Raw genomic sequence first — 576,716 nt, forward strand, 5'->3', positions numbered from 1 at the left:
AGAAGAAGGAACATAAAAGGGAGGGGAAGGACCATTAAAAGGGAAGATGGGGACCCCACTTGGAGAAAATTTGTGCAGACTGTGAACAACAGGAAAAAGGAAATAAGCAAGGACTGAGACTATATTAGGAGATAGAATTCATAAGAGGAGAAGACCATTAAAACAACCACCCCTAGCTGGAGATTCCACAGGATTCTTGGGAATATGTGCTAGAATTCACAAAGAATTGTATCTTAAGATGTTTATTTGAATATTAAAATAAAGAATAATCCCAGAGAGGTGGAAAACCTGGATACTAATAAGTAACACAGGTAAATCTAATTATAATACAGGTATTATCTAATTATAATACAATGTGGTAACTGTCAGATTGGAGACATTTACAAGTTGTATGAAATCTTAGCAAACACCCCTAAAGCCTAAAGCTGCTGATTGTATCACCCATAGTTTTATTTAGATTTCCATTAGTATTGGAAAGTTAAATCAATTTTTCAGAAATAAATCATAAATATTTGCATCCACATCTATCTATCCTTCTATCTACCTATCTTCTATCCATCCATCCATCCATCCATCCATCCATCCATCCATCCATCCAATCTATCTATCCATCACCTATTTCTATCATCTATTTATTATCGTTCATATATATTGTCTATCTATCTTTCTATACCTATCTACCCCCTGCCTTCCTACCTACTCATCTACCTAACAGCTCTTTTCTCCTCAGAATAACTCCCTCCATTGACAGACAGAATTGCTTTCCAGGCGTAGTCCAACACTGTCAGAGTAATTGAGGATCCCATAGTTGCCAATATGAAAAGATTCTTTTTGAATTAGGATAACAATGTCATTCCTGTGTCAAAGGAGGGAATGGTGTGCTCTCCCTTCCAATAAAATGTTTCAACTGAAGAAAGCTTATGAAAAAGGAGGGGAGGATGGTTTGGTCTTCTAAGGAGCTCCAGCCTTCCAAGAAGTGTCAGTGAGGGCAGAACTAGAGGAGCAGGTGTATTGTATTGCTCTGCACAGGAAGCCTCAGGCTTCCCCAGACTGTGGTCCTACCTCCTTACTTTGTGCAGTCCTCACTCGATTTTCACTGGGAATTACTTCCCCAAAGTGACTTTACTCTCAGGGCACACTGATGGAGCCCTTACTGGAGGGATCTCAGACACAAATACCAAAGTCAGAGGTGCCCTTATGGTCAGGTAAAAATAACAGTAAGTATGAGGTCAGACAGACCTGTCTTTTTATCCTAGTTCCTTTAACTTCCCTGGGGATGTCTCACATATGCAATGCTGAAATAACAGTGCTAACCTTGAAGGCTTATTGATATACATAGCTGATAGATAGAAAGATAGATAGATAGATGATAGATAGATAGATATAGATAGATAGATAGATAGATAGATAGATAGATGAGTAAATAAACAGAACTTGGCATATAGCAGATGTCCCATGTGATTTCCACTGCCCCCTACATGTCCTGCATGTCCAGCTCAGAATGATCTAGATCTGAGATCTACAAAGAGATTTTAGAAAAAGGACATAAGATTTCTAAACAATAATTTTTTTTTAGGGGAAAAAGAAAAGAAAAAAAGGATTTGGGGCTTGGATTTTCATGTCTTTCTATAATTAGGTTTGTATCAATCCAGGGACAAATGTGTGGTTTTCAGTGGCAATGGACCTGGTTTCCTCCTCTCAAACCTCCTTTGGCCATATTACAGATTGGCCAATAGTCTGCCCCCACTGGCTACTGACCAGCTCTATGGCAAGGGTGCCAGGCTGCGGGAACTCTAACCTTTGAGCAACTATGTAAAAGAATCACGAATGAAGAGGAGGGAGTGCAGTCTTTTGTACTCACTCTTCAACACCAGTACATTCTGAATTTGTTTGTGGCAGGTAGACTCAGCCTCCAGACTCTGTCACCGCATTACTAGTCATCTATGTGACTCCTACCCACAAAATTGCCTTTAGGAGGCAATAACACCTCCTCCTAACAAGTGAAGATGACTCAGTGCGAGTTGTTGGTCCCTGATTGTTTTCCTGGCATTCTGACTTACATAGCATAATGCCTGGGCCCCGGTAACATTCCTTTCGACATCACAGCACTATCTGTAAACACGTGGCTATTTCAGAGAGTGGTATCAAAGCCAAGGCTCGGAAAAGAATTCCCAGAATGTCCCTAAGAAGGTCACATTTTAACAGGATTTTCAGGCATGGCCAGGAGCACTCAGAGTTTTGATTCCACTCATCCTTCACTTCAACACTTCTCAAGAGGCCCCTCTGCATCCCTACTTTGGAGGGGTAGGAAATGCCTGAGCCCACCGTGCTGTGGGGCCCCTGTTTGTGTGGTATTTTAAGCACTCTGGAATAGGGATATGATTTGACTTCATGTACTATTTATTTATCTGTTGCAGGCAGAGTGATTTGTGGCTATGAGAATGTACTAAATGGGGTTGTTTTAAAAAGAAGAAAAAGGAAGGTAAAGTCAGGTTTCTGTGTGGCTGGGTCACACAGGGTAGGTTAAAACCCAAGATCCAGGATGCTTTCTTGCATTAGAACAAAAACCACAAAATTTGCTCTGAACTTGTTGAAGAGGTGACAGTCCTTTGTCTATGCCCTGCTGGTGAATATTTTAAATCACTAAGATTTAAACAGTTGCCATAGGCAACATATTTCACAAACTATTAAACTCTGAAGGGAGGTGAAGATTGCAGAAAATCACATAATTGCTCTTCTTTGCAAAATAGGAGTATTGTCTCCATTTCTGTCTTGCAGGAACACTAAATGCTTTTTTATTCTCATAAAATATTTTGAGTTCATCAGAGAGAGAAGTTCTGGAAATACGAGATTATTATCTTTTTAACATGTTAGCAAAATATGCCTTTTATTTGATTTTGTTAAACCATATTTGCCCATGTGGATTCTCTCAAACTTTACAGTCTTACTCTCTTGGTTCGGTTCAACTCCCTTTAAGTGAATTTTCATGTTTATTGCATTTTGTGAAAAATCAAAGCTGAGTTACGAATATGACTACTGTTTTACTGCAGCTAGCAAATGGAAACGGAAACAGTGGTTGTGTCCACTAGAAATTGTTCCCTGAGCTCATGTGAATTATCTGGATTTCTTGAAGGTTTATCAGTTTCTTAGAGGTTCCGGAAAACTGCCCTTTGCTCCCTCCTTAAATAAATAGGGTTTCTGTTATAACAGCCAAGTGAATCCTCAGGGTGCAAAGCAAATATGAACAATAAACAAAATTGCATACTCTATCACTTTCTGACAGGATTTTCCTTAGAAAGTGCCCAGGGTCCCTTAGAGAAGAGAGTGTGAACAGGACCTTATATTTCATTGGTTCACCAGACTGTTGTGTTCTTTCAAAAGTGACTAAATTGTCTTACTTTCATTCTGGAGTACCTGCATATAGTCCATGGGAACATTTTCTTTGCCAGATATGGAGCCCCTGTTGTATTTCTCTTGGCACTTAATTGTTGAAACTTATAGGTAACACTGTGATAAATTATGATAATAATAATTACATTATTATAATAACTAGAGGCCCGGTGCACGAATTCATGCATGGGTGGGGTCCCTCAGCCTGGCCGGCAATTGGGGCCAATCAGGGCCCTCTCACCCAGTCTCACGCAGGCTAGCTGCAGAAGGTTGACTGTGGAGCACACTGACCACCCAGCTGGCCAGGGGGGAGGGACCACAGGAGGTTGGCCAGACACAGGAGGTTGGTTGTGGGAGTGCAATGACCACCAGGGGGCGTCTCCTGCATTAAGCATCTTTCCCCTGGTGGTCAGTGCACATCACAGCAACCAGTCAACCGGTCGTTCAGTCGCTTAGGCTTTTATATATATAGATAGCCACCATTTATTGAGAACTCTACAGCACAATGAGAAACACTTGATGTATATTGCCTCATTGTTTTATTTAAGTTTCAGTAATCCCACATAAGTGGACATAGTTTCTGCATATGTTATTCTCTTTCTGATCAGCTGTGGGTCCACAAATCAAGTGAAGAACATTGCCATTCATTTGTGTCCTATTGCTTTGCCTCATTGATATATGAAGATCTAATTGGCCTCATGGGGTATTGATTAGCTCAAGCATTTAGAATTGTTTCTTGTCTGAGTCTTCTGATTTTATTCACCCCAAAGTCCCTGGTCAAATCTATTTTCTGCACAAATCCTTAATCAGTTTACGTTCATCTGCTTTTCTTTACAGAAACTTACTTGTTATCCCTTTATTCCTAACGTGTGATATGTGAATAGAAGGGGAAACATGAGTTGGCTCTAAGTAATACACAGACAAACACTTTTAATAGTTTTAGTTTTATGTTTTTTATTAGAGAAAACCTAACTAGCATAGTAAATCTGTGATTTCACAAATATTGTTTCTGACAAAGCTAAATTTGTCAATTAAAAATACTAAATAAATGACAGTAGAGTGGAGAATATGGTATATAACTTCTGAAGTTAAAGAGATACTGGGGAATATAATATACTATAATACATTATTAAATTTTATTATATGGTCTAATTATTAGTATGTGTGAGTTTTATTTTATAGACAAGAGCATTATCATTATTAACTCATACCCATACTTCACACATTCGTACACAGACACACATACTTGGATACAGTTTTTTCTTAGATGTTACTGAATATTAACATGTGTGCACTCCTATACTAAACATGTATATATATCATCTCAATTATTCTAACAATTCTGTGAGGTAGGTGCTATTATAAGCCCATTTTATAGGAAAGGAAACTGAGAGTTAATAGATGTTAGGAAACCTGCTCAGACATGCACAGTTAGTAAATAATGGAGTCAGGATTAAAATCCAGGTCCATCTAATGCCATAAATCATTTTATCACTACATATATGTCCTCCTTCATATATGGATTTTCCGTAAGGTTAGAAACTATTCTCAGGTATTATGGTATCTGAAATTATTGCTGGAGTATCTTGACTTGTCAGTAAAGGTTTAAAAATCTACTACTTCTCAGAGGCAGGGATGGATTTCTTAAAAGAACTTTTAAGAAACACTTTTCTACTTTAGAAGAATGTAAAATAAGTATCAGAAACTGGACTGACATTATGGCCTTCCCAGTAACAAGCAGCGTATGTGTAAGTGCTAAGATAATTCCTTGTGCCTTCAGTTATCCTTTAGAGAATGCTGATTGGGCGAACAAAAAACTTCCAACATCTTCTTTGCTCCAACTTATGTACACACATACACACACACCACAACTTCACACACACACTGCACATGCGCGTGCGCACACACATATATACACACACATACTCAGACACACAGTTTTTTCTTAGATGTTGAAAAGAGTTTTTAAGAGTAAAAAAGGCAGGTTTAGGAAGTGTCAGGAATTAGGGGGTCCATGGGGGAGAACCACGGGGTTGCAAAGCTGGGAGCGGCCAGAAGGCACACATGCACAGAACAAGGCGCTGGGAGTGGCCAGAAGGCACACATGCACAGAACAAGGCGCTGGGAGCGGCCAGAAGGCACACATGCACAGAACAAGGCGCTGGGAGCGGCCAGAAGGCACACATGCACAGAATAAAGGGAGAGAAAGCCACCTGTTCACAGAATAAAGAGGAAGGCCACAGGGGATAGAAAAGCAAAAGGGAGAAAAAAGAGGGGAAACCCCATGTGAAGCTGCTGCAGTGACTAATCAGAGGGATATCGGGACACAAATATCCCTTAGAAAAGAGGGACTTAGTGGGTCTCCCTCCCTCTACCCACGTGGGAGTCTGTGCTTGTTTCCCAAATTTCCGCCTTTTCCTATACCACCTTTTGTCCGTGGCTTCATTCTTCGAATCCACCAGGACAAGAACCTGGGAAATCACCTTTGCATCCTGCCCAGAGGAAAAACCACGTGTTCCAGTTTAATTTCTGCGTTTCAATGTCAAGCCAAAGTTGTGTTTCAGGTAACCAACCTCTTTTGGGTATAACTGATTTGGGGGAGAACATGAGAGTTTGGGAGACATTAGCTGATTTTGTGGAATACATTTACTCTGCTAACTTTTCCATTCCGTTGCTTGAACTACGACTATTAATTCTCTCTACACTAAACAACAAATTCAGAACATCACCCTGTTGAAATCTGTGTTGGTTAAAAAATGAAACAAAACTCCTAAAGCCAGATTGACTTCATTTCAAATTCTTTTAGTTTTTAATAGAGAAAAATCTCCTTTATATTTTATTGATGAACTCTTGAGATGGATTTGGATCTTTGGTACATGGCATTCTTAATTATTAAAGTAGGTTCATTATGGCGATTATGGGAAGAAAATGCCATCCTATTTTCCCCAAGTCATTGCATTAATTTTAGTTGGAAATTGGAATGCTGAGTTCCTCTTGGATAGGTAGTGAGTGGCCAACCCCTCTGGCCCTAGATGTACGCGGGGCTGGTTCTCCAGGAGAGGGTGAGCGGACCTACTTCACAAACCAGCAAGCTTGGGAACCCGTATTTCAGTTCAACTGTGAAGGCAAAAAGAAAAGCTGCTGTCCCAGCTTAAAGACAATCAGACAGAAGGAGTTCCCTCTAATTCACGGGAGGGTTAGCCTCTTTGTTCTATTCAGGCCTTCAACTGATAGAAGGGCCCACTCTAGAGAGAGCAATCTGCTTTAATTTCAGTCTACCAATTCAAATATTAATCTCATCCCAAATACCCCTCAGAAACACCCAGAATGTTTGACCAAATATTTGTGCACCCATCAAGAATACTTTCAATATTGTGGTGAAACAACTTTAGAATCCATATCTCCTAATTCTTAACCCTCCACATTTGCAGAATTTCCGTAATATTTAGCAAGTGCTACGATTCTTTTAGGCACCTTCCAAATGCTAGGCCCTTCTTAGGGAACCAATACATGTTGCTAAAAAAAAATTTTTTTAAGTGCCAAGGACAATAAAATCTTGAGGGAGGAAGAAGGGGATAATGGACTCCAGCAGCTCAACTTCTATATTCTGTAGACTCATTATAGGTGTTAAGAAACTAGACAGAGTTCACTGAAGACTGAAAAAATGGGACTAGTAGAGTACATAACACACTGCAGATAAGTAATAAATGTCTATTGTATTGAGTGTACTAAGGAGTGCTCTGAAAGGTACATTGTCTCCAATATCTCAGATTTCTAAACATTTCCATAGTTATTAAAATGAACTGGGGGGAAAAAACCATAATCACCAGGAGTTATTATCTATATCTAGAAAGCCTAAGTGACCATCCAACTGGTAGCTATGATGCACACTGACCACCAGGGGGCAGACGCTCAACGCACAGGCATGGAAATATGGAAAAGATTGATTAATCTCCGAGGGAAAAGGGTAGGGGGAAGGGAAGAAAGAGATTAACCAAAGATTTTATATGCATACTAGAGGGCTGGTGCATGGATTCATGCACATTGAAAGGAAATGAATTAGAAGGTGGCCAGTGGGGCAGGATTGGGTGAGTTGGGCCTGACATGCACTGGAGCCAACCTCCCGCGGTCCCTCCCTGGGTGGCCGCACCTGGGATAGCACTATGGCTCGAAAGGAGTGAGTGATATCCCTTTGGCAGGTGGGGACCCTCAGCTTGGCCTGTGGGGATTGGGCTGAAACCAGCTCTCTGACATCCCCCGAGGGGTCCCGGAGTGCAAGAGGGTACTCTGCAAAGTTGCTGTCATACATGGTGTGGAACGCAAACTCAAGTGTGCAATAAATCAGATTTGGGGCCGACAGTGCCTCAGCAACAACAGAACCCATGGCCAAAGGTGGAATCGTGCGGTCCCATGAGGATTCGGGCTCCCTCCTCTCTGGTTTCAGGGTGCATCACCCGAGAACCACTGCTGTCAAGTCACTGCAGCTCGGCAGCTTCTGTGTTGAGCATCTGCCCCCTGGTGGTCAGCGCGCATCATTGCGACCAGTCAGACAGTCGGACACTTAGCATATTAGCCTTTTATATAGAGAGAGGACCGGTGCATGGATTCGTACACCAGTGGGGTCCCTCGGCCTGGCCTGTCCCCTTTCACAATCTGGGACCCCTCAGGGGATGTCAGACTGCTGGTTTCGGCCTGATCCCCGCAGGCCAGGCCAAGGGACCCCACTGGTGCACAAATCTGTGCACTGGGCCTCTAGTAAGTTAATACTAAAATAATAATTCCAGACACACATTGCTTTCAGAATGACCTTCACTACTCTGTTCCAAAAAGGATAGCCAAAATACTTATGTTCTAGAAAATGAATGGGCATATAGGGTTTTGAGGATGAACTACAGCAATGTTCTGCATTTTCTTCCCCACTGCCAAAAAATGTTAATGCCTTCTGGTGTTCATGGCAGGGGAAATAAATGTCCTTTGTCTTTCCCCTTGTCAGATACACACTCAATCATTCAGAACTGTTGGAAGTAACTTGCTCTATTTTTGTTTCGGTTTTCATGAGCATGGAATCTCTCTTTAGAACCTGGATTTCTGTTGAAGAGCCACAGTGCAATATGTTAATTCATGATAGTGATTTGCACATACATCTCATGGTCCAGCGGGACCCAAGTCACTTTGGGGAAGCAATGCCCTCCCCTTTATTTGGGCATCAGTCAGAAACTGGGATTCCTTCTTTCCCGAACATCCTACTGGACATATGACACTAAGTGTCAAAACTATTTTTTTAAGAAAAATGAGTGTACAGTACATATTCTGTACAGACAATAACCTGATATTTCACATGTCAACAACGTCTGCTACCCCAGTGTCTTATAAAAGATCTGTGAAGCTAGTAGTGCCATAACCTGTCATACTGCCCTCTGCTGGCATGGCCTGTACTTGCTCATACAGAAAATGAAAAATTCTCTTGAGATGTTAGGAAGGAAAATTTCAGAGTCCCCCTTTGGATTTGACCATTGATTACAGCTACTACAATGTAATCCACAAGTCTATTCAAAAATACCATTTATTCAATACTTGTGGAGCATTTACTCTTTGCCAGGCAATATAGGCACTGAGAATATAATGATAAACAAATCATGTTCTAAAGAAGTTTCCAGTCTAGCAGGAGGAAGGGTCTGGTAAACTAAGTAATTATAGAAAAGGTTAAAATGCCCAAGTTAGATAATGAAAATGTTGGTAGTCTTCTTGATTGTGATTATAGATCCCACTTGTTTTGTACATAGGAGAAAGAGACTTTATCCTGGTCTTGATGCATTTACCACAAATACTTGTTACTGTAGAACTGGAACACCAGATTTCCTTTAGGTGCAGGCCTATACCATTTTTTGGAAGATTAATGCTTAAGGTTGTCTGTCCAACTATTTAGACATGTAGATATCATGTGGTGAATGTTTCAGTCCATAGTTACAGAGACATTCTATTTTTAGATATGTTCAGAACAGCAACACCATTTCTGATGCATTTGTATTCTGCGCCTTCTGACCAATATTTCTTGCTTGAACAAACCACATTAGCAATGTAACTTGATTGGTTAAAGCTTAAAAATAAATTAATCATTTGCAATAATATCAAAAGTATGACCATAATTTAACCCAAAGGTCTTTGAGGTAAATTTAGGAATATAGGTGATATTAGATCAGAGTAAGATTGAGACTGAGCAAGTAAGCGAAGGTCTGAGATGGTGAATGGGAAGGAGTCCTCATCTTTAACTATACTTTGCAGGTTTGGAGCTGCATCTCAGAATCCCTGAGGGCCACTGTTTCTTCCTGGTTATCTGACTTTTCTGAAGTTAGAATAATTGCCACTCAGTAGGATCTTGGACCAAAGCATTAGTTAACTGAGTCAAAGAGATTTTAGTTTTCCACTCAACTGTGCATGTTCTATGTTAATAGAATTCAATTAAAGAAAATTTCAATTTAAAAAGTTTTAACTATGAAATCATTTAAAGCAAGACTAAAGGAATATAGTTGTGTGGGCATCTTTTCTCACTAATAATCAACTTGCAGTAATCATTGCTTAGTTCAAAATATTTTTCTCTTATACTGAAGTAGAAAATTATCTAACTCACCCTGATATTTTTTGTTTTGTTTTTAGGTCTTATTTTATCTTAGCATGTAGTTTCAAGATCTCTATAACTGTCTTTTAATAAAATCTTCACATTCAATTTTTTTCCTTGGTTCTGGATTTTTCTTAAGTAAAAAATTCGGTAACTTCAAACATAATAAGAGGATGTATGAATGTGCCTACTTAATACACGTACTTAGTTCTCTCCATTCTAAAATGTTCTAGTGTATTCCATGGCATCCATTTTTGTCTTCCTCACTATAGCCAACAAATAAAAATATGAAGGAAAGGGAAAACTTTAGAAAAACAATGCACTTGTGGTAATTTAGTTTAAATGATTTATTTAATCATTTATTTCTATTATAGAGAAAGATTCATACTAAAATATATTAATAATCCTTTTGCTAGCCCTCAGTAATAGAGCTTGCATAGGAGGATCTGCTGTTGTAGGAGAGAGTCTGAGACTGAGAAATGAGACTTGTTCTGTGGAGAAGTCATGCTTTATTCCAGATCTCCATAACCAACCAAAACTTCTCTCTGACTTCTAGCAGGTAGTACACAGCAGGTGAGAAAATGTTCATTGAATTAATAGTTGAAGGAATGAGTAAAGCTGTTCCTGTATAACTAAGGCCTATTCCTCATCCAAGGTCATATAATTACTCATTGAAGAACTCAGCAATGAAGCCCAGTTTCCTGACTTCTAGCAAATATGCCCCCCATTCTACCACTCACTTATGTGAATAGGAAGAAATGTCACTCAGCTTTCATCTGCTTTCACAATCAGATTTGAGTGGAAGGGTGGATGATTGGCATCTTTCTTTTCCATTCTCTCTCATTTTTATTTTTAGAAATAAAGTTTTCTCTATTATGGTTTAGGAAGAAAGTAAAAAGTGAGAAAGGTGGACATTAAGAGAGTAAGGCATTTAAAAATTAGTAAAACTATATAAATCTATTTCTTAGATTGGTTTATATTTAACAAGAAACTGAAATATAGTTTATCATATTTTCTACACCATAAAAAGTAGAGCTATTCCTAGACTACTTGTGATCCCGAAAATAGAGGATTTTATAATGACTGGCCTGCCCACCAGTTTATTTCACCCATGAAGGTGGTGATAGTCAGTAACATATTTAGTATATTTAAGGATACCCATAAATCCACAACTCAATTTAGTCTTGAAAGGTAAAATCTTATAAATAGAGTGCAGTTTGGTGCTGAAAAAATATCTCAGAATCTTTAATAACAGATGAGGTTAAATTGCTCTTAATTTATTTAAACTGAAAAATGTCCTTCTAAAAACAGACTTAGACCACGGGACCAGTAAAGAACGTATCTGAAGGATCCGCTCTCAGAAATAGCCAGCATAACACAGGAAATGGGATCCTTTTTTGGAGATGTAGTGCAGACTCAAGTGCAGGTACTCTGACATTTTCTGATAAAGTGAAAATGACTAAACATTTATCTGGATTAGGAGTTTAACAAGGGGCGGAGAGCAAGCCAGAAATGATCTACAGGATAGGAATGAAGACCAGCTTTCTTTTTTCGAGTGCTTTTCAAATCTGTGTATTTCTCTGTCTCTAATAAAATAAATAAATATTCTCCAACACTTGGAATTATTTATATTACTATGGCCCCTGTGTCATCTACTCATGTTTAAAATCTCTTTTATTACACCCAGGTTTGTTCTTAGTTAGGATCATTGCCTTTCTCTATCAATGAATTTTCAAATTTTGTTTTAGATGTTCTAACTTTTTTACTAAAAAATCATATTGAATGAGACTCCTTAATATTTTCATCCAGTGGAATAGGAGAAATACAGCAACTCACTGAGTGCAATACAAAGCAGGGACCAAGGCAGATGATTTATATCTCAGCTTGGCCACTTGCCCAGATCTTTGACCTTTGGCCACTACTTAAAAGTTTGAGATGAAGTTTTTGTATATTTAATAGAAATTCTAAAAACCACATAGAGTTGTTATGAGCATTAGATGAGCTAATCTACATAAAACCTTAGTTCAGTAACTGGTCCTTAACAAATGTTAATTGTTATTTATTATTATTATTTTCTTTTCTCTACAAAGAATCTGACACACTCTGGAGTTAAGTGTTAAGAAGGTATTGGGTGAGTAGGCAAAAGTGCAGTGTTCTTTCACAGCCTTTAATGCTTAGACTCTTAACATCATTCTGTCATGAAAGGGAGATACAACTTCTGAATATTCTTTTGTTTTTACAGTTATCTCGATCTTTTAGCTGGCTTTATTTTTTTCCGGCCACCTCTCTTCAATCTGTCCTTAGATCTCTTGTTTCCTTCTCCACATTGTCCCTGGTTGATCACATCTATCCATACCCATTGTCTCAACACTCACATGTCTAATAAAACACCAAAATTTCTTTTTCCAATTCTCCTCAGCTTTAGATTTATATCCCAGTGGCTCGTTAGGGATCTGCCTGAATCTTTTCAATATCAACATTTAAAATCTAGACACGTTATTTTACAGCCCTCTCTTGGATGCTAACATGTCCCTCCTGAGTTTCTTTTATTGGCCAGTGGGGTCATCAGCTACCCCAAATCGCTATCTTAATAACCTTATAATCAAGCTGAACCTGAAATTCTAAGTCAACTCACCTATCAACTCTACTTCTAAATCACCTCTCTTTTTTTTTTTGTAGAAATGTTTAGGAATGTATTATTGAAAACCAACACAAATTGATTCCAAAAACTAAAGTTTTCTGGTGGAGAAAGAAAACACTTTGCATAACTCAAAGAAATTTATTCTTTCTAAACTTCCAGTTCATGACAGCTGCTTGATGTCTTCCGCAGCTTCTTCCTCTTTGGGTTCTATCCCTACCATCACCCCAGCCTCATTCACCGTCTGGATCTTTTTCTCTGGGTGTTTTCCTCATTTTATCTCATGCCCTCTCTATACTTCAATTCAGAAATGATAGTTATAACCAGTCAATACAACAGACTTCAGTATTTAAACAGAAGAATAAAAAAATAAAAATTACTCCAAAAGGCAATGGGTAAATAAAGATAACAGAGGACACAAATCTTTAAGTTTCATTTTTTTTGCCCCACTTACACCAATAGACCTTATAACTTCACACTGTTGTACTCTTTACATGCTGAACTCTCTAGTTGGAATATTCTTCCCTTGCCCTGGGCTTTTGGATCAGTTTTTCAGCTTCACCTACTCATCCCTTGAGGTTTAGCTCTGAGATGCCTTTCACTTTTTTCTTTTTTTTGAGTGAAGCTCTCACCAAATCCCCACCCCCAACACAATAAATGACTCTATTTTATGTATTCTCAAAGCACTTTGAGAACACTGATTGTTCCTGTACATTATCTTCCACTAGAATGTAAGCTCCTCAAAGATAGAAATCCTAATTTAGTAAATGATGATTGAGCTTTTACCACGTGCCAAGGTGTAATCAAAGTGCTTGAAAGTCATCAATGAACAAACATGAAAATATCTGCCCTTCAAGGAACTTGAACTCTGGTCAAGGGACACAGACAATAAACAATAGCATTCAAGCCAGAGAGAAGATTGGAGACATTGTGGGAACTATATCATAGAGTTCCTTGAGGTCAAAAAGCCTTTGGCTTTTACTCAACATGACAAGAGAAGCAACTTCAGGGTATTAAGCACAGACCGACATTAACTGACTTACATTTTAGAAGGATCCCTCAGGCTGCTATGCAAGAACTGACTATAAGTGTATAAGGATGAGAAACAATGAAACCTATTATGAAGTGATTATAATAACTGAGATAAGATGGTGGTGGCTAGGGCCAGGGAAAAAAATTTCAGATGGTAAAATGTGGTCAGATTCCGGATATCTGTTGAGGGTAGAGTCAACGGGAATTTAAGAAAGGGGAATCATGGATGACTGCTAGAATTTTGGTTTGAGTAACTGGGAGGTCAGGCTTTCTGTGAACATCTTTGTATAAAAAAGACTTTGAATAAAGTAAGTTTGAGAGTATCAGTATCTCTGTTTTGGACATGGTGAATTAGAAGTGTCTCTTCAATATCCAAGTACATATATTAAAAGTAGACATTTAGGTGTTTGAACTAGTATGGGAGAGAAGTCTAAATTGGAGGAAAATACTTGGGCATCCTCGGTGTGTAGGTGGATTTTAAGCCACATGACTGGATGAGAGAGCCACAGGAGTGAGTGTAGAGAGGACTTGACACCTTCCACCATAAATTGGCCAGGACACAGGACAAGTTAGCGAAGGAGACTGAAGAACCACCAGCAAGGTGTGAGGAAACCTGCGAGAGTGTCCTGGAAGTAAGAAAGATAACTCTATCAGTCAAGAACTGATCATATGATGAGAACTGAGAGACAGAGCAATTTCTGTAGAACAAGGAGGAGAGGAGTTGACAACTGCGAGTGTTAACAGACCCTTTAAAGACATTTTCTCAGGGGAGCAGAGAAATTGGTTGGAAACTAGTTAGAGGAAGCGTGTTGAGAGAAATATGTTGGTTTGTTTGCTCCCTTGTTTGTTTTTAAATGAATGTATTGTGCGTTGATGGGAATAATCTGGAAGGAGTTGGATGAAAGAGAAGTGGGAAAATTCCCGGATTGACATCTTTGGGAAGTTGAGAGGATATAGGCCTTGACATAAGTACTGGCTTCATTAGTTTACCTGTATTAATAGGATCAAGATTTAGCTCTGTTTTCCTGAACAAGAACAATACTTTATTCATGGTTGGTGTTCCATGAGTGTGTATGTAAGTGTTGACTCACTTATTTATGTAGAAAAGAAAAAATACATACTCTCATATTTTTCTTTTTCCCACTCTCTTTTATTTATACCATATTATACTGTAGTTCATCTCATTAGTTTGCCTAACATTTTCATAAGAAGAGAAGGGAGATAGCAGTAGAGGGGAGAGTGAGGGAGCTAGAGTGATAGCGAGAGCAAGGAGAAAGTAGCAAGAGATAGAAAGGAGAGAAGGGGAGAATGAGAGGGCAGGGGAAAAAGAGAGAAAAGACAGAGAGAAGAGTTGTGAAACTTCATGGAACTATTATTTTATTGTGACTAATGAAAGCTAAGCAGTGGGGGAAATGCTGAATCCATGTACCACCACACATGTAGCCCGGCAGCTTTCAGGGTAACCTAGTTGTAAATCAACCAAAGCCCTCGTCTGGTGGCTTCACTGGGAATAGAAGGGTGGTTTTCCTGCCCACTTTCCCTCCCGCCCTTCTGATGCTGCAGTGTGTTCCTCTCTTTGGCTCTGTTCCTGCGTTCCCAACTGTCTGTCCTCCCCCACACATGGGGACTGATTTTCCCTGTGGGACAAACTTTTTATTTTCCTTATAAAACTTTAATGTAATTTGTGTTTCTAAATTAGTTCTCTTTCTGATCCATGTCTAGATAGCTAGTTCTAAACACTGGTGAGAACTGACCACTATAGAAGTGCACTCTCAACTTCTCTTCCCAACATATTCTAATAATCAAGTATCTTCAAAACTACCTACTAAACTACCTTCAGAATAATTTAGTAACAATTGGTATGTCTCACCGGTCAGCAATGTTCCTGAGTTCGGTAACTTTGGGAGCGGGACTGAATGGCACACGGGAAGTCTGGCTGCTCTGGGAAAAGCCGTCATCCCTCTGGTCCCTCCACGTCAAGGGCGCAGGGTCACCATGGATTCCACAGAAGAGCTGGTCTGGGCTATTTTAAGATTTCCCTAATTCAGGGATTCTGAGACCAGCATTTATTTGGCTTGGAGAACACAAGCTGATGCCAAACTTCTATGGATCTGGAACTTTCTCTTACATATTTGAAAGCTACAGATTCTTGCCATATCCTTATCTAATTTCTGCAATGAGGCTTGCATGACCCATATTTCAGTCTCTCAACTGTCACTCCAAAGCTGAGGTTCTCTGTTGCATTAACCTTTGCTACCCTATGTGCATATTGGAGATGACAATCAGAACTCCTGCTGAAGAGGAGGGCAGGGTGCTGTGTCCTGGGGGCCCTCCTGTCTCTACACTAGACAGCTGACACAGGGTAATAGTTCCATAGGCTGAGCAGGGATTTATGACAGGGTCTAGTACCAAAGGACCAGCTGGCCCAATCCCTATACTCTTCTTGTATTTTAACTGGGAAATGTTGACATAATGAGGCAGTTGATAATGAGAGTGAATCTGAAGTCATGGTGAAAGCCAAAGTGGCCAGGGAAGCCATCACAGCCTTGAGTGCTGAGCTCACGGGAAGCAGGAATTATGGATAATCAAAAGACACCAGTTTGTAGAAAGCAAACTATTAACCCACTTAAGAGAAGCATTGCTGCCTAGGAAATGAAAGGGTTAACTGGCCACCAAGGACAGACACATATATTTAGGGTCTGAAGGTTACACAGTTCTAAGGGTCTTATATGAGAAAAATAATATAAAATTGTAAATACAAAATCACTTGAGACTGTCCCAGATTCTTGGTAAAGATCCAAGCCAGTTGCAGGTTTCAAAGCTTAAGCTTTATTGAATTCACAGAAAACCCACCCCTGCTAACCATTAGGCGGCTTGATTTCTAATGGTGTTGGGATTTTTTTTCAAATTGGTGAGCATCCTCAAAAGAAACCATTTAGCTTGCATGAGGTGTTTCTTTGCAAGAAAAGCCTGATTCAAACATGGAATGTACATAACTACACTGACAGCAGGTTAGCAAATCAGTAGATGTATTTATTTATCTGATCACTGGTGCAACAGAAAAAACATTGAACCCACTAGTGAGAAACTACCTGGATTTCTAGGTTTTCTCTCCCATTAGCAATGTATATGAAGTCTCCATTATTGTAATGCCCAGTCTTCTACGCTCTTGAAGTTACATTCTGATGTTATAATTACTTCTTATACCTTCTTTATTCTCTTAGAATTCAAGTGTACTATAGTATTAGAAAAGCCCTGATAGAAAAAATATATCAGTAAGAATAAATTTTCTTTAAATTGTATGCCTATCTAAGACTCAGTTTAATAACTCCAAGTTTTAACTTTAAAATAGTCAAATTTATTAATCTTTCCTTTATGATTAATGTATGGAGATCTTTTTCAATCTTTGACTGCCCCAAGTCCCAAATATATTCTCCTACGGTTTCTTCTAAAAGCTTTATTGTTTAAACTTTCATATTTATATCTATAGTTCATCTAAATTTGATTTTATCTTATGTTGTGAAGTAGGAATCAAGATTAATTTTTTCTATATTTATTTTTTCATGTATATACAATTGAACAAACCTCTTATTTAAAAGAAAATACTTTTCCACCCATGTATTTTGTAAAACTCAAATTATTATAAAAATGTGGGTCTCCTTCTGGACTCTTAATTTTTTTCACTGTTTTATTGTCTCTATGTTGGACAATACTATAATTAAAAGCTTTCGTTTATCAAATGACAATGAAGAACCTAAAAAGGCAAGCCACAGATATTTTCAAAATATATATCAGACAAATCACTAGTATCCAGAATATGTAAATAATTTCCACAAATAAATGAGAAAAAATAACAATAACCAGATAACCCACTGGAAACAAGCAAAAGACTGGAATATGTACTTTTTTAAATGAGGGCGTACAAATGGCCAATAACTATAAATAGGTGTTATTCTCCATTAGTTATCAGTAAAGTGCAAGTTAAAACCATGATGTCCTAACGCAACCAGTGAGAAATCTCCATGGGTCTCTCATGGCCCTGCCCATGTTGCAAGCAGAGGTAATGCTCTACTTTGAAAGCCCACTTCCTGTTCCAGATTACGTTTTCAAAGATGTTTGTATAGTGTACAGCCTCGAAAGATATAGTGTATCCCTCTGAAGAAAAGCAGGATTGCTTACTGCCTCATATGAGAGCTTCATCTCTAAGCACAGGATTCCACTCCTGTAACACAACTCACTACACAGGATGGTTCTATCTGTCTTTCTTAGCGCTGCTCTCTAGATATTGGGGTTCAGAGAACCCATGTAGAAATGTTGATATTCTGGTTACTGTAACTTTTTATTCTTTAGTTTTTAAATAATAGTTGACATTCAAAATGATAGTAGTTTCAGGTATACAGCATAGTGGTTAGATATCCATATAACCCACAAAGTGATCTTCCCAGTAAGTCTAGTACCTACCTGACACAATATATAATTATTACAATATTATTGACTATATTCCCTGTGCTGTACTTACATCTCCATCTGGTTACTGTAATTGATGTGAAGTAATAAAATGTCCTTTATTTCTACCTGGGAATGTTGAGCCTTCTTCCAAGGTTCATGACATTGGAATAAGCTAACTAGTCAGAGTATAGAATAAAAATCTCAGTTCTTGGCACTGCATACCCTCTAGAATAGTTAAACATAAAAATATTAATGATACCAAGTATTGGAAATGATATAAAGCAGTTAGAATTGCTTCTGTTTTTGAGAATAGAAATTGGCACATCTACTTTGAAAAACTGTTTGACAGTATTTACTGAAAATCATATCCCATGACTCAGTAAATTCCTCTCCTGGGTATATACCCAATAGATGCCCAATAGAAATGTATCCATGTTCACCAAAAGACGGGTATAAGGACGACCATAGGCACTCTCTTTATAATTGCCCCCAGAGCAGTTCATCAACAGAATGGACAGATAAATTATTGTATACCCATACAATGAAATACTATACAGAAATGGGATTGAACAAACTATGATTATGCACAGCAACTTGGAGGAAGCTTCCAGATATAACACTGAGTGAAAGAGTACATAAAAAAAGTGCATGGCATGGTATATTCAGAAATAGGAAAGCTAATATATACTAGTAGTGTTAAAATTCTTCATAGTGCTTTTCTTTGATGGTGGCTAATGAAAGGCATGGGGGAACTGAAGGATTCTTCTAAGGTGATAACAATGTTCTCTTTCTTAACCTGAGTACTGGTTACACAAATGTGTGTTAATGATGTGAAAATGCATTGAGCTATATACTCATGACGTGTGCACTTTCCTATATGGATGCTGTATTTTAGTAAATCACAGCTGCAAAAATCACAACTCTGAGGCCTTTTACTTATGTTACTTCAAGTTAAAAATTCGATCTAATAATTATGTCATTCAAGATTAGACTGAGCTCTCAGGCTGTAGGACACCTGGACGCCCCAGGATGCCTAGATACCCCATAAAGCTGTTGCTATAACTAACTAACTAACTAACTAACTAACTAACTAACTAAATAAATAAATAAATAAATAAACTGAGCATAATTTAGAGCTCTATTAGGTTTGGAGCACATGGTTCAAAATCTCAATAATCATAGTACTAAAATCACTTTAAAATGAAATGCTTTCAGGTTTATATGTCCTTGAAATCTATTCTATAATTTCTTTTTCATTGAAATGTTGCTATATGTTATAGAGTGACTAATAATGATTCAGATTATATTCATTAAGATAAAAATAAGAAATTTACTTAACTCAAGATTGTCTAGAACTAAAAAAAAGCCAGAGATACCTTTAGTAATGATAAATAAAATAATACTAAGTAACCTTTACTGAGGGTATACTGTGTTCAAAGCAATCTTAGTCCTTGACGGGCAATATTCCATTTAATCTTCTCAACAACCCTGTGAAGTTTTTTACTCGATGGACTCTACACACAGTCCCTACCCCAGGGTCACACTTGGATTATTTCATTATAGGTTATATTATCAACCATCAATATATCAAAAAGAAACATAACAAATGTAATTTGTGAAGTGATAACAATTTAAAGAATAATTTTTAAGTAAAAAGTTACTGAAAATAACTATCATTCCCTCAAAACCTGCTCTGCAAAACTTAAGAAATGATTGATTACTCCTACTGCTCGCTCACTTGTGTTCTGACTCATTTGCCATTTGATAATATGCTAAAGGAAGGTAACAGCACAGAAAGTTAACCCAAGCTTGTCAGTGTGCAGTACAGAGTTATCTGTAACAAAATTTAAAATATTTAATAAAAAATTTAATAAAAAATATTAATTGGCTCTAGTTCAAAATCCTTATTTGTTGAGGCTAGAATTTATTATTACACTGCATAATATCAAAAAAACAAGAATAATCACACCTCTCCCAGGACCGTGATATGCAGCTTTAAAGCTCTCTGCTTTGAGCCTTTGGTTAGGGCAAGGTTTGGGAGATTCTGCATAGATGGTTCTAATTCTTATTTTTTCAAAAGGCCCATGGACAATTTCTGTGATTTGAAAATAAAAATTAAATAATTTGGTTCACTTAAATGTAAAAATTATTATGCCCTTACCCGGTTTGGCTCCGTGCATAGAGCATCAGCCTGCGGACTCCAAGGGTCCTAGGTTCAGTTCTAGTCAAGTGCACATGCCCAGGTTGTGGGCTTGATCCCCAGTAGGGGGCATGCAGGAGGCAGACAATTGGTGATTGATTCTCTCTCATCCTTGATGTTTCTATCTCTCTCTCCCTTTCCTTCCTCTCTGAAATCAATAAAAATACATATTTAAAAAATTATTATGTAAAAAGAGTTCTCTTGGGATACATTTTACTAGTTTACATGTTAAGTCAAGAGATCTACAATTTACCTGAGGTCATAACTTCTATTTTTTTTTAAAGTTTGCTTTGAAAAGGATATGAGATACCCAAAATAGGCCTATCTAGGATTAAGTAATCTTTAAAAATTGACCCTAAAAAATCAACATTCCAAATGTTATACAAAAGCCAACATTCTGTGTTAAGGATTTTTTAGTCATAAATCAAACTTGCCAACAGACAGATTTCTAGTCTTTCAGACTCCACCAAATGTCCTTCATAAAGTTCAGTCTGTTCTTTTCTGACAGAGTTCTGGTTTGCTTGTTTACTTTGGTTTTACTATGTCAAAAATTAATAATAATAAGCACGTCTTAAGTACCATATTACTAATATACCTCTTGTAAATTTCTTTTAAAATAGAACACGATCTATTAAGACAAGAAAATAATTTACTCCCCAAAATATTTGTCATCATATTATTGTCTCCCCAAATTCATATTTTTAAGTCAAGGCATGGACACATGGATACATGAGGCGACTGTGTGCGGGGTGTTGCCTTTGTGTTTTGAGAAAAAGGTCAGAGCTTTTTTCTCTTTCTATTTGGATGGTCTGAAGGATGGGCTGTTTCATTTATTCGTAAACAGATATATATGGCTATTACAGGGTAGACATAATACTACACACAAATTGGCAGAGAGGAGGGGGTGGTGTGAGCCCAGAGCCCAAGCCCAGCAAGCATAAGGGTCTGGGGAGAAAGAGGAAGCGTAGCAGAGAGTTTCCCTGGGACCAGAGAGGCAGGCAGCGGCACAGGCCCCGGCAGAGAACTTCATAGAAAGCTTTCTCTGTACACTTGGTACAAGCAGTGTTTTGTTTTGTTTTGTTTTTCCAGTTAATCTGTTTGCAGTGTTCAGATGTGAATCCAGAGAGAGAGAGAGAGAGAGAGAGAGAGAGAGAGAGAGAGAGAGAGAGAGAGAGAGAGGCTTTCCAGATGTAAAGTGCGAATCCCAGATTGGGTATTGTTTACCAGGATAATGACAGTGAGAAAAGAAAAATAGAATTGCTTTGAAAGATATTTGTAAAGGAAGAATTAATGTAATTTCCTATTTGATTGGATGGAGAGACAAAGGAGAAGAATGATAACATGGCATGTTCCAGCTGAGGCAGTTAGGAGAACAGCATTTCTCTTGCAGAGAAGGAAGTCAAGAGATTGGGTAACAAGATCTTATTTTAGATATATTCAGGATCTTGTTTTGTTTTATTTTCTTTTGATTGCACTAATGTCAGTTGTATTTGTTCGCCAGCAAGAAGATATTTTATGTTCTGAATCTAGAGCTCCTGTGATAATATTTTAATGGAAATGAATGTTATCTATTTGCAATTATTTGGTGGCTGGCTTAGTATTATAACTGTGGGGGTGGGGGGGGTGTCAAAGAGTATCAGCTCTTTACCTTTTATGGATTTTCTTCTTTCTCTTCTCATTCCTCAGGAGTGTGTGTGTGTGTGTGTGTGTGTGTGTGTGTGTGTGAGAGAGAGAGAGAGAGAGAGAGAGAGAGAGAGAGAGAGAGAGATTTGGGTGGCCACATTCATCACTTGGTACAAGGGAAGAGGTAGTGCCCTTACCCTGCAAGCAGCTGGCAAAGAGGCATGGAGTCACAGTTTTAAGACCTCAGCGTTTGAAAGTTTCATGGCTACCAGCTAATGCTTTCAGAAAAGATACTGAAGGAAATAATTATAACATAATTATTAATATGAGCTTTGTGCCTGTGAATTTTTTTCACACCTACTGCCTCTTTACTGCCATCACATGTAAGTGAAAGTTAACCAAACCTTGGGGAATATTACTCATTCTCTCTCTACCAATAGGAAAGGGAAGAAGAATGGTTAATATTTATGGGCTTGTCATCATCTGTTAAACTCCTTATGCTAATTTGTACATTTAATCCCCACAACTTCAAGAAGTAGAAGTTATTATTCTGATTTTATGGATAAGAAGCCTGAGCTTCAGAGAGGTTGAAGGATTTCTCCATGGCCCTGGCGAGCAGGGTGGTACTCGTGGGTGTCCCAACCCAGGCCAGTGGGACACCACAGCCAATGCCCTAAAGCATTAACCCATTTCAGAAATTATGCTCTTACTCAGATGAGAGGACTTGAGCTATCTGGCATGTTTAGACCCAGGCTTCATAATCAAGTTCATTAAATTACAGCCTTGATCCAACAAGATTTCAGTAGATCATTCACTCTTCTTCCCTCTTTCTTTCCTTCCTTCCCTCTTTCTTTCCTTCCTTCCCTCCTTCCTTCTTTACTTCCTTCCTGCTAAAACATTATCTTTGTTTCATAGGTTAACACTTATGTACACTGCTGGATGGCAGCAACATTTCACCATGCTGAATTACTATTTGTTTATCTATTTCATAATTAGATGATTCCAAGACAAGATATATAATACCAATACTATAAATGATTATATTTCAATAAGTATACTGTATGTACACACATATACATATGTATATAAGTAGATGTGTATATGCATATGTATATTCATTTTACAAAATCAATATTTACATATTATATATATATATAAAATCAATATTTGCCATCAATTATCTGCTTAGCCTTAGGAAAGATTTTTCATCTTGCTAAGCTTCTTTTTCTTCTTTTCAAGTGGGGATAATAATGGAACCCACCCCACAGAATTGTGAGGATTAAATTAAATAATGTGTGAAGCTCTTGTACAGTGCCTGGTACATGTAAACACATAGTACATGCTGTAAAAAGTTAAAATTGTGTATACATTTCATCAAAATATTATATTTCTGTTGTTTAGGGTTTAACTTGCATACTTGTTTTTGTAAACTATGATCTCTTAGTAATCATGATTATACTTTACCTTCCTGTGGTCGAAGAATCCATTACTGCAGTCAAGTAAACAACACTTCCTCATATTGTTATTGGTATTAATTTGTGTGATCAAAGACACACTTCTGTTCTAAAGGGGGCTGTGCTTAAACATCTTTGTATCCATTACAAAACCCTTTGACATCTTTTACGATGAAAGAAAGGCATTTTCTATATTATTATGGCCATATGGCATTTTGTATCTGTTTTATATTATGGTTTATGTAACAGCAGTATGTCATTCGTCCTCAATGTGCACTATGAAACCCAGTCACTAAAATATTGTTAGGCTTCACTAATTTGTAAATTTCTTGGGAAGACTTGAATTTAGTGTACCATACTGGTAGAAACTACTATTATTTGTACTCTAATTATAAAACCCTTCTAGTGTCTCTTCAAATATAATTGAGATACTTTCCTTAAATAGGTGATGCAGAAGAACGAGTAATTCTGGCATCAGACTTGCCTATTAGGAGAACATGAAATACTTGCAATGTGCTGAAGAGCTCACTCATGACACTCTGTAGTAAGAGAAGATTCAGCTCAAGAAAAGGTTGTTTCATATTCCCAAAACCACCAGCACATACTTTTTATTTGAAATTCAGTATAAATATATTGAATAATCTGGAATTTTTAGGAGAAACCTCATGTTTCACTTGAAGAGGGTAACTCCAAACAAGACAAAAAAGGTGGGGTGTGGGGAGAGGTAACTGAAACAATACTTCACTTGCTTTCAATTTCTCTTTGTAAAAACCATAGGATTTTAGAGCTGAGAGTAAAACTTTTCTTGAACTTCCTTTTTTTAACAATGAAGGAAACTGAAGTTAAGGACCATGGGTCACTAGTGTTTAAATCTAAAATGTGTTCGTAAGTCTTTTGAACCATGGTGTCAATACTATTGTTTTAAATACGCTAAGTTGCCATGGGAAACTCTAACTCTGTTTTATAACGTAGACAAGTCACTTTTAAACTTCTAATACATAGAAATCACAACTAACTGGAAACAGTTTCCACATGCTTAGGAAAAGGCAGAAAACAGTAAAAAGTGGGAAAACCCATTCAATACATTTATTTAAAATAAAAAAATACATAAAATGACCTAGAATAAGTCTAGCTTTACCTTGATAATGGTTCATACTGACATACCCTAGACTTCAAGGTAAAAAATATTTTACTCAATTAAAATATTTTGAAATATTATCAACAAGTCTCCTCAGTTTTCCTCTGAATTCAATGAACAAAAATGTCCCACAAGAACTCTGGTTCATAGAAGTTTTTAATAATGTTATCTTTTTATTTCAAAATTTCACACCTTAATTTTGATACACTTTTTTAAAAGATGTAAAAAATAAAATATATTTCTAGTGTCACCCACTGACGTCTGATTGATAATCCTTGCATAACTATTTTTTTAAATAATTATAAATAATTTCTTTATGTTAAATTATAAGCAGAAGCCACAGAAACAAAAGACACATCCATCTAGCAGTGAATTTTTAGATAAGACACCAAAAGTACAGGCAGCTAAATATAGAATACATAAATGAACTTGATAAAAATTTTAAAAATTTGTGCCTCAAAGGACACTATCAAGGAAGTTAAAAGATAACCTACAGAAGAGGGAGAAAATATATATTGTCCAGAATATATAAAGAACTCTTACAAATCAACAAAGGACAACAAAAAATTAGCAATGGGCTCTGGCTGGGGGCTCAGTTGGTTGGAGCATCATCCACTATATCAAAAGGTTATGGGTTCAATCAGGGCACGTACCTAGGTTGTGGGTTTGGTCACCAATTGATGTGTGTATGGGAGGCAAACAATTGATATTTCTCTCACATCAATCTCAGTCTCTCTGTCTCTTTCTACCCCCCTTTCCTCTCTCTTTAAAAATCAATGTAGAAAACCACACATACCCTTGGGTGAGGATAAAAAAATATTATCAAAGGACTTGGATAGACATTTCTTCACAAAAGACATAGAAATAGCCAACAAACACATGAAAAATATTAAATATTACTAGTCATGAGGGAAATGCAATTAAAACCACAATGAGATACCATTTTATACCTACAAGGATAGCAATAATCAAAACAGTTGAAAATAGCAAATCTTAGCAAGGATGTGGAGACATTGGAATCCTCACATATTGCTGTTGGGAATGTAAAATGGTGCAGCCACTGTGAAAAACATTTTGTGGTCCTCAAACAGTTAAACATAGAATTATCATTTTCATCTAGCAACCCACTCCAAAGTATATACCAAAAGGAAATGAAAACAGGTTTGAAACAAAACTTGTGTATGAATTTTCACAGCAGCACTATTCACAAAAGCCAAGAAGGTTGAAACGATCCAAATGTTCATAATGGATGAATAAAAAACTAAATGTGGTATATACATGCAATTGAATATTATCTACATATATAAAAGGCTAATATGCAAAGTGTCCCCTCAGAAGTTCAACCAGGAGTTCAATCTCTTGCTATGATATGTGTTGACCACCAGGGGGCAATGTGGAATGAAGGAAGGCCCCAACCAGCAGCCCTGATGGGCCCTGATTGCCAGCCACGCCTAGGGACCCTACCCATGCACAAATTTCATGCAATGGGCCTCTAGATCAATCATAAAAAGGAAGATCCTACATGCTGCTACATGGATGAACCTTGAAAACATTATGCTAGAGATTGGATCCAAGATGGCAGTGGAGTAGGTGGATGTTACACTCACCTCCTTTCAGGACCAAACTGGAATTAAAACTAAATTATAGCACGATCACCCTGAATAACCAACTGAAGACTAGCTGAAGAGGAGTCTTACAACTAAGGATTTAAGGAGAAGCCACATTGAGACCAAGAGGAAGGGCAGAGATATGAAAAGGGTTGGCCCTGCTCCCAAGGGTGGAGCCTGAGATTCTAGAGGGATATCTCAGCTTCTGAGATTCCCCCTGAGAAACGTGGGGTCTCAACCCCAAGCTGGACCCCCCTGCCAGAGCACCAGAGCCTAGAAGAGGCACCCACATAACATCTGGCTGGGAATATCTGCTACAGAGAGACAGGAGTCCTCTAGAGACACAGGCAACCCCTTAAAGGGCCAACACACAAAATCTTAGAGGCAGGCACTCACCCTGAGCTCCATTGGAGAGAGGGTGGAGCAGACTAGAGTCATGTGAGAAGAGACTGGGGTTTGTGGTTCTGGGGAGGGAGCTGAAGGGACAACATGAGGGTCCTTGTGCTGAGTCCCTCTCAAACAAACAGATACCATCTTTCTTGGATGGAGCAAACACTCCATATGGTATAAGCTTGAAGTAAAGCAATAGCTCCACCCCACCCTGTGGAGCTTGCACCCTGCTGAGGAATCAGCTGCTCAGGCTGGGATGTAGAGGTCTGGGCAGACTCGAGGGATATCAGTGACTAAGTTGTGTTTATTTGGGGCAGGGGACATTTCCCCCTCTTCTATGTGAATGACTGGTGCCTCCCACTCATGGGACATATGCTAGTCCAACCCTCTGGGCTCCTGGCAGCCTCACCTGCCTGATTCCTGGTGGCTATGCCAGGCTGCGGTCTGGGCAAAATCTGGGATAGAAAGAGTTGTGTGGTTCTGGGATCCGAGCCACTCCTTCCACCTTCCCCAGGCTTGACAGGAGGTCCACCAGCCCCACCCTGTTGACTCCCGGAGGTCCCAACATGTTGAGATCAGGCTCTGAGCCAAATCTGGGACAAACTGAGTTGTGTGGCCCTAGGATGGGTGACATTTTCCCTCACACTCAAAACCATAAAAATCATGGAAGAAAACATATCTAGGACATTTCTCATAGCAATATTTTTTCTGATATAGTTCCTCGGGCAAAGTAAATAAGAAAAAATAAAGGAAAAAATAAACAAATGGGACTACACCAAACTAAAAAGTTTTTGCACAGCAAAGGAAACCATCAACAAAGTGAAAAGGACACCCACTAAATGGGAGAACATATTTGCCAATGATACATCTGATAAGGGGTTAATATCCAAAATTTATAAAGAATTCATACTACTTGATACCAAAAAACAAACAAAAAAAACAACACTAACTACAATCTAATTAAAAAATGGGCTAAGGACTTGAATAGACACTTCTTCAAAGAGGACATACAGATGGCTAATGGACATATGAATAGATGCTCAACCTCATTAATGATCAGGGAAATGCAAATTAAAACTACAATGAGGTATCATCTCAGACATGTTAGAATGGCTACCATCAATAAATCAACAAAGGGAAAGTGTTGGTGAGGATGTGGAAAAAACAGAACCTTCATGCACTATTGGTGGGAATGCAGATTTGTGCAGCCACTATGGAGAGCAATATGAAGTTACCTCAAAAAATTAAAAATAGAACTGCCTATGACTCAGTATTTCCACTTCTGGAAATATATCTGAAGAAACCCCAAACACTAATTTGAACGTATACTAGTATATGCACCCCTATGTTCACTGCAGTGTTATTTACAATAGCCAAGATTTGGAAGTGGCCCTAGTACCCATCAGTAGATGAGTGGATGAAAAAGCTGTGGTACATTTACACCATGGAATACTATGCAGCAGTAAAAAAAGAAGGATCTCTAACCCTTTGCGACAGCATGGATGGACCTGGAAAGTATCATGCGAAGTGAAGTAAGCCAGTCAGAGACAGACAAGTACCATGTGATTTAACTTATATGTGGAATCTCATGAACAAAATAAACTAACCAAAACAATAGAAACAGATTTACAGAGACAAAGAACAGACTGACAACTGTCAGAGGGGAGAGGGTTTGGGAGGCTGGGTAAAAGAGGTAGAGGGATTAAGCAAAAAACAACAACAGTATGGTGATTAACAGAGGGAAATGGGGTGGGGGAGGTAGAAAAGAGTAAAGGAAGAATAAATGGTGATGGCAGGAGACTTGACTTTGGGACATGAACACACAATACAAAAAAACAGATGATATATTAAAGAATTGTACACCTGAAACCTATAAATTGTATTAACCAGTGTCACCCTAATAAATTTTTTAAATAAAGTAAATTTTTAAAATCACATTATGTGAAATAAGTCATATAAATATTATATGATTCCACTTATATGAACTATCTAGAATAGGCACATTCATGGAGATAGAACATAGGTCAGAGGCTACCAGGATCGGGGAGGTGGGAGAAATAGCAAATTATTCTTTAATGGTACAGAGTTTCCATTTGGAGAAATGAAAGTGTTTCAGAACTAGAGGTGATGGCTGCATAATAGTATGAATGTACTAAATGCCACTAAATTGTGTACTTTAAAAAATGGTTAATTTTATGTTATGAGAACTTTACTTTGACAAAAAAAAAGAGATAATTAAATTGTCAAGTGATGCTAGCCTTAAAAAAGGGAGGCTCACTAATTGATCACTATATATTGTAGGAATTGCTGGAAAGTTTTTTGTTCTAAATATGTCTTAGAAATTTAAAAAATAATAATCACTTCTTCCCATATCTTTTTATAAAGAAAAAACCTAAGGCCAAGTGAAGACAAAGCAACTGAAAGCACTAGAACGGCAGTAGCTGGAAGTACAGACATAACAGGAAAATCAAGAGTAAGGGTGCCCTGGCAACTGAGGGGCATTGACTGTGTGCCTGCTTGCCAATGGGAACGCGGGCACAGTTAAAAATAGACACCACGAAGTAATCATAACAAATGCTAGGCATATTCTGTAATAAGATTGAGGTTGAATTATAAATTTAAGTTTTAATTGTTTACAGTAGTATTTATTCCTGTTGAAATAGGGATTAATATTTTTGCTTAATTTTACAAGAAATAAACTGGCTATTAAGTAAATATTTGGAAACAGAATGTGTATTGGTTGAGCACAGAATTTAAAGTTCGTGTCTAGCTCTGATTCTTCATGATTTAACTTTTTTGAGCCTCAGTTTTAACTGTGAGATGGAGATAACATCAACCTGCTCGCACGCGTGAGTGTGTGTGTGTGTGTGTGTGTGTGTGTGTAGTATAACAAGAGATACTTTATGAAAAGCAGATTGTTTGGCATAGAGCAAACAATTATTAAACATTTACAGGAAGACCTTCTATATCCTAAAGCTGCCTCAATGAGGTCAGGTTTTTGTTTAATATTTGAACTGTATTTTATGTTTTCTTGGTGGGAGGAGTGGAAGAGGACTTACTAAATTTTTTAAAATAGGAATCTTTTACAAAGAGTACTTTGGAGCTTTGGTACTAAAATGATCCTTTTCTATGTTTTAAGTAATGAACTACTCCATATAAATTTTTTTAAACTGTTATAGATGATCAGAAAGGGTTATCTCTGAATAAGCACCTTCCTATGGCTGTTTCTCATGACTGTGATTTTATAATCACTTAATCATCAGAAGATACACTACTGAAATTGGGAATACAAAAGTTGGATTCTTACCAAAATGGATCAACGACCGAAAAGTAAGACCTAAATCTGTAAAACTCTTAGAAGAAAACTTCATGACAACAGACAGTAAAAGAAAAAATAGGTAAATTGAATTTTATCAAAATTAGAAACTTTTGTGCATCAAAGGGCACTATCAACAGAATTCAAAGGCCATGGAATGGGAGAAAGTATTTGCAAATCACAAATCTGGTAAGGGAGTAACATCTAGTGTATATAAAGAATTCCTACAACTCACAGCAACAACAACAAAAACCAGACAACCCAATTGAAAAACAGGCCAAGCACTTGAACAGACTTTCCTCCAAAGAAGATAGACAAATGGCTAATAAGCACATGGAAAGATGCTCAACATCACTAATCACTTAAGAAAACCCAAATGAAATCTATAATATGTTAACACTTCACATTCATTAGGATGGTACTAAAAACAAACATAAACAACCACAGAAAATACCAGAAAATAACAAGTGTTTATAAGGAGGTGAAAAATCAGAACCCTTCTGATTTGACCTATATTATTGGTCAAAATTTAAAATGGTGCAGCAACTATGAAAAACAGTATTGCAGTTCCCCAAATAATTATAAATAGGACTAGTAAAGGATCCAACTACTCCACTTGTGGATATGTTCACAAAAATATTGAAAGCCAGCATTCGAACAGGTGTTTGTACACCTGTGCTCATAGCAGCATCATACCCAATAGCTGTAAGGTAAAAGCAACCCAAGTGTCCATTGATTGAAAAACAAATAAACGAAATGTGGTACATACCATACATTGGAGCATTATTTTACGTTGAAGAGAAATTTCTGCCACATGCTATGACATGAATGAACCTTGAAGACATTATGTTAAGTGAATAAGTCAGTCACAAAAGGATAAATACTATATGATTCTAGTTATATGAGGTACATAGAGTGATAAAATTCCTAAGGGTACAAGTAGAATGGTGTTTGCCTAGGAAGAGGGTAGGGACTATGGCAAGTTTTTGTTTAATGAGCATGGGGTTTCAGTTTGGAAAGATGAAAAAAGTTATGTAGTGGGTGGTGATGATGGTTACACAACAATGTGATGTACCTAATGCCACTTAACTGCACACTTGAAAATGATTGATGGTAAATTTCATGTAATATGTATGTTACCAAAATAGAAAAAAATTGGAAAAGAGGAAAAAAAACTAATTAATAAATAGTATCCAAAATTATCCTTGTAGACTGCAACAATTATTTCTAATTAATTGGTAGAAGTAGACAAAAAGAAATTAGTATGAATGTGGAAGACCTGAAAAACACTACAAGCAACTTAATCTAATTTACATTTATCTAACATTCCACCCAACAATAGCAGAATACAAATTATTTTCAAGCATACATTGAAAACATCCACCAAGGTGGATGATTTCTTGAACCACAAACATAAAACAAATCTCATTAAATTTAAAATCACTAAAAGTATACAAACTATAGTATCTGATTACAATGGAAATAAACTAAAAATCAAAAGCAGAAAAATATCTGGAATGTGTCCCATATACATAAAATTGTAAAATCTCACTTCCACATAACCTATGGATAATACAGGAAATCACAAAGAAAAGTAGGAAATATTTCAAATTACATGAAAAGAAAAATACAAATCAAAATTTGTGAATGCAACTAAATAGATACTTAAAAGAAACATTTATAGTATCATGTTTAGATGAGAAGAAAAGTAACATATGAAAACAATGATTTTAAACTTCCACCTTAAGAAAGTAGAAGGAAAAAGAGGAAAAAATAAACCCAAGTAAGCAGAATAATACATATAAAAGCATGTTACATTTTTTAAAAAAAGAAAACAGAAAAATAATTAAGAAAATCAATGACGCCTAAAGCAAGCTTGTTGAGATCAATAAAATTGATGAACCCCCAGACAGACTGATGAAGAGGAAAAGAAAGAATGCACAAGTATTAATATCAAGAACAAAAAGTTAAATGTCACTATAGAACCTATAGATATTCAAAGGATAATAAGAACATATTAGTAACATCTTTGTGCCAATAAAACAGATAAGTAAGATGAAATGGACAAATTCCTTGAAAAACAAACTATTAGGCTTAAGAAGAAATAGATAACCCAAATAGTCCCATATCAATTAAATAAATTAAATTAATAATTTAAACGTTTCTCATAAAAAGCCAGGCCCACAAGTGAAGTCTTCCAAATATTTTGAAAGAAGGATTACTAATTCTATTCGAGCTTTTCCAGAAAACAGAGCAGGAGGAGACACTTCCCCACACTGGCCCTCACTTTGTGAGGCCAGCATTCCAGACATACAGACCAAGGTAAAGCAAATCACACCTTCAGAAGGTTCGTTTTAGAAGGGAAAAAAATTGTGTAATGAGATGATCACCAGGTTTGGGTGTCTTGGGTATGGTTTCTCAGAAAAATCTGAAGTGACAGAAGCTTACACAATATAAATGCTATTTCTGCCTCACTTAAAAGAAGTCTAAAAGCAGGCAGCCCAGCGCTGGTCTGGTGACTTTATGGCACCATCAGTGACTATGGTGTCTTCTTTAATGCTCGTCCAACTTCATCATGTGGCTTTTATGTGGCTTCATTGTCTAAAACATCCACTCGTGGTTCAGCTAATCCATCCACAATCTGGTAAGCAGGAAGGAAGAGGGGAAATAGAAGCATTTCTCTGCCTTTTACAGATACTTCCCAGAAGTTCCTCACCACACTTTTCTCACGCTCTGCAGAATGTAACCCCCTAGTGCAGTGGTCGGCAAACTCATTAGTCAACAGAGCCAAATATCAACAGTACGATTGAAATTTCCTTTGAGAGCCAAATTTTTTAAACTTAAACTATATAGGTAGGTACACTGTTATTAACTTAATTAGGGTACTCCTAAGCTAGCCTTTGCTAAAAACGTCTTCAATCTGAGGGGTCAACCTCAGCGAATGTACCCCACTTCTTCTACCGCCACTTCTTCAAAATAGACTCGCCCAGGCCGCAAACCGACTTCTGCGCATGGGCCACGAAGTTTCAATCGCACTGTACATGCGCTTCCACACGTGGTATTTTGTGGAAGAGCCACACTCAAGGGGCCAAAGAGCCGCATGTGGCACACGAGCTGCGATTTGCCGACCACTGCCCTAGTGCATCTAGCTGCCAGAGGGAATGGGAAATAGCATAGCCTTTTATTCCAGGTATCAGTATCCCCAGCTAAAAACAAAGGTTGCATGAAACGGAGGTATGGACAACTAGGAATCTCAGCTTCAAATAAGCTGTCTGCTTTGAATGTGTCCATTCAGATGTGTGGGTTTGTTTGTTTGTTTAGTCCATATTTCCTATTTTATTTTATTTTTTAAAAATATTTATTGTTGAAAGTATTACAGATGTTCCCTTTTCCCCCCATTGACCTCTTCTAGCTCCACCACCCCTCACCCCAGGCCTTCACCATACTACTGTCTATGTACATGGGTTATGCATATATGTGTACAAGTTCTATGGTTGATCTCTTCCCCCCCCCCACCCTCCCCTGCCTTCCCTCTCTGATTCTACAGTTTGTTCTATACTTCAGTGTCTCTGGATCTATTTTGTTCATCAGTTTATTTTGTTCGTTAGATGTGTTTCTTGATAAAGCAAGTCTCAGTTTACAGTTCCATGTCGTGTGTGTTGTGTGTGCGTGTGTGTGTGTGTGTGTGTGTGTGTGTGTGTGTGTGTACCTCCTAAAACAAAATTAGGATTGTTTGGGAAAACAAAGCATGAGAGGCCAAAGGCTTTGCTTATAAATGGGACATTTCTATCAAAAGGTAAGTTGGGGCCATAGGAGAACAAAGATAGAGTATGATGGATATTTTTCATTATTAGTCGCCTGCCCACCCTCTCATCTTCCAATTCTACTTTCAAACTGTACTGAATTTCTTCACCTTCCATCTTTGTATTTTCTGTTCTTTTTGCCTAGAACGTTTTTCTCCTGATAAATGTTCTCCCATAGTATTTTGCACTTATATTCATATACTTTACCTATGTCTCGTCTGCTCTGCTGTATGTTCTGTAAGTACAGAAGCCATTCCTTATTCAATCCCTTTATCCCTATTGCTCTGGATTATACAGGTGAGCACACACACACACACACACACACACACACACACACGCGAAGCCATGGATAAGTAACATTTGTGCTATTCATAGCTCTTTGGGAGCTCAACGTTACTTCTAGTTAAAACATTATTGTACTATCATAGCGAGCCAGCAAAAGAATGTAAATCTGTTTCTCGGACCAAAACCCAGTTTTAACCTGTGAGGCAGAGCTCTTTGAAGTGCATCAGACGGCAGCTGTGTTGAATTGAAAATGAGCCTGCAAGCTGGGCTTTCAAAGATGTGTGGTTACGTCCTGCCACTCGTCAGCTGTTCCGGCTCGGGGAAGTCAGTTTCTGCTCGTTGTTCTCCCAAGCCCACTCTGTTTCTTCCTGAGGCACATTGCTGCACTATATTTCTCAGCATGTCTTGTAGGTTTTTCACGCGACAGAGTTCTATCCAATAAAATGTAAGTGGGAGAGATGTATGCCTCCTCCAAGCTTGGCCAATAACAACTCACAAGCTCCGCCGCCTACTACAACATTTCCCCCATCATCCTTCTCTCTCCTGACAAACGCCGATAAGAACACATGGTGACATTGGGAGCCACATTTTGGAGATGATAGTCACTTGAGACTTGGTTTCCAAACGTCAGCATGAATCAGAGTCCCTTCTGCTGGTGAATGACTCCAGCGTCAAAGGAATACATTTCCTGTTCTCTGCTCCATTAAATACTTAGGGTTTACTTGTTACAGCATTTGGGCTTATACTAACTAATAGAGGGAGTAGTAATATCTATTTTATAGATGAGACAATGTATATAAATCCTTAGCATAAAGCCCGGCACCTTGTATGTAAACAAAAGTACCAGTTGTTATAGTTCTAATAGGGTTTGGATGAGAAATAACATGTGAATGTCTTTAAAAAGTAAAAAGTGCTCTACAGTACCATATATTTCAGAGCTCTGACTCCTGGGTAGTTACAAGAACTCATGAAATCTTATTTCTATGAAGCCTTTTCTTTGGAAGTGAAATTAAGCATTCCCTGACCACTTGCACATTTCACTTGTAATCTTTACTACACACATGCACACACAAAACCCTCTTATGCGGTATTTGCTTGCATCTTTATATGCTTTTAAATAGCAATTTGTAATTTAGGTCATTCATTTTATAGTGTAAGTTTACAAAAGACAAATGTGTAACTTGGTGGAATGCTACCAAGTTAGGCCAGTGGCCAATACAGGTATATCCTTATGAAAATGCTAGCAATAATGGCAGAGATCCAGAACTGCAAATGAGATGAAATATGATTTACTAAGTAAAATGAAAAAATCACACATGGTGTAAATCTGTTCCTAAAGAGCTCTTACTCCAAGGTTTGAAACATAGTCACAAATCCACAAGCAGGAGAGGAGTAATTATAATCACTGTTTCTTCCACTTACAGGGAACCCAAAAAAACCTAACTCTTAAACTTCTGGCTTCCTTGGCCAGTGTTTCTTACCAGTCCCTGTTCTCATTTCAAAGCATTAGTAATGCCCAGAATATGTCTGTCCATTACGACTAATGAGCACACTGAAGTTCACAGACAGCTTGAACAAATTAGTCATCTGCATTCGAATGCCTCTGCTGAGGATTGTAGGTCCATTATTGCATTGCTGGAGTACATCTGCATAACTTTTAATGTTGAAAAGAATTAGGCTTTACTTGTCAAAGTTTAGCTGCCGTCTGCGGCCTTTAGAAACTGCACAAGTCAAGGGATGCTAATAAAAACCACAAACAAACAACAACAGAAAAAACTGACCATGATAGAAGGCACCCATGATAAGTTTCTCAAGCCTTTTGCCTTCTGTGTTTCCTCTGACATTGTTGCCTGTTTCAGGTGGGGGTACCATAATGTTAGCGTTTATTTGAAACCTTTTACAAGCCAGCCTGGAGTCTGAACGGGTACGTTATAATGTGTTAGTGCTCGATATGTGCTAATTGAGTTAACACAGGTTATAAAGAAAGAATTAATGTAATGCTCCCACGGGAGTAAGAATTAGGTAAATGTCTTTGTAAGTTAGAACCTGCAAAGCTGTATGCTATATTTTAAGACACATGAAGACAGCTCAAGCTCATTCATTTATTCATTCATCCATGCCACAAGTGTTTTCATCCTCCATGGCATCTAAATGTCAGATACCATGCTCAGTGCCGGGGGTACTAAGATGAATAAGACACAACCACCATCCCCAAGGAATTCTGTCTAGTGGCAGAAACTAAAACAAAGAGTTCAGCATCATAATTACATGAAAGTGAATATAAAATAATCACCTTCGAACACTTAATTCAGACTTTACTTTTCCTTTGTCTATGTGTGCAAGCATTATTAAAAATTATTTTCAAAGTTGTTGCGCTATTTTGTGGTGTCTTTTAAAGTCTGGTGAAAGATAAAATTTTATTTCCTAAATGGTCATAATTGAAAGTGAATGCACAGACACTTAAGTATACTATAATAAATCACACTGATGTCATGGGAAAACACTAAGTTTTATGGTGCTTTCTAAAACCATGTTAGAATTTGTTCTTCTCCATGTTTGTATTAATTAATCCACTCACCAAGTTTGCATTTATTGGTTTCCAAGTGCTTACTTACTAGACAGTAAACTCCAAGTTTCCTGGTCTTTGTTGTCTGTGCTCCTCCAATGGCACACAATGGAAGCTTGACATATGCTTTATTGAATGAATATTGAAAGAACTCAGGGCAACATGTCAGGCTCTGAATGTGTCCTGCTGAATGAGTGTGCCTCCGACCCACACAGAGTTCCTCTAAAACTGGAGGTAATGTTATCCCTCTGGTTTAAACACTTTCTCAAGAAAACTGAACAATTTCATCAAACAAACAGACCTAGAAGAGTAATATCATCAGCAGATCATGGAGCTAAAATAGACTATAGCTCCAAAACTTTAAACACAATTCTTTACCACTTTCATAATACAAACATGCATATATATATATATATATAATATATACACTAGTATATATATGTATATACATATGCATATATATATACACATACACATATATAAAGGCACTGCTGATTGTGATAAATGGTTGTTTTTTTAAAACAAATCTTAGCCAGGGTTTTGGGGGAGCTCCCAACCACGGCCTGCAAAGCAGTGTCTCCCCCTTTCAGGCTGGCCCCTATTCACATTCTGACCAACAGTCTCCGGGATTCCCAGTCTCTTGCTTTTCAAAATGTTACTCTATTGACATCATTGCTCATATTATTATAAACCAATTGTCAGTGCTTCTATTTATCATTCAGTAAAATTTAAATGAAAATGACAATTTTAACACCAAAGATGAGGAACTCAATGACACTTGGGACATGCCTAAATCTTTACCCAGACCGAGACCCATTCTTTAATCCTGACTCAAATCAGGGTATGATAGAGATAACTTTAAAATATCTACGTTTATTTTGAGAAGAACCAGTACTGTACACTATAATACTTTAATATGCCACAGCAACATGTAAAGGATAGTGGGAGACTATTGTAGCAAATTTCTATGTGTCCATTTCATATACAACATTGTACTGTTACAAAACAATGCTGACGCCTAGAAAACTTGTTCTACAGAGAGCCTCACTGTAATAAAAGCTGTTGCGATAAGAGGCATCCTTTAAGAAAAAAAGAGTGTTAGAAAAATCTGAATGGAATGCTCTAAATGAAACTTTCTTGCCGTGGCCACTACTTTCTTATCAAGAGCTCGGGATCTTAAGGAAGTGCTGATTTTGTCCAAACTGTGATACTAAGACTTCTCAACTCGACAGAAAAAGTGCAGTTCTGGAAGCCAGTGGTGCAGTTCTGCAAAGATGAAAAGAAGCGAGAGTGATCATGGAAAAGCTTGGGGCTGGGGTTTGCAAGTGGTGGACGTGGACCTCCTAGCCCAGGCCAGCTGCAGCTTGCAGGGGGCCCGCGAGCCTCAGGTCAGCAGCGCCGGGCTTCTCCTGCCTCGTGGTACCGCCATCCCCAAGCACCTTCCACTGCTGGCCGGTGATGTCCTTTGTGAACACTGGACTCCGGGCCGCCCGAGGCCTTCACGGCTCTCTGACATTCGCTTTAGGAACAGAGCCTCCGGGTCTGTGCGGGGACCTGTTTCCTCCCGCAGGCTCGTGGGGTCCCCGGGAGGCGGTTTGGGAGCCCAGGAGGGGAGCCCGGACGTCTGAGGAAGGCGGCTCCCGGGTGCCAGGCCTCGCTTTCGTGGCTTTGAAAACTTTCCAGCGCGCGTGCCATGGCGACGCGCAGCGGCCGAGCCGGACCCACGCGGCCGCGCCTCCCGCGGGGAACTTTCAGCCTCTCGCCGCCGTGTCACTCTCGCTTTCCGACGCGCCTCCCCCTGGGCCGCTCTCCGCCCGCCCGCGCCCTCCCTCTTGGCGAGGACGGTCCCCGCGCCGCCGCTCTGGGCGCGCTCAGCCCGGCCCGGCCGATGGCGGAGGCGCCCCTCTCCGCCGCCACCTCCCGGCTCCCCCGCGCGTCGCTCTTCCCGATGGCCCAGCCCCGTCCCGCGCGCTGACGGCCGGCGGGCGAGGAGCGCGGCGCCAGCCCCGGGCGGCTGGGAGCGGGGCGGGGAGGGAGGAGGGGACCCGCCGCGAGCGGCCGGAGGAGGCTGCCGGAGCCGACTTTTCGCCAATGGTCCAGCGCGACATGTCCAAGTCGCCTCCCTCGGCGGCGGCTGCGGTGGCGCAGGAGCTGCGGATGGACGTGCTGGAGAGCGCGGCGCCCGCGGGGGCGCTCGGAGCGGCGGCGGCACAGGTAGCGACAGCGCCGCGCCTTCGCCTTCGCCTTCGCCTTCGCCTTCGCCTTCCTTTGTGAGCCGCCGGGCGCGGAGCTCCGACCGTCCGCGCCTCCTCCCCCGGGAGCCCTCGCCGCGCCGCTCCCTCCTGCCTAGGTCCCCGCCGCCCCCTCCTCCTTCCTCCCTCGCGCTGTGCCACCCGCTCTCCTTTCCTGGCGCCGGTGACCCTACCCCCTGTTCGCCTGGCCCCGGCTCTTCCCCGGCTTCCATTTTTTCCTTTGCTGACGAAAAACCCGTGGGAAGGGGCGGGGGGGACCTCCCGGTCTCCCCAGGCAGCCCCCGGGCCGCTCAGGTCTGCCCTCCTCGCCCCTTCCCGGGAGAGGCACATGGGGGAGACATGAACCAGGCGAGCGGACTGGACCTGCTCAAGATCGTGAGTCCGGGTGGGCGGGAGGGGCCCCGCTTCCCGAGGCTCCGGTCCCACGCCGGCCCTTCGGGACGAGCTCTGCGCTGGGAGGGAGCGGGGCGGGTGGCGCGGTGGGAGCGGGCCCCGGACTCCTGGGCGCCCCGCCGCCCTCCTCACCTGGGGCGCTGTGCTGCCTGACAGCTCGGCTCCCCTCACCGCCTGTGCCCGGGTTTGCCCAGACCCCTTGTTCCTTTCCTTTAAGAAGAGACCGAGCTGGGGTCGTGAAAGTTTTTATGTCCGCCCCCCCCCCCCGAAATGTTAGCTATGTTAGAGAGTTTCAGGACCACCGTTTTCTCCGATGAGCATTCGTGGTTTCTGGGAAAATTCCGGTGTGCTGCTGCTGTTGTGAAATAGGAGATGTCAGTTGTAGGTGTTGGGTACCCAGAAGGTGGCTTTTACGTAAGGCTTGGCAGATACGGTGTGGATTACAGACACCTCCAGATCTCAGCGGCCAGGAGTCTCTCAACTTCTATCCCAGCAGGGAAATGACTTAAGACTCCTAGCCGTGGGCCGCTGGGCCGGTGATGCGAGGGCTGTTTGGCTGTCCAGCTTGGGCACGTGTAACTAACCACCTGCGTGAACATCTACCCTCAGCCAGAGGACCGGGATTCTTTGTTCCAGACTCCTGGTTTTATCCTGTCACTTACAGGTCAGTTGAGAGTGAGAAATGTTCTCAGAGCCCTGCAGGACAGATTCCAGGAGGAAGGTCTTGAATATTGATAGAGAAAAGAACTGTCAGACCTTCTTTTCTCTTTGATCTCCCTTCAAGGATTTTTTTTTTAAGTTTTTATTCTCCTGATAAAAATAGAGTTCCTGAATTTCTGAAGATCAAAGTTAGGGCTGATAGAAAGCGTGCCTGCATTCAGATAAGAGATACTCATTTATGTAGAGATTTATCTAGCTAAACAGGTAGTTTAAAAAGTAAGTCAACAAATATTTCTTGTATAGCTGCAATGTGGAAATAATTCAGATGCAAATTTCTGCCTTCAAAATAAGTGACATTCTAGTAGCTGCAAGTATGACAGATGTGTGGCGAGTATGGCATGGGACTATAAGAGAAGCCTGCATCTTCTGTGGTTGCCCAGCACTAAAGATCGCAAATACTCCACTTGGAATAACCGATAAGGACGTCATAGAAGAGGTGGCCTTTAGAAGAGACTTCGCGGCGGGTTAGATTTCAACAGGAATTTTCAGAGAGAAGGTAGGGAACTAACTATATAGGAAGCAAAGTCGCAGAACTTAGAAGCCTTAAAGCAGACATTTATAATCCCTAGTTTGAAAAGAGTGTGGAAAGTTACAGATAGGGCAGACTTAGGCATAAGACTGACAAGGCAATTGGAGCCCACATTTCAGAGGCTTTGAAACCTGCAGTGTATTAAATAATAAAGAGCCATGGGTGGGACTCAGGGACGGAGCTGTGTAACAGCTCATTCCAAAGAGTCACCTGGGAAGGTTCTAGAAGATAATTTTGAGTCTGAGGAGTCCAGAGGTGGGGCTACCCGTAGGGAGATTGATAGGACAGTTTGGACAAGAAGTACTAGGCTAAACTAAAGAAAGGAAAGGATAATGGAAATGACAGATCTATGCATGAGATATTGCAAAGACTCAATCCACAGTAACTGGCAAGCAATTGCATAGATACGTGAGAGGGAGGAGAAAGGGAGGAATGGATATTATATGCAGGTAAGAGGTATAAATATTCAGCGTCACCAGCATCCATCTCCTTGCTTTCTCTACCTTGCAAAAATGAAAGCAGTTTTCCTGGAATTGTGTCCATAGCACATCCATTATCTGAGGGAAACACTGCCTTTGTTTATTTTCTATCTAATAAATCATGGCATCATAGGGCTGTGAGGAGTTGGCAAAGGCATCTCTTCCATCTCTCTAGACAGGCCAGCAGTAAGGGAGGGAGGAAAAGAGCTGTCTCAGGAGCAACCCCCTTTTCGTGACACCAAGTAATTGTAATTCTACTCAGAAAGGGAATTTTCTTTACCAATGGCACTTCGAAGCCATCGTTGTTTTTAAGAATCCTTTCTATTTCACCTCTAGGTGATATTGCAAGTTCCGTATGAGCAAAGCAAGGTATGTAGAGCCACACACTCTGCTCTTATTCTATTTTTATGGCAGTAATCCTCCTTGGGGAGTGGGCAGCTCCATACTGCCCAACCCCCCTCCCTCCAGCACAAACAAAACGGATAGATGGAGTGGCAGCCTAACTGCAAGTCCTTGAAGGTTCTGATGTAAGCAAATGCCATCGCTTCTTAGGTAACTTGTTGCCATTTCGCTGCATACTTGGCTGCAGTCGACCTTTAAAGTCAAGGTGCTAATTTAGGACTCCCCCTCCCAAGCCCCAAATCTGTGCTGTCCACTACAGTAGCCCCTGGCCACATGTGATTTCCTAGCACTTGAACTGTGGCTCCTCAGAACTGAGAAGTGCCATACATACATGGAAAATACACACCGGACTTTAGAGATTTAATATAAAATAAGGACCATTCAACATCTTGTTAATGATTTCTATATTGATTACACGTTGCAATGATAATACTTTGTATATGTTGAATGAAATAAAATACATTATTACAACTAATTTCACCTGTTGCCATTTACCTTTTTAATGTGGCTGCTAGAACATTGCAAGTACCCATATGGCGTATATTATATTTCTGTTGGACGGCTTGTGTTATATTTCCATTGGACAGCATTATTCTAAAGAATGATAATTCTCCGGGGAGTTGAATAAATCACGTAAGCAGGCTGGGTGGACGGGCAGTACCTGAAAGGGATTGAGAATGGAACGGCTGTGGAGGAGGAAGTAGAGGAGAAACCAGAGTAGTAGCTCAGCGCATTAGGCCTCAAAGAGATTGTCGCTGGTACCTCCAGTCACACCTGAAAATGAACAGACAGTAACCAGAGGGCCTGTTTGTTTTGCTCCTAGCAACAGAACCCAGCTGGGTCCACCCCAGCAGAGTTGGCCAGATGCTTTTCAAGCATGTTGTAGTAATGCAGGCCGGTAATGGCAACATCCTGATTCAAGGAGCTGGAGCAGCCGCCATTCTCCTGGGGCTCTTGAACCAGGTCAATACCGTTTTCCAGAAACATTCTGAGGTCTAACAGTCTTTTGCAGTCTCCAAATATAATGGTCATGGGTCCTGTGTTTTATGTTTTGCTAAAGCCTTCACTCCTAAGCCCAGCCAGTTTTCTCTTGAATGGCATTTTTGTTCTGCTGTTGCAAGGGCGAGACTTAGAAGCATGCCGATCAGACTTTCTGAGTGTGTTTTAAAATTTGAAATATAATATCTGACTATTTGGGTGATTGGAGGTTTAGTTGATTTTGTAGTTTCATGTTTTTCTTTTTATGTAAAGACTTAGTTTACCTGTTGCTGCATTTAATTCTTTTGAATTATACAGAATGTAGCCTTGGTCCTTTCAAGAAAGACTGAGCAAAATATGTTAACCCTGTAGGGCGTGGTGGCACTCTTTAATTTTGTAACTGTGAGACATATCTATATCCTGCAAATAGTATACTTACTTTCACAATTACAGGGAGTTAAGATGAATGGTGATACCACTTCAGTCACAGAGTCTGCCTTAGAGTTCTTTCCAAGCCTGGCTGGAGGTAGATTGTGAGGAGGGCAAGATTGGGCCCTGGCCTGCTCCCACCCTCCCTGCCCCTGCGCCTCTCCTCTGGGCATTTCTCTGTTTCCTGACCTGGCCCCTCTTCCCTTTGCTACCTGCCAGGCCCTAAAAAGAGCTCTACTTACGCTGTCTCCTGGTTCCTTTATGCTTTTGTGTAAACTGATCCATATAGAAAACAACTTGTGTTTCCCTCATTCTAGGGAGTTAAACTTCTCTCCTAGTAAAGGATCTAACAACGTCATTGATCCCAAGCTATTGGTAAATGAGATTTCATGTCTGATTCCTCTATGGATAGTTTTGGCTTTGTTTGCTATGGACCGTAAGATGAGGAAAGTCGTCTGTTCAAAGGGATAACTATCAAAGAATGCTAACCGAGAGGGATAAAACCAATTTTGGGCCTCAGCATTATGCTCAGGTGGGAGAATTGTTACCATATCCATCAAACACAGAAGCGACATCCTTCTCAAAGCTGCCCCCAGGGGCTGCCAGGCCAACTTTTTGTGTACAGCTGTGCTGAAATCTCCACTTAATAGGCAACTTGTACCATTAACTACTGCTGTCTACCTTGGTCATACAGAAATTTGATTTCAATTGCTTGTAGAAATGTGAGCATTTAATTGCTGATTTTGAGACTCCAGTTTAGTTTTAAAAGTATTTAGTATCAACAAAGACATTCATTAACATGATGAGTGTTGGATATCTTTTTAATGCATCATTTATGTATTGGTGAAATTTTATTTTTATTTTTTTCAGTTTCTGAAATCTTAGCTTAGTTCAGTGGTTCTCAACCTTCCTAATGCCGAGACCCTTTAATACAGTTCCTCATGTTGTGGTGACCCCCAACCATAAAATTATTTTGGTTGCTACTTCATAACTGTAATTTTGCTACTGTTATGAATCGTAATGTAAATATCTGATATGCAGGATGTATTTAGGTGACTCATGTGAAAGGGTTGTTCGACCCCCCCCCCAAAGGGGTCGCAACCCACAAGTTGAGAACTGCTGACTTAGTTGATATTTTAGGAGAAGTAAAGAAATTTAAAGATACGGTTTTCTTTTTTGCTTTTTGCTATGGTGACAATTTATTTTTATTGAGCTGCATATAACTAATAAGCAATGAATGAAAATTTCTGACTTTTTAGACTGTGTTCCAAGAAAGCCATAGGGGTCTGCGTGTGTCGGCGAGAGAGAGTATTATGGGTTACACTCTGCACTCTGGCCAAACCCCTTTCTCTTTCCCATTTACTTCTTGAAACTTGGGTGATCTGATTGTTACCTGTATATCAGGTGTTCATATATTGGTATTGCTAAAAAATACTAAAAAAAAACCCCCAAAACCTAAAAACATTGGTCATAAAAGTAGCTGCACTTGAAATAGCCCCTTAACTAAGAAAACTATACTTCTTTCCTGTCTTTTTCCATTTAGGGGAGATTTGGCCATTACTTTAAAAATGTTTTCTTTAGATGTTCCATTCTAATCCTTATTTTCAAAGATTTAGAGAAACTAAAAACACAAATCATTTCAGTAAGATGGACCTAACTTTAAATATGCTTTGGATTAAAGAAAACTTCATTTTTTAATGGCAGTATAAATTTTCACTAACATTTTTACAGCACATAAATATGGACCATCGAACCATGTCAATACCAGAAACATTCACTTGTATTCCAGATGATGCTTCAATTCTTTTTTCCAAATCCTGATATTATCATAAAAAATAACCAGTCACTGAGTAGTCACTCTATAGTTAAAAATAAAAAAGGAGGTATAGACCAGAAATAACTACTGAAATTAGTAAAAGAGCAAAATAGAGGTATAATTAAGCATATCTATTTATTTGGGCTTTTGATAAATATGATCTATAATGAATAGGAATTTGCTAAAACACTGTTAGGGCATGAACAAGTTAATAATTTGAATAAATCATCTTTCATAAATGTAATTGAAGGTTGCTATCTTTCTAAAAACTATCACTAGTTTGCAAACGATTCAGTATACCATGGCCTTTTTCTTTTAGTGTGCAAACTGTATATTCGTACAATTGAAATTTGTGATAATCCAATGTAAATACATTACATGGGTAGCTAAATACACCTGAAATAATGTTTATGAACAGTATCCCCAGGGGCCTAGAAAAATTAATGTGGTTTTTAAAAATGCACTTGATTTCTTGCAGAGAACTGCAGCCTCCCCTGTGACTGAATGTCTTAAATACGCTGTGGTCTCACAGTGCATGTTGTGCAATTGTGAACAGCCACGAAAAGGCTTACACACCGAAGCAGCTGACTAGTAAAGTGTATTTATCATGAAAAGTCTGAAACACGTGACCATAGAATTTCAAAGACGCTCTTTTCACCCAGTTCAACATGGTACTGGAAGGCCACATGATAGTGCAATGGGATTATATTTTATCTTAGCTCTCAAAGATAATTTATGCTCCTCGGGGGAAAAAATAGTATATTTAACATATATTCATCCCCACCTCCACACTCCCAAAGACATATGTTAGGTTCAAAAATGCTTGCTAGGTCATATGTATTTTTTCAAAGGAATAATGTACATTTTTTAATTTTAAGGAAATTTTCATACTTTTTTTTAACATTCTTAGGCCTTGGAAGACACTTCTGTCCAAACCTTTACATAATAATTGGAAAGGGAAGAACATTGTTGAAAGAATGTTATTTTTCAACAGTTTACTGAATAATGTTTACACAAGTAAGAAGAATAAGCTGCTAAGTGAGGAGAACCTTGTATAATACATTATGAAAGCCCAGCCTAGATGGTCTTGCCTTTTATGAAGTTGAGAGTTAATTAAATGCCATGGAAACACATTTGTATTATATAAATCCTTTAGATACTTGGAAGAGAACAAATATATTTAAGAAAGATTTTTGCTTTAAGATTATACCACCCTCTCTCTGATTGCAAATGCATCTAAATTACTCATAACACAAATGTTTGTACTGTAATGGATTTCAGCTTGCCTAAGTGCTACGTATATTATGGTTCATATTTCCATTTTAATGAAAACCATATGAATATGTAAAATATAACAAAGCAGGATTTTCAAAACCAGAACATGGTCATTTTGAAAAAGTAAATTTTGTAAATTCTGATAATCTAATGAGGTCTCTGTGAGCCTAATCATTCGAACCATATTATATATTTCAGCCCAATTTCGCCCCACCCTTCCAGCCCTAATGTGGGTATTTTTTAAAAAATATATGTTCCAGTATTATACTAAATGCTATAAAATATGTTATTTCATTTAATATTTAAAATAACTGTCAGGTAAATAATACTGTCCCCATTTTAAGGCAGAGAAGACTAGTGCTTGGACAGGTTAGAAAATATACTCAAGGATCCCAACCTATGTGCAAGCGACTGTAAAGCTCAGTGGTGAGCTATTTTTCACTTATATCTTAATGTTCAGTATTCAACGTAACTTGATCTGTGATGAGCTATTTTTCACTTATATTTTAATGTTCAGTATTCACAATAACTATCTGTGCCTAGAATTAAACATAGATTGATGCATAGTTTATTCTTAGTGCTCTCAGTGTAAACTGTAGATAAAGTAGTAAAAGCAAGTTCATTTGTATATGTCTGTGTTTGGCCCAATCTTGTTATTGAAACAGATTGTCCTACCTTTAATGTCCTGTTCTTATATACTTAATTTTTCATTACTATTATGTCATAAAATTTATTTTTCTTGCCTTTTCCAGAAAAATCACTAAGTAATTAAAAAGCAAAACTTTCACATCGCATTCAAACATTACCACCATGGGCCAGAACATTTTATAAAGTATTTTAATTTCATGTGCTTCACTAGCACATATATAGCTATTTCAACATCTCTACAACCAAAGAAGAGTATGAGGAAAACACCATGCTTCATTCATGCTTCATGTAGACCTACATATATAAATTTAAGGGCAATCAGAATTCATATTGCAGACTGTTCTTCAGCCACCATATGCATTTCTTGCAAGTACCACTCCAATAAAAGAGTCCCTATGGAATTATCAATTAAAGCATGAAAAGAAGCAGAAAAATGGATGCTGGGCACTGCTCGCAGCAACATTGCATTATGCATGAATCTATTGCTTTCTTGATCTCTGAGAGTTTTGACAAGTTGCCTTTCCTCTCCCAGTTACTTCTGCTGCCCCAGGCCTTCCTGCACTTAATTACTTATTTTTAAAGGCTTCATCTTTAGTGGCTTTTGCCTCTTGCCAGCCGATATGCTAACAGCATAAATTGTTTAATTCACCAGTTATTGTCCTTGTCTAAACAATTTTCTTCCCTATATATTCAGTGATTTGTGATTCCTCCAATAATAACTTTTCAATAATGTTCACATGATGGCAAGTCATTATGTGTTTTGGTCTTTGACATTTTCTAGATCTAGGCCTAGGTTCCTGTGAGAGGGTCTAACAGTAATCTCATTTTTCTCTTTTTTTTAGTCATATGGAAAAGGAGCTAGAAGGAAAAACAGATTTAAAGGATCCGATGGGAGCACATCATCTGACACTACCTCAAATAGTTTTGTTCGTCAGGTAAGGGAGCTCTTAAATTCGTGGTTTGGAGAAGTATATTTAAATGAATTTTGTTTTCTTTAAGGCTGGCTTTATACTGTTGTCAGAGCAGCAAGAGCACAGCTGTTCTGAGTTCTAAATATTCTTCTGAATCCTACTAACAACTATGCCAACTGTCAGGGCGGGTTCCTTCTCAAACCCTGCCCATTGCACTAACTGTCAGGGCTGAGCCCCTCTTCCAGGGGCTGGACCTTCTTGGATGCCGGGGGGGTAGACAGAGAGGCCATGAGAAGTTGTGGGTGTATAAGAATGCGTCTTTATTGGGGAAGCCAGTGGCCATTGCCATTAGACAAAACAGTTCTTTAAGCAGCCTATAAAACAGGCATCTGCACACCAGCTGATAACAAGTACATCTTTCTCATAAAAGCAGCAATATCTTCTGTATCCACAGTTATTATCTGAGCAGCCACACACTGCCCCTAGACTCACTGCCTCACATCGTAGCAGCACCTGAGCTCTCCTCTCTTGCCTCTCTGGCCTCTCCCCTCTCTCCAACCTTTCCTCTTTCCCATCGCAGCAGCATTCTACACTGGCTGGTCAGTGACGTATTATACTACTTAGACAAAAGGGGCTTCGTGCCAATAGTTATATCAATCATTTTGGCTACAGCAAGGCACGCGTGCGCAGTATACTGTGAGATCGCTGTGACCTTGCACCTGCTTATGGTATCTTAACTTTGAACATTCTGAGTAAGATTCCCATGTTCAGAGTGGCCTTGGCCACGCCAGCGTACTAGCAACAAGGCCTTGGCTTTCGGCGTCTGGCATGGTTCCTGCAACTAGTATCCTTAAGATTTGTATGGTATTATTGTATTTACTTTTAGTTGAAATGAAAAGTGTGCTGTTTTTGTCATAATTGAAATACTTAAATTTTAAGTGAGACTGTAATAATTACACTCCTTCCTGCAAGTTGGGAAAAGACAAATGTAAAATTCCTTACACAGGACTTCTTCCTAATAGGAGGAGTGAACTCTAGCAGAAAGGATTGCAGGTTTTGGGGGTGGGTTTTTTTTTTCAGGGATGGGGCAGGCAGTGAGCATCCATGACACCGCCTATGAAGTTGGGATACGGGTGTTTCTTTAGCTTGAGCTGTCTTCTGCTTCCCACTTGGCATTTGGATTGTAAAAGAGAAACTTATTCTTGGTCTTGATGTGGTTGAGGCTACTAAGGTTAAATAGAACATGAGATATTGTTGTGACATGTTTAAATGCCCTTGGAGATGTAGCCTTTATTTCAGATAAACATGTGGTGTATTCCTGCTAAGCAGTTTGGCATTGTCCCCTGAAACTTATATCTGTGGTAACAGAAAGGACTTTAATTACTAGAGGAAGAACGCCGGTTCTGGTTGGTATGCTCATCAGTAATCTCCTGTCAGTGACAGCTCGCTCCCCAAATAGTGGTCGTCACCTGGAAAAGCTGCTCCATTTCTTTTGGAAGGAAAGCCACTTTCCCCTTGTGCTTCCTGTGCCCCTTCCCCCCGGTTCTCCCCCGGTTAGTTATCAGCCATTAGGCTTAAACTTGCTCAGCTGCTGTATCCGTGGGGCTTCTGTCCTTGGCTGGTTGCTGCCTCCTTACGCAGACAGGGGGTGATCCCTCTTCGGCCACCAGTTCCTGCTTGCAACATCAGGGTCACCAAAGGTATGTCTGAATGATTTACAGGCAACTGGCAACGTTTTGGTTCCGGTCTGTGCCAACGGGGAATTGTTTCAGTTTTTAGAAAAGGAGTTAGTTAAGAAGGAGCAGAGCTTGTTTTTGCTAAGAAACGTTTAGAAAGAAAGAGGAAGTTGAAGCCAAGCGAGGCCCAGCCTGGAGCCAAGTTCCAGTGGCGCTGGGAAGGACGTGAGATGAGCTGAAGGTGTGTGCATCGGCCTGATGCCATCGTGGGCAGAATTCCGCATTTGGTCCTCCGCACGAGAGAAGGGCCAGGGGAGGTGGTGACTTAGCTTAGGTGAGTCTGTTAAAGGAAAGTTACCTGAGTTCTTTTCCATATTTACTCTGCCCCTGGGGCAAAGAGATTGAACCTGGAGAGCTAGAATACACAACTCTGAGTCATCCTCTCGGGGCTGAACATCAGAGGACCTGAAGCAGAAACAAGTAAGCTGCTTGTCGTTTTGCGCGGCGTTGCTGTAGCTAAGCCACACAAAATGACAAGCAGCTTGTTGAAATTGCATGGAAAGAAAAACTGCTGTGTTTCAAGCGAGCAAGATATTGAAAATAGGAATGAAGAGTATTGAGCTCATTATTGCTCATTTTAGCTCTGTAAAAAATGGCATTTAAAATCAGTCTCCATACCCTTTTTTCCAGTTGTCTCTTTGGATGTGAATTCTCCTTTCATGGAGTTTTGAAAGGCTAGAAGGGTCTGCCACACTGCATATAAATGAACTGGAATGTGTTTTCCCTCATAATAACCTCCTTTTGATATGCGTTCTTAGTGATGTATGTGAGATTCTGTGCTTGAAACAATTATAAGTAACAAAGAGAGCTGTTAAACTACTTAATGTAAATTTAGATGTATATTGCCAAAACATATGTGAGCATGTAGAAAGACAAAAACACACACACCGTTATCCTAAAGGCCCAGCTCTTTGACACTCAGTAGAATGAGGTGTTTGCCATGGCATGAATTTTGGGTAATGGGGACACAGGCATCAGGAACCCTGAAGTGCCTTCTTGCTTCTATCACAGAAGGAAAACCAGTGCCTTTGGCTGAGTTCAATACTGCATTTTACTTTGGTAATTGAATCTCAGTTCTGTTAAAATGGCATTCATGCCCTAAACGGTTTGGCTCAGTGGATAGAGAGTCGGCCTGCGGACTGAAGGGTCCCAGGTTCGATTCCGGTCAAGGGCATGTACCTTGGTTGCGGGCACATCCCCAGTAGGGAGTGCGCAGGAGGCAGCTGATCGATGTTTCTCTCTCATCGTTGTTTCTAACTCTCTATCCTTCTTCCTTCCTCTCTGTAAAAAGTCAATAAAACATATTTTTAAAAATGGCATTCATATTTTGCTACTGTTTAAAAATAGGCAACTACCATTGGCACAGCTAAATATTTAATAGATTATAGTTTAATCAGAATATTTGCAGGAATGCACAGTAGATAATAACAAGAAGCATATGTTAGATGAAGGAATTTGAAAGAACCCCTTTTAAGTATTTTCTTTTTATCATAAGCAGATGTTTTGTTAAACAAGTAATTTGTGTCAGTATGCAGGTACATCCCGGAGATACTGTGGGTTCAGGCCCAGATCACCGTACCGCCGCAATAAAGCAAGTTGTACTGTTTTATTCCGGTGGAGGGTCTTGCCTCCAATATGTAAGAAACACAACATCTGGGGGGCACCGCAGAGCAAAGCACAATAGAACAAGGTGTGCCTGTACTACTTTGCACTTGTGTTCAAACCAGCGAGCTAAGGAAGACTTGGAGGAAGAGTCCTATCAGTGTTTTCAGGATGCATGCATACAAAGTTAGTCTTCCTTTGACTTTCTTCTTTAGAGAAAGGTGAGGATGTTTTTAGCACTGTAAATGTTCCCTTGGCCTTATGATTTAAAAACAAACCAAAAGAAAAATCACACACACACACACACACACACACACACACACACATACCAGCATCAAACATTCCTTTACTGCTTTCATCAGAAGTTGCGTCACCATCCCAGCATACTGTGCCACTCTTATTGGCAATCAGAAGAATTGAAAGAGTCTTTATGTTTTTCGTTTCTCCCACAAAAGTCAAAGAAACACACTCTTTTTTTTAATCCTGAAAGTCTTTTTTTCCCCCCTACTTGGATGTGAACTCCAGTCTGAATCACCTGCAACATCACACTGGTTGGTTTTGAAATGCAACAGAGGCTGATGGACTGTGAACCATCCATCCTCTGTGAATCTGGGTAAAGTCAGGCGCACATTCAGCATCCAATTTTACATTAGTCCCCTGTACAGATGGTTTTTCAGCATATTGTTATTAAGGGGCAGAAAATGTTAAACATGACTTCTAGGCACCCTAGGTAGAATTAATGAAGATTATTGTTCAAATAAGTTATGTACTAAAAGGTGACCATGGAATTATCACTGAGATCATTAAGATATTGAGGTTGTCTTAGATCCTTATATATAAACTCTGTACTCTGGCTCTGTGTTATGAACAGATATATCAATAAGAGACCTTCATTTATCATAATAATAAACCTGGAAAAGCAACCACTCTTTTTAAAAAATATATTTTTATTGATTTCAGAGAGGAAGGGAGAGGGAGAGAGATAGAAAACATCAATGATGAGAATTATTAATTGGCTGCCTCCTGCATGCCCCCTACTGGGGATGGAGACTGCAACCTGGGCACGTGCCCTGACCTAATTGAACAGTGATCTGGTTCATAGGTCAACACTCAACCACTGAGACACACTTGCCAGACAAAAGCAACCATTCTTAAAATCCTTTGCATTTAATTCCATGCGTAAGTTTATAATCTATTAAGATAATTAAGTTTTCATATAAGTTAGCTCTTTCCTTCCACTTCATTAAAAATAAATTTTAGAAAAGAGAAAAGAATTCCTGACATCTGTTGTCTGAAAAGTAGGTAAGGAGAGAAGGAGGGGAACCAGTTTATTTTAGCACCAGAACCTAATCAAGTAAATTGACTTACTGGACAAAAAATTGGTGGACAGGAGTAATAAGGCCTGCCTAGCACCGAAGGATAGAACATGCGTGCTGTTCTTTTCTAGAGATTGTGCAAGAACCGCTAACTGTATAAATTCTTTGATACTGCCAAGGTCAGGGAAAACTATGTACATCTGTAAATAAGTACTAGTCATCAAAGTTAAAGCAGCTTGTGGAGGGTGGAAAGGGGGTGTTTGTAACTGTTTAATCAACCTGCTTACTCCTCTCCTCCTCTCCTCTCTCCTCCTCTCCTCTCCTCTCCTCTCCTCTCCTCTCCTCTCCTCTCCTCTCCTCTCCCCTCCCCTCCCCTCCCCTCCCCTCCCCTCCCCTCCCCTCCCCTCGATGTTTTAATTTTTTAAAGTTTCTTCATTTTCTTAAAGACATAAATGTGTTCTCCCTGGCTACATTTATGTACCTGGCAGCATTCCTAAGGTGAACACCAAATGCTAATGAGATGATGGCCAGTTTGCTCTAGGTTGGTGATTCCACAGCATGGCAGCTTCCATTCAGAGTATACTGTTATCTGAGGGCTACTCTATGCTCTGCCATATATGGCCAGGACTCACAGGCTGTTTCCCTAGATAATTTTTATGGGTCTCCCTGTTGTACCCTGGTGTCTTTTGCACAGAAAGTTGAGCCTTAGGAATCAATAATTCTTTGGGGAATTTTCAAGTGCCATTATTTTGGGGGGTTCACAGGAGACTACTCAGCAACTGCTCTGGATATTTTGCTCACCAGCATATGTTGTGGTTGTAATGAAATAACCCTGTTGCTTCTGAGGGCTTCCAGAATACAAAGTGAGACGACAGAATGGAATGAACGAAATACTTAACAGAAGGTTGCATGACACTTTCAGAACATAGTATTCTAAACAAATTCCATCGTTTTCCAGTACCATGTTCTTGGTGCTGCCTTTTTGGACCTTTTATTAGTTCAATTTGGCTTTAAATGTGAATGATTAATCACATAGACACACAGTCTATTTTTCAGTTTTGTTTTGCAAAGACAGATTAAACTGCGATAATGATTACAGACTCCAGGCCTGTGTAGACTGATATGTTTAAGGTTGGATAAATCTTTCAGCCCTTAAATACTGGCTTGTTGCCTTGCAATGCTGTATTCATCACAAACACAACTATAAATAATAATGCGGTAGATTTATTGCCACTGTGATTTCCTATAAATGTCTTTCTATCTTATTAGGCATTCACTTAGATTTTGTGAATGGTAGACATTGTTCTGAGACCTCTTAAGGACTCTTATTAAATATATCAATATAAAAATATTGAGGTTTTCAGTAAAGAAGCCCCTTGTTGTTTCTATAGTATAACCCTATATCATACTAGGAAAGTTTTTGTTTTAGGAGACATATGTACTTTAGAAAGTATTAAAAGTTAGATTTTGTACTTCAGTGTGTTATTAGCTTCACAGTGTTTTTAAAAATATACACATTAATATATATTTTAATATATTTAATATATTGATATAATATTTTAATATATTTATGTATATTTAATATATTAATATATATATTTGTGGGAGAACAGGACCATGATTATATATGAAATCTTCCTCATTCTCAGATTGTTTTCATGTATTGAAACAGCTACCTTGTAAACTAGGTTTGATTAGAGTCTCTAATTATTATGATCATTTTTATCTTTGCATATCTTTTTCCACTGATATAAATATAACATTTTAAAACTCAGAATTATTTGTGCAGGTGTTTTTAGTTTCTTGGACTCCAAGGTATATTTCAAATTATAATATACTTTCCATTTATGCCCCATTGTCTCCTATTATTACTCATGTTCTCTTTGGCCAATCCATGCAAAGTCTTAGAAGTTATAGACTGAATTAGCCCCACTAGATTAATTAAAAGTTCATAAGTGGCCTAATATGGAGCAATCATATTACTAATGAAATGGGGTTTCATTAAATACTGAATTTACAAAAAGTATATGTTTCAGTTGAATCCTAAACTTTTAGGAGTGCTGCTGAAGATCAGTTACTTAGCTCAAGGTTAGTTATTCACGTATCTCAGGTCTTCCTGGCCTGGTACCTGAGTGGTAGTCTGGTCCAACTGAGGAATAGTTCTTTCTTCCCTATTTTATCCTTTATAGATGTAAACAATGTCAGTTTCTCTCCTTATTGCTTTGTTTAGTGGAAGTCTTTATGTCTGATGATTATCAGATGCTAAAGAAGTCTTTTTAGAGATGTTGGCTTATGTCTCAAAAATATTGGCTATAGTTCGGTTCAACAAGGAAGTATTCCACTGTTATCTCATCATTATTCCACATTTGTGACCAAGCATGTGTGTTTATTACAAAGACCTGAGGTTGAGAAAAACATCTGAGTCCCCCATCCCCGCCCCCGATCTTATCATGCTTCCTCTCACCATCTGCTTGTTTTACAGTTGGAGGACGAAGGAGGGAAAACACAGGAAGATGATCACAGGAGGAGGGGAGAAGCTCTGTAGAGTCTTCCATTGACTCATAATAGAGAAAATGTAGTTCAAGCTCTTCAGGAAGTCTCTGTCCCCTACCACCATCTGACCATCTGTGTCATCCCTCCAAACTGTCATCAAGTTTTAGAGAATTATCTTGGCTTAGGGCTTCACATCTCCCGTCACATTTCCTTGTGGCCTCAATATGTGTAGAAAGTTCTAGCTCCTCCTGGTGACGGGAGAGCCCAGGGGACAGCTTAACTATTTGGACCTCTGACAAGGACACTTTGCTTTGACTCAGCTTTCTTCTCTCCATCCTCTCTGAGAGGCCAGGCATTGTGACCATACCAGTGTTTCTTTTTTAGAAAGTAGTGGCTCAGTGGTTGCACATTGAACTGTGAACCAGGAGGTCACAGTTCGATTCCTGGTCAAGGCACATGCCTGGGTTATGAGGTGTGCAGGAGGCAGCCAATTAATGATTCTCTCTCATCACTGATGTTTCTCTCTCTCTCTCTCTCTCTCTCTCTCTCTCTCTCTCTCTCTCTCTCTCTCTCTCTCTTCTTCGCTAAAATCAATAAGAATATATTTTTAAATGTATTTTCTCTGAGCACAGGGCCTTTTTTCCCTATAAATGTGACCTTGAAGTTTACTTCAGTTTGGATGTTTACTCCCATGGACAGATTTGTTGATTTCTCTTTGGTTTAGGTGCTATATCTGAAAATTGAAAAATAGCCAATTGTTTTATATTTTTTAAACAACCCCCAGAACCCCAAAGAGGCTAACCACTCATTTGAAAGAAAAATAAATAACATAGATGATTTTTTTTTGACAGCTAGAGCCATCAAAGCAAAGTACCACAAACTGGGTAACTTAAACAACAGAAATTTATTGGCCCACAGTTCAGGAGGCTGACAGTCTGAAATCAAGTTGTAGCAAGTGAAGGCAGGAGGATCTGTCCTGAGGCTGTGAGGGAAGGTCTGTTCCATGGCTCTCCTTGGCTTGCAGTTGGCCATCTTCACGTTCACATGGAGTTTTCTCTGCTGAGTGTCTGTGGACAGTTTCCCCCTTTCTGTAAGGACATCAGTCATATGGGTTTAGGGCCCATCTTAACGACCTAATTTAATTTAATTAATTTAATTGACTATAAATACCCTGTCTTCAAGTAAAGTTACATTCTGAGTTGAAATATGGAGGGTTAGGACTTCAACCTATGAATTTGATGGTGGTGGGGAGAGGAGACACAATTCAACCCATAACAGATGGTGACTCTATTATAATTAGATTTATATACAATTTTTTTCTTATATTGTAAATATTTAACGTGAAGATAGACTTACACTAAAAAACATTCAACTGAAACACTAGCATATAGCAAAAAGACAGAAAACTATCTTTTTCCAGAATATTAAAATAAAAAGATGCACTTCCTCATGTGTCAATATGATTCATAAAGAAATGGAATAACTTTATGTATTTTTGTAATCAACCTAATAAATTAGAGTAATATCTTAGTTATGAGCCTGCTTTAATCTTCTTTATCATAAAAAAATCTATTTAGATTATTTAGTGTCTCCAAAGTATAAAATCTCCTTTTAAGGTCTTCATAACTTACACCTTGGGACATAGCAGAGATTCATAAAATGTTTAAAAGGCTTGGGGTTTTATAGATTAAATTTACCAGTATAACCCAGGATTTGGTTTTCACTTTAGCGTAATTTTTCTGATAGGTAAATAACTGTGAACTGATGCATATCTACTTACCTCCATGGCAGCTGTGAGTACACACACACATTTGTGCATATGTGTGTGTTTGTATCCTGTGACTTTCAGCTTTTCCTTTCACCTTTTTCCCTCTTATATTTAAAAACAACTATTTTTTAAAAATAATTATAAGCCTAAATCAGTGTCTTTCTTTCTTTTTTTTAAAAAAATATATATTTTATTGATTTTTTACAGAGAGGAAGGGAGAGGGATAGAGAGTTAGAAACATCAGTGAGAGAAACATCGATCCGCTGCCTCCTGCACACTCCCCACTGGGGATGTGCCCGCAACCAAGGTACATGCCCTTGACCGGAATCGAACCTGGGACCCTTCAGTCCGCAGGCCGACACTCTATCTACTGAGCCAAACCGGCCAGGGCTAAATCAGTGTCTTTCAATATGTATCGAGATTTAAGCTGGTATTTAAAAATAAATTTTATACTTTCATTTCTCATAGTGAACTATTAACTCTATTGAGTTCTAAAGTTACTACTTTAAGCTTATAGAACTTTAATACCAAAAAAGGATGTGGAATTAGGATTCTCACTTAATCTTTCTCCTTGACAATTACAAGGAGAGCTGTAGCTAGGAGAAAAGCCAGCGGGTGGATCCCAATACCCTGCTCTGTATTAGCTACTTGGTGGGGGGGTGGGAGTGGGGGGGGTGAAAGTCAAATGTCATATGTCATCTCTTGCTGATTTATGTGATGATGATGCTGGTGCACCAAGGTGAGGATCATATAGAAGAATGTTGATTACCCTTTCCAAGGAGTATTTTCAAGTAACATTCCTGTACTAAGCAGCGTGTATTTAAGGAGTCCAGTAGCAATCTCTATTAAAGATTGGACAGTTAAGTGTGCTGTTAGCATCAGAGGGCTGGACATGTGCATTTTGGAAACAATTCCTAAGGCATTCTAATGCTTGCTCATGATCGAGCACTACTACCTAGAAGGGATCAGAGGATCAGACTGGGTCATAAAGAAACAATTAGATAGGAAGCAGCTACTAGGGAAGTTGTAAACCAAGGCATGACTTACTGACATATGAACAGCCATTTGTGAGGGACATGTGAGTTTTAGTAGAGGAGCAAAGGAAGTCCTGTGCCGGCCCTGAAGAAGTGATGGTTTATGGTTTTATGCTGAATAGTAAGAATAGAGAGTAACTGAGCATTTATTCTAGGAATAATTTTAAATTTTAACTGTTTTAATTGTAAATTTAAATTAAATTAAGAATAATTTAAAAATTGGAACTGGAGGTACACAGTGTATTTTGAGGATGGTGAGGAGCCTGTGTGTGGAATCAGGGTGTACTGCGAGGTGGTTGGGAGATGAGGTTGGAGGCGCAGAAGGCACCCGATCACAGGGCTCTCTGTGCCAGGAGGAGTGCTGATGCAGCACCCTGGGCGAGGGGAGGTTTGAACGCTCGCACAGCTGGGCCAGCTTGTGGGAAACTCAGTCATCGTCAAAGGACATATTTGAACACACACAATAGTGACACCTAACGTTCATTGAATTCTGGCAGTGTGCCAGCCACTCTGATAAGCACTTTATTTCACCCTTAACACAACCCACTGGGGTGGGTGCTGTTAGTATCCCCCCTTACTAGGTGTTGAGTGGAAGCCTAGGTATGTTAATTCATTTGCCCAAGTTCATACACGTACTAAAGTACTTAGTATTTATTGGACCAAACTGATATGTTTGGTAATGGTTACATGTTCGTTAGGCAAGGAGAGACTTCAGACAACAGTGATGCTCAAAATCTGAGGAAGGTGGTGTGGCGGCTCTGGGTCACTTGGCCAAAGCCAGCGACTGTGACAGGGGTTATGGTACACGGAGTCCCGCCAGCTGAGCAGGAGTCTGGCAAAAGCTGGGTGAAGTGCTGGGTCCCAAGAGCGGAGCTGGCCTCAGGCAGGGCTCCAGCACCATCAAGGAATCAGGAGAAAGGCACTCACAGTGAATGACGGAAGGCTATACAGTTGTTCATTGTACCATTCTCTCTACAGACTTGAAATATTTTAAAATGAGTAGTTTGGGGCAGGAGGAAGCGAGAGGGGATGGAGTGGGCAGAAGGTAGGTTAGATAAAGACCAGGACCCAGGCAGGGTTAAAGGGGTGCTCGGTAAATGTCTGCCTCACAGATGACACAGGAGTCATTCCACACCCTCAGAGACTCCTCAGGTGGCCCTGCCTGGCCTTCTGCGATGTTCCAGGACCGGAAAGGCCTGTTAGAGCGAAATTGGAGGCAACAGCTGATGTTTTCTACAGCCTCTTTCTTACAGACCTGTGCATTGGGGGGAAAAAATCTTTGAAGACTTTTTCTTAGCAGACGACATAAAACCATGTACAAACTCAATGTAAGTAGGTTTTCCTCACAGATGTGGAGTTGCAGGAGGCGAGAGGGTTTACAGCCCCAAACAGCTGCTTATCTTACTGTCATGGTGCGGCTTTTTCAGTAAATTTATGCAAACCCCTTTGAACTGGTGCTGCTGAAAACCACTGTTTGCCCTTGAGTGAAGTAGTCATTAGTGGTCACATAAGTTGAAAATCAGCCATTCTCCCTCTGCCTCAGGCCATTTGTTTGAGAGGGAACAGTTGTTTGAGAAAATGAGGTTATTTGGTTACCAAGGCACACCACCCTTTACCCTACCTAATTACCCTCTTTTAGAAGAAGAATTGCTTAGTATGTGTTAGACAGCTCTGCATGCTAATGGGCTTTGGGGGGATGTTTATCATATTCTTATAAAACAGGTCAAAACAGTTTTACTAGCATTTTCCACAGTTTGTCTCTATTGCAGTTAATAAAGGAAGCGCCAGCATCCTGAATGTGTGACATATAATATGAATGTAATAAACTTATTTTACTGATTTTAAAAATAAGGTTGCATGTAGCCTGATTTTCCAGCACAGTTGTTTCAGGACCACACATCAGTACTTAGTCTTTTTTTTTTTAACCCTCACCTGAGAATATTTTTTCCATTGTTTTTCAGAGAGAGGGGGAGATGGGAGAGGGAAGGAGGGAGAGAGAGAGAGAGAGAGAGAGAGAGAGAGAGAGAGAGAGAGAGAGAGAGAGAACATCGAAGTGAGAGAGACACATCTACTGCTTTCTTCCCACCCCCACCCGACAGGGGGAGCAGGGTCAGGGAGTGAGCCTGCAACCCAGGTACATGACCTTGACCAGGAATCAAACCTCCAACCCTACAGTGCGTGGGCCGATGCTCTAATTACTGGGAAACACCAGCCAGAGTCAGTGTTTATTCTTTTTTGTTCAAAGCAGAAAAGTGCTCTGGATTCAGGGTTTGAAAGGTGCCTATTATCAAACAGTTTCTCTGACCATTTGTTTGTGTGCATATGAAAACTACCCTGGACACAGGCCAAGTGCACATGTACTTTCTGACTTTGCTAGACTTTGTTTGCACTAAGTTCTCTTGACGGATCCTCATTTACTCATTTATTCACCAACATGTGGAGTGCCTTTGCCAGGCACTGGGCCAGATAAAAAATAAAATAACAAGGTTCTTTTCAGGTCTAAGATAAATAAGTAAGTCCTGGGGATGTCATGTACAACATGGTGACTACAGTCCACAATACTGTGTTGTCTATTTAAAATTTGCTAAGAGAAAAATCTTAGGACTTCTCATCAGAAAGAAAAGCTTAGTAACTGTCTATGGTGATGAATGTTATTGCGATGATCGTTTCACAGTGTATACATGTACCAAATCATTAGGTTGTATACCTAAAACAAATATAATGCCGTATGTCAATTACATCTCAATTAAAAACAAGTTGCATAGATTGACATATTAAAGTATTAAATGTATTCGTGCTTTAAAGCCCCCCTGGTAGGAGTTGTGTAATAGAGGTGAGTGGACAATGTGGGGAGTCCACAGGGAAGGGACTGCTTGCTTCAGTCCTGGGGAAATGGAGAGAAAGTCGCAAATGAGGCTGTGTCTGAGCTGGATAGTGACGGACAGGGAGAAATGTTTGAGAAGAAATTGGGAGGAGATGTGTCAGGCGAGAGCACTGGTCCTGTGCCCAGGCAGGAGGAGAGATGGAAAACGTCATGCTCCCTCTCCCGTGGCTGGTGACTGGGCAGGTGGGAGATGAGGCCAAACAAGCGTCAGTGTCTGACGCTGAAATCTGAACAATGTCACTGTGCCTGTGGCCCCGCTGATACCTGGGTGTCATCTGGCTTTTCTCGGCAGGACCTCTTCTATGCCAGGTTCTAAAGGAGCTCTTCAGGATGTTCTCTATCTCAACAAATACCAGTAAGGGTTTCCTTTCCGAGCTCGCTCTCCCGGTGCGGGGCGCTATAAAGGACAGTATGTTTACTAACAAATGCCATATGCCTTCTTACTTCCCTTCAGATGTGAGATTGACCATAGATATTTATATTTCTGTGCTTTGAAGACTTGTAGGTTTGTGGGTCAAAAATGTTGCATTTTATTTTAGATTTTTAGATCAAAAGTTATCTGTTTGGAAAGTTGTCTAATTAAAAAATGAGGCTCTACATATAAATTCATCCTATTTATATACATATATGTGTATAAGTGTATGCACATTTTTTCAATGGATTACTTTTGAGATAACATGTAATTTAACATTATTGTTAAGGTCATAAGTATTTCTATTATAAATTAACGGTGACAAGTCTTAAAAATCAAGGTAGTTCTTGCCCTGGCCAGTGTTGCTCAGTGGTGAGATTGTTGGCCTGTGCACCGAAGGGTCACGGGTTTGATCCCCAGTCAAGGACATGTACCTTAGTTGCAGGTTCAATCCCTGCTGTGGTCCGGACACATACAGGAGGCAACCAATCTATGTGTCTCTCTCACACCAATGTTTCTCTCTCTCTCTTTCCCTTCCTCCCTCCCTTCCACACTCTCTAAAAATCAATGGAAAAAATATTATATCCTTGGGTGAGGATTAACAACAACAACAAACAATCAAGGCAGTTTAAATCTGAATCAATTGGGATCATGATTCTACTCCTCAGATCTATTTCAATTTAAAAATAAAATGTACAGGATTGGTGATAAAAGGCATAATTGTATGATAAAAATGCTGTCTTCTGAATAAAGTTCTTGAATTCAACTTCAATTTAGAGTACTTCACTCAGTCACTTTGAGGCTTTTGATCAAATGCTTATATTTTAAAAGATGGTTATTTTATACTACATAGTGTAGATTAATTTTTATTGGAAAAATGTATACTTATTTTATTTTTTCTATCACCGTTTATCCCCTCTACGCCCTCTTCCAGCTCCACTCACGCTCTGTCCCCACAGTCACTTCGTAGGTCACAGTGTTTGACTCCTTATTGATCGCATTTTTGGAATTAACCTTCCCACTTTTCATATCACTGCTCCAGTTTCCCTATGCTGATCTTAAGATAAAGAAAGAAAGAAAAAGGAGGAAAGGAGGGCATGTCAGCTAGAATTTGGTTACGGGAAATTGCAGACATGACTCAGGCTGGCTTCTGGATAAAGGAAATCTGGGGGCTCACTTAACTGTAAAGCCTGGGTATCAGTGACCAGATGGCTCACAGGTCAGCGGGCAACTGGTTTCTTTCCATCTCTTGCCACGACGACTCTCTCTCATGTTTGCCTCATGCTCAGCTCCAGTTGGCAGCAAGAAGGTTCCCAACAGCTTTACCAGTAGGTCTATATCCTTGCAAGCTCGTGTTGCATTACATCTCATTGACTCCATATGAATGCCTGCACAGCCATGAACTAATAACTCAGGCTGGTGGGCTGCAATTCACTGATGAGCCAGACATAAACCATGAGCTCACTCTGGAGGTGGGAGAAAAGTCACTTCTACATCAGACACATGGACGAAAAATAAGAAAATTACTGACTGTGTAGGGCAAGCATGTCAATCTCAAAGGCTAACCCGGGCCAAATAAACAAGGTTTAAGTTTATGCGGGCCGCAAAAAAAAAAAAAAAAGCCTCAATTTTCATAGAAACGTAGGTTTATTTTGATAGAGACATGCTGAATACAAAGGGCTGAAATCATTGAGTAATCTTTAACATAAAATAATAGAACACTTTAATAAAAATTAATATTTTTTCTTGAACATTAACTTACCAGACACTGAATAACTGCACAAATTAATAAGTAGAATGCAAATAAACCTATTTTTCTTATTCTCCAAAAGAGAAATATTTCCTGTGGCACACACCAAACAAGTCAGTACAAGACTAATGATGTGGCAGCCGGCTGCTAACATATTCGCTGCTAGTATTAGTCGAGAGAAATGGTGCACCTGAGCATAAGGGAAATGAATGCAACATGATTATAGTAATCAGCCATTAGCGAATGTTGTAGTTCATTATTCATCATTATGTATAACAGGATATTGTAAAAGTTAAGTTACGAAATTTTTATTGAAATGTTTCTTACCGTTATATTGGCTGGGCCGCAAACATATCCATTGTGGGCTGCATACGGCCCACGGGCCTCGAGTTGGAAATGCTTGGTGTATGTCTACAGCCATACCACCCTGAACGCACCCGATCTCGTCTGAAATTCTTGGTGTAGGGGAACTGTCAGAGGGCTGGCACCAGAGGAAGAGTGAGTAGATGTTGGGTGGTGAAAAAAAGAGCTGAGGTCTGCGTTAGAGGTGAATGAAACCTGTTGACTTATGAGCTCTCAGATTCCTAGAAATGGCTTAGGAAGACACCATCCCCAGGTACAGGTGAGAGAATTAGTCATTGGAACCGCTAAGCCTTTCTCAGACTGCACTGTGTCCTTTTCTATCTAGTAGCAAGTCAATTCCTAATGGGGAATAATGGGTCTGTGAAAACATGTCCCTGGGAATGAATGAATACATTTATTTATGTGTATAGGAATATGTATTTGTGGCCATGTGTGCTGCCTCTGTATTTTTAAATGACCAAATATTAGTCTTTGTGATAAAACCACCCCAGATTGCCAGTATAAAATTAGAATGTGTTTTGTGTGTGTGTGTGTGTGTGTATTGTGTGTGTGTGTGTGTGTGTGTGTGTGTGTGTGTGTTTTGAAAAAGCCCTTTTAGGGACAAGAAGACTAGATAAATCTGACTGTGATGGTGTTAATAACATTTGAGCAGGACTGATGTGTTAGAGGAAGGACAGGGAGTTAACATTTGTTATAGAAACCAAGAACTTATGTTCTTGACAGTGATATTATTTTAGCTTGAATATAGTATTGTCACATTGTATCACAATTCTAGACATCTTAGGGGAATTGTGGGATTTTTTTTTTAATTTCAGAGAGAGGAAGGGAGAGGGAGAGAGAGAGAGAGAGCAAAACATCAGTGATGAAAACGAATCATCCATCGGCTGCTCCCTGCATGCCCCCACCTGGGGATCAAGCCCACAACCCAGGCATGTGCCCTGATGGGGAATTAAAATGTGACCTCCTGGCTCATGGATCAATGCTCAACCACTGAGCCATACCAATCAGACCATCTTAGGGGAATTATTAAGATGTTTTAGAATCTTAATAATTGGAGGAAATTAACATATTAAGGTTTGGATTTTATTTTATAAGTAGTAAAGATAAGTTTTGCTTGGAATGTTAATTCTGGGGAAAGGAAGATTCATTTGCTAAATTGTGAGGTGTTCGGACTGTTTTATATCCATGACTGTTGACTTTGTCTTTACAATCACATGTGGCACACATCCAGAGAAAATTGTTGTTCTTGTTTTCAGACTTTTGTAGTAATAGTTTTCCATTATGCTTGACAACATAAGAAATTGTACGAGTGGAATTGGGGAGGACGTCCTGTTCTGCCTTCTGCAGGCATTTGCATCTTCTGGCATATGTTTTGGTTTCTCTGTCCAGGGAATCTGAGGGTTGTCCTTTAGAAAGGGGATTGTGACAAGTTAGGATTTGGGGTTGTGTCAGAATCCCATCTCAAACTTGCATAAGCAAAAGGGGATTTATTGCCACCCATAACTCTACAAGGCATGGCTATTCCTGGGGATGCCGGCAGGACTGTGTCTCCTTGATCAGGTTCTGGATTCTCTCTTACCACAGACAGAATTTTCCTGTCTAGACAGGGATGTGGCAGTTAGAAGCTCCAGGCCCCTTTTTGCCAGCCTTGATAAGAGAATGAAAGACTGTTTCTTCCTCTTCACCCTTCCTAACTCCCGTTCAAAGAGCCGTAAAGAAGGACTCTGACTTGACCTGCGTCGTCCATGCAGCACCTTTTGGATCCATCTCTGTGGACAAGGATGACGTTCTTTGATGGGCCGGCTTGGATGGAGTATGTGTGCAGGACGGGCGGTAGCACAGAGGAGATGCAGTTCAACCCAGGCAGGAGGGTGAGGCTGTGACTAGAACAAGCCAGAAAGGAATGCTGGGCAAGCCACTTAGCAGTGGAAATAGCTGACTTCCATTGCACAGGATGTTGCATGAGTGTCTCCTCGCCCCCATACACAATGTGCAGAGGGAAGTATCTCGTAGATACTGTGTGCTCTTTATTGTACCCTGTGTCTCCCGTGAAGTAATGGAGCCTCGCTTTAGGCACAGATCTAGATGAAGGGCAGAGCACGGTGGGAGGTTAAAGATCTGCCCTCCTGGGGAGTTACAGGACCCACGTCTTCCAAGGAGTGAAGAGCTAGCCTTCCATCTGACTGCCTGATTGAAATGCTTTTCTGTTATCTTGAATCTTCACTGTTCCCCTTGGGTTCCATTTACCTTACGCTTTCTAGTTTTTCATGCTTTTTTTCTGTTCATCATTTCTTCCTAATAACGGGTTATATTCTGGGAGTGTGGAAGTAGAAGCCCAAAGAAATTAGGTCCGAGGTCCCAGAGCTAGTGAATGGCAGAGGTGGTATTGAGCCTAGTGTTAACGTGCCCACTGTGCCTCCCCAGGCTGTCTTTGTTACCAGGGTTTCATTTCAATGCCAGTGTTATCATTGCTGAGAGCTTACACCTATTTTTCTTTACCTTCCATGTGTGTCTTACTTAAATGACAAGTGAAAGGCTGGTGTGTCAGTGTTGGACCTTTCGCAGAAGAAACGCCTCGTCGCTATGAGCACACACTCCAGTCCGACTCCCTGAGTTCAAATCCCTGCTCCCAGACTCTTTAGTTGTCTGACTTTGGGAAATTTTTACTCACCCTTTGTGAGTTTCTGTTTATCTTCAAATGGGGAAAATAATAAGGCCTATCTTGTAAAGCTGTTGTGAGAAATGAAAGAGGTAATGCAGATGAAGATAAGATAATTCATCAAATAGTATGACTTATATCAGCATCATGCCTGGTACATGGTAAACTCTATAAATATTGTGCTAATCAAACAGCTTATTTTAGTGTATATCATTATATGATACCCGCAGGTTAGAGATGAATTCTTTGTTTTTAATCTTTATTATTTAAAGTATTACAGATGTTGCCCTTTCCCCCCTGCATTGCCCCCCTTCCATCCCTCTCCCATTCCCTCCCCAGACCTTCACTGCACTAGTGTCTGTCCATGGGTTATGCATATATGCATATAAGTTAATCTCTTCCCACCCCCCACCTTCCCTCTGAAATTCGTCAGTCTGTTCCATGCTTCAATGTCTCTGGATCTATTTTGTTCGTCAGTTTAGTTTGTTCATTTGATTCCACATATGAGTGAGATCATGTGATACTTGCCTTTCTCTGACTGACTTATTTCACTTAGCGTGATACGCTCCAGGTCCCTCCATGCTGTCTGATGCATGGTATTCCATGGTGTAAATGTACCACAGCTTTTTTGTCCATTCAGCTGTTGATGGGCACTTGGGCTGTTTTCAGATCTTAGCTATTGTAAATTGTGCTGCTATGAACATAAGGGTGCATATCTTGAAATATTCTGGGACGTGTTACAAAGAGGTTTTTAAGAGTTGTAGGCCATAGGAACTTTGGTTTAGACTTTTTGGGGTGAGTTTCAGGTTTCTTATAATATTGAGTTTACTGCTTAATATTTTCTGCCTTTGGAATTGAATCACTGGGGCTCTGAATATGGGAGATATGCTTGAATAGAACATGTTTTCTTGACAAGAAAAGCAACGGCATTGTATGCTTTTTTTGATATTAAGAAGTTTGTATGCTGTGGTAGGGCTGTATCTTGTTATATTTATGTAGGTTTGAAAAATACTTGGCAATTCACTGAGACTTTTAAATGTTTGGATTTTTACATTTCTATAAAAGTACCACAAATATCCTTGCAAATTGGTATGCTCAGAGGGAACTGATGGTAGCAAGGGTAGTTTGCCAGCAGAAAGCTGAAGCTGGTCAGTTTCAAATGGTCTTTATTAATCCATTGTACACCATAAGCGTCTGTAGAGTTCTTGCTGGTATACTTGCAGCAGACATCTTCAGAGCATTGAGACTGGATGGAATTCTGAAATGAACGTCATCAGAGTCATGTCTGGTGCACTGAGGAAAATCCTTTACTTCAGTTCACAATCATATAGTGTTTGCTAAATAACCATAGGAGTGCATGGGCATTTGGCTTTGGAAAAACAGGGGAAGGAAAGCATCAATTATTGAGAGGTATTGACAGTTACCCCTCCCGTACCCAATACGCAATATAAGGCATTTCTTGGTGTGATCTTGGACCCCGGGAAGCTTACAGTTAGCAACAGGAACTAAAATATGCACAACCTGTGCTTAATAGAAGTAGACTGCCTTACATAGGGCTCTCGAGAAAGTGCTGCAGGGGTTTCCTGTTGGAAGACTGTGTTCTTATTAGGGAACCACAGGAGGATAGTAGGAGAAATTCTATGTGAACCTCCAACTGTGGGAGGGAAGGGCGTTCTAGGTGTAGGGACCAGGGTGATAAAGATGAGGAAGGAGGGAAAGCATTATTTCTGCAGGAGAATAGTGAGTAGTATTTTGCTTGCTGTTCAGGGATCATTAAGAATTAGGGGCAGGCCAGCGTAGATAGTGGAAAGCTAGATGCCAAAGGAAGGCATTAGGATCTAGAGCAATGGTTCTCAACCTGTGGGTCGCGACCCCTTTGGCGGTCGAACAACCCTTTCACAGGGGTCGCCTAAGACCATCCTGCATATCAGATATTTACATTACGATTCATAACATAGCAACATTACAGTTATGAAGTAGCAACGAAAATAATTTCATGGTTGGGTCACAACATGAGGAACTGTATTTAAAGGGCCCGAAGGTTGAGAACCACTGACCTAGAGGGTCTGGAAGTCTGGTCTCCATCTGAGGGGCTGCAGCAGAGGTGGGCCCCTCTGAGCAGCTGGTAACTCAGAGAAGGCGGGGCACATTTCAGCCAAAGAGGAGAAGGGTGTGAGGAAGTTTCTTCATTGCAGCCTGCCGTTTCAAGGGGCATAGAGACAGTCAGGGGGAAATGGGAGGAAAAGAGGAGGGGTGATTGGAGCTTTGCATTAGGAGTAAAAAGTTCCAGAACTCAGTAGCGATGACAGTGAGAGAGGGTATAGATGTGAGTGGGGAAATACCTTACATTGGAGGTAGTGACTGAGGGAAACTGTTTTGTTCACAGTGCAGTCTCACTGCGCCTGGGGTTTAGGTTATAAAGACATTTATTAAAGCCACTTAGTAAGGAGAAAATACAGAGGCAGAAGTACCCTTTAGAGTCCTATAAATCACGCACAAAGTGCACAGCATACATAGTGTAGAATACATCTGGTGCACAGAAAGCAGCTGGCTTGTATTTAGGAGGCATGTTGTGTGTGTTTTTAAGCCAACCTCTCATCTAACAAGGCAAGATGACCATCCTGTGAGGATAGAGCTATGGGAGTGATTCCAGGAGATAGTACCTCATCTCTGTCTGAATCCCCCTGGGGCACGTGCCTCTGCAATTCTCCCCTCCTTTTATTAGTGGCTGTTATTGAGAACCTAGAGTTGAATTTGGGTGATGTAGAGATGATGTCACTTTATTGTATTTGTTATGTTTTTAAGTAGTAAGTGTAAGGATGAGGACTTTAATCTTTGTAATGCCAGTATACACGATCCTCTGTGTGTGTGTGTGTGTGTGTGTGTGTGTGTGTGTGTGTGATACTTTCTGTCAGTGATCTTCAGACTGATTTTAAATCATTTAAAATTGTGCTGTAAGCATTAACTATACCTTACCAGTCTTTGTTAGAGCCTAAATAATGGAAACTTCTTGGATTTGTTCTCATTCAGTCAGCATTTATTAAGGATCTGATTTGTGCATGTTTATTATCATTTAAATATATGTGAGACACGGAAAATCATACAGAAATGAATCAGACAGTGTCCGCAAGGATCTGATTGACCAACAGAATCTCTTCTGTTTTGATTCATTTTATTCTTAGTTGTTTCTTCAGGATAGGATAAGGTCAAAAAAAAGATGAGGTTGGGGAAGGGTCCTTCCCCTTTTTCTTGTTTCATTTAGTGTGGATGACAGAAATATCTTTGGTTGAAAGTAAGAATAATGTGGGGTGCATATATGCTTTAGATATGAGGCCTAGCAAAAATTCAGTGAAATCTGAATCAGCATTTCTGCTTTTTTCACATTCAGTTCTGAGATTGTGAAGACCAGCTTTGGGGTTGCCATGGGGATAGGGACTTAGAAGGAGCCACCATTAGCAAGTCTGTTTGAAACTCTGAGAATCTTGGAACCACAGGGTAGACCTGGTAATGGAGCCTTGGGGGAATCGTGTATTTCAGCCACCAGGTCCTTCAGGGACAGGGTGGGGAATGACCAAAATACAGAGCAGCAGCTGAGTCTACATTAGGCATTGAGTCTGCTTTTGTAAAGAGAGAGAGACCTGGCAGCAGTGTGTTCCAGCGAGGATGTGAACACAAACAGATCGCAATTTTCTCAGCCTCACTGTAGAATGGATTTTTACTTGTAAAGTAGCTACAGCCATTTTCATTGCAAAGTAAACAAAATACTATGAAATAAGTGTCAGTAACTTAAATGTTTTTATATTCTCTTAGTAGAATATCAGAAAACATGATCATATTTGTGAGATCTGTTAAGAAAAAGAGTGTATAAATAAGAGGGATAGTAGCTCTTGCTACCTTGTAAACTGTTGGTGAGAGTGTATTGTATCCCACAGCCATTTGTAAGGGTCCTCTGTGTCCCTGTACAAGGGAGGATGAGCAAATTAGCTCACAGGCAGTGAGCTCTTGAACACTTAGCTTTGTCCTCCACCCACTCCCCAACACTATCTTCTTTTCATTTAGTCTGTAACATACCTGGCCAGTGTTGTTGAATGCAACTTTAAATTTTTTTGTGGTCAAGTACATTTTTTGGAAATATAGTAATTCTGAATGTGCCATCATAAGGCATGTATATTTACCTCTTTTTATTATGTTTTTGGAAGGAATCTTTGGATCAAGATATTAAAGATATCAAGATATTAATATCAAATCAGATATTAAAGACAGAACTCAAAGGTTTCTTCAAAGTAAGGTAGTACAGCAGTTTGTGTTTTAGTTTGATTTAAATGTGTGTATGATACTTTATTGAATACTGGTTATTTTTGCTTATTCATAACACATGGACCTGTGTTTAAAATGTACTTTAACATCAAAGAATGACATCAAAACTCTTTTTGTTTGGACAAGTCACCCAAATTCCATTTCCCTTCCAGGAGTCTCACTTGTGAATTTTATCTTCCTCTGACTTTCATAATTCTATAAAAAAAACTTTTGTCTCACTATTGACAAAGGTGTTTTTCTGTATGGCATTCTCCTTGGGTATAGCTTTAGCTTTAGGTACAGACGTGTCCTGAAGATTCCATCCTTAGGCTTATATGTACAAGTTGGCATGGCTACGGGTCCGCTTCCTCTGCTGGCTGGAACTGGGCTATTTATAGTTTCTTTTCTTGGCTTCTGAATTAGTGTATCAGTGTGTATTTATGCAAGGGAGCGCTCTGAGGCCATATAAGACTGTAGTTCAGAAACCTAGTAGCCCCATTTGCCTTTTGCTCTCTGGAGGGAGAAGCATGGCATTATATTTTTCCAACATAGAAATGTAACAGGATGGAATGACAAAACAATCACTGCGGCTTCTCTGAAACCACAGGTGACACAGCAAGACTTGGGACAGAGGAGAGAGTATCCCCAGGATGAGTGACAGGGACATCTTCCCTGATCAGGGGGCTGCTGTCAGTTGCACTAGATTCCACCTCTAGTTCCTTGTGTAGGTAATACAGCTGACCCTTGAACAACACAGTGGTTATGGGCACTGGACCACTCCCCCAACAGTTGAAGATTTGCTTATAACTTCTGACTCCCCAGAAATGTAACTACTAATAGCCTACTATTGACCTGAAACCTTACTGATTAACAGTTGGCACATATTTTGTATATTGTATGTATTACTAGTATATACTGTATTCTTTCAATAAAGTAAGCAAGAGAGAAAAAATGTTATTAAAATCACGAGGAAGAGAAAATACATTTGCTGTAATTATTTTATAACTCTGCATAGAAATGGACCCACACAGTTCAAACCCTTGTTGTTCAAGGGCCAACGGTACCGCTAACTTCCTTGTCTTTTTCTTTGATTACCAGAGGCACCGGTGTTTTCATGGAGGCCGGTGATTTCCCATTGTAATGCCAGGGCGGGCAGGATGAGCATGGGCCAGACAGGACTGGCATTTCATGTTGGGTCCTGCCGTCACACACAGGCAGGTGATGTTGTCAAGGTCGACCTCCCTGATCAGTTTCCTCATCTTCAAAATGGGAACCTGACATCCTGCCCTCACAGGGCAGTTCTGAGAAACAGGGATAATGGAAACCACAGGAAATGTCTGGCGTGGAGCAGCCGCTGATCACATCCTGAAAACTCAGTAAAAGGAGTAAAAGAACATGGAGCATAGGCTAGCTTTCCCTCAGGACCCACAGTAAGGCTTTTGATGAGAAAAAGAGGTCCGTTTCCCTGTCCTTCCTCCTCGTCCCTCGCCATCCGTTGACCTGGGTCATCTTGCCCTCTGAAACTCTCCGTCTGAGTAAATGCCTGGGTCAACATGACCTCACCTGCCTTCTCCTTTCTTTCATGAAACTTCCCTCCATAAAGCTGAGGCTCTAAGAAATTCTTGCAGTCAGCCAGCTTACTCGTGAGTCGAAGGAAGCCCATCGCTTCGGCTGCCTCTTTACCTTTTTGGCACTTGCTCCCTTTGTTTACAGAACTCTGCTAAGGATCAACCGTGGGAGAAAATAACCCATTTGCAGTGTTCTCTTGCCACTTTTTAGAAAATGGCCAAGAGTCAGAGTTTTAAAGTTTGAGATGAACTGTTAAACAGAAGCCAAATGATTCCTAAGAACACTTTGTGTGACAAGAGTGGGCATTCTAACAACAGTCTGCTTGTGTGTGTTGATTTCAGTATTAAAGAGCGGGTCTAGGGGGACAACAGATGGTAGGAAGCCAGTAGGAGTCCACTGGGTGATGGGGAACAGCCCCCCTCAGCAGGCTGAGAGCTGCCTCCCTTTTGGCCCACATGTGTCCAGGGTGCTTGTTTAACAGTTTTGAAAATTAGGTTGAAAAGTTAAAAATATTAAGTCAAGAGAAAACATTTTATAGCAACATAATTTAAACTTTTAATGAGTTCAATCATAATGTGCTATGTTGCTTTTTTTCAAAGCAGAAAAGTAGCCCATGCTCGTAATAGAAAGTGTGAAGTAGAAAGAAACAAAATAGAAAACAATTTCAAGGGGGAAATAAAAATCACTCATAACCCCTTCCCGCTAAAGTTGTAATCATTATTGTCTTGGGTCTTTCTGCTCAAATCCTTTTATCTGACTCTCTCACTCACATACATTCATATTTATGTAATCGTCATGCACACATAAGTCCTTGAGAAGACAGTATGCAAATAGAATTCTAATGTCCTACTTTTTTTCATTAATAAGAGACAGAGGTTGAGAGACTGTGCGTTTGGATACACCTGTGTTTGAGTCCTTGCTCTGCAGCAAAGTGTTATCTGATGGTGAAAGTAACTCTCGAGCCTCCCTTTCCTCAACTGTAAAGTACGACAGCAGTGTCATCCCCCACACTGTGGGGCTGTGAGGACCCAGGGGCTGTTGTCTGTAAAGTGCATGGAGTCCAGCTTCTCTGAACTATAGCCAAGCAAGCAGCCAATAGCACGTGTCCCTGTTCCGGAAGCATTGTCTTTTCTGTCCTTTCTCTCTACCCTGCCATTCTCACCATTTAAAAAAATCCTACTGCTGATTTAAGGTCCACCTCAAGAGTTGTTCCACGTGTGGATATTCTCCTAGACGTGAATGTCTAGGTGCCTGTAGGAGGCTGTGTGCTGAGGTGGTTAAAAGCCCAGGTGCTTCACTAAACTCCCCAGGTTCAAGGCCAGCTCTTCCACTCATTAGCTCTTTATCCTCAGCAGATTTACTTAATGGCTCTAGGGTACCCCATGCTCCTCTGTGGAGATGGCATAAGTACAGTACCTACTTCATAGGGTTGTTGAGAGGGTTAAAAAAGTTATCTCATGAAATGCTTGAAATAGTGCTCAGTCAATGTTAGTTAGCTATTATTCCACTAAACATGCTTCATTGGGGCTGGTTATTTGGGTGTTGCATTCACCTTTTAGGAAAGCATGGTTTTTCTCTTAATCATCTTTGTATTCACTGTAAACCTGCGTAGCCCAATGCCAGGCCTGTGGTAGATGTTCAACGGACACTTGTTGAATTTAATGGCATTGGGGTGAAAATTGCAAGAGGAAGGCAGGACTTCTAGAGATGGTGCCACACCTAAAATTTTATTGCTGAGGCTTCAGGGTCATTCATTGGAAGTATTAGGCACAAAGTTTAAAAGACTACAGTGAACTAAACATTTTTCTTTAATAATTTCTTTTCAGATAGTTTTAGATTGAAAGAATTATTGCAGATATGGTACTGAGTTTTCATATGGCCAGCACCATTTCACCGATTACCAGCTCAAGTTCTCAAAGTTTATTCAGACTTCCTCAGTTTCCCCTTAATGTTCTTTTTCTGTCCCAGAATCCCATCCAGGATATCACGTTGTATTTCATTGTTGTATCTCCCTGTTCTCATCTTGTCTGTGACAGTTTCTCAGACTTTCCTTGTTTTAATGACCTTGACAATTTTGAGGAGTTCTGATCCTGTATTTTGTAGAATGTTTCTCAAAGTGGTTTTATTTAAATTGAGATATCACTCACATACCATGAAATTCACCCTTTTAAAGTGTATCACAAACTAAGTTTAAAAGTTCTTTGGTAGCTTGGTTTTGTTAAACTTAAAATTTATTAACAACATGGGATCACCTAAATTGTATATGAAGAGCTTCCAGATAGGAAATGTGTTATTTAAATTCCATCTGTATGGTGAGCTCGCCGTGTCTGGCGAGCGTTTATTTGAGCAGGGTTACAATGCATTTTGGCAAAGGGAACCAGAAGGTCATCTTGGGTTTGCTGTTGCCCTGGAAATGTTGGAAGGAATGAATTTGTTCTGGCATCTTGGACTGTTTTGGACACTGTCTTAGCAGGGTACTTGTTTTTATATACTAACTGAAATAGTATTGATGTCAGAGAAGCTTGCATCTGGAAAACAGAAAGGAAAGTGGAGATACATCTTTTACCTTGACAAAAGGCTGGCAACACATGGGCAGAGATGATCAGAAAGTAGGAATCAGGGTGTGTAATTGGGGTTCCCATCTGTACATCTTTCCTTGCATTCATCTATTCATCTGTCCATCCATCCATCCATCCATCCATCCATCCATCCATCCATCCACCATATCTTCATGCAGTACTTACCATGTGCCAGAAACTGTTCCTGGGGTACAGGAAAGAACAAAGCAGACAAAGCCATGCTCTCAGGAAGCTTTCACACTGGTGGTGTGTCTGGTGGTGCAGACAGACAGTGAACAGATAAGTGTGGGTCAGGTGGGCTCAAAAGCATTAAAAGGGGTCAGCTGAAACAGAACTATAGGTGGAAGGTGTCCCAGAAAGACCTCTTTATGTTGACATTTAAGCAGAGACACTGATATATATTTTACTAAAGGTGTGTCTACCACATGAACATTCTCTGTGGAATGAAGTTCATTCAATTAAACTCAGTCAAAAAAATTAATGGAATAGCTTTTTACAACTGTCACTGGGCTATGCATGGGGGATTTAATGGTCAGTAAAATGCATGGTCCCTGCTTCCAGACAACTGCCTGCCTTGAGTGGGAACAGGGTATGAATCGATTAAAAACAAGTCCGTTAGTGACAAACTGTAAGAAGAGCTGGGAAGGAGGAGGAAGGGAAGTGTCAGCCCTGAGAAGGGAGAAGAGGGAGCCGGTCTAATGTGGAGGTCAGGGAAGGTTTCCTTGAAGAAGGGACACTTAGAAACCGAGAGCCAGCAGAACAGGTGGAGTGAACAGAAGTAAAGAGGGCTTGGGAGGAAGGCCAGTGAGCCCGGGCACCAGGAGCCAGGGGAACGCTGGGAAGAACTTGCAGCGGTGGCGGTAGCTACCAGTAGGAGAACTTCAGTTATTGACGAGGAGAGGAGGTTCTAAATCATTTGACACCATCCCATTCTTGGAAATGGATGGTCTTATTATGATTATACACGCCCAATAAATAGTAGTAAATAAAAATAAGTTAATCTAAAAATAGCCATCTAATTGTCTTTGCTTTGACACTTTTGGAATTTAGAGTATAGATTTTTCAAAGATAACTAGAATTTGCTATTATGTATCAAATTTCTGGTACTTGTTCAAAAATTAGAAAATAGTAGATTGCATGACAGTGTTTTAAATCACAGACAACAGTGTGGTGATTGCTGGGGGTGCAGAGGTGGGTGGAGCAGGGTATGGGTGGATAAATGGTGACGGACAGAGACTTGACTTGGGATGGTGAACACACAATAGGGTATACAGATGATGTGTTGTAGAATTGTGCACCTGAAATTTATATAATTTTGTTAACCAGTGATAGATACCCCAATAAATAAAAAAATGTCAATAAAAAATAGGTTCTTTTTAGGAGGACATTTTAAAACTTAAAATGTAGAACATTTTTCTTATTTTTTTCTTTTTAAAAATATTATTAAGTGAAATTTTAGAGTAGATATTTAATTGTATTATATAGTATGGTTCTTAGAAGCAAACAGCCCTTGGAGAATGTTTTTTAATCTAATAAAATGAATTATCTTTGTTTAAAGCTTTTCCTCGGGTCTAGTACATTCAGTTACTTAATGTTGTGCATCATCTTTTAAGAGTGTTTTGATATGACACGCTCAGAGTCAAATGACTTTATAAGACTGAACAATGCCTTTGCTAAGGATGCAAAAATGCCTAATCTCTGGCTTTTAAAATGTTTCTGCCTTTTTAGGAAAATCAAGATGTGATTGTGGAGTAGTGTTAAATGAAGGGCTTACAACAGCGTGGGGGAGGGTGATAATGTCAAGGGTGCTGATGGTGTTGCAGATTTCTTGGGCTGTTGAAATTAAGTTTGGATTATAACCCCTTCATACAGCAGACCCTGTTTGGTGACATCTGAGTACTAAGTTTTATATTTCCATTAGTTAACAACAGATACAACACCCAAAATTCCAATTATTATTTAAACTCTTCTCTCCAGAGCTTCAAATTTTTTTAAAAAAATCTTTTATTGATTTTTTACAGAGAGGAAGGGAGAGGGATAGAGTTAGAAACATCGATGAGAGAGAAACATCCACACCTCCTACTGGGGATGTGCCCGCAACCAAGGTACATGCCCTTGACTGGAATCGAACCTGGACCTTTTGGTCTACAGGCCGACACTCTATCCACTGAGCCAAACCGGTCAGGGCCAGCGTTTCAAATTTTGATCAAACTTTGAAACTTAGAACCATTTTGTTTGTGTATTTCTATTTTTTAAGTTATGAAAGTAGTATGTATTTATTTTGGAAAATTTGAGAAATATGGGAAAGTAGGAGACAGATATTTAATCTCATCACTTAAATTTCCTGATAGCATATGAAAGAAATATTTTAAATGAAAATAGTTTTATTAATTTTTGTGATTATAAAAATAATGTATTCTTAGTATAGAAAAGAAAGACTTAATATTTTGAGCTACAGTGGGGCCTTAACTTACGAGTGTCCCGACTAACGAGTTTTTGGAGATACGAGCCGTCTCTCAGCCGATTTGTGAGCTAAAATTCAGGTTATGAGCCAGCTTCAGATACCCCACCGCTAGTTGGCGCAGCGAATGTCACAGTGAATGCCACAACATCAGCCCAGCATCACGTGTCTCACTCGTTCACTGTTGATTTGACATACGAGTAATTTGAGTTACAAGCTCTGTCACGGAACGAATTAAACTCGTAAGTCAAGGCCCCACTGTATTTCTGTTGAGTGTAGTGTGTTTGTGTTGAATATTATAAAACTTGAACTTAGATCAGTATTGTCATAGACTCTGGGAAATGTTAGGAATATTCATTAGAGGATTGTTTAGTAAAAAAAAAATCTTCACAATAGCTGCTTCTTGAAATTCTTTGGTTTTCACATTTTGATAATATTCTAGTATTTTCAAACTGGCTAATTTCATGTTCTCATTCATAGCATTAAGTACCTTATTTTGAATGACAACTTAATGTTCATGAATATGTCATTATAATGTTTACTAAGTTACTTAAATAACTAGTGGCCCAATGCACGAAGATTCGTGCAAGAATAGGCCTTCCTTCCCCTGGCTGCTGGCACCAGCTTCCCTCTGGCACCTGAGACCCGGGCCTTCACTCTGGCCACTGCCTCATGCCTTCACTCTGGGCTGGAGCCGCCTCCCGTCCGTTCCGCCCGGCTCCGTAGCCGCCACCCAAAGGAAGCCAAGTGTACTGCCCGAAGGAAGCCAAGCATCCCGCCTGTTCCGGCCAGCTCCATGGCTCCGGCTGGAGCTTCCATCTTTGTGGCTATGGGCGCAGCCATCTTTGTCATGGAGTGATGGTTAATTTGCATATTACCCTTTTATTAGTATAGATAATTCATAATAATTGAAGTGAAATTTGAAAATAAATAGAACTGAAAGGGAGCAAACACACATTAAACAATTCTCCAGATAATGTATTTCTATATCCTTTTATGCTTTTTGGATACACGTGTGTGTGTGTGTGTGTGTGTGTGTGTGTGTGTGTATTTTTACACAAAATAGTTCATATGATTTGCATTTTCCTATAGCTTATTTTCCTCATTCCTATAGAATATTGTGAACCTTTTTTCATTTTGCCTAACAATATTCTCTATTAGTATTATCAATTAGGTATTTGATTTTTTAATACTCTACACCAGTGATAGCGAACCTTTTGAGCTCAGCGTGTCAGCATTTTTAAAAACCCTAACTTAACTCTGGTGCCATGTCACATATAGAAATTTTTTGATATTTGCAACCATAGTAAAACAAAGACATATTTTTGATATTTATTTTATATATTTAAATGCCATTTAACAAAGAAAAAAACAAAAAAATGAGTTCACGTGTCACCTCTGACATGTGTGTCATAGGTTCTCCATCACTGCTCTACACCATACTTTAAGCAACTTTTATTGTAAAACCTTTGGATTGTCTCCATTTTTCCCCATTATCAAAACAATACAGTGGTATATATTACTCTCAGATTATTGCCTAGAAGTACATTTCTACAAGTTGAATTATTCAGCATTAAGAATATGAATATTTTAAAAGTCTTGTTACATATGGCCTGTTTATTCTCCTGGAACAATGGGTCAGATTACTACATCTGCCCTCATATTTTCATCAACATGTGCCTACCTACTAGGCAAGGAAAGTGTCTATCGACTATACAGCTGGCCCTTGAAAGACATGGTTTTGAACTGCACAGGTCCACTTATATGCAGATTGGTTTTCAATAAATATTTTAAATGTGTTTTCTCTTCCTTATGATTTTCTTAATAACATTTTCTCTTCTCTAGCTTACTTTATTGTAAGAATACAGTATATAATACATGTGACATAAAAATATGTGTTAAATTGACTGTTATCAGTACAGCTTCTGGTCAACAGTATGTTATTAGTACTTAAGTTTTGAGGGAGTCAAAAGTTATACTCAGATTTTCAATTGCACAGGAGGTCAGCTCCCCTAGTCTCTGAGTTGTTCAAGGGTCAAATGCAATTTGTTTCTTTATACCCTGGCCACCCTGTTTCCATATTTTTAGATAGTTCTGTTCACAGGTCTCCATGAAAAACCTGTAGACACATTCTGTTAAATTTAAGCACTTGGATGCTGACACCAAGCAAACAAAACAGCAGTGAATTGAGATTTCGGTAGTAGAGAATGGCTAAGGGAGCTTGGTAATTCAGAACTTCTACATCACGATTGGTGTACATGCCACACAATTGGAAATTTATTCTATGTGAGGGTATGTTTCCCATCATGCACAGCAAACTATCCAACTTCTGAATCTATGTTCCATATAAATACAGTAGTAATTATTTGAGTTTGGGGAGATTCTGTGATTTGCCGAAAAAGACTTAAGTTAAATATATGTAATTTCTTTCAATTTCCAAAATTTATTTTTTATACTCTCACAATTTAAAATAATTTGCTCTTCCTGGGTTTGTTTTTCTGCATTTTTAAGTGTGCATAATTCTTAGAGGCAGAGATTACACTCATTTTTTCTATGTTTCTCAACACTTCATATGTCCCTCCTGGCCTCTGCGTATGAAGAAGATGGTTCTCACCCAGAGATGTGTGTCCCCTTGCGAGAGGAGATGGTTCGAGAGCCCATCTTCTATGCATGGGGTTTCTATCTTTGTTCCTGGAGTAAGGCTTTTCTTCGTGTGAAATTAGCGATTCACATGGGGTTTGAACCTGTGACCTTATACTCCTGGATAGTGTGCCTTCCCAGACAAGTAGATGAGTTGATGAAATTAGACCATGGTCAATATTGCAGATTGGGTTCTCTGAGAGGTGGCCTCTGAGAAAGCGTTTAGCAGGCCTTATTAGGTTTATTATATTTTTTAGAGAGTGCACTTGGGCTCAGCACTGTTGGAAGGTGTAGGGGTGGGAAAGAAGCCAGGCGATGTGGAGAGAGTAGTTAAGAGCACTGCAGAATGACTGCAGCCTTGGTGACTAATTGGGGAGCTCTGGAGTCTGGATCTTACTGCCTCCCCCTCACAGATGAGTCATCAGATGGGGACCCCCCAGGAAGGGCAGGACGCTGGTAGAGGCACTTTCATCGAAGGGGTAACAAGTGATCCTGGCCACATATACCAGGGCCCAGTGCAGTGAGCATCAGGCATCTTTGGACAAGTGTTCTTGTGAACTGTACAGATGAAGAAAGGACAGATAGGTATGGTTAAACTCCAAGAACTGACATTTGTTGAATGGGATGGAAAGTATTTCTAATATGTGTAAATACCAAACAAAAAGATAATGAACTTCAGCTTTAATATTGAGCCCAAGTCTCCATCATTCATAAGCTTATATGGGGAGGTAGTTTCTTGTAGGATTTATAACACTTTATCCCTTTCTGGGGGAAGACTGACTCCTGATCCTTCGCTTCTTCCTACAGTGAATTGAAAACTGTGAGCACCACACATATTCTTCTTCATGTGGGATGATGGGTCAGGGACCACAGATGTAAAAGGGACGTGGGTCATATAGGCCCAGGGAGGCTTGTCCACTGCACATGGTTGTGCTGGCTGTGCCCATGGGCTCCCACAAAGGACCGGCTAAGGTCCTATAAGTGGAACTTGAAATTCGGCCAGTCCTCTGCCTGGAGTCTAGAGGAAGAGTTGCTTCTTTGTAATTAGTCTCCCCAGAGGGTATCAACTTTGCTAATTTACACCAAGCCACTGCATGTGCTGGGCACCGTCCTGTTCAGAAATCCTGGTCGAAGACCATTTTAAATGCGGTGTGTATGCGTGTGTGCGTGCGTGTGTGTGTGTGTGTGTGTGTGTGTGTGTGTGTGTGTAGGCTCTTGTAAAGCTCAGACCAACAGTGGGTATGTGTAACTCACAGACAGAAGAACACTGGGCTTTCTTACCCACGGTGCTGCTTCGTTGTTGAAGCTCTTTGAGGCAGCAGCCTATCACTCATGTCTGTATCCTCTGCACTCTGGAGTTGTAGGCTCTTAACAAATACTAATCAGAAAGGGATTCTTACACTGGCTGTGCACCCATGACCAGAGGCAAGGAGACCCATGTAACACTAGAGACATATTCACGCAGGTTTCCTGTCATACAGAAGGTCCAAAACTCTGATGTTGCAGGAGCAGCTTCCAGTCCCTCAGGTATATGCCCTCCAGCCACTCTTTCAATAGGAGAGGACCCAGTCACCCACCTGCCAAGTTAGCCCTGTCTGCCCCTGAGACCTAACCCATGTAGGAGGGGAACTTAATCCAGACTTGGTGGGAGGATGTCATGGAAGACTTCCTGGAAGAGGCACTGTCTTTTTGAAAAGTTATGATAGAATTTGATAGAATGTCTCTAGAGAAAAGATTTGAGAAGGTGGTGGTAGTCAGGGGGTGGAGGGGCTCTTAGGGAGGTGGAGAGATGGGGAAACTATTTTGGACAGCGTGGTGTGTTCAAGAAACTGAAAGTTAGATGTTAATGAGAGAAGAGCAGTAAGAATAAGATGGGGCTGTATTTTTTTCTTTATTGATTAAGGTATTACATATGTTTCCTGATTCCCCCATTGCCCCTCCAACTCCCCACTCATACCCTCACCCCCCTGGTGTCTGTGTCCATTGGTTATGCTTGTATGCATGCATAAGATGGGGCTGTATTATGAAAGATCTTGAAGCCATGTTTAAGGAGTTTTCTCTGAGGGTAGTGGGAAACTGGAAGGGGATTTTGAGCAGGGGTGTGGCATCATTAGATTTAGTTTTGAAAGATCATCTGGTGGCAGAGAGAAGAACGCTCAGGAAAAGTGCAAACTGGAAGTGGCAGTAGCTTTCCTTAGAAGGTTAAGGTAAACCAGGTGCAAGATATTGATGATAAGGTCATGAATGAGGGTAGTAAAAGGGAAGGCGAGAAGAAATAAGTGGATTTTCAAAATATTAGGAGGGAGAACTGGTAGGACTTGGTAGTTGGGGATTTGCAAACTACTTTTTATTCCTTTTCTCCTTTTCTCCTTTGATAGTTGAAATAACCATGTAGATAAGTGTGATAAAAAAAATTTACCTATCTTTTGTGAATGAAGAAGTTAAATGAAGTTAAATGAATTGAAGTTCAAAGACATTAAATGATTTCTTCGATGACACAGAGCTGGGAAAGGAACTAGAACTTGAGACCAGTTGACCTGTTGTATTACTTCATGCACAGTCAATCCTAGGCTTCTTGTTTCAGTGGCAGAGTAAGGTTAGGGAAAAATTAAACACTTCCGAATCTAAGTTTCTTAATTTCTACTATGGTAAAAAGGATTAAAGTATGCTCTACTGTAGATACAAAGTACACACAAGACAGCTAGTCTTGAGGCAGGAGTCCAAGATAGTGAATACCTGAATCCTGGACAGTCACTTTAATCACCCAGATCAGTAGTGAATTCCTCTGGTCTCCAGCAGGTTCAGAGGCAAGAGGACAAGGCCAGACGCACACTGAATTACTTGTTGGTTGCAGGTTTGATTCCCATTCAGGGCACATACCAGGTTCTTGGGCTTTGTACTAAACAAAACCCCAGTGGATTTTACAACTTGAACCTTCAAGGATTCTCCGCCCCCCCCACCCCCCGCCAATATATTTTTATTGATTTCAGAGAGGAAGGGAGAGGGAGAGAGAGATAGAAACATCAATGATGAGAGAGAATCATTGATTGGCTGCCTCCTGCATGCCCCCTACTGGGGATATCCAGCCCCCAACTCTGGCATGTGCCCTTGACCGGAATCGAACCAGGAACTCCTTAGTCTGCAGGCCAACACTCTATCCGCTGAGCCAAACCAACTAGGGCAAGGATTCTTTGTGAATACCAAATGGGCCTAATTGGTTTCATTTTTTAAATTTTTGTTTAAAGAAGTAAGTCATTGACAACAGCATGGTGATTACCAGAGAGTAAGGAGGGTGGGGAAGGTAGAAGATGATATAGGGAGATTAATGGTGATGGAAGGAGACTTGATTTGGGGTGGTGAACACACAGTACAGTATACAGATAATATGGAGTGTACACCTGCAACTTATATAATTTTATTAACCAATGTCACCCCAATAAATTCAATAAAAAATAATAAATATAAAATAAGTAAGTTATTGAGGTAAAATTCATATAACAGAATTAATCACTTTAAAGTGAACAACTCAATGGCATTTAATACATTCACAGTATTGTGTAACTACTGTCTCTATCAAGTACCAACACTTTTTTATCAGTCCAAAGTAAAACCTCTTCCTCATTAAGCAGTTTGTGCCCATCCTTGTCTCCCCCATGCACCTGGCAACCAACAATCTGCTTTCTGTGTCTATAAATGTATCTATTCTGGATATTTTATATAAATGGGATCATACAATGTATAACCTTTTGCGCCTGGCTTCTTTCATTTAGCATGTTTTGTAGGATCATCCATTCATCCCTTTTTATAGTTGAATAATATTCTAATATATGGATATTCATTTTATCCATTGGTGGCTGTTTGGACTCTTTCTACCTTTTGGCTGTTGTGACTAGTGCTGCCATGAACAGGCATGTATTTGTGCTTATTTGAAAAATCCATGTTCAGTTCTTTTGGTCATATTTACTGATGAGTCGAATTGTGGCATCATATGGTACTTCTGTGTCTAACTTTTGAAGAGTTGTCAAACTGTGTCTTACAGTGAATGAACCATTATACATCTCCAACAGCAGTGTACACGTGTTCCACTTTATCCCCATCCTTGCCAGCACTTGTTATTTTCTGTTTGTTTTTTAACTATAGTCATTAGAGTTGGCATGAAGTATAAATGGCTTCTTTTTTATGAGACCATTCCTGGTTTCTCCGTGAGGAAAGAGCCCCTTTAAAATAGAAGGGAAACAAGGCCCACCTTATTTTGGCAGATATTTGGGGAGGAAAGAAAACTCCCAAGAGATAGATTCAGGAAGGATCCTAAGGAGAGGGATCTCTGGGAACTCAAGGCTTGAATCCCTTGGGTTGGCCCTCTGGTGTCCCCACCCTGGCATGGAGGGTTGATTGATGTTTACTTCTCAGGGACTCATTCCATTCCTCTCTCCTGGAAGGTGGGTTGAGCTGGCAGGTTATGGAGGAAGATTTGTAGGAAGGAAGCCAAACTTTCGGGACAATCTGATAGGTTCTTAGACTAGTTCATTTGTTCAATAAATGCTTATGAGTACCTACTGTGTGCCAGGCACTCTTCTAGGTGCTCAGGACCCATCATTGACTGAAGTAGATGAAGTTTCTTGCTTTCATTCTGGTGGAGGGACATAAACAATGAGCAGAATAAATAAAATTATATAGTGTGTTAGAAGGTGATAAGAGTTATGGAAAAAAAGAAAAAGTAGATTGAAGTATTAGATAGGATAGTGGGGTAGACCTTTTCGAGAAGCTAAGAACTGAGCACAGACTGGAAAAAGTTGGGTCTGGAGGGGTTCTCTGAATAAAAACAAACAAACAAACAGAAAACACTGCCAGACAGTCAGAGATCTCCTGTGCAGCTCTGTTGTCACTGCTACAGTTCCCTCAGTAAATGTCCTCTTGGTCCCTACTTTTTCAGGTTTTCATTTTCATAGTCATCTTTTGATGTTATCTGTGTACTTCACTTTGCTCAGGACACAAACAGGCCTTCTGAGTTATGACTGATTAGCGACGGGGAAAATTAGGCGCCTCGGGGCCCGGACACAGGAAGTCAGAAATGAGTGAACGCAATCTTCCCAAGGTAACTGAGATTTAGACTCAAAGCGGTAAAGACCCGTAAGCCCTGGCTGAGCTTATCAGGGAGATTGGAAAATTCTGTTCTCTAGAAAGGACTTCTGGAAAGCTTTAGACATCTTCATAGCCCAGGATCCAGAAACCGTGTGTTTCTGACACCCACTGTGCACCTGCTGTGTGCCCTGCTTCCAGGAGCTAGGCTTCTCTGCGATGTCCTCCTCCCACCGAGAAACGGTGAGGCCTGGTGGCATGGGGGGGTGGGGGGGAGGAGGAGATATTTGTTTAGTGTCTCCACCAGGAGACTTGCACTTGAAAGAAGAGACGCAGGTCCTGGCTGGGGGCTCAGCTGGCTGGAGCGTTGCCCCGTACACCAAAAGGTTGCAGGTTCGATTTCCACTCAGGGCACATACTCAGGTTGCCCGTTCAATTTTCGGTTCGGAGCACAGGTGGGAGACAACTAATTGATGTTTTTGTCTCACATTGATGTTTCTCTCTCTCCTTCCTCTCTCTAAAATCAATAAAAATAAAAAAAGAAGAGACTCCATCGCTGTGACTCTGACACTGTGTCCAGATTCAGCCTGATCTTTGCAGGCTTTCCGTGTGTCGGTTTAGGGAAGTGAGCGTACCTAAAACGATGCTTTTAGAGGTCCCAGCTGCCTGAGGTAGGAGTCACAGTGCAGACGTCATAGTGTCTGTTCACTGTACTGTGATGCTGATTTCGAGTTTGTCAGAAGATGGTTTGTTTCGGAAATAAAATTTGATTCCTATTTTAAACATCTAGTTCTAGATTCAGCATTTTGAAAACTGCACCTAGGCTGATTGTTAGCCTCTACATTTTATCTTCTGTCTTTGAATCTAAAAAATATACAAGGTGGGGCACAAGTAGGTTTACAGGAGTACACGAAACAGAGAGCTTATTCTCATATTATTATTTATTAATTACTGTATTATTTTCCACGCGAGCAACGGTAAACCTGCTTTTGCCCTACGCTGTATTGCTCAGTGTAATTAAGACAAGACGTTCCCTTAAATAGATGTTCCCTTAAATACCCAGCTATTGTGAAGGAAGGTTCAAGTTCTTCTCTGGAATACTTTTCCAAAATGTAATGGGGTTTGCTCTTTTTCACTTCGGTTATTTTAGGCAGTCATTAAACAGTTGTTAGCCAGTTTAGTAAGTTTATATAAAACTGCATATTTCGAGGCTTTAAATGCCACAGGAGAAGTTCCAGTGTAAACAGGGGAGAGAATAGCATCAGTGCTTCAAACGGAAGCGCCCAGCACCCTCTTCATTCCAGCTGAGGAAATGCTTACATGGACAAGGCCATGGACACAAGCCACGCACCCCGGCCGTTAAAGAGCCCCGCGGTGATTAATCTCCAGTTTGGCGAGTGGGGCCAAGAGGCCAGGTCTCGGTTCTAGTTCCGTGTGGGTTAGCTAGATTCACTTTGTTCTGTGGTCACAGATGGTGACTCAGACTCTGGTAAATGTCTCATAAATGCGTTCCACTCATCAAGAGAGTGTGGCTTATGAGCTGCTGGCCCAGAGCCAACGGGATGCTCGGCACCCCTTGGACAGGCGTGCCAACAGTGTTCTCCATCCGGGCTGTCAGTGCCCAACGGGCGGAGACAGTTCTTCCTCCAAGGGACACGTATGCTTAGGAGCTGACCCCTGCAGATGGTGACTGGCCCAGGGTCTCCCCACGCTGCCTTGGAGAAAGGAGAGGGGAGTAAAAGCTGCTGTTGCTTTCTGGGTCACATCGATGAACTTGAATTTACCACGAAAGTCAATCCTTTTGTATGGAGCATCCTAGTCATTGTTTCGTTAATTCCAATGCATTTGTACTTTTAGAATCAAGCTTTAATCTGTATTTCTGTGATGCCTTTTAAAAATTCCAGGTTCCGAGCTCCTCTTATCTGCAGGGTAAGAGTAGCATTAGTGACACTAGTAATAGCTGTCACTTACTGAGCACTTACTATGTTCTGGGCTTTGTCCTGCAGGTTTCAAATCTAACTCATTTGATCCTCCAAGTAACTTTATCAAAAGGAAGCTAATGTTAGTATGACCGTCCTTATTTTACAGATGAGATGCAGAGAGATTAAGTAAATTGTTTAAAGTCAGACAGTTCATTGTAAACTGTGGGGTTTGGGCCCAGTATGTGGCTTCAGAGTTTATTTTAACCCGCTGTACGGAGCTATTTATAGCACAGCAGCAGCAACAACACAACACACTTCTGGGTGTGCCGTATGGGCTACGCACCTGTTAAATCAAGACGTCACTTTTATTGTCGTTTAGTCTCATTGGTGTCTAAAACAAACTCATCTCCTAACAAAGGGACACCGTATTCTCCTTTAATGCCATCCCTATGAATGAAATGCCTTCGTATGTGTGTCCCACTTGTCCTAAAAATAATTTAGAAAGGCTTTAGAACAATTGTCTTCCAGGCAATGAAGCTTAAACTACCTGTCAATTTCTCCATATTCCTGATTTTTCCGGCACAGTGTCTTTTGATGCTATCCTATCCCAAGTTTTTCTTGCTGAATTTAAGATGCTCTGCTATGCTTCTCTCTCCTCCTCCCCTCCTCTCTCCTCTCCTCCCCTCCCCTCCTTTTCTCTTTTCATTCCCTATGGAGCACTGCATTGTGCTTCCTGTCTCCCTGGGCGTTGCTCTACTGTAATGATCATAACATTGGTCAGTAATTTTAATAGCTCTTTGATGGCAAGGCCTGCGTCTTATTCGTCTTATTCTCCTAGCACCTAGCATTTGGGCCTGGCACACAGGGAACACTTGGTACATGTTTAGTGAATGAGCAAATCCCTTCTTACTCATTCCTTCTTTTCCTCTGCTGATGATCTTCTCCAGACACTCATTATTATTTCATGCCTAAGGTATATCAGTGGGAATGTTTTTGCCTGTAAGTAACAGCAAAGACAACTCAAGCTGGCTTAAGAATAAGGAACTTTATTGGCTGGCAAGTGGGAGGCCAGAGATAAAGCAGGCCTCAAGAGGGACTTGTCCAAGCACTCCAGCGTTTCTTTGCATTTCTCTTAACTCTGCCGTCCTTTGGCCAACAGTGTGATGGTTAAGAGTTCAGATCTTTAAATTCAGCTACAGTGACATCCAACCTGTATCTTAAGAGGGCACTTTTCCTGTAGGTTTCCAGGAAATGTCTCTTTGCATTTCATTAGTCTGAACTGGGTCACATATCTGTTCTGGAACCAGGGCCTGTGCCAGGGGATTGCCATGTTCTGATGAGTTTACAGCTGGATTTGGGAACCATCGAGGAAGCGATGACTTTGACACACAAACGTAGTCAGGTCAGCGTCTCCTGAAGCACATGGTCTCCAATGAAGGGTGGGTGGAAAGCTGAATGAAATGGGGGTACTGTTGGGAAGGGGGTGATGGACTTGGCACTAGTAGCCATCAGTGTCCATTGTAATTAGCTCTGCAAAACTTCCTGATGGGTGTCCCTCCTGCTAGACACTCCTCTCTCTCATCCTCCCCATATAGACCACTAGGTTGATCTCTGGTGATCAGTGCATGTCATAGTGACTGGTTGACTGGTCGTTTGGTTGTTCCAGTTGTTCGGTCGTAAAGGTCGCTTAGACTTTTATATATATAGACTAGAGACCCGGTGCACAAAAATTTGTGCACTCGAGGGGGAGGGGGAGTCCCTCAGCCTGGCCTGTGCCCTCTCGCAGTCTGGGACCCCTCGGGAGATAACGACCTGCTGGCTTAGGCCTGCTCCCGGGTGGCAGAGGGTAGGCCCAATCCCTAGGTGCAGCCCCTGGTCGGGCTCAGAGCAGGGCCGATTGGGGAGTTGGGGCGCCGCCCCCTCTCACTCACAGAGCAGGGCCCATTGGGGGGTTGGGGCTCCGTACCCTGAATGCACAGAGCAGGGCCAATCAGGGGGTTGGGGCGCTGCCCCCTGTCACGCACGGAGCAGGCCCATAAGGGGGTTGAGGAGCTCCCCCCTGTCACTCACAGAGTAGGGCCGATAGGGGAGTTGGGGTACTGCCCCCTGTCACACACAGAGCAGGGCCGATCATGGGGTTGGGGCACTGCCACTGTCACACTCAGGGCAGGGCCGATGGGGAGGTTATGGCTCTACCCCGTCACACACAGAGCAGGGCCTGTGGGGGGGATGGGGGGGTTGGGGCGCCGCCCTCTATCACCCACAGAGCAGGCCCGATCAGGGGGTTGGGGCACTGCCACTCTCACACTCAAGGCAGGGCCAATGGGGAGGTTATGGCTCTACCCCGTCACACACAGAGCAGGGCCCGTGTGTGTGTGTGGGGGGGTGGTTGGGGCGCCGCACCCTGTCACACACAGAGCAGGGCCGATCAGGGGGTTGGGGAGCTCCCCCCTATCAGGCACAGAGCAGGGCTGATCAGGGGGTTGGGGCGCCTTCCCGTCACGAACAGAGCAGGGCGGATAGGGAGGTTGTGGCCCCGCCCCCTGTCACACACAGAGCCCCAGAGCGATCAGGGGGTTTGGGCGGTGCCCCAGTCATGCTGATCCCGGTTCCAGGAAGCCTCTCAGCTCCGCTGATCCTGGTGCTGGGAGGCATATTACCCTTTTACAATATAGGATAGAGGCCTGGTGCACCGGTGGGGGCTGGCTGGCTTGCCGGGAAGGGAGTCCTGGATCAGGGTGGGGGTCCCCACTGGGGTGCCTAGCCAGCCTGGATGAGGGGATGATGGCTGTTTGCAGCTGGTCACATACCCTTCAGGATGGGGGTCCCCACTGGGGTGCCTGGCCAGTCTGGGTGAGGGGCTGAGGGCTGTTTTCAGGCTGGCGGGTGACTGAAGCTCCCAACTGCTCCTTTTTCTTTTTTTCTTTTTTTTTATTCTGGGCCAGCTTTATCTCTGGCTCCAGCTCTGAGGGCCTCTGCTGCTGAAAGCAGGTATCTGGTTTGTTTGGGTTCTATAATCGAAACACTGTATCAACTCCAGCTCTGAGATCCCGGCTCGCTGAAAGCAGGTTTCTGGGGTTTTGTTTAGCTTCTATATTTATAACAATGTTTCAAACTGCAAGCTCAGAGGCCGGCAAGGCAGGCGGAGAACGTTGGTTTCCTCCGTCACTGAAGCAAGCAAGCCTCATGTTAGCTTCAAGCTGCCTGGCTGCCGGCCACCATCTTGGCTGGCAGTTAATTTGCATATCGCCCTGATTTGCCAATGGGAAGGGTAGCAGACGTACGGCTAATTACCATGTTTCTCTTTTATTAGATAGGATAAGTAACATATAACCTTATGTGAGTTTAAGGTGTACAACATATTGATTTGATACATTTATATTGCCATATGGTAGCATTGTAACATTAGCTGACACCTCTGAAGTCACATAATTATCTTTTCTTCCAGGGGTGTGAACAATGAAGAACATCTTTTAGCAAGTTTAACGTTTATCATACAGTTTTGTTGTCTCAGTCACTGTTCTGTGCATTAGGCCCCCAGGACTTACTAATCTACTAGTTGCAAGTTTATACCCTTAAACAACAACTCCTATACCTCAACCCCAGCCCCTGAGAACCTCCATCCACTCTCTGTTTTTTCAAGTTCGGTTTTTTTAAGTTCCATATATGAAAGATATCACGCAGTATTTGTCCTTCTCTGTCTGACTGATCTGACTTAGCATAATGCCACACAGTCGCCGCTTTTCCTCCTTCGAGGCTCCTGGCTTTCCTCTACCTGTGTGTGTCCTTCTGGTGATACACCATGGATGTGTGCGAGAACAACCATTCAAGATTGAAATGTTTTGTTATTTTCCTGTATTGCACATATTTCATTTCCTGTATTCCATCAACTAGTCCCTTCAAAAATAGATGACTTAATGACCTCAAAAGGACGACTTAAAGAGGACTTAATGAGAAAGTATAAATAAATATCAACACATAGATATGTACACAGTTCATTGTGAGCATGTGTGTATGTAGAGAAAGAAATTTAATAGTTACATGTGAATAATTGTTGATGATTTTAGCAGAGGCTGGAGAGTGAGCAACAGAATTACATATATGGCAATGAAGAAGGAACGATAATTGTGTTATAATTTCCCTGCTCTGCTTTCTTGCTAGTGACAGCTATTATGAAAAGCAGGTTGTTGGAATACAAAACACTAAATAAAGAACTGTCATTTTATAATGCCATTTTAGAGAATCAGTCTTTTGAAATATAACAAAAATTTTCGCAATCCATGTTTCTCTGCTGATGCCAATTACCCATTGTGTTTGTGGTTATTCATTTATGCGTGGAAGTTTCAGTAGAAAAATACAGTCATTTCTGTAAAGGTTAGATTTCTAAGCCTCAATAAAAACAGGCTCATTCAGACAAAAAAAGCAATCAGATTGCAAAATGGCAAATAAAGGGGAAACATATCCTTATAGAAGAAAATATTAAATTTTACATTATGTTGAAATAGACAAAGGGACCTACTGCAGACGTTACAAGTGCTCATTTTGCTTCCACTGCTGTGATTCAGCTTACAGATGGTCCATGCGATAGTTGCTATAGAAATCAAACCTTTTCATCAATCTCTCTCTGTTGCTATGGAGTTGCTGCAGGTAAACGTTTGTGCTAAGTGTCAGTTATGTTCTTCATGACTGACCTCATGATGAAACATATCGATGGCACATTAGCCAACAAAGCGTGCCATAAATTGATGCTCTACTCCTAAGCATCAGTTATGAGGTAGAATAGATGGGCCTAAATCATTGGTAGACGTGCAGCACTATGCATGTGTTAACCAGGCTGTAACTCACACGAGGAAGAAAACTTCCTCTAGTTGACAGAAGTAAACTCTTCCCCTTTTTTCTTGAAAGCGGTCATTTTCCTTGTAAGCTTCAAGATCTTCTGAAAGTTATATCTGGAGTAGGATTTCAGAGTTCTCGCGTCGTGGTGAAGTTTGCTCTGAAACTTGATGAGGGGACTTCGGCAAATCGGTAACCTCTGGGTAATGAGGTCATGAAACGGGCTTAGTAGCTTTATGTGTGGTAAGCTCCACGAGGGAGGTATGCACCCACTCTGTCCATCCCTGTGCGTTCAGCGTCGGGCGCAGTGTCCAGACAAAAGGCCGGGGACACAGTCAACACTCACAAGTTCTCGCTGAGGGGAGGAATGTACATGTTATTGCTTCTGGTCACGCAGGCACCCCCTGTTATAGTTCCTCTGTGAAGTCTATTTCGGGAGCAGGCCTCATTTCATTTTAACTCAGATATTTATCGAATATACAGTAGTGCTGAAATGCTTCCCTCCTTGCTGGATTCCTTACATCTTGCAAAGATTTGGCTTCCATTCCTGAGGTTCTGTACTCCAAATTCTCTAACTTTTACTAATGCGTCGGTCCCAAGCATTTTTATTTGTGTGTGTGGTTGTTTACAGTTTAAGGTATGCACCCTTGAATCTACATCTTCTGATCATTCCTTTTTCAAGATACGTTATCAACAAGACAGTTGTCTATCCAGTGTTAGAAACACAAGCCTTTGAATCAGGCACACTCAAGTGGAAACATGTTCCGCTTGAGAAGGTTCCTTCCCATCACTAGCCTCAGTCTTCTCATCTGTATAATGGGGATGACAATGCATACCTCCTATTGTTATTTTGAGAATTAAATGGGATTCACTAAGTGCTAAGGAATCAGCAGAGTGAGAGCTCCATCGTGATAGCTGTTATTGCTCTCTGTTATGCAGAGAGGATGTGTGTGGTTATACTTTGTGGAAAAATCAAAAATATGTGGATTTCATTATTTTATGTTTCTGTCCAATGCCTCTAACTGTGCTGTGCCAGCTCTTACATCTCCACCGGTGGAGGATATCTTAATAACATTAGGCATATTTTATAACTTACCAGTCATTTGGGGGCCATAAAAAAGAAGTCCTGTGTGGTTTAAATTCCAGTCACAGATATGCTTCAAATCTGATCTTTACGACCTCCAGACCACACTCCTGGGTCATGGAATTGGATGGGGCGTGATCTGCTCATTGGTTCTTCCACTGCAGCAGCTTGAAGATGGGGGAGGGGTGGTATTTAACACTTCCTGGTCTTCATCAAAGCCTGACTCCTCCAGTGCTATGGTTTAGCGGAGAACTCAGGGTAGGGAACATTGTATGCAACCTGTCAGAGATGGGACGACGTCTTTGTTCTTGCTTGGTCCGGCCTCGTGCCATCTGTTGCTCCTGATCTGTGGGTGGGCCCAAGGAGATGGTATCCATGGCTTTCCCTGTACCTAGGGCCCCTCCACCGATGAGGATTCTCAAGAAAAACAAAACAGCTGTCTCTCTTTTTGACTCCTGCAAACTGTCCTCACCCCAACTTCCTCTCCAAGCAGGACATCTCCTTGAGCTTTTGTGGGGGCATCCCTTTAGCAGCTGTTCCACCTGGAGCCATGAACAGGGGCGAGCCCTGCGGCCTCTCTGCCTCTCCCCTTCCCATGCTAGGCCCTACTCCTTCTTTTCCCTGTTGGCAGCGGTGGCTCCAGAAAGCCTGCCCCCCCCCCCCCCTCGTGCCCCTTTCTGGGCATTTCTAAAGAAATGTAGAAGCAAGACACTGACTGCATCTATGTGCTTCCCCCAAACTCCAGGGGGGCACATCGAGACTCTCCCATGAACTCCCCAACATACTCTGACCCCTCCAAAGAGAGTGCTTGGTGGGGTGGGGGAGCTTCTGCGGACGCTGAGACTGTGCAGGCAAAGCCTGAGGACAGACACGCCAGTCTCCTGTTCTTATTGGCAGGTAAAAGTACGGCAAGTTCACATATCCATAAAAGTAACCATTTTAAATCCACTATGTGCAGGGATGGTATATCTAGTTAATAAACATAATATCCTAGACTCTAGGACCTAGAGCATTATAATACATACATTTATCATTTGCCCAATGTTACAGTTTATAAGATATATATATATATAGAAACCATATGGTACTGAAATCTAAAATGTAAATACCTGCATTTCCCTAAAGCCTACAAAATCATCTTCACACCTTCATTTACCATTTAACTCTCCATTCATTGTTCTCTCTCTCTCTCTCTTAAATATATTTTTATTGATTTCAGAGTGGAAGGGGGAGAGAGGGAGAGAGAGAGAGAGAGAGAGAGAGAGAGAGAGAGAGAGAGAAATATCAATGATGAGAGAGAATCATTGATCAGCTGCCTCCTGCCCGCCCCCTACAGGGGACTGAGCCCGCAGCCCAGGCATGTGCCTTGACTGGGATTTGAACGGTAACTTCCTGGTTCATAGGTAGATGCTCAACTAATGAGCCAAACCAGCCAGGCTGTTCTCTCTTTTTGAATGTATTTAGCATGTACATTCTAATCAGCATCATACATTTTGTTGCATATCATCTGAAAGGAACTTTAGCTTCATTTGTTACTTTAAATAATTACTGTGAAACAAAGTTATCATTGTACTAACAGGGAAAAATAGCAAATTAGCAGAGTTCTGATGTCAAATTCTGCTTAGTGCAAATAGATGTATGCATATTGTGTGCTGCTTTTTTTTAAAAAAAATCTCAATTTTGTTTTCAAAACCCTAAATTTTACAAAGATACACATATTAAGTACGTATTTCTAGTCAGCAAGACTGTAATTTTAACACAAATACTGAGACCCAGTCATGTAAACATGTCCATGGGCTGACAAGCCCTTTTCTTAGCCACTTTACAGGAGCTCCAGGAAGGCTATCTTAATGGCAATTCTCTTTAATGGATCTGCTGCTATTCCTCTTTCTTTATTGCCTGATCGCCTCATTTGTGACATTTTTGTCGCAGAGAGACTGGAGCCGGCCTGAAGAAGGTCTGCGGTCCTTCTCCACAGTCATCTCACTACTGAAAAGGCACCTCTCAGGCTTACTATTTTAGAGAAGGGCCAAGTGACAGAAGGCACCTTGTTTAGAGAGAGACAGCCTCTGAGCACAGACGAACCCCAAAGCATTTTAAGGAATTGGCAAACGGACACCTAACTTTTCGGTGTGGGACCCATGGTCGGTGCCATTGGTTTGATGGCTGAAATCATAGGATTTCAGCTGGAAAATGCCCTTATTTCAATTGAAAGTAAGATATGCAATGCAAAGCTGATGCCATCTTTTCCAGGTGAGCTGCCATGACACATGACCTGCACATGGCTTCCTTCCCCCTTTTTGGGTCCTGGGCTTGAGTACATGTGAACAATAATGTAAACGTTATGCCTTATTAATGCTTTCAGGAAGCTCTGCCTGAAAAATGACTTTAGGTCACATCCACAGAAATGTAGGGGTTTTTTTTGTGTTTTTTTTTTTAAATCATGTGCCTTAGGCCAGAAACAGTTTAATGGCAAGATAACTTCATGGAGCACTAAAATTTTTTTTTGAAAGATGGATTGTTTCTCTAGAGGCATTCTGCTTTAACTTGCAAATGGTTATTAAATGTTCAAGGGGGGTCTTCTTTTAATTCTGAAAGTCTACTTAGTTTTTTACTTTGACAGCAGGAAACAAGTAAGGATGTATTTTCCAGATGTCTCCATCTTGCTTTTCATTAACAAAATGGTTTTATAAGTTGGTTCCAAATTTTGATCTGCATTATATCAACAATGAGAGGACCTACTTGCAAATTTGTAAAAATGTTGCAATCATTTCCCTTTATATGCCTTATTGAGTTGGGGAGAATTTATATACATTAGCTATTGATACATATTTGTACTAGTGTATAATGAAATCAAACTTGATGTTTTAAACATTATATTGTTTTAATTGATGCCAATAAATTTGTTTTAAGGGCAATGTTATAAAGTCTTTTTTGACCTAGGAATTTGTATTTCCAAAATTATTAATTCTCTTGGCCTGTCTGTGTGCATACTATGATCTGTACACATATAACAGGAGAAATCAAATTAGTCTGAAAAAAAACAAAAACTTTATTCAAGACCAATTTTTTTGTGAAGATAAAAACATTAAATTAGTTTGCATGTGCAAAAGAGAAGACAGTATTTTGTCATTGACAAACTACCAGAAGTCTTTATGAATGTCTAGGTTTTGAAGTACATAGAGCAAAAAGAAAGGATATCTTTCTTAATACCATCAAACACTTAAAGTTAATTTCTCCGAGAAGCTTAGCTAATGTTGATGAAAAAAAGACCCCCTGTAGGTTTATGGGAGGAGAGATGTTTCGGCTTTATATCCAGAGTAGCATAAGTACAGCCTGCTCCTAACACTTTTTTTTTCCTGCTAAACATTATGGTTATAATTCACCCCTAATGTTACACATAGGAATGGGTCACTCATTTTCATGCAGTACTCTGTTGTGTGACTGTGCAAGGATGCCAGGATTCATTTACTGCTTTTTCTATTGATGAACATTTAGGTAGTTTCCTCTTTTCCCACCTACGATGCTGTGAGTACTCAGGTGCATGTGTTGTACAAATGTGTAGGGCAAGCATGTCAGACTTGGGCTACGAATTTGACATGCTTGGGGAGTTTTGCTAGGGCAGTCTTTCATAACCTTTTCTGAGTTCTGGCATATTTGGAAATAGTATTTCTGTAGGCCTTGTACAGCTGCAGCAACTGCCTCAGCCCCCCAGGCCTCAGCTGCCACTAAGATAGCTGTTCCTATCGCAGCCGCACCTGGAACCCATTTGCCTCAGTAGACTGAGAAGGTCTGCTTACGGTGTACCCTGGAATGGAATGGCTCAGTTGTGCATATTTTTAACTTCATTAGATATTGTCAGATTGTTCTTCAGAAGAGTTGTGCCATTTCTCCATCCCAACCCGTAGCAGGGAAGAGTTCTCATTCCCACAGATCCTCATCAACCCTTAGAAATGTTGTACTTTTCACAACTTGGTACATCTGACCCTCTTTTTTTATACCTCCTCTTTCTATCTTTTGCCATTTATCTGTTGTACTGATTGTGTTTTGTATTGAGCGGTATAATAATTATATATTTTTTATAATAACTCTTTGTCAGTTATGAGTGTTGTAAATATCTACTCCCAGCCTGTAAGTTATTTTTCTACTTGTACTTTTTTGGTGATTGTAAGTTCTAAATTGTGATGTTGTTTCTCATCTTGTAAGAAATCCTTCCCTAGTAATAGAAGGGCATAAACAATTCTCCTATATTTATTACTAAATTTTTAAACTTTCAACCTTATTTGTTTTTATGGTGAGGTAGAAATCTAATTTTACATTTTCTGTTTGAATAATGAATTGTTCCTGGGCCAACACACACAGCATACTAGTACACATTGGCAAGAACAACTCTGTGAAGATATCAAGTGTGTATTCTGATTTAATTTATAAGTTTGATAAGTGTTGATTTTGCAAATAGAACTCAAGGAATAAACTGTAATTCTCCCATTTGCATGAAAATCACTGGATTGGAAGAAGGAAGCCTTGGGTTCTGAGCCTCCAGATTGAGAGTGAGAAGCCCAGGACTACCCGGTAGTATACACTGGTCTGTATGATCTGGATCTAAAGTGTTAGACATTTTGGCTCTGAGCACAAGTTCAGGTTCCTCCACTTTGGGAATTTGTAGTAAAGCACAGGAGGAAGAAAGGGGATAGGGGACCCTGCCTCTATAAATGATGACCTCATGACTCTGGAGTGTCACTTGTGGGAACAGTGTGGTCACGCTCATTCCTGGCTTGTCTGTGGCCCGTGGTGGCAGGTCATGTGGCTCAAAGTCTGGATACAGAGGGAATGCCTAGGGCTGCTTTCCTCTAAGGGGGCCGGCATGTGGTAGACCCTTGGGATATCAGGGACATCAGTAAAATGAGTTCTTATGCTCTCTACTGGTAGGAATGTGTTCAGTTTTATTGATGTGTTTTCAGAGACATTTATCAAATTTTGTTAGTGAAATTACTATAGACTATAAGGTGGGAAATTACTTGTTGATCTCTATCACTGTGGACCTAAACACCCCAAAACATCTCTTTAGGCTACTTGAAAAGAAATCTACATATATAAAAGCCTAAGCAACTGGCCAACTGGCCAACCGGCCAACCGGCCAGTAGCTATGATGTGCACTGACCACCAGGGGACAGACACCCAACGAAAGAGCAGAAACCACAGGCATGGAAACATGTAACAGACTAATGAATCTCAGAGGGAAAGGGGAGGGGGAGAAGGGGGAGAGAGAGAAGAGATTAAACAAAGATCTTATATGCATACTAGAGGCCAGGTGCATGAATTCGTGCACCAGTGGGGTCCCTTGGCTGGCTGAAGCCAGCTCTCCGACATCCCCTGGGGAGTCCTGGATTGCGAGAGGGTGCAGGCCAGGCCGAGGGACCCCACCAGGGCACAAATCCATGCATTGAGCCTCTAGAATAGTATAATAGTTAAGAAAACTGTCTCTGGAGACAGATCAGTTTCAGTGGTCAAGAACTGGAATGACTCTGTGAAAGTTAATTAACTTCTCTAAACCTTTGATTATTGTTTTTCTATAAAATAAAGATAGTAAGAGTAATTCATTCATATGGCTCTCAGTTTTCAATGAGATAGTGCATGTAAAATACTAAGTATTAGGTCACATAGTAACTCATCAATACATCTAGCTAATTATATTATTATTGATATACAGGGTATCCCCCAAAATGTATACACACTTTAATAGCTGATTGCTAATTTTGAAAATGAAATGTATTTTAATAAGCACTGCCTTTATAATTATTCAAAGTATGTGTATACATTTTTTGGGACACCCTATAATTCTTGACTTATTTTTATTTATTAGAGTAAAAATTATTGTACAGATCCAACTCATGCTGAACTCTTACCCACTGACTACAGACTTTCCCCAATTTATTTCTCAATACTCTACATTTCTGTATACAGAGTTAATATTATTTGCTTAGAGCACCTATTTGCTATCGATCAGATTTCACCTTTAAAAAGTGATTCCTCTTTTATCATTTACATGTGGTAAAACACTCACTATAAAGATAGGCAAGTTAATACAAATATTTTTCTAATATTCACCTATCTTTGTAAATAACACAAGCCAAAAATATTTTTGGAGGTTCAATGTCCAAAGACACACCCTAACTTTTGTATTATAAAAGAAGTTCCCTCTCTTACAGACAAAAACCTTATCAAATCCTTTATGATGGTTTTCATAGCTCCGACTCCACTGTTTCAGGTAACAGGGTAGCAGGGAAGAATTTTCACAGGTACCTGGAGCACCGAGAGCCCCAGTGACTTTTTCTTGAAAACAAGGCAGTTATTCAGTTTATGCAACTCCAGATAAAGCAAAAAGCCAGGAGTTCTGATGCTGAAGCCAAAAGTCTATTCCACGAGAGTCCTTGATTTTCTGCCTACCTTAGTGGAATTACTCCCATATAGATCAACTCACATTCATGCTCACCTGCAAACAATCTTGGCTGTTAATAATTATGTATTTTATTAAACACAGTAAAATTTGTGTTAGATTTATCTAGCAAGTGAATGTAGATTCTCTGTCAAGAAATTTGCATGATATTTTCCATGCAGTCACCCTTGTTCTAAGCTCTTTTTTTAGCATTACATTATCATAGGAAATTTTTCCCTAGCAGTATTTACTAAAATACATAAAGGATTGTCTGTTAAATAATTTTGTCTTTTCACTTTTTAAATTTAAAAATTTTTTTATTGTTGAAAGTATTACATATGTCTCCCTTTTCCCCCATTGACTCCTTCTAGCCCACCCCTGTACCCTGCCCCAGGCCTTCATCACTCTATTGCCTATTAAGTATTTTTATATAAAAGATTAATTCCTGATAATTTCTGAGATTATCATAAACATTCTTTTCTGAACAAGAAATATTCTTTTAAATTTAGATTAATAAAAGTATCATTCCTACAAATGCAGTATAAACCTGTGCTCATCCATTATGCATGACATCATTCTTTGATTAGAGATTGACAACCTGGGAAGAAATTATTAATGGTGGGTAGTTTATTTTCCAAACTCCACATCAAACTCAAAATGTCTCTTATGGAATATCTCTAGTACTTTAATTTTTCCTTTTATGATTTGTACTAATATTGAAATTCATCCTTTTTTTCAAGAGTGCAGGGGTGCATTTAAATAATTTGTTTTCAGAAAAAGTAAAATTGTATGTATGTATGAATATCCTTAAAAATATTTGACTTTTAATTTCAAAAACTTTAAAATGGGTAAACAAAAAAAGTAATGATGTACAGGAGTAGAACCGATTGAGAGATTGTCTCTCTATGACTCCTCCTGCTACACAAACACAAACACACAGGAAATGGTGTAAATGGGTTCTAGCTTCCATTGTTCACAACTGGTAATGGTACCCTTGCTCTTTACAGTTACTTATGTATTGAAGATTGTATTTCACACCTATGGCTTTTGATTATTTCTGTGGAAGAACTCCACCTTCTTCTGAAAGGTGCCCATGTTCCAGTTTCCATGACTGTCTTTCAAATTTCTTTTTTTTTTAAGTTGCTGAGGATCGCAGAACTTATGTGGAAACTGTTTCTGATGGATTGGTTTAAAAACAGGATCTCTACTTCTGCTTTTATTTTACCTGACACGGGGATAATATAAAAATATTTAATAACTATATAGTGTGGCAACCATCTATCAGGAAGGTCACCCACCATAACCTTTCAGAGACTGTAACCCGGTGACTGTTGGAACCTGGGGAAAGGTGGGGGCGTTTGATGCAAAGGGAGACTTTTGGGGGCTTAGAGTAGTGCCTTTGTGAACAGTAAGGAAGGGTTTCAGTATTGCAGCGATTGAAATGTCTGCACCTGTGTGTACTGGCTCAGTGTCCCTCGTGTCACATCCAATCCAGAGTAATTTGCCCAGATTGTGATAAGGGAAAGGTGGTATTTAATGCTGATGATCCCAATGAAAGTAATACTTACGTAGCTTGAGTGATTAAGAAAAAATTGGGGGGGCAAATCCTTGAGCCTTATTGGCTGTGCAATGCTAACCCTACAGTGTCATAATCATGACAATTGAATAAAAGGTATATTGAGTATTCCGTCCCCTGTTTCCAGGTTTCCTGGCTGGCATTTCATGGGAGCAGTGACATCTAGTGTTCCCTCCCAATATAGCAATGACTCTGAACTAGAAGCTGCCTACAAACTTGATTGCTTCACCCAGGCCTGACTTGCACCATTTTTGCAGCACATTAAATTAATCTAAGTCAGGAGCCTGCTTTCTTCCAGATTTTCACAACCGTTCGAGCAGGTCTGGCTGGGCGGCTAGACATTTTCTTGTATTCTGGCCCAGCACTACACAGTGTTCTGCTCAGAGGCCCCTGGGAATAAGGCATTTCTGGGACCAATCCGAGAATTTGCAAGCAGAATTTTAAGTGAGCGCAAAACTACTTTTTAATGAAAAGAGGGCATAAACTCAAGCCTAGACTTTGCTCTTAATGCATTTTGACCAAAACCAAAAAAATAAAATAAAAAACAAAAACAAAACAACAGTCGCTTTGAATTTAATGTGCCTGGAAAGCTCTTAAGAAATAAAAATGAAAACTCACTAAAGTCTTTTATGACTGCATGTGCTGACTTTGCTGCTCTTTATCGGATCATTGTTTTAATGCTTGGGATTTCATGAATATGTATTTCATTTGTACTTTTGGTGAACACAGCACTGAGGAGTTGAGTGAGTTTGAGTAAGGAGAATCATCTTTTTAGTTAGCTATGAATCCTCCCCATCCCTCACTCCTTAACCCTCCACCGCCCACTGCTGACGCCATGTTGATATGTAAGAGTGCCCTGTGGTTTTTGTTTCTGCTTTTAATTTCAGTCTAATGTTGGTGGCAAGTAGGTGATTATATTGTTTCTTGTTTGAATCAAATCTCAGTGCTTTTCTTGCCAGGCTGCAAACAGCCGGGCGTATGGTCTTGTGTACCTTTGAGGCTCCCAGTCATTGTCATCCTATAATTCTCCTTTTATTTTAACAGAAGTTTTACAATCTTTCCCTGAAATCCTTGAGTGTGGGACTCTCTCTTGTAGAGTCTAGAGAAGACTTTCACCATGGCCACTTTGGCCCCTTCAGCCGAAACAAAAAACACAAGGTTATTTCATTAGCAGCGGGCATGTCCTATCACAAGTCTGTGAGCTGTATTGGCACCTGACTTGGCGGGTGACTCCAGTAATTCTGTGCTAGAATTCCTCTGTCTCAGTGGTTTAAAAACACTTACTTAGATGTCGTAGACTTTTTTCTTCCTCTGAAAGCTTGTGCAGAGCAACACAATGCTAATCTGTTTGTTGGGTTAGAGGGAAGAAGGCTGGAGCTCCACCTGCTGGTTCTTCCTGTTCCTCAGAAAACACTTCTGTGTGTTTTTGTTTGTTTGAAGATTATACGAAAATAAGCCATTCTTTAATCTCTCCACAATCCAAAACAGAGTTCTCATGGAAAGTTTCTGAAAAGCTAGCATTAATAGCCAGCCAGTGTGGCTCAGTGGTTGAATGTTGACCTATGAACCAGGAGGTCACTGTTCAATTCCTGGTCGGGGCGCATGCCCGGATTGTGGGCTTGATTCCCAGCGTGGGGCGTGCAGGAGGCAGCCAATCAATGATTCTCTCTCATCATTGATGTTTCTATCTCTCTCTCCCTCTCCCTTCCTTTCTGAATTCAACAAAAACCTATTAAAAGCTACCATAAATAAATACATCGGGTTAGGTGCCGGGACCACTGACAGCATGGGTGCGTAACCCCGTCGGCATGGAGGTGCTATAAATACAGTTCTCTAACCCAGTCCATTGATTTGGACCAAGTTAACCAGTTTCTTAGAGATAACCCAGATATCCTTCTGGGTTTTAAAAGGAAGCTTTATATTCATTTATTTCTTCTTACATTTATTAAACAAATCCTTACTTAGCACATGCTATGAGCTAGGCATGTGGAATTCATCAGTCAGCAAACATTCCCTGCTATCCTGTCTCATCCCAGCAAATGTTTACATTTTATTGGGGGATACAGATGTAAACAATAAACATAATAAGCCTGCTGTTTAGTATGATGGGAGGTTATGGATGTTAGGAAGAAATGGAAAATGGGATAAGGGAGATTGGAAGTGTGCATTTCAATCTTAAAGAGGGAGGTCAGGGCAGCCCTTACTGAGAGACTGTCATTTGAGCAAAACTAGATGTGAGCAGTAAGAAGTGAGAGCGCTGCAGGCGGAGGAAGAGCCGGCGCAGAGGCTAAGGAGGCAGTGTGCCTAGTGTGTTCAGAAATACCAGGGAGGCCAGTGTGGCTGGGCAGACAGTCAGGGAGTTGGTATGCAAGATGAGGTGAGACAGGGAACCAGGCCAGCACAGTTATTAAACATTTTTTGTTACCCTGTCTCCACCCCAGGAATTGACTGCTCCTAAGTCACCTACATGGCCTTCCTTTGCTAGAGGTAGTTGTGCAATTCTAGGTGTTTAGTTGGGGCTTCACACTATTATGAAGAGCCCCTAGTGCCGTGATTAATGTGGCATTCTGTCCCTGTATTGTATTTTGAGGGACATTCTAAAAGTTAGGGGGAGAAATGAATTCTAACTGTGCACAATGGGACCACTTATGCACATTCTTACTTTAATAGACATATTTCCTGCTTGACTAATCTGTAAGAAATGTCAATTCTTCGTTAGAGTCTGTCTTACTAAACTCTGAAGGTATTTGAACCATTAATGGATGACGGTATACCATTTGACTAATCGATTCTGAAAAATAGCCTACTGATGAAGTTGATAGACAAACTGATTTATTTTTCCACTTAATTGATCCCCATGGAAATGAATTCAATTCAATTAATGTGAAATGGTAAAAGTATAGATTCTTTACCGTTTGGATCCCAAGGGACAGTAAATATTCTCTGTTGTGACTCTGTCACTCCCCAGCGAGGAATCAGAGGCCAGGGAGATTTTCCTGCTGTGCAGCATGACCATTCAGTCAGCACTGTGTGCATCTCAAATTTGCCTTTTATTGAAAATACTTCTTCCTCCAGGACTCAGAACAGTACTTTTCCACTCTTGTCCTTACACGAAGACAAGTGAATTTCATAAATTTGCTGGTTATAACTTGTTCCCTCTTTTGCCTCAAATATAAAATGATTCTGCAGTCATTCTCTGAGGGGAGGGAAGTGATTAAGCTGGTGGTGAAAAACAGGAGAGTCAGATGACCTGATAATTCAGTTTCCAGGCGCTATTGGCAAGGACGTTTGACCTTCTAAGAAAGGTCAGCCTCTAAGAAATGGATGTTAACTTTCAAATATAGTTATTAGAGAATTCTTTTCTTAATCCTTCTGCCATGTTCCTCTTAATACATAGACCCTGGAACTAGTAGCCGAAGACAGAGGTAGAATAGCACAAAAGGTACATTAGGCATTCTGTCTGGCTCTATGTATCACCTAACAGGTTAAACAGCTGTGGGACATCCTTTGGAATATAAAACCTTGGGGAAATTCAGGTACTGTATTCCTCTCATTTTTTGTTTTGTTTACATTTACATTTCCTAAGGTTGAATAGCTCCTATTATTCATCTTATCTCCAGTTTATCTTTGACAGGTTTTACTTACAATTGTAGCTCCTCTTTTTTACTAATTACTAGTTGTATATCACTATCTCTTTTTATTTATATAGTCTAGGGGAGCTAAATGATGATGTTTGAATTTTTCCCTTTTATAGAAAAATGCACATAGTCTCTCTTGTGATGTATAGAAATTAACCTGGGTGGGGGTGGGGCATTGCTGCTTGCCTGGCTGCTTTGCTCTGTTAGATACATGCTCAGCTGAGAGAGGGAAAAAGAGATACCCTACAACTTTATAACCCTTGTTAGAGGTACTTCCCAATGGTCTTCATCCTTTTCCTCAAGTTTTAATAATTTTCACAACTTGCTATCTGCTTATATTTCAGTGCAAGTATGTAAATGCCTTCTAAGGCTAAGTAGTAATAATGTGAATTGTGTCATGGAGCAATATGGAAATGGAGAACTTACTGTTACTCATGTCATATATCAGCTAATGCCTGGAAGTATTGCTTTTTTATTCCCTCAGAATTAATTAAGTATCTCACATGGTTCAATTAAAGAAATATTTTGCTTGTGAGCACTTAAAAGCATTTTAACGACCTTTATAAATCCATCAAAAAGAAGTAAAACCTTTGAATAGGATATCTCTTTCTCCCCTAGTATAGTTTCCTTTTATTCATTGATACCAATCCAGAATCTTGGACCGTATTTTCTATTATGTCTTTACTAAAGGCCCGCGCACCAAGGGGGGGGGTGGGGCTCAGCCCGGCCTGCACCCTCTCTCAATCCGGGACTCCTGGGGGGATGTCCTACTGCCAGTTTAGGCCCGATCCCCCAGGGATCCCTGCAGGATCGGGCCTAAACTGGCAGTTGGACATCTCTCTCGCAATCCAGGACTGCTGGCTCCTAACCCCTCACCTGCCTGCCTGATCTCCCTTAACTGCCTCTGCCTTGGCCCCTGCCGCCACGGCTTCATCCAGAAGGACATCTGGAATGATGTCAGGAAGGTCGTTTGGCTGTCTGGTCAAAGTAGCATATTGCACTTTTATTATTATCGATAAAAAACTGCAATGTTTCTTTTTTAAAGGTAACATTGATTAAAACTTGTTTTTGAGGCAGAATTTCTCTTTATACAAGCATTCCCGCTAATAAATGAAGGCGGGATCAAAGAATTAGAATTTCACCATTCTGTAATCCTAATGGCTGATTGGCTGGTGTAGGCAGTGATATTGACAGTTGCTATCTTCACAAAGAAAAAAGAACCTGGCATATGTTCTTCATCCTGGTGGGAGGACACAGTGCACCTATGAATGCCTTTGCCAAATTCTAATAGGCATCTGATCAAACCTCTAGATCTAATTAGCAGTCTACACTGGAGCAAGTTAAATGACAGTATAAGGATGTAAAATCCGGAATGTGTAAAATGCTACAGGACAGATGAGCAGTTTCTTCCTCAACCAAATTGGTATGAGGACAATGGGAAGAGATGGGGGCGAGCCTGCAGATTAAAGAAACTTGAGACTCAGCAGTCAGTTGCAATGGGTGGCCCTTATTCAGACTCTGTTTTAAACAAAGGGAAAAACAAAAACAAAAACAAAACACAAAAACAAATGCTATGAAACACTAGGGGAAATGGCAATTATTTGTTAATATTAAAGAGTTACTGTTGATTTTTTAGTTTATGATAATGGTTCTTATTATTGGGTTCTTTTTAAGTAGCATCAGTCTGTTGGAGGTACATGCTAAAAGATTCATGAATGAAATGAAAGAAGTTGTATTGAAGTTAAACCGCACATCGAATTCAAGTTATGTGAAACTTGCCTCAAAATTATGCTTTTATTATGCTGGTAACTTATTTCCTTAGTGTGTTCTAAATATTATGTAAATGACCCATGCAGCTCATCTGACGCAACTTGAAAATGCTTTGTTTTGTTGGCAATCACATACATGATACCGGCATGACACACACACAGAGATGAAACCTATTTAAATAGGATTCTGAAAATCACTAATTCTGCCTCAGAAAAAAATTTTTTATTTTGACACTTTTTGCTTAATCCCTGTATATCCAGTTTTCAAATGTGAACTATGGCTCATATATTCAATACCTTCTACTTATGGAATATTGAATATTGATCATCACAATTCCACAGCACTATAGAATATCATATCCTTAAAAGGGTTAGCCAACAACAAGCATCCAGCCAGTATTGGATTTTTGTTTCTATTGTTTTTAATTTATTATTATTATTATTACTATTATTATTATTAGTTTTAGAGAGAGAGAAGGTGAGGGAGCGAAACATCGAATTGTGTTGTTCCACTTCTTTATGCATTCATTGGTTGACTCTTGTATGTGCCCTGCCTGGGGGTCGAACCCACAACCTTGGCACATTGGGACAATGCTCTAACCAACTCTGTTATCCAGCCTGGGCCGGCCACTATTTGTTGAATGAATAAATGAAATTTCACTTAGTATCTTAGATTTTTTGCAAAAACCAAAAGAATGGTAAACTCAATACATTCCTTTTGTTCAGTAATTACTCATTAAAGTATTTTATAAAATTGTTAAGAGTAATCACTACTACTTTTTAATACTAATGCAGTAAAGCGTATAAGACAGAATGCTCCTATATTCTTTTTCTTACATTAAGAAACTTTTTTTTTCTAAAATTATCTTTTTCTTTATAAACTATTACATAGTCACTAATGAAAAATTTTAAAGTACTGGAAAAGTTATTTCATCACCAGATACAACCACTATTAACATTTTAATTTCTCTTTTAAAAAGAAAGCTGCGCCATATTAAAAAATATTCTTACCTTCAATTTTAGAGACAAAAGCTTATTGCATACATTTTTCTTTTAAATTTCCTCTTGGTATTGTTTTTTTTTCTCTCTGATAAAAAAAAGAACTACTTAGCTTTTTAGAAAATGGGAACTCCTCTGCCTAGTGAAGTATGTACAAAAGGGAGACAATATGCACAGGCAACAGTTTCCAGGAACGTATCACTCAAGCTTAGAAAGGGGGACTATTTGTAAAAAAATTTTAAATTTGTTTTTATTTTTATTTTTCCCCCTGAGAACAATGAGGCTATTTTAATTTCTGGAAATAGTGAGGTTAAGTTTGGTGAGTACTACTTTTAGTTGGACCTAGAAAAATAAGACCAAATTATACCGAGATATAAACACATCATTTGCGGGTAGTTTTTATCGCGCGCTAACAGGTGGCGCGGGCCATTTTTGCTAATTTTTTTCGCAAATGATAACTTTAGTTTACGTATTTATACGTTACCCGCATTCTACCACTAGTCTATAAAAAACGTATTAAGACGTGTCCCGCACTCTACTACCTCCAGTCAACGTAAAACGTATAAATACGTCTCCCGCATACAATGTGTAAAGAAATAAAATATTACTCTTCTGCAAAGCCTCCCTCCCCGACACTGCTCTTCATCAGTGGTGCTGCTGTATTTTGTCCTTGGCAGTGAATGACTACTAGAACCCAAGCACGTAATCATACATCTTTTACTGTAAACACAGCAAAACTTTGGAGCTCAGTCTCATTGCCCTTCAATGCCATGGAGACCTACCTTCTTGGTATCCTCTCCCTTTTTCTTCCTCCTTCTCCCAATGCCTTCTTTCAAAACACATTTCTAATTCCTTCCTAGTCTCAAAGGTAGCATGCGAATAAGAAATAGGCTTTCACAACTAGAGAGAAAGTTAATTTTGAGGAGTGAGTTTTCTATAAAAATAAAGGAATTCCATTCTATTGGATAAGATTGCTCGCCTGCTTACACTTCCCACTTTCCAGAGGATTTCTTTCTCTAGCCCATCAGGGATGTAGCAGATGTTCCTCTCTTTTTGGTGAGACTTAGACAGTCAGTGCAACTTGGATCAGGCGAGAGAGCTTGTCCTTGACAGACCCTGGAGGAAATCGGGACCTTTGACCCCTAGTCCTCTGCACCACAGAGTTGCAGGTTATGCTTGAGGGTGGGAGGCATTGTCCCACAGCCATGACCAACCCAGTGCTGGAGTTGAGCCTGCTGCTGGCTCACTCTTCCAAGGTAATAACTTTGCAACACGCTTCCGTGGGCTGCAGAGCCAAGTTGAAGTCAAGCCAAGTGCCCAGATGGCAGGAGCAGAAATGGTTAAATGGCCTAGGCCTTACTTCCACTCCACTTTGCCCCATCTGCATCCTGGCCCAGACGTCTGTCTACGCCCCAGATCATCCCCTTTCACTATGTTTATCCAGCTTAGCTTAGTATGGGCACCAAACATGTCTCCGTGTTTCTCTTATTTCTCTAAGGTCTTTGTTCTTTTCTCACGTCAGCCAGCCTTCTCCTTGCTTAAGGCCACTTCACATGGACACTTAATTTCCTTCATTGTACATGACCTGCTAATTCTCAGTCTCCTGACTTTGTGTAACCAACTTTTTTAGTTGTGTGGTCCATGGTATTGTTTCATGTTGGGAGAAGTCAATGAGACCTTTTGGATATTACAAAGCTCCAGGCAGGATGAGGGTGAAGAGAGTAGAAACATGATTAACTAGATTAAAAACCATGTCCATTTGGTTAAATCCCCACTTAGTGCAAACATTTTATGTCATATCAAAATATCACAGTAGTCTTTCACAATAATTATTCTGCCCTCCATTTTACAAAACCAAAAACTAGGGCTCTGAGAAGTAGGACCTGACTCAGGACTGAACTGGATCCGTGGGCACTACTGGCAGGTTCTATGCTGATCCTCGTTCAACTAATATTTATTTTTTAAAGATGTTTTTATTCATTTTTAGAGAGAGAGGAAAGGAGAAGGAGAGAGAGAGAGCGAGACATCTATGTGAGAGGGAAATGTTGATCAGCTGCCTCCTACACACCCCTGAGGGCGGACCAAGCCTGCAACCTGGGTGTGTGTCCTGACCTGGAATGGAACTGGCAACCCTGCTGTGCACAGGATGACACCCAACCCACCGAGCGGCACCGGCCAAGGCTCAATTAATATTTAAATAGTTAAAACATTTTCTTGAGAGGGGGTGACGGGGCAGGGGGGCCGTGATGAAGGATGCTTTTGTATTTCCATTTACTCATATTGGCCACTTCAGTAGGAGTTGGATCCATTTTGTCAGCTTTGCAAGAGTTACCAAGAGCTCTGAGATCTTTTCCCAAATAACTCTAGCAACGTTTTAATGCCCCTTATAGACCAGTCCTCTGCTAGGTCCTGCCCTTGATTTGCTCTGACCCTAAGCTGGGTGGCTGGTAAGGGCAGAGGTGGGGTTCAAAGCCTAGTCTGCCTATGTTCTTTGCTTCCACCATCTGCCAGCACTTAAGACTCATGAGTGTGTGGTCAAATGACTACTGATAATTCATTCAGTAAATACTGATTGGGTGGCTACTCCGTGCCTTACATGTGTGTATTGTCTTCACAGTTTGCAGAGTTTCCACAGTTATAAGGTCATTTATATCTCACCCAGAGACGCCTGGGGGTTTACCATTACCGGCTCCCCTTCACATGTGGAGCAGGCTCCTGAGGAGAGTCAGGACACTCCCATCTTTTCACTTCAGGTTTTTGGCACTCTATATTTCTGTTATTTTTAATAAGTCTATTTTTTTAATTTTTATTGAGGTATAATTGACATGCAACTTTATATTAGTTTCAGTGTACAACATGATTTAATGATTCCATATAACAACATGATCACCATAATAAGTCTAGTTAACATCTGTCACCATACGTAGCTACAGAATTCTTTTTCTTGTAATGAGCACTTTTAAGATCTACTCTCTTAGAAACTTTCAAATATGCAGTAGAATATTAGTAACTACTAGAGGCCCGGTGCACAAAAAATTGTGCACTCGGGGAGGAGGGGGGGTCCCTCAGCCCGGCCTGTGCCCTCTCGCAGTCTGGGACCCCTCAGGGGATGACCACCTCCTGGCTTAGGCATGCTCCCCGGGGGATTGGGCCTGAGATGGCAATCAGACATCCCTCGGGCAGCCCGGCAGCCCTCGGGAGATGCCCACTTGCCAGCAGGGAGCAGACCTAAGCTGCAGTCGGACATCCTTAGCGCTGCTGAGGAGGCAGGAGAGGCTCCTACCACCACCGCTGTACTGGCAGCCGTCAGCCTGGCTTGTGGCTGAGCAGAGCTCCCCCCTGTGAGAGCTCACTGACCACCAGAGGGCAGCTCCTGCATTGAGTGTCTGCCCCCTGGTGGTCAGTGTGTGTCATAGTGACCAGTCATTCCCAGTCCTTCTGCTGTTAGGGTCAGTTTGCATATTACCCTTTTACTATATAGGATAGAGGCCTGGTGCATGGGTGGGGCTGGCTGGTTTGCCTTGAATGGTGTCCTGGATTAGGGTGGGGGTCCCGCTTGGGTGCCTGGCCAGCCTGGGTGAGGGGATGATGGCTGTTTGCAGCTGGTCACACCCCCTTCAGTGTGGGGGTCCCCACTGGGGTACCTGGCCAGTCTGGTGAGGGGATGATGGCTGTTTGCAGCTGGTCACACCCCCTACAGGGTGGGGGTCCCCACTGGGGTGCCTGGCCAGTCTGGGTGAGGGGCTGAGGGCCGTTTTCAGGCTGGTGGGTGACTGAAGCTCCCAACCTCTCCTTTTTTTCTTTTTTTTTTTTATTCTGGGATTTATTTACCTTCTATAGCTGTCACTGGACCTGAGAGCTGTCTTTAGCTCTGAGGCTCGGCTACAGTTCTGAGACCTCAGCTGCTGAAAGCAGGTATCTGGGTGTGTTTGGGTTCTATAATTGTAACACTGTTGCGGTCCTGCTAGCTCCAGCTCTGAGGGCTGAAAGCAGGTTTCTGGGGTTTGTGTAGCTTCTATAATTGCAACATTGTTTCTTAGACTGAAGCTCAGAGGCCAGCAGCGGCAGGTGGGGAACCTTGGCTTCCTCCTTCACTGAAGCAAGCAAGCCTCCTATTTGCTTCAGCTGCCTGGCTGCCGGCCGCCATCTTGTTTGGCAGTTAATTTGCATATCTCGCTGATTAGCCAATGGGAAGGGTAGCGAAGTTACGGTTAATTACCATGTTTCTCTATTATTAGATAGGATAGTCACCATGCTGTATGTTACATTCCCAGTACTTATTTATTTTATAACCGGGAGTTTGTACCTGTTGCCTCTCTTCATCAATTTCACCCACCCTTTTACTCCCATCTTTGGCAACCACCAACCTGTTCTCTGTATCTCTGCCCTTGGTTTTTGTTTGCTTATTTGTTTTGAAGACACATACAAGTGGACCATATAGTATTTATCTATCTCTATCTGACTTATTTTACTTATCATTATGCCCTCAAGGTCATCAATGATGTCACAAATGGCTAGATTTGTGTCTTTTTATGGCCGAATAATATTCTAATTTGTGTGTATGTGTGTGTGTATTCATCACACTTTCTTTATCCAGTCATCTGTTGATGGACACTTTGGTTACTTCCATATTTTGGCTATTATAAATAACTAGAGGCCCGGTGCACAAATATTTGTGCACTCGGGGGTAGGGGTTGTCCCTCAGCCCGGCCTGTGCCCTCTCGCAGTCTGGGACCCCTCAGGGGATGACCACCTCCTGGCTTAGGCCCGCTCCCTGGGGATTGGGCCTTAGCGCAGGCAGGGAACCTTGGCTTCCTCCTTCACTGGAGCAAGCAAGCCTCCTGTTTGCTTCAGCTGCCTGGCTGCCGGCCGCCATCTTGGTTGGCAGTTAATTTGCATATCACCCTGATTAGCCAATGGGAAGCATGTCGGAGATATGGTTAATTACCATGTTTGTCTATTATTAGATAGGATGCTTTAATGAGCATAGGGGTGTATACATCTTTTTGAATTAGTGTTTTTGTTTTCTTTGAATAAATACCCAGAAGTGGAATTGCTGGATCCTATGGTAATTCTGTTTTTTATTTTTTAAGGATCATCCATACTGTTTCTTTAGTGGCTGCACTAGTTTATATTCCCGCCAACAGTGCCTGAGGGTTCCCTTTTCTCCATGTCCTCATCAACACTTGTCATTTCTTGTATTTTTGATAATGGCCATTCCAACAGTTAGAACGTGATTTCATTGTGATTGTGAATGTCATTTCCCTGATGATTAGTGATGCTGAACATTTTGTGTGTGTTGGCCATCAGTGCCTTGGTTCGTGCATTATTGGATTTCTTTCAGGCGATGCAACTGTCCAGCCTAGGAATAAGAAAAAAGGAGGTGGGAAGGGGGAGAAGGTTACTTAGAAGCTACAATTTCAAAACAAGGAGAATGGCCACTTACATGAACTTTTTTCACCCGTAGCTCTAAGGATGGCATTAGCAGCCCACATTAGAGGCAGAAAAGGAAACCTTGCTTCAGAAAAGACTATAATGATATCACATTTCCTGAGATTATAGTAAGAAATTTATGTTAAATTATATAATGGGGTCACAAAGGCTTCACAGAGGTGATGTCACTGGCACTGGATCTTGGTAAGTGAATCAGAATTTACCCAAAGCAAAAGGGGAAGAGAGACAAGACCTTCCTTACTGGAGGAGAAGGAGAGACACTCAGATGTGATGGAGAACGGAAGATCAGGAATGGTGAGTGGGAAGGGCAGGGGGGAAGCAAGAGGTGCAGGTGGGGGTGGGGCTGAAGCCCCTGGAAGTTTCTATGCCAGAGGTTATATAATCAAAGAAATGAATGAGGATAATGACCCAGCTGGAAGGATGGACTGATTAGGGATGTAAGCCTAGAGATGGAATACTAATGTTCTTTCCATTCAGTGTTCAACTCCCTCATAATAAATGTGTTTATCAAAAGCTTGAGAGAAAGTGGTATCTTCAGTATATCTTCTGAAAAGAGAAAAAGCTAGTAATCAACACTTTTAGATTCTTTCAAGTGAGAAAGACAATGTTTTCCATTGAGTGTGGTTTTGTATACAAATGAGAGCCTCACAATCAAAAGATTTGAATATTTGATGGCTCATTCAAAAAATAATACATTGTTATTAGGAAAAGATGGAAAGTATTTCATTCATTTTACAACAGCAATATCAAGTAATGTTGGAATCCCAGTTCACAATGTCCTTGCCTGTGACCTTGGGTATGTTTCACTGTGGTGACAAACTTAGTGGCGACTTGTTAAGTTCTCTGCCACTGGTGCTTTACATGAGGTGCCCAATTTTCATTCTTTTCCCATTTTATTTCTTCATTTAATGGATTTCTATGCAATTTTAGAAAGCATTTTTATCATGAATATACATATAAGATAAAATATCTCAATTGAATTTCTTAGGTAGTCACATGAGTAATGTCAGTATGAAAAATTGTTATTCATTAGTATGGGTAGTATTGGTATGTTAATGAAAAAAAGAAACCAGAATGTTGCCAATCTGAGGACTAAATCCACAATTTCAGTTACATGATTTTATTTCCTTATTCTTAGAAAACTAGAATGATTATTCCCATATTCAGGGGTTGAGGCAGAAGTTCAAAACTTTAGTTGTATTTCTGCTTGGGAAAATAGCAGAGATCTAAATTTAGTCTTATAAGACCACAGATATGTACCCAGCCAAATTTAATCTGGGATTTTAAAGTTCATGGAGTTAAATAGTTCAGAGTAGCACTGTACAAAGCAAATAGAAAATGTACTTTTAAACATTTTTTTGGTTTTATTTGGTGATATCAACATTATTTAAGGAATGTATTTCCATTTTTATGTTAATGATACTTTAAATAATTTGGTGTCCTAAAATATATTAAATATTAAAATATTAACAGAATGAAAGGGGTTTTAAAGGTATTTCTTTAGTAGATATCATATTTATTAAATCAAAACACTCCTTTTTGTGGCATAAATTTCTAATTATTAGTTACAGATTTATATACTTATAAGTTAGTTTGTAGGTATGTATGGCAATGACTAGTATGAAAGCTATGATGTGAGAGCACTTTTTAAATGGATGTTCATGATTGAGTTATTTCTTTATGTAGATTAGTAAATTTGAATTAAGGTCTAATGAAACAAAATTAGATATAGTCTTAGTCCTACCATTTGGAAAAACTGTATTATGACAAGTAGGTCCATCAGTGCTGAAACGAGGCACTCACTTTCAAAGGAGAAGAAAAGCAAAGAAGAATTTGCTGAATTATTCCTGGGTAAATCAGCCTCAAATCTTAGAATGCATTCAGGTGGCACCAATTTTTTTACCCTGAATCAGTCAACAACTAATCCTTGGTGCATTGATCGTGCTCCAGACACGTTACAGTTTCATCACTGTAACTCCTAATGGAGGAATTTCCTGGCATGATATTTTACTTAATAGGTTCAAAGGGCCAGTTCATTATTGGAAGGAAGGCAGGAGAGGGACTCAGCATCCCCAGCTTCCTCACTCCCTAACACATTGTCTTCCAAATGGAGTGGTGAGGGAAAAAGGGGTAGAAGTGTCCAAAATGACTCAAATCAACAACATACATTTCTGCAAGAATGTGAATTTTCCTTGAAGTTGGAAGATAAAAGCAAAAAGAGTGAGCTTCATCTGTGGCGACGCCATGCCCTATCACACTCATCTGTTACCCCAGTCTTCTTTGCATACTGTTAGTAAACAAACAAATTCACATAACTGTGGTCTGATGGGAACTATTCCTAGAAAATAAGCACATCCAGTAACACCAGTGTGCAGCATATGGCTCCATGCGTTAGTTTCTTGAGATTTCAAAACATTTTCAGGATATATGGCAGTAACTAGTAAGTAATAAGGGATAGAGAATTAAATCAGAAGAGAAACCTAGTTTTCTCTTAGAAAAAATCTATCAATGATAACTGAAGCAAGACATGCCCTTCTTAAAGAATCACAGACATTTAGATCTAGAAGGAATCTTGACCATCATTTGGTTAAACCTCATCTTACTAGTGTAACTTTTTTTCCCTCTTCCTCTTGTTTTGCGTGTGCAAGAGTAAACAAAACAAGTTCTTCCTCAAGGAGATAGATGGCAGGGCCACTCCCTTAGTCCAGCGCTGGCTCAGAGCACAGAGCAGGGCCCGGCTGCAGTGGACACAGGGTCCTCTTACTGGTTCTGTGTGCCTTTCCCAGCTTTGGTGCTTGCACACCTGACCTAGGGGTGGGCAGGAGCAGGGTGGTGGTGGGGCTCAGCTAATGGCTGCCTGATGAGGGGTATAAATGCTAGCCAACTCTGAGAGATATTTTACACCCCAGAGCTTTCCTTCCTGAAATTGCATACTGTTCAGCATCCCGCTCCTACCCTGTCCTGCTTCTCCCATTCTCTTACCAGTTCCTCCCAAGATCACTTCCCCTAAAGAAGTCACCTGCGTCTGAACCCTCATCTCAAGGTCTGCCTAGGTCTGCCTCTGGGGCGCCTGACCTCAGATACCAGGAAACGTTTGAGGAATGAATGGAGGGATGGTACACAAGAGAGGGGGAAATGAATCGTGACAGGTGGCTAAAAGGTAGCTGCTTTAAAAAAAAAATTGATCAGTTAGTTACTTTTAATTTTCATATAGTTCTGAACATAATCAGAAAATAACTTGGAGAACACAAGATGCTGTGCGTATGTGTTAAAATGTGTGTACGTGGCAACTATTAATGGAAATGTGGATAAACACATAATTTGTAAGAAACTATGATGTTTCACTGTTTCTCCCTTTAAATTGACATTTAAAATTGTACTTATAACTTAAAAGAGAAATTGAAATTAACCTCATCTTTATTTCCCTTCCCTAAACACATGAAAACAACCACAAATGAATTTATATAAAAAAAAACACTTCTAGCTCTCTTTTGAAGATAATGATAATACATATTTTATAATTTTTTTCTTTTGAATTAATAATTGCAGGACGTGTTTCAAAGCATAGTAAGAACTAGATCACTAACACTGCCTGTGGCACTTTACATGTAATCACCTCATGGTCAACCTATGCATTAGGTGATCATCCTCATTTTACAGAAGAGGGGACTTAGGAACAGAACGAGGTCGAGAGAGTGGTCCCGGGTTACTCAGCCAACATCTGGGCACAAACCCGTCTCCACATCACCGAGTGCTTACCCACTGTACTGGACAGCCGCGTGGATGGAGACAAGGCATAGGAAACGAGCAATTTCGATTTCAGATTCATGGCTGTCAGTGTTTGCTTTATTGAGGCAAAAGAAGTGTATTGAATTTACCTCTGGATCTTTTAAAGAATGTTGTTGGGGGGAGGAGTCAGAATTACACTAATCTCTGACCTTAATTGTTGGCCTTGGGATGAGTTTGCGCCACGTCAGGAGGCAGAGCTGAACTACCTTTCGTCAGCTCCGCCTATTTGAACTGCTCTCTGTTTCAATTACAGTTTTTGAAAACTTAAAAAATACTTTGTGTGTCTTCATTAAAACATGAGCCTAAGTTTTCCAGTATCTTTTAAATAACTCGGAGAGCTTGGGGAAACACATGGGCATGTTCCTCACAGGTGCTTTTGACATGAAACCGGCATGGTTCTGGGGCAGCAGCTACACTGCACAAGCGAGGGCTGTCGTGTTCCCACAAGGACTGTCATGGAAGAGAACACGGAAGACTCACGGGAAACTTCCTGCCTCGGAGTACAGGCTAGAGGATGGAGCAGTTGCCTTGGTTTCTTCACTTACTAGCAGAGTTGCCTCCTTTATGGTTCTGGTTACCTTAACTTGTCATTTTTGTGTGTTGGTTTAAAAACTTACTGGTATATGCACTTGGGAGTGGAAACATCTGTTTCTTTCTATTACTGAGACTAGCTGGCTTTCTTTTCGTTGGGATGAGAAAGGGACGATGTCCTGAGAAAGAAAAGAAAAGGGGAAAAAAGGCACTGCACTGGGAGTTGAGGATGGGCGCCTGAGCTCAGACTGTGCCCAAACCGTGACTCACGTCAGCTCTTTGAGAGTCATTGTTAAGGAGCCAAGCCATTTTTGAGTGCTAACTGGTAGGCATTGTGCTAAGCTCATGTACATTCTGTCATTTTTCAGTCCCCATTGTGAGTGAATGAAGTACTGCCCTAGATTCTGTGGGGCACAAAAACGTATAAAAGAAGATTCTCTCTCCCAAGGGCTTTCTACCACTGTGGGCCACCTATATTACAACAAATCTTATTTGAAAATTCATTGCAGCAGGAACTTTTGTTTTAAAAAAGGTGTGTCCCTCCCCTTCTGTATCCACCTCTGTAGTAAACATGGCCAGCAAGTGCCCCCTTGGCGGCTGAGCTTAGGAGGATCAGCCAGTGTCTGTGCCAGGAGCGGGCTGCTGTCCCTGCGTGCCCACTGGCCCGGACCAGACCAGCTGGAACCCCCAGGTCTCCAAAGTCTTCCTGCCTGGCTTGTGAGAATAAGACTGCAGTCCAAAAGGGGAAACTAGTGATTCCTGTTTCCTGGCACTAAGGTGTACCAGAGACGAGAGGTAGGCAGTGCCTGGCCATAGAGCGTTGGCTGCGAGGTTACTTCCTGGCCTTGGGAGCTACTTGAAGACTGAGAAGTGGTATCTAGAAGAGACACATCTCTGAAATGAGGTATGAGTGTGAACACAAGGCATAGACATTTCTGTGTTGGTGTGAGATCACGAATCTATTAAGGAACAGATGAGGTACCGAGAAAAAGAAGTGGGCTCTGCAGGTGCCTTAGAGCCTTGCATTTCTCTCCCTGGACAATCCTTTATCTTATCTTTAGGTCCCCCGCCATCTCAATACGTATCTTATCTTTAGGCCTCCTAAGAGCAAGGGACCACCTTCTCTTCCAAAAGCTTAAAGGCAAAGTGTCAGTATTAGTCAAAGTGGATAGAGAGAATGAAATGTGCTAGTTTTAGGTCAGGGTATCACAGAAAAGACAGATTCTCTTAGGACACATGTATCTGTGTTACAAAAAAAAAAAAAAAAAAAAAAAAAAAAAAAGCTAGTGCCCCTGAAACAGCAGACTTTGGTTCAGAACCTGCCCAATCTCCATCACTCCCTACATCTCCTTGAAGCCACTGACACCATTGGAAATGTTGTCGTCAGTGTCTCCCCTCCTCCACCCTTTCTAACCCAGAATTTGCACCCTGTGCCTCCCTTCAGCTAAGGTATCTACTGGGGGATTGTTTCACTCTGACCTTGTAGCTTATCTGTGGGGAAAATGCCAGGGAGCTGGATATATTCCAGAGCCCAACTGCAGAGGATTATGCTCCTTCATGGGCCCAGAGTAGTAGGCACCAGGCAAGGTGCCAAGCAAGGCAAACACAAAAAAGGAAAAATGGAAAAGAGGGGCCCTGCTAACCTGAGTTTCTCACAGGCTGAAGGTGTGTGCGTAACACCAGCGCCCAAAGTGGTGAATGCTATCGTAGCGTACGAATGAGGCCGAGGGCAATGAGGTAGCAACTGACTCTTGTGGCGAGACGTGGCGGGTAGGCATGGGAAAGACACTGTGTGGGTTGAATTTTGTCTCCCTAGAAGGTATTTTGAAATCCTAACCCCCCGTAACTGTGAATGTGATCTTACTTGGAAATAGAGTGCTCATAGACATAATCAAATTAAGATGAGGTCATACTCGATTAAGGTGGGCCCTAATCCAACATGACTTCTGTCCTTAAAAGAAGAGCAGACTGAGACACAGACACACAGAGGGAAGGTGGCCATGTGAAGAATGAGGTAGAAATTGGATTGAAGCAGTTACAAGCCAGGGAGTGTCAAGGGTTGCTGGCAGCATCAGAAGCGAAGAGAAAGGCGTGGGGCAGATTCTCTCCCAGAGGCTTCAGAGAGAGCATGGCCCTGCCGACACCTGGATGTTGCACTTCTAGCCTCCAGCTCTCTGAGAGAACAAATTGCTATTGTTTTAAGGCACCTAGCCTATGTACCTTGTTGTAGTAGTCCTAGGAAACGAACACAGGAGGTATTAATAGTGTTGAGTTGAGTCTGGAGTAGTTCTTCTGGTGGATAAATCAAGATAGGAAAAGGTGGGGCCGGCGGGGGCGGGGGGCGCAGAGCCATTTAAAAAGGAGTGCCCCCACTGGGGTACTGGGATGCTGGTACCCTGGAGTGCATTGTATAACCTAGTGTACCAAGGGCACGGTGGAGTTGTGGCAGGGAACAGTGATAGAAAGACAGGCAGGAATCTGCCCAGACAGGGCGTTTATGCCATGCTAAGAAGTCTAGACTGTATTCACTGAGGATTTCACAGCTGAATGATTACAAGAAGGCACTTGCAGCCTCACACGCTCTATTCTCCACGCTCTCTGTAGCTTCGAGCATATCCTAGTTTGGACCTGATGTCTTGCCTTCTGGAGTTCTTCCAGATGGAAGACGGGGCCAAGTGTGGACTGACTTTAGGACTGGGAATATAGGGACTGTTTTCTGAAACATCTCTCATTGCATTTGGCATTTGGTTTTGTAGAGCTCCCATATCCACCCCAGACACAACTTTATGATTGGCATGTAATGTGCTTGGATCCAAACCATGATTAAAGTCTGTTTTATTTTTCAGATTCTTGGCACCATTTCATGAAACTCTTCCAATTTCTAGTCTGGTCCTCACTTAACAAAACCAAAACGTTTGATAGCTAGTATTCCAAGATTGCCTTCACATATGTGCACACACTCTGCACTGTGGGAAGCCAGAGTTTTGAGGTCTACCTTGGTTCAATTTTTCAATTCTTATCACAAACTCACTTCCGTCTTTTCATTTTTCTCATTATTTGATTAATGATATTTCCAAATCTTTTCTGACTAATGTTTTTTATCTAATATGAACCTAAAAAAGTCACAACCCAACATAATGAAATATTTGCTATATTTTCTTAAAGGGTCCTTTTAAATATTTTGAGTTTCTAAGCTGCTTTAAATAGTTTAGTATGAGTGGATTGATGCCGAGGGGTCTGGGGTTATAGTGATACAAATTTTCTTACTCTAGAAATGACTTTATATTTGCCAGAATAGCTTCATTCGGCTAATAGTGACTGTAATAGTGCTGTAATTTTAAAAGCAGTGTGGAAAAATACTAAAAGAAGATGCCAGAGGAGCCCCATCTCTGCCATTAACTAATGTAACAGCAAACCATTCAACTATTTTTGGCTTCAGTATCCTAGAAAATGAAAGAGGATGTGATTAGATTGTTTGAAAAGTCTACCATTGTGCAATCTTGAGTCCCTTTTTTTAATTACAGAAGCAACGTGAACTCTGACGAAGTATTTTAACATTTGATGGCAGCTGCAACCCAAATACTTTTACTGAGATTTGAATCTTGTAGCAATCTTGCCAATGACAGCAGTATTCTTTAGCCAAGTTTGCCACCTAGTGGCCACAAAGACTGAAATACCATAGGACTTGGCTTTAAAGACAGTTGAACAAAAGAAGGCCCTTTACTAAGCTAAATGGACCATTGAATACATTATAGATTAAGTTTTTAAAACTTGAGTCTGCTTAAAAACAGGAAGCTGTCCTAAATACCAGTTAATCTTTTACCTCAATTTTTCCAGATTTAATTTTAGTTTCTAGACATCTTCCTTCCCCAACCCTCCCCTCCCCACACACATACCCCAAATCCTACAGAGCACTAAATGTTATTTGTCTCAAAGTACTGTGGAGTCTGAGGCCTGAGTCCCACGTGAGGGCGTGTGTGCGTCGTCTTTGCTATGTGAATTTCTTTCTGAGTCTTACGCAGACAGCTGCCTCATCAGCTGTAACAACGCTACATGACCTTTGAGTAGCCTCATATTTTCAAAAATATATATTTGAACGTCTTAAGTATGAGAGGTTGGGTTTTATTTTCATTAAAATATCGGATGTCTGGAATGATAGGAATAGGTCATGCTCCGAACTAGCATAACAAAAACTGTGAGTATGCTATTGACTTTAGACAAATGCCTAAAATCATATGCTACTTGACATTTTGTTCGGTTCTACTTGGACCCTCTCCTGGACAATATTAGTCTACAGTCCAAAAACATGTTACAAAAGATTCGCAGTGACTCAAGTAATTACACATCTTTCCTTGCGTGTATAAGACTTAACCAGCAGTGTGATTAAAGCCCTCACAGAGAGCCGGCTTGCACGCAGCAGGAGGACTGTCCTGCTCTGCACTCTGGTAATGTTCCTGCAGTGAGATGATGAAAAAGTGGAGGGTATAACCACACAAACTGTTACTAATCTTTGATCTGGGGGACAAATCCAACTGTTTTTTAAAAAAATATATTTTTATTGATTTCAGAGAGGAAGGGAGATAGAGATAGAAACATCAATGATGAGAATCGTTGATTGGCGGCCTCCTGCATGCCCCCTACTGGGGATTGAGCCTGCAACCTGGGCACGTGCCCTTGACCAGAATCGAGCCTGGGACCCTTCAGTCCGCGGACCAACGCTCTATCCACTGAGCAAAACCGGCTAGGGCCCAACTGGTTTTTTGGCATTTCCTCTTGATTTTCTCAAATACACCTCAGTCTCAATGCGTTCAGGCTGAACTTGTGGTCTTGTTCCCCCAGACATGGACTGGATGCTAGTCATCTCTTCCTCAGAAAATGGCTCTTCTCTCTAACCAGTTCAACAGACCAGGAACCTAGTAGCCATTCTTTTTTAGAAGTATATATTTTTATTGGTTGCAGAGAGAGGGAGAAAGAGAGAAACATCAATGATGAGAGAATCATTGATGGGTTGCCTCCTGCATGCCCCCTACCATGGATTGAGTCTGCAACCTGGGCATGTGCCTTGACTTGGGATCTCCTGGTTCATGGTGGACACTCGACCAGTGAGCCACACTGGTGGGCCTAGTAGTCATTCTTGATTACCAACCTCTCCCTCAGACCCGGCAGCCAGTCTATCACTAATTCTTTTGGTTTCACCATGCAAGTGTCCTAAACAGATTCTTTCATCTCAACCCCTTCCTGGCTGGCTACACCTAAGCTGCCATCCCTTCTGCCCGGACTGCTGTAGCAGTCAGCTGGTCTCCATGCTACCCTCCCCCCAGCTCATCTCCCATGCTGCCTGTAACCAGTGTGATCTTTTCTAAATGAAAGTCAAGTCATATACCCCTCTTGCTAAAACCCCTCAGTGACTCCTCATCATTAGGACAAATACAAACCCCTTAACATTGCCTGAAGCCGTGCATGGTCAGGCATGACTTTCCTCTCTGGGCTCAGTACAAGCATATCCCCCTTTGCTCTCTCCACACTGGCCTCTTATTCAGGATGCTTCCTCACACACTCTGCACATGCTGGTTCCTCTCCCTGGGTTGCTGTTCCCTTCTTCCTTTCACCTAGTTAACGTTATATTTCAGATTTTGTCTCCTTTTCTCAGGGAAATCTTGGACTAGATGAAATAGGAAGTCTGTTGTCAGCTCTTGCAGCACCTAAATTTCTTTTTTGAGTCATTTGTACAGTTGTGATTCGTAAACTCTTTAAGGGTGAGATCTTGTGCATTTACTCCCCACTGAATCTCCAGTTCGTCTTGTAGTACCTGGCTCATACTGAATGCTTCAGATACTCAACGTAAACAGATAAATGTGTAAGACAGTCTCATACCACAGTATGCTAAAGTCAAAGTAAATGACATGTTGAAATAGAATAATCCCAACCAAATAGAAATTTGTAAAACTCTAACTTATAAAATTCTAATTTGATTGAAGAGGAGACCAACATTATACTATCAGACGATTTTGACCAACAGTTGTCTGCATGTTCCCTGCAGGAAACACCAACAGAGCAGGTACACTGGGCACACTCCCATTGACAATGGTAACCACTCAGGAGGTTGCATAAAATGTTTGCACAGCCCCCTGCTAGCTATACCTCTACTGACCTTCTCTCTCATGGATTCAGTGCAGAATTCTATATTTGGCATGTTCTGGTTTAGAAAACATTGCAAAGTAATGTACTGCATATCAGAACTCATAAAGCCCAATGAAAGCAAAAATCTGAGGTTTCTCAGGAATGAAATTAATGCAAGTATCACACTGTGCTCTAGCAAGTATGAAAGTTTACTACAGGTGCCCTGCCATTTCATTTTAACATATAATCTTATGAGTTAAGTAGTGATTCTTCTAAACTTACACTGGAATTGGAGTAAGACCCAGATCTGACTACAAAGCTGATGCTCTTGAAATGATTTATGTGTTTGCTATCAAAAAGAGGGGAAAAAATAAACCTATCATAACCATGTGATGTATGTGCTATTTTAACACCCACTTGAGAGATGAGAATACTGAGGTACAGAGAGGTAAAGTAACTTGTGCAAGGCCACAGAGCATGACAGGGGTGAAGGTAGGAAGTGGATGTCTGTTCAATCTGGGATTTAGAAACTGTATTCTCAGATTAGAAGCAATCTCTTTAAATACAAGAAAAATTTAAAGCTACCCAAAATCATTATTATTTTTAATGCTAATTTTGAAATTCAGGACAATGTAACAAGACATGAAATACAATTAAAAATAAATATTGGAAACAAATGATCTTAAATCATGTAAAACTAAAACAATGAAATACGTCACATAAAAGTCATTTAGAATAAAAAATCTAAACAGAGATAGATTTAAGAAAAAATACATAAGATACAGCTGTAATGATTTTTTAAATGCATGGTTGTTTTTATAGAGTGGTTTTAAAAATCTATATCTTTATACTTTTCTGCATTTAAAAATTTTTTGATGAGTTGATATGATTTTTATAAAAATAGGGGAAATTCTATTTTTAAAATAATATTAGAAGTAGTTCTGCCAAGATATCATCAGGTATAAGTGAGTAGATGAAATTATGGGTAATTATTTTATTCTTTCTTTAATTGTAAAGATAAACTATTTTAAAATATTGAAATACATATATCTAGACTCAGATAAATTGAGAAGTATTACAAAAACATAGATGAGAATACTAAATGTAGAGATTTTGATCCATCCCTATCAAAGTCACACAGGGATTCTTCATAAAGTTTTAAAAAAAAAACTTTAAAAAGTAAAATGTTTTAACAAGCCTGGCCATTATGGCTTAGCGGTTGAGCGTCAACCTATGAATCAGGAGGTCACAGTTCGATGCCTGGTCAGGGCACATGCCCAGGTTAAGGCTCGATCTCTAGTGGGGACCGTGCAGGAGGCAGCCGATCAATGATTCTCTCGCATCACTGATGTTTCTCTCTCTCTCTCTCTCTCTCTCTCTCTCTCTCTCTCTCTCTCTCTTTCTCTCTCTGCCCCTCTCCCTTCCTCTCTGAAATAAATAAAAATATATTTAAAAAATGTTTTAGCAATATGAGAATACAAAGGTAGTGAAACAGAAATCGCTCGCTTATGATGCTTAATTTGTTTAATTAGTAGGAAAAGTTTTCCTTGCTGTGGCACTGCGTCTGGTTAAGCCACAGGCTCTGTGCAGTGCAGCTTTGTATGGCCAGACAAGCAGCACGGGATTTGCAACAAAACACGTCACATGAATTACTGGAATGTTACACATGAATTACAGGAATGTTACACATGAATTATGGGAATGTTACACATGAATTGCAGGAATGTTATAAGCATTTGGCAACACAGATTCTTTTCTCTAGCTGAAACACAAGGGGGAATTTGTCTCACTTACTACCTGGTACATTTCTGTGGTTAGCTAACTCAATTTTGAAGTTTAAGTAATGTTATAACTATTTTTGTTTATATATACTTTTGCTGAATTTTTTATTTTATATGGATATTTTACTAAAAAGCCAGAGAAATGACTTTTGAAATATTTATACAAATAGTAACTATCAGCTAGACTGGCCTTCCATATCATGTAATATTTTGAAAGAATGGTAAGCAAGCACGTAATCTTTTCAGTTATTGTAATATGTTCAAGTAACAATAGATAAAAGAAGGGATGCACTCAAGAAACAATATATCAACAGGACATTCAAGAAAAGTTCCAATTTGCCTTTAATTTATGTAATATATAATAAATACATATAAAACAATAGAATAAGCATATTTAACAAGTAACAAAAATTATATTAGGATAAGTAGTTAGCTACTTTAAAAAATTAGTTCCTCATCATTTGTCAAAATCAATTAAAGAGTTAAGCAGAACCTGTCCTTGGGTAAAGAGTTGAATATAAAAAATGTTATGATTAGAATAAAGGAGTATTGATTTATCAGGACAATGGAAAGGTTAAAAAACCTCTTTCTCGGTTTTGACGTCATAAAAAAATTTCACAAAGAGTAACATATTATTATTTTAAAACATTAAAGTGCGTAACAAGAAAATAAAATGAAGAGATAGGTCAGGAAAATATTTGAAGCAAATATGTGAATGAAGAACCAAAATACTGCTTAAACAGTTACTACAAATTGGTAAAGCTGCAGCAGTTAGAAATTGAATTTAATTGTATCTGTATTATAAAAGCAACTAAGTAAAAATGGCTAATTTTAAAAGAAAGTTTGCAAAAACAGTCAGTTTTATACATTGAGATCAAGACTAATATTTATTATTTTCTAAATTATCAATATCATATTTTCATTAACATTGAAACAAGTTTGTCAAACATCCTGGAAGTTATTTTAAAAAAACTATTTTAGAACTTCTAGGACTATGAAGACAAAATCTCTCGATTTCAACACTAATCTAGACTCACGATTATACTAAACGAGAAGCCTGGTGCACAACATTCATGCACTGGCGGGAGGAGCAGGGTCTCTCAGCCCGGCTTGCACCCTCTTGCAGTCCTGGAGCCCTCAGGGGATGTCTGGCTGACGGCTTAGGCCTGCTCCCCGTGGGTAGCAGCCTAAGCCATCAGTTGGACATCGTTAGTGCTGCCACAGAGGTGGGAGAGGCTCCCATCACCGCTGCTGCGCTCACCAACGGTGAGCCTGGCTTCTGGCTGAGCGGCACTCCCCCTGTAGGAGCACACTGACCACCAGGGGGCAGCTCTTGCATTGAGTGTCTACCCCGTGATGGTCAGTGTGTGTCATAGTGACTGGTTGTTCCACTATTGGGTTGATTTGCATATTAGCCTTTTATTATATAGGATATAATAAGGAATAAATACATAGTTCTGTTAAAACATTTATTCAAGCTAAAGCTAAAAACGAAACAAAATGGTGATGTCCTGGGTAGTAGCTAGGACTTTGCGGTAGGACATCCTGTGTTTAGCAGCACGGTGGCTCCTTACTGATCATCCCAGAGAGAGTAGAAATAGAGAGGACGGAGAAAAAGACCACAATCTAAGGCAGACTGGCAAAGTTTAAAGAGCAAGGGTTTTGGTGTCGGGAGGTTTGGAGTTGAAATCCTAGCTCTGCTATTCCCCAGTGTGTCCCTGTGTATGTGACTTCACCCTGGGAACCCTGTTTGCTCAATGGTGAAACTGAGCTACTTGTAACTGGTGTTGCATTGCTGGGCAGAGTTAAATCATGCAACGCGTGCAGGGGAGAAGGTGCTGGTTGCTCTCACCGACTGTTTAAAAGTGTCCAGTTAGGCGGAGCCCACTGGCATTTCCATAGGACAGTATGTTGCTGCCTGCCTCAGTAACCTTGGCTACAAGTCCGTTACATCATCACAAGGATCTCATGACGTGAAAAACACCATTATTTACAGTAGCGAAGATTGGGAAACATCCCGAGTGCCCAGCAGCAGAGGAGTGGATTAAAAAGCTGTGGTGCCCCACCAGTGTTGCTCAGTGGTTGAGCACTGACCGGTGAACCGGGAGGCCATGGTTCGATTCCTGGTCAGCGTATATGCCTGATTTGTGGGCTTGATTCCTAGTGTGGGGCATGCAGGAGGCAGCTGATCAATGATTCTCTCTCATCATTGATTCATCATTGATGTTTCTATATCTCTTTCCCTCTCCCTTTCTCTCTGAAACCAATACAAATATATATATATTTTAAAAAACTGTGGTACATTTACGCAATGGAATGCAACTGTAAAAAGGAAGGATTTTTTTTACCATTTACGACAGCATCAATGGACCTGGAGAATATTATGCTGAGTGAAATAAGCCAGTCAGAGAAAGTCAAATGTCGCATGAGCTCACTTATAAGTGGAATTGAATGAACAAAATAAGCTGAGGGGAAAAATGGGTCCAGGGGCATGGACGCATGGAACACACTGACAGGTCTCAGAGGGCAAGGGGGGAATGGGAAGAGATTAACCAAAGAACTTACATACATGTATGCATAACCAATGCACACAGACAATAGCATGGTGAAGGCCTGGGGTGGGGTAAGGGCTGGGAGGAGGGGGGAATGGGAAGAGATTAACCAAAGAACTTACATACATGTATGCATAACCAATGCACACAGACAATAGCATGGTGAAGGCCTGGGGTGGGATAGGGGCTGGGAGGAGGGGGGAATGGGAAGAGATTAACCAAAGAACTTACATACATGTATGCATAACAAATGGACACAGACAATAGCATGGTGAAGGCCTGGGGTGGGGTAGGGGCTGGGAGGAGGGGGGAAAAAGGGGTAAAATTGTGGGACATCAGTAATACTGTCAATAATATATATATATATAGATAGATAGATATAGATATAGATATAGATATAGATATAGATATAGATATAGATATAGATATAGATATAGATATAGATATATAAGCCAAGTGACCGGAACACTGGAACAACCAGAACGATCAGTTGATATGATGTGAACTGCAGCCAGCCACCTGGCCCCATCAGGGGGTGGCCCGCCAACCTCCCACGGCCCCTCCCCCTGGCCAGCCCAGCCCGATTGGCCCCCATCAGGGTGAGCTGGCCAGACTCCACCCATGTACAGATTCACACACCAGGCCTCTAGTAAAACAATAAAAAAAGAGAGTCCCTTTGGAACCACAGATGTCTGGTTTCTTTGTTGAGATCCATATCAAACAAGATTGTTGAATTCAGCACTGAATTTCAGACATCAAAAGTTCTTTTCTGAACAAAAATTATTTAAAAACTAAAATTGGAATTATTAAACCATTTTTAATTCCCATATGTCAGTTACGATAAGGGTCCCTGAAGAATATGACTTTTGCTAATGTGCAACATAATCTTTCATTTAAAAAATGCTATGCATACGCATGTGAAACGGAATACTGATTCTCAACCACAGCAGAGACATGTTATGTGCACCTCAGCAGTTTGTCTGGGAGTTTTTATTTCATTTGTTAATTTCAAATTTCTGAACTGCCTTCCTGATTCTTTTGTCAACCTTATGTGGGAGGACTTGAGGTTGGTTAGGATTCAATAATAAAGCGCCTTAGAGCAGGAATGGCTCCATACCCAGCACACACGGGCATGGGGGCTGACAAATGCCACCCCCTCTCCAGACGGTCATATTCTAATCCCTGGAACCATGAATTTGTTCCCTTATGTGTAGAAAGGGACTTTGCAGGTGTAATTTCAATAAGGATCTTGAGCTGAGAAGACTATCCTGGATTGTCCTGGAAGACCAAGTGTCATCTCAAGGGTCCTTACAAGGGAGAGACACAGAAGGATCAGAGTCAGAGAAGGAGACGGTGATAGCTGAAGCCGCGGTCAGAGGAGTGAAATTGCTGGCTTTGGAGACGGAAAGGGGCCGGAAGCCAAGGGATGCAGCACCTTTAAAAGCTGGAAAAGGCAAGGAAACAGATTCCCCCTTGAGTGTCCAGAAGGAACGCAGCCCTGCCCATACCTTGCTTTTTCCCCAGTAAGACTACATTTGGACTTCTGACTTCCAGAACCGTAAGATAATAGGTTTGTGGTGTTTTAAGCCACTAACATGGTGGCAGTTTGTTACAGCAGCCACAGGAAACTAACACAGGCACATGTCATATAAAACTGCTCCCGGAGGTCTGTTGCATGTGCCTAGGACAGTGATGGCGAACCTATGACACACATGTCAGAGGTGACACGCGAACTCATTTTTTTGGTTGATTTTCCTCTGTTAAATGGCATTTAAATATATAAAATAAATATCAAAAATATAAGTCTTTGGTTTACTATGGTTGCAAATATCAAAAAATTTCTATATGTGACACGGCACCAGAGTTAAGTTAGGGTTTTTCAAAATGCTGACACTCCGAGCTCAAAAGGTTCGCCATCACTGGCCTAGAACCAAGGTGGAGCTGTTGGAAGTAATGCTGCAGTGGGCTTGCCTGTGTTCATTTTTATTCCTGCTGAAATAATGTAAAACGTGTTTGGAGTTAGCCGTGTGATTGCTATAATTTCCTCCACCAAGACGTTCGTCAACTGCTCGTAGCCAGTATCCTTTCCAGTGAGTTGTATTCTAGGGAAGAGCATAGAATTCTGATTTAAAAGAGAAAGCCCTGGGGAGGTCAAGGTATGGGGTTGGAGGTGTTCCTGCTTTCCAAAGGGGGAAAAGAACTTTCATTTATTATTCTTATTCTGACCTTTCAAATATGCGTAGTTGTCCCATTAATCAGGAGTTTGGGAAGCAATCATTGGCATCATTGGATCGGTGCTGGGGGAGAGGTGCAGAGCAGGCTTTGCTGTGGCTCTTGGAGGATGTTCAGGAAGCATCCTCTCTTGGCTGCTCCATTCTGAGAATCCAGAGAACAGCTCTAGGTCAAACACTGCAGTGCCCCCCAGGTCCCTGAGGGCAAGAGCCTCAGGTGAAAGCCTGGATTCTCCAGTGGTTAATCACACCAGCTCTCCATTCAGAGCCCCTAGAACTGAAGCCCTGACCCACTTTGCTCAGCTGTGTGAGCTTAAGACAGCTATGGAACCTCTCTAGGCTCAGTTTCCCCGTGCAGTAAGTAGGTACAAGATATTAGCGTAAAGGATTGGTGTGAAAATTAAAAGGAAAAACATATAAAGTTCTATATGTTTTAAAGTTACCATATAGTAAGCACTCCGTAAGTGTTTAACTATTATAATTATTATGACATTATGGAATATCAGGATTTTGAAAGGGGGAACCAATAGGAAAACATATTTTTTCCAGTATTTTCCCCACTTCCTCTGCTATATAAATGAGCCAAATGTGGCCTCTGTGTGTTATTTATTTCTTCAATGAGGACTGAAACCACTCAGCTCAAAAGCTGGCTGGTGCCAAATTCAAATTCTTATACATCCAGTTGTTTTAAACAGAACTCAAGCCAACAGATTTTTAGCCCTTTCCTGCCTGCTTGGCATCCCCCACAAACTCTCACCCCCATCTGCTGGTTGTAGATAAGGCCCCCAGCTGGGTAAGCCCTGGAAAATCTCTTCCCTGGCGGTTCCTCACCTAGACATCACCCAGGCACTGTAGCTTCTCTTCCACCCCCCTCTCCCCTTTTCCTCCTCCCCTTCTGAGTAACAGCCCCTGTGTGCCAGGGCTCTGGGCAGACTCCTGCTGTGAGGGACATCCCCTTGGGCACCTAGCAAGGCTGGTGTGTGCCATCGCCGTATCTTTTTTCTGATCAGCCCTAAACCCCTCAGACCCTCATGTCCTCTTCCAACCAACATCAACTCCCAATAAAGAGATACTCAAGCATATTTTTGCTTCTCCCCCTTATAAGCCAAACAGAACCAAGGGAAAGAAAAGTAAATGTTATGATTTCCTTAGAGTCGCCCAATTTGGGACATGAAGTGTTGGAAATTGGAAGATTTTCAGGGATGCCAGATGTCAAATGATTACATTCTTCCCATCACACCTTTTAAAAAGTCGTACTAAGACTTTAGGCACATCCTTCGATACATTCCAAAATAAATCTTCCAAATGAAAAAAATAAAATTCAAATCTATTAACATCGGCTCAGGCCTGCAGTAGAGAAGCCTCACTTGTCCAGAGCCAATTAAGTTGATGTTAGGACCCAAATGAACTGATCTTTAGAAGGAAGAAAAACATGTTTATATCAAACATAATGAGTTGGATCTTTCCAAAAGGAAATTTCACAGTTCAATTATTTCACCTTTGGAACTGTGTGGCTCATACATCAGAATAACAAAAAGTTCTGTGGCCTGATAATAATAATAAAAAAAGAGCAAATGCACTGTTTTTTGAAGTACTGTGTCCCTAACCAGATGACTCTCCCCAAGTTCTCCTTTTTCTGGCATCTTTCATTCTTTATAGTTCTCAACTAGTTAAATCAGACGAGAAAAGAAAAGTGGAGATTAGCTCATCCATTCCTTTCCCTTCATGAATTTATTTTTTTAATTTTTAAAAACTCTTTCCATTACAGTTTACATTCAATATTCTTTTGTAACAGTTTTGGTTGTATGGGGGTGGTTAGACAATCATATACTTTACAAAGTGTTCCCCCTGATATTTCCAGTACTCATCTGGCACCATACATAGTTATTACAATATCATTGACCATGTTCCTATGCTATACTTTATATCCCCATGACTATTCTGTAACTGCCAATTTGTCCTTCTCAATCCCTTCACCTTTTCATTCAGTCTGTAAGATGAACTTCTTTTTTTGTTTTCTTTGTGTTTTGTTGTTGTTGTTAATCCTGACTGGAGGATATTTTTCCATTGATTTTTAGAGAGAGTGGAAGGAAGAGGGAGAGACAGAGAGAAACATCGATGTCTCTGGTGACACTCTTTCCACTGAGCCAAACCGGCTAGAATTGCAAGATAAACTTTTAACATCTTTTAAACAAATGTTTCTACGATCTCATTTGATGTCTGATATTACACTCCAGAAATTCTTCTTGTCATTATTTAATTCATATCTTTGTCACCAACATCTTTTTCTAAATACTTTTATTGATTTCAGACAGGAAGGGAGAGGGAGAAGGAAACATCAATGATGAGAGATAATCATTGATCGGCTGCACATGCCCCGTACTGAGAATTGAGTCCACAACCCAGGCATGTGCCCTGACTGGGAATTGAACTGGTGACCTCCTGGTTCATAGGTCCATGCTCAACCTCTGAGCCATGCCAGCCGGGAGTCAGCAATATCTTTTAATGGTCCATCACTCCCTTTCCCCATTGTCCTTACTTGGCTTCTTACTCTGCTTATATTGCATGATCCATGCATATATTCTCAACTTTCTACTTCTTTCTCTCTCTGTCCAGTATTCCTGGAAAGTCTCAAGCCCTGCTAAATCTGACTCTCTTGACTCTGACTTGAACTTGAGAAGATGAGCCTGGGTCAGGAGCTGGGGGAAAGAATCACAACTATGAGGACTGTTTTTCTTTAAGTTCCTGTCCACAGATGTCCTGCCCTCAATATGCCTATGAATCCTATTTCCCTGCTCATTCCACTCAATCTCTTCTGAGATGACTTTTTATACTTTCTTCCTTATTCTCAATCTTGAACACTTTCTCCCTTCTTCTTATTCTCAGTTAATGACCTTTCTTCTAATTGCATTTGAGAAAATAGCAACTCTCCAAAAAGACTTTCCTACGACTTCTACCATCAATTCTACCTATTTGCACCCAAATCCTCTGCTCTCCTTCCTGTCAGAGTGGGTGAACCCACTAAGAGCCCATCTCAGCCAATCACTTTGCTTATTCATGAGATCCCATCCCCTCAGGTCCAAACAAGAACTTTGTTTCTGCAATTATCCATGATCTCTTTTTAAACATCTTCTCCAACCCTCCCCTCTCTTTTCTGTAATTCCTCCCACCCAAGGGAAAGAAATACCTCATTCCCACCTCTCATTGCGGCTGTTTTAATTTTTCTTCTCTTTGCTAAACAAAATCTTGAAAAGCGCTCTCTACTCTCTCTATCAAGTCGTTTCTCTCCCTCTCTTGATCGAGCTTATTTCAGTCGGCTTTTGACCTAGTCCCCCCACAGAACCCGCGCTAGTCTGAGCACTAGTGGCCTCCACCCGACTAGATCTGGTGATAAATTTTCAGTGCGCATCTTACTTGACCTCACGTTGGTGTTGGACAAAGCAAAACATTTCCTCTTCTTGCAGAATTCCACACTCTCCTAGTGTCCCCCCTCCCGCATGGTCACTCCTCCTCTTCTGACCCCTAAATGGTGAAATGCCCCAGGAATCGGTTTCCAGACTCTTCTCTATCATATTCTTGAGGGAATTTCACCGAAGCTCATTTCTTTACTACCACTTATATGTTGACTTCCAAGTTTATATCTCAACCCAAACCTCTTTTCTGAACTCTGGGACCACGTACTAGCAGGCCTACTTACCATCTCCATGCTGATATGTGACAGGCTTCTCAAATTATCCCCTCTGAAGTATTTTTTTTTTTCTCCTCCAAGCCTGCTCCTCTCTCTGTTTCTCTTCTTAGTAAATGGAACTACCACTCACACAGTTGTAGGCCTTGTCTGCCCCATTTCCCAAACTGGGATCATTCCTGGTGTCTTTGTCTCTTTAACACAACATCCATCTACAGGCCAATTCTGCCACCTCTGATTTTAAAATATATCCAGAATCCTACCACTTCTCAAGATTTCCTCCCATGAATGCCTTACCAGTGGTCGGCAAATTGCAGCTGGTGAGATACATGTGGCTGTTTGGCCCCTTGAGTGTGGCTCTTCCACAAAATACCACGTGCGGGCGCACATGTACAGTACGATTGAAACTTCGTGGCCCATGCGCAGAAGTCGGTATTTTGTGGAAGAGCCACACTCAAGGAGCCAAAGAGCCGCATGTGGCTCATGAGCAGCAGTTTGCCGACCACGGCCTTTGCCCATGCTTCCTCTCACTTGCACTATTGCAATTGTCTCCAAAATGATCCCTCTGTGTCCACCTTAGCTTCTTGCAGTCTCCATATAGCAGACAGCATGCCACTTCTAAGAGGTAAATCAAATCATGTGTTCCTTTTTATTTTTATAATGACCATGAGCAGCTTATTTAGTCTCTGTGTACCTTAGTTTTATCATCTGAAAAATGGAGATATTAATCTATATCTTTTTATTTTATTTATTTTTTATTGTTGATAGTACTACGTATGTCCCTCAATTCCCCTCCTCACTTCCTCCTCCAAGGTACTGCCCCAACCCAGGCCTTCACCACACTATTGTCTGTGTCCATTGGCTATGCATGTATGTTCTTTTTAAAGACCCCCCCCACACACACACACACACACAATGGATTCTTTTCATAATTGGAATAAAATCCAGTTCTCAAAGACCCTGAAAGATCGAGCCCCTGCTCCAGCTACAGGCATCTTCTTGCTGTTATTTCTCTGGGCCAATCAAATTCCCACAGGGCATTTGCCTGGATTTTTATCTCCCCAGATGGTCACATGTTTTACTCCCTCATTTTATTCTGCTCAAGGGTTATCTTTTTAAAAGACTTTCCCTAACAAACCCCTCTCAATCTGACACTCTAACCCTCTTCACCCAATGCAGAAAAATTGGATGTTGACACCTTTTAATATTATTAAATATTAATTACATTAATATCAAAAATTTAATAATTAAAATTTAATCTTTGCTTTCATTTCCATTGCCTGACTAGTTCCATGAGGTAAAGATTTTGAGTTGTTCATTGGTGTATATTCAGTGTCTGAAAGTAAGCCTGGTCCACAGTAGGTACTCAAGAGGTATTTGTTGAATGAATAGAAAATTTAAGCAATTAAGTCTTAGCTTATGCTAGTAACCCCAATTTGTTTTGTCTTTCCACAATGCCTTATTCTTCAACATCAACTTTGCATTTCTTCTCTAATCTATCATCAGGTTTCTAATATTATTTGCTTAGGTTAGGTTAGCATTAGACATTTGTTAATTATCTTAATAGACATAGTTTTTCCTGTATTTTTTATGACTAGCATGTCAAATTCTTAGTTTTTAAAAATTCTCATTACCAATTCATTTTTGCCTATTCTCTATTTTTAATATAAATACAATTCTTTATCTTTTCTTCTTTGATTTTTTTGCATTTTTTTACTTTAATTGGATCCTACGTTACTAAATTTGTTTTGTATACTATTCTTGATGCCTAGGTTTGGCCTGGTGTTTTCAATGTCGAGGAATATTTAAGCATATGCGTTCATTTATTTAACCAGAAAAAACAATATTAAAATTTTATTACCCCTATACTTAACAGAATAATTTGAGAAGGACCAGAAATAGTAAAAATATCAGGGTTTTATTCGGATTTGAGCTTAGTAGAAAACAGCAAGTTTGGCAATCTAGGAGAATATTTCCATGGAACTGTCAACAGACCCTAAACAGAATCTATACAAAATTTAACTCTAAATGATATTTTTCTACTTTTTCTTAAATGAAAAATTTTGGATTGTGTGGAAGTCTTTTGCAAGTGAATATATGCCCCCAAACCAATTCTCATCTCCTCTTGGCTAACATCCACCACAGTGCCCCATACACAGGAGTTACCCAGTAATCTTCTGGAATTAAATGGAGTCTATTAAAGCAATCCTTTCATCTTCTAAATAATTAAATTAATTTGAAAAAACTCATTTTTCCTATTAGGATTAGAATAATACTCTATGCTTTCCTTTGAAGAGAAAGATGAACTAGAAAAGCACATTAAAACACATTTATATAAAATGAACACCAGATATTAGTAGATATTAACACCTAATATAGTAGTCTATTTTAGAGAGTTTACTATGTGGTTTTGAGCATCTATACTAATATAGAGATTTAGTAATTTTTGTTATTTCATTTCTCATAAAATGCATACATGAATACCAACAGACAGACAGACAGACACTTTCTGTCCCTTTTTCATCTCCTGTTCATGTCTAATCCTTCAGAAACCATCTTAATGAAATGTGAAAATTGGCCCATTTAATGACATGCCACAAGGCAATTACTGTTTGATTATTTTAACACATCTTTTCTAACGAGTCCCTCAAGCCAGTCAGCCTGCCCTCAGTTTTATCTCATCTTTTTTGAAGTTGTCCATTCTACATGTGGAGAGTTCTTCAGTAAGCTTTGGCAATACAAAAAAGCCTTTTACCTTTGAACAAATGAAAGATTTAAGCTATCCAGATACTTGTGACCCCTGTAGGAGTGTTATGTAGAAACAAAGCCAAGGGAAATTGTGTTTGACCAAGACAACATTTATCTTTGACTTTCTTTATTTCCATCTCCCCATCTCGACTATCTTCAGCCCTTATCCAAAGACCCAACATCATGAAAGCTTAAGCTCGAACTCCGTCCCAGCTGTGTTCTTATGCCCAAAGTGTGCACTCACTGAAGCTACTTATCTCCTCTTCATCTCTTTCTTTGCAATTTCTACATGGTAACCAGGTGTTCAGAACAAATGCATTTGCTTTAAGAACAAATGTTAACCCAAGTCAGTAGCCTTGTCTTAAGTGTTCTTATCTTCCATTGTACTTCCAGATGAATCTGTGTTAAACTAGCCACGTGAAATCAGTCCTAAACTCAGTGTCATCTAATATTTATAAGAAGCTCATCATTGAGAAACAGTATTCGGTGGGATTGTTTGAAGGGCACAGGACCGATCACTCACTCTGGAGCCCTGGAGAATTTTATATGGCACCTGACCTACCCATTCTTCAAACATATGGGAGGATGATCTTCTGAAACCATATTTAGTGGAGGCATTTTTAGGGGACTTTCTCTATTTTTTTTTTCTGTACTAATTAAAGTCAACTCTTACGAAGCCAGTTTTGTTAAATTGCATATTCTTAGAAAATAAACATTTCCTTCAGATAAAATAAATAAACATTTTAAAAAATAACACTCTGGAGGCCTACTGGTTGGGTGCAAGAGCTTTGGAGTTCAACAGATCTGGGTACGAATCCTATTTCTGCCTTAACCCAGTGATTAACTTTTAAGTCTGTTTCCTTATTTGGGATAAACAATACCAGTACCTTCTTGATAACTGGTATTCAGATCAAAAGAATAGAGTTTACTCAGTGCTGCCTCAGTCATGTTAGCTCTTTTTGTGATCATTATTGCTGATATCACTTGGGGGTCAAGCCAAATCTGTAAGGAGTTAGGTATCCTCTCTAGCCCATTTCCCCCTCGCTCCCCCCTGGATTATGTTACTGACTATTGCTACGGTGTGAAACCTCGTTTCCAGTGACGGTCAGCCTCAGAAGCAGCTCTTTAAAACCCATTGTGGTATTTACCGTAAAGATGTCGGCAGGCGTGCACTTTACACAATGTTCCTTTTTATGGGGACCTCCAGGAGAAGTCAATGTCATGTGTCAGTGCCAAGCAGGACTGTTCTTCTCAGCACCCAGCTTATTTTAAGCTCACGGACAGTAATTTGCATAACTGACCGAGTTTCCCTTTTTGACGTGGCTGCTAGAAAGCTTAGAGCCAAATGTATGGCTCATTTGTAAGAAGTGCATCCGTTTTCATGGGGTGCATTTTAAGCCTCATTTCTGACTCCCTTTTATGTCCCCGTCGTTACTCATCTTTCTTCTTTTAGTCCCTCTTTTATTTTATGCTATTTAAATGTTATTTTAAAATTTGTTCTTGTCAATTGCCTTAAATTATTTCTGAAGCAAGATAAGGGGACTAGACAGACACAGATAAATAAAGCAAGGGTTTAAATAATTTAACTTATGCAAATGCCTTATAGCTTCCATATGTGAGAGATGTTTACTTTTTCTAAGAAGATACTTGGTATGTGAGTTTTCCGAATGGTAAAATTTCAGACTTTGCGAGAAAGAGAAAGGAAGAGGTTCAAGAGTTGACATGTCTTGCAGAAAGATTAGGGTGATTTGGGAAACCAGCAGGAGAACCACTGGGAGGCAGGCTCTATGGCTCAGGATGGGAAACAGTGGCTGTTGTGAGATCGGATTAGTTAATCACTTATTGTGTACACGTTAATTTCTATGGCTCATAGAGACCTTAGGAAGACTCAGGAGTCAAACTTCCAGATAGAAATCCTGACTCTGTCATGTTCTTGGGCATTTAACTTCATTATGCCCCAGTTTGTTTGTAAAACAGAGATAAAAGCAGTACTTTATCTCTTAGGGGTGTCAGGAAGATCAAAGGAGAATCTGTGTGTGAGGCGTCAATACATGTTAGCTCTCATTCTTCCTGACCTTTCCACTTCAGCCGTGGAGTTCGAAAAAGCTGCCGATTGTCAGTTATGTGAATGAATTGCACACGAGGGTTATTCAGGTAGGCGTGGGACTGCTCCTGGTGGCACTCCTTCTGACAAGAATTTTAATAAAAATATATATGTGCTTTATACACACGTCACGGAATCCTAAAATTCCTCAGGAATGTTTCATGGCAGCATGAGACAAAGTGTATGTTTCTCTCTCTTGGCCTTTTTAAGCAAACGGGAACTCAAAATAGCCACTGTGAAGTGTTGTATCCTGTCATTTTCATAGATTTGTGCAGTGTTTTCTTTCTTATACTAGTACACATGTTGCATTGACCTTACAGCGAAAATGAATGAAATGAACTGGTCAGATGTATTCTCTGAAAAAACAGTGTGACGTGGAAAATGTCAGCCACAAATGTTTTTGGCCATTCCACTCTCCTTATTCATCCTGCACCTCTTATAAGAAAGGGAACGTTGCCTTTGCCTACTCAGTGTTTCTTCTTCCATCGGCATCTCATAATGTTCCCTCATTGCCAGCCACCCTGCCATACAAAAGGTGAAGTTTGGGTAGAGGGAGGAGGCTGGAGAAATAGAATAAAAAGGGCAGGGTTTTTGTATGCTGGCTCTCCTTGTACCAAATCCAAGTAATGGGTGAAATGGGGAAAATAGAAAATAAAAATATTACTTAAATTAAGCAGATCTACCCAGTATGAGGCTGGGAACTACAGGTTAGAGAAGAGAGAGAGAATCAGGAAACGGAGTACCTTGGAAAGGGATTTTTTGATGTTTATGTTTGTGTTGGACAATGAGGACAGCTCACAAGTAGCTTTAAGGTAGAAAAAATGGGGATAAAGAGAGGATATATTTGACTGGTGTTGCTGTGAGTTATCAGCTTCTCTTGTTTCTTGAGCGGGGCAATGAACAATTGACTTGATTTTCAGTCACTTTTCATTGTTGGGTTACATTTCTTTCAATATGACTGTGCTTTACGCGACCTGGGGTTTATCAAGGTTTCTTAGCTTTCTCTCCCTTTTGAGTGTAGCATGTGTATTCTAACGCTATAACACAAAACATGTTTTTGACTTGTCATTTTCGACTTATTATCTAGGACACATTTTATGATTATTATTCATTTTGAAAGTATAACTTCTCTCCCTAGCATGCTGCCTATCGTTATTGTATTTACTTCTGCTGAAATCCGCACATAGATGGTGAATAAACTGGTGATGCCACTCTGATTAGTAAGAAGAAATACCTGGTTGTTGGTCTAGAGAAAAAAAAAAGCAGATAAAAGGAGAGCCCAGACACCATGGTGAGAAATAAAAGAGAAAAAGAAAAGGTTTTAAATCTGTGGATGCTGGAATAAAAGAGAGTGGTGCTTTTGGTGTCTAAAGAAGTAGGGTTGTGTGGAAGACGAAAGGAGCCAGAGAGAAATCATATTCAGGATTCTAAGGTGAGAAATGAAGACTGGCCTAGAAGAGATGCACACTGGAACTGCCATGAAAATTAAGATTGATCACTGGTTGTGCTGCCGGAGACTGAGGCTCACTGATGAATGGAAATATCCAACACGAAGAGGACTTAGGAATATGTGTCTTTTACCTTGGGTTTCTTTTTCTGTCTTCCATACATGCACTTCCCTGGTTTTGTTTCCTGAATCATCTCATCAGTTCATCCACTTCTCTGACCTTCCGCCTCCACCACCTTGTACAAGATCTCATCGTCTCTTACTTGGATAATTGCAGCAGCTTCCTGACTGGTTTCCCTGCTTCCTCTCTGGCCCTCCCTCCAGTCCAGCTTCAGCTCCACTATCAAAGTGTGTCTTAACTGATACACCTTTGTCCATGCCTCTTACCTGTATGAATGGAATCCTGCTGTTCTTAAGTAAAAATGGAAAAATCCTCTGTGTGGTCCTCATGACCTGGTGGTCACCTGCCCTTCCTCATCCTGTACCACTCTCCCTCTCACTTTATCCTCCAGCTGTTTAAACACAGCACTCTCCCTTCTGCCACAAAGAGCTTTGTAAATAATGTCCCTTCCATCCGCATGGCTGCCATATTCCCTCTTCCTGCCTCATCTCCCCTACATTTGGTTAACCCCTTCCCACCCTTAAGACCTCAGCTCAGTAGCACTTCCTCAGGGAAGCCTGAACTGACTCCTCTAATTCTAGATGTCTGTTTGCTATAGATCTCCATGGTATTCCGTACTTTCTTTCAGAGAGCTCACCAGTTTGTAATTATATGTTTACTAGAGGCCCGGTGCATGGATTCAGGCACCGGTGGGGTCCCTCAGCCTGGCCTGTGCCCTCTCACAATCCGGGACCCCTTGGGGGATGTTGGAGAGCCAGTTTCAGCCCAATCCCTGCAGGGGATCCGGCAGTCCAATATCCCCCAAGGGATGTAGTAGTGTGCGAAGCAGCAGGCGGCTGGGGAGGAGCCCGAACTTGGGCCGGGCGCTGTGCTGCTCCCACTCATTCTGGCCCTGCTGTGCCTGCCGCTGCCGCTTAGGCTTTTATATATATACTAGAGGCCCGGTGCACAAAAATTTGTTCATTCGGGGGGGAAGGGGGTCCCTCAGCCCGGCCTGTGCCCTCTCGCAGTCTGGGACCCCTCGGGAGATAACGCCCTGCTGGCTTAGGCCTGCTCCCGGGTGGCAGAGGGCAGGCCCAATCCCTAGGTGCAGCCCCTGGTTGGGCTCAGAGCAGGGCCGATTGGGGAGTTGGGGCGCCGCCCCCTGTCATGCACAGAGCAGGGTGGATCGGGAGGTTGTGATGCCACCCTCAGTCACGCTCAGGGTAGGGCCGATTGGGGGGTTGGGGCACCGTCCCCTGTCACACTCAAGGCAGGGTCGATGGGGAGGTTGTGGCGCCACCCCCTGTCACACACAGAGCAGGGCCAATCAGGGGGTTGGGGCACTGCCCCCTGTCACGCACAGAGCAGGGCCCATCAGGGGGTTGAGGAGCTCCCCCCTGTCACACACAGAGCAGGGTGGATCAGGGGGTTGGGGCACCACCCTCTATCACCCACAGAGCAGGGCCAATCAGGGGGTTGGGGCGCCGCCACTCTCACACTCAGGGCAGGGCTGATGGGGAGGTTATGGCTCTACCCCGTCACACACAGAGCAGGGCCCATGTGGTGGGGGGGTTGGGGTGCCGCCCTCTATCACCCACAGAGCAGGGCTGATCAGGGGGTTAGGGAGCTCCCCCCTATCAGGCACAGAGCAGGGCTGATCAGGGGGTTGGGGCGCCTTCCCGTCATGAACAGAGCAGGGCTGATAGGGAGGTTGTGGCCCCGCCCCCTGTCACACACAGAGCCGCAGGGCGATCAGGGGGTTTGGGCGGTGCCCCAGTCATGCTGATCCCGGTTCCAGGAAGCCTCTCAGCTCCGCTGATTCTGGTGCTGGGAGGCATATTACCCTTTTACAATATAGAATAGAGGCCTGGTGCATGGGTGGGGGCTAGCTGGTTTGCCCTGAAGGGTGTCCTGGATCAGGGTGGGGGTCCCCACTGGGGTGCCTGGCCAGTCTGGCTGAGGGGATGATCACTGTTTGCAGCTGGCCACACACCCTTCAGGGTGGGGGTCCCTACTGGGGTGCCTGGCCAGTCTGGCTGAGGGGCTGAGGGCTGTTTTCAGGCTGGGACTGAAGCTCCCAACTGCTCCTTTCTTTCTTTTTTTTTTTATTCTGGGCCAGCTTTAGCTCTGAGGCTTGGCTCCAGCTCTGAGGCCTCTGCTGCTGAAAGCAGGGATCTGGTTTGTTTAGGTTCTATAATCGAAACTCTGTATCTACTCCAGCTCTGAGATCCGGGCTCACTGAAAGCTGGTTTCTGGGGTTTTGTTTAGCTTCTATATGTTACAGTGTTTCTTAAACTGCAAGCTCAGAGTCCGGCAAGGCAGGTGGGGAACGCTGGTTTCCTCTGTCACTGAAGCAAGCAAGCCTCATGTTCAGTTTAAATTGCCTGGCTGCCAGCCGCCATCTTGGCTGGCAGTTAATTTGCATATCTCCCTGATTAGCCAATGGGAAGGGTAGCGGTCGTACGCCAATTACCATGTTTCTCTTTTATTAGATAGTATATGCCTAAGCAACCATCGCAACTGAACGGACGACCGAACAGGCTGCGTGGGGTGACTAGGCCTGCAGGGGGGTTAGTGAGGGGCGACCAAATGACCAAGCAGCAGTCTGAGTGGGGTGATCAGGCTGGCAGGGGCGGGCAATTGGTGGTGACCCAGATGGCAGAGGGGGGTAGTGAGGGGCAACCAAGCTGGTGGGGGGGAGGAGGGCAGGGGGCGGCAATTTGAGGCAACCAGGCCGGCAGGGGAGGCAGTAAGGAGCAACCAGGCTGGCAGGGGGGGCAGTTAGGGGCAACCAGGATCGCGGGAGGTGGGCAGTTGGGGGCGACTAGGCCGGCAGAGGGGGCAGTTGGGGGTGACCAGGCCAGGGGGGGCAGTTAGGGGCGATCAGGCAGGCAGGCAGGCAGGTGAGCAGTTAGGAGCCAGTGGTCCCAGATCGTGAGAGGGATGTCTGACTGCCGGTTTAGGCCTGATCCTGGGGATCTGAGGGGTCCCGGATTGGAGAGGGTGCAGGCTGGGCTGAGGGGAGCCCTCCCTCCACGCATGAATTTTGTGCACCAGGCCTCTAATATGTGTGTGTGTGTGTGTGTGTGTGTGTGTGTGTGTGTGTGATTATTTTCTTCAACTTATCTTTTCCCCTGGATTTCACCTCCCTGTAGTCAAGGCCCATGGTTATTTTACTTGTCTTGTCATCCCTAGTGCCTAGCAGACCCAGGCACATGATGAGTAGCACTCAATTGATGTTATTGGCTGAATAGATGAATATAGACACTTAGTCCCTTTTTGGTTTGTTTGTTTTTATTGGTGTTAGTGGAGAAGTTTTTGGAGGACTTATGAGCACCAGGCTCTGAATGTTTGCAGTTGTAACAGCATACTGTGAAGGAAGAGTTCCGTGTGCACATGGGCTGGGGTGTCCGTGAGGGGAGGGGCCTCCTTTCCTGAAACCAGAGCCACAGCGCGCCAGAGGCACTCAGAGTCAGCCCGGCAGGAGCCTGCAGTCCCGACAGGGGCTTCTCTGGGCATGGTCCTGTTCCTCAGCACCACAGACTTCTCCACAGGAGCACTCCATCCAGTGCCTAACGTCCGCCCTATCCCTCCTAACTCAGTGATACAGAAAAGGAACAGTAAATAAACGTCAGTTCTCATACTTTATGAAGACTGCCCAGAAGGAAAGCTCTTGGACTTTAAAAATACCAGCGTGACATCATAGGCATTGTCTACACTTACATTTAATTTGTTGCTTTTGTCATTCTACCTCTCACTGTCACTTTTTAATATTTTACTTTTAACATCTTTCACAGTATACCAAAATAGCAAATTTAACAATTCATTAGGTTTATGATTTAGCTACATAAACCAATTAGCTAGTTTTATTGGTTTATTTGACTTGATTTGATTTGATTATTTAGTAGACATTTATTGCAGGTAACTACAGAGGTTTAAAAGCGTCAGGTTTCTCACTAATATACAACTATTGACTAGTTTTTTTAAACCAAAGAGACTAGGGATTTTTTCCCCTCTATCTTAATAAAACAACAGATATTTTCACATTTTACAGCTTCCATAATTCTGGGTGTCCTACAAATAAAGCCTAAATTCTTTGTTGCGGTATTCAGGGTACTTCACAGTCTAGTCTAGTCCCTGCACTCTTTTCTTTTCCCCTTTTTCCTCTCCCACTCCCCCACCTCCTCCCCAGTCTTAGATTCTGTGATTTAGTCACTCATCCCCAAAACGCGTTGAGGCACTTTTAAAAGTACAGGTTTCACTTCTATACTGAGAGCGAAGTAAAGGCGACCTAAACGCTGTAGGAGCTGGTGCTTTCACGCCACAGTCTGTGTGTGAGCAGCACAGGGTTGAGTGGCAGCTCCCCAGGCCCAGGGACTCAGGTTCCTTCTGTCTTGTTGCTCTGTTCTCCTGAACGTATAGCTGTCTTCAACTTAAATGGCAGCTGCAGCTCTCAGCAGTGTATCAACATTCAAGTCAGCAGAGAGGGAAAGAGAGAAAGGGGAAGGCACGTGACTGAGATGTTGGCACATTCCATTTCCACTCCTAGCCTGTTGAACAGAATCTGGTCCCAAGGCCATACCAGGTTGCAAAGGAGGTTGGGGTAGTCGCCCAGCAGTCACATGTCCATTTCTATTCTTAGGGATGAAGTAAAGAATGGCTAATGAGAGATGACTATGAATCTTTATCATCCTATGTGTCTGTTACTGTGCTAAATGTTAGGGACATGCAGATGAATAAGGACTGAATTTGGGGGAGAGCTCAGTTTAGTTAGAGAGACTTTGGCTGTAGCCCTGTCATCATATTGTATTATGAATATTTCATTTGCATGCATACATGCTTCTAGTACAGTCTCTGTAAACAGAATTTATTCTGTGTATATTCTGTGTATAATCTCCTGTGCTTTAGTGTTTGCTGCCCCAAGGCCTGGGAGTCCTTCTGCTCCCATTTCTTACTGGGTGTAGTTCTCCCCACTCCGCAAAGCCTAGCCTGAGAGGCCCCACTTGGTGAAGCCTTTAGTGCGGGCACAGGTACGACTGTGTCGCTGGTGTTCCCATGGCACTCAAACACTGTTCTCTTCACTCTGTTTCGTTACACGTGCCTAGAGACGTGTGTGGGTTGTATTTTATTTATTTCCTATCCCCACCGTCTAGCATAGTGCTGATGAAAAATGAAGGTGCTCAATAATTGCTTACACGAATCAAATTAGTCATCCTTAACATGGATTCTTGAATGGCAGGTGGGTGGTATGTCAGCTGAACTGAAGATCTCTCTCTTATTGTGTATAATAATACCATAGTTGATGAAAAGTTCAATGAATTACAAATCAAATTCAGAATCATTGAAGAGATGATGTCCCACTGTTTTCATTGTATTCTAACAGTGGGTTAATTTTTATTCTTTTTTATTCAGTTATTCTAATAAATGTGTCCTGGTTGGTGCTGATGAAGGTCCTGAAGAAAAAAAGTTGGTTTTGAATTATATGTTCTCCTTTTTAAAAAATATGTCTTTTTTGATTTTAGAGAGAGAGGAAGGGGAGAGGGATAGAGAGATGGAAACATCGGATGAGAGAGAAACATCAATCAGCTGCCTCCTGCACACCCCTACTGGGGATCAAGCCCACAACCTGGGACCTCTTGGTTCATGAGCGATACTGACCGGCCTGTATTATATGTGCTGTTATATTCCTATATTTCTCACTAAATATTTACAAAAACACACACGTATTGAATTGCTACCTGCTAGAAATATATCTTGCATGGTCCAGAAAATATAGAGTTCTTTCCAGAATTTCCTTCAAAAGCCAATTTGCCTTATGATTCAGAAATTTTATTTTAGGTTTACGATGTAATCACAAAAGTAACCTTATTGCCCATCTAGCGTCTATCCATATTTGCCTTTTGGACCTTCAAATACATAGAAAATTAATTAGTATATGACAAATCCATAGACTACTTATAGCCTATTTAAATTATATAAATTAGTAGGTGTTAGTAATATGATTGCTTAAGCTACTTGTAGACAAAACACTTCACCATTTGGGGCCTCAGTTACTTTGCTAGTCAAATAAGAACATAGAACAAAGGCAGGAAGTTTTCTTTTCCTTTTTTAGCTCTAATAGCCTCTTAGACGATTAATAATAATAATAATATAGAGCTGTTACTTTAAATCAGCGGTCGCCAACCGGTGGTCCGTGAGGTCCGAAAGGTTGGCGGCCGCTGCTTTAAATCACAGGTTTTAAGGAAATGTTGGTGGTATTGAGAATTAATAGGTTTGCACTTTCCGTGGGCCCAAAGAGCATCATGGTGGGTGCTGTTAATCTGTGACATGAAAGAGTTAACACATCTTCTCAGGTGGCGGCAGTATGTGTAGGGACCTGGGCATGGGGGCAGGTGTGGATCCTTGGCTGTGGCACACTCAAAGCCTACATGAACCATTGCTTGTTAACCTGCTGGGTATCACACAGTTAATAGTTTTATCCCCAGATGACTGAATAATTCATGTTTTCAGGTGTGGCATGTATGAGGCCTTTTAGGAAGAATGTTATGATCAGCTCAGAATCTGCAAACTCTGTCTTTAGAGAAGGATATAAATTACAGGTTACAAGGAATCATCATTTGTAAGATCTCATGCTTGGGAAGCAGCCTTATTAGTTTTTTTTGTATCTAAATCATAGGTGATACATTACCTAATTAGTTAATTAGCACTGACTCTGATCAGATTTGCTTGCTGGAGTTATGTTTATTTAATGTGCTTTAACGTAAAAAATGAATATTTGGCAGTGAGAGAAAAAAACACGAAAAAAACAACAACAAAAACACACCACAAAACACAACAACAAAATGACAACTGTGTTAACTGCAGTGATTGAGGGAGCCGGGTCCTGAGGCCACTCCAGCAATCCCTTCTACAATTCATGTGAAACACGTACTTGGAGACAAAGCGTCTGACAATTTGGAGGGTGGTTCTGTAGTCCTAGGAATCCAGAGTGAATTAAAGTCTAGACTCAGTCATTTTTCAGGCTAAGCGGAGGAGGGAGAAATCGCAGATCAGATATGCCGAAAGTGTTACAGGGGGAACGCTGAAGCAAGGATGCTACTGCCCTCTGTGCCAGGAAGGAGGCAGTAATGGCAGAGCAGCCCGGGAGCAGCAGCATTCTCCGAGGCGGTAACAGACAGCACCGGGGCTAGGCTGCCCCTTGCACGAAGCAGGAAACTGCAGCCTTATGAAATGCAAGATTCTCTGATGTTCGAAAATCTCCCGAGTTGAGAATGGCTATTGTACAAACGTTGCCAAGAAACTCTAATGATCCGCCGGCTGTCACCGTGTGTTAGCAATAGTTATTGCAGGGAAATGAATGGCACCTTTGGTGAATTTCTGGTGAACCCACAACTCTCTGAAGAAGAAGAAATCAAATTACCTGAAAAAGAAAAACTGGCCAAACAAAGTTTGGGCATGCCTGCAGGAACAGTGGTGTTTTTAGAAACTACCTAGGAGGCAGAAGCCAAGCGTTGATTTGCCCATGCCTCTTACCTGGGAGTTGGAAGGTGGGAAGAAATGGACAGTGGCTCTGATGAAAAGACAAGGCACAGTGCAGCTGGGTGAAGCCACGCGCTGACTGCATTCTGCACCGCTCTTCATGCAGTGCTGTGGGCTGGTGCACCGGCGGCGAGTACGGGTGTCCTATGTAAGTTTCTCACGCTGTAGAATTGCAGCGAGGGGCTGAAAATACTATTCGTGTCTGTCTGGTGCATGTTGCTTCTTTCAGATGCTTTTTATCCCTGTGCTGAGGATCAGCCAGAGAGTCAAGCATTTGTACAATGAGGGGTTTTTTTAAGCACCTGAGGTATATGAGATTCTGAGGTGTGTTGTTGTTTTTTTTCCTGGAGATGTTTTTATACCTCTTTAGTGCTGTGTTACTTTGATAAGGTTGACAGTAAACTTGCACGGGGATTGTTTGGGAAGTCCATTGTCTTAGAGATCTGTATCAGTGCAAACCAGTTGATATTCTCTTTCACCTGTTTTTATATTTGAATTATGGCATGAAAAAAAATTCTCTTTTAGAGAGCAATACTATGGAGTTTGTCAAATTGAAGATAGCCAGAGAGGCTACCATTAAATCCTATTTTGAACAGCTTCAGAAAAAGAGTAGATGATAATCGTCTGATGGGTGACACAGCTGTTGCATTCATGCCAGCCTTTATCGGAGCTTTATCAGTCTGTGATTATTTCACTGAACTAGCCCTTACTTCATGGACCTGCTGTGTTTTGCAAAATGGCTGTCTGAGTATTAAATTCTACGAGGCAGGCTTACACAAACCCTGAAGTATCGCTACTTAAAATGATTGGATGCTAATTGAAATATGCTGTGCAGTGCACTCGCCGACAAGCTCGGAGGCAACGCTTACTTTATTTCCATATCCCTTTTGCACGCAGCCACCTTATTTCCAGGGAGCGATGTGAAAGGGAACAGGAGGTTTCTGCAGGCTGGCCAGACTGCAGTGCTGTATTGCTCATCACTGGTTGGAGAGTCCTGGCTGCAAAACAAATAGAAAATCTACAAAGGTTGCTAATCAATACTGAAGCACGTACTGTGAAGAAATCTGTGACCTTGGACAATTGGCCACTCGAAGAGATATAGGTGACACTTCCAGGACAAACAAGGTCATAATCTGATGCGATATAAATAATAAAGTTGGAGACTCGGAGTGGGAGAGTGGGGGACGGATAATTATATCCCTGTCAAATCTTAAAGATAATAGTCAGTTGTATTGAATAAGCAAAAGCATAAGAAACCTTTTAAATAAAGGTTTTTAAAGTTGTTATGTACCTGGTGCCATTTGCCTTTTGAATGCAACAGTTGACACATAAGAGCATATGTAGTCGAGAGGTAACAAGCAAAGATTTTTAAAGATGACACCTGCCAGGAGAGATTTTCTTTTTCTTCCAACAGAAAAAATCAATTGCTTTTTAATAGGATTTGAGAATAAGTGTTACAAACTTTTGAAAGTATCAAATTATCCGCATAGAGAAAATCTTAAATTAAAAATCTTGAAATTTAAAATCCACACTTTTACAATATAATGAAGTCTGACAATGTTATAGCTTTATGAACTTCTGTTTATTGATACACTGAATTTGAAGAAATCTATGATTGTATAACCTATTGAGTAGAGGAATTCTGAAATAAGACCTCAAACAAAGCAATAATTTTTGTTCTACTTATTTTTATCCCTTTGCTGACATTGAACATGTAACCACATAGAAGAGACAGCATAATCTGCATTTTCTGGAATCTTGGCTGAAAGGTTAGAAGATTTGCTTCATCTGCTAATTCTCAAACTTTTACCGTGTTATTTTGGTTAAGGAAGCACAAAACATATAGCACAAGTATATTTTAACGATAAAGGAAATGTATATACTTTGTCACTAAAAATCCATTTTTCTTTATTTTAGAACATTTATCTTGGGAGCTTGAACCTGTAACTCACCTGCTGCTGTTTTAGCCTCTTCTCTTTGGCAGTTTAATAAGTGGATTGCAATTTTCTTTCTAGCTACCAACTCAAAGCTATAGGGACGTTAAATCTGAAACATATTTCCTGTCCTTGGAGGAAAGGAGCCCACGATATATCTCACAGTGAATCTCTACTGCCTGCAGGGCACATGAAACAGGGGGTCTGGGAGCTGCTTATTGAATAAACCAGGTAGACACCAGGGGCAAAGGTCAGCCCAGAACTGTACGTGGTGATTGGGGCCTTGTCCATTAAATGTCCATTAAGTGGACTGCCCTGGTGTCCTTCCTCAGATCTATTGTCAATTTTAAGGGAGTGATGACTTAAATTACGCCAGTATTAAAAGCCAATAAAAGTTTAGAAATTAAGAGTGTATATATGTAAAAATATATATTAGGTATAATATATAAATCAGCTGATGTGTGTGTGTGTGTGTGTGTGTGTGTGTGCCTCCATCCTCCACTGGTTCTCATATCTTTTTTCAGTATGACAGTTTTCTTAAGGATGCCTCCTACTCTAACATTGCCTCTCAGAAAGAATATGAAATATATGTGGGTTTTGAAAAGGGTACTGTACCTATGCCATAATGCTTCATCTCTAGTTCTTTACCTTTCACAGCTGTCACCTCTGTTAGGCTCCCCTCTCTAAATGGTGTGATGTTGCCTTCATATTTAACAGTTGTTCTGTGAACAGTGGGCCCACCCTATAGGGCGTGGCCCCTCTCTTTTTTACATTATTTTTCAAATTCACCATCTAGTCTTCGTTATGGTTCACATCTAACAATCGTTCTTTTAAAATACAGCTTCATATCTCAGAAAAACACCCTATATTTATATAAACTTTCTTGCTATTTTTATTTTATTAAATGACATGAAATCTCTCAGCAGAGTCATTACCCTTAAACTTAAAGAGATAGTAAGTTCTGTGTGCTTCTCCATTGAAATACGTCTAAAATATTTGTGTGCACTGAGGAGCAGAAACTGATGCTAACTCTTCTTGGTAAACTCTTTATTGAAGGAGGGCATACATGCAGAAAAGTGCAGGGATCGTAAGTGTGAAGCTTGACGAAAGTTCACATCATGAACGGGTCTGTGTAACCAACACTGAAATCAAGAAAAATGTGGTACATCTACACAATGGAATACTATTCTGTTGTAAAAAAGAATGAATTCTTACCATTTGCAACAGCGTGGATGGAACTGGAGAGCATTATGCTAAGTGAAATAAGCCAGTCAATGAAAGAAAAATACCACATGATCTCACTCATTTATGGATAATAAAGACCATTATAAACTGGTGAACAAAAACAGATACAGAGGCAGAGCAGCATCGAACAGACTGTCAAACTACAGCGGGAAGGCCGGGGAGGGGGCGGGAGGGGGAGTAAGAGATCAACCTAAGGACTTGTATGCATGCATATAAGCATAACCAATGGACACAAGACACTGGGTGTAGGGGAGGCCAGGGGAATGTCAAGGGGGGGAAAAAGGAGACATATAATACTCTTTATAATACTTTAAGCAACAAAACAAAATTTAAAAAAAAGAAACCAAGAAATGTCTGCACCCTTATCCTCCCTCCCACCTGCCAGTCAGTTTCCCCTCCTCTAGGCCCTCCCATTTGTCTGACTTCTAATGTCATACATTAGTTCTCTTTATTTCCAAATTTTACACAAATGGACTCGCACTGTACAGGGCGGGGCAAAAGTAGCTTTATAGTTGTGAGTATGCAAAACACAGAGTTTATTCTTGTATTATTATTTATTTATGATTGTATTATTTTCCATAGAAAGAACTGTAAACCTACTTTGGCCCAACCCTGTACTAGTGTATGTTCTTTTTGTCCAGCTTCTGTGGCTCATCAATATGTTTATGAGACTAATCCACTTGGTTATATGTAGTTGTGCTAGATGTAGCTTGCTCGTTCTCACAGCTGCATAGTATTCCATTATGAGACTATATCAGAATTTATTATTCATACCACTGTCGAGAGGCATTTTGGGTAGTTACCAGTTTTGGACTATTATTAATAGTGCTGCTGTAAACATTTGTGATGTCATTTTGTGAATTTTATGTATGCATTTCTGTTGTATATAAATCTAAGGATGAAATTGCCAAGTCAAGGAATGTATAGATAGATAGATAGATAGATAGATAGATAGATAGATAGATAGATGATAGATAGATAGATAGATAGATAGATAGATAGATAGATAGATAGATACTGGTAAACAGCTTTCCAAACTGGTTTAAACCATTTACACTCACCAATATTTGGTGTTATCTTTTATATTTTAGCCATTCAAGCAAATGGATGCAAGTACCCCCATTAGTTTTACTTGGCATTTTTCTGATGACTAATAAAATCAAACACCCTCTCATGTATTTATTGACCATTTATATATTCTCTTTCATGCAGTACCTGTTCAAGTCCTCATTTTCTCTTAGGCTGTCTTTTGAGGGTTTACTTTTCGTTGTTGTTGTTTTTTTAAAAAAAAAAAAAACTGACAGGGAGAAAAGCAACTGCTGATTAGCATAGTGAAATAATTAGAACCCTGGGTGTGTGGCTGAGTTAATTGGAGCACCATCCTGTGCACCAAAAGGCTGCGGGATCAAGTCCTGGTCAGAGCACATCCCTGGGTTTGGGGTTGGACCCCTAGCTGGAGCTTGTACAGTAGGCAACTGTTGGATGTTTCTATCTCACATTGATGTTTCTCTCTCTGTCTCTCTCTTTCTCCCTTCCTTAGGTGAGAATTAAAATTTTGTTTTTTCATTATTAGACACAAAATGGTTTAAAGCGACATAGTTAGATATGGAACCAGACTGACCTGGGTTTGACTCTTGGTGTTGTTATTGTTTGTTTGTCTGTCTGTTTTCTACTGTTGTGATAGTGGGGAGTGTATTTCTCTTGCTGAGTTGCAGTATTCTCATCTATATAATTGGGGAAATAGTAAAAGCTTGAACATTGATTTTGAGAGTTAAAATGAAATGTTTTTCAGCACCTAGCATATTACTTGATACAAGGTTGTTTTTCAAAAATTGGTAGCCACTGTGAAATGAGATCTAATGTCTCCTACAGTAAGGAATGGTAGGGAGGAAAATGGTAGATAATTGCTCTCCACTGGCTCGGTTACTGCCTGTGCTAGTTACTTAATACTAATTGCCTTGAAAGTTTGATACCAAGTTAGGTGGTAGAGGATGATCTAGTTAATATGTCACCAATCTCTTATAAGAGCACACTATCCTTAGCATATGAGCACTTCTGAACTTTTAGAGCATGTAAATGTAGTGAGATCACCAAATACTATTTTTGTATTCATCATAACTTCTGAGCAATTCCATCCTTGAGTTAAGTTCTGATTGTATGGTTGTGTGATGCACAGTCATATAGTCCTGTAGAGATTACAAAGTACTTCTAGGCTCATTTCATTTGACATTAAAGCAACCTTTAAGAATAAACAAGGCAAGTGGTGATATCACCATTTTATAGAGGAGAAAACTCCAAATGAGAGAAGCGAGTCTCTTGCCGCAGGCCACAGAGTCTGGTAGTGGCCAAGCTGAGATTCAACCTGAAATGTAATCCTATTCCATGTTCAGTGTTTTGTTCTTCTTGTTTGGAATGTATTTCTGAGTTTAAATAATGGGGTTATAATTAAATTTAATTAACACAAATTGTATAGTGCATCTGAGTATAAAAATCAATTATCATTAAACTGGAAATGCTGAAGTGTCAGTTAATAGAGATATTTGATTAGTAGAATTGTAGGTAATATACCTTTCTGGAATTACAGTTTTTCTCTCACATCACACTTTTTTCAAATTATCAGAATTGTTTCACTAGTTAAAGTAAGTTTAAGCTACACACTTATTATATACTAGGGGCCCAGTGCACAAATTCATGCACCTTGAAAGGAACTGTAGGCTGTGAGGCTGCGGTAGGCACAGGGGCGGGTCTCGGCCCATCCTCCATGCCCCCGCCTGGCCCCTCCTGGCGCGGCCCCCAATCCCCTCTCTGCCTGCAGCCCCACTCCTGCAGCCACTGCTCCCATGTGCTGATGGCGCCACCCCACTTGCACCCACTGACGACATGGAGTGATTGGGGCTGGTGCCAGCAGCGGGTGCGAGTGGGGCTGTCACCGGCAGCAGGTGGGAGAGGCGGCTGCTGGCCCCAATTGCCCCTCAGGAGCAGGGGGAGGTAGAGAAACCCTGATGGGCAATTGGAGGTGGTGCTGGGTGCTAGCAGCGGCTTTGGCACTGGCAGTGGGTGCGAGTGCCAGGCAGGACCTCAGTGTGTGGGAGCAAAGAATTTTCACTAACCATGAGAGGCTCATCCTGATGACAGACTGGAGCCCTGCCTTGGTCTGGCACCCCCGCTCACCTGTTCCGATGCCCACCATGTTCCGCACATACCCCCTGGTGGTCAGTGCACATCATAGCGACTGGTTGTTCAGTTGTTTGGTTGTTCCACCATTTGGTCTATTTGCATATTAGGGTTTTATATACATGGATACCTTGAAAATACATTTTATTGTAAATAACCTCTTTAAAGATTTTTTTGTGTGGTATTGACTCTATTCCTCCATAGATAAAGGAATAAGTTTCGTATGCACAGTTGTTTTAATTTAATATATACATTTATTTATACCTTCAATTGGAACTTTCCCAGCTATGTCTTAAGATGTCCTTGAAAGGTAACTTTTAAGATCTGGGTTTCTTAAAGTCAAATTTATGTATCTATTTGCCTTATTTCCTCTTAAAAGTATTTTCTCAAGAGATTGCTGACTTTTCATTTGGAAGTTTGTGTGTTTTTAATAGCTTTTACTTTTGGGCCTATTCAGATCCTTAATATGACCCTTTAAATTTGTAAGGTGCCATTAATTCTATACAACTTTTTAAAATTTTTACTCACCTTTCTAGGACGTGAAAATATCTTAAAGAAAATATATGCATACATCAGAGCAGAACTCAGCTTCAGAAATAATAACCCTAAGTGTTTAAAATATTGTTTGATAAAATACTACTTGATATTTAATTTTTTAGAGCTTTAAGTTTTGCTTTAATCATAAGCATCAGTACATGAGGACATTTTATTAATAGAAAATGAGATAGATGAATATGCCTATAAATGTCAAGGAGCAGCACAGGGAGGAGGGGAAATTAAGGGTTTACAACCTCTGGGCATGTGTACAGAATGAGCTTGTTGGTCAGGTTTCAGGGGCAGAGGACCCTCCAGTTTCTTTAAATCCTTCTCAACACATCCCCACTTGCCACTCACTCTTTCTCTTCCCATTTGAGAGACAGTTTGTTTGTTTTTAGGAAGATAGAATTAAATTTTTTTCAGCTTTCTTGAGGTATAATTGACAAATAAAATTGGAAGATATTTAAAGTGTACATCGTGATGATTTGATGCATGTACTTATTGTGAAAGGATTCCTCCCATCTAGTTATTATACATCCACCACCTCCCATACTTATCTCTCTCTTTTTTTTCTTTTTGGTAAGAATATTTAAATTCTATTCTCACCAAATTTCAATGATCCAATACAGAGTTGTCAACTATAGTCACCATGTTACACATTAGATTTTTCAGAAGTTATTCATTTTATAGCTGAAAGTTTATATCCCTTTACCAGTTTCTCCCTGCTTTCTCCACCCTGCATCCCTGGCAGCTACTTTCCTACTCTCTGTTTCTATAAACTTGCCTTTTTTTTTATTCCACATATAAGAGAGATCAAACAGTATTTAACTTTCTCAGTCTAACTTATTTCACTTGGAATAATGCCCTCGAGGTCCATATATGTTGTTACAAATGGAGGGATTGCCTTCTTCCTCATGGCTGGATAATGTTCCAGTGTGTGTGTGTGTGTACCACACTTCTTTATCTGGTCATCCACTGATGGACACCTCGGTAGTTTCCATATCTTAGTTATCATGAAAAATGCCACAATGAGCACAGGAGTGTGGAGAGGCAGTTTAAGGTTATGATTGACAGACTTGGAGCAAAGGCCTAAAACTTGTATATTGTAGACCCTTGGGCAAGTCTCTCCATCACTCTGTGCCTCAATTTCCCTTTCTGTTAAATGAGGAATAATAATAAAATCTTACTGTGAGGTTTGCTGTGAACATTACATGTGTTAAACTATGAAACGCTTGGCGCAGAGTAAGGACTCAATTAAGTGTAAACTATTTTATCATCTGGTATTCCTCCCTCCTCTGCATCTGGCCACCGCTTCTCCTAGGGTAAGAAAGTCACTTTTGCAAGGATTGATTTATTGTTTTACAGAAAGCTTCTATGAAGTTCATTTAACTATGCAGAGCTGTGATAGTCATCACCCAACCATCCATTCATAAAGCAATTACTTAGCACCTGTTCTTTGCCCAGGGCTATTCTGAAAATTTAAAATTTTAGAGGAATTAAACCCCTGATCCCTGCCCTCAGAAAGGCCTGGCCCAGGGGTGGAGATATACAAGTGTATGGAACATTGAAATGTTTGACTTGACTGGAATATCCAGCCATAGGAGAAAATGAATGATATACCGCCTATAGTAAAGAAAACCAAACAGCTATTAAAGAGAAAAGGCTATATTTGTATAGACTGGCATAGAAGGAGGCCTACCCTCTGAGGATATGTTACAAAGCAGTGTAAACAGTATGATCACACTTGCGTTGAATGTGCTCATGTCTATATTCGTATTTGCATAAGAAGAGACCTAGAAGGCTATTCCAATATGTGGGCAGCTCATAAAGTGAGGTTCATAAGTGTGATTTCACCTTTTATATCATTTAGACATTTTACAATAAGCATGTTTCCTTTTTTGTAGCAAATATTTAATGTGAAATAAATAGGAAAGACTTATAAAATACAAATTAATATATAGATTACTTTATAAAGCATTCAAGTTGAAATGCATTGAGTGAAAATAACCCAGAAATCGAGGAATATGTTCGTTGAGAAATTGTCATATCCATTCAAAGCACTTTGGAGTGACGAAGGGCAGGTCTGCCGGGTTCTTTAGGTCTGTCCTGCAGGTGAGATGTGCTCAAGTGTGGATCAGGGTTGAGTCCTCTGCTTTGCAGACCGAGAACCTGTTTTGTGAAACCTGGTCAAATCCTGTTGAACTTATTTGCACTCCGGCATGCCTTTACTGGTAGCATATTTCCTAAGTAAATGAAGGTCAGAAGGAATATATGCGATCTAAGCAGAGGAATGTACATCATCTTAAGGGAGGTTTCTATTAATTCATACTGGCCTAGTGCATCATCTTCCTCCACTACAGAGACACACCAGTCCAGGTGGTCAGATAGTTGGCTTTAATGTCATCAGCCCCATCCCACTGCCTTGAAACACCTTCCCTTCACATCTGCGATACCTGGTTCCATATTCTTATTTCTTCTCATATACATGTGTTATTTTTGTTTTCTTATTTATGTTAATTGGTATTCTTCAGGCAGTCATAAGTATATATTTACCTCTTAGAAAAGCTTATGAACACCAATATACATGTGAAGGATGCTTAGAAGAAGGAAAGCCTAAAAAAAAGGAGTCTTAGAAGAAATGGCCAAAATAATTGAAGGAAAAACTATTCTGTGTATATGCTGATGGCTACTAAATCTATATGTCCAGCTCAGTTACTCTTCCTACTTCAAGGCCCATATAACCATCCACCAGCCTTCAGACATCTGTGGAAACTCCACTTATCCCTCCTTCTCCCTTCCATTCTCCCACCAAAACCTGGATCTGTCCCCATTTTACCGGTCAGATTAAATGGCATCTTTATACTCCCAGTTGTTCTGGCAAGAAACAGAGTCCTTGTCCCCTCCCTGTCCTCTCAGATCCAGTCAGTCATCATGTTCGGCCACTTCTCCCTCAAGAGCTCTGGAATTTGTCCTCCTTTCTCTTCCCCTTACCTCGACCCCCGACCAGGCTCCAGCTACTTCCCTTCCAAGCTCCCTCCTGATGGTCTCCCTGTCTTAGTCTTAATTCTTTCACAATCCATTCTCCACATGGCAGCCGCTATTGTGATTCTTCTCAAATGCAATTGTGTTATTTCTTTGCTCAAAACCCTCAGTGGATTCCCATTTTCTGGGAATATAAGTTCAATCTGATCAACATGCCACAACATACTTCTTTGCCAAGCCCCCATTTGTCTCTTGGGCCTTGACGCTTAGCACCTTCACACTCTGAAGTCCCAGTGGCACAAATGTCATTTACTTCCCCAACGAGCAGTGTGCTCTTTCGCCTCTGCTCCTCCACAGAGGCTGCTCCTGGGTCCTCTGTGGCACCACCTATACATGAACATAATTATTCTTTAAATGTCTGCCCCCCCCCTTTGAACTCTAAGTTCTCTCAGTTCCTTTTTCATTGTTGTGTTCCTGTTGTCCAACAAGGATGCCTGGCCTGGGGCTAGTACTCAAGACATATTTCTTGAATGAATTAATGAGTGAATGGTGTTGGAGAAATTTCAAATCCTTTTCTGTTCCCACCACTCATTACAATATACAATTTTTATTTTATGTTTATATAAAATTCATTACATAATGATTTGTGCGCGTGCGCGCGCACACACACACACATACACACACTTACACCATGCCCCTAGAACTTTCATGATATAAAGTTAAGTTCTTTGGTCTCTTCAGTATTTATAAAGTAGAAGATAAACTTTGTCCCCAGAGTTTGAAACTATGTAATCATTTACTTTTTAGGCCACTTTTCAGTGTTTAGATTATATTCTGTTTATTTCTCTCAAGGATCTTAAGCAAGAGCCAGTTTATTTACCCATGGCAAGGACCTGCTCAAGTGCAGAAGAGATCTTAGCATGATTTACATGATGACATTAATCAAAACCCACAAACTAACTTTCCTTAAAAACAGTGGTTACACAATAAGTAAATTAAAAAAAAAAAAAAACACCCACAACAACCCATATTTTAAAATATATTTAAGCCACTTAAAAATAAAAACACCGCCAGATTATTTTGGGGGAAGCCTTGAATTAAAGGCTTTAACAGCTATCTGTGTTAAAAGCTGCCCTAACATCGTTCCCATATATAAAACTAGTGGCTCTTGTTTTAGATGTGTTGTTCCTCCCTGCTTCCCCCAGGGAAGCGCAGGCAGGTAGCAGCCTTTGTGTTGCTGGATTAGAGCCCTCCTCTGCCAGATGACCTTTCTGCTGAATAGATCTGTCTCCCATTGAGCCTCACTCCTCTGTTTGTTCTCTTTCTTGGTTTTACATTGAGACAGCGGCCAATTGTCTTCTGTTTGAATCATCAGGAGTAGCTGCTGCTGCTTTTTTTGTTACTGGTTTTTCCCTTGCACTTTTGTGGTGAGCACATCACCATTCTTCTCCCCATCGCCAAAGGAATAAATAATTTATATAATCCATTTTGATTTCCAAACAGTAACTCAGAATACCGGGAGAGAAGGGGCACAGCCGCTCCTCCGAGCACTGTGACCAGGGAACTGAGCATGTTGGAGTTCCTGCCTCACCATTTTCTTTTCTGCAGTGGGCTCACTGGGTCTGCGAAGCTTCCCCAAAGGAGTCATTGACTTCTCTTTGTCGTTTGGTTATTGGGAAAGTCAGGCTGTTCTTTTGGGGCAGGTATTAGACTGCAGAACAAAGTGATAGTCAAAGAGCGTGGATGGCACGCTTTTGTTGCAAAGATAAATAGGACCGATTCTGATCAGGGAGAGAGGTTTCTTCGTGATTTCAAGGGCCTAGTTGAATGGGGACAGGGCAAGATGGCAGGGAAGGGGGAGCTAAAAAAAAAAAAGAATCTCAAAAAAATCTGGAATCTCTCTCCTTGGCTCTCTCCCAAGGGTACACACCTCTATGTTAATAATAACTTTCCAACGGTTTATAAAAGGGTGGGTGAGGTGAAATGATTTGAATTCACCAAGTTTTAATTTAAAGCATAGAATTATTGGCCGTTTACAGCAGTGTTTCTGTGTTCCTTAGTTCATTAGCATGGGAATCCTTAAGATGTTTGTTTTTTAAAAAAATACAGATCCCTGGGAAGCATCTAGACCAGGGTTGGGTAACATCTGGCCCGAGAGCCCAATAAGCTCTGCAAAATCATTTGGTCTGGTCAAGGCATTAGGGGTGAGTAAATTAAATGTTTGACCAAATATAACAGGCTAACTTTTAAGCTGGTGATTTTGTACGGCCCATGTATGATGTTATAAATATCCAAATGGCCCTCGGCAGGAAAAAGGTTCCCCACCCCTGATCGCGACCCATAGAGTCGGCAGCTTGGGGATGGATCTCCATTATTTAATTTTCAGTATTCTCTCAGTGTGATTTGTGTGCACCCTTTCCTTTGAGGACAGCCCCGAGAATCAAAGGAAATTCGAAAGGCATGACCTAGGTGTCCGCAGTTGTGGTTAAGCTCTGTGTGCCTCTGAGGTGAGTCAGCTTAAGTCAATTTGTGTCAAGTTACTCCTGGTTCAAATCCCTAGGAGAGAGGATCCGAGGAGCCCAGCTGAGTCTCCCAGGCCAGGAGAGGGGAGAACTGATAGACCAGCTCTCTTGCCAAGCCAGGTGCAATGGAGGAGGAGGATTTCCCAGAGGACAAACCAAGTGTTGTGTCTAGAAAAAAGGTAAATAGATCCTGGGCGACAGAAACCACATACATTGAATATGATGCCACCATTTTTTTAATGAACCATGCTCTCCTGTGTTTAAAGCCTGTAAAGCACAGCATTAACATCTTTAAGATTAGCAATGCTGATGTTCCTCAGCTACATAAGTGGCGAGTATGGGAGAGGTAGCTAATAGCAATAGAGTTTGTAGGAAAAATCAAGAATTGCCTTTGCGGTAGAATTAGTGCCTGGTAGCAAAAACTTGTCAAGAGTAAAGGCGTAACATTTGAATTGATTTGAAGAACTCATAATGACAGTAAAGATTTCATTCAGGCTTTCAGTGAATATTGATACCTTATCAAATTGCAACATTGAATTACAGTTGAAGTTAATAGAATCAGCTAAGCAACACTGTGAAGGAAGTAACAATAAAAGAGCTAAAATAAAATGCTATGTATTCTTTAACTCCTTGCAAGGCACACCCTGTGTTGCTACATTGGTTTATACCATTTATTTATTGTTTGTTTGTTTGTTATTTTATCATTTTATTTTGTATTTTTATTTTTATTTAAAAATTTTTATTGTTTAAAGGGTTACATATGTCTCCTTTTTCCTTCATTGACCTCTCCCCAGCCACTTCCACCCCCCAAGCCATGCCCTCACCCCCCTACTGTCTGTGTCCATGAGTTATGCTTATATGCATACATACAAGTTCTTTGGTTGATCTCTCACTCCCCCTCCCACCCTCTCCTGCCTTTTCTCTGAGGTTTGACAGTCTGTTCAATGCTTCTATGTCTCTAGATCTATTTTTATTCATCCTTTTATGTTGTTCATTATATTCCACAAATGAGTGAGATCATGTGATATTACCTTTCTCTGACTGGTTTATTTCGCTTAGCATAATGCTCTCCAGTTCCATCCATGCTGTTGCAAATGGTAAGAATTCCTTCTTTTTTAGAGCAGTGTAATATTCCATTGTGTAGATGTACTACTGTTTTTTAATTCAGTCATCTGCTGATGGGCACTTAGGCTGTTTCCAAATCTTAGCTATGGTGAATTGTGCTGCTATGAACATAGGGATGCATATGTCCTTTCTGATTGGTGTTTCTAATTTCTTGGGATATATTCCTAGAAGTGGGAATACTGGGTCAAAAGGGAGTTCCATTTTTTATTTTTTGAGGAAACTCCATACTGTTTTCCACAGTGGCTGTACCAGTCTGCATTTTCACCAGCAGTGCATGAGGGCTCCTTTTTCTCCACATCCTCACCAGTGCTTGTCATTTGTTGATTTGTTGATGCTAGCCATTTTCACAGGTGTGAGATGGTACCTCATTGTTGTTTTTATTTGCATCTCTCGGATGATTAGTGACTTTGAGTATGTTTTTATATGTCTCTTGGCCTTCTGTACAGATACATGCAAAAAAATGAAACTAGACCACCAACTTACACCATACACAAAAATAAACTCAAAATGGATAAAAGACTTTAACGTAAGACAGGAAACCATAAAAATCCTGAAGAATCCATAGGCAACAAAATATCAGACATATGTCGTAGCAATATTTTTACCGATACAGCTCTTAGGACAACAGAAACTAAAGAGAAAATAAACAAATGGCACTACATCAAAATAAAAAGCTTCTGCACAGCAAAAGAAACCATCAACAAAACAACAAGAAAGTCCACTTCCTGGGAGAACATATTTGCCAATGTTATCTCCGATAAGGGTTTAATCTCCAAAATTTATAGGGAACTCTTACAACTTAACAAAAGGAAGATAAACAATCGAATCAAAAAATGGGCAAAGGACCTAAATAGACACTTTTTGAAAGTGGACATATAGAAGGCATATGAAAACATACCATTTATTTCTTAGTGAGCATCACTGACCTTATTGGAATCATGGATCTGAGCAGACCCAGTTCTGGTGAATATCTACCATGAAAGACATAATGTGGATTTTGTACTTCTAGAAAGTTCTACCCCTTGGGAGTCTTGCTTAATCTCTAATCATAAAATCATTATAGATGTCATAGAAAGAAGTAGGATATCCTGTGTGTTGATGGTGTGTGATGGGGCTACACTGGTAAAATCTACTGGCAGCTTTTCTTAGAGCAATGTTGATTTGGCTAAAATAAATTGACTTGTGCACTTATTTTAATGAAATAAATATCAGTTGCAGAAAAATAAAGAATGGAGAGAAGGTTCTTGAAGTGGAACAGTATAAAAAATAAAACTGTTACAATGTATGACTATCAGTACCTCAGCTGTTTTTTCTGAATGAGCACTGAAAATGCCTTAAAAAGTGATTTAATTATGTATAAGAAGTTTCCTAAACCAAATTTCAAATATCTATCCCTCAAATTTGAATAAAGGGGCAATACAGACAGACCCTGGAACTTGTAATCTTATATTAAAGGGCTCTTAGCAAGGTTTGTCAATTCATTTTTGTCTGAATGAAGATGATTGGAGAGAGAGTTAAAGCTCCCCCTTATCGTGCCCTCATCTCCTTTGAGGTGACAAATAAATAACAAGATAAATCTTTATTTTTATTTTCTTATAGTATAGACCTTCACTTTAAATTTTTCTGGTTTTAAAATGTTATTCTTTTTGCCCGGCCGGCATGGCTCAGTGGTTGAGCATCAACCTATGAACCAGGAGGTCAATGTTTGATTCCTGGTCAGGACACATGCTCAGCAGGTTGTAGGCTCAATCCCCAACAGGGGGCGTGCAGGAGGCCACTGATCAATGATTCTCTCTCACCATTGATGTTTCTATTTCTCTGTCCCTCTCCCTTACGTTCTGAAATCAATAAAAATATATTTAAATTTTTTTATTAGTTTAAAGACTCTTGGTTGACCACTCTTGAAGCAAATGATTCATGGAATTAATTCTATAACTATAGGGTGCTCATTAAATTGAAGTTTAATTATAAATTTTATAAATAATATTATAATGTGCTCATTACATTTAAAAATAGAATTCTTATTCCTACAGATGAAAAGCACGTAGAATTTTGAAATGAATCTCCACTTCAAAGAGACATGCCATACTGCTGGAGGGCATTTCTCTGATTTTTCTTTTTTTTTTTTTTCTATATTATTTCATTTGCACGGTTTCTTCTGTTGAACCTGCCTCTTCAGTCATGATTGGCAGTACAATCACATTAAAGGATACTCTTAAAGGGCACTGATTTGGATTTTGTTCACTTTACAACTCCATGAAAAATGAGATGACCATCTGACTTTTTCCTGAGTTGATTGGATGTTTCGTGTCTACTCTCCCTTTTAAGCCCTTGATGAGACATGCACGTCTCCATGGCATTTTATACAGTCGTTAAGTCGGTGCGGATTTCTCTCTGACATCTCTGCTCCATTGCTATCTGGAGAAAATGGCAGTTACTTGGAGTTATTACAGTTAGTTTCACTATGATTAGATTTTAGCCTAGAAGCTTTAGGGTAACTGCTAGAGCTCTGATGGGTCTGATGTATGTACTGATGTGCCATCTAAATACTAGCTACCAGAATTCATTTCTCAACATTTTCCTCTTAATGCCAGTACTTCTTCATAAAGGGGAAAGGTTGGGCTCATAGGAAGGAAATAGATACAAGATACTACAGACATGTTTTTGAAGATCAGCTTCTAGGAACAGATGGAAGGGTAGACACAGAGAATTATTCTCCTAATAAATGAATTGGCACATGAAGAAGTCTGTTCATAGTATCCCATGCAAAAATGGTATGTATGTATGTATGTATGTATGTATGTATGTATGTATTTTAAATAATGGCTCTGCTTTTTGTAAAGCATAGACTGATACAATATGTAATGTTTTTATTAGTGGCTTCTAAATTACCATGTAGTCCAACTAAGCTCAGGATTTTAAATTTCAGGGCAAAGCTTCACCATCAGTTTTTACTAGTAATATGAACCGATTTCTCTGGTTTCAAGACTTACTTGCAACTAGAATGTTGAGACTTGGTTCAGATGAAATCAGGAACTTATGATTCAACTTTTCTTCATTCCCTGCCAGTCTTTCATAAATTCCCATGGGTTAAAATATTAAAATATATTTTGTAGTACAGTGGGGCCTTACCAGTGTCCCGACTAACGAGTTTTTTGAGATACCAGCTGTCTCTCGGCCGATTTTTTGCTTTGAGTTGACAGAGTAATTTGAGTTAACGAGCTCCTTAACGAGCTCAGTCTCAGAACGAATTAAACTTATAAGTCAAGGCCCCACTGTAATTTCAAATAAAACTAATGAATTCATAACATCAATATACCAGGCATTCAGCTTCATATAATAGAAAAGATTAGAACTATTACAAACTTTGGGCAAAGAACAATGATCTCAGACAATTTCATAATAAGTTAAACTTTGAAGCAAAGAGTGAAAGTGATATAAGCAATAATATAAAGAATTGAATAATGATGCCAACCTTATTAGAAGTGCCAATTGTGTACCTTCCAGCCCGTAGCCTTCTATGTGAAATTGCTGAACCCACTGTTACTGCAAAGGGCAGCCCTATAGAACTGTGTAGACTGCACTCCCCTCACCCCAGCAGCAGCCAAATGTGTTCCATTAGAGTAAGCACTTTGTGGAATTTGGGGAATTTACAGAATCTGTTGCCATTGGGAACAGGAGCTAAGAAACTGTCCTGGATGACATAGAGTCATAGGGAGTCATGGCAAGCCAAATTTTGTGTACTGTGAGGAAGCAGAAGTGGTGTGGTAAGGAGTGCATACATAGGGAGAGGAGAGAATCATCAGTGGCTCAATACAGAAAACAGAGCTTCCCAGAGCACGGCCTATGAAGATGGCACTCTAGGGATAGCAGATTATGTCAATGGTGGAGCAAGAAAGTAAGGAGCTAAAATAGTTCCTGGCCTTTCTGAAGTCTGATTGTTCAGCTTTTCTGTGTTCCTACAAATGCGTGCCTTTTAAATAAGGCCCTGACACTTGAGGGAACTTTAGCAATTTTTGTCCCTTTAAACAAAATAACCCGAACTTTAATAAAACAAGCAAAAACCACGGAGACTAAAGTGAATGCCAACTGTTAGCATAAACTTAAATGGTGTGACATGACATACTAATATAAGATAGAGGTGAAATATATATGCAGAGGTTCATAAAACAATGCATAAAGCATCTCATGCTTAATGAAGAAACATTTAATGTTTAGCTTAATGATGTTTAGGTTTATTAATATATTCAAACTTTACTTAGCACCTAGCCCATATCAGATACTCTGCTATACTCGGGGAAATAAAAATGAATCAGATAGTTTTTTCCTCAATGAAGTTATAGTTTGTACCTAGAATAAAACAGCATCTCTTTCATTAAAACAAACAAACAAACAGACAAAACTTGTTGCTGTCATATTCTCAAACTGTTATGTTTACTTAGGCAGATCATCTACAGAAGTTTGTCTGGCAACTAGTTTTGTATAACCAGTTATAATGTGGCCATTTATGCATAAGTTTTGGCTCAAATCTTGGATTTAAGTAGTCTTAGTCTATCCAGAAATTGATATTTTCTTGCTAACATCTAAAAATTTGTGTACCAATATTTTTAAGTAGAAGGTGACAGTTATTCTTAATATTGCTGTTACTACATAGATTTATTTATTTTTTATTTTTAAAAATATATTTTTATTGATTTCAGAGAGGAAGAGAGAGAGATAGAAACATCAATGATGACAGAGAATCATTGATTGGATGCCTCCTGCATGCCCCCTACTAGGGATCGAGCCCACAACCAGAGCATGTTCCCTTGATTGGAATCGAGCCAGGATCCCTTTAGTTCACAGGCAGGGACTGAGCAAACAGGCTAGGGCTACATAGATTTATTTTAAGCCTCCTTATATAACTGCTACATCACAACCACATTGGGATTGAGACTCAATGTGGTAAGAAATAAGAAGCTGCTCTATTCGTGGTCAAAAATCTACATGATGTAAACAGAGGCACTCAAGGAAGACTCTCTTGGTAGCTTGGGTGGTTGGACTGAATGGGAAAGTCAAGGAGACCACACTCTTACGTAGTCTTGAGATGCGGTGGTGAAAGGATGAGTCCAGGTGAGAGGGGCTGTTGAGAGAAGGAAAAGAAAATGGAACATAAATACAGTGATTCTTATTTTTCCTGTTTCTACTCATAAAATACCATTTATTTAGATGAAATGTTTATTTGTAATAAAGGAAATGGAGGTAGAAAGTGGATGAAGTAGCCGAAGATAGTCATTTTGTTTTTTACAACGTATTTTGGGTTAATTGCCCCTGAAAACAGTTTTTTTAAAAAAATAAAATCTCTGGTAAATTTTGGTTGAAATGGAGGATACTTACAAATCTCACCTATCCTCACTATAGCTATTCCTTCGCCCTTTTCTTATCAAGGACATTTTAAATTTAGCGGTTGGCCAAATAAATGAAATCTGAATGGTTTTGGCTGTCTTTTTGAAAGTTGTCCCAGAGCACGTGAAAACAATTGTTCTGTTCTTCCTGGAGGAAGTTCAGGCAGCCCCTCCTTCCTTGAATCCACCCCCTTGCCCTTTCCCTCCTCCTCTCCCAACAAGCAGTCAGAATGAGCCAGAAAAAGGCTTTGTGACTGTTACTTAATGATAAGTCATTGTTGATGACTCCCTCCAGGGGTCAGGATGCTGTGGTGAGACCCTTGCTTAAGAAGTCACTGTTTTATGTTGTCTGTCTTCTGTGCTGTTCCTGTAAGCTTGCTATTAAAATACATTAAACTAAAAACAAAAACAAACAAACAAACAACAAAAAAATGAAGTCACTGTTTTATGGCAGTTTCCATGTCCTTGTCCTCTCTGGGTTGGATTACTGCAGTGTGCTCTACTTGGGTGTGTCTTTGAAGTTCACTTGGCAGATGCTTGTATTATCATTTCAGCCAACATTTTTAATATAATGTGTATAGTATTCTATATTAAAATAATGAGTATGCTTCTTGCCCTTGAAAAATTTCTAATCCAACAAGGGTCAGCATTTAAGTTGATAAGTCACCGTAGGATGATAAATTCTCATAAGAAATATCATGACCTATTGACAGAATTTTAGACAACCTATTAGAAATATTCAGGTTGGAAAGGCATAGTCCCTGGCAAAAAAATGCATTTTCTATATGCTGGATGAACAAATAAATAAGTCAATTTACCATAATCCTGGGTGGATTTTGTTTTCCTCCCAAAGGATTTCGCCTCCAGGTATCTAAAATATGAATACAACAGAGATTGTTGGACAATAGTTGGGTATCTATTTGTAAGTGACAAATTCAATTTAAGTATACAAGTAAATTTTAAAAAACACACACCTCAGATTGATCTAAACTAAATGCAGACAGCCCTTCAAAGTCATTGGTACTAGTGGCCCTGGCTTGAGCTAAACAAAACAATTTCCTGTCCAACAGAACAAATTCTGACTGCTGTCTCAAATAATCAGAGCTAAGTTTTTATAACTTGTGTGTTTCAGTGGTTCATCAATTTATTGATCAAAAATCCAGAAAAATGAATGTATACAGTGCTAATTGGATTTTTTCCAAAACATGTATACATACATTGGTTTTTAATAGACCTAAATTCTCTTTTGAAATATTAATACTATGTGTTGTTTCGCCACAATTGGCATGTCTTTATTTCAGTTATAATGTGAGTTATGTAAGTGGAATAATAGTAATAATGATTAACCATGAGTATTTATTGTTTGCATACCTTGTGCCAGGCACTGTCCTAAAGGGCTTTGCACATACTCATTTAAGCCTCATGACCTGTAAGTACTATGGAAAAGCTTTCCTTTGACACATTAAGAAACTGAAGCACAGAGGGACTGTGCCCACAGCTGAACAACTAGTTAATGCCAGAGCCAGGATTTGAGCCTGAGGAGTCTATTATTTTATTCATTACACTTAAGGCCTCTGCTAGTCCGTAAAGCCTTTCTGTGCATATAAACAACAAATTAGAAAAATGTACCCCTAACGGGCACATGCAGCCTCTCATTATTTCACCCCCAGCTCACCCTTTGGCTGGGTCTCTGCGCAGTGCACAGGGCATACAGCTGTACATAGCAATTTCACCTTTACCTCATCCACCACCTGTCATTCCTTTTGCAAATCACAGGTAACTTGCACATGTATGGTTTTATTTGATTTTGGCTTTAGCCATGTTAGATAAACTTGAAAGTTAATTATCCTTCCCTTAGAAAAGAGAAATCTAAGACTCAAACAGGCTTATATATCGATCACATAATAAATACATCACGAAGACCAAGCAAGAGCCAGAGCTGAGTGAGCTGCTGTGTGCGTTAGTATCAACGTGCTTTCCACATGATTTCATGCAGTGCTCCCCAAAGCTCTGCGGTGTGGATATCAGCAGGCTCTTTATGTGGATGAGGAAACAGGTCCAATAAAGTTAATTACTGTGCCCCAGTTTCCATATGTTGTAACTGGAGTCAGGATTCAACCCTGGTGTGTCTGACTCCAGCTCTGTGCTCTTTTTGCCATGCTTACTCCATCATTGAGTATTTCTGATCGTTAAGTGTAGACATGTCCATCACAATAGCACTCATTAGTGTTGGATAGTTGGAGTTTAGGATAAAGCACTGTTTAGTCAGAGAAAATTGCCTATGAGGGACTCACCGGGGAACAGACTGCTTGCATTTTTAATAGGTTAGAACATAAAGAGAGAATACTTTAAAGAAGGAGAGCCACTTACTTAATCAGCAAGTACTAACTGAGCACCTGTTGAATGCTGGGCAGCCATTTAGGTGCAATATGAGAAACAAGTCTGAAAGTCAAAGCACTTATCCTCAAGGGGATCAGTCTAATTAGTGAAATAACTAAAGGGCCTAGATGTGGAAACCACAGCTACTCGGTTGGTAACTGCCAAGGACCTCTTTCAGTCGGAACTCAGTGAACTCACAGGAGAAACACTCAGATTTGGAGTGTCTACTCCATTCTCTCCATGGAACTGAGAGGGTATGTCTAATCATAACACATCTTGTGTCTCCTCCCCCCACCCCCCAAAAAAAGCAGAGGCTGAGACAAGGACTCAGTGCAGACAGTTTACTGGACTGGTGGTCTCTGGGAGATAGGGGAGGAGAAAAGGCCATATTTAAAAAAAATCATCAAGGTTGTGGGCAAAGCAAGCTAGAGAGCACCAGGCACCCCTGAGAAGGGTATCAAAACCTCCAAGAAGAATCCACTCTAAGGATTGCAGTTTTGAGCATTTGTTTATCAGCTCCTGTCCCCCAGTCACTGAGAGCTGGCTCTACGGGCAATGAGTCCCCTCTCGTTACTGGGCTTGCTGGTGGACTGAGGGGATGTTTGCAGATCATAAGACCCTGGGGCGGAGAGTGGAAGGGCAAGGCGTGGGATTGAAGTAGGACACAGAGTAAATTGAAGTTGTGGCTGAAATCAAAGGTGGATTGGGAGAATGAGATGCTACACACCTGTTTCAGGTCCCTTAGTGGGTTGTAGCACTGGTCAGCTGTTCTTGTAATAACTGAAAGATAGACCCACCAAGCAGGCAGGTGTTGACATCAGACTGTAGATCAGTGGTTCTCAACCTTCTGGCCCTTTAAACACAGTTCCTCATGTTGTGACCCAACCATAACATTATTTTCGTTGCTACTTCATAACTGTAATGTTGCTACTGTCATGAATTGTACTGTAAATTTATGATATGCAGGATGGTCTTAGGTGACCCCTGTGAAAGGGTCGTTCGACCGCCGAAGGGATCGCGACCCACAGGTTGAGAACCGCTGCACAGGATCAAAGCTGTTTCTTGCCGGTGGTCACTTAAACTCTCTGGGTCTCCATTTCCTATAAAATTGAGTGATAGAGCTTGCCTTGCAGGTTCTCAGAAAGACTTTTAACTCAATGCGACGATGCTTTGTAGAATTTTTTGTAAGCGCTCAGTCAGCACTGAAAGACCTATATTGACTGCACAAGAAGTTACTTTTAAGTGCATTACCCCCCCCCTTAAAGTCTAACTTGTTAATTCACCTAACTATCTTTTCCAATTTTTCAAATTCTGCTAAAAGGTCAATTAAGAGATTAATCTGCTGAAATATTCTTGATCAGTGGGATCAAGAACATTTGGACACAATAAAATCCAGTTCCTTTGTTGCAAACACATGCACTAAAGGGGAATGCGTTAATCACTTCAATGGATAGAAAACTTAGTCTCATTCTCTCCCTAGAAACGAGAAACAGAAGGGTTGCCATGTGAGTTCATATAGATGACAATGTCTGTTTTATTTCTCCAGCCTCTTCCAACAGCCAGAATATGTTTGCACATCTTATTTTTATGATGATGACAACTGTTAGATCTTTTGGGGAGAACTGCTATATACTAGGCAGTATGCTTTGTCTTTGAAATAGGAAGGATATAAGACAAAAACCGTATATAATGAATCTCGTCTTCAAGAAAGACTGCTTGCCCTGACTGGTTTGGCTTAGTGGATAGAGCGTCGGCCTGCAGACTGAAGGGTCCCAGGTTCGATTCCAGTCAAGGGCATGTACCTTGGTTGTGGGCACATCCCCAGTAGGGGGTGTGCAGGAGGCGGCTGATCAATGTTTCTCTCTCATCGATGTTTCTAGCTCTCTATCCCTCTCCCTTCCTCTCTGTACAAAAATCAATAAAAATATTTTAAAAAAAGAAAGACTGCTTATTGGAGGAACTGAATGAGAGTAGCTGGATTTTTAGAGATGATGGGGAACTAGGGAGAACTAAATCACATATTTGGCCCCATGTTTATTTATTCAAGGCCAAAATAAGAAATGCATGAGGAAGGAATTCATTTGGGGCTTTTTAAGAAATAATTAGCTAAATAACTAGCTAAATTGGAGACATAGGTGTGACTAGCAGTCAGCAGTCCCATGCTAATCAGCTGCAGAATTATGCTCAGTCATTCATCTGAATTGGTATAGTAGTTTTTCATAGTTGTAGCTCGTCTCCACAGATGCTTCTCTCTGCTGTCATGAGCCATAAGAACCAGTATTCATGTTCTTGTGTACCCCCATCCCCCCCAACCCTCTGAATCTGGATGGGTCCTGTGACTCACTTTTATCAAGTATTACACAGTAGAGGTGCTGCTGTGTGATTTTCCAGGTTAGCTAAGAATCTTTGCATATCCCCCAGAGTTTCTTGGAATGCTTGCCCTTGTGATACTGTCTCTCAGAAACTAACTGCTCCGAGAAGTTCCAGCCACATAGAAGGTCACATAACCCACACAGCCATGAGATATAAATTTTACTTTAAGCCATTATTGTGGGGGATAGTTTGTTACACATCAGTAGATAATTTTTTGTTGTTGTTGTTTTTTTAGATACCAAATATAAGTGGAATTATATGGTATTTGTCTTTCTCTGTCTGACTTATTTTTACTTAGCATAATACCCTCTAGATCCATCAATGTTGTTGCAAATGATAAGATTCCATTCTTTTTCACTGCTGAATAATATTCCATCATATATATGCACATCTTCTTTATTCATCTATTGATGGACATCTAGGTTGTTTCTGTATCTTGACTATTATTAACAATGCTGCAATGAATATGGGGGTATATATATCTTTTCCAATTAAAGTTTTTGTTTTCTTTAGACAAATACCCAGAGGTGGAATTGCTCAATAGTAAGGCAATAAATTAGAAGGATTAATACTGTTAAAATGTCTTTATTGCCTAAAGTAATATACAGATTCAGTGAAATCCCTATTGGAATACCAATGACATTTCTCTGAGAATTAGAACAATTAATCCTAAAATTTATATGGAATCACAAAAAACCTTGAAGAGCCAAATAAATGTATTTGGTAGAACTGAATCAAACAGATTATATTCAGTTTTTTAGGATGAGGAAAATAAATGATCTTATCTAATAAAGAAGGAATATGCAAATTAACCATCACGCTGTAATGGTCAAGATGGCTGCGCCCACAGCGGAGGCAGGGATTCCGTAACACAAGATGGCTGCACCCACAGCAGAGGCCGAGTTCCCGTAAGGAGCCTTAACAAGCAATCAGCAGAGACCTGAGGCTGCATGGCGCTGGGTCCCCCACTTGGTAGGGCTTAACAGGGGACCTCAGGCCGTGTCCCCCTGCCCTGGCACCGGGCCGGGGGACCTGAGGCAGGGCTTGACAGGGGACCTCAGACCATACCTCAAGATGCGCCCCCCTCCCCGGTGCTGTGCCAGGGGACCTCAGGCTGCTCCCCCCACCCCAGGCCGGGGGACCTCAGCCATCCCCCCCCACCGGGGAACCTGAGGGTGCGCTGGGGGATCTGAGGCTGTGCCCCCCACCCTGTGGGGCTTGACAGGGGCCCTGAGGCTGCACCCCCCCCCCACCCTGCAGGGCTTGATGGGGGATCTGAGGCTGCACCCCCCACCCGGCAGGGCTTGACAAGGGTGAAGCTGGCTGGGTCTGGGTCTGGTGCGATTTTGAGGAACCATGGGTGGGCGGGGACTTGACTCTGGGTCCCGTGGTGTGCCCCAGACTCTTGACAGAAGGAAGATTATCATATACATTTTACTAATTTTCTTTCATCTCTGACACTTCTATTATAGAGAAAAGGCAAATAGCATTATTAAAATATTTTCTCTAATTAATCCCCTTTTAATGTGCACAAATTTTGTGCACCGGGCCACTAGTATAAAATAAGTCATAAGAAATGCTCTTTTATACTCCTATCTAAAACCATTTTCAATGTTTTACAAAATGCTCGTATGACAAATACAAAAAGCTACAACATACTCTTATGACTTCTGCTGCAATTATCAAACGTACAATTTTTCTGTGCCAATCTTAAAAGTACAAATACTGAACTACTAATTTTTGTTATTCATATATATTTTTATTTATATACTTTTAATGAGATCATTGCCAATACATACATTATTTCCTTTAACTTTATTTTTACATTAAGCCAATGTCTGTCATGCAGCCATCAAAATCCTTACAGTAAATTACACAGGTTTGTAGCCTAATTTTGACTCTAGCTTTGTACACAAGGAAATCTTGAGAAAGAACAAAGTGAAAATTATCTTACTCCCTGATATCAAACTATACTACAAAGTTACAATATCCAAAACCATATGCTATTTTTAATTTTTTGAGGAATCTCCATAGTGTTTTCCATAGTGGCTGCACTGATTTACAATCCCACCAACAGTGCCAAGGGTCCCCTTTTCTCCACATTCATGCCAGCTCTTGTTAGCTGTTGATTTTTTTCAAATAACAGGTAGTTATTCTGATAGGTGTGAGGTTATATCTCATTAAACTTTTAATTTTCATTTCCCTCATTAGTGGTGTTAAGCACTTTTTCATGTCTGTTGGCCATATGTATGTCCTCTTGGGAGAAATGTCCATTCAGGTTCCTCTACCCATTTTTTAACCATACTGTTTGATTTTTGGTGTTAAGTTGTATGAGTTCTTTATATATTTTTATTATTAACCCTTTATCAGATGTATCATTTGCAAATATCTTCTCCCATTCAATAGGTTGTGTTATAAATTTGTTGATGATTTTCTTTGCTGTGCAAAACTTTTTAGTTTTATGTAATCCCATTTGTTTATTTTTTCTTTATTTCCTTGCTTGATGACATATATCCTAAAAGATATTACTAAGAGTGATTTCAGAGAGTTTACTGCATATGTTTCCTTCTAGGGGTTTTATAATTTCAGGTGTAACATTTTTTTTTTAATTTTTATTTTTTTAAATAAATGCTTTTAAAATATTTATTGATTGATTTTTAAAGAGAGAGAAGGGGAGAGGGAGAGGGAGAAGGACAGGGAGAGGGAGAAGGAGAGGAGGAGAGGAGGAGAAGAGGAGAGGAGGAGAGGAGGAGAGGAGAGGAGAGAAGGAGAGGGAGAGGGAGAGGGAGAGAGAGAGATGAAGGAGAAATATTGATTGATTGCCTCTCATATATGCCCTGACCTGGAATAGAACCCACAACCTAGATATATGCCCTGATCAGGATTCAAATCCACAACCTTGGTGTATGGGACGATGCTCCAACCAACTTAGTCACCTGGCCAGGGCAGTATAATACTGTTTTGATTATTGTAGCTTTGTAGTATAGTTTGATATCAGGGAGCATGTTACTTTCCAGATTGTTCTTTCTCAAGATTTCTTTGGCTCTTTGAGGTCTTTTGTGATTCCATATAAATTCTAGGATTAGTTGTTCTAATTCTGAGAAAAATTCCATTGGTATTTTACTAGGGATTACATTAAATCTGTATATTACTTTAAGTAGTAAGGATGTTTTAACACTTTTAAGTTGTCTAATCCATGCGCAAGGTATATCATTCCATTTATTTGTATCTTGTTCAATTTTTGTCTTCAATGTGTTATAGTTTGAAGAGTACAGGTCTTTTACTTCTTCAGCTAAATTTACTGCTAGGTATTTTATACTTTTTGATGCAATTATGAATGGGATTATTTTCTTACTTTTCTTCTTTTGATTATTTATTATTAGTGTATAGAAACATTTATATATTGATTCCATATCTTGCAACTTTATTGTAGTCATTTATTTGTTCTAAACTTTTTTTTGGTGGAATCTTTAGTGCTTTCTATATATAATATCATGTTATCCACAAAAAATGAGAGTTTTACTTCTTCCTTTCCAATTTGGATGCCTTTTATTTATTTATCTTGTATGATTGCTGTGCCTAGGGCTTCAAATACTATGTTGAGTAGAAGTTATAATTATAGGCCTATAACTTGATTACCTCTGTAAAGACCTTATTTCCAAATAAAGTCATATTGTGGAGTATTGGGGGTTAGAACTTAAACATATCTTTTTTGGGTGACATAATTAATTCATAACAACCTGAGACCATAATGATTCAAAGGAACAAAAATTTTATTTAAATTGGTAGTTTAATACGAAATATCTTCAGAAGGATATGAAATTAAATATATCTGGAGTCACATGGTATAGTCTTACTTTTATATAATGTCCTTCTAGAACACTAAACTTATAGATATTCCTTTATTATTTTTAGGAAATTTGAAATATAAAAATACAAATCTAAATAAATGTAAATAAGTAACCCCTAGTGTTCTTATTTTAGTCAAAACATTCTGCCCCAAATTGATTTATCTGATTTTTATAAATTTATTTATTTTCTAAATATAAATTTATTGGGGTGACATTGGTTAATAAGATTATACAGGTTTCAAGTTCACATTTGTATGACACATGATCTGTATATTATATTGTGTGCTCACTACACACAGTCGAATCCTCTTCTGCTACCTTATATTTGGCCCCCTTTACTCTTTACTGCTTCACAGCCCTTCCCTCTGGTAATCACCATACTGTTGTCTGTGTCTGTGAGGTACAGACACATATATATCCCACATATGAGAAAATCATATGTTTCTTAGCTTTTTCTGACGTTTTTCGCTAAGTATAATATTCTCAAGGTCCATGCATGTTGTTGCAATGGCAGTATTTCATCTTTTATTATGGTTGAGTAGTATTCTATAGTATATATGTACCATATCTTCTTTATCCAGTCATCTATCAAAGGACACGTTGTATGTTTCCATATCTTGGTCACCATGAATAATGCTGCAATGAACATAGGGGCACATATATTTTTGCGAATAAATGTTTTCAAATTTTGGGGGTAGATACCTAGAAGAAGGGTTGCTAGGTCATATAGTAACTCCATTCTTAACTTTTTGAGGAACTCTGGACTTTTTTCAATAGCGGCTATACTATTTCCACTAGCAGTGAACGGGGTTCCTATTCTCCACAACCTCTCCAGCACTTGTTCTTACCTGTCTTGTTGATAATAGCCATTCTAACAGGTGTGAGGTGGTATCTCATCGTGGTTTGATTTGCATTTCCGAATAGCTAGTGACATTGAGCATCTTTTAATATATGCTTTTATGTATATGCTGTTGTATGTCTTTTGGGGAGAGGTATCTGTTCAGGTCCTCTGCCCATTTTTTAATTGGATTGTCTGTTGGTTTGATGTTGAGTTATATGAGTTCTTTATATATATGGTGTCCCAAAAAATGTATACACACACTTGAACGATTATGAAGGCAGTGTTTATTGAAATACATTTCATTTTCAAAATTGAGCTATCAGCTGTTAAAGTGTGTATACATTTTTGGAGACATTCGTTTGGATATTAACCCCTTTGCAAATATATTTTCCCATTCGGTTGGTTACCATTTTGTTTTGTTGGTGATTTCTTTTGCTGTACAGAACTTTTTTAGTTTGCTATCATCCCAATCATTCATTTTTGCCTTTACTTCCTTTACTTTTGGGGCCAAATTCATAAAATCTTCTCTAAAACCAAGGTCCATGAGTTTAGTATCTATGTTTTCTACTATGTAATTTATACTTTTGGATCTTATATCTAGATCTTTGATCCATTTTGAATTAATTTTTGTACATGAGACAAACTGTAGTCTAGTTTCATTCTTTAGCAAGTGGCTTTCCAATTTACAAGCACCACTTATTGAAGAACCTTTCTTTTCTCCATTGTGTGTTTTTGGGTCCTTTCAAAAAATTACTTTTCCATATACATGTGGTTTTATTTCTAGGCTGTCAATTCTGTTCCATTGGTCCCTGTGTCTGTTTTTCTGCCAATACCATGCTGTTTTGATTATCATTGCTCTGTAGTATAATTTGAAGTCAGATAGTGATACCTCCAGTTTTGTTCTTTTTTCTCTGAATTGCTTTGGCTATTCAGGGTATTTTATGGTTCCATACAAATCTGATGATTATTTTTGTTCGATTTCTTTCAAAAATGACATTGGAATTTTGATAAGGATTGCATTAAATCTATATTGCTTTACATAATATGAACATTTTAATCAATATATGTTGATTCTTCCAATCCATGAGATGGAATATCTTTCCATTTCATTGTAACTTTTCCAATCTCTTTTAATAATGCTCTGTAGTTTTCAGTAGATAGGTCCTTCACAGCATTTGTTAAGTTTATTCCTAGGTATTTTATTTTTGTTGTTGCCATTGCAAAATTAATTGTTTTTTATTTCTTTTTCTGAAATTTTATTGTTAGTATATGGGAATGCAGTGATTTTTTACATTGATGTTTGTATCCTGCAACTTTACTATATTTGTTTACTGTTTCTACTTGTTTTTTGGTGAAGTGTTTAAGGTTTTCTATGCAAAGAATCATGTCATCTGCAAAAAGTGACATTTTTTACTTCTTAATTCCCAATGGAATTCCCAATGGATGCCTTCTATTTTTTTCTTTTGCCTGATTGCTCTGGCTAAGACTTCCAATACTATGTTGAATAAGAGTGGTGAGAGTGGACATCCTTGTCTTTTCTTGATCTTAGAGGAAAAGCTTTCTGTTTTTCACCACTGAATATGTTATTAGCTGAGGGTTTGTCATATATGGCCTTATTTTGTTGAGGTACTTTCCTTCCATACCTATTTCATTGCCTGTTTTATTCATAAATGGTTGTTGCTCTATCTGGTTTTAATAGTACTGTATTATATTACAAAAATTTTTAACAGAAAATTATATTCATTGAACTGTTTTAAAATTCATAATGGAACTGTACCTAATTAGTCAACAACAGTTATTGAGCAACCATGAGTAGGTACTATATTCCCCAAAGAGAAGAAATATAGTAGACATGAGTCATGTCCTTAAGGAGCTTACAGCATAATGAAGCAGACAAGATTCACACACACACATGCATACACAGACACAGAATACTCATAATAAAGAAACCAATTTATTTTACAATTCTTTTTATCTCCACTTTGATGTCTATTTTAATTTTTCCTCTGATTTTAAATTGGTTGAAAATTCAGTTCATATCTGTAATTTTAATTTTAATGTCATGGTTTTTAAAATGTTAATGTTGATTAAAACTGCCTCTACCAAAATCATTTTAAATCAACCTCATGAGATTGTGTTTTTATTACTAAGTAAAATTTTATAAAGGTAAAATACCACATGCTAGTAGTATGTGTCAATTAATATTGGCTATTATTAATGACTATATCTGCTGAAAGTATAGCCAAAATCATTCATCATGTAGGCCCTTTGCCTGCAGCGCTGATATTTTTGTGGTCAACTGTGTAGCTCACCTTTAATCCTATATAATAAATGCCTAATATGCTAAGTATCCAGTCATTCAGTCGCCCATTCAACCAATCAAAGCATAATATGCTAATGATATGCTAAGGCTGCTCAACCACTTGCTATGATGTGCACTAACCACCAGGGGGAAGATGCTCCGACCAGTAGGTTATCTTGCTGCTGGGGTTAGGAAGGTCAGGACTGAGCAAGAGGGGCCAGGCACACCCTGGAGTCCTCCTGTGGTCCCTCCCTGGCTGGCCAACCTCCCGCATCCCTCCCAGGCTCCAATCGTGCACCGATGGGGTTCCTCAGCCTGGCTTGCGCCCTCTTACAATCTGGAACCCTCTGAGGGATGTCAGAGAGCTGGTTTCGGCCCGATCCCACAGGCCAGGCCGAGGGACCCCACTCGTGCATGAATTCGTGCACCAGGCCTCTAGTGTTATATAATTTACAAAAATTTAATCCAAAGTGTTTCTTATGAGAAGCCTTATAACGTTGTTATTTTTAAAGTAAGTAGGAACCATAATTCCAGAGAATTCTTAGGCACTTAATGGAAACATGTGGTCCTTAAAGACACATACAAATATATATTTTGTTAGTTGGGAAAGACCCAAAGAAAAATATCCCGATGATGCCATTTGGTTTCAAGGAGATAAGAGTCTAAAAAGCATTCCTTTGGGCCAATAGATCTTCACTGAGAGGTCCTAAACATCTCTAAATAGTAATTTCCTCCCCCTGTAATGTATTGATATTAATACCTTCTTCCCAGATTGCTTGAACTTGAGTATATGTAAATTCCTTTATGTTGTGCCTGGTATATAACAGATGCTTACCGAAAGTGACAGCCAGTGCCCAGCCCCTTCTGTAGCCTCCCATGACCTTAATTTCTTGCTAAAATTGGGCGCCTTCCTAGGTTAAAACACACACAATGAAATGGAAAAATCCTGTGCATTTCTTTTATAGTAATTTAACTCTAAATCTGAAAAAAAAAATGGAATTTGAAGAAAAAAAGTGGACTATATGGTCCTTGCCCCCTCTGTTTACATATGGGCAGTTTCAGGGGGCCAGGTTTTCTTTTGTTAGCATATTCCCTCTGGCAGAACCTTCCAGAAAGCTCCAGTTTGGCGAAGAGAAGGACACCAGGCTTTCCAATCGCGTGGTGCTGCTTGCCGAGGGAAGAGGCAGAGGTCCGCCTGTATAATCCGATTTCATCAACTCACACTAATCACTACTGATAGTAGCAGAATTTAGCCTGGATCTGCTTATTTAATCTGGATTGGCAGGAGGGGAAAGAAATGGGATGCAAGGACACAGAAACAAAGGGAAAAGAGCCAACTCCGATTTCCAGCCTTGCTCTTCCATCTGGGGCATCTAATTTCCTCCCCTCTGGGGCTTCTGTTTTTCTTACCTTATAAACAAATGGGACTGGTTGGTAGGAGACCAGCCTCTCCCTGAGCGGTTCATCAACAACAGGTGCACTGGGAGCCCCTGGGTCAGCAGAGAGAGCAATGCCCACGGTGTGAGGCTGCGCAGAAGGTACTTCCAGGTACACATTGTACCTGAGACTATGTATTATTTATTGAAACTGAGCTCTGCATTCTCTTTATTCTCTGGGCAGCCTTGGAGTCGGGCGCCTCCTAAAATGGATGCCACCAGCAGCTAACCTACAGGCTCCCACATGCTACTTGCTTTCACTCATTTCCTTTCCAAGGAATTGGAAGCTGTCGCCGCCAAGCTCCTTATTAAAGCTTGGGGAGTAATTGGGAATGGCAGTTTAGCGACTGAAAGAGGAATTCCTCTGTGATTTTGGACGTCACCACATGGATTCAAGATCCGTTTTTTGAGGAAATACTCCACTTTGGATTTTATGGATCTATAAACGATACACATGTTGTAGCTTCTGTCTCTGTATGCGGAGTGATTATGTGTGTCTTCACATGCTTAGTGCTGAGAAGAAAACTGGGTTACCTGGAGGTTATCTTCATTGTTACTTATGATGCCTGTGGCTGGCAAACCAAGGGACTTTTGGCATTTGGGTGACAAAGACATTTGGAATATATTCCATTGGATTTCCCATGTTGGTGCCACTGTTTCTGGCCACCTCCGTACTGCATGTTGCCATGCTAAAGACACCTAAGGGAAAAAATGTCTCCTGGGTAAGTAGACGATGATTTTCTGTCTCTTAAGATGTTGTTTTAAAGCAGAAATGTGTGATTTGAGAACTTAAAGGCATCCAGTGGTTTCATGTTCATAGAAACAATTGGGAGAACTTCAGAAAGTATTGACTTAGAAAAGCAGACAAATATTTTCAAACATGTTAAAAACCCTTTGGCAAAAGCATGGTGGTGTGCTTGCTAAAGTCTGAACTATAAGACATGGAAACTCACGGTTTGTTCTGCATTTTTAAGTTGCTTCATATTCATATCCATACACAGAATTGAAAATGCATCAATACAAAGTCAAGGTTATCATGGTAAGATGTTTTTAACTCCAGAACTGTTGGTGTTCATAAAGATAGTTTAGATTTCTTTTGGGTGTATTATGTCACCTTTCAAGGGTAGGATGAGCAGAGTTGTTATTATTTGGGGGACACTCTTGATATCTTCCTTGGTTTTTAGAAACAGGATAGCAATAGATATTTCTCAATGTTACACATCTAATTACTAGTAATTTATGTCGATCAAAATGGCCATGCGTAGTGCAGTTTAACATCCCAGAGATAGACGTGGCATGTTGATCCTAATCAAATTTGACTATTTACTGTTGTTTCAAGTTCATTTCCTACCAAGAATAGAAAGATTAGATTGAGCTCAAAATAATGAGAACAATCTGTAACCTCTAAAGAAACAAGTGGCTTTAGATCCCTGCTATCAAGTTTAGAGAGCTTAGTACATTAAAATTAATGAGCAAATGGATTCCCTTCTATTCTCCATCTAAAGTTGTTTCTCTAACACCATTGTTTTAGTCAGCACCCACATATGTAACCCAACTGTACTCATCAGGGAATTTATTTTTATTTATTTATTTGAAAGTATATTTTTAACGATTTCTGAGAGGAAGGGAGATGGAGAGAGAAATAGAAACATCAATTATGAGAGAGAATCATTGATTGGCTGCCTCCTGGGTGTTGAGCCTGCAACCCGGGCATATGTCCTGTTCGGTAATCAAACTGTGACTGCCTGGTTCATAGGTCAACTCTGAACCACTGAGTCACACCGGCCTGGCACGGCATTTATTTTTATAACAGGATTATGGCTTTCTTAAATTAACTCAGGAAAAATAAGTGATTCCATATTTTTGGTCCAGAAATAATTTTTACTACTTAACTTGAAGATAGTAAATCATTCTTACTTGATATGAAATGTCACAATGTTTATCTGAAGATGATGGTTGTGTGTTTTTCTTTCTGTTGTGGATAGTTAGTCTTTATAGTACTTAATTAAAAGTGAGATATCGTTCCCAGCCAGTGTTGCTCAGTGGTTGAGTGTCGACCTATAAACCAGGAGGTCACGGTTCAATTCCTGGTCAGGGCATATGCCTGGGTTTCGGGCTCAGTCTGGGGACTATGCAGGAGGCAGCCCATCAGTGATTCTCTTTCACCATTGACGTTTCTATCTCTCTCTCACTCTCCTTTCCACTCTGAAATTCATAAAAAATATATTTTAAAAGAGACATATCTTAGTTTAAGCACAACTCCCAGAATTAGTTCCAAAAAAATTGACAAGTTATTTATTATTAAATATTAATATATTTTAAACTCAGTGTTATTGGTGTTATTAATTTTCATCTCCTCCTAGAATAATCAAAATATATTATTCAGAGACCCTTGGCCTCGACAGTGAGTTTCTTCCCTCTCTGTACAGATGGCTCCAGTGGCTAATTCTGCAGCCCGGCTGGGTGTCTGCCACCTTCTCCCAGTACACAAACACGGAATAGAGGGAGTGGGTTCAAAAGTACACCCCTCCTTCATCTGATGAATCGGGTTAAAAGATTACCTCTTCCAAAGCAGTGCCGGCCTAAGGAGGGTTTCTGCCATGAGGGCAACACTTGAAACAATTTTTTTGTAAGTTTCAACTACCATTGGGTTTGGTTTACTTCCGACTCAATTATTCTGATATTTTTCAGAAAATGTCAAGTTGTTGGCTAAAGCTTCATTACCAGTTATTTTAACAGAGTCAGAGTACTTGTATTTTTTTAGGTTAAAATTTTCTCTGTATATTCCATTTTCTTACAAACGTCTCTGTACCCGAGTTTGTCAAAGCAAAGTTTACAAGTTTAGTTACTGTGGCATTCTAGGGAATACATGAATTTGTTTGGTGTGTGCTGTGTCATAAATCAATAAAGATGTTCATTAGTATTAAAAATGCCTCATTTTGAATGTATGGGGTAGCAAGCATGAGTTTGACATGCGTGGTAGAGAGACACTTTCAAATGTTGAGTATCACTTCCATTTTAATCAGTTGTGGTTGGTTTAGGCATTGAACGGCATCTCTCTGAGTTCTCTGGCTATGTGGAGTGAAACTGGTACTCTAATTTGCATTTGAACATTCATTTAGGCTTGAGTTCAAGAGGAAAATAAAATGATTCATCTTATCTCACAGTGTAGAGAGGGGTTTTTATACTTCTGTATCCCTGGTTCCTCTAAAGTATTTCTTAGACATACTTTGCCCCATATGATAAGCACAAACATGTATTGCTGAGGGTCACAAGCTCAGAGGGAAACACCACCTATATTTTCCTGGTGCCTATGGCACACCTGTGGGAGTGTGGTATTTGGACAACTGCTTAAACCATGCCTGAGAGTTTTCCTGGCTGTGAAATGAACAAGAGGGGAGTAACTACTTATTTCTCTGAGATGAGGTGAGGATTCAAGTCATCTTGCTATAAGGATTCAACAATCATTCAATTGATTGTTTATTGACTGCCTCTTCTATGCTATTATTGGCACCGAGGAAACATCCTATATTATAAGAGAGGAATGTGCTAATTAGCCTTTACACCCTGAGGCGTAACGACCAAGCGTGTCACGACCAGATCACGGATCAGCAGGAGGGTGGGCCAGCGAGGTGCAAGCAGGCTGCAGAGAGCTACAGGAGGGCGAGGCAGTGGGCAGAGAGCTATGGGAGGGCGGCAGCGACCTACTGGCACACGGATTAGTGTACAGGTTTACTAGTTGGGGAACAAGAGGCTCAAAATCACCATGGTGAGTAAAATAAAGCAGTGATGGGGTTAGTGTAGGAAGCATGCCTCTAAGATTCATCTTCATAGAAAAGAAACAGCATGTGGCCAGGCCGTTACTGAACCTCCCCAGAGCAAACAAGATGTGGAGAGAGGGTATGAGCTGTACACATAGCTGATAGCACATGTCCTAGGAAGATTCCCCTAGACCTGTGGTCGGCAAACTGCGGCTCGCGAGCCACATGCAGCTCTTTGGCCCCTTGAGTGTGGCTCTTCCTAAGCCTTAGGAGTACCCTAATTAAGTTAATAACAATGTACCTACCTATATAGTTTAAGTTTAAAAAATTTGGCTCTCAAAAGAACTTTCAGTCGTTGTACTATTGATATTTGGCTCTGTTGACTAATGAGTTTGCCGACCACTGCTGTAGACCAGTGGTTCTCAACCTTCTGGCCCTTTAAATACAGTTCCTCATGTTGTGACCCAACCATAAAATTATTTTCATTGCTACTTCATAACTGTAATGTTGCCACTGTTATGAATCGTAATGTAAATATCTGATATGCAAGATGGTCTTAGGCGACACCTGTGAAAGGGTCGTTCGGCCGCCAAAGGGGTCGCGACCCACAGGTTGAGAACCGCTGCCCTAGACAAAGGGAGGTGGAGGCAACTAGAGAAGGTCCCTGCCCATTTTTTAAAAAAATAACCCAATGGGAGACAGTAAGACCTAGGCGACCTATTAGGAAATAGGTGACCAAATAGTACTCAGCCAATGAGGAACTGGAGGAGGGACTAAATAAAAAGCTATGTCCCCTGCCCCACCTGTACAATGGGTGCCCACTCTCAAGACTGTTATTAAAAGTCTCATTTTTGCCATGTTTCTGTTTCCTAGTCCATCATTTGAAATTTGGACAGGTGAGCCATTTCTCACATTAGGAAGTGCCAGGAATTGAGAGGGGGTGTTGCAAATTGGTTGGTCCAGATATAGGAGCAAAGACTTGCAGGAGGTAACAGAGTCAGCCATGGGGAAGTGTAGGAATGAAACATTCCCAGCCAAAGGAATGTCCAGGTGCAAAGACCAGAGGCAAGAGCATGCCTGGAGTGTGTGAGGAATGGCAAGAAGGCCAGGCTGGCTGTACTGTAGTGACATTCTTGGAATTTTCTTATGTCTCGTGTATGTACTTGCCTGTCTTCGGTCATTGTTCCATTGGGGATTCCAAAGCATGCCAATCCCTCTACTCAAATCTCCGGAGAACAGTGGTTTGTAGCAGCGTCATAGGACAGCACACAGTGGAACTTGCCACATAAGATGACAGGCAGCAGGAGGGAGAGGAGGGAGACGGATCAACATGACACATTCAGGCTTTACAAATGGGTCCTGAGAGTGGATAAGCTTGTTTATTTTGAATGTTCTGGAAACAGTGTTACAATGAACATGATGCTGTTTTTGGAGTAACAGAAAGTATAATAAATTTTAAAATAATGTTAAAGGTAGTATTAAGAAAGGATTTGGGCCCTAACCAGTTTGGCCCAGTGGATAGAGCATCGGTTTGCAGACTGAAGGGTCCCAGGTTTGATTCCAGCCAAGGGCATATACCTTGGTTGCGGGCACATCCCCAGTAGGAGATGTGCAGGAGGCAGCTGATCGATGTTTCTCTCTCATCGATGTTTCTAACTCTCTATCCCTCTACCTTCCTCTCTGTAAAAAATCAATAAACTATATTTAAAAAAAAAAAAAAGAGGATTTGGAAGTAAGGATCCAGACTTATGGAACATAGCCCTTAAAACGGCAATTTTTACTTTGTGTTAGGCTAGATTAAATACACAATGTGAAACTTTATTATGGAATCTCCATATGTTCTTCGATTATGAAAACCTCCTCCAGAAGGGTGGTTTTGAGTCATGGTCCTGTGGGCATTTGTCCATGAAACCTGTGTTGAGCCCTGAAGTCTGTAGATGTGACCTTATGCCAGATCGATCTACTTTGTTAAAAAGTCACTTTGCCTGGAAATAAAAAAAAAATAATAATAGGTCCCACTTAGGAACCTGTTGCTTTGCAAACTCCCTTGCTGTTCTTTTAAGTCTCTGAAGTCAGCCATATTGAACTTTGTGGTATTTCAAATCTATGGACCTACAGATATTTATTATTATTTGTGTATAACATGTTTTACTAGCTGCTTTTCCATCTTTAAGGTAGGAACTATAAGAAACTAATAACATTTATTTTAAAAAATGAAGGGAAGCTATAAAGAAAATAAATGCATACATTTACATAACACAGAGTGCTAGAAATTGAGTAAGAACTCAGAATTCTGGAGTCTACTTTCTATTTCTTGAAAGAGATGTTCCTATTGAGTGCATTGTGTGTGCATATTGTTATATTATAAAACCAGAGGCCCCGTGCACGAAATTTGTGCACTGGAGGTGGGGGTGGTCCCTCAGCCTGGCCTGTGCCCTCTCGCAGTCCGGGACCCCTCGGGAGATGTCCCTCTCACAATCTGGGATCCCTCGCTCCTTTCCACCTGCCTGCTCGCTCCTTGCCACTCGGCTCACTGCTCCTTAGTGCTGCCGCGGAGGTGGGAGAGGCTCCCGCCACCACCGCAGCGCTTGCCAGCTGTGAGCCCGGCTTCTGGCTGAGTGGTTGCTTCCCCTTTGGGAGCACACTGACCACCAGGGGGCAGCTCCTGCATCGAGCGTCTGCCCCTGGTGGTCAGTGCACATCATAGCGACTGGTCGTTCTGCCATAATGGTCGCTTAGGCTTTTATTATATTGATAGAGTTACTAGAAATTGGCTAAAAGGCTAACATGAAAATTAAACATACTTTGTATATGGGATGCTGACATAGTTACAAAGTAGAAAGATGTCTCCAGGGAGAAATCCCCTTTCCCTTTTTTTGGTCACATGACTCTGTATGTTTCATCTCATTTCCATACAGATGACTCTTTCAAATTATCAAGAATCCCTATTCTTGTTTTCCTTTTTAACCTCTCTGACCACTTTGCTATGTGTCTGTCTTCGTGAATTTAAAGCTGAATGGCTTTCAGTTAGGACTTGGTCAGAGATTTCCCTCCTGTTGGTTTTGCTGGTCTTTCCATCTAGATTACTCATCTTTCACACAATAAGTTTCTGAACATATACACGTTAATATTTCCCTTTCTATGCTCTAGACCAGTGGTTCTCAACCTTGGCTGCACATTAGAATCACCTGGGAATCTTTTTTAAATCCTGATTTCTGGGCTCATCCTCCGGAAATTCTGTTTCTTTGTTATGGGGTGAGGCCACAATATTAGTAACAAAGAAACAGAATTTCCGGAGGATGAGGCCCGGAAATCAGGATTTTAAAAAGATTCCCAGGTAATTCTAATGTGCAGCCAAGGTTGAGAACCACTGCTCTAGACATATATCACTGATGCCAGCAGTATTTCCTGGTGTTATTTACTTTCCTCTCTTTACTTGTTGGGGTACATCAGAAGGTTTACTAAACTTATTTCAAACACCTGTGCAAGGTTTTCTTTTCTTTTCTTTTTTTTTTTTCAGCTTTACTCACACTTGACAGGAAATCAGAGTGTCTGGTGATTCAGATAAATTCTTATGCTCACAGCTGCTGAGATTCTTCCAGAAACTCCCATATGGTGACAGTTTTTTCTTCTTCCAATAATTTTTTTCACTAAATAATTGGACTCTACATCTTGGCTGGGAAACCTGAGAGATTGTACCCGGAGGCTCCAGTAAATATAGATGTGTGGTGCTTTATCTAGCCATAAAGCCTTAGGAAGTATCTACTTGAATGAGGCCTGCCATTATTATTTTTAAATTATATGTATTTTTTTTAATTTCTAAACATTTTTTTAACATTTGATCTTTCTCACCCATTTCTCTCACCGCTAGCCCTGCCTCCAACAACCACCAATCTGTTTTTAATATTTTTAAATATTAAAATGTGAGCCCTTTAAAAACAATTATAGTTCTACTTACAGGAAGCGGAGACATTTAAAAGGGAGCAAATCGTCCTTCTTAGTCTCCGAACGAACTCTTTTCCGCTGCTTTTCTGTTTCCCCGTTTCTGTTCCCGGTGACTCTGTGCCACACTTTGTCCCAATGTTCCCTGATGAGGGAAATTCAAGCTTTGGAGGCAGATTCTGGTTTAAATCCTGAATCTTCCCGTAGCTGTGTGCCCTTAGGCAACTTTTTAACCTCTGAGGCTGAGTTTGCTCTTCTGTAAAATGGGGGCAGTCAGACTTTTCCTTCTGGAGTGTTTTAGAAACGGGGCCTGTCAGGTGCTTACCAGAGTGCTGGCCCTCCCAGGCAATTAGTTAAATTCCCACTCGCTCCTCCGGTCCGTCCCTCCCTGCCGGGTCCCTTTGCTATAGCACTCATGCCATTCCGGGTGTATTTTCCTGCATCCTCTAGACCGGCGGTTCTCAACCTGTGGGTCGCAACCCCTTTGGCGGTCAAACGACCCTTTCACAGGGGTTCCCTAAGACCATCCTACATATCAGATATTTACATTACGATTCGTAACAGTAGCAACATTACAGTTATGAAGTAGCAACGAAAATAATTTTATGGTTGAGTCACAACATGAGGAACTGTATTAAAGGGCCAGAAGGTTGAGAACCACTGCTCTAGACTCTGTATTGAGCACTAACTTCCCAACTTCCCCTTTTCCAATCCATTCCACACACTTCCACTACTCAAAGTTCCCCGAAACCCAGATTTTCATCAGCTTTTTGACAGATCAAATCCTTTACGTGTTTCCTACCATCCACAGGGAAAGTTAAGTTAAACATCCCCAAATCCAACTGAATGTCCTACCTGGAGCAGACAGGAGGGGCCAGAATCAAAGGCAGGGGTGCCAGGGTCCCCTCTCTCCCCCTGGCTGGCTCCTTCCCCTGGGTTTGGGCCCTGTCTTAGAGGAGATGAGCTTCCAGCTGGTGCAGCTGCCCTTCCAGTTGCTGTGAGGACACCCCTGGCCTCTAGAGCCAGCGCTGGGGCAGGGGAGAGGTGCAGGCGCTTCACCAGGGCTGCAGACAGGCGCCCCCTTGGGGCTGTGCCCTGGACTCTGGAGGTCATGCCTGAAGGCATGTGGATAAAGAAGGTGAAGAAAATCAAATAATGATGTGCAAGCCACTGGGTGTCTTCCCCTTTTCCTCTTTGGGCGAAGGTGAAAGAGAAAGAGAGCGAGTGCTCAAGCAGGTGCATGAAAGCCATCTAAGATCTAAACTTGAGAGCACTATATCCAGACTGAACAGCAAGTCTGACATTTCTGGGAGAAGGTGTTGATCTATGTTAGACTTTATTTAGATGCCATATTGAGGCCTCTAGGGCCCAGGACTGCGAGGCCAACTGTGACTCGCTCCCTAAAGTTAAGATGTGGTAAAATGCCCAACAAGTTACCATATCACAGTCTGTCCAAAGGGATCTGAGTCCGGGCCCCGTTGGGTGATTTAGTTCTGACTGTCCCCACCTTTGTGCAGGCTGGGATGAGTGACAGCCCTGGTGGGCATTAACTGCCTTGGTCCGCGGGTCAGCAAACCTTTCAAGGAAAACACGCCACACTGCCACACCCCTGCGATTCCACGGCGTGGTGAGCAGGGACCCTGTGGCAGCCCTCCTTAGGACAAAGGCAGCAGGTAAAGCCCAGGTAATAAGGATGCGCTGGTTCCTCCCACCCCGAGAGAACTTCTGTGTGGGCTGCTTGCGGTGGGGATCCCTCTGAGCAATTAGAAGGAGACAGGTTCCGGGAAGCTGTCTTGGAGGAAAGGTGGGAGAGAGTCCACTGTGAGTAAATTAAGCGACTAAATCAATGTTAACCCTGTTTCAGGGACTCGTTCAAACTAGGGTGACCACGAGTCTCATTGCAATGCCTGTTGCCCACCACAATTATCGATAGTGTCCTCTTTCATTCTCAAAGGGGATCTGGCGTGGCAGTAAATCACACGGCTACTCTTACTGTCACAACAGAAAATGAATGGGAGATTGAGGTACAGAGGAGGTGGGGAGAAGGAGGCCTGGGAAGGTGTGAGCTCCCCACTGAACAGCTTTGTTTGTGAACAAGCCTGTGGACTGGTCTGGCATTAGATGGGGACACATCAGCTTTGTACTTTGGGCAAGTGAATGGGTCTCTTTGAGGTCACTTTATTTACCTGCAAAATGGAGAGCGTTTTTTTTTAGCAATAAGGTATATTTTAAAGTGTGCACATTGTTTTCTTAGAGTGCTATTGCACACTTGATAGGCTACAGGATAGTGTAAGCATAACTTCGGTGTGCACTGGGAGCCAAAAAATGTGGATGACCCACTTTCTTCCGATATTTGCTTTCGTGTGGTGGTCTGGAGCTGAACCTGAGTATCTCCAGGGTTTGCCTATACTCACCTCACTTGGACGTTTGGTGTTTTTGTCTTGGCACACGTTGTTCATTTTAGCTTTTAAATTTATTATCTTCCCAAGTCAAACCAGGAGAGTGAAATGAGCTGATTTAGCTCTCTCTGGTAGCATGAAGGGAAGCACATGAAGGTGGATGACAAGGTTCCTGTTTTTATTGTTATTAATCACCTGAGGATATTTTTTTCCATTGATTTTTAGAAAGAGCGGAAGGGAGGGAGAGGGGGAGGGAGAGAGAGGGAAATATTGGTGTGAGAGAGACACATTGATTGGTTGCCTCCCACAAGCATCCCGACCAGGGCCAGGATCAAACCTGCAGCCCAGGTACATGCTCCTGACCGGGAATTGAACCCGTGACCCTTTGGTGCATGGGCTGACGCTTTACCACGTAGCCACACCAGCCAGGAGATGGCAAGATTCTTCCATCTGTTCCTCTGGTTAAACTAGTTCCACAAGGTAAATGCACTGCAGCCTCCTCCTGTAGCATAGGAAGGATGTGAATATCTCACATTTCTTGGATCCCAAAAAAGAACCAAGTTCTGCATTCTATTTAAATTAGCAGAGCCTTAAGAAAGGCTGGACGTAAAAAGGTTATCAACCTATCAAAGCAGAAGGGAGAAATTCCATTGTTATAAATTTCTCAAAATTATCAACATCAGTCCTCCCAGCTTGACACACGAGAAATCAAAAGGGAATCGCTCATTTGAGAATACAAGTGTTGAGCAGTGTCTGAGCTATTGTCACAGTGATCCCAGCACCTACAGAGCAGCGGCCTGGGCCGTAGTTTGGTGTGGCTTTTGTTACTGGAGTATCTGGGCTGCTTGCGGATCTGAGCGGCTCCAGTAGCACCAGCAGTGATAGCACCTCTTTTTAAATGTGAATGGCAGTCGGGTGTGCGGAGGACTTTTCTAGATGTGCAGGCAGATTGCAGCCTTGTGTAATCTGGGCTAGACAGGTGCAGCCTGCTCTCTTGATAGCGCTCTCATGTAGGTTCATACCTGTCAGCAGGTGTCCTTTAAACTCTGAAGCTTCATGGGGGTCTCTCTGGGGTCATAGTCCCATGGCTGAACTTAACACTGAAGGAAGTTGACTTAGGACCTTGTTGGCCACTGGTGTCACCTCTGGAGATAAAGGAAAAGAGAGGTTAGTTTTGATTTTGTTTTTCTGTAAGGGCTGTGTGAAGACAAGAGCAGGGCTGTGAGAATGTTTGCGAGAGGGAGGAAAAAGGAAAAAGCATATCTCAGTGCCATGTGTGTCAGATGACACACTTGCTTCTCTTCCTCAGAGCCAATACTGAAGTCCTAGAAGCCTTGACAGCTCACTTGAGCATCTTAATTTTCTGCCATTTTCTCAATATCCTATCTAATAAAAGACAAAAAGGGTAATTAACCGTACCTCCGCTACACTTCCCATTGGCTAATCACCGAGATATGCAAATTAACTGCCAACAAAGATGGCGGCCAGCAGCCACGCAGCTGAAACGAGCAGGAGGCTTGCTTGCTTCAGTGATGGAGGAAGCCAAGGTTCCCTGCCTGCCGCGGCCCAGCGCTGAGCCCGAAAGCAACAATGTTTCAATTATAGAAGCTAAACAAACCCCAGATACCTGCTTTCAGCCAGCCGCGGCCTCAGAGCTGGGAGCACCAGTGAAGGCAACAGAGTTTCAATTATAGAAGGTAAATAAATCCCAGAATAAAAAAAAGAAAGAAAAAAAAGGAGAGGCTGGGAGCTTCAGTCACAGGCCAGCCTGAAAATGGCCCTCAGCCCGTCACCCAGACTGGACAGGCACCCCAGTGGGGACCCCCACCCTGAAGGGGGTGTGGCCAGCCTGAAAACAGCCCTCAGCCCCTCATCCAGGCTGGCCAGGCACCCCAGTGGGGACCCCCACCCTGAAGGGGGTGTGACCAGCTGCAAACAACAATCAGCCCCTCACCCAGGCTGGCCAGGCACCCAAGCGGGACCCCCACCCTGATCCGGGACACCATTCAGGGAAACCACCCATGCACCAGGCCTCTATCCTATATAGTAAAAGGGTAATATGCAAACTGACCCTAAAAGCAGAAAGACTGGGAATGACTGGTCACTATGACACACACTGACCACCAGGGGGCAGACTTTCAATGCAGGAGCTGCCCTCTGGTGGTCAGTGCACTCCCACATGGGGGAGCTCTGATCAGCCACAAGCCAGGCTGATGGCTGCCAGTACAGTGGTGGTGGTGGGAGCCTCTCCTGCCTCCTCAGCAGCGCTAAGGATGTCTGACTGCAGCTTAGGTCTGCTCCCTGCTGGCAAGTGGACATCCCCCTAGGGCTGCCAGACTGCCAGAGGGATGTCTGATTGCCAGCTTAGGCCCAATCCCCTGGGGAGCAGGCCTAAGCCAGCAGGTGGTCATCCCCCAAGGGGTCCCAGACTGTGAGAGGGCACAGGCCGGGCTGAGGGACCCCCTACCCCTGAGTGCACAAATTTTTTTGCACCGGGACTCTAGTATATCTATAAAACCCTAATATGCAAATAGACTGAACAGAGAAACAACCAAACAACCAGTTGTTATGACATTCACTGACCACCAGGGTGCGAGCACGGAACATGGTGGTCGTCCGCAGCAGGTGGCAGGGCGTGGAACATGGTGGGCATCGGCTGCGGCGGGATGGTGGTCGGGGGCACTAGACCAAGGCAGGGCGCTGGTCGCTGTCATTGGGGTGAGCCTCTGGTGGTTACTGAAAATTCTTTGCTCCCGAGTGCCGCGGTCCCGCCCGCCACTTGCACCCACTGCCGGCTCCAGCCCCGCTTGCACCCACTGCTGGCACCCAGTGCCAGTCCCGATTGCTCAGTGCCGTCAGTGGGTGCGAGTGGCAGCTGCCAGACCCGATCACCCTTGAGGGCTTCTCCACCTCCCCCTGCTCTGGAGGGGTGATCAAGGCAACAGCCACGGCTCACACCCATTACCAGTGCTGGCCCCAGTGTACCTGCTGCTGGCGCTGGCCCCAATCACTCTGTGCCGTCAGCGGGTGCGAGCAAGGCCAGCACCATAAGTAAATGGGACCAGCAGTGGCAGCAGGAGTGGGGCTGCCAGCAGACAGGCAACGGGGGGTGGGGAGGGGCTGTCACGGGAGGGGCTGGGTGGGACACAGAGGATGAGTGGAGACCTGCCCGAGACCCACCCCTGTGCCCACTACAGCCTCGAAGCCCACAGTTCCTTTCAAGGTGCACGAATTCGTGCACTGGGCCCCTAGTAATCTTATAAAATCACCATGGAGATGTCACAGTGCTGCCTGCTGAGGCAGGCTATCCATGCAGGTGCCCATTCGGCTCTGTCCTTGGTCTCTGTGAGCGAGTTGGACACTCTAAAACACTATGACAGTGTCCTGACTTTATTAAAATGAGATTGAAATTCATTTGATTTGTAGACAAACCACTTGTGTTTTTAAACACAGAATTGCAAGTCATGGTGGCAGGGACAGGCGTGTGTCTCAGCGCTCAGGGGTCCAGGTGCTCCCTCCAATGAGGAAATGAGCTTCCTTATCTTCTAAGACAGTGGATGCAACAAGATATAAACGCACTGGTTTCATATGTTAAGAAGATTTCCTGTTTCCCCAAAAACTTCAGGTGAAGGTTAAGTCTGCACTCATATCACTCAATTTTTTTCCCGTGTAACCCAAACCTGTTAATATCTATATTCAGCAAAGCTGCCATGGTTGCCTGGCAACGAGGCTTAGTGGGCTAGTGAGGCACCAAAGCAAGAAATCAGATGCAGCTAACAAAACCTTGATTTATGCTGCCACTGGACAGAAAACCCATTCTCCCTGTGTTCTGTATGGATTTTCCTTTTCAAAGCATAAGTAAATCTTTCAAAATGTTAGCTCAATGCTATTAGGGGTTTTAAAATGATGGTATATTAGGTGACATTTCAATGCAGTTGAATAAGTATGAAGGAGGAATGTCTCTCCCTCTCCCTTAATTAAAGCAAGGGTAGTTCTTTTCCTCAGAGGCCATCTTGCACTTTTCGCTCTCATTTTTTTTTAATTTTCTCTGCAGAAAGGTGCATGCATTATTTCTGAGGTAAAATAGCATGGAAGTTGAAGTGTCAAAGTTGGGACATAGGGTTTTGGATTAATTACTTCCAAACATGTATTTTTGTATCTTATGCATAGGAATAAAAGGAAGAATGAATTAAAATGACTTTTTAAAAATTAGTTTTAGAGAGAGAGAAAAAAAATGTCAATTTGTTGTTCCATTTATTGATGTATTCATTATGCCCGGACCCGGGATCGAACTGTAGCATATTGGATGGTTACTAACTAATTGTGCTTCCTGGCCAGGGCCCAAAATGACTTTTCTTCTGTAGATTCTTTTTCTTTTCTTATATTCTTCCCCATGGAAACTTTATCACCTCCAAAATTAAGAAAAAGGAATGCCTTTGGATTAAAGGAAATCAGTGTCTTCTACTTCATGGACAATAGATACAGTGTTACTGGAACATGATTTGGAATTTAAAGCTTACATTATCTGTTGTTTTATTATCTTACTTTTTTCCTAGTTTAGATTTATTATGTAAGTCCAATATTCTGAGGAAAAGTAAACTAAAGGACTCTGAATCAAATCCTTTCTGAAACAAGACTGGGGAGGAATATAAAACAGATAACCAGGACTGTGGAAGTGAGGATGAAGATAAGTCTTCAAGAATGAGAATAAAAGATTGATAGAACTAACTTAGTAATATCTGTGGTAATGGCATGAATCCTTAAAATCTGCAGTGAACATATATCTTTTGGTTCCTACATGATGGAGGAAGCCAGTCTTTCATTATTACTTTGCTGTCAGTCATTTATATCTATTTGACGTTCTTTCTTTTATCTTTATTCCATAGTTGGTATGAATTAATGTTTTTTGAGCAAACTGGAAGTTCAGATTTTATGTAAAATCTCCTCTGACTTGTAAGTGTTGACTTCAATAAAAACTAACAATGCCAACCTGTTAAAGTTTAAACAAAACGTGCCTGGAAGCCAGAATATGCTCATGGTTGTCGTTTGTAACTCCTGAGGAGGGGGAGGGAGAAGAGGGTTGCTGGAGGAATCCTAAGGAATCTCACCTGTGAAGGGGGCTGCAATGAAAGGGATGGGCTGTCAGGGAGGCACAGGAAACAGGACCCTGCAGGTCACCATGGCGACAGAGGGTGGAGGAGATGTCAGGAGGAAGAGGCGTGGCATCCACTGGGTTGAAAGTGATTTCAGATATTTGTGATCTGAGAAGAGAAAATCAGGTGGTTGGTAAGTCAAGCACAAATGCAGTGAATTATAGGGAGTGTGTAAATGATAAAAGTGGAAACAAGCAAAATACAGCCTACATTTTCCAGGAGGAAGCAGGCCATAGTCACTTGAGGGGAAGTTGAGGGAAGATACAGAACAAATGTCTGGAGAAGTGGGGAAAGATAGGACCAAATGCAGAGGTCAAGGTTAACCTTGGAAAGAATTAAGAATTCTTTAAATGGAAGCAGAACACATAAATTAATCTGTAAAGTTTTCACGTGTGGTTAATGACATGAATCTTGAGTAAATTCCATGCTGGTTGACATGTTTTGTTTGGAGTAGAGGTGAGGTCCTTGGAAAATGGGGAGGTCAAGGCGAGACAGAAGGAAGAATGGGAAAGAAAGATCTGTAATGAAATAATTGGAAGCATATGGAGAGTCATGGTGAATTTGGATAAAGCGATCCTTATTGAAATTCTCCAGCAAGTTGCAGGAACCTGGGGGAGAATGACTGACATTATCTTTAATCAGTAGGAACTAAAGGTAGTTAAGGAGAGGACTTCTGGGTTGCTGGTTTGCACTGCCAAAATGTTGGGCCTTGGGTCAGGTGGAGAAGATATTTCAGAGATGTTAACTCAGGGTCATGGGAAAGGCTAAGTGTATGTTTATTATAAGAGAGGAGCAGACACAGTAAAAATAAAAAAGTTACAATCAGAGGAAAGTTTTAGAGTCTACAGGCCCTTAGTAAAAACAATTTGGGATAAAGGCAAGCAGAGGTAAGCGGTATTTGTGTGGGTTCCTGGTGAGCAAGTGAGAGTCATTCAGGTAGAGGAGAGCCAGGGGCCTAAGGGCAGGGACAGAATTTGGCATGTGACACCCTGGATGACAGCAGAGAACATAGTAGAGAGGAAAACCAGGCCAGGTGAAACCGTGTTTGAAAAACATTGGGAATGCCTCCAACGCTGGTAAATGGACACTATACTTTTACTCTATGTCACTCATAATTTCCAATTATAAAACCAAACTAAATGTTTGTTCTTGATACCTTTCTCCCCCTACAAAATTGAAGAGAAAGACTGCATTTTATTGATTTTGTTCACCACTGAATACCCAGTTCCCAGCATAGTGATGGCTCATAGTGAACATGGTTCAGAAGTATTTGTCACATGAATAAAGAGACAGCAACAGAGGTGGGAAGGGATGTATGCAGTCTGATGACATGGACTTCAAAAAAAGATGTGAGGTCACTGACTAAAATGAGTGGGAAATGTTTTGGAAGTGACAGTAAGGCACTTATCTCTTGATAAAAAGATAAAAATTTCCAGCTCAATTATAATAAAAAACATAATTTATTTAAACATTTGCTACTCTGCAGGAGACAAAAAAGGTGATTCAATTTTCTGGTCAGAAGCATGTGTATAGTTCACTGCTTTAATCACATAAACCAAACATATTGTTTTAAGTCTAAATATTTCAAAATTGTATATTTTTATGTTTCCTAAAAGATCATTTTAAAATGTCAAATGTATTTTAAAATTGTAACTCTCTGAAAGCAGAACAGTGATTTCTAGGGTTCCCATTCAGTTTTTCACAAGGTCACTTTTCAAAGTTTGTGCAGTCTGGCTGTTGGGGTCAGACTGAACAGTGAGCTGGATTTGCACCTGCCTGGCAAAACAGCCCTGAAGGTGCCAAGTATGGGAGCCAGCAAAGTCACAGAAGGCATAAGGTACGCTTGACACCTTTGGCTTTTGGCAAAATGACTCAAGGGTATGACTTGACAACTTTTTTGGGTGAACAAGTTGTCCCTTTTCTTTAAAATGTCATCAAGAAAAGATGTGTATTTGCTGATGTCAGCCAGAAAATGAAGCACTCTAAAAAATGTAATTTTAAAATAGAGTAATATTTGAATATGAATTTACCCTGGTTCTCATTTTAGTTTGGAAGCATTGCAGAATTACCTTTTTTTTTTTAAAGTTCATGCCCTTTGTGATAGGATTATACTTTTGCCCTCTTTGTTACCACCTTTTTTCACTAAAAGTAACATTTCCATTATTGAAACAAAAGTAAAACTGTAGTCAGACATGTTCTCCAAATTTTAAAATATAGGATGGTATTTTCTGGACTAAATCTGTTATCTTATATTTGTATTATATGTATAAAAGGGAGAAGTGGGTTTTGTAAGAAATATCTGTACTAATAAAAGGGTAATATGCTAATTAGACTGGATAGACCCGATGTCTTCCAGACAAAGCCATGGTGGCAGGGGCTGAGGCAGAGGCAATTAGGGGTGATCAGGCTGGCAGGGGAGAGCAGTTAGGGGTAATCAGGCAGGCATGCAGGCAGAGGCGGTTAGGGGCAATCAGGCAGGCAGGGCAGCAGTTAGGGGCATCAGTCAGGCATGCAGAGTGGTTAGGGGCAATCAGGTAGGCAGGCAGGTGAGCAGTGAGGAGCCAGCAGTCACAGATTGTGAGAGGAATCCCTCCAGGGATCGGGCCTAAACCAGCAGTCGGATGTCCCCCGAGGGGTCCCGGATTGGAGAGGGTGCAGGCTAGGCTGAGGAACCCCTCCTCCCCCCACCCTGCATGAATTTCATGCACTGGGCCTCTAAAATATATATATATATATTGCAAAAAGAGGAAAAATAGAGGATTTTTAAGAAACAGAGAGGAAGACAAAGTCAAACATCTCTAGCAGTTACGTGAACACTAGGATGCCAGGAATTTTTATACTGAAGGTAGAACTTGAGCAGGAGGTAGGAGTTTCCATAGAATGGGGAGATAAGACCTTCTGGGTCACAGCCCCGTGGCGCTGACAGCAACCATCCTGTCCATCCCCAGACCTTGAACACAGTAGACCCTTAAGAAGATAATGATTTTATTTAATCCATGAATTTCTATTTGTTTCACAAGGGCTGTCCTGCTACATAGTCCACTGAGATGAGGCGGGCAGGCGTGTTTTTAAACATGCATATAATAAGTGGATTATTGATTAGACAATTACAGTGGTGATAGAAAAGCAATCTAAAATTTAACATTAGATTTTCCAGTTTGAAATAGATACAACATAAAGATATCGCTGAGACCAGTGGTTATATGAAGAAATGATATCGGAATACCTATTTTATTCATCCAACGGATAACTATGGAGTACCTGCCATGTGTACTGAAGAATCGGTGACAAAGTCCTGGCTCTCAAGCAGCTTACAGTGCAACCAGCTCTAAGCCTATTTGTAGAAACTAAGATATAGCTCTGATATTTGTTTTATTTACAAAGAGTTTATTCTCAACTTTGAGTAGTACAATTTTTCATGTTGTATTTTCAGATATGTATTTTAAAGCTGCCTTAGAAATTCTAGAATTCACTGGTTAAGGTTGGATTTTTTAACATTTTTTATCCTCTCTAAAATTAAATCTGTTTGGATGGTAACAATTGGTTTTACTCAATTTCTAAGCCAAGAAACGCATGTAATAGAATAAGAATATCCTTAACCTTTAGGGTAGATATATAAAATATGTAGGTTATTTATCCAACAATTCTTTTCTGGAAGTTTTTCTCTCAACTTATTCTGTCCCTTCTGTATATATTACTTTCTTACAGATTTTGTTATTCTAACCACAATGCATGCATGTGGCAGGGCATGGGGGGACGGGGGTGGGGGCGGGGTCCAAGTAGAAGAAAAAGATATGCAATAAAAAGTAAATATCTACCTCCCCGACTCCCTCCCTCCCTCAATTTTACTCCCCAGGGAAAGCCACTGTGAAGAGAGTTTATAAGTTGTATTTCATATGGTGATTACTAGTATGTCTACACTAATAAAAGAGAAAAATGGTAATTGGTGTACGACGATACCCTTTTCAGCGGCTAATCAGGGCTATATGCAAATTAACTGCCAACTAAGATTGGCAGTTAACTGCCAACAAGATGGCGGTTAATTTGCATATGTAGGCACAATGCAGGGAGGCGAAAGGGAAAACAGGAAGAAGCCCCCTGCCACTGACAGTGATTGGAAATCCAGGGGGGAGCTAAGAGCTGGGAGGCAGGGCAAAGGCGGCCCTGGGGCCGCCTTTGCCCTGCCCCCCAGCCATGATCGGAAAATCAGGTGCCTTTGCGGCCCTGGCCAGTGATAGCAGGAAGTAGGGGTGGAGCCAGCGATGGGAGCTGGGCATGGTCGAAGCTGTCAGTCCTGGGAGCTAGGGGCCCCTTGCCTGGGCCTAAAGCGAAGCCCACGATCGCGGGGCCGCTGCAGCTATGGGTCCCCGCTGCCCGGGCCGGACGCCTCAGCCAGAGACATCCTGCAGGGGCAGGGGCAGAGCCCGCACGATCATGGCACCCCCCTGCTGCCACTGCAGGTCCCCGCTGCCCGGGCCGGACGCCTAGGCCAGAGGCGTCAGGCCTGGGCAAGGGTCCGATCCTGTGATTGGAGGGTGATGGGGGTCAACGCCTGAGGGCTCCCAGTATGTGAGAGGGGGCAGGCTGGGCTGAGGGACACTCCCCCCCGACCCACACCCAGTGCACGAATTTCGTGCACCGGGCCCCTAGTATTTAAATATTAGTTTATCCCTCATTTAGTAATTCATTAAATTAACTTTAGACCCTTTGAAAGAGGAATTTAAAACAAACCTCCCACTTCTTAGAGCTATATTCTGTTTTGAAACTGGAATTAAGTCTTTAACTTCATTCTATAGTATGATTTTTAACACTACCAGACCGCTGTACAGATTTTTAGGTAATTTCCACACAAAGGTGGAATATTGGCACTAGATGAAAGGTAGATGAAAGGTAGACCTATTTTCTACCATGTCTCCAAGTTCCATCTTATTCTAACCACTTGTTTGCATGTAACTAACATTTTTCTATATCATGTTGGTTTTTTCTCTTTAATGCTCAGGACCCCAGGTATAGGGGACAGTTAGGTTCAGGGCCTCATGAATGGTAGGATTAAAATTGGAAACTAATGAGCAGCATTTATAGTCTCATGATTATGAAAATTTCATTTACATATTGGATCCATGGAGATGCATATAACGCCAATGTCATAAAAAGTTGCCACTCAGATGTGACTCTTTCATACCTCCCAGCCAGTGGATTTTCTTCATTTTCTTTAAAGTTTCTTCTACTTCGTCTCAGTTCTGTTCACCTGACAATGTGATGGATAGCCCATGAAGTTCTTGTTCTTGGTTTATTTTTTGTTTTGCTGAAAAACTTTTAGTAATTAGAAAAAAAATATGTTTATGATACACACTCAGAAATTTCTTTCTTTACACTTAGCAACTTATCTTAATATGAAATTATTGTTTCAGAATATATTTTTTCCTCAGAATTTGTTTTTGGGGTTTTTCTTCAATCATGCAGGATTGCTAGTAAGAAATCTATTATCAACCTGATTCTTTTATTTGGAGATTTTCATATTCTTTTATTCTAGGAGCATTTCATGTTTTCTCTTAATCAAGTCTAGGTATGAGTATTTCTCTCAATCATACTGTTTAGCATTGGGTAGAACTTTCAATCTAAATACATCTATGTTTCTTACATGTTCTTCATTATTTTCAAAGATAATGTTGAAACACTAGGAGCTATCCATATTTCTTAACTTCTTTCATAGTTTTCATAATTTTCCCTTGGCTTTACATACCTCCACTTTGGTCTTCAAATACACCCCTTTTATTAATTATCCTGACAGTTGGATTTTTTTTTATGCTGGCAAGCATATTTTCATTTCTAAGAACCTTCCTATTGCCTCATTGGACTTGTTCATAGCTTCTTGTGTTGTTTTTTGTTGTTGTTTGTTTGTTTGTCTTGTTTTTTATAAATGCAATAATCTCTTGATTCTTTGACATTAGTAATTTCTATTTTTTGTTCGTTTAAATTTGCTTATGTTCCTTTATTTCTGTGTCCTCAAGGGTCATTTTTAAAAATATATATTTTTATTGATTTCAGAAAGGAAGGGAGAGGGAGAGAGGGATAGAAATTTAATGATGAGAGAGAATCATTGATCAGCTGCCTCCTGCATGCCCCACACTGGAGATCAAGCCTGAAACCCAGGCGTGTGTCCTGACCGGGAATCGAACCATGACCTCCTGGCTCATAGGTCGATGCTCAACCACTGAGCCACGCCAGCCAGGCAAGGGTCATTTTTAAAATGTATTTATTTTGGATTATCTCTTTTAGACTGTTCGTTTTATTTTCAAATGTCTGGTTGTCCTTATTCTTCATATTTGTGAATGATTGCCTATGTTGGTTCATATGGGCAAGTGGCATGGGTTCCCTCTGTACTTTTTTAGTGTTGTTTCCCCAGTAGGCCCATCACATGTGGACGGAAGGGCAAGCTGTGGTTCTGTGAAGGTGAAGAGCACTGTGTGGCAGTCAGACTTCCTGGAGGATGTGCAGTCAGGGAACCGCCAGGCAGGGAACCACAGTCTCCTTAGTTAGAGTTAGGAAGGCTTATATTCTCAGGGGTGGAGCACTTTAGCTCAATGCTGAGAAAACCTACCTTTCCTTCCCCAGGATAGTTTGTTCTGTGTTTTGAGAGTGTCAGTACTTACCTTAAACTGCTTTGTTCCTCTTTCAATCCCAGCATCTTTTAAAATGCATTATATATATATATGTAATATATATATAAAATGCATTATATATTCAGGTTTCCTGACTAATCACTGTAGTACATAAATTTAAGTCTAGCCCAGCCAGTGTGTCTCAGTGGTTGAGCGTCGACTCATCCACCAAGAGGTTGCCAGTTTGATTTTCAGTCAGCGCACATGCCGGATTGCGGGTTTGATCCCAGTGTGGGGTGTGCAGAAGATGGCCAATCCATGTTCTCTCTCATCAATGTTTCTTTCTCTCCCTTTCCTTTCCTCTCTCTCTCTAAAAAATCAATAATAAAATAAAATAAAATCCTAAGCCTAAACCAATTACTCAGTTATATATTTTAAATTGGAATTAAAAGACTGATGTAAATTCTCTTAAATGTTAAAAATACAAAAAATATGAACTATGCAAGACTCCTTTATATTAAAATATTACTTATATTTTTAGTCATTGAAATGTTGCTGTTTTTAATTCTAATTTTTTCCTGGCTTACCCACCAAGGAAAAAATTCAGCCAATTAAAATTATATAATGACCAGAAATACTGACCCAGATTCTGAATGGATGCTTGTCGATGAATATAATGAAACATGCTCAGATCTCTTAAAGGCTCTTCATCAATGTCTGTTTTGAACATATGTGTTTGCAGGGATAAGGGTATGAGTTGAAGCAGGGAAGAGATCTTATAAAATAGGTCATCCAAACCCCTCATCTGTTTCTTGGTCTAGCTCCTGTGTGCATTGGATTGGATTTTGCCTTTCTTTAGCTTCTGAGATTTGTATATGCCTTTTTCATCTAACTGTGTAAATACCTTGGATAAAAGCCTACTTCTCATGTATTTTCTAACAGGAGTAAATACTGATTAGAGGATGTTCAAATGATATCCAATTGAGTTCTAGAAAGCTCGCATAACGTTGATTTTATTGTCACAATGTTCAAGGTCACTACTGACAATTACTGAGACTGAGCGAGTGACTGCTGACCTCTAGAGGATACTTGATGCAATAAATGATAATTTTTTTAATAACAACACTGACATTAGATGGTTGTAAGGAATTTGAATTGGGATAATGCAAGTAGAGGGCCTAGCACTTAGGACTCAGTGACTGTTATCATTTCTTATGGCTGCATTAGGTAAAGCACTGTCAATAACAGATATTCATATTTAGATGAGAGAAACTTTTCAGGCATATATTTAAGTGATTGATATTGGCCCTAACCGGTTTGGCTCAGCGGATAGAGCGTTAGCCTGCGGACTGAAGGGTCCCTGGTTCGATTCTGGTCAAAAGCATGTACCTTGGTTGCGGGCACATCCCCAGTGGGGGGTATGTAGGGGGCAGCTGATCGATGTTTCTCTCTCATTGATGTTTCTAAATCTCTTTCCCTCTCCCTTTCTCTCTGTAAAAAATCAATACAATTATTTTAAAAAATAAATAAATGATTGATATTGCATATCTCCCCGTCTTCCCTTTGTTTTGAGCAATATGCTATTAACCTAGTATTACAGTAATAATTTAGCTTTATAGCAGGATTTCTGAACCTTAGCACGATTGATAACTATCCTTAGGTGGGACAGTTCTTTGTTCCTGGGGCTGCCCTGTGCGTTATAGGAGGTTGAGCAGCATCCCTGGTCCCTACGCACTAGATATCAGTAAGCCACCCCTCTCTGGAGGTGACAACAAAAAATGTCTCTAGAGCTTTCCAAATGTTTTCTGGGAGGGCAGAATCACCCGTGGTTGGAAACCACTGTTTTATATTGATACCAATTTGTGTATATTTTTAAAAATTATTTTCCTCTTTGCTTCTCTGAACTTAGTTCCTGTCTTAGGAGCTTTCTCTTTTGACCTAAAAGCAGCATAGTATATGTGATCACTTCCTTTTTTCCTCAAGCTCAGTGTCTGTAAGTGAGAACGTAATTAAGATTAAATACAAAGTTTTGTTTACATTAACAATCAACCTATTGGGGGGAGGGGCGATATTTCCCATAACCCATCAGATAGCACTTCTTGTGAGCCTGATTTTTGCTTCTTAAGTTTGTTGCTGGTTAAGAGAATTGCAGACGTGTTCCACTGAGGAAAGCGGCATGTTCCCACGGTCAGGCACAACGTTGTAGTCTTCTAGTTAATCATTTTCAAAGAGCTGTTTCTATTTGTGGTTACTACAAAAATAATGGCTTGCAGGTCATCTATTTATGATAAAGTTAATCCTCTTTACTGAAATACTGTAGGCTTTTGATGAAAGGAGTCTATTTACTAGAGGATTCTGGGCAATCAATAAATATTTTAACTTGAAGTGTAAAATACAAAGTGATTACATGGTAACCTCAGAGGGTTATTAGCTTCTTATAATCAGTAAATATTAAGTATTGAGAGAATGGATGGTTGAACATAAGGATACATTGGATTTTATCACAAGAAAACTCTATATTTATAATTATTATATTACAATCCCAATGGAGTAATTAATAGCTTTCTGGAAAAGAGAGTTGTTTTACATGCTCAAAGTCACTAATCATCCGAGAGATGCAAATCAAAACAACAATGAGGTACCATCTCACACCTGTCAGACTGGCTATCATCAACAAATCAACAAACGACAAGTGCTGGAGAGGATGTGGAGAAAAAGGAACACTTGTGCACTGCTGGTGGGAATGCAGACTGGTGCAGCCACTATGGAAGACAGTATGGAGTTTCCTCAAAAAACTGAAAATGGAACTCCCATTTGACCCTGTGATCCCACTTCTAGGAATATATCCCAAGAAACCAGAAACACCAATCAGAAAGGATATATGCACCCCTATGTTCATAGCAGCACAATTCACCATAGCTAAGATCTGGAAACAGCCTAAGTGCCCATCAGTAGATGAATGGATTAGAAAACTGTGGTACATCTACACGATGGAATACTATGCTGCTCTAAAAAGGAAGGAACTCTTACCATTTGCAACGTCATGGATGGAACTGGAGAGCATTATGCTAAGTGAAATAAGCCAGTCAATGAAGGAAAAATACCACATGATCTCACTCATTCATGGATAATAGAGACCATTATAAACTTTTGAACAATAATAGATACAGAGGCAGAGCTGCCTCAAACAGATTGTCAAACTGCAGCGGGAAGGCCGGGGAGGGTTGGGGGGCAGGAGGTAGGGGGGTAAGAGATCAACTAAAGGACTTGTATGCATGCATATAAGCATAACCAATGGACATAAGACCCAGGGGGATAGGGGAGGCTAGGGGACTGTCTAGGGCGGGGGGATAAAATGGACACATATGTAATACCCTTTGTAATACTTTAAGCAATTAAAAAAATTAAATTAAATTAAATTAAAAAAAGAAAAGAGTTGTTTTAAAACCATTATGTATCACTATTAAGAGTTGGGATTTAAGAGAAAGAAAGCACCATTTAATTGATCAACCTATTAAAAATAATTCTAAGGAATATTCTATTGTTAGTGAACTTAAATGTTAAATTGTTTATTTTGGATTAAAAGACTGCAAAGACGCTCAACTATGTTATTCAGTAAATTGTTATATCAGTAAAAATCAGGGTTTCTTTTCCTGTTCTTCTACCTTGTTCAAGTCTGAAAAATTACTTGCATTGAAGTGAAAACATATTTAGATCATTGAAATTCCACAATTCATCTTTCCGTCACAGAAAAGAAAATGTTAGTTTCTCTAAACATTCATCCAAAATAATGAAACCAATCTATTACCATTGCCCTCAGATACCCCTCAAGTACTTGTTACCATGGAGTAAAACATTCTCACTCCACATAAACCCTAAACAACTTGCTACAACAAACAAAAAATTACTATACAATAATAAGCTTCCTAAGTTTCAATGGAAAATATATGTTTACTACCATAGCAATTGTAGTGCAACAGAAGAATTTCACTTCATCCTAGAAACTTCTTAAAATTTGAACCAAGAGATTAAAAACCACACAGTAAAACCTTATTAACTCCAAAGAAATCATAGTAAAGACAACTGAAATTCTAGTGATTTTTTTTTCTTTTGTTTTGTATTTTAAGAACTCTTGCCCTTGGAAATTTACATACTAACTCTAGCCTAACAAGTTACATAAAGACATGCATAGCCTTGGCCTATTTTGCTCAGTGGTTAAAGCGTCGGCCCAAAGGGTCATGGGTCCAATTCCCAGTCAGGGCACATACCTTGGTTGCAGGTTCCCCCGCCCATCTCCTCCCTCCCTCCACTCTTTCTAAAAAATCAATGGGAAAAATATCCTTGGGTGAGGATTAAAAACAACAACCCACATAAAGACATGCATAAAGTAATTTCTAATTCATAGGCTGCAACAGTGGTGTGCTGGTAAATGTTTAATACGGAGCTATCTAAAACAAAACAAAAACCCTTCTGATTTGTAGCATTTGCCAATTTCTGTGGTGAAAACACTCCCACCATGGCCAGTTCCAAGCTACAGTGTGCCCTTACTGAGTTGGAACTGGAAAGAGACATCCATATACAGTATTTCCGTCACATAGGCACAATAGACACAAAGGACCTCAAGAGCATAAATAGTAGTTATCTGAAGGTCCTATTTCAACTGAGAAATACATCAGATAAATAAAACAAATCAGCAAATAAAGAAGGGTGGGTGTTTTTGCAATAGTTTGAAGGCTTCTGTAAGGAGGTGAGACCTGAAAGACAAGGAAAAGCCACTCAGTGACTCTAAGGCATAGAGTGTTCTAGGCAAGTGCAAGATTCTGAGGAGGACTGAGCCTGGTGTGACTCAGGAATAGAAAGGCCGTTGTAGCTACAGAAGAAGGCCAGTGGTGGGAATGGCAGCACATGAGGTCAGACACACAGGCAGGGGCTCAACATGTGTCCTGCTTCTGCAGCTCTGCTCTGTAGGCTCCTCAAGGCACCATCTGTTAAATATCATGCCCTTTGGTCAGCCCTTGACCCTGCTCTTTAGACTCTTTCTCAATAACCTTTCAGTTCCTCTGTAAATTGGTCACTCAGCTGTTAAAATTAATTTCTTCTATTTGGTTCTCATATAAAACTCTGTTGGTTCTTTTATACCCAGTTGTTATGTACTTGGCAACTCTTCTGTCAGTGTGGAAGCTCCTTGAGCATTGGGACCTTGTCTTATTTACCTTCAGTGAGGACAAAAGCTTTCTTGTTGTTTTTGTTTGTTTCATTTGCCTTGGTTTTTTGACAGATAAGTACTAAATAAATGTTTCTTGTTTGTTTGTTTAATTGAATTAGTGAGTATATAGTTACAGAATGCTGCCCTGGCAAAATAAGAAATCAAAGACTAGTGCTTCAAGCAAAGCATATAAAATTAAGTCCATACACAAAAAAGGACATGATGAAAGGCAGTAGAATGCAATGTTTGAAGGCAGGAAGTCTGGATCCAGACTTCTGCTGATTACTAACTGACCTTGGACAAATTACTTAACCTCTCATGCCTTTGTTTTCTCATCTGGAAAATGCAGATAGTTGTAAGTCTCCCATAGGGTTATTTTTTAGGTTGAAAGAATTAATGCATGTGAAGCACTAGAAAGGAATAGTCAGAACTCCATAACTATTGGCTTTTCTTTATTTATTGACAGGACGAAAAACTTTATAGTACACATTGCTGGTTGTTCATAAATGGAGTGTACTTGATTTTCACTTGTGTCAAAAGCAGCCCTTCTTTGACTTTTAGCAAATTTTGGAATGCCCCCCAAATTCATTTCACTCCAAATAGAATAACCATAGCCAAGAAACTAAGGGTTTGACCAACTGAATTATGGCCTTACTTAATTTACTTGATTTGTGGTTAGAACTACTATTGATGGCGCAGAAGGGGAACAGAAAGCTTACACTTTTCCTTTGTGGAGATCATTAGTAAACTCTTCACTGCACATACCACTAACTGCAGTATTCCAAAAGAGCAAGCCAGGAGGAAAAGGTGTCTCTTAAAAACAGGGAGCTGGGAAAACAAGAATAGTCCTTCATAGGTAAAGCTGAGGAGCTCTGATGCATCCGTGCAAGCTTGGGGGCATTTTCTCAGATGAGTGAGAGGTTGCTTGTGAGCCTCTACACACTCACAACGACCCCGACCCAACCCCAACATAACCAATCACATGCACTGCTTAGGTTAACTTGAAATATAGATATGATGATGTAACTAGACTTTTGGAGATTGTCTTATCATGGGTTCCAGCTCTCTGCATACATTCGGGAATACCACAGTTCCCAGGATGTAATTAATTTCTCCCACAAGCTACCAGGAATATGGCTAATTAGTGGCTCAGAAGACAGTTGTTTTTTTGGTGTTTAGTGGCCTCAACAGTCCACATAAGTGGCAGCCACAGGAGCCGTGACCTCGGATGAGTGCTGGCCTGCTGAATGAAGCACCTTTAGCTCTCTGCCCCCTGTTTATAAATTAGGGGCTGTCATTAGTGAGAAACCTTTCTAGGAGGCTCAAGTCCCTTCAGAAAATTAAGCTCTGATTTCCAAGAGAGCATAGATAATAGCAGGAATCATTAAAATACCCTGAATAACACCCAGAAAAAATGTGATTCATCTTCCATGGATGAAACCTCGTGGCTTACAATGAGCAGGCAGATATATTCTTGTTAGTATTTGTTGATTATTAAGGTTCTTTGCTGGTCACCAGTTTTTTGTTTGTTTGTTTTATCTGTAAATATATGTAACAATTTTTTTGTCCTACAAAACCATTTTACCTCTCTATAATTTTACAAAATTACCTTGGATGAGATGGAATAAACAGATTAGAGACAATGATTTGAGGACTCTAAATATCTCCCAACTACATGATTTTATCTTTAAAAAGTTAGAGTGGTAGTTTGTTAGTTATATTTATCTATGATTTCAAAATTAATCAATGAATATGAAATAAATAATGACTATATTTGTGAGCCTAACACCTAAAATAGATGACAGATTATCAAAACATGACAATAAAGGAATAAATTTGTAAAATGTCTTATTTTTGCATTAGAGACCACAGCTGGCTAAGTCATTTTAGATTAATAGACTTTCTGGTTTTATAGGCATGTAGTCACCAATTTATTAAATATAAAACTTTTACTTTCTGCCTAAAACATGTAGGAATTTTTTTAAGAATTAAAAAAATATATTAGAAACCAAACGCATATAAAAAATTTTAACCAGAAAACACCACCTTATCTACTAGTATACTTAACCAAATAACTACAAAGCAAATGTCCATATTAACCACCAGCCAAAAAAATGCCTAAAAAGTAGAACATTTCCCAACAGCCCCCCAAATATCCATTATTTACCTCCTTATCCTTTATAATTATTACAAGCTCCCCCTGCCTAAAGGTGACCACTCTCCTAACTTTTATGTAATAAGCTCCTTGCTTTACTTTATGATTTTATCTTTATCAATTCTGTACATATCTCTCAGCACTGTAGAGTCATTTGCCTATTTTTGCCTTTTAATATAAATGAAACCTGTGTGCATATATGATTTGGGGCTTGCTTTTTTCACTAGCTATTACATTTCTAAGTTGGTCTGTGATGTTTGTTTGCATGATATTTCATCATAGAACCTATATCACGATTTATGTGTTCACTCTACTATTGATGAACATTTGGGCTATTTCTAGTTTTAAAGCACTAATAGAATCATAGTACAATAATTAATGTTTGTTATTATAAACCTGAGTGACCAAGAAATGGCACACTTGGATTTCATGTATTCCTAAGTAAGAATAGAATTAGAGATTATTTGTATTAGAATGCATCTAAATGTGATATTTTTGAGGACTTAAGGGAATGAGTTTTAATACCAGAAAATTACTTGGAACATCCTAATAAAAATATATAATCACACTTAGTAACTGCACTGCATTGAGCTGGGAAGGGTAGGCTTGGAAGCTACACGTTGTTAATAGATTTTCCTATCTATTTTATTTTTCTATACAGAACATTATAGTGTTAAGTTTCTTTCAGGCATGTCTTAAATCATTTGTAGAGAATGTCATCTTATACGCTGCTAATAGCCTGCTAATGTATAGCAGATAGAATGTTATAGCAGATAGAATGTACAGTGGTACAATGTAAGGAATATTCAATATACCATATAAAAAGAGGGGGATATTTTAAATATGTAACTCAGTCTATGAGTGAATGTCATGGCAAGGAAGGCGAATGAATCTTGGATAATACTCTAGCTTGCAAGGAATTCATAAGTCATTAATTCACTCATCTATCAATTATTTAATAGGCACCATCTACTTGTTACATCGCAGCAATACTAAGATGAGTAGACACAGCTTTTGCTCATGAAGATTTTGCTACAGACTTAAGGGGAATAGAGGCATATTAGATAAATACTGGCATGTACAGAATGATTGGTGCTATGGCAGAGAAATATGCAATGGACAATGAAGGGAAGCTCTCTCCCTGAGAAGATCAGGGAAGGCTTAGAAAAGGAGAGGCTTAAACTGGGTCTTAATATATGGGTTGGAGTCCACCCAGGGCCCATCTCGCAATGCAGAAATTTTGCTGTCATTGCCATTACACATTCTTATCGAATGAGTGCTTGGTAGTGATAAAGGAATATTCAAGGAGAAATAAGAAACCAAGTGGGAAGTGCATAACACAGACTACGGGGCAACAGGAATAATATTTTAAAAACAGTTCATGTTGACTGAGAACTTACGTGTGCCAGGCACTGTGCTTAGCACTTGACATATGTTATGCCATGTGTTCCTCACATTAGTCCCATGACAGATGTACAACTAATGTCCCAGACATGTGACCTGTGCTCTGGAAGGGTTGATTCTCTGCAGTGCTGTCTTGAAATGCTTGGTAATTTTGAACACAGGGCACCACATTTTCATTTCACATCGTATCCCACAAATTCTGTAGCCAGTCCAGCGTGTCTCCACGTTTTAGAATCAGAAACTGGGACCTCCAGAGGAAAGCCACTTGCCCTAGACCACACAGGTATTGAGCGGAAAAGTCAGAACACCAACCTCATCCTTTGTGGTGAGGATTTCTGCTGTCTTTTTTGTAGTCAATGTTCAAGATAAATGAATAACCAAAGATCGAAGCAATTTCAAATTAATTGGAGCTAGCATACTAAATCAGAAAGAAAAAAACACCAGTAGAGGAAAAGAAAAAACGGACTGAAGGGTTAGTTTAAGAATGATTATTGTCAATGCTACCTTGAGTTAAAGTTGGAAATCCAAATTAAGTAATTAATAATTGGAAAACCTTTCCCAAAGTAAACGGAGCTTGGAATTTAAAGTTGTTTTCCGGGGCGATTGCTCAGTCTTGGTCAGCCAAAGTGCCACTGCAGGTTGACCAGCTCGGCTCTTTCTTGTTAAATTATGCCCCCAAAAAAGGGCCAAAATTTGTGGTGTTTACAGTCCAGGGAAAGGCAACCAATGGAGGCAGACATGCAACTCCTCCTTCCTAAGACTCCATCAGCATTTCCTGTGCCCTCAGACTGCGTTAGGTTAAATACTGCAAACAAACCAGCTCAGTCAGAGGTTTGCCTTTAAGAAATCCTTTTTTTTCTTTGGAATATGGTAGTTTGTTCCTCTAACCCTGGGATAAGCTCCAAATTTTATTTATGCTTCATGAGAATTCAGCAAGTAGAAAGTAATGATTCTTAAAAACTCTTCCACAGAACACTCTTCCTTAATGACTAATATGTCAAACTTCCATGAAATTAAAAAATGATATTCTAGAACATTCCTGACTTGCTCCTTCCCTTGGGGATAATGCCTTGAAATGTGTTCTTATGTTATTCCAAAGCACCTGTGGATTTCAGGGTCCAAGTCAAGTGACCACAAAACAGCATGCTTATTATATAAAGAATTTGTTAAGTATATCCCTTACATGTTCATACTAAAAACAACGTAATTTCTCCAGCCTCCAAAAATATCAGATGTACTTAAATGCTATTTTGTACAAATATGCACATCTGGAAACACTAAATAGCACCAACAATGTTTTAATGACCACATTCATGCCTGTGTTCTGCTGAGGGCAGAAGGGTAAGACAGTATCTGAAGGGCTTTCTCTGGTGAAAGAGCAGGGTTCTGCTCCCAGGGCTTTTGGAGCCAGGACTGAGGACGGGGTGGGGTGGGGGAGGGACAGCAAGGCTGGTTTGAGACCTTGGGGCAAGGGAACCTGTGTCAAAGGCCTATGTGAAGGCAGAATGGGAATTGCGACAGATCAGACGTGCCCAAACCAGGTAGCTAGGACTGGATACAAAATGAGAAGAGCTGCCTGTGAGCACTGGTGAGACTCTACAGCTGGTTCTAGAAGGAAAGGCTGGAAAGATCCAAGACACCTGGAGACAAGGCATGTCAACCTCCCCTCAGTCTATGAATATTATAAGGCATCACAGTCTAAGTTTTGTGGTATAAATTCCAGAGCTACAAGAACTCAAGGTTCAAAGACTGAACAATGAACAGTGATGAAGCCTGCAGGGAGAAGAGGAGACTTTTCATGGCCCTTAGCAGTAGTGGGCTGCACATTAGAATCACCTGGGGAGCCTTTAAAACTCCACACACTCAAGTGGATCCCAGCCCAATTAATTCAGAATCTCAGGAGGTGGGATCCAGGCATCCGCTTAACTTAAAGCTCCCCTGTGATTCTACTTGGCAGTGAGGCTGAGAGCCACCGGTTTCAAGCAAGTGGCACTCGGGTGGGTTTATGTGTTTACCTGATTTATCCACTTATATATCATATGCATTGTAACTCACAAATTAACTGGTTATACTTGAGTATATGTTGACCCTTGAACAACACAGGTTTAAACTGCTTGGGTCCACTTATTAATGGTTGGTTTGTTTTTTTTTCAATAAATATTGTACATGTATTATCTCTTCCTTAGTATTTTTTTAACATTCTCTTTTCTCTAGCTTACTATACTGTAATAATACAGCATATGCTATGTATAACATATAAAATATATGTTAACTGTTTATGTTATTGGTAAGGCTTCGGTTAACAGTAAGCTATTAAGTTTTGGGGGAGTCAAAAGTTATATGTGGATTTTTGACTGTGTGATGGATTGGTGTCCCTAATCCCCACATTGTCCAAGAATTATCTGTACTTATTCTTAAACTAGAAGCCCGTTGCACGAAGATTCGCATAATAGGCCTCCCTTCCCCTGGCTGCCGGCACCAGTTTTCCTCCGGCACCGGTTTTCCTCCGGCACCAGGGACCCAGACCTTTGGTCCGGCCGCAGTGGAGAAGCCAAGCCTCTTCAGTCTTCAGTCTTTAGTCCGGCCAGAGCCTTCAGTCTTTGCTCCGTGCCTGCATATGCAAATTAACCGCCATCTTTGTTGGGTTAATTTGCATACTCATCTGATTGGCTGGTGGGCATAGCGGAGTGACACCAATTTGCATGTTTCTTTTTTATTAGTGTAAATTATAATTGTCGAGTTGTACACACGTACACTTAAAGAGTTCTGCTTACCAGGTTTCAGTGCACATCCTCAAAGCCAGGCCCCACTATAATCAACAGCTTAGACCAGTGATGGCCAACCTTTTGAGCTCGGCATGTCAGCATTTTGAAAAACCCTAATTTAAGTCTGCTGCCATGTCACATATAGAAATTTTTTGATATTTGCAACCATAGTAAAACAAAGACTTATATTTTTGATATTTATTTTATATATTTAAATGCCATTTAACAAAGAAAAATCAACCAAAAAAAAAAAGTCCACATGTCACCTCTGACACACGTGTCAGAGGTTTGCCATCACTGGCTTAGACTGTCAGCCTAATTTAAAAACCACTATGGAATAGTAGTGCTTTTTTTCCAAAGAGATTACTTACATTGAAATAGATTTGGGGCCCAGTGTAATGAGTCCTTCTATTATCAGGGGTTAGCTGCAGGGCTCCTGACCTATTTGTATGGACCAAATCCTAAGTCAGATATTTGTAGATGATTTCACTTTATATTTAGGGAATAAAGGAGACAAAAACCTTTATCTCCCAAGTATTTATTTTGTTGATCACTCCAGTTTTTCACTTGCTACTCAGAATAATTTTGAGCTTGCAGATCTGAGGAGGTCGTGAGGTCCTCCGACCACACTTAGAGAACTGCTGACCTGGGGAATGTACGTGGTGAGAGAAGTTAGAGCTGCAGATCCACAGGAGTATGTATTTTCCAGTTTTCGCTTGTAGTCAAACTCTGCTCTGTCCTCAACTTTCGAGGATTTCATTTTTATTAATTGCTTCTTTAATCCCTTCTTCACCCAGCTGTGGTACATGGCCTATTAGATTAAATGTGTATATTTGGGGCCACGTAAAATAAATACTATTGGTGTAGATGCACAACTATATTACAAAAAAGAATGATGAACACTCAGAAAAAAATGCCCTTCCAAGTAAAGTGCTAAGCAATTTTAAAACACGAGTAAGGGTAATATTCCAAAGTTCCTCAAACAATAAAGGAGATAGTCTCAAGTTTTTATTCTCAAGACAGCAAATGATGAATTTATGTCTATAGTGGTTTTAATATGTGGTTGTGGATGTATTTTTTTCTTAGCGTTGGTACTCTTAAAAATCATGTCTTACAATAAAATTAGTGTGGTGGGGAGACATAAGCTTTAAAAAATGTCAGTGTTTGTAGTCAAAAATCAAGGCGTAAACAATTACTTTTTTGTGATTTACAGTATATTTACATCTATGTAACAGGATTAATTTCACTACTTCATTGGAGAAGTTAGTAAAATGAAATTACATAGTAAGAACCATTACATTTTAACTCATGGTCTTATTTTTAGCAGTCCTGTGTACTTTTTGTATAGTACCTCTATCCTAGATTTATTTTATTCTATAGTATTGAATTTATAAATTCATGTTTTTAAAATTTAGAGAGGTTCATTAGAGAGTAGAGAAGTGGTTGTTGGCAGGGGTGAGGGATGGGGAAATGGGGAGAGTTTGGTAAAAGAACACAGACTTTCAGCTGTAAGACGAATAAAGTCTGAGGATCAGTGTGCAGCAGAGTGACTATAGTTGACAACACTATGGTATAATTAAAATTTGCTAAGAGAATAGAACTTAAATGGTCACACACACAAAAAGAAAATAATGCTAAAAAAAGAGTAATATGTGAGGTGATAGATGTGTTAATTAATCAGATGGGGAGAATCTTTTTATAATGTATGCATATGTCAAATCTGTACTTTAAATATCTTACAATTTTATGTGTCAGTTATACCTTAATAAAACTGAAAGATGTTTTAAATACTTAGAAGTTCTTTTTAAAGATAATGCAAATGAATCATAAAAATCACATTCAGTATTTAACACTTAAAATGTTTGTCAGACTTTATATGGGTATATATTATATAACCAAACACAAATGCAGCCAGATATCAACTAGACTCCTTCTAGGATTTACTATGTCAAAAAGCTTTAGTTTACATGAGAAATTAGGTAAAAATTCAGTTAATCAAGCAAGTACTAGTTATCCTGACCAATTTTTTTAACCTGAATTAATTGTGAATATCAGAGAGATTATAATTGGTAGCTCTCACTGATCGAGACTATTCCATAAAGTCTTTTTTCTTCAGCACATTTAATAGAATAGCAATGTTACATGAGGAAGTCAAATACAGAATAGGGAATATAGGCAATAATGTTGTAATAACTCGGTATGGTTCCAGATGGGTACTAGACTTACCAAGGGCATTACTCTGTAAGTTCTGTAAATGTCTAATTACTATGTTGTACACCTGAAATTATAATATGGTATGTCAACTGTAATTGAATTTTTTTTAAAGAATTTTAAAGAATAACAGTTTCAGTGATAGGACTAAGTCGTTAGCCTTTCTCTAGACCGTTTGAACAACCTCTCTTTACATGTGAGGATTCTGAAGCTCAGGCATATCGAGTAGCTTAGCCAGTTAGTTAATGGCAGCACAGCCAGGACTAGCTCAGTTCTCCTAACTCTAAGGCTAGTGTACTTTTCACTTTCATGAATGGACTTCCAGGTTTGCGGGACTGTGGGCCAGGCCATACTGCTCTAAAAGCAGCAAGAGGTCCTTAAAGCTGAAACTAGCATGTGGGCAAGCCATAGGTTCTACACTCAGTTTTATGGGAAGGCAAACATGACCAACAAGGTACCTTCACCTACCGCTGCCAGCGATACAGAAAACGAAATAGGGAACGGTGAGGAAGAGCAGCTTCACCTTGGAGTGGAGGCCCGGGCTCCTTTGGAAGAGGAGTTTGCAAGTGAGACCTGATTGATGTAGAACAGAGGCGCCATGTGAGTGTCTCCAGGGCAGTGATCCAAGCACATGAAGATCAAGTCCAGAGGCCTGACCCAGAAATGCACTTGGCATGGCCTGGGGACAGAAGGAAGGCCAGGGTGGCTGCAGTGTGGCAATGACGGGGCAGAGTAAAGGGACATGAAGTCCGAGAAGTGACCAAGAGTCAGTTCTCACTAGACACTGTAGGCACAGTTATTTCCGTTGCAGTGAGAACCTGTTACAGCAGTGGTTCTCAACCTTCTGGCCCTTTAAATACAGTTCCTCATGTTGTGACCCAACCATAAAATTATTTTCGTTGCTACTTCATAACTGTAACGTTGCTACTGTTATGAATCATAATGTAAATATCTGATATGCAGGATGGTCTTAGGCGACCCCTGTGAAAGGATCGTTCGACCGCCAAAGGGGTCGCGACCCACAGGTTGAGAACCGCTGTCAGAGGATTTTAAGCAGCAGAGTGATTGAAGGGAATCTGTGCTTTAAGAAGGACCGGGTTGGCTGTTCTGCGGAGGCTGGACAGCAGCCATGAGATGAGTTAGGAGCTATTGCTAATGAGGTCTTGAGCGAGGTGGCCAAGGTTGCAGCCTGTGTGGACAGGACTCGCTGATGGCTTTCATGAGTAGGGTGGAGTGCTATTCGCTATCCTGTTCAAGACGAGGGTGTGGGAGAGGATCAGGAGTCCCTTCCGAAGCATGTAACGTGTAAGCAGGACATCAGCAATCCCTGGGGAGCTGTCTAGTTGGCATTGCGCACAAGAGCCTGGAACTCAGAGGCCTACCATATTCAGGACCACCTCCCAGAACCTGGGAATTGGGAACGTTATTCCCTTAGCACAGAAGATAAGTGAAAATCGCAAGAGGAAACCCTAAAGTAGCAGGATTCAGAAGGGCCAGGAGAAGAGGATTGGGAAAGGGGACGAGAAGAAGAGAATCTCAAAAACAGTGCAAAAAACCCAGCACTTTGTGTAACCACCCTCGTCCCCAACACACACCTCATACTGAATAATTCAGTGGCCTCTGTGTTAAGGGGAAATATTGAAACATAATGCACTGAATTAACATAGATTCATATAACTACTATAGGAAATATCAGCAGTTTCTCTTTTATATTAACTCTAGAAAGACATTTAATGGTATAGAAAGTTTTGCTATGTTAGATGCAGGTTGCAGGCACCATGCCTTTCAGAGTCAAATTGACCATTGAACAGAGATCCATGGGGGCCCAAAGAGGTTAAAGGAGCCCCCCAAACACCTTCTCCTCCTGTTTTTCCTAGAATTGTTTCAGTGGCAACTTTGATGTAGATAAAATTACTGGGTGGGTTTTTTTTATTAATAATAATACTCAAGGCTTTTTTCACATATATCTTATCTAATGATGGGGAGCGGGATGGTGAAGAAGACACTCCCTTTCAGTTCTTGCATTTGGTTGGGTGTCATGTTTGAAATTAACAAATTGTCTCAAAAAGGAAGTTGTTCGGGTAATATAAGTTCTTAACTAATGATGAAGTGCATAATATGTGAAAAAGGATAGCTAGTTTATCAAGGAGAGAAGAATGGCAAAAAGCTAACAGAGTTCTCTCCCCAATGCCAAAACTTTTATGAAATAAAAGAGGGGGGGTTCATTTATTTGAATTTTTATTGAAGATTCTCTCTCCACCCCTACAACTGGATGAACTGGGGGCAGGGTTACTATGGGCTGCTTAGGGGAATAAAATCTGAGAAAGAAAATTCAGTAGTACAACTATTTGGGTTAAATAGGACAGCTTTGAGACAAAATTGCTTTGCTCTTTCCTGTCAGTAGCGATCGTTCTGTTGAAATTGTTGTCACGTAAAATAAAATACAAATAAATTTACTAGTGACAGAGTAGGTGAAAAGAAAACTCAATTGTGGATGTGACTGTTTTACTTCGGTTTTGAGGGGGTTGCTGTTGTTTTTACAATGGTATTTGAAATTGTTTCCGATATTTATTTTTTGAGAAAGCAATGTGTTTGGCTGTTATTTACCCAAAACATGTGTGAGGCTTCCTGTGTGCACGCGCCAGAGTGTTGTTTTGCTGCTGCGATTCACTGTCTGGCTAGTGCATGCCATAATGACCCAGACTCAGACAAATATCACGGCCTCTTGTAATCAAAGACGACACTACTGATGGCATAAGCTCTACACCCGGGTGTGACCAAGGGAACTTTTTCACAATCCTTGCCGGTTAGATAAACAGTCTGGGCTTTGAAGTCTGGAGTGACCACTTAGAATATGCGACCTCCAAAATTCTGCGTTTTAAAAAATCTCCTGGCAACATAACGTATTTATACTTTGGCCACCACCTCCTCACGCAGAAAGATCTGCTGCTGTTTTAAAGTTTAAAACAACAAATGGGGAGATTGCCTCAGACTGGGGGCTGGGGGTTGCTGGAGCTGTCCTCCCTGCCTTCTGTGTATGCAGGCAAATAATAACAATTCTGAATACAAATAGAACCATGAAAAGAACCCTCTCTGGCAGACGACTGAGCGTGCATGTTTAGTTATAAAAATAGCACTCCAGGAATGCTCTGGTTATATTGTCATTTTCATTAAGCCTTTTTCACAGTTTAGCAGAGACAACGTGGGGGTGGGGGGTTGGGGCAAGGGAAGGATATTGGAAACAAGCTAAGGCCAAATATTCGTGATGCGAATGCAGGTGGGGACTGCAGAACCCTCAGGCCCTCCACCTGACATCCGATGCCAAGCTACCCCAGTGTGTCTGAGGGCTCCTCCTGTAGAGAATGAGAAAGACAAGACACCTGGCAGCGCTCCCAGGGGCTGCTCCTGAGATCCTCCGAACTGCACAGTGTCCAGTTCTCCTGCCCCCACTCCGTTACTGCTCCGTCCCCTCCCCCCGCTCAGACAACCTGAAGTAGAGCCAGGTGTGATTTGCGTTTCACATTGTGTCATCTTGGGTTTTAACTTAAGTATTTCACATCGATAGCTTTGATATAAAAAGCACCTTCAAGGGTTTCAAATTGAGCGCTATTGACATGTTGAGCTCCATAACTCTTGGAGGTGGGGGGCTGTCCCGAGCCTTGTGGGACATAGAGCTGCATCCCTGACCTCTACCCACTACAGGCCAATCACCTTCCCGTCCCCACATGGCAATCAAAAAATGTCTCTGGACATTGCTAAATGTTGCTTGGGAACAAATTCACCCCCCGCCCCTTGGAAACCACTGAGTTATAGCATCGAAAACTAACATTTATTTGACATCTCGGATGTGCCAGATGTGAGCTAGATGTTTTATGCAATCCCAGCAATCATCCTTTGAAGTCTTAGCCCCTTTTTATAGATTAGGAACCTGAGAGATGGCAAGGATAGTGTTGTTTTTGTTTTGTTTTGTTTTTAGTTCTTTATTTGCAAATACTCAATGGTGGAAATGCATTCTAAACAGAGAAATTATCTTATACTTAGGAAAAAACAGAAAAAAATGTTATTTTAAATCTATTTGTTCTATATATGGCTCTGGATTTTAGACAATCCCTCAGTTATAAACACCTAACTTGAAAATTTGCCAAAAGTATGGAAAGCCCCCCCCCCCAAAAAAAAAAAACTATTGCATATTGACATGCCCACCTAAATTAAGGTTGCCTTCCTTTCTCTATTCTGTTAACACCGACCGGAGAGTGACCATAGTGTCTTGGAATTGTCATTTTTTTTCCGGCTCCTGGCATGATAAACTATCTTGCATCCAAAATCTACCATTCCCTTTCCTGCATGCACCTCAGTTCCTCTTCCTGTTTTTCATTCTCAATAGTCCACTCATCATTGATCCTGCACTTCTCCCTTAATCCCTCTTTTCCATCTTTTCTCTTCATGTTCTTCCCAGGGACCTCATGAAGATACACCTCCATCATGAAAGCAAGAAAAAATCCTAATGTGCAAAAAGAATGATGCACCTGTAACAAGACAATAGTGTCCAGTGTTGGTTAGTATTAGAGTTTACAGGAGCTTGGAAGTGCTTCACATTCCTGTGTGGTCCGTTCAGAATTTCCATCCTCATCCTCCCCTTCTTCAAACCCCAGTTGGGTTTTGCTTGACTGAAATCAACATTAGTTAACGTTTTCCCATTGCAAGTATATTTTAGTAGCAATACAAATTAATGTGGGCTAGATTTGGAAAGCTACTAATCCTCTACGTCATCTTCAGAAAAGAAACTATGTTTCAAATTGAAAACTGGTGTCCAAGTATAATTTTTCATAAATTTCAGGGCATTTCTCCCAGATATAAGTAGAATAAATATGTGCTAAAGGTTTTTGTCATTCGTTGATGAAACCAGCAGGATGGTACAGTCAGTTTAAAAGATTATGGGAGGGGCCTAAGGATTTATAGTCACGAAAAGAAAGAACACTGGGCTCAGATTGTTAACTTAAACACAGACCTAGTTAAGGCTCTACAGGACTAAAACTAATCTGGGCAGTTGCCTTTTACATAAGAGAGAAATCAATAGCATTTCTGTTAGACAAATTCATTTCTGATTAATTTTCATTTTATCAGTTTTCTGCAAGTTAATATCTACTCTCACAGAGATATGGAATATTCTGTTGTGTAGTAGTGAGTTAAACAAAGGTGTCTAATATCTCTAGAAATTAGATAATCCTTGGTTGCCTGTTAGATACTTAAGACAACTTTTTTGAGGTTGAAAGAGTAAAATAAACCTATTGAAGAAAGTTCAAAATACTAATACTTTTTAAAGGACAGGAAAAAACACACATCCTCAAAACACTACCCAGATGCAGCCACTATAAATAAAATTTATATGTTTCCTTACAAGCTTTTTCTAAATATTTTTAACAGTGGAGTGATTAATGTGAAAAAAAAATTGGCAGGGCACTTTTTTCCCTTACTGTCATATATCATATCTATTTTGTTATACAGTGAAAGTGTCCCATAAACACATTAATGTCTATATAATGAAAGGCATTTTGTATCATGATTCTTTTCACTATTTTTCCTAATTTTAAAGTTATTTGTTTACTATACCCCATGCTGGACCTACCCTCCTGTGTACTCATTGTGAGAGTCTCTCTGCCTAAATATTAAGGGATGGGAGTCAATCAACTTCACTACTTTCTGCTAAATCTCTCACGTGGCTGTACCAATTTCTACCTCCACCAGCGATGCATGAAAGTCTGGTCGCTCTACACCAAACCTTTCCTGTGAGGGACCAGAGAGGAGACAGTCAAACCTGGGTGAACTACGCAGTCCCTGTCACAACTACACAACTCTGCTGTTGTAACAAGAAGACAGCCATAGACTATTCATCAGTGAATAATCATGACTGGTGAACGTTTACTTAAAGACACTAAATGTGAACTTCAGATAATTTTCGTGTCTCTCAATATACAAGTTCTACCATTTAAAAATGTAAAATACATTCTTAGCTTGCAAAACAGATTCCTGGCTGGATTTGTCCCTGGGGTCAGACTTTTCCAGCCCCTGCTCGCTGTCCTCACTGAGACCTGGTATTTTCAAATATATAGATGTTTCCACTCTACTGGGTGTGAAATGGTCACTTCTGATTTTAATTTGGATTTCGGATTAGTACTGAAGTCAAGCATTTTATCATGTTCATTGGACACTAAGGTTTTTCTCTTCAATGATTTACCTATTGTGTTGGGGGTTTTTTTTCCCCCTATCCTTTTAGATTTATTTATGGACATACAGGAGTTCTTCCTATTTTCTGGCTAATAATCTGTTGTCACATGCTTTGCAAGTGTTCTCAGAGTATCGTGGTCATCATTTCACTTGTTAAAGATGTCTTTTGATGGAGTTATTTTCAATTTAAATGAAATTTATCCAAGTGATACTTACTTGACTGTGTGGGGAAAAAAATTACATTTTTCATACACACTGTAGAAGATGACCGACCGCAAAAGAGAGATACCACGTTGTTGTATGTAAAAGAGGAACTATATCTTCTTTGGATAAGAGGAGAATGCTCTCACTTTTATTCCAGGCTCCTTTTCAGCCCAGTGGTCTCCTTGAATGCAAGCAGCTGGCCAGTTGTGCAGCCTGTTGTTCTATAGTGGTGGCCAGCGCTGCTGGAAGGCTTGCATCTGATATTAATGAAATGTTACTCTGCGTGCACGAGTTTGCTAGCCAGCTCTTCCAAGCCAGCTGACGTCATTCCAAGTACAAAAAGACCCTCCCCCTCGCACTTGTTACTTGACGGATGGGCTCCTCTGCCTGCCTGAGTGGTTCTGGGACTGAGAGAAAGGTTGTCATCTAAAAAACTTTACAAAGTCCCGCTGGCCCAGACCGCACGCCCCAGGCCAGCAAGGAAAAGGAAGGCAGTTGATATGCAGGTCAGCAAAGCAAGACGTGGCTGTCTTGAGCTTTTTCACTGAGTTCTTGCTCCTCTGAAGGCTGTTTCCTCTGGAGAGCGGAGCTGGGCTGGCATGCTTGACAGACGCCTCAGGTCTCCTCAAACTAAGTGCATTATTTGTTGGGTAAGCATTGGGGCAGAGAGGCAGGTCAGATGCGTGGCCTGGTTTAGAGACAACAGGAATGTACTGAATTGTTAATGAACTCAAGCTAAACTCACCTTAGTTGTTTTACTTTTTTTAGAGTTGTCCTTATCTTGTCAGAAATGTAATCAGTCACAGTGTTATTACGGAAATGTTCAGGTGATTTAAGCAAGGAGGATGTAACTCTGGTTTTAAGGTGTATCTTATTGAGATTAATTTAGTGGCTGGGGAGAGAAGGGGCAGGAGAGACAGTGGAGAATGAAAACGCTTTTCCAGCTGTAGGGAGTCATTCGTTGCATCGTGGAGCACGCTGACAGCCTAGCCACTGAGCTTTTTGGCTTCAGGTGCCTTTCTATATAAATTAGGATGATTTGACTTCCTGCATTGCTGTAAATTAAGATTTGGTTGCTGTTTATCATGTTGATATTTTTTAATTTAATTTTTTAAATTTAATCAAATGTTTAAAATACATAAGCACAGAGCTTTATAACACAATAATTAGATGTTTGGGTGTTGGGCTTTGGTTTGGAACTTTAAAGAAAAAATCATATCATTACTGGTGCCCTTCTTGGGAAAGAAGGCTTTGGTAAAAAATAATAATTCTAGAACCCAAATGTAAACTGCAGCCTCTAAAAATTATAAGGTTAGAAATATCTATGCTAATAGGACACAAAAGTATTTTAAAATCAATAAAGTATAGCTAGTTTAAAAATTCTTTTCAGGTTACCTCTTTTTCCCCCCAGTTATTCCAACCTACACTAAATTTAGTTTAACAGAGAAAAAAATACTTACTAAGAAATATATGCGTGGCAGTCATTTGTTCTTTGTGGTATCATATAGCACGGTCAGTAAACTGTGAGAAGCCTTGCTTAATCTATACGGGATTTCAATGACCTTTTGTTACACTTCATTTTAAATTTTCTGAAAATGGAATCTTCCTTGCTTGTGTTATCCCCATTAAATTTTGTACACCACCGTTTTATATGTCTTTAGGCTCTGACCAGGCTGGCAATATAGACACTAATTATAAAAAGATATATGAATATTAAATACTTCACCCAAATTTCTGAGCTTTTCAAATTCCACTCACATTTAATTCAGAAATTGTTCAATACTTGTTTGTTTTGAAAGATATCTGGAATTATCACTTTCTATAAACTTGTCTGCTTTCTAAGAACATTATCAGATATGAAATAGCTGCTATAGTTGTTTCTGCAGAGGAATTCCATTATGAATTAGGAAAATGCATAATCCAAAACCCAAATTGCCAACTACATTCCACTGATCATTTTGAATATTTTCAGTGGTGAAATTGGGGTCACCACCATCGCCATTATTTAATAGGAATGTCAGTCTATATGATTCTAAAATAGTTATCCTACAGTGGCCTTCAGTTCTGTCTGGAAGTATTATGGATGGGGAATCTGCACGCGATGTTTATCCTTTTAAGCTACCTCCTCTTCGTCAACCCTAGGGTTTTTAGTTCTTATGGCTTTATTTTAACTAATATCTGTGTTTGATTAGGGCTGATAAGTACATGGATTTTTGCTTTAATGGTTAAGTTTTAAAATAAGTCTTTATAAAGACTTTTTTTATTTCCATTAAACAATTTCATTTAGTTATTCTCAAATAATGACCGAAACTTTTCTTTCAATCTGGACAATAATGTAAATGGAGAGAATTTTTTAAAATGCATATGTGATTATGTGTTTGTATATATGTATATGAATTATGAAATAACTTTTTAGAATGCTGAATAAACTACATGGTTTTTATTTTGTCTAATCAAGTATGATTTCAGTTTTCATGTCAGCAATATTTTTTAAAGTCACTAAAAATCCCAAATGCATAAAACCGCATTTAGAAATTATACATTTTATTCTCATTCTTACATTAAAATGAAATTAATAAACCGATGTAATTTGTTATATACTTCTTCACTGCAAAGGCAAAATAATATGACTCTGACTAGTGTTCTGTACACGTCTCACCATTTTGTGAACTCTGGCATTTCTCCATTGTAAGTTGCTTCAACATAATATCCTTTTATGACTATAACTGTGTGCCATTACTCTTAGATCGAGATGGTCACTTCCTCTATCTCATTTTCTTCTTTCCTCCAAATAAAAATTATCTTTTCGATTTATGCAGGCATTTTTATTTACTTAACATGTTACCTATAATTTCTGGGGTTGTTTCTGACGGTGGTGAAAAGCAAACATTTGGACCCAGTCAGACCTGACTTTGAGTACTACACTATCCCCTTAATAACTCTGGTTTGTCGAGTTTGGGCTTCTCCGAGCCTTCGCTTCACCATCTGTGAAATTAGGAAGAATAATACCTTTCAAGTTATTTGTGAGCATCGTTACCGCAGTGCACAGTGCTCAGCGTGGTGCCTACTGTTGAATCACATACTTACATTTTCCGCAATGACCAGTAACGAAAAAACTAGACTAAGATCCCAAACTATGCTATCTGGGAGAGGCAGCAGGGGAAGTTCTGAGTTGTTCTTATTTGCATATTGGAGAGAAGATGGAAAGGTTAAAGCACTGACCAGCCCTGTGAAGTGGGACTCCTGATTGGATATCTGTGGATCCTGAGGCAAAGGGCTGGAAGGGGAGAGCACGTATCCACCTCGGAAATTATGTGCAAATATCCACCTAAGTATAAGAACGAGCATCTTCTAGCTCCAGCATGTCAAACTCGCGGCCGGTGGGCCACATGCGGGCCGCGAGTTTGACATGCTTGCTCTAGCTTCTGCAAGTTCACAAAGTGGTCCTCAATTCCCAAATGATAAAGAACCAGAGCTCCTGAATGGAAATAAGCTGGAGAGAAAAGAAAAGATGACGGAGGTTAAATACTTTAAGAAGTCTAGTAGTCTTTGAATTATTATTCTTCCTTTCTCATTGCCTTTAAATTGCCACATCAGTTTAGAAAAAAAGGAAGTGAACATGTGCCTGTGTATCCCATATCTTATAACACAAGTAATGCGTTAAGGCTACAGGCTCCTGCATGGTTTTCCGGGTATAATTTGTATTGAATGGTAGTATAGTGTTAAAAAGGCCTGGTGGCTGATGTATGTACGCGAGGATACTTTACAGGAGGGACACAGAGATACTGGCTTTATCAGTGGCAGATGCCAGAATGTTTGATGTCACCTCTCCCCCCACCCCCCATAAAGCAATCCTTTAATAGAAATAAAAATTTTGTGCAATCCCAACAGAGATTTGCAACATAATTTTTACTGTTAAAATTGAAAAAAAAAAACTTGAAAGCTTTACATGTCAAAGTCATTAATTAAAAGTATTGTTATTAAAAATAGAATACGCATTAAAGGAAATGCCTGTGGGAATGCCCCATAATTTCATTGCTTTTTGTAAATATTTCTATTCTGGAAACTTATCAGTACATTCCAGTCCTTTACACCCAACATATATAAATATATTTTATAGTTATAACGATAGCGTACAGAATATTCTGGATTCTACCTTTTTCCTTCAACTATATCTTGAGATCACTTTTTAACTACAGAATAATAGGGCATCATGTGGACTTACCATAGTTTGTCCAAATAAAAAGGGCCATTTATTGTTGGACTGTTAGTTAATTCTATAATTTTGTTTTTATAGATAAATAGATGGCATACAAATTTTGAGCATATGCTTGTTTGGCTCTGTTAAAGAACTTCTCTGAGATAAATGCACAGTGAGTGGATTTGAATGTTCTTATGTCACTGGCTATGGCTTTCCATATCTCTTTTCAAAATGATTAGACCAATTGACAATGCCAACATAATATTACTAATATGTGAATTTCATCACAATTCAGCCTACATCAGGTATTAATAATTGCTTTAAAATATAATTACACAACATTGTTTTAATTTCTATGTACATTACTAGCAAAGGTGAATATTGATCTGAATATTTGTATATTCTTTGCACCTCTGTGTAAATTATTTTTATTAAATCCTGTGTTTAGATTCCAATGTTACTTTTATTTCTTAAACATTGAGTAGTTATTTACAGAATCAGCTATTAAACCATTTTTCCCTATCCAGTCCCAGCTATCAAAATATTTCCTTTCAGCCCTGGCTGGTTTGGTTCAGTGGATAGAGCGTCGGCCTGCGGACTGAAGGGCCCCGGGTTTGATTCCGGTCAAGGGCACATGCCAGGAGTTGCGGGCCCGATCCCCAGTAGGGGGGCATGCAGGAGGCAGCCGATCAGTGATTCTCTCTCATCATTGATGTTTCTATCTCTCTCTCCCTCTCCCTTCCTCTCTGAAATCAACAAAAACATATTTTAAAAAATACCTCCTTTCATAAAAACTGTTCTTGCATTTATATTGCAACACCTTCCTGATGTCACTAAAGGACCCTTGAGTGTGAGGCAGGAGAGCATTCATTTGATTAGAAATCAACACCAGGCCAATCAGAAGATGAAGCCTTAATTTTAGAAAACGGAGCATAAAACTTTCACCTTTATTCAGATATCTAACTTACTTTCTGCAGAGAGGTAAAGCGATTATAACCACATCTGACTCAAGCTGTAGTTGACACGAGAAGTGTATTCAGTGTACCTTTAGGTATATGGATTTTGCACTGTCAAGGACAGCATGAGCCACCGATCACCAGGTGTTTACTGATTCAGGGCTGTCGGAGCCCAGGAGGGACCCTGCCCCCTTGTAACTTCCCTGGGGCTCCCCCTCCCAGTGTCATCCAGGGAGCCCATCTCACCCTCTCTTCTTGTAGAGTTGGAGAACTGAAATTTCTACTCTTTCTTGGGAGAGGACCTGCTGGCGTCTTGACCTTAATGTAACATGGTATCATTTGTTAGCTTTACAAACAGTGCTTACTTGCCTTTAAGCTTTGGTTTGACCACATGTTTTTGTTACTTGTTAGTGGTATTTTAGGTATCAGGGAAGGGAAAAATCTAAACCCTTAAATCATACCCAAGAGCCTTATCTCCCCTGCTAGCACACGATATAGATATATCACAGTTCAGAAGGTCCCACACCCTGAGACACAAGTGCCTCCTTCACAAAGTCTACTTTGTATCATCCTGGGTCTCTAGTCTTCTTAGTCAGGGACAGAAAATGGCTTTGATCTGAGGATGTGATAGGATGGACAGAGCTCACTGCACTGAAAGAAAAGCAGGATTTTACTCTTGATCGCAGCTCTGGTTTCTTCGTTGCAGAGTAGTTAACATCTCTAGCTTGTTTTATCACCTATAAAATGAAAGTAATAATTCTTATCTCTCTGTTGCTCTCTAGGGAGGTTGTAAAGACCCATAGTGGATAATGCAAAACACTGAAAGCAGCTCAGAATGACCATTTCCATTTTCTCTCTCTCTCTACATATATTTTTTGAAGCCCTGGCAATTGCTTGAAGAATGTACCTTCAGTATTAATAGGTATTGAATCCAGTTTTTAAAGCTCATATTTTGTTTTGTTTTTTTCCTCCCCCCTTCCCCTTTGTGCCTCTCAGATCTGGGCACCAGCACAGGTATTTTTACAGCATGAAACCTGATAAGCCTGAGGTCCTTCCCGGTGGGTCCAAGTTTATGACCATTTTTGTGACTTTGTTTAATGAGGCTTAATGTTTAATAAAAACACACGTTTGGAACTTTTCAAGGCTAAGTTCCACATCACCGGGTTCGGCACGTCAGCCCCAGCTCAGCTCCCAAGGCTTTCACAGTGCAGAAAGCGCGGGTACGCTGTCTTCTGCATTCGCTATGCGGCCGCCTTGCCCAGTGCTCTTTGTTTCTTAATGTGAATTGGAGTTACAGTCTGGTGTCCTTTCACTTCAGCCTGAAGGCTCCCTCCTTTCCGTGTTTAGTGACACATTTTCTCAGATTATGTTTATCTGGGAATGTCTTAGCTTTGGCTTCCTTTTTGAAGGATAGCTTTGCTGGATATGGAAACGAGGTTGATGGTTTCTAATAAGAAATGAGCTGCTAATCTTATTCAGAATCCCTTGTATGTGATGGATTCCTTCTCTTTTTTTCATTCCCGATGCTCTGTGTTGCTTTTCAAGTTTGATTCTGATATCTCTAGGTGTGGACAGTTTTAAATTTCTCCTACTTAGATTTTACTGAATTTCTTGGATGTGCAGGTTAAAATTCTTCTACCAATTTGGGGAGTTTTCAGCTATCATTTCCTCAGATATCCTTTTTCTTCTCTGCCTTCTCCCTTTCGAGGACTTCCATTGTGCTTACCGTGGTATGCTTGATGGTGTTCCACAGGTCTCCAGGTTCTATTCATATTTTTAGTGGGATTTCACAGTAGAATGTGGATAATTAATGTTAATTTGATGTTTTTTAAAAGAAGCTTGTATAGCCCTGCTGGTGTTGTTTAGTGTTTGAACGTCAGCCTATGAAACAGGAGGTCACAGTTCCATTCCCAGTCAGGGCACATGCCCAGGTTGCGGGCTTGATCACCAGTAAGGGATGTATAGGAGGCAACCGATCAATGATTCTCTCTCATCATTGATGCTTCTATCTCTGTCTCCCTCCCCCTTCCTCTCTGAAATCAATAAAAATGTAAAAAAAAATTTAAAGGTGCTTGTATATGTACCCCAAATATAACAGTATGAAGAAGAAGTTACTTCATGATAGTACCAAAATTATTAATCACTCAGACATGATATGTTTTGAGTACTACCCACATGAAGTTAATGGTGGTCTCTGCTTTTGAATAAATCACCATTTATTCAGGTAACATAACATGATAAAAAATATGTATGCAACTGTGTAAATATTGAGGAATAGAGAATCATAACTCTCTGTATTCATATGCAGCATAAATATTCAGAGAATTTTCAGGGTAAAAGATTGGTTAAAAGATAGTAGTTTTGGAATTCACTTCAATTTAACAATTAAAGAACAGATTCATCAACTGTCTCTTTATTATGATTTAGTTATGTATGTTTTTTCTCTGTAGTTAGATTATGGAGGTCCAAGATGATTTTGTGGCTGAATTTGAGCTCAGTAGAAGTTTATATTTTAAAGAGATCTCTAACTTGTGCCTCTTTTTTGTTGTATTTTATATGAAGGACTAGAGGCCTGGTGCACAAAAATTTGTGCACTTGATGGGGGGATATCCCTCAGCCCATCCTGTGCCCTCTCGCAGTCTGGGACCCCTTGGGGCTGACCACCTGCTGGCTTAGGCCCACTCCCCGGGAGATTGGGCCTAAGCTGGCAGTCAGACATCCTTATGGCAGCCCGGGAGCCCTTGGGGGATGTCCACTTGCCAGCGGGGAGCAGGCCTAACCTGCAGTCGGACATCCTTAGCACTGCTAAGGAGGCGGGAGAGGCTCCCACCACCACCACTGTGCTGGCAGCCATCACCCTGGCTTGTGGCTGAGCAGAGCTCCCCCTGTGGGAGCGCACTGACCATCAGAGGAAAGCTCCTGCATTGAGCGTCTGCCCCCTGGTGGTCAGTGCGTGTCATAGTGACCAGTCATTCCCAGTTGTTCTGCTGTTAGGGTCAATTTGCATATTACCCTTTAATTATATAGGATAGGAATCAGGAGGACTGATAAGATTCATGGGCACTTCTGTATCACTTTTGAGAGATGCAATGCTGTAATTATAACAACTGATTGTTGTAGATGTTAAACGTTGTTTGTCTAAAGAGGCCCAAAAAGAACATTGTCACGAAACTTCAGATTACTCAAGATACCTAAGCTAATAACCAGTGTGTGTGAATAGTAAAGGGTCCCTATTGCTGATGGACATGTCTTTGGGGATTCAGAAAATGTGGATTTGTTTAATTTCTACCGCACAGTGAGAGTGCCTGCCTTCTCTGAGACTATTTTTCATTCTATCAGCATAAACCTAGCCCTCGTAATGCCATTAAAATTGAAGGCTTTATGCTAAGTGAAATCAGCCATTCACCAAGGACCACATGCTGTACGATTCCACTTATATGAGGTACCTGGCAAATAGCAGGCAAATTCATAGAGACAGGAGGGAGATGGTGGTCACCAGGAGCTGAGGGAGGGGGAGAAAAGGGGACTTAGTGTTTCATGGGTACAGTGTTCCAGTCTGGGACAAGGGGGATGTTCTGGAGACAGGTGGTGGTATGGTTGCACAACAGTGGGAATGTACTTCATGCCACTGAACTATAACTTAAAATGACTAACATGCCAGATATTATGTTGTCTATCTTCTACCATAAATTTAAAAATGCAATTAAAACAAATTTAGTGAACATGTCAGTTGCATGAGGCCAAATGTTTTATATGCTTCATCTGATTTAATTCTCACAGCAGCCCAGTGAATAGGCTCATCGTTATCTTAATGTGACAGATGAAGAATCTGAGCAGAGCCGGGGCTGTCACTGACTGCGGGCCACGCAGGTGTCGACGGCCCCAGCAGGGATTACGGGCCATTGAGCAGCCTCTGGTGCACACACAGGTCTGCCTGTGCACAGCTTCCTTCCCGTTTGCCTTTTTTTACTCTCCGATAACTGTGCTGTCGCTGCTCCTGCTGCCTTCCTTTAGGAATAGAGACTTGGGTTCCTGCGGCTCCTCCCTGACCTTTGAGCCCTGAGAGCCGGCAGCAGAAGGTGAGACCACGCCCCTCCCCCAGCAGCCAGCAGGCCGGCTGCATACCCAGACCACCTCAGACTTGCCGCCTGCTTTAGAAACCTTCTGAACCCTCTCTCAACAAGCCACTTTCAATAAAAAGCTTCTTCCTCTTCTAGAATGATCCATTAGAAATAAAAAAATCGAACTGCTTTTTTCTAACCATTAGATCCCCAGCCACTTTTCAGAAAAATAAGCATCCAGATTAATCCCCAAGGGAATGTATATAAAAGCCAAGGAAAGATATTCTTATAAAGAATACGTATATGTATTTGTTCTTTTGCTTTAATCTGTGGATTATAGCCAGATTTCACAGAAGGCTTTCTTCATTTGTTGGTTTGCTTTTTTTCTTGTTTTGTTTTGATATGTTTGTTTTGCAATTACAGACTTTGGACCAAGTATATACTGTCTGTCATATCCTGTTGCGTTACAGATTAGAAGATAATTAATTCTGTGATAAAATAAATTTCATAAAACAAGAAAGAAGATGCTTGGGGGCATGGGGCTGGGTCAGAGATCTCCTGATTCCTTTACCTACGGATTGTGGTTTCTTTACAGTCCTCTCTCTTTTTTTTAATTGGGTGAGATAATGAATTTGAAGATTATTTGCTACATCCAAAACCTTCGGTGTCTTTCAAAATTTTGTTCTCACATACAAGTCCATCAAACCTGTTTTCTGCCTCTTTCATGCTATCACAGAAAACCAGGTGATGTGTACCGGCCGAGAGAAAGCATTTCCACCCAGCATGTTTGCACAATTTCTCTCTGCCCTTAATCTGAAACAAAGCAAACAAAATAACAGGCCAGCATAATAAATTAAATTAAAACTGTATTTACGGAATTCAGAAACTTTTTAATACAACTTAAGATTCCACGCTCCTGTTTCTTTCAAGGTTGTAGAATCCGTTGTAAAACATGGTCTCTATTCGAAGCTTTTTCCTGATTAGTTCATCAACTCAACAAGTCAAAATGCTGACAGTCTTTACAAACCTAAGGGAAATAATGGTGCCATTTAAAACACAAATAGAGACGTGCAGAGTTTGACATCCTCTGCCTCCAGCTGCTCTCCCAAAGCGGAGCGGTTTCTCCTAATAAGGATGTTTGACCCGCCTGCAGGGCCCTGGCAGAGGACCGTCTACAGGCTGGTCTTTCTGTGCAGTCACCGCAGCACCTGAGCTGCGAGGCTCCACCAGCCTTACGCACCAAAGGCACCTGTTAGCACCTGAGCCAGGGTCCCTCTTCATGCTCCCCCTTGAGAAGGTACCGCCTCTGTGCGTGGTATCCGTGTTGTCTCTCAGATTGCATGCACTGTGGGGCTCGCACACCCTCTCTCATTATAGGCTCCTCTGAGAGGCAGGCGAACATGGCATCTGGTCCTGTTGGTTCTTACGGCACCAGGAGAACGTAATTGCCTTATCGCAAGGGCCTCCGAAGATAGCACCTGTCGCCACCGTATAAATGTCCTCCGGTCGTGGAATTCGGTCAGGGACCAGCGTTATCGTGGCAGTGTACTGAAACAGGGAACAGCAGGATTGATAAGTTGTGAGAGCGAAGAGTAGCCAGTAGTAATCAGTGCATGATAAGCAAGTACACGGCTTGAGAGCATTCCGGGCGTGCTATTTATAAGAACTCCTATTTGCTTTGTTTCGCTCCCTGATCATTGCTTTGGAGGAGCTTCTCTCAGTTTGATTTGATAGTTTTCAAAATGTTATATTTCATTGTCATGTGAGTAACAATGCGATATGTCATTTACATGCAGAACCGTGTTTCAAGTAATACCGAAAGGAACCATTCTTTGTAGCGTTTCTTCATTCTTAAGAAGCATGTTTTACATGTGGCATACTTTGAAATGATTAGCTAACATATTTGATTTCTTTGTCTCCTGAGCAAGTGAAGGAATAGATACATTTGAATCAATAAAATCTGTACACAGAATATGTAGTATATTTTGAATCTATCAAGCATACTATACTAGTACTAAATCTACTGACGTTGTAAATTATAGTACTATGTTAATAAGGTTTTCACGTTATTTTCTTGTTTTTATTCATGAAATGTTATGTTTGATAGCAGCAACATATGACCAGTTCAGCAAAAAGGTAATGAAAAATAAAAATCTTCTTATAATCATGATTTTAGAGAAATATTTCTAAACAATAATACAACCTATCTCTTAATTCTAGATGATCTTATATTTTAAAAATAGAATTGGACTTTACAATTTGATGATTCTGTATGAAATCTATATTTGTGCTTACTTGGAAAAATCTTAGTTAAGGACATGACTCTTCTGAATTGTTTGTAGCTCGGTAACTTTATGATATAAATTGTGTGTAAGCGTTTCTTTTTTTACAGTCGGATGAGCGGTGTTGATTCAGTATAAAGCACATATCAAAGTAAAATGAACCACACAGATATCTAAGACTAAATGAAGTGGGGGTGGGGGGAAAGAAAGCAAATGCTGGTAAGAGAGACTGTAATGCTCCAGGGATTATGAACTACTGACATTTCTTACTCATTAGAACTTAGATTAAAAGTAGGAATTTAGATGTGCAGCTTAGTGCTCCAAAACGTTTTCTTATACTGCTCTGTGACAGTTAAAGGCTTTGCATTAATCATCTTTACCCTAGAATGTCTGTTTAGTCTATTAAGACTGACAACAGTTATTATCTATTTCTTTCCCCAAAGGCATTATAATGAAGTAGTATAAGCCAAGTTTTATTTCTAGTGTAAACAATAAATCTTTCTGGTCAGACTCTACATATGCTGATTAACATTTTAAAACCCTTAATATTTATCAGTACCAGCAAGTGGCTGGTAGTTTGATAAGTACTTGATTAGTATAAAGCAATGAAACTTGTGTTTTTATAAAAGAAGCTGAAATAGGGTTTAACTAGATGACATCACCCAGTATCTAAGAGCCTGTATTTTTTATCTTTACAATATGAGCCCTATCAACTTCACGAGTCAAGTATAATATATTTGAAAATAGGAAAGCCCTGTATGATGCTAAGGATTACTAATTGGACAGACATGTTAAGCACTGGCTTGGCCTTTTCCTCCTTATCGGACCCTTACACTGCTTGCCTGGAGAGCTGGCCTCTCTAGGGAACAGCCTCTTTGGTAAGGTGCCCTGAGAACTTCCACTACACCTGGTTCCAACCTCCATCCACCTCCACCCCTGCTACCTCCTCCGCCTGCTTGCTCTGCCCTTGCAGAGGCCCGTGGGCAGAGGCTGGGGAGGGCAGAGGCTGGGGAGGGCAGAGGCTGGGGAGGGCAGAGGCTGGGGAGGGCAGAGGCTGGGGAGAGAAAAGTGCCCGCCTACTCCAGGACAGGAGTAGTGCAGCTGGAAGAGGAACTGAATGGTGTCACAGGGTGGGCAATTGTGTTGCGTGTCCCTGAGGCCATGGCGGATCAAGGCTGGAAAGAAAGCCCTGTGGTTATTTGTATTTTGTTGTCTCTGGGTTTATCTATTTGTTTGTTTTAAAGTTAGAGCCATAGGAGGAAGAGGTGTCTCAGGATACTTTGGGGCCAAAGGCCCAATAGCAGGCGCATGGGGTACTTGTGAGAAGTGAGGTAGACCAAGCAGTAGGAGCTGGCTTTTCTGAAAATAGGTTCATCGTCTACATATTCAACGTGTGGATTGGCAGGGTTGGGAGAATTAAATATAACACAACCATAGAACCATGTGCGGTTTCTTTCTTCAGCAATCACTTCTGAGGTGAAGATATTAGTGTTTCAGGAAACTAAACATAATACCTATAACACACCTCTTGTTATTTGGGCATCCTAGATTTTTGGATTCTGGAGAACTTTTCTTATGTAATCCTCCAGGTAGGCTGTAACTGTTCTTTTCTAGGTATGAAACTGGTTTAAAAAAAACCACACCACACATTATGTTTTTAAAAAAGAAAGACTGCAGTGACTTAAAAAAAAAACACAAAAAACTGGCGTTTCCATATGTAGCTCAGCATTTGGTGTTAATTTTGCATGTGATTTGGTCTCAGGGTGATACATGATGTCACACGAATGATTATAACAAATAAATGTAGCCTTTATTTTATTTATTTTTATGCTATGGCAGAGACTCTGCTAAAACTCAGAGCTCTAGTTATAATCAAAGAACTATCTGGCTTGAGCCCAGCCAATTAGTCTCCCAATGTCTGATATAATTTTTTCTTTCTCTTCTGTGGTATCTAAGTCAACTAACTCATTGGTAAAATAAACTACACACCCCCACCACCCCCCCTCCCCCCGCCAAATATATATCCCTGGAGGTTTTCATAGGGGTTGCTTAGCTGGGACTGTGGTGCATCAATGCTGCAGTGCCCCCTATAGGCCCCAGGAAACCCAAGTCTCTGCATCCTGCATGCCTGTGGTGGTCCCTGCATATCTCCCCTCTTTTAGGGCTGGAGCTCCAGCAACCCCATGCTGCCACCATGGTCTGAGCTCCTACCCACCTTTCTTCCTGCCACACATGCCTGTTTCATTCAGATATCCCCTAGTCCAGCATTCACTTCATGTCCAGCTCATTCCAGGCACCACCAGAAAGCCCGTCGCTTGCAGTAATGTCCCCTCTGACTCACTGTACTTTATCATCATTTTTTTTCCTAATTTTTCCAACAAGCTAAGTCCTCTCCAGGCTCACTGCCTTGGCACTTGCTGTTCTTTTTTTCTGGAATTTTCTTACTGACCCTTGCTCTTATCCTTACGGTCTGAGTTAAACTGTGATTCCTGGCCCTGGCCTGGTAGCTCAGTTGGTTAGAGCATCATCTCAATACGCCAAGGTTGTGGCTTTGATCCCCAGTCAGAGCATGTACAAGAAGCAACCAACGAATGCATAAATATGTGGAACAACAACTTGATGTTTCTCTCTCTTTCTTCCTCTTGCTCTCTCTAAAAATCAATAAAAAATTTTAAGACTCTGCAATTCCTCAGAGAGGTTTTTCCTGTCCTCCCTCTGTGAAATGGTTCCTCCCATTTGTCTCTATCACAGAACCCAGTTTATTTGCTTCAGACAAATACAAGTATTTGACCTATTTATTGTCTAGACTGGTGGTATTTCTAGCAAACTCAGTTTCTTTTAAAAGTACTTCGGCTGGACTCTTTTATGATCGTGCAATAAAGTTAATATAATGTGAACATCTGACACAAAATTTGTAAAACCTCAAAAAGTAATTAATTAATTCTTCAGTAGCATGTATTTCAGTTTGTGATTGTGCAGACATGACCACACTGGAAGACATGGCATAGTACTCACATGCCTGCCCTGTGTGTAGGCAGCATGGATGGGCCAGCTGTAAATGCAGATTAACAGTGGTGTGTGGCACCGGTGTGTGGCTATTGGAGACCAGGTTAACAATTCTTGGAAAGTTCCAAGCAAAGTATAATCTTCCATCGACTTAACATGGCACAGTCGTTTTTAGAAAATTAGGCTTATCTGACAAGTATATAAAATGCTTTGGACTTGTATACAAAATAGAGTTAGAGTCTAAGTTCAAATCATTTTGTAAACAGATTTTTCAGCAGGATGGTCAAGGAGCATGGAGGGTGCACACTCATTGTATTATTACACTAGAGGCCCAGTGCATAAGTCCATGCACTGCTAGGGTCCCTAGTGGCTGCTGGCTGGGGCTTCCCTCCCTTCCCCTAGTCAACCACCTGCCGCCACCAGCCGAGGTTTCCCTCCCTTCCCCTGCCCGGCCTGCCCCCCTGGTCAAACTCCCGGAAGAACTCCAATCGGGGGACAATGTGCATACTATGCTTTTATTCTATAGGATGGGACTGTTGTGCACACTATAGGACACTTATGTCCTTGGCCACTGCCCACAAAGAGCCTGTAAGGCCCCTCAATTATTGATACAACCAAAATTGTTGCAACAAATTTCTGGAATGCTTTTTTTTGGAGAACAGTCTAGTGCAGGAGCCATGTTTGCCTCATAGGAACCATATCTAGCAAGTCATCCACGTCACAGCAGTGCATGACAGATGTTTAAAGTGAATAAAAGAAAGAATGAATGAAAGGAAATGCATGGACACAGGGAAACACATTCATCCATTTAACAAATAAATTTTGCTGAGCAGCTACTATCTTTGCAAGGTACAATTCTAGGACCTAGGAATATAGCAGCTAATCAGACAAATTTCCTACTCTCATAAGCTTGCTTCTGCTCCATATTTGGAGCTACTTTGTGACAATGGCACCTACATTTCCTATATAAAATGACTATTTCAGTGTATCAAGTTGGGTGTGTTTTTTTTTTTTAATTCAGAATACTTACCTAGTTAAGTCAATTGAGTATGATGGAGAAAGCTAGATGGGGAATAAAAAGCAGCAGAAATAAGTCAGGTTGGTGACAAAGAGATGTGAGTTGTGCTTAAGAAAAATGAGAGCCTGAAAATAACTTAGTTATTTATATATTCCTTATGTCTGTCTACACAGTATCAGAGGCCAAAACTTTTAAATCTAAACCATTTTTGTTGCTGTTCTCATATACATGGCAGTAATGGAAATGCTTTCAGCGCCCCCTCTCCCCTGTGCAATACCTTTTACATAGTAGCTGTGGGGGATGCAATGGAGATGCCTCCTCGCAATCAGGTTAATTGTAAATCTGAGGGTTAGGCACCCATTTGAGCATTTTGCAGTTAGTATAAGTATGTTCATATTTATGTGGCATTTGCTTTGGAATCACCCCTATGCTCAGTCTGAGCAGCCAATCAGGTGGCAATCAATCCCGGAGCCAGCAGAGGCTGTGAGAAGGTGGCAGTAGCTGCATGTGTCAGTTAGAAGGTGAATGCTCTTGCTTGTGTCTGGGAGCTTCAAAGGGAGATGTTAAGTCAGCTTTAATATATGCCCTAATGCAGTGGTTCTCAACCTTCTGGCCCTTTAAATGCAGTTCTACATGTGGTGACCCAACCATAAAATTATTTTCGTTGCTACTTCATAACTGTAATGTTGCTACTGTTATGAATCGTACTGTAAATATCTGATATGCAGGATGGTCTTAGGTGACCCCTGTGAAAGGGTCGTTCGACGGCCAAAGGGGTTGCGACCCACAGGTTGAGAACTGCTGCATGGCCATGATCAAAAAGAAACATTGTGGGGTCTTAATTGCATTTAAATACTGGCTGTCACGTCCTGTTTTCCAAGTCTAACAGAGTTAGGGAGATATTTTGCAGGCACACCTTAAAATAAAATTGCCAGTGCCCTCTGAGAAACCCACCTTTGCTTCCAGAAAAGGATACGTCATTTCAAATGCTGTTCCAGTTTACATGTTCCTAAACAGGCTTATTGGTTGGCCACAACTCTTGAGTTTTAAATATTCTCTGAACTGTTCTGAGGTTAAGTTTGACTTTCGTGCTTTCTACTATTGCGAGTGCTACTGAAGAGGCCTGGGTTGTAAATTCAAGTCTCCAGCATCAACTGTAAACTAAACTGTTCTATGTTCAATCTAAGCCGTAAGTACAGGAAGATGATCTTATGCTGGTAGTAACAACAGTGCAAGAGCATGGAGTGGTCACTCAGAATACTCATGCAGGAAGATGTATTAACATGGTAAGAACAGGGGAATGAACACTGAAATTTCCTTGACCTCAGTTATGCACACAACCTCAAATAGGTGGTATTTTTTTCTTTATTGTAGAGAAGAGGAAATTGAGACTCAAAGAGTTTTGTGGGTTTTTTTTTCACTAACATTAACTGTATGCCTTTAATAACTCATTTATCCCTCCTGAGAGTCATGGGAAATAAGCCTATATTTCCATTTACAGATAAAGAAGTTGAGGTGCAGAACTTAAAGTGATGGCAGTGATACAGAGCTAGGATATTGTGGTGACAGGGCATGACTCAGGAAGCGGGCTCCAAGCCCTTAAACTCCAGGGCCGCACTGGATGCTGGGTGTCAGGTCAGGGGCATGGCTAGCAGGTAGCAGCACAAGGTTGTTTGATTTCAAATTCCATGCCCTTTACACCATCCTTTGCCGCACATCCAGTGAATTCTCTACTCATTGTAGGAAGAAGGAAATGTGAAAGCCTTCCAAACCATTGAAGCCAAGCTGAACACCTCTCTTCCCCATCCACACATCCCTCATCTTGTCTTCTCACTGGCTTTTCTGCTTCTTAGGCCGTTCTGACTAGAAATAGCAGAATAGATTTCCTAAATATCTGTATTTTAAATATATTTTATTGATCTCAGAGCGGAAGGGAGAGGGAGGGAAAGATAGAAACATCAATGATAGAATCATTGATCGGCTGCCTCCTGCATGCCCCCTACTGGGGATTGAGCCACAATCTGGGCATGTGCCCTTGTCCAGAATCAACCCTGGGGCCCTTCGGTCTCAGTCCAGTGCTCTCTCCACTGAGCCAAACCCTCTAGGGCAGATTTCCTAAATATTTCAACATCTCAGCTCCCTGTTTTAAAATCTTTGGTGGCTCGTTATTATTTATAGAATAAATTTCAATTTATTAGCCTGGCATTCCAGGCTCTCACCAGAATAGATGGCTTCGGCTTGCCTTTTTAGACAGGACACTTATGATTCCTCTATAAACTTCCATTGATTGATTGATTGATTGATTGATTGACTCATTGGCTACTATCCAGCAGGTTGACTCACTTGAAAATGTTTTATATCCAATGACCCAGCTTGTGTCCTAGGCCTGGTTCATATACTATTCCTTCTTAGGATCTTCTCCGTTCCCCGCGGAAGCCCATCCTCTGAATCTGAGTACTGTTTACTGTTTGTCTTGTTCGTTATTTTTACTAACACGTTTCTATCTATATTTTCAGAGAGTGTATGTGCTCTGAAGGCTAGTTCTTTCTATTTTCACCTATCCCCTTTTCTAATAAGTTGATAGTGTTTAGTAGCATCATTTTTATAATATATTTTTATTGATTTCAGAGAGGCAGAAGAAGGGAGAGAGAGATAGAAACATCAATGATGAGAGAGAATCATTGATTTGCTGCCTCCTGCATGCCCCAAACTAGGGATCAGCCTGCAACCTGCGCATGTGCCCTGACGGGAAATCGAACCATGACCTCTTGGTTCATAGGCTGATGCTCAACCACTGAGCCTCGCTGGCTGGGCACATCATTTTTTTTTTAAAGATATGACTTGACAGGCAGTATTGATATGATTGAGAAAAGCAAGTATTTGGTCTGGAGGGTCTGGATTTACATCCTTGCCATAGGTACTCCTAGTACCTATACAACTTTGGCCCTGGCACCTAAAATCTTGGAGTATCAATTCCTTTTTGTTGAATAGTAAGGATAATAAAACCAATCAAATAGATTTGGCTTAAAAACAAATACATAATTTGAAGGGGGATTATATTCTACATTATAAACTGCTATAAAAATGTTAATAATGGCAGTATTTTTGTAAATGCTATTTTAAGTAATATGGCCTTCAAGGAGTTTATTCTTTTGGTCTCTTTCTTTCAACATCCTTAGCCTAGTCTTTCCTCTCCTGCCTGTTCTACACACTGTTAACAGGACTGCATTTTTTCCCAGGTGTAAGTACCTGCTGTTCTCTTCTTGCTTTATATCTTTCTTTCTCTTTCCCAATTTTCCTTGTTCTGTTAAAACCCCATTCCTCATGCAGCATGTCTTCTTGCTATTCTTTAGCTTTCTTTCTTGTTATCATATAAAACTGAAAGGAGATTAAAGAATTCTCATAAAATCCAGCCTTCAATGCAATTTCTATTTTTTGTCGTAGCATTTTAGGCAAGTGCTGTTTAGTTCATATGCACAAAATTTTGGAATGTTGGAGATAGAAGGGGAGAGAAATTCATCTACCCCAATCAACTTGCTTTAAGGATGAAAGGGAAATCCAGAGAGTTAGGTGACTTACCCTGGATCTCAAAGTTAATGACGGATGGAGTTGATAGTTAAGACTGTTTGCAGCGTTCAGCCCACTGTTGTTTCTTTTCACTTTTGCTATCCACTGTATTGTGTTTCCTGTCCTAGAGTTTAGTTAAGGACATTATCTAGAGGTTAGTATGTTCCCAGCAGGCAATCTTGCTGATTGGCATTGCGTAAGTTATTTAACCTCTCTGGTCATGAGATCTCATCAGAACTTGAGAGGATCAGCTAGCTGTTCCTCAAGGCATCTTTGTAATCTTTGTAATTATCAACCTTCCTTCATCCATATTTAACAACTATTTGATAGCCAATTATTTACAATTATGAGGTGAACTGGATTCTTTTTTTATTTTTTATTATTTTTTTTATTTTTATTTTTATTTTTTAACTGGATTCTTACACGTGGTTTGTGTTTATGTTTTCTTTTCCCAAATGCCACCCAAGGTTGAGCCACATTTCAATCTATACAACGAATTAAGCTTGTCCAGTATTTGGTTAAATTATTTCTAAGATATCATAGATTTCTTGGCAGAAATCCCATCTTTGTACTATAGGGATGTTTGGCAAGGTTTTTGTTATCACTTTATAAAAGGCTATAGGAAAAGGAAATATTTTTGTTGAAATATTTTCTTCGGATCATAATGTTGAGACAGGACAATGTCACATTCTTATTATACACTACCCGAAAATTGACAGAAGAACCGCACTATTTCTTCATTGAAGGACCAGCATGGTATTAACCAGTATTAGCCATTCATGGATCTCTTTGTATACCTTCCCACACAGATTATTCACAATTTGAAGCAAATACAAATCAAGAAAGAAAAAATTTATATACAAGCATATTTGTTGATATACGAATGATAAGAATATATTAGATAACTTGGTTTGTGGGGGATACAAAGTCCAGTAAGTCAATAAGTTTTTTTAGTTTTACACAAACCAATGCTCAAATTTCCTTTAAATTCCTAGAAATGTTTCTACTTATTTAAATAAACGGGAAATGAATCACACTCAGTATGTTTTTTCCCTGTCTACCTGGGTGACTCTAATGTTTGCTAGCCCTCCACTGAACTCTAGAATCATTTCCATGTCTAGGTCTGTGGCATGTGATTAAATCACTTAACAAAAGTGTGAACGGTTGCTCTCTAACAACCCCCCCCCCAACCAAAGGACTTGTATGCATGCATATTAGCATAACCAGTAGACACAGACATGGGGGGGGGCGGGGGCTGCTTGCCCAGGGTGGGAATGGCTGGGTAGGGGGAGAGGGTCAATTGGAGAAAAAGGAGACATATGTAAAACTTTAGGCAATAAATTTAAAAAAAGAAAAGAAATTCACACACACACACACACACACACACACACACACGAATGGATATCCCCTCGCCCAGCACTTTTTTTGGTTTGTTTTGCTTTTTAGTAATTAATTGGTATATTTTATCAAAAACTGAGTTTGTTTGGTTGTGGAATTTTCACTCAGTTTGCCAGACCATCATTTCCTGAAGTGCTTGCAAACAGTCATTTTTTGTCTTTTGGTGTCTGAGCCTATTTTAAGAGCATTGCCAAGCGTGGGAATAGCACTATATTCCAGCTGCGGAAGTAGTCTCACTGTGATAATGCCTTCGGCTCCCTATAAAAGGACTTCTTTACGGTCACGCTGAGAATCTAGTTGAAGGTGTGTATGAAACATGTACCATGAGGGCAGTGAGCGCTCCGAAGTGGTAAGAAATCTTTTTAAGCTCATTGGTATTTAGCTTTCTTCCATCAGTTTTTTAAATCATTTCAAAGTTTGTTTTTAAACTTTCTTCTCAAGTGCTTGACATCACTCACAAAAATATAAAACAAGTTGCTTGTTTCTGAGCGACTAGCAAAAATATTGAAATACTTCTGAACAAAGTTTGAAATGAACAAGCATTTGTAATTTTATTATTTGTTGTGTTTGAGATTGCTTTTGTACTTGACTTTGAATTGGAAATAGTTATTAATATTTTACATTGTCTTTTAAAAGGTACTTTTAAAAGTTCTCATAAGTGTAGCTATAGGCAATTTAGATTCTTTAAAATGTATCTTACTTTCCAGTAAAATTATATCTGTTAAACTTAATTGAAAGTAATTGAATGGAGGATTCTATGTCATAAAACTATCTTTTGATCATTTGTAAATAATAATCTGTTAATAAAATCTCACTCTAAGAAGTATTTTTTGTAAACATTTAAAAAGTATTCAAATTAGGAGTATATATATATATACACACACACACGTATATAAAATTAGGATGTTACATTGCTTTCAATCCATAAAATATATAAAAATTTAACATTAACCCCCACACAGTGCAAAAGAACAATAAATAGTTCTTATATGCAAATAAAAGATGAAGCTAAACTTTGTTATGACACCTTTTGAAATTGTAAAAAGGTATTTTTAAACAATATCTTTCTTTGAAATATTGTGTAACTAAATTCAAATTTAATAATTATAGTTCTAACTCCTTACTATATTGATAAATTGAGATAATAATTTGATCTTTTAGAAACACTTATAAGCTCTTTGTTAGGTTAACAATACCACAGTTTAGCTGTTAAGAAATAGCCTTATATTAAAAAAAGAAATTTTGGTTTTGTGGTAAGATTCCACTAAAAACGAAATTCTGTTTTTATGTGTGTGTAGGGGCCTAATAGAACGAGATGATTTCACTTGTCATATAGTCAGGAGGAAAGAAATTTCCCGGAAAGTAAATGAGCTCTCTATTTAAACATCGCAAGTTGAAATCACAATTTCCTATTTTGATTTATGTATTCCAACTATTGGGATAAGATTAAGATGATAGATCCAAATCCAGAATGAGAGGTAAAGGTTTTGTTGTACATTTCAAAGTGGTAACATACGTAAAACTTCTACTAAATAAATAACGCAGAAATGCAGCCAGTTCCTAAGACTTACTCTCGGTTGTCATGTTGTGAGTGGCTCATGCCAAATTTTCAAACTATGGAAGAGTAGCACTCAAACATAAGCTGTCAAACAGAAAAGAGTATTTTGAGGGATGATGTTAACATGTTAAAGAAAGCAGGTCTGAAAATGAGTCCCAGCTTTCTGTTATTTTTTAATGGAGTATAAACAAATGCAAGAATTATTTCCTAGAATACACCCCAAAGAGTTTTTAGGAATATAAATATTCATTAATTAGCCCTCGTGTGTTTAAAATATACACCTGTTTTATGTGATTATGCATAGGAACCAGTTTTTCATGAATAATTTGTGTATCATTTTTTTACATAATTTAAGACACCATATGCTTTATAATGAAGAAAAATATTTGAAGTGTGCAATTATGTTAAACAGTTACAGCATGAGTCATTATATATTTTTTATATATCATGCTGTCCTAAGTGTGACAACAGGAAGTTAAAGGATGTGCTGTTCATTTGAAGTGTGCTATTAATTTAAAGTTACTGTAAATTCATTAATTTAGGTAATTTTGGTTCTTAAGACAAATGTGGAACTTTTCTTGTGTTAAGTATTAAAATGTTTTTAAAAACCTGAAAATTAGCCCTGGCCAGGTAGCTCAGTTGTTTGGAGCGTCGTCCTGTATACCAAAAGGTTTCAGGTTCTATTCCAGGTCAGGGCACATACCTAGGTTGGGGGTCCCATTTTGGGCCGGGCCATGTACAGAAGGCAACCTGTTGAGGTTTCTCACCCACATCAATGTTTCTCTTTTTCTCTCTTCCCCTTCTTCTCTCTCTAAAAATCAATAAAAATACATAACCTCAGATGAGGAATTTAAAAAAAAAACCTGAATATTAGATTAGAATATTTATTGAGTACTCCAATTTGAGTGTATTCGTTCTATAAGAAGAGGTCTATGTAACTGTTTTAAAAATTGACTTTGGTAATTCTTTTTCGTTTTATAATTTACCAGAACTGGTTAACTTTACTGAAGTCATAAAGAATAGTTATAGCCATAACCGGTTTGGCTCAGTGGATAGAGCGTCGGCCTGTGGACTGAAAGGTCCCAGGTTCGATTCCGGTCAAGGGCATGTTCCTTGGTTGCGGGCACATCTCCAGTAGGGAGTGTGCAGGAGGCAGCTGATCGATGTTTCTCTCTCATTAATGTTTCTAACTCTCTATCTCTCTCCCTTCCTCTCTGTAAAAAATCAATACAATATATTTTAAAAAAAAAGAATAGTTATAGACACTTAAAAAATAATTTTCCATTTATTTTTCTGTTTTTCTCCAAGTAAGTCAGTTATTTAGTTTGTGCCACTAATTTCTTTTGGTATACTTGTCATTAATATTGAATATTTGAAGTGTCCTGTACTTTGCTATGGTTTATAGGCCACATTAGTCTAAACTCTGATACTTTTAATGCATCCATATTATATGTTTGTGGTTTCTACTAGATTCCTGTCTACTCAAAGTGTGCTCCATGGGCCTGCACCCCCAGTATCACCTTGGAGCTTGTTAAAATGCAGAATATTGGGCCTGACTCCAACCTACTGAGCCAACCCACATCTTAGCAAGATTCCCCAAGTGATTCATATCTTCCTTACAAGACAGCATAGCTGGTCTAAAAGGCACTTACACAGACTAGGTGGTGAGATGAGATGGGCGTCCCAGCTCCTTAGATTTTAGAAAAGCTAATTATTGAGATTCAGAGAGAAGTTAAGAGCATATGGTTTGAGGTTGGACAAGAGGGTGAAACCCAGTTTTGCCACTTGGCTTTGAGTGACTTTGGGTAAATCAAGCCATCTCAGGCAGTTCCCCTTCTGCGAGATGGGGATGCTAAGGAGATAGGACCTGCCTTGCTGTGGTCAGATGTAGCTAAATTGTTTGCACACAGAGAAAACCCTCAATAAATGATCTGTTTAACTCAGATTGTTGTTAACTCGTATTACCTTAAGGTTTGCCTTTTAGTAGTAAGACAGGCCCACTAAACTTAGCAGGCTTGGCTAATTGGGTCTCTTTCTTATAAAATCTAAATTGGCTTTGCAAAATCTCAAATGATGGTGTGTTTTGTTTTGTTTTTTGTCTTTAAGAAAAGAGAATATGGGTCCTATGGTTTGATTTTTGTCACATTATATTTTTAGGATTAAAGCAAGAAATAATGACCCAGCCTCTTTCAACCATGAAAGACTCCTTAAGTTCGAGATCGAACAGCCTCTCTGGTTTCTTCTTACTTTTAAGTTCCCCTTTTCCTTCATCTCCCAGAATGGATGGAGTCCCCCAAACAGCTGTAAAATGTCTTTTTAAAACTCTGCCTGTCTCTCTAACTCATAATTGGGGCCACAGAATGTGAGATTTCGCCCTCCTGGTTGCAAGATGTGGAGGGGTGCGTTTGGCAGGCCTTCTTTGGAGAATAGAATTTCCTTTTCAGCAAACTCTGGTTTAAAAAGAATGAACCCAGGGTGAGCTCAAGCTATTAGTTACAAGTTTTCATCTTTATTAATGGAGTTTCATCAGGGAGCTAATCTGAGTGGGGGTGGGAGCAGTCTCCTAGTTACTAGTAAAATGAAAGCCCATCCTTCTTTAACATTCTCGTCATTCTTTTGACACTAAAAAGTAATCCATGCTTATCCTATATAATAAACAGCTAATATGCAAATTGTCCCCTTGACTGGGAGTTCAACCAGAGGGTGGGACCAGCCCACCAACTGCCCTCGGCTCTTCTCCCCAGCCTGCCTGGCCCCCGATTGGCCCAGATTGGGGTGGGCTGGCCGGACCCAACCAATGCACAAATTCGTGCACTGGGCCTCTAGTAGAATATAATTTTCATAGTACTTTTCCTAATTTAACCATTTTCTTATTGTAGGATATTTAGATTGTTTTATACACATACATCATTATCATCATCACCGTCATCATCATCACCCCATGGTGAACATTCTCATACATAAATATTTTTCTGCATATTTATTGCTTTCAGATAGATTTCGAAAAAGAAAATTACTGAATATATACTTTTAGAAGTGTGTCTTTTCAAAATGGTTTTTATTTATATTTTCTTGCGTTTTTCAATTACAGTTGTCATAGAATATTATGTTAGTTTCAGGTGTACAAGCCAGTGATTAGAAGTTTAGGTACCTTACGAAGTGATCACCCCATTATTGTTTTTTAGAAATGTACTCATTTAGACATCCAGCAGCAGTGTTTGAGTTCATTTCCCCGTAATATTGGCTATCATTTTAAAACTGGTTAAATTGATACAATGAAATATTCAGCTATAAAAAATAATAAAAAAACTGCCATTTGTGACATGGATGGACCTTGAGGGCATTATTCTAAGTGTAATAAGTTAGAATGAGAAAGACAAATACCATATGATTTCACTTATATGTAGAATCTAAAATTAAAAAAAGTCCTTGAACGCTTAGATACAGACAACAGATTGGTAGCTGCCAGAGGCAGGGAGAAGGCAGTGGGTGAAATGAGTGACAGTAGTCAAAAGTTACCAACTTCCAGTTATAAAATAAATAAGTCCTAGAGATATAATATGCAACATAGAGACTATAGTGAACAATACTGTATTGTATACTTAAAAGTTTCTAACAGAGTAGATTTAAAAGTTCTCATCTCAAGAAAAAACATCGTAACTGTGTGGTGATGGATGTTAACTAAAGTTACCATGGTGATCATCTTGCAATGTATACATATATCAGATCATTATGTTGTACACTAAAATGAATACAATGTTATATGTCAACTATATCTCATTTTTTAAAATAAGTAAAAATTAAAATAGAAAATGAAAAAGTTTTAAATGGTTATTTTGATAAAAATCTGATCTTAGTTCTAAATGTCTGCATATTTCTGATTATTCTTGAGGCTAAATATTCTTTCACCTTTTTTGCCATATTTTTTTCTTATTAATGTATCCTTGGGTAAGTTACTTAACTCTCTGAAACCCAGTTTCTTCATCTTGTCACTTTGTAAGGTCATTGTGAAGATCAAATGGGTTAATACATTCAGACATTTAGAATAGTAGGTGCCATATAAATGTTAGCTCTTAGTACTGTTGGTCCTTGGTGAATGTTTGGTTTATGGCTTTTGTGCATTTTTTTCTATTGAGATCCCAGTGTTCGGAGTTCTGGGGGCATTGACCTTGCTCCTTCGCATAAAGTCGGGAAAGGACAAAATTTTCTGATGAATCTAATGGTGGTTATTACTGAAGATGCTGGGAGCAAAGTGATGGCATACTCCTTGGTGTTGATGTTAGTATCCCCATTTTACAGACAGTAAACCAAAGGTTCTGAAGGTTTCAGTAGCTTGTCCAGGGAATAACTGACTTCTCATCCTGGGCCACCTCCATGCTGCTAGGCATTTGTGGTCACCCACCCTCTCTGAATTGTACTTTTTGGTGCACATCTTGCTTTAAGGCCATACCACACAGAGGTGGATGTAGACTCTGGAGGCGCATGGCCCGAGTTCAGACCCTGGTGCTGTCGCTAACTAGCTGTGTGACACTCTAAGCACACTCACTTCACCTGTGAAATAGGAAGCCTAATAGCGCCTACCTCATGGGTTGTTGTGAGAGTAGGTATTAATGTACATGTAAACCACCTGGCACAGTAGTCTTGTACATGGCAGGTGTTATATGCCAGCGGCTATGGTCATCATCACCATGTTCAGGAGCCTGTGTGCCTAACGGGCCTCCCTGACATTTCAGGGCGTTGCCTTTTTGTTGACTCACACCATGCTGGGGGAGGGGAGAGCATTTCTTAGTGGATTGAGAACTTTGGTTTTTGCTCACCCTGTGCCCCAGTGAACCAAAAGGGGATTTTGTTCAATGAAAATGATGCCACTCTGATTTGATTTTGTGCAACTGACAGATCAGAAATCCGGAGTCCCTTGGGGCTCCCCAGAGGATGTGCTTTGTGGTGACAATTCCTGAGTGAAGGCGCTCCCCGTGAGGCACCGTCACCTTCTCCCAGTGCCGTCTCCTGCTTGGGAGCTGCTGAAGGTCCTCGCCACAAGGCCACAGTTTGCTCCAGAGTGTGGCTCCGTCCACAGATGTGTGCAGCTCTCTGGAGATTTTCACTGTTGGTGGTGCAGGAAGCACCTATATCCAGTGGTTTGAAAATAAAAAATAAAAAAAACTTTGCTCTGAAATGCAAAATCATTGGCGAAAAGGGGATTACATTTCCCTACAGCCTGCCCTTTGGGGACAGCCTTAAAGAACCGTCTTTGCAAAGGTTTGCAGGATCTGAGATGGAAGCAGAGGCTAGCCCTTCTCCTTTCATTCATTCGTTCGTTCATTCATTCATTCATTCATTCAGCAGGCATTCATTGAACCCTTACTGTGAGCCAGGCACTGTGCTTCCTCCTGCCCTGAACTCAGTCTGAGTTATATCTGATTCCGTTATTATGTCTCAATTCCTATTTCTGTTTTTCTCAAACCAAGCTGCACAGCCTTCCTCAAGAGACCACACGCTGTGTGCAAGGCTGATGAGAAGGGTGATAGCAGCTGCTATTTATGGAATATTTATATTAGGCACTATATTAAGTGATTTACATGTAGTAATTATTCAAAACAATTTTATTTTTATCACCCACAATTTATAGATGAAGAAAATGAGATTTAGGGAGTTTTGAAAATGTGCCCAAGATCACGCAGCTCGTACGAGGTAGAGCCAGAATGTAAGTGTGGGCCAATGGACTGCAAAATCCAAGCCCTTTGTTGTTCTGGTTGCTCCTCTCAGTAGGACACTTAGCCTCTCATGTCCTATGCAGCAACAAAATAACAAAGCAGTGCCCAGTGGCACTTTCCTAAATACTACTGCACAAGCACTATCCTTTACAACAAGTATGCGTAAGCTTCACAAAGACTTTATGTGCCCTGCCATCTTCTTCCCATTTTTCAGATAAAGAAATTCAGCCTTAAAGATATTCTATAATTTGTCCAAGGTCACCCAATTAAGAAGTGTCAGATTTCGAATTTGTTACACTGCCCCCTAAAGAAAGGGCCCTTTAGTAAAAGCAAATGGCAGTGTCTAGCTGTAGCCTGAGGAACAGTTATACTTCCTGTGGTAGTAGAGATTGGAAGTGATTGGGAGCTGGGTGTTGTGATGTGTCCTGTTTGCTTTTATCCTGTCCTGTGATTTCACCCTCCCTCTCCTGTATCAGTGCCATAAGGAGAAAGGCATGTGCAGCTCTATTAAGAAAAAGATCACCTTGTCCTGGCCGGGTAGCTCCGTTGGTTAGAGTATTGTCCTGATACACCAAAGTTGCCAGTTCAATCCCAGGTCAGAGCACATTCAATGAATGCATAAATAAGTGGAATGACAAATCTATGTTTCTCTCTCTCTCTCTCTCTTTCTCTCTCTCTCTCTCTCTCTCAAAGATACCTCTCTCTCTCCAAAATCAATAAAAAAAATTTTATTGTTTAAAATATTACAAATAGTAGTACATATGTCTCCTTTTTCCCCCCATTGACCTCCCCCCGGCCTCCTCTACCCCCTGCACATGCCCTCATCCCCCATTCCCCCCCAGTGTCTTGCATCCTCAATGAAAAATTTTAAAGGTAATCTCAATGTGTTAGTGGGGATGAAGTCCATTGTTAAATGGATCATTGTCTAAATCCTCTGAGAGGCAGTATTTACCCTTTGGATTGAGCTTTCAGGGCTGTGGATGGGGGAAATGTCAGGCAATGTAAAATAGAAAAGGCCACTTTTAAATGAAGAAGACTTTTTTTTTCTTTTTCCTACATAATCTAGTTCCTTGAAACTGGGAAATGGAAGGCAATATTTATCACAAACTACTGCTAGCAAGCAAGTAAAAATTCAGTTCCCTTGACCTTTATTGGGATGTACAGGGACCCGTGCTCTGAGCGATGACCTTGATGTTCATAGGTCTGAGCAGTACTCTCAGTAGATGTGAAGGCTGGACAGTAAGTGCCTGTACAAATGGTGTTGTATATGCCTATGTTTGAAGGATGGTTTAATCTTCCTGTTTCACTGCCATGCTGAAAACCATGAGAAGTGCCTTGGACATAGATTTGGAGAAGAAGATGATTTTTTCATCAGTTGAGGTAGTCAGGGGATTGAAAATCAACTGTACTAAGAGACCAGATTTAAGAACAAATAAATTTTGATGAGGGAGTGATGAGATGGGGAGGGAATTTCTTGTGTCATGTATATGGCCTCCAAAATAAACCTTTCCGTTACTGTTGTAAAAAGAGGAATTGGAGTAAGACATAATTTGACTAGTAATTAGATATCAATATTATGCAAGCTCTGTAATTTTAAGCCTGGCATATCATAGAATACAAAAGTCGACCAACGTTTTCTGTCAGGGCCAGATAGTAAGTATTTTCAGATTTGGGGCCGTGCATCCTGGGTGGCAGTCACTCAGTTGTGCAGCTGTGGTGCCATAGTCGCACTACGTAAATGACTAAGCGTGGCTCTGCTCCAGTGCAGCTTACTGTCTGAACACTGACATCTGAATTTTATATGATCTTCACATGTCATGTGCTATTCTTCTTCTGTTGATTGTTTTTCAGCTACTGAATAATGTGATCACCATTCTTAGCGCATGAGACATCCAAAAAGAGACAGCGGCTGACTTGAGCCCGGGAGCTGTCGTTGGCTGGATCCTGAGGCAATCTGTGTGCTTAGAACCCTGGAGGTATTTTTATACCAGCCAACGTGTGATGCTTTCTGCGCACGCCTGGTATAAAAGTTGAGTCTGCACTCTAGATGCTCCTGTGTAGAAAGCTATTTTATTTGAGTCTCCTGAAAATTATACTTGCCGGCTCAAACATTGACCTTCACTCCCAATTCAGATGCTATATTTAAATTTCCACCCAGACTTGGGAATTGACTGACAATGATTGTTATGAAATACACCGGGCCCTTGACCTCTTTCTTTTGGCTGTTTCGAAAGGTCATTGTCTTTATGTTAATTAGGATCCCTGAACATTATGCTTCCGTTGTTTAAGAGAGGTATTATCATTAGAGAAGTGGTCTAGCCAAGTGTTTGGGTGGGGGTGCCAGGGAGCAGAGACCAGGGAACTTGGGTATGGGCAATTACAGGAACCAGCAACAAAGAAAAGCCAGCAGGTAATTATGGTAAATTTCTCCTTCTGCCTGAATACAAATCCTGAAATGTAGAAGTTTTCACATGTGAATTATTATACTCAACTAATGAGAGCATACTTGGTGACATGTCAACATTTTAATTCTGAATGCGTGTTAATTGGGTATTTTAGTGCTGAAATTGCTTGGTACCTAAAACACTGACACAAACTGAAGTTCTCTGATTTTTATAATTATATAGCTCACACAGAATTTAGTTATCTAGATTTGATTGCTTTATATAAAATATAATTGAGGCAACAGTCTAGTATTAGTGATTCAGAACTGTAATTATTAGACTCCACGGTGACTTGATATTAAGAGTCTTCCTGGATCTGCCTGTTCACAGTTCAGGGCTGGCTGGGGTTGTGAACCTCAACTTAAGAAAACAAAAAATACCTCTCCTTGCCCTAACCAGTGGTCGGCAAACTCATTAGGCAACAGAGCCAAATATCAACAGTACGACGATTGAAATTTCTTTTGAGAGCCAAATTTTTTAAACTTAAACTATATAGGTAGGTACATTGTTATTAACTTAATTAGGGTACTCCTAAGGCTTAGGAAGAGCCACACTCAAGGGGCCAAAGAGCCGCATGTGGCTCTCGAGCCGCAGTTTGCCGACCACGGAGGCCTCACCGGTTTGGCTCAGTGGATAGCTCGTTGGCCCGAGGACTGAAGAAGGGTTCCGGGTTTGATTCTGGTCAAGGGCATGTACCTTGGTTGCGGGCTTGATCCCCAATGGGGAGCGTGCAGGAGGCAGCTGATCGATGTTTCTCTCTCATCGATGTTCCTAACTCTCTATCCCTCTCCTTTCCTCTCTGTAAAAATCAATAAAATATATATTTTTTAAAAATACCTCTCCTTGATGTGATGTGACACATCATAACTGTAACAGGTGCTGGGTGATACATTTGAAAGTTGTTAAGAGAGTAAAGCCTCAGAGTTCTCATCACAAGGGGAAGAAATACTTTTTCTTTCTTTTCTTTGCTGTGTATCTGTGAGATGATAGATGTTAACTAACCTTATTGTGGCAGTCATTTCACAGTACAGTCGCCCCTCCAGATCTGCAGGGGAATGATTCCAGACCCCCGTGGATACCAAAATTCAAGGATGCTCTTGTCCCTCGTGTAAAATGGTGTAGTGTTAGCATGTAACCTACACACATGCTCCTCACACCTTAAACCATCTCTAGATTACTGGTAATACCTAATACTATAATGTAAGTGCTGTTTAAGTAGTTGTTGCATTGTTTAGGGAATGACAGGGAAAATGTCTGTACGTGTTTAGTCCAGATGCAAATACCCTAGGCCTAACTGCAGAGTTAAGACATGTCAGCAGCAACATAACTTTTTTCCCCTAATATTTTTATTACATTATTGGAGTAACATGGGTTAATAAGATTATATAAGTTTCAGGTGTACAATATTACAACACCTGTATATTGCATTGTGTGCTCATCATCCAACTTTTCAAATAATTTTGATTTGCGGTTGGTTGACTCCATGGATGCAGAACCCATGAATACAGAGGGATGAGTATATATGTAAATCAAGTCATTGTTCTGCACACCTTATAGAGTGCTGTATGTCAATATACCTCAAGAAAACTGGGGAAAAGTTCCCGTGGGGACCCTGTCAGAGTACCCCGGGGGCTCAAGGCCAATGGGAATGTGGAGGCCCTATTCAGAGTACGCCGATGTTCAAGGCACTCTGAGCATGGGAATCTTAATGAAAGAGTGCAAGGCTAAGTTGCTATATGCAGGTGCAAGGATGCAGACACTGCACAAGCATGCCCTTCTGTCACCCAAAAGGCTGAGGTCACTATTTGGAAAGAAGCCTCTTTTGTCTAAGTTAATATTAAAGTATGTTACTGACCAGCTGGTAGGGGGCTTGGAGGTGGCTGTTTAGTGAGGCTGTAGCTCTAAGGATGGCTCCTGTATAACTCCTATGTTGGAGGCTACTGCTACTTTGTAGAAAAGATGTATTGTTACCGAGCCGGTGTACAGTGTATGGCTACTGTGTGGGATTTTACTTTGAAGAAATGCTTTGTCTAATAGCTCCTGTCATAGCAATGGCTACTTTGGACTACAATAAAGACTCTCATATATACCCAGCAGTTCTCATGGTTTCTCTGTCGAATACCTAGAGTTCAAGGGGTCCAGTCCCTGGCAGAGGGGCTCAGACCCGACAGTTCCCTTCCCTTTTCCTCCCAACTCCCTGGAACAAATGTGTTGCATGTCTGCTTGTCCAGAGAGGTTCCGGGAGCTGGGGCACAGTCGGAATAGCGCAGAGAGCTGCCCCTGCTTTACGGGAGCTCATGTTCTGTTATGATGTATTCATTAGCTTAATAGAGAGAATTTCTTGCTCTCGGTCACTTTTTTTTTTCCAAGTTTGGAGGCTTACTCGGATTTTTCTACAAAAAACCAGGTTGGTTTAAAAACATTTTTTTTGTCGTGGTAAAATATGCATAACAAAATTTATCATTGTGACCATTTTTAAGTACATAGTTCTGTTGCATTCGTATAGTTGTTAAACACAAATTCCCCATCCCTTCGTCTCCCCAAGCCTCTGGCAACCACCATTCTACTTCTGGTGTCTAGATGAGACTACTCTAGGCATCACAGGTTAAGTGGAATCATACAGAATTTGCCTTCTGTGAACATAGCATAATGTGTTCAAAGTTCATAAGAAGCTGTGATTTTTAAAATGTTCTTAATTTTTATATTACATTTTTTTAATATATTTTATCAATTTTTTACAGAGAAGAAGGGAGAGGGATAGAGAGTTAGAAACACTGATGAGCAAGATCGATCAGCTGCCTCCTGCACGCTCCCCACTGGGGATGTGCCCTCAATCAGGGTACATGCCCTTGACCAGAATCGAACCCGGGACCCTTGAGTCCGCAGGCTGACGCTCTATCCACTGAGCCAAACTGGTTCGGCTATATTACATTTTTTAGTGTTAATTCAACTAGGTTAAATTAAAGCTTTTAATTTCAAGAACAACAGTATTCTTAATTCCTTTGAAAAAAAATTTTTAAATGTTGACTGAATCACCAAGCAATGTTTTTTATTTTGTTTTTACCTTTGCCAAAGATAAGAAATTTTATTGGTTGAAAACCCTTGAGTATTCGTCCATGAGAACCAACACACAATCCTTGCATGACGAGAAGGAACTACTGTATGGATAGTCCTGCTTTTAATTACTTTCAAAAGTAAGTGAGAAATTGTTAATTAGGAAAATAACTTTTGCAGGTTATTTGTAGAGAAAAATGTAGCAGAATATTCTTAGTTTTTCAGATCACTGCAGAAAATATGAAGAGGAAAACAATAAAGAATATCCCCACTGGGGGAATCCTACTTCTTAGAAAATGTGTAGAATTTTCTCCAGGTAATCCTCATGTAATCCAAATTATATCAGCCCTTTACTCCCCGTGTGAAGAAAACCGTAGTGCCCTCCCTCTAGGATGGGCTGCTTTGCTTGAAAGCACCCCCAAAAGTCAGTCTGAAGAATGAGGGCAGCAGGTTTTCTGAAAGTAGAAACAATGAAGTCAACAGGGTTGTAAAACCCTCACTGCAGAGACCATGTCTTCAGACGCAGTGCCAGCTGGGAAAATTATACTCCTGGCTGCTGTCCTTCGGTTCTGTTGTCAGCAATGAACATGTAGGAGCTCCCACCTCTCCTGTCTAATAGAAGGTTCATTTTCCTGTGATTTAATTGCCTGCATAGGTTGTTAGTGTGGAGCTAGAATTGTATTAGGGAGCATGCATGAAATATGTGGTTCACACAGGCGGAAGGAGGTGCTGCTAACAGTGTGCATTCACCAGGTGGCTTACCCAAGCTCCAAAATCCTGCTGGCCGTAGGCAACCGGGGTCCACCCATTCCAGGCATCTCTCTGGACATAATGTGGAGACACTCTAGTACTTGGTTGTTTGTGGAAATTACAAAAGGATAATTTGAAAATGATTGAACTTCCATTTTTGGAGTGAGACCTTCATGTATTTTTACCATATTGTCATCTTCAAAAACGTTATATATAATTATAAATGATGTGCAGTGGGGCTCTGATATTAATTTGTGTTTTTCAAATTACTGAGAAGGCTATAACTCTTAGGTAGAGAAAAAAAAAGTGCCAGTCCACAGTTCGGATCTCTCAGCTTCTAGTGTGGTCAAGAATGGCCAGATTTTTCAGGAGGACTGTCTCCTCTGATAGGCTCTGCAAATGCATATCACCCAGGAGCTGTTTTTCTTTTTGCTTACAGTTCTGTTCTATCTTTCTCATATTTGGATGCCCAAATATCATTTGCTGAACAATGCACTGAGTCCACAGAAGTTGTCTTTTTACCTGCTTAACACCCAATATCACCCAAAGTTTGATATGATAGACATATACTTTATTCACTTAACCCAAATGCTTATTGAGCACTTACTATACACCAAGGTGGGTGCCGGGTAATCAGCGAGGAGCAGAAGCTCCAAATGCTAACAAATGAAGTCCCTGTCACTGTGGCAGCCCACCACTTCTGTCGGGTCTGGGGGCAAGAGGGTCTACTACAGAAACCCAAATAGTGCCTAGCCTTATAATGACCAAGGCCAATCTGAATTTGAAATTCTCCTTGAAGCTCCACATGGAAATTTGGCCATGGGGAGAGAGCGGACATGCAGCCCCCTTATTCCATTAGGCTCTGTCAAGGTCTTTGAAGGGCTTTTGTATGTAAATATATGTCCTATATGTCCTATATGTCCAAGCTGATGTTCATTACTTCCCTGTCAGCAATAGCTGCCTAGGGAAATATATCCTAAGAAAATGAATCTGAGAAGAGACCAAAGCAGGCCTAAGAAATAGGCTCAAAGGCATTTGGCCGGGGGATTTCGGATGTCCGGTACCCAGAGCAGCTAGAGCTACCCTGAATAATATAGTAGCCCTCACCGTGCATGGCTATTTAAATGTCAGTTAATTTAAATTAAATTAAATTGTAAAAATCAGTTTTTTATTGCACTAGCTATATATCAAACCACATGATGGTCACAGGCTAGCTAGAGTATGTGAGAGCTTGGATACAGAACGTTTTCGTTATTACAGAAAGTTCCGTTGAACAGTGCTGGTTTAGAAGGAGTAGCATGGGCTACAGCTCTACATGCAGGGCCAGAGCTCCCAGCTCCCAGGGCTTCCCGGGCTCCCAGCCTTGGGCACAGGCACCTCTTTCCCGATGTGAGGGTCAGCTTGCTTTGTAGGGCTTGCATTCTAACTGGGGGTCCAGGGGAGCAAGACAGATAATTCAGATGTAAACAATGACTAAACAAATATATTCATAATCTAAAAGAATCTCCAAAGAAAATAAACCAGGTGGTGTAATAAAAGAACTGAAGCAGGAAAAGAAGAAAAGTTGCAAGCAGGGTCGGGGGTGGGGGGGAACAGAAGTGGGAGTTCTAAAACAGTTTGCTATGTACAAAAACAAACAGAAAAGGTGGTGCTCACAGCTGGAAGGTAGTGAAGGAAGAGAAAAGTGGTACGAGATGTGTTTGGAGACGTAGCAAAGGCCAAATTATATAGGTAAGGAGTCTGGGGATTTATTTGAAGTGAAATGGGGGAAGAAATTAAATCTTTTAAACAGGGGAGTGATGTGATCTAACTTAGGTTTGCGGAAGGTTAATCTGGCCCCTGGGTGTAGAAGGGTGGGGGTCAGGGCAGAAGCAGAAGGACCAATGAGAAAGCTGTTTCAAGAGTCTACCCACAAGCTTAGTGGTTTGACTAGGGTTGTGGTGGGGAAGTGGAAGAGGTGGGCGCTATTTTCATTGAGATGAATAACAAAGCAGCTTAATTTTCGGCCAACAAATATTTATTGAGTGCCTGCTGTGTACCAGACTCTATGCTAGGTACTGGAAATGCAACTGTTAACAAAAGTGGCACGAATCCCTGTCTCCATGGAGTTTACATATTAGTGGCAGAGTCGAGCCATAAATAAATCCATAAATACCTGTATGGTATGCCAGAAAGTGAGAAGAGGAAAAGGGGAATCGTGAGTAGCTGATAGATTGCCGTTTTAAATGTTAGATATTTATGTCAAATCTATGACCTTTAACATTGGGAATTTACAAAGGCATTTTGGGAGAAAGGGAAAAAGTATTTCTGGAAGCTGAGTTATCAGGGCCAAAGAGGCACCATGGTCCCTTTGAGTTCTCTAGTCATTCAAACCCCCGCTTCCCCCACCAATAATCAGGGTCCGCTTCCTGCCTCTGGGTTGTATTGCCAATATCGGTGGACACATGTTGGGAGAAACTTGAATATTTTTCATCATAAAAATAAAGTATACCTCTTCAATTGAAAAAAATTGCAAGTAATGGCTATATATATGGAAAATTTACCACAAAACTTGAACATATGGATTTTGTAAATCTCTATAGAAAATGACCTAGTAATTTTATTTTAAAAATGTTTAAGTATTATGAATACAGTAAACAAACAAACACACTCACAACCTCATGTGTCCGCCCCCAAGGTAACCATTGTTACCAGTTCCTTGGGTGTCCAGGCATAGAAGTTCTCAGTCTTGAATGAACAGTAGAATCACACACAGAGCTGTAAAAAAGACTGCTGTCTGGTTCTGCCCCTCAGAGCTTCCGGTTGAATTGGTCTGGAATATGGCTCAGGCACAGAGATTTTTCTCCAGGTAACTTTAATGGGCAGCCACTTAAATATTCTAGAGATAGCCTAGATACTAATATAGGTATGTGTTTCAAAAATAATAGTTATATAACTGATAGCAGACCAGTACCCACTGTTTTGCCTCTATCTTTTTTCTTTTTTACCTATAAAATGTATCTTGGAGATTGTTGCCTGTTAGCACATGTTGCTAGGTATACATAAATCCCTGTCTTATTCATTTTGATGCCTGAATATTATGCCATCATATGGATGGCACATAATTGGATGCAACTGTCCACTACCCTGGTGATGGATGGGCAGTTATATCATTTAACATCATTTGTTAACACATATAATGCCATAATGAACATTCTTATATATTAACTAGAGACCTAATGCACGAAATTCATGCAAGAGTAGGCCTTTCTTTCCCCTGGCTGCTACCAGCGGCTTACCTCTGGCACCTGGGACCCGGCTTCCCTCGAGGCCCCGGCTTCATTTGGAAGGACATCCAGTTTGATTAGCATATTACACTTTTATTATTATAGATAAAAATACTGGTATTTCTTCTCCTTTGAAAAACATCATAACTAAAATTGGGCATTCTTTTTCTGTGAATACCTCTTCCTATTTCTTTGCCTCATTTTTTTTGTAGGATTGTTGGTTTTTTCTTATTGAGTTCCAAGATATATTACGCTTTCTCAATGCTTGATACTTTTCCAGTTTTATTGATCTTTTGTTTTATTTATGATTTTCAATTCTATGTAGTAAAACATATGGCTCATATGTTTGTAACTTTAACATATCAACTGGTAGTTGATCCCGGTGCTGTGAGCTACTTAAGGACAGGAATCTTCAGTGCCTGGCATGGAGCAGGTGTTCACTGAAACAATGGTTGGCTATAAACATGATGATGAAGAGTCATTTAAGCTAATTCCATATACTCATTCAGAAGACATTAAGGAAATAATGGTAGCACCATAATTTAATTCCCTCTGTTATAGAATGCATCAACTCATACCTGAAATACTGACTGCATATCCATCTGCCTTTCTCGAAAGCCTTTCTCTCTTGATCATTAAGCTCTAGCTTCATAAACCCACTGGATCCTCCTCCTCTTCACGTTGGTCCGTCTGCCTTAGAACATTGTCCCGTTCCTCTTTCTGTAATGTTTGCCTGCAAACTTCAAAACCCAACCTAAATACCCTTTCCCTTGTGGAAGCCTCTTCTTAGTCTCCCTGTACATTCTCTCATAACACCCTGTGCTTCTCCTTTGCAGTAATCACCATGGTCACAGAGTAATTATTTGTGCTCTTATTTCTGTAATGTCTGTCACCCTCACTAGGTTTAAATCAGTCGTGTCTTCTCCCTGGGGGTCTCTTTTAACAGTAGTATCATCAGATATATAAAACTAGGGACCCAGTGCACAAATTTGTGCACCTTGAAAGGAACTGTGGGCCGTGGGGCTGTGGTGGGCACAGAGGCAGGTCTCGGCCCATCCTCCCTGCCCCCACCTGGCCCCTCCCACTGTGGCCCCTGGTCCCCTGTCTGCTGGCAGCCCTGCTCCCGCTGCCACCACTACCACCACTCCCATGAGCTGATGGTGCTGGCCCTGCTCACACCCCCTAATGGCACAGAGTGATTAAGACTGGTGCCAGCAGTGGACGCGAGCAGGGCTGGCACTGTCAGTGGTGCGAGAGGCAGCTGCTTCCCCAATCACTCCACAGGGGCAGGGGGAGGTGGAAAACCCCTGAGGGGCGATTGGGGCCGGCAGCCGCTGCTCACACTCGCTGATGGCACTGAGCGATTGGGGCCAGCTCTGGGCACCAGTAGTGGGTGCAAGCAGTGGCTCCAGCACCAGCAGCAGGTGTAAGCGATGGGCAGGACCACGAAGCGCAGGAGCAAAGAATTTTCAATAAACATCAGAGGTTTGCCCCAATGACAGCAACCGGTGCCCCACCTTGGTCTGGTACCCCCACTTACCTGCTCCACCATCCCACCGCGGCCAATGCCCGCCATGTTCCACACATGACCCCTGGTGGTCAGTGCACATCAGTGACCGATTGTTCGGTTGTTCGTTTGTTCGGCCATTTGGCCTACTTGCATATTAGGGTTTTATAGAGAGAGATACGCATGCTCTACCAGCACATGAAACAGTAGTCACCAAGCCATAGAGAAAGGGTACCAGGCGGTGGTCAGTAGTAGGCCTTTTCTAATCTTTACCAAATTGCCGAGCTATTTTGCCCTGCTTGATGAAAGCTTTGCCATCCTTGAAGTTCAATATACTTTTAAACTTAAAATAGCATGTCTCTTAGTCATTTGAACTGCTGTAATAGAGCACCAGAGATTGAGTGGCTTATAAACAACAGACATTTATTTCTAACAGTTCTAGAGGCTAGGAAGTCCATGATCAAGACCCTGGGAGATTCAGTGTCTGATGAGAGCCTGCTTTCTGGTTCATAGATGGCCGGCTGACCGCCTTTTCTCTGTGTCCTCACATAGGAGAAGGAGGCCTAGAAAGCTTTCTGGAGTCTTTTTAATAAGAACATTAATCTGATTCATGAGAGATCCACCCCCATGACCCAATCACTTCCCAAAGGCCCCACCTCCAAATATCATCACATTGGGCATTTAGATTTCAACATGTGAATGTTGGGGATACAGAAGTAAATATTTTTATTGCAAATATTCAATACATGGTGCCATATTCAGTCGATGATACTATGTATTGAATATTTGCAATAAAAATTCTTATTTCTGAAGTAGGAAATATTATATGAATTGCTTTTTATCAAGTGTCTATGTCCCATGTTTTGTTAAATGTTCTTAACATTATCTGGATTTTCTGATATCAATATTTTTATTAATATAACCAATAGTTTGGTTATATTTCCAGTGAAACATTCTAAAATGTGCAGCCTACTTCTTAACATAGATTAGTGTGAACCAGATTGTCTCTATCGTTCTTAAGTCACCCCTGAAGGCAGGTTAGCTGCTTAACGGGATGCATTAACTGTTTTAGGTCAGTAGGGTACTTTTCGGTGCTTTATTATTAAATGCTCCATACCACTGGCGCTTTCCAGCCAAATCCCTGATCGTGTAGCCTATTTTTAATATAAAATCTCTCTGAGCCAAAGTCATATCTTTCTGGAAGGTGAGCCTCTTAGAGCAGAATATTAACAATTTACCACCAAATTACAGACTCATTTGGCCTGCTTAAGTATTTAACCTGGTACCAAAAAAAATATTTAAAGTCATATGAGAAAAGCCTCATGTTTCCATGGATGTTTAAAATAATTATCTTCATACATTTTCTATAGAGTAATGCAGTACTTGAAAATATTAGCATTTCATGTCTAAGTACTTTTCTTTTAATTCCTGTATCCTATCTGATATAATGCAACATTTTTTCAATGGGCGTAGAGGGTCTATGAGGAGATCCAGAGCTTGGTTCCTTCCCCACGTGCAAAAACTATCAAGGTTAAATCAACCAATCAGAGAAAATATGTCTCTGAAAACCCTATTTTTTGCAACACCAAAAATATTTCCAGGGTATTTTGCTGGACATTTCAATTGTAATAAAATTTTTTAGTATATGTGCTGCCGAAGCAAGCACCAATTGTAATAACATTTACTTCTATTCATAAAAATGATAACATTACAGAAAAGTTTTTAAATTAGCCCTGAAATTTAAAAACAAAAACACAATCCAACCCTATTTCTTCTGTCATTTTTGTGTACTCCCAGTATTTTTATCTACTTAAGTATATGTACTTTTAGAAGTGATTCAGGCTCTTAAATATTTTTTATCAAATATAATCATTATAAATATGTCTACTTGCTCTTTGACCTTGTAACTATTATTAAGGTTTGTATAATTTATTAAGTGTATGGACCATAATTTAAGAATTGTAAGCTATGTCCCAGAAGTGAAATCATTAGTCTAGATATGTGTTAGTCTACATATTTAGTTACAAATTAAAAAAAAACACATTGTTTTCCCAAAGGATTGTATGAAAGTCAAAAAACCACCAAGATGGAAAAGCATCAGTTTTCATGCCTCCTCACAACATTGTGAATTGGCACTTTGCTAAAAATAGGGCTAATTTAATGAGGAATTGGGGTTGTGTTTAATTTAGAGGCTGAACACCTCTTCTAGGTGACTAGTTGAGTAGTTTGTGAATTTTTAAATTCATAACCTCTGTCTATATCTATTGACCTCTTACAGGTTTTCTTATCCGTTAGCATAACTTCTGTATGTGCAAAGAAAGTTTTAGAGGTCAGATCTTTAAGGACTGACATCATGTCCCTTTTCACAGATGTGTGGTCCCTTGGAGGATGCATGTGATTACTATCCTTTAATGTCTGTGGATTGACTATTCATTGCCACCTGGCAGAATTCGCCCTGAAAGGCCAAGATTTGCTATTTGATTGTTCTGCCACGCAAGGAAAGGCTCACAGCTGGTCATGCCATCTTTTGATGTAACCTTTAGTTAGTGGTAGAGAGCCCACTAAGTTGTCCCAGATTTTATATTTCTACAGTTAGTCGGTTGCATTCCTTTAAATATGCTACTCAAAATTGCCAGGAAAAATATCTTCCTCCTTGCTGGCTGGATCTTTTTAAACATTCTGTCTTACTAGAAGTATGTATGGTCATGTTTTCTGCTGTGAATTTAAGTTCTATCCCCATAGAAACAGGGTACTGCATGAGAAGTGGCAGTCAGTACTAGATAGTCATATAGTATGTCATGCTTATAATTTTGAACCATATGCAAGAACATTTTCAAGAATATTCCTTCTAGTAGCTTTGATTTAGCATACTCATTCTGTGGGGGTTAGCCTGGGGAAAACTTACAGGACTGGCCTCTGGCTACACAATGAGTCATTAGCAGCTTTAGGATTGGAACTTTGAGTCTCTGGGAGGAAGAAGTGGAGTTAATGGGAAAAGAAGCTTCCTAGAACATAAGCATTAATCATATTTTTTCAAAATATAAAATGTCTCTTAAATTCCTTGGAAGATGGATGCTCTATAAACTTTCAATGTAATTACTTTTTGTGTGAGAGTGGTTTGCTTGTTATGGAACAGGTTTGTTTAACCAACTGACCTATAGTTGACATTTACACTAAGTTAACGAATTTGCTATTTACTTAGGTTTATTATAAAACACCAAATATTATATCTTCAGGCTGAAGTCTTTGCTTGATTCTTTTACTCACTATAGAAAATATTTATTGGCCACTCACTATGGGTCAATCAGATTACTGTTGATGCTTTTTGTTGTTGTTGTTGTTGTTGTTGTTTTTGGAAGAGGCATAAGAATGTATAGGAAAATTTAGAAATGTTCAAGAATGCTAAAAAGGACCTCGTATAGTGGAAGAGCTTTAAGATGTAGGATGTGAAGGAGAATAGGCTCTCTCTAGTAACCCTTATTCTTTCATTCAACAAATGTTCACGGAGCATGTATTCCATGTCAGGCACTATTCTAGGTGATGGGATGAATGAGTGAACAACACAAAACACAATCTTTGCCCTCATGAATGTTATATTCTATTGGAGGGAGATAGATACTAGACCAGCCGTGGGCAAAATACGGCCCGTGGGCCGGATCCAGCCCGTTTGAAATGAATAAAACTAAAAAAAAAAAGAGACCGTACCCTTTTATGTAATGATGTTTACTTTGAATTTATATTAGTTCACACAAACACTCCATCCATGCTTTTGTTCCGGCCCTCCAGTCCAGTTTAAGAACCCATTGTGGCCCTCGAGTCAAAAAGTTTGCCCAACCCTGCACTAGACAATAAACTTAACAAATTATGCTGTATGTTAGAAAGTATAAGCACTATTTTTTAAAAGTAGGACAGAGTGAGATTAGAGAGACTAGGGAGAGCAGTAGGGTTACAGTTTTAAACAGGATGGTCCCAGAAAGCCTCTTTGAGAAGGTGATGTTTGAGTAGACTTGAAGGAGATGATAGGCAGGCCTATGAAAATCTAAGGAGAGAACATTCCTTGTACCTGTGGGGAACATCAAGGAGACCAGTGAGGGTGGAGCTGAAAGAGGGAGGTTGTATAGTGTGAGTGGAGGGTGTAGGAAATGAGTGGAAGAGGAGACTTAGAAGGGGCAGCCAACAGGTAAGAGAAAGAGTAACAGGTAGAAGGAGAGAGAGAGAGATTTCTTGGAAGCCAAGTTGAGAAAGTGAATAAAGAACGGGGAATAATATTAAATAGCCATGCTAAATGCTACTGATGGTTAAGTTAAGATGAGCACTGAGAATTGACTACTGGATTTAGCCACATATCATTGATGACCTTGAGTAGTTTTGGTGGAGTGATGGAAGAGAGTAGGCCTAAGAGAGAATTGAAAGAGAAAAATTGGAGTGAGTACAGGCAACTTCTTTGAGCCATTTTTTTCTGCAAAGAAGAACAAAGAAATAGGGTAGGAGCTGTCAAGGAAATGGAGTTAAGGACAGTTTTCTTGGGCAAAGAGAAATACTACATGTATGTACGCTGATTGGAATGATTCTGTAGAAAGGCTAATGGTAGTGATGTCCATGGCTAATGGTAGTGATGTCCATGAAGAGTTTCTATACCCACCATGAATTCCTATACCAAAAATTTCTTACATATGATTCATTCATTCCTTTTCTCTCATTTAATGTGTTAGCGATATTTTGAGAAAGTCCACCTCTCCCAGGCACTATTTTTCTTCTTCTTGCCTGCTCATTCCCATTTTCATGACTGAAAGATGAAGGTTTTTTTGTAAGAAATGATATTAGAATGAAAAATTCTTGTCATCTATCACCATCCATAAATATTTTTGAAAGGCCTAAACGCCCCCTACACACACACACACACACACACACACACACACACACACACACACAATGCTGTATTGTAATTAGGAAGGACAATTATTTATCCTATGCTTGAAATCCAAACTTAAAATAACATTAAACTTGGCTATCTAATTTTAACTTTTCCAAAACAGTTCTTTTTTTACCTGGCTGGTGTGGCTCAGTAGGTTGAGCATCATCCTGTGCACCAAGAGGCCTCTGGTGTGATACCTGGTCAGGGTATGTGCCCCAGTTGTGGGCTCGGTCCCTGATAGTGGAAGTGCAGGAGGAGCTGATCGATGTGCTGTTCTCATATTGATGTTTCTCTTTCTCTCTTCCTCTTCCTCCTTCTCTCTAAATGTCAAAAATATGGGGGTGGGAGAAAGATTTTTTTTTGTCTGTCAAATTTTGCAAATATTGTACAGAGGCTCTTATACAAAATATAAATAGCCATCGTACCTTCACTTTAGACCTACCGTTTGCACTCTTTAATACCTTCAGCTTCTGTGCTGCACACTAGCAACTGTTCCTGTTGAACTGAAAGGTTACTCAGGAGACGCTTGAACTCCAGCCAGCTTCAGGCAACGTCAGCTGCCAAAGAGGCTACTGAAGGCCGGCTTGCCAAGTTATGTTCATTTTCAGGGAAGAGAGAAACATTTAAATAGCCAGTTTCTTGACTTCCATTGTTTTCTTGTTCTACTTATGTACTTTCCATTGTAGATAAATAATGAAAAGAATGCTTTACAATTTTGAGCTACTTTGAAGTGAGGAACATTTCAGGGTAGCAGCCAACTCTTTGAATCCTTCTTTCCACAAAACAGCATTACATTGACAAATTATCTGTTTCATTGAACCCTCATTGTACCGTCACTGCCTTTTGGGAAGATAAATTTAAGAAGGTGTGTGTGTATGTGTGAGTGTGTGTGTGTGTGTGTGTGTGTGTGTGTGTGTGTGAGAGAGAGAGAGAGAGAGAGAGAGAGAGAGAGAGAGAGAGAGAACCAAATTTAGCAAAGATATTTCATCATGACATTTATGACCATTAGAAGTGGTTGTAAGTGTCCCTGAAAGACAGACAGAGATGTTTTTGATTAATAGAAATATCAGTTGCAGCTAGAGATATGTTCTAGCTTTTATTTTTAAGAAGTGATATATGCATAGAACTTGAATTCAGAGTACCCCAACCTCCATTGATTATTAGTTTTATAACCTTAGTCAGGTATCTTAATTTCTCTATGCCTGGGTTTTTTAATGAGTAAAAATGGAGATAATTAGATTAATTATTTAATGCTTCTGAACCAACACATTAGCATAGTGTATGCAATCACTAAAAATTAGCAATTATTATTCATATACATAGTCTAATAGAAATAGATTGCCCTCATTATTAGCATAATATAGAATAATCTCAAAAATTTACTGACTTTAGCCTTCAAGAGATAGTACTGGATTTAGAAGGAAGACAATCAAAGAACTTTGTTTAAATCTCAGAAGACGTGATTGTTCCAATAAAGTGGAATTTACTGGCAATTTAAATACCACTTCTAATTAAGAAAATAAAATATGTGTAAGTAGTTTTTCTGTGAAGTGATGCTATGTAAACAAAAGGGATTCCCAATTCTAGGTGTGCTTGAATGGGTATCTAACTGTAGGATGAGAAAGAGAGGAGGGGGATTGGGGAGAGATCTTAAATACTCCTGAAAAGTACCATGTTACCTATACTGACTTCTTTTCACTTTTTCAAACCACTAAGCTTTCCTTGTCCAGGGCCTTAACATATGCTGTTCTCTCTGCTTAGACATCTCTTTTCTCAAAATATTCCAGGGCTAATTTTCTTCTTTATCTTTTGGGTTAAATATCACCTCCTAGTGTCATATCATCCTAACTAAACTAGAGTCTTCCCACCACCATTATTTTATCTCAGCCTGTTTTATTTTTTCTCATTATAATTGTTTTTTGATAACTTTTTAAAAAATTAGTCTCTTTCACCAGAATATCAAGTTCCACGATGGAAAGAAAGCTTTAATACTTCTCACAATCATATTCCCAGCACTTATCTACAGTTACAGCACTTATAATTCCAAATGCATGGTTTTTTGTTTTGGGGTTTATTTTTCAGTACAATTTAATGTCAATACATACTATAACCACACAAAGTTTATAAATTTTCCAATGCTCTTGAGAAAATAGAAGCTATCATTTTAGCTTTTACACAATCATAAAAGTACCACACAGGGATGAACTTACATAGATTTCCTTTACTTCTGTTAATATTTTTGACATTAAGCCACAAGGTAGGCCCGTCACATTTGAGATTTCATTACTAGATGTATTTGAGCAGAAATGATGTGAAATTGCAAACTGAAGTATATAGTAGCAGTGAAAATGTGCTTTGTCTCAATAGCCTACATCATGTAGTGTCAGGAACACTTCGTTTTTCTTCAATTTTTAGTGTCAGAAATGCTCATTATCAGTGAAAAGTGCATGGTTTTTTTCTTTATTGATTAAGGTATTACATATGTGTCCTTAATCCCCCATCGCCCCCCCCCCCCGCCCCCCGCTCATGCTCTCACCCCCTTAGTGTCTGTGTCCATTGGTTAGGCTTATATGCATGCATACCAGTCCTTTGGTTGATCTCTCCCCTTTACGCCCACCCTCCCCTGCCTTCCCTCTGAGGTTTAACAGTCTGATCGATGCTTCTCTGTCTCTGGATCTGTTTTTGTTCATCAGTTTATGTTGTTCATTACATTCCACAAATGAGTGATATCATGTGATATTTATCTTTCTCTGACTGACTTATTTCGCTTAGCATAATGCTCTCCAGCTCCATCCATGCTGCTGCAAATAGTAGGAGTTCCTTCCTTTTTACAGCAGTGTAGTATTCCATTGTGTAGATGTACCACAGTTTTCTAATCCTCTCTTCTGCTGATGGGCACTTAGGCTGTTTCCAAATCTTAGCAATGGTGAATTGTGCTGCTATGAACATAGGGGTGCATATATCCTTTCTGATTGGTGTTTCTAGTTTCTTGGGATATATTCCTAGAAGTGGGATCACTGGGTCAAATGGGAGTTCCATTTTTAGTTTTTTGAGGAAACTCCATACTGTTTTCCACAGCGCCTGCACCAGTCTGCATTCCCACCAGCAGTGCACGAGGGTTCCTTTTTCTCCGCATCCTCGCCAGCACCTGTCATTTGTTGATTTGTTGTTGATAGCCATTCTGACAGGTGTGAGATGGTACCTCATTGTTGTTTTGATTTGCGTCTCTCGGATGATTAGTGACTTTGAGCATGTTTTCATATGTCTCTTGGCCTTCTGTATGTCCTCTTTTGAAAAGTGTCTATTTAGGTCCTTTGCCTATTTTTTTTATTGGATTGTTTATACAGCTCCTAGGACAATGGAAACTAAAGAGAAAATAAACAAATGGGACTACATCAAAATAAAAAGCTTCTGCACAGCAAAAGAAACCATCAACAAAACAACAAGAAAGCCCATTGCATGGGAGAACATATTTGCTAATGTTATCACCAATAAGGGTTTAATCTCCAACATTTACAGGGAACTCATACAATCTAAAAGTGCATGGTTTCGTTTCTGAAGAAACCAACAAAGCATGAAGAGCAATTCATTTTCTTAGAGAGACCCAGATCTCTTCACAGAAAAAAAATAAAGTTAATTATTTTAAATTGTGGGAAGAGATGACAGTAGGAGAAATGAAGGAATTATCACCCCCAGCCAACACAAGCAGACAATACGAGACAGACCTTTTCCCCTCAGACCTTGTTCTCAGAAGTCTATCCCATAATGCTTTCCTTTAAAACTGTGGGCCGGACCACAACGGCAGTGGAAGTCTGTCTATCCCATGGCAGGTCAAGAAGAAACAAGTCAGGTTTGCCGTTGATTTAACATAATCCTCTACATGAGAAGGTCGTTTGAAGCCTGACATAGTTTGGTTGGATATAGCTTTGTCTAGAATTTGGTGACCTTAGGATACTATTAGAAATTGATTTTGCCCAAGAGCTTTGCTTTAGACTTCATATGAAAATTTTGCACAGAAATAGATGAACAATTTGGGATCAAAAAATATCCCTCCTGAATAGGTGTATGACTCTTATCCTTTTGGCTTTAAAAGATAAGAGAACACTGAAGATAACTGATGCTGGAAATATATGACTGTTAAACAGAAGAGTACAACATCAAAAAAGCAAGTTATAAATACCAAAACAAAAAATGCTTAAGGGAAAAGGTGATAATATTTGTGCCAATACTTGACATAAAAGTGTTTAGAGGAAAGAAACAGAAGTTGAAGAGTAGCTAAAAGTATAATTTAATCCCATTAAAATAAAATTTCCTAAAAGCAAAGAACACGTATTTGGAGTGAGAGTTCTGAGGATAAAAATAGAAGATTCTGAATGAATTATTGGTAGACATTAGGTGCTAGTTGTATTTTGGGACCGTACAATGAGGAATAAGAACATTAAGATGCAGGAAAGGAAACGTGGGTAGCTGACCGTGTGATGTACCTGTAAGGACAAATACCACAAAAGGCCAGGAGGAACGCGAGAGATCAAGAGTACATCTTGTAATAAACCTGTTCTGGAGTTAATGGAGATGACTGCCAGCTGTTCTTGACTAAAGACAACTTGAGGCAGAATGACCCAGAAAGTCCATATGGTACCAAAGGCAAAGCTTAATTAGATATATCACTTTTAACTGCACGTAGCCACACTCCCAGAAGGAAGGAGATTAATTGTAATGCACATGTTGGGAGGGTGACTTTCAAAATTGCAGGAACTCTGGAGGCCACCCATGCTACCATTTAATAGCGGCTCTCTTTGGTGAGAGGATATATAATGTGACCTCATCTGTGTCTTCCTCTTTTTACTATGGGATATGTAACTTCTATAATGAAAAAGTATTTTTAAAGTATATACTATTACAGGTACAAGGTGTGAAAATAATGTGGCTCCTATACGCTCCACTAATAAGCTACAGTTCATGATCATATTTCATATTGTAAAATCGTTAAAGGTCAATATAGTGTCGCAAATATTCAAAAGATAATTGCCAACGTTGATGTAGTAGAGGGTTTTGTTTTAAACAATGTAAGCTTGGAAACAGGTCTCAAAATGACTGTGCAATTAAAAGCTACCTCTGATTACTAGCAAAGGACTTTTAAAATCTTATTTTGTTTAAAAGGGAGAGATCACATACATTGTGTGTGTTAATCCTCTTCCTGTCATTATGGGTTTCTTTATGACAGAATTGTGTGTCCTCGAGGAGGTGTGACCTGAGCTTTTGGCAGAGTGATTGAGTCTAAAATGCCAGCCAGCGCAGTGACAGTGGGGACTGAGGCCCTTTATGGGGCGTAATGTGCTTCTTGGTAATTTTCTACTGTGCTACCCCTGCTGTAGGGAATGTTCTGGGAAGATGCGGGAGCCCCTAAGCATGTGTGTCTGTGTAGAAAGACTCGAATGTCCCTTGAGAATTTTACTTAAACAAAAAAATTGGAATGAACTTTGTATCCTCCATGCATTTTACATTCACTTGCTAACAATATAAGTAATCTTTTTTTAATATCAATTTATGTAATTATACCACAATTAAGGTGCATTCAATCTATTACTTTTGTTCTAAAACTCTTATTCTACTATATTTCCTAACATTGATGTCATGAAAACTGGTCTTGGCCCAGAGTTGAAAGGATGAAAGAAGAAAGGAAGGGAGGAAAAGGGAGAAATTCTTAAGAATGGTTTTCTTTCATTTACATAAAACTTTACAAAGTAACTCCCTTACCACACTCAAACAAAAATGCAGCTTAGAAGGCAATGATAGAATTTTGTTTTCTTTAAGAAACCTGAAAAAAGTTTATAAATAAACTTTAAAAATGTAATTCCACTACTACAGGATATTAAAAACTTAAATACATTTCCTTCTCAAATCTCAATTGTCTTATTCATAAGACGGATTTGGACTGAATTGTTTCATGACTCCTAACTCAAGCTAATAAACCAACCGAGCTTTGAATCTTCTTCATAATTATTGTGATAACAATTCACACAGTTATGCATTCCAGTGACTTTATTTCAAGCGGTAGTTTCTCAGTGGGAGAAGCATTTCAAAGTCATTTTGAGCTCAGTGAAGCTCATGGCTTGGAGCTGTGATTCCTCTCCTGTCCTAATTAAATGTGAAAATTTCTCTCTTGCCTCTTGCTTGGGAAGTCACAAGCAAGCAAGAGCAGTATGCTATGACAGTCGCTGAGCATTACTGGATTTTTGCTGTCCAATAATGTCATAATATTGTCTATGCATTGCCTGGTGGCATAGGATAGACTTTCTGTGAGCAGGTTAAGGGACATGGATCCTTACAGGAAAAGATTACATGCTGTCTTTTTGAGAGAATGTTTTATCTGAAACATAAACATGACAAACAGACCTTGTGAAGGTTACTATAGAACCCAAACCCTTTCCAGATGTTTACACTTCGGATGCAAATGGCAATTTGACACAGACTAACGGTGTGCGTGATGTGAGCATCCGCCTGAAAAGGCTACCTATGGAGCATGCCCAGTGCGGTGCGTGCGTCCTCCGCCTCCCCCTCCAGATCGCTGAAGATAAGGCTTGAACTTTGCACTCGCAAATGTCACTGCATACGTCTTGCACTAGGTGCTTTGATTTTTTTTTTTAAGGTTCTCTTGCAACCAATTTCCTTTAGCGATCTATGAGCAGGAAGAGACTCTGCAGGGTAGGAAGATACATTAAGTTTCAGAACGAGTTGGTGCCCGTCTTTGACCGCACTTGAGGTGCTCTTTATTTCTAAAGCAACCTAGAGCGTTCCAGTGTTCGTTTCCCCCTCTGGAATGGGAGGATAAGAATCCCCCCGGATCGGAGTCCCCGGGGTAGGGAGTGCGAGCCCCGGAGGCAGGAAGGGACTGAGAAGAGGGGCTTGGCCGAGCATGGCTGGGGTAGGCGCGGAGGCTGCTCCGCAGGGCTCCGCGCGCGCCGAGAATCCGTGCCCGGGGCCGCAGCTGCGGATGGGAGAGGCGCTGTCTGGCTCATGAAGGCCACCTGGATCAGGCTTCTGAAAAGAGCCAAGGGCGGAAGGCTGAAGAACTCGGACATCTGTGTAAGCTCCGGGGCTTGCGTGTGGGGAGACGCTGTTTCGCCTTTGCTTTTGCTGTTATTGGAGTGAGTGCTGGCACGGGCTCCTTTATTCAGTAATAGGATCCTGATTGCAAGAGCGGGAGCCAGGGAAAGTCCTGTCATTTTCTGGGCTCCTTTTCCTGTGTCATGGTTTATTTGCCAAAGGAGATAAATCCCGGGCAGGTGTTTTCTGCAGACAGGTTTTGTTAATATCTATTTAAAGGTACTGGGGGGGGGGGGGATGTGTTGGTTAAAGATTGCGTGGAGCCGACTGCTGTGGTCTTACAGTTTTGTCAGAGGAGGTATCAGGTGAATAAAAAGGTGAAAAGGATGCTTAAGATTAAAGTGGAGTCAGGTCACAGTAGTGAGGTTTTGGAGAGTTGAGGTTTATAACTCCTTTACCTTTCGGGTATGTTTTTTATTAGCAGTGCCTTCTTTCTGGGTGTAACTACTTGCCTTACGTGCAGATTGTTCTTGAAGCTATCCTTGAACCCCATCTGCGCCCTTCAGCTCTGCACTGCACCACGGAGCTGGTGTAAAGGGACTTGTTCTGTCTTCCAGAAAGGACATTAATGGGAACATAGAGCTGGGGAAGGAATGGTAACTTGGTAGGCACAGCTACCCTAGTGAATGGCCTGCAAGCCAGAGCATGATTTTTCTAGATGGTTTGTTTGCCACGAGGTGGATTATTTTCTCCTCTTTTCAGGAACTTGGGGCAAAATCTAGGAAGCTCACTGTAGTGTCGATGAAACATTCCCAACGCAAACGTCATAGGTGGAATCTATTTTAAAATGTAAATTTCCCTTGCCAGGGTTCGGCAGACTCCTACACCAGCCGTCCGTCCGATTCAGATGTGTCTCTGGAGGAAGACCGGGAGGCGGTGCGCAGGGAAGCAGAGCGGCAGGCCCAGGCCCAGCTGGAAAAAGCAAAGGTAAAATCATTTCTGCCTGCCGAGCTCCTTCTCCGCCAGGGTGCCGGGCCGTGGCGGGCCGCCTGTGGAAGTGTGTCCGGTTTAAGAGAGGCACAAAAAGTGAGATTATTTTCTTTCCCTAGTAGAAAAGGGAAGCGTGATATATGAGTGGTCTTGCGTTCCATGTTATTTTATGATTCAAGCAACGTGTGTCCGTGGTATATGGTTCATTTAGACCCACAAAAGGATTCCTGATTATACCAGGAGAGAAAAACGGTATCTAATATTAAAATGATTTTACCTTATTTTTCCAGCAGACCCTTTCTCTGTTCAGAAAAACAAACTTTATTCAAGTTGATGTTTATTTTGGTATTTATTTGAATAGTCTTTCCCCCAAATTTGACTCCATAGGTGCTTTATAATATTATTTTCTTATATGTTTTTAAAAAATGGTTCACATTGCGTTTTTCAAAAATAAAGCAACAAAGGATTTTATTATTTGAAAATGTTTCTTCTATCCTATAATAATGAAATGCATATATATGTATGTGGAAGGGGAACTGGAAATCAGATATGAAATATACGAGTACAGAATTTAGCTGAGACCCTATTAGATTTGACTAATTGTCATGAATTAAATTCTTTTTCCCATGGAGTCATTTCTAAATCAGGGGTGGGGAACCGTTTTTCTGCCAAGGGCCATTTGGATATTATAACATCATTTGCGGGCCATACAAAATTATCAGCTTAAAAACTAGCCTGCTCTATTTGGTCAAACATTTAACGAACTCACCCCTAATGCCTTGGCAGGGCCAGACCAAATGATTTCTTGGGCCTTATATGGCCCTCGGTCGGGCGTTCCCCATCCCTAGGTTGTTGTTCAGTTTTAAGGTACCTTGGTGTGTGTGATACTCCGTAACTTTTAAGTGAACATACTTGAACACAGCTGTTGGTTTTCTTTTGAAAAGAATTACTGCTTTGAAAAAGAAGTACTGTGTTGCTCTTGCTAAAAAATCGAGGGTAACATTAGAATACTTATGCTGGCTGCTGCATCTCTGAGATGAGTAAAATCTCGGTGTGTTGCTATGGGAATCATGACTTGGAGATTCTGGTTTGAAAGCATGGACAGCCCTTATGTAATATTCATGACCTCTAGCACAGCTGCCATCACAGTTTACAGAGGAACTGCCAGGAGGCCATGACTCCTGAGAAGCAGTTTCCATACATCACAAGAGTGCTCTCACCTCAGCGGGCAGGGAAGTCATCGCCAGGTGTGATATAGTCTTGACTGCAAGACCACCCAGAGGAGCAGGGAGCTGATGAAGCCAGGTGTGGCCCAGTTGCTATCAGGTCATCTGCTCTACCAAAGTTAATCATTTAAAACAGAGGTTCTCAACCTTGGCTGCACATTAGACTCACCTGGGAATCTTTTTAAAATCCTGATTTCTGGGCCTCATCCTCCAAGATCAGGATTTTAAAAAGATTCCCAGGTGATTCTAATGTGCAGCCAAGGTTGAGAACCACTGATTTAAAAGATTATGATGTGACAACATGGATGAAGCCAGAGGACATTTGTGCTCAGTGAAATAAGCCAGTCACAGGACAAACACAGTGTGACTTCACTCATCTGAGGTATCTGAAGAGGTCAAACTCATAGCAGAGAGTAGAGTTGCCAGGGCCTGGAGGAGGAAGAAATGGTGAGATGCTATTCAATATAGATAAAGTTAGGCATGATGAATAAGTTATAGAGAACTGCTGTACCACACTGTGCCTATAGTTAGTTAGCAGTACTGTACTGTGCACTTAAACATTTATTAACAGGGTAGATCTCTTGTTAAATTTTATTATAATAAAAATTATGTAGGTGAAATTAAACAGTGAAGAAAATTAAATAATGAATGTACTCCAGTGAAGCTAATTGCCACAGGTTTGCAGTGTAGCTAGTAAATGTTGCAATTTAGAAGCTGAAGTCTACATTCTACATTTTGTACGGAAGTGCAAAGAGAAAAGCCAAGAAAAGAAATAAGTTTGTATTTCAGAAACAAAGAGTGTTTTATTTGCACTAATTTATTCATGTGATTTTCACATACTACAATTAAAGTTTCTCCAGTTTATACCACATCATCATACAATCCAAGGTCTTACAGGTTTTGTTTTCAAAGTCTTCGGTTCTCTGATTGGCACTGTTTTGTCCATGACTGCTACAAGTCCTGAGTTAAGTGGCACAGCTTCATAGAATTTTTAAGTATCTTTCAAACCAGCATGGATCAAAATATTGGTCCTAAATCAAACCAGGTTCATGTTGCTCATCATACAGACAAAAAAAAGTTTATAATTACAAATAATGTAGAAGATGGGAGAAAATAAAGATTATTTAAAACAAAAGCAAAAATAATTGAAGGGCTACTTAGTGTGTTTAGTGAACATAGTTTATTTGCATCTATTTTCCTTTCTTAAAATTAGGTCAGCCTAACAGGTTTGGCTCAGTGGATAGAACATCGACCTGCAGACTGAGGGGTCCTGGGTTAGGTTCTGGTCAAGGGCATGTACCTTAATTGCGGGCACATCCCCAGTACAAGGTGTGCAGGAGTTAGCTGATCGATGTTTCTAATTCTCCATCCCTCTCCCTTCCTCTCTGTAAAAATTCAATAAAATGTATTAAAAAAAAATAGGTCAATATCTTAAAACTTTGATGTACTCAGCTGGTTAAGTGTGAATTTTATATCTGAAAGAAGATAGGACTAGGAGTTTACTTTATGTTAAAATCATGGCTTGGTAAATATGATTTATTAGTTACAGTATCCTTGAAGACGAAATGCAGAGGGATTGCAGATGGCTCATCCATTAGATTGTTTTTATCTGTTCCCCTCCACCATGCCTTTATATCGTTATACCTGTTTTGAGGCCTATTTCAAAAGGCAGCTTTAAAGTTGAAAAACATATGAATTCATCATTTAATTTTAGATAGTTTAAAACACTGCACATCCATTGTGAAAGAATCAAAGTTTTATGGATTTATTTTGTAATCATAGCATCTCTCAAACAGGAAGATTTTGTAAGTGGGTGCTTTAATTCACCCTGCAGATCATGCTCAATAGGTCTGTGTAAATGCCTGGGATAAACCCCAGCGGCACTTGCAGATCCTGCCCCACTATAAATGTGAACTACATTACCCATTAATTGCCTTAAGAATACGCCTGTGAAATAAGGTGATTAGCAAGTAGTGAAACTAGAGACTCTGCCTTCTGGAATTAAGTGACCTACAAAAATTTATATAACCAGGCACTCTGTGCTTCCGGTAAAACCCAGTACTTTTCACTGCACTTTGTTATGTCGTCTCTTAAACTGGTAAACTTTACAGTGAACAGATTCTATATTAATTTGGGGGCAAATAAATATCAACAAACATGACTTTTCTTTAACTTGGTGTTTTCTGATCACAAATGCACAGTTTGATCCAGTTTTGGCATATTTTGCATATCTTGCCTTATTCAAGCTGGTGCTCTTCGATTATGCCTTAAAGACAAGTAATATGTGAATTTAATTTATTCCCACATTGATTTTAAAAAAAAAAACACACACACACACAGCTTGAGATATAATTCACTCATTCAAAGTACACAATTCAGGGGTTTTTATATTCACAGGGTTATGCATCTATTACTATAATCAATTTTAGAACATTTTCATTACCCACCCCTCCACCCAATGAAATAGCATATTCTAAATTAGCAGTTACTCCCCATTTCTTCCAACCCTCTTAGCCCTAGGCAACCACTATTCCACTCTGCTTTCACAGATTTGTCTATTCTGGGTAGTCCATATAAATGGAATCATACAGTAGGTGGTCTGCAGTGGTCGGCAAACTCATTAGTCAAAAGAGCCAAATATCAACAGTACTTCTTCAAAATAGACTCGCTCAGGCCGAAAACCAACTTCTCCGCATGGGCCACGAAGTTTCAATCGCACTGTACACGGGCCCGCACGTGGTATTTGTGGAAGAGCCACACTCAAGGGGCCAAAGAGCCGCATGTGGCTCGAGAGCCGCAGTTTGCTGACCACGGGTCTAGTGTGACTGGCTACTTTCACCTATATAATGTTTTCAGTATTCATCCATGCTCTAGCATGTATCAGTACTTCATTCCTTTTTATTGCCAGACAATATTCCATTGTATGGGTGTTTCACATTTCATTTTTTCATTTATCAGTTGGTGGACATCTGAGTTTGTTTCCACCTTTTAGTTACTGTGAATAATGCTTTTATGACATTTGTCTAGGGTTTTTGCATGAGCATATGTTTTCATTTCTTATATGCATGTATCTTGGAGTGAAGTTGCTGGGTCATATGATCATCTTTTCTTAACTAGAAGAATTATCTCTTCTTTTCTCCTTCCCCAAAATGATCCTTTCTGCCCTAAACGCAGGGACTTGAGATGGGAAGTCTAGATGTGGATGGGATTGGCACAGAGATGTACTAGGTTCAGTGCGATATTCTTTGTACAGTGGATTAACATTAAATATTAAGTCCATTGTTCTCTAATCAGTGAATGGCTACCGTATTAAAGGCCTTGTATTCGTCACAGTTGCTCAGTAGAGGGACTGAAAAGACAGAGCCACAAAGAAGAAACAGGGGACTTTTGCCTGCAGAAAACTGCTACCGGTGGTTTAGGGAGAAGAGTTTGGCTTTAAAGCATGCTGATTAGAGGTAAAACAGATGTCCCTCCCTGGAGTAGAGTCTGTGAGCAGGGGAGGAAAAGACTGCACCCTGCTGGCAGGAACAGAAAAGTCTCCTTGGATGAGGTGGCTTAAAACTACACCTTAGCAATGGTTCTCAACCTTTCTAATGCCGTGACCCTTTAATACAGTTCCTCATGTTGTGGTGACCCCCAACCATAAAATTATTTTCGTTGCTACTTCATAACTGTAATTTTGCTACTGTTATGAATCGTAATGTAAATATCTGATATGCTATATGTGTTTTCCGATGGCCTTAGGCGACCCCTGTGAAAGGGTCGTTCGACCCTCAAAGGGGTCACGACCCACAGGTTGAGAACCGCTGCCTTACAGGATGGTCAGATGGAATTTAGCTTATGAAATAGAATGGGGGGGGGGGGGGGTAGGGAAGAGGGAAACGCCTCCACGGCCTAATAAGTAATGTAGGTAAAGGCCAAAGTAAGAAAATAATTGGCAGCAAGAAAATATGGAATCTTCCAGAAAAAGGTTACTTTTTTGAGATCTTGCCAACTTGAAAATGTCTTCATTCTAGCCTCACATTTAATTAGTAGTTTGGCTGGGTATAGTATTTATGTATGAAAAACATTTTCCTTCAGAATTTTAAAGACATTATTTTACTGTCTTCTAGCTCTAGCTCTGTTGATATGTTTGCCAATGTCATTTGGTCCTTGGATGGGGTTTTAAAATGTTTGTAAACATTTAAATATACTGGTTTATAATATACTGAGAACTGCTCTTCCTTTGGTATTTTGAAATTGTGCCTTGGTGTGGGTCTTATTTATTGTGTCTGGCTTCTCATACACATGTTCATTGTGAAGGGCCAGTCACTTTGGTTCTGGAAAGTGACTTGTTTTTTTATGGATATTTTTTTCCCACTGTATTTTCCTCTTTTTTGGTTCTCTCCTTTGTCAGACATAGAGCCTTCTTCTCTACTCATTTTTTTGTACTCAGACCTCTGTCTTTTTGCTCTACTATCTGAATTTTTCTCCACTTATCTTCTAACCCATTTATTGGAAAATTTTTTAATTGATTTCAGAGAGGAAGGGTGGAGAAGGGAGAGATCGAAACATCAATGATGAGAAAGAATCATTGATTAGCTGCCTCCTGCAGGTCCCACACTGGGGAATCAAGCCCAAAACCCAGGCATATACCCAGCCTAGGAATTGAACCATGACCTCCTGATTTGTAACTTGATGCTCAACCACTGAACCACACTGGCTGGGCTCTATTGGAATTTTTATTATTGAAAATTTATAATTCCCAAGAACTTGTTTCTCATCTCTGCTTTTATAGGTTCCTGTTCTTATTGTATGGGTGTAATATGTTCTCTTATACATCTTAAGTGTTGTTGTTTTTTAAAGATTTCTGGACTATTCCTATTTTTTAAACTTTAAAAATTTGATATTATTTTTACATACTGGAAACTTTTTCAGAGGTTTGATTTCTGGCTGTCCATTTATAATTAAGAGCAATACATTGTAAAGCTGACTAGCAGCTCTAAACAAGATGAGAAAGCTTCTTGACTGTCAGTCTTTTTAGGGAAACTAGAGGCCCAATGCACAAAATGCATGCAAGAGTAGGCCTTCCTTCCCTCCAGGACCTGGGACCTGGGGCCCGGGACCCGGGCTCCAGGCTTTCCTCACAGCCCCAGCTTCATCTGGAAGGTCATCTGGAAGGTCATCCGAAAGGACGTCTGCTCTAATTAGCATATTACACTTTTATTATTATAGATTGACTGGGAGTCAATCTTTTCTTTCAGTCTAGTCAGTGTTCCCAGAGAGGGGTCCCTGATCTCCTGGTATTTTATATTCTCACTCTTTCTACTCCGTTAATTATCATTGTCTGTCATTTTTTTTATTTGACATTTTGATCTACTCTCATTTTCTGTTCTTTATATTTGTGGGTTTATACTTTTTGGAAAAATTTTTTTTCAAGAGGTAGCATGTGTTCAATTGCCCATGTTTTATTTCCCATATTTATTAATAAACATACTATAGAAGAGAAAAACAATGTTTCTCATACATGGGGAGAATCCTACCCAATTGGAAATAATTCCCCTAAGCAGTCATTTCAGAAGAAACATGAGTGTGTTTGTTCACCTTCAACTCAAACGTGAATTTTTTTATTTTAAAAAATGTTAAGCATGTTTTTACAAATGGGTCTTATTGAGAAAATTATGTTGGAGAAAGGTGAGAAGTATATGATTATGTCTGTATTGCATACTTTCTTCAGCCTACAAGATACACTGTTGGAGAGACTCTAAAGAACATATATTAAAGTAAATGATGTCTCATCAGACAAAGACATTTAATTGGTAAAAGATAAAATCCAGCAGAGAAATCTCATAATAGAAAACACCAATTATGGCAGACACCCTTAGGAAAATATTTTGGCCAACATTAGTTTTCCATCATTGATTTCAATGCTGTCTTTTAATTTTTGTATTGAAAATTTGTCAGTTCTCTTCTGCTCATAGCATACAAAATAGAATTACATAACTGGCTAAATATTCTAGCTTCCAGAGTACATTTACTGTTCAAATACACACTAGCTTAGATTACATTTTTTTCTACCTGTAAGAAATAAAAAATGTGCAAAAGCCCCTTAGACCTGGGTTAGCTTCTATGTCAACTCATAAGTATGAGTGGGTAGGAATAGTCATAGCCTCTTATTTCCAATGTTAGTTGACAAGTATAGTAATTACAATAACAACATTTATTATGTGAGTACTGCTTATTACAGACAATTCGAAAGATATAAAAGGAAAAAGCAAAGCTTTGTGTCTATATTGCATTTTGAAATATGATCAGGCCATACCTACAGCACTGATTCCTATATCATCTTTTACACCAGAAAAATCCTCACTCATTCTCTCAGTTGGCTTTTGCTGCAAGACAAGCTACTCTGTTTATTGGCTTAAAGTTCACCATTTACTTAGGTCACAGTTCTCTTCCATGTATCAGTGGCCAGCTGGCAGGTGAGCTGGTGGCCAGGTGATCGGGGATGGTCTCTTGCATGCGTCTGCAGGTTGGCAGTGGCCAGTTTGGGTGTCTCATTCTCCTTTGGGTGGCCTCACATCCGCCGCAGGCTGGCTGGCTCACCCTCATGCTGGTCTCAGGGTTACAAGCACATTGAGAGAGAACAGTGAGTGATATTCAGGTCTCTCCTTGTGTCATGTGTGCAAATGTCCTATTGGTCAAAGCAGGCCATGTGGCTAAGCTCATAGTCAGCGTCGAAGGGAACTACTAAGACATGATTCCATCCTGGGAATTATTACAGCCATTTTCTGTAAACAATCTGCCACACCCATTTTTTCATCTCTTACCTCTTTCTTTAAAATTTATCTTTATTGTTAAAAGTATTACAGATATCTCCCTACTTTCCCCCATTGACTCCCTCCATCCAGCTCCTGCCCTCCACGCCCCCCAGGCCTTCACCGCACTATTGTCTGTGGCCATGGGTTATGCATATATGCATATAAGTCCTTCAGTCAATCTCTTAACCTCTTCGGAAGAAGAAATGTCTTTTTACTTTTTAAAACAAATAACCCTGTCTTCCCTCTCATCCCATCTTTCCCTTCCTGTTAATGTCAAACTTCATTGCCACAAGCTTTATCCCCCAATTCCATTTCTCCCCCCATCACCACTTCCTTGAGACTGATTTCTGTCTCTGTCTCTCTACCGATGGCCTCCAGCGACTTTCTAAGTAAGTGCATTGACCTTTTTATTAAACACTAGAGGTCTGGTGCATGAAATTTGTGCACAGAGCGGGGAGCCCCTCAGCCCAACCTACACCGTCTCCAATCCGGGAGCCCGCAGGGGATGTCCTACTGACAGCTTGGGCCCACTCCCTGTGGTTGTCTGCTCTCTGCAGGGCCTGCCTGCTCCACACCACGGGGATGGGCAAGCAGGCCCTGCTGGGTGCTGCCTGCAGGCCGCGCTTGGCTGCTGGGCTCACGTTGCCAGATTGACGGATTGACGCAGCCAGCGTCCTGCCCCAGCTGCTATGGACGCTGCCATCTTTGTCACGGAATGATAGTTACTTTGCATATTACTCTTTTATTAGATGAGATTCCTTTGACTTCTCAGGAAGCCTCACCTTGTTTTTATTCTCTACTAAGTCAATTTTGTCTTGCAGGTGCTGGCTACAACACAAGCCTGTTTCTACTGCTTTTCTAGTTCCTTTTTGGTCTCGTCTGCTCCTGCTTTTGGCTCCCTCCACTGAAGTGTGGGAGTCCAACCCACCCAATGCTTAGACTCTGACCTCCGGCTCCTATTGCTTCCCGCGTGCCATTGGTTTTCAAACTGGCGGTTCCTCGGGAGTCGCTGCGGAGGCACGGGGTGCCCAGCAGGACGGTTCTGTGTGTTCCTCCGGGATGCAGCCAAAGCAGGTCTCTCCATTCATTTGATACATTAGGACTTCCTTCCATGGAAGTTTTTCTTTGAAGATAGAGCTTCACCTCCATGACGGGTTGTAAGCCATTGCCATCTTCCCTTTACCTTCACCCTCCTCCTGGCTTCACTTTTGTCTGTACCTCTGCCCCGACCTCTCTCCCTATTGTTACTATCTCACAGCGTCACTGTTTTGGCATCCCTATCCTTTCTGACACCCATTTAAAATTGAGCTTCCCATTTTTTCCTTCAAACCCTTTCTTCTCTACATTTTCCTATTTCTGTCAATGTTGACTTTATCCTCCCAAGTTTGAAGACTTAGTCCAGGATTGGCAAGATTTTTCTGTAAAGGGTCAGATAGGAAATATTTTAGATACCATGAGTCATGTGTTTTGTATCACAACTACTCAACTCAGGGAAACCTGGATATTCAGATCCATCTCTGCTGCAGAGACTGGTTGCTACATCTTTTGATACGTTATCTGTGAAGCTCAGTCATGGTTCCAGTGGTAATTGCATTAGTTGGCATGTGTCAGGCTCAGGGCCCAGTCAGGGGACTTGGATGGCCAGAGGCAACTGGAATACAAGGCTCCTGCCTTCAAGTTCAGTATCTAATGGGGAGTTTGTCTTAGAAGTTATGAAACCACTCTTTTCATTTCCTCTCTAGTTGTATATGGTCGCCTACACTATCCCATATGTCACTATTGTATTTGAGTTACTTGTCTCTAACTTGATGATTAGTGCTGTATGGCAGAACTGTGATGTCCACTGGCTGCCAGCCTGAGAGGGACGTGACTGGCATTGACTCATTTGATCTTCACAGCAGCTCACCGTATCGGGTCAGATTGCATCCTCATCCATCCCTGTGACTAAGGCGTGTGTCCTGTCTCCTGAACTAGACTTTTTCCCTTGAGAGTCAAGGTGCGCTCTGTACTTCTTAATCTCACTGGTCCAGATTCCTGCATCAGTTATCAAGAATGAGTTAACATCTTTCTTGCTCATTTTATATGCTGTCTTCTGAGTAATACCTGAGTATTTTAGGAATAAAATGACATATCGTTCTCTCTTTATGATTATATCTATCTTGGCAAGTCTACCTACAAATAAGTCTTAAGTTTCTGATGGGTAAGAGTTAGATGTTTTAAAGAGAACCCAATATTCTAAGTTAGCTCTTTCTTACAGTGGGTTTATGGTTTTTATTAATGGAAGTTCTAGAGGGCTGAGGCTTGCTCCCATTTAAAACTGCGCTCTCGTGTAAGAACCCTTATAAGGACTGTTAATATAATATAGACTTCTTTCTGGCTATTTCAAAACCATAAATGGGTTGGGGAGGATTATTATAAACATTGTAGCTCAAGCTTCTTTTTTCTAAGAGAACTATCATTGAACAACTTTGTTATATCATTATAAACACAGCTATAAATACATGATTCTTCCACTCCTTTTTCTCTACCAGATATGAACAGGGAACAACACAAACCTATATGCACACTGAAAATAGTCAACCTCTCTCTGCTCCTGAGTTTTTGCCCTACCAATAGCTAAATGACAGATGCTGAAAATTGTGGAAGAGAAGAATTTATTCAATTAGCAAACATCTGATGAGTGGTATTGTGCTATGGAGCTGGGATCTAAAGGAAGGGGAATTGAAGATGTGTTAGATGTGGTTTTTTCCCTCAAGAAGCTCATGGTCTAATGTAGACGCCAGGAATGTGTGTCACTGACTGAGGGTAATGTGGTCAGTGTTAACTAGTGGCAGTGTGAGCCAGACGCTGTAGGAATGGTGAGCAGGGGCCTCAGCATGCTGAGTGGAGGAGGGCTGGGAGAGGGAGGAAGACAGTGGGATTAGAGATGCCCCCACTGGTATAAGAATGTGCTTCGGGAAAAGCCTTTACTAATCAGTAACATGCTTTTCTAAGGTTAGCAAGATTGATTGCTAATTGAGGTGGCCAACAAAGGCTGTTATTTTGGTTTAATTTTATTTAAATTTCAGTTAATTCCAATTTATCTTACCCTCACCACACGAAAGTGTGTTTTTTACCCTCAACGATTCTGAGTGTACAGCTCAGTAGTGTTAACTATGCTCACATTGTGGAGGAACGGATCTCCAGAACTTTTTCATCTTGCGAAACTAAAACACTTCCCCTGTGGAACAACCAGTCTCCATTTCCCATTCCCCCAGCCCCTGGCAGCCACCATTCCACTTTGTTTCCATGATTTTGACCACTCTGGGCATCCCGCCTTAATGGAATCATTTTTGCTCTTTTGTGACTAGTTTATTATACTTAGCCTAATGTCCTCAAAATTCATCCATGTTATAGCATGGGACGGCATTTCCTTCTTTTTTAAAGGCTGGGTAATACGACGTATAGAGATGCCACATTTTCTTTATCCGTTCATCAGTTGGTGGACATTTAAGCTGCTTCCACCTCTTGGCTATTGTGAATATGCTGCTGTTGTTTTTTTAATCTTGGATTTATGTTAATGATCCTGTTAAGCTGTATCATCAGCACGTAGTAATTATAGCTTATGTTTGTACAGTGTTTCAGTATTTAACGTCCATGGATTTACTATGCCTGGTTCTTGCAACTACCCAGTGAGGAAGGCGGGGCAGGTGGAGTTGTCCCATTTTGTGAATGAGGAAATTGATGGTGGATGGTGAAGGGCCTTGCCAAGGCCTCAAGGCAGAATGAGGACAAGGACTCAGGCTTTCGCCTGGTAGGATTCTGTCCTTAGGTTCCTTCACCTAATCCATGAGCCCCTCTTAGGGGTAAACTGAGAATGCACCCCTACTGCCTCTTTGTTTCAGGCTCTGGAAGGATTAGAGGAATAAAACATCTATTTGTTTTTTAATGGTAAAAGGAAAAAAAAGCAAGGTAAACAATTTAAAAAGTAAAAACATCACCTCTGCTATTTTTTGCTGCTGAATTTAGATAGCACCAGTAGAGTTTACAAGCAAAATACTCCCCTCCCCCCTCCCACACACACATATTTTAAGTTCAGATTATGGTATTCACATCACTGATTTGGAATTAGTACATTTTAACATCATTTAAACAAAAATCTTGAACTAAATTTCTTCAACCTGATATGTTGTTAAAGAAAGAGCTCTCAGGATGCATGTGAGTACCGTCTTCTTACTTAAAAGAAGATGCAAGTGGAATGTTCCTGAAAATATTTGAATAAGCTCTTTCTATAGAGAAATGAAAAAATAATTAAATATCTAGGAAATAGGTTGAATGAAGAACACCAAAAAAAACAGAGTTTAAGTAGGGCAAGGGAGAGAAGATTGAAATCACAATGAAACTATCTGCAAAGAGATTTTATAAGTGTTCTCTGTTCCTAAGGGAGGGAAAAGATGAAAGGGACTCTCTAGAAATTATAGCAGCCAAAAGAAGCAAATGGAGTTGTTATAATTGACTAGGGAGAGATGAGAGGTGTTATAAAGACTAGGAAACTGCCCAGCCAGAGTGGCTCAGGGTTGAGCGTGGACCTAGGAACCAGGAAGTCATGGTTCCATTCCACCCAGATTGTAGGCTTGATCCCTGGTGGGAGGCATGCAGGAGGCAGCCAATCGATGATTCTCTCTCATCACTGATGTTTCTATCTCTCTCTTTCCCTCTCTGAAATCAGTAAAAATCTATTTTAAAAAGACTAGGAAACTGCTTTCGTGATGTTTTAAAGAAATGTATTATTTTAACTAAATCCTGTTTGAGGAAGAAAGATGAATCACACACTTAACTGACAAAGTTATTTTTGTTCTAGAGATTCCCTAGTTCTTTCTAGGGAGAGTTCTAGTAGTTCTTTCTGCTTATACTTGCAGGATTAATTCCCATTGCTTTAAAAAAAAAAAAGTTCTTCTTGGAGATTCGAGGCTAAATACCATGGACACTCTACCCGCCCAAGACTGGCTCAGGAAGAGTGTTTTGCAGGAGCTGGGTAAAAACGTGGGCAGTCAGTTAAATCGACAGTCTTTCAGCTTTCTACATCTATTCCCTGGATTCCAAACAACTTAACTCTTCCTTTTGTCATCCTAGAGGAACTATAGTCACCCTTGCATGAAATATTTATTGGACCAATTGTAACCTTACATTTGAGGCAACCTACATTCCTGAGAGAGGAAAGTCAAGTTACACGTTTGCTTACAAGGGAATCCAGTTTCACAAACATTCACACAGAATTACAGCAGATCTTCGGCATATAGTACACACTATTTGCTGAGGTCTGTGAGTTTAAGCGGTCTGAAGCATATGATGAGTCATATAATAGACACACAATGGAGTATAGAAGTCCTCTGAATAGATAAATATTTCCACATGATAAATTGAGGCATTTGATGACCTACCTGGTGGTATGTGTTGCTAGGGAATATAAATGATTAAGTCTTGGTCCCTGATCTCCAGGAGTGCAGTCTAAGAGGACATTTAAATAGTAGCTATGTGGTCATGTGCAATACCGTCTTTCCAACTCCTTACTTTAACATGAGAGAGAGAAGTTGATCACACCGAGGCCCAGGCCCCGTAGCTACCATGGACTGAGCAGCAAGGTGTAGGAATGGTCCAATGTTTTGTGTCAGTCTTACCACAGAGCCTGACTCTGAGTGGGCGTTTTTCAGGTGGCAGTTAAGTCAGGGTCTTCTTACCCAAGTGATTAAAAGTCAACTAACAGGTCCCAACCGTAAATATTTTATTTAGGGTTAATACATGAATAACTGTACCACTTATCTTTTGCTATAAAACTAAGGTCTAATATTTGAGCCTAAGTCAGCTAATGGAGGTTTCTCTACCTAAGCAGCCATCTTCAGTCTAGAATTTAGTTTGCCATTAATGTAAATTTGATCCTATCCAAAGATTCTTGTGCCAGAATACAAGAACTGAAAAGGATTTTTAATTTTAAATCATAGTCACATTTATGCCTCAAAATGATACTTAAAATTTTTCCTAAATAGTTTAGTTTTATAAAACATGAAACCTTTTCTTTCTAGTCCTATATTTTTGCTAATTGTCTTGGGTAAAACAAAAAAGGAGAAATTTGATAAAATGTAGTATCTTTATAAGAGAGGATTTTTTCCCCTGAAAATTCATATGTATGTAAAATGTTTTGATATTAGTAAAGGTTAGTCAATCTTGTTAATTCCAGACCAAGAAAAAGTATCCATTTGAACTAGACCAACAGGGTACCTAATAATCTTAGCTTTTGAAATAATTATTTTATATTTCCCTGAAATATATATGCTGTTTCCTTGGCTGAAAAATGTTCATTGTGACATACCAATTCAGAACCCTTCTTCTTAAGGGTTTGTTTGTTTTTAAGTGGTTTTTCGTCTTTCCTGGATCTTGAGTGCCTTTGAGTACATGATGGAATCTGTGAACCTTCTTTAGGGAAATGGTTTACATCTATACAGTGTGGCTGATATTTCCAGGGTCTTCGTGGACCTATGAATCAAAGCCATGTACCCTGAGGGTTTGCAAAGTACAGGAATCTTTCAGAATCTCATCCTTCCTCCAGTTAGAATAGCTGATATCTGAAGAACTATGGGACAGTTCTGCAAACACTGGTTTCCTTTGCTCTCAGATACTTGCGATTACCACATGAATTCTTCTTGAAGTTGTCATTTTAGCTATGGTGTTTAGTCTAGTGTGGAAGCGGAGGTTGGGCAAATATACAGTACTCTGAGTACTTGCATGTGCTATGTATGTGTGAAGGGTGTTCAAGTTTAGACAGTTGTCAGTGCTTAGTAATTTCAGTGTTTTGTTTTGTTTATAGATTTTTCAATGACCTGTGAGAAAGCAAACAGCACTGAAAAGTCCTCTCAAGTTTAATAGATAGTGGGAGCTAATCTTTCTGAGGTTTGGTCTGGCCCTGTGCCTGTTGGTTTACTAGTGTATTGCTGGGGTCCAACCCCAGCAGGTCCAGGGGTCCCCAAAGATGTGGACGGAGTCGGCGAAGAAGGAATGACACGGAGACAGCGTTCAGTTGATCAGCAGCCTAGCCAGGATCTCTAGCCAAGTTCTGGTCAGGATCTCCAGCCAGGTTCTGTGTCCATGTTCTCTTGCTAGGTTCTCCAGCCAGGTTCTCCAGGTTCTCCAGCCAGGTTCTGTAGCCATGTTCCCTCGCTAGGTTCTCCAGCCAGGTTCAGTCACCAGGTTCTAGTCAGGTTCTCTTGCCATGTTCTATCCAGGTTCTGTAGACAGGTTCTGTCTCTAGGTTCTTCAGCCAGGTTCTCTTGCTAGGTTCTGTCTCTAGGTTCTGTGGCCAGTTTCTGTCCAGGATCTTTTGCCATGTTCTCTCGCTAGGTTCTGTCTCTAGGTTCTGTGGCCAGTTTCTGTCCAGGATCTTTTGCCATGTTCTCTCGCTAGGTTCTGTCTCCAGGTTCTGTGGCCAGTTTCTGTCCAGGATCTTTTGCCATGTTCTCTCCAGCGAAGTTCTTCTGTCTCTAGGTTCTGTGTAGGTTCTGTGTCTAGGTTCTGTGTCCTGTTGTCTTGTTACATCTGTATTTATACCAGTTGATTCAATCCTATCAATCTCTATTCCAAAGGTTAGGGCGTTTCTTATCTCCATTCCAGGGAGTAAAGATTATGTAGCTTGTTCATAGTTAAAGTGATTAATTACCTGCCTGGCACTTAGTTAAGGGGTTTTATTCCCTCCCTAACTTCAGGGGAAAATCCCTACCTGGGGAAACAACCTTTCTCAGAGAGGTGACCTTGGTTAAAACACATAGTGCCAAGAAGGTGAGCAAACATATTAAGAACAGTATGCCATATATGCCAGGTCCCTTGAAACAGCAAGGATGGACCGGCTCCGGGCAGTGTATGAGCTTCTTAGTTGCTTTTTGTTAATACTCATAAAGTATAACAGCGATTTTCAACCTTTTTCATCTCATGACACACATAAACTACTAGTAATTACTAAAATTCTGAGGCACACCGAAAAAATATATTTTTGCCGATCTGACAAAAAAAATGGTATAATTTTGATTCATTCACACTGGACAGATATTGTGTTGGCTGTTGTCAGTTTTTTATTTGACTATCTAAGTGCCCCAAACTGAATAGTCAGGTACTGCATTTTAAAAATCCTTGTGGCACACCCGTTGAAAATCTCTGATGTATAAGCTGAATATTTACTCCTGTTTTATTCTTGCCTAGATTATCTGTTTGACTTGGATAACCAGGAGCCAACTAGCTGTATAGAGGGATCCTGCCTGCAGGTTGTAGAACCCTAAGGTTCTCTGTTGCCTACTCGCCCTTTTCCCCAGGCTAAGACAGAAACTCCTGCCATCTTTCTAGCTTCCTGGAAAAACAAGTGAAATATTAAATGTACCCCGAAGCAGGACTTTTCCTGCCCAAAGGTTCAGATGTTTCTTGCCATTCAGCAGCTTTGTTCCTATCTGGCATGGTCCATCACTCTGTCCCACCAACCCTCTTTCTTCACTTGCCACCTCCTGCCCCCACACAACTTGTGCACCCCTCTTTCCACCCTTATCATACCATACATGTTTATCTCCCCAAACATCTAAACTGGGAGCAACTTGGACAAAGACTTGTCCTGTTGACACTTAAAATGTAACTCCTCTGTAAAGGTGTGATACATATTTGTGTACTGACTTAATCACGGATCTGCAGAGTGGTCAGGAATCCATGACTGGAGCCCTGAGCCTTTGGATATACTGATATTTTGCCATCTATATCTTGTAAATAACTATTTTATGAGGTTATTCTTTGGCTCTACCACTACCATGTTGCCGCAGAGTGGGGTAATCGGGGTGTGTAGTTCACTTCTATCTCCCTCCATGTAGTATGCTGAGTGATATGTAGAATGACTTTCGGTTACTACTTGAGTGCATTTATTAGTGAAAATAATTATCGAATCGTTTTTGGTGGAGATGTCAGGAAGAGGTCTTTTCAGGAAACTTTCAGTTTGGTAGAGTAGGGCTCTCAGCGCATGCTGCTCCACAGGCCTGGGGTAAAGGAAGACGTAGGAGCAAGTGGTGCCCTTCCACAAGGCCAGATTCCTGATGGGCAGCTGCCCAGGCTTTCTGTTCCCTGTCCTGGGCAAGGGTCCATCCCAGCCAGTTTCTGAGGTGCTGTTCTGTTTTAAAAGATGAAATTGTAAGTCAGGGCATCTTCCAGGTAAATTGAGATCTCTATATAAAGTTCACATTGTGGGTATTCCACTAACAGATGTTCAGAATTCTTGGTCCTTTTGAAGTTTATTTATTGCCCCCTTTGGAATAATTAGTGAAGAGGAGAGATAGTAGAATCGCTAGTGTATTCCTATGTACAAACTACTACATCATTTGATGTGTTTTTTTGTAACATGGGAATACAGCTCAAGAGAGAACTGGAATTGTATGACTTTGTGATCCTTGGAAAGAGTGCCTCTTATGTACTGCTAAATATGCTATCATTGAAGGCTGATCTATAATAGAACAGTTTTCTGCAGGTATTGACTATAACTATATATGATCGCATAATAAAAGGTTATTAAAATAGGATGCCAGCTTCTCAATTATACTTTTCAATAAATTAAGTAATGCACATAAAAGAGTATTTATAACAGTAAGGTGAAAATCCATGCACCTACAGCCCTGATGTGAGCTAGAGGCATTGCGGGTAACTTTGAAGGCTTGCATGTTGCCCTTCCCAGTGCCATTCCTTCCCTTCAGAGATCATTTTTACCCTGAATTTAATGTTTCTCACTTCCTTCCTTTTCATTGTATTTTGTCTTTCCACATATGTTTATATTCCTTACAACATACTGCTTCATTTTTGTTTTTGAACTATTTTGTTGTAGAATTCTCTTAAGGTGTTCTTTTGTGGCTTGCTTTTTTTGCTCAACATTACATTTGTAAAATTCAACTACATTCCTTTTTATCACAGCCATTTATTCACTTTTACCAACATCTGGTACTGCAGTGTAGGACTTGCCACAATTAATCTGTTTTCCTGTCAATGGATATTTGAGTTATTGCAAACAGTCCTGCTGTGGAAACTTTTGTACTTGTCTCTGGATACACATGTGTAAGAATTTCTCAGCCTATGTAGAACTAGCAGTGGAATTCTTGGGTCTAAGGTATGTGTGTTTTTACCTTTACTGGATAATGGCAGTTGGTTTTTAAAGTGAGTATCTTAATTTATACTCATACTATTATGGTAGGAGGGTTCCTTTTCTTTCACATTATCCATAACATTTAAATCAGGGGTCCTCAAACTTTTTAAACAGGGGGCCAGTTCACTGTCCCTCAGACCATTGGAGGGCCAGATTATAGTTTAAAAAAAAAAACTACGAACAAATTCCTATGCACACTGCACATATATTATTTTGAAGTAAAGAAAACAAAACGGGAACAAGTACAATATTTGTATTTGCATGTGGTCCACGGGCCGTAGTTTGAGGACCCCTGATTTAAATCCTCATAACAATAATGTTATGCAAAATTTATCTGGTGCAAAATTTAAAATCTCATTGTGTTATTTCTATTTCCATGATTACATGTGAAATTGAACTCTTCATATATTTATTGACCTTTGTTTTCTTCTCCTATGAAAAGTTTGTGGATAGCTTCTAATTTTCAATCAGGTTATCTTTTCTTTTGATTTTTAGGAGTACTTTATATATTCTATATCTGATAATCTTTTTCATTATTTGTGATGCTGAAAGGTTTTGATTTGTAACTGCTCTTTTCATAGTTTTATAGCATTCTTAATTTAATCAAGTGAGTTTTAGCCATCTTTTCTATCATTGATTGTGCTTTTGGGATCTTGCTTAAGAAATTCATACCCTGAGCTCATAAAGAACTCATCTAGTATCTTTATTTCTAATAATTTTTAAATGTTGTCTTTCATATTTAGGTAAGGCCTTAATCTCTCTGGAATTAACTTGTGTGTACGGAGTGAGATAGGGATCTCATTTCATTTGATATACCTATTTGTTCTAGAACTGTTTATTGAATACTTATTCTCTATTCAGCCCGGCCTGAAATGCCTGATCAATCACAAATCTAACTTGGACATATGAGTACATTTGTTCCTGGGCTCCTTTTCCTGTGTCAGTGCCATACTACTTAATTGCTATAGGTTTAAATAAATATTGGATATGTCATCCCACTTTTTTCTTCAGGTCAGAATTGGCTATTCTTAGACCTTTCTCTTTTTTATAAATTTTATGTAACAGGTATGAAGTCAAACAGAAATAAATAACTAAATAAAGAACACCCACAAACATACCCAGCTGAGATTTAGTTTGGGGGTACATTTATATCCTTATATCAATTTAGGGGAAAATGTCCTTATTATACTATTGAGTCATCTTATCCATCAACTAGAGGCCCGATGCATGAAATTCGTGCAAGAGGAGGCCTTCCTTCCCTCGGCTGCCGCACCAGCTTCCCTCTGGCCCCTGGGACCCGAGCTTCCCTCTGGCCACCGGCAGGCACCCAGGCCCCGGGCTTCTCTCGCAGCCCCAGCTTCATCCGGAAGTTCATCTGAAAGGATGTCCAGAAGGACGTCTGGTCTAATTAGCATATTACACTTTTATGATTATAGATATGAAACATCTCTTTATTAATTCTATTCTTGAATGTCTTACAATTTTTCATAAAGGTCATGCTTATACTTTTTGGATTTGTTCCTAAGTATCATGTTTTTTTATTTGCTGTTACAGTCCCTCTGTCTCACTTTCTCTCTCCCTCTTCTCTCTTACTTTCTCGAGTTGTAGTTTCTGTTGGTTGATGTATAGAAAGGCAGTTGATTTTGTACAAAATCCTTATATTCATTAGTCTTTCTAAACACTTTATTAAATGCTAAAAATGTTCTGTAGGTACTTGGATTTTCCATTAGACATATGTAGAGCAATTGTATCATGTAAATAATGAAAATTATATTTCTTCCTCTCCAGTTCTTTTAACTTTTCAATTTTTTCTCATTCTATTGCACTTCCTAGAACATCCATTGCCATATTAATTATGTATGGTAATAGCAGGCATCTGGACTTTGTGAACTTTTAAAATATCCTATCTAATAAAAGAGAAACATGGTAATTAGCGTACATCGCTACCCTTCCCGTTAGCTAATCAGTGAGATATGCAAATTAACTGCCAACCAAGATGGCGGCTAACTTGCATACTGCAGGCAGGGAGGGCCAGCTCGAGCTGCCGTCTGGCCCATGTGGCGCCTAAGCCCCAACGCCAGCTGGGACCCCAGTGTGCGGCCCTGAGTGGCGGGGGGCTTGGTGGCTTGAACAGCCGCCTAAACCACGCCCTGAGCCGGGACTCCTGTGTGTGGCCCTGGGTGGCAGTGGGCTTGGTGCTCAAACAGGCTGCCTAAACCACACCCCCAGCTGGGACCCCTGTGTGTGGCCCTGGGCTGCGGGGGGGGGGGGGGGGGGGGGGGGGAAGTACTTGGAGGTGTGAACAAGCCACCTAAACCAGCCCCCAGCCAGGACCCCTGTGTGAGGCCCAGGGCGGGTGGGGCCTCCGCAGCTGCAGTGTTTGGACCCAGGCCTCCAGCCTGCCCTGGGCTCCGCTCAAGGAGGGGCTGGGGGCCTGGGGTTTACTAAACTTTACTGGAGCTGCTCCCCACACCCCAGCCCCTGCCCCAGAACCACACTGCCCGCAGCAAGGCTCTTGGCAGCTTCCTGACAGGTGGGCAGCAGGAGAGCTGAGTAGAGTGGGGCTCCAGGGAGCCACGGAAGGGCTGGGCCACCGGAGCCAAGCTCCCGGGGGGTCTGAGGAGAGAGCCTGAAGGTAGAGGAACCTTTGACAAAGCGGCTGCCAGGAGCCGCGGCCCTGGGGTCTGCAGGTCTCGGACAGGCCTCTGCCTGATGGGTGATCCTGGGCAAGCGCCACGGCTTCGGGGAAGCGGCTGGCCAGGAGGCCAGCGGCCTAAGGGGCGCAGAGTGGCCCAAGGTGGGGTGCACTGGAGGGGTCTCAGGCCTGGACAGGGTGCTGGCGGGTCTGGATCTGCCTCGCCTGCAGAGAGTGAGGTTCTGTACTGGCCCCAATAGGCGGGAAACAAGAGGCGATGACTGCAGGCGTGGAAGGACGCCAGGGCAGAGGGGCGCAGACTCTCAGCCCTGAGGTGGGGGTGGAGGGGCGGCGCCACCTCAGTGGAGGAGCGCCCCCTGCTGGGCACCCCATTGCGGTAGTTTGGTGAAGCTCCCAGCGCTGACCGGGCCTCCCCGCGGCCTGCACACTTGAGAGGCCAGGACTCCTGCTCCCGCCTTGGCCCCAAAACAGGCCTGCGCCCGCCCCGCCCCCAGATCTCGCCCCGCCCCATGGGGGTGCACACCTGCACAGTGAGTCCAAGCCTACCACCTGCTCCCCAGAAGAGGGGCAGTAAAGAATGGGGTGGGGCAGGGAGAGGAGAGAATGTGGAGCACCCATGATGAAGAGGTGCTGGAGAATGAGGCTTGGAAGCCTCACGGGGAGGTTTGTTCTGTTTGCCCTGCGGCTGTCCCTTAGGAAAGGCGGAGAGCCGGCTGTGAGGGCTCCCTGCGCCAGTCCAGTTCCATAGCCAACTGGAATTGGCCTCAGTTTCCTGCTCTGTAAATTGTGTTAAGCGTGTCCCAGTGCCTTCACTGAGCTTTGAGGGCCAATTGAGATACTATATAAAGAAAATGAGGGAAGACATGAGAAAGAAAAGGAAGGGCGGGCAACACAAAAGAAAGATTGGAAGGAACCTGTAAACCTATTGTCATTTAAATAGGGAATAGCGTCAACAGTGTTGTAATGATGGTATGAAGCCAGGTGGGTACTAGAAATATCAGGGAACACTTTGTAAAGTATATGGTTGTCTAACCACTATTCTGTAACTAATAAACCTGAAACTAATACAAAATAATATTGAATGTAAAGAAATGAAAATAAGAGTGAAATTTTTCTAAATTTCAAAGTTTAAATAAAGGCTGTAAAGGAATGAAGGGGGAGAATAAAAATAGTGTTTTTCATTTTACCACTTTATTGTCTTTTCAGTATATGAAAAAGACACTTGTCTTTATATGGTGCTTTTATGCTTTTCTAAGTTATTATCTCATTTGATGTTCAGGGCAATTTAAAGACAAGATAATTATTCCCTCCACTATTCAAAGAAAGGAAATCTTGGTGCCTGGCCCCAATGTTTCAATCGTCAATCCCTTATTGTAAAGCAGGGTTAGTGAAATTTTCTGTGAAGGGTCATATCTATACTAAAAGCCTTGGGGGTGATCTGGCCAGCAGGGGAGGGCAGTTGGGGATGATCAGGCCTGCAGGGGAGTAGTTAGGTGTCAATCAGGCCGGCAGGGGAGCTGTTAGGGGGCAATCAGGCTGGCAGGCTGAAGCAGTTAGGGGCAATCAGGCAGGCACGCAGGTGAGTGGTTAGGAGACAGCGGTCCAGGATTGTGAAAGGGATGTCCAACTGCCGGTTTAGGCCTGATCCCGGCAGTCAGACATCCTGGGATCAGGCCTAAACCAGCAGTCGACATCCCCCAAAGGGTCCGAGATTGGAGAGGGTGCAGGCTGGGCTGAGTGACACCCTCCTCCCGTGCATGAATTTCATGCATCGGGCCACTAGTAGTATTTATAGTTCTTTTTTCTTCTTTCAATTTTCCCTTAATATCAGAATTTCACAAATATATATTTAATAATTTTATAGAGTAAAACTTAGTTTATAGTTTTCTCAATTTTTTTCTATTTAATAAAATTCTGTTTTTTTATTTCCTTCTAATTTTTTTCTTTTTCATTTAAGTCATATACTTAGTTCATTATTTCTCATGCTCTGCTCTGTTATTTTTGCTTTTTATATTTCTATTTAAGAAGCATGTTTTCTGTATCCCACAAATTTTGATATGCCGTAATTCATTATTGTGCAGTTCTAAGTATTTTCATCTTGACTTCTTTTTTGAGCTGTGGTTTTTTATAAATGTGCCAACTCCCAATGTGTGCAGGTTGTCTTCATGCTGTCCTTTCTCTGTCCTTGGCGTTTTGGTTTATCTACTTTAAATAGGATGTAGCTCGATTTTATTTTTAATTCAGTGTGACAATCTCTATCTTTTTATAATACAGCATTTACTCTTCGAACTTTGAGATTACACACATTTGTACTTATTTTGTATTATAATGTTTCTTTGTGCTTTTAGAATATTCCAGCTTTTTGTTTTATCTCCCATCGCACTCTTTCTTTCTTTCATTCAGAATGATTTTTTGTTTTTTTAAATAATTTTTTCTCTCTTTAGTAGTTTGGCAGACATGCATTATAGCTCTGTTCGAGTTTTATTTTTTAGTGGATACTTTAGAGATTTCAGCCCGAATTATTAAATTAACCTAATGTTAGTCACTTACCCTGTTTTTGGACAACAAAGCGTTTAGGACATTTAAGTTTTAGAGCTCCCTCCATATTATTGTCAATAATTTTATTTTATCTGCTTTTTAACTCTACATATTAAATAGTATTACTTTTTATCTTTTTAAAAGTCTATATTTGTTTAGATGCATCTTTTTCATTACAACTGCCTTTGCTCACCATTTCTTTCGGTAGCAAGGATTCCTTCTGATATCAGTGTTGTTTTTGTGTTTTTGTAAATCAGTATTGTTTTTCTTGAAGCTTGCTATTTATAAGTTTCTTAGGTGAGAACAGTTTTACTGATGAAGTCTCTACATTTGTCTGAAAAAAAAAAAGCACCTCATTTACAAAAGATAGTTTCATTTGAAAACAATTTTAGGTTGGTAGTTATTTTTTCCTAGCACTTGGAAGATGACATTTTACCATCTTTTGGCTTTGGCTATTGAAGAGTCCCTTCTCAGCGCAATTCTTTGTATATACTCTCTTTTTCCTAGTTGCTTTAAGATCTTCTCCCTGTCTTTGCTGTTCTGCAGTTCTTGGTTTTAATCAAGGTGCAGATTTCTTTCTTTCTTTCTTTCTTTACTTTTTTTTAAAATTCTGATTGGAATTTATTGTGACCCCTGAATGGAAGACCTGGATATTTCGCCAATCCTAGAAAATTCTCCACCATTATCCCTGAAAAGCTAAAATAATAACAATAATTTAATCCAGCATTGTTAGGTATTCTTTGGTGGAATGGCTGTCCAAAATGTCAAGTCTGTCTCATTGCCAGAATTGGGAGATTATTAATGAGGTCTTAGAGTTATTATTACATCTGAATTTAGGTTAAGTCCTCTGTTGATTTTATAATTTTTTACCTACATAGTTAAACAGAAAAGAATCAAGACAGTGTTTAAAAGGGTCATATTGCCTGAAATAATAAGAAAAAATAAACTTTTATAAGTAAGATGTGTAATGTCAGCAGAAATCAAGGCTACTATGACAGGCTGAAACTGAGTCTGACTCAATATACAGATCTGTCTTTGAACTTCATAGTGACACAGAATGTTTATAGTATTGTGTCCATGGAGCATGGAGGACAGGGCAGAGTGAGAAGGCTTTCATTCTTGTCCTGTTGCACTACTGTTACCTGTAAGAATTCTTTTTTTTTTTTTTTAGGGGTTGCTGATCAGCTTCTAAAAGTCTCTCTTTAGAGTTCAAGATCCCAACAAGGGCCTGAGTAACAGGAAGCATTCTGACCTGTGCTTTGTGTTGTTGAGACGTTCCCAAAAAGAAACGACTAGGAACAGTAGTTGTAATTTTTATATATGAGCTTGGGAAGTGTGATAAATACACATGTACTTACTTCCTATTTATCCACATGAAAAACATTTATATATTTGCATTTAATGTGTCAACCACATAGACCATTTAAGTAGATAATCCTATAATCATTTATATTTGGGTTTGGTCAGATGCTTTTGTATGTATGTATCTATATATATAAAAGCCTAAGTGACCGGTCAACCATTTGACCGGTCGACCAATTACTATGATGTGCACTGACCACCAGGGGGCAAACGCTCAATGCAGGAGCTGCCCCCCTGGTGGTCAGTGCACTCCCACAGTGGGAGCACTGCTCAGTTGGCCAACGGGCACCAGATGCAGGGCTCATGACTGGCAAGCGCAGCGGCAGCGGTGCCTGCAGCCGAGCGGCAGTGAGCCTATTGAGTGGCAGTGGCAGGCGCAGTGGGGCTAGGATGAGCAGGAGTGGCAGGGCGCCTGGCCTGGGCTCCTTCCCCGCCACCTGCCACTTTGCGCACTGCTACATTCCTCGGGGGCTATTGGACTGCCGGTTTTGGCTAATCCCCGCAGGCCACACTGAGGGACTCCACCCATGCATGAATCCATGCACCTGACCTCTAGTATATATGTGTGTCTAAATGTTGGCTTGTTTACCTTCTTCATCCATTCACCTTTGGCTGTGGGAATAGAATGAATCTGCTTTTCTCCTGATGCCTAAAGTAGGTCCTGAACTCTTTTTATAAATTTCTCAACACTGTCTAAAATATCTATTTTGCCTTTTCCTGTGGTTATCTATACTAATAATAGAGGAATATGAAAATTGTCTGAATGCCATCACAGTAACAGTAACAATCGAACAGCAGGTTGTGTGGGGCAACCAGGCTGGCAGGAGGGTTAGTGAAGGACGACCAAACGACTGAACAGCAGGCTGCGTGGGGTAACCAGGCCAGCAGGGGGGTTAGTGAGGGATGACCAAATGACTGAAGAGCAGGCTGCATGGGGCAACCAGGCTGTCACGGGGGTTAGTGAGGGAAAACCAAGTGACTGAACAGCAGGCTGCATGGAGTGACCAGGCCGGCAGGGGGGCCAGTTAGGGGTGACCCGGCCAGCAGCGGGGGGCAATTGGGGGCAACCAGGCCGGCAGGCAGAGGTGGTTAGAGGTGATCAGGCTGGCAGGGGGGGGAGTTGGAGGCAATCAGGCAAGCAGGCAGGTGAGCAGTTAGGAGCCAGCGGTCCCAGATTGTGAGAGGGATGTCCGACTGCCAGATTAGGCCCGATCCTGTTCCTAAACCAGCAGTCAGACATCCCCTGAGGGTTCCTGGCTTAGAGAGGGTGCAGGCTGGGCTGAGAGGACCCCCCTGCTCCGTGCATGAATTTCATGCACCAGGCCTCTAGTTGTTTATAAGAGCAAACATGTTCTATTTCAACAGATAATGCAGCACAACATTTCATTACAAAACCATGAAAATCTACCTGATTTGATAATACAGCATCTATATGAAGGATAAAATTTCTATGTAGGTAGAGTCCAATCTTTAAACTCTCCAAGCCCTTCCCAGTTATCACCCCTTTGCCTCAGTCTTTGACAGAACTAAAGCTATGAAATAACCATCAAACAGATCCTTGACCTCTCTCCCCCAAAATCTTCAATAGATTTATCTATCCTGAGCAGTCTTTGCATGTATACACAGAGGTTGGCAAAAGTAGGTTTATAATTGTGAGTATGCAAAACACAGTGTATTCTTATATTATTATTTATGAATTTGTATTTCTCCATATGAACAACTATAAACCTACTTTTGTCCCCCCCTGCCTGTGTATCTATGTATGTGTATGCGTGTGTGTGTGTGTGTATGTCTATACACATATGTATATATTCATAACATCAAAATTATTGAGATCCACTTAGAGCCCAGCACATTCTGGTTCTACTTAGAGAACCCCTGGTATAGATGAGCCCAGAACACGAGCAGTTATAACAAAGATCAGGCCTTGGGACTAGGATAACTTTTTACGCATTATAAAAATCTAGAGAGTATTTTTAGATAATCTCTATATATAAACTCTAATATGCAAATAGTCCGAACGGTGGAACAACCAAACAATGGAACAGCATAACAACCAGTCACTATGACATGAGCTGACCACTAGGGGGTGCGTGTAGAACATGGTGGGTGTTGGCAGCAGGCAGCAGAGCGCAGAACATGGCGGGTTTCAGTTGTGGCAGGATTGTGGAGCAGTTGAGCATGGGTGCCAGACCGAGGTGGGGCACTAGTCACTGTCATCGGGGCAAGCCTCTGGTGTTTACTAAAAATTCTTCGCTCCCACGCACCGTGGTCCCACTGAGCACTCGCACCTGCTGCTGGCACCGGCCCCACTCACACTTGCAGCCAGTACCAGAGCCACTGCTTGCACCCACTGCCAGCGCCAATTCTGATCACTCAGCGTCGTCAGTGGGTGCAAGCAGTAATTGCTGGCCCCAATCACCCCTGAGGGCTTCTCCACCTCCCCCTGCTCCTGAGCGGTGATCAGGGCAGCAGCCGCTGCTCGCACCTGCTGCTGGCATCAGCCCAAATCACTCTGCACCATCAGCAGGTGTGAGCAGGGCCAGCACCATCAGCATGTGGGAGCAGTGGTGGCAAGAGCGGGGCTACCAGCAGACGGGACCAGGGCCTGCAGCTGGAGGGGCTGGGCAAGGGCACAGAGGATGGGCTAAGACCCGGCCCTGTGCCCACTGCAGTCTCTTGGCCCACAGTTCCTTTCAAGGTGCACAAATTCATGCACTGGGCCCCTAGTTTTTAATAAAAAGAGAATGAAAATAAAAATGAATATTTCTTCTAAGATTAATGTTTAAAAAGATAAGAGTTAAGTTAGAGAGATATTATCTTGAAAATTCTTAAGTCAGGTGCAATAAAAGAAGAATAAAACAAATAACGAATTAATTTAAATTTTATATTCACTAATAAAAGTTTTTCTTTTTTTGGTGGAAAAGTTTAGAAATATCTGTTTAATTTTAAATTTGAATAAAATCTCAGGAGGCATTTCAAGTATACTTTGCAAAACCAATTTTGGCAGGAAAGTATAAATTTGAACCTTCTGGAATAATTTATTCATAAAAGCAGAGACCAACAACAATAAATAAAATTAATCACCTAATCATAACAATGCTATTTTCTTTCTATTAATCATAGCCACAGTCCTTCTCCTGCCCTCAGAAATTAGAATAAGACTTGTATGTTAAAATTGGTCCTTGAAATGTCTACTTAGACCATGTACATGTGTAGATTAATTCCCCTTGACATATATGGCTTTATAATCACAAGTACTGTTGCTTACAAAGCATACGTGGTATTTTTTAAAACACAAAAGCACCTGAAAAAATAATCGGGCAATGTTATGCATACAAAAATGTTACTAGGTTGCTATTCCGTGTCGATGCCAAAACCAAATGAGCTTATACAACTGAACAAAAATAAATTATGTTTATTTTTTCCATATGCACTTAGAAAGAAAATATGCAAAAATAATGTTCAGAAATATAAATTTGCCAAAGATTACCCAGTAAGCCTGAATAGGGGATGAGAGTTTTCCCCAGAAAGTATTCCTCAGAAAAGAGAAGGTCACCCCCTGCTTGAGTCCTCACAGAATCTCTCCTGGCACAGGGTGCTCATTGGCCTGAGTGATATCAGTCGAGCTCATTTGCTGGTGTTTATCAAATTCACTTGACAAATTTGACTTAAAATTGTCAATAGAGCCCTAGCTGGGTAGCTCAGTTGGTTAGAGTGTTGTCCAGATATGCCAAAGTTGTGGGTTCAATCCCCCATCAGAGCACATACAATGAATGCATAAATAAGTGGAATAACAAATCGATGTTTGTCTCTTCCTCTCTCTAATTTTCAACAAATTGGATGGCAGTTTCCTCGAGGGGATTTAGATGTTTCCATGTCTCCACTAATGTCCATAAGACAGGTGAAAATTTCACCTTAAGCTGTTTTATGAAATCCGAATAAGGGTTTGGAAAGGATAGTTCTAAATTAGTATAGAAATTTATATAATGTGCTATTTAAATAGTGTTGTGTGTAACTAAATTTTAAGTAGACATTCATAGGACAAGTAATACTATTTGCTATAACAAACAATCTTAGACATCTCAGTGGTCTGCCACAGTGAAGATTCATTTCTCACGTGTATCACAATCCAGCGCCCACTGAGTGGCTCTTCTCCACAGTGGGTGGGTCTGCAGACTCTATTTTGCAACACTGCCATGTTTACCACCTAATCACACCCACTAACACTTGGTACAATATACAGATGATGCATTGTAGAATTGGATACCTGAAACCAATATAATTTTATTAACCAATCCACCCCAATAAATTCAATTAAAAAAACAACAACTCAGAGAAACATGTCACTTACTAGATTAATGGTTTATTATAAAGGACATAACTCAGGAAGAGCCAAATAGAAGAGAATCATAGGGCAAGGTGTGGGGAAGGGTGAGGAGCTTCCATGCTGTCTCCCAGAATTTCCACATGTTTATCAACCTGCAAGTTTTCCACACCTGTTCCTTTTGGGTTTATATGGAGTCTTCATTACATAGGATTGATTGATTGAATCATTGGCCGCTGGTGATGGATTCAACCTCTCCAGCCCTTTCCCGCCCCTAAGGACTGTAAATCCCAGCCTTCTACTCTCCCATCTGGTTCCCCTGGCAGTGAGCCCCATCCTCAGGTTATTAGGGCCTTTCCAAAAGTCACCTCACTAACATAACAAGGGAAACTTTATTGCTGGCAACACGGGAAATACCAAGGTTTTAGGAGTCCTGTGCCAGGAATGGTAATGAAAACCAACTATATATATATTTCTTCTTATAAATTACAATATCACAGGCATATACTGTAGTTGCCTCAAAACTCCCAAGTCATAGGAAATTATTTATTTATTTATTTCTAAATTTTAAAAAGGGTTTGTATAATCAAGTGAAAGTAACATAGAAATAAAATGGAAATGGATTAAAACTGACTTTTCCACCAGTATGGCTACTTTAAACAATACAGTGAGTACCTGTTTAAGTTTTATTTTCAGAATTTAAGAATTTAAATTCCATATTCTTTTAAAACTCTTAGCTGGTATTTGTCTGACCTCTATGCTGTACACATGAAACTAAGGTAAAATAATAGTGAATGTCAACTGTAATTAAAAACAAACAAACTGTTAGCTGGTTAGTGATATCAAAGAACAGAAATTTAGAAATGAAAGGGACCTGGAGTCTGGTCCAGTTGGATTCCTCTCTGCAGCAGCCACTAAAGCCTCCCTAAGCCATTGCATCTGAACCGCGAGCGCTGAGGAACTGGGTTTGCCAGCCACTGATTCAATCCTCCTCGCTTTAAGGACCAGGGACCAGATGGCCAGAGTCATCCGTTGGCAGTCAAGGCCCCACGGCTAGTGGGTGGTAGCTGAGACCTTGCAGACCCAGACCACCTGCGCACTGCTTGTGTTTACACTGCGTGCCTCTGGGAGGGATCCGGGCCAGGGAGCCATCTGCTCCCCTGCACCATATCCCTCAGAAAGGCCATCGCCTCTTGGCTGGCAGCCAGTGTCCGCTGCCAACAGCTCTGTTAGAGCGTTATGATTTATATACGGTTAAGTCTGCCTTGTTTTAACATCTCAACTCTTTGATCCCAGTTCTGTCCTCTCTGTGCAATCAGTATATAATCGCCGCCGCCTCCTGTAGGATTTTTTCTTTTCCAGGCTAAAAATCCCCAAGTCCTCGTGACATTTTTGTATGCCCCTTCACTGAGTCCTTCTGTCTGAGCGTGCTATAAATACAGCTCTTACAAAGTAGAGCACACATTGAATAAAATGTTTTAGTTGTGATCTGGCCGACCACTAAATAGGATGGACCAGGAAGGCACCTGGATTGGTGGTGAAGCGAGGGCTGTCTGTCAGGGAGGAAGACCTTTTCATCTCCCCTCCGAGGTCCATTCTCTGGGGACCTGCAAGTTAAACGCACAAAAACAGATGAGCAGGAGGAAAGGCATAGGCTTCTATTAACCTTGCGTGCATGGGGGTTCTCCGAGAAAGAAACTCGAAGAAGTGGTTAGACTTAAGAGCTTCTATGCCATTTTTCACAAAGGAAAGGGTGTCGGGGCTTCAAAAGATGCTAAACGATAGGAAGGCTGCTAGGAAATACATAGAGGGAGCTAATGGAAGGTGGAGCTTAGTAACGTTACTTGGTGCAGACTCATCTTGGTGCTCATTCTCTGTCTCTGGTGATAAGAGTCGCTCTCCTGCTCCTGATCAAGGAGAGACACCTTCACAAGGTGACGTATGCGCTGAGTTCTGATGGACAAGGTGAGGGCAGGGAATTTCCCTGCGTTTGGTTGGTGCCGAGTGGCCTTCACCTCAAAATAAGCCCCCGTGCCAGGGCGGCTGATTTTGGAGAAGCATATTCTGACCACCGGCCCGTCTGCTCCAGGTGTTCTGAACTGCTCCCTCTTAGCATGAGCCCACACATCTTCCACTGCTGCCTTCAAAGCTGCACTCTAAATATTGTCTTCGGGTTATCGTAACATGAATTATGAGCCCTGAAGTGTAGTTGTTTTTACAGTTATAAACTGATTTACTTATTCAGTCATTCCACTTCCGTCAGCTTCTCGGCAAGGATCCAAGGTCTCATCTGACACTTGGCTGAAATCTAGAACCATTCATTCATGTATGCATTCAGCCTATTGTGTGCCAGTTTCTATCCCAGGAATAGCAGCAAACAAAGTCCTTATCTCAGGAGGGTTATGGTTCAGTTGGGGGAAGCAGATCGATGTATATAACATGATGTAGTCATAAGTGCAAAAAAAAAAGAAAAAAGAAGCAAATTAAGAACTGCAAGAGGATGGGGAGTTGAGGAGTGGTCAGAAATGGCCTATTTGAGAAGGTAATGTTTGAGCAGACACCGGGGTGGAGTGAGAGTGTGCACATGTGGATATGTGGAGGACAGAGTATAACAGGCTGTGGGAACTACAAGTGCAAAGGTTCTGAGCACATCCTGGGAGCAGCCTGGCGACCAGTGTGTCTGAGCACAGGGGAAGGAAGGCAGACAGTGGGAAAAAAGAAAATAAAATAAATGAAGGAGAGAAAGGAAGAAAGAAAAGCACTGGCTGTTTTGTAGGGGAAAGGCTGTAGGTTTGGCATAAGTGTGAAAACCAGTCAGATAGCTAGCAGTCTAGACATATCTAAACAATCCAAACTGAGAATGAGGCTCGCTTAATGAGGTTTGTTGTTCATCAACATTTCCTGGCTCCTAGCCATTCTGGTTTTATTTTCTAAGTACTTTCAAACTAGTTAGCTCCTAATTCCTTCTAGAACCTTCCCTGGTTGGAAAGCCAGCACTTAGGGGCTCAACAAATCTCAATTCCTTTTCTACTCCTTTTTATTTTATTTTTGCATGCATTTAACCTGATGGTGAGGTCTGTAAGGAAATGAAATAGATTTTGTTTATGTCTGTGTCCTCAACAGAGTCATACATAGCAGGTAATACATTTAGAGTGAATCAATGAGTCTGTGCAACCAGGAGCAAGTTAGCACACACCCCGGAGTTCAAACACAAGGAAGAAGCCATTTCCAGGTGAGAGGCATAGTGACAGCAGCAGCCAGCATTGTCAGGTTGACTAGGTGGCTAGGTCGCTACCTAGCACTCTGAGAAGGGGGGGACGCGGGATGTGCAGGGCCAGCGGGGGCACTGAGGAGCCTTCCTAGCACGTTGCCCTTCCCTGCTGGGCTCCTGTGGTGGTGGTGGTTTTGTTCTGTTTCCAGAGCAGCTAAAGGGGAGTAGTAGGCCCAACTCCCAGGTTTGTGGAAGGGCATCAACTAATGTGAACAATTATTGTTTCCACAAGAAGGAAGATTCCCTGTATCCTTCTGAGACCACTCAGGACATCATTAGAAGAGCAAGTTCTGGTACCCATCTGGGTACAGGGAACTAACTAGATCAGGGGTGGGAACCTTTAGTCTGCCAAGGGCCATTTGGATATTTATAACATCACTGGTGGCCCGGTGCACGGATTCATGTACACTGAAAGGAAATTAATTAGAAGAAATATTTTAATATTGCCATTTCCCCTTTCTCTATAATAGAAGTGTCAGAGACAAAAGAAAGTTAGTAAAATATATATGAAAATACTATATAAATTGATTAATAAATAGTAACAGTATGATATAACAACAACAAAGACATAAAGACATGATACAAAAACATGATATAAAAACAACAAAAACATGATTTAAAAACAACAGTGATAAAAACAATGACTGATAAATTGATTAAACTTATTCTAATATCTCCCTGTATACCACATTAAGAGTAAAAACACTTTCAGAGTGCTTGACTAATTTCCCTTGTGATGAAGTATTTACAACGTTAACGTCACATGCTCTTCAAACTCGAAAGAAAGTAACATATAACCGACCATGTGCGAAAACAGGTTCAGGTAGGACTATTCCTACTCTGTCTAGAGTTTGTCCTTGTGATTTATTAATAGTCATCGCAAATGCTGGCATCACGGGAAACTGTCTCTGAATTAATTTAAATGGGAGACCAGTGTCAGACGGGGACAAATCAATTCTTGGAATCAGAACAACTTCTCCTTCTGCAGATCCTGTTAATACTTCAGCTTTGATTATGTTAGGTTGCAATCTTTTGATAATAAATCTAGTACCATTACAAAGGCCCCATTTACTATTAAGATTTCTCAGTAGCATGATGATTGCACTTACTTTCAATTTTAATTTATGACATGGAATTCCCAAAGGAGTAATACTATTAAGAAATTCACATCATATGTACCGGCTGGCTGGTCGGTCAGATAAACATACAGTTGTTCACTTAGCCTTTTATATATATAGATTCTCGGACCTTACAAAGTTATCATCGTGAAAATTAGCCTGCTAGATTTGGTCAAACATTTAATTAACTCACCTCTAATGCTTTGGCAGGGCCAGACCAAATGCTTTTGCAGGCCTTATATGACCCTCGGGCCGGACATTCCCCACCCCTAAAGATGATTCAGCTCATGTGTGCACTTGATTAGCTCAGACCCTGGAAAATGGTCCCTCATCATTACTGAGAAACCTTGTTGATCCCATTCCTTCATCTGTGGCTCCTCAGATCTGTCTGTGGGATGTGTGGACAGGAGCCGAGAAGCAGCAGGCCTGGGCATGTAGCGGGGTGGGCCTGCTGAAAAGAATGCTCTTGTGAAATACGTTTTATTCTTAAAATCCATGTAAATTTCACCTTAGCTCCAAAATATGATTTAAGAGAAAAATATTTTAGATTACTCAACATTTTGCTCACAAATCTTTCAGTGCCATGGACAGAGCTGGGGAATGACTCATGTATCTCTTAGAAGCATCATAAACCTATAGCCTACATTACGGGCTGAGTTATATCTCCTTATATTTTACATGTGGAAGCCCTAACCTTAAAATGCACCTCAGAATGTGACAGTATTTGGAGATAGGGCCCTTAGATAAATAATTAAATTTAAAATGATATTCCTAGGGCCCTAATCCAAAATGATCAGTGTCCTTATAAGAGGAGATTAGCACTCAGACATTCACCCACTGAGGAGCGGCCATCTGCCAGCCAAGAAGAGAGGTTTCAGGAGAACAAAAGCCTGCAGCACCTCGATCTGGGATATCCAGGGTCCAGAAAAATGAGAAAATAAATGTCTTTGTTTAAGCCACCCAGTCTGTGGAATTTTGTTATGGCTGCTCAGTCCAACTAATAAAACCTGTGACCACAGATGGCTGAAAAGCACAGCCTAACACAGTCACCTCTGAGAACAGGCTCAGAGCTGCTGGTGTGGGGTATGGTATCAGTTTGCTACAGTTCCCAGACTCAGTGCCACCAGCTGGGTGGCAATTTCTAAGGGCTGTGAGGGAGGGATCTGTTCCAGGCCTCTCTCCTTGGCTTGCAGATGGCCATCTTCTCCCTGTGTCTCTTCACATGGTCTTCCCTCTATATGTGTCTCTCTGTTTAAATTCCCCTCTTTTTATAAGAACACCGGCCATATTGGATCAGGGCCCACCCTAACAACCTCATTTTAACTTGATTCCCTCTGTAAAGACTATCTTCAAATAAGATCACATTCTGAGGGTGCTGGGAGTGAGGACTTCAACATCAAATTCTGAGAGAGAATTCAACTGATCACAGGCATCTTCTCAGTAGAGGTGACGACAGTCTCGTGCATTTGCCCTCAGTTTATTTATAAGGAGTACTTTCCAGTGAGGATAGTGGAGTGAAAAGAACCAGAAAGACCTGGATTAAAACCCGAACTTTGCCACTCATTTATCTGTGTATTCTCAAGCAAGTTACTGAACCAGATGCATTTTCTATTTATTTTTAACAAATGTTTATATGAAGAACTTAAAATTGCCAAGCATCATTCTGAGTACTTTAGAGATAAAACTCATTTAATACTTGTAATAATGCCGGGGGGGGGGGGGGGGAGTGCTATTAGTATCCCAGTTTTATAGGTGAACTGGTAAGTAACTTCCTCAAGGACACACAGCTAGTAAGTAAGCAAGATTTGAACCCATATGTTCAGTGCCAGGGTCAGGGCACTTCCTCTGCTGTGCTAGTGTGGATTTCTGGAGTCTATAAAATAATAACCACTTGACAAAGGTGGTGAGAATTTAGTAAATGCTAGCTTTCTTCTCCTCCTGATGAATGTTAGCTTCCTTTTCCCCTTACATTTCATCACTTCACGTATATGTGGTTAGAGGGAAAGTGACAAATACACTGGCTGAAGGATTAGGGAAAGCATGTGACATTTGGAATTATAAATTGAGGGGCAAAGACTAAACAATGATATCATGACAAATAAATAAAAAAGAACAGATTTTTTTTTTTGTACTTTTGTCCAGCCATTTTACTAGCTCTCGATGGTTTTACCCTTTATTTTTCGGAAAGATTTTAAAGTGTTGTTGAACTAGTAATTCTAAGATTTTGGTTTTGCTTTTTTTCCCCAAGTACTTGAGGCTCACTTGTTATATAACAGGTCGAATTTGGCCCAGTTTTTCTTTATCAGAGGTGGCGAATGTAGTGAGGATGGAAGTAGTAATCATTTGTGTGCTTAGCTTCTGCCTGTGGCAGTTTTGCTAAGAACTATTGTTGACATGATTCTGTTATTTCTCAGTTCAGTATTAAGTTCTGTTAGGAAATCGAACCCATCTGATTCTTCTGGGGAACAGGAAAGGACATTATCTAGCAGCTGGCACTCTGGAAGCTGGTGCAAATTACTATGTCTGATAGTTTATGTTGAACTATGGTGTTTATAGCTACCAGCGGAGCATCCATTTAACGAAATTGCAGCACTTAGTATTTGAAAGAGCTTTGCACTTTCAAGAAGAACATGGAGAATTTTCTTTTCCATCACACATGAACTGGCTACTTTGGGGGAAAGGAGTTTTTACAGTGTCATTGGTTCTGCCTTTAAAAGCATTCATTTCCCTTTCTGTGTGCAGGTCAATGTAATTTGATCCTTATTCATTATGCAGGTTATTTCTAGAGCTCGCTGAGCAAGGCACTGCATCAGGTACAGCTGGGAGATAAATATGTATGAAGCACAGTGTACGTCCTCACTGTGCCTCATTTTGAAAACAGAAGAGCAGACAGGTTGAGTGCGATGAACACAGTCCTATGGGATTTCAAAAGGACCAGAGACAATTTATGACCGGGCATCAGGAAGCTCCTAGGAGTGGTGGGATTGTAGCTGAGCTGTGGCGAATAGGAAGCTTTAAGAAGCTGTGATGTTAGTGAAGGGCTTCTCATGATGAAGCAAGTCAGTATTGTGAGCCAGAGCTCATGATATTTGTGAGGAAAGGTGAAGGTCAAGGTCCATTTTAGAAGAAACAGAGGAGTGGAGGGGAAGAAAGGGATGGCAAGCAGGGTTTAATCTGGATTAGAAAGGACCTTGAATGTCACTTTCTATGTGGTGACATTTGTTCTTTAGTGAAGATTTTGAACCAACGAGTGAAATGATCTGAGCTGTGCTTTAAGTCATCTCGCCTCAAACTATTTAGACTGAATTGAAAGATCAAAATAATGAAAGTGAGATGAGTTGCAATACTTTTGGCAAGACGTAGGAAAGGCCAGAAGTGGGGAGGTGACCACAGGGCTGGAAATGAGATCTCTACAAGGAAGAGTGAACCAGGCTGGGCAAACATTCAGATGTCAGAGGCCAAGACAAGATGAGGATAAAAGGTAGCACTCTTTAATGTGTATTGGGAGAAGTTCTGAGTGGCATTTACTTAGTATCACTAAAGAAATTAAGACTATGTTCAAATCAGTTCACAATTGCATGTATTATTATTTTCTGTACAGGATTTCTCAGAGCCACTACTATGCATTGTCAGTCTCTAAGATGATGATGGAAATCTTTATTTTTTAATGAATTGCTAAAGAACCTAGCATTTTCTGAGATTTTTTCGGAAGATAACTTACTGGCCTTGGAAAGAATATCTTTAATAAAATGTGAGAGATGGGGGCTCTATTTAAGGAATCTAGGAGTGTATTTAAGAGAAAGCATGAACAGAAAATATGTCGTGTCCCATACTTAGAGGATATTATCAATGAAATAAAATAAACATGCAATGGATGTTTATACAAAGAGCAGGATTTAGATTTTTCTTTTCTTTTTTAAGGATATGAAAGACCTGAACATGATACAGTAGAAGAAAGGGGGGTGGGGGGATATATTGCTTTACTGCTAAATTCCCTAGAACAGTAGTAGATTCTGAGCTGAATCCCTAAAGTGCTTGGTAAAACACAGACTGCTCAGCTCCACCCCAGAGTTTCTCTTTCACTAGATCTGGGAACCCAAGAATTGGCATTTCTGTGAGTTACCAGGAGTTGCTATTGCTGTTAATCTGGGGACCTCAATATGAGAACCTCAGCTCTAGAGAAGAGAGAATGTGGGATGCAGGTTGCAGGTGGATGGCGACCTTAGAAGAGAGAAAAGATAAATGACCAGAAGTGAAAGAAGAGATAGTAGATAAAGACATATACAATTTTGAGTAGGATAGGGTAGAGATGCCAGCTTCTGCAATTGAAGAATTATGTACTAGAATCCAGAAAGTTGTCACTATGGATGTTAAAGTTATGACAACGAAGATGGACAGCATAGAGGAAAATGCTGAGCCCAATGCTGAGACCATCAAGGAAGGTGGTATAGGGGAGGAAAAAATTATTTTTGCCTCTACACTTCTAGGTTCTCTGGCTTAGGCCTTGCAAAATTAGACTGACAAAAGATAGCTTAATGAAAAAAAAATAGTTTATGTGGAAGAAACATCAATGAACAATAACTCAAAGTGGTGGTTAGAACTTGGTTCGTATAGCATCTTAACAAAGAACAATAACTTTTCAAAGAAGTGATAAAACAAAGGAAAATGATTTTGAGCTTCAAGGGTGGTGAATTGTGGGAAGGTAAATGTATGGGGACACTAATGGAGTAAGACTTCTTTGTACAGACCCATCTTGGTGCCAACCTTCTGGCCATAAGCCTTCCCTGGGAAAGGGCATTTATGGCCGTTCTTTTTTCAAAAGTTCCTCCTTTTAGCCACTTGGGAAGCTCTGGGAAGGTGTTTCTGCATCTGCTGATTCTCATTTACCTCCAGCGCAAGGAATTCTAATGCCAGTGTAGCATATCTGGTCATATTCTGGTCCCTTACAGTAGATGTAATGGAAGGAATGGGCCTTATATGAGAAAGGCCACGATTGTGGGAGGGGAGAGAGTACTGTGATCTGGAAATGGCACTGAGGGTAGTGAAGACCATACCAAACTTCTTAATTTGAAAAGAGTAGGAGAATACAAGTCCCCCATTGCAGGAAGTCCTGAGGAAGTTGATATGATCAGGCTATATTACTGTTTCAGCAAAGTTACAAGGCGGGTCTTATGAGAATAGCAAGCACTTCAACATAGAGCTTCTCATGAACTAATTTCTTTCATCCTCACAAGGACCCTATGAGCTGAGTACTATTATGTTCATTTTACAGTTAAAGAAATAAGATAATGAGAAGTTAGGTCATTTGCCAAGTTCACAAAGGTAGTAAATGATGAAGCCAGGAGTTGAGTCCAGTCTGTGGGGAGCTTGATAGAAGCTCACTGCACCTGCTTAGCACATTTGCCTTTCCATGTTTTCGCTGGGTCCCTCCTCCAGGAGCCAGTGCCTGTGGGGCCGATTCCAGTGCAGGGGCTTGCTTTGAGTGCATCCCAGGGGCCTCACTCCATCTTATAGGGTTCCAGAGCTGCTGTCGACTAGACGTGATTGGAGACATGCACCAGTCAGATTGGGAAGGGGACCGTCAGCAGTGTTACCCTTCAGTGCCAGGGTTTGGAACAAGAACTAGGAGGAGACGGAATTCAGTCCCAGAACCCATGAAGGTGCCCATTCTCACCAGAATGGAAGGCGGAGGGTAGACAGCAAAAGGCAGAAGAGATCCCATCAGGTTCAGTGGCACCAATTCTCTTCCAGTGTTGTTTTCTCTACTCCTTGGGCCTCTAGACAGTAATTCTCAAATTAAGAAGTCTATAAAGCCCAAAACTATACCGTTAACACACAATTCCAACAGTCTTAAGGAATGAATGGTTTGTAAAATACTTATGCACTGGATTTACCTTTCTGTCTTTTTTAAAAATGAATGCACATCATTACTAAATCCAAAGTTTGAATGGAGGAAACCAAACATATTCCATGGGGCTAAAAACATCCTTTAACCAAAGCAGTTTATTTTGGTGCGAGATATTTTTACCTCATCCCCCAAACCAGTACTTTTAGTAATTATTGAGAAAGAATTAGTTTGGAAAACGTGGTGAGTAATGTAATGAGGTAGCTCACCCAGGAAGACAGAAGGTGGGTGGTGAGGGAATCCCGGGAGCTGGGTCCTCCTTCTCACTTCTTCTTCAGAAGACAGTTCAGTGTAAGTGGGAGGACACGAAATAGAGCAAGAAGGACCCTCGCATGCTCTCGTTTACTTTTTTATACAGGCAAAGAGAATCACTACTGATACTTCAGCATATCCCTTGGGACATATTTCCGCTCTACTGTAATACATAATCAGGGAATCCATGTCCAGGTTTGTCATTTTAACCATAAAAAAGTCTGTTCGAGTGAAGAGATCAAGTGGTATGCTGGAGTAGATTCGGAGGAAACTTGTGGCGAGCAGGAAATTGAAGGATGAGTAGGTCTCGCAAGCACCTGCTTAATGGACGCATCAACAATAAAGCAGCCGCCATCTGGGCAATTTAGCCTTAGAAACTTCCAGGTGCAATTCTAAGAAAAGTTTAGGATCATCCTAGTGGGTCAAGCATTACTGGGCCAGATAGACCCCCCCCCCCCCCAAAGCTCTCACCTCTCCCCCGCTGTTTCACCTTTTGTTCATAGACAGTGCGGTCATGGGTAGAGTGTTTCTGTCACCAAGATACATCCAATCTGTCACGTCACTTTAGTGCTGTTTTAAACTGCATAGGGACAGAATTTGGTCAACGTGAAAAGATGTATCAGAAGAACTTGTATTTTTAGGAAAAAAAAATGTGACAGAGACAAATGCCTGGTAGTCATTGCAGATTTTGGAAAGGAGCGCGTGGAGGCTGGTTGGTTCTGAGAGTGCTTGGTGATACAGTGGGAAGATGACTGTATCTTCCCACGATGTCATTTCTATATCATCTCGTAGGTGTTGCCTAAGAGATGTTATAGAAGTAACTAAATCATTAGATAGCTACATGCTGGTAAAATCACCTGGGAGAGTTGTGTAAGGACCGTGGAGATGAGAGAACTTTTTCAGAGAAAGAGAGGAATCTGGCTTACATCCGCTTTCACTGTTGCTGGAGGTGCCTTCTGTTTGGATCACCTTCATGAACACAGGTACATACCACAAGGCTAGTCCTTGGAGGAGAAAGAGTGCTGTAGCATTGGTGTTGGTGAATGCTGGTTGAAGGAGCTTTTATCCTGGAAGTCAGCCCAAGGGCAATTCATGTATCACTCAACACTTTCCACTTGCTTATCTTTCAGGAATTTTAAGAAGGTAAAGCACTGAGGGTGGTTAAATGGTTTAACTCTGTAGGCCCTTGTTTATATTCTGGCTGTTATTTTGCAACTGCAAATGGATTCTGCTTCACTATTATCATAAGAAGAGCATAACCCCTAAAGTGGTGGGCTTCTCATTCTGTATTTTTAACAGCATTTCGTTTCATTAACCAAGTAGAGTCGAACTTTACTGATGGGCAGTGAAATGAGGCATGACTTAGCTCAATGGACCACGAAGGAGGCTCAGTGAGGGTGACAGTTCCTTTAAAGCTGATGTTCCTATTTATACCAAGGAGAGTTTTTGTTGTTACACAAGAGACAAGATGTTTCCCTGGTTTTACAGGCATTTATGTCCTTCACTTTCATTCCCTTTCCCACTTAACCAGCCTCCTTGTCACCAAGTATTTTTCCTCACCTTTTTAATGTAATCTTCACTTTCTTGACAGATTAATGTAAATCATCACTTCCATAATGCATCTCCCTTAAACTTCTTGCAAATCTGTATTGCCTGCAGATCGCTAAAACTCCTTTAACACTAGAAAGACTGAAATTTAGTATATACCTATATTGCCCAAAAGCAGTCAAAATGACTGCATTGTGAAAGAATAATATCAGAGCACTCTTCACTTATGTTCCTTAGCTTTTCCAATAACTCACTTCTATTCGACATTTCTTTCATGAATTAAGGGCGCAAAAGAAATAAAATAAACAACTTATTAGAACAAGTATCACTGCATAAAGATTCGAATAACAAGTACTAGTTTAGCTTATTGAGCAACTGCAACTTATCAAGTATCGACAATTTATCATGTACTTGTATGTTATCATGTGACGGTAATCGAAAAAAAAAAGAAAACTGTTGGAGAATCAAGATGGCGGCATAGGCTAACGCCGGAGTTTGCTGCTTTGAACAACTACTTCAAAAGTGAAACCAAAACACGGAAGGGACATCACCCAGAACCACAGGAACGCTGGCTGAGTGGAAGTCCGACAACTAGGAGGAAAGAGAAACGCATACGGACACTCAGAGGAGGCGCAGTGCTGAAGTCAAATTCTGAGGTGCGGAGCGGGCTGGCGGCGGAGGGCGCGGTTGGCGTTTTCAATCGGGAGGGAGTCTCAGACTCTGAGCACCAGATCCGGGCGAGTCTTTAGGGACCCATACTCAAACGGGAGAAGCAGGACTGTCTGGCTTCGGTCAGAGCGAGTGCAGCTTTCTCTCCGAGCTTTGCAGCGGGTGCTGGGACTCAGAGAGGCAGAGCCCCTGGGGACAGGACTGAGAGCCGCCATAACTGCTCTCTCCGGCCCACCCTGTTGATCCTGTGCGACCCGCCCCGCCCAAGCCCTGCACAGAGGCATTTGCCGGATAGCCTCAGGCAAAGGCTAGATTAGCACCTCCCTAGAGGACAGAAGTTCTCTCACTGCTGACACAGCTGATTCTCATAGCCACTTGGCCTGGAGGTCAAACCCTCCCTGGAATTAGCTACAACAATCAAGATTTATCTATAAGACTGCGAACAAAGACCACTAGGGGGTGCACCAAGGAAGCATAACAAAATGCGGAGACAAAGAAACAGGACAAAATTGTCAATGGAAGAAATAGAGTTCAGAACCACACTTTTAAGGTCTCTCAAGAACTGTTTAGAAGCTGCCGATAAACTTAATGAGATCTACACGAAAACTAATAAGACCCTCGATCTTATATTGGGGAACCAACTAGAAATTAAGCATACACGGAATGAAATAACGAATATTATACAGACGCCCGACAGCAGACCAGAGGAGCGCAAGAATCAAGTCAATGATTTGAAATGCGAGGAAGCAAAAAACATCCAACCGGAAAAGCAAAATGAAAAAAGAATCCAAAAATGCGAGGATAGTGTAAGGAGCCTCTGGGACAGCTTCAAGCGTACCAACATCAGAATTATAGGGGTGCCAGAAGATGAGAGAGAGCAAGATATTGAAAACCTATTTGAAGAAATAATGACAGAAAACTTCCCCCACCTGGTGAAAGAAATGGACTTACAGGCCCAAGAAGCGCGGAGAACCCCAAACAAAAGGAATCCAAAGAGGACCACACCAAGACACATCATAATTAAAATGCCAAGAGCAAAAGATAAAGAGAGAATCTTAAAAACAGCAAGAGAAAGAAACTCAGTTACCTACAAGGGAATACCCATACGACTGTCAGCTGATTTCTCAACAGAAACTTTGCAGGCCAGAAGGGAGTGGCAAGAAATATTCAAAGTGATGAATACCAAGAACCTACAACCAAGATTACTTTATCCAGCAAAGCTATCATTCAGAATTGAAGGTCAGATAAAGCGCTTCACAGATAAGGAAAAGCTAAAGGAGTTCATCACCACCAAACCAGGATTATATGAAATGCTGAAAGGTATCCTTTAAGAAGAGGAAGAGGAAGAAAAAGGTAAAGATACAAATTATGAACAACAAATATGCATCTATCAACAAGTGAATCTAAGAATCAAGTGAATAAATAATCTGATGAACAGAATGAACTGTTGATTATAATAGAATCAGGGACATAGAAAGGGAATGGACTGACTATTCTTGGAGGGGGGAAAGGGGTGTGGGAGATGTGGGAAGAGACTGGACAAAAATCTTGCACCTATGGATGAGGACAGTGGGTGGGGAGTGAGGGCTTAGGGTGGGGCGGGAACTGGGAGGAGGGGAGTTATGGGGGGGGGGAAAAGAGGAACAAATGTAATAATCTGAACAATAAAGATTTAATTTAAAAAAAAAAAAAAAGAAAGAAAACTGTTATTTCAATACAGAGCCGAACTGGTCATATAAGAAATTTACTCAATTCAATAATAAGAGTCTAAAATTTCCCAAGCAGTCAAAATGACTGCTTTTGGGCAATATAGGTATAACACATATATATATACCGGAAATGAAGGAGAGGGAGGTAACTACAATTATTAATAAACGCATTTATATGTTGTACAAAAAGTCACAAAATTCTAAGACATTGTGTCCTTATATACATAATTGTTTTTCTAATTGAAATTAAAAAGCAGTCGAAATGACTTCCTTGGGCAATCTAGTGTTAATAACTGGCTAACTGTGTCACTTTCCAACTTTCTTTTTTATTGTTCTTTTCAAATACAGACTCTAAGGTCTGATCTGTTTCTTTTCCTCTGATGCCTGTTCCCTTCAGCTACCTCTCAAATTCTCCCCTGTTGCCTGTTGTCTTTTCTTTGCTGCAATTCCGCTACCTGTGCCTTCTGTTGCTAGGTATACTATAAGTACAGATCATGGCTGAAACACATGAGTCCTTTTCATATTAACTTAAAAACAAAGTGAACACTCCTTACTCTGAGTACTAGCAATGCTTACACATTATACAAATTAAGCTTGTGATTCATTTAAGACTTATGTCTTTTTACCCAGCCAGTGTCAGACCCTGGAGATGGCTTGCTGCTGTGTACTTAGACACACTAGATACATGGAGTGATGGCTGCACTAAATGAATCGATATTACATGAGTTTCTTCTGTTATCTGAGCACTTGACTAACAAATGAGAAATGATATTGGATGACAATTGTTTGGACACAAAGTTTGGCTCTTAGGAAAATTTTCCCCTTGTTTGCAAGTTTATAGATTATTACCATGATGATCCACCTCTAAGAATTTTTTAACATTTTTATATTCTGTTGGGGTTTTCTTTTGCATTTTTTTATTATGGTAAAATATACATATCATTTAACATTTTAATGACTTTTAAGTATACTATTCAGTGTCATTAAGTAGCTTCACATGTTGTGTAATCTCTAGAACTTTTTCATATTCTTCTATTGAAACTCTGTACCCGCCCAGAGTTGGCTCAGTGGATAGAGTGTCGGCCTGCGGACTCAAAGGTCCCTGGTTTGATTCCGGTCAACGGCACATGCCTGGGTTGCGGCCTCAATCCCCAGTAGGGGGCATGCAGGAGGGAGCCGATCAATGATTCTATCTCATCATTGATGTTTCTGTCTGTCTCTCCCTCTCCCTTCCCCTCTGTAATCAATAAAAATATATTAAGAAAAGAAAAGAAACTCTGTACCCATTAAACACTAACTCTTCGTGCCCTCCTTCCCCCCCACCCCCAGCCCCTGGGAACCATCATTCTAGTTTTTGTCTGTCGATTCGACACTCTATGTACCCATATAAGAGGGATCATATGATGTTTACCCTTTTGTGACTGGCTTATTTAACTTAGCACAATATGTTTAAGGTTCATCCACATCATAGCATGTATCAGAATCCCATTCCTTTATAAAGCTGAATATTATTGCATTGTATGTATATATTACATCTTCTTTAGCCATTCATCCATCGGTGGACACTTGGGCTATTTCTACCTTTTGACTGTTGTGCACACTGTTGCTGTGAACATGGGTATACAAATATACCTCCAAGAGCTTTTAAAGGAAACTCTATTAATTATATTCAGAAAACGTATGCTATTACCTTAGACTGCACGGTATAAATTGAGTCCCTCCTCCAAAGTGAAATGCCTTATTTTTACATGTTGCTGGGTAATAGGACTTTTCAATTTAACAGCTCCCACTTGCAGAATAGTGATCTTTTTCAGCAACTTGGTTTTAGAGTAAAAAAATATTAGGAAACACTGTTTGGAGAACTAAATATAAATAGCTGATTTTTAGTAGAATATATTTGTTCTCAACATAGTTTATTGTTATAATGACCAATATTGAACTATAAATACATTTCACTAAGTCAGCAAATTATTTTTGAAATATTTTAATGAGCAGAAGGGAAACATTTTACCAATTCTGTTACATTGGCTTTATGAAACATTCCCTTTAAATGTATACAAGTGCTTTACAATATGCATACATTTAAGTTTGCAAGTGAATAAAATATATTTAGGGGTTCAGTTGTGAGTAAATTTATATCCTCCTGTGCAGTAGAAATTCAAGATAAAAATAATTGAACAGATCACATAAAAATATTGGCAGATCAAATATTATATAAGCCTAGGTTGTGAGAACTTAATCCTTAGTTCACTTTCATGTTTCAATATTGATTTGCATGTAGTGGATTTCTACTTGTATTGATTCTAAGAGGTTGTGTAGCTCCATGAAGATAGGGGTTTTATTTGTTTTGTTAATTACACACAGTGGTACTCATTAGATATTGATACACACAAAGGAATAATCATAATAGTATCACTTGAAAACTCTTCCATGGCCTTAAGATGAAATTAATAAACAGAATTTTAAGAAGTATTTCATAAAAGATTTTTAGAAACCCTAAAGGACATAATAATATCAATGATTTTTTTTTCACTTTTTCTTATCATCATAACTTGAATAACCAACTAATTTAAGGCCTAGTATGGAAGAAGTTAAGGTGTACTTTCACTAAGCTTTTAAAATTTTGTTGCTCCTGATAGTATTTCGGCATTGAAGATGGACTCTCTTTATAAATTTTTATCTGACATTTTTATTTAAAAACCTGTACTTCAACTTTTGTGAAAAAAGGTCTAATTGCTGCCTCAAATTCATACCTATAGCTACGAATACTAAAATGTCATGCGCTGATGGCACTAGGGACATTCGGTCACTTGTCATTTGCCCCTCCTGCTACCCCTGCTGCGTTCTTCTGCAATAACATCACTTTCCCCTGGGGCAGCTTTGGAGGAAGGAGGTGGCAAGACTATCCAACCAAACATGTACTTTGCTGCTCTGTGTCCACTCTGTTAGTGTTCCCTGGGGGTGACCCCTACCCACAGATCACCTCTGTGCTGTGACAACCACCCTTCAGGCTTCCGAGGGCCATGCAACAGCGCTGCCAGGCAGGAACTACACATCTTTACCTGGGTGTGTTCCATGGCATGACCGAGGCTAGAATGAAGTTCACCAGCCATAGAAAGTAATATTTTCTTCCTTTCATATTTTTATCCATGTTATTATTGTTAATGTAAAATATCAATAACATTCTAACACTGTGTATAATAAATTGGGCAGTTCTTATTCCCCAGCATTTTGTAAAAGTAAAGTACTAACATATTCAGAGTTTCTTTTTTTCACTAAAAAAAAAATCCTATTTTATTGTTTGTTTATACACACACACACACACATATACACACATATACACACATATGCATGCATGGATGGGCAAAAGTAGGTTTACATTTCTTATAACAAGACATGCAGGTTGTGATTATTACAATAGCTTTACTCACTCAAAAGACTGTCACAGTGACACGGCGCACTTAGGTACAATCATGTAAGTGCTCAAATTGCTGGCCTTCATTATGTAAATTCTTATAGTCTACTTGTTATGCACAAGCACACTTTGGCACAAAGTTCTTTATTGTCATCAATTTCTTGACAACTGTAAACTTACTTTAGCCCACCCCCATACACATATGCACATGCACACATGCATATACTGTGTATGTATATATACACACACACACACACGACTTCTCTAGTGACAAATGAAATGGGGAAAAGCTATGATAAGGCAAAAAAGAAAGGCATGGGAGAAATCAGGAGTGTTGTTTTAATTCATGTGTGATCTCCCTGTTTTGGCTCTCAATAGATTACCACAAAGGAGGTTGGGAAGAACCAGACATGGTCTCCTAGCCCAGTGCTGGTATGTGTACTTAGATTCCACATCCTCTTAATGATGAGCTCTGGGGGGTTGGGTAGAGATTAGTTCTGAAGGAAGGCTTTCCCAAATTCATCACTTTACAGGATTTATGCAGTCATAGCTCTGATGACTAAGTAGGACAGATTTTTAAATATCTGCAGGAATATTTCAAATTATTCCTTTTTTTTTCTGTAGGCATTCTGATGTATACCACTGTGGAGGCTGAGTTCAGGAATGTCTTCAGGGAGAATTCTCTTTGTGGAGATTGCGGTGTGTTCAAAGCCGCCTCCTAGGAAAGGAGTCCCCCCGCTGCTGTGCTTCTCTGCAGGGTCCCTCTTCAGTTACTCTCCTTTCTGTTGACATCTGTCCTCAGGGTGCTGGGGGTTGGCCGGCCATATCCTATGACCTTTGTCCAGAAGAATTCTGTTGCTATGAACATTTTCCTCTCTGGATTGATCCCTTTCTAAAGGATTAATTTTCTTAGTTGATAGCACTCCCCTCTCTAGTTCCCTTTGAATCCAGTGTCTATGATTTCCCCATTGATTTTTTTGATAAATTTTTATTTCAGACTCTCTGTTACTTTAAACTTTCTGATAAAATATCACTATATTTTGAACCTGGCCATTGTCTATCCTAGTCTGGAACTACTCAGATAGTATGGTTAGGGAATGCCAATGGCCCCTGATCTGGCCTACGTCACCCCAGGAGGGAGTTCATTCAGTATCTGGTAAGACATAGCTGCTTGGGAGTACTGGCATCTTTCTGGAGCTCTGGAGAGACAGTTGAGGTGCAATTTTTTCCCATCTTGGATATTCACTTATTCCAGACACAGATCCCTCTTCACACTCCGGTCAAGACCTCATCCACTTCTGGGGAATTGATACTCCATCTTGGTCATTTTCTCAAATGACTGGTCTGCACTTAACCTCTCCCTTCTTCACCCTTCACCCTCACCTCTCTTCAATCCACACTCTACTCCTGCAACTCCAGCAACTCCAACAAATTGCTCTGAGCGAGGTCAGCAATCCTGTCAAATAGATCTTCCACTTTGTTTTATCTTACTCAAGCTGTCAGCAGCATTCAGAATAGTTGGTTACTCTCTCCAACTTGAAATGCCTGGTCATGGCTTCTGTGAAACCATGTTCTTTGGCCATCTCTTTCTAGTTTTCTTCTTCATTTCCTGTTTCGTGTGTGTGTGTGTGTGTGTGTGTGTGTGTGTGTGTGTGTGTGTGTGTGTGTGAGAGAGAGAGAGAGAGAGAGAGAGAGAGAGAGAGAGAGAGAGAGAGGAGGGATCAGGCACCCGCCTCTCAACTCAGCTTCTCAGCGTTGGAATCTTCAGCACTCAGAACTTGCCTCTCATTTTTTTCTCTCCACTCTTCATTCTGAGTTCCTATTATGTTTAGAACTGCCCATGTGGTATCTCCACTTACATGTTTATGCAAACCTCAGACTTGTTCAAATCAGAGCACTCAATTGTCTACCTCTACTGCTACCAATACATTCCTTTCTCAGGCTTCTTCATCTCAGTAATGGCCTCAGTCACCAGGAAGTCCTGTCCTTTACATCTTCAGGATGTATCCAGCTTTACCACTATACACCAGTCCCAGCCACCATCTTCTCTCATCTGGACTTTGCTTCTGTTCTTCTTCCTTTCCAGCTTATTAAAGAAGTAAATTTAAAAAAAAATGGCAGCATTTGTATTTAAGCATGAGCAGGAGTGATGAAAGAGCAGGGGATAGATTAAATCTACACTAATAAAAGAGAAAAATGGTAATTGGCGTAGGACGATACCCTTTTCATTGGCTAATCAGGGCTATATGCAAACTAAGATTGGCAGTTAACTGCCAACAAGATGGCGGTTAATTTGCATATGTAGGCACAATGCAGGGAGGCGAAAGGGAAAGCAGGAAGAAGCCCCCTGCCACTGACAGTGATTGGAAACCCAGGGGGGAGCTAAGAGCTGGGGGGCAGGGCAAAGGCGGCCCTGGGGCCATGATTGGAGAATCAGGTACCTTTTCTGCCCTGGCCAGTGATAGCAGGAAGTAGGGGTGGAGCCAGCGATGGGAGCTGGGCACGGTCGAAGCTGGCAGTCCCGGGAGCTAGGGGTCCCTTGCCTGGGCCTAAAGCAGAGCCCACGATCGCGGGGCCGCTGCAGCTGTGGGTCCCCGCTGCCCGGGCCAGACGCCTCAGCCAGAGGCGTCCTGCAGGGGCAGGGGCAGGGGCAGAGCCCGCGCGATCGCGGCGCCCCCCGCTGCCACTGCAGGTCCCCGCTGCCCGGGCCGGATGCCTAGGCCAGAGGCGTCAGGCCTGGGCAAGGGGCCGATCCTGTGATTGGAGAGTGATGGGGGTCAACGCCTGAGGGCTCCCAGTATGTGAGAGGGGGCAGGCTGGGCTGAGGGACACTCCCCCCCACACACACACCCAGTGCACAAATTTCGTGCACCGGGCCCCTAGTATATATATATATATAAAAGCCCAGCAACCAGAACAGCAGAATGTCACTATGGTGCGCACTGTGGCTGCCAACCGGCCTGATCTGGGCCCTAATCGGCCCCCTAACCTCCTTTGGCCCCTTCACCCAGCCGGCCCTTGCCCCTGGCTAGCCCCGCCCCCAATTGACCCCTCCCACCAGCCGGCGGCCAAACTCCCAGGACCCCTCCCCCCTGCCAGCCGCCGTAGGCCTCAATCCAGGCCATGGGGAGGGACCCCACTCGTGCACTGGGCCTTTCTAACAAATATCTTTAGCAAACCAATGGGACATAGGTAAGAGCTAAGAGGAAGGAGTTCAGGTCAAAGTGCTATTTTTAAAAGTAAGAAAAAGATGAAGATTTTTAACTAGATGACTTAATCTTTTGACATGTTGAGTTGTGGATAATCTGATGGACATTGCTGGAGATATTTAGATGTAAACAAGTAGAACCAAGCCATTAGGGCTGAATATAGACATGGAAACCATCCAAGATAGATTATACCTGAAGTTTTTTGTTTGTTTGTTTCATTTTACTTATTTTTTTATTACAATATACAAAATAAATCTATTACCAGATTGTAGATACAAAATAATTAGCCATTTACATGCAATAAACATTAATATTTCAAGAAAAAAGATTTTAAATATAATATTACCCAAACTGTACTAACATAGTATAATATCACAAAAGTTGTAGGAAATATTAAAAATCTGTAAATAACAGGGTTACTTCTATTATATTCTAAAATATTTTTTTCCTCTGGCTCTATTTTTGTTCATCATTTTATGTTGTTCATTATATTCCACAAATGAGTGAGATCATGTGATATTTATCTTCTCTGACTGGCTTATTTTGATTAGCGTAATGCTCTCCAGGTCCATCCATGCTGTTGCAAATGGTAAGAATTCCTTCTTTTTTACAGCAGTGTAGTATTCCATGGTGTAGATGTACCACAGTTTTTTAATCCACTCATCTGCTGATGGGCACTTAGGCTGTTTACAAATCTTACCAATGGTAAATTGTGCTGCTACGAACATAGGGGTGTATATATCCTTTCTGATTGGTGTTTCTGGTTCCTTGGGATATATTTCTAGAAATGGAATTATTGGGTCAAGTGGGAGTTCCATTTTTAGTTTTTTGAGGAAACTCCATACTGTTCTCCACAGTGACTGCACCAGTCTGCATTCCCACCAGCAGTGCACGAGTGTTCCTTTTATTCCACATCCTCATCAGCACTTGTCATTTGTTGATTTGTTGATGATAGCCATTCTGACAGGTGTGAGATGGGACCTCATTGTCATTTTGATTTGCATCTCTCAGATGATTAGTGACTTTGAGCATGTTTTCATATGTCTCTTGGTCTTCTGTATGTACTCTTTCAAAAGGGGTCTACTTAGGTCCTTTACCTACTTTTTTATTGGATTATTTACCTTCCTTTTGTTAAGTTGTATAAGTTCCCTGCAAATGTTGGAGATTAAACCCTTATCAGAGATAACATTGGCAAATATGTTCTCCCACGCAGTAGGCTTTCTTGTTGTTTTGCTGATGGTTTCCTTTGCTGTGCAGAAGCTTTTTATTTTGATGTAGTCCCATTTGTTTATTTTCTCCTTAGTTTCCATTGTCCTAGGAGCTGTATCTGTAAAGATATTGCTACAACATATGTCTGATATTTTGCTGCCTATGGCTTCTCCTAAGTTTTTTATGATTTCCCATCTTACATTTAAGTCCTTTATCCATTTTGAGTTTATTTTTGTGTATGGTATAAGTTGGTGGTCTAGTTTCTTTTTTCTTTTTTCTTTTTTTTTTTTGTATGTATCTGTCCAATTTTCCCAATACCATTTATTGAAGAGACTGTATTGACTCCATTGTATGCTCTTGCCTCCTTTGTCAAATATTAATTGAGCATAATGGCTTGGGTCGATTTCTGGTTTCTCTGTTCTGTTGCATTGGTCTATATGTCTGTTCTTGTGCCAGTGCCAGGCAGTTTTGAGAACAGTAGCTTTGTAAGACAGCTTGATATCTGGTGTTGTGTCCCTCTAACATTGTTTTTCTATCTCAGGATTGCTGCAGTTATTCGGGGTCTTTTTTTATTACATATGAATTTTTGGAGAGTTTGTTCTAGGTTAGCGAAGTATGCCATTGATATTATAATGGGGATTGCATTGAATCTATAGATTGCTTTGGATAGTATGGACATTTTAATAATGTTGATTCTACCAATCCATAAGCATGGTATATTCCTCCATTTGCTTATGTCTTTTTCTATCTCTCTTTTCAATGGCCTGTAGTTTTCTGAGTACAGGTCTTTTACCTCCTTAGTTAAGTTTATTCCTAGGTATCTTAATTTTTTTGTTGCAGTGGTAAATGGGATTGTTTTTTCATTTCTCTTTTTGTGAGTTCATTGTTGGTATATATAAAAGCCATAGATTTCTGGGTGTTAATTTTGTATCCTGCTACATTGCCGAATTCATTTATTAAGTCTAGTAGTTTTTTTATGCAGTCTTTAGGGTTTTCTATGTACAATATTATGTCATCTGTGAATAATGACAGTTTTACTTCTTTTCCAATTTGGATGCCTTTTATTCCATCTTCTTGTCTGATCCCTATGGCTAGCATTTCCCTATGGCTAGTACTGTGTTGAACAGGAGTGGTGATAGTGGGCATCCCTGTCTTGTTCCTGTTCTTAGAGGAAATGGTTTTACTCTTTTCCCATTGAGTATGATGTTGGCTGTAGGTTTGTCATATAAGGCTTTTATTATGTTGAGGTATGACTTCTCAATTCCCACTTTGCTGAGAGTTTTTATCAAGAAAGGGTGTTGGATTTTTTCAAATGCATTTTCTGCATCAATCGAAATGATTACGTGATTTTTGTCTCTCAATTTGTTTATGTGATATATCACATTTATTGATTTGAAGATTTTAGCATCTATGTTCATTAGGGTTTTTGGCCTGTGATTCTCTTTCTTTATAGTGTCTTTATCTGGTTTTGGGATTAGGGTAATGCTGGCTTCATAGAAAGAGCTTGCAAGTGTTCCTTCCTCTTGAATTTTTTTGAATAGTTTGAGGAAGATAGGTTTTGGTTCTTCTTTGAATGTTTGGTAAAACACCTCCATGAAGCCATCCAGACCAGGGGTGTTGTTTGCTGGAAGTTTTTGATTATTGCTTCAATTTCATTGGTAGTTATCAGCCTATTCAGGTTTTTTTATTCTTCCTGATTGAGTTTTGGAAGCTTGTATTTTTCTAGGAATATGTCCATTGGGTCTAGGTCAGGGGTGGGCAAACTTTTTGACTCAAGGGCCACAATGGGTTCTTAAACTGGACCGGAGGGCCGGAACAAAAACATGGATGGGGTGTTTGTGTGAACTAATATAAATTCAAAGTAAACATCATTACATAAAAGGGTACGGTCTTTTTTTTTTTTTTTTTTTAGTTTTATTCATTTCAAATGGGCCGAATCCGGCCCGCGGGCCGTAATTTGCCCACGGCTGGTCTAGGTTGTCCAGTTGGTTGGAGTGGAGTAGTATTATTTTACAATCCTTTGTACGTCTGTGGGGTCAGTTGTTACTTCACCTCTTTCATTTCTGATTTTGTTTATTTGGGTCCTCTCTCTTTGTTTCTTGGTGAGTCTGGCTAGAGATTCATCATTCTTGTTTATCCTTTCAAAGAACAAGCTCATGGTTTTATTGATCTTTTGTCTTGTTTTATTGGCCTCTATGCCATTTATTTCTGCTCTGATCTTTATTATTTCCTTCCTTCTGCTTACTCTGGGCTTTTCTTGTTGCTTGTTTTCTACTTCTTTAAATTGCCGATTAGATAATTAATTACCATTTTTTCTTGTTTTTTGAGATAGGCCTGTAGAGCTATGAGCTTCCCTCTCAGGACTGCTTTTACAGTGTTCCATAGATTTTGGATTGTTGTGTTTTCATTGTCATTTGTTTCCAGGATGCTTTTTATTTCTTTCTTTGATCTCTTCGGTAACCCAATCATTGTTTAATAGCATGTTATTTAGCTGCCAAGTGCTTGATTTATTTTCATTGTTTTTATTGTAGTTGATTTCTAATTTTATGCCATAATGATCTGAGAAGATGCTTGCTATGATTTCTACTTTCTTGAATTTGAAGAGGCTTTGCCTGTGTCCCAATATGTGGTCTATCTTTGAAAATGTCCCATGTGCACTTGAAAAGAACGTATAATCTGTTGCTTCAGGATAAAATGTTCTGAAGATGTCAATTAAGTCCATCTGATCCAGTGAGTAATTTAGCATTGCTGTTTCTTTGCTGATTTTTTTGTTTAGAGGATTTATCCAATGGGGTATTAAGGTCCCCTACTATGATTGTATTGCCATCGATCTCTCCCTTGATATCTTCCAGAAGTTTTTTTTTTTTATGTATTTGGGTGTTCCTGTATTGGGTGCATTTATGTTTACCAGAGTTATATCATTTTGTTGAATTGCTCCCTTTAGTATTATGAAGTAGCCTTTAGTATTATCTCTTGTTATAGCCTTCACTTTAAGGTTTACTTTGTCCGATATAACGATAGCTACCCCAGCTTTTTTTCTTTTCATTTTCATTTGCCTGAAAAATTTTTTTCCATCCCTTCACTATCAGTCTGTGTGAGTCCTTTGTTTTGAGGTGGGTCTCTTGTACACTACAAATATATGGGTCATGTTTTCTTATACATTCAGCTACCATATGTATTTTGATTGGAGCATTTAGGCCAGGGGTCCTCAAACTTTTTAAACGGGGCCAGTTCACTGTCCCTCAGACCGTTGGAGGGCCAGACTATAGTTTAAAAAAAAACTATGAACAAATTCCTATGCACACTGCACATATCTTATTTTGAAGTAAAAAAACAAAACAGGAACAAATATTTGTATTTGCATGTTAGCCCGCGGACCGTAGTTTGAGGACCCCTGATTTAGGCCATTTATATTTAAGGTTATTATTCATAGGTACTTGTTTGTAGCCATTTTTATTCTTTATGACTGTGTTCCTTCTTTCCTTTCAATTTCTTCTTTGTGCAGCAGTCCCGTAAGCATTTCTTGCTTTGCTGGCTTGGTGGAAATAAACTCCCTTAGCCTTTTTTTGTTTGTGAAACTCCTGATTTCACCTTAAATTCTGAATGATATCCTTGCTGGGTATAGTATTCTTCGATTCAATCCCGTGCTTTGCATCATTTTGTATTTTTCATTCCATTCCCTTCTAGCCTGATGTGTTTCAGTTGAGAAATCAGTTGATAGTCTAATGGGAGAGCCTTTGTAGGTAACTTTTTATCTCTCTGGCAGCCTTTAAAATTCTTACCTTGTCGTTGATATTTGCTGATTTAATTATGATGTGACTTGGTGTTGGTCTTTTTGTCTTTTTGGGTTCATCTTGTTTGGGACTCTGTGTGCTTCTTGGACTTGTTTGAGTTTTTTCTTCCCCAGATCAGGGAAGTTTTGTATCATTATGTCTTCAAACAGGTTTTTTATTCTTTTCTCAGATTCCTCTCTTTCTGGCACCCATATTATGTGGATGTTGATTTGTTTCATGTTGTCCCAAAGCTCCCTTAGGCTCTACCCCTGCTTTTAAAGGTGTGTTTTTTTTTGTTCCAGTTGTTGCTCTGCTTGGGTATTGTTGTTGGGTTTTTTTCCTACTTTGTCTTGTAACTCACTTTGGTGGTCCTAGCTTCTTCTGGTCAACTGTTGAAGACTTCCATTATGTTCATTATTGCAGCTATGTAGTTCTTCATTTCTTCTTGATTCCTTTTCATGTTGGTGAAATTATCATTCAGCTCCTTATAATTCTCATTGAGTTGTGTGTATTTGTCATCCAGACATTTGAGCATCCTTATAACCATTACTCTGAATTCTTTCTCTGATAAATTACTTGCCTCCATTTCACTTAATTCCTTTTCTTGTGATTCCTCTTTTTCTTTCCTTTGGGATTGTTACTTTGTCTCCCAAATTTTTGCTGTAACATTTTAATTCAGTGGTTCTCAACCTTACTAATGCCGTGACCCTTTAATACAGTTCCTCATGTTGTGGTGACCCCCAACCATAAAATTATTTTCGTTGCTACTTCCTAACTGTAATTTTGTTACTGTTATGAATCATAATGTAAATATATGATATGCAGGATGTATTTTCATTGTTACAAATTGAACATAATTAAAGCATAGTGATTAATCACAAAACAATATGTAATTATATATGTGTTTTCCGATGGACTTAGGTGACCCCTGTGAAAGGGTCGTTCGACCGCCAAAGGGGTCGTGACCCACAGGTTGAGAACTGCTGTTTTAATTGTTTCTGTGTCTTAGATCCAACTGCCTTGCTACTCAGGTTCTTTTGGGGATGGTCCTATGTAGTTGGTGACTTTTGGGACCCAGTGGTGCAGTCTTTCAGATCTCCTGAGCTTGGTGTTCTAATGGAGCCCCCTACTTGAGCTATTTGGGTTCTTCTAATGTAGTTGGGTCTTGAATGTTAGTTTCTCATTCGTGGATGTAGTCTTGTCATGGGTTGTCTGACAGTGTAACTCATCCCGGCCTTGTCTTGCAAGCTGTTGTGGATGTGTTTGTGATTCCAGCTCTTGTGGAAAAGGTTGCCTGAGGTCTCACTGGTTTATGCTCACTGTGAGATCCCAGAGTCCACGGCCTGGGAGGAAGGGGTGTCAGGGCCTGAGGCTCAGTAAGTATGAGCCAGTGTTGTGTGACTCTTGCTGGGGTAGCGTCACGCTGAAAATCACTGCAGAGCTCCCAGAGCCTGTGACGGTGGGAGGCAGCTGTCCCGTAATCTGCAGATGAGGCAGTCAGACTCTGGCCAGGATGATTTCCTTCTGCGAATCACAAGGTGGTCCAGGAGCCAGCAGCTGGGGATGTGGGAATCTCAGAGTCTATAGCTGAAACAGTGCAACCTTGTCTGGGTAGACGAGCCCTCAGTAGCTCACCGAGGTGTCCAGAAGCTGGCAGCCCGGGAGGAGGAAGTCTCACATTCTGCTGAGGGAGCCATGCACCCTTGGTTGGAGAGGTGTGTGCTCAGTGGCAACTCACAGAGGGCCCAGGAGCTGTCTGCCAGGGTGGTGGGCTCTCGGGGCCTGCTGCTGGAGCAGCATGACTGAAGTGTCTGGAGGTCGGCAGCCTGGGAGGGGGAAGTCCCAGTTTCTGCTGCGGAAGCCATGCAGTCTTGGACTTAGACATCCTGGGGTCTGCAGGTCTGTGGGCGAGGCAGCACGATTTCGGCTGGTGTGGCTGCAGGGTCCCGGGCAGTGTCCAAAGCCAGTCTGGGTGGTGGTCAAGCTGGATTCCTAGTGGAGGCCACTCTCCCCTTCAAGATGGCATGGGCTCTGCCTGAGCCCCAAAGCCGGGGGAGTGCCCATAGCAGTGGCAGGGGTTCCCCATCCAGGAGAATCTGGTCTGACAGCTCCTGATACTCCTGCAGGATCTAACTGTCCCTCATTCACACACGCACACACCACACATCTCCGCACACATCCCTTTCACTCCATCACTCACTCACACCCTCTCCCTCACTGCCATCCTGCCAGCCGCCATCTTCCAGAGTCTACCTATACTTCTGGTGAGCTTTGTTTCTGACTGTTAATTTTTAAATTGTTTGAATGTCCTACATGAAAGGTTCTATCCTGGTGTTTCAACAGAAGGGGAAAAAAATATCAGATATTCTTGTTGCTACATAATTTGATCATCTATTATGAGTTCTAGCAATTGCTGAAGGAATAAGAGACTCCCTTTAATGGGACTTCATAATCTTCATCTAATAATCCTGGCTCACTGATAGTTGGACAAAGTCTAGACCAACAACTATTAGAAACTTGTATTAATAAACTGGACCCCAGATTTAAATGTCTAAACTAAATATGTAATTTAAATAATGTCCAAATAATATTGAAATATTGTTTTAAATGGAATAGGATGAAATAGGAAACATTTTTTTTGAATCTGAAATAATTCTGAAGTCATTTAGTTGAAATGATAAATTCCCATTGCAATTTCCTTTAGACACAAACACCATTTATAATTGTGGTCGGCACTATTGTTCAAACTTCGCTGTTAGATGCTTCATACTTGAAAACCATCTGTATTCTCAGAGAATGTTAAGTCTAACTTTGAGGTCAAGAAGTATTTACTGAGTGCCAAGTATGTATTTTCCAACAATGATGAATAAGTGGTAGCAAGTACCTCAACAATCTTACAGCCTGGTGAACGTATAGTCTACCAAGACAAGACTTGCATAAACAATACAGTGCTGGATGTCGGGACAAGAGCTGTATAAAAGATACAAGTAGGTGTCAGGTCCCGAGTAGCATCCATGTTAAGTGGATCTCACAGGAGGGAGAATCTGGAGGGCTACAGTAAGAGTGACTGGAGAATAATTTACTGCTGACCATCCAACAGCCGCAGCCAGGAGCCTGGGAGCCTATTTTTTTGACTTCCCAACCCAATTCAAGTGGCTTCCTCTTATAGAGCTTTCCTGCCAATGTCCTCCTCTCCTAAGCCCCGCCCCAGGCAGAGCTGATAAACCTCTCTGACGCATGTTCTTTGTTCTTCATTATACTCAGGTACAATTATACTTAGGTAGTGTGCATGTCTGTCTCCCATATGAAATTCTGATTTTTTTTTAGATGGAGGTCTAGTTTTTGTTCATATTTATATCCCTCCTGCTTAATATGGTACCTAGAATACTGTTAGTGTTCCCCCAGCCACCAAAAAAAAAAAAAAAAAAAAAGTGTTCTTGCATGAGTGAATAAAGAAATGTATGAATTCACAAGATACAAGTTGGGCCTTGAAAGAAGGTTGCAGCCTTGCATTTTTAAATCAGTAAAACAAAAGCCCTTTACCACTCATATGGTAATCAGAAGTAAAGAAAATTAAGTAGCCCATAGAACAGTGGTTTCTACAACTCATTGTGTTTTAGAGGTCCTATCAGCTAAGACAACGGGTAGCTCAACTTGTTAGCAACTATATTTTGAATGAAAATCAACTCATGGACTTGAGGTGCTTTATAAAGCTTTATAGAAAGCTCTTTTAGCTGCTCAAGCCTCCTTTGCTTATATCTGGCCAACTTCCAAAACATACCCAAATCTAGAGGTCTAACTCCTAAGTGGGGGGTTTATAGAATTAATGACTTAGAAGAGATTGCAAATAGTTGGATTTGAATCCCCTTGTTTTACATTTGAGCAAACTGAGGCTCTGAGAGATTTAATGATTTTCCTAAGATGAAAAATTATTGTTAATTAACCACGTTCATTAATATCTGCATGGTTTGAGCCAGCGATCACTATAAAATCTTAACTACATCCATGGAAGGAATATCTGGTTACTAGTAAGAATAAATTTAATGCTTGGTACAGTTTCTCTAAATTCCCATTACATTTTATTAAAACCTATTTAATCATATCCGTACTTATTTATGAACATTTTTTCCACCTGACAAGTCACAGGTATTTTGAGGTTAAGGGACCTGATTCACCTGATTTTTATATGTAGCCCAAAATCTTAAACATAGAGTATCCTCAATAATTTTTTTGTCCTGCCATGCTATAAATCTATTTTGCAATCGAGAATGTTATATAAATTAAGAAACAAACAGCACTAGCTAATGTGTTCTGAGGATATATTCTCCGTGATTAATAGGAGAATTACTGTACCTCAGAAGCTAAGTAATGAATATGCCTCCTAGGACTTGGTGGGTTTTTAAAAATAAATGTTCATTTCTTTTTTCATGTGTTTCATATGTTTAAAAACGTGGTCTCCACTCCTGCCTATATGTTATGTATGTTTGTGAAGATAGGTATGTATTTCCCTTTAGTAAATATAAACTTCTTCAATATGGCCAAGGCTGTGTATAGTAATGTGTTTCCTACTTTTTATCCCTGGCCTTTCTCCTTCTCCGGTCCTGCTTCAGTCTGCTCACACCAAAACTATGCAGCTCAGCAGAGTGTCCGCTGCGCCTGTTCCCTTACATAACTCATTTTCACAAGCACTTGGCTTGGTGGCTTCAGAGTTTGGCACTCACTGGGCATTCCATTGTTTGTTGAAATCTTTGTTGAATGCTGGGTGCAGAGGCCAGGGGTGGTGGTGGCAGAATAAAAAAAATAAAGGAAATGCCTTCTTCCTATAGAGGAACTCAGTCTTTGAGGAGGCAGACATGCAGGTGGAAAGGGTATGACTGTGCGAGCCAAGCATGAGTGTTTCCATTCTCCTGGGTCCAAACAGGAGCTCTATGGGAAGCTGAACACCTCTTCAAGTTCGCACATGGAGCATGGCCACATGTAAGATGTCAATTGTAAGGACTGGAAAGTTTGTTAAATGAGTATTTCTTGAAGGCCTTAAAATTAAGGAATTACCCCTAGCTGGCTTGGCTCAGTAGATAGAGCATCAGCCTGCAGACTGAAGGGTCCTGGGTTTGATTCTGGTCAAGGGCACATGCCTGGGTTGCAGGCTCAACCCCCAGCAGGAGGCAGCCAATCAATTATTTTCTCTCATCATTGATGTTTCTATCTCTCCCTCTCCCTTCCTCTCTGAAATGAATAAAAATACATTAAAATTAATTAATTGATTGATTATGGAATTAGTTGCATGTGATAAAAAAAAAACAACTACCTTTCTCCTCACAAAATGTCATTAAAATATTTATTTTAACATCTTAACAGTTCATTCTCCTTAGTGCTCTTTTCTCCAAGATGGGAGGTCATTATCCTGCTGCCACTAGGCTTTATTAAACGGCCCTGAGTTGAAGCCTTTGGATTTTCCACTTCCTCTGGAACACTAGGCAGCCAAGGCCTAAAACTGGAGCAGAAATTATGGTGCAGTGGGGTTGGAATTATGGGTTAGAGTCCAATCTCTCTGACATGCAGCCATGTGGTTTGGGCCTTCATCTGATTTTCTTCCTAGGCCAAGTGGAAATAATAATACTTAATTTACCTACCAAAAGCATTTGACATTCTGACTCGGAAAGGGGTCTTGAAATTTTCAATTGAGGTAAAGAAGTGGCTATAAATATAGTAAGTGATGAAATAGCTGTAAAGATGTCTCCTTAATTGTAAGTCCCTATACAAGCACCATGCCCCAACCGTCCAGTATCATAGAAACCACCACACATTTGGCTTCTGCCTAACTGTGTTCAGAGACCTCCACATAAAGAACAGATATCCCGTCCCAGGAAGGTGGACCCCTACCACCTTGTTTAACCACAGTCATCTGCTCTGAATTCCTGTGTACCTGAGAGGTGTAGGTTTGCCCGTTTTCTTTTGGTAGAACATACCTTTTCTGTCTTCTTAACCCCCATGTGTGACCAGCAGAACCATGTTTAGGTAAGGAGTCTCAATTTCTTTGACACTCAACCCATCCTCCCACTCTACCTGCCTACCTGGTTCCAAGATGCAAGCTACCTCCTTAACCTCAGGGCGGGGTGTCTGGAGTTGATAGAGGAGCTTTAGTGGTGGTGGTTAAATGGGGTCTCCTTTAAGATTGCGTCTGACACAGCTGCATCTCCCTTAATAACTTTCTTGGTTTACTATGTTCAGTTTTTAGAAAACAAGTGGCCCTTTAGGGGAACTTCTGGAAAGCTTTAGACCTCAAAGCTGTGTGCTTCTGAATAGTCAGTTTTGCAGGTCTGGGGTGAGACTTTTCATTTGCATTTTTAACAAGCCCCACCCCTAGAAGCTGAATCTGGTGCAAAGCAGAGTTTGAACATCACTGCTTTAGAATCCATTCTCTCCTCGAATGTAGATTCTCATTGCTGAACCTGAGGACAGGTTAAAAGCATTTCTGTTCTGTGTACCAGTGGCTCTTTATCAAAGACTTACGTAAGAATCAATCATGGTGCTTTTAAAGGTCATCAGAAAAAAATTCCATGCTTTGGCTCCACCCACTGGCAATTCAGTGAAAAGCTTGTAAGGTGGGGCCCAGCACCCTTATTCCTTAACTCTATCAGGTTATTCTGTTTGGTATACTATGGTATGATACGTCTATAATGGAAACAAGTGCATGCTGTGGGTAGCGATATTTTGATTTAATATGTTAATACATATAAAGCAAATACTAGAGTTGTTATGCAAAGAACTTAGAAAAGAAATATCCTATAAAAGTCTACAGATTTACCACCAGTATTTTTTTTTTAATATAGCTTCTACTCAAGCCCTGAAATAATGTTATGCCTTCCCCTCCCTCGATGAAATCACATTTAAATTCAGAATCACCAGGGCTAGTTTACATTCAATTCAAGACTGCAGGCTCTAAAATAGCCTTAATGACGCATGCAGAGCGTTTTCCTAGGAACAGACTCCGGGCTTATTAGTGTGTGAAGCCTCAGTCAGGACTCATCTGGTGCCCGGGTGTGTTAGGACGCGATGCCAGAAATGTGTGCCTTCTCCTATCAGTTACACAGTCACCCGAGATTTCATGTAACTTGCTTTAAATAGCCCAAGTGGGGAAGGAGATTGACTTTTCAGGGTCTTCTCGCTTCTTAAGAATACTTCCCTATTTTTTTTTTCTGGCTCTCATATAGCAATCAGGAACTACCATGTAAAGGTAAAAAAATATCTCCTGAGGTTTCAGTTGTGTGGGACCAGGGTCAGGCTGTGATTGAACAAGGAGCACAGAGCCCCGGATGCAGCTCACTCTCTGTGACCTTGAGCAAGACCTAAAATGCTAAGTTTCATCTTTTAGTTTTTAAAATGAGAGGGTTGGATTCACTTGCTAAAGGCTCTTTTAGCTCTAATCATCAAGGTGATGTAACGTTATGTTTCAAGATATTTCACTGAAATGTGTCACCTAGAAAAGAGCCTTTCAACAATATCTGATGAGACTTTTGGGAAGGAAGGAGCATTCCTGCTGGGGTAGAGGACCACTGGGAGCCTGAGCATTGCTGTAGCTCACGGGATTCTAACCTGGCACAAGGAAAGGGCACCCGCAGACCTGTTACCTCACATACAGGGAAGAGGCAGGGTGACTTTCGGGGACTGTGGACTGCGCTTCCGGAGTCATTTTCGGGCAGCAAGCCAGGTTCTTAGTCAAGCTGGTGAACTCGGGTGCCGTGAGCCACTCAGCATGAACTGTTAGGCTGTGTGACGGTGAGGGTGCCAGCTCACCGCCTGTTTTCCTTGTCTTACTCAGTAACAGCTCACCGTCCTGGGAAAGCAGGCCCGGCCCATGAGCTCACAGCTGGGCAGCAAGGGGAGGCATCCAGCTCGCCTTTTGAAAGATCAAACCCAACCTTGGCTTCATTAGCCTGGTGGGGCCTACTCAGTGCTGGGGAGCATGCTCAGTCCCGGACTCCATGTATGGGTCTGGCTGTCATTAGGCACTTAATTGATACTTCCACTTACTTCTCCCTCACCCCCAGAAAGCAGATCTTACTATTTATCCACTAGTCGTGGACAGGCAGAACTCAAGGTTGGTGAGGAACGACCCTCTGATCCTTCCCATATTTTGGCAGTTACCATTTTTTGAGTGTGTCCCTGTGCCCGGCACCGTGCCGAGGGCTGTGTGTGTTGCAGCTCGTATGAGATTTGCAAAACCCTCGTTAAGACATGGGATCTGGGCCTAGAAAGGTGTGCATGCACGGGGGTCCCACAGCCAAGGTTGGTGTCCCCAGGCCTCCTCAGTCGCACAGTGACTGCACCCTGTTCTGCTTTCCCACAGAACCACTGGGCACAGCCCTGACTTCTATTTTACCACCGCAGAGAATTCTCAGAAGTGTTGCCATTTTAATTTCCCTTTCAGAACGGGTTCCAAACGTGATGTTCTCTAGAATGCATTAAAGACATTTAAAACGTATGCCGTAAAAATGATGTGGCATGTTGGTGTTGGCACTTGACATTGAGCGAGAAATGCGTACGTGGTAACCTTCCTTACGCTGTTGGAACAAGGCATGTGAGCTGGGAGCCCGGTGACGGTGGTTTCCGTGTTTCCATGTATGACCTGGTTGGGAAGCTTCCCTCTTCATCAAGAGAAACAGAGTCTGAGTGCAAATCTGGCTGTTTTCCAGCCTGAGGTAGACTGTGGCATAAGGGGAAGAACACAGAGCAGAGGCAGGGTGCTGAAGGACAAGGAAAGGAAAGGTGTTCTCTGGTTTCTGAGTAGCTGGCAGCAGAGTTTGTTTGTTTCTTTGCTTGTTGAGTGTTTGTGTTGAGAGAACATCAGAAGGAAACACCTTTTTAAACACAGTATAAATTTGCTGGTGTATGTATTTATAGTGAACTTCAGGCAACTGCACACAGGCATCTGTCAGTAATGGAGGGCCTTACAGACGGACACAGGCCGCCATCCTGGGCAGAAAGGACTCGGTGAGCCTAGACCTGAGAAAAGGAAGTGCTGTGTTGGATCAGGATAGAGGATTTCTAAGCCACTCAGCCATGAAAGGAATAAGTGACAGATAATATAAGCCCTGCGGTATCCCATTTATAATTCACTTATATAATCATGCTTAGGTTGCAACAAGAAATGTTGAGCATATTTTCCATTCTGTAATGTGGGTTCCATTTTTCTTAGTTCTTTTTAATACCTATAGAAAGATCCAAATTATGAGTTCCCTCCAAGACTATCAATAGCTATTCTGGAAATTGTAGTGGGCCCACTCATTAAGAAGAGCCATTGGGCCCTGGCTGGCATGAGTCAATGGTTAAAGCATCGGCCCGCACCCTGGAGCGTCGATTCCTGGTCAAGAGCACGTATCTGGACTGCAGGACTCATCCCCAGGGTGTGTACAAGAGGCAACCAATCCATGTGTCTCTCTAACATCAGTGTTTCTCTCTCTTTCTCTCTCTCCCCTCCTCCCTTTATCCCTTCCCACTCCCTTCCACACTCTCTAAAAATCAATGGTAAAAAATATCCTTGGCTGATATTTTAAAAAAAAGAAGAGCCATTGGAGGGGGGCAGGTAGATGGAGAGGTTGGTAAAGGGGTATAAACTTTCAGTTATAAGTTGAGTAAGCTCTGAGGATCTAATGTAAAACCAGTTGATAATTTAAATTTGCTACTAGAAGAGAATTTTAAAAATTCTTTTTTAAATTCTCTTTTTTAAAAAAATTAAATATGGGAGGTGATTGATGTGTTAATTAATTTGGGGAATTCTTTCATAATACATGAATATGTCATATTATTCTGTTGTATACTTTCAATATCTTACAATTTTATTTGTCAATTATACCTCAATAAATCTGAGGAGTGGGGAAAAGAGTCATTTAGGAAAAAAACTGCCTTCAAGGCTTTACCCTCTTGGGTGCACTAGAAATTACTTTATCAGCCTAAATAATTATGGGTAACCTAATATTCCTGAATCTAAATAAAATGAGCAAGATACACAAAGGAAAGAAGTAAATTCTCAATCATTTCTTTCCCAAATTTTTCCCCAAATTCTTCCATGCACATTGGAAGGGGAGAGAATCCTATAAAGCTATGATTACTTGGGGGCTTTAAAATATGGTTAATATTTAGCATTTCTTTTTAAAAGTAGAAAGATTTGATTTTATAAGACATATAGAGGCCTATGTGGATATAGATACAGACATTCTAATGTATATTTCCCCCTGAGACCCTTTCCTTGATGGATTGATTGATTGATTGATTGATTGATTTTTACTGAGAGTAAACAAAATCAGAGAATCTTTGATCCCATCTCTTGACAGACCTGTGGTAAGAAATTTCTGCAGGCATCATGGAGTTTTTAGTAAAAATTCCAAGAAACATCTTATGGGAAACATAAAAAATAATACAAACTGCAGAAACCCGTGGTAGGGACTGACTTTTTCTCAGAAAGTGTTGACAAATTGTTAGTCTATCCTCTGAGGCAATGCATGAAGTACGCAAGGAAGACAGCGCATCACGTTCAGAGCCAAGCAATGTTCTTAATGGAATACGTGCATCTCCCAGTTGGTCGTTATCCATTAAACTTGCCTTTAAATGACTCTGGGATGTTTGAAAAAAACTAGCTTGTCCTCAAAGGACAATGAGCTGCCAATATTAAGGGCATTCAAAATAGTATGCTTTTGATTTTGTTGAAACTTCCAAAAAAGGAATTTTAAATAATTTTCCAACAGTGGAAGCACACCTGGAATAAATGTACATTGTTTTCCAAGAATGCTTTCTTGAAGGGGCCATCGCTAACTTAGATTAGTTTATGTTATGCATGCTTGATTTGTTTTAAAGTACTCAAATTATTTGAGGATCAATTTTTTTGTGTGTTTCAAATATTAGATTTTTTTCTCTTCCCTGTTGACCTCAAGGTGTCCTGGTCTAGGACCCTGCTCTTCGTGCTGAGTACCCAGAAGGACAGGCAAGTGACACCCAGGGGGCACGCCTTTGACCAGTGCTGGTTGATCACACCCTGTCCTGACAGACTGTCCAGAGGCATGGTTTATGTGGCTTCTCAGAGAAGAGTCTAACAGTGATGGCGAACCTATGACACGCGTGTCAGAGGTGACACGCGAACTCATTTTTTTGGTTGATTTTTCTTTGTTAAATGGCATTTAAATATATAAAATAAATATAAAAAATATAAGTCTTTGTTTTACTATGGTTGCAAATATCAAAAAATTTCTATATGTGACACGGCACCAGAGTTAAGTTAGGGTTTTTCAAAATGCTGACACGCCGAGCTCAAAAGGTTCGCCGTCACTGGTCTAGAAGGATTAGCAAGACTTAGCTATGTGGCAGCCAAGTCAATAATGGGCCCTCCTATTATTTGTCTCTTTTTGCTTTACTCTCATCCCTCACTTCTGTCTCCTAGAAGTACACTCCTGTACAAACATTTTGCCTCAGCTTCTGCTTTCTGGAGAACTGAGAGGTGATCTCCTTGGTTAAGTAAGACATATTATTTATTCAGTGGATATACTCGATATGCACCACTATTGAAAATGACTTGGAAAGACAACAGCTTTCTAAATGAAATAAAATGGTTACAAATATTATGATTTCCATTTTTTAAGTGTATAACTAATCTATAAAATGTTAGCTAGACAAGGGAGTTACAGATGACATTTTCTTTCTTTGGCTTACTACAGTCTCTAAATTTTCTACTTTTGTAGGTTTATGGGGGGTTTTACTGAATTTTAGAGAGAGAGGAAGGGAGAGGGATAGAGAAATAGAAACATTGATGAGACAGAAATAGCGATTGGCTGCCTCCTGTATGCCCCCTTCCAGGGATCGATCCCACAGCCCAGGAATCAAACCATGACTTACACCTCTTGTTTCATGGGTCGACACTTAACTACTGAGCTCCACCATGAGGTTGTAGTTATAGTTTTTTAAAGGGAAAATACAGTTGGGTAATAATTTTTTTGTAAGAATTTCAACTGGGAGAAATATGAAAGAAATAAATGTAAAAGCTAATAGGAAGGAACACTGAATTTAAATTATTTGAAGAGTTATCAAATATGAATTAATAAAACTTTGTGAGAAATTATGAAATAAGTATACTTTATAGTATTTCCATAGGATATTAGACATGGACTAGGATTTGGGGGAATATTAGAGAATAAATAGAAATAAATGAGTGTTACAAAGAGGCTGTGGTCTTTCTTGATGACAGTATCGTGATTATAAGAGAACATGTGCTCTTGTACTCAAAAAAGACCTGGGTTTGAATCCCAGGGCCTCACTTACTAGACACATAATCAGAGGGTTTTGATGGAGACAAAATGAGATATGTTTAAGCACAACAGCTTACATATAGTAAGTACTCAATAAATTAAGGCAAGTATTAATTATCACAGTCTAATAATACTTGAAAAAATATATTTATCAAGCTGTCATATCTTTCTACGGCCACAGATGTGCCTGAGTCAAGTTGGTACTTCTTACATTTGCACCCAATAGCCAACTACTTTCTCGGAAACCTTGGTGCACAGAAGGCCATAGGGAAGTTGGAAATATCCCAACTTGACTGAGGATGTCTTGAGCAGATATTTGAGATGCCTTTCATAAAGACCCTTAGAGTAATTACCAGTTTCAAGGTAATTAAACAAGGAGGCCATTAGACTGTGGTGCCTGTAATACCTTGGTAATCTACATAAGTGCACCAGAAACCTAAACCAGAGGCAGTTCCTGTGAATGCACTGGTATCTCAGAAAACAAAATCTAATAGCAACCAATCACAAACAGCCAGCTAAGCATGCCCAAATAAGGCAACCCCTTAGGCAATAGCCAATCAAATAATCTCCTTGCGTTGCTTCTGCATGTTCTCTATAAAAGCCTTTTCCTTGCCTCCTGTTGGTAGAGCACGCCTAATCACTTTTGGTTTGGTGCTGCCCGATTTGAGTCAGTGTTGGCCCAGATAAAATCTTGAACACTTTAAAAACCTCATTTTACTTTTTAACAGAAGTTACTATCAGAGTTTAATTGTAGGTGTGCAAATGAGAGCTTTGCATCTAAAAATACAACCTAGTCAGTGTTCAGCATTTGTCATCATTAGGTTTTTCATACATTCAGCTGATGTCTGTCTTCCTGGACTGTCTACCCCTTTGAAACCAGTTCTGCTAAGACCATTGTAAATAACCTGGTTATTAATTAACAGGGAAGGAGCAAAGGGAAGGCAAATGTAGGCATGCCCAGTAAAGTCTGGGTGACATAGGGACTTGCCAGGGTAGGCATGGCCACTGCAAGCGCAGGAAGATTTGAGGTAAATAAATTCCTGAATGAAAGAGTTCACTCTCTTACTCTCTTGAGACTCTTGGTTGCAGGGGCACATTCCCATGCCCTGCACTCACCCACACGGCTCACAGCCACGTGGACCCCACACACAATGGACTAATGGACTAGAACTAGCCTGATGTCACAGCAGACCCAGCTCCTCCATGGGATGGAAACCTTGGACTCTGGCTTTGCCTTTAGTTCTACTAAATCTCCAGCTGTACCTCTTCCAGGACTGGACCAAGGAAAATGGAGCTTTAAAAAAGAAGGGGTGTGATTCCACGCAAACAAAATCCCTGTGCAAGTCTTAGAAAATTATTTTTTTCAGGATATCGAAAGAACCCAACCCCCAGCACCCGGCGGGGAAAGGGATCCCCCGCTTCCAACAGTGGACACCCCATTTCCACTGACGACACTGCCATCTAAGCGTGGTGGCAGTGAGTCACTGCGGACAGCCGTGCGCCACTGAAGTAAGGGTAGCAACCAAAGTTTTCAAAGTTTCTGAAGAGAACAACGAGAGGTCTCATGTTCAGAACTTGTCACCCCCAGCTCTCCGCATGAATGTGTTCCCTGCCAGAACATCTGATTCTGGCCCCGGAGGTATCCCACTCCGTTTTTCCTACTTAAGAAAAACAAAGCACTCGGTGTGAAATAAACAATAACAGAATAAACACACACGCAAATGTGCGTAACTTTTGATCACTAGGACTCTGTGGACTGAGCCTGAAACTGCAGCTGTTGGAGTAGAGAAGAAAGTGAAGATTGTGGAATTAAAACAGAATATAATGTGCCTCCCCACGTTGGTCAGCCTGTACTGTGTGAAGGCTTTCCTTGTGTTTGTTTAGAAAGCTGCTTCGGAACTTCTTTGTAGTGTATCACTTCCTAAATGAGTGCAAAAGAGACCTTTTTACAACGACTCAAATGAAAAGCAGAGCTGTGGGAGGGCCCCTCTTCATGCTTTCACTCCGGTGCTTGATGAGCAGCCCCTCGATGGAGACGAGAAAACCAGCCGTGTGTGCGGGAGGTGCTGGGTGTCTCAGGCCGCACTTGGAGGATGAAGACCCTTCAAAGAATGTGTGCCTGGTCCCTGTTGGGATGCTTTTTATTTGTTTTTGTTTGTTTGTTTTTCATTTTTGCACTTTAAGAAAATAGAAACAGTACATTTTAGAGAAAACTTCCTGCGCAGTGGGACAGCTAAGTGGGTGAAGTACAGCAGAGAAGCCAAGGAAATGTAAGGTTGTTATTCAGGAGTTGGGAGCCGCAACTACACACACAATAAAGGGCAGCCAACCAATAGCAGACAGGAGTGAACACACCTTTCAGCTGCCTTCACCGAAGTGTTTGTCCGGAGTAGGCACAAGGTCCCCTGCTAGAGTTGCTAAGGGCGAAAGGAAGGACACCCGGTACCCTGTCCCTTCCTGGCCTTTGAACTGTACAGTGCAGGGCTTCAAGCAAAATGGGTGCTGAGTAAATGTGTGCTGGAAAAGGGAGTGGATTTTTATTGGCTTGACATTTTCCTAATTTTCTCTGTAAAGTGTACAGGAATTTTAGATAGAGAAATTATCTTTGGTTATGAAGGCTTTGATATCAAAATGTCGTAGATTAAAGTTGTGTTCTTTACTAGAAATAGAAACCATCATATTGGTTTGGTGAAGGCAACTATGTTAGTCTGCTCATAACAAAATACCATGGATTGCAGGCTTAAGCAGCAGAAAGTGGTATCTCATGGTTGTGGAGGCTGGGAAGTGTCCAGTAAAGGTCTGGCAGGGTCGGTTTCCAGTGAGGCCTCTGCCCTTGGTTTGCTGGTGGCCCCCTGCTCACTTGTGTCCTCACATGCCCTTCTGTGTGTGCACGGAGAGATCTCTGGCGGCTCCTTTTTCTTATAAGGACACCAGTCCCATTGGATTAGAGCTGTGCCCACATGACATCATTTTTTTAAAATCTTTATTGTTGAGAGTATTACAGATGTCCCTCTTTCCCTCCCCCCCCCATTACCCGCCCCATTACCAGCTCCATCCAGTTCCCTCCCTGCCCCAGGCCTTCGCCACCCTATTGTCTGTGTCCATAGGTTATGCATATATGCATACAAGTTCTTCGGTTAATCTCTTCCTGGCCCCCTTACCCCTTTCCGCTGAGATTCGTCCATCTGTTCCATGCCTCCATGCCTCTGATTGTGTTTTATTCATCAGTTTATTAGATTGCTTGTTCGTTTGTTTTGATTTTTAGATTCAGTTGTTGATAGATATGTATTTATTGCCATTTTTAATTTAAATTCTTTATTATTTCATGTATTACATAAGTCTTCTTTTTCCCCCATTGACCTCTCCCTGGCCACCCCCACCCTCCAGGACATGCCCTCACCCCCCCCCCCTCGTTGATTGTACTCATATGCATGCATACAAGTCCTTTGGTTGATCTCTTACGCCCTCACCCTCCACCTTTTTTATCTTTTCCCCCTCTCCCTCCTCCCTCCTCCCTCTCCCCTCCTCCCTCTCCCCTCCTCCCTCTCCCCTCCTTCCACTCCCCTCCTCCCTCTTCCCTCATACCTCCCCTCCTCCTCCCCCTCCTCCCCCCACTCCTCCTCCCTCTCCCTCTCCCTAGAAGACCCTTTAACATTTCATGTAATACTGGTTTGGTGGTGAACTCCTTTAGCTTTTTCTCCTCTGTGAAGCTTTTTATCTGACCTCACATGACCTCATTCAAACAAACATTCAGTCCATAACAACTGAAGGGGAAAAAAAGTGCTTTCGTTTTTTTTGCAGCAAGCCTAAATTAAAAATTACTTGCTCCTGAATTGTACCATTAGGTTCTAAATAACTTGAAGAATACTGTTATCATGCTTGGTAAGACTAATTAATAGTAAAATAAAAATAAACATTTTTCTTCTTTAGATGCTAGCTTAACTGAAAATTACTTCTCATTTCCTCTAAGTCAGGGAGACATATGTTTCACAACCCAGAGTAAATAAAATTGAGTACCCTCTCCCAGTATGGGTTTCTTTCCCTGGAGGACTTTTGAAGAGGATGCCCTAGGGCAGTGGTCTGCAAACTCATTAGTCAACAGAGCCAAATATCAACAGTACAACGATTGAAATTTCTTTTGAGAACCAAATTTTTTAAACTTAAACTATATAGGTAGGTACATTGTTATTAACTTAATTAGGGTACTCCTAAGCTGGCCTTTGCTAAAAACGTCCTCAATCTGAGGGGTCCTCAGCGAAGGTACCCCCACTTCTTCTAACGCCACTTCTTCGGCCCAGGCTGAAAACCGACTTCTGCGCACAGGCCACAAAGTTTCAATCGCACTGTACATGTGCGCCCGCACGTGGTATTTTGTGGAAGAGCCACACTCACGGGGCCAAAGAGCCGCATGTGGCTCGTGAGCCACTATTTGACGACCACTGCCCTAGGGAAAGCCAGCTCCACTGGGCAAAAGAAGCCAGTGCACTGTTGTTGGAGCGCAGTGTTCTACTCAGACTAAATGACAAAGTGGGCAGCTCTCTGATAAGCAGAAGGAAAGGGTTATGCTACATTTATCTCTAGATAATAGATAAGTCTGTATGTCATTATTATTCCATATGGTTTTGCTCCATATACAACTTTAACTTACTTTATGTTGTGATTGTTATTCATTTCAGTGGCTTTTAGGGTGATAAGGTTTCAAATTTTGTTTTAAACATTTACTCCTTTGCTTAATTATTGATTAATGTAGCTATTTTAAATTCAATAAATATGTATGTACACTTACACTTATATACATGCATATTAATCATATAAAGTAAAATCCTGATCAGACCAACCTTGCCTTCATATTAATTCAGCCATTCAATTTGGGTGGGCCCTGGGGCTATGGTAGCAGAACCTTCCATTGAATAGATCCTGAATAAGCACCTGATAATCGATTCTTCTAACAGAAAGGAATCAATCCCGTGAGTCCCCTAACACTTGTTTATGTATAACCAGCCCTGTGGTAAAAGCTTGAAGTCTGGAATAAAAAATAAACAGGAATATAATCACTCATCTGGAAAGGGTTGTAACCTCCTTGAAAGATCAATTTGGGGAAGTAGGTAAAAATGCTCCCAAACATAGAGAATAGAGAGAGACTATATGTACCACATACTATAATATACACTTCTTTGAAATTACTGCAGAAGTTTTAGAGCAAGATGAGAAAGGGTAACTTTCAAGCCATAGTATTTTGGTGTGTGGTTATGCTTTTAACTCTATTACCTGTATAATGGTGCTCATTATATTCTGACTTGGCATGGCTAGCTTACTATAAATCCAAGACCTTGAATCTCAGGTGGGTCTTTAATACTTCCAGGCAATCTTTCCATTCTTACCTAGTCCATTTAATCTTCTATACTTTTTTAAATTATTGTAAATTTTATTGGGTTGACATTAGTCTACATGAACATATAGGTTACATGTGTGCATTACTAATTTACAAAATCTGTATATAGGACCATGTGCCCACCACCCAAAGTCAAATCTTCTCCTGTCACCTCATACTAGGACCCCTTTCTTCCCCCACTCCTCCCTCTGGCAACCACCACACTTCTGTTTGTGTACGTAAGTTTCAGTTTTATATTCCACATATGAGTTAAGTTATATAGTTCTTAGCTTTCTCTGTTTGACTTACTTCACTTGGCATAATGTTCTCAAGATCCATCCATGTTGTTGTAAATGACACTATTCCACCCTTTCTTATGGCCGTGTAGTACTCCATTGTGTACATATACCACATCTTCTTTATCCAGTCCTCTATTGCAGGGCACTTTGGCTGTTTCCAACTCTTGGCCACCATGAATAATCCTGCAATGAACATAGGGGTGCATATATCTTTGCGTATAAAGGATTTAGAGCTTTTCAGGTATATACCCAGGAGTGGGATTGTTGGGTCATATGGTAGCTCTATTTTTAATTTTTTGAGAAATCGCCAGACTGCTTTCCATAGTGGTTGTACCAGTCTACATTCGCACCAGCAGTGAATGAGGGCTCCCTTTTTTCCACAACCTCTCCAACACTTGTTGTTTGTCTTGTTGCTAATGGCCACTCTAACCTGTGTAAGGTGGTATCTCACTGTAGTTTTAATTTGCATTTCCCTGATTGCCAGTGAGGTTGAACATCTTTTCATATATCCATTGGCTGTTTGCATGTCTTCTTGGGAGAGATGTATTTTCAGGTCCTCTGCCCACTTTTTGATTGGATTGTTTATTTGTTTGGTGTTGAGTTTTATGAGTTTTTTATATATTTTGAAAATTAAATGTAAGGCCTACTGTTTGCAAATATCATCTCCCATCTGGTTGGCTGTCTGTTTGTTTTGTTGTCAGTTTCTTTTGCTGTGCAGAAGCTCTTCAGATTGATATAGTCCCATTCATTTATTTTTGCCTTTATCTCCCTTGCCTTTGGGGTCAAGTCGATAAAATGTTCTCTATTACCCAGGTCCATAAGTTTGGTACCTATACTTTTTTCTATGGACTTATAGTTTTTGGTGTTATGTCTACGTCTTTGATCCATTTTGAATTAATTTTGTACATGGGGACAAACTGTAATCCAGTTTCATTCGTTTGCATGTGGCTTTCCAGTTTTCCCCACACCATTCATTGAAGAGACTGTCTTTACTCCAATGTGCATTTCTGGCTTCTTTGTCGAAAATTATCTGTCCATATATGTGTGATTTTATAGCTGAGCTCTCTATTCTGTTCCATTGATCTGTGTATCTGTTTCTCTGCCAGTACCATGCTGTTTTGATTATTGTAGCTCTGTAGTATATTTTGAAGTCAGGTAGTGCTATACCTCCAGCCTTGTTTGTTTGTTTTTTGTTTTTTGTTTTTTTTCCCTTCAGAAGTGCTTTGGCTATTCTGGGTCTTTTGTGGTTCCATACAAATCTTATGATTTCTCATTCTATTTCTTTAGAAAATGACTTTGGAATTTTGATGAGGATTGCATTAAATCTGTATATTGCTTTGGGTAAAATGGCCATTTTAACTATGTTGATTCTTCCAATCCATGAACACAGGATATTTTTCCATTTCATTGTGTCTTTTTCAATCTCTTTTAATAATGTTTTATAATTGTCAGTATATAGATCTTTCAAATTCTTTGTTAAATTTATTCCCATGTATTTTATTATTTTGGTTGCGATTGCAAAAGGAATTGTTTTCTTCATTTCTTTTTCTGAAGTTTTGTTGTTGGTATACAGGAAGGCAATGGATTTTTGTACATTGATTTTGTATCCTGCAACTTGACTATATTTGTTTATTGTTTCCAATAGGGTTTTTTTTTTGTAGAGTTTTTAGGGTTTCCTATATACAACATCATGTCATCTGCAAAAAGTGACAGTTTGACTTCTTCCTTCCCTATTTGGATGCCTTTTATTTCTTTCTCTTGCCTTACTGCTCTGGCTAGTACTTCCAGCACTATGTTGAATAAGAGTGGTGACAGTGGACATCCTTGTCTTGTTCCTGATCTTAGGGGAAAAGCTTTCAGTTTTTCACCATTGAGTATGATATTGGCTGAGGGTTTATCATATATGGCCTTTATTAAGTTGAGGTACTTTCCTTCTATTCCTATTTTATTGAGTGTTTTAATCATAAATGAATGTTGTATCTTATCAAATGCTTTTTCTGCATCTATTGACAAGATCATATGATTTTTATCCTTTCTTTTGTTAATGTGGTGTATTAAGTTGATTGATTTTGGGATGTTGAACCATCCTTGTGCCCCTGGAATGAATCCCACTTGATTGTGATGTATTATTTTTTGGATGTACTGTTGTATTCGATTAGCTAGTATTTTGGTAAGGATTTTTGTGTCTGTATTTTCTTCCATACTTTTAAATGACTGTGTTGCATCCTCTCCTCCTTTCTCAAATCTCTAGTACTCTCTCCCCTGCCTTTCCTCGTACCTTTCTATTCCACTGAGAAACTGAAACATGAAACAGGTAGAAGGTGGCGTTCCACCCACCTCAGCAGCCACCATCTGCACTTGTCCATTGCTGCTGCCTCCTTGTCTGTTTCCAGAAATGGAGCCCTGTCTCTGTCCAAGGGCATGTCCTCTGCTTCAGCACAGGTCCCATTGATAAGAAGGGACATTGCTCCAGCAATTTTGTCCTCTGGTTCATCACCTTTTTTTCTCTGTACTGGATCGTTCCATCAGCGCAGTCACAAGTTGTTATTTCTCCTACTTTATTTATCCTCTTTTCTTGCCACCCATAATCCCATTTTTCTCCTAATTATAGAAAAAAAAAATTAAGAATTGTCTGTACTCATTGTGTCCAATTCCCCTTCTTACTTGGCACCATTGATCACTTCCTGTCCTTTGGAACAGTTTCTTCCAGAAAACTACAACCCGAGCTGTCACTCTCCTCCACTGTTGATCCCTCTGAGCCTCTTTGCTAGTTGGAGTGCCCCCTTGTGTGTTCATTCCCTTGGCAATTTCAACAGACTCGTGGCTTTCAATGCCATCAATATGCTCAAGACTTACCACCTTATATCTTTAGCTCAGATCATCTCCCAAACTTTCAGACCTTTAGCACTCTTCTAAACCCTACTTGAACATTTCATTAAAATCTAAAATTTTACAGGTTAAGATGGAACTCCTGATTTTTGCCTCCTAGCCACCTGTAGCCTTCCCGATATGTCTTGATGGGTACTCTGTCCTTTTCATTGCTCAGGCCCAAACCATTTGGCATCATTGTTGACTCTCTTTATACCTACATCAAACCTATCAGCAAATCCTATTGGCTCAACCTTGAAAATGCGTACCCAGAATTGTACCACTTTTAACTAGCCCATTGCTGCTGCTCTAATTTAACCGCCATCATCTCTCCACCTGGGTCATTATAATTTACAACTGATTTCTCTGTTTCCACCCAAAAAGTGCCCAAAGTCTCTTTTCAATTCAAAAGCCACTGGAGTCCTTTTAACATTGCAGACCATATCAGTCCTCCACAGGAAACCCTTCCCTGACTTCTCATCACATAGAATAAAAGCCAAAAGTCTTGACTGTGACCTGCAAAGCCACATACCACCTGAGAGCCCTGACCTAATTTTTTGGTTTTTTTCCCTGGTTCATTCTCTGCCTTATCCTCTTTACAATTTTTTTTGACATGTCTGGCCAACTCCCAGTGTGGGGCCTTTGCACTGGCTCCTCCCTCTGCTTGGAGTTCAGATATCTGCATTCCCTCAGTTCCTTCATGCTTTTGTTTAAATGTCACCTCCTCCACACAGGCTGCCTGTATTCCCACAGAAAACTGTACCAGCCCCGCCACCTTACTCCCTAGCTTTCCAAACCTTGGTTTGTTTGTTTTTCCAGAGCATTTATCACCTTGTTATGTACTATATACTTTTTCTGTTTATTGTGTTTATTACTTAATCATGGTCTACCTCTGCCTTCTAGAATATAAACCCCTAGAAGGTAAGGGATCCTATTTACTGACTAGAGGCCCGGTGCATGAAATTTATGCACTCAGAGGGGGTGGGTCCTCTGCCCAGCCTGCACCCTCTCTCAGTCCGGGACCTCTTGGGGGATATCCCCCAAGGGGATCGGTCCTAAGCCAGCAGTCAGACATCCCTCTTGCATTTCGGGGCTCTTGCAGTCCAGGACCCCTTGCTCCTTACCACCTGCCTGCAGCGAGGTGGGAGAGGCTCCCACCACCGCCACTGCACTCACCAGCCATGAGCCTGGCTTCTGGCTGAGTGGCACTCCCCCTGTGGGAGCACACTGACCACCAGGGGGCAGCTCTTATGTTGAGCATCTGCCCCCTGGTGGCCAGTGCGCGTCATAACGACCGGTCGTTCTGCCATTTGGTAGATTTGCTAATTAGGGTTTTATTATATAGGATGTATCCCAACTGTCCAGAAGTAGCTGACACATAAATGATGAATAGACAGGTGGATGGAGAAGGATGAACAAATGGATTATTGAAAATTCAAAAGAAGCTTGCCTTAACCACTCCAATTCATGTTGTCTGCCCATTCTATCCCCATGGTTACTCTCTACTCATATAATTTTCTTTTACTTTATTCATTAATTGAAATTATTGGTTATCTTATGATATCTCCTCTACTAAAATATAAGTTATGCTATGTGAGGACAGGAACTTGAGATAATAAACATCGACTTAATAAATATTCATTAAGTGAGTCAATTCTGAAAAAGAAATTTTAATTTCTCAAATAAGTGAACTACATGTATAAATTTTATCCTGTGATGAATCTGATTGTTTGCTTATTCTGTCTGATTCAATGCTCAGTTATCAGGATACATAATTGGTTGTTACATTTTTTTATCACTATGGTGTTTGATATGTTTTGCTACTAGAGAATTCTCAGACTACCCTTGTTAGCTTATAATAAATTAAGCAAAGATTTTTAAAAGTTCAATGACTGGCAAGACTCAACATGCTGTAGAATCTTTTGTATTTATATAAGGAATAATTAAAGTTGAAGATTTTCATTTTATATTGGAAGGATTTTTGGTTATCACTGAAGATGGCAAAATGGTTTGAGAAGTGCTAATCAGGGGATAACTAGAAACTAAAATATTAGTATGTCATAAAGCAGACATAAGCAGTACTTATTTCTGAAAGTTCATCACCATCTCCTGGGTTCCTGTGTATTTCTTATGTAAGACTTAATAGATATATTCCCACTGGAGTCATGTAAAATTATAGAAGAGTATAGCAGATTTCACAGGAAATGATTCTGTGCCACAAGAAATTGGATAAAAACTGATTAGATTTTTAAGCTCTCTTTTCTGTAGTCTCTTGTTATAGGAATCTGATTCATACTTTTTTTTGAACTTTTTAAAATATTGCAGATTAGAAGTAGTTAAAATTTAAGACAAATTGATTGTATATATTAAAATAAAATATGTGTTTTACTTTTATAGTATTAGCTTTTGATGGCTTTAAAATGAAAATGGAAAAACATGTCTATTTAGCATATTAAAATATGTCTTTATATTAAGAAATGCAAAAATCAATACATGACAATTCAAGTAACTAATCATTATCAGAAGTTTATTTTCTTCTTTGAATGAATTTCATTTTGCTTTTTTATCAGTAGGTATCCTACCACTAGCATATTTTAATAAACTGAAGGTGAACATTTAGTTAGAGCTGTTAAAATTTGCTTTGCTTTTAACTCATTAAGTCATTGTTTTTTAAAAATATATATATATATTATTGATTTTTTACAAGGAGAGGAAAAGAGAGGGATAGAGAGTTAGAAACATCAATGAGAGAGAAACATCGATCAGCTGCCTCCTGCACACCCCCTACTGGGGATGTGCCTGCAACCAAGGTACATGCCCTTGACTGGAATCGAACCTGGGACCTTTCAGTCCGCAGGCCGACGCTCTATCCACTGAGCCAAACCGGTCAGGGCTCATTAAGTCATTGTTTAAGAAGAAAACTAGAAATAGTGCCATGAATTTGTGATAATTTGTTTTCTTTCTACTTCATGACTAACAAGTTTTTGTATTGTTTTGTTTTGCGAGATCATACAGTATTTTTCTTTCTCTGTTTGACTTATCTTACTTAGTATAATGACCTCAAAGTCCATTCGTGTTGCATAAGTGGTAGGATTTCCTTTTTTTATAGCTGAGTAAAATTCCATTGTGACTACAAATTCTTTAACCATTCATCCTTTGATGGACACTTAGGTTGTTTCCATGTCTTAGCTACTACAAATAATGCTGCTATGAACATGGAGGCCCAAGATATCTTTTCAACATAGTGTTTTCATTTCTTTGGGTATATTCCCAGAAGTGAAATTCTTGGATCCAAAGAGAATTTTAAGTTAATTTTCTTCTTGCAATAATTGTTTTCTGACATCCTTTGATCTAATTCTAGAAGGTTGTGAGAAAATAAAAATTGCTCCTGCTATAAACCTCAGATGTATCTCTGACAGGAGCCTAGTGGCTTCCACAGGCTGGCCCCTGTGGCACTAATGGAGTTGCCTTTGGTTGTGAGGAAAAGCAGGTCCAGGGGTCTCAGAACTATCCATGAATATCCTCTAGCTCCCATATGTGTCTGTTAGTCCCAGGCACCAGTCTCTAAGCAGAGTAGACCATATGGCAGCATGATTAAGGGCAGTAAGGGGCGGGGGGGTGGGGGGAGGTGGCTTAGAAGGCATGAATTACAATAAAGACGTCTATGAGGAGGAAAGTTTGGGAGGGTTGAGTGGTTGTTGCTGAAGGAGCTGGTGAACTTCGGAGGTCTGGCTCCTCAGCAGCAGCCTGCCGTATGATAACTAAATGTAATCACCCATCAAAAGAAGTCTACACGAAGAGCTGTTAACTGAGTAAAAATTCCCAAGCAACCGTCAAGGCCAGAGAGCCTTCGTGGTGCTGCAGAGAGCTGATGCAGCAGCTGCTCCTATAGAGAGGGACACAGAAAAGGAATCTTCCTCAAAGAGATAAACTTGCAAAGTTAGAATGCTCCCAAAGTAACTTTAAGGCTAGTTAAAATCCTTAAAGTTAGTCCACGGATCATTTTCCTTTTTTAATTTTTTATTTTATTGATTTGAGAGAGAGGAAGGGAGAGGGAGATAGAGGAAGGATAGGGAGATAGAAACATCAATGAGAGAGAAACATCAATTGGCTGCCTCCTGGATGCTCCCTACTGGGGATCGAGCCTGCAACCCAGGCATGTGCCTGACTGAGAATCAAACTGGTGAATTCTCAGTTCATGGGTCGATGCTCAACCACTGACCCACGCCAGCTGGCATGAGTCATCTACACTAATAAAAGGGAAACATGCAAATTGACCGTCCCTCTGCTACACCACCAGCCAATCAGGGTGAGTATGCAAATTAACCCAACAAAGATGGCGGCAGCCATGGAGCTGGAGGCTTGGGTTGCCCCCGGCGACAGAGGAAGCCAAGCTTCCCTCCCGCCCTGGCCACTGCTCAAGGAGGGGCTGGGGGCCTGGGTCGCCAGGGAGGTGGGGTGGGCAGTGCCAGACGCTGCCACCAGATGCCACCCACTGGTTAATTTGCATACACAGGCGCAGAGCAAAGACTGAAGATGACTGAAGACTTAAGAGGCTTGGCTTCTCTGCTGCGGCTGGAGCAGAGAAGCCAAGCCTGGCTGCGGGCCAAAGCAGAGAAGCCTGGCCTTGAGGCTTGGCATCTCCGCTGCGGCCAGATCAAAGGCCTGGGTCCCAGGTGCTGGAGGAAAACCAGTGCCGGCAGCCAGGGGAAGGAAGGCCTATTGCGTGAATCCTCAGGCAACAGGCCTCTAGTTTTCTATAAAGAACTTTGCATGACTTTCTCACGTTCTTGGAACTACAGTGATTGTGGCTTTTAGATCTCCCTATGGGGTGTCCATTGTGGCTCTTTGGAGCCATGAAACCATGTATATTTAAACATCTCAGTTCTCTTTGCATGAATAAAGCATTATATGTTGTGGAAAAAAGATGTGAAGAAACAAAAGTCATACATAAATAAACAAATCATGTTTTGGCATTGTTATTGATGTATTGGGCCACAGATTGATTTAAGTCAAAGTTGTAGAAATGCATGGGCTTATAATGAATACCCTTAGTTCTAACATATAAAAACTCTGCTCATTTGTGTTTTATATTAAAGGGGGGGCTAATTAGGCTACAGGACAGACTACATTTTTTTGTACCAACCAGTTTGTGAGCCCTTTGTAAAATACAACTTTCAAGTATTGAAAACTTCACACAAACATCTAAGTGCTCTCTAAAATTGCCATCAATGCTGCCTTCCCACCCCCCGTTGAATGAAAGGCAGTCTGAAACTGCATGAAGAACTCAGGCTTAGGAGAGTGAGAGTTGGATTTGAATATACCTCCATTACTTATGGCTCAGGAGAACTATTTTGTGCCTCAGTTTCCTCATCTGGGAAAAGGAGTTGCTGGATTGACTGAAATCCAACAATCTAGGGTTAACGGGGGGATTAGGACACATTTTTAATGCCTTAACCAATAAAGAAATTAAAGATAATATAAAAAACAATCTATGCAGGATACACAGCACTTTGCTGGGCACCTGGCAGACTGGTAGCTTTTATCATTATAAGTCCTGCCATGTACAAGATGAAGAAGGACCTGGAAGAGGAGAGCACGAGTTTCTTTACCTCTGTATCACTTACTCATTCCCTTCTTCAGAAATATAACCCAAAACAGGCTGAGGGTACTGGTGAAAAGACACAGCCTTTGTGCTTTTAAAGCACTTTTGTATAAAGTCTGGATAATGAGATGCTACCCTTATCGAATTGGTACTTACTGCTTCGTTCTGAGAATCTGTTCAGATTTAGTCCACAAACTGACGTGTGGCAAACGTTAATTCTGTGTGTCAAAAGGAAGCCACCAAGCACGAGTGGTTTACTGATCACCCTTATGCTCTGGAGCATATGCCCATAGGAGGTACCAAAAAAGACAAGGAATCAATCAGTTCCATTTACTGAGACGCGCTATGGCCCTGGCCTGATATTTAAAGGGGTGGGAAGAAAGTAGAAAGTAGATATGAAGGTCTCCCAATCACCTTCATATCCCAGTGATCCTGTAGCATAGGATGAATTTCAGTCTAAATCTGAATTTGGATTTAAGTGCCATTCCACAGTTCAGTCATGATAGGACCCCGTCTAAGGCTCTGGGCCATCTTTATACATATGCTTTCTGTCTTTCGTCCCCTCCAGCATGACCCAGCCTTTCAGACAAACCTGGGAGGCCCTGGAGTTAGAGGGAAGGCACAGGACAACTTGAAGGGAGACCTACGACCCTGGCAGAATCCACTTCTCAGCTCACCATTACTTTCGGTGCTGGGGCCTGGACCAGCCTTGCTTCCCTCAAGGCACAGAACACCCATTGTGTCCCAGCGTATCTCAGAGCTGTCTGTCAGCACAGCCCATTCTTCCTGGTGTTCCTATGAGGCCTCTGTAGGGCCACCATTTCTGAGTTCCTGTTTGTTCTTTCTTCTCAGGACTTTGTTTTACCTTAAGGAACAAAAACTAGAGAGTCAGTGGCCACTGGCCTCAAGACATAAAAGCCACAAGAATCAGTTATCATCACAAATTGTTATGATGGATGTGAGAGTGAAGGGGGGGCCCAGGGCCCTGATTACAGAGGTGATGCTGGAAGTCATAACAATAAGGAGGTGTCCAGACTGAGAGTGAGTGTCTGAGTGGGGGACAGGGAGAGGCCTGATGAGAGAAAAAGTCCTGGGAGGCCGTGACCCATGCTGCGAGTAGGCCCCAAATGCAGGGGTCAGTGTGAATCAGGATATGTGTGATGAAAAATGATTACATGGGACTTCAAGTTGCTTAAAAACAAACAAAAAACAATGTATCTGAGGATGATCAAAGAAAATTAGAATTAAAGAGACAGGATACTGTGAATGAAATGGTTATGGGTAAACTTCACCATATTCTCAGTCCTAGAGAGTGGGAAAGAATCCACAATGGAGAGGAACATCTTGAATGATATTTATTCTAGAGGCCCAGTGCACGAAATTTGTGCACAGGGAAGGGAGAGTCCCTCAGCCCCGCATGCACCCTTGGGGGATGTCCGACAGCCAGTTTAGACCCACCCGCAGTCGGACATCCCTCTCGAAATCCAGGACGCTGCATACACCAGTGACCATACTTTTTATACAGGTGAAAGGCATCTTGCTGTTGCATGGGCAGCTACATTTTTTTGCCCTGATTATAAAAAGTAGTACATAACATGATCCTTCTGAGGCAGTAGTACCATTTTCCCCATCTTATGGGTGGAAAAATTGAAGCTGAGAGAAGTTAAGTAATTGGCTTTGTCACACAATTGTAAGTGTCAGAATCAAGGCTGATCACCAAATGTGCAAGCCAGAGTCCATGCATGTCATCGCTGCGTCATCCTGTTTGTTCAGTGTTAGAGTAGCCTTGCCAGGTTTTAATTTTTAAATCTAAGAGACTGTTCCCAGTATATAAGGTAGGGTCCGTAGGCCTGGCTGGTGATCAGGGCCGGTCTGTGGGACAACCAGCGGGCGGGGCAATTGGTGGGCCCCTGCTGGCACCAGCCTTGGCTGGTGGCCTGGCACCACCTGCTGGCCAGCTCCACTCCCCGATCACCACCGCTGAGCATCTGCCCCCTGGTGGTCAGTGTGTGTCATAGCAACCGGTTGTTCCGCTGGTCATTCTGCTGTTTGGTCGATTTGCATATTAGGGTTTTATTTTATAGGATTATATTTAGCATGCATCATATGGCAGATATGAAACTGGTAACTAGCTTGGTATGAGGAGGGTTACAGTGGAAGATCACAGAGAAAGTCATCTGTGCTGGGCCTTTAGAGATGAGGGAGTATGGGGGGAACATGTATTTCTGTATAGCATTTATTTTGGGTATATAGCAAGTGCCCTCTATTGAGCTCTCTTTCTGTACCAAACACTAACCTAGCCTCGTGACCTGCATTTTCTGTAATTTCTTAACAACCCTGCCAAGTTGGTGTAATTACTCTCATGTTAGCTATGAGACAGCATGCTTAGTGAAAGTAAGGAATTTGCCCAAGCTACTCACCTAGTCAGTGGCAGAATAGCATTTAAATCCAGTTCCGTGCAGAGTCCCGTCCTTAAACCCATTTGAATGGAACTGATGTGGAAAATAGCTTCCATGTTATACGCACGCTGTTTGAGGTAGGTAGAGCCGAAGTGAGTTCAGCAAATAAAAAATGACATTGGCATTCAGCCCCTTTGGTTAGCATCCTGAGGTCTTTCTCTCAAGCTGATAAGCTCTATTATCTTGGCTACAACTTGCCCCCCCCCCCCCCGCCCACTTTGATTTTTGTCCATTTTAATTTTAGAAATATCATTTCTGAAGTAAAGATATTGAGAGATAGGGTTGATAGGGTTCCGCTGCCCCCCTTTCCTAGCTGTAAGTCCTATAAAGATGATTCCTGTATAAAGTGCCACCTCTAATGGTAGCATCATTGATTATAGGAGGTGAGCCAAGGAAAGAGGCATGTTCTGAACTGATGTCTTAATCTGAGAAAATAAAATTACTAACTTTCACCACCCTCTTATTTTTCTTTGTTTCAGTGTCCCCTCTTGCTGCTACTCCAATGTTTAAAAAGTTGATCATTTTATAAAAGACATGAGATTTTGCATGGGCTTCTCTGTAGAGTTGTGCATTTAATATTTATGTTGCTTCCAGTGATGAAAAAAATATGCCACACTTAAACTCTGTATCCCACAAGGAATAAAAGACCCCGAGAGAAACAAAAGATCCCACTAGCATACAAAAAGGTCTTATGTCTATATTTTTATGATCAAAGGTCTTTTGAATAATGGATGAATCTAGTCATGAAAATCCTTATTCTAGCAGTAAAACTGAGTCTGATTATGACTACGGATTATTGAAAAAGGCACCCTCAGATACTGCTGGTTAAAGTTCAAAATAGTGCTGCCCATTTGAACTTAGTTTGGAACAGAATTTTTAAAAGTCTTGATAAATCAAGGCTTACCCATGCTACCTCTGGGAGTGTCTCCCCAGGAAAGAATTCTAAATAGAAAGAGGATTTCTGTGCAACAATTTTTAAAGGTAGAATACTTAGAATAGTAGGGAAAGTTAAGTATATTAATATTGTAGCTATGAGAATAAAATCTGTATTTTAAAAAAAAAAATTCAAGGAGAAATGAAAACACAGCTCTTAGCTCAGTCCTCAACCCAGATAGCAGTCAGGTAGAATGGATTAACTGTGGGAAATCTGGAGACGAAGAAGGGTTCTGTATTCCAATTCTCCCTTTTCCTCCTGTACAAGTCCAGATAAAGCATTGGTTGAGTAGGGAGAAACTGCTCAGAAGAAATCCATTTGCCATACTGTGAAAGAAACACAATGCCAATTAGAAAAACACCTCTTTTCACTGTTTCTGAACTTTCCTGGGTGTGTTTTTTTCCCCACCTGGTGAATAAACAAATATTGCCTAGATCTCTATCTCAAACACTTACCTGTAAATCAGCAAATATAGTTTGTGCTGCTTTTTTCAGTCAAAACATTGTACCTTTTGGAATTATGTCATAATTCTTAATTAAAGATGTTTGGGGTGAGGGAGCAGTTACTAAGTCTTTTTCACTGAAGCCAAAGGACTGGGCATTTTATTCTCTGAGTTGTCATACTGGCAAGTGATAAACATATTTCAGTAGTTCATCTTCACCCTCATTACTTGTAGTGCTTTTGAAGAGAACAATTGCTTTTTTCTAGTTTGGAAATACATAGTATGTAGCTGAGTACTGACTAATAAAATGTTTAGTGATAAGAAATGAAAGTGGAAAAAACAACAATTACAACAGTTACTCAGTAAGTGTTTGTATTTTGGGGGGAAATGGAGGGAACACTTGTTTCTTATTTTTTTCCTCCCTTTCTTCCCCTCTGTAGACAAAACCTGTTGCATTTGCAGTTCGGACAAATGTCAGCTACAGCGCAGCCCATGAAGATGATGTCCCAGTGCCCGGCATGGCCATCTCATTTGAAGCAAAAGATTTCCTGCATGTTAAGGAAGTAAGGGAAATAATTTGAATTTCTGTCCACATGGGTTTTTTTACCTTGAAACATCATTTTGTATTTCTTATTGCTGTGAAATAGTATTACATAGAGGGGCACTTGTATAACATCCACGTGAAATCAGTGCCTCTCAACTGTTTCTGATAGGAATATAACCTTTATAAAGAAGAAAGCAGTAGCAGGCCTCTTGCGACAACTTCAAGGCTCCCCTGGGCTCTGTGACCCAGAAATTGGGAGCTCTTGGAGATGGTCCCTTTTTATGCTTAACCTGTATTTTTTATTTTAATTTGAAACCTTGACTATGTGCTGTTTTCTTCTCGTATCTCAAGCTTAACCATCTGGGGAGGGTTTAATAATCGTATCTAGAATTCATGACCTCTCCTCTCTGCTGACAATGCCTAAACTCAGACCATGGCGCCCTTACCCTCCTTCAAGGGTTGCTTTCTGCAGTGGAAGGGAGAATGGCAGGAGATGAAGTCAAGAAGGGAAGAAACAGCAAGAAACTCCCTTTCCTCCATGCCAGAAGTCACCCCCTTGCATTTAACAATGACTCAAATTCACCCTTAATTAAGGTTTATGTTGAGTCGACACTGACCAAATCCCTGCTGTGCAGAACACTATCGAGTGGCCAGAAACCCCCATACATGGTGTTCTCAGGGTGTGAGCATGCGGTTTCCTTGGACAGAATTTACCACTGGAGTCCGGGGAGCATATGTCCTAGGAAGCATTTGTAAATTTAACTGTTCACCGCACCAAAGGTTATAAGCAAAGGAGCCTATTTAAAGAGCCTAAGAATTCCAAGCCTTCCATCTCATTAACATTTAAAGACAGATGTGAAATATTGGCTAGGAGGGAAGGATAGAAAGTTTTCAGAAGTGATGGTGTGCCTTGAGTCTGACTTTATGACAGGATATAAGATTAATCTAGGGTTTCTCCTGTTGGCTGATGCTTGGAGAGGAATCTCTTTCCACCCTGAGAGGAAAAGGAACCAGAATGGATATTCTCCTTTCAAGTGTTCAGGAACAGGCTTGAAAAATACTACTCAATTGAAGGAAATCACACCAAATCATAAAAGTTTAGGATAAATATTCCATCCAGCACAGAGCAATGTTCATCATCAGTAGTAAAGAAATCACCTGTGAACACTACCACACTAACTATAAACATGTTTGCCCAAAGGTAAATTTTGCTCTGATGCAAAACATTTCCGGTAGATTTCAGTATTTATGTCTCAGTGTTAGTATCTCTAACTCATCAGATTCTGTAAGAGGCAGACCTCTGTAACACTCTTTAATTTTTATTGGCCTCTTGTTAGGAAGGGCAGTGAATCTTTGAGCAAGGAGAGTTTAACCTACTCACAGCGACAGCAGCAGCTGTGGTAGAATTCAAAGTAATCTTAATTCTTAGGCAAAGTTTTCATGTTAACTAAAAATACTTCACTTTTATGTGCTTAACCCATGAACCTAAGGGTTTTCTGAAGTGTGATAGTTGAAGCATAGCTAATTGTAATTGCCATAATACAACTTCTCTGCACTGATCTTAACAAATCTGATTTTGTTTTTAGAAATTTAACAATGACTGGTGGATAGGGCGATTGGTTAAAGAAGGCTGTGAAATCGGATTCATTCCAAGTCCAGTGAAACTAGAGAATATGAGGCTACAGCATGAACAGAGAGCCAAGCAAGGGAAATTCTACTCCAGGTATGAGAAGAACATCAAGTGCTTGTGTTTAGATTATACAATCATTCACATGCTGCTGTTTGCTGTATTCCACAATCTTTATTACATGTTATCAGGTGGACTATTGATAGACTTTATTGATGATATCACAAGTCCTGCATTTAAAAAGTTCATCCCAGCCATGGCCGGTGTGTTCAGTAGTTAGAGCATCTGATCATGCACCCAATGGTTGCAGGTTTGATTCCTGGTCAAAGGCATGTATGGGTTGCAGGTTCACCCTGATCAGGCCACGTGCAGGAGGCAACCAATTGATGTGTCTCTCTTACATCTATGCTATGTTTCTCTCTCTCTCTTTCTCTCTTTCTCTCTGTCTCTCTCTCTTCTTCTCCCCCCTCTTGCACTCTCTCTAAAAATCAATGGGGAAAATATCCTCAGGTGAGGATTAACCAAAAATAAAAAAATAAAAAGTTCAACTAGCATCTCATTTTCATCTGATTTGGGAGAGAATCAAATTATGTATTATAATTAATGAAAAGAACTAAGGTCATAGAATATTAAATTCAGACTTCAGTGCAGAGGAAATGATCAAGTCCTAATCTTTAATTGAAAATATTCTAACACTGAGCACACGTGGTGGCTAATTCATATCTCTAGCTGCCTCGCATGGCTGGAAGATGTTTTAGAGATGACATTCCCAGACGTCATTGGCAGAGAGCAGCCCTGGTGGCCTATTAGATTTCGTTTTCACTTGAGAAAATCAATTTCCAGTTCTCCCTGCTAAGCACTTAAAGGGAAACTCTATATGAAACCAGTTAAAATTGCCTTTGCAGGTAGCAATAAAATGAGTTATGTGATAGGCTGGGGGTGAATAACCCTTCCTAGCATTCTGGGAGTCATTTGCCTCTCCCTAAGAGAATCACTCAAAGGGTTACTCAGACTGAATGACTTTGAAATTGAACCCCATGCGGCCAAGTCCGAGAACATGGCATGCTTCTCCCTGTGTGAAAGGATGTGACATGGGCAAGTCCTTTAATGTCAATAGCTGGCTCCTATTTTCTCTAGCTTATATTTTATTTGTTTATAGGATGATGCAAATCCTTTGTCAATGATAATGTTCTAGTGTGAGCAAGAATTTTTTTCAAGCATCTGTAACCAAGTAAAACAGAAGATACTTTTTGGTATGAACCATCTGTCCTCTTTAACAGTATTTCATAACTGTCAGGCTCTTTCAGTTCTGATGGATCTCTCCCTTTTTTGAGACTTCTATCCTGTATTTGACTTTTATTAATCCCTGGGTCACTGGGGGCCCTCAGATTATGGGATGCATTTAGTCATAAAAAAGTAGAGGCATGGAGGTAAACAAAGCAGGTGCCTTTCACTGTGAGATGAAGACCTGACACCACTCATGCCATTTCCAGTGTTCTGCTGGCTGTAGTGTGTCTCCTTCTATTCTCCATATTGATAATGGTGTCTTCATACTAGTTAATAAAAGCTTATAATGCGGCACGACTTCGTTTTCCTGGGGCACAGGCACAGCTGTTATGAATTCATAGCACTATATCTAGTTTGTTGAGGTTTGAAGTTATCTCAGCTGGGGACATTGTGTTTGCATTTTAGTTTTTTTCAAGGTAATTCCACATTTTCCAGAGTTTTCCTGTCAGTTCACTTGAGAAGAGGGTTTCATGGTCCAATGGGTTTAGGATGGTGAAAAGTTATTTGAGGATTTTTCAGAGCCTTTGGAGTTAGTACGCACTGTCAGTGGGGGTGGTGGGCTGGGGATACTGTTCATGTATACACTTAAACTATCTTATGAAAACTTTCCTTGGTTCATGTTTTAGGAATAGTGTTTTGTGGAATGCTTTGAGGAAAATTTGGGGTGAGCTTTTCCAGATATAGACTCATGTACCTTTCTTTGGCTCTTTCCCATACAAACTGAGAAAGAAGAACTCTTTCTAAAGAGCAGGAAGGGAGAAGTTTTTGCAGAAATGGTGCAGGAAGCATGGTTTCCTCTGCCTCCCCCGTGGGCCTCCCTGGACTAGTGTTAGAGACCAGCCCGGCATCACAAGAACCTAAGGGAACAGGATGTATGTTAGAGCCTCCACCTCACCGAGGAGGAAACTGGCCAAGAGAAGCTGGGGAACCTGACCAAGGTCACAGAATGGAAAGTGGTGGAATCGGATGGGAACTGGTCAGTTGACTGTAGCCTAATATCAGGTGACCACGCTGCTGCACTGTGAGTCAGGCAGCGAGGACCTGACAGGGCAGGCACAGAAAGATCATCATTCCTATTGCCAGCTGTTAGTATTCACTACAGTAGATATATGGTTTGCTAATGCATTATTTTCTTTAAAGGCCTATACAGTCTCATATAATTTTTGCTTTGATTTTCTTGATTTCATTTTGTCCTATTTCTTCCCCTAAGCTTTTTCCTAAATATGTGAAAATATTTTTACTCCTTTCAGAGGTTTTTATATTTGTCTCCTAATATTTTAAATAGAGTTTTGTTTTGAGGACATAACCAGAATTCAGCAGTATTTTAAAACTCCAATATATAAATTATAAAATCTGATTGAAATCAAAGGCAGTAGAATTGTGGCACGGCTCAAGAAAGTGCCATTTTTGTAGAATTAAAAGTTAAGGACAAATTTGCGTTCTGGACATTCTGACTATTTGCAATGTTTGTCACAATTTTACATAATTCAAACAGTACTTCAGCTTTTATTAAAATTCAAGGAGAATGTAAAACAAATCCATGCTTAAACTGAAATTAGACTCAGTACTTTAGAAAAAGAAAATTCTGGAAGAAACTGTTTTGGTCCTGATAATGGGTATTGTGTAACTACCAGAGATTGTTTCTATAAATACCACTTTTCATTCATCTTACCTACTGTCTGGTATCCTTGAGAAATGTACTGAAGCATCTTTTAAGAATCTTAAAAATATGTAGAGGGCTTATGCTAGTTGCTTAACATTTTTAATGTTTGTCTTATGTATTAAAATCTCAGTATAGTAACAATAAAATTCAGCCTGCTGGTGGTGTTTTAGTGGAACTGGCATTTTTGTATTATTGCTTACATGAGTAAATATTGCACTTTGATGCATAGACACTGTAGCAAATTACTCCAACCAGGCCCTGGTTTGACTCTGATGATAAACTTTAGACAATAAGACTGTCCTGAAATTTCATGTTACTCTTTGAAGATATTTTTTCCATCTCCATTTGTGAAGGGTCATTTAGTAATATATTATTTGATGTGCTTGGTATGCTGGTAAGACACATAAATGCTGCTGTTCTCATGTTAACTCCAAACCTTCTAAGACACAGATTCATGTCTTAAGTAAAACTAGAATGTGGTCGTTCTGAAGTCTGTGCCCTTCAGATAATCCCTAAATTAACCAGGCGGAATCCTCCACATTTGCCATGCTTCAGAAATGTCCTGGACACGATCTGACCTGAGGTTCAGTGATACCTGTGACACTGTTTGTTGTGTTCCTACGTGTGCCTTTTAGAGGTTAGCAAGTTTGTGAGTGCTGTGTTTCCCTTTTGTAGGTCGCTCATGAAAACCTGAATCCTTTCAATCTTAGCACAGCAAAAATAATCAAGTTAAGGCAAAGGAGACAGGAACCAAATAAAAAGGAAACAATAAGCTGACATTGTTTCAGAGAGTCTCTAAGATACAAAAAATAAAAATAAAAAAAATACAAGTAGAAGGAAAGCTCTCCCATCTATCTACCTGTGACGCTGGCAAAAAGGAGGGTTACAGAAATCAATGGCGTTCTCTCCCATCCTCCCAGGGCCTTTTACCATTAAGCCTTGAGTTTGGAATGGAGACTATTACACGGCTGTCGCAGCAGTCCGGGAATCTCCGCTGGGAAATTACTACCCGCCTCCTTGTAGAGAAGACAAATTTAAAGCTCCCTAAAAACACAATGAGTCATCCTGTTTATTGAGCAATACAAATGTTTTCATGTCTGAAATAAGTGTCAGAGTTAACATAAATTTTTGCTTTACTCCAGTAAATTAGGAGGAAATTCATCATCCAGTTTGGGTGACATAGTACCTAGTTCCAGAAAATCTACACCTCCATCATCTGGTAAGTAGGTGCTGAGTGCTAAACAATTGCACACTGCATTCCATGCTGTCCTCAGTCTTACTTAGTTGTGTGAATGTACATATTCTGAATCCCTGTGGGAATCCTAGAAATGTTCAAAGGAATCAGAGATAAGAATGCCCATATGCAGTTATGAAGAATCTGGAGAATTTTATTTTCTGGCTCTGGGAAAAAAACAAACCAAAAAAAAGGAAATGTGTCGATGTGTTCATGGTCAGTTGCTTAAATGATCAAAGTGATGAACGTATTTAACTTTTATTCCTAGCCTCCACCATGGTGCCCATTGACAGCCACAGTGCAGAGGCAATGTAGTCCTGAATGTTAAGTAAAGAGAAGAAGCATTAAAACTTTGGAAAGGAATATAAAATGAGGGAATGATAGCCCTGACATACTCAGCAGGCTCTGTGGAAGATGTGGAAGATGTATAGAAGTACCAAAAAAGGATAAAAATTCTTGTAGGAAGAGTGGCTTCTGTTTTTTGGGGTGTTTTTTTTTAACCTATAAAGTAGTGGATTCATGCTTAGGCTTGCTAGATAACATAAAGGACACACAGTTAACATTAAATTTTGGGTAAACAATGAATAATTTTTTAGTATAAGTAAATATTACATGAGATTTACTTATACTAAAAAAGTTGTTTATTGGTTAACTGAAATTCAAATTTAATTGAATTTTTATTTGCTCCATGTGGCAGCTCTACCATTCTGTGTAGAACTTGGAGACTAATAGGAGACTAATTGGTCAAATTGCATGAAAGCCCAGGATCAGAGTCCTAGTTTGCTAAGAGAGACCATTGAGCGTCACCGTAAGATTATAAGGCTTGGCTGGCCGATCATTTGAGCAAAATGATTCCATATCTCATTTCTAGGAAGCTGAGAGGAGGTCAGATACAGAGAACTGCACCTCATGAAGTTCAGGAACTAGTTGCACTATGACTGCTGTGTCTTAACAGGACTCCCCTATGACTAATCATCATACCCATTTCAGATGGTGGTGGCTTTTAGAGACCAATCAAAGGCTTCTTAGTAAAAACTATAAGACCTTTTACATGAGAAAGATCTGAACACAATAAGAAATAAGTCATTGCAGGATGCATATTGATTTCAAAAACCATGCACTTGAAATTTAAAGCAATCCTCCGTTGCTCAAAATTGAGTAAAATAGTATGCTTGAAAGGAAAATTGAAGCTTTTTTAAAGGTATTATGTGAGGCTGATGTCTTTCCTTCCCATTGGGGAGTAGATTTTCCTGAAGCACAGGAGAGAGGCAGCCTATCTGATCTTCTCAAATGTATGAGGTTGTAGGGATTCCAGTGTAAACCTTCTATGCTTCCTGTGTATTTTTAAGGCTGTAAGGAGACCTCAGAGGTAGAAACGACTCCTGGGTTGGGGAAATGCTCCGTCACTTTGTGATAGAGCAGCATCCCACCCCCACCCCTGCAGTGCCAGCCCCCTTCCCTAGACCAGGGAGGCTCTCCTGCTCCCGCTGACATGCTGTGGCTTCTCCTCCTCGTGGCAGGATGACAGCAGGTGCATTTTGAAGCATAAGTTTGCAGTGTTTGTAAAATTACATGTCATTTTTGTCATTACTAAAAATAAAGTTCAGTGAAGAAGTGATTTAAAACTTCACCCAAGTTTTCTACAAATACAGGACTTTGGAATAACTTTTCTGAATACCAAGAATATAAACTACTTCTGTCTGTGGGGATTGTAAATATTAACCAACTACCGCATTTACTATAGGCATGTCAGAATCCTGCTATAATTTTTGTATCAATAACCCAACTTGTCTAAAATAAAACTTGTGAAAATTCTACACAGAAGGTCCCCCACCCACCTCGAGGGAGACTGCCTAAGCAATTAATGTGGATTGGCCTGCAGTTGTAACACTCATTTGGGTTTCCCAGAGGCCCTGCCCACAATTCTCCTTGCCCGTGACTGGACCAAAGAATATAAGCATCTGCCTAAACTAAATGTATTTGGAGGTTCTGAAGGATTTGGGAAAGGAAATATTTCCACTTCACATCTGGGAAGTGGCATAGTAGCCAGCTGTACAGTGCATACCCTCAACTGCATGAATGTATAACATCCGTGTTCCTCCCATTTACCACTCAAGTTGACCCAAGAGTCCAAGATTCTACTAAAACCTAAATCTCAAAAAATGTTCCCAAGGCTCTCTCTCTAAAAAACAAAACAAAAACAAAAAGCATGCTAGTGAGGAAGAATAAAGAATAAAAGAAACTAATTTCAAAATTATGGAAGCAGTTTTCACAAGTAAACACCAGTGTTCGATAAGGTATGCAAATATAAGTATGAAATTAAAAAGGGGTGACGTTTCTCAGTATAAGGAGAACCATCGAGTCGAATAAAGTTTATAGAACTCTGAAACGAATTGAACATGCTCCTTCAGTCGTAGTACACTTCTTTAATGTGTTCTGAAAGTGGCCATCTGTTTTAGAATTCTCTGTGTTTCAGAATGAGTCCAGATGCCTTTCAATTTAAGTGAGCTAAAAGTCAGAACTAGTAAACTAGAATGTTTTCAACTTGGGGTTTCGAGTCCTTGTGACCAAATACAGGTAAATTTAAAACCTGGCTCAGGCTGTGTGTGTGGGTAGCCAGCAATTGGGCAATGTCACAGCTAAACTTTTTATACATTTCCACTCTTCCTTAAAAAAAAAAAAATTCATCTGCTGATCACAGCAGGTAGAATCAATAGATAAACCATAAAATCCAGTTCCCGGACTTTGCTGTCCCAGGCCCTGTCATCTCTGACATGCAAGCAGATCTCAGTTTCAGGAAGGTGCTCTCAGGGGGTACTGACCCGTTAAGGTGAACTTTATAAGCCCATAGAGGGTGATGAAGGTAAAAGTACACAGGAATTTACCACCAGAAGGGACACTTATCTGATGATGGGTAAGACATGGAATAGGAATAGTGAAAAAGTGGCCCAGATCCTCTCCATCATACCCAGGGAGACACCAATGACATGCTTACTAAGATGGGGCTCAAGGCAGAACATTATAGGGTCGGCATCGACCCAAACCCCTGGGCCCGTTCTGTAATGTTTCCATTGCACACTATGTGCGGAGCCATTTCATTCATTAATATAAATGCATGACACAGAGAAAGACGTGTTTATGGGTAATTCTAACTAAATTCCTGCATTTAACTCAGCCCATGAGTACTGTCACTGAAGAACCACACCTCGGCTTTCTGCCAGCGATAGCCAATATTTGCGGTACCGAACAGACAATGCCAGGTTTTACACGTCATCGCAGGCTTTTGACCCAATCAAAGGAAAAGGAACAAACAAGAGTTCCTAGTTTTCAAAAGGCTGAGTCATCTAATATCCATAATAATTTCAACAGTGAAAAATAACGTGACGCCTGTCAGATGCCCTCCCGTCCTTTGAAAGGTTAGCAGCGGCTGTCACGAGCTCTAATTCAGCTTGTGTGTCACAGGGAAGGGTAGTGGCTTTGCAGCACCGAGCTGTCTGTTATTTCAAGGGGGTAATTTGCTGCTTAAATCTGAATGTACTGTGGTTTCCGTTAGAGGTAACGTGTCATAGGATGCTCTGATGCTTTCCAGGGTGAGTAGATTTTCTACTTGACCTCATCTAAACCACAGATTAATTGTCTAGCTCAACCCCGTGATATCTCCTGGTCCTGACACTGGGGACACGCCCTCCGTAGGGAGCAGGGAGGAAAGGAAGGGCCTCGCCTGAAGCAGCACCAGTGTGCAGGGCGGGAAGGGACCCCTGAGGCAGAGCTAAGCTCTGGGTCCTGGCTCTGCTGAGTGTTTGCCAAGAACAATCCCTTAAACCAGTGGTTCTCAACCTTCCTAATGCCGCGACCCTTTAATACAGTTCCTCATGTTGTGGTGACCCCCAATTTCATTTTTAGAAATTGAACATAATTGAAGCATAGTGATTAATCACAAAAACAATATGCAATATTCCGATGGTCTTAGGTGACCCCTGTGAAAGGGTCATTCGACCCCCCAAAGGGGTCGCGACCCACAGGTTGAGAACCACTGCCTTAAACTCTTTAAGAGTTTATCTTTTAAAACTTAAAAATCAGAGGATTGAAGATGATCTTTAAAATACTTTCCAGTCAATAAAATTCTGTAGTAATTGCACAGGGAAGCATTTTATAGTCAAGATGACATGATGGGCCTTTTTTATTATTATTACTTAGCACATTTCGAAGTGATATCTTTCTGGGGTGGAAGGTTTTGAAAAGTGAAGGCATATTCTCTTGGGTCTGTGCGCCCTTCCACCCGGCGCCTTGCATCGAACCCAGTGGCTTTACAGGAACCACTGGAACCTCCCTGTGTCCCTTTGGAGACCACTGGGCCCAGCGTTTCCCAAGCAGCCGTCAGTCACACCTGCCCTTCCATCAGGGGCACCTATCATCTTGAAATCATTTTAATCCTGCCCTTTCTGGAACCTTCCCCAGGCTTTGTGTGGTCTGGATTTAGGATTTTTCTATTCTCTCTTTCCTTTAAATGCCTGTTGCCATTTGAGCGAACCTTTGCACATCACCTGGTTTTCACACAAAACCCAGCAAAATGAGAAATCGGAAGTGCGCTGTGACACAGGTTCCCAGTGGAGGTGCTTATGACTTAAAAGCTGGTTGAAGATGCTGTAGAAGTGAAGGGTCTGTGCCATGCTCACATGCATTGTTATGGAAAATGTCAATAGTATGTTTGAAACTACAAAGTAAAAATGTCTTTCTGAGAATAGTGTTTGAGCTCTAGTGTACCGAAGTCGATCAAGCAGATAGACGTCAGGAGGGCCACTTTCAGTTTTGTTCGATTTCAATACATTGTATTCTTAATGTGCTTTGCCTTTAGATTTTACTTTGTTTACTGTGCTGAGCACTCATTATAGATCTTTTACTAAAGTTAATTTTATTTGCTCTCATTTTATTTTTTTATAACCTCTTTTTCCTCTCCTGTCTACCTGATGATTTTTGAATTGTTTGTCTGTATATAGCTATAGACATAGATGCTACTGGCTTAGATGCAGAAGAAAATGATATTCCAGCAAACCACCGCTCCCCTAAGCCCAGTGCAAACAGTGTAACGTCACCCCACTCCAAAGAGAAAAGAATGCCCTTCTTTAAGAAGGTAACATTAACTTCCAAGCTCCCATCTGTCCGCCTGCTCAACTGCACTGCGTCACATTCTAGTCCTGTTGACTGTCTGCGTCCTTCGATAAGCCAATAACATGCATGCTCTGTTATTCTTTGTTTCTTTTCCATGCTGCTGTAGCTAAGCAGAAGCAGAAATCGGTAAGTCTACATTGACATAAGCTGTGTTTATCCTGCCACTGGCATCATTAGCATTCAAGCCCGCAGTTGTATGAAATACAATTATTTCTGTCCGAAGGAAAAAACCTACCAAGCCTCTAATTGAGTGCGTGCATTGCAAACCGACTAAATTCAGTGAGTGACTGTGAAAGCACCATTACAGTACTTATCCTTTTTGATGGAATAATATCGACCACCAAGGGAACTTGTTTAAACATTTAAGGATGTCGAACAGTGACAACACTACCTGATGCACCTCTCTTGTGCATGCTTATTCTGTCTGTCTTTGTCTCTTTCTTTTTTCTCAACTTAACTTATAGTCAAGCATTTTAAAACCAATATTAGATTCTGATTTATGATATCCAGATACATAGCTTGTACTAAAAAAAAATGATTCAAGTCTTAATTTAGTCAGTATTTAAACTTCTAATCCATTAGGTGCAAAACCTGCAGATGAACAAGACCAGTGGGAAAATGCAGGCTTGTTCTGGCGGTTTGCTGAGTTTTTCCTCTCGTCCTATATAAATCCTCTCCCGCTGTCCGTGCCTCCTCCGTCCGATTCCCTCATCTCGCCTGCTGGACGATGGGGCGGTGGCCGCGCTCAGAACCTTTGCCCCTGGCCAGCCAAGAACTACACGGCGCTGCTCCTCATCCCCTGACTGGAAACTAGGCAGTCCTGAGCTCTCTTTACTCCAGACAAGGTCTGGTTCCTTTCAGCACATTTTGTAGCTTCAGAGCGATATTTTTTAAGGAGGTCTCCCCAGCCATTTCTATTCCTTCCCGTCTTTTATTCACCACTTTCCACAGCCTACTATGCTGTCTCTATAGTCATCCTTCCTGATGGCACCATGTCCTACGCGACCACAGTATGTCATGCCACACAGATGTTGAGGAAGACCTACTCTGCTCTCCGCTCTCCACATCCTAAACTCTTCTCTGCACACAAGTGTTTTGCTCTGTGGCAGAACTCTAAACTCATCAATGAGGTGTCGGATACTGAACTGTGAAGTTGTTGTTTTTTAAATAAATTATGGTTATGTTAATAATGGAAGACCTGAGCACTCCAGGCTAAAATTAAAACACCTGGATTTTTGTGTGTGTGTTAACACAGAAGCCCCAGACCATCTCTTGTGGTCCTGTCTTCTTGTCTTAGCAAAAGTGACGAACAGTGTACAATCCTAGGAAGTCAGCATTGCTGAGCTGCTCTGGGCTTTCACGAACAGTGATGTGCACTAAAACCAGGGTAGTCCGGATGAGATTTTTGAGCTCTCCTTACTCTGAAATTCCAAAACTTTAAAAATATTTATCACAATTTTTCCACTGAAGAATTTGAACAACATAAGGTTAGCAGGAAAGGGTAGGTAAAAATGATGATGTCGTAATCACCAAGTACCAGTATTCCATCAAATAAGGTAATTTCTGTAGCGACCTTATTGATTGAGAAGGTGACTGCCAGCATTGGGTAACCCTTTGCTAACTGGCAGTCATAGATCGAAGGAAACGAAGACCTATCAAACAATGGGCCACTTAATACTAATGACTTGAAATAAAATTTCTTAGTAGCTGTTACTAAAATGCATGCAATTTTTATTCCTAATTGCACTGGTGGAAAAGGGATTCTCATACTTCATCGTTATAAAGATGTGGCTTCTAAACATTTTCAGAATGACCCCAGGTGGTATAATTGTAATAATTTAACAAATATGCTTATGATGCCTTCGGCACTGGTATTCATTCTTCTTATGTTATTGATTATGTGGTCAACTTAGAGTGCAGAGTTCAAACACAGGAAACAGCCTGAGAGTCAATGATAAACGTGTTCTCCGTGTTGTAGGCTGCTTTTAGAGTGGTGCTTGTGTGGCATTTGTGCTGTCACTGTATTATGTTTGTCTTGTTTTATTTCTGTTTAAAAATGCATTCTACCTTTATTGTGGCTTTTAAAATTAATTTTGAATACTAGGCAAAATTTTAAGCAACAAAACTTGACAGCACAATCAAGTAATATTTTCTCCCCTTTTGATTATATTTACCTATGGCATTAGCGAAATCTCAGCTGAAAGCTTTCGAATTTGAAATGATTTTTAATTTCCCTCTTAAGCAGGTTAAATTTAATCAAATTCAGAAAGTTTGCAATGAGCAATTTTAAGCAGCAATAAGATGTTCTGGGGGATGCAAAAATTATACTCACATTGGCACACCACTTTATCAAATTCTTAAAACAGTTTAAAGAATATTTTTCTGTTAGCCTGTGTGACTAAAAGAAACCCTTGAAATATTTTTTCCAGATGCTCTTTAATGCAGAAAGATTCATATCACAATGATTTGGTTACTTCAGGTCTACAGCCATATCTCCCTTCTGCATTAAAAGATGCATTTTGAGAATCAGTGTGTGACATTTTTACTGTCAAAATAGCCATTTTTAATATAATCAAACAAATTAGTGGTTACCTAATACTTAATGACTTGAAATAAAATTTCATAGTAGCTATTACTAAAATGCATGTAATTTATATTCCTAATTCAAAATTTTTGAAAAATTTTGATTTTGGTTATTTTATTTTAAGCAGTTAAGCTGGAAAGTTTTGAAAGTTTCAGAAATTGCTACGAAATGTAGCTCCTCCCCCTGGATTAGTTACATAACAGAAACACTACTCGGTGCTCCTGGGAAGCATTTAGAGAGGCAAGTGAATGATGAACTTTTTGAGGCCACTGAAGCAGGCTCGATTATCACACACTGTCCACCTTTCCTCCGAGACACATAAACCTTCCTTTTTAGAAACCAAAAATCCAACAATATCAACCTCTAAGCTGTCAATAGGAGTCCAGATTACTGTTTACTGAGACAAGTATACCTGCTAAGTTAAACCCTTACAGTAAAATAGCACTTTTCACGTACTTGGTAATGAGGTACAGTGTTTTGAAGTTAGGTTTTATCCAGGTAAGACAAGCAAAGGTAATGAAACCTTTCTTTTCTCTGCACTTAACCATGTTAGGTCTGCAAATGTGGCTCTTCAGAAAACTCCAGTGCATCTGAAAAGCCATCTTAACTTCCCGTCAAGCCTAAAGCACCTATTCTGCATGAGGCATGTTTCTATCTGTTCTACCAACTAGTTCTCATTCAAAAGCAGCACCTTCTGCTTTAGGGACTCATCTGTTAGTAGCATTTCTTAAGGAGAGGAAAAAAATGTAGACAATTCAATAACTTGAAAACTTTAGGAAAATAAACCCACCAGTCTTTGATTGGGTGTATGTAGAAAAGAGGCAAGTTAATAAAATAATTAAAAAAATGAAACGTCTGGAAAGCCAGTGCCTCAGATCACAGAGCTGGGAAAGGACAGGTTTTACGTAAAATACTTACGTTCCCCCTGCCTGCCAACCACCTGACGCCCTCTCCTCTCTCTGCAGACAGAGCACACGCCTCCCTATGATGTGGTACCTTCCATGCGCCCCGTGGTCTTGGTGGGCCCTTCCCTGAAGGGGTACGAGGTAGGTAGCTGCTGTCTGGCGCACACCTGACCTTCGTGTGCTGAACTGCTTTGTGACCCCAGCTCCCTCTCCGGACTCTTGAATTTAGAACTCAAAGAGCTCCTACCACAAAGCATGGTGTTCTTCAAGCGGTGGTATACGTTGCTTCCTGTTGTGGCCTGTTTTATTTTCTTGGCTGTTGCTCTGGAGATTTCTGCTAGCTTCAGTTTACTCAGCCGGGGGGAAACAGTATCAGATGGAGAGTGACTGGAACCACTGTGGGGTCGTGTATTGTCATTAAAACATCAGGATAAATTCAGGGAACTTGGACTTTCGAATTGTCATTGTATCAGAACTCATCAGAACAGACAAATTTGATCTCACGTGCTACTTCTTCCAAATGGGAACCCCGGGTTTTCAGACATTCTTAAGAAGAGTAAAATCGTTTTATTGTAATAGTAATATTCTTATTGTCTCCTAACTTACTGCTTCCTTAATTGCAGGTCACAGATATGATGCAAAAAGCGTTGTTTGATTTTTTAAAACACAGATTTGAAGGGCGGTGAGTATTTCAGGATCCTGGTATTGTGGGTTTTGTCTTGAAAATGACAACACCTGGTGGGACAGGCAGAGAACTACCCTCTGAAGTCTATGGGGTGACAGGAAATAAGTTTGTCCAGTTCAATCTGATGCCATAAATATTTGTCATATTTGCTCGGCACATCCTCAGACCTGGATAATCCATCTCATTGTTCCTACACCTACATCCAGAGGCTGAAATTGGCCAAATGCTTTCTGCGTAGTCTCTCCCCAAATTCATGGTCAGCTGGCCCTCATCGCTGCCCAGAAATCAAGCTAAATATCCCTCTTCCATTTACTTTTCTACTCTTCTAATAATGTTCATGCCAGCTCCTCTCGCCTCAAACCTCTAACATCCCTGTTCATCTCGCTGTCCCCCATGAATTTGCTTCCTATTTCATTGAGAAAATAGAGACAGAGAACTTCCAAGAGCTCCCACCACCACACCTATTCCCACCTGCATGTTTGCCTGTGTGCTCTGCTCTTCTCTTATTACTGTTAACAGTGGTCAAACCCACCAACTTGGATGCCAGACCCCATCCCCCATCCCCCCCACCCCCCAGCACAGCCATAACAACCCTTTCCCCTCTCCTCAGTACCATAAGCATACACAATGTAGTCATCTCTTCCTTCAACAAAAGAGTTGACCTCATTTTCCCTCTAGCTGTCTCATTTTTCTCCTTTTCTTTATAGCAAAACTCCTTAAACAAGTAATGTGTCCATCACTCACCCAAAACTAGTCATGTCAGATCACTAGTCATGTCAGGACCCTCACAAGGCTAATTCCCGAGTGAATCTGCTGTCCTCCTCTTAATTGACGTGGTGGAACACACCATCCTCTTTTAAATTCTTTTTTTGGTCTCAGGAACCACACACACACACTTTCTCATTATTGGTTGATTCCTGTATGTGCCCTGACCAGGGATTGAAACTGCAACATTGGTGTATTGCAGCGGTTCTCAACCTGTGGGTCGCGACCCCTTTGGGGGTCGAACCACCCTTTCACAGGGGTCGCCTAAGACCATCGGAAAACACATATATAATTACATATTGTTTTTGTGATTAATCACTATGCTTTAATTATGTTCAATTTGTAACAACGAAAATACAACCTGCATATCAGATATTTACATTACGATTCATAACAGTAGCAAAATTACAGTTATGAAATAGTAACGAAAATAATTTTATGGTTGGGGGTCACCACAACATGAGGAACTGTATTAAAGGGTCGCAGCATTAGGAAGGTTGAGAACCACTGGTGTATTGGGACGATGCTCTAACCAACTGAGCTACCCGGCCAGGGCTGAAAAATGCAGAGATGTTGAAGCCACTCACCGTCTTTGCCTCCAAGGAGCCCATGTGTAAACCATAAATTGAAACCTCAAGCAGTAAAACATAAAGTCAATGAAAAGGCAGCTCAGTGGGTGTGTGTCCAAGGTGCAGGAAGCATAAACAGAGGAAGGGGTAACACTGATTTAGGGATGCCAACATCCAGGAAGGGTTTTTAAATGGAACCTATGATTTCACCACCAAGTGAATTAGGAAGAGAAGGGGCATGTCCACCAGAGGGTGTAAAATGTGTGACAACATCAAGATGTGACACAGCATATATGAGAGGCAAGTTACTTAACATTCCTCAAGTCAAGTGTAGGCAGGAAGTGACTGGTAACAAGGCCAGGGCCGTGTCTGCTGTATCATGTTAATCACTTTGGACTTACTCCTTTTCCTCTCCTCTTCTCTCCCCTCCACTTGCTTGTATAAATACTTACTGAGCATATGCTCTGTGCCAGGCATTGTGAGGAGAAAAGCAGATAGGACCTTACTCACAGTCTATTGAAAGGCAGCCTTGAATCAGATAACCAGTGGGCGCCATAGGAAAGGTTACGACAGCTTCTGATAGGACTCTAAAATGGAAATTTCCAAATACAGGGCGGGTGAGTATTTCTGCATTGTTAACAAGGTAAACGTGCTGCCTCTCTTCTCCACATTCCTTTTCTTCTTCTATCCTAACAATACAAGTACAATAGATGGCATCTGTGGCTCTCAGTGTTCTTTTAGATTTCTTAATATAGTACTTTCTCCCTTGACCACACCTGCTTCTGCAACCATTTCTGATTTATATTGACTTTTTGGAAGGGGAGGCAAGGACAGAGGGAGAAACTTTTATAGGAAGATACAAGTGTGGTTAGTAATCCAGCAAAGGACTGAAAGAGACAGAAAAGGAAAACACAATTCAAGGTATAAAAAGACTTCGTGATCAAAGTCTACCTAACCAGATGCTCCTAATTGGACATTTTTGTTTTCCGTTGCTTTATGAAATACATTTTATTTTGTGCCAGGAAACACAGCTTTATCCTTGGGCCTTTGGCTTGGTACAAGGCTCTCAGGCCAAGTATAAAAGACATGCCTCTAATTGGGCCGTTTAGCTTTCACTTCTTTATTCTTGGCTCTGTCGTTTATCACAATTTGGAACTGTCCCATGAGCGTGCACACCCAGAAAATTCTACTAGACTAGGCACCACGCTGTCCGTGACTGAGGTAACCTGCTGCCCTTTCCTGAATGCCAAAGATGGGGAAACAGGATGGAATTTCCTGACTTCCCACTTCTGTTTAAACCGGACTGCGTTTCTAATTTGGAAGACAGATTCCAGCCATAGGGTGTATATTGGACCCATGTTATAAAGTATCAGCCATTCAGACTGATTTCATTTAAGAAATGCAGAAACAAAATATCTGCAGGTTGTATCTTTTGTTTCTGGCCAGAAGTCATTTCCCTGTGGCTTTATTAATGGGCCTGCCTTGGTTCATCTTGACTCATAGAGCTGGAGTTCAACTTTCTAGGCCTGTGATCACAATGAAAGATCCTCCAAGGAAGTAATAGACTCTATAAGGCAGAATTTCAAAAAGCCAGAGACAATTTTAACTTTTTTTTTTTTTTTTAACTCCTGGCAAGACCTTCAGAGTATCTGAATCATTAAGTGTCTTTGCTTTTGCCAAGCCAAGGTAACAACAGAGGGTGGGAAGTCAGCAGAAGCATCAGGTATGACTAATTCTCAAAAGACGTAATTCTAAAAGGAAAAAGTGAATTACTCATTAATTATCTATTAAATAAACTAAATTTATCCAAAATATGTAAGAGCTCATGCAATTTAACAAAAGGAAGACAAACAGTCCAATTTAAAAATGGGCAAAGGCACCTTGACCATCACGGGCCTTCATTCACGTACAGGTCGTGTCTGCACTCCTTGGAGTCGTGCTGACAAGCAGCTGGGACCATGGTCACTGGGGACAATTCTGGCTTCAACTACATTATATCGACATAGAAGTTGTCCTAGGCAAATGGCCATTCCATTTTCTTTTTAACAAAATGTTTGTGTTATTGCACAATTCCCTGCCCCTTGTGTGGGTCCCTGGGTGTGTGGGGGCATCCTTGCAGGCAGGACACTGGATGTTGGCACCTGAGGACTTGAAGGCGCTGCCACTGGCTTGCCATTTATGTCACAGCAGCTTCCATGGTTATCTTCAAGTTCAACTTTGAATGAATTGTCATGTTAAAAGATAAAAATAAAACAAAATGGGCAACGGACCTAAATAGACACTTCTCTAAAGTGAGCATTTGATGAGCATCATCAGACAGATGCAAATTAAAACCACAATGAGGTATCACCCCACACCTGTCAGAATGGCTACCATCAACAAATCAACAAATAACAAGTGCTGGTGAGGATGTGGAGAAAAGGGAACCCTAGTTCACTGCTGGTGGGAATGCAGACTATGCAGTCATTATGAAAGACAGTATAAAGTTTCCTCAAAAAATTAAATATGGAACTGCCATTTGACCCAGTAATCCCACTTATATGAATATATTCTAAGAAACCCAAAACACTAATCAGAAAAAAAGTGTTTGCACCCCTATATTCATAGCAGTGCAATTTACAGTAGCTAAAATCTGGAAATAGCCCTGGTGCCTATCAGTAGATGAGTGGATAAAAAAGCTGTGCACATTTACACAGTGGAATACTATGTAGCAGTAAAAAAGGAGGCTCTCTTACCCTCTGAGACAGCATGGAGGAACCTGGGAGAGCATTATGCTAAGTGAAATAAGCCAGTCAGAGAACGACAAGTATCACATGATCTCACTCACATGTAGAATCTAATGAACAAAATAAATGTTGAACCAAATAGATCCAGAGACAGAGGCATGGAACAGACTGATGAATCTCAGAGGGAAGACAGGGCTGGGTGTGTGGGAAGAGATCTACCAAAGAACTTGCATGCATATATGCATAACCCATGGACACAGACAATAGGGTGGTGAAGGCCTGTGGCGAGGGGGTGGAGGCAGGCTAGAAGGAGTCAATGGGGGTGGGGGGAATATTGGTAATACTTTCAACATTAATGATTTTTAAATAAATTTTTAAATTAAAACCCAAGAGGGAGAAAATATGAAACGAAGTGTTGGTGATGAAGATTCTAGATAGGAATTTTTTTCTGTCCTTAAACCTACTTGCGTTCATTTGCTGCGGCCCTGGGAGTTGTCAGAAGCATGGCCCTAGTGTTAAAACAGCATTTAAGTGCGCCAGGGCAAAGAAGTGGTGGCAAACCATTCTCCTTTCTTTGTGTGCAACAGCGTAGCCCACTTACATTGCATGACCCTAATCGCCTGTGTCATGTAAACAAAACAATTTCCCAATTCACCTGGTAGGACGAGGACAGGTAAATTAGCAAGGAAATCAGGGACAAGGAGGAAGGCTACTCTCGGCGATGAGTTCAGTTGTCCTTGCAGTGTTTTGAAAACATCAGCTCTTGCCACTGCAGTGTCTAGAGTTCATACTGCATTGCTATAGGGATATGTACATGTTGAAACTGGTGCGAAGGGATCTTAATCAAAAATCAATAATCCTGGGAAACATTTCATCACTTTATTTGGTGGAAAATTTCCTTGGATGTGAGATAACTCCTTCTAAACTAGTGGATGTCTACCATGGTTGCATATTAGTATCACCTACAGTGTTTTAAAAATGAAATAAAAAGCCAGGGTTTATATTCCACCCGTGACTAATTGCAACCAAATCTCTAGGGCGGGACCTACTATAACTGTAAATGCTTATATGGCAATTTTGATGTACAAGGAGGGTTGAAAACTACTCCTCTAAACTGAATTGTCCCCAGAATTTTGCCCTTAGGACTTTTTTTCCGGTGGAAATTCAAGTAACGACAGTTCCCCAAGCATACGTTAAGGAGTCGAAATCGTGTGGTGGCCCGTTTCATGCCGTTTACACAGCTCGTCACTAAGCAGATCAGTGGGCGCAGGGCTGGACAGCACCACGTGCAGGAAAAAGTCTGGGGACAAAGAGCAACGTGTTGTTCAGAAAACCCCGTCCTTCTGCTGAAGGGGTTCAGACGCTCCTGTCTTGTCCCCACTGTGATCCCAGGGTAGTGCCCAAAGCACGGCAGCCTCTTTAGAGCCACAGGACCCAGATGCTGGTCGTCAGCAGCGAGTGGGTGCCCCCAGCTGCACTAGTACAGGCCCAGCACCTCAGGTGCTCCCTCTTCCTCCGCCTAGAAGGCCCTGCCCACGGCATCCATAGGGCTCCCCCATAGGGCTCGGTGGTTGCCAGAGGCGGGGTAGAGGCAGCATCGACCACAGAGGGGTAGCACGGGGGAGACTGGGGAGAAATGGAGTGATTCTGCATCATGAAGGCGATAGTAGATATGAAACTCCATGAATTGGTCCCAACTCATAAAGGATCGACTGTATGACACATAGATACATTTTTTGCAAAATCCAGTAATCCCTTTCCACATGGTCCCAAATGCATTGCTATCCCAATGGCAACCAATGTTAACTGCATTAGCTATTTCTCAGTGTTTACTCCTTACCTCTCAATAACATACTTAATTTGCTACTTGAGTTTTCAGTCTTAATCATTACCCAGTGATTTCTCCCATGAGGATATGTAGCTCTCATGCACAGTCCTCCTCTCTCTTACACATACCTGCATACACATCTCCTCCTCTAGACCAGTGGTTCTCAACCTGTGGGTCGCGACCCCTTTGGGGGTCAAATGACCCTTTCACAGGGGTCGCCTAAGACCATCAGAAAACACGTATATAATTACATATTGTTTTTGTGATTAATCACTATGCTTTAATTATGTTCAATTTGTAACAATGAAATTGGGGATCACCACAACATGAGGAACTGTATTAAAGCAGGGGTGGGCAAACTTTTTGACTCGAGGGCCACAATGGGTTCTTAAACTGGACCGGAGGGCCGGAACAAAAGCATGGAATGGAGTGTTTGTGTGAACTAATATAAATTCAAAGTAAACATCATTACATAAAAGGGTACGGTCTTTTTTTTTCAATAGTTTTATTCATTTCAAATGGGCCGAATCCGGCCCGCGGGCCGTAGTTTGCCCACGGCTGGTATTAAAGGGTCGAGGCATTAGGAAGGTTGAGAACCACTGCTCTAGACTCTCAACAGGTAAGTTGGTATGTTTGGCTGGCTCCATTTTTAGTATGTATTGTAGCTATATAAATAATATATAAATGGGCCATGTCATGCACTGTGACTACTCTTTCATAAGTGTTTGTGGTACTATGAGATAAATCATTTCACCTTTTATACTTGCTTAGTTTTCTGTGTATTTGGCACTAATTCAGCTCCAGGTCCTCCCCCAGCTGTCTGAATCTCCTCAGAGTAGATTCAGATGCACCAGGTGGTCTCTCACCTTTGTCCTTTGGAATCTTTCTGGGAGCGCTTGGGGCTGCTAGCATCTGGATGGGTGCCCTCTGTGCCGGTGTACACTCGCCATTCTGGGACATCCTTTGTCACTGTCTTTGGGCTTGCTGTCTGTCGCCTTTTCTTTTGGAGCTCCCTTGGTCTCTTTCAGGGTTTACCCTGTCATTTCAGTCAACAACATCCTCTAACAGTTTCCCTAGAAAGAGTACATAAAAACTGTCTTTGAGCCCTGAATGTCTAAAAATGTCTTTAGCCCTGCCTAGTGTGGCTCAGTTGGATGGGCAAAAAGGTTGCTGGTTCGATTCCTGGTCAAGGCATATGCCCAGCTTATGGGCTCTCTCTCTGGTCAGGGTGTGCAGGGGCAGCTGATTGGTGTTTCACTCTCACATCGATGTTTCCCTCTCTCTCCTCTCCCCCTCCCCCTTCCTTTCTCTAAAAAAAAAAATCAATATTTTTAAAAAAAATAAATTAAAATGTTGTTAATCCACCCTCCCATTTAATTGATAGTTAAAGTGGTAATGGAATTCTAATTGGAATAATTTCCCCTCAGAATTTTTAAGTCTTTTTGCTCCATGGGACCTGTTTTTTCCTCTGGAAATTTTGCTTTGTCTCCAGTGTCATGAAATTTATGTAGACATGTCATTCAACCTTTGTGATGGGCCCTTTCAATTTGGAAAAGTCAGACTCTTAATTCTGGATTTTTTTCAGTTTCCTGTTTTATATTTCGTTATTCTCTTTTTTGTGGACATCTTTTTATTTGGAAGTTGAACCTTCTAGATAACTCTCTAATTTTCATACCTTTCTTCTATTTTCCATCTTTGTCACTTCAGTTTTACCCTTTAGAAGATGTCCTTAACTTTATCTTCTAGCTCTTCTTTTGTGTGTTTTTTTTTTATTGATTAAGGTATTACATATGTGTCCTTATCCCCCCATTACCCTCCACCCCCCCCCCCTCATGCCCTCACCCCCCTGGTGTCTGTGTCCATTGGTTAGGCTTATAGGCATGCATACAAGTCCTTTGGATGATCTCTCCCCTTACCCCCACCCTCCCCTACCTTCCCTCTGAGATTTGATGGTCTGATCAATGCTTCTCTGTCTCTGGATCTGTTTTTGTTTATCAGTTTATGTTGTGCATTATATTTCACAAATGAGTGAGATCATGTGATATTTATCTTTCTTTGACTGGCATATTTCACTTAGCATAATGCTCTCCATGTCCATCCATGCTGTTGCAAATGGTAGGAGTTCTTTCCTTTTTACAGCAGCGTAGTATTCCATTGTGTAGATGTACCACTGTTTTTTAATCCACTCATCTGCTGATGGGTACTTAGGCTGTTTCCAAATCTTAGCTATGGTAAATTGTGCTGCTATGAACATGGGGTGCATATATCCTTTCTGATATATCCTTTCTGTTTCTAGTTTCTTGGAACATATTCCTAGAAGTGGGGTCACTGGGTCAAACGGGAGTTCCATTTTTCGTTTTTTGAGGAAACTCCATACTGTTCTCCACAGAGGCTGCACCAGTCTGCATTCCCACCAGCAGTGAAGGAGGGTTCCTTTTTCTCCACATCCTCTCCGGCACTTGTCATTTGTTGATTTGTTGATGATAGCCATTCTGTATATAAAATTCAAAAGAAGAGCTGGGAATTTTTGTTTCTACTGTTATATATTTAATTTCCAAAATCTCTTTCTTTTTTGAAATAGATATTTGTCTGATTACATAGTTATACTCATTTCTTAGCTTTCAACTTTGAACGTTACTAATAGTTGGTTTTTTTGTTTGTTTTGGTCTCTCATGTGAGGGGTTTGCCTAAGAATGCCCACTGAGCATTGCAGTGCTCAAATTTAAGAATGGGACTTGAAATAATCAGTTGGAAATTGTGCCCATTGGTGGAGCTTGTCAGCTTTGTTGCCTTGTAGGACGGCCTCCCCGGACATCTGTGTAGAAAACCACCAATGTCATTACCTTTGGGTCTTTCCTCTTTGGAGGTCAGATTCCCCAGAGAAAAATCTTCCCTTTAGAATCCTTTCTTTTCCAAATAATATGTCTTCTCTGCTCTGTCTCGGGTCCCCTCAGAGACCCTCTGTTTTATTGCCTGTAGAGTCTAAACCAGCCATAGGGAAAGGATGGTCACCTGGTGACTTGATGTAGCAGACGGGAGGTGGAGGGCTCTAACTCTGAAACACTTCTAACCAAACTTCCTGTTTCTAGTCTCCCTTCCACCTTCTTCAAAGGCATTGTGACCCTTCTAGTTTTTCCCACACCTGTTCCTACTGCTGGCTGGTATATTCAGCTGTCTCCAGTCTAAGTAATTTGCACCTTCTAGCTTGCAAATTTTGTTGTTCTCATTTCTACCGTAACAAAAATGACCCCTCCCTCCAACTACTGTCACAACACCCTCTGTGTCCTCTTCACAACAGTCATCTTAATCTTTAATCACTTTACTAATTTATTTTCTTCTTTATTGCTGATCTCTGCCACTAGACTCAGCTCTGTGAGGAAAGACCATGTTAATCTTGTTCTTACTCATTTTCATGCCAATCACAGCACCATACGTAAGGGAGGACCTATAACACAAGGGCTGAATATGGCTCAAGGAGCCTGGGTTCAAATCCCAGCTTCGTCATTTTTAGTTAATATGTAACCTTGAATGAAAAAAACCTACCTATGAGGCATTTTCTTCATCAACAAAAGTGGCCTGATAATAAACCTCATTGCTAGAGTTTCGGGGATAATGTAATGAGATAGTCCCAGCAATGAGATAATGCTTAGTACATGCCTGGCACTTGGCAAAGAACCAATAAGTGCTAAGTTAAGTAGTACAGGATAAAAATAGTGAATGAGCAAGTACCCTAACTTTTTTTTTTTGTTTGAAAATATGGTCATAATATATATGTTGCATACTTAGATGAGTTTGAGGCATGGATTTCTGTCCATTTTTAATCAGTTAATAACCTCAGGGTCTTCTGTTACTTTTTCCCCAACAGGATATCCATCACAAGGGTCACTGCTGACATCTCGCTGGCCAAACGCTCAGTGTTAAATAACCCCAGTAAGCACGCAATCATAGAAAGGTCCAACACAAGGTCAAGCCTAGGTAAGTGTGCGCTGCTTATGAACTTAAGCTTATTTCAACACTTCTCCCTGAGGCTGCCAATGAGATCTAGCAGGATGGTAATTCCATGTGTCATAGAGCCGAGAAGAAAGAGACATGTGCTGCAGGCAGCTAGTGCTGCCGTCGCAGTGATTTCATGGCATGAGGAATTTGTTATGATAGTTTTGAGTTAAAAATTCCACAGGCTGTCAGCATGAATGTTTTGGTTGTGGTTGTTTCACTTCTGTGAGCTTCAGTGTCTACAGATTCAAAAAATTCCTGCCTTTGCATGATAGGGTTTAGCCAGGAAAAAAGGGAAAAGGGTGAAAAGGGATTTTCAACAATAGGCTTCTGAAAAAATAGATGCTTTACTTTGGTTGAGTGAATGGCTTTTTAAAAAAGAGAGATGGGCTAGGTAGCTCAGTAAGTTAGAGCATCATTGCAATATGCCAAGGTTGCGAGTCCTGGTCAGGGCACATACAAGAATCAACTAATGAATTTATCAGTAAGATCGGTAAGTGGAATAACAAATTGACCTCCCTCTCCCCTTCCCCCTCTCTCCCCCTTTTTCTTTCCACCCTCCCTTTCTCTCTCTAAAATCAATAAATTAAAAAAAATTTAATCTATATATATATATAAAAGCTTAAGTGACCATAACAACCAGAACGACCAGTTGACCAGTCGCTATGACGCACATTGACCACCAGGGGGCAGACGCTCAATGCAGGAGCTGCCCCCTGGTGGTCAGTGTGCTCCCACAGCCAACCTCCTGTGGCCCCTCCCCCGGTCACCTAGCTCCCATCGGCCCCTGGTGCTAAGCCATTTGTAGAGACCTGCTTCTGGGTCAGGGTTTCCTACATAGCAGAGCAGCTCCCTCGCTGCGATCTATTCAAAGTCAGCCTCGACACAAGGGTTAGTCTGGCTCCCATCCTCTCCCTTCCCCGGGGGCCAACTGCCACGCGGTGGCAACACGGCTGCGAGAGAAGGAGGTGGGGGAGGCAGGGAACCGCACGGTGGCGGGACTCCTACGGTGGCGTCTGCGTCTGGCATCTGTTCCTTCTGTGCCCGGCCTGGTGACTGTCACCTCCTCTCCAGACCCCGCCAGGGCCTTTGGGCCCCGGGCTGGGACAGGGAGCCAGGGGTGGGTGGCAGCAGATGCGGCCCCTTTCCCAGGGGGGCTGAGGGCCCGCTCCCTCCTTGGGGCCGGCGGCCAACCTCCCCTGCCTCCCCCACCCCCACCCATGCACGAATTCATGCACCAGGCCTCTAGTAAATAAATAAAAAGAGGTGGAAAATGACACCAGAGATAGGCAGGGGAAGATATTTGAAAGTTTGGAGCTTATCCTTAAGACATACGGAGCCATGTAGATTTTAGGCATTTATTCATCCATTGAACAAAACTGGATTACCAACCACATGCTGGACATGATGCTATGTGCCAGGGACATTAAAGTGAAGGACACTAAGTCCTAACCCTCATAGAACTCTTGTTTCACAGGGAAAACATGGCAAAGCTAATAGATGTAGACAGATACAGTCAGTGGCTGATGAGTCCCAGAAGCAGCAGGCCACATGACAGAGAGCACGCTGAGGAGGAAGGTGTGATTTCATATGGGGATGTCAGGGGAGGCCTTTCTGAGGAGTGATATTTTGGCAGGAGGATTTACGTTGTGAATTCTGTAGCCTTTTGAGGAAAGAGTATTCTGGGCAGAGGAAACTGTAAGTGTGAAGGCCCTGAGGCAGGAGCATGTCTGATGTGTTCATCATGTAGGACTTTGTGGGCCTTTTAGTGTAGATGTGATAGGAAGCTGTACATAAGCAGGGAAGTGTTTTTAGAAGGATCACTGACAGCATTGTGGGAAACATAACGGAACAGGCCGGTGGAAGTGAGGAAAAATTAGGATTCTGTGGAAGCAGCTTCAGAAATAGTGCACTCTGTGTAGAAATATCTATAATAACCTATAATAATAAAAGCATAATATGCTAATTAGACCAGACGGCACAGTGTGATGCTCATACATGTTACATGTGGTTCTGATGGCTGACAGGCAGTGCTGTGACATAGGGCATGCGCTTCTGAATATTTTTTCTCCTGAGTTGCAGTCTGTTTGGCCCTCATGGCAACCTCCGTCGGGTTGTGTTAGTCCTTGCTTTACTCCACTGACAATGGGAAGAGAGAAATGGACCCTGAGCAGCAGAAAAACCACCTTCTGAAATGACCCCTTCTTAGCGCATCCAGCGTTATGTTCCCTCCTTTTTCTAAGATAAAAAGTTGCATGTTGCAGTGGGCTGGGGACATTATCTCGTGATGAGTAAGGGAGGCTGTTACCAGGCCACGGCACGAAATGAAAGCTGCCTGCTCTCCCCAGGGCACTCTCGGAAATAACCCTCTTCCCCAGCAAATGGCCACAGAGAAGGTGGATTGCAGTCGTGTACAGCATCACAAATCTTTTCTCAGGTCCTGTTATCTAAATTGGCACCTGCCCACCCCCTCTCAGGAGCTGGGAGGGGTTCACTCACCTATCGGCCCCCTCTCATAGTCCGGGAGGCACCAGGAGGCCAGTTCTCTGTCCTCACCACCTGGTTCTTGCAGCATGAGTCAGCACTCCCCACGCCTCAGCTCCACCCAGAAAGGTGATACCTCCTAAGGATGGGATGTGGCAATTACGGAAACTCTAACCCATTGCGGAGAGATAAGCAGTGAAGGTTAGGGAGCCATCCCCCAGTGACCTCCCCCAAAAGGCCCCAGGTACAAACAGTTTTAGTTTTAAGAATGGAGGGTGTCCACCCAAAATGTCTACACATGCTCTGAATAATTCTAAAGGCAGTGCTTATTAAAATACATCTCATTTTCAGAATTGATCTACCAGCTGTTAAAGTGTGTGTACGCTGTATATACAGGGTACACATATATACACTGAGTGGCCAGATTATTATGACCACCTGACTTTGTAGGCAAATTAGCTATAATTTCGCGCTGAAGTTGCTAGAGGGCCAGACCATTATAAATAGGGAAGCAGGTTGTTTACCATGACAGTAGAAGTGATTTTTTTCTGAAGATATGGGTAAACAATGTGATTTAACAGCCTTTGAACGTAGGATATATATATATATATATATATATATATATATATATATATACACACACACACACACACACACACACACATATATATACACACACATACACACACACACAGAGTGGCCAGATTATTATGACCACCTGACCTTTGTAGGCAAATTAGCCGTACACTACATCGTATGGGATATGGAAGCCGAAGGCCTGTTCGAACACCTTTGCTGTCTGCAGTTACCAAGATAAAACGTCTCCAGTTCGCACAGGAACACAAGGATTGGACAGTCGAGCATTGGAAAAAAGTCATGTGGTCTGATGAATCACATTTCCAGTTGCATCATGCAGATGGCAGAGTGAGAATTTGGTGGAAACAGCACGAAAGCATGCACCCCACATGCATGAGTACAACTCTTCAAGCTGGTAGGGGCAGTGTTATGGTTTGGGGCATGTTTTCGTGGCATGATTTGGGTCCTTTAATTCGTGTGGAACAACGTCCAAATAGCACAACATACCTAAGTATCATTGCTGATCAAGTTCATCCTATCATGTTGATGGCATATCCCAATGGAGATGGCTTCTTCCAATAAGACAATGTGCCATGCCACAGTGCTCGTATTGTGCAGGAGTGGTTTCAAGAACATGAGGGGGACTTTACCTTGCTTAGGTGGCCCCCACAATCACCAGATCTCAATCCAATTGAGTATTTGTGGGACGAAGTTAAAATAGCCATCAGGCAGCTGGTTCCACAACCATCAAATCTCACAGAGTTGGACAGTGCTATTCATCAGGCATGGTGTCAGATTCCTCACATCACCTTTCAACATCACGTGGAGTCAATGCCAAGAAGAATCGCCGCAGTATTGAAGGCAAAAGGTGGCCCAACGCAGTACTGATGGGGTGGTCATAATAATCTGGACACTCAGAGAATATATATATATTTTTAACATATCCCATGTTCAAAGACTGTTAAAATTGCATTGTTTACCCATATCTTCAGGAAAAAACTCACTTCTACTGTCATGCTAAACAACCTGCTTCCCTATTTATAATGGTCTGGCCCGCTAGCAACTTCAGCGTGAAATTATAGCTAATTTGCCTACAAAGTCAGGTGGTCATAATAATCTGGCCACTCAGTGTATATACATATATCTAAAACTAAAATCTTTTAAATATATACACATATGAATATGTATGTATGTATATGCATGTATACACATACTTTGAATAATTTCATGGATGTATATAGATTCATATGTGTGTACATATACATGCAAATAGCTGGCAGGTGGACATCACCCGAGGGCTCCTGGGCTGCCAGACAGATGTCTGACTGCCAGCTTAGGCCTGTTCCCCTGGGGAGTGGGCCTAAGCTGGCAGGTGGACATCCCCCAAGGGCTCCCAGGCTGCCAGAGGGATGCCTGACTCGAAGGGGAGGGATGCTCCCCCCCTCAAGTGCACAAATTTTCATGCACCAGGCCTCTAGTAATTGAAATAAAAATTTAAAGATCGCCCTAGCTGGTCTGGCTCAGTGGATAGAGTGTCAGCCTGTGGACTGAAGGGTCTCGGGTTTGATTCCAGTCAAGGGCATATGCCTGAGTTACGGGCTTGGTCCGCTGTTGGGGGTTGTGCAGGAGGCAGCCAATCAATGATTCTCTCTCATCATTGATATTTCTGTCTGTCTCTCCTCCTCCTCCTCTGAAATCAATAAAAATATGTATTTTTTTAAGTTTAAAGGTCAACAGAGAAGAGTTAGAGTAAGCAATAGTATTAGTAATGTTTTAGAACATTATTATGAAAGGAATGAACAGAATGCCATTTTCATTTTTAAAACTGTTATTTGAGTAATTTGAGTGAATATGAATGTAAAAAGTATACAGGACTTCAGGTACTCATCACCCAGTTTCAACCATCACCTATTCATGGCCAAAATTGTTTCCTTTCCAGTCCTCCCTTTCCTCCTCAACTATTTGTGGATTATTTTGGAGCAAATCACAAATATCATATGATTTTATCTGTAAATATTTCATTATGCATTTCTAAACAGTAGGGACTCTTTATTTAAACCATAACACCACTATCCCTAACTCATATTTCCAGTCAGCCACATACTTCCCAATTGTCATTTTATATAGACTATATATATTTTATTCATTTTCATATTATAAAAATATGTATTACTATTCTTGAGTCAGGATCCAAATAAAGTCCATCCATTGTAATTGGTTCACAGGTCCTTTAGTCTCTTAATCTGTATTTTTTTTGTGTGTGTGTGTTGTCTTTTTTTATTTCCTTGTAATTTTTTTACTTGGAGAAACTGGGTCACTTATTCCATAGGGGTCCGATCTGAATCGTTTATGTGATTGTCTGTTTTCTGTGTTTTTTTTATAAACTGGTAGCTCCAAAAGCTTAATTTTGATTTTTAGGTCTGGAGTCTTAATTTTTTCTGTAGGTCCAGAGTCCCATGGAATTGGCCCTTCATGATTTTAGTGGGCAGCACAAGATACATATTATGATTTATAGACCTGTGCTGCCTAGGACAGGAGCTTCTCTGGCTACTTACTTTTAAATTATTTAAATTACATTTTTAAAATTTAGTTGCTTGTTCACACCAGCTACATCTCAGATGCTCAATAGTCACATGTGGTTAGCAGCTATCATACTGGCCAGCACTGATATAGAATATTTCCATCATGACAGAAAATTCTACTGGATAGTCCTGTTTTTGATTCTGGGGAGATCATGAAGAAGTAGATGAACTGAGTGAAATTTTTTTGGTGTTCAAGTAGATTTTTATATGTTTGATAAGTTTTCCCACGGCAGGTGGACATCCCCGAGGGCTCGGGGATGTTTTTTAACTGTATGTTTTATAACTCATATTTCTGTAGTGCTGCCTCTAACACATAACTGCCCTTTTAAACCTGAGTGTTACAGGACCATTCGTTAGTTGGTGGAATATATGATTAGTGTGTTTCTAGACAAGTTTGTTATAGAGACTCATAATGTCTCCCCTCGTGTACATTGTATTTTAGGTTGCAAATAAAAATATGTAGGCTCCATCATATCCAGAAAGCATACAATAGGTGATAAACACAGATAAGACCATGCAGTGACAGGAAAGCTGGTGATGGTTGCTAGTGTAAAGTGGTCAGAACCACACATAAAAGTTATCCCTTAAGTTTCTATTGTACAACAATTTTATGAAATGATTTCCCAGAGTGGAGTTTTGCAGCACAAAAAATAAGTCAGCAGAGGGAGCCAAAAATGTCGACTCAGAAATAGTATTAATACTGGAAGTAAATGTTATAGCCGATTGAGAGAGGCATTCCCTAAATTTGTAAGGTGTTATGAAGAAAAGGCTTTGATCAGCTCTACTGCCTATAAACATTAACCTAATGGCTGACCTACATACCTTCCTGTTGAAGAAATCATGTACCATTTTACTTTATCTCAATTTGCTCTAAAAATATTGTACTTGAAGTAATCGATCTCTGTTTAACCTTTTACAGCGGAAGTTCAGAGTGAAATAGAAAGGATTTTTGAACTTGCAAGAACATTGCAACTGGTAGTCCTTGATGCGGACACTATTAATCATCCAGCTCAACTCAGTAAAACCTCTTTGGCCCCTATTATAGTTTATGTAAAGATTTCTTCTCCTAAGGTAAGTAGGCTTGCTGTTTGCTCTATAATCCAAGTTTGTTTATGTTGTTTTGCAGTTACAACAGGCTACATCTTTATCCATCATAGAGAGTTTGAAGAGATGTCTGTCCATTTTTAAGACTGATAAGAAGCCAAGCATGATTATTAGTTCCATGGCTTAGCACAGATGATTCTCAAAGTGTGGTAGAACCCCTGGGGGTCCTAAGACACTTTCAGAGTGTTCACGAGGCCAAAGCTATTTCCATAATACTACTAAACACCATTCACCCTTTTCACACTTTTGATAATGGTGCAAAAGCAATGGTAGGTAAAATTGCATGTGTCTAAGCATGAGTCAAGATTCTGGTACCAGACAGTACTAGCAGTCAGTTTAAAATAAATAAATAAATAAAACCAAATAACCAGTTTCACTTAATTTTATTAAATATTCTGAGTAATGAAATAGGAAGTTCACAAGAGCTGCATATACCCAAGTAGGTTAGTTATTTTGAGGACACGCATGGGTATGATTATTTGAGTTGTGAACTAACTAGCCACTTTCTTCATGGAATACCATTTTTATATGAAAGAAAAACTGACAGGCTATACTTACTCAGACTTTGGTATCACATCAAGGAAACAGCTAATAGCCTTTGTTACCAATGATAAAACTCAAAGTTTCAAAGAAAAAGTCGAGTTTTAGAAAACTTGTATCCACCTTTGAGAGCTTGGCAGCTTCCCAATAGATAAAGACTTTTCTAATGAGATCAATAATATTAACACATAGGTTTTAATCTTGTATAATGAAGTGTGTTGACATTTGGAAGATCTGAAGAACTCAGTAAACCATTATTTGCCAAATGATCAATGAATGATGTTACAAATTATGCATGCTAAAGACCCATTCAAATTCCAAGATAAGCCAATGGAATTTATGTAACAGAACAAGAAAAGTTCATTGATATTGTTTATGTTTCACATAGCAACTAGTCCCTAAGAAACTAGTGTTGTTTCCACACTACAAGGAGTATCCACAATTATCTGAAAAGGCTACTAAAATATTCCTTATCCCAACTACATATTTTTAGAAGGCTGGATTTTCTTCACTCCGACCGGTAGGCTGCGGGACCCCACCGGTGCACAAATCCATGCACTAGGTCTTTACTAGTTCACATAAAGAAATACATGTTGGCCCTAGCCAGTTTGACTCAGTGGATAGAGCATCAGCCTGTGGCCTGAATGGTCCTGGGTTCGATTCCTGTCAAAGGCATATGCTCGGGTTGGAGGCTCGATCCTCAGTAGGGGGTATGCAGGAGGCAGCCCATCAATGATTCTCTCATCATTGATGTTTCTATCTCCCTCTCCCTTCCTCTCTGAAATCAATTTAAAAAAAAAACTTTTTGGGTTTCTCAAGAACTGTTTAAAACAAAGGGGTCATGAGACAAAAAGTTTGATAACTGCTAGCCTTGAAAAGAGACTCAGAATAAGCTCTGAAGATTTATGTGAACATATCAATTTTGCAGATAATCTTCATAGCTCAATTTATTATAAGCCATTTGTACTATATATATAAAAGTCCCCAGAGAAAGGAGTGAGTGGTGAATCTTGTCATTGATCCGAGTGCAAATATCCTTCTGTTTAAAAATCTTATCTTTTACAGGTTTTACAAAGGTTAATAAAATCCCGAGGAAAATCTCAAGCTAAACACCTCAATGTCCAGATGGTAGCAGCTGATAAACTGTCTCAGTGTCCTCCAGTAAGTCCTCTCTATATACACTATAATCCAGATGAAGAGATCAGACCTGGCATTGCATTAAAAAACAAAAAGCAGACGGTTACATGCCTGTTGGGGGAAAGAATCCTCACCACTTAGCAGTGAGCATCATTCCAAAGAAGTGAATTGTCCTACTTCCTGCCATGAACACTTGCCCCAATCAAAAAGCTATGGCAAGTTCTGTGGTCACCTCGCTTTGTAAATAAACACCTCATTTGTATCTTAAATGAACAAGATGGTAACTTCAAAAACTTGGTCTATTAAGATAGAACTATTTGGGGTTAATCCTACTACCCTTAGGGATTGACTTGCTGCCTCTTCAATAGCTCTCTGAGAAGTTGATTTAAGACAGTGTAAAAATAAAGGTCTAAACAGTCACCCCGATTCTGACATCTGAATACAGTCTTACTTCTAATTCATGCTCTACATACCCTGCCAGGGAACTACAGATGGCTTTTAGGTTGTTGTTTTTTTAATGCAAGTATTTCGGAAGCTCCAAAAATTAGGACTATATCCATTTTGATTGCTTGCAGTATGTTAAAATTTATGATAAGCACTTTTTGAAGTTTGGGCCATGTCAAATCATCAGTGGTTTCAGTTTCTTCTGCCAAACTTCATGTCCTAATCTTGCCTCATTAATTTTCATGGTTAAACTTTTCAGTCTGTGTCAAAACAGGCTTCTTCCTATACTATTCAGATTGTATTGTTTTCTTTTCATATCTCTTTGTACCACAGTATCAATCCCTGTTTTCACTACTGACAGACAACTTTTCCATCATGCCCTTAACAACTACTATTATCCTGTTCACTTCCTGGTCATTGCCGCTGGCTAAGCATCCAGTATTCTAAACAATGACATGATCTGACTAAGCAGGACAGTCAGCGGATGGAAAAGGGAAAGGAGCACAGAAGCCAGAGCACATACAAAGCAGTGCCGCTCACAAGCCCCTCCCTCCCTCCTTTTATGAGCCAGTACTGGGCTGGTTAAGTGTGCTCTCTGACACGTTTGCCTCTGCAGGAGTTGTTTGATGTGATCTTGGATGAGAACCAGCTCGAGGATGCTTGTGAGCACCTTGCCGACTACCTGGAGGCCTACTGGAAGGCTACCCACCCGCCCAGCAGCAGTCTCCCCAACCCTCTCCTTAGCCGCACTGTAGCCACTTCAGCGCTGCCTGTGAGCCCCACTCCAGCCTCTAATTCACAGGTGAGAGTTCTTTACCATCTTTGTTGAGAAGCCAGGCTGCCTGAGGTCACAGTGCTGGGGTCCAAGCCCAGATACCCAGTGCAGTGCAGTGCTTGTGCCAGTGGAGTGGCTCTATCCAACGTGAGACACTGAGTCATTTAGACATCCTCAGTGTAAGTGGTGTAGCTAAGAAAAGCAGGGTAAACACAATATACTATGAAGATGTACAGACTTTAGAACTCTCTGCTACATGTTAGGACAGGGACAGAAGAACTTTCTATACAGCACATAACCGTGAATAGTTCCTTATCTGCTCTTTCTGAGATGCCTCAGGAAATTATTGGCAACCTATCCCAGGGTTATTGCATTAATAACATTAATTAATGTGACTGCTAAAATAGTGCTTGTCTCATAATACATGCCATTTATATTTTATATTTCATATTTTATCTCCTTAGTCCTTACCGTAAGCCAAACCCAACATCCTAAGGCATTTTAATTTTCCTGCATGTATTCAAATGGAGGTAGTTAAGTATTATACCCATGTGTAGAAAAATCTTGGGGACCTGTATCTAAACTGCAAAATATCATATAAAATGCCCTCCCTCATTTAATCATTTAAATAAAAAGGTTACTCTGTGTACTGTTCTAGGCACTTACAAATTGCCAAAGTCCAATATGATATAGATCAGACCTTAGAAATGCCACTAGACATCATTAAAAGAATTAGGTAACTTAGCAAGGTGAGATTTCATTTCAGCATTTTAGATCCTTAAAAGGAAGTAAACTTGAATAGACTTGCTTTGTGATGCCTTAGTTCCCTACACTCTTGACCAAGGTTGATGCCTGTGTTTTCTCCCTTCGACACCAGGGTTCTCAAGGCGATCAGAGGACTGACCGCTCTGCTCTCGCCCGCTCTGCCCCCCAAGCTGAAGAAGAACCCTGCCTGGAACCAGCCAGGAAATCCCAGCACCGGCCTTCCTCCTCAGCCCCGCACCACAACCATCGCAGTGGGACACACCGAGGCCTCTCCAGGCAGGAGACATTTGACTCAGAAACCCAGGACAGCCGAGACTCTGCCTACGTGGAGCCGAAGGAAGATTACTCCCATGAGCATGTGGACCACTATGCCCCACACCGTGACCACAACCACAGAGAGGAGCCCCATGGGAGTGGTGAGCACAGGCACAGGGAGTCTCGGCACCGGCCCAGGGACCTGGATCGAGAGCAGGACCACAACGAATGCAACAAACAACGAAGTCGTCATAAATCCAAGGATCGCTACTGTGACAAGGATGGAGAGGGAATATCCAAAAAAAGGAATGAGGCTGGGGAGTGGAACAGGGATGTTTACATCCGCCAATAACTTTGGTCCGTTTGTGTTTTTGGATTTTTTTAAGTCTAACAGCAACCTCAATCTAAATCTTTGGGGTCGACATTGCAATCATATGTGATCTGTCTTGTATATTTTGTATTGCTGTTGCTTAAATAGCAATAGTATGACAGAGTATTATACTTTTTTCTTTTTTAAGTGCTATATAAATTTGCCTGGTACGGCTGCAGTCCTCTGGTTGTGTACTGGACTTTTCAAAAACTGTTTTGGGTAGCTGCCACTTGAACAAATTGTTGCCATCCAGGGGGCATTAGTATTTTAAGAAATGTGGTGGATGTTTTAAAAAATGTAGTTGACATCTCCAGCAAGCCAGAATAGGCTCAGATAAAAAGTGGAATTTCTTGAGTCTCCAGATTTTTAAAATGTAGGCACCTGATGTGCATATTCATTCATCCATGGACCACGGTTTCTTGCTTGTACCTCTGGCTGACTAAATTTGGGGACAGATTCAGTCTTGCCTTATACAAAGGGGATCATAAAGTTAGAATATATTTTCTATGTACTAGTACTGTGTACTGTATAGACAGTTTGTAAATGTTATTTCTGCAAACACCTTCTTATGATAATTATATATAATATATATATATCAGTTTGATGACACTATTTTAGTCTTAATGCCAAGTCAGCAGATTTGCTTTATGAAGTACAGGGACTAGAATTGCCCACATTCAGGAAATTTGTAATAACATTGTGTAGGCACCTATCTCCATTCTAGAAGAAAGTCTGTACATACTGTAAATATGTGTGATTGCTTGACTTGAAAAGGTTTAATTTCTGAATGTTTTACCATCCCTGTAAGTTTATAATTTTGACCATAAATTATGATAAATATAACCAAACTCCAAAGGTTGTTCTAATCCATGCAGCTCACACTGATTGTGACACACATTCTTAGTAGCTCGTGTCTCATGTCACTGCACTGAAGTCTACAAGCCGGAACTCTGTATGCACGCGTGTGTGCGTCTGTAAGAGTATGTGCGTGTGGTTGGTTGAGATGAATCTGAATGCAAAAGACTAATAAGGAAACTAGAGACTGGTATCTAGAATCCTACCCACCTGGCTTTGAGCTGAATTGTGCTGCATGACGCTGTAATGATCCGTTGAGCAGGAGGGAGCATGCTGCCAAAGGTGACTGGGAAAGCATTCTGTTGGCTCCTTGTGTTTGCTCCTACAGAGCAAAAAATACAGGCAACTTTTAACTGTGAGTGTCCCACTGGAAATGTACAATCTGTGTGTGCTTGAGTATTTGTTATAGTAAGAAATGTTTACACAGCTTGTAGAATTATTTCGTGGGAAAATAAATTTTTCTAACTTCTCCCACTTCCTTTTCTAACCCTGCTTATTGTTCTGTTATCTCCCAGTATACCTATCATTCCGTCCCCACCACAAACTCAGAGTTTCATTGTCTGTCAAAACCTAGAAGTGCTTCTTATAACCAAAGTTTCTGCTCTTCAGAAGTAATCAGGGCAAACGGGGTGACATGAAGTGGACAAATGGTCCGAGCACTTTCCTACATCAGACATCTATGAAGGGGAAACTAGAAGATACTATCTCAATAATGCTGCTGTGAGCAGCCCACAATGTGGTTGTCATGTTAAGGCTAAAACCTCCACGTCTCCTAAGTGTACATTTTTTCCAGTTATGACTGGACCATAAGACAGTATTCGGTGTGCTAGTACCTGAAATTTGTCCCTGGAGAGTGCCTCTCTTTAATTGCCTGACTTCAGATTTGTACGTTATATAATTATGATTTTGTTAAGTAAGTTAATCTATTTTTATTTTGCTTCTTTTATTATTCCAGGTTCTTGCCAAATATCGGACCTTTATAAGTAAAATGTTTTGCATTGAGCTCCTTACTTTCCCTACACCCAAGGAAACTCAGTTTTTAAAATGAGCTACATATATAGTGTTCTATCAGCTAATATGAAACATTTCCCTCAGAATCAGTGTATTTGTTAATTAGCTCTGTACTGTTGAAATGAATTTATTTATTGACTACAAAAACTGTAGTGATAATATATAAACTGATGCAAAGTAGTCACATCATTGGAAACCATATCCCAATTAAGATTACTTTTATAAAATATTTCTGGTAAACTTTCCATCATGGTAAGATGCTGCTGATCACCACCCTCATTCTTTGCTACACATAATTTCATCCCAATAATAACTTTAGAATATTTAAATTCTTGAAGTATAACTGGTATGTATCTAACCTGCTGCTACCATTAATCCCTTTCAAAAAGTCGTGCTAATGGATTCCATTTTTAAAATTCTATACCTGGTTCTTAGGTTTTGGGTTTTTTTTTAACTTTATTGTGAAATATGTTAGTCCAAATCAGAGTATTTCTCAAAAACTATATTGCAGGATTTGACATAAGAGCATCTATCCATGAAAACTGTATAGTGAACATATCTGTAAACAGTATGTACTAAATTTGTAAATGGAGAAATAATCCCAAACAATGGGATATTCACTGACTTGTGGAATATAAAATTATAGTCTTTTCACAGAGCAAAAGCTTAACCTCAACTTAGTTGTTGAATCATGATTTTTGTAGTCTACCTAGAAAATGCTGGAAATGTTCTTAATAGTTCTACTCTGTTTTTTGTCAAACCCATTTCAGTTTTTACTATGCTCTTTCTCTACTGCTCGTTTAAGTTACTGTTACAAAAAGGTGCTGCTAAATGTAGGGTGTCTTAGTCATATTGTACTGTGGGACAATGCCACATTTTTAACATGGTCTGCTCTGCATTCCTGTTAAACATTTGCTGTCAGCTACACTGAACTGTTCAACAAACCTGACTTAAAGAAATTCATCTAAAGCAAATAAAGAGCTGGCTTCTGCACTGTTTATTATTAGTAGCATCAATTGTGATTTGAGGAATGATTCTTACAGTTGAGAATATGTTAAATATTCAACACTTCCCACTTGTGGAGCATTTTCCTTGGGACAATGCCAATCACTGATGTTACTTTAGTGACCTTCCCATAATGTCTGATAAAATAATAGCATAATGTAGGTAAAGGACCTTTGAAGATATGAGCACAGCAAAATAATTCTCCTTAATAATTAATAATTCTCCTCCACCTTAATTCTACATGTGCAGCAATTCAGACTTTGAATTTTATTATTCCTTCATTTTTAAATGAAGATCTATTTTGATGACAAATTTAATTCCTCATTCTTGTCGGTTTGCTCAATGAGGTAATGCTGCTAGTCTCAGATATTCTGATCTTATTGAAACTTTAAGTCATACTGTTAGGGGAAAAAGATAACTACATGGTTTTGGATCAGTTGTTTCATTTCGGCTAAATTATATTTTTAACTATTTGTACTTCTCTTTGCTATTTAAACTAAAATGTGATACAGGGTTTTGAAGTAAAATGTACTCACTGTTGAATTAAAATGCTTTTTGTTTCACAGATATGTCAACACTAAGTAGGTTAAAAGATAATATACCAATTTCTTCCACATTTTCCTGATTTTTTCCTTTTTATTGTATTTTTTCTTGTTTATTTGTCCTTTTAAGATTGAATGTGTTCCGTTTTTCAATTTGCTTTATTTTTGAAGGAAAGAAACCACTGAAAATGTGTATGTTAAAGGAAATATTTTTAACAATTTATTTGTCCTGTTTTCGATATGCAAATATTTATCGTCTATTTTGCCCGCATTGTTTATATTTTGCTATTTATCAATATTAACCAAAATTTACACATTTGCTGCTACCATTTTCATCCCAGCTTAACACATAAGGCTTTGTAGAGAACATGAGAGAAAATGGATTTTGTGGATTAAAACAAAATATATTTAAAATTTAGAGGTGTGCTGAGTCCTAGAAATGGAAGGACCACAGGTAAACACTATTTCTCTTTAGTCAAATGACATCTTTTGGATATAAGGCAGAATGAGGGATGTAAAGAAGTCAGTCAGATATTTGAATCTTTGGAGCTTAAAATATTTTCCCCTCATTTAACAAGCATCTGTTGGCGACCTGCTCAGAAGCAGTGACAGAAAACACAGGGTCCCTGCCTCCAGGATCTTCCCAAGTCTGAAGGTGGTAGTTAGGAGCATGCCTAGAAAACCAGAGTATTCTCAAAGTGCCACAACAGCAGTAAATACGGGCCCTAGGGGTACAGAAAGACAAATGACTATCTCAAACTCAGGGAAGTGTATTCAAGAAAGGCTTTTTCAAAGATGAGGCCAATGAAAGGTCTTACCTGATCCAGGAGACCTTGCAATCTTGATGGGTGTTAATAGTTATGAGACATTCCTAACAAACCTATGGCAGGGGGAAAGAAACTATTAGGCAATTGTTTCCAACTGTCCACTTATATGCCCAAGGGTCAGGAATTTGGGGATAATTTGATAAGTGTTAACAAAAACATATATATAACTGTATATGACAGCCTTTAAACTAAGGCTGACTGTTTAAATGTATCTCATCTAAAAAAAAGGTAGGATGAAGCAAGAATAAGTTTATCATTTTTTTTTTAAAGCAGTCACTTACATTGGCCACTATAGGGGATGACTGATCACTTTTGTGGTTTAGATCAGCAGTCACCAACCTTTTGGACCTCACAGACCACCAGTGCTCCGCGGACCACTGGGGCTGGCCGGTGGGGCTGGTTTAGATGATGTTCTTGCTTTTACCTAAATTCAGATTTGATTCTGACGTGGTCTTTTTGTGTCTTGAGGTGTCATAATCAAAATAGTCTTGCCTGATGTTGGTGTTCTGTGAAATTATGTCCAATAGGAGAACACCAAGGCCTGCCTGTAAGTGCCAGGCCAGTTCCTGGTTGTCAGAAGTTGGCTTTCTCTTCCTCACCAATCACATCTTCATTAATTATTACAGTATGTGTTCCAACAAATGATAAAAGGTACTGACATTGTGGAATATTCTCATTTTTTTAATCTACAAAGTAAAGAAAAGATTCATTTTACTTTTTAGTTTAAATCATGGGGGAGGGGGAAAAGTAAACAGTAAAGACAGACTCTTTATTACAAGACATCCAGACTTCATTTGAAAGAGGGTTTATTTATCAAACTAGAGGCCTGGTGCACGTAATTCATGCACAGGGTGAAGGGTGGGTCCCTCAGCCCGGCCTGTAATGATGCCAACATCCCTCGCCCCAGCCTCCAGCCCAAGGCCCCTCCCCTCTCCTGCCGGGGCACAGATGCGGGGATTGCGTTGTCAGGGCGACGCCACCAGCCTCCTGCCCTGGCCACTATGGGCGCCTCCATCTTTGTTTTGGAGTGACAGTTAATTTACGTATTACTCTTTTATTAGGATAGTAAGTAGAGAAAGAAGTAAAATATTCAGCTCAGTAATCAGCACATGGTAAATGTCATACCTCCTATGCCCTGAATTCTTAAGAAACTACTTACTTAGGAACTCAGGAATGAAAAATAATATACTTTATAACCCAATTAAATATTACTAATTCTTTTCCTTGTTAGATTCATTGATTGCCATTAAAAATTACTTGCATTCTTTACAAATTAAAACATATGACTCCAAATAAACATGTTTCAGACATCTATAGGCATCTCCTTTTCTTTGTACTCTGCTAAATCCAAAAGGGAAAATTATTCTAAAATTACAAAATATAATCTCATATCCCTCCCCCTCCCCCATCCATTACTTCCTCAATGTCTCCTGATCACTGGTGAAACAGCTGGCAGCCCTTTCTAATTCCTTAGCAACCATGCCATCAATCACTTGGCCGAACAACAGATTGATCTTTAAATTAAAACACACACACAACAGAGCAAATGTTTGTAATTTTCATTTCTAAGGATCCTTCTCCTGTATACTTTTGCCTTTTACAAATTTTGCAATAAAAAAACCTATACAATCCTTATTTGCCAGCCAAATCATGTCTTCTACTCTGGCCTCTTTGAGAGAATCAATATCCATGTCCTGTAATGGCACAACAGATGGATCAAATCGCTGCAGCTGTTTCAATTGTTCAAATGACAGGCCAGCTCCCAGCATTCCTTGTCCTCCAATGTGTGGTTCCTATTTGGAGGAAATAAATTAAAATATACATGAACATCCTACAATTAGCAAGTATATGTGCCTGTGCACAATTTAAAAGACAAATTCAGTTGTATTATCACAAGTTCCAAAAACAGAAAAATAAGTAAACACCTTTTATTTTTGTAGAATATACTGTTTCTCCAGGTAGTGAAGTGGGGAAGCAGTAACATACGGTCACATGAAGAATAAATATTAAAACCCTGCTTATCAAACATCATGACATCACAAAGGACCTGAGCTTCATAGTTAAAAATACAAACTATAGCCCTGCCACATTTTAGCTATGTGACCTTAAGCAAGTAACATTACCTAACCGTTCCCTCATCTTATAAAACATAAAATACTCAAGATACTGGGAGGTTTAAATAAAGAAGGTGCTATTATGCCTGGTATGTAGTGGCATATAGTGGCTGTCACACAGAGGTATATTGTCCTCAATAAATAGAACATTATCTCTATATATATTTAAAAGCCAAGCTACCGGAACACTGGAATGACTGGAACAACCAGAAAGACCGATCGCTATGATGGGTACTGCAGCGCAGTTGTGGGATGGCCCCTCCCACTGGCCGGCCCCACCCCTGATCCCACCCCTCACCCTGATCGGGGGTGGGGCTGGCTGGCCAACCTCCTGCATCTCCTCCCGCGATTGGTCCCCATCAGGGCAGGCAGGCCAGACCCCAACCGTACACAAATTCATGCACCAGGCCTCTAGTTATCAATAACAGCAATAAATAAAATTCAGTTTTATGTATGAGACTTCCCCAAACTGAGTTACTAAAGATGCCTCTTTCTGACCCATTCCAACTATAAGTTTTTGTTGTTTTTAAATGCACTAGAATATCAAAAAGAGATCAATTAAGGCAGCATCAATCAGTTTAGAGGAATAAAGAATCATAAGGAATTGAGTGATACTTACAAACAACTACTGTGAAAGACCCATAATCATAATTTAAGTCCCCATTTCACAACAAATGTTTGTGTTACTGAAGATATATTTTCTTAGTTGTATGCTTTTAAACCTGTATTTATTAACCTATGGGGGGGAGGAGAATCTCTCCTTTAGTTATACATTAAGTGATACACACAAAATTTCATGTGAATTCTGAAGTCTCCTTTCATCTACAATGTAATTATCTTAATTTCTGCATCCAGAAACCACCTATGGATTGCTTTTTATTTATGTACTAAAGGCCCGGTGCATGAAATTTTTGCACTCTTGGGGGCTCCCTCAGCTCAGCCTGTGCCCTCTTGCAGTCTGGGAGCACTCGGGGGATGTCTGACTGCCGGCTTAGGCCCAGGGAGTGGGCCTAAGCCATCAGTCGGACATCCTTACCACTGCTGCGGAGGCAGGAGAGGCTCCTACCACCGCTGCTGCGCTCGCCAGCCGTGAGCCCGGCTTCTGGCTGAGCAGCGCTCCCCCTATGGGAGCGCAATGACCACCAGGGGGCAGCTCCTACATTGAGCATCTGCCCCCTGATGGTCAGTGCGCAACATAGCGACCAGTCGTTCCACAGTTTGGATGATTTGCATATTAGCCTTTTATTATATAGGATTCGAATTATCTACCAGAATTCTATACAGAAAGGTATTAAAGTTACATGTTCAATGACCTGAACACATATGAGCATTATTACAGATTTAAGCTTAATCTCAAACATCATGGACTAAAAACCTAGTTATAAACATGTTTTCAATAAAAATCAAAACAGAAACACGGTGCTAGATAAAATAAAGTACAAGAAAGTTTTCTAAATGCTACATAATTTACATAAGAAACTGTAAAGAAGCAATAATCCTGAACCATTACCCCACTTTGATTAGTCTTTTGATATCCTAGTTATTTTAAAGCCTGTTTGGGTTTTGATGTGACATGAGAAAAAACTGCTCAAAATTTTCCTTATTTGAAAAATCTAGAACTGGGAAGAGGGAAAAACTTGGAAATAAAATTCTTAGCAACATGAACAAGAACCACAAGTGAAAGAAAAATCTAACAAGAATACACCTGGGCTCTGTGGCACTTTAACACAAAGGCAAGGGATGAACACAAGGAAAGACTTTGTCAGGATGTAAATTCTCTACAGGCAGTCTAAATGGATTTAATGAAATGGTTTTGTTTATGATAGTACAGACAGCCCTCAGGCTACATCGGACTCTACGTCATTTCTTGGTTACATCACCATTTCCCATCTTACCTAATAATAGACAAAGATGCTAACTGACCGTACCTTCACTATGCCTATCAGCCAATCAGAAGAGTATGCAAATTAAACCAACAAAGATGGCCGTTAAATTTGCATACTGCAGGTGGGGCGGGCCAGCGCCATCCACCACCCGCCCCGCCGCCATCCGAGCTTGCCATGGGCGACCCGGAGCAGCGGGGCACCCTGCACGGCATGGCAGGGCGGCACCATCGGCCGCTCGCCCCACTGCAAGAGCAGGATCGGGCTGGCCCTGAGGGATCCACTGCGTCCGGCACGGGGCAGCGACCTCCGCCGCCCGCCCCACCGCGGGATAGGGCCTGCCGTGGCCTATCCAGGGATGTGTGGGCGACCTGGGGAGACAGAGCAGGCACCGTGGGATAGGACCTGTCATCTGCCACCCAGGGAGTAGGCCTAAGCCAGCAGGTGGTTATCTCCTGAGAGGTCCCAGATTGTGAGAAGGCACAGGTCGGGCTAAGGGACATCCCCCCCACCCCCCGCCAGTGCACAAATTTTTGTGCACTGGGCCTCTAGTTTATTTATGAAAATAAAGTTCCATCATTTCAACGTATATACATATGTGCTTTGTTTTGTATTATTTATTTACCACAAGTATAGGTCAGGAATTATCTTTCTTTTAAATTTTTTTTACTGTTTCACTTCATTACTGCTGTGTATTTGCTCCACATGAGTAATGTAGGTACTTATGTAGGTAGGTGGGTTCAGACATACAGCTAAAATCGCATTACATCGCACTATAGGAAAGACATAACCAGAGGACCTACTGTATTTGTTTCAGAAGTTTACCTGACAAATGAAATAGCCTGTGTTGATCCTTGCACTTAAGTTTCTGTGATGGGAATATTTGGTAAAATTCACCTATGAAGTCATATGCTCTGGGGATTTTGTTCACTGGGAGGTTTTTTGGGGTTTTTTTTATTATTTGATTTATTTTATTTATTGGTTTGTTCAGATTTTCTGTTTTTTTTATTCAATCACTGGAGATTGTATTGTTTTAGGAATTTATCCATTTTTTCCCCAGGTTTTCCTGTTTATTGGCATTTCTATTTCTGTGATATTAGTTGTGAGTTCTCTTTCTTTTGTGAATCTATTTGTTTGGGCCCTCTCTCTTTTTTCTTGATGAGTCTGGCTAAAGCTATATATATATTGTTTATCTTTTCAAAGTACCAGCTCTTGGTTTCATTGATATTTTCTGTTGTTTTCTTTTAGACTCTATTTTGTTTATTTCTGCCCTGATCTGTATTTTTATTTTCCTTTTACTCACCTTAGGCTTCTTTTGTTCTTCTTTTTCTAGTTTCTTTAGTTGTAAGGCTTGATTGCTTATTTGAGAATTTTCTTATCTCTTGAGGAATGCCAGAATAAGATCTTTTTTTTTTAATTAAATCTTTATTGTTCAGATTATTACATTTGTTCCTCTTTTTTCTCCCCCCCATAACTCCCCTCCTCCCAGTTCCCGCCCCACCCTCCGCCCTCACTCCCCACCCACTGTCCTCATCCATAGGTGCACGATTTTTGTCCAGTCTCTTCCCGCATCTCCCACACCCCTTTCCCCCCCAAGGATAGTCAGTCCATTCCCTTTCTATGTCCCTGATTCTATTATAATCACCAGTTCATTCTGTTCGTCAGAATATTTATCCACTTGATTCTTAGATTCACTTGTTGATAGATGCATATTTGTTGTTCTTACCTGAGGCTGAAGCTGAAGGCAAGGAAATGCTGTGAGGGCCCAGGCCACTTGTTTCTCATTCTCTGCCAGCGTGATGGTGCAGGTGCTGTAAACAAGCACTCCCCCTGGCCTCAGTAGTTTCACTGCCTACAGAAAAACGGAGTCAGACTACATGTACCACCAGCCTAAATAAACATAGTAAGGGATTTTATGTCTATATCTTTCAAATATTTCGGATAAATAAAATGATGTTCTGTATGACCAGGATTCTTTCCTAACTAGATATTCCAGACTGGATACATTTGATTATCCTAGAGCCATTTGGGCCAAGAATTTCCCAAATCGAATCATTTGGTTTCATAACTTTAGTTACCAAATTTATATTTTTAGGCGAGTTTTCCTTCTAAATTCCATACTAATATATTCGATTGCCTTCTCAGCATCTCTACTATGGAATCTGATATGTTCCAAAGTGAACCCCTATCTTCTCTCTGAAACCTACTGGAGATGTATTCCTATCATTCCAAATGTTCAGGTCCCAAATCTTAGATTATCCTTTATCACATTCCTTTCTCACATTCCCAATACATCAGCAAATCCTATTATCTCTACTTTCAAAATATACCCAGAATTTGGCTTCTTCTAACCACTTCCATGGCTACCGTTCTGACCCAAGTCTCATGGTCTTTGCCTGGATCGCTGCAAGTCTCCTACTTAGTCCACATCTTCTCCTTGCCATTCTACAATCTATTATCAGTATGGTAACCAGAACACTATTTTCACAACTTACCACTTATCAGCTCAGAGCCCTTCAAATGCCCTCCATTATCACCTGGAGACAAAACCCAAGTCCTGACAGTGGCTGTTAAAGCCCCTACACAAAGCAGGATGCTTGCTGCCTCTCTGACCTCACCTTGAACACCTCCTCACTCTGCTTTAGCAACACTGGCCTCTGCTGTTCTGGAAAAAACATGGCACACTCCCCCTCCCCCACAGGACCTGTGTACAAACTTAGAAACCTCTCCTAATTCTACTCATTGCTTGCTCTTCACAATTTTATCTCTGCTTACATGTAACCTTTCTAGCAATGCCCACCCTGACCACCCTATGTAAAATTGCAATTATTTCAATCCAGCACTCCTATTCTCCCTTCCTTTCTAATAACTTACACATCTATTTGTTCATTTTCCTACCCAATCAGAATAGAAACCTCATGAATAAGGGCAGGAACAATTTTTTCATTACTGTGTTATCTAGAATAATATATTACATAAAATGGGTGTTCAATAAATAATTCCAATAAATAAATGAATCAGGAAATAAGGTGTTATACAAAAATAAATTTGTTCTAAATAACTAAAGTTTATCTTTTTAAAATTTTAATGAATATATTTCAGCCGAAACCGGTTTTGCTCAGTGGATAGAGCGTCAGCCTGCGGACTGAAAGGTCCCAGGTTCGATTCCGGTCAAGGGCATGTACCTGGGTTGCAGGCATATCCCCAGTAGGAGATGTGCAGGAGGCAGCTGATCGATGTTTCTCTCTCATCGATGTTTCTAACTCTCTATCTCTCTCCCTTCCTCTCTGTAAAAAATCAATAAAATATATTAAAAAAAAAAAAGAAAACATTTCAATATATATTATATATTTACTGGAGGCCCGGTGCACCAAAATTTGTGCACTCGGGGGAATCCCTCAGCCTGGCCTGTGCCCTCTCGCCGTCCGGGACCCCTTGGGGAATGACCACTTGCTAGCTTAGGCCCGCTCCCTGGGGGATTGGGCCTAACCTGGCAGTCAGACATCCCTCTGGCAGCCTAGGAGCCCTCGGGGGATGTCCACTTGTCAGCGGGGAGCAGGCCTAAGCTGCAGTTGGACATCCTTAGAGCTGCTGAGGAGGCAGGAGAGGCTCCCACCACCACCACCCCATCCAATTTAAAACCATACCCAAGCTGTGCACATTGGCTTTTGCATACGAATGGCCTGTTCTTTTGCAATCTAAAACCTAACCAACTGCAGCTGGGTCAAAGAGCACCAAAGTCTCCAAAAAGAAGCCTAGAAAGCAGCCTGCAATGCTTCACAGCTGGGCCTCATCTGAGCACTTCCAAACCCCAAACAAAGAAAAGGAATCTGCAGATCTCTCTGTAGCTCCTGCTGGGTGGCCTCGGGCAGTGGCAGATTTTGCACCTCCCTGGAGATCCAAGAGCCACTGTACCAGTGGTCAGTGTGAGACCATACCAGATTACAGCTCTTCCACATCCATAAGCAACACACTCAAGGAGCAGACTCAGTGAGCACCAAAGCCCCACTGAAGCAAGTACTGCTCCATAAGGGTGTCTCCAGCACAGTAGTTCTCCCACTGTAGACACAACTGGTCCTCACAGCCAATTGCCCTGGAGGTCAATTCCTCCCAGTGATACCAACAGCAATCAAGGCTTAACTACAACAAGACTGTGCACACAGCCCACAAAGGAGTGCACCAAAAGCATCCACCTCAGGTAATTAGGGAGGCTGAGTCATTGGGCCCTATAGGACACCTAGCACAGAAAGCCACTCTATCAACACGGGGAAGCAGCCAAAATGCGGAGACAAAGAAACATGTCACAAATGAAAGAAATGGAGGAAAGCAAACTACTGGATATAGAGTTCAAAACCACACTTATAAAGTTACTCAAGAATCTTCTAGAAACCTCTGAGAAATATAGTGAGACCCTCAAGGATATGAAAAAGGACCAAGCAGAAATTAAGCATACACTGACTGAAACAAAGAATAATATACAGAGATCCAACAGCAGACTAGAGGACCCCAAGAATCAAAGATTTGAAATACGAAACACCCAACTGGAAAAGCAAAAAGAAAAAAGAATCCAAAAATATGAAGATAGTGTAAAGAGCCTCTGGGACAACTTCAAGCGCACCAACATCTGAATTATGGGGGTGCCAGAAGAAGAGAGCAAGAAATGGAAAACCTATTTGAAGAAATAATGACAGAAAACTTCCCCTACCTGGTGAAAGAAATAGACTTACAAATCCAGGAAGCGCAAAGAACCCCAAACAAAAGGAATCCAAAGAGGACCACATCAAGACACATCATAATTAAAATGCCAAGGGCAAAAGATAAAGAGAGAATCTTAAAAGCAGCAAGAGAAAAACAGTTAATTACCTACAAGGGAGTACCCATACGACTGTCAGCTGATTTCTCAACAGAAACCATGCAGGCCAGAAGGGAGTGGAAAGAAATATTCAAAGTGATGAACAGCAAGAACCTACAACCAACATTACTCTACCCAGCAAAGCTATTATTTAGAATTGAAGGTCAGATAAAGAGCTTCACAGATAAGGAAAAGCTAAAGGAGTTCATCACCACCAAACCAGTATTATATGAAATGCTGAAGGGTATTCTTTAAGAAGGGGAAGAAGAGAAAGGTAAAGATAAAAATTATGAACAACAAAGTGACAACAAATACAGGTTTATCAACAAGTGAATCTAAAACTCAAGTGAATAAAAAATCTGATGAACAGAATAAACTGGTGAATATAATAGAATCAGGGGCATAGAAAGGGAGTGGACTGACAATTCTCGAGGGAAACAGGGTATGGGGGTTGAGGGAAGAGACTGACTAAAACTCATACACCTATGGATGAGGACAGTGGTGGGGGTAAGGGCATGGGGTGGGATGGGAACCAGGTGGAAAGGATCTATGGGGGGAAAAAGAAGAAATGTAATAATCTGAACAATAAAGATTTATTTTTTAAAAAATCAATGAAAAAACATCCTCGGTAAGGATTAACAAAAAATAAATTATTTTTTTAATTTTTTAAAATTTATAACATTAAAAAAATAAAAAATAAGGTAAAATCAGAAGAAAGAGAAGGAAGGAAGGAAGGAAGAAAGGGAAAGAAGGAAGGAAGGGATGGAAGGGAAGGAAGGGGAGGGAGGGAGGGAAGGGAGGGAAGGGAGGGAAGGGAGGGAAGGGAGGGAAGGGAGGGAGGGAGGGAGGGAGGGAGGGAAGGAAGGAAGGAAGGAAGGAAGGAAGGAAGGAAGGAAGGAAGGAAGGAAGGAAGGAAGAAAACCTGGAAAACACTATGGAAGTTCCTCAAAAATTTAGGAAATGGACTATAGTATGACTCGGCATTCTCACCTTTGAGTATTTATTTGAAGAAATCCAAAATATTAATTTGAAAAGATATATGCATCGCTATGTTCACTGCAGCATTATTTACAACTAGAGGCCTGGTGCACGAATTCGTGCACTAGTGGGTTCCCTCAGCCTGGCCTGGGATCAGGCTGAAACTGGCTCTCTGACATCCCGCGAAGGGTCCCAGATTGCAAGAGGGCACAGGCCAGGCTGAGGGACCCCACCGGTGCACAATCGGGGCTAGAGAGGGACACAGGAGGTTGGCCAGCAGGGGAGGGACCGCAGGAGGGCTCCAGGACATGTTCGGCCCATCTCGCTCAGTCCCAATCGGCCAGACCCCAGCAGTAAGCTAACATACCGTCACAACGTCTGCCACTGGTGGTCAGTGAACGTCATAGCAACCGGTCAAATGGTCAACTGTCTGCCCCCTGGTGGTCAGTGCACATCATAGTGAGCAGTTGAGCGGCCTTAGCGTATCATTAGCATATTACACTTTGATTGGTTGAACGGACGACCGGACAACTGGACACAGCATATTAGGCCTTCAATATATAGCATAGCTCAGATATGAAAGCAACATAAGTGTCCATCGATAGATAACTGAATAAAGAAGATGTGGTATATATATACAATGGAATATTACTCACACATAAAAATAGAGTGAAATCTTACCATGAAGGACAACATAAATGAACCTAGAGAATATTATGCTAAGTGAAATAAGTCAGATAAAGACAAATATATGATTTTACTTACATCTGGAATCTAAAGAGCAAATGAACAAACAAAACAGAAACAAACTCATATATACAAAAAACAAATTGATGGTTGCCAGGTGGGAGGGGAGTATGGGGCTAGGTGAAAAAAGTGAAGGGATGAAAAAGTAAAAATTGGCAGTTATAAAACTGCCACGGAGATGTAAAGTGCAGCATAAGAAATACCTGGTATAGTCAATAATACTGTAGTAACTATGTATGGAGTCAAGGAAGTACTAGATTTATTGGGGGGATCACTTCATAAGTTATATAAATGTCTAACTACTATTATGCCAAGTGAAATAAATCAGAGAAAAATACCATGGATTTTACTTATATGTAAAATCTAAAAAATAAAATGAACAAACTAAAGTAAAACCAACCTATAGATACAAGGAACAAACTGATGGTTGCTAGAATGAGAGGAGGAGTTGGGCAGAATGGGTGAAAAAGGTGAAAGGAGTTAAGAAGCACAAATTTCCAGTAATAAAAATAGTCATGGGGATGTAAAACACAGCATGGGGAATACAGTCAATATTAAGAATTCTATCTGGTGGCAGGTGGGTACTGGACATAAGGGGCTGATCAACTCATATGTGTCTTATCACTATGTTGTACACTGGAAAGTAATATAATATTGTATATCAACTCTAACTGAAAAATTAAATTAATAAAAAAAGTTTGATTCTAAGTCCACTTTCTCAATCAATTTCAATCCACGCCAGATGGGATACCTGCTATATTCTCAACTGCCTCTCATACTGTCAGCTGTTCCTTTTTTGAGATAATGCATCCTAAGGAACCTTTTTGAATTTTCTTTTTGCTATGATCTAGAAAGAAAAGCCAAGTGTCTTAAAACAGTATCCTAATTTTAACCCCCCATCAAAATGGATTTTAGCTATAAATAAAGCTTCCTTTATGCTGCTTGCTGTTTTAACTCTCAAGATGTGCTCTTCCCAGATTGTATAAAAGAAGAACAAGTTAAATAATCCATGACCAGTGCCACCTTTGTGTATGAAAAGAGACAATAGAAGAGATGACTGAAAATGTACTCAAAGACAGCTTCAGAGACCACATAATATTACACCCACTGTGCCAAGAGCCTGACATCCTGGGCTGAGAAAGCCCTGTGCCGGGGCTCTCCTTTGTCCTGTATTGGTCGCCCCTCTTGACCTTGTGTCAAGAGGGACCCTCTTCTCACAGTCCATTTGCCCACAGCTGTTGCCTGGGCTTTCTGTTCATGCTGAGGTTGAGGTCTTGTGGTGGCCGGTGCCATGGATCTGTCTCTTGCTCAATGGTGTGAGCTGGGCCCTCCCTGGAGAAGAAACCTGGGTTCCCCAAGAGATGTGACCAGAGCCCGGACCCCGCCAACAGGCGAGGGGAGCCCAAGGCAGGTGCTGGGCGTGGAGGCCATGGGGGCATAGGCTACCAAGGAGACAGAACTGAACCTTTTGCAGGGGGGCGCTGCCCCTCACTCATTCGCACACCTCACATCACCCTGCTTGGCCCAGGAGGATGGCTGGTTAGCCAGAGACGGGTAAGATTCCTCAGGGAAGGAACAACCTAAGACAGGCACAGTCGCAGAGGGGCCATCAGGAGACAACTTGGGGGTCAACAGAGGTGGGGCACAGACCCTCACCCCCCCAACTTTGCAGAGGCCTGAACCCTCACTCCTTCTGAGGGAGGTCTCCTGCTCCCATGGCTGCTTTGCCTCCCACGCCCAGCTCAGATCGGGACCCAGGTAAAGACAGAGACTCGCTGACAGCAGCTGCCCTCTCATTGCAACAGGATTTGTTTCCCATTTCTACCTTGGACCACAGGGAAAGGGGCAGCTGAAGGAAAGGGCTGTGTCAGGATGCTGCCATCTTCCCTTTATTCTCCCTCTTTTTTATAAACACTTCCATGCCTTGTAGTTCTTTTGCTTTATTCTTTTTCTCTCTACTACCCTCCATCTTCCATATCAGCCGACTCAGAGGGCACAGCTGACTCCTCCCCGGACACCGACACCACCATCAAGCGTGGCCCATGATTTAGCCATTCAACACACTGACACTTCGGGAAGCCCATTGCCAATGACGCCACCTGCTAGCCAGATCAACAAGGACAACCAAACCACTGACTTGAGGACAGCTGAAATCCCTTGACTGAAGAGGCCAGCAACCTTCTACAGGAACAAGGCTCCTTGTGCACTCCATCCACTATGTTTATAGCTAGGCTCACTATCATTGCTTGTCAGTCTTCTTCCGAGTCTTAAACAACCCAATCCGAGATGTGGCCGCTGATTTACATGCGCTATCATTTAAAAAATAAAAAAGGGGGAATTTGCCAGAAGCCGGTCCATCCTTGCTGCTTGACACAGTTGCTGCAGGGAAGAAACATCTGCACAGCATATGTTTCAAGGGACCTAGCGTATATGGCATACTGTTCTTAGTATGTTTGCTCCTCTTCTTGGCGCTATGTGTATTAACCAAGGTCACCTCTCCGAGAAAGGTTGTTTCCCCAGGTAGGCATTTTTCCCTGATGTTAGAGAGGGAATAAAACCCCTTAACTAAGTTCCACGCGGTAGGAACTATCACGCTTAAGCTACATAATCTTTACTCCCTGGAATGGAGATAAGAAATGCCCTAACCTTTGGAATAGAAATTGATAGGATTAAAATCAACTGGTATAAATACAGATGTAACAAGACAGTAAGACACAGAACCTGGCTGGAGATCCTGGCTAGAACCAGGCAAGAGAACCCAACCATGCTGATCAACTGAACGCTGCCTCCATGTCATTCCTTCTTTGCCGACTCCATCCACACCGTTGGGAACCACTGGACCTGCTGGGGCTGGACCCCAGCACCACTGTTGCTGTAGCCTATGTGTTTATAATTAAGGCCAGAGTAAAAATAATGAAGTAATCCTTGATCAAATCCTATCTATATTTTGTGAAATCTATTGTATAATTTTTGCAAAACTGAGAGAAATTCTCAAATATTCTATCTGGACTTCTGAAACGTACTGGTGACCAGTTAAATTCGCAAAGTTTTTACGGTTCTCCTATCTCCTACACTGGACACTGTCACTACCCATTTTTATTTCTTTTGGACTTCTCACTTTTACAATTTTTTTTTAATTTTTCAATTACAGTTGACATAACAATATTGTATTAGACAGTTATATAAATGGACTTCCCACTTTCTAAAAAAATTTGCTATCTAAGATGATCCAAGAAACCTATTAAAAAGAGTAACTGGTTTTATATATAACTAGAGGCCCGGTGCACAAAAATTTGTGCACTCGGGGGGGGGGGGGCCCTCAGCCCGGCCTGTGCCCTCTCGCAGTCTGGGACCCCTTGGGAGATAACGACCTGCTGGCTTAGGCCTGCTCCCGGGTGGCAGAGGGCAGGCCCAATCCCTTGGTGCAGCCCCTGGTCGGGCTCAGAGCAGGGCCAATTGGGGAGTTGGGGTGCCGCCCCCTGTCATGCACAGAGCAGGGCGATCGGGAGGTTGTGATTCCACCCTCAGTCACAGTCAGGGTAGGGCCAATTGGGGGGTTGGGGCACCATCCCCTGTCACACTAAAGGCAGGGTCAATGGGGAGGTTGCGGCACCACCCCGTCATGCACAGAGCAGGGCCAATCAGGGGGTTGGGGCATTTCCCCCTGTCACGCACAGAGCAGGGCCAATCAGGGGGTTGGGGCATTGCCCCCTGTCACGCACAGAGCAGGGCCCATCAGGGGGTTGGGGCGCCACCCTCTATCACCCACAGAGCAGGGCCGATCAGGGGGTTGGGGTGCTGCCACTCTCACACTCAGGGCAGGGCCGATGGGGAGGTTATGGCTCTACCCCGTCACACACAGAGCAGGGCCCATGGGGGGGGGGGGGGCGGGTTGGGGCGCCACACCCTGTCACACACAGAGCAGGGCTGATCAGAGTGTTGGGGCGCGGCACCCTGTCACACACAGAGCCGCAGGGCGATCAGGGGGTTTGGGCGCTGCCCCCTGCCACGCTGATCCCGGTGCCGGGAGGCCTCGCAGCTCCGCTGATCCCGGTGCTGGGAGGCATATTACCCTTTTACTATATAGGGTAGAGGCCTGGTGCATGGGTGGGTGCCGGCTGGTTTGCCCTGAAGGGTGTCCTGGATAAGGGTGGGCGTCCCCACTGGGGTACCTGGCGAGCCTGGGTGAGGGGATGATGGCTGTTTCAGCTGGTCACACATCCTTCAGGGTGGGGGTCCCCAATGGGGTGCCTGGCCAGCTTGGGTGAGGGGATGATGGCTGTTTGCAGCTGGTCACACACCCTTCAGGGTGGGGGTCCCCACTGGGGTGCCTGGCCAGTCTGGGTGAGGAGCTGAGGGCTGTTTTCAGGCTGGGGGTAACTGAAGCTCCCAACCGCTCCTTTTTTTTCTTTTTTTCTTTTTTTATTCTGGGCCAGCTTTAGCTTTGAGGCTTGGCTCCAGCTCTTAGGCCTCCGCTGCTGAAAGTAGGTTTCTGGCCTTTGCTTACAATGTTGCGATTCTGCTGGCTGAAGCCCGGCAGGTTTCTGGGGTTTTGTTTAGCTTCTATGTTTGTTACATAGTTGCTTGCAGCTCAGAGGCCTGCAGCTGCAGGCAGGGAAAGTTGGAGTCCTCCTTCACTGAAGCAAGCAAGCCTCATGTTAGTTTCAAGCTGCCTGGCTGCCGGCCACCATCTTGGCTGACAGTTAATTTGCATATTGCCCTGATTAGCCAATGGGAAGGGTAGTGGTCATACGCCAATTACCATGTTTCTCTTTTATTAGATAGGACTAGACACCCGGTGTACAAAATTTGTGAACTGGGGGAGGGGTGTCCCTCAGCCCAGCCTGCACCCTCTCCAATCTGCCTATTCTAAGTTACCTTATATAAATGGAATCATATAATATTTGTCTTTTATGTCTGGCGTAACGTTTTCAAAGTCCATCCATGTGGCAGCATCTATCAGGACTTCATTCCTTTGTAAGGCTGAATAATATTGCACTGTATGTACACCACATTTTGCTTATTTACCTGTTGATGGACACTTCAGTGGTTTCCAATTTGATTATTATGAACAATGCTGCTATGAACACCACTTTCAATCATTTAAACATCAGACAGAACTTAGAAGACAGAACCTACACACAGAACCTAGACACAGAACCTACACAGAACCTAGATACAGAAGAACTTCGCTGGAGAGAACATGGCAAAAGATCCTGGACAGAAACTGGCCACAGAACCTAGAGACAGAATCTAGCGAGAGAACCTGGCTACAGAACCTGGATAGAACATGGCAAGAGAACCTGACTAGAACCTGGTGACTGAACCTGGCTGGAGAACCTGGACAGAACCTGGCTGGAGATCCTAACCAGAACTTCGCTGGAGATCCAGACCAGAACTTGGCTGGAGATCCTGGCTAGAGATCCTGGCTAGGCTGCTGATCAACTGAACGCTGCCTCCGAGTCTTTCCCTCTTCGCCGACTCCGTCCACACCTTTGGGGACCCCTGGACCTGCTGGGGTTGGACCCCGGCACCTCTTTATTATATAGGAGGATCTTTCTCAAGTGTCTTAGGGTTACTCAGGGTTCCCATACCCCCTATCCTTCTTGCCAGGCATTATCTTTGCCTTTCCCTCTCCTAAGCTTCAAGAGCCTTTCTTTTGCCTTTGTAATTTGTTTCCTGAGCCCAGTTCTTCTACGGCTCACTTTTACTACCTCTGTAACTTTCTAAATAAACTTTCTCTTATAATTTGAAAAAAAAAAATCATTTAAACATCAAACCAGTGAAGGCCAACTTTCTTTCACAGCAAAGTATCATCACATACCACAGTAAAGAGTTTTCGCTGTAATGGTTGATATGATGTCACTTCCTTCAAAGTCCAAGAACATGCCATGTTTGGTCTCTGCCCCAGGCCACTGCAGGGTGCATCGAGAAGAATTCGGTCAAAGGATTCTGGTAAGAATGGGGGCTCTCCTATAAAGAGAATTATAAACACATTTGTATCTGCCTTATTGGTCTACAATAAAAAAATTCCTGAGACAGAGCAATTATCAGGAATTTAAAATCAGTCTGGAATAGAAAGTAGAAAAAACAATTACTCCCCTCCATCAAGTACCAGATGAAAGTAATTCTGACTTATATTCAATATATATCTGACTTTATAAAAAGGTTAAAAATGGGATTATTACAATTGAGGATTCTTCTGTTGATACAGTGCAAACCAAGACCTGAGCAAACGTGTATCCCCAATGTCAGAAGCCACAATTCATGACAGCTAAGACCTGGAATGAATTCAAGTCACTCTGAGAGCCGATACTTCTCGTGGTAATCCCCACTGCAGACAGCACCAGAAAAATAGCACACCTATCAGTTCCAGTCAAGCATACTAATTGTGTGGTTTCTCGAGCTCCTTGCTCTGCAGCCATCAGCAAGGCTATGCTCTACAATGAGATATCAGCTCCCTCATCCCAATCTTTCACAGGTTTCCCTCTGTATTCATTTAAGTAATTTTCTCCACTCTAAGTTCTGATCTATTTAGTGTTACTGGAGCAAGTCATAAAAACCAAACAGTCTGCTTATATATTTACTAGAGACCCAATGCACAAAATCATGCAAGATAGGCCTTCCTTCCCTCTGGCACCCAGGATCTAGGCTTCCCTCTGGCACCCAGGACCTGGGTGGGACCCGGGCTTCCCTTGCAGCCCTTGCTTCTTCCAGAAGGATGTCCAGTCTAATTTGCATATTATGCTTTTATTATTATAGATTATAGAAGATGCTAGCTAACTGCAAGCAAGATAATGCTGCTGACTGCTTTTACACAAAGCTAGCTGATTTCCTACAGTACCCACAGCATCGTTCTGCTTTTCTTTGATTGCAAAACTGTCAGATAGCTCTTATTAACTCATCTCCATCTCTAACTATCCTTGCTTTCTTACCTACTCTCAGAAAATGTATCTTTTGAGAGAACCAAGATGGCGGCATAGGTTAACGCCGGAGTTTGCTGCTTTGAACAACTACTTCAAAAGTGAAACCAAAAAACGGAAGGGACATCACCCAGAACCACAGGAACGCTGGCTGAGTGGAAGTCCTACAACTAGGAGGAAAGAGAAACGCACACGGACACTCAGAGGAGGCGCGGTGCTGAGTTCAAGTTCTGAGGTGCGGAGTGCTCGGAGCGGGCTGGCGGCGGAGGGCGCGGTTGTTGTTTTCAATCGGGAGGGAGTCGCAGACTCTGAGCTCCAGATACAGGCGAGTCTTTAGGGACCCAGACTCAAACGGGAGAAGCGGGACTGACTGGCTTCGGTCAGAGAGAGTGCAGCTTTCTCTCCGAGGTTTGCGGCCATTGCTGGGACTCAGAGAGGCAGAGCCCCTGGGGACAGGACTGAGAGCCGCCATAACTGCTCTCTCCGGCCCACCCTGTTGATCCTGTGCGACCCGCCCCGCCCAAGCCCTGCACAGAGGCATTTGCGGGATAGTCTCAGGCAAAGGCTAGATTAGCACCTCCCTAGAGGACAGAAGTTCTCTCACTGCTGACACAGCTGATTCTCATAGCCACTTGGCCTGGAGGTCAAACCCTCCCTGGGATTAGCTACAATAATCAAGGCTTAACTACAAGACTGCGAACAAAGACCACTAGGGGGTGCACCAAGGAAGCATAACAAAATGCGGAGACAAAGAAGCAGGACAAAATTGTCAATGGAAGATATAGAGTTCAGAACCACACTTTTAAGGTCTCTCAAGAACTGTTTAGAAGCTGCCGATAAACTTAATGAGATCTACAAGAAAACTAATGAGACCCTCGATCTTATATTGGGGACCCAACTAGAAATTAAGCATACACGGACTGAAATAACGAATATTATACAGACTCCCGACAGCAGACCAGAGGAGCGCAAGAATCAAGTCAATGATTTGAAATGCGAGGAAGCAAAAAACATCCAACCGGAAAAGCAAAATGAAAAAAGAATCCAAAAATGCGAGGATAGTGTAAGGAGCCTCTGGGACAGCTTCAAGCGTACCAACATCAGAATTATAGGGGTGCCAGAAGATGAGAGAGAGCAAGATAGTGAAAACCTATTTGAAGAAATAATGACAGAAAACTTCCCCCACCTGGTGAAAGAAATGGACTTACAGGTCCAAGAAGCGCGGAGAACCCCAAACAAAAGGAATCCAAAGAGGACCACACCAAGACACATCATAATTAAAATGCCAAGAGCAAAAGATAAAGAGAGAATCTTAAAAACAGCAAGAGAAAGAAACTCAGTTACCTACAAGGGAATACCCATACGACTGTCAGCTGATTTCTCAACAGAAACTTTGCAGGCCAGAAGGGAGTGGCAAGAAATATTCAAAGTGATGAATACCAAGAACCTACAACCAAGATTACTTTATCCAGCAAAGCTATCATTCAGAATTGAAGGTCAGATAAAGAGCTTCACAGATAAGGAAAAGCTAAAGGAGTTCATCACCAACAAACCAGGATTATATGAAATGCTGAAAGGTATCCTTTAAGAAGAGGAAGAGGAAGAAAAAGGTAAAGATACAAATTATGAACAACAAATATGCATCTATCAACAAGTGAATCTAAGAATCAAGTGAATAAAGAATCTGATGAACAGAATGAACTGGTGATTATAATAGAATCAGGGACATAGAAAGGGAATGGACTGACTATTCTTGGGGGGAAAGGGGTGTGGGAGATGTGGGAAGAGACTGGACAAAAATCGTGCACCTATGGATGAGGACAGTGGGTGGGGAGTGAGGGCGGAGGGTGGGGCGGGAACTGGGAGGAGGGGAGTTATGGGGGGGGGGGAAGAGGAACAAATGTAATTCATCTGAACAATAAAGATTTAATTAAAAAAAAAAAAAAAAGAAGTACAGAATGGACTTTCTCCTTCCTGTCTGCGTACTACTCCTATCAAAAGCATCCCAACCACAGCCCTTTACCTTGGCAGCAGCAGTTCCTAGCTTCTTCCAGTAACACAGTAAGCGCCCTGTCAGGCACCGGTGACTGACACTATACTTTCTGTCCAGAAGACAAACAGGCTGGGCGCTTAACGTGTTAAGTATCAGACCTCCCTCAGAGGTCTTAGTCCAGCTCCATGGCACTGCCTGCTTTGAGTCCTAAGGAAAGAGCAGCAGCTGGGTAGTATCCACTTCCTTAGAGTTTTTAATTCCAGCTCCGTGGAGCCTCTTCTCTGAGCTTTTTGGTTCTAATGAGCAAACCTCCTCCCTTTGTTTCTCCTGCCTCTATCAGTGGTTCTCAACCTTCCTAATGCCGCGACCCTTTAATACAGTTCCTCATGTTGTGGTGACCCCCAACCATAAAATTATTTTCGTTGCTACTTCATAACTGTAGTTTTGTTACTGTTATGAATCTTAATGTAAATATCTGATATGCAGGATGTATTTTCATTGTTCACAACCCACAGGTTGAGAACCGCTGCTTGCCTACGTGATCTCCTTTTGCTTTTTCAGCTCTCCCACATCGATTTAACTGACTCTTTATACTGTGTATATCAAACTATTTCTCTTTAGTGTGGCTTTATACTAAATTCTTTTTATTAAAATACCTTATATAGTTTTATTTTGAATCCTGTGGCCAGATGAATTCCCCTAAAACACAGCTCTCAACAAGTTATTTATTCCTCTGACATTAATAAAAAAAAAATTTGTTAGTTTCATAGCTACCTAACACTGTGAAATAAACTCCTGAGATTAACAAAGAAAGACTATTAATAATATGGCCTTATCTATTTCTCCAGCCACATTTCTCTGTATTCTCCCACATTCAGCAAAGTTAAAAACAAAGCAAAACAGAACAGTGCTTTGTTACCAAGATGCATGAACTTTGCTATGCGTATGCCTCTGCTAATTCTCACCTGCGATGTCCCCTGCACTCATTTCTTTTGACAAAATACTACATACCCTTTTAAGGCCTGTCAAATGCCACCTCCTCCTCTAACTCTTTTTCTATTGTCCCTATGAGAAATAAACATTCTGACTTCATTTGGTATCTTTCAGATGCACAGTCTTAAATTATAGTCACGTGTTCAGGACTTATTCCCCCAACCCCAGATACTAAACATCTGCAAGCCCACAGAATACTTTTGTGTGAACTAGAACTAAGGCACCCCTTCCTCTGGATTAACACAGTCCTGAACACAATGACAGAGCACAGGCCAGATTTCAGCCCCCACTAACCCCTCAGCCTGGTGCACTTGCACAGGACACAACTATACACTATGGCCCTCAGGGTGGGAGCAATGCCTAGTCACTGAACTCACTCTTCCTAATAAGTGCAATTTTAATAGAAGGTACTGGATAACTATAAAATATTAATTTAAGAAATTCATAAAAATATTCGAAACCTGTCTTAGATCAGACAAAAAAATCACCAAAATACTCTCCAAATGCACCTGGCCCAAGTGAAATTTCTCTTACTCAAACTTAGAAAGGCATGGGATAAACTTGTAAGGCTTATGTACTGCAAGAGTCCCAGCATTTTTGTTTCATAAACCTTTTTCTCATAATATATATTGGTACTACCTTTAGAGATTTGTAAAGCTGCACTGTTTTGGGATGGTATATACCAGTGATGGCTAACCTTTTGAGCTCGGCGTGTCAGCATTTTGAAAAACCCTAACTTAACTCTGGTGCCGTGACACATATAGAAATTTTTTTTATATTTGCAACCATAGCAAAACAAAGATTTATATTTTTGATATTTATTTTATATATTTAAATGCCATTTAACAAAGAAAAATCAACCAAAAAAAAATGAGTTCGCGTGTCACCTCTGACACATGTGTCATAGGTTTGCCATCACTGGTATATACCGTAATTCAGGAGCAATATTTTTGTTAAAAATAAATGAAATTGAGATAACTTTTGGAATGAGGACATGAGGAGTTCCACAACCTTTTCTCCAATGAAATAACCATAACTGGTAAAAATTATAAAAAACAAAAACCACCATTTAAAGTCTCTGGAAAATGTCCAGGACATATATCAAATGAAGAAACACTTATTCAAGAAAATATACTACATCTCAGCAAGAATAGTGAGAAACTATGGCTGAGCCACAACCCACATTCACTCCTTTGTCCCAACTGCCTCTCTTCATCCTGAAGCTCAGAATCAAAGAAGATCCACTTCACTTGGGTGCAGCCAAGGACACATGGCACCCTCTTTCCCTCAGCTCCCAGTCAAGGATTGTGGTATCTCACCTGGAAGGGCAGGTCTACCAGCATTTCTCACCTTCCCTCCCTCTCAAGTCCCATGTTGCAGAGGCTCAACTCTAGGTAAGAGCACCTGAAAATTCTGAGGCTGCCTTCCTCCACCCAGCCCCAATACATAGGCACAGAAGCTGAGAACTGTAAAGCCCCAACTGCCCTCACCCCAATTCATTGCTGGTGAAGAAGTTCCACATTAGGAAAGGCAAGATAGAAAAATCAGGGGATGATGACCCAACCCAGTACTGTGCTGCTCATTCAGGTGTCACTCCAAGAAAAATAGGTCACTAGCTATCTTGCCCTCATCACTGGAACAGTGGGCAGAGGTTTTGCCAAAGGGGAGAGATAGCAAGTAAAAACAGAGTTCAGGTATTTCCCCAAGTGAACTGACTTTATTTTAACCACAATGGTAGGAAGTTTAAGCCTGAGGGTTGATTACTCTGGAAAATCATGGAGATTGTGGTGGTAAGCAATTAAGAGGAGGCTGGCAGCTCCACGAGAGCAGTAAGCTAAACCACAGACCTGCCAGAAGTTTACCTGAGAACTAAGAAATGAGACAGCTAAGAAGAGCTCTCCTGGGGAGAGAACAAATCTCAAAAACTGGCTTCAAAGATTACGTATGCAAAGGGCACCAAATTTGTTGGATCAAGATGGTGAAACAATTTATGCCCCAGAGCACTACTGAAAAGAACAGCATAATCAACCTGAAATTAGTGAAGGCAAATAGCATCTGAATAATAACTGAAGCAGACAGTTTAACACAAAGACCAGGGAAAGAGATAGTAAAGAGAGCCCTCATACCCCCTCACCGGTTTGCTCAGTGGATAGAGCTTCCGCCTGTGGAGTGAAAGGTTCCGGGTTTGATTCCATCAAGGGCATATACCTGGGTTGCAGGCTAGATCCCTAGTAGGGGGCATGTAGGAGGCAGCCGATCAATGATTCTCTCTCATCATCGATGTTTCTATCTCTCTTTCCCTCTCCCTTCCTCTCTGAAATTAATGAAAATATGTTTTTTAAAAATCAACTATCATTATACCACCACCACAGTGATAATTACTGTTTTTAGGGGGAAAAAAGAACCCTCATAAAACTATTATCATCCCAGGATTACTGTGTACATGCAATATACAATTTACTAAAACAACCAGCCATCACAGTAAACAATAACCACAAGCCTAGGGAGGAGTGGAGTGATTTGTATCTAGAGTTGGTGCAACTTATTACCCAGTTTTCAACAACAGCAAGTTATGAGCTATGCAAAGAAACATGAAAGTGTGACCCAACACAACAGAAAAAATCTTTGAGAGGGTATAGATAGCAGACTTAGCAAAGACTTTAAAACAGCCAATAAAAAATATGTCCAAAGAATTAAATAAAAAGAAACTATGCTTCAGGAGGCAAAGGAACACATAGCAACGATGTCTCACCAAATAAAATACATCAATAAATACAAATTACAAAAAAAACAAAACAAATGGAAGTTCTGGAATTGAATGTATAATTACAAATGACAAATTCAATAGAGGGGCTCAATTATAGACTTCAGCTGACAGAAAAAAAAATCAATGTATTTGAAGATAGAAGAGTAGAAATTATGCAATCTGAAGATCATAGAAGAAAAATGAACATAGCATCAGAGATATGTGTGACACCATTAAGTGCACCAATATAAATACAATAAGAGCACCAGAAAAGGAGAGACAAAAACTAGAAAAATATTTTAAAAAAATAATCATGATGCTCCACAAATTTTAAGTGAAAGGGCGAGGGCTATGCCCTCCATCTTGCCCCGTACCCTCCATGTTGGGGCAGCCGCCATGTGCTCAGGAGAGTATCTTCTTCCCGGAAGCCCAGGCCCCTGCTGGCCACGCCCAGGATTTCTTTAAACTAACCAATGACAATCAAGGGAAGTGGGCGCCATAGAGATGACCACATCCTGTGTAAGAAGACCCGACTGGCGCCTGGCCATTCGGCAGGGCCCACAGTCAGCTCCCCTCCCCTCACTCCACACCCTATTAAAACCCTGTTTTTCCCACGGTGGGGGCACTCTGCTTCCGGTCGCTGAGTCGGCCGGAAGGCAGGGTCGAGTTAGCTAGCTCAATACAGGACCCTCTGCTTTTGCATTGGACTGGCTCCCTGGTGTGGTTTTCTTGGGGATCTTGAAATCTGGGCATAACATTAAGTAGGACAAATGAAGAAAGATCAGCTATCAGGCACATCATACTAAAAATTTTGAAAGTTAAAAGCAAAGAAAAAATATCTTTAAAGCTACAAGAGATATATGTTGAAATGATAATATTTTGGACATAGGGAAGTAAATATAACATACTATTAAAATTAAAAAATATAAAGGTGCAAGAGAAAAATGACTCTCATATACTAAGGAACCACAATAAGATTAAAAGATGTTTTCTCATCAGAAGAATGAAAACCAAAAGGCAGTGGGATGATGTATTCAAAGTACAAAGAGGTTATCTTTTTAAAATAAAGGTGAAATAGATACTCCCAGATAAACAAAAACCTAGAGAATTGTTGCTAGAAACCTGCATTATAAGAAATACTTTTAAAAGTTCTTCAAACTGAAAGGAACTGAACTACAGTGTACTTTGAGTCCATATGATAATACAAAGAACACACATAAAGGTAATTATGTAATTATAAAAAACAGTATGAATGCATATTCTCTTAATTGATTTAAAAATCAACTGAATAAATATGTATATAATTCCATTGATGGCCCTATATGTAATAAAGGCTATATATGTATATACATATATACACATGTATCACATATCCATATCTATACATATAGTGTTATATATTGGCAAATGTAATATATTTGCCAATAACAGCAAAAATGGTGAGTGGAAACAAAGCTGTGTGACTAAAAATTGGGAGGGATATCTCAGTGGAAGCAGTCCCTTCTGAGGAGCAAGGAGTCCAAAACCCACACCAAGCTCCCACGCCCTGTGCACCAGTTCCAGAAAAAGTAGTCCCCATAACACCTGGCTGTAAATCAGTGGGGATGATACCCAAGTGAAATGGAAGGCTGCTGTTCACATAGGCATCCTCTTAAAGGGCCCAAACACACACTTGTCTGCCAACTCACTCACTCCCAGGCTTATGGACGGTTGTCCCGAAACTAGAAGGGACACATGGAGAAAAATGAAATTGACTAGCTTCAGGACAAGGGCTAGAGAGGCCGGGGTTAAGAAAGCTCCCTCTGGGGATGAAAGTGTTGGTAGGCACATTGCTCCTTTGTTGAGCACAACTCCCATCCAGAGGGCCAGGTGCAGGCAGGTGCCAAGTCAGAGCTCTTCATTACCTGGCTAGCACATTTGTGCCACCCTGGTGATTCCCTGACACCCCTTCCCACCCAACCAGTGTGTCCAGTCTGAATATCTTTCAGCAGCTTTTCCACATGAGTGGCCTACTTAGGTTCATGTTGAGCACTTTCTTAAAATCTCTCAAAGGTCTACAAATTCCAAGCAAGCACTAGCTGGAACTGGCATGCCCTGTATACCTCTTGCTAAGTGCCAAGCCTGACACAAGTGGCAAGCGATCTCAACTTGCATTGTAACTCCTAACTAGTGGCCCCAAGCCTGGCAAAATCTGTGGCCATGCTTGGCTTAAAACATAGCTTCAACTAAGCATCCACAAGCCCTGCACAAGTGAAAGCTGGCCTTCAGCTCATATCATGGTGCCCACTATAGGGTCGCAAAGCCCAGCACTAGTGGCAGCGGAACTTGGTTCACAGCATATCCTCTCCAATACATGCCGAAACCAGTACAAGTGGCAACAAACCACAGATCACTTTGAAGCTCCCACAAGATACCCCAACTGAGCAAAAATGGCAGCTGTCCTTGACATTCACTAGATCCCCTCCCAAGAGGCTCCAAAACCAACAGAGGCAGTGGCTGGCTACAGACTATACAAGACCTCCACCCAACCAGCTCCACAAATGACAGACACACTGCAAGGGAGGAGTCAGCTGACACCAGAGCCCCCACTAAAGTGACTCCTGTTCAGTGGGATTGCCCTGCCCTAGAGCTCATCCCATGTAGCCATGGCCAAATCCATAGGCAGTCAGCCAGAAGGTCAATCCCAACCACTGACATACCAACAGTAATCAAGTCTCAACCACAATAAGAGGGCACATAAAACAGACACAAGGGATAAACCTGGAAATCCGGCTAAGATGACCAGAAAGACTGCACCACTGGGCCTCAGTGGACACCTACAACACAGGCCACTCTGCCAGGAATGCAAGATGTACCAGATCTACTTAATACATAAAAACAAACACAGGAAGTCGGCCAGGATGATGAGACAAGGAAACACGTCTCAAGTAAAAGAAAAAGACAAAGCTCCAGGAAAAAAAACAACAACAAAAAACACACAACTAAACTAAAAGGACACAAGCAGAGTTTAAAACACTGGTCATAAGAATGCTCAATGAACTTAGGGAGGAAATAAATGAACTCAGTAAGAATGTCAACAAAAAGATAGAAACCATAGAAAACAAGCAGTCAGAAATGAAAACTATAATAACAGAAATGAAGAATACATTAGCAGTGGTTCTCAAACTTCTAGCCCTTTAAATACAGTTCCTCATGTTGTGACCCAACCATAAAATTATTTTCGTTGCTACTTCATAACTGTAATGTTGCTACTGTTATGAATCATAATGTAAACATCTGATATGCAGGTTGGTCTTAGGCGACCCCTGTGAAAGGGTTGTTAGACCGCCAAAGGGGTCGCGACCCACAGGTTGAGAATCGCTCATTAGAAAGATGCAACATCAGATTAGATAAAACAGAGGATCTAAACAGTGAACTGGAAGACAAGATAGCAGAACACAGCCAATCAGAAAAGAAAAAAGAAGTTAATAAAATGAGGACAGTTTAACTTCTGGGATAAAATCAAGTGTAACAATACTCACAAAATAGGGGTACCAATATAAGAAGAAAGAATGCAAGAGATTGGGAATATTTTTGAAGAAATAATGACCGAAAACTTCCCTAACCTGTTGAAGGAAATAAATATACAAGTCCAGAAAATGCAGAATCCCAAAAAGATGAACCAAAGAGGTCCATACCAAGACACATCATAATTAAAATTCCAAAGGTAAAGACAGAGAAAAAATCTTAAAAGTAGCAAAAGATAAGCAGTCAGTTACCTACAAGAGAAGTCCAATAAAAAGATCAAGTGACTTCTCAGCAGAAACACTGCAGGTCAGAAGGGGTTGGCATTAAATATTCAATATTCAAAATAATGAAATGCAAAGACCTACAACCAAGACTGCTCTATCCAGCAAGGCTATCATTTTAGAATTGAAGGCGTTTCCCAAACAAGAAAAAGTTAAAGTAGTTCATCACTACTAAACCAGTATTATAAGAAATGTTACCGGGACATGTTTAAATTGGTGACCTAACAATTTTAGTGAAGTTATAGTAATGGATTACTTTGAACTCTCTCCCAATGGTCATTTTTATGAACGACAGCTTATATACAGGTAAATTGTTATAGGCAGTTAGACATGAGCAGAGCAAGAACTATGGGCCAGAACTATGGGCTGGAAGTCACCAGGGCAGAAAGTCCTGGGTGCCTAGCAAAGGACAATTATAGGGTGGGACCTCCCTCCAGGGTGACCTTCCTCTCCTAACATATCTGTTCATAAGGTTTGGACCACCAGACCTTTCCTCCCTAGAGATAACATCTAGGCCTCAATTGTATTTCAGCTCCAGGCCCAGAAAAGCAACAAAACCAGACAAGCCACCTCAGGACCAGCTACACTGAATAATGACCCCTGCCCTGATGCAGGCCAATTAATCAGTGGAGACCACAACCTTGAAAGGACACACCTGGAAAGCTACTGAATATTCCATGGAGATCTTCCCTGGGGACCTGCCTAAAATCCCCACCCCTCAAACCCTTAGGACAGAGGACCTAAGGAACACGCCCACTCCCACACCTTTCCTTTTCCTTTTCTCTTTTCCTTCCCCCTTTCCATCGCTCCAGGAGCATTACCATTAGCTTCCCCACTCCCAAGCTCCAAGAGCCCTTCCTTGACTTCTATAAACTTGTTTCCTAAGCCAATTTCTTCAAGGAATTACTTCTTTTACCTCTGTGATTTACCAAGTAAATGTTCTTATGGATGGAATCTTGGCTCTGAATTTTTCCTAGTCAGAATCCAAGTACTGAGATTGCTGAACCAGGTCTGATCTAACCCCACTGGTCAGACACCTGTTGCCATTCTGCAGCCTACAACAAAACTACAGGGTTAGAAAGAGTATGTTTCCTTATGGTATTAAAGAGAAAACCACAGTATCAAAATGGCATTGCCTAATGCTAAAAGCCCTTTATACTAAACCTAGATTTAATGCCTGATTTAACTGCAGGTTCAACTTCTCCCAGAAACATCTTTAATCAACCAGTCTGGAATTTTCTGGTCAAGCACCAATAAGGTAACTGTCACTGTGAACCCTCGATGTTCCCTATAGAAAGAGGAGGCAATCTCCAGGATAAAAACCTTCCCCTTAGGTTCCCAGAAAGAGAAAGAAATGGTGTACTGGCCCCACTCTTCTTCTTCTAAAAGAATTCCCCTTGGTACAACCCTGGGAGCAAGCTTTCAGTTGCTAGATGGTATGTTGCCCAATAATCAGCTTAATAAAGCCAATTAGATCTTTAAATTTACTTGAGTTTTGTTTGCTAACAAAGGCAATTTAGATCAGCGGTCGCCAATCTTTCGGACCTCACGGACCACCAATGGTCCGCGACCACTGATCTAGATGATCTGTAAGGGGGATGGCAAATCAGAGACCACATCCTCAGCTTTTTAAAACTCATCTTTAATCAATAAACACTCGGGGAAAAAACTAATGCCAGTGAGATCGTTAAAGTATGCAGTTTTCTCGAGTATTTCATGAAATCAAATCTAAATAAGAGATAGAGATATACAGAGACAAGGTGATTTAATAAATGTAACAGTTTTCCCTCCCTTCCCAGCTCCATAGGCCCATTCCTCAAGAAAAATGAAGAAGTAATACAAAATAGCTTAAGAATCATAAACTTGAAAGGCTCAGGAGCTTTCTGAGATGCATTATGAAATTAAGACAAATATGTCAAGTATAAAAAGCTTGACCAAGAGGGTAGGGGTGTGGGTGAAGGTGGAAGAGTGTATAGAGGGAATAGATGGTGATGAAAAAAAAGAAGAAAAAAGACTTTGACCAAGTCTTGGGGGTTGGAATTATTAAAAACTTGATATTCAGGAGAACCAAGATGGCGGCATAGGTTAACGCCGGAGTTTGCTGCTTTGAACAACTACTTCAAAAGTGAAACTAAAAGACGGAAGGGACATCACCCAGAACCACAGGAACGCTGGCTGAGTGGAAGTCCTACAACTAGGAGGAAAGAGAAACGCATACGGACACTCAGAGGAGGCGCAGTGCTGAAGTCAAATTCTGAGGTGCGGAGTGCGCGGAGCGGGCAGGCGGCGGAGGGCGCGGTTGTTGTTTTCAATCAGGAGGGAGTCGCAGACTCTGAGCTCCAGATACAGGCGAGTCTTTAGGGACCCAGACTCAAACGGGAGAAGCGGGACTGACTGGCTTCGGTCAGAGCGAGTGCAGCTTTCTCTCCGAGCTTTGCAGCGGGTGATGGGTCTCAGAGAGGCAGAGCCCCTGGGGACAGGACTGAGAGCCGCCATAACTGCGCTCTCCGGCCCACCCTGTTGATCCTGTGTGACCCGCCCTGCCCAAGCCCTGCACAGAGGCATTTGCTGGATAGCCTCAGGCAAAGGCTAGATTAGCACCTCCCTAGAGGACAGAAGTTCTCTCACTGCTGACACAGCTGATTCTCATAGCCACTTGGCCTGGAGGTCAAACCCTCCCTGGTATTAGCTACAACAATCAAGGTTTAACTATAAGACTGCGAACAAAGACCACTAGGGAGTGCACCAAGGAAGCATAACAAAATGCGGAGACAAAGAAGCAGGACAAAATTGTCAATGGAAGATATAGAGTTCAGAACCACACTTTTAAGGTCTCTCAAGAACTGTTTAGAAGCCGCCGATAAACTTAATGAGATCTACAAGAAAACTAATGAGACCCTCGATGTTATGTTGGGGAACCAACTAGAAATTAAGCATACACGGACTGAAATAACGAATATTATACAGACTCCCGACAGCAGACCAGAGGAGCGCAAGAATCAAGTCAATGATTTGAAATGCGAGGAAGCAAAAAACACCCAACCGGAAAAGCAAAATGAAAAAAGAATCCAAAAATGCGAGGATAGTGTAAGGAGCCTCTGGGACAGCTTCAAGCGTACTAACATCAGAATTATAGGGGTGCCAGAAGATGAGAGAGAGCAAGATATTGAAAACCTATTTGAAGAAATAATGACAGAAAACTTCCCCCACCTGGTGAAAGAAATGGACTTAGGGGTCCAAGAAGCGCGGAGAACCCCAAACAAAAGGAATCCAAAGAGGACCACACCAAGACACATCATAATTAAAATGCCAAGAGCAAAAGATAAAGAGAGAATCTTAAAAACAGCAAGAGAAAGAAACTCAGTTACCTACAAGGGAATACCCATACGACTGTCAGCTGATTTCTCAACAGAAACTTTGCAGGCCAGAAGGGAGTGGCAAGAAATATTCAAAGTGATGAATACCAAGAACCTACAACCAAGATTACTTTATCCAGCAAAGCTATCATTCAGAATTGAAGGTCAGATAAACAGCTTCACAGATAAGGAAAAGCTAAAGGAGTTCATCACCACCAAACCAGGATTATATGAAATGCTGAAAGGTATCCTTTAAGAAGAGGAAGAGGAAGAAAAAGGTAAAGATACAAATTATGAACAACAAATATGCATCTATCAACAAGTGAATCTAAGAATCAAGTGAATAAATAATCTGATGAACAGAATGAACTGGTGATTATAATAGAATCAGGGACATAGAAAGGGAATGGACTGACTATCCTTGGGGGGGAAAGGGGTGTGGGAGATGCGGGAAGAGACTGGACAAAAATCGTGCACCTATGGATGAGGACAGTGGGTGGGGAGTGAGGGCGGAGGGTGGGGCGGGAACTGGGAGGAGGGGAGTTATGGGGGGGAGAAAAAAGAGGAACAAATGTAATAATCTGAACAATAAAGATTTAATTAAAAATAAATAAATTAATTAAATAAAATAAAAATAAAAAAATAAAAAACTTGATATTCAGGAATGAGATGAAAAGAAAAGGAGATATCTATTAAAGCAAAAAATCTGAGATCCATGCCAAAGTTTCAAGGCCTGTGGATATTTTGAGGCTAGAACAATGACAGCAAAATCTGCTTGTCTATAAAAGTCTTTAAAAGAGAAAATTTCACTCACCTTCTGTGTCCTTAACCATATCAAGTTTAAGTGCCTTTGTTCCATCAAAGCAAAAAGCCCTAATGGAATGCAGCCCTAGTAATAAAGCATTCTGCTTTATTTTTTTAACTTTGTTGGGTAGTTTATCCAGGGCTATTACTTCTCCCTAAAAAAACAAACAAACATAAAGTGTAAACCCAAAGCAATCATAAAAATTATTAAAAATGAGACAGCCACTAACCCTACAACTCAAAGAGTTAGAAAGACAGCAACAAAAAAGCCCAGCATAAGCAGAAGGAAGGAAATAATAAAGATCAGAGCGGAGATAAATGACATAGAGAGCAAAAAAACAATACAAAAGATCTGTGCTGGGCTGCATATCTGGTGCTTCGGCCAGATGGGGCACGCTGTGCTCTCTGTTCCTAGAACACATAGGTAGGAAGGTAGTCACTGTACTGATACTGTACTGTGTCGGGAACAAATTGTGTAAACAAGGCTTTATAACTAACTTTGTGGTTTTTGCAAATAAAAACACTGTAACTCCTGTATCGGCACTGAAGTTCAGCCTCCGCTTCGGCAGGGTGCTGTAACTGTAGTCGCTGGCCAGCTTAATAAAGGCTCCTAAATTTTGATCTGAGTCCCTGGTGGTCGTCTCCGCAGGTCACCCCATTACAGATCAACAAAAACTAAGAGCTGGTTCTTTGAAAGGATAAACAAGATTGAAGAACCTCTAGCCAGGCTCACCAAGAAGCAAAGAGCGAGGACCCAAATAAACAAAATCAGAAATGAAAGAGGTGAAATAATAACCGATTCCACAGAAATACAAACGATTAGGAAAAAATACTATGAACAACTCTATTCCAACAAAATGGACAACCTAGATGAAATGGACATATTCTTAGAAAAATACAAGTTCCCAAAACTCGACCAAGAAGAGTCAAAAAACCTGACTAGATCGATAACTACCAAAGAAATTGAAACAGCGATCAAGAATCTTCCAGCAGCCGAAACCGGTTTGGCTCAGTGGGTAGAGCGTCGGCTTGCGGACTGAAAGGTCCCAGGTTCGATTCCGGTCAAGGGCATGTACTTGGGTTGCGGGCACATCCCCAGTAGGAGATGTGCAGGAGGCAGCTGATCGATGTTTCTCTCATCATCGATCTTTCTAACTCTCTCTCTCTCTCCCTTCCTCTCTGTAAAAAATCAATAAAATATATATTTAAAAAAAAAAATCTTCCAGCAAACAAAAGCCCTGGTCCGGATGGCTTTACAAGGGTATTCTACCAAGCATTCAAAGAAGAAAACTAAAACCTATCCTCCTCAGCCTATTCCAAAAAATTCAAAAGGCACACTTCCAAGCTCTTTCTATGAAGCCAGCATTACCCTAATCCCCAAACCAGATAAAGACACCACAAAAAAAGAGAACTACAGGCCAATATCCTTGATGAACATAGATGCTAAAATCCTCAACAAAATCCTAGCAAATCAGATTCAGCAATACATTAGAAAGATCATACACAATGACCAAGTGGGATTTATTCCAGGGATGCAAGGATGGTTCAATATTCGCAAATCAATAAATGTGATACATCACATAAACAAACTGAGAGACAAAAATCACATAATCATATCAATTAATGCAGAAAAAGCATTTGACAAAATCCAACACTCTTTCTTGATAAAAACTCTCAGCAAAGTGGGAATAGAGGGATCATACCTCAACATAATAAAACCCTACATGACAAACCTACAGCTAAAATCATACTCAATGGGCAAAAACTAAATCCATTTCCCCTGAGAACAGGAACAAGACAATGATGCCCACCTTCACCACTCCTGTTCGACATAGTACTAGAAGTACTAGCCACAGCGATCAGACAAGAAGAATACAAAATAATATAAATAATATAAAATATATGTATGTAAGGTAAAAAGAAAATGTGCCTAGGGGAAAGGAATTTTGAAAAGCAAGTTATAAAATTAAAATAATCAAATAATAAAAAAAATGAGAAAGCCATGAAAAACTATGATCTTCCACAATTTCCTCCTACCTCTACTTTTAAAGTTGAATTCAATAACCAAACATATATCGAATTTATATCAAATACTTATTAAGTCTTTCCTTTTACAAAATGAATCCTCATCTCAATATTTTCTATGCTATACACATAAAAATCATGTAAATTCTGACAACTAAAGACAGAGAAATATGCCTGTGTATCACCGCAAATGTTCTAGACTGGTATAAAACATAGTTCAAAAATAATTTTAGCTCTAGCTGTTATAGCTCAGTGGATAGAGTGCCGGCCTGTAGACTGAAGGGTCCTGGGTTCGATTCCCATCAAGGGCACATGCTCGGGTTGCGGGCTCGATCCCCAGAAGAGGGTGTGCAGGAGGCAGCTAATCAATGATTCTCTCTCATCATTGATGTTTCTCTCTCTCTCTCTCTCTCTCTCTCTCTCTCTCTCTCGCACGTGCGCACATACTCTCCCTTCCTCTCTGAAATCAGTAAAAACATAAAAAATTTAAAAAAAAAATTTTTTATCATAATATTTCAGTTAAGTCAAAGTTGATAAAGACAAGAGGGTCATTTTTATGAATGTATTATGATATTCATATGATACTTTAAAACATTTGATACTATGAAATGATATTGCAGATATGGTGAAATTAACCTTTCAAAATATTTTCTTGCTTTTGTTCCCTTTATACACACTGTCCTTGCATGACATATGCATCATTTGCATAGACTACAATACCAGGAATTTGCTAATATTCCTAAATGTGACACCAGGTTTAATGATATATATAGTTCCAATTAGTATTTTGACAAACAAAACCATTTCAAGTGAGCTAACTGAAAAAGTAGGCAAAAACAACACAAAATAAGGTTCAAATATACTGCAGTGAAGAAGTAACTCCACTGGCTAAAGGCTACTTTTACAAAAGCACAGAGAAGAGGGTAAACTTACACAAAATAAATCGAAAGCAGCAACAAAATCTAAGATTCATTCTGGCTCAAGTATCTCTATTCAGGTTGTTCATTTCTCCATTGCTGTCCCACTCTGAGAGATTGCCTAACTTCAGTTTAATTTCCCACATATCCTCATCTTTGCCATTTACCTTGCAATAACCTGCCATTCTGACTTGGGCTCAGCAATGTGATATGTGTTGGCCAATAGGATGAGAGTAAATGTAATGCAAACAGATAAATGAATAGCACTTGAACAGTTGGCCTTGCTCTACTTTGCCCTCAGCCACAGCCAAACCTTAATGATTGCCCTCAGCTAGGCTAGCCATCTGTTCCTAGCAGGAGGATAAGAAACACATGGACCAGAGGCAGGGCACCCTAATGGTCTCAGCTGGGGTCACTTTACATAAGCCAACACCAATCAAAAAGTGAATGAGCCTACGCAAGATCATCAGATCCCCTAGTTAGCCAGTTCTGGATCAGGTGCACTGAACAGTCTTCCCTTTGGAATTTGAAATAAGTCAGACTGCGACTGTCTTCAAAATGTTTCAAAAGTTACATGCAGTTCCACTTTCATCATTGAAATGTAATACGCTGACAGTAGTTTTGCTGTGAAGACAATCTTACCTGATCATGCATTAGTGTTGCAATGTGTGTTGTTTTGCCTCCAGGTGCTGCACACAAATCTAGAATCTTCTCTCCAGGTTGAGGATCCAGAACATGAGTTACAACAGCAGATGGCAAATTCTATAAGAACAAAAAAAGATCAATTATCATTATACTAAATCAATTTAAATATCAGAATCAGAGAATGTAAAGAAATCTTTGGAAGTAATATAATACAACATCCTTTATCAAGAGTACATTTTTTGTAACTTCCAGTGTCCTGATGGACAGAATCGTATACACTGAAAGGAAATTATATTAGAAGAAATATTTTAATATCGCTATTCGCATCTTGCTAATGAAAAGAAAATAGGACTCTACTGAGTCTCCTATCTACCTACTCCAGGACTTCTGTGAGAATCAAATGAGATGAGGGGTGGGAAAACGCTTCACAAACATTTGGTTAAACTGTAAAATGTTTGCACCTGGCTATAAAGCAAGTTGGGTTCCTAGGCTGAAGAAACTCCAAGGAAGCTAGTTGCTAGAAAGGAAGCCAGGCATTGCTACGTGATGTCATTACCTGGCGCCCACAGCCACCATTTCTGGGCTGGGCTGGGCTTTGGGCTGCATTTTGAACCATGGGGCCTTGGCAGCGTTGTTTACGATTTGGTGGGCTGTCGCTCCGGGGTGGCAGCGGGGCCTGTGTCCCACTTGGGGGAAGCCGAGTGTTGGTTTGTCAGTGCCAGGTCCGTGGTGCCATTTATATTTAAATGGCCAGTGCATGTCATGGCAGCTTCTGCGTTAAGCATCTGCCCCTGGTGGTCAGTGCACATCATAGCTATCAGTCGGATAGACGGACACTTAGCCTTTTATATCCTATCTAATAAAGAGGGAATATGCAAATTGACCATCACAAAGATGGCAGCTCCCAGTCCCCTCAGCCTGGCTGGAGTCCCACAGTCCTTTCAGCCCAGCCGTGGGGGAGAGGGGGGAGGGGGAAGGGGGGGGGGGAGGCGCAGCAGGCGCACAGTGCGGCCGGACCCGCCCTCAGCCCCCCAGCTGCCTAGGGCTGGCCCAAGGCACAGGCAAGCCTCGGATGTCAGCTTGCCCAGCTGATGCCCAAGGCACAGACAAATCTTGGATTTCAGCTGCCCAGCTGCCCAGCCGCCCAGGGCTGCCTGAGGCTCAGGTAACCAGGGCCGGCTGAGGCTTGCGCTGCCAGCAGTGGCAGCAGCAGAGGTGTGATGGGGGCATTGCCTTCCCCTGATCATGGAGTCGCCTCCCACCTGAGGGCTCCAGGACTGTGAGAGGGGGCAGGCCGGGCTAAGGGATACCCCCTCCAGTGCATGAACTTTCATGCACCAGGCCTCTAGTATATAGATAATGGTGTCAGGAAATTCTCCATTTCCTCGAGTATCCTATGATTTCATAGAACATTCACACACATGCACACACACAAAATGCATTTCTCTAATCAATTCAGCAAAATAAGCATATTGTCCTTTCTCAATTCAGTCGTTCTCAATATTTTGGAGGCCAGAGACAGAGAGATCCCTTAGAAATATGAGAAAGCTCTGGATCTTTTCCCCAGAAAATTTATAAGAATTTGCAACTTCAGGTGCTTCATCATCTAACTCCCATTTTGAAATCCCAGTTTTATACAGCTAATACCACTGAAAGGCATGTTAGAGTTCATATCTTCTCACCACTACTACCTTTCAGTAGGAAAAAAGTAAAATATAAGAAAAATTTTAGCTATGTCTGATAAAACACACAAAAATATATTCTGAGATAATACAATCCAAGTATACCTCTACCTATAGTAATAAGTTATATCAAATCATTATTAGTATTAGTTATATATGAACTGTTACTAAAGGATGACAGCTTTAAATAAGATAGAATAATATCACAAAATAATTACATTTTTAAAAATATTTGGCAAAAAAAAAGTAGAGACTAACAAGCATAGGGCTGTTTAAAGTTTTTAATTCATTCTCACACCAAAACATTAAATCCATTAGTATGTCCTCAAGAACTGTGAGAAGGTTACAAGATTCTCAGTGAATCCAAGATCACCAGTTCAAAACAGAAAATCAATGGTGAGAAAGGAGACATAAGAAGCAAGTTTCCACACACAACCCCTCCACGTGGATACAGGAAACATTAAAATCAATATAAACAACTGAGGTACCTGAAAAGCAGTCACTCCACACTAAACACCAATAAACAGCTTCACCTGTTACAGATAGTTTTTCTTAACAGCCAGGTCTATTCCAAAAAGACTTAAAAGTTGAACTCTAATATGAAAAGACACCTAAGTGGCTAATGGAGATTCTTTAGCTAGAGACAAATGATTATGCTTAACTCCTATTAAAGGTAAGATTAATATATGGATCAAAGATGACAGAAACTTTCACTGTCAGTTAAGTAACACATTAAAAACTTCTGGTCAAGCAATAAGTAAACATTATGAAATAATCCAAGTAAAGACTCTTCACTATGTATTTAAATGATGGCAGTTTCTTAAAACAACTTAGTCTACTACCTTTCTCTATAGTATTTCTCAATCCTGGCTACACAAGAGTATCACTTAGTGATTGTTTTTAAATATTCAGAAACAGACCATAAAATTCATATGAGATAACAAGAGATCCCGAATAGCCAGAGCAATCTTTAGAAAGAAGAACAAAGTTGGAAGCATCATCCTCTCAGATTTCAAACTCTACTATAAAGTTTCAGTGGTTAAAACAATGTTACTGGCATAAAAACAGAGATCAATGAAACAGGAGAGAGCCCAGAAATACTTTCACATATATCTGTTCAATTAATTTATTACTAAGGAGATAAGAATACACAAACACAATAGTGAAAGGACAGTCTTCAATAAATGGTTTTGAGAACACTGAACAGCCACATACAGAAGAATGAAACTAGACCACTATCTTACACTAAAAACAAAAAGCAACTCAAAATGGATTAAAGACTTGATGCAAGAACTTAAACCATAAAACTGCTAGAAGAAAACAAGGGCAGTAAGCCCCCTGACATAGGCTTTGGCAATGATTTTTTTTAACTGATACCCAAATAAAAGCAATGAAACAAAAAATAAGTGAGACTACAACAAATTAAAAAACTTCTGGAGATTCAGGGTCAAGATAGCGTAGATAAACACTGTGTTCACCTCTTCACGCAATAATATCAAAATTACAACTAAATTACAAAACAATCATCACTGAAAATTGCCTGGGGAAAATAAAAACTGCCCGAAGACCAGTTCAAGAGAATCCCCATAACTAAGGATATAAAGAGGAAGCTGGAAGGAGGGGTGGGGACAAAAATGGGCTGATCCCACACCCACATGTAGCAGATAAAAACCAGGAGGGATATGTCGGCTGCGGAGGTCCTGCCTGAGGAGTGAGGGGTCCCAGCCCCACACCCGGCCTCCCCAGACCAGGGCTCCTGTGCCAGGAAGCAAAGTCCCTTCTAACTTCTAGATGTGAAAAGCAGTGAGGACTGGAGCTGAGTGAGATGAGGGCTGCTGGAGACCCAGTCACTGAAGAGCTTACAAGGCCAGGAGACAGACTTAACTAACTCTCAAACTCACTTGCTCTGAGTTCCAGTGCAGGGCCAGCAGCTGGAAAAGCGCCAGGGACATATGGGGAGAAACGGAACTGCCTGGCTTCATGGGGAGGGCTGGAGGACAGGCACCACTGTTCCTTTTTTGAGCCCTGTCTGACATAGCTGGCAGGATGAAGTGCTGGCAGGTGCCATGGTTCCGCTGTTGAGCCCTCTCCCACCAGCTGACAGGCAAAGCAGGCATCAAACCTGCAGGCTCCATTAACCTGGGTAACACTGTTCAAGAACCCTAACAGATCTGATCTTTGATATCCTCTTATATTGGGAATAATAACAACAGTAATAATAATATCGCCTAACCAGATTGCAACAAATCAGTTCATGTAAACACAAGTACTTAATAAACTGAACAAGGCAAAATAAATTACAGTGGAACCCTGGTTCTCAAACTTAATTGGTTCCAGAAGGCTGCTCAAGAAGCTATTTGTTTAAAAACCGAATCACTTTTTTCATTAGAAATAATGTAAACTGAATTCATTCATTCCAGACCCCCAAATGATTTCCTGTTTTAACCTTTCTTATATACAGTAAATGTCTAACGTACTGTTTAATCTATAAGCAAACACTTCTTTTCTTAAATCTATGGAACCACCCCCTACTACCTTAAAGGAATCACTTTCAGCACATGTTCCAGGGGTGTCTTTCAGAAGGTCAGTTTTTCCTCACACTGCCTCCAAAATACTGTCACTGGCTGATTGCTTTTCATTTATCCAAATCAACAACCATTTTTCCACCTCTTCAATTGCCTGTGATCATTGTTTCTTTCACACCCTTAGCAACATTAGCAGTCTTCATGGCCTCTTTATATTTAAAATTGTGCTAATCATCCATTTCACAGGCAACAATAACAACAAAAATTTCATAGCACAATTTCCTGAGATGTTAACAACATGTGAGGTTTAGTGGTAAACTGACTGGCATTCTCCTCATTTGTGGCCTGAGAGACACTTCTTGTCATGCTGATGTATCAGCAGGAAGGGTTGTTCAACAACTGAGGCATATTTTCCATGAACAACTTGGCTGAGAACTGAATTGTTCGAGATGGGAGACGTTTGAGAACTGAGATTTGACTGTACTTGTTACAGCACCATAATTAATAACCACGTGACAAAAATCTGTTAGCAGGAAACCATTTGAGTCTTACTCAAAGTTACAAATGAACATTTATATATAGTAAATGCATATATTATTTTCAGATTAATATGTTGAAATGGAAAGCAACACTTATGATAAGCTTTATATTAAAGCACTTTTGGGTAAAAAGGTAGTTAATCAGTTGAGAGAAAAAATAATGCTTACAAAGTTTTTTCTAACTGCTTAACCAAAGGTAAATCAGAAAATATGTAAATGTACCACAAAAATGTATTAATAAGAGTAAAAAAAAAACCTTAGATTTCTAATAATTCACTGTAGTATGTTTCAATGTCACTAAATATTACACTTTCACAATTACTTACCTGTAGAAATAAGTAGCTGGATAGTACATTATCAAATGAAGGGCTGAGATATACTGGTTCTGTCATTCTTATGCCTATACCTCTGAAAAGTAGGAAATCTAATATTAGTCTGTATAAGTTACATTGCCTCCCATATGTGCCCTGACTGGGAAACAACTGGCAACCTTTTGGTGCACAGGACAATGCTCAAGAACTGAGCCACTCCAGATGGGCAAAAAGAAAAAAAAATTTAATCAAAAATAAATTTTACCCGAAAGTCAGCACTCACATCAATACCTGTGGTCAAAAATTAATGTTTGGATTTACTCAAACCAAATTAAAATATAATTAGTTTTTAAATCATCTCTGGTTGTTACTGGCTCTAAATATATTAAATTTGTGGAAAATCTAGTTTCTTAGTTTGATGTTTCTCTTTCACATCAATGTTTCTCTCTCTCTTTCCTTCTCTCTCTCAGCACGTCCTATCTAGGTTAAGGATTTAAAAAATTTTTTTTTTCTTTTTAAGTTATATTAAACTGATAGGGTTTTTCCTTTCACAAAACCAGAATGTTTAAAAAGATCTAGGGAAGTTAATATAATTCATCCTTTTTCAAGAAAAGTATTGTTCTCCAAAGATGAAAAAATTTCAAATCAATAAAATTCAAAAGGAAAAGTAAAATTATTTGTGTACATCATGACTAGTTGCTTACTTAAAACTCTTTAATCTGAGCATTTACTGTTACATCATTTTTTTCTAAAAAACATGGAAATATGGATCAAGTAATTTCCAGTTAAATTTATACCCCCCCAAATTTTTCATATAATGCTACTATTTTTATAGAGTTTTTAATTTCCCTTGAACCACAAAAAATGCTTATTTACCCCAAACAACACTTAATAACATACTTCTGTTCAGGTAGCCCATTGAAGATTCCTCTGCGGCTTAATTCAGAAATCCCATTTCCAAGAAATACTTTTGTTCCATCAAATTCTTTGGCTCCTTTCTTACATTTGCCTTTAATATCAGAGTATACAGAAACAACATCTCCAGCTTTCATAACTAAAGAAAGAAGAAAATCATATTATAATGATATATATTTGAACAGAAAAACAGTTAAAATTTTTTAAGCTAGACTCGAAAACTCTAAGGACAACAACAGTGGCAAGTAGCAGCCTAAAATGGCTCATCAACTCAATATAATCGCTAACAGAAAATAATGACATTTTGTTTTTAAATATCTCTAACAATCATTCTAAATTGAAGATTTTTTTTTCTAGGAAAACAAAGAAATGAAATAGTCTTCAAAATATCCTAACTCAACTGGAAGTCTTTAGCTAAGCAGAAAAGGAAAGTTATCTTCTTGCCCTAACCGGTTTGGCTCAGTGGATAGAGCGTCGGCCTGCAGACTGAAGGGTCTCAGGTTCGATTCCGGTCAAGGGCATGTACCTTGATTGCGGGCACAACCCCAGTAGAAGGTGTGCAGGAGGCAGCCGATCGATGTTTCTCTCCCATCACTGTATCTAGCTCTCTATCCCTCTCCCTTCCTCTCTTTAAAAAATCAATAAATTAAAAAAAAAGAAAGTTATCTTATTCTTTTAATATGTTTTTATTTATTTAAGAGAGGAAGGGAGAGGTAGAGAGATACAAACATCAATGATGAGAGAAAATCATCAATTGGCTGCCTCCTGCATGCCTGCTCCCGGGGATCAAGCCCACAACCTGGGCATGTGCCCTGACCAAGAATGGAACCACGACCTCCTGGTTCACGGGTCGATGCTCAACCATTTAGCCACACAGGCCAGGCGGGTGGAAAGCAATCTTCTAATCTAAATTATTTTCTCCAAAGCTAATATTCCCTATAAGACTTCATATTAATTTTGATATTTTGACTCCACCCTCAAATTTCTCAGTTTCCTTCAAAAGTATTCTTAAAAGCATACACTCAAATTCCTCAAAGGAGTCTTTCTAAATCCCATAACCCTGTTGGTATTTCTTCACAGTTTTCCTATTATAGCAATTAAAGCAGATTTTAATAATAAGCACATATATTCATTTATATGTGTGTATGTACTCTTTGAAACTCTAGAGTCCCGAGCTGATTTATATGGCTGATTAAATCTAGCTTTGTAGTCATTTCATTAAATTATTTTCAATAAAAAAAAAAAAAACAGTAACATTAACAATTGTATTCTACTTCCAAAAAAATGTTTTAAGACCTAACCTATTATAAATTTGTCTAGTCCATTAGCCTGACAATAGTAGAGAGGAGCCCATCAGCTATAGCTAGGACTGTTCAAATAGGTCAGGGGTCAATGAACTTTCTGTGCAAAGGACAAGTAAATATTTCAGACTCTGCGAGTCACATAAAGTCTCTTGACATATGCTCCTTTGTATTATTTTTTTACAACCCTTCATACATACATTTTGAAGCTGACACAATTCCTGGAACATAAACATGGGCTCCTCTTAACACGGCATTACCACACTGGGCTCCAACAATGGCTTCACATTGTTGTTTTGCTATGTTCTTCCTAGGGTCATAAAACAAGAGAAATTTAACACAGTAATATACCTCCAACTAGTACCAACCTTTTCAATGTTTCAACCTAAATCCTAAGGGACCTCTTTAGTATTGATTGCCCCAAGATAATGCCATTAATGAATAAATGAGAAAAAGAAATCTGAAAATAGAATATTGAGAAAAGAGTTTTTTTAAAAAAAGAAGATAGGCATTTGAGAAAAGGAAAAATAGAAAGAGGTCCATCTGATAGAAGGCAATAAAGTGGCACCAAAAATTGCTTAATCATTTAACAAGCATTGCTGTTTTCATAACAAGATTAGAAGAGAAATAAAGTCCATCCTCAAAGACTAAAACAAACAATATACAAGGGATTCAAAAACATTTCTTAAAGTGATAGATTGTTGCAAGGTAAATTATTAGTATTTTAAACTAGACAAAGCTAATTTCTTTAGTGCCCAACTATTTTTTTTAAATGTTTTCTAATTTCTCACCTCTAATTATTCTTTAGATCACTAAAATCTAGGTATCACTTCTAAAACTCAGATTTTTTTTCAAAGTTCAACAGGTATCAAGATAATCAATCAAGCACTGAGTCTCTAATGAGTGTCCCTGGTTGGCAACATTTCAGATGTGTTGTCAGGACTCCTTGCTGGGGAAATTAAGTGTGTCCCATTTTCTTTCCATCATCTCTAGATGATCAAGTCTCACTAAACTTCTCAGCTCTATACTACCCCTTCCTGGTGCAACACAGTCTCATTGGTAGGTCTCTGCATCTTAATGAGGTTCATGCCCCAAGCGCCAAAACATGCTGCCATCTCTTCTCACTTTGCATTCTATCCCTTGGCTATCCCGTGATTTTAATAATCACTTATAAAAATAATCCATGTATTCTAATGCTTAACCTTTCTAGACCCTGAATTGATAATTCTAATTACCTGCAAGTAGCTACATCTAGGTATTTCAGTTACTTAAACCCATTAAGTCCTAAACACTGTTATTTTTCCTGATTCACTCTTCAAATCCTTGGCAACACTCCAAATCTTTTCATCCTTCTATGTTTCCAATCTTGAACAAAGTGTCATTATCTGCCTTGAAAATAAACTAGAAACCTCAGCATCAACTTAAATCCCTCCTTCCTAAACCTTTTACCTTAACATTCACTGAGTCACCAAATCATGCCACTTGTAATTCTGATAGGTCTTCTGGGCCCATCTCGTGACATGGAGCATACATCTCTTAATCTGATTACTGAATAGCTTCCTGCCTTTTACCTTTGCTTTCAGATCTTCTTTATGTCTTTATTGTTCTGCAGTTTCACTGTGGGGTATCTAGACATGGATTTATTTTACTTTGGGCTTCAGACAAATTGTACTTCTTAAATTTGACTTTCATACAGTCTGGAAAATTCTTAGTCATGAGATTTTTGAATATTTTTTTAAATAAATCTTTATTGTTCAGATTATTACAGTTGTTCCCCTTTTTTCCCCCCATAGCTCCCCTCCACCCAGTTCCCACTCCACCCTCTGCCCTTACCCACCCCCCCCACCACCACCACTGTCCTCATCCATAGGTGTACACTTTTTGTCGCTGGGTCAAAGGTCATACACATGGAAAATGTAGCTATTTCCATCTGCTACGTGTCCCTGTGCTTGGAAAGGTCTCTCACGACTTGTTCACGCTCTACTCAGAAAGGGTACGGGGCCACGTAACGGCTTTTTAAAATAATATATCCTCTTATGTTTAAAATGAGGATTTCGCTACCAAAAGTGAGGAGAAAGCAACACTACAGCTGCTCTTGCCCCTCGTGTGATAGTTGTGAATGGGGCTGTGAGCTGGTTCGAGGTGGAGATTTTTGAATATTGTCTTAATCCTATTTTTTCTACTCTCCACATCTAGGATGCCGGGGTCCAGCCCCAGCGGGTCCAGGGGTCCCCAAAGGTGTGGACGGAGTCGGCGAAGAAGGAAGGACACGGAGACAGTGTTCAGTTGATCAGCAGCCTAGCCAGGATCTCCAGCTAGGATCTCCAGCGAAGTTCTGGTTTGGATCTCCAGAGAGGTTCTGCTTCGGATCTCCAGCAAGGTTCTGTAGCCATGTTCCCTGGCTAGGTTCTCCAGCCAGGTTCTGTCCAGGCTCTAGTCAGGCTCTCCTGTCAATCTCCGCAGTCAGGTTCAGTCCAGGATCCCCTGCCATGCTCTCTCGCCAGGCTCTGCCTCCAGGCTCCGAGGCCAGTCCCTGTCCAGGATCCTTCGGCATGCTCTCGCCAGTGAAGTTCTTCTGTCTCTAGAGAACGTTCTGTGTAGGTTCTGTGCCTAGGCTCTGCCTCTCTTGGTCCTGTCTTCCAAGCCCTGTGTTCTAAGTTCTGTGTTCTGAGTTCTGTCTTCTGAATTCTGTCTAAGTTCAGTCTTCTCTGTCTTGTTACATCTGTATTTATACCAGTTGATTCAATCCTATCAATCTCTATTACAAAGGTTAGGGCGTTTCTTATCTCCATTCCAGGGAGTAAAGATTATGTAGCTTAAGCATGATTATTCATAGTTAAAGTGATTAATTACCCGCCTGGCACTTAGTTGAGGGGTTTTATTCCCTCCCTAACTTCAGGGGAAAATCCCTACCTGGGGATTCAACCTTTCTCGGAGAGGTGACCTTGGTTAAAACACATAGTGCCAAGAAGGTGAGCAAACATATTAAGAACTGTATGCCATATATGCCAGGTCCCTTGAAACAGTAAGGATGGACCGGCTCCCGGCACTAGGACTCATTAGAAATATGAAGAACCTTTCATTCTACTTTCCATGACTCAACTTCACATTTTCAATTTCTTTATCTATCTCTGCTGCATTCTACATAATTTCCTTTGAGTTATCTACTTCAATAATTCCCCATCAGTTGAGTCTAACATACAATTTAACTCACGGAATGAGTTTTTAATGTTAGTGATATTTTTATTTCTAAAAATTACTTTTCTAGTCTACCTTTTCTCCCTTTTGGGGCTCTTCTATGTTTTAGGTTCCTACTTTTATTTTCACTCATGTTAAGAATACTGATTTTATAGTCTCCAGATAGTTCCATCTGCTAAAGTTTTGGGGGAAACCCATCCCATCAGTTTCTCTATATGCTGCTTCTCACTCATGGTGATTTAAAGTGTAGCTTTAAATCATGAGAAATGTGTGTGGCCTGGACTGAATGTGTGTCACTCTAGAGTGTTTGATCTCAAATTGAGATCAAATTTTTATGTTACTTTTCCAGATTGCAGGTCTCAAGACCACCTTGGAGGTTTGATTTTGAATTCCAAGACTTCACGAGGGATGGAATCACAGTTCTGCATCCTCAAAGATTTTTCTTCAACCCAGACCCGAAGACAAGAGATTCAATTCCTAAATTACTGACTCAGGATATTTCTCACCAACTAGTGTTAACACCCCGTTGTTAAAACCAAAGCCCCTAAATATGAGACCAACTACCTCCTCTCCCATACCCTACAATCTCCAAGTATTAGTTCACAATCTTACTGCTCTGTTTTCAATTACTCTTCATTCTAATTCCTGAGTATTTCACTTAAATTCTTAATCACTCAGCTGTGCACTTTGTGGCCTATTTCTTATTTAGTATTCCTCTAAGTATGTAACAGAAACATTTCCAGGTTATCTAGTTCACCATATTGTTGGAAACGACTTCTTCTCCAGTCCTGCAATTCATCTTATACACACACACACACACACACACACACACACACACACACACACACACACACAACAAACATTTCATGAAATATCTTTACTAAAGGCAATGCAATATGATATATTATAAAATATCCCATTTCCTTTTTTAAAATGCTCATTAAAAAACCCATGAAATTAATTTCACAACCTACTACCACAATCTGCACACACTTTGGAAAACAGAGCTTTATGCTACTACCAATATTATGTTCCTAAAATACAGACTTAATCATAATAGCTGCTATGATCTATGCAAAAAAGAAAACATTGCTTAGTTAAAAACTCGTTTACACATCACAGCTTGCCTTTCCCAACTTCTTCAACCTCATCTTTCTCCAATCTCTCTAAAATCAGTTGAATAGCCAAACCTGATCACTTTTGTGATGAACCACCATACATTTTCATGACTCTGTATTTTTGAATATGCTTTCTCTTTACCTTGCCCTTGTCCACCTTACCTCCTCATCAGCCTAATTCCTACTCACCTTCAAGGCCCAACTGAAATAATATCTACTTGGAGAAAAATCTGTACCCATGTCCTTGTACTCAGCCATTCCCAGACTATGTTCTGGTCGTCCTTAATTCATACCTCTACTGTGACATTCTGCACAATCTGACTTGTACCAAAGTTCCCTGCTTTTAGACTAAACAACTATATTTCATTCATCTTTATAACACCTTTGGGTCTTACACATAGCATCAACACAAAAAAATGTTTTGTGAAATGGAACCCTGTAAGTTAATCAGAGTGTTTTTATAAGAATAACCATTTCATGGAGAGATGAGAATGAAAGTCTATGGAGAAGAGTTTACATAACAGGTTTGAACTACTAGCCCTGTTTGGAAGTCCAGGTTATAAAGCTGGGCCCCTGACTGGCATCTGTGAACTTAGATTTCATGAGGGTTCCCGCTATTAACTGACAAGTATAGCTCACTGCGCCTAAATTGTTTGTACAAACAACATGTTTATGGCACAGTGACTTTCCTTCTGGGAGGCTAAACTTTAGCCAGGCAGAGATTGCCTACTTGACCAGCCAAAAAAAAAAAAAGAAAAAAATCTGCATGGTGAGACTCTAATGACCTTCGCTGGTTGGGAACATCTCATATGCTGTCACACCCATGCTGGGGAAATTAAGCGCGTCCTGAGGGACTCTACTGGAAAAGGACTCTGGAAGTTTGAAAATGGTTTTTCCTAGACTCGCAGCATGCACCTTTTCCCTTTGCTGATTTTGCTTCAGATTCCTTCACTGTAATAAATCATAGTCCTCAGTACCACTATATGCTGAATCCTCTGAGTCCTCCTAGAGAATCACAGAACCAGGGTGTGGTCTTGAGGATCTCTCAACATAAGAACTAATAGTCTAAAAACATAAAATGTTATGTGTAAGTATCAAGGTGAAAATCAGTTCTGCTGAAGGGGATGATTTTAGCCAGGAAACATAAAAGCTGATGTAAGGCCAAAAAAGCTTAATGTTTAATGAAAAGTTTGTTAACAGAGGAGTATAACAACTACATGAAAGACGATTTGAATCTTTCTTTACAGTAATACATATTGGGAGAAAATTAATATGAGGGTACTTTGATTAAGAGAAAACTATGAAGCCCAGCTGGACGGCTCAGTTGGTTGGAGCCATATCCTATACACCAAAAAGGTTAAAGGTTTTTTAAAAAATGTATTCTTACTGATAGAGAGGAAGGGAGAAGAGGGTTAGGGAAATAGAAACATCAATGAGAGAGAACCTCCAAGCGTCCTGCCGACTGCAGCTTCCACCCTGGAGGGGAGAGCAACATGGCAGCAGCCAAGCCCAAGAACCTGTCTCTGGTGGTTCATGGACGCGGAGACCTGCGCCTGGAGAACTACCCTATTCCTGAACCAGGTCCAAATAAGGTGCTGCTGAAGATGCATTCCTTTGGAATCTGCGGCTCAGATGTCCACTATTGGCAGCATGGTCGAATTGGGGATTTTATTGTGAAAAAGCCAATGGTTCTGGGTCATGAAGCTTCAGGAAGAGTCGTAAAAGTGGGGTCATTGATAAAGCACCTACAACAAGGCGATCGTGTTGCCATCGAGCCTGGCGCTCCCCGAGAAACCGATGAATTCTGCAAGATTGGCCGATGGTCACCAACCATCTTCTTCTGTGCCATGCCCCCCGATGATGGGAACCTCTGCCGGTTCTATAAGCACAATGCCAACTTCTGCTACAAGCTTCCTGACAATGTCACCTTTGAGGAAGGGGCCCTGATTGAGCCACTGTCTGTGGGGATCCATACCTGCCGACGAGCTGGAATCACCCTGGGGAACAAGGTCTTTGTGTGTGGAGCTGGGCCAATTGGATTGGTCAATTTGCTGGTGGCCAAGGCAATGGGTGCAGCTCAAGTGGTGGTGACTGATCTGTCTGCCTCTCGGTTGTCTAAAGCCAAGGAAGTTGGGGCTGACTTTGTCCTCCAGATCACCAAGGAGAGCCCCCAAGAAATCGCCAGTAAAGTGGAAGGTCTCCTGGAGTGCAAGCCAGAAGTCACCATCGAGTGCACTGGGGCAGAGGCCGCCATCCAGGCGGGCATCTATGCCACTTGTCCTGGTGGGACCGTGATGCTTGTGGGACTGGGTTCCGAGATGGTCAATGTGCCCCTAGTGCATGCAGCCATCCAAGAAGTGGATATCAAGGGCATGTTTCGATACTGCAACACATAGCCGATGGCGATTTCAATGCTTGCATCCAAGTCTATGAATGTGAAGTCTTTAGTGACCCATAGGTTTCCTCTGGAGAAAGCGCTGGAGGCCTTTGAAATATCCAAAAAGGGTCTGGGGTTGAAAGTCATGATCAAGTGCGACCTCAATGACCAGAATCCCTGATGTTAATTGGTCTCTGCCCTCATTCCCACCCTCTCAGCATCTCAGGGCTAAATGGCTAGGCAAGGGTGGGCTTTAAGGCAGAAGTTTCTTTTAAGTAGTAAGGGTGATTAAAATAATTCATTATAAACAGAGAGCCTTACACAGAGCAACTGGTATGCCTTAAACACACAAACAGGGATAGTTTGGAGAAACTTATAGTCAGAATGACCTGTTTCTGCTGAGTCAAGTGAGGGAAGAAATCTGTCCTTTGAATTCCTGCTTCCATTGTGACTGGTCAGGTGGGGGCTAGGGGGGCTGAGTTATGAAAAGACAACTTTATCGAGACGTAACTGGTCCAGAAGCTGATTTTCAGGAAAATCTGCACCTCAGGACCTGGGATGAGGGGCTGTCAGCAGTTTTAGTTGAGAGCACAGTGTTTTTAGACATAGGTGCTATTTGGTTTGCTGACAAAAGGAGAATAAGGAACTGACCTTCTGGGTCTAGGGTAATTATAAAACCAAAATTCCACATGAGGTCAAACCAACTTTTGTATTCCTCAAATGTAGAAATAGTCAGGGAACATCTCAACACTGAAGTCTGCCTCATTTTCAACACCTGAGGATTGTGCTTGCAAGGTGAATAGCCACCTTCCTAACCCCACCCACACTCCCAGCCACTGCAGGCTTCTTTGTCACAGGCAACCAGGAGATGCCTGCCCAAGGAGAGTCACGGGGGCACATGCCTTTGATTAGCCAGGAGGGTTTAGTTGAAGCACCACAGGAATAGCATCCCCTTCTAGGCTCAAACTCCCACAGGATTATTATACAATTCCATGTAATTCTGGTAACCATAAACAGAAAACCATCCCCTTGTCAGCCAGTTAAGACTCTTGATGTCTTTCTATCTGAATAGTCTCTCTAAAATTGTGACCTTATTTTAAGTTTACTGTGTAAGAGTCAATCACATTATGCCCATATGTGACTTTAAGATTATTATTCAGGAATGAGGATATAGTAGCTGTGACTTAACTTGGGCTGCAGCCATTAATCCCTCACTCCAGCTGGAGGTGGAGGGTGGCTTCGAAGAGGTTCTGATTTTCTCATGACCGGGTAAAACTGTGACCTGGAATTCCTCAAACTGCTTTGGGTAATAAATTCTGCTTGTAGTGCCAAAAAAAAAAAAAAAGAAACATCAATGAGCTGAAACCGGTTTGGCTCAGTGGACAGAGCGTCGGCCTGCGGACTGAAAGGTCCCAGGTTTGATTCCGGTCAAGGGCATGTACCTGGGTTGCGGGCATATCCCCAGTAGGAGATGTGCAGGAGGCAGCTGATCGATGTTTCTCTCTCATCGATGTTTCTAACTCTCTATCTCTCTCCCTTCCTCTCTGTAAAAAATCAATAAAATATATTTTAAAAAATAACAATAATATATATTTAAAGAAAAAAAAAAAAAAGAAACATCAATGAGAAACATCATGGATTGGCTGCCTTCTGCACTCACCCCTTACTGGGGATTGAGCCAGCAACCTGAGCTTGTGACCTGATCGGGAATCAAATCTGTAATCTCTTGGGACGCTCAAACACTGAGCCACACCGGGTAGGACAGGTTGCAGGTTTGATTCCAGGTGAGGGCATATAACTGGGTTGTGGGTTCGATCCTGGGTTGGAGCACATACAGAGCAACTGATCCATGTTTCCCTCTCACATCGATGTTTGTTTCTTTCTCTCTCTCTCCCCACCCCACTTCGAGTGAGAATTAAAAAAAGAGACAGAAAACTATTAAAACAACTAAAAGTGAGGTGACTAGATTATGGGAATATTCCACTAACGAGATATAAAAAGTAGGGACTGTTGCCCGGCCGGCATAACTCGGTGGTTGAGCATCGACCTATGAACCAGGAGAGGTCACAGCTCGATTCCCGGTCAGGGCACAAGCCTGGGTTTTGGGCTCAATCCCCGATGTGGGGCGTGCAGGAGGCAGCTAATCAATGGTTCTCTCTCATCACTGATGTTTCTCTCTCTCTCTCTCTTCCTCTCTGAAATCAATAAAAATATTTTTTTAAAAAAAGTAGGGGCTGTTAAATATTTGGTACTTTTTAAACTGTACATGTTACCAACCCTACACCAAATGGGAGATAACCTAATTTTGAGATATGATGATATTGAGAAAATATTTCTTTTCACCAGCATTGTCACCTGTATTTAATCAGTAATTTAATATTGTGCAATTACTTGAATATTCTATTGCATTTATTCTATTACTTCATATATACAAACAGCAAATGAAAGCTTAAAGTGTCGATACTATTAGCAAGACAATATGAAAGACAGAAATCAAGAAGGCTGAACAAGGAGTAACTAGAAAGATGGCAGCATAGGTAAACACCTGAACTTGTTGCCGCGCACAACCACATTAAAACTATAAAAGACAAAACGAATATCATCCAGAACCACGGGAAGGCTGGCTGAGTGGAAATTCTACAACTAGAACAAAAGAGAAAAGTGCATTGAGACCAGTAAGAGGTGCAGAGGTGTGGAGGTACGGAGGCATGCAAAAGGGGCTGGCAGCTGGGTACACTGGTGTCTTCTTCAATGAGGAGGGAGATACAAGCTCCCGACTGCTTTGAACTCCAGTTCCGGGCGATAATTTGGGGACCCATACTCATATGGAGAGAAACTGGACTGTCTGGTATCAGGCCAAAAAGTGAGGGCAGCTTTCTCGCAGAGGTGCTTGCAGCAGTTATTGTTCCTGCATGGGGCCGCTGGACACAGAGACCTAGGACCTCTCTGAGGCAGAGCAAACTGGCAGCCATTGAGGTTTGCTCCACCCTGGTGATTCCCTGAGAACCCGCCCCACCCAATTTACAGCCCCACCCAAGCTCTGCGCAGAGGCTTTTGCATACGAATGGCCTGGCCTTTCTCCACCTTAAAACCTGTCAAACTGCAGCTGGGTCAGAGAACCCCAGAGCTTCCAAAAGAAGGCCTAAGGCTCATCACAGCCTGCATTGCTTCACAGCTGCACCTCATCTGGGAACCTCCAAACCCCAAACAAAGAGGAGGACAGGGAAGCAGACAAAATTCGGAGATAAAGAAACAGGTCACAAATGACAGAAATGGAGAAAAGCAAACTACTAGATATAGAATTCAAAACCAGTTATAAGGTTACTCAAGAATCTTCTAGAAACCTCCGAGAAATATAGTGAGACTCTCCAGAATATGAAAAAGGGCCAATTAGAAATTAAGCATACACTGAATGAAATAAAGAATAATATACAGAGATCCAACAGCAGACTAGAGGATCCCAAGAATCAAGTGAAAGATTTGAAATACGAAGAAGCAAAAAACACCCAATCGGAAAAGAAAAAAGAATCCAAAAATACAAAGATAGTGTAAGGAGGCTCTGGGACAACTTCAAGCGTACCAACATCCAAATTATAGGGGTGCCAGAAGAAGAGAGAAGGCAAGATATTGAAAACCTATTTGAAGAAATAATGACAGAAAACTTCCCCCACCTGGTGAAAGAAATAGACTTACAAGTCTAGGAAGCAAAGAGAACCCCAAACAAGAGGAATCCAAAGAGGACCACATCAAGACACATCATAATTAAAATGCCAAGAGCAAAAGATAAAGAGAGAATCTTAAAAACAGCAAGAGAAAGAAACTCAGTTACCTACAAGGGAATACCCATACGACTGTCAGCTGATTTCTCAACAGAAACTTTGCAGGCCAGAAGGGAGTGGCAAGAAATATTCAAAGTGATGAATACCAAGAACCTACAACCAAGATTACTTTATCCAGCAAAGCTATCATTCAGAATTGAAGGTCAGATAAACAGCTTCACAGATAAGGAAAAGCTAAAGGAGTTCATCACCACCAAACCAGGATTATATGAAATGCTGAAAGGTATCCTTTAAGAAGAGGAAGAGGAAGAAAAAGGTAAAGTTACAAATTATGAACAACAAATATGCATCTATCAACAAGTGAATCTAAGAATCAAGTGAATAAATAATCTGATGAACAGAATGAACTGGTGATTATAATAGAATCAGGGACATAGAAAGGGAATGGACTGACTATCCTTGGGGGGGAAAGGGGTGTGGGAGATGCGGGAAGAGACTGGACAAAAATCGTGCACCTATGGATGAGGACAGTGGGGGGTAAGTGTAGGGGGTGGGGTGAGAACTGGGTGGAGGGGAGCTATGGGGGGAAAAAGAGGAACAACTGTAAAAATCTGAACAATAAAGATTTATTAAAATTAATTAATTAATTAATTAAAATAAAAAGAAGGCTGAACAAGAAGGGCAAATCCAGCCTTATTTGGATCTCAAGGGGTTTATTCAATTGAAATGTGTATTCAAATGTGAAGAAAGTAAATTTCCTGACCTGCTGCAAATACAGGGTGTCCCAAAAAACATATATATAGTTTAAAGGCTGATAGCTCAATTTTGAAAATAAAATGTATTGTAATACAGACTACCTTTATAATTATTCAAAGTATGTGTATACAATTTGGGACACCCTATATTTTGTTGCATTTTTTATCAAAAAGGGAAGGGTACTAACAGAGAAAATGTAGAAATCCTTAACAATTACAAATTGAATATTGGACTAAAAAAAACTGTACTGATCTAAATGCATTCTTTAGAAAATGCTGGTGGGGATATAATGTTAAAAACATTTTTGTAACAAGAGAAGCCTAGTATTCAATTTTTTCTAAGATTTTCAATAAAGTTAATATTGATAACATGACATTTAGCCTTACAACCATATGTTCAATCTCATTAAATTACTAATGATAAAACCTTTCCCACTCTTAAATACACTTGATCAGTATATTTAGTATCATATTAATAAACTGAGGGAACCTAAATTTATGATGCAAAATTACTTTTAAAATTATTTACTACCTATAAATAAAGTTTAACCTATATTTTGGTATTTTAAACAATTGTGTGATATTGAACTTCTAGGAAGAGTTAAGAATGTATTTTTTATTGACGCGCATAGAAATGGAGGGGGAGGAGAAACACAAAAATCTGAGAACAAAATTCCATTTGCAATAAAATTAAGAAATTTCAATGATGAAGAATAATTTCCTGACACAGTGAAATCTGAATCAAATCTAGTTCCTCAGCAGGGTATGAATGTTTCTGACAAGAAAAGGCTCCTGGGGCTTCATCACATATTTATTACTTAGAACCAGGACTAGTGGTTCACATAGAAAAAATGAGACTGAGAATGCCTTTTCAGGCATTGTTCACAGCAGATAGAGCTGAGAGGAACTGGACTGTCAGAATGGGCACAAGCAGACAATGTTTTCTCTAACAAACGTGGATAAACTGCCTAGAAGTAGGTGAAGGATTAGAAGGAAAATAGCAATCAACTTTCTTGCTCCTCACCCAAGTTAACTAATAAGCACAAACAAAATTTAAACCCAAAACAAAAAAACTATAAGCAGAAAGCCTTCCCAGAGAGCCTCAGACTTTATCAGCTCTGCTTACCAGGGTTAGAGATGTGTCACTAGTGAGGACTTTGTGAAAGTATTTCTAAAAAAACACATCTGATTAGTTGTCTAGGCACAAATTTCATCCCATTCTGTATCATCTTCTGGCAAATTGCAAACTAGGTGTGTCTATGTGAATGTAACTGTTCCATTCAATTAGAGAAGCAAAAAGTATTCATTCAACATGGGGCCCATGCACAGCTAGTACAAGAAAAACAAAGCCACAATAAAAAAGTAAAAGGCAGATTTTTTTAAAGTACAACAAAAAAAAGGGAAAATTTTCAGATACTTCTCTATATTTTCCAAGATGCTGAAAGAATAAAAACCTCAAAAAAGGGACATAAGAACAAGATAAAAAAAAAAAAAAAGAAAAGAAAAAGAGCCCGGCTGAAGTGGCTCAGTGGCTGAGCATCCACCCATGAACCAAGAGGCCACGGTTCAATTCCAGGTCAGGGCACCTACCCAGGTTGCGGGCTTGATCCTCAGCGTGGGGCATGCAGGAGGCAGCCAACTGATGATTCTCTCTCATCACTGATGTTTCTACCTCTCTCTCCCTCTGAAATAAAAAGTTATATTATAAAAATAAAGAAAGAAAAGTAAACTTGCAAAGCTCAGGAAATAAACGATACTACATCCTCTAAATACGAGTTAACACAACAGGCTTAAGACTATTCTTAGAAAGGCCTCCTTACAAGGTTGGCCCTTGGTTGGCACCTGGAAACTTAATTGGGATAAAGTTCCTGACACTGATACAAAACTTTCCCTAATAGTGAGAGTGGTATATTGTTCCCAACCTGTTCATACAAGCAAGGAAGTTTATTGTGAACAACCTGCTTTCTTTTTGGGAGCCTGGAATTTTGGTACATAGGCAGAGGGTGCCTACATGACGAACAACCAATAAGAACTTTGGGCACTGAATCTCTAATGCGCTTCCCTACTAGACAACCATGTTACACATGTCACAGGGTGCTGGAGAAATTAAGCACATCCTGATAACTCCACGGGGAAAGGACTCAGAAGCTTGTGGCTGGCTTCCTCTAAGACTTCGCACATGCCCCTTTTTCCTTTTGCTGGTTTTGCTTTTGGATCCTTTTGTGCAATAAATCTTCCCCATGAGCATAACTACATGCTGAGTTCTGTGACTTCTGACCAATCACCAAACCTGAAGGTTGACTTGGTGTGCCCCAACACAAAGAGTGTCTGCACGGGAAATTCAACGTACAGAGTGCCAGTATAGAGACTAGAGCCCAGCCAGTATGACTCAGTGGTTTAGCGTCGACATATAAACCAGAAGGTCATGGTTCGATTCCTGTCAGGGCACATGCCTGGCTTGCGGGCTCAATCCCCAAGATTTTCACTTTTTAGATGAAAATCTCCTTATAATTTTTCACATTAAAATATTACAAACCTTTGGTATGTAATGTTTTCCAAAATAGAGTATGGAAGTCAGCATTTACAAATTTGTGAATTCCTACCTATAGAAAGTTACTATTAATGGAGAAACTCAGTATTGTCACCAAACAGTAAATAAAAAACCTGTGATAACTTTTACTTAGAATAACAGACTTTGAAAATGAAATAATTACAAACCTAGGTCCAATAACAGGAATAAGTAAGACATCCTGAAGGTCTGGATGTTGAAGAATAGGAACAGTTAATCCATTAAACTGCTGTTAAAAGTAAACACACAGAAATTATGAAGCAATCAACATATTTGGAAAATTTCAATTTATGGAGCTTTTCAGTATCATTACCTAACAGAGGATGAAGCGTGGTTAGGGATACTTCCATGTTATTCCATAGGATACAATAAAAATTAGACTTCAAAACAACTATGTGTTCTCTGTAATTTGACTTTGAAATATCCTGACTTCTTTTTTTCCAATTACAGTTGATATTCAGTATTATATTTGTTTCATGTGTATGCCATTATGTTAGATAATTTTATACTTTACAAAGTGACCCCCCCCCCATAAGTATAGTACCCACCTGGCACCATAACTAGTTAGTATAATATTACTGACTATATTCCCTATGCTGTCCTGACTTCCTTATAACACTCAATTTTGCTTACTGTTTGGCTTCAAAAATACAAAATATGTTTACCTTAAGTGATGCACTTTTAAAAAGAAGGCACTATCACTATACCATGTCAAATTTGATGAGGGAAATGAATGTTTTTTGGCAAAGTTCAGGACTTTCAGTATCCTCTATCATACTTGGCCGTCAGACTGGAAATAGGTTCAGGGCCAGTGGTACAGGTGCTGACGCCAATTCAAACAGTCTCATCATAGTCAATTGTGTGCATCTTTTACCAACTCCATGGTCATGCTCGTAGCTTGAAACTGACCATACCCCTAGCCAGTTTTGCTCAGTGGATAGAGCATCGGTCTGCAGACTGAAGGGTCCCGGGTTCAATTCTGGTCAGGGGTACATGCCCAGGTTGTGGCCTCCATTCCCAGTAGGGGGCGTGCAGGAGGTAGCCAATCAATGATTCTCTCTCATCATAGATGTTTCTATCTCTCCCTCTTCTTTCCTCTCTGAAATCAATAAAAATATTTTTTAAAAAAAGAAAAGAAACTGACCACGGTGGGAATATTTATACAACTTAATTCAGCAAAACACCACAAAGGGTTATTTTTTCTAGAAATGGGCTGTTAAATATGTACCAACACATCACTATTGCAGTCAGAAGATGACTGGGCACTCCATAGAGCAGAAAAAAAAGAGCAGAATAGTGGATTGAATAGCAAGGACTACATACTCCATCAAAGGGCAACATGCAAATATTTGAGAACAAGTCTCTGCCATGTAGACTAGAAATTATCAACTCATTAATTTTCACACACTACGTGAAAGAACAGTAACAACATGTATTTGCATTGCACCATAGTAACCATACACTATCTAGGAAAGAACTTCTAAAATCAACTTATTAGTAAGTTGATAAGAGAAATAAATTGTTCATATATTAGAAATCTAACTACATTTTTCTACCAAGTCAACAGCTCTCCTGACTTCTGCTTCTTCCAGGCAAAGGATATTTCAGACTAACCATATCTAACATATAGGTACTAAGAAATTTGATGGGTAACCTTCTTCTCATTCTATCAGTTGCCTCTCCCTTTCCTTCTCTTTCTCATTGTTTGATGGTCTTACAATATCCAGATGATGGTAAGCTGGTATTTCCAAGAAGAAAGATACTGAACTTTGTCATTTGTTTTTGTTTTGTTTTAAAAGTACTATCCGCTTTACACTACAGAAATATTTTACACAAAGATCAATCCTTTTCAAGCTGAGATTATTCTTCTCTTTTCTGTCAGATTTTAAAATTATACAAAAATAAAACTTTCATAAAACCACACACTTATGCCTAACTTTCATGAAACAACACAAATAAACTTATTTTTAAACCAATCATGTCACCTGCTTCTTTTTCTGTTTGTTTCTTCACTATGCTCTTTTTTTAAAATGTGTTTTTTATTGATTTGAGAGAGAGAGGGAAAAAGAGGGATAGATAGAAACAATGATGAGAGAGAAATATATCAGCTGCCTCCTGCACACCCTCACTGGGGATTAAGCCTGCAACCTGGACATGTGCCCTGACTGGGAATCGAACTGGTGACCTCTTGGTTCATGGGTCGGTGCTCAACCACTGAGCCACACTGGCCAGGCCCCAGGCCCTTTTAAAAACATCGTTATTGAGGTTTAATTTATATACCATAAAATGCACCCATTTTAATGTACAATTCAATGATTTTTAGTAGACTTAAAGAATTGTGCAACCATCACAATTCAGTTTTAGATAATTTCCTCACCACACAAAGATTCCTTATGCCCATCTGTAGTCAATCCATGTTCCTAGCTCCAATCCCAGGCAAACACTTACCCTACTTTCTTTCTCTATAAATTTGTCTTTTCTAGACATTTCACATAAATGAAATCCAACAATATATATAATATTTGTGTTGGCTTCTTTTACTTATTGTGGTGCTTATGAGGTTCACTAATGTTGAAGCATGTATCAGTTCATTACCTTCATTGCTGAATAGTACTCCACTGTATGAATATACCACATTTTGTTTCTCTATTTATCAGTTAATAGGCATTTGGACAGTTTTTATCTTTTAGATCTTATGAATAATGCTGCTATATTCATGTTTAAGCATTTGTATGAACACATATTTTCATTCCATTCTTGGGTTGTACAGTAAGTTTATGCGTAACTTTTTAGGAGACCACCAAATTGTTTTCCAAAGAGGCCAAGCCATTTGACATCCCCCCTTGCAAAGTATGAAGGTTCCAGTTTCTCCACATCCTTACCAGCTAAATAAAATCATAAATCATTAAATTTCAGTATGTGGCCCAGAGAAACGTAGGGACAAAAAAGCACCTATTCTTATCCCATTCGAGACTTCTCTTTAGGTCACATGGGAGCTTTGGAACATGAAAGGAGAAAGAAAATTTATAGTCTAAAACCTCCTCCAAGTCCCCTTTCCTGCTAGCAATTGGTACTGCTCCACCCCCAGTTTCCTACCTAATGCTTAGGAACCAACCTTCTCTGTCGTAACCTTTAAGGAAAGAACTCAAAGCCCACCCAGAGTGATTCTGTCTGCCTTGTCCTCGATACTAGCCCAGGATATCTTGTATACGCCATCGGACTGGGAGACTAGAATATCTAAGCTCCAGGAATAATTTGCTAGAAAAGAAAAGAATGTGGATCTGCCTCAGTTATGGAAACCTCTGAGGGGTCTCAGGATAGTTTCCTTTCTAGTGGCTGAAAGCATACATGCATGCTTACATAAAAGTAATAATTTAGTTGCTTAGAGGAACTGCTTACATTATGTCTAATGTTATTACTCTCAATGAAATTATCACTGTTAACAATTAAAACTCATATTAATTTTTCTCCAAGTCTTACACTCAGATATCACAGCTGGTTCTTCTTATAACATAGTCATCTACTCAAAACTTGACATCTATAGAACTGGACCTGGCCAGTGTGGCTCAGAGGTTCTAGTATTACCACTCACTTTGTAGCATTGGCGAATTTAACATTCATGATCCTCAATTTCCTTCTTTGTAAAACAGTACTGTATCATTCACAGCATTTTAGTGGGGAGCAACATGACATAGATTATAGAAATGTAATCATGCACATGACATAAAATTTTGCACAAACCTTGTGAAGTTCATCAAATAACAGATTTTTCACATGTTGCACTGAGGCTAGATGTGTATTTACTCTGACAGTTGTGAATGATGGAGGGTGTGACAGGTGATTTAACAGAGTTTCAAACTTCCTTTCTGCTTCTTGTTTACCGAAAGCCAATACAACCTGAAAAGAACAAGTTATTGTTTCCGTTTCATTATACAAATTAAAAATATTAAGCAAAATATGCATATACATTTGTTCCAACTTATAAACATCTTTTAACAACTTACTTATAATGCATTAACTGTTAGATCACTTCTGTAAAGTTATTCACTTGTTAACCTCATATCCTAGAACAGTGATGGCGAACCTATGACATGCGTGTCAGAGGTGACACGCGAACTCATTTTTTTTGGTTGATTTTTCTTTGCTAAATGGCATTTAAATATATAAAGTAAGTATCAAAAATATGTATCTTTTTAATACTATAGTTGCAAATATCAAAAAAAATTCTATATGTGACATGGCACCAGAATTAAGTTAGGGTTTTTCAAAATGCTGACATGCCGAGCTCAAAAGGTTCGCCTTCACTGCACTAGAGCACACTGGCTATTAGTCTTTTAAAACACCAGAATTTGAGTAACACTGATACTGTCATCCAAAGATCCCACATGACATCAGCTTTTAAAATGGTATTAGTAAATGTAAAAAACAGATATCGTAAAAAAAAATTAAAAAGTTGGGTAGCAAAATACAAGTCAATAACTGAAGCTATAGATTCAAGCAACCAAGTTCCCTCGTAACTAACTGAAGCTTTTTAAGACTCATATTTCCCCATTTTTGTCATCTTTGACTATACCCTGCCTCATGGATTCTTTACAAACCACTTGCCAGCCTACAAATTTGCCAGCCTAAAAGTTTTAGTACTTTCTCAAGGGTTAGTTTTTTGTATTTTTAAATGAAATATTCCTTTACATTTGATTATTTTTTTACAAAGAAACATTTTGTTTTTCTTGTAAAATCATAGTGGGTTTGAGGCAGAGGTGGTGTCAAAAAAAAAAAAAAAAGTATTTGAATCTCCTTTTATAAAACAATGTTGACCATTTTAAAAATTCCTGAGGAAAAAAATGCTGAATGTCTCCATTTCTCTTACTATGTTTCTTATAATTTAAGTTCTTTAAAATCAAGAGAAGATATTTTCTCTTTTCATACTGTCCAGCCCCTCAACATAATCTTTGGAAATAAAGTGTAGAAATCAGGAAAAACCAAGATGGTGGCATAGGAAAACACTGGAAATTGCAGCCTCGCAAAACCACTTCAAAAATACAACTAAAAGACAAAACGGACATCATCCAGAACCACAGGAAGGCTGGCTGAATGGAAATTCTACAACTAGAAGGGAAGAGAAAAGCACACTGAGACTCAGAGGAGGTGCGGAAGTAAAGTGCAGAGGTACAGAGGCGCACGCAGAAAGGGCTGGCAACTGAGGACACGGTTGTCTTTTTCAATCTGGAGGGAGTCTCAAGCTCCCGACTGCTCTGAACTCCAGTTCTGGGCAAGTCTCTGGGGACCCAGACTCATACGGGGAGAAACTGGACTGTCTGGCATCGGTCGGAACTCGAGGACAGCTTTCTCTCAGAGGTGCTTGCAGCGATTACCGCGGGACACTGAGACGAGGGGCCTCTTAGGGTAGGACTGAGGAGCAGCCATAGCTGCTTGCTCCGCCCTGTTGATGCCCGAGACACACCTCCTCCCCAGTCTTTTACATATGAAAGGCCTGGCCCTTTGCAATCTGAAAATTACCTAACAAACTGCAGCTGGGCCAGAAAGACCCAGAACTTCCAAGAGAAGGCCCAAGGACCCACAGCAGCTTGCACTGCTTCACAGTTGGGCCTCATCTGGGCACCTCCAAACCCCAAAAAAGGAAGGGAAATCTGCAGATCTCTTCGTAGCTCCTGCTGGGTAACCTCAGGAAGAGGCTAAATTAGCACCTCCTTAGAGCCAAGAGCTAGTGTACCCAGTGGTCAGAGTGGGACCATCCACATTACAAGTCCTCAGACCCATAAGGGACACACTCAGGGGGGCAGACTTAGTGAGCACCAAAGCCCCACTGAAGCAAGTCTTGCCCCAGAAGGGTGTCTCCAGCACAGAAGTTCTCCCACTGTAGACACAGCTGATTCTCACAGCCAATTGGCCTGGAGGTCAATTCCTCCCAGTGATACCTACAACAATCAAGGCTTAACTACAACAAGACTGTGCACAAAAACCACAAGGGGGTGCACCAAGAGTGTCCACCTCAGGTAATTGGGGAGGCTGAGCCACTGGGCCCCATAGGACACCTAGCACAGAAAGCCACTCTATCAACACAGGGAAGTATAAAAAATGTGGAGACAAAGAAACAGGTCACAAATGACAGAAATGGAGGAAAGCAAGCTACTGGATATAGAGTTCAAAACCACACTTATAAGGTTTTTCAAGAATTTTCTAGAAACTGCCAATAAATTTAGTGAGACCCTCAAGAAATCTAGTGAAACCCTCGAGGTTATGAAAAAGGACCAACTAGAAATTAAGCATACACTGACTGAAATAAAGAATATTATACAGAGTTCCAACAGCAGACTAGAGGATCGCAAGAATCAAGTCAAAGATTTGAAATACGAAGAAACAAAAAACACCCAACCGGAAAAACAAAAAGAAAAAAGATTCCAAAAATATGAAGATAGTGTAAGGAGCCTCTGGGACAGCTTCAAGCCTACCAACATCCGAATTATAGGGGTGCCAGAAGAAGAGAGAGAGACCAAGATATTGAAAACCTATTTGAAGAAATCATGACAGAAAACTTCCCCTCCCTGGTGAAAGAAATAGACTTCCAAGTCCAGGAAGCGCAGAGAACCCCAAACAAAAGGAATCCAAAGAGGACCACACCAGGACACATCATAATTAAAATGCCAAGAGCAAAAGACAAAGAGAGAATCTTAAAAGCAGCAAGAGAAAAACAGTCAGTTACCTACAAGGGAGTACCCATAGGATTGTTAGCTGATTTCTCAACAGAAACTATGTGGGCCAGAAGGGAGTGGCAAGAAATATTCAAAGTGATGAATGCCAAGAACCTACAACCAAGATTACTTTATCCAGCAAAGCTATCATTCAGAATTGAAGGTCAGATAAAGAGCTTCACAGATAAGGAAAAGCTAAAGGAGTTCATCACCACCAAACCAGTATTATATGAAATGCTGAAAGGTATCCTTTAAGAAGAGGAAGAAGAAGAAAAAGGTAAAGATACAAATTATGAACAGCAAATACACATCTATCAACAAGTGAATCAAAAAATCAAGTGGATAAATAATCTGATGAACAGAATGAACTGGTGATTGTAATAGAATCAGGGGCATAGAAAGGGAATGGACTGACTACTCTGGTGGGGGGAGGGTGTGGGGGGAAAAGAGACAACAAAAATCGTACACCTATGGATGGGGGGGGGTAAGGGCAGAGGGTGGGGTGGGAAACAGTTGGAGGGGAGCTAAGGGGGGACAAAAGAGGAACAACTGTAATAATCTGAACAATAAAGATTTAATTTTAAAATGAAGTGTAGAAATCAAATCTAAAGGTCATAGCTTCAGTAACATTTTCAAAAACAAGTAACACTGAAGTGGCTTTATTTGGAATGGAAAACCGAAGATTTGGAAAATACGAAATTGCCTAGAGGGATCACAAATCTGTACTTTGGATTTGTAACTTTAGCTTTGGATTTCAGGACTGTAATTTGAAAGCTGTCAGTGTGGATCAGTTACACGATTCTTTGAACCCTCAGTTCTCTGACCTGAGAACCATCAGAGAGGAGGAAATCGCTACAAAAAAAAAAAAAAAGATTTTGAGGAGAAAGGGGTCAAGGTCTGCAAACCACCTAACACAGCCAGTGACATGTGAGAGGTACTCGAGAATTACAGCGTCTCCTCCACCTGAGGGCCAGAGCAAGCCTCTAGCAGGGCTCCTCAAACTACAGCCTGCGGGCCACATGCAAATACAAATATTGTATTTGTTCCCATTTTGTTTTTTTACTTCAAAATAAGATATGTGCAGTATGCATAGTAATTTGTTCCTAATTTTTTTTTTAAACTATAGTCCGGCCCTCCAACGGTCTGAGGGACAGTGAACTGGCCCCCTGTTTAAAAAGTTTGAGGACCCCTGCTAGAGCAGTGGTTCTCAACCTTGGCTGCACATTAGAATCACCTGGGAATCTTTTTAAAATCCTGATTTCTGGGCCTCATCCTCGGGAAATTCTGTTTCTTTGTGATGGGGTGGGGCCACAACATTAGTAACAAAGAAACAGAATTTCCGGAGGATGAGGCCCAGATATCAGGATTTTAAAAAGATTCCCAGGTGATTCTAATGTGCAGCCAAGGTTGAGAACCACTGCGCTAGAACCAAGCGCGCATTTTCGAACAGGACAAACGCTCCGGTGGCCTTGTCTTGCTCATCTTCGGGGTCCCTCACTCCCTTCTTCCTTCCCCATTTCTACCCGTTAAAACATAGCTCACTCACCTCTCCCCTCGGAAAGTATGAATTAAATCCCTGCGGGAAGATACTAGCATTCTCACACTCGTTAGGACAAGTAATAAGAAACAAAAGCTGTACACACATGGTTTCCTTTTACACTTATTTTTCTCTAAGTGTGTAAATACCTGAATGGTTGCAAATACCATTTAAGCATGTTTTTCTGACCTACCTCCTTATTCGTAAAGCCCTCTTTTAGGTAGTTTTCAACCTCAAGTCTCAAGGCTACTTTCGGGAAAATAGACATTTTCGCTATTGCTAGGAGGAATGCTGAGCTCGACGGCTTTCCTCTTCCCGAGTGACAGGGAGCAGCCGCAGGGCCAGGACCACCCACACGTGCCCTGGCAACGCGCGCCGCGCACGCCGAGCGCGGAGGGGCCTCCCGGTCCGCCGAGCGCACGTTTCCTCGGCTGCCGCGCCTCCACCGCGCCCGTCCCCGGGCCTCCTTCAGGGCCGCTCACGAAGTCTCTGTGAGGCGCCGCCACGCACATGGCAGGGAACAGAACGGCATGACGCGCGAATCCGTGGTGAACCCCGAGAACGGGAAGCCACGCTCGCGCCGGCTCAGAACACCCAACCGCGAGGCCTCATTTCCAAACCCGCGCCCACTGTTTCTCGGCTGAAAGCGCTTCCGGATGGCGTCCCTTCCGGCGAAGCGGCCCGCCCCGCCCTCCCCGGCCTACCAATCCGCGGCCGCAGATTGCAGCTACGTCACGTGGGGCGGGTCCCCGAGCGCGTGGGCGGTGCGTCACGTGCCGTGAGACAGGAGGTGGGGGGCGGAGTTAAGGACCGAGGCTTCCCAGGTGAGCAGATCTAGCACTTGAGTGGGAAGAGGGCTAGGTGTCCAGGGAGATGGGGAAAAGGGTGCGGAATGAGTTGGAGACCTGACTGGCCCGAACAGGTGAGGGGTCCATAGTTACGTGCTAGATGACCTCCCAAGAAAGGAGGAAATTAAAGTTTATTCGGACCTATCAGCCACCCTTTGATTTCAGGAAATTACCTTTTTCAGGCATACAGACCTGACTTCAGTTGTGAGTCAACATTATTCACGTTTTCAAAAGCTGGCCTACTGGATGCTCAGGCAAAACTTAAAAGCCCACAGGTAGTGTTTATAATTAGTGGCTTTATACTTTAAAGCTCGGGAGACCTTTGGCATACTCTTTTTATTCTACAGATGAAGAAAAAGATTCCAAGGGAGAAGGTATCTAATGAGAGTCACTGCGCCATTTTATGATTGATTGGGAAACTAAAAATAATTCTAACTCCTTGACCTAAGTGTTTTTTGCAGTTACTGTAATCATTAACACATAACCACAGGAAACAGTTTTTGCTGGGGTCCTTTTCTCTTTAATTCTCACATGAACATATTTTTTAAAGTATAACAGCTATTTTCTATGATACATCAACCAGATTCTGTAATATATATATATAAACTTCTAGCCACTATGCTACACAACCTTGCAAGGGGGTTATCATGATCTCTTTTACACACGAGTAAAACAAGACTACACGAGACTAACTAAAGGAGCTGAAATAACTCCCCACAGCCTCACAATTAGAATGTCAGGATGCAGATCATCATAGCCACCTGGTTTCCAAAGCGTCTACCTACTCTTTCCACCATCGCACACGTCTTCAATAAGTTCATGGGATTCTTCCGTGCTTCAATCATCTGGAAGTGAGGAGGAACATGCCTAGACCAGGCATTTCCAAAGGAACCTGCAGCCTAGACATTGTGGTGACCATAGCACCAATAATGGTTGGAATCAGTATTTAGGAGTTAGGGAGGGATGAACGAATGGAACTAGATTGTAAACTCAGAGAGTGTACAGCTTTTACCATACCCCTTGATACTCATGCCTAAACACATAATAGACACTCAAGTAGTGAATGACTAGATGAATAGTGGATGGACATGCGTGTGAACTAGTAGAGAAAGAAAATACTGATAAAGTACGTATTTGCTGGAAATTAGTTCACTAGTTCAGCACCTGTGAACAGTGCTGACGACACTTAAACTCGCCTTGGCTAGACAGTATTGTGTTAACCATTATGCTGAGGAAGAGGCCGTTGATGTTCTAAGGTTGGGTCCAAGAAGAGCATATTACAAACCTGAAATTGGCATAGTGAATACATATTGTCTAAGCGAAGGAAGATCCCTATAATTTAGGCTGTTGTTCTCAATGGGATAATACGGCCCCCAATATGGGAGAGGGACCAAAAAAAAAATCTTAGATCTAAGCTTATAGTGTTAAATCTGTTTTCAATGCTCCAAATCTTAACTTTACACACACACACACACACAAACTCAACTATTCCTCAGTATTTAATTTCATGAGAAGGCATGAGGGGATTAGGAAAAAATATGTCTAGAAAGGCTGGAAATCTCTCAATCTCAATTCATCTGGAAACTGACCGACTAGGCTAAAGTCACAGTGAACATTATCTTAAAGGTTTAGGAGAGTTGGTCTTTTTCTAAAAATATATTTTATTGATTTCAGAGAGGAAGAGAGAAGGAGACTTAGAAACATCAATGATGAGAATCACCAATTGGCTGCCTCCTGTACACCCTCCACTGGGGATCAAGCCCACAACCCAGGCATGTACCCTTCACCAGAATCGAACCAGGGATCCTTCAGTCCACAGGCCAACTCTCTATCCACTGAGCCACACTGGCCAGGGCTAGGAGAGTTTTGTTCTGATTTCTTTTAAGAGTCTAAGTTTTGCCCTGGCCAATGTAGGTGAGTGGGTAGAGAATTAGCCCGTGCACCAAAGGGTATTGGGTTTGATTCCTAGTCAAGGAAACATACCTGATTCAATCCTGCCTCAGGGTGGGTGCTGGAGGCAACCAATCGATGTGTCTCTTTTACATGGATGTTTCTCTCTCTCTAGAACTCAATGGAAAAAAAAATCCTCTGGAGAGGATTAACAACAAAAAAGTGTTTCATTCCTTATTGGCAGAACATGCTGTCCCTAGGCTTTTGGTTCAAGCCATGTAATTTATCTTAGTTAACTGAGTAATAAATTCAATTTAATTCCAGCTATAACCAGTTCTCCCAAGTACTATCTGAAGTTAATTTAGAATAATTCCTTCTACGGAATATTAGATAGGATACCAGATGTTTTTTTAATTCCCTAGTTGTTTGAAATTTTTTTCCTTGAAATTTCAACTTCTTTGTTTTGCTCTAATTACACCATTTGTATCTTTTTCTTAAAATGTGTTGAACTGGAGAGAAATATTACTGGCATTCATTGCAATTAAAGAAAGTTATTTCAATGAACACTTCAGAAAATATGTTATAATCCTAATGGTTGCATTATCATTCTCCTTTCTTACATTTTTCTTATTTCATGAATTTAAGATATATTTATATTTAATTTGTAACATTCCATAGAACAGTGTTCCCACCTTGAGATCAAGAGCTACACCAAAGTTAGTTTTTAAAAGTTCTTAAAATGATTTTTTTAAGAAAAAAATCACAAAGGTGTTAAAAGTGCTACATTTCAAAAGCATATTACTCAGAATTCTCTAGTTTGATTGAATTATTGACAAGTATTCCTACTATAATTTTTTTAATTAAATCTTTATTGTTCAGATTATTACATTAGTTACTCTTTTTTCCCACCATAACTCCCCTCCACCCAGTTCCCACCCCACCCTCCGCCCTCACTCCCCACCCACTGTCCTCATCCATAGGTGCACGATTATTGTCCAATCTCTTCCCTTACCCCCACACCCCTTTCCCCCCTCCAAGAATAGTCAGTCCATTCCCTTTCTATGTCCCTGATTCTATTACAATCACCAGTTCATACTGTTCATCAGATTATTTATTCACTTGATTTTTAGATTCACTAGTTGATAGATGTGTATTTGTTGTTCATAATTTCTATCTTTACCTTTTTCTTCTTCTTCTTCTTAAAGGATACCTTTCAGCATTTCATATAATACTGGTTTGGTGTGATGAACTCCTTTAGCTTTTTCTTATCTGTGAAGCTCTTTATCTGGCCTTCAATTCTGAATGATAGTTTTGCTGGATAAAGTAATCTTGGTTGTAGGTTCTTGGTATTCATCACTTTGAATATTTCTTGCCACTCCCGTCTGGCCTGCAAAGTTTCTGTTGAGAAATCAGCTGACAGTCGTATGGGTATTCCCTTCTAGGTAACTGATTTTCTTTCTCTTGCTGCTTTTAGGATTCTCTCTTTGTCTTTTGCTCTTGGCATTTTAATTATGATGTGTCTTGGTGTGGTTCTCTTTGGATTCCTTTTGTTTGGGGTTCTCTGGCTTCCTGGACTTGTAAGTCTATTTCTTTCACCAGGTAGGGGAAGTTTTCTGTCATTATTTCTTCAAATAGGTTTTCAATATCTTGCTCTCTCTCTTCTTCTGGCACCCCATAATTCAGATGTTGGTACGCTTGAAGCTGTCCCAGAGGCTCCTTACACTATCTTCGTATTTTCGGATTCTTTTTTCATTTTGCTTTTCCGGTTGGGTGTTTTTGCTTCTTCGTATTTCAAATCTTTGACTTGATTCTTGCGACCCTCTGGACTGCTGTTGGGAGTCTGTATAATATTCTTTGTTTCCGTCAGTGTATGCTTAATTTCTAGTTGGTTCTTTATCACAACATCAAGGGTTTCACCAGTCTTCTTGAGTATCTCCCTACATTTATCAGCGGTCTCACCAGTCTTTTCAAGGGCCTTATTAAATTTATCGGCGGCTTCTAGACAGTTCTCTAAAGACCTTAAAAGTGTGGTTTTGAACTCTATATCCAACAGTTTGCTTTCCTCCAATTCTGTCGTTTGTGTCCTGTTTCTTTGTCTCAGCATTTTTTGTGCTTTGCTGTGTCGATAGAGTGCCTTTCTGTGCTAGTGTCCCAATTACCCGAGGTAGACACTCTTGGTGCACCCCCTTGTGGGCTTTGTGCACAGTCTTGTTGTAATTAAGCCTTGATTGTTGTAGTTATCACTGTGAGGAATTGACCTCCAGGCCAATTGGCTGTGAGAATCAGCTGTGTCTGCAGTGGGAGAACTTCTGTGCTGGAGACACCCCTCTGGGGGTAGACTTCCTTCGATGGGGCTTTGGTGCTCACTGAGTCTGCCCCCTTAGTGTTCATTTATGGTTCCATGGAGCTGCAAACTGGATGATCCCACTCTGACCTCTGGGCTTCCTGGCTGCTGGATCTCAAGGGAGGTGCTAATCTAGCCTTTGCCTGAGGCTATCCAGCAAAAGTCTCCCTGCAGGGCTTGGGCGGGGCAGGTCCCAGGGGATCAACAGGGCGGGGTTAGCAATTATGGCTGCTCTCCATCTTGCCCTCAGAGGCTCTGCTTCTCCGTGTCCCAGTAATCGCTTCAAGCCCCACTGCCCTAGGGTTCTGAGTGATTCCAGACAGTCCCGCTTCTCCCGAATGAGTCTGGGTCCCTAGAGACTGGCCTGGAACTGGAGCTCACAGCCTGAGACTCCCTCCCCATTGAAAACGACAACCACGCCCTCAGCTGCTAGCCTGCTCCTCATGCACTCCGCACCTTAGTATTTTACTTCAGCACTGCGCCTCCTCTGAGTCACGGTATGCTTTTCTCTTTCCTCCTAGTTGTAGAACTTCCACTCAGCCAACCTTCCTGTGGTTCTGGATGATGTCCGTTCCGTCTGTTAGTTGTATTTTTGAAGTGGTTGTTTGAGGCAGCAAACTCCGGTGTTTACCTATGCTGCCATCTTGATTCCTCCCCTACTATAATTTATATACTGATAGAAAATGTACAATGAACCTGTATTTTTTTCTAACATCAGGTAGTGGTCTGGTGCATGGATTCGTGCACATTGAAAGGAAATTAATTAGAAGAAATATTTTAATATCGCTATTTGTCCTTTCTCTATAATAGAAGTGTCAACCAAATTCACAATTGACAATGACAAATCGAAACACATCCATGGGATTGGCACCAGTGAGAGCTTTATATGTATCGTGCATGCATGTGTCAACTTAGCCTTTTATAGATATAAACTTGCTTAACCCCTAGAGTGCCGGGGAGCGCGATCGCACTCCTCCTTTCGCCAAAAGTGCCGGGAGCGCTATCAAAGCTTTGAAATGGCGTCCAGTTCTAAGTCTGCTTTTATTAGTGATGATGATATTGCTAAGTATGTCAATGCAGTAAAGGTTTCCTTAAGTTTTTCAATATGTAACTTCATTTACTTGTGATTCTTAATTTTTTTCCTAAAGTGCTGTAAAATCAGCAAAAATGCCTTGGCAATTTTAGCATAGTTCCTAGGATATTGGTTGGCACTCAAAGGGTTAATTAGACCTGCTTTCTCATTTAGCTAAACTTTTTCCAGCCCAGTGAAGCACTGCAACTTCTCTTTCAGGTTATTGTCAGCAACAGAGCAGTAAATATCAACATGAAGCAGATTATTTTTTTAAAATATATTTTATTGATTTTTTTAGAGAGGAAGGGAGAGGGATAGAGAGCCAGAAACATCGATGAGAGAGAAACATCGATCAGCTGCCTCCTGCACGCCCCCCACTGGGGATGTGCCCGCAACCAAGGTACATGCCCTTGACTGGAATCAAACCCAGGACCCTTGAGTCCGCAGGCCAACGCTCTATCCACTGAGCCAAACTGGTTCTGGCATGAAGCAGATTATTATTATTGTAGATCATGCAGGGAGAAAAAAGGGTATTTAGCTGTAGCAGTGTTTGACTATATTGTGTGCAATGAGAAAACCTGAAGTCATTTTCAAGTTCCACCATTTCTTACTTCTTTTCAGTCGGGTCAAGTTTCTAAACTTTCTAAATCTCCATTTTCTGGCTAATGAAAAGAAAATAGGATTTCACCAAGTCTCCTATCTACCTACTCCAGCACTTCTGTGAGGATCAAATGAGATGAGGCACATGAAAACGTTTCACAAACATGTGGTTAAAGTGTAAAATGTTTGCACCTGGCTATAAAGCATGTGGTGTTCCTGGGCTGAAGAAACTGCAAGGAGGCTAGTTGCTAGGGAGAAGAAGCTAGGGTTGCTATGTGACGTCATTACCTGGTGGCACCATATCCAGGCTGGGCTGTGGGCTGCATTTTGCACCAGGGGGACTTGGCAGCGTTGGCTGTGATTTGGTGGGGTGTCGCTCCAGGGTGGTGTCGGGGCCTGTGTCCCACTTGGGGGAAGCCCAGTGTAGGTTTGTTGGCGCCAGATCCCTGGTGCCTTTTATTTTTAAATGGCTAGTGGGCGTCATGGCAGCTCCTGCGTTGAGCATCTGCCTCCTGGTAGTCTGTGTGCGTCACAGCTACTGGTCAGAAGGACACTTAGATATTTTTGGCACATCATTTCTGTTTAGGTAAACCACAGCTATAGTTTGTTAATCAATCAATCATAGTTGTTTTTCAGTTGTGACTAGTTTTCTTTTCCTTTAGTAAAAACTTATAAATCTACCAATAAAATTTTTAATGTGAAAAAATTATATGTAAAATTTCACAGCAGAATTTTCAGGTAAATTGTAGAAAACATAAGAATAAATTAGAACAGTTGATCAACAAATATTTCATACATTTCAAAAGAGTAGAACCAATAAAAAAATCAGCAGTGTTGCTCAAAAATATTCTTTCCACCTAATTAAAAGTGAAAGAATAACTCCGATTTAGTGTCTCTAAAGTATCATTTTAGGCCAACCATAAAAATATGTAAGGAATATCTAATTGGGGTGTTTGTTTGTTTCAAGGCTCTGCAAAAAATGCTTTTTTCAGATAATGTTCCTTAGAAATCTGAAAGCCAGAAAAAAAATAATGCAGTTTCTTGTATGCATGCATATAAGCATAACCAATGGACATAAGACACTAGGGGATAGGGGAGGCTAGGGGACTGTCAAGGGCGGGGGGGAAAAAAGGATACATATGTAATACCCTTTGTAATACTTTAAGCAATAATAAATAAATAAATAAATAAATAAATAAATAAATAAATAAAAAGAACTTGTGATAAAAAAATAATGCAGTTTATATCAGTGTGTAATAATTTAAGCTAAGTTACAAAATCTAAACTTAATTGTTTAATTAAATTAGGACTAGAAAACGTTCCTTTAAGTCTCTATTAACACAAACACAAAATCATTTTCATTTTCAGGCCAGTGCATGGTCATTAAAGTTAAACTCATTTGCATAAGTACAGTTTCCTCTATATACGAGGTTAAAACTTGCCTTTAGTATCAGAGAGTTGGAGCACATTACCCCATATATAAAGCTGAAAGGGTCTTTGAATCATAACACTGGGAGGACATCAATCATATATGTCTCTCTGTACAGGTAATGAAATAGAGGCATACCTCTGAGGTATCATGGGTTTGTTTCCAGCCCACCACAATAACGCAAATATTGCAATAAAGCAAGTCATGAGATTTTTGGTTTCCCAGTGCACATAAAAGTTATGATTACACTATATTAAGTGTGCAATAGTATCATATCTTAAAAAAAAAAACAATGTACCTACCTTAACTAAAAAATACTTTATTGCTAAAAAATGCTGACCATTATCTGAGTCTTTATCAAGTTGACATATTTTTGCTGGTGGAGGGTCTAGTAAAAACATTGCAATGTAACTGCAATGAACAATAAAGCAAAGCACAATAAATCGAATTTGGTGCGTTAAAAGGACTTGCTACGGTGGTAAAATCTACCACCTGAATAAAATCCAGAGTTTTTTCAATTAAGTTCGCTCCTTCAACTAGTTTCAGGGTAATTAAGTTACATTTTATCTGAGGCTGTGAAGCGTCTAAATTTGTTAGAATCTAACCATGAAAAAGAAAATGGAAGTGAACCGATTATGTAGCAAATTGGTTTATAAATTATACACACAGATTCCTGAGTTAACTGAGTAATAAATTGAGTTCAATTCCAGCTGCAGCCAGTTCTTGTAAGTATTTACTGAACTCAGCTTGTCATAGTTTCTTCTTATATTCAGTATATACATCCCAATTCCCTAGCTTGACTTATTCCTCCCGTGAAATTTTTTTTAATATATATTTTTATTGATTTATTACAGAGAGGAAGAGAGTTAGAAAAATCGATCAGCTGCCTCCTGCACACCCCCCTACTGGGTATGTGCCCACAATCAAGGTACATGCCCTTGACTGGAATCAAACCTGGTACCCTTCAGTCCACAGGCCGACACTCTATCCCAGCCGTGGGCAAACTACGGCCCGCGGGCCGGATCCAGCCCGTTTGAAATGAATAAAACTATTGAAAAAAAAGACCGTACCCTTTTATGTAATGATGTTTACTTTGAATTTATATTAGTTCACACAAACACTCCATCCATGCTTTTGTTCCGGCCCTCCGGTCCAGTTTAAGAACCCATTGTGGCCCTCGAGTCAAAAAGTTTGCCCACCCCTGCTCTATCCACTGAGCCACACCCGGTTAGGGCCATGAATTTTTTTTCTTGCTTTACTTCAAGTACAGCACTTGTGGTTTTTGCTTCTATTTTGTTGAACTGGAGAGACTCCTGGGATTCCTTTTTAACTAAAAGAAGTTATTTCCAATCAACACTTCAACAAATAAGTTATTTTCTTATTTCGTGGATTCTCTCCCAATCAAGTCCGTTCAGTGAGGAATCCAGGCGGAACCCCACCTGCCGGCCAGCATAGGGGACAGGCAGCGGTCAGTGGGCACTTGCCGCTTCTGTGCCGCCAAAGGAGGCAGCGCCAGACACTGCGGGCGGCCCGGGGCGTGGAGGCCGGGACGCACCTGCCGACAGCGGATCACCCAGAAAGGCAACCCGGCGGGCTCTCAGCAGTGACGCGAGGGAAACTCCCAACTCCCACTCGTCCCCACCTCTCCCTCCACCACCGGCCGCCGGAGCCGCACACCGGAAATGAAACCAGAGGCAGCGCCACGTCGAAGGCGTGGGTGACGTCAGCGCGCTACGTCAGGTGCCGTCCTTCCGGCGATGGGCGGTCCCGGGGCCGGGCGCGGAGGCGGCGCGGAGGCGGGGCCTGGGTCTGGTGGAGGATTTGGTGGGTAGGTGGGTTCAGACCGAGGGAGCTACGGGTCGGCGTTGGGCTCACTGGGCTCGAAACAAAGGACTCTGCGGACGGGGCTCGGCGCGGCGCCTTCGGACCGGCAGCCGAGCGTCCGATCGACGCTCCCGGGCCACCCCGTGCCGTGTCGGCGCCGTCCCGGCCGCTTCCCCCGAGCACTCCCCGCCCGCGCCGCGGAGGGGCCCCGCGCAGCGGCACCTGCTGCTGAGGGACCCCGCGGCCGGCCCAGGTGCCCATGATGGGGCTGCTCTTCGCCAAACTGTGGAGCCTCTTCTCTAACCAAGGTGAGAGGATGCAGCTGCGCCACGGCCCGGGCCCGCGGCGGAGGGGTGCCGCCGGAGGGACCGCAGGCCGGGCTGTCGGCGGACAGACGTTCTGGGACGCGGAGAAGTGACTTCGGGAGCGGGTAGACACTCGGTCTTCAGGCTGGGAGAAGGGGCGGGGGAGACCTGGTGTGGGGGGGACCTGGGGAGTCCGAAAGGGAGGCGTTCTGTGCCCCGGAATCCAAACTAGGGATTTTGGGGTATTAGTGAAGCTCAGCGGGAAACACCTACTGGCGCCTGGAGGCATGTAGGGTGGGTGCCTTTTATGTTTCTCATTAGACATCCCAAGTCTTGCCCCAGGATAAGTGTCTGCCCTGAAACTGATGGACTTTTTTTTTTAAACTAGTGCTGCTTTGTTTTCGACCTGCTCGTTAAGCCAGTGCGCCTCCCGCTCTCTCTAATGCCGCCTACCCTCCCGGACTCGGGCACGAGTCGTCCTTTTCAGATCCGCGGCTTTCTGGAAAACTTCCGCCCAAACCCTTTCTTCCTCTCCCAGACGTTAGGAAAGCAAAGGCTGTGGCGCTAGGTAGGGTTTTGCGTGTCTGTATTACTCTAGCCCTGGTTATGAGACGCCCTGACGTTGCAAGTCCAAAGGGCCAACAAGTTGTAAAACCTGTTCTGAGTCAGAGAAAGAAATGGGATGTCTTCTGAAAAGGGAAAATACCCAAACAACAACAAAAGAGAGAGGCGACAATCGGTAAAGTTTTAGGTATTCTTTTAAATATGTTTCTTAGTAGTTGAAACTGGTTTTTCAATACAACTAGTTTCACTTCGAATTTAATACCTGGACATAATAAAAAAAAAAAAACTGTTTTAGGATGATACCAATATGTTACTGTTAATGTGGTATCTTTTATCTGGATTTAAGAAGCGAAGACAGTGAAGTGGTTTTAGTTCACTTGTTCCGCAGATTGATAAGAACACTAAAATAATCCTTTTCAAGGTTATAACTATATATGCATATACATATGTAGGCATATTCAACTACCACACCTTTTGTTGTTGTTGTTCATCTTCACCCAAGGATATTTTTCCATTGATTTTTAGAGAGAATAGAAGAGAGAGGGAAAGACAGAGAGAAACATCGATGTGTTACATGGATTGGTTGCCTCCAAGGCCCAGGCCGGGAAGGTGCCTGCAAGCCAGGTACATGCCCTTGATCTGGAATCGAATCCAGGACCCTTTGGTCTGAAGGCGGAGGCTCTATCCACTGAGCCAAACCAGCTAAGGCCAATTACCACACTTTTCAAGTGATTTTAAAGTGGCCAGAGTTTAACACCTTACGAATATTATCCATACATAAATTTAATGTATTATTTTTTCAGCAGTTTATATTTTCTAATCCTTGTTACATAAATTCGCTACTCTATAAAGCAGTATTTTAAGACATGCTGAAAAGTATAAAGATCCATATAATAATCACTTGCTTATTTTTCCTGTAGTTTAAGAAATAAAACGTTACCTAAGTCGTCGTTTCTCCTTGGTAATCTGTCCTATTCCTCTTTCTCCCCTTCTATTTTATTGCTGCTCTTTATCAGGTTTTTGTTGTTGTTTTGTTTCAATCTTCCTTAATCAGATTAAAAGGGACTGGAGAAGATAAAGGGAAAATTTGGGAGATGGTGAAAAGTATGCATAGGCTGCTTTTATAGTCATATAACTGTTCAGGTCTCCTAAATCCTCATTACTACTTAGACTTTAACTTTCCTGCTGTATATTTAGTACTAGTAGTTTTTCTGTCATTTTATTCTCATTCATTCATGGGCATAGGGCATAAATCAGTCTTTTGAGTTAAACTTAGGAGATACAAAGATTTAAAGACAAACAGGAAAGGCACAGTTCCTTGCTCTCATAGTGCTCAAACATCAGTACATAACAGAAAGAAGTGGGGGGAAAATAAAATGCGATAAATTATTAACTGATATGTATAAAAGTGTGGTGATGGTGCCAAAAGAAAATGATTAATTTTTCTAATGTGGTTCCTGGAAGACTACAGGAAAAGGTATAGTTGGACTTTAATAATAAGTAGAAGTTTATAACTAAGGCATGTTAGGCAGACTGAGTAGAAGGGGCATGTTATTTTAGGCAGAAGGACTAATAATATGCAATGGGAGAGGAATTAAATAGTTTGGTACATGGAAGGAAGCTGAAAATAGTTTAGTTTGGCTGTATTTTAGTGTGCCTGTGGGGGAGTTAGAGGAGATGAGGTTGGAAAGGTAGCCAGGGGAACCAGGTCACAGAGGGCCTTGTATGTTGACTAAGACTTTATACAGAGCAAGCCATGGGGTCAGTTAAAGAGTTTAGTCATGGTATGTTATTTTGAAGCAAGGGTTTGCTACTTTAGTAGTCTTGTATTTTTACTTTCTTTTTTCACTTTATAAAGATGCAACCATTCTTTTCTTAAGTCTTTATTGTTGAGAGTATTACAGATGTCCCCCCATTGCCCCTCTCCTCTTGATTCCTGCCTGGCCCCAGTCCTTCACCACCCTATTGTCTGTGTCCGTAATGCGTATATGCAGTACAAGTTGGTTGGTGGGTCCCTTCCTGCCCCCTCCCCCTTCCCTCTGACATTCACCAGCCTGTTCCATGCCTCTGGTTTTACTTTCTATATTGACAGAATTAATGGCAACCTCAGCATTTTCCATTTTAACCACTATAACACATCTAATCCAGAGATACTCAAATCACTCAATCTTGGTTGTGTATTAGAATAATATGCCTCAGACCAATTCAATCAGAATGGGGTGGGGTGGTCTGGGCATCAGTGCCAAGATAATTCAGATGTACAGCCAGAGTTGAGAACTACTTATCTTAAACGCTCCTTTCCCGTATCTTGTATTATTTGCCTCACTTCCATCTTTTTTCCTTGTAACATTTTAGAGCACTCAGCATCTTTTCATAAATTTGATACCTTTCTGGGAGTAAGCATACTAAAGCATGTGTTGTTTAAGTAAAGCTATTACAAAGTACACAATTTAAGGTACAAGACACACTTATCAATGAGCACTGATAGCCAGCTTTTTATGACATTGTTATTGTTTCTGACTGCTCAGATCTGGTGTCTTTCATTTCTCTCTTTATTGTGCTCTTAATTCTGGATTTTTTGCTGGTTTCAAACAAATGACACTTAACCGTACCATCTATTTGCTCCTTGTTTACTGGAACACTCTTTTCCCTTACTTCAAATGGTTCAGATTTCTGACCAAATGTCACTCCTGAGAGAGGCCATCCCTAACCACTCTTCCCATCCCAACACTCATTCTCTATTTTTTGGACTAATGTTTTGTTCTACCTGTAATCATGTTTGTTTACTTGTTTATCTGTTTCTCTCAATAGACATAACTGCTAAAGGAATGAACTTTGAGATATGAAATTGAACAAATCATTTGTCTTATTATGGTAGAAGAGAAATTAGTACCTTTATGACCTTTTCCTTCATTCCAGTGTAGTTTTTTGTTTAATCCACACTGTCTTTTCAATGTTGGAACTGAAGTTTTGTTACTGCTGAGCCACTATATGCCATATCGTTTTCATTTTTTCTACAACTTTTCCCCCCTAGAATAAATAATTACATCTCATTGCTTTAGTTTATTTGTACATTTGAATAAGTCGTTTCATGTTATTCAAAAACTCTCCATAGAAGTTTTCCCACATTGCACCTATCAGATGATTTATCCTTCCCCACACCCACAGTATTCCTTTCTGCTCCAAACTGCACTTCTTTCCCTCTGGGCCTGGTACATAGTTGTTCTAGACATGTCTTTGCTATCATTCTAGGAATTCACTTTTTTTGGAACTTGTGTCCTTCTTGCTTTGCCCCTATTTTCATGAAGCACATCCTTCAGAAATTTCCTGCAATGCTATCCAAAGTGATAATTTTTTTGCAATTTCAAATGCCTGAAAATGTATTGGTCTGTCCTCACTTTTTACTTATACTTGGGCTGAATATATAATTCTGAATTGTAAAACATTTCTTTCAGAATCTTGAGGGTATTGATTTGTCATTGTCCTCCAGTTTTCAGTGCTGTTGAGAAGACAAGTATCATTTTCTTTCTTTCTTTATTGATTAAAGTATTACATGTGTCCTTATCCCCCCATTCGCTCCCCCCCCCCCCCCCCCCGCAAGCCTCCCTCGCTCATGCCCTCACCCCCCTGGTGTCTGTGTCCATTGGTTATGCTTACATGCATGCATACAAGTCCTTTGGTTGATCTCTCCCCCTTAACCCTAACCCTCCCCTACCTTCCCTAAGGTTTGAGCATCTGATCGATGCTTCTCTGTCTCTGGATCTGTTTTGGTTCATCAGTTTATGTTGTTCATTATATTCCACAAATGAGTGAGATCGTGAGATATTTATCTTTCTCTGACTGACTGATTTTGCTTAGCATAATGCTCTCCAGGACCATCCATGTTGTTGCAAATGGTAGGAGTTCTTTCCCTTTTACAGAAGCGTAGTGTTCGAATCATTGTGTAGATGTACCACCGTTTTTTAATCCACTCATCTGCTGGTGGGCACTTAGGCTGTTTCCAAATCTTAGCTATGGTGAATTGTGCTGCTATGAACATAGGGTGCATATATCCTTTCTGATTAGTGTTTCTATTTTCTTGGGATATATTCCTAGAAGTGGGATCATTGGGTCAAATGGCAGTTCCATTTTTCGTTTTTTGAGGAAACTTCATACTGTTTTCCACAGTGGCTGCACCAGTCTACATTGCCACCAGCAGTGCACGAGGGTTCCTTTTTCTCCGAATCCTCTCCAGCATTTGTCATTTGTTGATTTGTTGATGGTAGCCTTTTTGACAGGTGTGAGATGGTATCTCATTACAAGTATCATTCTTACTCTGATTTTTTCTATCTAGTAGATTTTAGAATTTTCTGCTTATCTCTGGTATTTTATTTTTTTTCCAGAGGGGAAGGGAGAGAGAGAGCGAGATAGAAACATCAGTGATGAGAGAGAATCACTGACTGGTTGCCTCACACACACCCTGACTGGGTGTGGAACCCACAATCCCAGCATGTGCCCTGACCAGGAATCAAACCATGACCTCCTGGTTCATAGGTCGATGCTTAACCACTGAACCACGCTGGCCCGGCTCTGGTATTTTTAAATTTAAAAGAAGTGTACCTTGATATTTTTGTTTGTGTATTGCGATGGGCCTTCTGGACCTTTTCAATATAAAGTTACCTTTTTTGGTTCTAGAAATTTTTATTTGCTTTGGATTTATCTTATGGAACTAAATTGATTATCAAGTATTCTTTTCAATCCTACTGCACCTCTTTTTGTATGAGTTCTACTGTTTCTTTGAACTTTTCTTCTGTTCTTTAATTTTCTTTTTTTATTTTATATTACCCTTTTATATTGGAAGCTTTCCCCATAGATCTTTGGTAATTCCATTGCATGAATATAGCAGTTTGTTTATTCATTTGTATTATGATGGGTTGTAATATTATGAACACCCTTAAGACTTTTTGTAGACATGTTTTTATTTCTCTTGGGTGAATATCTAGAAGAAGAATTTTTAAGTCATTGGGTAGATATATGATTATTTTTATGAGAAACCATTAGATTGTTTTCCAAAGTGGTTAAACCATTTTTATATTCTTACTAGAAGTCCAGTGTGCGAAATCGTGCAGCCCCGCCATCCCGCGTGCACCTCGCTGTGCTCATAGCCCCACCCACCTGCGCTGGTCTTTGGTCATTATGGCGTTAGGGCCACAGGCCGTTTATAATATAGAACAGCAATGTTTGAGACTTCTACTTGTTCCACAGCCTTACCAACATTTGGTGTCGCCAGTCTTTTTAATTTTAGCTATTCTGTTGGATGTGTAGTTGTATCTCATTTTGGTTTTAAACTGCATTTCTCTGTTGACGATTGGGAATTAAGCACTTATTCAGGTGCTTATTGCCGTTTTGTATATATTTCTTTGTGGAATGTTGAAATATTTTGCCCATTTAAAAAATTTTTGTCTAAAAAATTATATATAATTACTTATATATATTCTGGAACTGAGTCCTTTGTCAATTACATGTTTTGTGACTATTTTATGCAGTCTGTGGCTTCCCTATTCATTTTCTTTAATGGGGATTTCTCCTCTGGAAAATTTTAATTTTGGTATAGTCTTAATTTCTCATTTTTTTTTCTAATGGATATTGTTGTCTGTGTCCTGTTTCTTTCATCTAGAACAGTGGTTCTCAACCTTCCTAATGCCATGACCCTTTAATACAGTTCCTCATGTTGTGGTAACCCCCAACCATAAAATTTTGTTGCTACTTCATAACTGTAATTTTGCTACTGTTATGAATCGCAATGTAAATATCTGATATGCAGGATGTATTTTCACTGTTACAAATTGGACATAAAGCATAGTGCTTAATCACAAAAACAATATGTAATTATATATGTGTTTTCCGATGGTCTTAGGTGACCCCTGTGAAAGGGTTGTTTAACCCCCAAAGAGGTCGCGACCCACAGGTTGAGAACCGCTGATCTAGAAGCTTTAGCTTTTATATGCTTACTGGAGGCTCAGTGCATGAAATTCATGCACTGGTGAGGGCGGGGTTTGAGGCAGGAACCCACCCTTGGAGCATGGACCCACTGAATCCTGGGTCGCTTTGCCAAGGGCTGCGCCCTCCCCAGCTGTTTCCTGTGTGGCCTGAGGGAAGAACCCACCCTCGGAGCACCCAGCAGCAGTCAGTCCTGGGTTGCTGAGGTGGAGGCCACAGTGTGGTAGAACTCTGGATCTGGCCCAACAGGGGGCATGGCCAACCTTCAAATCAGACCCTGATAGTAGAAAGGAGGGAGCCCCATTCCTCACAGAATCCACTGTTGGATAGCTTGCTGTCAGTGGCCTGCCAGCCAGGAACCCCATTCTCCTGAACCCCGGGCCCTGACAAGAGTGAGGAGGGAGTGCCTTTCTTCACAGAATCAACAGGTGGCCAGTTTGATGCTCTATCCACTGAGCCAAACTGGTTAGGGCAATTAATTCCCTCTTAATGTGCACAAATTTCATGCACTGAGCTACTAGTATTTTATAATAAAACGAGCAGGGGAACAAATGCTAGCTTTTAATTATGTTTACTAAAACAAATTACTTAATTTCATAAGACCTCCATTTCCTTTTTTATACATTTCCAGCACACAAATTGTGCACAGTAGGTCGCCTGCTGCTTCCATGGGAGCCGGGAGGTGGAGGGGGGGATAGAAAGGTACTCCATGCATCTCCTGGTGACTGGTCGCACACACAGCCCCACCCACCTGCACATGCCTCGCTGTGCACGCAGCTCTGCCCACCAGGCGCGCCTGCTGCGCACGTAGTCTCCTGATGATCAGTCGTTACGTGTGAGGGCATGATGACTATTTGTATATTAGCCTTTTATTATATAGGATAAGCAAGGTGACCCAGTGTTAACCAGAAAGGTGAGCTGAAGATCCCCCTTCCCTCCCCCAGGGTCGTGCCTCGATGCCGAAGAATGAGCTCCGAGGACCAGAAGATTTAATCAAAAGTGTGAAAAATTTATTACAAGCGGATTCAGACTCCCCAAATAATGGGTTGCTAGCAAAGGAAGTCATTCTAGGAGTATACATGTTCTACAGGCTTGCTCCATATATACCTGTGTCACCACGTGATTGATTCTGTCATTGTTCTTGCCCAGCCACAGACCTGAACTTTCTCTGTTTCTATGTGTATGTACACCTTGTTGCTGCAGGCCCTCCTTTGGTTTCCCATACTTCCTCGTCTGTGTCCAAAAACATGGTTGGTTTCTGTGATTAGTCTTGCTCAAACTGCCATGTCTGCCCCTGTCTATGTTCTACCTGCCTTTGTTTCCCGCCAGACCACTGCCCTATCTGCCTACTTTTCAAGCTAACTTCTTTCACCGGGTTAGCAGTTTTGTGTGTTTTTGGAGAATTGTACTTCTCACGGGTGCTGATGAGGTGGGAGAGAAAGAATAGACCTCAAGTTCTGTAGTCTGTTCCAAGTTAAAATATTTTATTTTATTTTATATACATACAAACATATATATATATATATATATGTGTATATGTATATGTATATATGTATACACACACACACACATATACCTGATATGCAAAGTGTCCCTTTGGGAGTTGGATTGCTCACTATAACATGCACTGACCATCAGGGTGGTGCAGAATGAAGGAAGGCCCCGGCCAGCAGCTGGGGAAGGGAGGTCCTGGGCGGCAGCTGCTAGGGACCCTACCTGTGCGTGAATTTCGTGCACTGGGCCTCTAGTATTTTATAATCAGTATAATATTGAACAGTTAGTTTTTTTGTTTTTGTTTTTTTAATGGCTAATTTTCCTCTGAAGAGCTAGACTTCCTTAGATCCAGGCCTCAGGTCTCAGATGGTGACACCACATTCTCTGAAAATTTTCTAAAATTTTGCAATAATTCAGACTCATTTTCATTATATCCAATATACCAAATTTGCTAAGTCACCAAGTTGGGTGACAGTGACTTAGAGCAAGAAGGTAAATTTTCTATAATTCTGTTTGCAAGATTTATTCTAAATAAAGGATTTAGTATCGTCCATGCGTAGTTTGCCCTATTTAAGGTTAATTGGGATTGAGTCTAACAAATAAATAATTTTGTTTTTTTGGAGAGTAGTTTGAAGATTTAGAAATAAATACATGTTGAAGATCAGTTGAAGTTGTAAAAGTATACAATTTTCTCACAGCTTTAGATATTTAAATTCTAGTGAAATGGAAATCTCTACTACCTGCTCTGTAAGTAAAAATGATGTTAAACTTCTAATGTTTATCTGATTGACGTTTAGCTTACCTCTAGACTAGGCTTCCCTTTCATGCCTTCAGGACCCCCATGGTCCCCTGATGCTAGGCAGGTGGTTTCCAGCTGTCACCAAAATTTAGACTGCTTGGTGCTGGGTGGTGGGATTGTTGCTCCACTGATAAGAATGCCCTTGTTCTTATACTATAAAGGAGAAAGATGGAGCACTCCAAGATTGGCTCCACTAGAAATTAGAGACTACAAACTGAGAAAGTCAGAAAAGGAGAATTAGGAGTTATAATATGCAAGCAAGTTTTGTTTTGTTTTACAAAGCATCTTCTACCATAGTGATAATAGCCCTTCCAGAGAATCATGTCATTTGCCCTGCAATATTATGTTGTCACAGCAGACAAGTCATTAGAAGATACAAAGATGGTTTATCACCTAAGAACTTGTCTGTAAATTATGGCCCCACGCTTTGATGCAATATTAACATTTTAGAGTGGAAATATGACCTGCTATTTGATTAGATATAAAATGAGAATTTTGACATTCATGAAAGGTTAACAAGAGGAGCGGGGTTCTGATATGAACTGTGTCATATCATTGGCTTTAGATCATTGTGGTTCTTATGGCAGCTTCCTTACATACCCTGTTGAGGAGTAGCTTTTGAAACATTCTCCCCTGGGGAAGAATAATCTTTAAGTATTCTGTATAGGTTAAAATATCGCTTAACAGAATAATTAAATTGGGCGTAAAAACTACTTATGAATGAAGTTACTGTTTAGTGCAGAAGGAGGAGAATGAAGAGGTTTTTGTTGTACACAGAACCAAAACAGTATCTGCTCAAAAGAGTTGTAAAATCCAGTTGGAAAAAAAAAGTTAAAGATTAAGTAATTGTGTATTTATCTGTAGATTAATGGAGGGAATGGAAAACTGGTTAAGGGTATGTGTGTCTTATTAGCAATAGGAAACTTTTCAAATTTACATTTTAAATTGAGCTTTGAAGTAAATGGAAAAAAAATCTTGGTGCATGAAGGTGGGAAAACTTCCAGGTGTAAAAACAACTTGAGAAAAAGTTAATTTGATTAGTAGAGATGGCAGGCAGGTGTGTATGAAACACTTAATAAAAAACAAAACACACATTTTATTTTTTTAAATATATTTTATTGATTTTTTACAGAGAGGAAGGTAGAGGGATAGAGAGTTAGAAACATCGATGAGAGAGAAACATTGATCAGCTGCCTCCTGCACATCTCCCACTGGGGATGTGCCCGCAACCCTGGTACATGCCCTTGACCGGAATCGAACCTGGGACCCTTCAGTCCGCAGGCTGATGCTCTATCCACTGAGCCAAACCGGTTTCGGCTTTTTTTTTTTTTTTTTTAAATATATTTTATATTTTAAGTTATAATATTTTGTCAAGACTAGTACTGGGTTTTATCACCCCAAACTCAATATAAGTGACCAGGTTCTCCTGTCCTCCCTGCTTTCCTATCTCCAACATTTCTTTGTAAGAGAGCTAGGTAAAGAATATAATAGATTGTATCACTTAAGGCAAGTAGTCTTGGCATCATAAGTAAGTTCTCTTTTCTTTTCCGTTTTTTAACAGTCTTAAAATATCCAGTGCATGATTCTCATTCGAGAGCTAATAATCATTGTTGAAAGCATGTAATTGTAGTATGCAGCAGTGTTAAATGTTTTTCGTTTGCTTTCTCTCTGCAGAGCACAAAGTGATTATAGTGGGACTGGACAATGCAGGGAAAACTACCATTCTTTATCAGTTGTAAGTATGAGTGTATATTTAAATAGTTTCATTATTTTATTTATTGGAACTAATTTGTATAATTAATAAGGATAAGGTATCATAATGGAAAAACTTGAACATATGTTTTTGTATTTTACTGAACACAAAATTTATGAAAAAATGCCTGTTTGGTGTGGCCAATGATTGAGCTATGAACCCAGAGGTCAGAGTTTGATCCCCAGTCAGGGCACATGCCTGGGTTGCTGGCTTGATCCCCAGTATGGGGTGTGCTGGAGGCAACCAGTTGATGGTTCTCATCATTGATGTTTTAATCTCTTCCCCTCCCTTCCTCACTCTGATATCAACAAAAACATATTTTAAAAATTAAAAAACTCTATGCTTATAAAAGCCTTCACAAACTTATTTTCTGCCCTTGAAAGAAAGAATTAATATAAAATTAGGATAAGTAAAGCACATATTATAGTGCTAGAGTGAGGTGATAAAGTGCATTTCATTAATTTATTCTCACAATGAGGTTTATGTAAATAGATTGTTATCTCTAGGAAGTTATTGCTACTTTCCTAATAACTCTTGAAATGTTTATCGTAGCCAGTCTTGTCAAATCAAAAGAAATGAAGATTGCCCCTGAAAATATTGCTTTAGTAGCTTTGCAACAGGAAGAAGCTTGAGACTTTCAGAGAAGTACATTAATACTTTAAGGGAATTTTAACAGCACATCAGTCCACTTGTCAAAGTATATACCATTATCCTTTTATTGCCAATGAAATGGTCCGTGTTAAGCAATGAAAATGGCTCTGTGTCTGAAGAATTTTAACAAGTGGTTATAAAAAACACAGTGCACCATTGTGTGGCTCTTGTGTCTTCCCACCTCATCTTAAATATATCAGCTGACAGTTCTCCAGAAATACTTCACTTGAGCAGTGCTTAACATATTTTTCAGCTACTTTGCTAAAAAGTTTCTAAGTTATGGCTATTGTTTTAAGTTGAGTAGCTACTTGTTATTTTTTGTTTTTTTTTTTTTAATATCCTATATAATAAAAGCCTAATATGCAAATTGTCCCCTTGACCGGGAGTTAGACTAGGAGGCAGGGGTGGCTGGCCAACCACCCATGGCTCCTCCCTCCAACCGGCCCCGCCGGACAAAGGGAGGCCCCGGCCAACAGCCAGCACCCACTAGGGACCCTGCCTGTGCACAAATTTCATGCACTGGGCCTCTAGTCAAATATAAACATTTCAGAAACCTGTCACTATTGTTGAAATAATTTTGTGCACAGCTCCAAAAATATATATAATACCCAGAAGGGATTAGCATGTTTCTTCCAATACAACACTGGCATGTTAGAGGCAAATTTATCTTTGTTGAATAAATTAATGTAGCTTAACAAATGATAATACATGTGATATGAGTATCTCTATACTAAATATATTTAGAATTAATTTTAATTAAAGTTTTCATTTGCCCATTGCCTTATCTTTTTAAGACTATAATTGAGCCCTAACCAGTTTGGCTCAGTGGATAGAGCATCGGCCTGCAGACTGAAAGGTCCCAGATTTGATTCCGGTCAAGGGCATGTACCTTGGTTGCGGGCACATCTCCAATAAGAGGTGTGCAGGAGATGGCTGATTGATGTTTCTCTTTCATCGATATTTCTACCTCTCTATCTCTCTCCCTTCCTCTGTGTGAAAAATCAATAAAATATTTTTTTAAAAAAGACGATAATTGAGGTTAATAGGCCTGAACTAATATTTATGTCTGAGCCAAGTCTCAGTTTTCTCACATAGACAGTCTTCAAAATTATAAGTAGCCTACTATTCCAGGGATGCTACACTGTAAGTATTGGTGTCCCAGTCACCTAGAAACTTGCTCTTCCAGGATGGAGCATTGGTTCTGCTCTGACTGATAACAGGACATGGTGGTATTAAAAGTTTGGCCACAGAAATGCAACCTCACACCACAGAGTTCCCTTCTATCCAGATCAAGCCCGTAGTTTATTCCATTAACAAAAGAACAGTTTTCTTTTGTAGTTATTCTTTGTCTAGATATTTGTTTGCACAAATGTTCTTTAAGGTTCTATTTTTGATGCATGTAATTACCATCATTGGTGCAAATAAGGAAGATTGATTCCTGTTAAATACAGAGATTAAAAGTTGCTTCAGATTCTCAAAATATACAAAAGAGCTTTTATGGTGTCTATCTTTCAACAGCTTAATGAATGAAGTGGTTCATACATCTCCAACCATAGGAAGCAATGTTGAAGAAATAGTTGTGAAGAACACTCATTTTCTTATGTGGGACATTGGTGGTCAAGAGTCACTGCGGTCATCCTGGAACACGTATTACTCAAACACAGAGGTATACTAGAGTTACTACTAAAGTAAATTTAATGAAAAGAACCAGAGAGTAAACCCAGAAAATAGATAGGCTATACATAAGTCATATTGACAATTGCCTTTTTTAGTAAGGAATTTGGGGTTTCAAATAAAAGAGAAAGAGCAATGGGAGCTTTTACTAGATGGGTACTTACTGGTGTGCAGGCTCCCAGTTTATCCTCACCTTAATACTGTAGTATCTCCATTGTTGGAGAAATTGGACATGAGGATAAATTATGTATATCTTTCCCAAGATCTCAGCTTTATTAGAGGAGTAATAAAATGCTTTGAGCATAATTTAATACAGATTTTCAAATAATATCATTTGAACATTCAAAATATTGCTGTGATTATATTGTAATTTTTTTGTAATGGATTTGCAGGCCAGACCCCAGACTTCTGTCACTTATTCGTTATTTTATAATTTCATAGCCAACCTAGGGAACAAATTTAGAATATCTTCTATTTCTGTTTTTATTTTTTCTTAGAAGCAGATTTAAAAAATAATAAAATATAGATGCAATGCTGTCGAGAAAGGCTTATCTTTGAGAATATTAATATACCATTACATGCATAATTTTTCTTTACAGAGGTACAACAAGCAAATTATTTTTTCTAAAATGAAGCCTTTTAAGTTGAGTGGGGTTTTTTGTGGAGGGTGGAAGGGATGCAAAGACTTTTTGGTGAATAATTTGCCTTTTTAAATAAAAACATGTATTCCTTTAGATTTATATTGATAGCATATGTATATGTGTGTATATATTCTAGTGCCATGTATGACTGATAAAACCAGTATGGCACAATGTAGATATTTAGCAGTTGTGGTAGCACTTAATTTTTTTTCTTTGCAAGGGAGGATAGGTTGGTAAGCAAATATTATGCTCATAAGTTAGCTTAATATATTTATTTCTACAGTAAAATAACTTTTGTTGGAAAGTAAGAGAAAAACAACATTTTAGCATTATGACTGTTTAAGCAGCATAGCTGTTGGTACTTTTTCAAAGCTCACAGTTAACTGCAGCTGTAAAAAGAGCAGGTGAAAATGATTCTTGCTGATCCACACACTTTTGTAGAATTAGAAAAGTGTAGTTACTGAAATTGCTGAAAATTGACTTAGCATGCGTCCAGAAAGACATACATTACTGCTGACACCATTTGCATGAAATGATATTTTAATCATTTCTACAAGAATAGCAAAATTACTACAAAGAACCATCGGCCTTTATTGCAGCACACCTGTATAACACATAGCATTTGCAATCTTAGATTCTAGGTAAGGATCTTATTATCTTTGTAGTAGTGTTCTGATGGCTTTGTTCACCCTTGTCATCTTCTTAAATTCTTTATGTTGAGGAGTCATCCAAAAGATGAAATGACTCATTTATAATACAAGGAGTTACAGTTGATGACTAATTTCTGATATCTTACTCTCATTAACTTACAGAATTATTTCCATTCTAACTTGGCCTTGGTTCTTACATTTATCTCTTCTATTTTATTTTTTTTTATCCCTTTCTAAGCCTTTCTCAGTTTATATTCAGATTACCCTAGTTGTCTCTTTCCCTAATTTTACAGTCATCTGAATAATCTGATTCTACCCTTTTTGTCTTGATTTATTTTGCATCACTTTCTCTACTATAATCCTTAACACCATTTAATCTCATTTCTTAACTGTTCCTTCTACATAAGATGCTCAGTTTAGGAGTTCTTTCTCATTATATCTCCTTATTTTTCTTATCAAAGATGTTTTTATTTTTAATGTGTGTGAGACCTTCCTTTTCTTATATACAGTTACCAACAGTTTTTTCCAATATCCTTTGCTCTCTTTAATTTCACCTGCATCATCTTTAGCATATTAACACCTAAGTAACACATTTTTCTTGTGCTTTTATTGTTGATATTGTTATGTAAAAAATGCTTCATTCATTATTTTTTAATGTTTCTCTTTCAAACTAGTTTGTGTACTTCTTTCAAATGGACAGAAGACTGTATAAACGTAATTATTGCTTGCCTAAATGAGAGGTTGTAGAGTACTTTTAAGGTTTAGCAAACGTTATTTTACTTATTGTGATTTTCTTAAAATTACTTTTTATTACTTGGTTTTAAAAATAAATCTTAGTATTACAGAATATTATGTATTCAAATATCACTTTAAAAAAATAAAATTGGGCATGGTTTGTATTTGATGAAGTTACAAGTTATTTTGTGCTGCTCAATGTAATTCCATGTAACATAAACCCTTTATGACGAAAAAGTAGTACAGTGTTTTATAGTAAGATGATGCCATGTGAAGAAAGTACTTCTATCACTTGAAAATAGTTTTGTAGAAAACGTCAACAACCCATTCAGTTTTCTTTCTTTTTAATTGTCTTCTAGTTCATCATTCTTGTTGTTGATAGCATTGACAGGGAACGACTAGCTATTACAAAAGAAGAATTATACAGAATGTTGGCTCATGAGGTAAGTTTTGAAAGCAAACATAAATAATGGAGTAAGGTATCTCTATACTGATTTTGCATTTTACAAATATTAATATGCTCCGGTGTTGGTTATTTCATCATTAACAAAGCTGTATATATTAAATTAATAAAATTTTTCATTACTTTTTCAAACTTAAAAAAAATCCAGCATGTTAATTTTTAGATTAATGTTATTGGAAAGATTTTTCAAAGTTGAAACTACCGATGTATGCCTTAAAAAGCTGATAGATCAAAGCAGGAAAGGGGAAAACTTAAGTGTTTAAAATCCCAAGAGTTTCCTGGTTGGTGGTGTTCAGTGGATTGAGCATAATCCCATGGACCAAGACGTCCCCTTTTCGATTCTGGTCAGGGAACATGCCTGTGTTGCAGGTTTCATCGCCAACAGGGGGCATGCAGGAGGCAGCCATTTGATATGTCTCTCTCGTTTTTATCTCTTTCCCTCTCCCTTCCTCTCTATCTAAAAAGCAATAAAAATATTTTTTAAAAATAAAATAATAAAATTCTGGGAGTTTATAAGAACTGAAAATTCTTTAGTGAATAATTTGAGATCCCTTCATTATGAATATTTCAAATATACAAAAAAACTTCAATAATAAAACACATTCATGCTTCCATCACTCAACATAAGATAGTAAATATCTTTTGAGACTTCTCCAATTTGATTTTCTTCCTTTCTCAAGGAAACCAAAAAGAATTCCACTGTGGTGAAATAGTGATTATCATCCCTATGAATATTTTTATACTTTTATAAAAATACTAGAGGCCTGGTGCACGAAATTCATGCATGGAGGGGGGAGTTCCTCAGCCCAGCTTGCACCCTCTCCAATCTGGGACCCCCTGGGGGTCATCCCTCTCACAATACAGGACCTCTGGCTCCTAACCACTTGCCTACCTGCCTGCCTGATCACCTCTAACCACCTCTGCCTGATACCCCTAACTGCTTCCCTGCCAGCCTGATCACCCCTAAGGGCCTCTGCCTGTCGGTCTAATCACCCCCTTCAGCGGTTCTCAACCTGTGAGTCGCCAACAATGAAAATACATCCTGCATGTCAGGTATTTACATTATGATTCATAACAGTAGCAAAATTACAGTTATGAAGTAGCAACGAAAATAAAATTTTATGGTTGGGGTCACCACAACATGAGGAACTGTATTAAAGGGTTGTGGCATTAGGAAGGTTGAGAACCACTGCAACTGCTCCCCTGCCAGCCTGATCGCCCTTAACTGCCCTCCCCTGCCGGCCTGATTGCCCCTAACTGCTCTCTGCTGCTGACCTGATCGCCCCGAACTGCCCTCAGCTGCTGGCCTAGTCACCCCTAACTGCCCTCCCCTGCAGGCCTGATTGCCCCTAACCACCTCTGTCTCAGCCCCCGCCACCATGGCTTTGTCCAGAAGGACATCTGGAAGATGTCTGGCCTAATTAGCATATTACCCTTTTATTAGTACAGATTTTTATATTTAAAAAATGTTTGTTTACCTGCCAATTGTACAGAATATTATGTGCCATCTTTATAAAACATGTAATGATTAATCTATCTTTATTAGACTGAATTATTAAATCGTGGTTATTTGAGATCTTTCCTTTTGTTTCCATAAAATTTTTAAGTTAAACATCTGTGTCTAGCCCTAGCTGGTTTGCCTCAGTGGATAGAGCTTCGGCTTGAAGACTGAAGGGTCCCGGGTTCGATTCTGGTCAAGGGCACATGCCCGAGTTGTGGGCTAGATCCCTGGTAAGGGGCATGCAGGAGGCAGCTGATCAGTGATTCTCTCTCATCATTGATGTTTCTATCTCTCTCTCTCTCTCTCTCCTCCCTTCCTCTCTGAAATCAACAAAAATACATTTTTTTTAAAAATCTGTGCCTAATCATTTTAAAGTAGAGGGGTTTCATTGTAACTGTCCAGTAGAGTACATTTTACCCTTGTGTTCATTAGTTTAATTTGAGTTGGGATATTTCAGGTATTAGAATATTTCATATTGATTGCAGGATTTAAGGAAGGCTGCAGTCCTTATCTTTGCAAATAAACAGGATATGAAAGGGTGTATGACAGCAGCTGAAATATCCAAATACCTCACCCTTAGTTCAATTAAGGACCACCCATGGCACATTCAGTCCTGCTGTGCTTTAACAGGAGAAGGGTAAGTGGTAATCAGAATGGGGCAGGTATGACTTCTTTCATTACTTTCCATTTTTTTATGTCAACTTGTTTTCTTCTTTGATCCTGCTTCATTTTGGTCCTTAACTAAAGATGGTTTTTATGTTATGTCTCAGGAAATAATTTTAGTCAATTACAGTTGTTAACATGTTAAGCGCCCAGCCTGTTTTGTCTTCTGAATGGAAAATACAGTGTCAGTCACCGGTGACTGGGCACTTAACGTATTAAATTACAGTTTCACAAAGTTAGTGACAAATTTTTTGTTAATACAAACAGAATGTTTTACCAAAAAAGTAATAAAGTTTTAAATTAAATTTTTGCAATCTAATTTTTAGTTATTGTTCATTTCATGGTTTTATCATTTACTTACTGGGAGAAAATTATAATATCCCTTGACTTAAAGAGGAAGCATCAAAGAAATTTCACATTTTCTGCAAAGGCGTAATTAAGCTTAAACTCCTAGCTTTCCACAAGAGTACATCCCCTTTATTATCAGGAGTCATTTTGGGATGCATATTTCTAAACAATAAACATTTGAAATAAATGCCATTACAGTATTTTCTTCCTTTTCTAAGAACTTGAGTTTGGATAAATAGGCCAAGGAGAACCCAGTGTGTTAAGCATGGATTACCCAGTTTATTTCCGGGATTTATTTATGCTCAAATTAACTTGACCTTCTTAGTTTTTTCATACTAGAAATACCTTGTAATATAATGCTACATGTAGACTTTTTTGACCTATACTTTTAAGATTGAGCTATAAGCCTCCATTCTTCAGAATTTAGGAGGGTAAGGTGAAGTACTGTTATCTTTCTATAGTGGTTGCAGTTTTAGTTCATCTTAAAGGAGGGGGGGGGTGAGGAGTATTTGCAATCTTGCTGAAAAACTGCCAAAGCTGCATCCTCTAGATGAGACTGAAGCTATTTCCCACATTACTCAACTGAGTAAGGTCATTTTAAGTGACTCTTCCACTTAAAATGTCCACTTATTTTAGTGTTACCCGAATATTGTCACTTAAGTGTATAAATAATTTTTATAGTACCAAGTATGCTTTCAATTTTTAAGTATAAACTTTTTCATTTTTTTTTCTTTGTTTGCTGGGGGCCAGGGGAGGGTTTAGAGATGCTTGCGATATGGTCCTTACCTACGTGACCCAAACTTGTTCATTTTGAAAATATTTTTCTCTTTTGTTTCAGGTTATGCCAAGGTCTAGAGTGGATGACCTCCAGAATTGGTGTGAGATAACTGTTTTGCTTGAAAGAGACTGCTCTATTTATTCTGTGACATGAACATTTTTTCCTAGTATCTTTGGCTGCTAAGGCAGCAGCATGTTTAATTTATAACAACACAAACCTCTATGAGCAACACTTGAATCAAGTGCAGCTGAACTGGAACGTGGAAGATTTTTTCTTAACTTTTTTTTAATGCACTAATCTTCAGTTGGATGAACACTAATGTATAACTGTGTTTTCAGCAACAGAATTTTTCTGACTGCTTATTCTAATTATTCAATGACTGCCTTGTAAGAAATGTTTGTCATATGTCTAATGTTTCCTGAAGTATTGTAATGACTTTAATGACCAAGTTCTCTCATTTCTTGACCACCCCTCCCCCACCAGATAATGACTGGTTTGACAAAGTATTAGATGAAATCATTGGGTACTGCTTGCAAACTTAACCAGCACTAAGTATTTGCTCCCTCTATAAACCACTTACTTTTTGGACAGAACTTATAGAGAAAGAAATCTGCCTAGAAGATATATGTGAGGAAGATTAAACATCATGAAAATTGACTTGAAATGAGTTAACTCCTCTACATCATTGAAAGTCATGGATGTAATAATTTTAAGTTACTATTAGCATGGAAATAATGTAGGCTATTATCTAAAAGAATTAAGTCCACATTTCTGCCTATAACATGGCATTTGTTTTGGTTAAAAACTAATCAAGGTAAAATATTTGTTTAAATACCCTTCTGTGGATAAACATGGTATTTTAAGAATGCGCATTATTCAATGCATATATAAATATTGGTAGTTATTAAAGCATACCAGCATTAATATTAAAACCAGCCACTTGGAATATATTTTATTATCAATTATCAACAACTTTATTATCAGCCTAAAGTTCAACTATTCCATTTGCAAGGGATATCCCATCTGCTTTGGGCAAAGCTAAAACAGAATATAAAGAGTTCATTTTATTTCTTAAAATTCGAAATTGTGTCTGTAATATTCTTACTACCACCAGCAGTATATTACTTAAAAAAACCATATGGCTTTTCTTAAATCTATCTGAGGTTGTAGTAATAAGCTTGAAACAATTTTCATCTTTATTGTTATGCCTCTTGCTCTAAAGTCTTTTGCTGGAGTATAGGAAAACTGCTAAATTTAATCCTAGCTTTTAGAATAGTATTATGAGACTCAAAGTTAATACACTAACAACTTATAAATTTAAAAAATAGGAAAAAAGTCATAACTATCAAAAGTCTGTTTATTTGATAATATTTAAAAGTTTTCAAGGCAGTTGTCTAATATGAACAGTAAATAATGCGTACCTTGAGGAGGACAGGTATGGTAATTTTAATCCTCTTTATCTTAAATGTATGATTTTGCTATAATGAAAGGGATAAAGTACATACTTAGAGAATAATAATACTTCATCTTTGCAGTATTTTTTTTTCATTTGGGTCAAAAATAGGATTCAGTGTCCTTAAGAATATGAAAATACCTATTCAAAAATGGTATTTTAATTCTATTTTTTTATTGTAAGTTGGTTTAAATTTTGCTGTTTTCAGGTATATTTGATTTATTCTATTTAGTCTAATTAATATGTAGTTGAATGTGGTAATAATTTTCTGATTTCTATTTAGTGGTAGCACACGCTAGAACTGAAAAATGGCTAGATGAAAGCTTTTTGGACTTTGGGAACTAGTTGTTATTAACATTGTTTTGAACCTTTTTCTTAGTGATTTCATAGCAGGTGGAGGATAAATTTTCTTTTTAATATAACCCATAATCAGGAACCTGAGAGAAGAGTAGACATATCAATATGGATGCTTTGTGGTGTGTATGTGGCAGTGAAACTAAGAGAGATTATGAAAATACTATTTACCCAAAGCACACTTACCAAATTTTTCTCTTGGTTATACAGTTTAGCTACAAATACTGAGTATAGTTCTCCTAACTCTGTCCTGAGAAAAAACATTAATACTCCTTGTTTATACTTTGAAATTTGTCTTATATCTAATAAGATTGGCTGGCTCAATTTTCACTTATCAAATTATATGCTTATTTTTTTTTTATATTACCATGTCAGCATTATATTGAAAGTGAACAACTACTAGTATAGATTCAAGTTTGCTATTTAATTTTTAAAATACAATTTATTTTATTTTCCGAATCCTTTTAAAAAACATTTTGTTTTGGATTAGAAATAATTTATGTTAGCTGTGTGTTGACAATGAAATGGCATTCAACTAGATTTTGTGCCGATTGGGAATTTAGAAACTAATGTAAGACTTTTTAAAAGTATATTATAGGTTCTAAATAGATATTTCCTGTTACAGTAATATAAAAACTGATTACCTTTTACTCCAAGAGAATGTTTTGACCCAAGCATGTATCTAATGCTAAAGCATTGATTCTGACATTCATTGTAAATTAACAAATTCTAGGATATTGTCTGATGAAAAATGTAAATTTGTGATTAGTGCCTATGTGCATATTTTAAGATGAGTTTTCAATTTTGTACTATACCTTTTCTTTGGAAATCAAGTTAGCAGCTAATTAACAGTGATATTATTGGAGTTTTTATCCTACCCATCAACCCCTCAATTGCCTAGCAAAGTTTCTAGTAGATAGTGGAAAGCAAGGGACCTACCAACATTAGTTTAGGGAGGTTATTGTACATTTTGTTTTTAATTTGAGTGTAAAGAAGAATGTTGTCTTTTAAATATGCTGTAACTAAAATGTAATTGCTGCCCTAACAAGTCCAAATATGGTACTTTTCTTAATTTCGAGCATGTTGTGTTCATATTTAGCCCCATCTCTCTTATTGAAACCTTTTTGAGAACTCTTTTAGAATTAACAGGCCCTTTTATATGGGGTTATACTGCATATTTTATATTGTTAGTGTAATTTAATTTTTTATAATCTGAAATAATATATATCTATAATCTATTGAAAAGCTCATTAAATACATAACTTTTGCTTTTAGGTTCTGTGTTAGTATGCTTAAAGGTCTAATTTTATTCTATGTTCATTGGAAGAAAGATAACAAATTCAAGTTTTAGTGTTAAAAATAATTTTTACACATGCATGACCCCTATAGCCATAGTCATTTTCATTAAGCATAAGTTAACTTTCATTATCTATAACATAAACAGAAAAAATACATTTCTTTTCCTATGGAAACAGTGAGTGATATAGGCAGCAGGCATACAGTATTTTCTGAAGAGTTATGGGGAGTCACAAAGCAAATAAAATTTTAAAGAAAATAAAATACTGAAGAAAAATTTTTGGTATGGTGAAAAGAAAAGGTACTGTTGTTATGCTTATAGAGATGGGTGAATTCCATTGACATTTATATTTGAAGACCAACTTCATGAGTCTGACTTTTCATCTGTGGCTTTGGATCCAAAACATTTCACATCCTTTATATTTTGTCAGGGTAAAGTCATTTCAAGATACAGTATGGTAAGGAAAGAAAAACAAAATGATATATAGCATGATAATCTGTATCTGGTAGAATATTTTGCTAGCTACCTAAAGGATGGATTTGAATCTTAGTTTGGCCATTACTTGTTTAGTTGACCTTCAGCAATTACTGTTTGTGCCCTCCCTATTGTTTTTCATATACTCAGGAACTTACGCTAGAACTCCAACATGTCTTTTGATTTTAAAATACTGAATCTTCATATACTACATTAAAATTGAAAAACCAAACAAAAAAAATACATGTAATGTGAAATTAAATTAATTTCGATCTATTATTTTATTCCCAACGTCTAATTTCATTTAATGTATGAATACAATCCAATAAGAAAATAAATTTCAACTAGTAACTGCTAATCAACTTAAATTGAGCTAATAACAATGCAAAAGAGAAAATAAGCCATATTGCTAAGAGCATGCTAGTAAGCTGCTTAGGAAACAACATATTCTGCTGGTAATACTCTCTTCTAGAAAATGCCTTGCTTTCTTGGCTTTTACTAATTAGAAGGGGTTAGTTTATTCAGAGTTTATTAGCCTCATGCCATCTCAAACTGCAGTTCTGTTTGACTTTCTAGCATTGAATGGATAGTGCAGCCAGAATGTCAATATTTTACAAACATTAAATTTATTTAGCATTACTGTGAAGACTGAAATCCAAAAGTCAGGTTCCCAAGAAGTATTTTTTAAGAGTACTAGGTGGCCAACACTAAATAGAGAAGGCCAATAATAAAAAAAAATAAATTCAACTACTTTATATTTAAGGTAGAAAAATTACTGTAGTCAGCAGACCTAAATTCAGCTTTAAATGTATATAGTTTGGGGAAATGTTAAATTTTGAGAGGTATAGAGGCATACCTAGAAACAAAAATCAAAACACTTGATAGTGAAGATAAACATGAGTAGAAAAATCTTTAAAAGGATATTAAGTAAATAGAAAATTTGAAAATTGAATCCCCCCCGCATGCGCGCCCTTTAAAACTAGGCTAGAAAGTACATTATGTTACTATAGAACTGGTTGGACCTATGTTATTTTTAATGTGGCCGAAGGATTGAAGACTGATCAGGTTTTTAGAATTTGGGAGTGTAGTCACATAGAGGCATCTTCTGCATTTTTAAAAATCAGTAATCTACATTTTCTCAGAAATAGTGAAATAAAATGTGTCGTGCATGTCTTTTGAAATAGAAAATAGTTCTAGAAGACTGGAAATCTTCTCTTGCACATACTTAGAAAATTTTAATTTGAAAATTACCTCATTTTCCAATCCATAATAAGGTGCTTTTGCTCAAGTTTGTGGGATGTTAAACCATTCCATAAATACCCCTTCACCCAAACTCTATTTGAAATATGCAAAATTCACAACTAAGGGATAGTATTCCTTGGAGATTTTGTTTTATTTTATTCTTGTTTACCACCAGCAGGGCTAGCCTGGCATAGCAGGTCCGAATATTGTCTTCATTAAAGCAAATGAGCAAGTTCTCAATATATAATTAGTTTAATATCAAGTAGGGAGAGAAAAAACCCTAAAATCTGATTATATTATACTGTGAATATATTTCCACTGGTGTTGGTAAGCTATCAAATGACTATCAGCTGATCTTGATTATGTATAATTTATTTACATATTTTGGACCTATTCATAAGATACTTTAATCATTTTAATCTTACGTTTTCCCTCAGGACATTCAGGAACTCTACAACCCCTATGTTCTCTTGGAGTAAACTGTTCAGTGTAAACTTTTAATTTTGATTTTTAAAAAAGTTTTAACTGTTACTTCATTAAGAGTGTGAAATAAAATTATGGTTATATTTTTTCCAATTATGTAATAGTTATAAATTTTACCCTTTTTATCTATTGCACAGAACATGGTTTAAAAAGGGAAAAATTAAAAGCAACAGCCTTGCTCTTGCATTCTAATCAGAATATAATTAATATAATCACATGTTGCCATCTTAACATAAAGTGGTGCTTTAGAGCATTAAGGAGGAAACAGCAGGCCCTGTATAATGTACTTTTGCTTCAGAATATAAAACTACTTTAAAGTGTCTATTTATATTTATGTTCATTTCTTAAGATTTAAGTACAAGCCGTTCTTCAAGCTTCAGGCTTTCTGTAAAAGCTGTAACAATATCTTAGCTATTACGCTTGGTCAAATAGAAGATCGTGTTAATAAGGCCAAAATTATGAATTGCAACTCTCTGTGGGTACCCTGATTGTACAGAGGGGAAAAAAATGTCTTTCACACCACAGCCTATGCTTAACCTCATCCAAGCAGCTGAAATGTGTGCTATTGATCCATTATATAAGCATTAATTTAAGAATTTTAAAAAAGCATTTAGATCATCACTTGAAAATGGTTCAAAGCATGTGCTTCTAATGTGGGTTATTTAAGACATGTTTTAAATGTTTAATAACTTCATGACTGTCATAAAAGGCTTCTTTGATGTGTTAAGTTTAGGTTGCTGCTACTCGTGAGTTTTTATGTCTGCAATTACATTATAATGAGTTGCTTGCATGTCTGCATACTCAAGTAAAAGGATGCTGTTTACTCTGGAATGTTCATCGTTTAGACAAATTTTGCCTCATTTGCAATCATGGTGCAATACAGTATAACATTCATTTGTTTTCAGTCAACAGTTTTATTTTTTTCATAATAAATAATTACTTTTCCAATATAATGTGAAACCAGTGTTTTCTTTTAAAGATAAAGTCCGTTTTAACAGTCTTCTTTGTTGTGATAGAAACCCATCTCATCTAACAGAGAGTGGAATTTTATCAGTGCTGTGGGGACCCTGTCCAGAGTACGCCGGGTGCTCAAGGCCAATTTGCCATATGCAGGTGTAAAACCAAGGACACAGCGATCTTACTGTATACACTGGGCAGGGGTACTTTCCTATAACACAAAATACTGACATCACTATTTGGCAAGAAGCCTCTTGTCTGAGCTAGTATAAGAGTGTGCTGCTGACCAGCAGGTGGCTGGCTCCTATGTGCATGGCTGCTTCGTGAGGCTACTTGGAAGAACTGTTTTGTCTGGTGGCTCCTTGGTAGCAATGGCTACTTGATCTGCAATGAAGTCTCTCTTATATGCCTACGACTGCTCGTATCATCTTCATCCACTACCTGGTGTTCACAGGGGTACAACCCCTAGCAGAGAAGTATCTGTACTCCCACGAGTGCTCATGGAACCCAAGGTCAGGATACAGCTGGATTCTGGAATAGGATGGGACCAGAGACCTAGGAATACGAGAAGAAACCAGGAAGTTATCGCTCTCCTACCCATCTCCCTTTTCTGAATCTTTCACTAGAATGGATTCTCTGTCTCCTAGCCCACATTTAACAGAGAAAGGGAATCCCTGGGCACCAGGAAGGCAGTCCAAGTGGATATAATAGAAAATACATTTAGTCCTCTACTTATCAGATCAAGTTAGCAGAGGGGTGGAACTTTCAGCCCCACCCACCAACCTCTGGGAAGGGAAAGGTGTGTGTGTGTGTGTGTGTGTGTGTTTTGGGGGGGCGGGGGAGGGGAGAGCGGGTACTCCCAATGAAGTTATATGAAAACTGAACATTTGATAAGCTGAACACATCCATATGCCAATAGGGTGGTGTACCCCAGTTCCTTGGGGGCCCTTACAGACCTCATCCTGTGTACCTCCATCCGCTGTTCTGTATCCTTTACCTTTATATTACCCTATATAATAAATGCCGGCAGTCAGACATCCCCCGAGGGGTCCCAGATTGGAGAGGGTGTAGGCCGGGCCGAGGGATACCCCCCCTCACTGCATGAATTTCATGCACCGGGCCTCTAGTTTTTTTATAATATACTAGAGTCCCAGTGCACGAATTCATGCACCTTGAAAAACTGGGGCCGCAAGGCAGTGATGGGCACAGGTGATGGTCTTGGCCCTTCCTCCACACTCTTAGTCCCCTGTCTGCTGGCAGTCCTGTTCCTGTCGCTGCCACTCCCATGCGCTGATGGCGCCAGCCCCGCTCAAACCCACTGACGGCGCGGAGCAATTGGGGCCAGCGCCAGCAGCAGGTGTGAGCGGGGCCGACACCATCAGTGGGTGTGAATGGCGGCTGCCGGCCCCAGTCGCTCCTCAGTATCAGGGGAAGGTGGAGAAGCCCTCAGGGGCAATCGGGGCTGGCAGCCACCCCTCACACCCACTGATGGCTTTTAGCAATCGGGACTGGTTTGGGGCGCCGAGCAGTGGGGGCAAGTGGAGCCAGTGCCTGCAGTGGGTGCTAGCAACAGCTCCAGCGCTGGCAGCAGGTGCAAGCGCTGGGTGGGACCACAGTGCACGGGAGCAAAGAATTTTCAGTAACAACCAGAAGCTGGCCCCAATGACAGTGACCAGCACCCTACCTTGGTGTGTCACCACTCACCTGCTCCACCATCCCTCCATGCCCGATGCCTGCCATGTTCGCACTCTGCCTCCTGCTGCTGATGCCATGTTCCATTCGTGCCCCCTGGTGGTCAGCATACTTCATAGAAACACGTTGTTTGGTTGTTCCGTCGTTCTGTCTATGAGCATATTAGCCTTTTATTATATAGGACGAGAGGCCCTGTGCATGAAATTCATGCACAGGCAGGGTCCCTAGGCCTGGCTGGCGACCAGGGTCAATCGGGGCCTTCTGGCTGTCAGCTGGGGCCTTCCTTCTAGCTGCCAGCAGGAGCCTCCCTTCCCCAGCTGCCAGCTGCCATTCGGGGCCTCCCTTCCCTGGTTGCTGGTCAGGGGCTTCCTTCATTCCATGCTGCCCCCTGGTGGTCAGTGCATGTCATAGTGAGTCATTGAACTCCTGGTCTCCCAGTTGAACTCCCAAGGGGACAATTTGCATATTAGGCATATATATATATATATATATATGCCTAATATGCAAATATATATATATAGCCTGGTGCACAAAAATTTGTGCACTCGGGGGTAGGGGGTCCCTCAGCCCGGCCTGTACCCTCTCGCAGTCTGGGCCCCCTCGGAGGTGACCACTTGCTGGCTTAGGCCTGCTCCCTGGGGGATTGGGCCTAAGCTGGCAATCAGACATCCCTCCAGCAGCCCTCAGGGGATGCCCACTTGCCAGCAGGGAGCCGACCTAAGCTGCAGTCGGACATCCTTAGCACTGCTGAGGAGGCAGGATAGGCTCCCACCACCACCGCTGTACTGGCAGCCATCAGCCTGGCTTGTGGCTGAGTAGAGCTCCCCGCTGTGAGAGCGCCCTGACCATCAGAGGGCAGTTCCTGCATTGAGCGTCTGCCCCCTGGTGGTCAGTGTGTGTCATAGTGACCAGTCATTCCCAGTCTTTCTGCTGTTAGGGTCAGTTTGCATATTACCCTATTACTATACAGGATAGAGGCCTGGTGCACGGGTGGGGGGCGGTTGGTTTGCCTGGAAGGGTGATCCGGATCAGGGTAGGGGTCCCGCTTGGGTGCCTGGCTAGCCTGGATGACGGGCTGATGGCTGTTTGCAGCTGGTCACACCCTCTTCAGGGTGGGGGTCCCCACTGGGGTGCATGGCCAGTCTGGGTGAGGGGCTGAGGGCCGTTTTCAGGCTGGCGGGTGACTGAAGCTCCCAGCCTCTCCTTTTCTTCTTCTTTTTTTTTTTTTATTCTGGGATTTATTTACCTTCTATGGCTGTCACTGGAGCTGAGAGCTGGCTCCAGCTGTGAGGCCATGGTTGGCTGAAAGCAGGTATCTGGAGTTTGTTTAGCTTCTATAATTGCAACATTGTTGCATCCGGAGCTCAGAGCTGGGCTGTGGCAGGCGGGGAACCTTGGCTTCCTCCGTCACTGGAGCAAGCAAGCCTCATGTTCGCTTCAGCTGCATGGCTGCTGGCCGCCATCTTGGCTGGCAGTTAATTTGCATATCTTGCTGATTAGCCAATGGGAAGGGTAGAGAAGTTATGGTTAATTACCATGTTTCTCTGTTATTAGATAGGATAGATTGGTAAGTATAAATGTCTCTGAGTTCTGTGAGCCACTCCAGAAAAGTGCAGATTTGGTATAGAAGTTTAGGAATTTTTTTTAAATGTTTTTTTTTAAAAATATATTTTATTGATTTTTTACAGAGAGGAAGGGAGAGAGATAGAAAGTTAGAAACATCGATGAGAGAGAAACATCGATGTGCCCCTACTGGGGATGTGCCCGCAACCCAGGTACATGCCCTTGACCAGAATCGAACCTGGGACCTTTCAGTCTGCAGGCCGACGCTCTATCCACTGAGCCAAACTGGTTCCAGCGAAGTTTAGGAATTTTGACCTCAATTTGAGTTCTGCTATAGAACTTTAGTAGGTGAACATATTTTTTTCTGATAAACACTCAAAACTACATAGGGTTTCATCCTGCCAATTTTTAAAAACAGTTTTAGGTAGATAAAATTAAGTTTAAACTACATGTTTACAGTTGTTAAAATTCAAATGAGTAAATTTGAAGACCTAATTGACTTTATTAAGTGATTTGAGAATCAGGCACCACCCCACCATCTAGCAACTAGAAGGTCACTTGATGAGATGTACAAAAGGGGAGGTTTTGATAGGATGAGGATGAACTAAGAAATAAGAGTTAACTAGTGTGGGACTAAAACATTAAAAGGGCAGATTATTTCAGGTAAGGATGCCTTCCCTTAGAGCAGCAGTTCTCAACCTCTGGGGTTGTGACCCATTTGGGGGTCAAACGACCCTTTCACAGAGGTCGCCTAAGACCATCGGAAAACACATATATAATTACATATTGTTTTTGTGATTAATCACTATGCTTTAATTATGTTCAATTTATAACAATGAAATTGGGAGTCACCACAACATGAGGAACTGTATTAAATAGTCGCTGCATTAGGAAGGTTGAGAACCACTGCCTTAGAGGCAAGGAGGGAGTCTTAGGCAGATGGGGACCCTGAAAAGAAAGATTGACTTGAGGTGAACTCCAAGAAGGAACTTATCTGCTGAGATAGACTCCCCAGATTTTATAAATGATAAGAATCCATCCTGCCGAAACTGGTTTGGCTCAGTGGATAGAGCATCGGCCTGCGGACTGAAAGGTCCCGGGTTCGATTCTGGTCAAGGGCATGTACCTGGGTTGCGGGCATATCCCCAGTAGGAGATGTGCAGGAGGCAGCTGATCGATGTTTCTCTCTCATCGATGTTTCTAACTCTCTATCTCTCTCCCTTCCTCTCTGTAAAAAATCAATAAAATATATAAAAAAAGAAAAAAAAGAAAAAAAAAAAAGAATCCAGTGGCTCCTCACGTGCTCTATATGGGGAAAAATCTCAGACTGAACTCTTGGCTTCCTGTGCATGCTTCATTTGTTTATGCATCTGAGTCAACCACTGCAGGGAAACCCTGATTTTATCTTTCTACCAATGGACAGCCCTGTCCAATCAGAACTGCACAATTTAAATTCAGAACAAGGACCTATGCTCAAAAGAGGCTTGCAGAAGGATTTCACATTCTGTGGGAAATTTTAGCAATACGCCTGACATAGGGATTCTGAATTCCTCTGCTTAAAAACAAATCAAAAACAGCAGAAACAGTGGCTCCTTTGGAAACCTGTTCTTTTTTTTTTACAGTTTTTTTTTTATTTAAAGAAAAACTATTTTAAATATAATAATGTTACATGCAATAAACATTAATATCTTAAGAAAAACGATTTTAAATATGTTACATGCAATAACACAAATTATTCAGAAAAAGATCTTACATATAATAATATTACATGCAATAAACATTAATATTTAAATAATAAAAGGATTTAAAATATAATAATATTACCAAAACTGTACTAACATAGGATGATATCACAAAAGTTGTAGGAAATATTAAAAATCTGCAAATAACAGGATTACTTCTGTTACATTCTAGAACAGTGGTTCTCAACCTTCTGGCCTTTTAAATACAGTTCCTCATGTTGTGACCCAACCATAAAGTTATTTTTGTTGCTACTTCATAACTGTAATGTTGCTACTGTTATGAATCATAATGTAAATATCTGATATGCAGGATGGTCTTAGGCGACCCCTGTGAAAGGGTTGTTCAACCACCAAAGAGGTCGCGACCCCACAGATTGAGAACTGCTGTTCTAGAATATTTTTCCCCCTATGGCTCTACTTTTGTTCATCAGTTTATGTTGTTCATTATATTCCACAAATGAGTGAGATCATATGATATTTATCTTTCTCTGACTTGCTTATTTCACTTAGCATGATGCTTTTAAAGTCTATTTTGTCAGATATGAGTATTGATACTCCAGCTTTTTTTCTTTTTCTTTTCCATTTGCATGGAAATTTTTTTTCCATTTCTTCACTCTCTTCTTTTTTTCTTTTTTTTTTCACTCTCTTCTTGTGTGTGTCTTTTGTTTTGAGGTGGATCTCTTGTAGACAGCATGTAGTTGGGTCATGTTTTTGTAACCATTCAGCTACCCTACACCTTTTAATCCATTTACATTTAGGGTTATTATTGAGAGGTATTTATAGCCATTTTAATTCTGTATGGCTTCTTCTCAGCAATCCCTTTAGCATTTCTTGTAATGCTGGTTTGGTGGTGATGAACTTCTTTAGCCTTTTCTTTGTCTGGGGAGCTCTTAATTGACCATCTATTTTGAATGATAGCCTTGCTAGATATAGTAATCTTGGTCTCAGATCCTTGCTTTCCATTACCTTGAGTACTTCATGCCATTCCCTTCTGGCCTGTAGAGTTTCTGTTGAGAAATCAGGTGTATTAGGTAGAGCCGCTAGGTCTGCTATGCTTGGTAGAGTGGCCTACTGTAGCAGGGGTCCTATAGGGTCCAATGTCAGGGCTCTGATGCATAAGCCCAAACAGGCCATTCATACAAAAAAAGCCACTTGGTTGGGTCTGCAAGTTGGATGGGCAGGGTCTCAAGGTGGGGTGAACAGTTTTAGTCAGGTTGATGGAGTCACAGACATGGCACCTGCCTGCTGGCTTTGTAGGGGGAAGGGCAGGGAAAAGAAACAATGGCCTCTGTCAACACTTCTATCTGGGCGAAAGCTGCCCCTCCAGCTCATGCCAGAAAATTCAGTTCCTCCCAGTATATTCCTGGTGCCCCAGTGCTGGATCTCTAAGCGAGTGAGTCTGAGTAAGCCTGTGCATGGCCCTTTAAGAGGAAAACCTCAGACTCCAGAAGCCCTCTGTCTCACTCAGCCAAAATCCAAGCTAGGTTTTGCAGCCACAAGTTATAGGGACTTTCCTTCTTGGCACTGGAGCTCTCTTCTTGGGGGCTTGGTGTGGGGCTGGGACCCCTTGCTCCTCAGGGGGACCTCTGCATCTGAGATATCGCTCCCAATTTTGATTCGCCACACGTGAAAGTAGGACCAGTCCGTTTGCATCTCCTACCAGTCTGGATGTGACTTCTTCTTTATAGCCTTACTTGTAGGACTTCTGTTCAGCTAGATTTCAGGTGGTTCTGAATGATGGTTATCCTATAGTTTAGTTGTAATTTTGATGCAGTTGTGGGAGGATTCAAGTACTCAATTTACCTATGCTGCCATCTTGACTGGACCCCCCCCCCCGCCCCGAGCAATCTTTCAAAAGGGTAAATCTGATTAACTTCTCTTCTTGAAACTTTTCAAAACTTGCTCACTGTCTATCACTTGGTCTCCTAGTCTCCCAGTGATTAGATCCCAGACATCATGCAGGCCCATTTCATACTCATTTTTCACTGATCTTTTAGTTCCAGAAGAGCATCATGCTTCCTTCCATCTCAAGACCCTTGCAAATGATGCTCACTCTGCTAGGAATGCTCTTTCTGACTTTCTTAGATAATACCTACTTATCCTTTGGATCTCTGTTTAAAAATTACTTCTTTTTTTAATATCTTTTTAAAAATTTATTTCAGAGAGAGGAAGGGAGAGGGAGAGACAGATAGAAACATCAATGATGAGAGATAATCATCGATTGGCTGCCTCTTGTATGCCTCCCACAGGGGTTCGAGCCCAGAACCTGGGCATGTGTCCTGACAGGGAATTGAACCCTGACCTCCTGGTTCATAGGTTGATGTTATTTATTTAGAAAAGTTGTGCCTGATCTCCTAGACTAGACCAAGCCCTATTTTCATTAAACTCTTTTTTAATCTGGAGTTTTATAATTTTATATGACTCTGATTAGTGTTCCATTCCTTGAAGACTGTTAGCTCTTAGATAGCAGGGGCTGTCCCTTTGTCATGTGTGGCATTTCCCACTTAGTGCCTACCCCAATGCTTAGCCCATAGTAGACGTGCATTAAATACTTGTGGAATGAATGGAAAAATGAAGTGAAAAAACATTGGACTGTAGAGTAGGCAATGCGGGTTATAGTGAAAGCCTCACCAATGACTATATGTGTGATCTTGAACAGAATATGGAATCTCTATTGACCTCAGTTTCTTTACTGAAGATGAAGAAATTGAAGTAGATTATTTTTACTGTCCCTTTTTAGTTTTGAAGTTCTTTGATTACATGGATGGCCATCTGTTACCTGGTTTGTTTTTTTTTGTTTGTTTGTTTTTTTAAGTACATATTATGTTGTAAAATATTCTGAAAAGCAAAGACTTTGTGCAGTAGGCTGTCTATATCTGCAGGTTTTGCATTCATAGATTCAACCAACCAGGGATCAAAAATATTTGAAAAAAATTCCAGAGAAATTTAAAAAGCCAAACTTGAATTTGCCGCACACTGAGCACTATGATGAAGTAATTTGTAGGCATACCCTGCTGTAGCCTACATGCAAATACAACATTTCCCACAAGGGACTTGAGCATCAGCAGGTTTTGATATCTGCAGGGGTTTCTGGAACCAATCCCTGTGATACCCAGGAACAACTTGTAAAATACCACATTGCAATTTATAATACTGCTTAACAGTGGATATTTTTCACTAAAGTAATTTAGAAAATCTTAAAATGTGGGACTAAAAATTTAAACAGAAACAATCACAGAAAGATAGTTTAAGGCAGCTGACGCATTAACAATAACATGTATTCAGCTCTATTTTTTTTCTTTACTCAGCTCTAGTTTCTTTTTTTCCTTCTTTCTTTCTCATCCTCTTTTTTCTCCTCTTCCTTCTTGTCTTTGTCTCTCTCCTGCCCCCCTCCTCCTTCTTGCTATTGTCGACATAAGAAACACCCAAACCTGTAGAGAATTTTTATGAGTTTATTGAGCCAAATTAACATAGGCTGGGGAGCAAGATCTCAAATTCTCCAGAGAATAACAGTTTTGTAGCTTCTTTTATGCATTTGAAGTAAGAAGGGGAATAAGGAAGATTACATGAAGGTGTGAGAAAGCAAGGCAGGGATTGGGTTACAGGAAGGTTAACAAGATTATGTGCTTTCTGGAGGGTGGTTCTAGTTTATTTTAAGGTGTGTTAACCTAGATGTACAGACACAATGGACAGGATTTACTTAATGCCAAGATAAACCTTTTGCTAAAGAAGTTATATGCCTGGGGCATAACTAGCTACCGGGACCTGCCCAGTTAGGAATTTGTGAACAGATTACCCTGTGAGGTTACTTTCCATTGAACCCTCCCCACCTTTTTTTTGTCCATATTATGCACAAGGGAAAGCTGAGAGTCAGTAAACCAAAGTCATAGGTTAAGATAAAGGATTTATTTTTCCTCCTCCTCTCCCTCTCTCTCTCTCTTTTTTTTTGTTGGTCATCTGACATTTAACAAATAACTCCAGAGGAGTTGAAATATGGCCATAACATTGGAAGAGACACAGAGATGAATGGTGGGAAAGCTTATATCTAAAAAATATGAGGAATTGTTGAAGAATGCTGGGGTGAGTTATTTGGGGAGAGTCAATTTATAATCACACTAGAAACATTTGAAAGACTGAGAGATTGTTTGGTGAGGTCAAACCCAGGTGCCCCCTAAAAACTACAGTTATGAGGGCTGTGCCCATGTGCCACCTTGGCCAGGAGAGTGTTCTTAGGAGCTATAGCCACCGAGAGGCTCTGCATTTGTGCTTGGCCAAGACCATGGATGCCTGATGGGGCCAAGCAAATTTGGCAAGGCGTAACACCTCACCCTGATACATATCTAATCCACAGTTTTTAGAAAAGTGCTTTTCATTTATTTTCTTAATCTTTCAAATGGAAACTTCTATGTACTTTGTTGTTGTTGTTGTTGTTCTTTCACATGTAAGCTTTAGGAAGAAAAAAACAAATCATGTAACCTTTACAGCATCAGAAAAGAGATAAAATGAAAGCATAATCAAGTTTGTTCTTTTAACATAACATGGTTGGTTTTATAGATGTCAGCTTACTAGCATCTCACAGGCTGCTTTCTTCTTCAGTGTGCATGGATGAATAAAGAGATTAAACAATTGTCGTGACCTATTGTGAGCTCAGATTTTAATTATGACAAGATTCAGATTTACTACTTTCCTGATAGCTAATAAAATAGAATTTCCCCTCCAGTTTTATTGAGAAATAATTGACACACATGACTGTATAAGTTTAAGGCATACATCATGATCGTTTGATTCTCATATATTGCCAAATGATTACAATAGGTTCAGCTAACATCCATCTCCTCATTTAGATACAATAAAAAGTGCTTATTATAAATGATTTTCTTCTGTGTGTGTGATGAAATTTGATAGTGCTATAGAGAAAAATAAAGAATCATTCTCACAATACCCCCCCCCCCCCCCCCCGCCTTTTAAACAGAATATCCATTTATTTTAAGCTTCAGGGGCCCTTAGGAGTTAAGGGATTTTCTAAGCAGTTAGTACTTGTCCTCTAGATGGCAGAACAGGATTTCAATTTGCACTGTTGAATTTCCTTTGCTATTTAATTGCTGGTTTCCTATTGCAGAAAGTTCTTGTGATTTGGTAACCAAAAGACTCAACATATGTTTAAAAATTTCTTTTGTAGAGATACAGATAACACCTCCCAGAGGCAAGATGCATTAGTTGAAAATCTGAACAAAGAATGTTTTAAAAATCCAAAATGTTTGATGTTCTCAAGTTGTTAATTATCTTGAATAAATTGCTAATTATCTTGCCAAAATGTAGATCCTGATGGACCAGCTTTAATGGGTAGATAAGACTTGTTGTTAATTGACATTTATTGTTGCTACCTAATAAAATATTGCCCACGTCGTTGAAAATTATTATCATATGTAGGTTAAAAATGCTGTTACATTTGCTTTTGTGTTGTAAATTTGCTTACTAATATATTTTTCCCCCAAAGAAATTTCAAAAATAAACTTTAGAATAGATCTGGTTTAGTTATTAGGAATTTTGGATTGGTCACACATGAATGATAGGGTTTATCAAGGCCCTTAAGTAATCATTATCTATAAGAGTTTATAGTATGAAATGTCATCTCTAAATACAGTTGCCAATGGGCCGGTGTGACTAAGTGGATGAGCGTTGACCTATGAGCACATGCCTGGGTTTCGGGCTCAATCCCCCGTGTGGGGTGTGCAAGAGGCAGCCGATCAACGATTCTTTCTCATCATTGATGTTTCAGTCCCTCTCCCATTCTCTCTGAAATCAATAGAAATATATTAAAAAATAAATACAGTTGCTAATGGGGATCTGTTAGCTTCATTTCATCCTTTAATAACCTATCCCTACCAGTGCATGCATTTTTCATATAGCAGACATTCAAGAAATACTTATGCATTTGAATGGACTTGAACACAGGTGACATTCACAGCTCTGATCTGAAACATTTAAGGAGATATACTTAAGAGTTAAAGTTTAATTTTTTTTTCTTAAGAAGGATTATTTCCTCCCCACAAAAATGCTGGCTCTCATGTTCCCAGAATAAAAATCACTCTTTATACACCAATTTGGAGATAAAGTAACACGGACTATTTTCTGAATTTTAGGTTTGTCTATATTGAGATCTGAGTTCTATATTTTTTGTTTTAGGTAGCAGAGAAAAGTACTAATTTGGGTTTTCTCACACTCTGATGATTTTGTTTAATAAGACTGATTAATACAACAGTCTCCCTTATCTGTGAGGGTACATTCCAAGAGCCTGAAACCATGGGTAGTACTGAATTTTACATATGCTATGTTTTTTCCTATATGTGCATATCTGTGATAAAATTTAATTTATAAATTTGTCATAGTAAGAGTTTAACAACAATAACTAGTAATAAAATAGAATAACTATAAAGATTTACTGTAAAAAAAGTTTTGCAACCATCTCTACTACTAACAGTCCAGTTACTATTCAACATCATACAATTGATCCCCTTCAAAGAAGAGGTATATTTTTATACATTATATATAAGTATGTATTATTTTCAATATTCTCAGAGATTTAAATAAGCCATTTTAAAATAAATTCTAAGCTAGTTAGCCCTTATCTTGTTTATGATAGCTCAAATATCTATATATCATATGATATTTCAGAATTGAAAGAATAGATAAAAACCAGTGATTTTGTAATTAGATATTAAGAGACACAAAACAAATACCCAGGGCCTATTTACCAGATTTTGTACAAACATTGATGATGCTCAGTTTGAGATTATTGGAAACCAAAACAAATATGTCTAGGACTCATCAAACCTACATCTGGGACCCGAAGCAGTTTAGATAGCAGTTCTAAGAATATATAGAATGTTAAGAAAGGATATTAATGTTATTATTACAAAACCTCAATTTGAATATATTAATAGAATTATTTGACTTTTAACTTGGAAATAAAGATACAAGATTTCCTCTCAGTGATATTTGATAAGTGCCGGGGATGGTGGTTGTCATTAGTGTTGTTTGCAAGCATTTCTGGTTCTCCCATTCTGGGAACATGAAAAAATTGAATTTTGGGACCCCTTGTGGTTAGAAAATCATGTAAGTAATTCTGACTAATGAACTGAGAGTGGAAATGATGCCTGGCACTTTGTGGCCAGAACTCTAATTGCCAGTATAAGACCTTCTGGAGCTCTCTGCCTCCTCTGGTCTGGTGACCAACATTTAGGTATTTCCCAATCAGCCTGAGTCTCCTAGTAATAACAACAAGCAAATCCTCCCTCCCCACTTCTTTCCTCTATCTCAACGTTGAAAGAAATGGAGCAAGGGCAGGAAGTGAATCTTGGTGGTTTTATGCCACTTAAAATTTGAGGTTGTTTCTTCTTCTGAATAGCCTACCTTCTGATGCAGGTAACAATATTCTTTATGAGTGGAGATATCACTGAATAACAAACTGTCATGCTTTCATTCAATTTTGCTAACAAGTCATTTCACTTATTCAAAGACTAGAGGCCCGATGCACGAAATTCATGCAAGAGTAGGCCTTCCTTCCCCCGGCTGCAGGCATTGGCATCCCTCTGGCACCTGGGACCTGGGCTTCCCTCGCAGCCTCGGCTTCATCTGGAAGGTCGTCTGGAAGGACGTCCAGTCTAATTAGCATATCACACTTTTACTATTATAGGTATGTACTTTAATTGACAGAGAAAAATCAGACGAAATTTTAACAAGTTCTAGAAGAGATTAACTACAAAAGTATACATATCATAACATTGCATGACAGTACTAGCTAGTTGAAGAAAGACTATACTTTTTTTTAATACTTCTTACTTTTTAGATGACTGTACAACTTGGATCTACAACAGGTTTGCAGACTGATTTCACTATTTCCAGAGTCTACAGGCCATGTTCAAAGTCATGGCCCGAGAAGAAAGTCAAACCAGGGTTCTAAAACTTATTTGAATCACAGCACTAAAGGGGCTCTAATGGTCTAAACTTGAAAGGAAAATAAGAAACAAAATAAAAGAGTTGAAGTAGGATAACCAAAAGTCAGATGGCCAGAACATGAACGGCAAGCAGCCTCCGAGGTGGCCCCAGGTGGTCCCTGCCTCCTGGGATCCATGCCCTTGTGTAATCTGGTCTCCTTGAATTTGGACTGGACCTCATGACTCACTTATAAGGAATAGAATGGGACACATATGGCTGCCACTTCTGAGATTAGATTATACAAGGTGGTGTCTTCCATCTTTGGCTTTCTCTCTTGCTTTCTTGCTCACTTGCTCACTTGCTCTGAGGGAAGCTAGCTACCATGCTGTGAGCTGCCCTCTGGAGAGACACTTATGCTAGGAACTGACAGAGGCTTACAGCCCACAGGCAGTGAGGAGCCTATGCCCTCAGTCTAACTACCTGTGAGGAAGGGAATCCATGTGAGTGAGCTGATTTCGTCCCCTAAAATTCTGGCTGAAGTTTAAGCCAGAAGTTGGCGAGACCCTAAGATGGAAGAAACATGCGACAAGAGGGAGAAATATACTTGTATTAAAGCCACTAAGATTTCGGATGTTATTTGTTACCACACTGTTGTCTACTGTATCCTGGATATTAAACCCAGAAACCATCACAATGCAAAGGGAAGCGTGTCCATTGGAACAACAGTTTCTAAGTATTCCGACTGGACTATATATACAGAGACAATAGCACTAGTCCATTTTGTAGGGCTGGTTCTTTGCATATTTTCATTTCCCTCCTCGTAAGTAGAAGATTTTTCTCCTCTGCCGCAGAGGTCTGTTACAGTGCAGAGGGGCCTGGGTGTGATCTGTGCCCTGGAAATCAGTGCCACTTGCACACTCTGCTCATTTTCCCCCTAACCTTGATGACCACGTTACTTGTCTATGAAGCGCCCATATTTTTAGTATTATTTTGTGTGATTGTTTATTTTTCTTTTAGGTTATGGAGAAATTCTCATATCTCGTCAGCTCTTTCGAAAATGACAGATGGCCAGAGTATCTGCTTTAATAAACTATGTGCTTTAACGAAGAACAACTTACTTTTTAGTCTTGGTGACCGGTGACTTGACTTCTTAATCTTGGTGACTGCTATGGAACAGCCCAGAACAAAAGGTGGGCCTTTTGGTTTCACTTTGATCTTCTAGGCCACATTTATGCACCTGGGTGTCTAGACGGTGGACACTGTAACACTTCTAAGATGTCATGTTTCTAAAAGCAAGTCTCCTGATGTCAATTCAAGCCCACCCTGTAAAAGTACATCAAAATGCCTAGATTCATTCAATAAATATTTATCAAGTGCCTAAAATGTGACTGGCCCCATGTTAAGTGTTAGGGACACAAACATCAGTCATCATAGACAATACAGGTCATGGGAGAGGGCCACGCTGTAAAGCCATGTCAAGTGTGAAAAGCATTACAAAGGAGGAAGGGAGGACAGCAGTGATATTTTAAGGGTGTGAGGGAAGGAAACCCAGGTTTGGGGAACACTGTGTCTGAGATGATCACTGTGAGGGCATGGAGAAGGTTCTGGATTGAGAGAATGGCAAATGGGAGGCGCTGAGGTGAAAATGGAATGAGTTGGAGGAACTGAGGTAAGACCATATAGCTGGAGGCAGGTTGACCTTCCAGGGACCATCGTCTCTGACCATCTTATCATGGTCAGAGAGGCTTTGCAGAAGAGATAATTTCCCCAACTAGATATTTCCAAATTCAACAGGAGAAATGAAAGAATTTTTTTCTTTTTTGATTTTGACTGCTCTCCTTAATATTGTCAATGTTCTACAAAATGAACTTGATCAAGTTTTTTTTTCAAGTTTCACTGACGGTTGGGCTTATTGTACTTGGTTCAAATCAAGTACATTCCTGGCTATTCTATTTATTAAGAATTATCTTTGACACATTAACATGATGGGGAAGTTGAGAGATTAAATGCTCAATCTTGAAACAGCTGTAGCGTAACTTCTGTGGTAACAATGTTTAATTTCCAGTGTGAATGTTAATCAAAGGATTCACTCAACATCCTTATGAAAAATCTCACCATCAAGTCATGTGTGTGTCTATACTCTGACTCTAGAAATTCCATTTCTCAAACTTTAGTCAAAGCACAGTCTTTTATTTTCTACTAATTTCTTTCCAGAAAACGGGAGAACTACCGAATGTTCTATTATTCTGTCTGCACTGTGTGATTATGTTTTCCAGTAGCTTGGAAATGAATCAACTGAACTGTTTTAGAAAGGATCTCTTTGCAAAAACAAACCAAAGAATAATATTAGAGTGTATTGTTTGATGACCATCGGTGGCTGGCAAAGCCATGTGCCCTGAAACAAGGAGACTGCCAGCTGCCCTCAGCCCAGTCCTGGGTGCCAGGAGTGATTTGGGGAAAGACACTGGTCCCCTTGTGTGCATCTACATGATATGGCAGGACACCCTGTGCCGGCAGCTCATTTATCAAGAAGTAGCACCATTCCCATTGATAAGGTCTGCAATTAGAGCCTATTAGTCCTGATTGAAAGTGAGGCGTCAAAGGTGTTATGTAATTTGAGAAAAGAGAAACAACATCTGGAGTCTTGTCATCTTAGTGGGAGAGAGTAATGAAAACCCAGAAAGAGTAAATGCAAATTAGAAGTAAATTATGGGACAATTTCTTTAGAGATCAAATTCCATATAACTTTATAAATATGTCACGGTATTATTAGCATTTATTGAATGCCACAGGTATTGTGGTAAATGTTTACAGGTGTAAACTCACCAAAAACTCACCACAGCCCTATGACATAGTATATTATTATTCTCATTTTACATTTGGAGCTTTATAAACATGGGTTGATGAATGAACCAACTACCCACACAGTGCCCAAGGATGGGGAAACTGAGGCTGGAGCTACTGAGAAGCAGGGACAACTGAACTTTAGGCCCAGGTCTTTGGTTCTCCACCCACATCTCTTCATGCCAGACCACGTTTCCACTTTCCCGCAGAAACACAGGCAGGGCAGGAAGGACTGGAAGGTTCATGAAAAATCGGCAGCAGTACTGGCTTAATATAAGAGGGCTGGGTACTCATCTGTATGCTTTCTTATTAAGGATGAGATGCTTCGATGTCCCCAGATATTTTCTGCTCTCTGCTAAATGATGCCTGAAATTCCAGAGCCTTAAGCGTTAGGGTCTAATCCTGTCAGAGTATTTTTTTTCTCCTGTTAAAACGCAGGAAGGGTAGATCTGTAAGCTCTAAATCAGTCATGGTGTTTGTAATATGATTGAAAGGTAGCAATCTGGTTTTCCCAGGAAATGAGATCACTGTGAGGCCACTTGATGGAAGAGACTATAAGTAAGAAACAGGAGGAACACAGATAGGAGCATTTACTTAAAACAGCGACCTTCAATCTTTTTCTTCGCATGGCATACATAAGCTAATTACTTAAATTCTGCAGCACTCCAAAAATATATTTTGCCAACATATAAAACCCTAATAAAAGCCTCATATGCTAAGTGTCTGACTGTTCATTCTACCATTTGACTAGTCACTATGACACACACTGACCACCAGGGGTAGACTCTCCAACTGGTAGGTTAGCTTGCTGCTGGGTCCAGCGATCAGGACTGGGCAAGACTGGCTGAACATGCCCTGGAGTCAACCTCCTGTGGTCCCTCCCTGGCCTCTAAAATATTTCTTCTAATTAATTTCCTTTCAGTGAGCACAAATCCGTGCACTGGGCCTCTAGTATAGGTATAATTTTTATTTATTCACACTGGGATGGCTATTATTCTGTTGGCTATTGTCATTATTTTTATTTGACAATCTAAGGACAAAGAGGTCAGTGCCACTGACTAAATAGTCAGGAGTTGCATGTTTTAAAACTTCTTGCACATCAGTTGAAAATCTCTGACTTAGACTATAATGTGAGAGGTGTTACTGAAAGGGCCCAACACAGTAGTAGGCAGGGAGTTGGGGCAAAGTGTGTGTGTGTGTGTGTGTGTGTGTGATTGTGTGTATTTAATTGAAGACGAACTGATGATATATTTTGTTTACCTATCAAATACTTTTTATACCACTTCCCAAGAAATTTTCATGCTCAACTTTAAAATTTGTTCTGCTATTACACCAGGCTGAATTTAAGAAGGTTTCTGAAAGCTGAAGTGACCCCATATCCCCTATAGTCAACTAGACTTAACAACTAGCCCCTGTTGTGACGACAGAAAATGTACATGACAATACACAGTGTTATTCCATTTTGGTTAAAAAAATAAAAAATAATAAACTATCAGCCTCAGTATTTTATAAGTATCTTATGGAGCATTGATTGGAATGGGAAAATTTGAAAAATTTGCCTAACATGGAAGTTATAAAAAAATCAGTCTTTAAAAAATTGTTCCTATAGGCAATGTGCTTTGAATTATTACTAAGCAGAAAAAAACAAGGGCCATATTAGGGGCAGATGATAGGAAATGAAGGCTACATGTGGTTTTCCTAGCAAACATTCCCAAAGGGCCCTGATGGCTGGGTACATGCTTTTGATTAAATTCACCGAGTTTCCTCTATGTGGCCACAATGCTTGGGCTGGTTATCAAATGTTTTGCTTTCACAGGGATTTGGGCATTAAAAATCAAAGAAATGTGCTTTATGAAAATATCATATTATATGGATGTATTATAACATTATGTGAATGTTGATCATTTTGGGTAAGGATTTTAACTTTAAGATAATTACACCCAGTGTGCTTAGTGTGGGCATCCAAAGGTTACTAAGGATGGAAAATTCATTCACCTATTCCTAAAGGGCCCTTCTATTTATGGTATGTGTGAAATGCCCCTTTGCTGGACTATATTTTACTGGAAAGTATAAATAGATTCAAGCTGCCTGGGTTTGAATTCTGGCTCTACCATTCTGTAACTGTTCAACTTTGGGAAAACCATTTTAACTCTCTCAGTTTGCTCCTCTATTAGAATGATAATGATAACAATTCTTACTATCCTGTTGAATTGTTGTGAAAATTAAATGAGATAATATAAATAAGGCCCAACGCTCGACAGCAGCAGCCTGCCTTGCTTCACAGCTGGGCCTCATCTGGGCACCTCCAAACCCCAAACAAAGAAGAAGAATCTGCAGATCTCTCTGTAGCTCCTGCTGGGTGGTCTCAGGAAGTGGCTGACTTTGCACCTCCTTGGAGATCCAAGAGCCAGTGCACCCAGTGGTCAGAGTGAGACCATCCAGATTACAACCCTTCATATCCATAAGAGACACACTCAGGGGGAAGACTCAGTGAGTGCCAAAGCCCCACTTCAGTAAGTCCTGCCCCATAAGGGTGTCTCCAGCACAGAAGTTCTTCCATTGTAGACACAACTGGTACTCACAGCCAATTGGCCTGGAGGTCAATTTCTCCCAGTGATACCAACAGCAATCAAGGCTTAACTACAACAAGACTGTGCACACAGCCCACAAAGGGGTGCACCAAGAGTGTCCACCTAAGGTAATTGGGGAGATTGAGCCACTTGGCCCTATAGGACACCTAGCACACAAAGCCACTCTATCAACACAGGGAAGCAGCCAAAATGCAGAGACAAAGAAACAGGTCACAAATGACAGAAATAGAGGAAAGCAAACTACTGGATATAGAGTTCAAAACCACAGTTATAAGGTTATTCAAGAATCTTCTAGAAATCTCAGAGAAATATAGTGAGACCCTCAAGGATATGAAAAAGGACCAATTAGAAATTAAGCATACACTGACTGAAATAAAGAATAATATACAGAGATCCAACAGCAGACTAGAGGATCCCAAGAATCAAGTGAAAGATTTGAAATACGAAGAAGCAAAAAACACCCAATTGGAAAAGCAAAAAGAAAAAAGAATCCAAAAATATGAAGATAGTGTAAGGAGGCTCTGGGACAACTTCAAGCGTACCAACATCCAAATTATAGGGGTGCCAGAAGAAGAGAGCAAGATATTGAAAACCTATTTGAAGAAATAATGACAGAAAACTTCCCCTACCTGGTAGAAGAAATAGACTTACAAGTCCAGGAAGCACAGAGAACCCCAAACAAAAGGAATCCAAAGAGGACCACATCAAGACACATCATAATTAAAATGCCAAGGGCAAAAGACAAAGAGAGAATCTTAAAAGCAGCAAGAGAAAAACAGTTAGTTACCTACAAGGGAGTACCCATACAACTGTTAGCTGATTTCTCAACAGAAACTTTGCAGGCCAGAAGGGAGTGGCAAGAAATATTCAAAGTGATAAATAGCAACTAACAACCAAGATTACTCTACCCTGCAAAGCTATCATTTAGAATTGAAGGTCAGATAAAGAGCTTCACAGATAAGGAAAAGCTAAAGGAGTTCATCACTGCCAAACCAGTATTATATGAAATGCTGAAGGGTATTCTTTTTTTTAAAAAACAATATATTTTATTGATGTTTTTACAGAGAGGAAGGGAGAGGGATAGAGAGTTAGAAACAATGATGAGAGAGAAACATTGATCAGCTGCCTCCTGCACACCCCCTACTGGGGATGTGCCAGCAACCAAGGTACATGCCTTTGACTGGAATCGAAACTGCAACCTTTGAGTCTGCAGGCTGACGCTCTATCCAGTGAACCAAACCAGTTAGGGCTGAAGGGTATTCTTTAAGAAGAGAAAGAAGAAGAAAAAGGTAAAGATAAAAACTATGAACAACAAAGTGACAACAAATACATATCTATCAACAAGTGAATCTAAAAGTCAAGTGAATAAAAAAATCTGATGAACAGAATAAATTGATGAATAGAATAGAATCAGGGTCATAGATAGGGAGTGGACTGACAATTCTTGGGGGTAAGAGGGTGCGGGAAGAGACTGGACAAAAATCTTACACCTATGGATGAGGACAGTGAGGGGGGTAAAGGCAGGGGGTGGGGTGGGAACTGGGTGGAGGGGAGCTAGGGGGGGAAAAAGAGGAACAACTGTAACAATCTGAACAATAAAGATTTATTTAAAAAAAAGAGATAATATACACAATGGGCTTGGAATTGGGTGGTATATACATTCTAAATTAGCATTTATTATTATTTTTGCCATTTCTAATATTCTTTTTCAAGACTTTCCCCTGGTCTTCTATCACTCTTGCAATTAACATTTTTGATACCTTATAACAATGATTATTTGATCTTTAAGTTTCCTTCCAACTCTGAGCTTAAATTTCAAGGATTGTTTTAGGCGGCAGGCATTGCAATAGGTGTGCTGGGGAGTACAGGTGAATTAGCTGTGGTCGCTGCTCTCAGGTAACAGCCTTGCAAAGGAGGTAGGACTGTCTCAGCCATTTGCTGTTTTAGGCACGATGTGATAAGTGCTCTTACATATGTATAAAATGCATTTTTAACACAGGAAAAACAAAGAAAGATAAATTTTACTTGGAGAATGAAATATAACCTGGGAAAACGTTTCAGCTGAACTGGCCTTTGCATTAGATTTTGAAAGATGATATTTTAAAATGGAGGAATAACATGAAAAAAGGCACTGAGGCTAGAAAACAATGAATGATCTGGAAAATTTGAGTAATTTTGTGAATTGGAATGCATTGTTTACCCATATCTTCAGAAAAAAATCACTTCTACTGTCATGGTAAACAACCTGCTTCCCTGTTTATAATGGTCTGGCCCGCTAGCAACTTCAGCGCGAAATTATAGCTAATTTGCCTACAAACGTCAAGTGGTCATAATAATCTGGCCACTCAGTGTATGTCTTTTGCAAATATTTTCTGTCAGTTTGTAGCTTTCCTTCCCATTCTCTTGACCTAGGTCCATCTTTTAAATTAAAAACATGTAAGTTAGAGTTAAAATTTTAAAGTTATGAGAAATAGCACCTGTGAAGCCAAAGAAGGTTGTGTGTGTGTGTGTGTGTGTGTGTGTGTGTGTGTGTGCGCGTGCTTGCCCTGTAAAACACTAAGTGGCTTGATTGTTTTCTAGTCTTTAAAATAAAATATTTTAATTTTGAAATAATTTTAAGTGTACAGAAGAATTGCAAAGTTCATACAGAGTGCTCTTGTTCACCCATCCTCCAGCTTCTCTTAATGTTAACATCTCACATAACCATGGTACATGATCACAATTAAGAAATTAACATTGGAACAAATTTATTTATTTTTTTATTTTTTTATTTTTTTTATTGCTTAAAGTATTACAAAGGGTATTACATATGTATCCATTTTATCCCCCCGCCCTAGACAGTCCCCTAGCCTCCCCTATCACCCAGTGTCTTATGTCCATTGGTTATGCTTATATGCATGCATACAAGTCCTTTAGTTGATCTCTTACCCCCCTACCTCCTGCCCCCCAACCCTCCCCGGCCTTCCCGCTGCAGTTTGACAATCTGTTTGAGGCAGCTGGAACAAATTTATTAACTAAACTTCAGACTATTAGGATTTGACCAGCTTTTTAAATAACGTCCTTTTGTTTCAGCATCCAATTTAGAATAACACATTACATTTACTTATCATGGCTCCTGGATGTCCATTAATCTTTTCTGGTTTCTCCATCCTTCTTTATTTTTTATGATTTTGAGTACCAGACAGACATTTTGTAGAATATCTCTCAACTTGTGTCTGTCTGATATCTCATGATTAATTTGACTGAGCTTATGGACTTCTGGGAAGGACACCACAGAGGTAACATGCCCTTCTCATCTTGATGTATTAGTGGGTACATGCTATCAACATGACTCATAGTGGTGATGTTAACCTTGATCATTTGATTAAGGTGGTGTCTTCCAGGCTTCTGTCTGGTCCCATTCCATGTTCCATTCATTAGAAGCTAGTCACTAAATCTAGATCACACTCAAAGAAGGGTAATTAAGCTCCACCTCCTAGAGCAGCTGTGGGCAAACTATGGCCCGCGGGCCGGATCCGGCCCGTTCGACTGTTCTATCCGGCCCCCGGAGCCAAAAGAGCGGAGGGTTCTCTTGCTCTCCCCTCCGCTCCTTCACCAGCAGCAGTGTTAACATGGCAACGTCGGAAACACGGCCGCAGCTCCTTCTTCTGAGTCCAGTTTAAGAACCCATTTTGGCCCTCGAGTAAAAAAGTTTGCCCACCCCTGTCCTAGAGCCACAATAATTAACAGGTACCACAATTAATAAATATTATGAAGTGATACTTTGAGGCTATGCTAATGTCCTGTCTCTTCTTAAAGTTTTGACCACTACCTTTAGCATCCATTCATGGAATTTCCCTTCAGCAAAAATTACGTGGGATTCTAATGCCGCTTTCCTACTTCTCTCATTCCTTCTACATTTATTATTTGAGGTAATTTTGTAAGAAATATTTGTCCCTTTGCCCCCATTTATTTATGTCTTCAATAATAATGGATATTTATTTTATTCTTTGCATTTGTCAGAGGCAACCAGAGCCCTGTCGGAGCTCTGGTGCTCTGAGCCATATATTCTTCTAAATCCTTCCCAACTATGCCAGAGTAGGTCCCTTCTCGAACCCTACTCGCTACACTAACTATTGGGAATTTAGTCCAAGTTCCTCCTTTATCTCCTGCTCTCTAGTTATAGGTGTCAGTTCTGAGGCCCTCTGTCTGGGGCTGGACCTCGTAGGATGCAGGGTCTTAGATGGAGAAGCCATGAGAAGTTGTGGGTGCATAAGAATGAGCCTTTATTGCAGAAGCCAGTGGCCATATAGACTTCAGACAAAACAGCTCTTCACTGCAAAGTCCATGCAGGCAGTTGTACACCAGCTGGTAAATACTTATCTTTCCCACCTAGTAGCATTTTTAAAAAATATATACTTTATTGATTTTTTTACAGAGAGGAAGGGAGAGGGATAGAGAGTTAGAAACATCAATCAGCTGCCTCCTGCACACCCCCCACTGGGGATGTGCCCGCAACCAAGGTACATGCCCTTGACCGGAATCAAACCTGGGGCCCTTCAGTCCGCAGGTCGACGCTCTTTCCACTGAGCCAAACCAGCTAGGGCTCACATAGTAGCATTATTCTCTGTACCCTTAGCTATTATCTGAGTAGCCGCATGCTGTCTCTAGACCTACAGCTTTCCATAGCAATACCTGAGCTCTCCCTTAGAGTACAGCTTTCGTGGCTTCTCTTGCCTCTCTGGCTCAGCAGCTTCTCCTGTCTCCCCTGCCCAGCACACTGGCTGGTCTCTGTAGCCTCACATATAACTACCTCTGAGCTTCTCTCTCAGCACACTGGCTGGATAACATGGCAGCTATATCTGAGCTCTCTATGAGCTCTTAGCCTTACATCATAGCAGTACCTGCTCTAAGCTCTGTCGGAGCTCTCTAGCCCTTTTCCTAGCCCACTGGCTGGTTAACAACAAGTATATTACTACTTAGACCAGTGATGGTGAACCTTTTGAGCTCAATGTGTCAGCATTTTGAAAAACCCTAACTTAACTCTGGTGCCATGTCACATATAGAAATTTTTTGATATTTGCAACCATAGTAAAACAAACACTTATATTTTTGATATTTACTTTATATATTTAAATGCCATTTAACAAAGAAAAATCAACCAAAAAAATGAGTTCGCGTGTTGTTGGAGACCAGGTGTAAGCTGGCAAGGTCCTTGCACCTGAAGGGGCTAGCAAGGCTGGGACCCTTATCCACACAGTTTTCCCAGACTTGTTTGGATGGCGGTTATCAGTAGAATGAGAGCAACCTTTGTAGAATGAGAACAGCCTTTCATGGCTTACCAAGAAGTCTGTAACTATTTACTGAGATATGCTGTACCGAGAACTTGTCCTTCTGCTCTGTCCTCCCTTAGAGATTAAGAGAAACAAAGAATACATTCCTCTTGACAGACCTCCTATTCAGTGTGTTGTGTATAAATAGCATTGTGTGGTTAATAAACTTGCTGCAGTTCCTCGATTGAGCTGTAGTCCTCCCGATCCCGCTTTCCTGTCTTTCTTTCTTTTCTCAATTTCCACCTCCCTACCTCAGCCCAGCTCAACCTGTCAGGCTAGCCCTGACAGCGTGTCACCTCTGACATGCGTGTCATAGGTTCGCCATCACTGACTTAGACAAAAGAGGCCTCTAGCCAACAATGGCATCAATCATTTGGCTATAGAAGGGCACAGTGTACTGTGAGATCGCTGTGGCCTTGCAGCTGTGTAGTCCTTTGGCATTCTGATTATGATTCCCATGTTCAGAGTGGCCCTAACCATTCGGCATACTATTAACAAGGCCTGTACACTCTAATTAGCCTTGACTATCCAGGGCCTCTGGTGTGGTTCCTACAGCATTACAATCCTCTACTACTGCTTATTTTGTTGCCCAGGTCCCAGATCTGGGCATTAGGAGCTTTCAGGCTAGATCCTTATCCCTTTCACATGTCCACATTCTGTTTGTTTTTTCTTCAAATTCATCATGAGTACTTCCTTACTTTCTGACCCAGAAGCTGCCTAATTTATATATCCCCCACCCCACAATTAGAATCAGCTAGAAAAAAATGTATAAAGGTATGTGCACATACATTTGCACACAGACACATACAAATACTGCAATGTCTATCTCTATATTGCTTCTCATGTATATGTACATACTAAAAGTCATGTATTCACACCAAAAACCAATATTCCAATTTAACAGCAGAGTTCTTTATGGCCTTTCAACTTTCTCCATCTGTCAGTTCCTTGTCCAACAGTAAGAGACCTGGCTTCCATTAACCCCAATATATTGATTTGTTTGCTCAGCCTCCTCTATGACCCCAATCTCTTGTCCACACTGCTATTACCTCTGCTCACCACTCCGGCACTCTTCCTTCTTTCCCCAGTGTGCTCCCTCCCCACAGGAAAGGGAAAGGAGGAGAGGAGAGTCTGCAATTTTGAAGAGGCATGTTTCAACAGACAGGACTTCAGACAATCTTGGAATTTAGTCTTGGCTCTTCCCATGAAAGCTTCTGAGACAAATGTTGGTTATATTTTATATCTGGGGCCTCAGGTTATCTAGAAACTTTCAGTTCTCAAAGGAGGTGCTGCTCCAGAGGTACTGGGAGATATTTTTTTTTCAGATCAAAATGTAATTCTCACTTGCCCAATGGTTCCTGAAGTAACCGCAGTGTGGTAGAAGATGGCCTTTCCCCCCTAAGTAGCCTATAAAACAAACACAACCTGCCTCACATTGACCCCCATTCTTGTTTCACAAACGAGCCCAGACATGTACTTTGACATCTTGATTAGGACCAATTCTGCATGAACTTGTTATGTCTTCTCAGTGGCTTCAGGGGAAGTAGGTGACATTTCTCCCCACCTGGTAGGAGCTCCGTTTGGCTTGACCATGAGAACAGCCTCTGTTGAGTGAGGTCAGGCCTACCTTTCTTGTCTGCGTGCTCTTCTCTGTCACCAAACCCACACCAACCCTGGCTGCAAATGGCTGGATGAGTGACAATCTACAGTCACAAATGTGACTTAAAAGTCAAAAGTGAGGAGAACCAAGATGGCGGCATAGGTTAATGCCAGAGTTTGCTGCTTTGAACAACTACTTCAAAAGTAAAACTAAAAGACGGAAGGGATACCACCCAGAACCACAGGAACGCTGGCTGAGTGGAAGTCCTACAACTAGGAGGAAAAAGAAACGCATACGGACACTCAGAGGAGGCGCAGTGCTGAAGTCAAATTCTGAGGTGCGGAGTGCGCGGAGCGGGCTGGCAGCGGAGGGCGCGGTTGTTGTTTTCAATCGGGAGGGAGTCGCAGACTCTGAGCTCCAGATACAGGCGAGTCTTTAGGGACCCAGACTCAAACGGGAGAAGGGACTGTCTGGCTTCGGTCAGAGCGAGTGCAGCTTTCTCTCCCAGCTTTGCAGCGGGTGCTGGGACTCAGAGAGGCAGAGCCCCTGGGGACAGGACTGAGAGCCGCCATAACTGCTCTCTCCGGCCCACCCTGTTGATCCTGTGCGACCCACCCTGCCCAAGCCCTACACAGAGGCATTTGCTGGATAGCCTCAGGCAAAGGCTAAATTAGCACCTCCCTAGAGGACAGAAATTCTCTCACTGCTGACACAGCTGATTCTCATAGCCACTTGGCCTGGAGGTCAAACCCTCCCTGGGATTAGCTACAACAATCAAGGTTTAACTATAAGACTGCAAACAAAGACCACTAGGGGGTGCACCAAGGAAGCATAACAAAATGTGGAGACAAAGAAACAGGACAAAATTGTCAAAGGAAGATATAAAGTTCAGAACCACACTTTTAAGGTCTCTCAAGAACTGTTTAGAAGCCGCCGATAAACTTAATGAGATCTACAAGAAAACTAATGAGACCCTCGATGCTATATTGGGGAACCAACTAGAAATTAAGCATACACGGACTGAAACAACGAATATTATACAGACCCCGACAGCAGACCAGAGGAGCGCAAGAATCAAGTCAATGATTTGAAATGCGAGGAAGCAAAAAACACCCAACGGGAAAAGCAAAATGAAAAAAGAATCCAAAAATGCGAGGATAGTGTAAGGAGCCTCTGGGACAGCTTCAAGCGTAACAACATCAGAATTATAGGGGTGCCAGAAGATGAGAGAGAGCAAGATATTGAAAACCTATTTGAAGAAATAATGACAGAAAACTTCCCCCACCTGGTGAAAGAAATGGACTTACAGGCCCAAGAAGCGCGGAGAACCCCAAACAAAAGGAATCCAAAGAGGACCACACCAAGACACATCATAATTAAAATGCCAAGAGCAAAAGACAAAGAGAGAATCTTAAAAGCAGCAAGAGAAAGAAACCGAGTTACCTACAAGCGAATACCCATACGACTGTCAGCTGATTTCTCAACAGAAACTTTGCAGGCCAGAAGGGAATGGCAAGAAATATTCAAAGTGATGAATACCAAGAACCTACAACCAAGATTACTTTATCCAGCAAAGCTATCATTTAGAATTGAAGGTCAGATAAAGAGCTTCACAGATAAGGAAAAGCTAAAGGAGTTCATCACCACCAAACCAGGATTATATGAAATGCTGAAAGGTATCCTTTAAGAAGAGGAAGAGGAAGAAAAAGGTAAAGATACAAATTATGAACAACAAATATGCATCTATCAACAAGTGAATCTAAGAATCAAGTGAATAAATAATCTGATGAACAGAATGAACTGGTGATTATAATAGAATCAGGGACATAGTAAGGGAATGGACTGACTATTCTTGGGGGGGAAAGGGGTGTGGGAGATGCGGAAAGAGACTGGACAAAAATGGTGCACCTATGGATGAGGACAGTGGGTGGGGAGTGAGGGCGGAGGGTGGGGCGGGAACTGGGAGGAGGGGAGTTATGGGGGGGAAAAAAGAGGAACAAATGTAATAATCTGAACAATAAAGATTTAATTAAAAAAAAAAAAGTCAAAAGTGAGCGTAGACAAAACAGGGGGGGAAGTTTGTTCTCAAGAGAATCAGATCCCGGTGGAGTTAGTTAATCAGCATGTTTCCCTGAGTTAGTTTCACTTGAACTAATTAAATTTCCCTTTGCTCAACACCTGTTGTTGGATTTTCTCAAGCTTTTTTCTTCTTTTTTCCCCCAAACTTTTATTGTTGAGAGTATTATAGATGTCCCCTCCCACCCCCCATTGCCCCCATCTGCCGGTACCTGCCTTGCCCCAGGCCTTCAATACCCTATTGTCTGTGTCCATAGATAATGCATACAAATTCTTTGGTTAATCTCTTCCCAGTCCCCTTATCCCTTTCCTCTGAAATTCGTCAGTCTGTTCCATGTTTCCATGCCTCTGGTTTTATTTTATTCATCAATTTATTTTGTTCATTAGATTTCTTGTTCATTTACTTTTATTTTCAATTATTGATAGATATGCATTTATTGCCATTTTGTTGTTTATATTTTTGATTTTTTATTTCTTCTTCTTATAGAAGACCCTTTAACATCTCATGTAATACTGGTTTGGAGGTGATAAACTCCTTTAACTTTTCCTTGTCTGGGGAGCTATTTATCTGACCTTGAATTCTAAATGATAGCTTTGCTGGGTAGAGTAATTTTGGTTGTAGGTCCTTGCTATTCATCACTTTGAATATTTCTTGCCACTCCCTTCTGGACTGTAAAGTTTCTATTGAGAAATCAGCTGACAATTGCATGGGTGCTCCCTTGTGTATAACTAACCTCTTTTTTATTTTTATTTTTTGCTCCTTTTAAGATTCTCTCTTTGTCTTTAACCTTTGTCATTTTAATTATGATGTGTCTTGGTGTGGGACTCTTTGGGTTCATCTTGTTTGGGACTCTCTGCACTTCCTGGTCTTGTATGCCTATTTCGCTCACCAGGTAGGAGAAGTTTTCTGTCATTTCTGCAAATAGGTATTCAATTTCTTGCTTCCTCTCTTCTCCTTCTGGCACATCCTGATGCAAATGTTGGTACACTTGAAGTTGTCCCAGAGACTCCTTACACTATCTTCATATTTTGGGATTCTTTTATATTTTTGCTGTTCTGACCGGGTGTTTTTTGCTTCCTCATATTCAAAATTCTTGATTTGATTATCAGTGTCCTCTACTCTATTGTTGATCCCCTGTGAATTACTCTTTTTTAAAAAAATATGTTTTTATTGATTTTTAGAGAGAGAGGAAGGGAGATGGATAGAGAGATAGAAACATTGATGAGACAGCAACCTGGGCATATGCCCTGACCAGTAATCATACTGGCAACCTCTTGGTTCCTGGGTCGATGCTCAACAGCTAAGCCACACTAGCTGGCTGTAGTAACCTTTATTTCATTTAGTGTATGCTTCATTTCTGACTGGTCCTTTTTTATGCTGTTGTTGTTCTTACTAAATTCCTTGAAATTCTTACTAAGTTCCTTGAAGTTCTCATTAAGTTCCTTGAGCATCCTTATAACCAGTGCTTTGAACTCTGTATCTGGTAGCTTTCTTGCTTCTATTTCATTTAGTTCTTTTCTGGAGATTTCTCCTGTACTTTCATTTGTGACATGTTTCTTTATCTCTGCATTTTTGCTGCTTCCCTGTGTTTGTTTCTATGTATGAGATAGGTTTGCTATGTCTCCTGGTCTTGGTAAAGTGGTCTTGAATAGTAGGTGTTCTGTAGGGCCCAGTGGCTCAGACTCCCCAGTCACCTGAGCTGGGCACTCCAGATGCACCCCTGTGTGCACTGTCCACTGGTAGTTGAGCCTTGATTTATGTTGTCATTACTTGGAGGTATTGACCCCCAAACCAATTGGTTATTAGGATCAGCTCCTACTACAGCTGAAGAGTTGCTTTGCAGGAGCTGACCCTATGGAGCAGGACTTGTTTCAGTCAGGCTTTGGTCCTCACCGAGTCAGCCCCTTGAGTGTGTCACTTGTGGAGGTGGTAGGGTTGTAATCTGGGTGGTCAAAATTGACCACAGTGGCACTGGCTCTGGGGCCTGCTGGGAGGTGCAAAGTCAGCTTCTGTCTGTGCCCTGCCTGGGGCCACCCAGCATGGGCTACAAAGCAATCTGCAAGTGGCTGCTACTTATGTTGAGCTTAGAGTTGCCCAGGAGAGTCCAAGCTGTGAACCAGGGTGGGCTGCCACTAGTGCTGAGCCTAGGGCCACTTATTGAGAAGTTTGGGGCATGCTGACACCAGCAGCTGCTTGTTTGAGGCATTTTAGGAAAGTACAAAGCAAGAGAGGCCAGTTGTATAGAAAAGCCACTAGAAATTGCTTGGATAAGCCTGCAAGAGGGAGGGGTGGGGGTCTCTGGGAATCACGAGGGCAGGGTAAAAAGTGTGAGTTAGGTTGATGGAGATTTAGATATGGCACAACCTGTCAGCTCCATGGCAGGAAGGTCTCAGCAAAGGAACACTGGCCTCTGCCAGCACTTCTGTCTGGGAGAAATTTGTCCCTCCAGCTCTTGCCATGATTCCAGATAAGTTAGTTCCTTTCTGAATGTTTCAGGTTCCTTTCAGGCTTCTGACCCAGTACAGGAGCTAAGAAAGAGTGAGTCTAAGTAAGTCTATGTGCTGGCCCTTTAAGAGGAACTGCCTGATATTCCCACAGCCTTCATGTCACTCAGCCACACTCCTGGCTGGTTTTTACAGACAGAAGTTGTGGGGTACTGGAACACTGGGCAGCGACCCCTTGCTCCTCAGGGAAACCTCCATTTCCAAGATATCCATCCCAATTTTTAGCCACCACACATGGGTGTGGGACCAGCTGGTTCCACGATTCCACCCCACATGTCCATCCTTCCTACTAATCTCAATGTGCTTCTTCTTTAATTCCCTAGTTGTAGGACTTCCATTCAGCTAGATTTCAGGTGGTTCTAAATGATGGTTGTTCTGTATATTAGTTGTAAATGTTGATGTCCAGGCTTTTTATGACTCATTGAAACACAAGCTTGTGACTCTCTCCTTACATTACTTAATAGATCAGCATGTGAGCAAATAACTTATTTGCAGGAAGCTGGTAAAATGCAGGGATGACTGACAATTGCTAAATTTTTAGGAAAAAAACCCCCACGCACATTACCAAATAAAGCATGGAAATCAGCACAGAGATTTGAAAGCTTTAATCTTCAATTCTAGGTTTTAATGCAGAGTAGATTACTATAAAAATGGAGAGTGTGCCTATTAATTTCTGAGAAAAATAAATGAATCTGGGTATTCCTTTTATATGCAATTCATTTAGCATTATTGACAAAGTCATCGTTTCACCATATTTTGGCTTTTCTTATATGTCATCAGAGATAGACATTGAATTTTTTATTTGGGCCTGTCATATCTGAATGATTAAAATAGCTAGTATATTGTGCTGGGCCAGCACAGTCAAGGGTTCAGTGAGCCTGAAGGGGGGCGGGGGCAGTGAAGGATTAAAGACAAGACAGACAAAGAGAGTAAGCTGCGTCTAGGTGAATCTCCTGTGCCTGGCTGAGGCCACAAAGAGAGAGAGATCCAGACGGCATGCTAAGCCTTTATTTTATAGCCAGAGGTAAACAAGATAGTGGTCACCATAGTTACAATGTTCTTGTGAGTTTCACTTGTTTTGGCAGCACTTGTTGCACCTCCCATAGCCCATTAGCTACCCAGCAAGGATCTAGGGGGGTCATGAGGTCAAGCTTAATTATGCTAAGAGGGCTGTGCCCTCTAAGCTGCGACTTGTTTGTGGCTTTGCCAACAGGTCAGTCTGAGGTTTAACCCTATAGCCACTCCCTACAGTATATTAGCTAAAAAAAATTTATGGCACTAAATTTGTTCCTTTGGCAATTTAACATAGTAACAGTTGAGATTTTAGAAAGAGGGTCAGTGGCAAAAGATGGATAAGAGGAAGAAATTATTAAAGTTATAAAAATGGCATATTTAGGAAGATTGAACTTTAGGGAAGAATAATTTGGAGGTATTTGTTACATGGTTGGTTGTTCTCTAGCTGGTACAAATTCCAATATTGAGCATCTTCCACGTGTGGCAATGACAGTGATAGCAATGGTGATTGAGAGAGGTAACTTTCTATATGGGACATGAGTAGGGCGTTAGTGTTAAGATCAGTACGGAACCTTGGGGCCTGTCTGCATCACTATGCTACTAGAGTGACGCCTGCAGTTTCTCCCCTTAGAATGACATTTATATCTTTGCACCATAATTTGGGGTTCTGAATGTCCCTGATATTAGGACAGAGAAATATTTTAAACATTAATAATTATCAACATTCTAGATTAATTGCTTCCCTCCCAACAGTTAGAAAAATCCATGAAAATAGAATGGGAGTAAACTGGGGACAGCTCTGTTGAAAGTGGAAGGAAGAAGAAGCAAAAATAAACACACAAACATTCTAGAGCAAAAGTTCAAGCTGTAGATCTGGAAGATTCAGATATTCAGAGGTGATGAATGAAAACTAGGTTCTTTCTTCCTTTCTTTCTTTCTTTCACCCTTTCCTTCTTTCTTTCTTTCTTTCTTTCTTTCTTTCTTTCTTTCTTTCTTTCTTTCTTTCTTTCTTTCTTTCTTTCTTTCTTTCTTTCTTTCTTTCTTTCTTTCTTTCTTTCTTCCTTATTCTCCTTCTAGTTTTTTTTCCTACTAGCCATACCTACTGTTTCTTCTATTTAAAATGAAATTAATATAATTGAGGCATAGGGATAACAGTAGAAACCATTGCACCCAGGCACAGAGTCCTGTTCTGTATAAGTACTAGGTAATTCCTAAAAAGTTTGTTTCCAATTATATAATACTAGAGGCCGGGTGCACAAAAATTTGGGGCGGTCCTTCAGCCCAGCCTGTGCCCTCTCGCAGTCTGGGACCCCTCGGGAGATAACGACCTGCTGGCTTAGGCCTGCTCCCGGGTGGCAGAGGGCAGGCCCAATCCCTAGGTGCAGCCCCTGGTCAGGCTCAGAGCAGGGCTGATTGGGGAGTTGGGGCGCTGCCCCCTGTAATGCACAGAGCAGGGCCAATCCGGAGGTTGCGATGCCACCCTCAGTCACGCTCAGGGTAGGGCCGATTGGGGGGTTGGGACACCGCCCCCTGTCACACTCAAGGCAGGGTCGATGGGGAGGTTGTGGCGCCACCCCCTGTCACACACAGAGCAGGGCCCATCAGGGGGTTAGGGAGCTCCCCCCTGTCACTCACAGAGTAGGGCCGATCGGGGGTTAAGGAGCTCCCCCCTGTCACTCACAGAGTAGGGCCGATAGGGGAGTTGGGGCACTGCCCCCTGTCACACACAGAGCAGGGCGGATCAGGGGGTTGGGGCGCCACACCCTGTCACACTCAGGGAAGGGCCGATGGGGAGGTTATGGCTCTACCCCGTCACACACAAAGCAGGGCCCGTGTGTGTGTGGGGGTGTTGGGGCGCCACACCCTGTCACACACAGTGCCGCAGGGCGATCAGGAGGTTGGGGAGCTCCCCCCTATCAGGCGTAGAGCAGGGCTGATCAGTGGGTTGAGGTGCCTTCCCCTGTCAGGAACAGAGCAGGTCCAATAGGGAGGTTGTGGCCCTGCCCCCTGTCACACACAGAGCCGCAGGGCGATCAGGGCGTTTGGGCACTGCCCCCTGTCACGCTGATCCCGGTGCCGGGAGGCCTCGCTGCTCCGCTGATCCTGGTCCTGGGAGGCATTATTACCCTTTTACTATATAGAATAGAGGCCTGGTGCACGGGTGGGGGCTGGCTGGTTTGCCCTGAAGGGTGTCCTGGATCAGGGTGGGGGTCTCCACTGGGGTGCCTGGCTAGTCTGGGTGAGGGGCTGAGGGCTGTTTTCAGGCTGGCGGGTGACTGAAGCTCCCAACCGCTCCTTTTTTTCTTTTTCTTTTTTTTTTTATTCTGTGCCAGCTTTAGCTCTGAGGCTTGGCTCCAGCTCTTAGGCCTCAGCTGCTGAAAGCAGGTATCTGGTTTGTTTGGGTTCTATAATCGAAACACTGTTTCAACTCCAGCTCTGAGATCCCGGCTGGCTGAAAGCAGGTTTCTGGGGTTTTGTTTAGCTTCTATATTTGTAACAATGTTTCAAACTGCAAGCTCAGAGGCCAGCAGTGGCAGGCGGGGAACGTTGGAGTCCTCCATCACTGAAGCAAGCAAGCCTCATGTTCACTTCAAGCTGCCTGGCTGCTGGCCGCCATCTTGGCTGGCAGTTAATTTGCATATCACCCTGATTAGCCAATGGGAAGGGTAGCAGAGGTATGGCTAATTACCATGTTTCTCTTTCATTAGATAGGACTAGTGCCCTCGTGCACGGATTCATGAACATTGAAAGAAAATTAATTAGAAGGTGGCCAATGGGGTGGGACAGGGCAAGATGGGCCAGACATGCCCTGAGCCAAACTCCCTCAGTTCCTCCCTGGCTAGTTGCACCTGGGGTGATGCTGTGGCTCAGATGGCATCTGTGGAGTGAGCAGGGTGCCTCTGGCAGGTGGGGTCCTTCAGCCTGGCCTGCGGGGATCAGGCTGAAACTGGCTCTTCAACATCTTCCCAAGGGGTCCTAGGATTGCGAGAGGGCGGTTCTTGGGTGACGCACCCCAGAATTGGTCTGCCTCCTCTCTGGTTCTGGGTGCATCACCCGAGAACTGCCACTGCCAAGTCACCACAGCTTGGAAGCTCCTGCTTTGAGCGTCTGCCCGCTGGTGGGCAGTGTGCATCATAGCTACTGTTTGGACAGTCACTTAGCCTTTTATATATATAGATTATAAGCAATCTACTATTATTTAAAGCTTCAATGCTGTCATCAAAACCCAACTAAAATATCATATTATGTTTGTTTTATTTCAATTGAATTAAACAATAAAACCCTGGAAGCAACCATTAACTTTAGGTAATTGTCTGCCTCTGAAAGTTAAATGCTCCAAGGAACTACAAAGAATGCTTTGCTGACAAGGTCATGCAGAAAGGGTCCCCTGCTTTGATTTGACATTCAAAAACATTTAATTAAACAGTTATGCCAACTTGAGGTTTTTAAAAAATATGTTTTTTTAAATTAATTTTAGAAAGAAAGGAAGGGAGAGGGAGAGTGAAACATCGATAGACTGCCTCCTGCACCTGCACGCCCCCTACTGGGGATCAAGTCTGCAACCTGTGCATGTGCCATAACTGGGAATCTACCTGGTGACCTCTTGGTGCATGGGTTGATGCTCAACTACTTAGCCACACCAGCCCGATGCCAACTTGAGTTTTATGTTTATAACTAGAGGCCCGGTGCATGAAATTCATGCAGGGTGTGTGTGTGTGTGTGTGTGTGTGTGTGTCCCTCAGCCCAGTCTGCACCTTCTCCAATTTAGGACCCGTCAAGGGATGTCTGACTGCCTGTTTAAGGATGGGCAGTCAGACATCCCTCTCACAATCCAGGACTGTTGGCTCCCAAATGCTCGCCTGCCTGCCAGCCTGATCACCCCCTAACCACTCCCCTGCCAGTGTGATTGATGCCTAACTGCTCCCCTGCCGGCCTGATTGCCCCAAACTGCCCTTCCCTGCAGGCCTGGTCCCTCCACAACTGCCCTCCTCTGAAAGCCTGGTCGCTCCCAACTGTCCTCGTCTGCAGGCCTGGTTCCCCTCAACTGCTCTCCCTTGCTGACGTGATTGCCCCTAACTGCTCCTCTACAGGCCTGGACACTCGCAACTGCCCTCCCCTACAGGCCTGGTTGCCCCTAACTGCCCTCCCCTGAAGGCCTGGTCCCTCCCAACTGTCCTCCCCTGCTGGCCTGATAGCCCACAACTGCCCTTCCCTGCCGGCCATCTTGTGTCCACATGGGGGCGGCCATCTTGTGTGTAGGAGTGATGGTCAATTTTCAAATTACTTCTTTATTATATAGGATGTTACTAGGGGCCCAGTGCACGAATTCATGCACCTTGAAAGGAACTATGGGCCACAAGGCTGCAGTGTGTACGGGGGTGGGTCTTGGCCCATCCTCTGTGCCTCTGCCCGGCCCCTCCCACCACCACTCCCGGCCCCTTGTTTGCCAGAAGCACTGCTCCTGCTGCTGCCACTCCCACATGCTGACGGTGCTGGCCCTGCTCACACCTGCTGATGGCATGGAGCAATTGGGGCTGGTGCCAACAGTGGGTGCGAGTGGGGCCAGTGCCATCAGTGGGTGAGCGGTGGCTTCCAGCCCCTATTTTCCCTCAGGAGCAGGGGGGGATGGAGAAGCCCTGACGGGAGATCAAGGCCAGCAGCTGCTGCTCGCACCCACTGCTGGTGCTGAGTGATCGGGGCCAGCTCCAGGTGCTGGCAGTGGGTGTGAACAGTGGCTCCAGCGCAGGCAGCAGGTGAGAGCGGGGCTGGGTCCGGCAGCAGGTGCAAGTGCTGGGCAGAACCACGGCGTGCAGGATCAAAGAATTTTCAGTAACCACCAGAGGCTCCCCCCAATAACAGCGACTGGTACTCCGTGTTGGTCTGGCGCCCCTGCTCACCTGCTCCACCATCCCTCCGCAGCTGATGCCCGCCATGTTCTGTGCTCTGCCGCCTCCTGCCGACACTCGCCATGTTCCGTATGCACCCCCTGGTGGTCAGCGCACATCACAGCCACCGGTTGTTCGGTTGTTGCGCTGTTCAGTCTATTTGCATATTAGCCTTTTATTATATAGGATATAGGATGATTTGGTAATGATACTTGCTATAAAGATTTATATTGTTAAGAGGCCAAAAAAATACCACTTTTCAAAAATTGGATATGGAATAGTAGTTTTCTCCTTAGTACAGAGTGCTTATTTTAAGTTCTCTTCCACTTTTTTCTTCTATTCTTAACCCATTGCAGCCTATTTGCATATAACAACTACTAGCAGAGTAAACTTGTAGCAATGTAAACAGGATTATGTCACCCTCTGCTTTAAACTTTCCTTGGTTTTCCTTATATTTAAAATCTAAACTCCCTTACTCTTGCTATGAAGCTGAAAAGGATGAATCCTTTCTCTCCAACTTCATCTCATGACACTCTCCCATTTGCTCACTCTGTTCCAAACGCGCAGACCACCCTTCTGTTCCTAGATAAAGTGCCCAGTTCTTTCCTACCTCCGGCCATGGCCATGGTTGTTCCTCCTGCCTAGAGAGCTCGGCTCCCCGATGTTTGCATGTCAGGCTGCTTAATCAAGTTCCACTCAGACGTCACCTCTCCAAACCTTAGGGCACCCTTGATCTCAGTCAATATCATGGCACTTGGCTTTATATTTTTTAATATTGTTTTCTTATTATCTAAAATTATCAATCCTCTGTTTTGTTTTTTTTTGTCATCCTTGTGTGAGAGTGTAATGAAAGTAATAAATAAAGGAAGGGCATTATCTGTATCCCCACCCCCTTCCATACTTCCAGACTGGTATCGGTCTGGAACTACATAAATACTTCTTTTGTTGTTGTTAATCCTCACAGGAGGATATATTTCCATTGAATTTTTTAGAGAGAGTGGAAAGGAGGGAGGGAGAGAGAGCGACATCAATGTGAGAGAGACACATTGTTTAGTTGCCTCCCGTGGGGTCCCGACCGGGGCCAGGGATCAAACCTGCAACCCAGTTACATGCGATTAATAGGGAATCAAACCCAAGCCCCTTTGGTGCATGGGATGACACTCTAACCACTGAGAAGCACCAGACAGGGTCATAAATACTTCTCTAATGAGTAAATAGTGATGGACAGGGATTTGACTTGGGGTGGTGAACATACAATACAATGTACAGATGATGTGCTGTACAATTGTGCACCTGAAACCTGTATAATTTTGTTAACCAGTGTCACCCCAATAAATTCATTAAAAAGGAAAAATAAGTAAATAAATAAAATTTAAAAAATAATTTCTCCTTTTCTTGATTGGTTACTTGATAACCCACAGATATTGCAGAGTAGTAAACTAGATGTGCTGTAACTACTTTGACTACACCGAGAGTTTGGCAAATGTTATGAACTCCTAGGAGAGCAAGTTCCCCTGGCCTTTGACCTAGTAGAAGCAGATCTTTGTATCTAGAATAGAAATGGTCCCAGTTAATTAAGAGTATGATCTTTTATGATCAATCAGACAATATAAAGTGCCAATTAAATACGAAGTAATATAAATTTAAAAGGAGGCTAAGAAGGGCATTCAACAGAGGTTAGAGGGTAGACTGCATATAGTCATCCCCCTTTATCCACAGAGGATATGTCCAAAGACCCCCAGTGGATGCCTGAAACCACAGATAGTACTGGACCCTATATATACCATGTTTTTGCTATACATACATACCTATGATAAAGTTTAATTTATAAATTAGATATAGTAAGACATTAGCCATGATGACTAATAATAAAACAGTTATAACAATATGCTGCAATAAAAGTTATCTAAATGTGGCCTCTCTCTCTCTCTCTCTCAAAATATCTTATTGTATTGCATTCACCTTCCTTTTGTGATAACATGAGATGATACAAAGCCTACATTACCAGTGAGGTGAATGACAGAATTATGACATAGTGTTAGGCTGCTATAAGGGTGAGATGGACACAAGCACAGTGACGCCACAATAGCCGATCTGATAAGGAATCGGCCACCTTGTGACTGCTGGGTGGTGATGCTGACAAAGGGATGACACATCACAGGTAAGACAGAGTAGGGCAACTTGAGATTTCATCACACTAATCAGAACGGGGAATTTTTCATTTAGTATTTTAGAAAAATGGTTAAAACAAACCATGGAAAGCAAGACCATGGATAAGGGGGGACTACTTTGTATAAATTGGCCAAGGGAATTCTTATTCTCATTGTCAAGGCCTAGAGATAGGCTTGTGACCTGAAAGGGTGTCGACTGAGAGCCTGGCAATGACTCTATGATGCTTTCTAGATGTACCAGGAAAACTGTGCAATGTGAGGCATGCAGTGAGAAAGCCAGTCCATGCAGCAAGCCAGCAGTGCATTGTTGAGGAAGGGAAATTTCCTACAAAAGAAAAAGTTGAGGATGCAGTGATATACAATCCATAGTGGTTCAGAGAATGAATGAGTCTGTGTGTAGCCTTGGGGATAAAATATGGTTAAAATTGATGGTCTTCCTGGAAGGGGGAATAAGTTTCTAAAAGCGAAATTAAGGTTGTGTGTGGAGGAGGGAAGAGGTTCTCTCGAGCTTTGGCTTTGATGATAACTAAGGGGGAGAAATCTATCTATGTAAAACCCTAATATGCAAATTGACTGAATGGTGGAGTGACTGGCAGAATGACCGGTTGCTATGACATGCACTGACCACCAGGGGGAAAATGTTCAACATAGAAGCTGCCCCCAGCCTTCAGGCCCCAACTGGCGGCTGTGTGGGGGCGGGGTGCAGGGCTGGCGAGAGGGCAGTGCCAGACCAACCCTGCCAGTTGCCCCACAGATCAGCCCTGATTGCTGGCCTCTAGTGAAGTATAATGTTGGAACTGATTGTACAGGAATGAAACTCATGCCATTTTGAACAACTGTTATAGAATCAGATATTTTCTGTCCACTGTCACCTTCTTGAGGCCTTGTGCAGATATAGGTAGCATATAACTGACAAGCAATAACCTTGCTGGGTAACTGAACCCATTTCAAAAGCCATGGGCAAGAGTTTTAACATGAATGAACTTCAGAAATATGTGAACTCCTAAAACCACACACACACACACACACACACACACACACACACACACACACACACACGTCTGTGATTATATGCTATATGTATTTATTTTGGGGGAAATTGTTCATAACTTTTTCTTGGATTTTTCAAAGGGTCAGAAATTGTTAAAAGGGCAAGGTACTTGGCTAGATGATTTTGCCAAAGCTACATTTTTTTATGAGAAAGCTATCACTTTTCTCTTAGGTTGTAACAATCAAGAGAATCCATCAAAGGGGCAAAATTGTTACTAACAGCCTCTCCGCTGCTTGGTAAGTTTGTGAATGTGAGTCCAGGAGGAAATGATCCCACTGCACTGGAAGTAGCTATGATTATCAGCTGCTCTGAAAAGAGAATTACTGTTAGAGTGTGAATAAGGCTGTATAGGCTTTGATGGATAGACAAATGACTGGTTCCCGAAAATACTTTGGGAAAAGCTATGATTTGCATCTGTCTGGAGTGTAAATTTGCTTTTGATTGACATTGTGATGGCAAACAGTTTAAAGTGAAGAAACAAAGACAAAATGTCATCTTTGTGGGCAGATGCTTCTCTAAGAAGCTGAAAATGTGACGGGAGTGCTTTTGAAAATGTATTATTTCTCCGCGTTCCTTTTTGCCACTGTAAGCACAGGAAAAACGTTTTTACTCTTACTCTTGTTTTTAAAAAAGTCGGTGGATGCGACATTCACTTTTAGCCCAAAAAAGTTGTGAGCCTGCATTTTATGGTGCATACACAACCGTTTGGTGATGGAGGCCCACTGCTTCAATTTTGGTTGCAGTTTAGAAGGATTGAACCACTGCTTTTGTAAAATGCTAGGTTTTGTGAACACTCACAAGTGTTTGCTGAAAATTCGTTATAAACCATCAGATGTTTATTGTTCAGGAACTTTGGGCTCAAAGTCTTTAATTTATTAGGTAGAATGAATTGTTCTGGCTCAAGATCACAAGTACCAAGATACTTCTGTGGCTCCTTACATTCAGTTAGTGTTCTTGGTATTTGCTGGTGCCATGTTAACTTTTTAAATCATTAGGGGGGTTTTTAAATAAGTGCTACCGTGTAGGCCTAAAAGAGTCCATGCCTCTTCTCCCACAGAGTTGCCTAGACACTGGGAAGATCAGATTTCACACACATAACTTGCTGCTATCCCTTATTTTTTATTTTTTTTTTAATATATTTTATTGATTTTTCACAGAGAGGAAGGGAGAGAGATAGAGAGTTAGAAACATCGATGAGAGAGAAACATCGATCAGCTGCCTCCTGCGCATCCCCCACTGGGGATGTTCCCGCAACCCAGGTACATGCCCTTGACCGGAATCGAACCTGGGACCCTTCAGTCCGCAGGCCGACACTCTATCCACTGAGCCAAACCGGTTTCGGCTGCTATCCCTTATTTACCCTGAAGAGACAAGATGGGGAAAACAGCACACCCTACTCAATAACAGATAAAAACAGCATTTTTTCTTTTCTGAGAGCTTTGGAACCTTTGGGTCAATTTGGATGTTTAGAGAATTTTTCTTTTTGTACTTGTTAGAAATACTTTATATATTTACCCTGAGTGGCCAGATTATTATGACCACCTGACTTTGTAGGCAAATTAGCTATAATTTCACGCTGAAGTTGCTAGAGGGCCAGACCATTATAAATAGGGAAGCAGGTTGTTTACCATGACAGTAGAAGTGATTTTTTTCTGAAGATATGGGTAAACAATGCGATTTAACAGCCTTTGAATGTGGGATAATTTGCCTACAAACATCAGGTGGTCATAATAATCTGGCCACTCAGTATGTATATATATATATAGTTTTATATATAAACTAGAGGCCCGATGCATGAAATTCGTGCATGGGTAGGGTCCCTAGGCCTGGCTGGTGATCAGGGCCGATCTGTGGGGTGACTGGCGGGGCAATCAGGAGGGGGTGGCCCCTCCCTGGCATCCGCCTTGGCCAGCCTGGCTCTGCCTCCTCACTGGCTCGGTCCCCCACTGATGCCGGTCGCCTCCCTCTGTGGGGTGACTGGCAGGGTGATCAGGGCCCCTGCTGGCACCCGCCTTGGCTGGCCTGGGGCCAGTGGGCTGGGGGCAGCTCCTGCATTGAGCATCTGCCCTCTGGTGGTCAGTGCACATCATAGCAACGGTCAATTTGCATATTAGGCTTTTATTATATAGGATAGCAATGAGTTTATATCAAACAGAATGACCTACTTAAAATAGAAAAAAGAGAGCCAGTTCCATTCATCTGAGCCAGCTGTCTCACTTTGGGCCTTCTCTTTTAATTTCCTCACATTCCTCATTTCAGAGGGGCTGGATACCTGAAACCAATACCTGTCTCCAACAAGAAAAGGAAACTCTGGACACTGCCTCTGCTTCTAGCTTTACTGAAACCCAGCTACACTTCTTGTTGGAGACAGGTACAGTACAGCATCAGGCCAGTCGCAGTCCGTTAGTCTGTTGTGTGTGGGAGTCCACATGGTCATGGGCCACATGGGTGAATGCCAGAAAGCCAAACATGAGCCAGGAGCCAAGTGTGCCAAGAGGAACCAAGGGAGTGCACTTCTCTACCCAGGGGATTAAATGTCCCAAATCTTCAGGGGCTTGCAGTGGCCACGCCCATTCTGGACAATGACCTTTGTTCCCAGGTGTGACAAGTAGCAGGTACTTTCCTCTGTCATCCTAACTACTGGGATGCATCTATCTTCCCTTTGTCCAGTCTCCTTCCCCCAGTGTTTTGTAGGAAACATACCTATAATGTCTGGCCTTCCCTTTTCTCCTTTCCTACTATTAATTTTTAGCTAATTACAACAGTATCATAATCCTTATGTTGTATGCCTAAAACCAATGTCAACTTGTAATTGAAAAATAAAAAAAAGCAAACTATGAAAAGAAAGTATGTTTCCACAAATTAAAAAATATATATACAAAAAAAGAAAATGGATGTCATGTACTATACCCTAAAGTGTTGTTCTATTCTTTTCTGTGAAGTGCAGAAATAAGCCGATCAAAGAAAGAAAAGAGCACTACATTATACAATTATCAATTCTAAGTCTGTTTTATATGAAGCAAGCTATTCTCTGTAAGCAGTGGGAGAAAAATAAATGCTTTTGTCTTCGAAGCAAAAATTTCAGAAATGATTTCTTTACCCTTAGTAAATTGAGAGATAACATCTCTTCATTAGGAAGAATCACTCCTGGGGGCCACTTCCTTTTTCCTTATCTCTGAGGATTTTTTTGAGGATCAAGTGTGAAGATGTTAAACTATTCAGTCATTCTTTCAAAAATCTTTTACTGAATAGTCATTTTATGAAAGCTTCCTAATCTAATCTATAAAACATCTAATCTGGAAAAACAGTCACTACATCAGTGTATTGTGTCTATTTCCCCCCACCCAACGTGTTGCCTTTTGAAGTATTCTATACAATTACAGAAAGAAAAGAAATGTGCTGAGGAACTGCTGACTATCTTCTCGTTTGTTAACTGTGATCCCAGTATGGTTCCCTTTGCTACTTCTTCAATGTCTTCTGGAGCTACTTAGCAATGCAAATTACCTCCCTAACAACAAGTAGATCATTTCCATAAGTTTAGAAGTGGCCTTTGAGACGGATGTTTTATGTTAACAAAGTCTTATGAAAATTCCTAATGGGCTTTGGAGTTAGACAGAACTGAGCTGAAATTCTGTCTTAGCATTTATTTGGATGGTGTTAACTTTCACTTAAAATTGAGGAAGCTAATGTCTGGTTCACAGAAAGCAACCTTAATTATGATAGGATATAAGTTATATAAAGCACCTGGCATACTTGTAGAGCAAGGGGAACTGACAAAGAGCTTTGAAGATATTTTTGATGCCAGAGAAATTAATGGGCCAGACATCCCAGACAAGAGTGGGAGTGAGGCTCTTGCAATACCTTCAGAAAATGAATTTTCTAAGACTCTCACGGGAGGGTGGAATGTGGAAGGCTTTATTGGCATGGAGTTACATTACTTGGGTTCCAAAGCCCCCGGCCTTTTAAGCCAGTACTGGAAAAGATGCAGTTGGGTGTTCAGTAAAGTCAGAAACACGGCCAGTGTCTAGAGCAGGGGTGGGCAAACTTTTTGACTCGAGGGCCACAATGGGTTCTTAAACTGGACCGGAGGGCCGGAACAAAAGCATGGATGGAGTGTTTGTGTGAACTAATATAAATTCAAAGTAAACATCATTACATAAAAGGGTACGGTTTTTGTTTTTTTTTTTTTAGTTTTATTCATTTCAAACGGGCCAGATCCAGCCCGCGGGCCATAGTTTTCCCACGGCTGGTCTAGAGTTTACGTTCCATGTTGCAGTTGGGTGTGGTTCAGCATTCAGGCCAGATTAAAGTCCATTAGTCCATATATAGAGCCCAACATGGCCATGTGCCATATGCGCACAGGGGAGCATGGCCCCCTGCAGCAGGAGTCCTAAGAGCCAGGAGCCAGGAGAGACTAAGCTTCCGTTGTTTGGAAGTATATATCTCTCTACATATCTCTATCTATCTATCTATCTATCTATCTATCTATCTATCTATCTATCTATATCTATCTATATATATGTTTAGATTTTGAGAACTTACAGTGGCCATGCCCATCTATCTGGCCAATTACCTGTTTTCAGGTGTGATTGATGGGCAAGCATTTTCCCACATCACTCAGACCTTACTGGGCATGCATCTAAACTGCCTTTGTCCAGTCCCTTCCCCTATCGATGAAAAGGGAACAGGTGTGGACAGTGTTAAATGTAGCTTTTTGGCAAAGCTGTATAAATGGCATGCCTATATCTAGTCTTCCCTTTTACTCCTTTACTGCTAAGGAATAACCAGATTATTACAACGATATCATTTTCATGACATCACCAGAGCTGTCTTTTGCTGTATGGGGGTGTAAGATGGTTGGGGTTGGCTCTTTAAACTGTGAGTCCCCTAGATTGGCACTGAAACCAGCTGGGTAGGAAAATATTTTGTAATTCAGTAAAACTGATGAATATAAGCATCTGAGAGTAATTAACAAAGAAAACCTCAATGAACTCAAGACACTGTCAGAGCCCTCACAGCCAAAGCCCAGCAAGAACATAGCTGTTGTTGCAGACAGGGACACACATCTTGGCGACAACGGGATGTTCCAGTAAGAGGTAGTAAGAAAGGATTTCCAGTGTTTGGGCTTGGGCTAGGGCAGTGGTCGGCAAACTCATCAGTCAACAGAGCCAAATATCAACAGTACAACGACTGAAATCTCTTTTGAGAGCCAAATTTTTTAAACTTAAACTATATAGGTAGGTCCATTGTTATTAACTTAATTAGGGTACTCCTAAGCTGGCCGTTGCTAAAAACGTCCTCAATCTGATTGAGGTACATTCGCTGAGGTCGACCCCTTCCAACCACTAACCACTGCACAGTGAGACTGCTGACTGACTGGCTCACTCAACTCGTGCATGAATCGCGCCTGCCTCCCCTACGCTGTGTATCCCGGCCCGCCTGCGCCGTAACTCCCGTCGCCCCACCGACACCCCCCACTTCTAATGCCACTTCTTCAAAGTAGACTCGTCCAGGCCGAAAACCAACTTCTGTGCATGGGCCACGAAGTTTCAATTGCACTGTATGTGCGCGCCCAAACATGGTATTTTGTGGAAGAGCCACACTCAAGGGGCCAAAGAGCCCCATATGGCTCTCGAGCCGCGGTTTGCCGACCACTGGGCTAGGTGATTTGGGGGAGTATTTAAGAAGGAGAGCTTCACTCTGGATTTGACACTGTCAGGAAGGGAATGGTGGTGGACAGAGGTAGATAAGTCTATAATTAGGTATTATATTAGTTTTCTATGGCTGTCTGGAAAATTTTCCAGTACCGTTAAGCCATTCTCCTATTTCCAGCAGACACCAACTGGGTGTCCTACACATTCACCTTATTCCTGACACTATCTGTGTAGGGGTAGCATCAGATCTCATAGACTGAGGCCTCGGTTTTACAAGATTGTGTGACCATGCAGAAACTCCAGTACTTGAACACAATCCTTTCTTCTTTCTGTTTGTCCAGTTCCTTCTTTAATCTTTAAGCCCTTAGTACATCAGATTCTGGTCAGCATTAAACTGTCGTAAGAACAAAGCCTCAGGTTTGTTCACCACAGAAACAGTTTTGGTCAAACAAAAGATAAAATTTTGACCCCAGTTGTGTTTCAGACCTACCTACCATATCCTTACAGAATGATTCCATGGCTGACTTTGGGATTTGATATGATGGCCAACTACTCCCTATTCTGGGTCCAACCAATCAGTGGATCCCATGACCCCCTACTCCATTAATCACCATAACTGAAAAATTTTTAAATATATAATCTGTCCCTATGTGGGCCATCAGTGAGCTAGGTTTTAGAACACTAGTTCACCCAGGCCTCTGAGTTTGGTGCCATTTCCTTAAATAAACCTTTACTTTCTTAAACTTCTGTTGTATCTTATCGGGCTTTGATGTGCGCAGGCAAACGAATGCCTTTAGTTTGGTAACAATTGTCTCCACTTTAGAGACCCATCGAAAGACCCGATTGTCATGTGTACTGCTGACCCACTGGCTATAAAGGAGGGCTCGCAGGACTTCCCCTTAGGGTTTGCTAATCTGTTGGAATGGTTCACAAAGCTCAGGGGAACGTTTACTTACGTTGATTATCAGTTTTAAAAACACACACAGATGAACAGCAGCGGGAAGAGGTACACAGAGTAAGTTTTGAAGGGCCCCAGGCATTGGAGCTTCTGTCCCTGCACCAACCTCCTGGCACATGGCATTCATCAACCCAGAAGCTCCTCATGTCTTTTTTTTTTTTTTTTTAAATTTATTAATTTTATTTCCTAAATTATCATAAAGTTTTGACTGTTTTGGGGGTATACAGTTCTTTGAATTTTAACACATCTTCACAATCCAGATACAGAACAGTTATATGATGTCTCCTCCAAATCACCCTATGACACCCCTTTAAAATAATATCTCCCATCCCTCTCATGTCTTGTTTAAGAGTTTTACTCTCCAGGTGACCACCCCTCGCCTTACTTCCCAGAGGTCAGCGGGTGAGGCTGAAAGTTCCAACCCTTTAATCACTTGATCTTTCTAGTGACCAGACCCATCCTGAGGTTCTGTAGGGACCCCACCCTGTCACCTCCCTAGCAAAAACTCAGGTGTGATCCAAAGGGATTGTTATGAATATCAAGACACTTGGGTAATTTAAGAAATTATAAAAGTTTTAGGAGCTCTGTGGCAGAAACCAGGATGAAGACCAAATATATTTATTAGACCACAGGCTGCTGTAACAAAATACCACAGACTGGGTGGCTTACCAAGCAGAATTGATTTCTCACAGTGCTGGAGGCTAGAAGACCAGGAGCAAGTTGTTGGCACAGATGATGTCTTCTGGGGCCTCTCTCCTCAGTCTGTAGTTGTCCATCTTTTCCCTGTGCCCTCACGTGGCCTTCCCTCTGGGTTCGAGTCTGTTCTTCTTCTAAGGACGCCAGTCATATTGGGTTAGGGCCCACACATTTTAACTTTTTTTCTTTACAGATCTTGCCTTCAAATATAGCCACCTCTGAATTACTGGCAGTTAGGACTTCAATATATAAATCTTGATGGTGTTCGGGACAGCTTCGTGCTGGGGGCTGACCCTGACCCAGCGCAGTCTGCAAGTTCTTCATTCACCCAGGAAAAATTTCAAGGTTGAAATGGAGTGAGAACAAAGCAAGCTGTATTCAGATAGAGAAAAAGAAAGGCTAGGGCATAGGTTCCACTGTAAAAGAAGTAAAAAGTACCTGTCTGAGTGGACACAGGCCAACTCACCAGTGAGTTGCACACTTGGTCAGTTAGTTCTTGGGATTTTATGTCATCTCCAAGCTTTGTGCCAAATTCTGACACTGTCTTCTGGTTGGGACGGGGACTTGTTTCTAATATGGTCCATTCCAGATGTGTTTGGCATTCGTTCTCCTCACCCCTTCTACTTGTGGTGTCAGTTTTCATTATAATGGTGGTATAATGAGCTTTGGGGTCATTTTCTGGTTAGTTTTACCTTTATCTTGGATTCGTCTGGTTCTAATTATTATTTGTTATCTACCTCCCTGACTATGGTGATTTAAAACACCTGCTCTTAGGCATCTTCAGTTAGGGAGGATAGGGTCCTGTGATTTATTAGCTGGCTGTTAATTGCTCAATCACTCCAGCCATTTGTTCAATCATTTGTCTCAGTTTACTTATTCTATTTGCCAGGGAATTTTTCTAGTTTCTTAGTAACCTGCTTCAATGGGACACAAGTCAGCCCCTAAGAGATATCTTAAATTATCTTACCTTGAAGGAGATCAGACAAGGGTAAAGCATTTACTCATATTGTTAGTATCAATGTGGGCTCTGTGTTCTTGACTTTAGTGAAGTAAAGATGTGACAACAGGAGTCCAAGTGATTTTGAGAGTATGCTTATTAAAGCTGGGGACAGTGAAACAAAGGAAGGACTTAAGATAGAAGAGGCCAGATCATAGCAACAGGAGTGAGTCTAGGCAGAGCTGTCTTGCCCTTTGGAAATATGAGGAAATGTTGATACTGAGCATGGCTGCCTTGGTCCTTTAGAAAGAAAGTCACAGAGGCAGAATAAGTGAGCCAGATGGGCTGTGTGGACTCAGGAAGCAAGTTACTGAGGCAAAAGTAACAAGTTACTGAGGCAAAAGGCCTTTGGAGAAAGAAAGCAAATAGGTACTTTAGGAAAGAAGAGGCGGGCATGGACTTGCTTTAGAGAGAGAGTGCGCACTGGGTCCTTTGCCTTAAGGGTTTTTATCTGTTTTCTAAAGACAGGAATTTTAGGGGAGGCCTCAGGGGAGGATCTCAATAGAATATTCATCAGCTTTTCAGGTATGTCCTTTCAGGGTCCTGGTCTCTATTGATTCATTAGCGCTAGGGTAGGGGGACATTAGTCATTGCATCTGGTTCTGATGTCAGCCATGGCATCGCTTCATCTGGTTTTGCTGCTTTGTTGGGCCTGGAGCTGAAACACAACTGAGGCCTAAATGTTATTTTTAGTTTGACCAAAACTCTGTCTGTGTGGTCAATAATCCGGAGTCTTTGTTCCTAAAATTATTTGATGCTGATCAGAACCTCTTGGTCCTGAGGGCATAATACCTAAGGAAGTGGTCATGCAAGGGAGAAGGAGGCAGGTGTGTCAGGGTGCTGGAAAAGGCCAGTTTGGATCAGCTGTCTGTCTCATTTTCTCCATTCTACTTGCCAAGGAATTTTCCTAGTTTCTTACTGTATTGCCTCAATATTACCTAGGACAGGAGATGTTTGGTTATTAAGGTGGTTTGCCAATTGTTCATGTTTTGTCTGTGTTAAACTAACACAGTGATCTTGACTTTGTCTTGATCTTCATGGCCACAGAATGTACTTATCTGATGCTCATGTTCTGTAAAGTTGTTTGTGTTCAAAAGGAATACATCACGTCCTGTGATTGCCAGATCAACTTCTTGGTGTCAGGAAAAAAGCAAAGTGAAATACAACACTAGTTAACATACTACCCTCACCAATTTGAAATTGTGTGTTTGGCTTTTCTGAATAGACCATCCTATCTAATAAAAGAGAAACATGGTAATTAGCCATAACTTTGTTACCCTTCCCATTGGCTAATCAGGGAGATATGCAAATTAACTGCCAGCCAAGATGGTGGCCGGCAGCCAGGCAGCTGAAGCGAACGTGAACATGAAGCTTGCTTACTCCAGTGATGGAGGAAGTCAACGTTCCCCGCCTGCTGCAGCTCAGCTCTGAGCTCCGGATGAAACAATGTTGCAATTATAGAACCTAAACAAACCCCAGAAACCTGCTTTCAGCCAGCGCGGCCTCAGAGCTGGAGCCTGCTCTCAGCTCCAATTACAGCTATAGAAAGTAAATTAATCCCAGAATAAAAAAAAAAGAAAAAAGGAGAGGCTGGGAGCTTCAGTCGCCCACCAGCCTGAAAACAGCCCTCAGCCCCTCACCCAGACTGGCCAGGCACCCCAGTGGGGACCCCCACCCTGAAGGGTGTGTGACCAGCTGCAAACAGCCATCATCCCATCATCCGGGCTGGCCAGGCACCCAGCGGGACCCCCACCCTGAAGGGGGTGTGACCAGCTGCAAACAGCCATCATCCCATCATCCAGGCTGGCCAAGCACCCAAGCAGGACCCCCACCCTGATCCGGACACCCTTCAGGGCAAACCAGCTGGCCCCCACCCGTGCACCAGGCCTCTATCCTATATAGTAAACGGGTAATATGGAAACTGACCCTAACAGCAGAAGGACTGGGAATGACTGGTCACTATGACACACACTGACCACCAGGGGGCAGACGCTCAATGCAGAAGCTGCCCTCTGGTGGTCAGGGCGCTCTCACATGGGAGGAGCTCTGCTCAGCCACAAGCAAGGCTGATGGCTGCCAGTACAGCGGTGGTGGTGGGAGCCTCTCCTGCCTCCTCAGCAGCGCTAAGGATGTCCGACTGCAGTTTAGGCCTGCTCCCTGCTGGCAAGTGGACATCCCCCGAGGGCTGCCAGGCTGCCAGAGGGATGTCTGATTGCCATCTTAGGCCCAATCCCCTGGGGAGCGGGCCTAAGCCAGCAGGTGGTCATCCCCTGAGGGGTCCCAGACTGCGAGAGGGCACAGGCCGGGCTGAGGGACCCCCCTCCCCCCCCCCCCGAGTGCACAAATTTTTGTGCACTGGGCCTCTAGTCATCTAATAAGTGTGAACAAAAAAAGCTTTACTTCCTAAACAAGATAAATGGGTAAATAGTTGAGATGAAAACTGTGGTGCTAAACTTTATGACAAGACTCTTGCATAAATTATCTTATCATTAAAAACTCCTTTAAATAAAAGACAAGCTGATTACTTGTAATTACTCAACATCATGGGAAAGACTGAGCATGTACTGTTCAAGTGAAGGAAAGCACATGATGCCATAAGAATGGTAATAGTGATAACATTATAATAACCTGGTTATTAATAACAGAAAAGGAGCAAAGGGGAGACTAGATAATACAGACATGCCATATATGCAGCTTTGCCAGGAAACTAAAGTTAATAGTTTTCTCCAACTCTGTTCCCTACAGATCACTGGGAGAAGGGATTGCACAATAGACACATGCCCAGTAAGGTATGGGTGATGTGGAAAGATGCTTACCTGTCAGTCACACATGGGATTCACATCTGGGATTGAGTCAGTGGCCAGAATAGGTGTGGCCACTGCAAGGGCACAAAAATCTGAGATACTTCACTCCTGAACAAAGAAAATTCCCTCCACTGGCTCTTGGGACTCCTGCTGCAGGGGGCATGCTCCCCTGCATTTACCCACATGGCTCACACAATGGGCTGATGGACTGAATCTAGCCCGATGCTCTGCCAGACTCAACTGCACCATGGAACAGAAACTCTGAACACTGGCTTTGCTTCTAGCTTTATTGAAGCCCCAGCTGCACATTTCCCAAGACTGGTTTAAGGGATCTGGGACTTTGAAAACCAAGGGACGTAACGCTACACAAATAAAAATTACTCAGTTTCCCATGCGAGTCTTAGAAAATTCCTTTTCTCAAGATATTGCAAGAACCCTACTCCTACTAGTGACAAAGAAATTCCGCCCACCCATTTCTATAGCAACAATGGGATTGGAGTTAAAGACACCAAAACTGCCAACTTGAAGTTACATTCCTGTCCAAGTCACCATAATCTTTTGCATGAACTATTGCACATGCTTCCTAAGTGGTTCACTTGTTTTTATTCTTGCTTCTCTGCTCCCACAGTCTGTTATCCCCTTAAAGAGTTAAGATTGAATCATGGTACATCTCATTTGTCCCCACTGCCAGAATATAACCTAAACACTTTACCATGGTCTATAATGACTTAGACACTCTAGTCTCTTTTTATCTCTGTCCTTCCACTGTTCTCACAATTCCATTCTAGCCTCCCCGGCCTCGCTGTCCCCAAGCTCACTGAATTCATTTCTGCGTCATGGATTTTTGCTTTTTCACTTGGTAATTCTTCTAAGATGAAATGAGGTGGCTATTCCTTCACTTCGTGTAAATCTCTGCTTCAATGTTATCAGCTTAGAATGGCTCAACTTGACATCTTATTTAAAATATATTCTTCCTTCTCCAACCTCTCTCTATCCCTTTAGTCTTCTTGAATGTTCTTCACAGCATATATCAAAAACTAAGATGATTATACTGTGGTATCTCTTTACATGTTTATTGTTTGCCATGTTCACAGCATATAAGCTCTAGAAGGGCTGTCTGATTGTGTGCCATACACTGGCATGTGGTTGACAGCCGGTAAATATTTGTTGCATAAGTACGTGATAATTGTGTCCCCTATAGTATCATCAAATATTAGTTTTCTTTCATTTATGTTTTTTCCTTTGGCTTAACCTTATGACACTTCTCCTTATTTGGAACCCAAAGACATTGAGTCAGCCAGTTGGTGTGGTCCATTCTAACTTGAATATTAAGATCTGTAGTATATATTTACATATATACATGTAAACATTTAGAGTTAATCAGCTGCCACTTAGGTTCTATATGCATGAAAATCAATGTTTCCAATGGTCCAAAGTATAGTAGCTATGGAAAAGAAATATGGACCTTTCCAAATTGTTGAAAAATATAAAACTCTAATGATAGACAGGCAAAAATGAGAGGTCAAATAGATAATCTAAATAGGCATATGTATTGAAGATGTTGAATCAATAATGAATAACCTTCCAAAACAGAAAGCACCAGACTTAGATGGGTTCACTGGTGAATCCTACCAAACATTTAAGGAAGAAATTATATTAATGCTGTGAAATCTCTTTCAGAGGATAGAAATAGGAGGAATATTTATTAATTATTCTATGAGGTTAGCATTACCTTCACACTAAAAGAAGACAAAGAAGTTACAAAAACAAAAAGTAATGGACTATAGATGCAAGAATTCTCAACAAAATATTAGCAAATCTAATCCAACAATGTATAAAAACCCCAGGACCAAGTGGGTTTATCCCAGGTATATAAGGCTGGTTCAATATTCAAAAATCAATTAATTGTAATCCATCAAGTCAAAAGGCTAAAGAAGAAACATCACATGATCATGTCATAGATACAGAAAAAGAATTTGATAAAGTATATGTTATAAATGGTAAAAGTCCATATATACATAAGGAAACTGAAACTTGTAGAATTTTTTAAAAAATATATTTTTATTGATTTCAGAGAGGAAGGGAGAGGGAGAGACCTGGGCATGTGCCCTGACCGGGAATCAAACCATCCTCCTGGTTCATAGGTCGATGCTCAACCACTGAGCCACTGTGGCCTGGCTAAAACTTGTAGAATTTAATGATTGAGACCAGAATATATATATATATATATATATTCTTAAAAATAAAGAAATCTGGCCATTTGAGACAACCTGGAGGACAGTATGCTATGTGTAACCAACCAGATACAAAAAAATAAAAATAAATTCTATATGATGTCACTGATATGTGGAATATAAAAATATTGAATCAATGGTAACATAGAGTTGAATAGGGTACTCTAGGGTATTACAACTGTATAAAAGTTTTCTGACTGTGTGATATGAAAACATATATTTTAAAAAGATACCCTTGAGTTTAGCATTGGTGTCTGAAGGAGAAAAAGATATAAGGAATATGTCAGAACAACAATAAGGTCTGAGACATTTTTTCTGGGTGGAAAAAATCCTCATTTCTGTGCAGAAATCTCTAGAAATGTTACACTCTAGGGTTTGAGAAGCTGAGATGAAGCAATAAAATATAAGCTTTCTTTTGGAAGAAACCCGAGCTGAGAACTGATGAAGGAAAAATAGTGCCAAGGTTCAGAAGTATTTTTAGCTCACATGCCAACCTGCATTCAGACTTGACCAGGCCATGGTATAAAATAGGTTTGTCTGATCATGCCTGGAGCACATTGGTCTGTGGGACAAACCCACTGAATGATATAACAGCAAAGGTGGTGTAAACCGGGCCATTTCCAAGTGTGGTTTTCTAATTTGCATGAGAGCCTGAGATACAGGTTGACAACTCACTAGATAATTATCCTGGTGAATTACAATGATATGTATTTAATTACTTACTACATACAGCACCATGTTTCACAAATAATACAAAGGAACTTAATTATGATATTGTTTTATTTCTTTACATTTAATATGTTTTACCAGGTTTCATTTTCGTTCTAACAATGTTTCTGAGACTGGTATTAATGGCCCACTTTTACAGCTGACGTAACGGTCAGGAAGATTAGTTGACTTGATCAGTTGTGAGGTAGGTGTTAATATTATATTCTTGCTGGAGGGAAAGAAAGTAAAGCTTAGAGAAAAGAAAGTAAGTTGCTAAAGAAGACATCCTAGTTTGGGTGTCATTAGGAGGTAGAATTACAACTCAGACTTACTGACCTCAAAGGCTCTCATTAACACTGTAGTACCTCCTCAAAATGTTGCATTTCTGATGGTTTTATCCAATAAAAAAGTCACTCAGTTTACTTATATTTTCTAAATATGAATTTTAAACTACAATTTTTAGTACTTTTTAAAAAACTAAATTCTAAAATACTATTTTTTAAAAAATATATCTTTGTTGATTTCAGAGAGGAAGGGAGAGGGAAAGAGAGAGAGAAACATCAATGATGAGAGAGAATCATTGATCGGCTGCCTCTTACATGTCCCCTACTGGAGATCAAGCCCGCAACCCAGGCATGTGCCCTCGAGTGGAATCGAATCTGGGACCCTTCAGTCCGCAGGCTGATGCTCTATCCACTGAGCCAAACCAGCTAGGGCTAAAATACTATTTTTAAAAACATGAATGCAATATAGAATTAATTTCAAATTCTTCTGATAATATGAGACAATTTATTTATTTATTTATTTATTTATTTATTTATTTATTTGTAATTCTTTATTGTTGAAAGTATTACATATGTCCCCTCTTTCCCCACAAAGACCCCCTCCAACTTATCCCTCCTTCCCCCCTATCCCAGGCCTTCACCACCCTATGGTCTGTGACCATGGGTTATGCATATAAGCACACAAGGTCTTTGGTTGATTACCTCCCACCCAGCCACCCTCCCTGCCTTCCCTCCGAGATTCCTCACTCTGTTCCATGTCTCTGGATCCACTCCGTTCATCAGTTTATTTTGTTACTTAGATTCCACATGTGAGTGAGATCATGTGTACTTGTCTTCTTCTGACTTATTTCACTTAGAGATAATTTATTTTTATTTCTAAAATATTGGTCCATCCAGGGAATTTTGCTTGTGTTTACTCATATGATTTTTACCCAATAAGTTCTAAGAACAAATTAACTTTGACAGAAAAACATCCGCTGTTTTATCTGTGGAGACACCCGAAGTCAGTGTTGTTGATTTTTACAAGAGATCAAAATAGTGTGTTAATCTTTACTGTTCACCTTGTGCCTTCAGCAAATATGTTTTCAATCTGATAAAATACAATTGACTCAAGTCTTTACCCATGACTCAATTTTTTTAAAACATTAAAACGCAGTTAGTTTCTAAATACATTATAGAAGTGAAATAAGGGAATAAGAAGTGATAGGAGGAATAATCCTGGATGCTATCCCATCTAAAATCCAGACTCTTTTTTGTTATGAGGAAAAACCCTGGGATACTTTCAAGAGCCATTTACCATGTATATAGTCAAAGTAAATAGTTGAATGAACTGTCTCTTTTTGCTGAATACTAAATAGCAATAAAACATTATTATTCTAACAGCCGTTTCTCCTGTCCACAAGATTTTGATATCCTAAGATTCAGATATAGGTAAACCTGATGCTTTACTGCTCAGTTTGCCTTCCTCCAGAGCCACTGAAGTTCTTCCTCAGAGGGTAGGTTTGGTCCTTGAGATGTTACACTACAGATATGAAGGTTGTCACACTTCTGAAGTGCCCACACATAGGGTCGCCTAAGGATGTGAAGCCTGGGACTGATGCCAGTGGCTCATTAATGCGTCTTTGATGGCCACGGTAAGCATTTTTCACAGCCCAACTGCTATGTTCCCTGGGCAAGATGATTCGGTGTGAGTGCCTGAGACCAGCCACAGAGAGGGCTGACTTCGGTCTCTTACAGTAGGTGATAATGGCCTTTATCCTTTTTACGTACTTATTCTTCTGTAGGAACTCTTTTTAAGATGTCAAACTGATCTCCTAACGCCATAGTATATCCTTGAACCACTCTGATGACCCTCAAATATGATTGAGAGCCTTATATCTTGCATCAACCCCATTTATTTGAAATTTGGTCCTTCTTCTCTCCCTCCCCCCTGCCTGTCCCCGTGTTTCTGGCCAACCACCTCCCTAGGATTCTGTCAACAAATTAGACATAAGTTTTGTCAAAGCTTTGATAATAGAGAGGTGACAAGTTTTTCATCTACTAATGTATAATGTAGACTTTCACAAGTATGTTGTGGAAAATTAAATTGGGAATGTTGTATAATAATTAGAGCAAAATTAAAAATTAATTATAAGACATTAAATAATTAAAAACTAAGAAATAAACTAAAATGAAACATTTAAACTTAAGGGTGACATACATGTTAAAAAAGTCCTGGGCAGGTCATGTACAACATGGTGCCTATAGTTAGTTATACTGTATTATATAATAAAAAGGTTGCTAAGAGAGTAGATAAAAGTTCTCATCAGAGCAAAAAAAGTGTAACTATGGGTGGAAATGAATGTTAACTAGACTTATTGTTGTGGTCAATTCACAATATATAAATATTGAATCATTAGGTTGTACACCTGAAATTAATTCAATGTTATTCATTAATTATATCTCAATAAAAAATAAATTAAGCATGACAAATTTACTATTAACAAGTATTTCTCTAGAACCTAATAGTTTTAGGTTTATGGTTAGGTTCACATATAATATTGTCTCTATAACTGGCCTATTTTACTAAGAATGTATTGGATGCAACTTTTGCCTAATGATTGGGAAATGGATATGCAGTGTGAGAGCCTTGCTGTCAATAAGAACTTCATGGGCTTTTGAAGCTCTGTGCTCAGTATTGACTTTTGGAATCTAGGACACAGCTGACAGAAATTGCTTAGCGCCAAAAACTGATGGTCTCATCGGGAGTAATCTTCCTCACAATCTTTTTGGCCTAGTAGATATTTAAATTTCACACATTCCCCCAACAAACAACAGTTCTCTTCCCACTGTTTCCTTGAAGAAAACTGATAGTTTATTGAAATGAGAAATGAAAACAAGATAGCAAACTTTACCTCTAAAACAATAGTGTAGAACTACAATTACAGTTTAATATGAGATAACTTCTTCATATATCAAATTCTGAGCTCTTTTTATATCTCATAAATGGCCTAAGGAGCCATTTTTCAAACAAAGCATTGAAAAATAATGGTTTTTGTTTATCTTTTCCTCAGTAGAAGGACACTTGGATTGTTTCCAGTTTTTGCTGATTATAAATAAAGCTGTTTTGAATGTTTGTATGCTGGTTTTTATGTGAACCTAAGTTTTTACTTTACTTGGAAAAATACCTAGGAGTAGAATTGCTGGACTGATACTGCCAAACTGTTGTCCAAATTGGTTGGGTGCATACTTTGTATTCTCATTAGGAATTAGAAGAATTTCATTTGCTCTGCATTTTTCTGATCACTTAGTATTGCCAATATTAAAAAATTCATAGCTTCAGGCATTACATTATAGTTGTAATTTTTATTTTCCTGATAACTAATGATGTTGAGCATCTTTTCATGTGCTTCTTGCCATGCATATATCTTGTTTGCTGCAGTGGTTGTTCAAATCTTTTGCCTAAAAAATAATTTTTAAATACTATTGCATTTTATGAGCTCTTTATATAGCCTGGATATAAGTCCTTCATTAGAAGTTATTTGCAAATATTTTCTCTTAGTCTGTGACATGTCCTTTTAATATTTAACAGTGATTAAATATTAAATTCCTTTTTTAAAAAATATATTTTATTGATTTTTTACAGAGAGGAAGGGAGAGAGATAGAGAGTCAGAAACATCAATGAGAGAGAAACATCGATTAGCTGCCTCCTGCACATCTCCCACCGGGGATGTGCCCGCAACCCAGGTACATGCCCTTGACCGGAATCGAACCTGGGACCCTCCAGTCCGCACGCCGACGCTCTATCCACTGAGCCAAACCAGTTTCGGCAAATGTTAAATTCTTGATTTTGAAGTCCGATTCATCATTTTTTGAAAGGCTACATATTGTATGATTCGATTTATATGACATTTTGGAAAAAGACAAAACTAAACAACAGAAAGATCAGTAGTTACCAGGGTATAGGGTGGGGAGAGAATTGACTACAAATGCCGAGACCGGTTTGGCTCAGTGGATGGAGCGTCGGCCTGCGGACTGGAGGGTCCCAGGTTCCATTCCGGTCAAGGGCGTGTACCTGGGTTGCGGGCACATCCCCAGTGGGAGATGTGCAGGAGGCAGCTGATCGATGTTTCTTGCTCATCGATGTTTCTAACTCTCTATCTCTCTCCCTTCCTCTCTGTAAAAAATCAATAAAATATATTAAAAAAAAAAAGAAAGAGGAGAATTTTGGGGGGACTAATACAACTTCTAAATCTAAACCTTGGAGGTGCAGATTGTCCAGCTGTATGTGCTTGTAAAAATTCATAGCTCTGTTCACAAAAAAAGTGGTTTTACTATATGGAGATTATACTTTAATTCGACAAAAAAGCAATTGTTTTTACTTACTTGTCCCCTTACTGCACCTCACTTTTTTTAGGAATGAGTTCTGAAAATATCAAGGGCATAACATAGAAAAATGTTTAAGAGGTTAAGAAAGGAACCATGGCAATCCTATCATATGAGTAATATCCAGATAGAAAACATTTGTAGAGAGTGGGGTAGAATTGTTTGCTCTATGGTTAATTAGTATGGAGGAGCATTATGGCTGACACTGCTATGATGATTCCTAAAACCATTTTTATCTACTTCCAGAGCACACTATGCTATGATAATTTTCTCCCTTGCAATTATATCTGACCATGTTACTAAATCCTATAGAAGTTCGCATGCCGCTTCCAAGCCTGGCCCATAAAAACCTCATAATCTCCATTCTTTCTCATCTCCCAAATTCTGGATGGGATGGAGAAGATCTAACAACAGTTTTAAATTTTTATGGGATGGTGGAATAACCAGGTGGAAATAGCCTGGATTTCTAAATAACCATATGGAAAGAACTTTCAATTGGATTGTGACATAAATTAAAAATAAATTTTTATTTTGTTATACCACTAGAGGTTTATTAGGTTTGTTTGTTGTAGCAATTGGTGCTAACTCAAACAAAAACAGTCATTTTTCTTGCCTGTTCAGGGATATTAAACAGTTAGAATTTTTTTGGTAAGAGAATAATGAGATGATAAATCCATAAGGTTGGAGGGATTCCGATAATTTTGGATGTGGCATTTTCAGTGGGAATTTTTTGAGGAGTTTCTTTTAACCTATGGGTTTTAGGAACACTTTTTTGCACTTCAACTTGTGCTCAATTGTTATAAGTTACCTGATGTACCTATTGATTAATGGAAGGTCTGTATTAAAAACATTTCAATATGTTGATAGGCTTTTCTATTTCTCATTGCACTTGTATAATTTTCACCTTATATTCACTGAACTTATATTATTGCATATAATTTTAGAACTGATGCTCTTCCATGTGTATTGAACCCTTTATCTTTATGAATTGACCTATTCCTAGTAGTACTCTTAGTTTATAAACAAATTATTTGGTGTTAATGAAATTATGGAAGCTTCTCTTTGGTTTAGTATTTGCTTAGCATATAAATTTTGATTTTCCTACTTTCATACTTTCTCTAGCTTTATATTTTTAATACAGTATATTGCATATAAAAAGATATAGCTGTATTAAAAATTAGAACAATTTTAATAATTTTGTCTCTTTTTAAATTGGAATATTAATTTACATAATTTTAGATTGTCAATGTATATGGAATAATATCTATTCTTTTATTTTGTGATTCCAGTGTGTATAGTGCATATATAGATCAATGAAATAGAATTGGGAATCCAGAAATAGAATCATACCTACATGGTAAATTGCTTTCAATAAATGTGCTAAGGCAACTTAATGAAGAAAGTCTTTTCAACAAATGGATAGCCATGTGTGAAAAAAAGTGAACATCAGTTCTTACCTCACCTTCTACAGAAAAATAAGTTGAGGTGAAATATAAGACTTAACTGGTAAAATTAAAAGTATAAATCTTTTTTAAAAAAATATATTTCATTGATTTTTTACAGAGAGGAAGGGAGAGGTATAGAGAGCTAGGAAGCTCGACAAGAGAGAAACATCAATCAGCTGCCTCTTGCACACCCCCTACTGGGGATGTGCCCGCAACCAAGGTACATGCCCTTGACTGGAATCGAACCTGGGACCCCCCTGGGACCCGCAGGCCAATGCTCTATCCACTGAGCCAAACTGGTCAGGGCAAAAGTGTAAATCTTATATGAGAAAACAGGATAAAATCTTCTTGCTACTTCGAGTAGGAAGTTTTTCCGAGATATTACAGAAAAATAAAAATGCCCTTTTATGAGGTAGAGTGTTAGTGGCACTTTTTAGAAGGTCCAAACTGCGAAAGCGAGTTTCAAGAGACAGTAGTTCTTCCCTTTTCAGAGTTCTGCTTTCTGCAGTTTCAGTTACCAGAGGTCAACTAAGGTCTGAACATATTAAATGGCTAATCCCAGAAAGAAACAATTTACAAATTTTAAATTGCATGCCATTGAGCCGCGTGATGAAATCTTGCTAGTTTCCCCCCCTCCTGCCCAGGATGTGAACCATTTTCTTGTCCAGCATCTCCAGACTGTCCATGCTTCTTGCCCATGAGGAGCCCATGAGTAGCCCAGGCTATCAGATCAACTGTGGAGGTATCGCAGCGCTAATGTTCAAGTCACCCTCATTTCCTTAATAATGGCCTCCAAGTGCAAGAGCAGTGATGCTGGCAATTGGATTTGTCAAAGAGATGCTGTAAAGTGCTTCCTTTAAGTGAAAAGGTATGTACAGTACAATAAGATATTTTGACACACACATGAGCCACATTTACATAATGTTCATAACAATACATTGTTATAATTGTTCTTTTCTGTTATTAGTTATTGCTGTTAATCTCAAATTTATAAATGAAAGTTTATCATAGATATATATGTACAGCAATAAATATTATTATAGAGTTCAGTATTATCTGTGGTTTCAGGCATCCACTGGGGGGGTCTTGAAAATATATCCGCATGGATAAAGGGGAGAATACTGTATCTCTCTCCATTGTGTGACCATCATGAGGTCCAGCCAATTGTGAACAATGAGGAAGGGAACCACTTTAACTGAGAGGAAGCTCTCTGTCACTCTTTTGTAGATAAAGTTTTTAGATAAATGAATGCTTTTTTTTTTTGAAAACCTTTGCCTCTGCAAGATGCCATGCCAGGTATTGTACATAATTATATTAAAGCGAGGGAGTTTTCATTATCAAGACATTAACAACAACACAGCTGAGACAGATGTTAAATTAAGACAGCAGGCAAATAATGAATTCTTAAGAACTTATAATTTTTAGGATTTTCCTAAGCCCCTTTGAAACTAATGATTTCTATGGAGGATTGTTCCAAGCAGCCCATTCTTTCCTGTGAATTAAGGAAAAGGATTAAAGAGCTATGCAGTGGTCTATATTATTTTGGTTTTCTCACAAAATTCCTTTTAAATTTATTTTGCATATGCCTTCAAGTTAATTACAGTGTGGGGTGCATATATTTTTGCATTTATTGTAAGCATTTGGGAAGCAGTTGAAGATATCATCTACCACACTACTCAGTGGCCCTTGTATATAGACCCATGACACATATGGGGAATTGCAGACTTAAGCATGTTCCTTTGGAGAAATTATTGGCCATCAGGAAGCTCTAGAATTAATTTGTGGCCCAATTTTTGTAAGTACCACATCCATAACTATATACGAATGCTAAGTCTTATAGTTAAGGTATAGCTATGGTGTGCTGACCTTGTTTTATATTTACTTATTTTTATTTTATTAAATTAATTTTGTCTGTCAGTACTTGTCAGTTCTTCATATCCTTTGTGTCTTGGTATATATGTAAATAGACAATTTCTCTAAATAACATTACGTTTATTATCAAAATTCTGGCAATGGTAGTTTACTTTTAAAATTAATTCCTGAAGGTATTTTTAGTTTAAAATTCAGTGTTGTGTTTTCACATATTAAATATAATTAAAAAGAAAGGGAAATTGGAATAATTTAAAGACAGAAAAGCTTAATAATGAAAGCTATCGGAGAAGACAGGGACATGAGTAAAATAATTACCCATCCCATCACATAAAATTTAAACTAATTAAAACAACCAGCTTTTAAAGAAACAGCAGCCAGATTTGGAAGATGGTGGCCGGCAGGAAGGTAGGGAGGGAGAAAGTGTGAGAGAGCGAGGGAGCGATAGAGGAGTGTGTGGATGGGTGTGGTGTGTGTGTGTATGAGCTAGGGACAGTTAGATTCTGCAGGTCTTCTAAGGGGCTGCTAAACCGGGCAGTTTTAGGCGGTAGAGCCCCGCTCCCAGCGCGGACACTCCTGGGCGGCCAGCACAGGCACGGCGACCACGCCATCTTGAGAAACAGCTGCTTGAGACTAGGATCCTGGCCTCAGCACCACCCAGTCTGGTCTCAGACGCAAACCAGGATCCTGCAGCCACTGGGGACAGAGACCTGCGACCACAGCTACAGACTCACGGACACCAAGAATCCAGACATCCTGGTGGCAGATCTCTGTGAGTAACAGAGCCCATCCCCTTTCCTGCAGGCTCATGGGCAGTGCCACAGTAACTGATAGACCCACTCCTCATTCGGGCCTCAGCGCTGCTACAGGAATTTTAGCCTGGGAACACGGGAACACTGGGAACTTGTTCCCCACAGCACGGGCTCCAGGACCCTGATTCTCTGGGTGGGAGGCAGCACTAAGCACCAGTGACTTGACTCTGTTTCTTATCACCTGCGCCTGGGATCTCTGATTCCAAGTGCATTCACACTAAGAGCCAGTGACTCCAATTCTTGGTGCATGAGCACACCCAGGGACCCTGATTCTCAATGCGAGGCCGCGTGAAAAACAGAGACTCTGATACTGGATTCTTGGGGAACTCTGACTCCTAGCACACACTAGGAGGCTCTGATTTTCAAGACACTCCAGGGGGGGTCTCTGTTTCAGCATGGTGCAGGTGGGGTCCCTGATTCTAAGTGTGCACACGAGGCCACACTGAGGGCTGGTAATGGTGACTCTGAGTGAGCCTGGTTCCCACCAACCCACGACATCCACACATCTTAGTGTCAGAGCTCTTCAGTGACACTAGGGTGGTGCAAAGCTCCCACTGCACACGGCCCAGGCCCACACAACTCGATGTTTGAACCTTCGGGAGATAGTCAGAATGGGGAGACGACACAATCCCCAGAGGAAAGAAAATGAGGAGTCGCCAAGAAAGGAAATTAGTAAAATTGAAGCAAGCAACATGATGGAAAAAGAATTCAGAGTAATGGTTGTACAATTCATTCACCAGATGGATGAGAAAATCAAAAACCAATGCAAGAATCAGGAAGAAATGAAAAGCTCAATCTGAACAGCAACTGGAGAAAAAAATTAAAAAGCAAGAGGAGAGCCTAAGGGAGATTTGGGACAACATGAAATGAAGTAACATACACATAATAGGGCTGCCAGAAGGACAAGAAGAGCAGCAAGGATTAGAAAATCTATTTGAAGAAATAATGACAAAAAACTTCCCAGATATGGGGAAGAAAAAACTTACACAAGTACAGAGAGTCCCAAGCAAGATGAATCCCAAAAGACCCACACCAAGACACATTATAATAACAATGGCAAATGTTTACGACAATGAGAGAATCTTAAAAGCTGCAAGAGAGAGACAGAGAGTTACCTACAAAGGATCCCCCATCAGAATATCAAATGATTTCTCAACAGAAATACATCAAGCTAGAGGGGAATGGAAGGAGGTATACAAAGTGTTGCAAAGCAAAGGACTGAATCCAAGAATACTCTATCCAGCAAGACTATCAATCAAAATTGAAGGGGAAATCAGGAGCTTTGCAGACAAAAAAAAGGCTAAGGGAGTTTATCACTACCAAGCCAGCAATGCAAGAAATGCTAAAGGGAATGCTGTAAAAAGAAGAAATATAAAAGTAAGAAAGAACACAGGCACAAAAATAGAAATGACTAAAAACAAGTACCTTTCAATAATAACTTTAAACATAAATGGACTAAATGCTCCAGTCAAAAGACATTGAGTGGCTGAATGGATAAAAAGACATGACACATATATATGCTGTCTACAAGAGACCCACCTCAGAAGAAGGGACTCACACAGACTGAAAGTGAAGGGATGGAAAAATATCTTTCAGGCAAATGGAAATGAAAGAAAAGCTGGGGTAGCAATACTTATATCTGACAAAATAGACCTCAAAGTGAAGGCCATAATAAGAGATAAGGAAGGCCACTTCATAATACTAAAGGGATCGATACAACAAGGGGATATAACCCTGATAAACATATATGCACCCAATGCAGGGGCACCCAAGTACATAAAAAAACTCCTAGAAGATATCAAGGGAGAGATCAAAAACTATAAAATCATAGTAGGGGACTTTAATACCCCATTGACATCACTAGAGAAATCCTCTAGACAAACAACCAGCAAAGAAACAGCAATCCTAAATGATTCACTAGATCAGATGGACTTAATTGACATCTTCAGAACATTTCACCTCAAAGCCGCAGAATATACATTCTTCTCAAGTGCATATGGGACATTTTCAAAAATAGACCACATATTGGGTCACAAGCAAAGTCTCCCCAAATTCAAGAAGATTGAAATCATACCAAGCATTTTCTCAGACAACAATGGCATAATATTAGAAATAAACTACAATAAAAACAATGCAAAAAACTCGAACACTTGGAAGCTTAATAGCATGCTACTAAATAATGATTGGGTTACGAGTGAGATCAAAGCAGAAATTAAAAACACCCTGGAAACTAATGACAATAACAGTACAACAACCCAAAACCTATGGGACACAATGAAAGCAGTCCTGAGAAGGAAGTTTATAGCTCTACATGCCTACCTCAAAAAGCAAGAAAAAATGATAGTAAATCATTTAACTCTACAACTCAAAGACTTAGAAAGAGAACAACAAAAAAAGCCCACAGTGAGCAGAAGAAAGGAGATAATAAAGATCAGAGCAGAAATAAATGACATAGAGACCAACAAAACACAATACAATAGATCAGTGAAACCAAGAGCAGGTTCTTTGAAAGGACAAACAAGATTGATGAGCCTCTAGCCAGGCTCACCAAGCAGCAAAGAGAGAGGACCCAAATAAACAAAATCAGAAATGAAAGAGGCGAAATAACAACAGACCCCTCAGAAATTCAAAGAATTTTTAAAAAATACTATGAACAACTCTACTCTAACAAACTAGACAACCTGGAGGAAATGGACATATTCCTAGAAAAATACAATCTTCCAAAACTCGATCCAGAGGATTCTAAAAATCTCAATGGGCCAATAACTATGGAAGAAATTGAAGCAGTCATCAAAAAGCTCCCAGCAAACAATAGCCCGGGGCCACACAGCTTCACAGGGGAGTTTTATCAAATATTCAAGGAAGAACTAAAACCTATTCTCCTCAGACTATTCCAAAAAATTCAAGAGAAAGGAACACTTTTCAGCTCATTCTATGAAGCCAGCATCACCCTAATACCAGAACCAGATAAAGACAACACGATGAAAGAGAATTATAGGCCAATATCCCTCATGAACATAGATGCCAAAATACTCAACAAAATTCTAGCAAATCAGATCCAGCAATACATCAGAAAGATCATACACCATGACGAAGTAGGATTTATCCTGCAAATCAATAAACATGATACATCACATAAATTGAGAGATAAAAATCACATAGTCATATCAATTGACGCAGAAAAAGCATTTGATAAAATCCAACAGCCTTTCTTGATAAAAACTCTCAGCAAGGTAGGAATAGAAGGATCATACCTCAGAATAATAAAAGCCATATATAACAAACCCACAGCCAACATCATACCCAATGGTCATAAACTAAAACCATTTCCCCTAAGAACAGGAACAAGACAGGGATGCCTCCTCTCACCACTCCTGTTCAACATAGTACTGGAAGTATTAGCCATTGCGAACAGAGAAGAAGAAGAAATAAAAGGCATCCAAATTGGAAAAGAAGAAGTAAAACTGTCCTTATTTGCAGATGACATGATATTGTACATAGAAAATCCTAAAGACTCCATCAAAAAATTATTAGACTTAATAAATGAATTAGGCAATGTAGCAGGATACAAAATCAATGCCAAGAAATCTATCGCATTTCTATACACCAATAGTGAACTTACAAAAAGAGAGACTAAAAAAGCAATCCCATTTACCATAGCACCAAAAAAATTAAGATACCTAGGAATAAACTTAACTAAGGATGTAAAAGACTTATATACGAAGAACTACAGGACACTGATAAAAGAGATAGAGGAAGACATAAACAGATGGAAGAACATACTGTGTTCATGGATTGGTAGAATCAACAACATCAAAATGTCCATACTACCTAAAGCAATCTATATATTCAATGCACTCCCCATTAAAATACCAACGGCATATTTCATAGATCTAGAACGAATGTTCCAAAAATTCATCTGGAATAGAAAAAGATGCCAAATAGCTGCAGCAATCCTGAGAAAGAATGAAGTAGGTGCAATCTCAATACCAGATATCAAGCTGTATTACAAAGCCTCTGTTCTTAAAATAGCCTGGTACTGGCACAACAACAGACATATAGATAAATGGAATAGAATAGAGAACCCAGAAATCAACCCAAACCACTATGCCCAATTAATATTCGACAAGGGAGGCAAGAGCATACAATGGAGTCAAGACAATCTCTTCAATATATGGTGTTGGGAAAATTGGACAGATACATGCAAAAGGATGAAACTCGACCACCAACTCACACCATACACAAAAATAAACTCAAAATGGATAAAGGACTTAAATTTAAGATGGGAAAGCATAAAAATACTAGAGGAATCCACAGGCAGCGAAATTGCAAACATATGCTGAAGAAATTTCTTCACTGATACTGCTCCTAAGGCAATGGAAACTAAAGAGAAAATAAACAAATGAGACTACATCAAAATAAAAAGCTTCTGCACAGCAAAGGAAACCATCAACAAAACAACAAGAAAACCCACTGCATGGGAGAACATATTTGCCAATGATATCACCGATAAGGGTTTAATCTCCAACATTTACAGGGAACTCATGAAACTTAACAAAAGGAAGATAAACAATCCAATAAAAAAATGGGCAACGGACCTAAATAGACACTTTTTGAAAGAGGACATTCAGAAGGCTGAAAGACATATGAAAACATGCTCAAAGTCACTAATTATAAGAGAGATACAAATCAAAACGACAATTCAGTATCATCTCACACCTGTCAAAATGGTTATCATCAACAAATCAACAAACAACAAGTGTTGGAGAGGATGTAGAGAAAAAGGAACCCTTCTGCACTGCTGGTGGGAATGCAGACTGGTGCAGCCACTGTGGAGAACAGTATGGAGTTTCCTCAAAAAACTAAAAATGGAACTGGCATTTGACCCAGTGATCCCACTTCTAGGAATATATCCCAAGAATCCAGAAACACCAATCAGAAAGGATATATGCACCCCTATGTTCATAGCAGCACAATTCACCATAGCTAAGATTTGGAAACAGCCTAAGTGCCCATCAGCAGATGAGTGGATTAAAAAACAGTGGTACATCTACACAATGGAATACTACGCTGCGGTAAAAAAGAAGGAATTCTTGCCTTTTGCAACAGCATGGATGGAACTGGAGAGCATTATGCTAAGTGAAATAAGCCAGTCAGAGAAAGATAAATATCACATGATCTCACTCATTTGTGGAATATAGAGAACAAGATAGACTGATGAACAGGGACAGATCCAGAGACCGAGAAACAGTGATCAGACTGTCAATCTCCAGAGGGAAAGTAGGGGAGGGTGGGGGTAAGGAGGAGAGAGCAACCAAAGGACTTGTATGCATGCATATAAGCCAAACCAATGGACACAGGCAACAGGAGGATGAGAGCATGAGTTGTGGGGGTGGGGTGGTGGCGGGGGTTTGGGGGGTTAATGGGGGGATGAGGACACATTTGTAATACCTTAACCAATAAAGAAATTAAAGATAAAAAAGGAAGCAGCCATTTCCCCCCAAAATAAACATACTTTACATCACAAAAAGAATATTTCTGAAGTTAGAAATCATAATGCTTAAAATTGAATGCTTTGTGCATTGGCAACCCCCTCTTCCTGCCCCCCACACAAATAAGCACTCCTTTCTACCATTTAGATAATTAAAATACGTCTTGCTGCTAGGGATTGGCAAAACTACCATTTAATTAAAGAATAGCTTTTAAAGTGAATTTCATTTTATCACTTCCTTAAGCATAATTCTTGACTATGGTGTCCCTTGTGCCATTTTTTCAGCTTTTCCACTGCTTGAAGCATATTTACAGTTATTATTTAGAGTCATCCAAGATTTATTAGTATTCATTCATTTTCATTCTGTATCAGGTCTTATGCTAAAGAGTAAGAGAATGATTATGGTATTCTTAGGTGGTCTATCACTGGCTCTTATTACAGTTAATTACTCTGCCAATATTTTATTTGGTTTCTATTCTGTCATGGTTCCCCCTCACCTTACTGCTTTCCCTTTCCAATTCTCCTGCCTGGTATTTCTTATCTCCCTGACCTTTGCAATAGGAATGCCCCAGGCCTCGGTCCTGGGCCCTTTCCCCCACCTACACTAGCTCCCTTGGAGGTCTCATACAGTCTTGGGCTTTAAATATCCATTCAACATTCACATTGTAAGGTATACAAGGCATACAAATATGACTTGTACTTAGAGAAAAGTACTTAGAGAAAAAAGCATTTGAATCCCAGTGCCTGTTTATCATTGCCGGGGACCATTGCAATTATCTCCAAAATAAAGTGGTAAAAACTTGCGGGGTTTGCAAATAATCCTAGTAATAGGATTGCTCCTCTGGCAATAAACCATTTGTGCTTACATTTAGCTTCTAATTCTAAATTGAATCATTTCCAAGAGATGTTCTTTCTGTTTTTGTCATCCCCGAATGCTCTGAAACTTAGCATGTGATGTTGGATAGACTAAGCCGTGTGTGTGCTTATGTCATGGGTGAGGCACAGGCCTGATAAGCAACTGGGCTGCAACCACTGAGCACTAAGGAACTAAAACCATCCATCAGTTTCCAACCGACAGTACCTTTATCCCTGCAGACAGTACAAAATACAGAAACAACATTTAAAAAAAATTATAGGCGCTCTTTCATATTAATGATTTTTCTCTATTTGGCCTCTATGTGCATTAATAGTGAAGAAATGTAAAAGCCCACGCTCCCTAGGAAACCGCACATTTAAAAAATTCTCTAATGTCAAACATGACGAAGGTGTCTTTTCTTGGCATCGAGGCATTTGGTGATCTAAAGCATCTGGGCCTGGTTTGTCATTGCTCTGAGAGTTCATTTCATGCTGAGTAATAGAACTCGATAAAATATACTTGGCCAAATTCTGGGCATTGAAGGTTTTTCATTTTTGTGGGTGTTTTAGCTTTACTAGACTTAGAAATAGCCTTGTTCCAGGAGAGTACTGAACAGTGATCTCATACCCTTCTCATTCATTATACCTCAGATGCAGGATTATTTCCCAGCATCAGGACCAGCCCCTCCTTCTTCCTCCATCTTTCCCAGCCCAAGCAGGTTGCTCTGACGTCAGACTCCTCTTTCGGAATCCTGAACTTCGCCGTCTTCAGCATCCCATGGTGCATGGCTGCAGATGTTTCTCTTTTAGATTCATTTCTGCATAATCATTACATTGGAGAGCCTCTGTGTCCTAGTGGGTGCTCACTTTTGACTTTATTTGGAAGAAAACCACGTGATCCTAAAAATTTAAGCAAAAGATTTGCTTATACGCCTTCTGAAGAAGTAGGTGAGTGTACAGGGCATACTTGCACTATTTTAGAGAAGAGTCTACAAAATAAAGTACTCAGCATAGAAAAATAAACTCATTTAATAATTGTTCATTTTGGAGAAAATGCTATAGTTTTATATTTTATTTTGAGAGGACATTTGATATTTACAACAAATTAGGTTATATCGTAAGCAACAACCATTGGTGTGGATGGGTAAGCAGATGACCACTGAAGAAGTTGCTAACTACCAATGGCAATGAGTCTAAGAATCAGGCTGCCTTTAAAAAATATCAGCTTTATTGATGTATAATTGACATATAAAATTGTAAGATATTTAAAGTGTACATTGCCCGGCAAGTGTGGCTCAGTGGTTGAATGTCAACCCATGAACCAAGAGGTCACCAGTTCGATTCCTGGTCAGGGCACATACCCGAGCTGTGTGCCTAACCCCCAGTGTGGGGTGTGCAGGAGGCAGCTGATCAATGATTCTTTCTCATCATTGATGTTTCTGTCTCTTTCTCCCTCTCTCTGAAATCAATAAAAATATATTTTAAAGTATACATTATGATGATTTGATATACATACACATTGTGAAAGGATTCCCTCAATTGAGTTAATTAATACATCCATCATATCACATATTTGTCTTTTTTTTTTTTTTGGTAAGAACATTTAAGTTCTACTCTCTTAGCAAATTTCAATTATACAAAACAGTGTTATCAATTATGGCCATCATATTTTACATTAGATTCTCAGACTTTATTCATCTTGTAGCTGAAAGTTCGTACCCTTTTACCTTCTATTTCTCAGCCTCTGGCAATCACCTTTTTACTCTTTGTTTCTATGTTTGTTTGACGTTTCAAATTTATTTATTTATTTTTTGGTTAATCTTCACCTGAGGATATTTTTCCCATTGATTTTTAGATAGAATGGAAGGGAAGAGGAGAGGAGAGGAGAGAGAAGAGGAGAGGAGAGGGGAGGGGAGGAGAGAAGAGAGAGAGAGAGAGAGAGAGGGAGAGAGAGAGAGAGAGAGAGAGAGAGAGAGAGAGAGCGAGGTGAGAGAGACACGTCAACTGGTTGCCTTCCACAAGCACCCAGACGGGGGCCAGAGATCAAACCTGCACCCAGGGTAAGTACATGCCCTTGATCAGGAATTAAGCCTGCGACCCTTTGGTGCCAATGCTCAAACCACTGAGCCACAAGGCCAGAGCTAAGTTTGACTTTTTTTTTAAAGAAAAAAATGATTAAGTCCTGGCCAGTTTGCTCAGTGGATAGAGCATCTGCCCTTGGACCAAAGGGTCACAGGTTCGATTCTGGTCAAGGACATGGACTTCGAAAAAGCAAGTGATCCTATAGACTGTGTTCTTAGATGTTATCTCACTGATTATGGCAAGAATTGTTTTAGTAGAATTTATCAGTATTAGATTTCCATAATATATAACTCATTCTAAGTGTTCTAGTCCTGAACTGCTGTTTTAGAACAATGCCTACCATGTAATAAGTGCTCAATAAAATATTCATCGAATGAATAATTTTATAGGTGAAATTTATTGAGCACCTACTATCAGTCAGGCACTGTTCTAAGCATTGGAAATATGATAGAATATAGCAATACATAAATAAAACAATTGGAGTATAATGCTTGTACCTCTTCACATTGGAAATGATAAACCAAGAGGATGTGGAGAAAAAGGAACACTTGTGCACTGCTGGTGGGAATGCAGACTGGTGCAGCCACTATGGAAGACAGTATGGAGTTTCCTTAAAAAACTGAAAATGGAACTCCCATTTGACCCTGTGATCCCACTTCTAGGAATATATCCCAAGAAACCAGAAACACCAATCAGAAAGGATATATGCACCCCTATGTTCATAGCAGCACAATTCACCATAGCTAAGATCTGGAAACAGCCTAAGTGCCCATCAGTAGATGAATGGATTATTAAACTGTGGTACATCTACACGATGGAATACTATGCTGCTCTAAAAAGGAAGGAACTCTTACCATTTGCAACGTCATGGATGGAACTGGAGAGCATTATGCTAAGTGAAATAAGCCAGTCAATAAAGGAAAAATACCACATGATCTCACTCATTCATGGACAATAGAAACCATTATAAACTTTTGAACAATAATAGATACAGAGGCAGAGCTGCCTCAAACAGATTGTCAAACTGCAGCGGGAAGGCCGGGGAGGGTTGGGGGGCAGGAGGTAGGGGGGTAAGAGATCAACTAAAGGACTTGTATGCATGCATATAAGCATAACCAATGGACATAAGACACTGGGTGATAGGGGAGGCTAGGGGACTGTCTAGGGCGGGGGGATAAAATGGATACATATGTAATACCCCTTGTAATACTTTAAGCAATAAAAAAAAGAAAAAAATATTAATTTTTATTAAAATGTTCTATTATTTTATGTTAAAAAAAAAAGATAAACCATTAACCCATCAGCCCCTCTCCAAAGGTGGATGTACTGGAACATGATATTCCTAAAAAATGTTTAGATTTCCTACACTGAGATTATTTTCAACCAAGGTGGTAGGTGGATAACACTAGCCTTTAGTCATTCCCAAACCAAGCAGTTGTAAGACTACATCTAGTCATTTCTGAACTTTTTGATTGAATACGATGTCATGAAATTTTTTGAGCACCTTTTAAATAATATACATACTTCATTCCTGGCCAGCTACAGTTGCTTTTGGAGTTTCCTTTATTTTAAAGAAAAATTTCAGACAGGTTTCTGAAATTTTACAGTTATAGTTCAACTTTGTGGCATTTCAGGTACTTAAAGCAAATGAGATCTCTTTATTCTGTATCTTTGGCAATTGTCAAAGAGTCTGGTTTGGATCTTACTGTTCTTTTCTCTCAAAAGAGATGAAGACAATTGATATTTGAGAGTCATAATCTAAGGCTCTTCTCACCTGGTGTTGCCATAGATGGGTTGAGGGTATATGGATACACCAAGTGACTGCCCCTTGGAGGGACATGCTAATTCTGAAAAATTCTGAGAAGCACTGGCCCAAGAGATAAAGTGATCATCTATTTTCTGGTTTTTCTGACATAAGATCGCCAGAAAGTTTGGTACTTTATATGACAATAATATTCTATAGAAAAGCACTCAAAGAATTATAACATGTGCCCTAAGCTTTTTCGTTTTTAGGAGATTGTTATTAAAAATAGCACATATAAAAAGAAAAAATACCACATATGGCCCTAGCCATTTTGGCTCAATGGATAGAGCGTCGGCCTGAGGACTGAAGGATCCCAGGTTCGATTCCGGTCAAGGACACATGCCCAGGTTGTGGGCTCGATCCCCAGTAGGGGGCATGCAGGAGGCAGCCGATCAATGATTCTCTCTTATTATTGATGTTTCAAGCTCACTCTCCCTTCCTCTCTGAAATCAATAAAAATATATTAGAGACAAAAGGAAGTTCTCAACAGGTCTTCCTCATATATATCACATATGAGTTGCAGGCGCCGGGATCTCTCAGACTCAGTCTTTTGAGCCAGTGTGGGGGCATTCAGAATGGTCCAGCATTTAACATGCCGTCGGAGGCTGTCCTACAATGCAGCTTTTAACAAAACTAGGCTGTCCTGAACCCCTGGTAATAGAAATGTTTACCTTTATACCACGAAGGTTGGGAAAGCACCAAATCTGCGTGTGGCGTGTGCCTAGGCTGACAGTGGAGCTCGTACTGTGAGACCTAAAGTTCTCATGAGTTTGTTTAAAACGAGAAAACCTGCCAGCAGGGCCTGTGGTGGATCCATGTGTGCTAAATGCGCCCGTGACAGGATCAAGCGTGCTCTCCTTCCTGAGGAGCGGGAAGTAGTTGTGAAAGCGCTGAAGGCACAAACACAGTGAGAAAGCTAAATACAAACAAAAAAGAAAGCTTGTTTTGAGTAATAAAAGCAAATAAAAGACTTGTTCTGGTATTTCTCTCGTAAAATAAAGCCTCGTAGAATAAAGGATACAAACATTCAACAACATTCGTTATGTTATTAAATTATTCCTAACGAAGTGGCAGGGAGCGAACTTTCTCCTGAAAATGAGAAGCACACTAGGTGTGTTTTCTTTCTCTACTTTCCATTTCATAAACCATTTTATTTTTTTCTGGGAAGTCAAATGTTAAATTTTATGTTTAGCTGATCTTATATCAAGATTTAAAAAAATACATTTTCTTCAAAAGACTTGCATTTTAAAAAAGGAATTAGCCTTAAAAATTCCTTAAGAAGTATGCTTTAAAAATTGCTGCAGAAATTGAGAAAAAAACCTATTTGACTTTTTTCTTTGACTTTATAATGAAACTGCATATTGACTGTATAATGAAGCTACAAACTCTGATATTTGCCAAGAGATAATATAAGGATGGATCTTTTACATCTTTGAATATATAAAAGCTGTTCGAAATATTTCCTATCCAAAAGACCTTCTGTTGACCTTCATCTCCCACTGGTTCTTGTTTAATTTCTTTGCTGCCTGCATTAGCAAACCTCTTTGAAATAGTTGTGGATGCTTTCTGTCTTCTCATTCTCTACAGAACCCACTCTAATCTTTCTGCATCATTCTACACCTGTTTTGTGTGTGTGTGTGTGTGTGTGTGTGTGTGTGTGTGTTTATCCACATGCTCCCTGTTCCTAAGCCCAGTGGTCAGTTCCCAGCCCTATCTGACTGATGGAGCAGCAGCATTTGACATCATTGGTTGCTCCTTTCTCTTTGAAACTGTGTCTGCACTTGGTCACGAGAATACCATCTCCTTTTTGTTCTGTATCTGCCTTATTAAATTGCTGAGTCTCTGTTTTTTTTTGTTTGTTTGTTTTTTGTTGTTTTTTGTTTTTTGTTTTTCCTGGATCCTACTTGGCTTTTTGACCTCAAATATTGAAGTATCTCAGGTGTAGTCTTTAGATCTTTTCTCTGTCTATTTCACTTACTTGGGTTATCTCATCTTGACCCAGAGATTGACTCTCAAAAAGTTTTTTACCCTTCCCTTAAACCACATATTTCAAAATATCAAACAATCCTGTCAGCTCTATTTTCAACATATATCCTAATGAGTTATCAATGAAATGTTTTTTAGTCCAAGGAATTATCATGTTTCACTTGATCTATTGCAATAGGTTTCTAATGTGTCTCTCAGCTTCCCCTCTTGCTCTGTGATCATGCTTTACCCCTGTCCCAATAACGACCTACAATTTCACTCAGAATGAAAGTTCAAGTACTTACCATGGCAACTAATGTCATCTATGAAATGGCCTTTACCTGTTTTTCTATCTGTGTCTCTTATCGATCTTGACCCCACTCTCCTTCAGTCAACCTTGCCTCCTTGTGGCCTCCTCAATCATGCTAAGTCCCCTGGGGCTTTGGCAAATTATGTTGCTTCTGTCTGAAGCAATTTCTTCAAAAACCTCATAGTTTACTCTCACTTCATTCAGCTTTTCCATACAATGTTACCTAATCCAAGAGTCCTTCCCTGAGCCTCCATCAAACATAGGAGAACTGCCAGCCTTTTAAATGCTTTCCATCCTCTGACCCACCTTTGTTTTCCTTGGAGCACGTATCAATCTTATTATATCCGTTGATTCAGTTGGTTAATCATTGACGTTCTCCAGTACAATGTAGATTCCCTAATGGCAGGAACTTAGATTTTTTTTGCAGTTATAGCTTAAGTGTTGGAAGGGTGCCTGACCTATAGGAGGTGCTCATAAATTTTTTTTTAGTGAATAAATACAAGAAATGGTAAGTGGCTTTTATTTATTAGCATTGAATTGTTTGCTTTTCTTGTTTATAATCTATAAAATGCTGGTTGTGGCTATATGATGAATCGACTTCATGACTCTTCACCCTGAGAATTCTATGCTCTTTTGCTGAGCTCATGCTGGGTAATGGGCCATTTTAAGTGCTCTTTTGTCAGAAGAGTCTCTTCCTACTTGGAGTTCTAGTGGAAAATGGACCCACCACTGCTGAGATACACACATACTCTTAAATTTCCTCTGCAACACCCATGAGGTCTCCCCTGTCCCAGCGTAAGTAGGTCAGGGAGTGAGCAGCACTAGTGCCCTTTGGTCACTTCACAAAAGCAGAATTTATTCTCATCTCATCTAATTATCTTCTGGAACCTAGTTTGGTAGAATCACTATTTTGTTATTTGATGGGGGGATACTGAGGGAGGTGTTTAAATTTCTCTAAAACCATGATATATTAGAAGTGTTTTCTCTGTGGCAAAATTGTTGAAATCTGACATTAGAATCAGTATTTTTATTGGATATTTAAAATCACTTGCAGCCAAAATAAAATGTCAATCAAAGGCATATATTTAACTGCCACAGATTCAGGATTTCACAGGATTTTTGTGATGTATATCTCTTCAAGGTACAGTTTGACAGAAGTTAAATTAAACCTGCCATTTCAAATAAATCCTGGGGATGGAGAAATTACAGATGATTTTAAATATTTGATAAAGATATAGTTTTCTCTAGCAGTGAATGTCACAATCAAAATAAATAAATAATGTTAAAGATTGTTTGAGATAAGAACTGCTTTCAATAAACCCATAATGAAATACATATTACAAGATTATTAAAATTCTCCAATTGAATTTTATAAATTATAACACTAATGTAAAAATTATAATTTGCTTTTAATTAATTAAAAATATTCCAGGTTTAGTAGGTAAGCTATTTGTTAGACTTTTTGTGATAGATCTTAAAATACATTATATTGGAATAGCCAAGATATCATCATATAAGAGTCCCAGGGGTCCTCAAACTTTTTAAACAGGGGGCCAGTTCACTGTCCCTCAGACCGTTGGAGGGCCGGACTTTAGTTTAAAAAAAACTATGAACAAATTCCTATGCACACTGCACATATCTTATTTTGAAGTAAAAAAACAAAACGGGAACAAATACAATATTTGTATTTGCATGTGGCCCGCGGGCCGTAGTTTGAGGACCCCTGGCTCAGAGCTTGGGACCCCTGTAAAAGACTATTAATTTTGAAACTACAAAGAGTAGTTAAAAAAGAAAACCTAGAAGACAGAGCATATTACTATAACACTGCTGAAGACATTACATAAAATTACACCATTTTAAATTTAAAATAGTTATAAAATTAATGAAACTTAAAAGAAAGAAATCTGAACATGTGACAAATTACATTTATTTTTTATGTTTTCCCAGTCCTTAGCCAAATCCATACATACTTTTAGCAGACATAATCATAAGGTAAATGCAATTTTATATCTATAACTTTCACTTAAAAGCATATATATATTTTTGCATACTTGCTATATAATCTCTATGGATATCATTTTTAATGAACACTTAATATTCCATTCAGTACATTGCTATAATTTACCTAACCACTTTTGTCATGCTAGGCTCAGTCACATTCTGTTTGCTTCCTGAGAAGGCATTTATAATATTTAGTATAATAAAGAACTCCGTATGTGGTATGATTGGAGTAATGCTGAAAAAGATTTCTCATTTCAAAATTTCCATGTAAAGTTATTCATCATTATACCGTGGCCTGAATTCGTTAGCATATTAGTTCTAGTCAAAACACGAGAAATGCATTTTGATGGAGAAGACGTGGGCATGGTGCTGGAACCTCGCTCACCCTGGGAGACCAAGTCTGGCAGGTTGACACTGAGAATAGGCTCTTGCCTGAGAATGGATACCCTAAAGGGTCAGAGGAGCCATCTCATTGGCAGTACAACATTTATTATTGGGATGAGGAATAAAAATTGTAGAATTTGTATAGAGTTTGAATCTCTACAGACATAGAAAGAAATTTTACCTAAAAAGAAACAACTACAAATAATTTTCCTTTCTGTCATTGGGTTGGAGGATTCACAGGCTATATCCACTATGGGTAGAAAAATAATAAATTTACTTGACCAGAAATTTAACACAGCATAGGAGCATGACTATGAAAACAAAGTTTCCAAATCAGTAAAGTCAGAGCTGCCCTTGTCACTCCTATTTGTCACTAATTCCTGGAAAAAATACCAATGACTGTCAAGATTTCAAAAAATAGTATTTTTCAGATCCTTTTACAGTCCAAATGACCAAGATATCATGGGAACAAGGGTTCCTCTGAATTAGAAGGCAATATATAACGAGCAATAAAAAATTTCCCCCCATTAGTGGTCCATGAGCATTTTAATTCATTTTTTTATTTTTTATCATTTTTAATTTCTAATTACAGTTGATATAAATTACTTTAGTTTCAGGTGTATACCCCAGGGATTAGATATTACATAACTTATCAAGTGATTGTCCTGATAAATCTCCCAACCACCTGACATCATACATAGTTATTAGCATATTATTGACTATATTCCCTATGCATCCCCATGACTATTCTGTAACAACCAACTTGTGGCAAACAGTGAGAGCCAGGTTGATGAAGTCTCAGATATGGGACCTGCCTGCTGGCTCAGTGGGGGAGGGGGAGGAGGGCTCCGCAAAGGAACAATGGCCTCTGCTGGCACTTCAGTCTCAGAGAAAGCTGCTCCTCCACCACTCACTCTGATGCTGGACCAAGTGGGATTTATTCCGGGGATGCAAGGCTGGTACAATATCCACAAATCAATAAATGTGATACATCACATAAACAAATTGAGAGACAAAAATCACATAATCATATCAATTGATGCAGAAAAAGCATTTGACAAAATCCAACATCCTTTCTTGAAAAAAGCTCTCAGCAAAGTGGGAATAGAGGGATCATACCTCAACATAATGAAAGCCTTATATGACAAACCTATAGCCAACATCATACTCAATGGGCAAAAACTAAACTCATTTCCCCTGAGAACTGGAACAAGACAGGGATGCCCACTTTCACCACTCCTGTTCGATATAGTACTGGATTGCGAGCCATAGCGATCAGACAAGAGGAAGAAATAAAAGGCATCCAAATTGGAAAAGCAGAAGTAAAACTGTCCTTATTTGCAGATGACCTGATACTATACATAGAAAACCCTGAAGACTCCATCAAAAAACTAATAGACCCAATAAATGAATTTGGCAATGTAGCAGGATACAAAATTAACACCCAGAAATCTATGGCCTTTTTCTTTTTTATCTTTTTAAAGTTATATTTTATTGATTTTTTAATAGAGAGGAAGGGAGAGCGATAGAGAGTCAGAAACATCGATGAAAGAGAAACATCGATCAGCTGCCTCCTGCACACCCCCTACTGGGGATGTGCCTGCAACCAAGGTACATGCCCTTGACCGGTATCGAACCTGGGACCCTTTAGTCTGCAGGCCGATGCTCTATCCCCTGAGTCAAACCGGTCAGGGCTCCATGGCCTTTTTATACACCAATAATGGAACTCAAAGAAAGAGAAATGGAAAAAAAACAATCCCACTTACCATTGCACCAAAAAAATTAAGATACCTAAGAATAAACTTAACTAAGGAGGATTAGTAGAATCAACATCATTAAAATGTCCATACTACCCAAAGCAATCTACAGATTCAAAACACTCCCCATAAAAATACCAATGGCATACTTCAAAGATCTAGAACAAACTCTCCAAAAATTAATCTGGAATATAAAAGACCCTGAATAGCCACAGCAATCCTGAGAAAGAAGAACAAAGTTGGAGGGATGACAACACCATATATCAAGCTACATTACCAAGCCACAGTTCTCAAAACTGCCTGGTACTGGCACAAGAACAGATATATAGACCAATGGAACAGAACAGAGAACCCAGAAATCAACCCAAGCCATTATGCTCAATTAATATTTGACAAAGGAGGCAAGAGCATACAATGGAGTCAAGACAGTCTTTTCAATAAATGG

At 40.6% G+C, this 576,716-nt stretch overlaps 4 protein-coding genes and 1 pseudogene across 14 annotated transcripts; 4 read left to right on the plus strand and 1 right to left on the minus strand.

Moving 5' to 3' along the window:
• Positions 1-38,335: 38,335 nt before the first annotated feature.
• On the plus strand, positions 38,336-397,089 carry CACNB2 (calcium voltage-gated channel auxiliary subunit beta 2). 8 transcript variants are annotated; one of them, XM_059660580.1, is made up of 14 exons: positions 38,336-38,721; positions 47,271-47,363; positions 272,045-272,164; positions 358,055-358,177; positions 359,745-359,881; positions 363,878-363,954; positions 368,967-369,100; positions 372,688-372,768; positions 373,251-373,309; positions 383,066-383,175; positions 389,755-389,906; positions 391,545-391,640; positions 392,677-392,862; positions 393,713-397,089. In XM_059660580.1, the coding sequence occupies exons 1-14, from the start codon at positions 38,599-38,601 to the stop codon at positions 394,205-394,207; spliced, it is 1,986 nt and encodes a 661-aa protein (XP_059516563.1). In that variant the 5' UTR covers positions 38,336-38,598; the 3' UTR covers positions 394,208-397,089. The 8 variants fall into 8 exon arrangements, with proteins under 8 accessions (XP_059516563.1, XP_059516580.1, XP_059516571.1 ...); XM_059660597.1 differs by lacking the exon at positions 368,967-369,100 and adding an exon at positions 369,245-369,264; XM_059660588.1 differs by lacking the exon at positions 38,336-38,721 and adding an exon at positions 38,889-39,134.
• Positions 397,090-399,254: 2,165 nt separating this feature from the next.
• NSUN6 (NOP2/Sun RNA methyltransferase 6) lies at positions 399,255-463,220 on the minus strand. 3 transcript variants are annotated; one of them, XM_059660657.1, is made up of 11 exons: positions 462,739-463,220; positions 458,040-458,195; positions 454,448-454,527; positions 440,703-440,812; positions 439,187-439,340; positions 438,302-438,383; positions 433,227-433,346; positions 429,653-429,797; positions 414,864-415,012; positions 404,189-404,314; positions 399,255-400,258 (listed from the first exon to the last, which is right to left on the minus strand). In XM_059660657.1, the coding sequence occupies exons 1-11, from the start codon at positions 462,811-462,813 to the stop codon at positions 400,031-400,033; spliced, it is 1,425 nt and encodes a 474-aa protein (XP_059516640.1). In that variant the 5' UTR covers positions 462,814-463,220; the 3' UTR covers positions 399,255-400,030. The 3 variants fall into 3 exon arrangements, with proteins under 3 accessions (XP_059516640.1, XP_059516636.1, XP_059516644.1); XM_059660653.1 differs by lacking the exon at positions 462,739-463,220 and adding an exon at positions 462,555-462,670; XM_059660661.1 differs by lacking the exons at positions 454,448-454,527; positions 462,739-463,220 and having other exon boundaries at positions 458,040-458,189.
• On the plus strand, positions 446,289-448,085 carry LOC132213642 (sorbitol dehydrogenase-like). Its single transcript, XM_059660544.1, has one exon. It carries the CDS (start codon positions 446,312-446,314, stop codon positions 447,212-447,214), a length of 903 nt encoding a protein of 300 aa, XP_059516527.1. The 5' UTR covers positions 446,289-446,311; the 3' UTR covers positions 447,215-448,085.
• Positions 463,221-472,504: 9,284 nt separating the features above from the next.
• On the plus strand, positions 472,505-495,870 carry ARL5B (ADP ribosylation factor like GTPase 5B). Of its 2 annotated transcripts, XM_059660558.1 has the most exons (6): positions 472,512-472,860; positions 483,368-483,428; positions 485,616-485,763; positions 488,157-488,240; positions 490,247-490,398; positions 491,611-495,870. In XM_059660558.1, exons 1-6 carry the CDS (start codon positions 472,812-472,814, stop codon positions 491,657-491,659), a joined length of 543 nt encoding a protein of 180 aa, XP_059516541.1. In that variant the 5' UTR covers positions 472,512-472,811; the 3' UTR covers positions 491,660-495,870. The 2 variants fall into 2 exon arrangements, with proteins under 2 accessions (XP_059516550.1, XP_059516541.1); XM_059660567.1 differs by lacking the exon at positions 490,247-490,398 and having other exon boundaries at positions 472,505-472,860.
• Positions 495,871-570,429: 74,559 nt separating this feature from the next.
• On the plus strand, positions 570,430-570,820 carry LOC132228284 (large ribosomal subunit protein eL34-like; annotated as a pseudogene).
• The last annotated feature ends 5,896 nt before the right edge of the window (positions 570,821-576,716 follow it).

The sequence above is a fragment of the Myotis daubentonii genome, chromosome 1, assembly GCF_963259705.1.
Source record: "Myotis daubentonii chromosome 1, mMyoDau2.1, whole genome shotgun sequence".
Classification (NCBI taxonomy): Eukaryota; Metazoa; Chordata; class Mammalia; order Chiroptera; family Vespertilionidae; genus Myotis; species Myotis daubentonii.

What these genes read in the sequence shown, in the direction of transcription:
- CACNB2 (XM_059660580.1), top strand. Translation starts at nt 38,599, where the DNA reads ATGGTCCAGCGCGACATGTCCAAGTCGCCTCCCTCGGCGGCGGCTGCG. An exon ending in CCCAGCTGGAAAAAGCAAAG is followed by an intron (nt 272,165 to 358,054) that starts GTAAAATCATTT and finishes TCCCCTCTGTAG; the next exon opens with ACAAAACCTGTTGCATTTGC. An exon ending in TAAAGATTTCTTCTCCTAAG is followed by an intron (nt 389,907 to 391,544) that starts GTAAGTAGGCTT and finishes TATCTTTTACAG; the next exon opens with GTTTTACAAAGGTTAATAAA.
- LOC132213642 (XM_059660544.1), top strand. Translation starts at nt 446,312, where the DNA reads ATGGCAGCAGCCAAGCCCAAGAACCTGTCTCTGGTGGTTCATGGACGC.
- NSUN6 (XM_059660653.1), bottom strand. Translation starts at nt 462,653, where the DNA reads ATGTGTGTACAGCTTTTGTTTCTTATTACTTGTCCTAACGAGTGTGAG. An exon ending in TATTTGATGAACTTCACAAG is followed by an intron (nt 454,528 to 458,039) that starts GTTTGTGCAAAA and finishes TACTTTTAACAG; the next exon opens with CAGTTTAATGGATTAACTGT. An exon ending in AATGGGCTACCTGAACAGAA is followed by an intron (nt 438,384 to 439,186) that starts GTATGTTATTAA and finishes CCTACTTTTCAG; the next exon opens with AGGTATAGGCATAAGAATGA.
- ARL5B (XM_059660558.1), top strand. Translation starts at nt 472,812, where the DNA reads ATGATGGGGCTGCTCTTCGCCAAACTGTGGAGCCTCTTCTCTAACCAA. An exon ending in GAGCCTCTTCTCTAACCAAG is followed by an intron (nt 472,861 to 483,367) that starts GTGAGAGGATGC and finishes TTCTCTCTGCAG; the next exon opens with AGCACAAAGTGATTATAGTG. An exon ending in ACTACCATTCTTTATCAGTT is followed by an intron (nt 483,429 to 485,615) that starts GTAAGTATGAGT and finishes ATCTTTCAACAG; the next exon opens with CTTAATGAATGAAGTGGTTC.